General features: G+C 39.7%; 7 protein-coding genes across 15 annotated transcripts; 4 read left to right on the top strand and 3 right to left on the bottom strand.

Moving 5' to 3' along the window:
* The first annotated feature begins 106090 nt into the window (after positions 1-106090).
* On the top strand, positions 106091-373371 carry KCNQ5 (potassium voltage-gated channel subfamily Q member 5). 3 transcript variants are annotated; one of them, XM_061460476.1, is made up of 15 exons: positions 106091-106479; positions 291050-291140; positions 306066-306192; positions 325905-326080; positions 326512-326637; positions 334111-334221; positions 335905-336000; positions 339228-339322; positions 340865-340891; positions 343902-343958; positions 349294-349514; positions 362113-362221; positions 369815-369946; positions 370771-370897; positions 371297-373371. In XM_061460476.1, exons 1-15 carry the CDS (start codon positions 106124-106126, stop codon positions 372236-372238), a joined length of 2793 nt encoding a protein of 930 aa, XP_061316460.1. In that variant the 5' UTR covers positions 106091-106123; the 3' UTR covers positions 372239-373371. The 3 variants fall into 3 exon arrangements, with proteins under 3 accessions (XP_061316460.1, XP_061316462.1, XP_061316461.1); XM_061460477.1 differs by lacking the exon at positions 343902-343958 and having other exon boundaries at positions 106092-106479; XM_061460478.1 differs by lacking the exons at positions 340865-340891; positions 343902-343958.
* Positions 373372-378903: 5532 nt separating this feature from the next.
* Positions 378904-398311, top strand: DDX43 (DEAD-box helicase 43). Of its 3 annotated transcripts, none has more exons than XM_061460474.1 (16): positions 378904-379029; positions 379383-379438; positions 379800-379932; positions 381300-381407; positions 383814-383895; positions 385542-385698; positions 385775-385893; positions 386150-386260; positions 387636-387777; positions 391229-391329; positions 392059-392146; positions 392917-393044; positions 393591-393700; positions 394422-394560; positions 395349-395436; positions 397224-397684. In XM_061460474.1, the coding sequence occupies exons 3-16, from the start codon at positions 379869-379871 to the stop codon at positions 397329-397331; spliced, it is 1545 nt and encodes a 514-aa protein (XP_061316458.1). In that variant the 5' UTR covers positions 378904-379029; positions 379383-379438; positions 379800-379868; the 3' UTR covers positions 397332-397684. The 3 variants fall into 3 exon arrangements, with proteins under 3 accessions (XP_061316458.1, XP_061316456.1, XP_061316455.1); XM_061460472.1 differs by having other exon boundaries at positions 378961-378979; positions 395349-395456; positions 397224-398311; XM_061460471.1 differs by lacking the exon at positions 378904-379029 and having other exon boundaries at positions 379160-379438; positions 395349-395456; positions 397224-398311.
* A 707-nt stretch (positions 398312-399018) lies between these two features.
* On the bottom strand, positions 399019-405155 carry CGAS (cyclic GMP-AMP synthase). The gene is made up of 5 exons (XM_061460475.1): positions 404573-405155; positions 403502-403724; positions 402588-402836; positions 400932-401034; positions 399019-399858 (listed from the first exon to the last, which is right to left on the bottom strand). Exons 1-5 carry the CDS (start codon positions 405068-405070, stop codon positions 399516-399518), a joined length of 1416 nt encoding a protein of 471 aa, XP_061316459.1. The 5' UTR covers positions 405071-405155; the 3' UTR covers positions 399019-399515.
* Positions 405156-405586: 431 nt separating this feature from the next.
* Positions 405587-413895, top strand: MTO1 (mitochondrial tRNA translation optimization 1). Its single transcript, XM_061460470.1, is given in 13 exon segments — positions 405587-405824; positions 406013-406212; positions 407025-407142; positions 407747-408036; positions 409247-409359; positions 409957-410147; positions 410403-410533; positions 410992-411196; positions 411278-411449; positions 412136-412254; positions 412753-412910; positions 413085-413288; positions 413290-413895. Coding segments are annotated over 13 exon segments (2250 nt in total). The 5' UTR covers positions 405587-405613; the 3' UTR covers positions 413428-413895.
* Positions 413896-423099: 9204 nt separating this feature from the next.
* On the bottom strand, positions 423100-426725 carry EEF1A1 (eukaryotic translation elongation factor 1 alpha 1). The gene is made up of 7 exons (XM_061460469.1): positions 426516-426725; positions 425464-425643; positions 425035-425331; positions 424628-424778; positions 424191-424447; positions 423817-424051; positions 423100-423502 (listed from the first exon to the last, which is right to left on the bottom strand). Exons 1-7 carry the CDS (start codon positions 426657-426659, stop codon positions 423378-423380), a joined length of 1389 nt encoding a protein of 462 aa, XP_061316453.1. The 5' UTR covers positions 426660-426725; the 3' UTR covers positions 423100-423377.
* A 20717-nt stretch (positions 426726-447442) lies between these two features.
* On the bottom strand, positions 447443-468844 carry SLC17A5 (solute carrier family 17 member 5). 5 transcript variants are annotated; one of them, XM_061460466.1, is made up of 11 exons: positions 468766-468844; positions 464041-464237; positions 462348-462581; positions 461775-461862; positions 461203-461289; positions 459856-459974; positions 458786-458944; positions 458147-458279; positions 456401-456548; positions 450907-450997; positions 447443-449122 (listed from the first exon to the last, which is right to left on the bottom strand). In XM_061460466.1, the coding sequence occupies exons 1-11, from the start codon at positions 468827-468829 to the stop codon at positions 448985-448987; spliced, it is 1458 nt and encodes a 485-aa protein (XP_061316450.1). In that variant the 5' UTR covers positions 468830-468844; the 3' UTR covers positions 447443-448984. The 5 variants fall into 5 exon arrangements, 4 of the variants coding, with proteins under 4 accessions (XP_061316450.1, XP_061316449.1, XP_061316452.1 ...); XM_061460465.1 differs by lacking the exon at positions 468766-468844 and adding an exon at positions 467718-467986; XM_061460468.1 differs by lacking the exon at positions 468766-468844 and adding an exon at positions 466998-467057.
* A 14967-nt stretch (positions 468845-483811) lies between these two features.
* Positions 483812-562696, top strand: CD109 (CD109 molecule). The gene is made up of 33 exons (XM_061460463.1): positions 483812-483970; positions 484246-484406; positions 500301-500329; positions 503777-504007; positions 504153-504278; positions 512632-512671; positions 514420-514504; positions 516066-516162; positions 517250-517385; positions 518265-518374; positions 519821-520060; positions 520413-520514; positions 520609-520671; positions 522126-522302; positions 525118-525270; positions 526005-526079; positions 526503-526563; positions 527119-527254; positions 528014-528131; positions 530790-530903; positions 531113-531331; positions 533337-533481; positions 534269-534445; positions 538909-538990; positions 540300-540528; positions 541050-541215; positions 542324-542514; positions 544530-544685; positions 544770-544835; positions 551643-551779; positions 556077-556233; positions 556641-556743; positions 559953-562696. The coding sequence occupies exons 1-33, from the start codon at positions 483909-483911 to the stop codon at positions 560141-560143; spliced, it is 4335 nt and encodes a 1444-aa protein (XP_061316447.1). The 5' UTR covers positions 483812-483908; the 3' UTR covers positions 560144-562696.
* The last annotated feature ends 14020 nt before the right edge of the window (positions 562697-576716 follow it).

Raw genomic sequence — 576716 nt, 5'->3', positions numbered from 1 at the left:
GATGAAGAATTTCTTGTTGTCTGAGTAGCAGGACTCAGCATGTCCCGGGATGTGCTAATAGAGGGTTGTGCTATGGGAGTGGGGCTTGTTAGGTTTCTGCTGCAAGACCCAGTAGCTCTGCTAAAAATGACCATAATCCCAGGAAACTACACAGACAAAAGGTTTTCTGTGGCTCTGATGCAACCACTGAATGAAAAGGGAGTGTTTATTTAATGACCAAACTGGTTTGTCCTTAAATGTGCCATTTTGTCTTTGTAAATTTTGGAAAGGATCAGGAGAATGTTGCCAAGGGCAACCACTGCATCTTGAGGAACTGGAAATGAAATACAGAAAGAAAATAGAACAAAGATTCCTTAAAGGAGTTTACCCTATTGTATTCAGTGCCTTGTAAGTAAGTACAAGTTATAACTACCCTGATTATCCCTCAACAGGTAACAGCTCTGAGGCATTAAATGTCAAGTAAAGTTATGCTGCAGGCTGAGTACCTCTCCCAAAAGCAGTCAGTGCTAACTGGCTTCAGCTGATGCTGTTAAGGCACAGGGTGCCTCCACAGAGCACTGCCCTCATTGCTCCTCCAGCACTCCCTCAGACCACTTTTCTACATCTGCAAGCTCCTTCCCAAACTGATAGTGTGTTCTCTCTCCTCCTCCTGCAGCCATACAGCTGGCTTTGGGTAGGGATGGGTTAACAGAGGCTTCTGTAATCACAGCTCAGAAATGTATTCTACAAATGTCATCATTTGGATCAAACATAGCCAAGGGTCTTTGACACAAAAAGCAGAGGTCTGTGATTTGATCTGCAGTCCTATGAAATTGGGACCTGAAAGAGTCATCAAATGTGGAGGCATACTCATGCACAGGTTGACGTGGGAGACATGGATGAAGGGTCATCCAGATGAGAGTTCAAACAGCTACTCAGGTGAGCCCTGTAGTCTTCCAAGTCGGTAAGAGCAGTGCAAAGGAGAAGCATGTAGTATAGTGCTGGCAAATATTTTAATGAATGACCTTTCTGGGGGTGAAAACCTGAGAGATGGCTCCTGACTGTCCTTCTAGAAGATGGATGACTGTTTCTCTATGAAGAAGTCAATTTATAACTTGGTTTCAAGCTCCACTGCATTTGGGATGGGTTAGCTCCATGACTTGCTGTTCAGGCTCATCCCTATAAAAAAAAAAAAAATAATCCAGAATTATTTTCCCATACTTGGGCAGCTCTATGGGTTGACGCTTCCAGACTCTCTCCCCAGAGCAAATTCTCTGAATTCATACAGCTCAAGTGACCTTTCCAGTTCACAGCAGTGACTAAGATTCCCAGCATCTGTGCGAGCTTTGAGTTAGATATACATACGTACATGTATATTTATATGCAGACCTATACATGCACACACATAGAGAGACAGAGAGAGTATGTACATGTTTATGTATAAAAAGGCTGCTTAAAATTTCAGCTCTTGTGTTACTGAGCTCTGTGTCTATACAAGTTATAGGGATTCTGGCAAAACCCAGAAAGCGACAAGCATATATTATATTCACACAGTTCGTCTGTTGAAGCATGATTCTAAGAGCCTCCAGCTATTTAAACACTGTAAAGCAAGTGAGTAAATGGTTTCTGGATTAGGATTTTAGTCAAGTTGTAAATTTTTAGAGATGCGTTCTGTGTTTGCCTGATTTTGTACACAGGCAATAGATTTTGGTCCCTAGGAGCTGTCTCTGAAGGAATAATTAGAACTGCTCCAAGAACTGAGAAAATGCGCTGAAAATTGCTATACTATTTAGTTTCCAATTTAATTTGATGAATTTTTCCAAACAGCTCCTCAAATAGTAAAAGCAGTAAGTTTTGGGTTTTTTTCTAAAACAATATTTCTCCTTTGCTAGGCTGCTTTGACAAATACTTGAAATAAACCATCTGATGTCTTGGGGCAGAGAAAGCTATCGGTTCTGTTACAGTTTCAATTGTTACTGCTTTTTCTATTTTAACATAGGCTGCTTCCTGGCAAGAAATGTTTCAAGTCAAAAACTTATTCAATCCAGCCAATATAATCTTCCTCGAACTGTTGATAAAGTTTGATAAAACTCTCTCTTCTCTTGGGTGGATAGTTCAAAGGAGTTTTCAGCATAGGCAGCTGCTTAGGTAAACAGTTGGGGTGCTGTTCAAGTTGGATGTTGGTTTATCTATAGGTCTTTAAGCAATTAGCGTATCAGAGAGGGAGCGTTGATGTAGTCACTGGAGCCTAAAGCTCACCAGCCATGGGGGATGAAATCCAGATGCCTATGTATTTTGAGGCACCACGGGCACCACAGACATTCAGGAGCTGCACAGGGCTGGCACCTCTGACATGGGATGTATGAGAGGCCACAGAGGATATCCCATAGTGCCTAAACTACTGTAACATAGATGTATGCACTTAGCCAACTTGACTGAGCCCCAGCTGCATACCAAAGGCAACCTGAACTATGCCTTGTGCTCCACTGCTTTGCTGATCAAGAGCTTAATTCAACTGCCTGTACCAGGCATCTCAAGCCATTCAACAAACCTTAGGGTAGCCCATACACTGCTAAGGGGCCAGCAGATGTGACGCTTGCCCTTCTGGAAGAGCAGCTGGAGCAGCCAGCTCAGATTACAAGGGCATTTTGGTTGCCTGTCAGTGACCTGAACTGCTCCCTAGGTATCAGTAGCAGTACTGGTTACTGAGACCCCCATGCATATCTAGAAGTCATTAAGTATCTAAGCAGCCTCACAGCCCTTTCTGTACTAGTCGGAAGTTTTCAAGTAATGTTTATGCAGCTACTTCATTCTTCTACTGTTTATCCACCCGCTGCCCTGCATTCTCTCTTCTGTGTATATGTACTTTGGCTTGCATATTTTGCCTGGACATATTTAGACTTTACCCAGCGTCTTCTCTGCTGGCTCACACACTCAATACATAAACTTTCCTTGCTGCCAACCAGGTTCCCACCAGAAATTCTCCACATGGCTCCCTGGCAAGGCATGAGGAGCATTCATCCTCCCACCCCACTTCTCATCCTTAGGGGGGGAGCAGAGGCTGGCAGGCAGCAGCAGGTGGAGACACCACCTCATTCCCCTGACAGCCATCCTTTGCTGGGCCAAGGACATCATAATTTCTGCAACTTTCTGGCAATAATCTCACACAATGCATGCTTTTGTTTTTGGATTTGTTTCTGTGAAAGACCATAGATACAGCTTCTTGTAAAATATAAGATATGTTCTATTTAAAGAGACCCTTACATTAGATGATTCCTGGCCCTTCTTTCCCAGGGAATTGAAAAGTGATGTTAGTAGCCAGGCATACCAGGTCAAGCTGGCCTAAAAATTATTTGAGTAAAATATATTTACAAAATTCTATCATTTTATGTCTAGATGTCTGTATGTTTCTTGGAATATCTTTCATGTTGCCATCAAGGCAGCAGTCAATAGGTTTGTGCTTTGCAATATAACTCCCTGGAGAGATTAATGCCAGCAATAACTCAAAGAGGAAATGGAGGCAGCAGCAACACTGTCAAAAGGAGGAAAGGAAAGAAAGGAAGGAAAGAAAAGAAAGCAAGAGAAAGGAATGAAAGGGGGTGTCAGAACATTGTTTATAGAATTACAGTGCCCTCTGTGCTGTCAGTCTGATATGAACATGTCACAGTGTTGTAAAATTGTTGGCTAAACAGTACATTCCAAGTAGCACAGCTCAAAGTGATACAGTCTAGAAGGACCCCACTCCCAGAGCAGCCTTCCCTGACCCCCACAACAAGTCATCCTACAGAATATTTACCTTTCACCACAACACAAACATTGCTGATGTTTCATCTCTGTCTTGGTTTGCTACTCCTTGAATGCACAGTTAATGTCTTCACCTGTCCAGCCATAGTCATCTCAGACTCCAATTTAAAATTATCCGTCTGGTGTTACAGCTTCCCAGGTGCTTACCAGCTCTATAACAGCTATTTGACTTTCAAAGCAGTGTGCTTCTGAACAGTGGTAACTTTTCATACAAGAGGTAAAACCAAGATGAGAACAAACTGTGGGCCCAAGGAATGACATTAACAGCAATCATGATAAATTCATCAGGCTTATTGTATTAATTATCATACTGAAACGTCTTATTTCTTTTGATTGTCACAGTACTGTGGCAACCTTTGAGCAGGAAAAAAAGATCAACAATATTTTTTCAAATAAAAGCCTAATATGTTTAACACAATTGAAGGCAGTTAGGAAGAGGAGTATGTCATCCTAAATGTCTGAGCTTGGGATGTATTTACATGGTAGTCACTTCAGGTTTTGGACAGGTAAATAAACTCACATTAGGTTTCTTGTTGCTTTGGAAGGTCTGTTCCTAGTCTCCAGAGCAGCTCCTGGAAAGGTAGCTCAGGTGCTGCTATGATTAATCAATGCCACTTCTACACCAGCATGGAGATGTGCCCTTCCACTCAAACACAGACTCCAAAAGCTCCAGGCTTTTTGTATTGGAATTTGACTTCAAAAAGTGGTTTGTAAGGTGCTTAAGGCTTTGGCTAGTGCAAGTTTCCATTAGCAGTATTCTGGCATTAGTATGTCTAAAAATACCTGAAAAGAGGACAGAGAGAGGAGGGGATTGGTTTCTTTTCTCTGATAATGAGCAATAGGACAAGAGGTAATGGTCTCAAGCTGTGCCAGGGGAGGTTTAGACTGGATATTAGGAAGAAATTCTTCTCCAAAAGGGTGATCAGGCATTGATTGGAACAGGCTTCTCAGGGAAGTGGTGGAGTCACCATCCCTGAAAGTGTTCCAAAACCATGTAGATGAGGCCCTTAGTGACATGGTTTAGTGGTGATCGTGGCGATACTGGGGTAATGGTTGGACTTGATGATCTTACAGATATTTTTCCAACCTATTTGATTTTGTCATTCATCAATTTTTCTTCTCCTGTTTGTTTTACTATGGTATTATTACCTGTTTTGCTTATGACCATCCATTTCAGTGTGGCTGCTGTTTTGCACATGTCCATGTTGGTGACACAGGGCCACAATACAGCACACAGTTCCTAGTCCCAGGTTAGCAGCAACCTGCAGTCTGACTTCAATTAGCTGGAAGGATGATGTTTCTTGACTGTCTGGTGTTTAAACGAACTGAAAATCAAAACCCTGTTTTTCTTGGTTCTCTTCCAAATCACACACTAAGTTTGCCTCATTACAGATTATAACAGATGTTGGTAAAAGGAGATAAGTCTGAAACAAATTTGAGATCTAAATAGTCCAGAGCTTGTGGTTTGGCCTTTTCTCTTCTGAAACATGGGAGGAAGCACTGAACAATTCAGATCCACAGAATGAAGAGGGGCTGCAGGTGCTTAGCAAAATCCTTCCTTCATTTTAGCAGCCCTGTGAACTCTCTGTGGTGAGCTGCAGGTGAGGTGCCCATTTAAATTAGCAAAGACATCCAACCAAGGCATGGAGAGATAAGGTCCTGCAGAAACACCTTTCCACCTTTGCCCTTGAAGAGCTGACCCAGGGTGACCTGTATCCCATGTCCCAGACCCAGGGCATAGGTGCTTTTCTCTCCCTGAAGTGGACTGTAAAGCAGCCGGAGTACTGCTGCTGCCTTTTGCAGTTTAATGTCTGAACGGAAAACAAGAGAGAGAAAAGGCCAGGGAGAATACACAGTTACAATGAAATCATTGCAGCTAATCTAATATATAATGGTAACAGCATCTAGGTGCCTGCTCACTGTATGGAATATAGGTATAATAATGAGGAAAACTGTTTCTTGGGAAAATCACCCCGCCTTGGCATGACCTTCTCAGTTAATAAGCAAAGTATCTGTGTATGAAAACAGCTACTTAGTTTCCATGCTAGAGAATGCACTGCCTTATCACTTACTATAATTTTGATTATGAAACAGTTGATTTCATAAGCTTCACTTTTCTATTGCTTGGAGCGATCAGAAATCTTTTCTCAAGCTACCACTTCTTTGTGCTTCCCAATCCTTCCACAATAACACTTTGTGCAGGTGAGGGTTATTTTTTAAAGAAAACCCCTTTGATCATCTTCTGACAGTTTTTCAAATCCTTGTCCTGTTGTTAGTTGTAGAGGTCACTACAAGAAAGACATGGAGGAGCTGGAGTGAGTCCAAAGAAGGGCAACAAAGCTGGTGAAGGGTCTAGAGCACAAGCCTTATGAGGAGTGCCTGAGGGAACTGGAGTTGTTTAGTCTGAAGAAAAGGAGTCTCAGTGGGGACCTTATAGCTCTCTACAATTACGAAGAAGGAGAATGGAAGAAGGTGGGATTGGTCTCTTCTTTCAAGTAACAAGTGATAGGACAAGAAGAAGTGGCCTCAAGCTGCGCCAGGGGAGGTTTAGACTAGATAGTAGGAAATACATCTTTATGGAGAGGCATTGGAACAGGCTGCCCAGGGAAGTCACCACAGAAAAAGACATGTAGATGTGGGACTTCAGGATATGGTTTAGTTGTGGAGTTGGCTGTGGTAGGTTAACTGTTGGACTTGATGATTTTAAGGGTCTTTTCCAACCTAAACAATCTACGATTCTATGTAGTTTGTATGCAAACAGATCAATGCAAATGCCTCATTTGGCCTAACATTTGCTCTTCATTGTAGCCTTTCCTTCTGGTCATGATATCTTATGGTATAACTTCAAGGAATCGAGATGCCTTGGGCACAGAGGGGTGCTAGTGAAGCCCAGAGCTGCTGTAGGCTTGTGATCCCTGCTGTTTTTTCCTGTGTGGAAATGAACACCTTGTCTGGTATCTTATCTATAAGTATTCATTCCACTTGTATTCACCAACTTTGTTTTTCTTCCAAAGCTGTTAGTCTCACCATGCATCCCAAAGCGGTCATCACCCCTTATGTCCCTCCAAAGCTCAGGCTTCTGCCTCCCTGCTGTGCTTACACTCTTCATGTGGGCTGGCCATTCCCACCACTACACTGTAACTCCCTGGTGGCACCAGCACCCTTTGAAAAAGCAACCAAGCTGCAGCCCTGATTTCACTCTGGAGCTCAGTAGGTGATGCTGATCTTGTGAGAGAGTAGGAGGCATATCAAGCTGAGGATGCAGCTGATCAGAAAATGTTTGACATTTTGTTTTGGTCCAAATGTTCTCTTATTGAGAACATGCTTCCCTTTTGACTAGTAATAGAGATTTCTCTTATTTAATATTAATCACTTGGCAAAGAATTTTTACAATTCATTTTCTTAATCATGTTTTTAAAAATGCAGTTAGAGCCAGCTATGCTTTCATCCCGTATCACAGAAGGCTGTGATGAGGAGGTTTCAGGTGTTGCTTGGAGGTGAGTGCTGCTGAGTGCTTTCATACTGCACTTAAAAAGGAGGTGTTTATAAAGTCCTGGCGAAAGGACTGAATGTCCCTCCTCCAGATTCTGTGAAAAGATAATTAGATAATACCGTAGATCTCAGGTTCATAGCCACAGCTGTCTGCACTGCCTCCAGGCCACCTAACATGGCAATTTTCTCTGACAGTAGCTGATACATCTGATATATTGGTGGCACTTTGCCTTCCTCTGGGTGCTGTCAGCCCCATCCTGTATCAACTGTTGTCCAGAAAGGATAGCTGGGATGAAATGGATTTTCTAGCCTCGTGAATAAGGGTTCTATATTTGTTTTTTTCTCAAAAATCCAATTTGCACAATCCTAAATTCTCTCATACTCAGATGCTCACCTCAGCCTGAACTCTCAGACAGGAGTATGAGAAATTTCACCCTTGAATCTTAGCATTTTGTTAAAAATACAGTAACATTAAAAGTTGTTATTCTGAAAGTCATATTAAAAAACTATATAGTACTTGAGCTCTCTCTATATTTGTCTTCTGCTTCAATGCAGAAGCTGTCCTTTCCCAAAGAATCAAGAGCTAAGCTTGAGGCCATGGGGGAGGTTAGGAAGGTAGCTGCAGCAGCTTTGCAAAACACCAAGCCACTCAAAGAATCTTATTAGTGTTTTGATTGAAAGTGTTTAGTGTTCAAAAGATCAACTTTAGGTTAAAAAGAAATGGGATATGAAAGAAACTGCATCGCAGCAAATCTGAGTAATTAATTGCTACATTTGCCTCAATGCTAAGTAGCTACTTGTGCCCACATTCCAAAGTGGCATTTCATAGGTGACACTTGTATATTTGATTATTGCAATTATGAGGCAGTGAGGAGCCAGGAGAAGAGGGAAGGTAGGTTCCATTCAGTCCCCACACTGTGAATGGGTGTCCCAGGTACAGTGTCACCACCACCCTGTGCTGCTCAGCCAGTGGCAGCCAAGCTGGCACTGTGGCATGAAGGTGCACTCTTTGTGGTGAAGGCCAGGGTCCACCTTCTTTCTCTCCTGGGGTGCTCCCTGTTGTTTCACTGGAGGCAGGTCCCAAAACCCACCTGTGTCTCCTCTGGTCTCCTGAGCCTAGGTGAGCTGCAACAGCAGTGGTGATTGAGGCATCCTTCCACCTCCAACTCCTGCATCTGTGTGATTGATAAACTCTTTTTTTCTTCCCTCAGGAAGAGCTGTGGGTGAAAAGGGAGGCCAAAGGGGTGATATCTGCCCTTCTCTGACCTGCAGACCTCAGCTGGACCTCAGCCATCATGACCACACGCGCCTGGACATCCTTGGTTGCAGCTGGCCAGACATAACCTATGTAATAAAATCCAAGTAATCTTAAATAATTTTAAAGGAAATAAACAGTTACTATTCTGTAAGACTTCCAAAACTCTGTATTGCTTTTGAAAGACCCTACATTTCCCTTTATGCTCTTCTGTATCCCTGGCCTGTGCTTGTCCGATCTCTCTTGTGCCATTTCATGTACCCCACAGTTGTGCCACCTGGGCTGTAGCACCACAAAAACAACCACAGAGGCCTCAAAGTCTCTTGCAAAAAAACCCTATCCCTGCTTTCACTACATCAGAAAGTCATAAACATTTTCAAAATGATGAGTATTAGGAGACTTGTAAGTAATCACCTTGGAATTGAGATGGTATTTCTCCTCTTTAATTTCGCTACTGTTTTCTTCGTTGGAAAATAATGTGATTTAAGTTATGCTATTTTATTTAATTTTAAGAATACAACATCCATTAGAAAGTGCGTTATATAGTATGTTTTGCCAGAAACATCTCCAAAATTATAGTGAATAATCCTATTATATCCTTCTATGATTTATAGTATCTTTTTTCACTTGTTTTTAACTTTAAACCTTTGCTGGTAAAAGATGGTAGTGTCAGGCTAAGAAGCCCCATAAAGATTTATGCATCTGTATAAAAAGAACTCCTTTCATATTTTCTACATGTACTACTTTTCTTCTGGAATTGTTTGCAATTTGGCTCAAGTTTTTTGCAGAACATTAAAGTAGCACTGCAAAAAAATAGTTGTCTGAATGGAAAATAAGAGAACAAAAAGATCCCCTGAACTGAGGGGGGAAAAAGACTTTAGGAACAGGGGATTATAGGTATCAGTTCTTGGATCTTCATTTTAATTCCATTTTGACTCACTGTGTAGCTTTAGTTGGGTTAAATAATCATCTTTCACTCCCTGATTTTGGATCTGCAAGCATAATAGTGTTTTCCTGCTTTGCAGGGCTTTTGAAAGAGATACAGGAATAGATTAACACAGGAGTAAAAGGGCCTATTAGTAGAAATATAATAAGTAGCAGAAAATATTTTACTATTAGGGAAAACACTGTACCTTTTTGCATATCATTTGGACCGTGGCTATATTGTAGGTGTTTTCCCTTTTAAATTTGTCACTGGAAACTGCAGAGGACAGCATAGGAACAGAGTATTAAAAATGTGATGGAGATCTTAACTCTTCATTCAGCACGAGCAAGAAAGAAAGGTGTAATAGAAGAACCAACAGTGGAGGGGAAACTTCTTTTTTCTAATTGAAATACTTAATATATTCAGCCTTTCCTGTTGTATAAATATATAAACAAAGGGATTTATTAAATAAAAAGTCATTGCAACTACATAAGCCTTCTTTACTTTAAGACCAGTGCTATCTTCATACTCTGACAATTTAATTCTTTAGCTTAACCGTACACAAATGTTTAAATCATTGGTAGTCTGTAAAATATATACTTTCCATGATAATGTAAGTCAAGAGAAGCTAAAAGCCTTTACTGGGATTAGGGTAGAGTTCCCCAGCTTTTTCACTGAGATGCAGCTTAATAAGAAACAATGCTGGAGGACATACCTCCTTGGCTTTGCAGACACGTACACAATACTGCTTCTCCCATTACCCAGCACAGCCCTTTCCCTCTCTGGTCCAAGAAAATGGAGAAATAATGTTATTCTATTTTTAGATTACTTTAATGAGATTTATTAGATAGACAGGAGACAGAAGTTTAGCAGCATCGAAGCTGCAGTTAAACTGGTGCTGTGTTGGGTGCTCCTCAAGGCCTATGGATCTCATGGTGAGAGCTGCTGAACTATCCCAGGCAGGAGTGGGTAGTAGCTCCAGTGGGATGCTTGAGCCTTTCTATCTTAGCTGTGCATTTAGGTGACTGCTGACATACCTAGTGAGCTTTTTTATTTTGTTAAGCTCTCCATTTGTAGCTGCCTCCTCTACTCAAAGGTTTGTCCTTGATTCTGAGGTTTGGTAATTACATGGTGCTAAATGCAACAAATCTCTGAAACAATCTGGGTTAAGGATCCTGGAGTCTGCTGGCCTTTGCCAGCCAAGCACTCCCTGCTGGGAGTAAGCACAAGCTCCCCAGGAGCACTGGAGACCTGGAGAGGCAGTGCCAGCAGCGAGCTTTCCTCCTAATTAATTGTAGCTCTACTGCAATCTGTTAAGGAGCTATGTGATGGCAACTGAACAATGATAACTGGCACCTGCTGACGCCAAATCATGAAAAGCTGAATTATATGTTTGGTCGTCCTAGTATTAAGGGGGTTGAGGAGGGAGAAGGGAAAAATACCATATGTTGTTTTTAATCGTTTTAGAGTTATTTAATGTTCTTCTAGTACGAAAATGGTGGTGGTTGGGGGGGAGGGGGGGGGGGGTGTGTGTTTAGGAGTACTTTCCTTTGCAGAATTTCTTTGTGATAAATCATTTCCATTTCAGCCTGATTGCACACTATGCAGTACCACATCAGATACTGTTTTGTTTTTCTAAGTATTGCTGTTAAGTAACTTTCATAATTCAGAAAAAAAAAAAAAGTCAAGGGAGTTACACTGTACATGAAACGTAGCAAACCTGGAGAAGGAGCTCAATCTTCCTTTAAAAAAAATATTTAAGAAAGATTGTTGAATTATTGCCTTGAGAAGGGGTGTTCAAAGCCTGCCTGGGGAAGGACCACGAGGAGGGAGTGTTTGGCCACTAAAAATTGTCACTGAAAGAAATTCAGTGCTGAGATTTTGCAGTGTGAGTGTGCAAGAGGCTGCTGGACGGTTACATGAGCATAAAAACAGGTACTGGAGAGCCTTGAGCGTTACCTCCACATACTTAACAAAGAAAAAATATCACAGTTTTATTTTTTTAACTGAGGTTTTCTTGGCCACTACGAACAAATACTGTGGTCAGCTGATAGCAGTAATCAGATCTTGCTCACTGTTAGTTTTATTAGATTAGGGGAGCATGATGGGGGGATCACCCCAGGAAGCTGCACAGCTGGTAATTATTATGTATCCTCTTTATCTGGATTTAAGGAACAGTGCCTGCTTATTTCTCAAGTTAATGCACATGAAAGAGAGAAGACAAGACCAAGATCTTGCAGATATTAAAGTGGGAAAAAAAGATGCTGAGCAGCCACAGTTTTTGCTAGCAGTGCACACTGGAAAAGCAATAATACTACCACCATGGGCATATCTCACTGCTGCAGAGGTTTCCTTCTTAGCAAAGGCAAGTTTATCCATAAATTGCAGTGAGCAGAATATTGCTGCTGAATGGGAACCACGAAAAGAAACAAAACACACAGAAAATATGAGAATAAAAGGTTTGAATGCCAACGTTTGATTTTTCAGGAAGAAAACCCTGCCCAGCAGGGTCCCCTTAGCTCTCTAGCTCTCAGGCAACAAGAAGGGTCCTTTCATTTCTTAGCAGAGGCCCATTAGTGATCAAGGCGCTGTGAGAGCTGCATGGCCGCCAAAGCAAAGGAAGCCAGCACCCCACATGTTAAGCTGTGGAGGCGGGGAGATTTCTAAGCACCGCCCACGCACCCTCCCATTTAGCTGCCGGGGCAGGATGGGACACTGCTCATGCAAGCATCCATTTCTGCATCCTCCATTCTATCAGACCCCTGGTTAGAAAATCTCTGTCAAAACTCTTGAATTTCAATTTAAAATTTTCTTTCCTCGAAACAGCACTTGCTTTTGATGGAAAATTTGTTAGTTTTTTGTTGTTGGTTTTTTTTTTTCCTCTAAAGACTGAACGGTAAAAGCCAAAACATTTTGTCCAGATGGCTGAAAAAATTATTTGGCACTGTTGTCAATGGCTTGTGGGAGTCACTGTTTGGCTGTCTCATACCCCTGCTCTCCTCATGAAGCCTCCAGATGACGGTATCTCCTGAAATGCGCTACGGTAGGGGTGCTGCTCTGGCATCTCTGCAAAGGAAGTGAGTGCAATGAAGGAAAAGTCTGGCCTCATGAGCCAGTGGAGAGCTCTTCAGCAACACCTTTGAGCCATATGGGCACCTTTGGTATGGGCAGACATCAAAGTTTCAAGTTCATATTTTTCTTTAAAAAGATAAAAAATGCACTTAGGAGAAACAGCCAAGCAGCTCTAGTTAAAAGCTTTTTTTTAACTTTGCTGGGAGGAGGACAATGAAAGACTCATCTCCATCAGCTCATAGCAGTGCTCTTGCTTGGATGCCCTAAAGCTCATTCTCTCCTATCTCCTACCCTTGCCTTTGCTATAGACTTTCAAAGGCAGCAGCACAGTAGCAGACTTTTCATTTTCCACATGCTGAGATAAAGACAATTTTCTATTTCCTAGCAACTGCCTATATAAACAGCTACCAGACAAACACTTAAAACTAGGCTTGAGAACTACAAGCAAACTGTCATTGTAAATAAATTGTTTTCATACCTGAAGTGGTATAAGAGAAGCAAAAGGAAAGTTAAATCCGAATGGAGATAATTGATTTTCCTTTCATGGAACGCACACCTGTAGTGGACTAGAGCATATCCAACCAGCGTCACTGCTCGTTGGCTGCCATGTTAAGTCTGCAAGCTGCTAGGCTTGTCTATGGAAACAAAAATAATTATTTGGGAAGTCAGCTTCTCTGCAAAGTCCACCATCTTTGTCCAGCAGTGCTTACCAGTTTTCACCGTCCCAGCTTCATCACACTGCCGACCTCACAAGCACCTTTACTTGTCTGGATCTTGGGGAAATTGCCTTTTCTCCGCAGCCTGTCCTTCCTAAAGAGCCTGTATCCTTCCATTCCAACACTCCAGTCATAGAAGCCATCCCACCATGTTTTCTGTTTTTTCAGACCATTTTTATTTTCCCAGACTGTTTGTCTCTTCTTGCAGTTAAAACAGCAAATGGCAGCTAACATTTCATACTTTCTCAGGATGTTTTCCCCCTTTTTCCAGGCTATCTTTCACCTTTTCAGATGATAAGTTACTATTACAGTTCCTTGGTTTTGCAGTTATTGATGGTATCTCTGAATGTCTGAAGTTTCTAGGTACCCAGCTGTACTTCAAAGATGCCAGATGTGCACTTCTTAAGGATGCTTCTGGTTCACAGGCCTGGTTCCCAGGCTTGCAGTTCCCAGGCTGGCAGGCATTTCCTCTGACAGTATTTTTTCAGTAGATATTTTCTTCTGCTAAGTAACTTCCCCTTCTAACCAGGCTACCTTTAGGGCTGCTTCCATCACCTCACCAACCAGCGTCACTGCTCAGTGGCCACCATGTTAAGTCTGCAAGCTGCTAGGCTTGTCTGTGGAAGGGAAAATAGTTATTTTGGAAGTCGGCTTGTCTGCAAGGGTGAACAGATTTTTTTTATTTTTTGACAAATTATTTCTGTTTTAAGAAAAAAAAAAAAAAGACCAGAGGAAAATGCTATCTGTGCACAAGCTGCAAAAACAGGTGAGCTGGGATTTATTGTTTGGTTGGATTTTTTTCCTCTGTCAGCATGTAGTTCCTGAAAAAATTTTGCAGTAAATTCTAACCAAAGAGATGCATAGGAAGAAAATTACAGAAAATATATTTTTGCCTACATTTTCCTCTTATCCCTTTTCAAAAAGAAGCTGGCTTTTTTTTTCCCACTCTTGTCTCACTTTTAGTGGAGAAAAAAAAAATCCCTAAAAGTAGAAGCTGCAGACTAGAGTGTTTTGCATGATATGAAAATGGAGAGAAAGACTCCCAGTTCATGCCTGCTCCAGTGCCCCAAAGAGAAGGAGGTGAGACTGTGTATCTAGTACTCTCTACCTAGCCATTGCAGAAAATCTGGACACAAGCGGAAATGGTGCAGATTTTTGAAGATACATTGACCTCATTCCTATTTAAAAGGTTAAAATCATTTAGAAGGCCCTTACAAAAAGGGACACAGATGCTTGGGCCTTATTGACAGTCCATGGGTGTTTTGAAATCTTTTTAGAACCATCAGTGGGTCTTGCAACATAAGAAGAGAGATACCTAAAATACTTAGTGAGTCTGACTCATTGTCAGGTTGGAAGTGATTAATGTCTCTGACACCTACATCTATCTCTGGGCAAGGTCTGGGGCCCTGCAAAAACACAGGGCACAAAGAAGCATAAGGCCAAGGTATGATGTAGACCAGAGATTTTACTGTTACCTTGTAAGAGAGAAATCTGGATATGAAATTGAATGTCTGATGAAGATCATAAAAGAAAACAATTTTTTTCTAAACTGATAGGTAGGGATTTGTATTTATCATTTTTTATTGTGTTTATGCCATTTTTCTCTTGTTCACTCTTTATCTGTATAACAGCAGGTTTCCTCTTTTCTTGACATTTGACTAGATGCTCCACCATGAGAAAAAAGGGGAAATAAATACTAATTAAAAAAAATCTAAAAATATGTTTTATGATTATTCTTACATCTTAGTACAGACTATTGTATCTCAATTGTTCCTAAATCTAGCTTTCATAGCAAACAGTTATAAAGAGCTGAGTATCTCTTTGAGACCATTCTACTGAAAGCAGTGTAGTTCACAGTTGCAGGTCTCAAATCCATGGCTTAGCTTTCTTCTGTTATCTCAGTAACAGTCTTCTATGTTTGAGAATGTACAGTTTCCAACTGCCTATCCAGAAAGTGACCAAAAGGCAGGATCTGGAAAGTTAATGTGAAAAAAATAGATAAATCACTATTTAAAAAAAAGCCCACATTTCATTTTCATTAAGCAACTTGTTAGAGGAAGATGAGAGGACAAGTCAGCAACATTGAGGTAGGAAGGCCAGGCTGAGCAATGGCCAGCTAAATCCCTCCCATGCTATCTCAGATATCAGAGCAGCAGCATGAAGAAATAGCAAGTCTACTTCTGTTTCTAATTCAGAAAATATACTCAGAAAATATACCCAGATGTTCCCTTGTGATGGTTGTCAGCTGGATAATGCTACTGGATAATTGAATTTACAGCTTTGGAAAAAAAAAATCTAATTTATTTGGGGACAGTAGGATTCCTTTTCAGAAAGCAAACAAGCCAAACAACACACAAGCAGCAGAATGCCTAAGAGACCTTTCAGTGACAATCCTCTGGATGGAGTCAAGTATGAGAGTGGGTTTATATACACAGGGTAACAGGCATCAGGCTGTTGGAGCAGCACTTTGTCCCACAGAACTGACATGGCTCCTTCCAGCTTGCTTTCTGAAACAGCCCACATTTGGCAGGTGTGATGCCAGCCAGAGTCATAGTAACCAGCAGCAAACTGTTATCTTACAAAAAACATGCAAGTAGCATGCAGGCAGCTTAGCTTCCTGGTAGTTCCGTTGGCACAGGAGAGGTGTGCTCCTCATGCAGCTTTGAACTTTTCAGCAATTTTCTCAAAATATGGATTATCTAAGTGGGATATTCTCTCTTGCTGTGCCCGGGACTCAGCTCTAGGGTGTCCCAGGCAAATTCTTCTGTACCTTTATGGACATGTGTTTAGGATCTTGATTTGGACTGATGAAGCTTGCCAATTTGCAGTGATCGGCTAACTGTATTTAGGTACCTATATATATATATATAAATTCAACATTATTGATATTTAATAATAGTAAGATCACCTGAATTTTAGATAAAGGATATACAGTGACTGCAAATGGAGTACAGCTTGGATGCCTGAAGGAATTGGCTGAATACACTGTGGATGCAAGTATCGTATTTATATTACCTGTCAGGAATTGTACCCCACTTGCAGGACAGAAATCTCAAATTCCAGTCTGTAAGAAATAAGCTGTGTGAAACACATTCCATTTCAGTGTTAGGAATTGTACTAATAAAATGTATCTGATTTATAGGCATATGAGGGTGAGAAAGTTGTCACAAAGTATCTATGGCATAAGGAACATCAAAGTATCTATGGCACATAAAGAACAACTAGGTAAGTAAGCACGCTATATAAACCATCAAGATTTTAGCAGAGCATTTGCCTTTTTCCATGATGATATGTCACACTTGGAACATGAGCCACCAAGGAAATAAAATTCTAAATATATTTAAAGAATGATGTTGATGACAAAGATGGTGCTGTGCTGATGAAATCTCAGAGGTAAGCACAAGAGAGGATGCTTTCTGGTCACAGCAGAAAAGAATCCACAAGGCTGAGGCCCAGGCCTGGCTTAGATAGAAGGAAATATTCATCATAGTGTAGATATGTTATAAAGTGCATTATGAACAAAGCATTTATGGACAAGCACTTCCAAAAAGCCAAGGATGAGCACAAGGCAACAGAACTGAGCATGTCTCCCTAAGCGATGCTGGTGTCAGTAAGATCCTGCTGTAGCTCTGAAATGCAAACACATGCAGGGAAATGAGATAAGGAATAGCTCCATTATTTTCTGGCTCATTTAATATTGTGCATTTCTCCTTCAATAAATGTAAAATGTGAATGTCAGAAGCTGGTGGACAGTTTAACTGTAAGAGTGTGTGTCCTGGGACCCTTTGTCCCTCTGATCTTCACTGTCCTGTGTGGTGCTTAGCAGGTGGTGGCCGAAGGGCTGTTCCTGCTTACTGCTCTCCTCAGCCAGAGCTACTCTGCTGTAACCTCTTGGAGTGCTACAGGGAACTGCCTGCTGACTTGATACCAGGAGGAAGAGCTGCAGAGAGCTGCCTGCTGGCTTGATACCAGCTTCCAGTGTCGGGGTGAGCCCACACTATCACATCAGTAAGCCTTCAAGGGGTGTTTCACAGCAGGGCTCCCACAGCGCCTTTACACTTGATGCCTGAGGGGGGAAGAACTGCCAGCGGTAGAATAAATATTTAGGGATCAGTAGATGGGGCAGAAGCAGGGTGAAGCAAGAGAGAAGATGAAGCAGATGAACCTTAAGAAAATCTGAAAAAGAAAAATTGAAAAAAGTGGAGATTATAATTGATTTATACTCTGTCAGTAAAGCTACTTTGAGGCTGATGCTCTGCATGCCCTTACAGAACACATACAGTATATATCAATATTTACATGCAGTGACTTTCCCTTAAATCTTAGAATCCTAGTAAAAAGTAGAGTACCAAATATAACAGGGAACTTTGATTACTCCACCCCCCCTTCCCAAGGTTACTCTGTCCAGAAGATAAAAGCTGCAGATCCTAAGGAGGAAGAAAAAAAATCGGAAATGAAAGTCAGCATTAACCCAGGACCTGAAAGCTTTTCTTTTATGTTATACTGCTGTAGACATTTTTTCATCATCAGAGAAACCAGTCATATGTGCCCCCATGCAGCAAAGTCAGCACGTGGGACTATGGGTGTTGAGCTAGAAGATTTGGGGAAAAAATGAAACAAAACACCAGCCCACGAAAAAAAAAACAAAAAACAAACCGAAAAAAACCAAACCACAATAAAACACAATAAAACAAAACCAACCAACCAACCAAAAAAAACCCAAACAACTGACAGTTTGGGAGCAGCAGAAACTTAGCAAATAGTTTCAAAGAAGCTTCAAAAGATGGTCTTATAGGTGACACCTATAGGGCCAGGATATCCTGGTAACCTGGGAGATTAAGTTCACCCTTATCCTTCCTGATTAGAGGGAAAAATATGAAGGTTGCTTTTCCTTTTGCCATTAGGGAAATCTGGAGTTTCTTTCTCTATCCTTAACTAACATTCTTTTGAAATCTCTCTCATTTCTCTTCCATCTTTCTCTTACTATTAACATAATGTGTGTCTTTCCATTTCAACTGCCATTTTAATCTGAAAAGTGACTGTAAAATTGCTTTTATCTGTAATGTGCTCCCTGTAAGAGTTCAGCTGGATCTTATTTTAGTGACAAAAACAATCTCCTCCTGCTATAGCTGTCAAATTAACATGGCTAAGAGAAAAACGAAGTAGAGTCTGTTTCTTCATTGGTATCTTGAAAAGAAACCTATTTATGTAAAACTTACCCATTTTGATCAGACTGATGCAATTCCAGAGCCTGTTGATATAAATAAGAAACTATGCAGATCATGCTTTTCAGTTGTCTACGGCTCTGAAAGCTGTCAACAGACCTAGATGGACAAACCTTGTCACCTTGGTGATTATGACCTTATAGAAAAAACCTAGGTTTTGGATCACAGATTGACTCTGCACTCAGTTTGATAACCAGAGGCAAGAAAGAGCAAGCTACTTATTTGTATGCAGTGCAGGCTCAGTTCCAAAGGACTTAAATCTTCAGTGTCACTTTCATAATAGTTTTCCATTAAGACACCAACACTGTTAAAAGTCTGGAAAGTTAAATTCCATAGCTTTTCATTAACTTAGGCCAGGCCTTCACTTTTCCAATATAATGCAGAAAAGAAGCCCTGAAGACTCCTGTGGCATTAATGAAGGCAGGGCTGCTGAAGGCTGGTGGGGGGCACAGAGCTCCTGTGAGTATCACATATCTCCCACCCACTGCCCTCTGAAAAGGGATACCCCCTTGCCCTGTCAGACAGTCTTCACTGAAATGAATATACAAAGGGATTAAATTGGTCACTGTCTTGTCCTTATTCAGCTGTCAATGTAAGTCCATTTTACAGGGTTTACTGATACCGTTAGCTTGGCCCATTTTATTTTTTAATGACCCCAACTTTGGAAGGTACATGTCACACTAGTTTGCAATGAATAAAATAAATGATTACATTTTAACTTGCTAAATTTAATGTAAATTGTATTTTAGCTGTATGTTTTAATTTTGAAATCCCTTTTTGACAACTGAGTAATAGAGAGTACTGTATGTTTTTATTTTTTTAAATTACTCATCCTGATCCAAGTTATTAAGGTTTATGGAGTTAGTAGTATGTCTATTAACTCTGGTATTTTCTTGCTTTTGTGTCTCTTCATAGCAAGGATATAACTTATAAGCTTGATTTGCCTTCTCAGTTTTCACCATAAACAGTGGTTCCAAAGTGGCTTTTAACTGAGGTGACAGAAGACTGAATCATAGGAAAAAAACACTGAGGAGGATCTTGAAAGATCGCTCACCTCTGCTTTGATGAAGGATTAATGACATTTCTGTCGTGACTCACAGATATTTGCCAAAATATTTGGCTTTAAAAATATCTAGTAGTGGATCCCCCAGAACTCATCTGGTAATAAAGTCAGTGTTTCACTATAGTTTAGGGCTTCTTATTACGATTTTCTTCTTATGTCCAGTCTAAATTCCCTTTCTACAATAAGTGCAACTATTCTTGCCTTCTTTGCTCTATGCATAAAGAGAAAATCTTTCTTTTCTTCCTCTGAAACTCCTTTTCTTCAACGTGCTTAAATACCACCTTGTTCCCCCAGACTCCTTCTCTGTATACTGAGCATCTTCTCACTCAGCTTTTCTCAGAGATTACGTTTTCTGGTCCTCTGATCACTCTTATCACTTCCCTCTGCAGTCTCTGTGCTTGCTTACTGGCTCTCCTGAACCGGAGTGTTCTGAGCTTTATTTGTAATAGAGCTGAACTAGCACAGTACTGGTTTAAATCATTTTAGGGAGACAGCAGTACCAGTACGAAACCCAGTAGTGTCGTTTGCTAAAAAAGCAAGTAAGGAAGAAGAGGGTATTTTTTGGTGGTAGAAGCCAAACTGCAAAGGAACCAAATGAACGGTTAAATTTTCCAAATAAATTCAATATTACATGCGCACACACCCTGCACTCCCCCGGCCAAAAAAAAAAAAACCATCTACAGTGCAAATGCAGTGAAAAAATATAGCTAATATTTCTGCACTATGAGGCAGCTGGTATTAGCATGGCTGAAAAAATCTGCAGTAAGGTATGAGGGAAATATTAGAAGTATGTAAACTATTTAAGGAAAAAAGTATTCCCTAAGTGGGGGAATGAAGTGTGTGCTGCATTGGAGAAGGTGAGGGTGTACTTCAGTGAGAGAGAGAAATTGTGTTTCTGTTGATAAGTCTTAATGAAATTGAACTATTAATAGCAAGACTGTTGCTGTAACAGCGCAGTTGCCAAATTTGCCAAAATTTTAAGGAAAACCCCTAGGTCATAATAAATGACAGCACAACTAACATCTGAAGTAAAAAATTTACTTTGCAAGAGAGGAGAGCAAAGAATGTGTTAGCTCACACAGCATATGCGCACATATATATATATACCTACAGCATACACATACACAGCCACAAAGATAGTCAGAGGGCTGGAGCACCTCTGCTATGAAGGCAGGCTGAGAGACCTGGAGTTGTTTAGCCTGGAGAAGTGAAGGCTCCAGGGAGACCTTAGAGCAGCCTCCAGTACTTAAAGGGCGACCTACAAGAGATCTGGAGATGGACTTTTTACAAGAACATGGAGTTACACAACAAAGGGTAATGGCTTTAAGCTGAAAAAGGGTAGATTTAGATCAGATATGAAGAAGAAATTCTTCACTGTGAGGGTGGTGAGACACACACCCTTCTCTGGTGTTGCACAGGTTGCCCAGAGAAGCTGTGGCTGCCCCATCCCTGGCAGTGTTCAAGGCCAGGTTGGATGGGACTTTGAGCAACCTGATCTAGTGGAAGATGTCCCTGCATACAGCAGGGGGATTGGAACTAGAGGATCTTTAAAGTCCTTTCCAACCCAAAGCATTCTACAGTTTTATGATTCTACTGCCTAATGCCTACTGTCATTCATACAGGTGGAGAATAAGGATATATTTATACAGAAACCTTTTTGAGATATGTTTAGATTAACAGGTGCTTGCTTTCACCAAGATGAAATGTGCATCATGAAGGTCAGGGTGGTTCATCTAGCTTGGACAGAACATGTTACTGCCAGTGCTGGGATTTCCTGGGGAGGGTCCAACTGCTCAAGGGTGGTGGGAGGCCAGACTGGGGTGCCAGGATCTCTGCCGCTCTCCCTAGCTCCACCGTGGACACCCTCATGCAGCATCTCTTGCCTGTTTCTCCTTGTAAAAAGTGAGAGAAACGTGTAAGTTTGTGTCATGCCTTGGGTTCTGTGGATGACTGTCCTGGGCTCAGCAGTAGCTGTCATTTTTCTCCTTCTGAGTAGCTGGTGCAGTGCTGTGGTTTTGACTTTCAGCCTGGGAACAGCGCTGATAACACTGATGTTTTTAGTTGTTGCTCAGTAATGTTTGCTCTGACCAAGGACTTTCTGAGTCTCATGCTCTGCCAGGGAGGAGGGGGAGCCGGGAGGAAGCAGAGACAGGACACCTGACCCAAACTAGCCAAAGAGGTATTCCATACCACTGTCCTGGGTTCAGCAGTAGCAGTCATGTTTTTTCCTTTGTGTTAACTGGTGCAGTGCTGTGTTTTGACTTCTAGTTTTGAGAACAGCGTTGGTGAAGCCGATGTTGTCGGTTGTTGCTAAGTGATGTTTACCCTGACCAAGGACTCTGTGAGGCTCATGCTCTGCCAGGGAAGAGGGGAAGCTGTGAGGAAGCAGAGACGGGGCGCCTGACCCGGGCTAGCCGGGGAGGTATTCCATACCACAGCACGTCATGCCCGGGGTGGGGGGTAACTGGGAGTTACCCGGAAGGACAGGAGCTTCCGGGTGGAACTCGTTTTCTTGGCCGGTGGTATCGTATTCTCTTCCCTTGTTATTTTCCCTTATCATTGTTTTAGCTGATAGTAGCGGTGGTGATTTGTTGCTGGACTGTTCTTGTCTCAACCCGTAGGAGTTGCACTCTCTCGATCCTCCTCCCCGTTCCTCCGGGAGCGGGGAAGGGGAGAGCCCCGGTGCAGGGAGGGGGGGGAGACGAACACGGACCTTGATTGTTGTCAGCTCGGCACCACTCACTGGGAGTGAGTGAACAAGTTACCTGACTGGGTTTAAACCACGACAGTTCTTTTTGGCGCCCAACGTGGGGCACGAGGGGTTGAGATAAGAACAGATCTGACTGGATTGATAGTCACTCGTCACAATGCTGATTTATTGGCTCTCAAGGTTTTTCCTCTTGATCTCACAGTTTCAGTATACCATATCTTACGTCCATCCGGTATTGGCTGTATTAGTGTTTTTCAAGTGTGGGGCTTGGGCTAAGGTTTTTATCCCATTGTACTTTATGGTAATGACTTGTAATACAATAGAATCATTGATCATGAAACTGATCTGGCTTATGTTCCCAGTGTGGTCACCACCTTTATACTTTGGGAGGTATATGATGGAGGTGCTTAGCAATTACACATCTTTTTTCTCCTTCTCAGGTGCTCAACCTGTGAAGGAGACATCCTTTTACCCTCCTAGTCGTCCCCCCAGACCATTTACATTTGAGAGTTTTGAATTTTTTAAATGGCCTTTTAATGCTCTTGAGACTTGTTTGCTGATGGTGATGGGAATCACCATGCTAACACGCATACAGAGTGTGTTTTGCCCACTACTGATTTCAAGAGTTAAGCAGATTCAGGTTTGGGTCTTGTCTGGGGTCAAACGACGATGTAGGAGGACCGAGAGATTTTCCCAGAGGCTGGACAGCCATGAGTGGCAGGGTGTGTGGGATAGTATGGGCAAGTATCTAGGTCAGTGGGCCCCTCCAGTATTTTGGAATTTCACTACCGAACAACTGCAAAATCCAGAAGAATTAGTAAAACACTTAAATGAGGTGTGTGGTCATTCTGGCCATACCAGAGATGGACAAATCACGGCAACGTGCTGGGGCTTGGCCTATGCTTACAGGGCCTTGTTCAACACTATCCAGCACCTTCAAAAGGAAAAGAATGTCGGCGGATTTGAGGGCAAAGTGACAGTCGCTACTCAAACTTTGGCTGCAATGAACTGCGCAGCTACCCCAGTGGCAAGTACAGCAGCTGCTCAAACTTCAACTGCAACAGACAGCGCGGTTACCCCAGCTCCAAGCACGGTAGCTACACCACCCCCAGCAACAAGTACAGTCGCTACTCAAACCACAGTGATAATCACTGCAGCCAAACCAGAGGACCAATTCGTACCAATATCAGTTGCCCCTGTACGCAAGAGAACAAGCAAAAAGGAGGCAAAAAGGGTGAAGCGAGATGAAGAACCAATGAATTCACCACCCGGTCCAGAATCTGATCAGGAGTCATCCTCACATGACGAAGAAGAAGAAGAAGAGGTAACTTCTCGACCTCGGACCTCAACCGAGCTGCGGAATATGCGAAAAGATTTTACCCGTCAACCAGGGGAGCACATCATCACCTGGTTACTCCGATGCTGGGACAATGGGGCCGATGGTCACGAACTAGAAGGTACAGAAGCCAAGCAGCTGGGATCACTTGCTAGAGAAGGGGGAATTGACAAAGCAATTGCAAGAGAGAAAAAGTCCCTCAGCCTTTGGAGGAGGCTCTTGGCAGCTGTGAAAGAAAGGTTTCCGTACAAGGACGATGTTATGAGTCGTTCGGCCAAGTGGACTACTATAGACAAAGGCATCCAGTCTCTGAGGGAATCGGCCATCGTAGAGATGATCTATCACATCAAGCCGAATAACGGGGATACACCTATAGATCCAGATGAAGTTGAATGTACACGACCCATGTGGCGAAAACTTACACGGAATGCACCGTCATCATATGCCCATTCATTGGCAACAGTGACCTGGAATGACATAGTACCACTAACAGTGGATGAAATGGTTCATAAACTCCGAGAGTTCGAAGACAATCTCACTCCTTCCATCATCTCAGCTGTGAAAAAACTGTCCCAGGACCTTGACAAATTGAGGGACGATGTATCTGATTTATCCAGCTCCTCACGTGTACCAACACGCGTCTCAGCTATTAACAAAAGACGTCCTATTGTTCAAGAGAGGAGATACAGAAGGTATACGCCACGGGGTACCCTATGGTTTTACCTGCTGGATCACGGAGAAGACATGACAAAGTGGGATGGAAAACCTACTTCAGCTTTGGAGGAACGGGTGAGTGAACTGAAGAGGGGAGCAAGGGCCAAGACTGATCGTCCCATGAGAGCTACGGCTTCAGTCTCTGGTGAGCAGTTTCCCAGATGGAGTGGAAGAGCTGATTTTACTCCAGCTCCTGTGATAACGAAGAATAATCCCTTTCAACACGACTTAAGTGTCCAATGCTGTGACGACCATTAGAGGGGCCCTGCCTCCAGCCAGGTGGAGGTAGGGGACAATCGGATTTACTGGACTGTGTGGATCAGATGGCCTGGCACATCAGTCCCACAGAAGTATAAGGCACTAGTAGATACCGGTGCACAGTGTACCCTGATGCCATCAAGCTGTCAAGGGGTGGAACCCATCTATATTTCTGGAGTAACAGGAGGATCCCAAGAGTTGACTGTGCTGGAGGCTGAAATCAGCCTGACTGGGAGGGAGTGGCAAAAGCACCCTATTGTGACTGGTCCAGAGGCTCCATGCATCCTCGGCATAGACTACCTCAAGAGAGGGTACTTCAAAGACCCAAAAGGGTACCGGTGGGCTTTTGCTATTGCTGCTTTGGAGACTGAGGAAATTGAGCAGCTGTCCACCTTGCCTGGTCTCTCAGAAGATCCCTCTGCTGTGGGGTTGCTGAAAGTTGAAGAACAACAAGTGCCAATTGCGACCACAACAGTGCACCGGCGGCAATATCGCACCAACCGAGACTCCCTGATTCCCATCCATCAGCTGATCCGTAGACTGGAGAGTCAGGGGGTGATCAGCAGGACCCGCTCACCCTTCAATAGCCCCATATGGCCAGTGCGAAAGTCTAATGGAGAATGGAGACTAACAGTAGACTATCGTGGCCTGAATGAAGTCACACCACCATTGAGTGCTGCCGTACCGGACATGCTAGAACTTCAGTATGAACTAGAGTCAAAAGCAGCCAAGTGGTATGCCACGATTGATATTGCCAATGCATTTTTCTCCATTCCTTTGGCAGCAGAGTGCAGGCCACAGTTTGCTTTTACTTGGAGGGGTGTCCAGTTCACTTGGAACCGACTGCCCCAGGGGTGGAAACACAGCCCTACCATTTGCCATGGACTGATCCAGACTGCACTGGAACAGGGGCAAGCTCCAGAACACCTGCAATACATTGATGACATTATTGTGTGGGGCGATACAGCGGAAGAAGTCTTTGAGAAAGGGAGGAAAATAATCCAAATCCTGCTGAAAGCCGGTTTTGCCATAAAACGGAGTAAGGTCAAGGGACCTGCACAGGAGATTCAATTTTTGGGAATAAAATGGCAAGATGGACGTAGACAGATCCCCACAGATGTGATCAACAAGATAACAGCAATGTCTCCACCAACTAATAAGAAAGAAACGCAAGCTTTCTTGGGTGCAGTGGGGTTCTGGAGAATGCACATCCCAAATTACAGTTCGATTGTAAGCCCTCTCTATCATGTGACCCGGAAGAAGAATGATTTTAAATGGGGCCCTGAGCAGCAACAAGCCTTTGAGCAAATTAAACGCGAGATAGTTCATGCAGTAGCCCTTGGACCAGTCCGAACCGGACCAGATGTAAAAAATGTGCTGTACACTGCAGCTGGGGAGAACGGTCCTACCTGGAGCCTCTGGCAGAAAGCTCCAGGGGAGACTCGAGGTCGACCCCTCGGCTTTTGGAGTCGGGGATACAAAGGATCTGAGGCCAGCTATACCCCAACTGAGAAAGAGATACTGGCAGCCTATGAAGGGGTTCGAGCTGCTTCGGAAGTGATTGGCACTGAAGCACAGCTCCTCCTGGCACCCCGGCTGCCCGTGCTGGGCTGGATGTTCAAAGGCAGGGTCTCCTCTACACATCATGCAATTGATGCTACATGGAGTAAATGGGCTGCACTAATTACACAATGAACTCGAATAGGAAATCCCAGTCGTCCAGGCATTCTAGAAGTCATCATGGACTGGCCAGAGGGCAAAGATTTCGGAATGTCACCAGAGGAGGAGGTGGTGCGTGCTGAAGAGGCCCCACCATATAATAAACTGTCAGAAAGTGAAAAGCAGTATGCCTTGTTTACTGATGGCTCTTGCCGTATTGTGGGAAAGCATCGGAGATGGAAGGCAGCTGTATGGAGTCCTGGACGACAAGTTGCAGAAACTGCTGAAGGAGAGGGTGAATCGAGTCAATTTGCCGAGGTGAAAGCCATCCAGCTGGCCCTGGACATTGCTGAACGAGAAAAGTGGCCAGTACTTTATCTCTATACTGACTCATGGATGGTGGCAAATGCCCTGTGGGGGTGGTTGAAGCAATGGAAGCAGAGCAACTGGCAACGCAGAGGTAAACCCATCTGGGCTGCTGCACTGTGGAAAGATATTGCTGCCAGGGTGCAGAACCTGGTGGTGAAGGTACGTCATGTAGATGCCCATGTACCCAAGAGTCGGGCCACTGAGGAACACCAGAACAACCAACAAGTGGATAAAGCGGCTAAGATTGAAGTGGCTCAGATGGACTTAGATTGGCAACATAAAGGTGAATTATTTTTGGCCCGGTGGGCCCATGACGCTTCAGGCCATCAGGGCAGAGATGCAACATATAGATGGGCCCGTGACCGAGGGGTGGACTTAACAATGGACACTATTGCCCAGGTTATTCATGAGTGTGAAACATGTGCTGCAATTAAACAAGCCAAGCGGTTAAAGCCTCTTTGGTATGGAGGACGATGGTTGAAGTATAAATATGGGGAGGCCTGGCAGATTGACTATATCACACTGCCACCAACCCGCCAAGGCAAGCGCCATGTGCTTACCATGGTGGAAGCAACCACCGGGTGGCTGGAAACATACGCTGTGCCCCATGCCACTGCCCGGAACACCATCCTGGGCCTTGAGAAACAGATTTTGTGGCGACACGGCACCCCAGAGAGAATTGAGTCAGACAATGGGACTCATTTCCGGAATAACCTTATAGATATTTGGGCCAAAGAGCATGGCATTGAGTGGGTATATCACATCCCCTACCATGCACCAGCCTCTGGGAAAATCGAACGGTACAATGGGCTGTTAAAAACTACACTGAGAGCGATGGGTGGGGGAACTTTCAAGCATTGGGATACACACTTACCAACGGCCACCTGGTTGGTCAACACCAGAGGATCTGCCAACAGGGCCGGCCCAGCCCAGTCAGAACTTTTACATATTGTAGAGGGGGACAAAGTTCCCGTGGTGCATATGAAGAATTTGCTGGGGAAGACAGTCTGGGTTATTCCTGCTTCAGGTAAAGGCAAACCCACTTGTGGGATTGCTTTTGCTCAGGTACCTGGATATACTTGGTGGGAAGATGGGGAAGTCCGATGTATACCTCAAGGGGATTTGATTTTAGGGGAAAACAGCCAGTGAACTCAATTGTATGCTGTTGCCTGCTGTGTAATGCTTTTATAGCCCATCAACTAGATGTCTCCAGGTCACCAGCGACTGGCCCTGACTTCCCTCCAGCCATCATCCCAACAGAGAATGAACTTGGAACATCATGGACCGGATGGACTCGGCAGCATTATAGGGATTGGTCCATGCACTAAGAAAATGATTTTTTTCCTCTTGGTCTGTATGTATATGGATGTATATATGTGGGAGAGCGATGGTGTATTGAAAATGTGGGATCTGAGCACGACGTGAATGGTATGGAATAAGGGGTGGATAATGTCCTGGGTTCAGCAGTAGCAGTCATGTTTTTTCCTTTGTGTTAACTGGTGCAGTGCTGTGTTTTGACTTCTAGTTTTGAGAACAGCGTTGGTGAAGCCGATGTTGTCGGTTGTTGCTAAGTGATGTTTACCCTGACCAAGGACTCTGTGAGGCTCATGCTCTGCCAGGGAAGAGGGGAAGCTGTGAGGAAGCAGAGACGGGGCGCCTGACCCGGGCTAGCCGGGGAGGTATTCCATACCACAGCACGTCATGCCCGGGGTGGGGGGTAACTGGGAGTTACCCGGAAGGACAGGAGCTTCCGGGTGGAACTCGTTTTCTTGGCCGGTGGTATCGTATTCTCTTCCCTTGTTATTTTCCCTTATCATTGTTTTAGCTGATAGTAGCGGTGGTGATTTGTTGCTGGACTGTTCTTGTCTCAACCCGTAGGAGTTGCACTCTCTCGATCCTCCTCCCCGTTCCTCCGGGAGCGGGGAAGGGGAGAGCCCCGGTGCAGGGAGGGGGGGGAGACGAACACGGACCTTGATTGTTGTCAGCTCGGCACCACTCACTGGGAGTGAGTGAACAAGTTACCTGACTGGGTTTAAACCACGACAACCACAGCACGTCATGCTCAGTATATAGACTGGGAGCAGTTACCTGGAAGTACTATATTACTGCTGGGGTCAGGCTGGGTGTTGGTTGGCGGGTGGTAAGCGCTTGTATTCTCTTCCCTTGTTATTTCCCTTATCATTATTATTATTGGTGGTAGCAGCAGTGGTTTGTGTTATACCTCAGTTACTGGACAGCTCTTATCTCAACCCATGGGAGTTACATTCTTTTGATTCTCCTCCCCATCCCTGCGGGAGCAGGGTTGGGGGGGAGAAAGAGGGGGGTGGGAGGAGTGAGTGAGTGGCTGCATGGTTCTGAGTTATTGGCTGGGCTTAAACCATGACAATGACAAACACTTTCTCCTACATGGAGTTTCTAGTTCTAGGACCATTTATCAACCGATCTTCCAGGCACACCACTGGGGTAAGTGTGCTTTTCCAGCATGAAGATTACATAGGCTTTTGTCCTAAATCTGCAGTAAAAGTGTAATTTAACTAATCCATGCCCTGCCCCCAAACATGAAAATGTCTCTTGAAGGGACAATTAAAACCCTCAGAATTTGCAGTTCACTCTGTGGCCCTGCAGGGACTTATCTCCTTCACCACCATTCATGTTACTGAGCCTCAAGAGCATTTTTTGTATATGCTGCCCTCTTTGACTTATCCTCCTGTTTGAATTATTCTACTAGACTCTTGAGTTATCCCTACAAGCCTTTTCTGGCCTCTAGTATCTCAAGAGTAATTGAGTTAATTAGTTGCTGCCTTAAAGATAACTACTGATATAAACCAGGTATCATCCATGAAGAAAGTAAGAGAAGTGCTAAAAAGAAAAATGCTGAAGCTTAGTACTGATATAAAATGAATGAGAAAAGGCAGGAATAGACCAGGATGTCTTTACTCCCCCACTTGTGTTCTACTCCCCCATATGTTGCTTATGCAACATGTTAAACTAGTTGCTGCCAGCAACAGACTAACCCATCACACATAACTCTCTGTCTGGCCATCACATCTGTAGCTTGTGTTGCATGATATTATGTAAACAGTAGGTGAAGTGAAAGGGATTGTTACTGCAGTCTAATACCAAAATATTGTTTCTATGGAATCTAGTGCAGCAGGTAGATGTGTTTCAAGAAGCCACAAAAGAGGAGAGAAATTGTTTTCAAAGTGTTAATCAAATACATGAAATGATTTTGCCATCCTGAACCTCAGGATGAAAAAGATTCATGTTTGAATATTTCTTTCAAACATCTGCTGCCAGGAAAATGGGATCAAACCCAAGACTTTCCTGGGGAAATGAATGGCAGAATTCCTGCTGGTTTTGATAGCATGAGGGTCTGACTCCTGGGTAGGATGCAGCATGCAGGGCTGGTTTACTTCTCTGGAAGACCGAGATGCCTTCCTTTGCCCCGTTCAGAGGAAGTGCATTGTATCTAGGTGGGGTGAATTAATGGTTCTTAGCGGTTTTGGAGACATTCAGTCTGCGTTTGTTCATGCTTCAGTGGGCAGCTGGATTAGTTTTGGAGGTTTGCCAATGATAGCTAGTCGTTCACCATTACATCTTATACTAATATATTGGATTTTCATAATTCTGGCTCTCATCCCTTTATGTGTAAAAGAAGGGTTTGGATAATGTGTCTACTCATGTAAATCTTCAAGATATAATGAACGAAAGTAGAGGGAAGGGTAAGCAAGAACAGGGAACAGGTTATGAGAGGTTTGTGAGGCGGGATTTGGAGAGAAGAAAGGGGACGGAAGGGAAGGAAGGCATGGGGCTGGCTGGCTGGAAGACGCTCAAGGTAAGTTCCTTGAGATCCAGCTTCCTGCTGAATTGTGGGTTTCTATTTTTGCTTTAGGCATAACCTCTGAAAAAATATAAGTAACTGGTGCATTACTATCAGATAACAGAGGACCCAGTTCACTCAAAAGACTAGATGCACTGCTGTGTTAATGCAAGAGTTATCAGTTGCACAGATCCTCAACAACTGAAACAAATAAGCAGGCCACTGGATAAAAATTATCTAAGTCCAGGAAACGTTATTTTGTCATGAAGGATGAGAGGGGGCAGATAATGGGATTGCCCATACTTCAGGGTGTGAACACACAGATCCTCACATACGTCTTTTTGCAATGAGCTCTAGTGAAGTTCATCAGCTCATTCCAAGTGAAGTTCCTCCAGGTAAAAAAAAAACACTTCTAAACATCATATCTTTCACATACATGTGCCACAAATGCCATTGGTGCTATGGACAGGATTTAATGGCCCTGATCTGCAGTTTTCTGATTTTGCCTTCTTCCTTTAGGGCAGATGCAAAATAGTCTCAAAATCCTGGTCCATCTGTATTTTCTGGGTCACACCGGAGGATCCCCTTGGGCAGGGCAGGGCAAACCCATTGTTATCTGTGGAGAAATTGAACTCGGTATTTTACCCAGAGATCCTCGAAGTACCCCTAGATCATAAAGCAAACACTCAATTGATATTTATTGTTTTTTTCACCTATATTGCTTTGCTATTTCAGGTATGCTGACATACTCTGACTTCACTTCACTCCTTATGACTAATCTATGATGAAGCCTTGTATCTGCAAGGACAAAAGTAGCTCCATTGTGAAAAAGACCGTGCCAAGTGAGACAAGAGGGATAAAAACACCTCAGCATTTCTTGTCTGTCACTCACCTGCCCTCCTACAATGTAAGCAATTCATTGAATATTTTGATTTGTATCATTCCTATTAAAACTTTCCATCTTAAAGGGCTAAGTTATTTCCCTACACAGATTTCTCTTTTATGGGAAGTTTGATATCAATGTCTAATTCTATTTCTGCCTCAGACTCAACCTTATACCCAAAGCCACTTTATGTTGCCAGGTAGATAACTTCAGATTCAACATGGCTGAAGACCTTCATTGGATGTTCATGATTTTTCTCCCCACAGAATAAAGAATAGAGAAATACAGAATAGAGAAATAAAAGATACAGCTGCTTAGCATACATTAAGTCTAGGTTCTATTTTAAAGGGCATAATAAAAGCCAAGGTAAAAGGCAGAAAAAACAGGAAGCAGTGGAGCTTCAAGTCAGAAGTTAACACTGATGTGGAAATTTAAGCAGGGTTAGCATCACGTTTAATAATTATTAATGAAATACTTAGTCTTCATTTCCCATTCCTGTCCAGACTTGCATTTGGTAAAATACTCTTGAGAAATAAGCTCTATTATCCTTATTTTGTAGCGAGATTAAGCTTTTAAGCCTTTTCTACAAAAGCTGTTGCGATGACTGAGGCTAGAAACTTCAGACTGCCATATCTACCTCTTCACCATTGAATTGCTCTTTTTGTAGATATCCTTGGAAATCTACATTCCTTCCTGTTAGCAGCATCTTGTGTAAGAGATGAGGCAGGTGAAGGCACTAAAATGCTGCCACAGACCTGAACACATACTGTGAGCCTGTGAAAGCATTGTTCTCTGCTCTTCAGCTCCACTTGCATGGCCTGGCTGCAGCAATGCTGCCAGTCAGCCTTGCACTGCTCTGCCTCGTGCATCACAAGAGGACTGAATCAAGCAGGCAAGCTCTACAGTGAGTATATTCACCCAACAGATGAACTGTGTACTACTCTGTGTATCATCCACAAGTGGCACATCATGAAAGAGGTCCTAAAATATGTATCCCTTGGCAGTGCTCCTCTGCCAGGTGAGGCCACTTTCAAGGCTGCTTTCAGCACTTACGCTAACACTTCTCCATGGGTGGCAGAAGCAACATGCCAGCTCAGCAGCTGCTGCTTGTCCCAGCTTTCAGGACACCTCTAACCGTTATGGGGCTGTAGCTGGAAATCCCAAAGCTGTTTTCCAGTTCCATTTTCACAGCCCACTACCCACATTGTAAAAATCCTTGAATCCAGCCAACATTAAAAAAAACAATTGACTTTTTCTAATAGAGGATGAAAATAGACTGACATGTTCCTCTTTTTCATACTGGAGAATTTTCGAATACTGCTTAGCAGTCAGAAATTAAATTACTAACTAGGCTTCATGATTAGGCCCACAGTGTAATTACCTCATAATCAGATGCTTGTAGATCACTGGTTGCATCAGCATTTCATGACTATGCTGCACAGCTGTGTTTTCCCATGGGCTACTTTAGTATACATAATCTGTGGCCTTAAGGCACATTTTATGTGCCTTTAGTGTTGCATACAAATGCCAGTCCTTGAATTTAAAGCAGGACATTTGAAGTTAGATTTTACAGGTAATCAGGCTTTCCTTTGGAACATGAAAATTACTGCGGGGAAATAATGATTGCCACTCCAAAGACACCCTGAAGTCATCCAAATTGAAAGCAGAGTGGTGGTGGAACCTCATATTGCAGGTCACTATGTGAATTGCTAGTCATTTCATGGAAGGAAAATTCATATAAGAAAAATTGTAAATGGAATGTTTATGTTCATATAATAAGGATATTTCTGCTGTGCTTTACAGCCTCCGGTTATTTCAAAAATACATTGCTTTACATGAAATTATTTCTCTTTTCTGACTCTGATTCAAGCCTTTAGTCTGATTATTGCAATATCTTTGCAATTGAATCCCACAGTTGCTCAAAAGCTTCCTTTTCCCTGCTACATCTGATGTTCTAGACTTGCCTTCAGATTTCTATGCTTCTTACCCTGTCTTTTAACACTGAACACCAGTTTCCACCACTAATTGGTTTCTTCAAATTCCCCCTCCTAAAATTTTCAAATACCAGCTTGTGTGATCTTCTACATCCCGTCCCTCATGTTTGGAGGAGCTCTGTAAAATAACCTGCAATGAGGCAAAGTTGAAGCTTTCAGGCTCCTGATGCATCCCATCTTTGTAGGAAACCCTGCAAAAACCTGTGTGAACTGTAAATTGTGACCTTTGTATTTACTCATAACGTGTTTGTTTTCCTTGTATCTGTATGTTTTCCATCTGCTTCACTTCTCTGAGCAGAGCCTGGCATTTCCACCTCTATGTATAGTCCTTAACACAGCAGGGGTTCAGTTTATGACTAGAGGATCTACGTGGCTATGCGCTGCACTACTACAGATAACAAATGGTACTCGTTATTTAGAAATCCTGGTGAGCAAGACTGAAAATTTCTCAGGCCAGGACCTTTTTTTGTGTAGCACGCAAAATCACTTGCTTTTGAAAAAATGACCAGAAACCTCTTGTGTAAATATTTTGTCTATCATAAATACAAATGCAGCAGTTTAAATGATCAATATCTGTATTAATTTACCTGCAACAGTGAAGTTTCTGCTCTTCTCTGAAGTTTTGTCACTCTTCCATCTCATCCATGCTTTCTGAAACCTCCCATGTAGCATTGCAGTGGGAGGGAGAGTTAGGAGTAGCTGTTAGCCAGTTTCACAGAGTTCCTGACAGTTTTTCTTCTCCGAGTTAGAGCTTTACTTTGGTTGCTACACTAGTTTTGTTTTCTTTTAGGGGATATTTTGAGATAGGATATTTTTCTCTCTTTTCTGAAGGAAAAAAAAAATTGTGTCCAATTGTTTGTAGTGTATATGGGAGCAGAAAAGGGAAAGGAAAGAAGGGGTGTAAATCCAGTTCCTTGCTTCTGACCTTGAGGGGAGCAGAGAGGCTCCTGTCTTCCCTGTCTTTTAGCATTAAAAGCCAGTTTCCACCATTAATTTGTTTCTTAAAAAAACTGGACATGGAGGCAGTGTCTCTCCTTCCTAAGTGTGCACTAACCATCAGCAAGCTCACAGTTCAGCAGCTAGAACTCACTCTAGCAGCTTCTCTTGTTGGCAGATGCAGATCGCTGTTAATGAGATGGCTGGCGATATTTGGCAGCTGCTGATGGCAATGGTTCCAGAGACAGCTTGCTAGATTTGGCATGCCTGCAGCATCGGCAAAATCGCAATCAGTACCTTTGCATTCCCACGGATATTCTGAACACACATTTCTGTGTTTTCCTACTGGGGTGTGGCATGCAATCCTGCTTCAAGCACAGAGTGTTTCCATCATTGCTCTTCGTTTTCCTTTGCATCATGTCACATCCAGAGATCAGCCCACTTCAAGGTGCTGCTAAGCACACCCTCCCTGCTATGTACATTCCCAGTGGGAGGACAACAGTTCAATTGTTTTCAGAGCACGGCCCAAGCTCAACACTGGCTGATGTACCAGGCTCTCAAAGTCTGTGGCACTAAGGCATGAAGTGGACAAGGCCTGGTTTTGTCTTTGGCTTCATTAAAGAGCAATGATTTATGGCAGTGAGTTGAAACAAGAACCTGACTGCCAGTGAAACTGAAGCATGGGTAGGTTGGTTTAGCAAAATCAGATCTCTTCCCTGTCAATCTAACTAGGCTGGCTTGAGGTTGTGGGCAACATTCTAGGTCATTTTGGCCCAGGTAATAGCTTTGTTTTGGCATTTGATTGTGAGCTGTCTGTCCGAACAATAGATCAGTGCTCTAAAGGATTTTGATGATGACACTTTCTTGAGCAAGGAAGGTGGGAGAGATTTTATAAAATGCACACTTACTTTCCCTCTTCCTCTGCTATTACAGTCCCTGGTCAGCTTTGGCTGGGAGGCAGCTGAACAGCCAGAGGCAAAGCTGGGTCACTCTGGGACTCAGCTTCCCATGGCGGGATGCCACATTGAGCAAGCTTGGATTTCAGTGCATGGAGGGAAGTCCACCCCTTGTTCAGGCCATCTGGAGCACAGGACCTTTGCTGTGCTAATTTAGACAAGAAATTTTGCTGCAGCAAAGGGAGTTTACATCACTTGGTCCTAGAACAGCCACGTCTTCTGTTCCCAAAGTGTTTGATGATGACTGTGTGTATGCACACGTTACTGACATTCTTGGAATCCCTCAGCATGGACAAAGCTTTGCAGAGTGTGGTACTTTCCCGGCTTTGTACTTCCTAGGTTGAAAAGGGTCTGGGCTACTCTCCATGGCTGGGAAAGATGCAAAATATGGCCAGTCCACCTGGAGTTTGTATTTGCAGAGTTTTGGAGTATGCTTTATTCTTTCGTTTATAAATGGCAGACTGCCCATGTTCCACTGAAAAGCTTTGAAAATCACGTATAATGTTGTTACTCCAGAAGCTGGTAAAAGTAGATCCAATTTAGGGAAATATCGTGTCAGCTTCCTATAGTAGATAAGCAATTGCATTTTTTTGGTTTGTTTTCTTCAGACACTAAGTTCTCAGGGTGATCTGAGTGAAGAGAACTTGGTCCTATTCAGTTCTTCAGGAGCTGTTAAGACTTAAATTTGTAGATGATAATGCAGCAGTGCAGGTGTGGCAGGAATGAGTAAAGAAGCTAGCAAAAGAAACCTTCTTTCCTTATTTTATCCAGTCTGGATCTACTTTCCCAACCTGATAATGTGCAGCCATCACACAGCACAAACCCCACAATCCAGACGTTTTTCACAGCATTTCCACTGCAGTTTCCACTCTGCAGGTCAGAGAGGACCATGAAATTTTGTACAGCCCAGCACTGTCAGCACTAGCTACGTCTTTCAGCTACAAACTGGCCCTTCAAATCTTTACAGCAGGACAATGCTAGTACATGGGAGCTATGGGTTGCATCTCTGCTTTATTTCTCACAGGTAGAGCACTGCCTTTCCTGTAGCTCTTGCCTGGCTGTCCAACTGCAGGATGCATAGGGTGCCCATTGCCACATACAGGGCAATTGAACCCTGCACATCCCATCTTTTCCTGGTTTGCCCTGCTGTTACCATACCCCATGTTTGCTGATTCCATCCCGATTCATCTTATTCCTGGCACTAGAATGCCTCTGTGGAAAAATCAGTAAAGGTGTAATTAGCAAGAATTAACATTAGGCTTTTAGAGACAGTTTTGGACAAAAGTTGAAAATAAGATAAATATAAAAAGGTATTTTTTATTCATGATTAACAATGACATTCCTTTTTATCTGTTTTCCATACCTGTCACCTGCACTCTTCCAGCATGTCCTAGCTGCAAATACTGGGGTTTCAGATGTTTCCTATGGCTTCCAGATGGCTCCCTAAGTTTTATATGACTTTACCTACCCCCTCTGAGATTTCTTTCTAGTTAAGAATACAAATGGAAAGATTCCAGATGGCTTTAGCTGGAGCCAACTGCCTTCAGTACTTCAGAGCTGCGTAGACAGCCCACTAACTAATTGTCCCTTCTCAGTCTGTTCATGTTGAATTCCTCAGACTTCTTCTGGGGTTACAAAAATGTTCTTCTGTGATACATAATATCAGTAAGTTATACTTTGTTCAGTTACATCCGTATTACCAGGGTTTTTTTAAAAGACTGCATATAACCCATTTAATAATAGCATGAATAGCAGACCCAGCAAGAGATTTGCTTTGCCTAAACATGTCAGGCAGTTTCTTCCTCCTCCCATGAAAAACCCCGTAGTTCTTGTGTGGCATGATATACCTTGTAATTTTATAAGAATTATAGATAGTGCTCATTTAAACCATGGTATATTTCCAATTCTGGCTTCTCATAGTGAATAGTATATAATCTAAATATGATTAATTATTGGGAAAGCAAATCAGGAGATATGGGTTTAGAGTGATTTACATTGAGGGCTGCTTAAGATTTTGAGAGCTTAATTCTCTTTACTTTTGCTTTTAGTTGCAGCAGTGTTTCCTATCTCCTTTCAAGTGCTTTTCCAGGAATTCCAAACACAATGAAATGAGCACAGTGGTCTGAAAAAATGTAAAACTAACATCTTCTTAGCAAAAAAAAAGAAGCCAATTCCAAAGCAGGAGATGCAACAAAATGCTTCGAATCCTTTGTTCCATGCTGCTACTTAAGGAGTGAGAGTGGATTACCTCATTAGACTTCAAAGGATGACACAGAATATAGGAGATAAAAATATCAGCAAGACAAGCTTTGTTAATGGCATGTTTTTCATCTTTAAAAAACAGTTTTGTACTCTACAAGAGGTTTAATCAGGAGAGAGTATCAAGGTTCATGCAACTAGAAATTAGCATTCAATTTGTCTGTTATGAAAAAAGACCTCTGTCTAGTCAGGGCTTTAAAAGCTGCCATCCCACAGTACAGCACAGAAAGGAGAGCAAGCTCTTTTAGGGCTCAGACCTGAAAGTACATTAAGCACAAATCACTGCTGAAATGTCAGAAGACAGAAATCAAAGTCTCTTACAATCTTTTAGGTGAAGTTGACATATGCCTTTTTTACCCTACATAAAAGGCTGGCATAATTATGTCTATGGTATTTGAATGTATGCTATTAGAGGTAGAACATTCATCAGCTGCTTTTATTAAAGATACTGTTGGCATTTTGTTAATTAGATGTATTATTACATGAAGCTGATTGTACCAATTCATATTCCTGTAGAAAAATATTGAGATGGGCATGAGAAGCTATACTCTAGCTGGCAAAAGAGAATGAGCATGGGATGAAGCCAAAGGTGACGTAAAAAGGAAGCTGATGAAAAAGAGTTGGGAAAATCATATTCATTAGTTCATGCTGACTTCCAGAGGAATATTATCTGTGATTCCTAAATCTTCCAATTCCCTGTGAACAGATTTGTGTACTCGTATTCTTCTGTCCCTACAAGAGCTGGTTTTCTGAGTAAGTAACAAGTTAATGCTGTTAGCTGTTACTCCACTGCCTTTCTGTGCAGCTCAAGTTGCAGATCTCTGTGTGATGGATCAAAAATATCCAGCCCTGGTGATGACCTTCCTCAGTACTGATGCAATTCCACTTGAGAGAGCTGCTTTGAATTTGCTGTTTCTTCAGTTCTGGTCATTATAAAGATATTCGTAGGAATACACAATCACTACCAAAAAGCAGTGTTAAAAGTGGTATGAACTGGCAAAGTCCACCACTTTAAAGTTAACAAATATTAAAAATGTGAAGATGTACAGTGGCACTGCACACTCTTCGCACCACGTTACAAATGCATCTGGCAGTAGTGGAACTTAAAAGCTGTTTCACCTGAGTCCCAGCAGAAGATCTAAATTCCCAAGGAAATTTTGCTAAAGGACTTTTAAGCTGTCCAGAACCCTAATTCTCTTTCTGACCTCTGGACTTTGACTGGCAGACCTTTTCCCAAACCTGGTGTCACAATACCTTTTATTGTACCTGTGGCTTTTATTGTAAAGTGAAAGAAATGTTACTAAATAAAGAAAATTACTGTATTGATTGAAGAGAGAGAGCCTACCAGCACAACTCTGTGGAGCTTTATGTAAAAGCCTTGAAAGTGAACTAGAAGTCAGACAGAAATGTGCCTCCGGCAATGGGAGCAGAGGGAAAAACAGCTCTTGACCTGATTTTCTCTCCCTATCCTGTTACCTTAAAGCCATGCAGAAGCCAGGTAGACTGTGAGTGTGTACAGACTAGAAGGGAAAAGAGTACTTATTTTGAGCCAAATGTTCTCAAAGCTTGACAACAGACTTTGCCAGAAACTATGCTTTTCTTATACAGGAACCAGGTGTGGCTTATAATATGGTGATAAAATCTTTGATTAGACAAAATGTGATGAAAGTTCTGCATACACTAGAATAAAGCTAAATAATCTCTGCCTCTGAAACAACGTAGCTTGCTGCCTAGGAGATAGGGAAAAGAGGAAAGACTGTTGCAGAAGGCAGCAGATGTTTTTCTTATCTATATATCCTTTAGATGGCCTCATTACAGTAGTGTCTGGGTATATTGTTCTTTTTCCTGAAGACTCTCAGGAGGTAAGGAAGTGATATTTTACTCATTTTCAAGGAGAATTTAGGCACAGGCGGTGAACAATGCCTGTGGCATTGTAGGAGGCTGACCCCAGCTTCTCAGTTTCTATTTATCAGTATATGGACCTTCCCTCAATTCTGTTTTTGCTTCTTCCATGTGCAACTACATGTGTAGTTTTAAGTATCTGCAGGCAGGTTGCCTTCTTTTATATTTAACTACATGTCTCCAAAATATAAGACTCTTCAGTAAAAAAAAGCAAAAGGGAGAAAACAGAAGGATGAAGCATGTGCAACCTTACTTTGACCTCTCTGGACACATGATTATGAAAGTCCAGTTTCTTAAACAGAAATTCTTTCTTTTCCTCTAGACAAAGCATTATTCCAGCAATAATGATAGACAGTGATTGTTGTACTGGAATGTGCTGTGTTTCTATTGACTCCTAACTCTAAATTTTATACTTCATCTCCCAATTTCTCCCCTAAGCACAAACTTATTACATTCTTTGTGGACTTTGTTGTGCTTTCATCACTAGGGTGGTTCACCACCACTGAGGAAGATCAACCAGTTCCCAGAAATACCCACTAGGTTTCAGTATCCAATCATGAGTAATTTGTGGCTGACTCCTCATAGATTTCACCTCCTCTCTCCAGCTTCCATGTCATACCTCTGGGGTCTCAAGCAAGCAGCCAGAAAATGAGGAACATGATTTGTGGTTGTGAGAGAAAGTTTTAGCTTGTATTATATAAAGGATATCTGAACCATTCAGGAAGATGCAGTCTTTGAACAGGGATTTGGGCAGTGTTGTTGATCGAATCTCTAACTGCAGTTCTGAAACCTCCTGATTTGCTTGCCATCCAAGCTTTGGATGCAATAGGGAGTTTATCGCACCAGAGGCTGAGGGTCACTGCGGGTTGTACTTCTATATATGCCTCAGCTATGACAAAGAGCAGTTTGTAACCTGGCTTATTCCTGAGCTGGTCTGTCATCTAGAAATGGGACGGTGGCAGTTAGCTCATTTCTCTTAGTCATTGGTAATTGGTAGATCCTCCTTCTCAGCAGCATGTGTGATGTGTTCAGTGATGTGTTACCTCAAAACCAAGTAAACTGTCTGAGTAATTTTAGCCCAAGTGGTAGCAATTTAAAATTAAACGTCACCATTTCTCAGACCTACTGCATACAAAGTAGTAGGCTTGGTGTCCCTGGAATGCAGGATGGCAGGAATGTCTCTGAGGTTATAGGTTAGCCCTAATAGTTTTCAACCTCTTGTGTCATCTGAGCAGCCACTTCCATTGCGGGTTGCTGTTTCTTGCTCCCTTGAGTACATGAACAAATAAAGTCAGATGACAGTAAGTCTCCAAATACTTACCTATTTCCCCACTCCCCCAAAACTGTGGATGTGAAACTGGTAAAAAGCAGGGGCACAAAGGTAACTGGCCTGAACCCCTGCCTGTGTCTTGAGAAAAATTTTGAGCTCTGTCTTGGCTAGCTCTGATTTAATTAGAGAGAGGATGCTGCTCCTGTTGTCTTTGGGTGCCTTTTATAGCTGAGGCTGGGGTGAAGGAAGGTTAAATCTGCAGTAGTGTAAATAATGTAGGAGTATTTCATCTTGACTTGGGATTTTAACAAAATATTATTGGATGACCATCCTTCTGTGATAAGAATCTGTTCAAACATTACTATTTGTTGAAATAATTTTTGTCTATTTTCACTGGGTTTGCTTCTGAAGTAAGAATTTAAGAAAGCTTTAATATAAGCACATAAATACAAAGGGTTGAGCTTCTTTCTTTGGTATAATCCCAGATTCTATTTGTTTATACGTTAGCATTAAAAAAATAAAAAAGAAAAAAAAGAAAAAAAACAAATTCCATCCAGGAAAGCATTCACTTATAATTCTATTCATGAATATTCAAAACATTGTTCTACATTAAATATTTAAAGGGTCTAAAGTGTAGCCACTGGAAAGGTTTCAACATCATTTTTTAAGTAAGCCTCACTTCAAGTTAGAACTTTGTAACTAGTGGCGACTTGGACTGAGACTAAGCTGCAACACCCAAAGCCATGGCATTTCACATGTAGTCCTCCTGGGACTGGACACGTTCTTGCCCCAGCACAGGACTTTCATTGATAGGATCAAAGTTTGCAGAGCAGCATATGCTGGATTTCCCCTTTCTGCCCCACCTCCGGTTTTGTTATTAGCTACAAATCAAAGTTGAGAGTGTGTGTTAAGATGACAATTGCTTGACGGCATGCTTCTCCCTAAGCAAAATTAATACCGAACAACATGAAACTCATTGAATGAGTCAGCCAATGAGTCAGCAGAGTAGGTAGTGGCGAAAGTGCAAGCCTACAGCTGAGACACGTGATTTAGAATCTAAAATCCATGATCTGTTTTCCTTATGAAACTTCAGAGATCTCAGGAAAACAACTGAACATGATTGCTCAGGCTTACAAGAAACCTTCTCCTTTATCGTATAAACGCTCCTCTGAGTGAGCTGAACCATAAAAGTATATCCACAGAAAGCTCATCTACTGCTAGAAAAAGTTTACTCATGCTTCATTTCATTACATTTTTCTCTATGAGATAAGAATACCTGGCCTTGAGTGAAATGATCACAGTGACCTCAGCTAATGCAATTCATACTGCTTAGTTTCTATAGAATATGAAATCTCCACAGGAACACAAAACAGAGGATGGCTGTGCAGTCAATGGTTCTTTTGTTGTTTTTGGTTTGGTTTGGTTTGGTTTTTGAGAGGAGAGAGTAAAACAATCTTTGAAAACTATGGTCAGTTGTCTTTGAAATAAGCCCTGTTAGCAGTGGTCAGTTAGGTAGTGCCAAATGCCTCTTATTAAATTCTAATTTTACACACTGACAATACATAGGTATAGCAGTTAAATAATTGATACTATAAAAGTTTAAGATCATTATTTTCTCTAAGATATGTTTAAATAGAGAAATATTTGTGCTAGGCTGTAATTTATGAGATCTTGCACTGTATGGACTTCTGAAGTTGAAAACTGCAGCTTCACACATGATGAAAAACTTTTTCAACCAAAACCAAAATTCAGAAGTGCTCCAAGTGTTGGGCCAAAACATTCTGCAATTAATTATTGTCTAAAAGGAAAGCTTCAAACCCAAGCATGTTTTAGCTTGGGAATGTGTGTGTTTAGGTAGGTATCGAGGAAAGATCTCAATGTTTCTGTTTTTCTTCTTTTTCTGATAAAAGATTTTTATACCAAAATTTTAACGATTTTTTTTTTTTAATTTGTCACAGAAATACATGAGGAGAAATATCACTGAACTATGTAAAGAAAATGAGCTGTCTTGAATCACCAGGGTAGTTTGAATTAAGCACCCAGCTCCTTCATGAACAGGTTTTCTTAGATTGTGAATCTTTTGATTGAGCCTCACATGGCTGTTGGGCTGATGTGTCTAGAAGCCCTCCTCTGTCTTCTGTGGTAGTGCTCTGTTTCAGGTTCAGCATAAGAAGCAGATAGTCCATGCACATCACTGGTGGAGCTTATGAGAGAGAACTTGGTGCATAAATAGGACTGTTGGAGAAGTTGCATTGAACCACATGAGTAGCATTAAAAGGTTTTGAGATTTCACCCTCTATGAAGAAAGTGTGAGAAGTCTTCCCCAGTGGAGCTGTCTATGAGCTAAAAAAAAGCAGTTGTATTCTAGAGCTCAGAGGTGCATTTGCCAGTTCTTATTCTTTCTTTGTTCTTCTGCAGACTATCAAGATGCTGCAGTTGTCAGCTAGAGCTCTATGAAAATAAGTCTGGGAGCAGTTCTTACTGTGAGAGTGACAGAACACAGGTTGCCCAGGGAATTTGTGGAGTTTCCATTCTCGGAGGTATTCAAAACTTGCCTGGACAAGACCCTGAGCAACCAGCTACAGCTGAGCACAGAGAGTAGACTAGGCAATCTCCAGATGTCCTGACACATCTCAGCTTCTCTGTGTTTCTGTGAAGTACTAATGGTTCTGGGTAGCTGTTCTTCCTACACTAGCTTCAAGACCATCTAATGATTCCTTCATGCAGCAGGGTAGTAGGCTTATTTCAAGGCCTCGTGGTCCCGCTATGTACTATACAAACCAGAATGTCCCAAAAGGCACATTCAAAGTATCAGGCCTTCAGTCCCTGCTTAAACTAAAGTTCCATGGATTTTATTGTAACAGAAAACTAATCTACTGTTTGTGTTTGTGGAGCTCTCAGGCTGTCATTATCAGGACCTAGTTATGACAGTGTTCAAACACAGAGCCAAAGGAGACTGCCTTTCTCTCAAAAAGTGCAGTTCAGGCATAAGCCAGAGAAAGATGAACGAGAAATGCATGGATAAAACAAGCAGATATTAGTTAGCAGCATTAGGAATCTAAAAATTATCAAATTTTGCAGGCATTTTAGGAATTTAGGAAACATTTCCTGAGCATGGGGAGAAAAGATCAACATGGAAGGAAGCACGGTAGTTCTTGTCTGAAATGTAAAAACTGTTGGTGGCCAGAAGATGATCCAGTAATTTAACTGCACAGAAGTGAATGAATTGGATGAGTATATGAGAAGATAAGTGCAAGAATAAGGCAAATACCAAGGACAAAAAGCAATGTTGGATCTCAAATTAATACTAATATGAAATTAACATGATAAATGGATTTATGCCATATATAGAGGCATATATAGAGAGGACTGTCCGAGCTTGCACATAGCCACATCCCTGAAGGCAAGGCAGAGCTCCCATGTCAGGAAAGAGAAAGATGGCTGAGCCAGGAGCACATCATGCCTGGCCCTGCAGGCACATGGAATGTTGCTTCGGGTCTTTGTCTTTTCAGGGCAAAATAAGGCAAATATTTTACTAGCTAAATGTAAAGTAGTAGTTGAACTATTTTCCCACTTACATTATTAAACACTGGCTAGAAAATATCCCATACCCATGCACTTAGCCAGTAGATGGGCAAGAGATCAGGCATATGGGAAAGACACTCAAGACGAATGTGAGCAAGTGTAAGACATATTGAAGAAAATAACTGTTTTTATTCATGTTAATAGGTATGCTGTTTAAAAAGAACCAAGGAAGTAGACAATACATATATGTAAAATATACTCTATGCCAAAGATTTTTGTTATCTGTGTTTGTATTAATATTATAGTGCTACCTAAAGTAATACAGTCCCTGAGACTTTCAAGGTGGTAGGATAAATGGGGTCACTGTATGAGCTGGTTTGTACAGCTGCCATTTTCTGAACCTACCACACGCTGTTGCCTGTGTCCTGTGCGGCAATGGTCCTATCCTCACTGTACAGCTGAAATGCCTGGATTTGCTGGAGGGCACATGGAGAATGAGGCAGGTTGAAGGGAAACAACTCCGCTTCTCTGATCCACAGCTTTGAAGCTGGGTCCATGCATCGCTTCAGCTGCAGAAGCAGGTCCTGAAACCTAGCCGTAGGGGCATCTGAAATTTATCCCATGTATCATAGTCGTTTCCTTCCCTTCCCATCTCCTCATTTCTTCAATGTTTTCCTGTAAGAGCTTTGACACTTGCTGGGTCCTGCACCTAGTGGTGAGCATGCGGATCAAGCTTTATTTGGTTTTGGAACAATTAGATCTTGCCACCATCATTTTTTCAGCAGGACGTTGTCTCCTCCATTGCTCCCCAGGCAGCACGTGTGAAGGAAGTGCTGCAGATTTATGTCTTTGCAGTGTCTGTGACGAACTTCAATAAAAGCATTGACGCTGTGTGGGGCTGTTATGGCAACTGCAGGGGAGCTGCAGCCAGCACTGGGGAAGGCCACGCAGGAGGTCTGTGGTCACCATGGAAACACACAGACCCTAAACTCTGCAGGGAAGCAGATCCATGGCATCCTTGCTCCTCAGTCTCCAAAAACCTGGACTGAAGGGGGTGCGTGAGGTGACCATGCCTATGGAAGGCACCTGCAAGTGCTCATTGGCTTGGGGACTTGGGGTCCAGCCCTTTGCCCCCATGGAGCCCTTCTTGAGGAGCTGATATAAAAGAAATAAGGCCCACATCCCAGGCTGTTCCAGGTAAGGACACAGGGAGATGGGGGCATCTCCACTGTTCTCAGTTGCAAGCACATATACAACAGCTGCAAAATCCTGTTTCCACCAGGCAGGGCCCATGAAACTGTCATTTCAGTCTTCTTTCCTTCCTGCCTTTGGGCCACACAGATTGTGTCCCTGTGCTTAGCAGAGCCTGCAGCACTGCTCTTCACAGGCTCTGAATCTTTCTGTTCTGTGAAAAATATCTTCTGCTGGAATACGACACGACTGGTCTCCTGAGGAAACTTGTGACTTCTTTTTAATAAAGGATTTTCAGGAGTTTTCTGTGCAATTTTAAAAACAAACAAACAAACAAAACCTAACACAAACTAATTAAAATTAGTTAGAAACTGCTAGCTCCAGCACAACACTGGAGAAGATGGAGTAGGCTAGTTCAGTGAAACCAGAGCAAGCACCATGCTCTCCAGGCTGTGGAGTCTAGTGGGAATTTCTTTCACCCTCAACAGTCAGAGAAGAAAATGATCAAACAAACTTAATACACAGATTTCTCCTAGTTTACACTTAATTAAAATATCTCCCATTATTGCTTTAGCTGTTTCATGTTTTGTTACGCTTTAAAAGTCCTTCATAATTGCCTCCATGTCTGTGCAGGCATTTATGTGCTTTTCTGAACAATCTGCACATTTCTACAACTTCCATTACAGATGTCAATTTAAACGCTCTTTGCCTTAAAAGACTAAGTTATTCCAGTTGACTAAATAATTAAAGCTGAATATTTTATGTTCTCACAAGGGTGTTGACTGCAAGAGACTTCTGTTCTACTGTGCATTAATTCTCCATGATAAGGCTTTTGATCCTTCTAACACCTTGTATGCTGGCAAAACACATGCATATGAGCAGCATCTTTGACTTACACAGAGGTACTTCTTGTACAGGAGTAAGTTTGACGTTCCAGATAATATTTTTCTGTGGTGGCATTTCATTTGGTTATCTTCATCAATTATGAAATACTTTCAGGACCATCTCCAGAATGATGCATTTCCCAAGGGGACCTAAATCTACCATAAACTTTACTCCAGGTGCTAGGTACCTGTCTCCAGACTCACTTTTGCTCCCCTTTCACCTTGGCCAAGTAATCCAGTATTTTTAATTGCATTTGTTTTAATTTTTTTTTTTTTTAAACCATGTAAACCATTTTAAATCCTGTTTTCTCTCAATGTATAGAAAGAGAAACAGAGAGGGGTAAGATTTATGAGTTATACCACAGAGTGAACTCAAGAAAGAATCCCATCACTGCACTAGAGTACAGCAGAAGAGAGAACAGGGTGGGACAGCAAAGTGGAGAAGCAAAACATAGAATAGAATAACAAACTCAGGAGGGTCAGAAGGGTGTCTTCTGTATACAATGGACTGCATCCCACAGTGAGAAGACATTGATGCCAACAGAGTTCTGGATTACAGATGACCTTCTTAACTCACTGCCCAGTAAACTCTCACAGAAAGCTATCTGTCTGGAACAGGTTAATTTCCTACAGATTTTATAGAAACTGGTCAGTGATTAGTGAATAATGGTCCCTATTGCTGTCCTATTTAATGTAAAGTTTGCTGGGTGAATTCAACACCTATTCTCTGCATTTGGCCTCCTAGCAGGCACTCAGAAGTGTGCACTTGCAAGCTAGTCACTCTTCATGCTGCCCTTTGCCCCTTCGGAAATTATGTGACTTGCAAAACAGATGCAAGTCTACTGGGAGGAGAGGATCACATGTGGGAGAAACTGGAGATATAAGAGGACAAAGGACAGAGGGCAAGGAGTATGGTAGAGATGGATGTACAGAGAAACCAGACCTCTGTTTGAGTCAGCTTCCAAGCTTCTGCTAATTATTTAGTGTATATATCTAATAACAGTGGAAAGAAAAATGCTACTTTTGTAGATTTAATGGCTGTAAAAAAACAGTTTGAGCTTCCAAAAAGATACTGCTTTTTGGAAGACTGAGTAATGAGACCAAAGCTTTTTACAATAATAAGAATCTTTCCAATAGGTTCACCTGGCTTGAATTTGTTAGATTTTTAACATCTTTCTTCGATGCTATGTCAGAGGTCCCTGCCCTTAGGAGCTCATGGCTGGAAAAACAGATGCTGGGCTAAGATACAACGAGAGAATTAAAAAAAAACAAACAATATGGATTTCTTTTTTTGTTTGGTTGTTTGCCAAGTATGAAAAATCAAGGTTCATTTTTGTTGGCTGTGAGGTACTTGGAATGGTGTTAATGATAAGAAGATGTAACCTTGTTGAACTCCAAACCCTACTTTTCTCACAGATTAAAGTTCCTCCCTTATTTAAAAATTAGCATACGTTACCAAGTATATTTTTAAAACCAGTTAGGGACCAGACTACTTAAGAACTTCGGTTTCTCTTTGTGCTGTCTACAAACAGCATGAGAGTTAAATTAAGCTGTTGAGTTTTCCCCAGTTTTAAGAGTCACCATTGAACCATATATCCTTTCTATGAATCATGAAATCCACTCTGTAACTGTCTCTTGTTTGGTCTGTGTTTTTCAAAGTATTGCTGAACCTGAGCCACATCACTCAATTCCTAAACCAATATAATTGTATTTTGGCTGTATATTCTTCTCTATGGCAGGTTGATTTTGTGCAGCTCTGTTCAACAAAACTTGTCTTACCCATTTTGCCATAGTCAGGTCTGGAAGAGTTCTTTAACAGTAACGGGATGAAACACAAGGTAACCATCTACTGCCAAGCTGGAAATTTCAAAAGAATATATGCTTATACTGAATTTTGCTCTCTCATAGCTAATTATCAGTGTTTTGTTACTTATGGGGAAAAAAAACACTGCAATTTCATGGGATTTGTGAGGTCAGTTGCAGAGCATATCTGAAAGTCAGATAGTACTTCAGGATATTTTAAAATGTTCAGCCTGAGGACCCCATGTTTAAAAATGTTGGCCAATACACACATAATCACATAGGGATGGAAAGAATGCATTCTAACAAATCTTTAATCTGTGCAAAGCAATAGTGCCAAAAAGATTTCTATATAATCCAAATACAGTTTGTTCTTGCAAATCTGTCTGGAAGGAGGAAATATGAGACACAGTTCACACTCAGGCTTAAATAACCAGTTCTGATTGAAAGGTCTTTTTTCCAAAATCTTTGACATATAGCAGTTTTCAACTGATGATGCTCTTATAATAAAGCAAGGAAGTAAAGAACGTGCATGGGTATGTTGGTTTTGGGGAACTAAGTCATCTATATTTGGATCCTTGAGAGCCTGAAGCGTACATTTCCCATGTGTGTCTGTCTGGGACAAAGGCAATGAACCATGTTTCCAGTTCTCAGGCAAACTTATTCTGTGATAAGGAAAAGCAAAAAAAAAAAAAAAAAAAAAAATGAAAGCCTTATAAAGTATGTGGGTGCTGACAGCATCAAAACAATTTTGGAGATTTTTCCAGTGTCAGAGAAATGTCCTAAACTTTTAAAATGTCTGTAAAATCTGTAAAGGTACAGGCTTCTGAAGTTTGGTGATACAAAGCTTTGTCAGCCCGTGATCAGTAAGATATTTTCAGCTACTTTTTTCTCTTTCAAGTTTTCTCCATGCATCAGAAAAGTTGGCAGAAAGAACAAACTTATTCAAGAATAAATATGGAAATGACTTAATAGTCCTCCTTCCCCCTCTCCACCACAAGCGCACTTTATGATCTTATGTTTCAGACCATTAACACTGAAAGACTTTAAATATGGCAGTTTTATCACCCAGAAGGTTAACTAAGTGTCCTTAATTCCATGTTATTTCTTATCATAATGCTAAAATTTGGTAGTTTTGTCTCGCAGGGTTTTGGGTGAGTTGAAGTGCTCAGGTGAAGTTTAGGATTTTCAATTTTTTTCAAGGATAGCAGTGATTAATTTTTCTGCCAGATGTCAAGGCAAATATGATATGCAAGATAATGACAGTGCAGTAGGTGCTTCAGTGGTGTGAGCTGCTCTCTCCCTTTCTCTTCCAAAAGTGCTGAGCAAACGTTTTTCAAGCAGGGCATCTCAGCTGTGTAATATCATGACGAAATTACATTTCTGTATGTAAGCACAACCATAAGAACTTGAAATTTTTTATTCTGCCTTTCACTGGTATTATTCAAATTCCAGTCTATTTCTCTTGGAGTCAATTTGAAATCCACAGCTATGAGCATGCGTTGTTAAAGTCATTATGGAATAACAAACACAGCCAAACCACATAGTCTGTTCTAAAGAAAATACCATATAGTCCCAAGGTGAGAAATCTGTACTTTACTCATTAGAGAAATTTACAGTAAGGAAACCTGAAAGAAAACTTTGCATAACTAATATGTGAAGAAGAGAAATCAGAAATCAAAAGTCAGGTAATGAAGAGACAGGAAAAAAGCTAAGCAGCTCACACTAGTTGTCCTTTCTTTGGAGGTGTGAATTTGCAGAGCAAAAGTAGATCATTGTTGCAAAATTCCCTTTTCAACTATTGAATACAAAATATGTCAAAGTAGGTATTGTAGAATTTACAAATGACAAAGTCTTTATCAGATTTAGGATCAAAAAAAAATATCAGTCCAAACAAGATATTTGTGGTTCATCATCTGGTAGTTTTGCCAGTGGGAATGGAAAATCTTTTGTCTTAAAAATGATGACTTAAAAGTTCTGCAGCTCCAAAACACCCAACTTAATGAACCTATCATAGGCTTTTCTTGAAAGACAAATATTTTATTTCTATTTAATAAAGAAAAAAACAGTAATTGAGGTACTCTTGCTTACAACTGCAATTAGTCCTCTTCTCTGGTTCATGCCTACAGTGAAGTCAGAACATGTCCATTCAGTCACATATTCATTTCTAAGAGAAAGATACTTAATCAGTACCAGACACGCAGATTAACTTAACTTTATTTAACTATGTGCCAAACTTACTGTGTATTGTCTATAAAAATCCCTATGTAATAAGTGCAGCAGAATTTGATAAAGTGCTGGTTATCAAATAAGCAGTGAAAAGTTAAAATCCCAAATGTGAACAATATTTGAAAAACCGTCAAGAAGACATATGTGAACAGTTTATTACAAAAATAGCTTCAAGATAAATACTAAATGAAATGTGCAGATCAAATCTGGGATGTAGAAATTGTTTCCTTTCATTTTGCAATAACAAGATATGGTATAAAGAATCTCTTCCTGCTCTTGCAGATAATCTATTGCTCTAATCTCACTGGTTCAGCAACATAAATAAGCACATGCCCAATTTTGAACACTTGAGTAGTTTCTATTTCAGCAGAACTGTTCTCCCAAGAAGGTTAAGCAAGAGCCAAGTGTCTGACTGAACTGGTCCTTTGGGCTTGCTGCCCTGCCCATTAGGGTCACTGGAAATCTAAACCCATGCTTCTTTTCATTTTCTTTTTCTCCTCGGAGCTTGAAATAAAATTTTGGGATTTTGTGTTACCCCTACAGATGGGCAGGTGATCCTACTTCACTCAGGTCCCCACTGGAGTCTCATGGAACCACACTGTGCTCTCAGGCACCAAGTTTCACACCCAGCTGCTGAGATTATGGAAGTACATAGCAAAAGTGCAAACACAACCAAGATTTCACGGGGTGCTACTGGAGATTTTTTCAGTTATTTTTTCCTGAAATTATCTGGAATAACTGAGGTGGGGTCTTTGGAAAGAGTATGACAGAGGTATGCTTTATAGTAATAAATCCTCATAGTCAAAACTAGCCCCTTCAAGGATTGAAGGATTATTTCTTCTTTCAAACACTGCTCCTTCACCTTCCACACCCTTTTGCCAAATGTAATTTTGGAAGCAGTACCATGAATGACCATACCTGCGGTACAAGGAATTTCAGATCTCATCTGGCGTCAGACCAGGAGGGTGGGAGATGTGCAAAGTAGATTTGTAACCTTGGTGTTTTGTATATGTTAATGCCTCCAGGTGGGCCCTGCTGGCACAATGGGTTAGTTTGCTCTCCATCAGCATACTAGCTGGAGAGAGAGAAGGTTGCTGGAACCTGCCAAGGGAGTGGGGCCAGCACCTGCCCACTGTCCTGGATGTGGCTGCAGAGAAGCCAGTAGAGGAGCCAGAGAGGCACCACGTTGAGCAGAATGTCTTCTGCTCTGGTGCTGCAGGATGAGTGGGTAGTCAGCACACAGCCAGCATTGACAAAGGTGGAAGAGATGGCATTCTGTGGAGCCAAGAGGAATGGGCACAGGATGATCTCAAACAGAAAGCTTTAGAGTTGGCTGAAAGCACTCCAGAAAGCAAGGGTACAATGAGCAGAAACGAGATTTGTTTATAAACCCTTTTACTTCTGTTCCATCTCACCTAGTCACTTTGAGTGCTGCTCTATTTATGAAGTCTAGTGGTGGACTTGGCAGTGCTAGGTTAACAGTTGGACTTGATGATCTTAAAGGTCTTTTCCAACCCAAATGATCCTATGATTCTAATTATTTATATCCTAATAAGACCTGTCTTTTTGAGTTTAGAAGCCTTTTGATCTTTCTGGGAAGTTACTATAGTGAAAAATAAATCCATTTGAAAGTGCTGGCTGCATCCCATCCCATTCCACTCTCCCAGTTTTTCAAATAATTTAATTTGGATGTTAACATTAAAACTTTGAATTTGAACATATTTTTTTTAGGAAATATTTATTATATTTTGGCTCTAGTTTTGATGTTTCTTTTTAGAACATTCAGAAAGAAAATTAATTATTATTTTCTTATTCAGAGACTGGAAATGATGCATGGGCTTTGATTGCTCTCAGTTTTCCGTGGTTCTTAACATTTTGAAAATGGTTAGAGGTCTTAGGACTCTCTACAGAAGAGAGAAGGTACTGAAGGTTCAAGGTGATCGTGGTTAGATTGCTGACAAAAGATGTCAATCAGGACATTCTGGTGATAATTCCAGATATTAGTTCTAAGGAGAGAAAGAAATGTTCCTGCTGTGTTTTTCAGGTAACTTTGGGTAACTAAGGAACCTGAAAGTTAACCTTTACTATTTATTCAAGCAAGATTGACATATTTCCTAATGACTCCTGCTATACAACTTGTTTTCTTGACAGTCTCCAAGACAGAAGTTACACAATATCTCTGTAGACTTGGTTACAGCAAACTCAGTGATGGGGTGGCATTTAGTCTTAACTACAGTTATTGTTATTACAGCGTCACTATAAAACCTCTGAGAGCTGGTCCTGGATGGGGGGGTCCATCAGGCAGATGCTGTACAGAAGGAGAACAAAGATACCAAACACATCAATACCCTAAGAAAACACTATAACGCTTTGACAGATCATGCTGTGCCTGTACCTAACACTTTTGCAGTTCTATTACTCAGCTGAGTAACAAAAGTTACTCAACAGGAGGGTAAAAGGACAAGGATGACATATTCTGTAACCTCGGACTGAAAAAAACCCTAATAATGATCAGTTGCCATACTTCGATCCTTCATTAAAGCGATCACTTAATGAGAAACCTTAATGCGGTCCCTGAAATGAACATTTGTGTTACCTCAAACAGAAAAATTCATGAACTATTTTGATCTGAACCAGCCTCGCTGCTTCTGCAACAGCATCTTAGTTAAAAGAAAAAAAAACCAAACAAAAAAACCCAAACAAAAAAAAAAAAAACCAAAATAAATCATCCCCTCCCCCCCCAAAAAAACACAACAAAACAAACAAACAAAAACAAACAAACAAAAAAACCCAACCAACCAACCACAAAATAAACCAGCAGTAAAGAGGAGAGACGAACACCTCTTCTGGGACCACCTTTCTGAAGGAATATCGAGCTAGATACTTGAGGCTCCCCAAGGGAAGGCAGCCTGGTAGCAACCTGTTGTTCATCTGTTTCCTACATCCGCTGTGTTCTCTTTTTCACTTGGTTCAGTGTTTCTTGTCCTACTTGGGAAAGCTTGGGAGAGGCTACTGCAATTGATTAATCCTTCCACCTGTAAACTGTTGCCTATTGCAACCCATTTTTAGGAGCTGCAGCATCTCAGGTTTTACAATCTCAGAAAATCAGGAGTCCTAAAAAGACAGATTTGATCTTCTCCCAAAGTTACCACAGTGGAACATTTTCCCCCTTGGGATCAAGAAATTTTCTTAGCTCTTTTAATATTCCTTCCTTCCTGAGCATAATACTTTTAAGACACAGATAAAAGCTGCTGTTGATTTTGGAGAATAAAAGCACATGTTGTGCCAGGATGACTAAGAACCGAATTTATAAAGGTATTTAGCTGTTTAAACATAGTTGTGATCCTTAGGTGGGATCTGCTTTTTCTGGTGAAAAGTCATCTCTTTCAAACTCCTAATCTTCTTGTGTTTCTCCACCGTTCTTTGCACAGCCAAGTACAATAACCTAATGGATTCTAGAGAATCCTTTCTCATGCTAGCAGGATTACAATAAAAATACTTGCAGAAAAGAGGTGAAATGCAGTAGTGTATCTAAATGTGCTTCTGGTTTCATGGAAGACAATCAAATGTAAAATTACACCAGGATAATTCAGGTGCACAGAGCTTCCAAGAATTTCCTTTAATGGAATGTTGCTTAAGTGAATTTACAGTAGATGCCAGTTAGAGCTAAGGAGAAGATAATAATATAACGTAGTAACCAATAATATAACGTAGTAACGAATAATATAACGTAGTAACCAATAATATAACGTATTAAGCGCATAAGCTGGTGGCACGTAATGTTTTCTCTATTTTGTCATGTTAAATCCAGCAACAATCTCATTTCTTTGCCCGAAGGACTTCTGATAAGATTTCATCAGAGCTTCTGAGAAGTGTGGGAAGCCTAAAGCAATTTGACCCAGTGCCTGAAACAGCTTTAAGGGACTCTGCTCTCTTTTCTATTTGGACAGAGTGGCAGACAATGAATTGCCAGAAGTCCCAATTCTTCCACCAAGAACTGCTTCTGATCTTCAATACCAGAAACAAAGTCAGTACTGGCCAGTGCACCCATATAAAGGACAAGAGAGGAACATGGCTGGAAATAAGGATGTAGAGGGTTTCTGTAGTAACCCAGGAGTCATGAAGGGTAGGGAGCAATGTAAACCTTCTGAAGAAAAGCATACCTTGACCTGGACTAGAGGTCTGAAAACTATTCCAAACTGGCAGATGCATTGTGACTTTTGTCACCCCTTGTTCAGGTATGCATTCCCATAGCACAGCTAAGTTTATACATGATCTGGTCTCTTCTCTTCTTACATCTTTGTGCTGGGGGCAAATGCAGGATCTCTGGGTGGTGCCAAGATCCAGCAAAGTTCTTGCCCTGGTTGAGTGTGGACCCACTGTGTGATTGAGGGTTGGGGGTTGGACCCACTTGCAACAGGGTCTTGTTGCTCAGCCTGCCAGAATCATCTTTATATCACCTATCCAAATATTTAGGGGATTTAACTCTTGATATAAGCTCTCTACACACCACTGCATAGACTGTGCCTGAGACTCCTCAGACAGCTTTACTGTGCAGTAGTGGTGACTAGAAGTATGTAAAAAGTCTTCAGTAGTCATACAATGACTACAAGAAATGGAGCTAGACATTAACCTGAAATTACATTGGGCTTTCATAATCTGTCATCTCTAGTAATTCATTCTACCAAAGTGTACATTCTACAGCTTTACTGTGCAGTAGTGGTGACTAGAAGTATGTGAAAAGTCTGCAGTAGTCATACAATGACTACAAGAAATGGAGCTAGACATTAACCTGCAATTACATTGGGCTTTCATAATCTGTCATCTCAAGTGATTCATTCTACCAAAGTGTACAGTTTAGGTGTTCTACCATTCTACACAAGTGTGGAATCATCACTTATTAGAAATACTCTCTGAAAGCTCTAGTACTCGTTCTTCTACTGATTATATTATCATGGTTTTTCATATGGTTTTCATATTTTTAATATACCCGAGAACATGAAATTAATAAGTAAAATATTTTTTAATTCTAATTTACACTGTGCAAGTAAAATACCTTTTATTTAATAATTTGCTTTTCTCAGGTATGTTAAAACATGCCTAGAAGTGCACTGTTTTAGATTGCCAATTATATTAATCTCATGATCACATATTGAGAACATGAAGCACAAACAAGACGTGGAGGATCCCTCCTTGGAGATAATCAAACGCCATCTGGACATTCTTCTGAGCAACTTGCTCTAGGTGGCCCTGCTTGAGCAGCCAGAGGTCCCTTCCTGCTTCAATCATTCTGCAATTCTGTTCTAAAATTCAGATTCCCTCTAGGCTTTATCTGTAGGAATACTTTGGTGTGTCTTCTTGACACCTATTTGGTAATAGCTCCAATGGGACAGAAAATAGTTGATTTTCAGCAAAGGCAGCAAGTTACATTCTGCAGACACATTGCTTTCTATTTTGTGTGGCCTTGTTCTTGTTTTAGTTATTGAATGAGTACAATGTGTTCAGCGTGAATTTCAGTAAAGAACTGAATGATTTTATCTTTGAAAAATCTTTCCCAAATGCACTTATTTGCATTTAGTTTAATCTGATGTACTTTATCAGTCTCCTTTTTCATTTTACAGAATAGCCATTCTAAAGCATTCCATGGCTTTTCTCATTAGGATAAAATGTGCCCAGTCTTTATACATCACCTGTTTCTTATGGTGCTTGTGCATTTTTTTTTGCTTATTTGTTTTAAAATGTGAGTTACTTTTTCTGTCAAGATGTTCTTCCTCCAGTACTAAACATGTTTTTTTAGAAGAGTAATGTAAATCAGCATAAACTTACTTTGTTCTTTATGCTACCCCTAAACAAAAAAAGAAATGGCACTTAGGGTTTTTTTTGTTTATCACAACTCATTAAAAATTGTTTCATTTTTCATAATTGTGTGTATGAATATTTTGGTGTGTATGTATCATACTGGTCTATGTGCCTATATGCATATAATTCTTATGTAACTTAGAAATTTCTTGTCAAGGATTGAGAGCTAATTTTACCATGAGTATTAGAAGAGATGATCACAGATAAGGTGAAAGTCTGTGAAATATGGTGCATGTTAATGGCATGTCTTTATTCTGATGTCCAGTTTCTAATTCGAGGGACCTGAATTTATGGCACATTTTTTATTATCTTCTGCTTTTTAATCTTGTTGATTTTCTACGTAAATCTAAATGCAAATGGAAATATGTAAGGGCATTTTCTGGTTTCAACAGAGAATAAAATTAATTTTGAAAGATGAATACTTAATCTTCAACAGAGTAGAACAAACACATAGACAGAAAGACCTTCGGGACAGGACCCATATAATCAAATACAGTTGTCTACTTGTGAATTTGCTACTCTTTGCACTGTTTGTAGATGATAGCTTTGTCTGAACATCAGGAATCAGTTTTTTACTGTGAGAGTGACTGAGCACTGGCACATGTTGCTGAGAGAGGCTGTGGAATCTCCCTCCTTGGAGATATTCAAAAGCCGTATGGACATGGTTCTGGGCAGCATGGTCTAGGTAAGCCTGCTTGAGCAGGAGGGGATAGACAAGATGATCTCCAGAGGTCTCTTCTAACCTCAACCATTCTATGATTCTGTGATTCTGGGAAACAATCCTTCATTGTTGCGATACCCAGTTTCTTGCTTACTGGGGCTACAAACCAGGAACACTTCACTGGGAACACCAGTTCTTCCAGATCCTGAACCACAGCAGAAAGGGAGGACACTTACAAATTCTCAGGTTGAGACACTGTGTTGTTGTACCCCAAGAGAGAAGTTAGAGCAGACTATATGGGAAAGTGTCCTGGGTTCAGCAGTAGCAGTCATGTTTTTTCCTTTGTGGTAGCTGGTGCAGTGCTGTGTTTTGACTTCCAGCCTGGGAACAGTGTTGGTGAAGCCGATGTTTTCGGTTGTTGCTAAGTGATGTTTACCCTGACCAAGGACTTTGTGAGGCTCATGCTCTTCCAGGGAGGAGGGGAAGCCGGGAGGAAGCAGAGACGGGTGCCTGACCTGGGCTAGCCAGGGAGGTATTCCATACCGCAGCACATCATGCCCGGGGTGGGAGGTAACTGGGAGTTACCCGGAAGGACACGGGCTTTCAGGTGGGACTCGTTTTCTTGGCCGGTGGTATCGTATTCTCTTCCCTTGTTATTTTCCCTTCTCATTGTTGTCGTTGGTGGTAGCGGTGGTGATTTGTGTTGTACATTGGTTGCTGGACTGTTCTTGTCTCAACCTGTGGGAGTTGCACTCTTTTGATCCTCCTCCCTGTTCCTCCGGGAGCGGGGAAGGGGAGAGTCCCGGGGGGGGGGGGAGGGGTTGGGTGTCCCTCGATTGCTCTCAGCCCGGCACCACTCACTGGGAGTGAGTGAACAAGCTGTATGGCTAGGATTTAAACCATGACAGAAAGTAAAATATTTGGCAATGATTAAAGCACATGCAGAAAGGAAAACCTTGTGTTCACGAGACTATGCAAATCATTCGGGCTGTTATACATAAACAGTAACTCTGGGGAAGAAGGAGGTCTGTTGAGATTAAATTCCCACTTCTTCACACATGTTAATGAATAGACTACCTCACTGGTACATTTTCCTTTGTTAAAATTATGTTTTCTGTTCTTCTGTGCCACTGAGTATCAACAGCATTTCTTCTTTATTATTGATTGATTAATGACTTGGCTTCGCAAATGAAGATTTGGGAAAGGCTATACCCACGCTTACTAGAAGCACGATGATGACTGAAAGGGCAATGTGGGATAGGCAAATCCGGTTGGAAAAAAGGCTGCTTGGTCAGTCAGGATGTTTCCAAACTAGACTGTAATCTCCTGGGTCAATCTCAAGCGACCAATGTCCTGAACCGCCTGCATGCAGGGTTGGGTCTGCAGCTTCCAGTGACCCTTATCACCTGCCATTTTGTCCCTCACCTGTCGCTACAGGGCTTTCCAAGTGTGAGTAAACCCTTTGAGCCTCTACAGTGGATTTTTTTGGTGAGGCACACCATACACAGAACTGACCCCACCCTTTACACCTGAGGTTTATCTGTGAAAGAGTTAACCATAGAAAATCTGTGTCCTTATCTGCTTGAGAAGTTTTCATCTCTCTTATCATGTCCAACACTGAAGGCCGTAGGCTAAATTGCACAAAAAGCTGGTATCCAATTAGAAAGATTTCTGCACTGATGAGTCTCTTATAGATCAACAGAATCAAATACTAGGCTAATGTTGGCCCAGTGATGTTGCTACCTGCCCTCTAAGCATTTTGTAATGTTATTGGAGCATGAGAGCAACCAGCCCTTAAGGCAAAATGGGGCAAGAAGGACAGAATGAAGAGAGGGAAAAAGGGCTGGTGGACCCTGCCTTGATGGAGGTAGATGGTTACTCTTCAAGGCTTGCAGTCTATTTTAACTGCAACTGAAAGAACCATTAGACTTCTAGGAAAAAGAATAAAAATTGGTTTATGGCAAAATGGTTAACATTTTAACAGAGACTGTTAAAAGTAAATTGTGAGCTTTTGAAGAGCTCTGACTTGAATTCAGAATGTGAATAAAAGTAAGAAAGAATTGAAGCTTTATGCTCCTAAGCATGTCTCAATATGCGCTTGCTCAAAAGCAATATTCCCCACCTCCACCAAACTACAGGAATATCTGTGTAAACAGTCTGCTAACTGTTCACGCAGTGATCACCCCATACCAAAAGGCAGTACTGCATGTATATAAATGCAGAGTTCAGTGCCCTTCAGCATATGCTTCACTTTACTCCAATATGAGACACCCTCCAAAGGTATAGCGACAGAAAACCCTCCAGACACCTTGCAGCAGTCAATGCTGTCTCTTCTATGCCCTTTTCTAAAGCTTGCCCTCACAGCCAGCTTTCAGAGAATGGGATATGGGCACGATAATGTGCATAATACTCTTCCACTGCCAGACAGCAGATGGTGGACATCGTAACAAGATCAGAACAGTGGTTTTGCACCAAGCTGCTTCTGGGCTAAAAGTCAGGATTGAATAAGTTGTGCTAAAAGACCAGCCTGAGGCTTCAAACAATTGAATTATTACTGGAAGGAAAAAAAGTTTTACTATGTTCGCATGTTTGTTTTTTCCTTAGTTATGCAAGTTATTTTCCAGATTCTCAGACATGTTTGCAAGTATCCACTGATGTAATGTCAGACACCCATGTTAAATCTGATGGTTGTCGTAATGAAGTCATATAGAAAAGATCAGTTCTGCCAATTTCTTTAACTGTCCTTTTGTGTGTGTTCATATATTCTGTTTTAAATTGCTGCTTTGTTTGTGATTGGTTGTTGGGTTTTTTTGCAGGTTAAGATGTGTTTATGAAAAGTTCCTGTTTGGCTTCTCCTCACCTTATATTCATTATTTTAAACTTAGGTGTAGAGAAGACAGCACAGGGTTTTGGTCTTTAGGTAAATCTGTGAGACATTTGCAGTGAAAGTGTATATCATCCTTTAGGGTGGCATATGAAAAACTGATTTGATTTTATACAAATGGTAGTAGGTGGCAATATTTTGTATTGCTGGAATAGTAGTTTTCAGTAATGGCTCTCATGAGCCTTCAGTAATTTAGATCAATGCCTTCAGGCTTTAAGTTTGACCTGTACCTTCTGTCTTGATCTATATGTTAGCTTAGGATTCAGGACTGTGCTTGAATCCAGATTCCCTAATTGTCCTTGATAGTTATAAATTAGCGCTCTGTGGAGAACAAATGCTGCCTGGGCAGGGAGGCTGAGGTACAGGCTACTGTGGGTGGATCAGTCTGTGCTCAGGCTTGGCCAGAAGCAGGGAGGGGTTAACTCCCCTTCAGACCTCTCAGCTTTGAGAGCTGGAGTCCATAATCAGACACAGATATTAAAAAAATGACATATGCATCCTGGTACTCATATTTCCCCTCTTTAAGTGAATAGTTCTATCAGACAGGCAGAGATTAATACTGTGTTTTGGTGTCTGAAGTGCAAAATTAGGAGCAGAACAGTCTGAAATTTTCCTTAGCTGAATACAGGCTAGGGAAAGGAGTTAAGGCTTTAGGCAGCCAGGGTGTCTTGCTCGTCTTTAAAATGAAGAAGTAAGGTTTTCCCAGAGAGGCCATCATTCATTAACTGGACAGGAGGCATCTCTGAAAAGTAGAAGTTTACTGTTGCCTTCCTACTTTACCAATCTTTTTTTTTCCCATTAGAAACAAACTAAAAAAATATAAATAAAGCATAGCATCCTGGAATTAACAGAGCCCTACAATTGTGGCAAATGGTGTCTTTCCGCAACACAAATTCAGGGCACTAGGGGTGACAATTTGACCAGGATCCACTACTGTGCTTTTTCTCTATCAACAGACTGTCATGCGCAATTAGGACAAAAAGAGAAAAGAAAAAAGAAGAAAAATAAGACTCTTCTTCCAGACTTAACCCCACAACTAGTGAAGTGAAGTGAACAAGAGTAGAATTAAAATCACATATCCCTCCTTGGCTTTTCGGAGCAAATGATGGACATTCAAGAGGTACTTCCTGTATTATGTTTATTATTTGGTTTGAGCTTTTGATGAAGAAGCAATAAGAAACTTGGCACTGATTTCTTTTAGTATCTCAAGTGCTGAATCCAGCCAGAACAAGTATTCATGAACAGCAGTTTTAGACAAGGACTTGCTTATAATTTCTTCAAAGACCAATGCAAGGAAGAGAATATCTTAGGTGGTGACAGGCAATTGTTTTAAATGGGGAGGTAACAACTGCCTAATCTTTTAAATAGCAAATTGTCAAGAAATGCTCTGTGGAAGGATCTGGCAAAGACTTTGGTTCACTGTCTCCTTCTTTCCGATGTATTTTGTGCCAACAGATCCCTACATTTTGCTTTTTCCTCAAAAGACTATTGGGGAAAGTTCAGGAAAAGGCTGTTGTAACCTGTGAGGGAAGAGTTACAAGAGTAAATAATAATCTCCAACTGCTCACGGCTTTTAAGAAGAGGAAGAGTGGTGATGCCTGTCTATAGTATAGTAGTGAAGTGTGAATCATTGAACACACAGAAATTTTAGTAGTAGGTGATCTAAGTTGTAGGTATTGCTTCGCTTTAGTGGACCTGAATTAATCCTTAAAACCTTCCAGCATTCACAGACTGATATTTGGGTACAGTGCTTTACCTAAAAGGCAGCCTAGGCAGAAATAAGGATGAGTCCTACCCAAAAAGTTAGAAGTCATTCCAGAAATTAAAATTTTGGATTCTAAGACATTAAGAAAACCCCCCAAATTTATATCAAGCTGGTGGCATCCAAATTCAAAGTGACTAAACTTTGCATCAGAAATACTTTTGACCTATTGATTTGTAACAAGAACAATGCAGTCTTGCTGCTGAAACCCCATGATCTTGTGAGACCCCATCTGGGGTGCAGGTTCCTCCATCTCTGGGGCCCCCAACATAAGAAGGACATTGACCTGTTGGAGCAAGTTCAGAGGAAGGCCACAAAGATGATCAGAGGGCTGGAGCACCTCTCCTGTGAAGCCAGGATGAGAGAGTTGGGGCTGTTCAGCCTGGAGCAAAGTAGGGTCTAAGGAGGGAGACCTTTTAGCAACCCTTCAGTAGCTAAAGGGGGCCTACAAGAAAGTCGGAGAGGGACTTCTTGTAGGAGCAAGTAGTGATAGGACAAGTGAGAATGGCTTTAAACTGAAAGCAGGTAGATTTAGATTAGATATAAGGAAGAAATTCTTCACCGAAACGGTGGTGAGTCACTTGGCACAGGTTGCTCAGAGAAGCTGTGGCTTCCCCATCCCTGGCAGTGCTCAAGGCCAGGTTGGATGCAACCTGGTGTAGGGAAATGTGTTTCTGCCTGTGGCATGAGAGTTGGAACTAGGTGATCTTTAAGGTCCCTTCCAACTCAAACCATTCTGTGATTCTATGATAAAAATAAAAATTTCACCTGTGAATGGTGAATCCAGTGAAAATGGATGTATCTTCTGTGTCTTCTTACTATCTGAATTTTTAGTAGCATATATTTTGAGATTATTATAATCCGTGTAGGATAAAATATGAAAACTGTCCATCTGGGATGTTTTTGAATAAAGCTAACAGCTTGCTTTGTCTTTAGAGCATTTAAGAAACCGTTGTCTTGTAGGATATGAACTCTTGAGCATGAAAGCAGTTGTGACTGACAGTTTAAAAAGTTACATGTGAAAATTATATATCATAGAATCACAGAACGGTTTGCATAGGTGTCGTGGTTTAAACCCAGTCAGGTAATTCGTTCGCTCACTTCCCCCCCTTTCTTGCCCTCCCCCCGCTCTCGGAGGGACGGAGAGGAGAATCAAAAGAATGCAACTCCCACGGGTTGAGATAAGAACAGTTTAGTAACTAAGGTATAACACAAATCACTACTGCTACCACCAATGATAATAAAGATAAAGGAAATAACAAGGGAACAGAATACAGCACCTCAGCACCAGCTGACCGATAACTCGCCCCCCAAGCCCGACCAAGCTCCGACCGATACCTCCTCCAACCCTGCAGTCTCCCAGCCCTTCCAGCTAACTCCCAGTTACATGCTGGGCATGACGTGCTGTGGTATGGAATAGCTCTTTGGTCAGTTTGGGTCAGGTGTCCTGTCTCTGCTTCCTCCCAGCTTCCCCTCCTCCCTGGCAGAGCATGAGGCTCACAAAGTCCTTGGCCAAACCAAAACATCTCTATCAGCTCTGTTCCTGAGCCGAAAGTCAAAACACTGCACTGCACCAGCTACCAAGGAGGAGAAACATGACTGCTACTGCTGAACCCAGGACAATAGGAAAGGACATTAAGCTTATCTAGTTCCAATCCTCCTGTTGTGGGCAAGGATGCCCACTTCAGATACTGGAAGGCTGCTATGCAGTCACCACACAGTCTTCTTTTCTCCAGGTTGAACAGCCCCAGCTTCCTTAGGCTCTTTATTTGCCAGTCAGTGTTAGTTGGATAGCTGATACTGATGCCCTAAGATTTCTTTGAAGTTTCCTGCTTTGCCTCTGGTGACATGTGGTTCAGTCATAAATAAGTATTTTCCTTTTGGGCACCATTGCTGTCAGAGCCTAAAGCTGCAAATGACTCCTGAGAACAGCATTTCTTTTTTACAGAGGTGCTGTATTTTAGTGGGATTATGTGTGCAGGAGGGCTGGAAGGGAAGGCTCCAGCAACTGTGAGTACTGGCTATACTCTAAAACTTACCTGATGCTGAAGTCCTTCCAGAGCATGTAGGTTTTGAAGCTGGATTCTGAGGGAAGGAAGTATCAGGGTCCTTGTTTCTTTGGAGCCCTTGTCCAAGACTGACAAGCACAGTTTCCATAGAAAATGGCTAGAAACTTTCTTACTTTAAATTCAGAAGTCTTTGTGCAGTAGAATGTCAACTTTGAGACTGAAGAAAATTGCATCACAAGGAAGAGAGGGCAGGTACTTTGGAAAGCAGAGTGACGACATAGGAAGAAAATATCTGCTAAAGCTAATAGAACAAGAAAAAAAATATATTTGATCCTAGCATTATTTATAAATTTAAAGTATTAGTAATAAAAATTCTAACAAAGATGTTACTGAGACATAACATTAGGTCCTTTTATCCATCGGAAGCCATCTCAATGGCAGTTGCAGTCTCCTCAAAGACAGCAGAGTGCAAAATACATGCTTTATTTTTTTCCCCACAGATCTACACCACTGGAATTCTAGTAGTGTCAAGAAAAAGAACTAAGAAGTGTTATGGGAGACGAAAGAGAATGCACAGAAAAGCTCCTTTGTCTTCTCTTTTCCTCTGTCTTTATATTCTTTTCTTCTTCACTTCTTTGATTCCTTTATAGAGGGAGAAACAAAATCAGTTGTAAGTATACATAAGTGAGTAATATTTTTATTTGTTTGGTAGACAAGATATGCAGATAAAGAAAACCCACATGCAGGGTGCAGTGAAGTCGTGACACTGTGACTGTGGGACTAAGGTTAAAGGGACAGTCCCTTTGGACTCTGCCAGGGTTGGGCTCCCTTAGGCAAGAGAAGAAAGCCAACAATTCCTAGTTGTTGTAAGAAGAAGAGGCCGCTGCTTCCACTGCAGAATTAATAAGGTGGACGGATGCATCCCACTAAACTGCTAGAGAGGTAGGGTTTTTTTCAGTCAGTAGAGCACAGAAAATTAGAGACAGAAAAAGACCAAAGCAACACTAGGACTGCATGTTCAAGAATTAAAATCCTAAGCGAGAAAAGCAATATTTGCAAGTCAAGCAGAAAGTCTCTAGTTACAAGAATAGTTGAGAGACAGACAAATAACAGGATATGGCTGGTAGAATAAATAGGCAAGGAGTCCACAGGCGTTTCCATGAGTCACCACTGGGCTATGTACAATAACCAAAATGGCACAGAGAAATGATTCAAGCAGATCCAAAGGAAGTGGATGCAGAAGACATAAAAAGAAAGATAAAAGTGTTGTAAAGCTGAGGAGACAGGGTAATGGATGAGATGGAATGATGTCATGGAGAGATACCTTTCTTGGCCAGACATGTGGAAAATTGAGGTACATAGATTATAGTTCTGTTTATGATCCACTGCCAGCAACTGGTTGTTTACAGCACTTAGGGTTAAGATGACAGCTGTACCTTAATATGACGGGAAACCTTATTTCACGGCAAGTCTGATTGGTCTGGCAAGGGATCGCGTCTGGTAGCAATGGAGGTCTGGAGAGACTTTTTAAATCTAGTGCACATCTGAAAAGAACCTAAGTGGAAAAGGAAGAATTTATCTTTCTTTTTCAGATTTATGGTACTGAAAAAGAAAGATTTTTTTTTTTTTTCCGAGAATAATTGCTGGATACTGGTGGAAGCAAACAAAATCAAATGGGCAATGTGGAAATCAAAGCATATTTTAAAATGAAGGATTTGTTTTTATTCTTACCAGGAGTAAAATCTGGAATGAACCTGAGTGCACTGATACCATGTAAGTGTCTGAAACGAAATAAACAGTTTTCTGACTGAATGGCTATCCCCATGGCAATAGGATAGGATCTCTCACACTGAAGACTGAAAGGAATGAACAGATGAGAAAGAAGCACAGTAGGTCCTGAGACAGAACAAGGTACATCATGTATCCTTAGAGCTGAGCTGTGAAGGATATATGCAGAAGGAACATTCCCTGTATTTCAAGGGTTTATCAGTAATATGAGATAGAATTACACTGCAAGTCAGGCAAGGACAGAAAGAACCCTTGTTAATTTTAGAAGCACTGGGATTATTGTGTCTGGAGCATTAAAGGTGCATTATTTAATGGGTGACTAAAACTTTTATTAACTCCTCTTCAGTTACATTTATTTTCTATTCCATTGCTCAAGCACAGACCTGGATAGTTACCAGGATAAGCTTTAAAGCCAATGGGAGCTGTGCCTACTTATTCCAGTGTTGGAAGGTACTCTTTAGATTCAGCTCTAAATGGAATAACTCTTGCAAAACTGAAGCAGATCTCTATATGATTTTTTTTGTTAGTTTTTATTTTTTTTATTTGTGCTGTAAAGCATGAAATGAGAAATAAAAATGTCATTGGCACCAACTAAATTCTAAGTTCTTTTGGCAAAAGCAAAAAAATAGATGTTCTGACACAGACTGTTCCCATTTGACATGAACAAAACCATTAAAGTATTTGAAAGAAAAGCCAAAGAAATACAGCATTAACTTCATAAAATATGATGTGGCAATTTCATGCCTTTTCTCTATAGGTTCAGGGATCAGATTTCTCACTCAAGCTATGACCAGCTCAATTCTCTCCATTCCTACATGTCCCATATCCTCACAGAGCACCCCACTTTCCAGCCAGGTAGGACAACTCTAGGTTGAACTTTCTCTCTAATCTCTGTTAATATTCTAATGTTCTATTAGAAAAATGATATATATATATTCTTTATATCACAGAGGGTGAGTGTGGACAACTTGCTTGGTTGGTTTACACCAGGAAAGTCAGAAGGCAGGTTTTGGTTCCCTCAGGAGGAAATGGAACTTCATTTGCATCTCTAGTATCCTGCACATTACTGAAAAATCCTGAAAAGCTCTGTTTCTTGAGCCCTGGTGTAACTGGCCAACGTTATTTTTTTTTCTTTTGTTCTGGTTTCGTATGATGGGTTCTTAAAGCAAACAAAACCCACTTAAAAGCTTTCAATTCAGATGGGCTAAATTTGTTATATAAATTTGGACAGATTGAAAACCTAGTTTTACCAATTATTAGTCACGAGAAAAAAATCTACTCAGCTAGTGTTGAGAGGGAGAACAGCCTCCCCAGATGATCTTCACAGATCTCTTCAAGCTCATTTTCAGTGGGAAACACCCTGGGCTTCACCTTTTCTTCCCACCAAAAGTCTCTCACACAAAGAAAAAAGGAAAGGTGAGGTGACTTGTTTTATTCTTCCATAAACAGAAGTATCTCCTGGAGAGTAATTTATTCTCCCTGAGCCTTTTAGCCCTTTCACTCTTAGTGAAGCTAAAGTATGCTACCCTGCCATGAGGCTGAGGGAGGGTTGCTATATCTTGTGTTTTAAAATCATTGGACCATCCTAAATTTCCATACAATTATGAAAACAAAAAAGCTGAAGCAATAATTGGCTTGGTCCTGATTTCCTCCACAGTTAGCACAGTTACTGACACATTTAGATTAAAAGCAGAGACTGGAAATAAAATAACCAATTTTTGGTAGTGCTATATGACATCTTTGGAAACTTCAGTGGAAAGAGCTATTCTCCAGCAAACTACAGTTTCAGGGATAAGTATGGACAATTACTTCAAATTGCCATGCAGGATCTGAAACAAGAACCTAGAAATCATGGTGATCAGTTTATTTCAGATGGCTTTTGGTTTGTGAAGGTTCCTCACTGAAAGCAGTTTAGCTACAGGAGAAAGCACAAAAAGACACCTTTGCAAGCTTTCTGTGACAATGCATAAATATAATGCATAAAGGATAATAAGATTACAAAGTTGAGCAATTTAATTGAAAAAAAAAAAAAAACGAATTTACAGAATTCTAGGATAATTCAGATAGGAAGAGGTGCCAGGATTGCTAGTCCAACCTCCTGTTCAAAGCAGAACATGGGTTTCAGACCAGGTTGCTTATGGTTTTATCCAGATGAGTTCTGGAAATGTGCAGTCCTGAGGAAAGCTGCTCCCCTGCTGGGCTGTCCTCACAATGTAAAGTTTTTTTCTTTCCATGCAATCTGAACCTTATTGTAATTTAGGTTTATTCTTTCTCATCCTGCCTGTCCCTGTCTTCTTAATGACCTTGTCACGGGCCCTGGAAGGCTGCTTGTAGGACCCCCTTTAAGATGTCCCTGAATTAACTTTAGGAAACTTAATTAAACTTTCCTCCTCAACTTTATTTCACTTTCCTTGTGTATATACATATAGCATGTGCTAACATAGAGTCTCTAAGTTACATGAACAAGTGCTAACTTCTTCATCAAGATTTTATCCTTATTTAATGAAAGGGATGGATGGCCTCTTACTTGAAGGGTAGCAACTTACTAAATTTTTATTCTTCATTGTTCAGATGTGACCTCATTCCTTGTTTACAGCACACTCTATAATTAACTCCAAGGATGTTTTTCTCATTAATTCCCTCACAGGTTTCTAATAGTATTGTCTGTGAGACTTGTGTGGGAACTGGAATGTGAAATTGCATAGAATAGTCTTGTATTTTTAATTTCTGATAAAGAAAACATATAAAAATGTACCTGCAAAAAAATGATATTAGAAATTGACCCATTTATGTGGAATAGCTCATACTGAATGAAGCTGTACTTGTTAAGTTACATGATTTGTTTTTGCAATTTCATGATTTCAAAAAACAGGTGGCCTCAAAGTATATTATGCTTATTTTACAAGTAGGAATTTGAAGCACAGAATCAAATTGTAGGGCAACCATGTATTTTGTGTGTCTAAGCTGAAACACCTGAGAATGTTGTTAAACAGAGAGCTGAGAGAATTTTTCAGAGTTCTCAGCCACTGTGCTCTTCCAAACAGAGGTGAGCACTTGTGAACCTTAAGGAGACTATGATGCTCTACAAAGAGTATAGAAGGGGCTTGAGTCTTTTTTCCTAGTCTATGAGGGTCTTGCACAGGGACAAGCATCTTGACTTAATTACATTTCCAGCTGTTTTGGAGGACAGAGCACAGCTCATACATCTGTTGGGAAGGAGAACTGCCAAAGAGTTGACACTGTACTTACAAGCCCAGTGCAAAACTAAAAATAAGTGATGATTTTCTGATTTGGCTAGCCTGCTTCCAGACACAGCAGGTTTTGGATGTCGACAGAGAGAGGGAGCCAGCATCTCTGCTCAGAACAGCATCTGCATCTTCTGCAGCAGTAGGAATGTGTGGAAGGGCATGGACCATCTACCCCTGGCACAGCAAGGACCTCAGACTAGAGCGAGCTCCTAATGCGGATGCAACTCTGTGGCTGTTGGCTGTGAAGACACCAGAGGCCTCTCACCAGGGCCCCAGCTTAGATGTGCTCTTTCCCATAGCCCATCTATGGGGGGGAAGACCTATGTCGCCAACTGAGGGAGCTGCAGGATGTGGTCCACAGGCTGTGCAGCATCAGAGATGGCAAACAAGAGATTGACTAGAATTTTCTCCAAAGCCCTGCAGGTAACCAGAACCTGAACTCCAGGTGTGTTGACAGAAGGGAAGGCAGGGAGCATGCTTGTGGCACTGAGAAATGGAGACTGCTGTGAGGGTGAAGGCTGAAACCTGGTGAGTTCTAGCCCTAGGAGAATGGCTCCAACCCCATCTGCAGATCTGTAGCTCCAGAAAGGGGTCAGTGTCCCAGTAGCAGAGGAGGGTCTGTGTCCCTGAAGCCTCTGAGTTGTCAGCATAAGATGGTGAAATTCAGGATCCTGATTTAAAAAAAAAAAGAAAAAAAGAAGCAAGGCAAGGAGCAGGATCGTAACCCTAGACTTCAGGAGAGCAGATTTTTGTCTGTTTAAGGATCTTCTTTGAAGAATACCATGAGATTCAGAAATGGAGGCCTACCTGTGGTGAAGGATGATCACATCAGGAGGCATTCAAACAAAATGAACATGCACAAGTCCATGGGACCTGAGAGCATACTCCCATGAGGGCTAAAGGAGTTGGCTGGTGTCCTTGTGAGGCAACTCTAGGTTACCTTTGAAAAGGTCATGGTGATCAGGGGAGGTTTCTGAGGACTGAATGAAAGCAAATGCCTCTCCCGTCTTCAAGAAGGGCAAGGAGGAAGATCTCAGGAACTACAGTCTTGACAACCTCCATTTGACCCCTGGGAATATCCTGGAGCAACTAAAATCCTGGAAATCATATCTACACACGTCCAAGGCAAGACAGTGATTGGGAACAGGCAGCATGAATTTATGAAGGGGAAATAATTTCTGACCAACCTGACAGCCTGCTATGATGAGGTGGATGAAGGGAGACTACTGGATGTTGTTTATATTACCTCTGGTAAGGCTTTTGACACTAGATCTCATAATGTCCTTATAGACAACCTGAGGAAGAGAGGTTAGACAGGTGGACAGTGAGGTAAATAAAAAAAATGGCTGGAGTGCTGGGCTGAAAAGGTTATGATCTGTCTGTGTCATAAAGCCCAGCTGGAGGCCTGTCACTAGTGATGCATCCCAGGGGTCAATACTGAGGCCAGTGCTGTTTAACTTCATTAATCATCTGGGCAATGGAGCAGAGTACACCCTCATCAAGTCTGCAGATGACACTAAACAAGGAGCTGCTGATATATCAAATGCTTGTGTCACCATTCAGAAGGACCTTGGCAGGCTGGAAATAAGCGCCAGTAGTATCTAATGAAGTTCAGCAAAGGGAAATGCCAAATCCTGGGTAGGAAATCCTTGTACAAGTGGGGATATACCTCCATGATGAGGGCCAGTGTGCTGGCAAATAGTTTAACAGAATAGACAATTGGGGTCTTGGTGGACAGCAAATTGAACATGACCCAGAAACGCACTCCTGCAGCAAAGAAGGCCAAAACCTTCCTGGGCTGCCTGGTGAGAAGCATTGCCATCATTTTGAGGGAGGTAATCCTTCCCCTCTACTCAGCTTTGTTGAGACATGTCCAGAGTGCTGGACTGAAGTCTGAGCTTCCCTGTACAACCAAGACATAGTGGTCCATACTGGTTCATACTGGATCATACAGGTGCAAGTCCAGCAAAAGGCCACAAAGGCAATATAGGGGTTGAGGCATGTATGAGAAGAAGTTGAACAAGCTGTGACTGTTCACTCTGGAAAAGAGAAAACTCAGGGGGTCTTACGAATGTTTATTGATGGGAGGGAGTAAAGATGGAGCCAGACCCTCAATGGTATTCAGTAACAGAAAAAGATGCATTTGGCATGAAAGAAAATAAGGGAAATTCTATTTAAGCATAACAAAAAATACTTCACTGAGAGGGTTACAGAGCACTGGCACAGGGTGCATAGAGAGATTGTGAGTTCTTCATCTGTGGTGATGTTCAAAACCCAACTAGATGCAGTCTTGGGCAACAGGCTGTAGCTGACCCTGCTATGAGAAGGGACTAGATATCTCCAAAGGTGTCCTCCAGCCTTAAATGGTCTGTGACTCTGGTTCTATGACTTCTTCTCTCTCTTAATCTGGCATTTCAATTAACTTTCTACAGACAACAAAATGGGCAGAGCTTGAAGAAAGAGCATTACAACTCTTTCTTTTACTTCCCCCTTAAAATATTCTCAGAAATATTCACAGAAACCTCCCACTTGTGGTCTTTAGAGTCTTCATGGATTCTGTGGAGTTTTCTCCATATATTCTAAAGTGTAGGTCCTGAACACTACCACTACTCAGAACCTGTGTGGATTTATACTTATGCCAAAGAAAGAGGCATATTCATTCCATAGTCCTGTCTCTGTTCTCAGTAACAGATTTGAGAAAAGTTTCCCTTGTGTGACTTTGCTGTCCCAGTTTCCTTTAACATGGCAGTTGGCATTGGTTTCACTTGTGTTTTTTATGATTCTCAATGGTCTTTTCACCCATGCATTCATCAAAGTAAATTTAAACTAATTAATCTTTGTGGTTTCTATAATGTTCTGCAGCAATCATTCCACAACACTTAGGTTTTTGACTACCTCTCTTTGCTTTAAAGTTGCCATTTAGATTCATTTACTCATTCCTGTGTTGTGCCTAGTAAATCATCTCTCCCTTTTTCATGTTCTCCATGGTGCTAATGATTTCATACACTCTTAAAATGTTCACCTAAGTAATTTTTTTCTGTGCTAAAGAATGCTAATCTATCTACTTCCAGTTGTTTCATACCCCTATTCATCGTCACCTTCCTCTCTCACCTTCCTCTGTCTTTATTCTATTCGACATGTCCATGGGCTGGGAGGAGAGGACCGTACATAATGCTAAAGATGTGGACAGACAGTAGAAACATATTTTTCTTTTCTTTTCTTTGATTCTTTCCCTTTTGTAATAATTTGTAATGTTTTAAGTAATGAGCAGACACCTCCCTAGAATGAACTGCAATGCTTTCATGATCCATTTTCTGAGATATAATAACAGATATAGAGCCTCCAGTGAGCTATTTTTCTCCACATGTTTAGCATTCATCTACATTAAAACTTACCTGCAATTTACAATTTTGCTAGACCAAATGATTTCCCACAGCTATACCCCAGTTTTGTTAGGCCATGGTACATTCACTCTTTCTGGCTTTGCTGTGCTTTGATTCAGATACCTCTTCCTGCTTTGTGGCCCACCTAGAGCCACCTCCTCCACAGTAGAAAACTTGCCACTATTCTTTTGGTGGTAAATTGAGGTGCTTTATTTGATTCTTTATTATACTCACCCATCCTGAGTAACCATTTCATCAAAAAATAATAGAGCTAGTTCTTGCTACCCCAATGTTACTGCAATGCCATTTGAAATAATTGCATTCCAAGCCACATGGAATTCTATATAGGGGTATTTTTTTGTTTATTTCCAAAAATTTACATACCTGATATCAACGTGTAGCAGTGAAGTTATATTGCTTCAGTTTTCTGCAGGGGAAAATATATCCTATAGAAACAATCCTATACATCCTTAGGAATATTCTTACTTTACTGTATAGTATTAAATGCAGACACATGTCAGTCTTGGTGTCTTTTCAGGTAGGTACTATATTTTTGTTACTAACGTATTCCAGCTATTTAGGACATAGGTAATTTGAGCTAGTTAGTTATATTTTCAAATTCAAATTTCACTGCACTCTTATGCCTATTGAAAAACAAGCTGTAATTTATCCAGGAATACTATATTTCACAAAAATAAATGTATATGATAATTTGTTTATGCATGGTTACTGTCTAGTATTGTAATCTCAGAGAAGGCAGAACAACTACCAAAAAGCCTTATCATAAACAAATGTACATAATATAAAACAAATGCATATAATATAAAAAGATCTCTATATGTAATTCCTTAATGGACCAAATCTTCCTATATCTCAAGCACTGTCTCTTTCAGATGACTTGCTATATATATTCTTTGTACTTTTTGTAAGCCAAACAGCCTCAATGAAAGCAATTGTTCTTTTTAGGTCAACATTAAAATCTTGTCCTGCTCTTAGGTATTTGATTCTGTAAATCATCCTCATACCTATTTTTTGAAACATTTCTTTTCTGTAATAGCTGGGCAATTATCTGCGTGCTTTCATATAAAACTTCAACAGTACTGAAAACCTTCTCTTACAGTGGGCTCTAGGAATACACTGTACTGGTTCTCCAGGGTTATCTTTTGTAGGGTCGTGTTCCTAACAATAGTGCCAGGAATAATAGCCCTCATTTTCACCTGAAACCAGACCACATTTATAATCAGCTTCATAGTACATAGCATACCTCTTGACTTAGCTCCATTGCACTGTCAAAATGCTCTGAGTGCATATCCAACCACTAATTCTTTCCCCACTTTGTGTTCAATTTGCAAATCATATATTTGTAGCTGAAAAAAATAAGCTCTATTCTTAGCAGCAGCAGAATGGTTTGCCAGGCCCCTTTTGGCATTGTCAACAAGTGGTTTATGGTCAGTGTCAGCTAATTGTGGCCTCCCATAAATAAAACATGAAACATTTTTTACTCATGGACTGAGACCAAAACCACATTCTTTATTTGAGTTTATTGAAAGCTTGGTTTTAGTTCATTCCTATGATGATTATTCTATTGGGGTTTTTAAGTTCTGACCACACCATTGCAAAGGATTGTGCAACGCTTTTCTTAGAGCCATCAGTGAACAGACTTGTTTTGTGTTTATCATCATAGCAACTCATGACTGAAATCTCATTGACCCTTTTAATCTCTTTCGTTTTTTCAGGACTAGAATAAGTGTTTTGTCTTTAGTGGGATACAGCCTCCTGGTTCATTAAGCAAGGAAAATAAACACTTGTATTTACCATTTCTCTAGGTAATAGAAAATGTTCGATTTTAGTGTGATTATTTAGCTTCTTGGAGTTGACATCTAAACTAAGGGGATTTTTCTGTGTGGAGTTGCACATGCCTGGATGTTTGCTGGTTCTCTTGCTGCATGTTACTGAGGCAAAACTATACTTACCTATATTCTTGCCCCAGATTTAGGGGGTTTTATATGGGTCCTGGGTTCAGCAGTAGCCGTCATTTTTCTCCTTAGTAGCTGGTGCAATGCTGTGGTTTTGACTTTCAGCCTGGGAACAGCGCAGATAACAGCAATGTTTTTAGTTGCTGCTCAGTAATGTTTGCTCTGACCAAGGACTTTCTGAGTCTCATGCTCTGCCAGGGAGGAGGGGAAGCCAGGAGGAAGCAGAGACAGGACACCTGACCCGAACTAGCCAAAGGGGTGTTCCATACCACAGCACATCATGCCTAGTATATAAACTGGAGACAGTTACCCAGAAGGGTTAAATCACTGCTCGGGTTGGGCTGGGTATCGGTCAGCAGGTACTGAGCGGTTATATTCTCTTCCCTTGTTATTTCCCTTATCACTGTTATTATTGGTGATAGCAGCAGCGGTTTGTGTTATACCTCAGTTACTGGACAGCTCTTATCTCAACCTGTGGGAGTTACATTCTTTTGATTCTCCTCCCCATCCCTCTGGGAGTGGGGCGGGGGAGTGAGTGAGTGGCTGCATGGTTCTGAGCTACTGGCTGGGCTTAAACCACAATATGATAGCTGCGGTTTTTCAAGTGAGTACATAGAACATATGTGCAGTTCTTCAGGAGCCTGCATGCACTTCCCACAGGGTCACAGCCTCCTTCTGGCATCCTCTGCTCTGGCATGGGGTCCTCCATGGGCTGCAGGTGGATATATCTGCTCCACCATGGATCTCCATGGGCTGCAGAGGAACAGCCTGCCTCATCATGTTCCAGTGTTTGAAAAGTGGCTACAAAGGGGACTGAGACTCCTTTTTTACACAGAGTCACACTGAGGAGTGATGGGCACAGGTTGATGTTCTGGGATGTTCTGGCTGGACACAAGAGGAAAATTTTTCACAAGGTAAACAATCAGTTGCTGGAATGGTCTCCATGGGAGGTGGTGGATTTGCCAGCATTGGACCCTGTTAAATTCGGCTGGACAGGGTGTTGGGGCATCTAGTCTGGGTCATGCTTTGCCAAGAAAGGTTGGACCAGATGATTCTTGAAGTCCCTTCCAAACCTGAATTCCATGATTCCGGCAGCCCAACCATGGTTTCCCTCAGGGGCTTGCAGAAGAATCTCTGCTCTGGCGCAGGGAGCACCTCCTCCCCCTTCTTCTTCCTGACCTTGGTGTTTGCAGAGCTGTTTCTCTCATATGTTCTCACTTCTCTCTCTAGCTGCAATTGCTGTTGTGCAGCAGGCTTCTTCTCACAGAAGCCATCCCAGTAACCCCCTCCTCACCCCCCACTATCAAACCCCTGCCATGCAAACACAATATATACTTACCATACTCTTCTTTTTGCTTTTTCACACAAACACATACACGAAGTTGACACCAGAGGAGCAATTAGAAAATCTGCTGAAAATACTTGGTGAAGGGTGGTTGCTCAGCAAGCTGCAGACTTGCAGGAGAGCAGCCCATGACAAAAGGAGATAGGCAGTGAAGCCAAGAAGCTGCAGGCCATGGCTGATGGTGAGCAAGCTCAGGAGGAAGCAGAATGGGCCACTCCTGGAGAAGGTCAGTGATGCCCAGCAGCAAAGACCCCAGGAACAAGAGCCTCCTGAACAAGGGAAGCCAGAGCCAAAGGAGGCCATGCATAGAGGTGCATATGGGACTGAGCTGCCACCCGTCAAGGGCTTCTTTGGCTCACAGGGTCTTGACCCAGGGCACACTGTATTATGAATAGTATATTCCATTAGCTCTCAGGCTGACTGTCCGTTTATCATTTCTTGCATCATTGTCCTACAAGGCTTGTTTGAGCTAGTAATACGGTGGCTTTCATTATTCCTCCTATGCATGTGCACCACAGAAGTGTTTCCAAGGTTTTGTATCTTTTTCAATATGTTTGGCATTGACAGTGCTGTTTGGAAAAGGATACATAGCTTTTTGTGCTATTTCCTCGTGGAATTTTATTTTGAGTATTTGCATACTTTTCTGTCCATCATGACTTTCTGTGCTTAGGTGTCCACTCCTAATGCATGTCATTCTGGACAGGTAGGCTCCTTTCCTTGAGGAAACCTAATGACTTTGTCAAAAGGTTAACTTTTGGAACTCACAACAGTCTTGAGGTGTTTTATTTTGCATCTATATCCAAATTTGTCATTTAATACATGATTTGGTTAGTGCTACACAGATTCCAAACTGCAGCCTTCAACTGTCAGCCTTTGTTCAATATTTTTACTTCTTTTTACTTCTTAGGTGTTGCAACCTGTTTCTTCTAACTTTCACCTTCATGTAGGGACACAGAAAGGATAAGAAACAGCAGAGGACAAAGTCAAGATGAAATTCTACAAAATCAATAGCTACACTCTTGTTTGTGGAACAGAATGTGTTAAATGAACATAGTATTACACTGCACTGGCTGTAAAAATTTTAGCTTTCCTGATTTCTTTCAGTTACTATTGCTCAGAAGTTCCTAAAACTATCACTGTCAGGAAGTTCAAGACATGAGTAATTTCATCCCCCAGACTCTGCCATCTATGAAGAAACACTTGTATAAAGAAAAGGCTGATTTTTAGCAGAAATTGTTTTAGTCTCACAGCTGTTTAAACGGACAGGAATTTGCTGCCTCTTTGTACTGTCCCTTAAAAATGATGTTTTATTAAACTTCTTTGTCTAACACATCAAAATGAAATAAAATTAATTTTTGAGCTACCAAAAGATGCTGTTGAAGGAATATGTTACAAGTATATGCACAGGAAAAGAATGTATTTGTTGCCTGCTTTCTTCTCCAGTTCTGACCCAAGTGACCCATTCTCCTGCCTTAGCATCTTCGCAGAGAATATGAACGAGCTCCTAATTCTAAAGGACAGTCATACAATTTCCATCACTCAGCATTCCAGTTTTCCTCCCTATAAAGCTTTTCATGATGGAGGGCTACACACACTGACCTGAAATACGGACTCACAGAATGATTTGAGTTGAAAGGGACCTTAAAAGGTCAGCTAGTCCAACCCCCTGCCAAGGGCAGGGGCACCTTCCACTAGACCAGGTTGCTCAGAATCCCCTCCAGTGTGACCTTGAACATATTTAATGATAAGACATCCAAAACTTCTCTGGGCAAACTGTATGCTTCAGTTCTTATACTGAGGACATTCATATTCATATTTATTGGTGCTTCTTCATGCCTTCAGTAAAGCAGCTCTTTCTTTTCAAGCTAGGAGCATTTCTTCATAGGAGTGCTCACTTATAGGTCAGTTCCCCCATACTGATCTAAAGACACTTCTCCTATACAGCACCCCTTCACTGCAACCAAAATTCTCTTCTGGCTTTTGCAAAAAACAGGCATCAAATAACACAGAAGAAGGAGCTATTCTACCTCTCCACACCACCTATGAGTAGAGAAAAACCTTCCTACCCCATGCCTAACCACTAAATAAGAACTTTCCATCCTGACTTTACCTCTGTGAATTTTATGGTCTCCAACCATCCTCCCACTTTCCTCAGCAGTGATGTTCAGCAATTATAGCACCCACATGTCCTCTGAGGTCCACCAGGCCAGAGCCCACCCTGGCATGTGCATGTCCAGGGCTGTGGTTGCACTACGAGGGCTGGGGCCGTGCGTGGGGCTGTACCATAGGCAGTGCCAGCTGGGAGCCCTGGGCACAGATGGCTCCCAGACACCATGTCCTATGCTCTGGTGTGGCTGCTGGCACTGGATTTGCTCACAGTTAGAAAGGGTTTGATTTTCTCAGTGTATCTCCCATGAAAATTAACTGTTTCTGTTTAATGCATCAGCTACTCCTCTAAATTACAGGTACAAAGTTAGTGGCGGATTGTGCACTGCCATGACCTCCTATTGATGTATTATTATTTGAACATCTGCCTGTTTAAAATGCCCTACTTGCTCTAATTGCAACTTTAGGCAGCATCTTGGCACAATGCACTTTTGGGGTTTGATTGACTATTTTGTCTATTTTCACCTTCTGTGGAATGATTTTTCTCCTTTACAACAGACATAGTCTTCTCTGGAAACATTTAAAACTACAGCCTTACAAGTTACTGCAAAGATCAGAGGGTGAGAAGTTCCCCCCTCCCAACATTTCTGAGTGTACATGTTGACTGGTTAAAAGCACTCTTGTATGCGATGTTCTGCATTCCACCTGTGAATCTGGCACCTTGCATTTAGTATTCCTGTTCCATGCAGAATCTATTTTTTTTCCTTGAAGGAGGAAGTCCAGAAACTGTGATTATGAAAGGGTTTACAGATGAATTCACAATTTAGAGCCTCAAAACCACTGTTTTGCTGCTTTTTTATCCTGGATTAGAGATCACAGGTTCCTGGAAGCCCTCTGCCCCAAACAGCCAAACAGCTAATACAATCTTCTTAAACACACTGTACTAGCTCTCTGCATGAGGTGCACTGTGGGTGAGCAAGCTTGCCTGGAGAACGCTTGACTGATTGGGCTCCATAAGAAACGCAGCAAGGAAAGATAGTGGATGTAGACCCCTTAGTTGCTATCACTTGTTCAGCATTTTTGTGATTACCCCCTCGCATTAGACATCTGTGAGAGAAATTCAGCTTGCATCTGAGGTTGACACAGCCAGTTTGCACCTGCAGAGTGGGAATGTTCATATTTCTTCAGGTCCTTTTTCCAATTGTCTGAAAGAAGTCAATACACAGTAGTTCAGAGACAGAATGAGGATTTAATCCTTGTTCCTGGTGAATTAAGGTATGCCACCAGAAAAGTGGATACAAGGCTGCCAGATTTGATGAATATGAAGTATACTACAGCAGTAATGTTAACTAAAACTACAGCAGTATTTAGGCTTTCTCCCTGGTAGTTAAGTATATTGATCACTAGTCTATAAAATCATTTTCACTGTCCCACTGAAAGTAGGAACTTACCTATAATGCCTGGGTACCATTCTTGGTTTCAGGAATAAGGTTGTGTTCTCTCTTAGTAATGATGAAAGCTCCTTTCTTCTTTTTTTTTAATTTGTTTTTTGTTTGTTTGGTTGTTTTTTCACCATTCCTGGAGTTGCAAACATAAAGGAAGATCAGCCTCAGATGATGGGGAGCTAGAAATTAAATGCAGCATGATTTTAAATAAGTGAGGTATCTTGCATATATCTATGAAAATTTTAAACTACCTTTTTATGTATAATTTTGAGTCCTTTAGCTCATCAAGAATTCTTTCTCCCAGACTTTAAATCTGTTTTTACCTGTTTCCACTGAAAATCTCCTTCATTCCCCAAGTACAGAAAACTACTCTGACTATAAAGCCTTGCATTTGCAGCTTTTTCTTTTCTGTGACTTCTACCAGTTAGATAGTCTTATTTATGACTTTAATATAAATTTCTTCCCTGGTGTATCTGTCATTGTGATCTTGTTGAAATTTTGGTGTAAGTCATAGAAGTTCTTTATCCCTAAAGGCGTTCTTCTGTATGAGAATTTTGTCTTCTCTCACCCCTAGAAATGAAACTTAAGGTTTTCTTGATATTATGTGTTCATTCTCTCCATCTTTGTAATTATTTTCAGTAACTGTGATCTGTCTTAGATTTTATGCATGTGCTTTATTTTAAACTTGTGATAAACTCAAACCTGCATTTTTCCTGAGAGACTGATGGGATGGACAAGAAAGGATTTATGCCCCTTGTTTCTCAGACTTTGGGCTGGAGACAGAGAATAATACCTAAATATAAGCAACTAATGTAATCTGAGATATCAGATGGCTTAGATGTCTCAAATGTCTTAAGGCATTTCAAGTCTATGGTCCTTGAAATGGCACTAAATGTCTATGTTCAAGTAACTGATTCCCACCCCAAAGAGGCAGGATTAAGACACCTGAAGTTAGGTAGTTAAATATAGGTATTTACATGTAAGCTAGGTGCCAAGCTTGCACTATAGTCAACAGTGCTCATCTCAAACTGGCAGCTGGAGGCATGATACCTGATGCTGCATGTCACTCCACGTTTATTTTTAACTTTCATAAGGAGAATGCAACATAGCTTGTATGTTGCACTGGGGTGACAAGGAATCACTCCTTAGCTAAAGGTGTGTCACAGGCATCACACAATTGTCTTCTTTTCAAACAAAATGGATTTCCATGGACATGCACATGCTGGGTATCAGGTGGGCTGTCAAGTACAAAGACATACAAAGGCTTTGCACTCACAGTGCATCATGCAAGGTCCCATGACAAGGTATGACCGCTGCAGGCTCCATGTCCTTCAAGCCACCACAGGTTCCCACACTCCTCCTCAGCAGCAGCACTGTCCCTGGGAAGCAGAGCAGGAGGAACACTGGCATCCCTAAGAAGGCAGAGGCCTCACCAGCAGCCACAGCAGCATGCACCAGGCATGCGGCAACAGTGACAGTGAAAGTGCCGGGACTGTGCTAGCAGGCAAAGCCTTGCTGCTGCACGTCCTAAACAGACCATGCCGGTGTGCAGTGAATGCAGCTGTACCCTTGGCACAATTAGAGGGTTCACGTGGGGCTGTTGGAGATGAGCACGAAGCACGTGCTGGATGTAGGAGGTGGAAATATTGTGGGGTGTGCACCAACCCGCCACAGGCATGTTTTTCTCTTCGGGATACTTAGCAAGAGCAAAGTGGAGAGCAGCCAACATGCACAGATTGATCCAAGGGACTGAGTTCGATCTGTGACATGTACCCCGTCAGAGTATGCACATCCTCATCAATACTTCGTGAGAGAAGGCAGACCATGACCCATACATTCTTCTTTTGTAAAGCTGAAACTTCTCTAAGTCTGTAGTCAAAAAAAGCAACAAAACCAAAATTACCACAAAACAAAAACAAACCCCAGACTCCTTGCAGAAATGTTCTTTCAATGTAGTTTTATGATCAAAAATACTGTCCTGCTGTTACTTTTTGGGTAACAAATCATGCCAGCTATTGCAGTGAGGCTGTAGGACTGAGATACCTAGACCTGCAAAGGTATGTATGCTAACTGCTCAAAACATGTTGAAGATTAAAGTTTCAAATAACACTTTTCACTGAAGCCTAAATTTTGGCACAATTTGAAAAACTGGTAGAGGAGAGGAGGGCTCAATGAAGCTCCCACAGATCTTTAATTTAAGGTATCTCTCACGTATCTAAGTAATTATAAAAGTGTTGGCATCACATCTAGACTTTTTGGTTACACGTTCTCTCTTAAAATGGGGAATAGTCAGGGTCAGAACTCTATTAACTGCTCAGAGGCCCTAAACTCGTAAGATCACAGAATCATAAAATCATTAGGGTTGGAAAGGACCTTAAGATCATCTAGTTCCAACCCTCCTGCCATGAGCAGGGACATCACACACTAAACCATGACACCCAAGACTCAAGACAACCTGGCCTTGAACACCGCCAGGGATGGAGTATTCACAACCTGCTTGGGCAACCTGTTCCAGTACCTCACCACCCTCAGTAATATCTTAGGTATTATAAGCCAAAGCCTTTATATGACTAGATATAGCTCAGACATGTCTTTTAATGATGTAATTATGGCTAAGACAATGAAGAAAATGCCTCAACAACACATTTTCATTCCCAAAGAACTAAACAATTTCTCCTATTTCCATAGTAAATGCCTAAGGAAAGCGAACAGACTAAATAATTTCTAACAGCTTCCATTTTTTTCCAGGGGAATGTTGAAAACTGCTTTTAAAAGTCACCCATATCTATTCAGTATGCAACACATTACGTGAATGTCAAGTTATCACCACATTAGCAATGGAAAGCTGTTTCTCAGTAGAAAATTATGCAGCAGAACAAACTCTGAGAAGTGTTTGCCTTGCCTTTTCTGCACTGTGGATTTATTTTCTGGAAAGCTGTGGATGGCATCCTAACATTGAATCCCAGATTATGTAATTATTTGCAAAGAGTCAGCTTTAATGGATTTCTTTTCTTGAAGCACAAAGAGTGAGACTCTCTTTGTAAAAGGAAAAGGAAAGAGTTGGTCATGCACAGCATTGCTAAGGTGAGACCTGTTGATGCTGAGCTCATAAATGTACATGGGCTGAATAGCTGAAACCACTGGGTTTGGTAGAGCTGAAATTCTTGCACCTGAGATCGGGGAAGTCAAGAGGTTATGACAGTGCAACCTTAGGTGCAAAGACAACGATTTATCTAGCATCCTTCCCCAAAACCCCACTGATATGCAACTGTGTTGTGACCTTTGATAGATTTTTTTTTTTTTTTCCATCTGAGGATAGCATTTGGAAGTAGATGAAAGAAGCACAGGATGATGTGGTGTGAAGAGTAAGGCATAAGAAAGGAGTTTTCTGTTAAAAACTTCTAAACTAAGTTTCCTCTCAAAATTCTAAGAACAAAATCAGACCGATTTTTGATTCTCTTAATAAGCAGTTTGGACGGTCTACTATTACTGGTGGAACTTATTGAGTTCTTAAGTTGCTGATGTTTGGGGACAGTTGGAATCTATTTACATTATGAGGCCACCTTTATTTCAGCTCCTGTCTGTACTCTTGAGGGTATCAAACGATGTCTTTCAGAGTAATTTTCAGTTATTGAAAACAATGTGCCTATTTGTACATGTATGAGGAGAAATGACAAAGCTCAGTAATAAATAAAAATTCTGATTGTTTATTGTACCTCTTGATCTGGATGCAATAAAAGTACTACGTGTTGAGCAATAATCTTATCTTCTAAAGAGGCTGCAGAAATAAATATCATAACCCTATTCCTCAGTTTAAGAGGGACATTTGCCTACTTGAATATTTTTAGTGGCAGCAAAACTTCTAAAAACTGGTATTTCCCTTTCTAAAGGTTAGGATGAAACTTCCAGCCAATTCATCTGCAATTTCACTCTATGAAAAGACTTCTAGTGTCACCTAGGTCAGGAAAACACTCTGAACACCTAAATGTAACACATTACTTAGCTAGAGACTTTCTTTTGGGAGCAGAAATGCACATCAGTTTCTATCAATTTAATTTGCGTAAGTTTCTTAGTGGAAAACAAGCAAGTCATTGTGGTGACCCAGGTTTAGCTTTAAGTATTTTTTTACCAGCAGCAGAATATTTTGGTAAAAACACCTGAATATAAATCTTTAAAGACTGTGATCTCTTCTTTATGGCTTCTAAAAGATCTGTCATATTCTCAGGGTTTTTTTAACAGCATTCAATTTCATTTTAAAAGGCTTCTATTAACTTTTCTGGGTTAGAATGAAACCATTCCCACCAAACATTTATTTTAAAAAATCCTTTAAAGTCAGATAATTTCCCTTCAAACACAGAAGAGCAAAACCCTCTGTTACCCCTACAGAAAATTGCTGTAGGTTGTACAGTAATAATATCCAGAGGACACTTCGAAAACCCACGAAGAGAATTTCCTTAGGTAAATCTTCTTCCTTCACAGCAGGCATTGTGGGTTTATTTTGAAACTACTTAGTTTTTGTTACTGTTCTCTACAGAAAAACTGTAAATACATATTTTGTATAAGCAAAATACTTTAAGGTTAGGTTCCTCCTGCTACAAAGCTGTATATGTCATGGATCCTGCAATGTTTCCCACTTCTGCTGATGCGGGAGGAAAGCTCTGGCAAGCACTCGATGTAATTTCTTTAGAGATGGGACACAACACACTCAAAAAAATATATCCGTCTATCCCTTGCAGTGATTCCCAATTTTATGCTTTTAGTAAAATTTTAGTTCCTATTTATAAGCCACCAGGATATGATTTAGGTAATCATGCACTTTAAATATTTCAGCATGAAATATCTTCTTATATCTTAGTACCAGAACATTGTACACTTTTGTCAAGCTGGATGAAATCCTATGTCTTGAAATAGATGGATATGTTGCTGTTCACTTCAGGAGAATGAAGAATTTCCATATTAAGCATTTCTTTACTCTGAAAATATTTTAGAAGTCCATGAGGTAAGGACTTACTCATCATGAATGAAGGCTACCAGTGTTTAGCCATTAATTACTGAAGCTATACCTTCTTAATGTAAAAAAGTGAAACTGTTATAAGACAAATAAGCTCTAACAAATAGACTTTAAAAATCCAGGGGAAAGCAGTAAAATGCATGGCAAGATTAAACTGCTGACAACTAGCATCTGATATTTTCTGAGTATCCATTAAAAAAAATAACAAAAGGTTTAAACACAGATTGCAGATTGGAGCAATGCATTCCAGATGCTTGCTTAGTCAAAAGCGAAAATGTAAATCCAGCCTGCAATTTTTTCCATAAGAGGTGAGAACACTGGGGTCCTGTCCCTGCAGCAAGGGCAGGAGGATGCCTAAGACATTCCCACACAGGCATCCTCAGTGGAAGAAGGAGCTACACCTAACTGGTGGTAGTCTCTCAACAGAAAAGAGACCAGTAAAGCAGTTGACTGGGGATGAGAGGAGGCGAGGGGTCTTTCTTCTGCTTGCTCTTCTGATTGAGCGTCTCCACATCCTGATTTGGAGCTAGCCTGGCAGTTGGAACTAATTCAAGAGAAGCACAAAAGCTTGGAGGAAAAGTAATTTTCAACCTGGCTGCTATTTCTGGAGAAGACAGTGCCTTCGTCTGCTAGCCAGCTCACCAGGATGACATACAAGTGGGCTGACTCCACAGGGGCTGTCTGCTAGCTATCAATTCTGAACAAAGGATTTGCAATGCAAAAGAGTGAGCAAAGAAATCAGAACAACAACAACAGAAATACAGTCCGTTGGAGACTGTGCTTGAAGTAAGCAATTCAAAATCCAAACTGAACTCCCCCTAGGAATTAAACTCTTAATTTGAGCAGTCGGCTTTATTCAATGTCACAAGATTCCTCTGGGAGCCTCTCCAAACCACCTGCTACAAAACAGGGATCATGGATTGTGTAGCATTCCCTCTGCATATGGGCTGTTTGGTGCCTGATATTTTATTATACTATCCATACTTTTTAAATAAAAATGGTATACATGTTTTTAACAGGAGTGCAATTATGTGTGTATGCATACATTACATGCATAATAATGTGTATGTACAGTAAAGTATATAACGTATATATCTACAATATGCATGACCTATGAAAGGCATTATGTAATCCCAGAAAACTGTCAAACCCAGCCCGTGAATCATTGCTGATTATTCTTCAATGGTTTAAAAAGGTGAGTGATACATCCCAAAGTGACATTTTTCTAATGTGTTTTGTAGGTAGGTGCTGTCCCCAGACAAGGCTGACACTGCTATCAGGCAGGTGGCTGATTCCCTCGTGCATGCTAACAGGCACACAAACCTCTAAGTGAGAGCTGGAGAGGGGCAGCTTTTCCCAGCTCATTGCTACATGGAGGCTGCATTATAGCTGCAAGGTGATGGCAGGTCATGCACAGACCTGCACGCTCGCTCTCTCACCTCTTTCCAGTTGTGCACCCATTTTCACTTCTTCATTGAATTATTGTCATTCTTTGCAAAAAGGCCTGGGAGGCTCACGATGCTTCCCAGCAGCCCCCAACCAATGTCGGCTCTGGAAAAAGCAGGGTCAGTCCATGTGGACAGAAGAGTTTAGGGAACTGCTTTTTCCATCAGGGCTATTTCACTGAAGGCCTGACTGAGGACTTGCTGCCAGTAAACAACCTCATTGACAATCGTTATCCCTATGGCCAGTTTTCAGGTTATGGACAGTACGCAAAGGACACGGTTCCCATTGAGAGATGACAGAAAGGCACTCTCTCTCTGATGACACAATGCTTTTCACTTTCATTCTTTCCTTCTGCAGCTGCTAATTTCTGATGCACAGCCAGGTCCCAAGCCAGGGACCACCCTGCACCTCCCCCATCTCCATAATGATGTGGCTGGCATTCAGGATCTAACATGAACACTGCGTTTCCCCTGCCCTGATGAAAGCAGGGAGGATATCCACTTATTCAAACACTCCTGGGTCACTGGGATCCTCAGCAACAAGATGCCTTCTTTCTAGAGATTCAAATAGGAGAAAAGGAGAAGTAGGAGGAGAAGGATAAGCTTCTGTAAAAATCTCTCCTGTCTTCTGTGCTTGGAAATAAGAGGTATCTACGGTTTCCACCTACTCAGAGGTGGTGCATGCAGGGAGCCCTGTCCGCAGCTTCCGGCCCTCTGTGATTAGCAGTGGTGTTTTTCTGCTGTGGGATGGAAGGGGTTGTCATCAGCAAGTCAGACAGTGTGTTTGGGGAAAGGCATGGATATTTAGGATGTAGAAGCGACATTGCAGTGGGTTAACATGTCTTTTGCTAGTAGTCAAATATATTCAGAGTTCAGTAGCTGTTTAGTGCAAAAAAGCTGTGGAGAACTGGTGCCAGATTTGGCATAAACAGCGATTTGGATGAGAATTGCTGACAGAAAGTTACACTGCTTTTTAAAATAAATTTGGCATCAGACCCAATGAAGTTTACAATCACTGCAGAAAAAAGATCAGTGGAAATATGAGAAAATATTGGAAATGAATATTTTATATAGCAGGAAAGCCTAAGAAACAAATTACAGTGTTGCCCTGATCTTAACTTGTGTTTCCACATCTTAGATTTTCATGTAAGAAGTTAAATAGAGCTTTTATATTTTGGCCTAATTTATATATGATCTCAGAACATTTTTAATAGAGTAATCTTTTACTTGTAATTTAGTCTTGTTTGTATCTCATACCTAGGGGAAAATGAACATTTTCTTTGATTCAATAGCCATGAAAGACCATTTGTGACGTAGAAGAAACTATACTGATATTTCTTCCATGCCCTTTAAAACCTGCTCACTTAGTACCCATTTAAAGCAGAAAAAACACTGGAATTGGTGAAAAAAAAAAAAAAAAAAAGGGTTTAAATTCTTTCCTGCTTTTTATTAACCTTTCAATAGACAACTAGTTTGATGTTTTTTTTTCCCCAGAAATACCTGGTTTAGGGTTGAATCCCTTTTTTGTTTTGTCTTTTTTTAACTGTATAGGATGAACTAGGCTTCAATTTGAAGAACATTTTTACTGTCTGAAGAACTGATATTCATATCCACCTCTCCTTCTTATTAATGGGAGTTTCCAGTTTTTGATATCAGTTTCTTCTTTCTGATAAGAAACTTATTATATGGAAAAAGCCTACACAATAAGACTAATCATTAAGACGCATTTTGATGCAGTGTGAACCCTATAATTATAGTAGCCTAATGTGCTGTTTAATGTCAATTACACCACCGAGGTGTCATGTATTCAATTAGAAGCGTTGTGGCATGAGAAAACAGACTTTTTTCCTGTTGTTTATGTTCACAACTGGGTAAGTGGGTCCTACAGCTGATCTTCATGTCCTTCATATCTTCAAGTGAGATTTGAAAATCAGATATGACAACAAACCTAATAAGGTAAAGCAGATTATTTACTTAATATAGCATGACACCAAGTTTGACAATTACGTGTGTTTCTGTATCACTCTACAAGAAGGTGGCTATTATGAGGGAGTTATTTCTAACTCTAAGTGGAAAACAGTTTTCACAAAAGATAATTGCCTGCTAGAGCAAATGCATTGAAATCCTTTAGTCATTAAAACCTCCACCCTTCTAATATGCAGGCAATTCTCATAGTTCCATCAAATTCTGTGGAATAAGCTACAGGTGTTACTATAAATAAACTGTAAAATTCCACTAAAATCCACAGGAAAAAAAAAAAAAAATATAGTGCAGTCGAAATCTTCTTAAAAAAATCCCTTTAAAATTTTGGATTCACGTTTGTTTGCAACCCTCCAGAGCTGAAGAATGTCAGGAGGATTTATCTTTTGTATATGGAAAATCAGTGACTGATGGATAATACAAATGACAGAACTCAATTCTGAAGTAGATGCTATTATACACTCTATGCCAGCTGAGTGCTGCTGTATCTTATTATTACCTATGAGTCTCATTTTTTTTTTATTTTAACAAAAACAAATCCATCTATTATTCTGATTACAGCTGATAAGCAAGCCACTAGCAGAACATGTTTTCATTAAAATAGCACAGCTCTCTTTAAATGCTTTGTGAAATCTTGTCTTTTTTACTGAAATTTCATTTATGTGAGGAAAAACCAGGATGAAAGGCTCTGGCAACATCAATATAGCTCATTTTGACATCTTTAAAGGAAAATCTTATACTTCCCTTTTTGAAACGGCTTTTTACTTTGATTTTTGTGTTTCATACAGACATATGCGAGATGTGTAAAAAATCTAAATTGGATAGAAGTGATCCATCTGAAACTAGATGTTTCTCATTTTACAGAACACTTTAATATTGAAGTTATCTTGAACTGGGATAAAAATGCCTCTAAATACTGAAAGTTTTGGAAGCATTTTCATTCTCCAGATAGTTCTAGCTTTGCTTTAAGTTATGGAACAGACATGAGTTACAAGTCAAATGGCCTATAATAACTGTCTACATTGATGTCTGCCCTGGAAGTGTGAACAAACATAAGAGGTTTCACGGAAGCAGCTATCAAAGCCTTTTTGGGGTGTTAACTAGAAATTCAGAGACAAGCACTTCCCTCTTGTGATTCCATCTTGCAAATTTTTGAAGAGTACAGCTGAGACAGAAGAACTACGTTCTTCAAACAAGAAGCATCCACCCTTGCACGATGGAGATGAACTTCTGGAAAAAAAGAATGTTAACCCTTTGAAACCTAAGAAGGGTTCAAGCCTTGCTTTTAATTTTCCAGATTTTCTGCAAATCATGCAGTGGTCCTTGGCTTGTGCAAAATGAAGCTGAGCTATCTCAGAGTGGCTCTCCCACAAGTTTTCCTTGGAACAGCAACGAATGGAAGCAGAGATAAGTGAAATTCAAAGAGGTCATTCTAAAAATGGAAGCAAAATAAACAAATGTCTGAAGCTTTGGGGTGGCAAGATTACATTTTTCAAAAGTGGCATAGTGGATTCATCAGGGACAAGACTTCCCAAAGAGACCCAGGTCCCCTGGCTGCTTGGCCATGGTAACAGCAGGCTGTGGTCCAAGCTGCCACCAAGCCTGGTCCTGTTTCGCAGCTGGCTTCAGCTGATTACTTGGGCCTTGTGCTGCCCAGACAGTCAGATGCTTGCCAGGAGAAAAGGAGATGAAAAGCTGCCTGCTCAGCTGCTGGCATAACCTGCTACCTTGCCTCTTTCACACAACAGGGAAAAGGAGTAAGAGTCAGCGACAGAGAAGCTCTAGGCATAGTTTTAGGTTTTTTACCATCGTGATTACCTACAGTGTGGTTGGGGAATACACTTGGTGTCCCCATCGTTAACCTTTTCTGTGGAAGCACTTCTGAGTCAGCACAGGCCAACACAGACCATGGCGAACGATGCAAGGCAAACAGGGTGTAGATGTTCTGCTTGATGTGGTTTTGCCCTCCTAGACCTACGCCTACAGCCAGCAATGGATAGTCCTATGTGCAGCATCTAAAAATCAGAAGCATACTTGCATGTTTCCCAGCTATTACAACATGACAGCCCATGCTGTTCTTCTTGCTGCAGCAGCTGCTCACATTTATAGTGAATGGGCAAGGGGAAGGGATGAGATGCCAAGGTAGGAAGACCAGCAGGGCTTTTGGAGATGCTGAGTGACAGACAATGCTGCCACCAGGACATTTCTCACAGGAAAGAGAATGGCACTCTGCCCAAATGAAGCTCTGGTCAGGGGAAATAGAAGTTGCTGATGTACTGATCATGTCAGCACCCACTGCAGGGTTTCCAAAAGCAAGCCATGGTTGTGCAAGCCTCTGTGCCCTAGTGTCTTCAGAGAACAAACAGGTATTCAGGACTTGTTGAAAATCCCAGAAGACTGGGAGGTGGGATAAATCCAGGCTTTCACGGTGCTGGTTTGCAATGCGAGTCTTCCCAGTTATGTCCCCAGAATATTTTATCCTCAGGCTGAGTATCATCTTACCAGTGGGACAAAACAGAATGATTTAGAATGCATTATGTAAAACCAAATATAGAAACAAACTGAGATAATCCCTATGACTTCCTTGGTTTCTATTCATTATGAAATACATGACAAATTTTCCTTTCACTATTTTTCCCGATAACCTAGCTAAATAAACACAATTCTGACAGTAATATAATATATGCACATAAGCTCTTGCATCAATATTTTAAGCAACCTTTACAAAACACAATACAAAGCCTACAGAGTAAGTGAAATGTCTATCTTTATATCTTTACACTTTTGGGTGGGTGGAGGGAGTGTGCATGGAATTCGTACCATTTGGGTGGCACGGTTAAATTCCATTTTAGAAGAAGTTTATAGTACTGTAGTGAAAACTATCAGGAGGACCAATTAAAAACTTTTATATGACTTGCTGTTTATAGTAGTCCTGCTATATTACACTCAGGTATTGGAAAGATGTCCCACATGACACTGTAAATGTAGTTGAATTCTGATTTTTGGTAATCTTTCTCTAACATCAAGCCTTGCTGGAGTAAGTGTGGGGAGAGACTGCAAACTGTGCCTCTATACAATCATTCCATTTTTGGTTTTGATTTTTAGTACTGTTCAGTTCTACCAGAGCAATTCAAACAAACTGGAGTATAGGTTATTACTTGGACTACATTTAGAGCTATATCTCCAGAGATGAAAAGCTGGAGAAATTTTCCATTGGATTGACAAGTTTGTGCTCAGAAAACTCTAAACTTGCCCATCTCATGAATGTAACTACCAACTTGGTAAAGAATACCAAGTCACTGGAAAAATAAACATTAAAAAATTTTAAGATGTAGGTACTACATACTTCATGTTACATTATACATGAACTGTGGTTTGAGGTTTGGAACAAAAGTAGTGGCTCAACAATTTCTGCATAATAATAACACAACCTTGCATCCCAGTATCCTGACGATGGACTGTGGTCAGAAATGAGTCTCCAGGTCTATATTCTCAACTCTCTGAACAGGCAGAGGTGCTGCATAGCCAATAATTCCTACTGACTTGGTGAAAGTTAACATTCCCTTGTTATTCATAAGAATTTTGATTTAATATATAATTTAAGGCAGCCAAAGCAGAAGGAAGTTGCTGAGCATCCATGGCACAGAAAAACTAACACGGCCAGCTGTTCGGCCTGACCCTGAGCCAGAGGCACATTCTGCACGGGCCACACCCCTTGACATCCACATGGAGATTTTATCCTACCTTCCCAAAACAGTACAACTAGCAAATCCTCTTGCCTCTTGCCTCTTACAGCTCCAGCCATGCAGCTTAAGCCATCTTGCTAGGTGAGTGATGACAAAAGGAATAAACAAAGAGCAAAGCAATGGAGGAACCTTTGCTTGCAGGCTTTCAATTATTGTATTAAACTAGTTAGTAAGTAGATAAATTACTTCAGTGGCAAGGACAAGGGAATGTCAACATCCACTGGAGGAGAGAGGAATATCACTCAAGTGAGCACACACTCAGATTACACTTCAGACTGTAATATTTCACAATAAAACAGCAGCATAACTTGGCCTCAATATGGGTTTAATCCACTCGTTGTCATCTTGCTATTTCTAGTTGTATGCTTCAATTCAGGGTTTGGTTTGGGGTTTGTTGTTGGTTTGTGGTTTTTTTTAAGTGGTGCTTGAGCGCTTCACGATTAACATTTTTAAGGCATTTAAAAATCATCTTCAGGGTAACAGAGTCAGATTTTGCTTGGTTGTAACAGATGTTTGTTAGCACTGCAGAGCAATATGACAACCAACTGTTCCATTAGAAATACATACTTGTTATAAGAACATTTAGTTGATTTAGCCAGTGATAATAAATTTTTTACTCTTAGTCACGCATTAAAATAGATGTATTTTTGCACAGTGAAAAATGTGCAAAACATCTCACTGACTAAGCAACATCCGTTTGTGTCAGAGTTATCCTGGCTGTGAGCACAGCCCTCTCCATCTGTAGTAGATGACTGAAGGGGTGGGCAAACTGTGTTGGTTTTGAATATGAAGGAAGAGTAGATTTATTTAACCATGGGCTTTTAAACCATCTTCAGGGTGATAGCTGCAACCTTCAAAAAACTGAGGGGGATATGGTTATAATACTATCTGAGGTGACAATCCATTACTCCAATTATATAGTTGGGAAACTGAGGCATAGAAATGCCACGTAACTTCCTCAAGCCTGCTCAGGGAGACTGCTGGCCTTGCTGATAAGAGAACACCAAGCTCCTGGCAAACTAATGAATTTGCTGTAGTAACCTCCGTACACACCACATCCAAGATAAATCAGCAGCAGTTAGATTAGAAAGCAATCTTCCTTCTAATGCTTTCTCATGGTTTCTCCCTTTTTCTAAACTAAGAGTTAATTCTTCCTCTTACCTCATTTCATGAAAGTACTTTAATCTGAGAACTGAGATCCTAACATAACCCTTGCCAATCCTAACACAACTCTGGCCAATATTCGAGTTGCTTTTATGTCCTGTCCCCCAGTTAACTTAGGAAAGGGGATTGTGCCTTTTGGGGGTCTTTCTGCAATGCATCATACTACCTGCATAACTTCCAATCAAGCAATAATTAGAGAAAATAAAGTGGAAAATTGGGTAACTCAGTAGGACACGTCAAATCAAGCTCCCTTCCAGGTATTTCCTGAACGTACGATCTTTGCCTTTTTGTTGCCTTAGAAAAAGCTTATGCGCTTAAAAAAAAAATAAGCAAAGATAAGGGTAGGAATTGAAAGCTTTTGGGGGCTTCTTTCTTCTGCAGAAGGACAATTTCAGGGTCAATAACTGGCATGAAGCTCTTTATTTAACTTTAAAAAACAATTGCTGTTCGATACCATAATAACACTTGGAAAGGCAGTAGCAGAACTTTTCATAGAATTATAGAATGGCTTGTGTTGCAAGGGACCTTGTTGTGGGTACAGACACCTTCCACTAGACCAGGTTGCTCAAAGCCCCATCCAACCTGACCTTGAACAGTGCCAGGGATGAAGCATCCGCAGGTTCTCTGGGCAGACTCTTCCAGCGTTTCACCATTCTCTTAGTGAAGAACTTCCTTATACCTAATCTCCCCTTTTTCAGTTTAAAGCCATTCCCCCTTGTCCTATCACTACTTGCTCCTGCAAAAAGCCCTTCTCCAGGATTTCTGTAGGCCCTCTTTAAGTACTGGAAGCTGCTTTAAGGTCTCCCCAGAGCCTTCTCTTCTCCAGGCTGAACAAGCCCAAGCTCTCAGCCTGTCTTCACAGGAGAGCTGCTCCAGCTCTCTGATCATCTTTGTGACCCTCCTCTAGACTTGCTCCAACAGTTCGATGTCCTTCTTATGTTGGAGGTCCCAGAGCTGAACACAGTACTTCAGGTGGGGTCTCAGGCATTTTCAGGATGTAAAACAAGATGAAAACAAATGTAAAGGTGTTACAGTGTGGTAGAGCCATCACTCATAGCAACCACAAAAGTAGCAAGGGAATATGTATTCATGTAAAAAAACAAAAATAAAAAATTAAGCATTTTATTTTGTCAGAGCTCAGTATGAAGTCACTGAAGTAATTGTGCTAGACATTACAAAATCCATGATCCTCAGGGAGGCAAAGTGCCCAAATCCTGTGGAATTACTTGATCTTTTCAGTGTTGCTCCCAAAGCAGATGCATGCTTCTGGTGCCTGGGGTAAGTAATGTAGGTACCCACTGTTACACAGATAATTAAAAATCTAGAGGGAGCATATTTCCTATATGCTATTGGAGTAAGTGCATAAGGTATGGCTACATTTAAAATAACAAATACGTGAGGATGGTCTTTATACTGTTTTGGCAGGAGAAAGTACTGCATGTAAATGTGAGCTTTATAATTTAAATTATTTACCTGTATCTATATGTGTTTCAAGAAATCTGTAAGCTGCAGTTTTCATTTTAAGTAACTGCAAGCATCTGATCTAGTGCAGTAGTTTGACAGCTGATAAGCGCAGCATGGAGAATGTGCAGGATTTTGTGTTTCCACAGCCTAACAGCAGTCAGGTTTCCTCTACTCTGCTGCCTTTGTACCAGCCTTTCACTGGAGCGTTCATTTTAATGAAGGAAGCATTGCAGTTTGAGAAGACTTAGAGCCAGTGATAGAACCTGGCTTCAAAACAGCAAAAGCCTGGAAGTGTTCTCCAATGGGAAGCAATTAGAATAATACAGAAAAGTTGGGTGTTATCAAATGCTAGAGAAGTTAAACAGAGCATCACAGCCATGGAAAATACTGCACTGCCTGCCTCCTCTGATGGAAGGTGCAGAACCTCAGAGGGATGCGCAGAAGTACCCTTCCTTTCCCTGCTTCCCACTTACTTCCTTTTCTGTTTCTATAGGAATCATCATCAGTGGGCAGGTAAGAGGTCAATCAGCATGCCCCTCCAGGCTGCAGTCAGGCTTTTGAAGATCTCATCAATAAGGGTAAGCATGCTCTTCTTCTCATAGAAAATGTATTGTTTCCTAGTCACCTGAAGCCCCAAATCACAAGACCTATTATTTCTTTTTAAAAAATTGAGTCCCACCTGAAATCATTAACTGGCCAGCAAATTACTGCACCAAATTGCCACAGTTTTAAACAGTGTATGCACAGCTTCTGGAAGTAAACAGAAAAGCTCTCAGACAACATGTGCAAATGAGCCAAACACAGAAAATACCTATTTTCATAATTTATAAACAGGTACTTGTTTATTATTTTCAAACAAATAGAACCTACAAAACACAACACTCCATTGCTCTTGCCTTATTGTCTTTTAACTAGAGAACCACATGTGTTATACAAAGCCCTAAAATAACCAAAAATAATGAGTGGTATTCGTAACTGATGTCATTCCATTGAAGTTAGCACAGACAATAGGGAACAGAGTCTGGATCGGCATCTCAACTACCCTTATTTAGATGAGTACTAATTAAACAAACTCCATTCAACAATTGTTCCTTCAAACCCTAATCCTCTTAATATGTAATCACTTGTTGTAGTCATTAAAGAAAGAGATATATTTAACTTGAGGCTATTTCAAAACACTTCAGATATAATACAAAATTATATTACAGAAACATAAAATACATCAAAAAGAAATGGAAAACAAACACAGACATCATTTACCATGGCTGTCTGTATAAACTCAACACATTGAAATGATTAATACTTTGGAAATCCAAGTAAAGAAGGATCGCCCTGTCTGAAATTTGTTTCAATGTACTTTTACATGGATACTTCTTTATATATCTGCTCCCTTCAGGGAATAGCTCATGATTAGCAACATTTATAAATCACTGCATAAGCAGTCACAGAAATATTTAATCACAACAGCATTAAAATCACATCGACCACATTTAACAAAAAACGTGTGGTTTTTACCATGATGTTTTTACCATCACCAACACACAATCGCAGCTATGATGGTGAAGGAACTGAATGGATAGAGGAGCAATACTTTCGATATGACTCTATGATTTGGAGTTTGGGGGTTGTGGAGGTTTTAGGGGTGGGTTTGGGGTTTGTTTTCCCCAGCCTCCTCGACCCTCCCTTATTTTTCTTTGCATTTCCTCTGAGGAATTACTTAACATTACTCAAAGAGCCACACTGCTTGCAGGCACGGGGGGAAGAAGAACATGCCCAGCCATCCTCCTACCATGCCGCTCCCCCGCACCCGCTGCAGCCGCCCCGTTCCGCGGAGCCCCGCGGAGCAGCCGCTTCTCCGCGGGCAAGAGCGGGGAGAACTCCTTGCACCCCGCGGACCTCCACTGCCACCTGCTGAGAGCAGCGAGCTACTGACGGTCCAGGCCCCCGGTGGTCCCGCGGTCCCCCGACGGCCGCCGTCGTCCGGACCCGCTGTCGCGGTGGCCGGGGGACCGGGGAACCAGGGGACCGCCGGTGGCCCAGGCGATGCAGAGGATGCGAAGGATGCGGAGAGGCGCGTGATCAGCTCAGCCTGCTAGCACCGAGCTCCTAAACCAGCCTGTTAGAGGCCTGAAGTGGAAAGAAATAATGGTTAGTGGCCTCATGATTGTGGGCCATATTCACAAGGCACGTTTTGCTGTGAATTCTTCCCTTTCACCAAGCATATTGCTTGATTTTGGAGGTGTGCTTTAGGAAGAGAACGTGCTGGTTCAGTGAGCAGCAAATAATTATGCAAGAGGAGGTAAGGTTACAGGGTGGAAATTATTGCTCCTAACTAATGCAGCGCATGAAACCAAAATGCCTTTAATGAGTCTTGTCAGCCAAAGGTAATGTATGAAAGAGATTGTCATGGCAGGGGGGTTGGAACTAGATGATCTTAAGGTCCTTTTCCAACCCAGACCATTCTATGATTCTCTGATATACTATATTAAAGGCAGAAAAGCCGTTTGTTTTGTAATAGGGAGTAAGATCCTAGTCATTACTTGAGGTCTAAAGCAAAACTGCTCTTCTGCAGTTATCATCAGCATTACAAATACGCCCTTCTTTGGAAAATGAAGTCAGTGGCTCTTCATCAGTTGAGCAGAAGTAAACAATAAAATGTTTGTTACTATCCAGGGCTCATTTGTTTCAGCAGGAAACTTCCTCCACTGTTATGCTACTCAAGTGTACAGATTCGCTTTGGAAACAGAGAGGTATCCTTATCTGTATGGATTTGAATATGGAAAGAGACAGTGAACGGAAAGAACAACTTCAATCAGATATTTTAAGTTACAACTGAATCGTGTGTTTATGGCCCTGAATAGTGTTCTTTGCAAAATGTTCCAAAACACTCATCTCTAAGCTTTCAACTATTTCTCAGTTCTGCTCCAGTGAAACATTTTGAGAAAAACAAAACCCAAACCAAACCAAAGGTTTGCTATCAAGATCTAACGTAAGGAAAGTGGGGTAATAAAGATAATAATTCCCAACTGAGTTATGAAGGTAGTTTGTTGCTTTTATTTATCACCTATCATTATCACCAAGGTCATAATTTCTTCTTGAAATACGTAAGAGTTTTGCATCCAGGACATCATCTTTACACTGTCAAAACAGTTTTAAAGCAATAGTTTCATAGTGCACCTTTTAGAAGATAATGGCTTCGATTTCTAGTTTCTCTCCTTATTGCAGTGATAGGATAGCTGCTTCTATAAACCAGTCTAGATAATATGTCATATCTCTCTTCAGCAGCTACTGCACACATGATATAGGAAACTCTCCTGCTACTGGTTACTCATTAAAGTTAAGTGATAGGGATCCACATGACAAGGTTAAATTTCAACACTTTAAACCCTGCTGAAAGTTGCTAATAATAATGTTTAATTTTCATTCCAAGCATTTCTGGTATCATTAACTTGAGCTAGTTGTTTTCTTCTTTTTAATAGCTGGAACCAATGAACTTCCTTGCAGAATAAAAATCTTCAGGCAGAATAACAATATAGAGGCAGAATTTGACCCCTGCTTAAATTAAACAGCCTAAATGGGTTTAATGTGAAAGTCCTGCTAACCAGAGGCAAAGTTTGATCAAGATGTTCAGAAAGGACTAGAGATTTCAACACCCTAGTAGGGGAATGTTAACAGAAACATGATTTTCAAAACAGGAGAACTCAAGACTTTGGTCCCTTATGTAGGGTAACTAAAATAACTACCCCCTTAAAAAAAAAAAAAAAAAAAAAAGAGGAAACTTAAATGCTGCCTTTTTATTTGAGGAAAATATGGTTTTCAACTAATTGCCCATTATCTCTTGACACTGCAAAAATTTCAGCCAGTTCAAACCATGTCACAGGGAAAGCAAGAGATGAGAAAAGGAAAGGTGTTTGCTTTGGCACAGAGGGCTGGAAAAAGGAAGGGGAAGTCAATGGGCTGCAGAGTGGTGGGACCCAAGGTGAAGACATCAGTCCCACCAAGTCTTCTGTGCTATTCCTTGCAGTTATGCTCAGATGAAACTGTGCTACGATGATTCTGTTCATTCTCCCATCCTCCCCTTTTAGAGAAACAATCAGAGGAGCTATTACACCAAAGGCAGAAACCACTGCTATCCTTTCAACCCTCTGCCCCCTGCACATAAGGCTTGTGATTTTGCAGCAGGGGCAGGATATCAGCAGTGACAGATGCTTACGTGTCCTTGCAGTATTGACCAGGTCAAACTTATCAATGGGTTTTTATTTCACAGGGTAGGTCATAAAGTATTCATTGCCCTAGGTCATCTAGACTCATGGAATAATTTAGGTTGGAAGGAACTTCTAGAGGTCATCTTCTTCAACCTGCCCCACACCTGGCTCTCTGTAAAGTTACATCAAGATGCCTGAGGCCTGATAAGGTCTGAAAAACTTCAAGGACAAAGATTTGACAACCTATATGGGCACCTATGCCAGTGTCCGACCACACCTCAGGGTAAAAGGTGATGGGTTTTGCCTAATATCTATATTTGTACATCTTGTTTCTCATGTAAATACTCCCCTAGTAAATCTGGCCTATGGCATTTAATTATTGTTTCCCCAGCCCTACAAGGGTATTAAAAATCACTTTTGGCTCATACATTTCCTTGCAGACAATGATATATGTGGAGACATAAAACAAACCAGCTTTAGATACATCACAGCTTCTATTCTATTCTATTCCACTTTTGACACAAAATAACTACCTCTAGCTTTTCTTTAGGAATACAGGCCTTAGACCATCCCTTTAAGTTACTTGGGAAAAAAAAAAAACAAACCCTGTTCTCTACTATCATCTTATTTCCCATGTTTATGATTCCTGCTTACCTGTTGCTGTAAACTGTTTTATTATTATTGTTGTCTCACAGCCTCACTAGATCTATATTCTTCTTAACATCCACTTTCTTTTTTCCATCTTTCTCCTGTTAGAGATTTTTCAAGTGCACGCTTTAGGATGAGATTTCAGAATATGGGTAAGTCAAGTGCCTAACGATGCCTATAGAAGCCTAAGGAATTCCTTTCTGATGTGCTACAGTTCTGACAGCTCCAACTGAATCTTTTTATTCATCCAACAGGAGCTCTTGAGGGCCATACTGACCTTAGACATTCTCCCCTCCACCTATACGGTTTACTTAATGACAGGAATAAATCTCACTGAAGTCAACAGGAATGTGGTAGGAGAAAGGAGGGGCACTAAGCATACAATTCCTACAAAAGGTTTCCATTTACTACTTGTCCTCTGATACACTGATGGAAGAACAGGCTGTCAGAGTTCTTATCTATGCCAGCTTTCTGTGGTGCCTCTAGCTTATGAGTAAGTTCTTGTTATGTCACTTAGATAACTCAGAGGGCACATATTATTCAAATTATTTGAGGATCATAGATGCTGTCAAATTATTTGAACAGGCACATTGAAAAGGACAAATATTTTCATATTTTTTTTTACAAAAAAATGGCAGTAAATTATTTTTATTTTAAAATGTACCTGCAGAATATATTAGTTTGGTGATTAACCATCTAATTTAGAAATAATGTTGCTCCAGTTACAATGAATTACAGTCATTTAGTTTTGAGTCCTGTATTTATGCTACAAATAAAGCCTAAGACACAAGAGCATTTGTATGCAAGATGAACAGCTGATGAACTTTTGAGACTATTAAATCACTTCTAGATCTTGACAGGGAATTCAGCTGCCAGGAAACTCTATGCTTTAGCCCCTAAAATTTCAAGTCCTATTCCAAAAGCAGAAACCAGACTCCCACACTAGGACTAGGACACCTCAATAATGCATGAAGTGTATAGGCACATCCATATGAGGGTTACAAAAGCCAGGCCACCAAAAAGGAACATAGTAGTTGCCCAGAAACATGTAGGTGGTACCTCCTCTTGTGTCCCTTGTGATGCTGCCAACTTGCCCTACTGGCCACGGGGTCAGAGTCTCAGCATGCCCAGGAGCAGCATCTAGAGGTGTTCAGCATTCCTGAAGTACAAGCACCCTGAGGGAATACCAGCTGAAGCAGCTGGCTCTCTCCATGCTGCTATGCATATATTTTTTTACATTTATTTAGGACAGAGAGAGCAAAGGTGAGCACATCTCCTGTATCTACAAGTTACTCTGTGGAAACAAACAGCATAAATGCAAATTATGTTCCAGTTAGTTCAAGTGAAGACTAACAGGCTGCTAGGTGTTTTCAGAAGAAAACTTTTAGGTGATTCTGAAATATCAATGTCAAAAAATGTCAGTGTTCCAAAGATTAGACCGCAGTTGAATAAGAATTTTCAAAATCAAAGTTGCAGTTATACAAGTGGAAGAGATGAGTAGAGAAGGGGAAAGAAGAGATGGACAGAATTTCATGTCTGGTAAATAATAAAGGACACTATAGTCTAAGAGAAAAGATCATAATTAAATACAACAGAGTATCAGTCACCAGCTTCTTTCAGGTACATCTCTAGATGATCTAATGCATAAAGTAAGACTATATATCGCTGTGTCTAAAAGAAATTTTGTTAACTCTAAGGATCAAGCTGAGCTTCCACAGAATATTTCCTCCATACCCAAAGAAACAAGAAACAAACCCAAACAAACAAAAATCCTTACTTGTTTCTTACACTAGAAACCTGAAAAAAAGAATGTCCTATTGTTGAATTCCTAAGCAGCCATATTCTGACCTTGCTGGGTTTCTTCTGGCCTGCTATGGGTTGTTATCATGCCTGCTGGAAGGAACTGCTGACCTGCAAGCTAGCCAAATTGCACTTTAGTCCTTGAAAACAAGCCATTTTGAAGTCAATGTCCCAAGGTCCCCAAAGCTCCCTTTTCTTATTTAGAAATTGTGTTTGGCTACAAAAGACTGCATTAAACATTAATATTTTTCATTGCAATGTTTTTTTTCCAAAACATCAAGGTATTTTGGGGAAATCCAAATAGTTTCAGATATTAAACCTTTGTATCTGAAAAAAAATATTTCATATTCTATCACATTTGTATTCCCGGCGCACCCATGGTTAACTACTCTGCAGTTCTCAGTACAGACTCACAGATTTTTTTTCTTTCTTTTTTTTTTTTTTAATGGTCAAATGCTTTGATTTCACTGGATTACAGAGAGGAAATGGTCTATGGAGCAGGCCCTGCACCTGTGGGAGGGTTTGTTTGCACCACTCAAGACATGCGGTCTTGTTTATTCACCAGACATTGCTCAGGAGTTCAGATAGTTGAATCACGGAGGAAAAAGGCCTAGGAAGGAAGAAAAGCACCACAAATAAGTAATAAAACCCCCCAAACCAACAGAAAATGCAAGAGAAAGTAGAAGAGGTGAACAGAAGAGCCATTTAGGATTGAGAGGGTTGGAGTCTGGCAATGACTTTACAGAGAGGTGTGTCTTATTAACAGAGAGTGATGTTTAGATACTTAGTTAAGTAGGAATCAATGGAATCAATTAATTCTCTTATCAGGGACGGATATCTGATGAGTGAGGGGAAATACTAGATGTCAGGATGCAAAATGAATATTTTGCTAGGACAGCTAGACAGCACAGAAGCAAAGCCAGGAATTTCTGCTGTTGAGCTGGACCAGGCAAGGAGAGGAGGCCAAACTGGTCCTCTAACTGGGTAGGAGTAAACAGCTTCTGGCAGAGTAAGGGTCTGCTGGAAACAGTTTTGTAGCTGGCCCTAGTTTTTACAGATGTAATAACCAGGCAGAAGTGTTTGTTTCTATCACTCCTCTGGCCAAGAAGGCACAGATACTGCAAGGAAGGCATCCATGTCTTGTACTCCAATTATACTTTAGCCTGTGACTGTCGTAACTCAAAGTGATTATCAGTGCTAGGCATGGTCTGCTTGGAATGAATGGGTGGTCTCAGGACAGCTTTTTGTGGAGACAGGTCTTCCTCGGAGTTTGCAACCTTGTAGCACTCTAACAGCAAGATCAACACATAAAAGGGACATCAAGACTAAATCACTTTTGAAGGTAGTTTCTCAAGTTCAAGGTTAAAAGATCTCATGAGGAATGCTTGGGAAGGTTGGGTAGTCCTTTCTGCTGCACTCAGTGCATGAATGCCTAATGCTACTGACAGTCTTGCTTCTTTCATTTATGTGAAAAAAGCTTGCAGGAAAATACTACATCTTGGAATACTGATCTGATGTATATAATATTCCAATATTTTGGAATATTAATATCAAGGCCCAGCTTTGATATTACATGCTAGCATGTTACACGCACTAACTAGACAGCTTGTAATATGCATCCTAATATGCTATTCACCTCATCTAACATTTTGCTAATGATTTATTATGCAATAGCAATGTTCCATTTGGGGTTTCCTGGGGATGCATATCATGTGTTACAGGCCACACAATATGTTCACATAGCAAATTAATTGCTCCTAACACCTTAGTGCTTTGAAAACTTATTCGTGACTCTTGTCATCAAGAATAGCTATGTGTGTCCCCTCCTCCCTGTAATTAGGCAGAAAGCTAAAAATCTTACAAAGAGATGCACAACTAGAGCTTACATGATACCTCACAAGTATTATGTAACACAAAAAAAAAGGTTATTAACAAGCAACTCAAATGAACTCTAAACATGATACCATGGTAAACTGACCTTTGCAAAGCATTGCTACAAAGGGCCTCCAGCTTGCACTCTGACTGCATTTCTGTTTAAAATAGCCAGTGTATGCACGTGATTTGCACCATTCCCCCTTTGCAGTATCACAGCATCTCACACTGTTCCATGAATTTACGCTAACAGCCCCTCTCTCTATGAACGAATTGCTACTACCCCCTGTGGTGGAAATGGAATTGAGGCACAAAGAAAGATTTTTAAACCCCATGTAAATACTAAAAGCTGCATATAGGCACACAACTGGTTTTCTGCAGCTCAGTAAGCATCTTTCTGATCTGAAGCAGCTACATGCTCAGGTACTTTGGGCTTGATGTGGCCAGGCTCCAGCTGCTGTCTGGCCCTGCAGTACAGAGCAAGGCAGTGAGCTGGACATCCTGAACTCCAGCCAGTGTCCTCCAACCTAACTGATCTTCGTTTCCTTCTTTTTTTTTTCCCCCATAACAAGGTTCTTCTTTTACAACTATCTATCTATCTATCTATCTATCTATCTATCTATCTATCTATCTATCTATCTACCCTGTACCATGATTACAGCAGTGCATTTCAATATTACTATTACTTATCTGCAAACTTACTCCTTGTGAAGGCTTGCTTTAAATTCTAGTGTGGCTAACCCCAAAACTGCATTAGTAAATGTCTTAGAAAAGAAGTATACATGCTGTTATAAAACCATATTCTATTTTAAATAAGGGAATAAATGAATATCACTACTGTTGAAATTCTTTCCTCCCTTTTATTAAAATAGAACCCGGGAACACTGATTTAAGGCAGCATATCACAAGTAACACACTGGAAAGAAAACACTGAAAATCCCAAACATATGTAACATTGTGTTCCTGATGAGAAAGGATTATATGTATCAGCTGACCCTTCCACAAATCAGGATATATAACATCTTATGTATGCATTTGGAATAGAGCAATGTGACCTTAAAAAACATGATTTACAATTTTGAAAGAGTATGTTGCTAGCATTTGCCATGAAGCACTATCTGGGGACTAATACTAGTCCCCAGATGCACTTTGGCGTGCCATTTTCCTCATCCCACCTGCAGCCACAAGAAGTCAAGATTCCTTGGGATGTTCTTGCTTTGGAGATTTCGTCAGGTAGATCCTCTTACTGACACTTGAACCTAAGGTGACCTTGGACCATGTGGACATGCCAGAATTTCACAGGACTCATCTCTGTAGGTATTATGTAGTCTGAAGCCAAAATATCAGGGGAGTTTGTTGTCATATAAATGTAGACCTGTATTTTGCAATTAATACTTTAAGGGGGGGCTAGCTTTGTTACATGGTACAGCCCCTCTACCTGGTATATGGCAGGCAGCTGCCTGGATGCTAATGCTCTACTCAGCATATCCTGCCCTGATTATGTGACATACTAACAAGTAGGGATTAGATTAATGACCATCAATCTCTTTTCATAATAAAAGATAATAAATGAGAAAATGCATTTGTTCACACACTGTGAAAATAAAATACTTAATTAATCACCAAGATTATTAGGTATGTTTACCTCTCACTGTCCTGGCATCTGTGGCTACATTTCAATATTGGCCCATCCTATATGTGCTCACAGGCTGCTTTCCTTACTATTATTTAAATTAATAGATGATTTTAAGCGCCACTAGAGGGCACAGAATTATAACAATATTTCTTAGTGGGTCACAAAAAGTACACCAGGAACAGGAGTTCAGTAATTTTCATAGTCAGTGTCCAAATCCCTAGTTTAAATCCTTGATCCTAACAAGAGTGATGCATGCGTGCTGCTTCAAGCTGTGCCACTGTCTACCCATAGCAATTAAATGAAGCTTGGGCATGAGGGCTTGTGGGGTCCAACTGAAAGGGCTAGACCATGGTTCCAGCTTTCTGGAACTTGAGTACCAATCCTCAAATATTGTACCCAAGTGACTAAGGCCGGTAGAGTTTAAATCTCAGCGTGGATCCGGTGGCCCAGCTGATGTGAAAGGCATGCAACACATCCTGTAAATGAGTACATCGGGATGAGAAAAATGAAGAGTATAAACACTTGCATCTCAAACCAGGGAAATGCAAACAAGTAGTAAATGAAGGATTAACTAACTCAATTTACAATTCAAAGAAAGAGGAGTTGATATGTGCCACTGGAAAGCTTAAATATTAATGGGGTTGCTGTGGATACTTGTATCAACTACTTAACATCTGTTTTGACATGTGTGCTGTTTCTGCCATCCCTTAACACCAGCATGAGTGGCCTCTGCAGTTTCCATGTTAGAAAATTCTTGTTGGAAGCTGCCTGCAGCGGAGGAGGAAGTTCGGTGAAGAAAGGGAGAAGATTAAGCTCTTTGTTTAAAAACAACTAATTGAATGGCCCTAGAGACGCCATAGAAATAAATTACTACTGTTGATGTTTCCATGTCGCTTGAGTGGAGGCACAAATTAATGCTTACAGCCACAATGCGAGATGTACTTCACAGCGTACTTCGTTTCTGGAAGTTAGAAATGGTGTGTTTACCAAAGGCTTGAGAGCCTGGCCTCTTACTAGCCAGTACGAGGAAAACAAAATTTAAATTGAATTGCAGCTCTGAATGCCTCTATTGATTTTCGCAAAAATTAGCGTCTGCATTATTACTTTTCATTAACCCTTCACGAATTAGCGTCCAGTTTTCACATCGCTGTGCTCCAGCCGCAGAACCAGTGACACGCAGCTGTATCTCATGAAGTCGGTGCTGGAGTGCCCGGGTAGCCGCGGCTGCCGAGGCATCCCCAGAACCGGGCAGCGTCACCAGCAGCAGGCAGCGGCGGGGCTCAGGAGGGGAGGTGGTGAGGGTGTCCGGGGGTGCCATAAGCATTGCCACCGGCAACAAGAGGCGGCCGTAAGATGCGCGGGTGCCGCCGGCTCCAGGCGGGGAGGCGCGGAGTGGCCGCGCCTGCGGCGTGGTGGGGTGGATGCCTTTTTTTTTTTTTTCCGCAAGCTCACCTTGATGCAGCCGAGTTAAAGGCCCGCTCTCGGCAGGGGGAGCTTTGTTTTCTCGGCGTTCCTCCGGCACCGAGCTGCGGCACCGCTGCACTCCGGCCGCACAGCGCCAAAGCTGCCAGGGACCAGCGGGCAGCCCTCAGGGGGGACAGCCCCCTCTCGCCATCGCGCGGGGCCAGGGCACGGCGAAAGCGCCGGAGCTGCTTGTCGGGCTGCGCCGCCCCCTCGGGGGACACCCAGCGGCTCGCCTGCGTTGCCCCGCCCGGACGGCCACGCTCCCTGCCCGAAGCGGGGTCCCGCCGCCGGCAGAGCCTCCGCGGCGCCACCGCCTCCGAGGCTTACGGCAGTTTTGTTACTTTCTCGGACTTAAATGGACATTTCCCGGGAGCACGCGTAGCCCACGGGCGCCGCGTCCCGCCGCCCGCTTGCCGCCCAGCCGCGGGCACCGCCGCTGCCTTTGCCGCTTGCGTCCCGGGACGCGAAGGAGCCCGGCAGCGCGAAGCCCGCCTGCCCCCGCCTGCCCGCCTTTCTTGCAGACTTTTTCAGCCGCTTAGAGCGAGAGCAACAGCTTGCCCGGCCCAGGCGGGCCGAGGGACGCGGGAGGCAGAAGGACGAGGGAGGCGAGAGGCACCACCGAGCAGCGGCCCGCTGCCCCCCTCGCCCCCGCGGCCTCTCCGCCAGCGTTGCGCGGAGCTGCCCCTTCTTCCCTCCGCCCAGTCCCCGGCCGCGGAACCACGCCGGGCGGCGCTGCGGGGGCCGGCGGCGGGGCGCCGCCGCCCGGGAGGAGAGTGCGCCCGGGGGGGCGCCCGCTCCCTCGCCGGGGCCCCCGCGAAGCTGCCGCAGGCCGGCCCGCCGCGCCGAGCGCCCAAAGTGGCCCGCGCCCCCTCGCCCCGCGGGCGCCGCCCGGAGACCCTCGCCCCCCGCTGCCTCCTGCGGCCCGCCGCCGCGGAGTGCCTGGCCGCCGCCGCCCGCGCCCTGCTCCGCTGCGGCCCCGGCTCCCGGGGTGATGCCATGCCCCGCAACCACGGCGGCGGGGAGGAGGGCAGCTCCGCGGGGCTCTGGGTGAAGAGCGAAGCGGCGGCGGGCATGAAGGATGTGGAGTCGGGCCGGGGCAGGGCGCTGGCGAGCGCGGCGGCCCGCGGCGACGGCCTGCTGCTCCTGGGCACCGGTGGCGCGGCCGCCCCCGCCGGGCTGCGGGAGGGCCGCCGCGGGAAGCACGGCGCCCGCATGAGCCTACTGGGGAAGCCGCTGTCGTACAGCAGCGGGCCGAGCTGCCGCCGGAACGCCAAGTACCGCCGCCTGCAGAACTACCTGTACAACGTGCTGGAGCGGCCCCGCGGCTGGGCCTTCGTCTACCACGCTTTCGTGTGAGTACCGACCCGCTCCCTTCTCCCTCCCGTCCCGTCCGTCCTCGGGACCGCTGGCCGCACCTGCCCCGGACAGAGCCGCACCGCGGGGCGCGCACCTTCCCTCTTCCTCCTCCACTCCCCGGGCATCGCTCCGCTGCCGGCGGCTGGTCCACGGGGAGGACAAGTAGCCCCGAAAGTGCCCGGGAGGCATCAGCGGAGGCGGGGGAGCAGCTGCCACCTGCGGCGCGGCGCTCCGCGGCCGGCGAAACTTCCGCGCAGCCCGCGGTGAGAGGTGATGGGGGGGGGAGGCTGGGGTCACCCGGCAGAAAGAGCCGGAGGAGAGTACTGCGAGGACCACATGCTCGCTTCCTTCCCGGGCGCTTGAGGCCGCCGGCTTGCGCGGGAAGCTGTGCCGCGCTCCCCAGGCGGCCCCGAGGTTAGACGTGGCGAGGGGTACTGGCGCTGCCGGGGCCCTTCCCCGTGGCGGCGGGGCGCGGTGTGTACAGCGGGGGCTCCGCGGAGTGCGGTTTGCTCCGCGGTCACCGGGCACTGCGCGGTTTTCAAAGTTGGAGGCGCGGGGCGCGTCGTCGCCTCCCGCGTGTTTTGCTTCCCACGCGTGTCCTCGCCGCGGGGTGCTGCGAGCCAGGGCGACCACCCGCGGCTCCCAGAGCCGGTGGCCCGGCCAGCCGCCCGGGGAAGGGCTCAGTACCCAGCCTGGGCACAGCCAGCCAGCTCGCCGGCATCTGTCATTCCTGTTCGCTTTTTCTCTTCGCAAGTGAATCCTCCCGTCGCCCTCAGTCTGAAAGAGCCAGCGACTAAAATAAGCGTCCCGTCGCTTCACTATGTGGGGAGCGGTACAGTCAGCGCTCTGCCAAACCCGGGCTGCTTTAGTTAAAGAAGCGCCTGGGAGAGCTGTGCGAGGGGCACCCGAGTCTGCTTAAAGTATACCTATAGTCGGTGGTGTGCCTTAGTTCATTAGCAGGCCCCTCTTTTTACGGGTTTTGGTAATATTCGAGGGAAAGGCCCGACTCAAAAGCCTTTTGGGTGGCCGAGCAATACATGCAATGCAGTCTGGCAAGGAGTTGTTGCGTGGATCATAGCTCTAGATAAAAACGTTGTGATAAATTACAGAGGAAGGGTGACAGGCATTACTGTATTGGGCGTATAACACAAGGCATTTCTCTGACTACAGAAAATGTGTCATAAATAAATCAGTGCATTTAATTTATGTGCTATAGGTAACTGTATTTCCATGATAGTTGCAAGGACCAAGCTAGCAATTACAGCTGCTTTGGTAAAAAGGCAACTGCTCCCTGTTCTGTAGCATGAAGAGTGCTCCTTCTCCAGCAGCAGGGGAACCCCCAGATCCTACTTTAGTAGAAATTTTTATAAGTGAAAAAATATTTTGCCAAAAACATGGCAGTCTGATTATATACTTTGTGGATAGGTGCATTTAGTAGATCAAAATGGCTATAGATAACAAGCAATAGAAACATACTTAATATTGTATTTTTTTTTTGAGGAAAAAGGTCTTTGTCCACTGAAGATTGCCTATTTTCTGTTTTACTGAGAAAATCAACTATTACAGCTTGAACTTTCTTCTTGGAAGGCGCTTATTTGGTATATTTTGCTGTTTGGGTTCTTACAGGTGGTATCCTGCGGCATAGATGGATTTAAATGAATGCTGTGAGAATCACCGAAGTATTTACTGGGAATTATCTTACTGCAGTGTCTGAAGTTGCTGCACAGAATCTGTAAATTGTAGTTTTGGAGCTTTCTCTTTGAGATTATGATGAAAATCATTAAAACAAGCAAAGTTCAAGTGGGAAGTAAGGTTGACAAGTTTAAACCTCAAAAGAAGAGTAAATTTCCAAACAGAGTGAAGTCATGACACAGCAGCGCTGTAAACAAGGAAGATTGCCAGCTGCGTTTAGATAATTGCCTGCATAGAAAGAGTGCCAGTTTTAATTTTTAATTGCAAATGGCAATTCTGGCAGCTGCAAATGCCAACATTATATCTTTTATCTGAGCAGATCTGTGTGAAAGAGCTTGAAACTACTGTAATGTAGAGACACCTAGTAATAATATTACCTGTAAGGATCTGTCACTGCTACAGAGTTGAAGGTACATTTAAAGTTCCATTGGATTTCAATTTGACAGCCATCCTCATTGCCATTCTATAAATTATCTTAATGTTTTTATGTAACTCTGATTTAATGACTACCAGATACTCAGATAGTACTTTTGGTGCTTCAGGCTCAGGTTTTTTTTTTCCAGCCACCCGATCAAATGAAATTGCATCTTGGAAAAAATGTTTTGTTACAGAATTAAAAAGAAAACAAAACACAAAAGCATCAACTATTTTTTATAAATAAGTAATCATAAAAAAAAGTCTTGGGACAAGTAGCTTAGAATTGCGAAGACATTACTAGGTCCATAGATGAGATGTCTGCTCCTACCTCTGATGAGCTATTCTTGACTGCAGCAGAGCCCATTACAGCACCATAGTATTTTGGTGACAGGACTGGGCTGTCTGCGGTGAGACTTTTTGTGAAGATCATTGGTCTCCAGAAATGAAGCTGACTCTGATAACATGGGTTGAAGCAATGCAAGGGTGGTTTCAGAGTTTAAGTTTAAAGTCTTTGATCTAGAAGTTTATTTAGTTTTGTCTGTTGGTTTTGAAATAAGAGGTGGGCAGTTAAGCATTAGTTACAAGTAAAAAACCATCCCTGCAGTAATGTTTTCATTCCTCATTTCCATAGTAAAAAGCACTTTTAAAGCTCAGAATTATGCACAGTTCACTTTCTTTTTCTTTTTGCCCTTTCAAATAAGAGAAAAACCTGCCAACCACCTGAGAAGCAAGTGTTGTGACTGACATTGAGAAGTCAATTGGTTAGTTTATTTGTAAACATGAACTTGCCAAATGCTGGAAAACACAGCTGTTCTGCAAACTTCTGCTACTAGAGGAAGAATTTACTCTTGAGCAAGGGCCTTTGACTTCAGTATGGTTATGTTGGGGAGTAGAGCCGTAAATCACATATTCTTGGCTCCTTTTTGTGTACCTCAGTAGCTCTTTACGTGGAAGCCCTAGTTATATATGTAAGATCTTTCTGCAAGTTTTTGGAGAAGTGCTTTTCATATACCTCAGTCTTCTGTTCTTGATCATTCAGGAACACCGAAAATATGAATGCTTATAAAATCAGAAAAGAACATTCATACCATTTGTGAGTCATGAGTCAGTAACTTAAACTCCTGCTAGTAAAATATTTATGCCACACCACGTCACCTACACATGGAGCATGTGCATATTTAACACGCGTGTGCCTACATTAAATTATGCGATATTGTAACTTTTCAAAAGGGTTGTCTTGGGACGTCATAGGATTTCTTTCCGTTGTAGCTGTTTATTTAGATTATTTTTGGTTGTTTGGTTTGATATAAATGTGTAGACATTGCCTTAGAATGATCAAAGGAGAATACCAGATTTGTTGCAAATTTAACTCTGGGTTTCATCTTCAGTTGCCATAAGGGTTTTGTATTATTTTTACTCTTAATTGACATGCTGAAAAAGACATGGCATGAGACTTTCAGAAAAAAATACTGCTCTTTGATACTGTTTATACTGGTTGGATATAATTAGTTGCATAAGTTTCCTAATTTAACGTGTTGGATTTATTTCAGGAATAATAAAGTTTCTGTTTCTTACTGGCTTCTTTGTAATATATTCCATGTATAAGTCTGTACCATTTTTTGTGGAGATGGTCTTCTCTTTACAAAGCCACCACCTTTTGTTCTGGATACTTCTGAATCACAAATTGCAGGGCTGGATGTGTGCACGAGGGCTGTATCACTTTGCGTTACCTGTATTGATAGGTTTCCATGGGCATCCTCTGTTGCTGCTGCTGGAGATAAGATACAGTGCTAGATGAATTTAAGAGCCTGTGTGATGTTCTTCTTGTCTTTTGCATTATTGATGGAAAAAGGCTGAAAAAATTATTTCTGGGGGAAAAAAAAATCTAATGATGCCATCAGAGATTTAACTAGCTATTTTAGTTTTCCAGATCTGCCGGAAAGGACATAGCTTACTAATGATCAGATGGCTATTGAGCAGCAGCATCTTTGCATGTGAGCTAACAGCATCATACTGTGCCATTTGTATAATTAGGGAGGTTCCACATTGTGATTTAAAAGCCAGTAGTGTGCAACAGTCTAAGTACTTGCTGTTTTCCTATTTTCAGAAAGTAGGAGAAATTATTTTCTCTCTTTATTTTATCCATCTTCGGCCATCTAATGAACTAGCTCCGGGTGCTCTGTGGGTAGATCTATGACTTTCATCTTTTCAAGCACTGTTTCAGAGTCTGGGTCTGACGTTGTTAGGATAACATTATCTTTTTACATGCTTTAAGAAACAACAGCATGATGCTAACAAATAACAAGGTTGACAAATAATGTGGCAAAGCAGATCTCATTAGGTACTAAACTTTTGTATGGAGTGACAGTGAGTGATGGTGGATACTTAGATGCACTTCAGTATAAATTGGCGGCATTTTGCCACATCTGAGGCAGTCTGTGATTCTGCATGTCTGCATAGTAATCACTTAAATGTTGCTTGAAGAGACCTTTAGAAATTGTCCATTATAACTGGAAGACACACTCTTCCCAGTTGTGTCAGCCAGGCTTTGTCTAGACAGGCCTTAAACTTCACTGGATGGAGGTCCAACCACCTTGCTGAGTAACATGCAGGTCTGCAACACCCAGCTGATAAAAGCAGGTTTGGCATGGGGAGGGAGGAATGGAAGAGCCAACTTGAACCTCCCAAGTGGCAGTTTATGGTCATTCCCGCTTTATGTATTATCTGGCACTAGCAAGAAGAATTTGGCTTCTCTGCTCTTGTTATTTTTCTTTAAGTAACTGTAGGCTGCTACTATGTCACCTGTTAGATCACCCTCTTGCCAGACTGAACAAGCTCAGCTCCCTTAGCTTCTCTGCGTAAACACGACATTCTCCTGCATCTCTTCCAGCTTCTGCACATCCCTGTTCAGCTCGGGGGGCCCAACTAGGTGACGCAGTGGGAGGCCGCATTGAATAGAGGAGAAAATTTTCTTCAGCCCTTTCATTCAGATCATCTGGTGCAGTTGTCTGCTGCTTGCCTTATTTCTGATCAGGGCATGCTGTTGGCTTGTACTCAATCTCCTGTGTTCACAGGAATGCCAAGGCCTTTTCAGTGGGGCTGCCACACAAACAGTGGTTTCACAGCCTGTATGTATGCATGGAATTGTTCTGCACCCGGTGCAGATCCATGCTTTTCTCTTAATTGGACTTCACAGGTTTTATGGTTATATCCTGTATTTTCTTGTGCTGTCTCAGTCTCTGTACACTGACCAGGGAGGTGGAGATACAACAGTCTTTAAAACCGCTTAAGCTTTCATTGTGATTAGCAGAGAAGGTAAAATGATCACCAACGCTTAATTCCTTATCTTTCCTTGTGTTGTTCATGGTCAGCAGTCCTCTCCTGGAACCCTGTCAAGGGCGATAAAAAACAACTAGCTTTCCTTTTTCACTTGTTTTTTTGTTGGTGAGCTGTTGCCCACCTCAGGATTTTCAGTAGACGAGTATCAGGAATGTTTATTATGTGAAGCATACTAACCTCAGTAAAATACAGTTTAACATTTTATTTTTTGAGGCTTGGTCTACTAAGTTTTCTCGTTTGTACTGGTCTCGCTTTCTGACTCAAGAGTAGTGATCCAGGGGAAACAAGTCATTTGCCATAAAAATCAAAATCAATCCTCAACTTTCTAGGAAGAACAAAAGGCTTTCTTTGAGAAAGAATCACCAAGACCTGGGTCGGAGAAAGTTCAGGCATGTGGACTTTCTTCTATTTGTCGTATTTCTCAAATGGGATTAGAAATTGTGTGTAGGAAGATGGGTAGTATCTGAGGTTAGTGTTTGGGTTTCAGATATTGAAATAAAAGTACAACCTTTGTGAGCAGGGTCTTTTCTCCATTGTAAAGCAAGAAGTAAGTTAAGATCTTTCTTTGTAATTATATTTTTGCTGTATTTTGTTGCATTTTTTCCCTTCGTGCAAAAATCATGCAATTAGTATTATATTTGGGGTGAGAGTTCCATTTTAGGTTTGTTTTTCTTGGTGGGCCAGTCTAGGGCATGACATTTCATGTCTTCCTTATTGAGCATCTTGTATGATGTAGGGACTCTGTGAACTTTCTGTGGTCTCACAATGAAAGAAGTTGCCTGAAATTATAGATTTTATTATTTTTTAGGGGTAAGATATTCTGTGAATATGTAATGTGGCATCAAATACTTGCTGTCTTAAAGGAGAGGCTGCAAGAAAGATTTTAATTGCCTGTGAAACAGCGTTTGTGTGACATTTTCAGAGTAAGCTCTGGATGGTAGCTTAATGAACTAGACATCTTTTTTTTCCAATACTTTTTAATTTTCTGCGGTGTTTGACTTTTTAAAGCAAAAATCATGGTATCTGCACAGACTTGATGCTCTTTCCATGCTCCGCATCTGATTGTAATTTTAATAGCTATTCACCATGTTTTACTCTTGTTGGTTGTAGCTTAACTGAGCTTCCTGAATTGGATGAAAGTACAACTGAACAAATAATTTTGCATTAATTGCAAATAATTTCTAGCATCGATCAAATGGAATACCAGTGATCATTCAGTCATTTATAGCATTTACCTACTCATGAGAATAAACATAATAATTAATGTATTTACCAATACTCAAAAATGCAGTTAAATTTTTCATAATAGTTTCAGTGGAAAGGAAGAGTACACAGTTTGTAATTTGGTTAATCTTTTTCATGGAGAAAATACATAGAAGGAAAACTTCTGTTCCTAGACAATGTAAACTCCTGACATTGCAAATAAAACTCACTGCTGTCAGGTAGATGTTTCTTAATAATTCAAAGGTTAAACTTGCCAATGTTAAGCGTTTTTATATGGTTCAGATTTCCATTACCATAAATGTCTGATGAAATTTACTGAAATTTGCCACTGATTTTAATTGAAGCAAATGTGAGTCTTCTGCACACAGGTAAAAAAGATGGAGTAGAAAGCATAAATAATACTATCTAATGAAGAATCTTCAACGTGTACACACAACAGGCATCATTTGCTACATTATTACTAATGAGACAGATGTTTAACAGTAAATGTTGGATTTTTTTCCCCTTGCAAACCATTGACACAACACAGTATGCATTCTTGGGGTTTTTAATTAATGCTGGTGTATTGAGATTCACTTCTAAATATGTATTGTGTAAACTACACTGAGTCTGGGGAAACTTGTATTGATTTTTTTTCTCCTTTCTTGTTTTCTCTGTGAGTTTGGTTGGTTTAGGGGTTTTATTTTTAATTTTGGTTTACATATTTCCTGTAAGAGAGCAGATGTAGGTTACCCAAGGGATTGCCACCACAGGTCAGTTAAGGTAGAAAGTTCATCATCAGCTGTACAGTTTATCAATTGCAAAATAATTTTAAGCAGTTGCGGTGCTCATGTGCGAAGTAAACTTCCTTCAGAGGCATTAATTAGAAGTTCAAAGGCTGTCTTGCAGGTCAGCTGCACATAATCAAGAAACAGTTTCAATTTTCTGTTAAGCATTAGATTCATCTTGTGATAGCTGTCTGAGTTGCAGTGTAATTGCGTTACAGGAAGCTCAGCAAAACGTTCATCAGTTTGGGCACTGAAGTGTAGTCTCAGACAGTGTCTTCTACTTGACAGATTATGTGATTACTTAATATATACAGACTAGTCCAGTGATTCAGAAGTGGACACAGTCCTCCAGCTAGACATGTATGAATTTCTCTGTTTGGCCTTCACCCAAGAAAATCTTGAAACATAAATCTGTTTATTTTCCTCAAAAGAGGTTGACATAAATATGTATGTAAGCATTTTCTTGAAGAGTGAATGATTTTCAAAGGCCTGGAGTACCTGCAGCTTCCTTTCGTTATTCTATTGTGCACTCAATGGGTAATTCGCTTTTTTCTCCCCACTTGTATCGAATGAAGTTTAACAAATGAATCACGCTCTTAAACTGATCAGAAATAATGAAGAAAGGAAGTTCTGTACCTGCCCACTTCTTGATTTAAGCAATATATTCCTGTTTGTCTTGGCTTCCTTCTTGCTTTGAGACTCCCTGGTTCAACAAAGCAAACATATTACACCTTTCAAGATTTCTGCAGAGTTTTAATTATTTTACTGTACTCATACCTGATACTATATGGTAGCAACAGGCTGGTGCCAGGAGTCAAATGTGACCAAACCAAGAGTAAAAACTTCATGCTTTGAGAGGGAAAAAATGATGCTGAACACATTCAGATGCCTCCCTGGATCACTGCTGTCATAGATTAGAGCATCTACACACACCCTTTTGAGGTCATTCAGTCAGAAATAGCATCTAACTTCTCCTAAGGCATTAAATTTAATTGCTTTGTGCAGCCTAAGCTCATCCATAACCATGGTAGCTGAGAACTACCCATTAGAAGCAAAAGCACAAATCTTCCTTTTCCAAGCTCTCGTGGCAGGAATGCACTTAAAAGTTACTGCTGGGGCCTTTCTAATTAAGCATAAGGATCCTGACACACTTGAGAGGTTCTTTTGTGGGAAAATAAAGATGAAATATTGTTTTGGATGCATTTCTGTAAGCAGTGTGGGGGGTGGAAAGCCACTGAGCCTTGGCAGTGATTTTGGAAATGGAGGTTGGTCTCCCCAGGAGACAAGTCTGTATCAGTAACTGTATCTTTTCAGTGGCAAAACTGCCACATTGTTGGAGATTGACAGGTGATGGCTCAGTCAGAGCTGATGTGGTGAGGCTGGAGCCGCGTCTGCACTGCAGACTGGTGAGCAGGCGATGTCTTTTTCTCTTCAGGTGGCCCAGCGCCGGAGGAGAGGCAGTGCTGTACTGCCAGAAAATCATGCAGTGAACTCATCAGCTTGAAAAACTTTTACACCCAAGAAAGTAATGCTGACTGAGGTTAGAAGTAGTCTCTAAAATCATTAGGAGGAAAGAAATCTGTTTCTGCTTTCTTCTCTGTGCAGTTGATACTTTACTGCAGAGCCAGGTTTTTTGCACATGCATCGGATGAACCATTGCCACAGGAAGCACAGTGTTGCTCTCTGCTGTGCTCTGCAAAAGAAGTGTGTAGGTGGCAAGAAATGTAAAGCAGCATGTGAATGAGCTACTTGCTCATTGTGCGACTTGTATTTGTACAACAGGGAGGAAAGAAGAGCCTGTGCTGGCAGTTGGAGGGTTTTTCTTATACCTGTCCTTGTCATTTCAGTGAAGTACGCGGAAATGTGCTTCAGACCCTTCTGAAGTATAGTTGGGAAGCAGAAGCACAGAATCGTTAAATCACTTAAGTTGGAAAAAGGCCTTTAAGATCATTGAGTCCAGCCATTAACCCATCATTGCCAAGTCCACACTAAGCCACATACCCAAGTGCCGTATCTACACATCCAGAGATAGTGACTCCACCACTTGCCTGAGCAGCCTGTTCCAATGCTTGACAATTCTTTCGGTGAAGAAATTTCTCCTGATATCCAGTCTAAACTTCCCCTGCTGCAACTTGAGGCCATTTCCTCTTGTCCTATTGCTTATTAATTGGGAGAAGAGACTGGCCCCCACATTACTGCAACCTTTCAGCCTCCTTCTCTCATGCTTTTGGCCCTGTTCTTACTAGAAATGTTAACTAAATGTTATTTTTTTTCAAGGAGGGTCTAGTGCACTTCCCATGCAACTGTAGTTGCAATAAATATGCGTGCTCCAATGTGATTTATTCAGTCACTACCTGTGGATTCACTTGCAACCTGTGGATGTTTTTCTCTTTGAGGTTTTCCAAATGTATCTGTAGACTGAAGATGAAGCAAAATTCAGAATAGCAGAGGAACAGCTTTGCTAATGTCTGTGGGTGTGGTAAATTTTTATATAATACATCAGTTTGATTAAAGAGACATATTTCTTTCCCTTAAACTTAGAAACAATAGATTTAATTTTGTGGTTGGAGATGCTGTCTAGAAAGATGTTAGCCTTCCCCAAAGATCACACTGACTGCTGACTAAACTTGTGATTTGGCTTCCGCATATTTCCCAGGGTGCTAGAATTGAGGGGTGTAGGCAGTGATGAGGGAGGTGGTGATCCTGAATTATAAATACTCTTTGGAAAGAATTTTTATTTTCATCCTGAAAATGCTTGTAGACATACTCTGTAGTGGTAGCATTAATAGTTGTAGGCACTTACATAGTAATTAGTAGAAATCATCAAACTGAGTGTTGCTAAAAGCTCTTTTAGTTAGTGATGATGGCGAAAATTCATTTGAATTAGAGACATGTTTATGAATCTTCTGAAGTTATACATGAGGAATTCTTCTATGAGGAAAAGGCCTATCCTGAAATCTTTGAAGCTACTGCATTATGTATGTGCAGTCACAGCATGAGATGTTGCTATTTGGAGATATTATGTCGGGACAGTTACGGTGAGAGCACTTGTGGAATTGCAGAGGCAGGAAAAGTTATCAAAGTGGGAACAAAATCATTGAGGTGAAGGAAAATTTATAAATGTCTGCTTGACTGGAACAGTGCTTGGCTGATAATGAATATTACTTTCAGGTTAGAAATGTGTTTGTCTTAATATTATGTTTTTAATTAACATTTTCCCCTTTTAGTATCTGCTTTCTGTAGAGATAAAGCTGAAGTACCACTGTGAATCAATTTATTTGATTTATATATAATGAAACATGGTATTGATCTTTACATTTTTCTTCCATTGAGGTCTCGACCCTGTGTGCAGACCTGAAGAAATAATCATAATATTTTTACTACAACATGAAAATTTTATTCACTACCTGAATATGTTTCTGATTGGTTTTCCTTTGGCAAATGTTCATGCAAATTTCCTTGCTGAGATTGAGCCTCAGCTGGTTTGTTCTCATCTGTGTCCACTCTCTGCTGGAGCTTAGGTCACTTTTTAACTGCTCTTGTGAGTTATTTGACAGGAAGGGATGCAGCTGGGTCAGTACAGTGCAGCCCAGTCTCTGACCTCCAAACAGGCTATACCTACAGCTAGAGGAAAACCTGGGAAGATGCATCTGAAATTCCAGTACTGAATAAGCTTTCACTTGATGAGAAATACACTCCTCAGGGACTTTTTCTGCAGGAAGGAATTCAGTCAGTCTTACTCCTGTCCAGGATATTTCTCCTTGAAACCATAGCTCAGTTAATGATATCCATGAAATATGAAAGACATCTAACAATATGATAATATTAGATTAAATATTGTTATTGCTGCTGTTCATTAGTGGGGAAGTTGGAGCTGAGGTAGCTGTACCAAACTGAAGTGCAATGTCACACCAGAAAGAGTCAGAAGAGAAGTATTTACTTGGAAAAACCCTTTGTATGATTTTGCTCTCCCATATTTTTTCATCTGCCCATATCTGAAGATTTCACTGCAGTGAAAGGTCACAGCATTCTTTTTGGCTTGCCTTTATCACGAGCTTTAGGAGTTAATCATAAATAATATAATGGATGGTGACTGGAAACAGATATGTTAAGACAGCACAGTGACATTTAGGATATGATCTGTATCTGGAAGATAAAATTAACTGGCAGAGTGCTCAGTATTTATGAAATGTGATTTTACAGAATTTTGATTGTGTTTTTCAGGTTTATTATTCCCTGGCAAAATTGTATTCTTCTCTGTCTTTAGTGTAAAAGCGGCAAATCTCTGTGAAACAAGACCAAAATGAAAACAGTCCTGGATGAAAACATGAACAATTGTAAAGATTTTGAAGTCATTTAGAAGAGTCAGTCAAGAGATCTGAAGTGTATTTTGATTTTGGGAATGGGATGAGTATTTTAGGGAGGTCCACTTACCTCCCAGTACCTGCATTCAACATCCTGCAATGAACCAGTGTTTGTCTCAGTCACTCTCACAGCGCTGTCTTACAGACATACAGTGTATCTGCTGTTTTCAGTATTTTGCAATGGCTCAGTAATAAAATTCTGTCTTTCAGCCTTAAATGTGAAGCATTCTGTAATGGATACATGATGTTGGCAGGTTATGCTCTTCCAAGTATGGATTTGAGGATTAATTTCTAACTGAGGGCTGCCTTGCCTACCTCTAGAGGGTGTGCAGGTGACGGCAACAAATCACCGCATAGAGTTCATACTGTTTTCTGGCAGGAGGATAAAACTGGTATCTCACAGTTTAGCCCTGGGAATTGCTGGTCATGTGTTCTAAAACATCATTAACATTTTAGTTTGATTAAAAACAATAATTAGGGCAGAATACTGGGAAATTATACGAATACCTCGTGAAAGTGATGGCACACACAGCTATAGCTCCACAGAATGTCATTCACTAATCTGCCAACTTCTTTCACATAACAAATGCAGGAGATGCAAGCTCATAATTAAGTAATACCAAATACTGTATCAGTTTTGTTCTTTGATGTTCTAGTTCTATATCTAGCTATCTGTCAGTGTCTTAGATGCTCTGCAAGCAGTGAAAAATCTTCTCGTAAGAAATCTGTCTTTTCAAATAATATGGAAAGGCAGCACAACGGCTTTGTCAGCACCATACACAAGAATGTCAGTCCTCCCCCTACATTTTTCTAAATGACCGCACACAACAACATCACTGTCTTTTATTCAGGACGATAACCCTGGCATCACTGTTGAGATGGACCTTTATCATTGCTAATCCAATTTCTGTCTACTTAATATCTCAAGTGTATTACCTATCTGTCACCACTGCTCAGGCTATTTCTCAGACTCTTAATATTTCAGTTCTTGGAAGCTCCCTCTGTCTGGACTTACAAATATGACCTGCTGCTCATCCCTGTGATTTTATAACCCCTGCCCCTCAACTCAGAGCTCCTCTTTTACTGCTTAGAGAGAAAGTTATTTCTCTTAACTTTCTATAGCTGTAAAAAGCATCTGGCTAGTTAACTTTCAAAATTACATTTATAACTGAGTAACGAGAACGGAAAATCAACTTTGCATGACCATTAGGTCCGTTAGGTGGAGAAAAAGAGCAAATTAAACTGTTTCTTTTTGCTGGGTCTGACAACCTCAGCAGCATGCGGCAGAAATACTCTTCATTCAAAAATAAAACTATTGACAGCAGTTGCAAGTTACTGCAATTAAACCAGTAAACCTGTAACTATAGTGTATTTTTTTCAGTCACTTTCTTGAAAGTCACTTTTTTGAAAGTGACACTTTTTTTGGCAGATACTGGGCTGTTATGTTAGTTGGGAATTTCAGTGTGTGATGATTTTATGACATGGTTAATGTGAGTTTTCTTCCCGCATTTATTTGCCTTTGTCTGAAGATACTGAGTTAGAGAAACTCTGGTGGAAGAACAAGCAGAATAGCAATGCCACTTCCCTGCATGTGGCAGGGATACCAGGATGCAGATGCATTAATGGTGGTAAAGATGTGCCTGGTCCCATGACAGTTCTTTTGCCCTGAGGGAGACAAACGAACAAACAAAAAATCAAATGAAAACCCAATAAACCAACACAAAAAAATCCCACAACACCACAAACAAACAAACAAAACTCCCCAAACAAAACCACTGGAAAAATATGGTTATTCCTTTTTTTTTTTTTTTTAATATGGAAAGTCAATAGCAGGCTTTTGAGTCTGAAGTGAAGTGGTTTTGCATTCTTTTTCCAATGGAAAAAGAAAACAAAAAGCTTCCTTTTCTTCCCAGCAGATTTCAGGTGTTTTCTAAAAAGACGCTCAAAATAAAGAAATTGGACTTCCCTTTGAGTGCCTGTTTAGCTACTCTGCCAGTCAATTTTTTTCTTCTTTTGCTTGTGCCCAGTTAGCTTTCTAAGGGATTAACGATCTTTTCTTACCTCAAGTCCTCCCTCAGAGGACCAGGCAACTGGGACCTAATGGCTTACTGACGGTCATCCTTGTAAGAGGACTCTGTGGACATTGCTGAGGGGTGAAAAGAGCACAGCTTTTATTACAGTGGTTTATTTCCTTTGAAATCTCAGCACCATCCTGGCATTCAGCTCACACTGTTTTCTGCTTTCAGAAAACTCTCTGATGCATTCAAGCATGTAGATGTTTATATATATATATATATATATATATATGTAAAAGCTCTGACAAACATTGCTGTCCCCATTAATAAAAGCAGAGAACATGATTTATGTTCTGTTGATTCAAACACTAGAACTTTTGGACAGAGTCTTTTGCAGGTATAAGTGGCAGGCCAAATCCTAAAGCTGTTTACTAGCTATTAATTCCAGGCTCAATCCAGAAGCTCTTACTCAAGCGAAATACCAGTGAAGTAATGGGATGCTTTATCTTTGTATTCTTGATTTTTCTAAGAGTTCTGAGTAATTTTTTAGAAAAATCTACTTCAGGTTTTTGTCAGCCCTTCACCATCACTGTCTTGTGCTGCCTCATGAGTGATTGCTTACACTGTGTGATCTGTGGTTTATGGTAAATCACCTGCAGCTGCAGTGGATCGCAATATGCTGTAGACAGTGTTTTAGATCTTTGCTTTAATAATGTGCAATGAATAACAGAGACCGTAAGTGGCAAAATGCTTTTCTTTGAAAAGTAGCCATTAAAATACTGCTGCAAAGGTAACCATAGAGCTTGGAAAATTATATGGTACAAAATATTTTGCTGTATACAGTTTTATTCATTTCTGAAAATGATTGTTCTCTTGCAGACATGGAAATCTGGATATGTTCCTAATGTAAAATGAATAGGAAATACTTCAGTTGTTCAAAACTCCTAAACTTATTTTAGTTTCATAGCTGATTGTATATTATGTTTGCAGCCTTTGTGCAAAGCAGTGTTTAACAGCAGAGTTTTCATGATGAATATAGATGAAGATTGTTCTTTGTATTATGAATCCAAAAACCCCATGTATTCATATAATGCAGCTGATGTTAAGTTGCCACTTTGCTTGGAATTTATTGCCACATTGCTATGAACTAAAAGAACTCCTTGCAACTCAAACTCAAGACTTATTACTTCCCATGTAGAAAATGACTTTACAAGTTAGTCAGATGACTGGATTAGCAAGTTTATAATGGTTCTATGGAACAGCAGCTATTAATGGAAAATTCTCAATATTAGCATGGATCACTTACTGGTTTCGCCTTTAATTGCTGTAGTCACTGCCTGTATATGCAGTGGTTATCAATGATTATAATTGCTTTACAGTTCTCAGTCCATTCTCTTACTATTATTACTAATTTTTAGCTTTCCTAGCTTTCCTAAACTTCAGGCAGCAAATATGAGGATTAATCTAATTTTGTGCTTTGTTTAGCAACTTTGTGTAAGTTGCTAATGACTAATGACACTTGGGACATGAAAACAAATATCCTGATATTCTCATGGTGAAATATGTTTTCTTTTAAAATCTCTGAGACCATATTTGGTCCAGTTGATTTACATAATTTGCTTGACCAGAATTTTGGAATAGTGAAGTAAAGCAGCTCAGCTGCACCTGCCATCTTAGAGATGTTTCTAAGTGAAAAGATCCGGACCAGCACATTGTTTTGGGATGGGTCATCTGGTCAGTTGCCCACCTATCCTGGACCACTTGCGAAATACAGCACCCAAGCTTACCATTTTAGCTTAAGATTAATGACAGAGTCTCAGCATGAGTTGCTAGTTAAGCCGGGTTTTGTACCAGTTCTGTGTTCGTCAGTCGTTAAAGGAATTCAGTTGAAGGTTGTCTGCAGAGAAGGATGATTATCAAGCAAAAGAACTTGCATTTGTAAAAGTTAAAAAAGGTGGCAGATAACAGCTGGCAAGCAAAGATAGCACTGCTTTAGTGCACTTACCCTTGTTTGATGTTTAATTCTGTTCTGTAACATTCAGTTTAAAGTGGTTGGTCCTCTGACTCAAATTGTGTAAGGTAACAGTTGTGATGATATTCTCAGCAGTCCTGAGGACAAGTACTACTTTAAAACAGTTTCCTGTTGTGATCTTCCTTGTGGTGCGGCGTATGCTAATACATTACAACTTGCAGCTTGTGGTATTTTATTGCTTAATTTAACCATAGCTTGTATTTCTTATGGTTTGATTGGTTGGCAAAGCATGCAGAAATTCTGAGTCAGATACACCTATTTCTGGGTGCCCTATATAATTAGGTGCAGCCCTGAAGCAACACATTTTTGTGCAACTTTCCAGGCACACAAAATGCAGAAATACAAAGGAAGGTTTAAAAAATATTTGGAAAAAAAAAATAGTGCCATTTAACTTTGGATCATGATTGCACTTGTTCTCATGAGTCTCTTGGTAATGATGAGATTCTGCCTTTTTTTGGTTTTGTGGATTGCCTCTCTTTTTTAATATAGGGTGTTTTTTTTTCAGTAGTTGCAACTTTGATACATATGAAGTATGCCAGGGGGACATTCCTGGAAATGTAGGTGTCCTGTAAAACTTCAGAGTGTCTGTACAGAACCAGCATTGTCATTAAATTCCACACATTTTTGTTTTCTAAAGCCCTGTCTTGGGGCATTGCTGTTGAAAGTGAGTTTTGTTTCTGTAGCTTGTGTAGGCTGGTTTGCATGAAACCTTGCTCTAGACTAAAAATACTCAATTTAAAATATACATATTGAAAAACTGTATTAAGTAGTTAAGCCTAGATTATTCCATTTCTTTATTTAAAACACTTTTTATAATCCAGTTAAGTAGGTAATAACAATGGTAAATGCATTGCCTGAATTTCCAGTAAGTAGCATGGACAACATTTTGAATTATCAAGGCAGGAAAAATAAAGTGACATTGGAGATGCAAAGAGTGGTGATTTCAGCCAAAGCTGGAATTTTGGGAAATTGCTGTGCTATTTTTGGTTTATTTTTAAAAAGGGAGGAAATATTTTTTATTAAAATACTTTCTAAAATGCATACATGATAATTAAAAAAAAAAATATGATGTGAATGAGCATGTACCCCTTGCTTTTGAAGCTTTGCCTTTTCTTCTGTGTTGCAAGCTTTCCCTTTCTTTCTGCCATATTTCTTTCTTTGACCTAGCAGCCATACTGGATAAGTGTGCCAGTGCAATGTGAACATGTTTAACTGTTACTTAATGAATATGCTGGTTTATTCTTCATGCTCAATGCATAAAAAGTGCCACCAAGTGAATCAATTCCAACAAACTGCAGACCCACCTTAACATGTGCCCATACAATGAACTTAGAGCATTTATACAAAAGTGTATATGCACGTATGAACAACAAACATGTTGAAGGTAGCAGCTTCTGATCTTGAGGCAAAATGATGCTGCAGGCTTTCCCCTTTCCACGTCATTTGCACCAAAGTTGACGGACTGAATCAGTCCTGTCTGGCCGGGTCTCTTCCTCATGGTAGTCCTTTAGCCCTTACATGTAGTCTGTGGGCTTTTTGGTCCAAAATGTCTAAAGGAGTGAGAAAATCATGTTACAGCCCACCGGGATGGTGGCTTTTATAGCACAAACGTTAACATCCCATGTTTTATGACCTGTGAAGTAGCATAAGCCAGATCTGCGCCCACTTCATCCATCTGGTGTTCTTCTCCCCAAAAATGAGGGGTTTGGGGAGCAAATTGTCCCTGAAGACAGCAAACCAGAGCTGAGGGCTGAACAGCTGAAGTTGTTCAGGAGTACAGAGCCCAAGACATGCTTCTGGCCACCTTCTCTTTATCAGTATGGGCATACCCAGAGATACCTATAGCTCTTTTTGCAGAGCCTCCCTGGGCCATAGTGTAGAAGGGGTGATTGACAGTGAAAATGTGAGATTTAAGAAATTACATCCTAAATTGCAAGAGAGTTGGCTTTCAGTGTTTTCCAAATCAAATCTAAAACTATGTCTTAGATAAATGCTGTGCTTCAGTGTCAGTCACTTCGTACATTTTTAGATGTATTGAGTTTCAGTAAGAGGACTTTTTCACCTGAAATCAAAGTGCTTCACAGACTCCTCAACATTACTGTGAAGCACAAAGAAAATGGATAATCTTCTTTGATGAAAGTTTAGGTGCTTGTGAATCAGTATGGGGTTTTTCAGGAGAAAGTTTTGCTAAATATCCCCAACTAGCCATTTTCTTTTCTCTGCTTCCACTCTTTCGTTTGCAGATGACCAACATGCAGAAGGGCAGTGAGACTTCCACTAGAAATTTCTTGCTGTATTTTTCATGAGGAATTCACAAGGGGAAGCTGATGCTGTAAGAGATGAGTCTCTTCACTCTGGTTGGTGCTTTAGGAAGCACAGTTCAGTATTAAAACTACAAAGTAGAGTTGGTGAGATGAAAGAAAGGGGAGAGAGAGCGTGAAGGTGCTGCTGAATACTGGTTAAAAGCATTACATGCTATCAAAAGAATTTGGCAAGCTGACCCCCAGCTTTAACCTTTAATCACCTACTTCTACCCCTCCAGAAAGGCAAAATTATGCAAAAAGGCTGGTGAGTCTGTCTGGGCTGGTTTCTGAAACTTGCAGAGCAAGGGTGCTCTGCTTTAAAACTGGAGGAGTTGTATGTGTAACCATATGTATGTGTAAGGTATTTCACCCTATTTTTACTCAGACTTCTGTGTTCTTGTTAATACTTTCAGTGTGGATCTTAAGATTAAGAAGTGTTTTCCAGGGCTTCTGCTGTTAAGGGAGCCAGAAGACCACACAGCAATGCCCTACAGCAGAGCTTAATAACCAGCACCCTGCTGGCTGCAGCTTGTAACCAGGCTTGCAGTACACTCACACCAGAGTCTCACTTTAACCTTTACTGTTAGCAAAAACCTAGGTCTTATCCCTCATTACTGCAAGCATAGCTCTGTACTGTTGAATAATCAATATTTGCAAACCCTTAATGAGCCAGCTGTGGCACTGCCATGCTAGCTTTTCCAGGCACCACCTTTGTCCTGCTGGAGATGTAGCCATCCCAGAAGGATCCAGCTGAAGCGAGATGTTAAGTCTGCCCTATAGAATCATAGCATCTAGAATAGTTTGGCTTGGAAGGGACCTTAAAGTTCATCTAGTCCAACCCCCCAGCAATGAGCAGGGATATCTTCAACTAGATCAGGTTGCTCAGAGCCCTGTTCAGCCTGGCCTTGAATGTTTGCAGGGATGGGGCATCTATCACTGCTCTGGGCAATCTGTGTATTATTTGCTTGCTTTTACCTGAAGTCTCATATACCTAAAGAATGTTTTAGCAGTGTGTTATAAGCCAGAGCACACCTGCACACCTTAAAAAAAAGGTAACTCCCTTCATGTGTATTTCTTCATGTAGATTTGATTATGATTTTTCTATCTTGACTTAAAAAAAAGCAATTCAGATACCAGATGCAGCATTTGCGGACTTTATATGAACGTATGAAATGTTTGGACTGATAAATAATGAGTGTAATAGTATTTTTGTGTTTAGTAGTATGATGTAGTATTTTTAACCTGTTTATTTTGATCTGTGCCTGAAATACTTTTAAGATAAAGAAGCTTTTTTTTTTATGTGATTAATCAGAGGAGAATTCAAAGCAAAGTTGCTGTTACAAGTTAGAAATATTCTCCAGGTTGTTTTAACATTTCACAACTCCTTGTTGAGAGAATATGGCTTGCAAATGAGGCAAGCCAGTAAGTGAAGACAAGTTGATGTTACACTCTGGTGTTGCTTCTTTTGAATTTGGCTTAAGGCATAAAATAACATCTTGAGAAGCCAGTGCAACAACCACTAACTTTTATGATTCATATAAAGCAGTCACATTTTTAAGCATGAAGGAGCTTTTTGAGGCTATACTCTCGATATAGAAAAATATTCATAGAAAAATGTGCCCTTAAATGCTCTTATGTTGTACTGCCAGGTGCTGCTGTAACAGCATTGAGGATTTCTTAGATCCAGAAAATAACCTAAAAGCTGTAGGCTTTTTTTTTTTGCTTTTTTTTTTAATGATATGTTATGAAATACCAATCAAGAGTCATTCAGCATTGAGTTTTGGGAAAATAATATTTGTTTAGCAGCTTGTGTTATTGCTAACCTTACTAACCTCAGTTAATAGTTATTTCCAGAGGAGAACTGCAGGGAAGTGCCACAGGAACCTGTTGATCATGCTGCACTTCTAGCTGCAAGGGAGGCAGATGGCTGATGACTCTCCATACTGCTTTGCTTCGCACTCCTGCCCACCAGTCTGTCCTGCTGTCTGCCTGCCTCCTCGGCTCCCTGCGCTTCCAGCTTGCCATTTGCCATCTGCATTTCCTTAGTGGACCTCTCTGTAGGCAAGCTGAAGGGAAACCCACTGAGCAGAGACATCCATGAGGTCAGTAGCTGGGGCTTTGGAGATCCTACCACATTCCCATAGACTTCTTCAAAGTTATGTAATTTAGGAAGGCTTCTGCACTTAATATTTCTCCTCGTTAAATTAAGAATTGAAAAATATTTTGATTTTTTTTTAATTATTTCTGTGGGAATTTTTATGTCTACTCCAGATCTTGAATATTTTGTAGCTTCAATAAACATCTAAATGTTTTGTTTGAAATAAAAGTATGCTACATGCTAGAAACAGATTGACCCAGACCAGTTCCATAGTTTCAGTGTTTGGTCTGTGGGGAATGTTCAATGTGGAGTAGCTTGGAACTCCTTGATAACCTGCTACTCAAAGTTTCAGGTTGAAAAAAAAGGTAGCTGATACCCTGTGACATGACTCTTCCCTTGCTGCTCCTGATGTCTCCTAATGATCCCCTCTCTACATATGTAGGAGAACTGGGGGGGCAATGACAGCTAATAGCTCTAGGTTGCACATATTTTTAAAGTTGAGGTTAGCAGCTAGTGCTAGATACCACCATTTAGGGTTTTGGGTTACCACGTGGCCTGCACAGGTTAATTTTCATAGCATGCAAGGCACAGAGAATGTATGGAAATTCAGTGGGAGCGAGTTGTTGAGGCCCCTGAAGTTTCTGGAAGAGCAAAGCCTCTTGCTGGGCTTGGCTAGACACAGGTATTTTGGGGAGTCTGCTCACTGGCAAACAGGTATTTCTGCTGCAACTTCTACTGCAATTGGAAAGCAGTTATTGTCTCACGTTTTGCAAAGGTATTTGGCAGCCACAAACTTACTTCATGTATATTGACTGATTCCAAGCTAGTAGTGGTTACTCTCTTCTCAAAGTCCCATTCCTTGCATATAATGTTAACAATTTAAAAATGCATAAGATGCTGGGTGAGAGGAGAATTAGTGTGATTTTAATTAATAGGTAGCGCCATAAGCAGCAGAATTAATAAAACAGGGCATTATATTTCTGTATTTGTTTCCTGATTTGGTGCCTTAAGATGATCAGAGCTCAGTCTGATGCTTTTCCCTCAGCATGTTGCAGGTTTCTCTCATGTGCATTCCTGATGTGCAGTGAGAGCTGTATCACATGCTGCACCTTTTCTTTGGCACAGGATTTGCCCAGTTTCTTTCCTCTTCCAGGTCATTCACTTTCATGAAGTATGTAAAAAGGTGACATTTTTGTGACTTCTTCCCTCTGTCAAGTCTGATCAAAATCAGCTACTGGGTTGAAAAGTCAGTTTGTGTTGAGGGGAGGCTGGAGTGGACAAGCATGCATGCAGACTGCCTTATTGCAGAAGTCTTGTGTCCCTAAGGATCAGGCTCGAACCCCACTGCTAGCCCATCTGTTATTGAAGAGGACTAAACTGACCATGTTCCCAGAAACATACAGTAACAGTTCAAGGCTGTGTGGCATGTGAGAATACACTTAGTTTGTCCAGTGATGGGTGACTGAAATAGGTGTTAGTAGTGACACTGGTTTTCTTGTGCCATAAACATGCATTGTGCTTTGCAAGGAAAAGGTGAGTCCTCTCTCTCAAAGGTAGCCTAAATAAAATGCACATCACAGCATACTAAAATTGGCTTGTGACAGATTTCACCCAAGGTCTTTCCACTGTGAAGAACAGCATTCCTGTTGAATGAGAGTTTTCCTGGAAAGGTAAATGTTAGGTACCCCCACGCTTGTTGCTTAATTCCTGTGGACAAAAAAGGGTGATTGATATGATGAGAACTCACACCCTTTTTCTTTTACCAGACTGAAGAGATGTTGGTGTTAAAAAATAATAGTGCTTTCTGCATAGTTGCCAGCATTTAAAAGTGTTATCCAGAGAAAACTCTGAATTGAGTGCCTGCTGGGCTGCAACGGGTGAATAAACAGAGGGAGGCCAACAAGAAAGCGAAGTACAGGGCACTGCTTGGACCAGGCCAGGCATATGGAGTGGATGGAGGAGCTATAGGAGAAAGGGCCTTTGCACCTTCAAAAGCTTCCAGAAATGCTCTTGCTCCTTAGGGAGGTGATGCAACCCTGCTGTGGGAAGTACATTAAATTAGATAGGACAAACACTTGAGATTGGTTGAAAACCAGAAAAAAAACCCCACCACTAAATATACTCAGCATTTTTATAGTAAAAATAAAAGAACGCTTTCACATGTTTCTTCTCCACTTCTTTGTCTTTCACAGCAAAAGCATATGCATCCTACTTACTTTTTGTTTTTGTCACTGAATAGTATCTTTTTATTGATTAAAAATTCATTTTGAATGGAGACTTTCCGTAGGGTAACTGCTATGTAAAATAACAGTTCATTTGGTACTGTTCGAACTTTGCTGAATGAATTCCGTTTGGAATAAATCATTTTAGTTTTAAATCAGCATGTTTCAGTATCAAGTGCTTTAAGTGACTTTGCTGATCTGCACCACACAGAAAATGCAATATTTTGCTTTAGCAGGTATTACATAGTCATATCTCAACTAAATTTTCATCAAAGCTGTGCATATGTTGTCAGTTATTATAGTGTAATCCACAATGTAGGTGGCAAAAAAATTGCATATTGGTGGCAGAGAAGGTTCCAACCAGAGTGGCTTTGTTTTTCATTTCATGGCTTTTTTTTTCATTTCATGGCTTTCAGGAGAATGATTATTTCAAACTCCCTTATTTTCTACTGCTGTTTTGTAGCTGTAACTGAGAAAAATTTTTTCTCTTGTGTTGTTAGGTGTTGTTTGTTTGTTTCCCAGCTTTAGCTTGGATTTGAAAAAATCCTAACCTCTTGGTTAAGGTGGATGAAACTAGTGAGAGCTTTATAAAAATACATATAAAAGCAATGGATGGGATTAAAATTACTGGTCTGAAACAAGAGGCCCATATCAATAACCCAGAATGACCAAATGCCTTAGAAACAGCATGCTTAATGTTAGGTACACAGTCTAGCTGATAGCAGGAATGGAGAGCAGGAATGGAGAGACTGAGTGTATGTAGGCCTACATTGTGTATATGTATATAAACTAATTCAATTCTAAATTTAGCAGGTCATTTAATCATGAGATTTTGTTGGCATAAATCACATACCTGCAGTTCAAAAAAACAAATATTTTTGCTGCATCCCGCCCTGTGCATTTGAATGCCATTCCATCTGTACCCGCTGAGTACTTGTGGAAATGGGCAACATGTTAAGGTGAGTCCCCTGTCAGGGTTCCTTGCTTAAATGTCACCTATTCAATGGCTAAAGATTGTCTGTGCTAAATGATACCTGTTTCTGGGCATCTGTCCACGTCACAGAAAAACCCACATTTGTCACTAGTTGGCAGGATGGCTAAAAGCTCTAGGCAGAGAGGTTAAGAACTGAAGTTATAAAAGCTGAAATGACTTTTTCTGCAAGAAAAGGTCATTGAAAGGCTTGGATGGAAAAGAGGCTCTTGGAAAGAGGATGCTTGTACCGGTTTTGGTTGGGTTTTGTGCTGTTTTTTTTTTTTTTCCCCCACTAAAGAAAGCGTATCTGCCTGTCTAAAAAGAAGAAGAAAAACAAGCAACTAAAGACAAATGCCTAGCATTTCTTTTTATTCTACATATACTTTCCTTGTCATTTTTATAAAAGAATATCGCTATTTTAACAAGCTGGTTAGTAGCATTTTAGAGATATTAAAGAGAATAAATTTATGACAGAGCATCTATTGTTTAATCAAGAATTATGTTAGATACTGATAATTTTTTAAGAACAAGAACAGTTTCTGAAAGAAGTAAATGCCACATCTTTTATCAGCAGTAAATGTATAAGAAGTTAAGTCTGTGTCCCTTTTACGTTTCTAACATTTGTAGAGTTGTAAACATTCTAGCAAAATTGCAGAATGCCAACAGAATCCTATTAAAAATATTATTATAAAGTTCCTTATAAAAACTTTTTTTCCTATTTATGTTTTTATTGGCTGTCTGTAGGATATGGGTTCATAACCCAGTCATAATCAGTTCCACTCCGAAATTAGAAATGGGAATGAAGCCACTTTTCCACAAGTTAGAGAGTAAATGCAGTTTTTGTGCCAGCAAAAATGCAACTAAAAAAAATCCTTCCTAAAGAAATGAAGTACAGGAGGTGATTTATAAAAATGGTTATTTTGATGAAATGGGATGATTCATTGAGAAATATATTGTGAATGAATGCAATTCATTTCTGTCTACATACATCTGTAAAGTAAAAAATGAGCATTTAGCCCATTTATTTTAAAATATTTTAAAACCTGTAAACATATGCCAATATAATTTATATTGGCAGTTAACATTTCATTCTACCTTTAGAAGTTTCCAGGGATTATTTAATGTTGTGGACTTCTAAAGCAATTTAAACTGAAAACAAGTGCAAAGAATTGTGGCGCAACCAGTAACTATATCTAAGAATTCATGGGTGTTTTTTCTTCTTGGAATTAAAAATTGGAATATGGGTATGCCTGATTTTGTTAGCATAAATTCAGGTTCTTTGTGTAGACAGATACACTCCAGTCGTATTGTGTTGTTGAGAGGGAAGTGATGAGAAATTTGAAACACGTGATTTTATTTTAGTTGCAATGAATGTTTAAAATGAAAGACAAAGTGTAATTAGGGTATTAATTTCTGTGCATTACGGAGCTGTGGTGTGCTGTGGTGTGCTGTGTGGAAGACCTTACTCATAGGTTTGTCTCAAGCTTGTTGCCCCAGTGTGGAGATTACTGAAGAAGTAATGTTGGTGACCTGTCCCAGGATATTGTTCTCTATCAGTTCCCTTGCAGTCTTTAGGGCAGCAAGACACCTTTGAAGGTGTCAAGAGACAGAGCTGTACATTGTAAAAGATGAAAGAATTTGTTCCCCTCTCCATAGAGCTATCTGAGATTCATGGCTCTCTCAATGGGCTGGAGTATTGAGGGATCTGAACCCAAACTCCAGCAAGAGGACTGAAAATGAACTTCCTTACGGTAGAATTCTTACAATTTCCACTCATCTGTAGACGGATGATTGCTGTGGGTCCCTGGGGAAAAAGTGATGTCTAGATTTTAATCTATGAGAATTAATGCCATAGATAGAAGAAAACATTTGCTCTCAAGTATCTCAAAGTAAATCAGTCACTAGGAGAATAGTGTGATTTGAACTAGATTTTTCAACTAAATTATGTATGCTGAAATACTGCAATCCTTATTGGTTTAATATTTGAAAAGTGTATACCAGAACCAAAAACACTGTTTAGAGAGCTTTGATTATGGCATGTTCATCAGTGGGGATAATGGAAGTTATGATTTTAAAATTGGAAATAGAAGAAAATGGGCAGACTGTATTTTGGATATAATTTATATATCTTTAGGGCATAGATCCCAGTCAGATGAAGAAAGATCTATTCAAACAAAGTCACAGTGCCAGTTAATAATTCATATATATATATATATATATATATATATATCAACAAAAAGTAACTTTAGATGATGGCAGAGGAAAAATTGTGCTTTGTGACAGTGTATTTCACAATAACCACGATACACTCACACTGGATATATGACAGACTTCTGATTTTATTTCTCTTGGCTGTTCTGGTCCTTTGGCAAACTCGCTCAAAGAATTTATTTCAGAATAGTCAACAGAACGCTAGGAGTTGAGATGGACTCTGAGTCTTTATTAGGTAACAGCTAAAACCATTGAAAGAAGGTTTGAACTGAGATTATAGATCTGGCTCAAAGCTCCAAGCATGCTGAATGTGGAAAAAAAATAAGGAAAAGAAGGTCAGTTTGATTAAAAATATGATGTTTGTTGCAATTACAGCAGTTGAATATCAAGTACTAGAACAGTGGATGTTTGAGACAGCAGATGTGTGCTGTCTGTAGACACTTTTTCAGATTAAATTGTTCATTGACAGCTAGGAAATCTCTGTGCTGAGGCAGAGTGATGTTGTGTGGGGTGCTTTGGCTTGGTTTTATTTCACTCCTTTATCAACAGAAAGTGCTGGTCTGCGTTGCACAGTGCAGCATGATGCACCTCCCCTTCCTTGCTTGCTGGTGGGATCTCTTCCTGCTATTCCTCTTAACTGAGTAAATTTCATGGTTATGTTCCTTACTGAAAACAGTAACGTTAGTTCACCTCAGTAACATTTGAGGTCATACTGAGTATGGTGTGCTTTTTGTCATTTTGTATATTCTAGGCATGTTTTCTCTTTTGAAGCATTTTGTGTAAGTCTTCTACCAAAATCACTATAGCTGTTTTCTCATTCAGAAAGCTGTGTGTTGAGTTTTATGCTTCTCACAGGGACCACAGTGATTATATCCATTTTTTTTAACACTCACGCGTATTTACAGCCTTGGATTTTTATACCCACCACGTTTTTTCTGCAGGCATGTCATTTCTCTTACAGTTTCACTGCCTGTGCTTCCCTGCCTCCCTGTTTTCTTTCCTTTCCTGTGTCCACCAAGAGTATTTCTTTTTCCTCTTAATGACTCTCATCTTTTTCTTTCCACTTTATATTCAGGGTATCTTAGAATCAGTAGGCAGTGCTTGAGTATTTCATGTGTCATTTAGTGCCATCTGTGCCAGTGACACCAGCTTTTATAAGTGTCACATGGCTTCTCTATGGGGTTTGTAGTTGTCCGTAGAATCCCAGGTATCTACTGGAGGAATATCTAGATACCAGGGAAGAAACTGGAGGTGGGCATTTACCTTAGGTAAGTATGGATGAACTTACCCTAGAGTCACAGTGAGAGCTGCACACCCTTATCATCATATTGATGTTTGGCTGCAAGTTTTTCCAAGTCCTGTGAAATAAACCACGCTGAGGAAATGCTGATGTGATCCCCAGCCTGAGGACACTGGAGCAGAGGACTCCTCCTTGCACAAAATGGGCTTAAAGGCTTATGATAAAATAGGTTCCTGCTATGAGTTGCAGCACGATTCACAGTCCATTTATATTCCTTGGAAAGACAGCAGCATAACTTAACTACTGCCTTGATGATGAGCAGACAAAGCGTGCAGAGCGTGTTGCTAAAGAACAGTGTAAAGGTCAGGCAAACTCAGCAGGTCCGTTGCCAAGAAAATGGAGACGTTTACTTTCAAAGACCACAGTGACTGGTTATGTCCCCCCCTCAGCTCATTTATGCTCCATGATTGGGTTAGCACTTCTCTGTAGCTTGTTACGTATAATGGTGTTTAGCAATAATTGGAAGCAGTGACTTTTGATGTAAGGAAGATGTTAGCGGTACTGTGAATGCAGTCACCAGTCCTGTACTTCTGGCAGCACGTTTGTTCAGCAGTGTTGAACCTTGTCTCAAAAAACAAAAGAAGAGCTTTGAAGTACATCCTGCTAATTTGTTTAATATCTGCTAAATTTGAAAATCAGAACTCTGTTCTGAATAACCAAATGGCACAAATGAGCAAATGATTTAAAACCAGACCTTCCTGTGTTTTGTGTTTCTTCAATATTACTGAAACAATTTCTTTTCAAAATAAGGAAGCTGTCATTGATTAAACAGGACATGCCAAGGCATTTAGGAAAGAAAAAAATGTTAGACATGTCATTCATACAAAGAGCAGTTGTTGGCAGCGTTTGCCTGGCTGGGGTGAGTACACCTGTGCTCAGCTTGGGCTTCCTATGCCTTAAAGCTCTTAGTTTCAACCTTTAGGTCTGTTCTTTAGCCCACTGTGTGTACCATGTCAGCAAGCTGTCAAGGTAGGATCCAACAATAGGGATTTTAATGTATTTTGAGGATAGATACAAACTACTAAAAGCTGTCACTGTGCATTCAAAGTGTAAACCTGAGTTTAGTTCTTCTCTCTGAGACAAGGCATTTATTCTCCTTTTGTCCTAGCAGGTCATGTCAGAACAGGAAAAATGAGTCAAGGCCATGTGAAAAACAAAACAAAACAGAAATTCGCAGTATTTGCAATATAGTTGCATGAAACATCCAGCAAATTGGCACGTTAGCATCATCTAGGTTGTATACAGATTGTCGTTTTTCACATTGTGGAAAATCATGTAGTTCTGTACAAATGCTGTACATAACAGAAGAAAACAAATGACACACATTTCATGTCCTGGGAAGAAATAACAGGGATGAATTGTACAAATTTTAATCATGTCATGTGGATGGGGTGATTAAGATGATGAAAGAACACGTTCGAATTACAGTAGAATGTATAAACTGACATTAATGAAAAATTAGTGTGACCTGTCACATAAATAAATGCCATAATAAGGTTGGAAAATTATCTTGCTGGAGAAAAGCTTTCAATAGTAATAACACACAGCAGGGCTAATATAATGTTCCTAAAGATAGATATTTTTTAATTGAAAACTTTGTTGCCCTTTACCATCACTGTCATGGTGAAAAAAAGATGTTTTTCTTCAGCTTTATATTCTTTTCAGTTTGATCACATTTACAAAAAAGAAATCATCAAAGTCAAACTAATAACATATTTATTCTTTCAGTGGTATAAGATTAGGTTAACCAAGCAGAAAGTATTATTAAGATTTTTATGAGTATTCTTGAAACTGCTGATATAGAGTATCTGTGTTCCCTGCATTTTATGAAATTATTATAGAGTGTGAAGCAATCTCCTTGTTCCTTTGAAAACCAGGATTGTATTTTATACCTTTTTCTTTAAAGAAATTAGATAAATCACTTTTAGTTAATCTCGATTGCCTTTCCACTAGTATCCAATGCCATGAATCCCACTAGCATAATTTCTTGTAGGGAAATGGGCTTTCTACCCTTGATTCAGTTCTGAGTGTAAAACAAAACGAATTTAAATAGATGCAAATCACTGCAAAGAGTTTCTGGATCTACAGATAATCTTCTGCATGTTTTAGGGGTGAGTGGTGGATGCGTGTTTGAAGTTTGTGTTGCTGTGTGTAGAGTTTTGCTTCTTCATTGATACTTTGACTTTTAACATGGGTGGTGTCAAGTTTAAAAGTTAGCTGTTCAGTCTAATCACTTTGTCATTTCTTTCCTCTTGGATTAGAGCTAAACCATTAAATTGTCTACTTCTGTATCTTAACAAGTTGTATTGGAAAGATTTTGCCATTAACAGCTGAACTGAGAGCCATATTATGACAAGGTGATGTATTTATCTGTGAGGAGTACAAAAGTACTACTGCTATCTGATAATTAGGAATTTTAAACATCAGTAGGTAATGGTTTTGAGTGTTAGCGGAGCTAGACATTTTCAAATTGAGATGTCTGGTACTGTACTGAAAGCTTTTGGGGTGATGTCAGCTCAAAAGCTGTATATACTTTATAATTTAATAATTTTATTAACTCATGTTAATAGAGCAGAATACAGGGACTGTAACATGCTCAGTGTGGAAGCTTTCCTGTCTGGTATGTACAATGGCATGGAGACATATCAGGATAAATCTCTGGTCTAGGAATCCAGACGGTCTAATTTTCTTCTGTTGTGCGTGTTTATGTCATCACTTAAGTCTTACCCGGTGATTGTGCGTGGGGGTGCACATGCGTCAGCTTCTGTCTCTGTATTTTTGGGGTGGATTTGTAACATTTGTCACAGCACAGCCTTTGTGAAAGCTTTCTTTAATTGTGTCTAAACCCACACAAAAGTGTGTTCCCTGTTCAGGAAATGGTATAATCTTCTCAATGGTCAGGAAAAAGATGGATGCAAGGACAAAATTCTTAACGCATATTATCAGCTTGCCATGCTGAAGGTGTCATCTTATGAGACCGGTGACCTGATGAAAAGAGGAAATAGAATAGATTCTCACACACAAGGGTGTTCTAGTTCAGCAGATAATTTCAGAACTCAAGGAAAAAAATGTGATGGACAAAAATGTCTCTGAATGCTCTGAAATATGCCTACTAGTTTTATACCTTAAAGCAAATTTTATTCAGGTTTCTTCCGTGCTTTATGCAATCCTCTGTTTTTCAGATAATAAACACTTTCTGGTAGTGTTTATGCGGCTGTTATCCTTCTGGCTGTCCTACACCTTGCCTTGTGTTTCTTCTAAAAAATGGCAGAATGCCTTATTTTTTTTTTTTTTCTGGGTTAATAGGAGAAAAAGTTGTTGCGTGTTATGGACCCTTAGAGCAATTGTTTGGTAAAGGAAAGTATAGTTTCTTAAGGTGCAATAAAATACAACATTTTCAACTATGGAAAAGTTCGGGATAATGTTTTAAAAGAACTCGTTTGCAATTCACTTTCTCTGTTTTTTTGTTTTTCTGCCCACTTACTTACATGAAGTTTAGATGAAACAGTCCTACACACAGATCTTCTTCTGTCCAGGGTGATTTCTTAGTCTTCATATGTGATCTCCAGATATGCATTTTTACATTGCTTAAATGCACTCTGAACAGTATGGCAGCCTCAGAATAGACCTGAATTTCCCCTCTAAGCATCAGTCCATGAGTTGTCATGGCAGTAATACAGCCTTAGTGTCACTGGGAGGCTATACCCTCCATTTCCAGCATGACAGATAACTTGCAGTGTGTGTCCCGAATATGAGGGGTGTCACAGCCTGATTCTGTGACCGATGGCTCCCTCGCTCTTCCTTTGCAGCTCCCAGTGCCTTTTTTCCAATTCTGTAATAAAGCCCTTTCTTGCCTCTGTATCTTGTGGTTCCAGCTTTCGCCTGGTGTGTGAAGCTTGCCAAACTAACTGTTCTCCATGAGCACACATGGGAGAGCTCCCGAAACAGTTGAGGATGGAGTGAGTGTATTTTGGGGGTGTTTTGGGGTTTTGGTGAAATTGTCCTTCTATGCCAGTTTCATGTATGCTGAGTTAGGACCTAATTAACCTCTTCATTCTACTGCTCTTTTCCCTTTTTGATATTTAAAAATAAACCAGAACCACATGCTGACATTTAAGTTCTCAGTCAGATCTGCAGCTGGAGAGTAAGTGCTGCCTTCATTTGCAAGTGAAACTTCCTAGAGTTGTGGAAACAGGACTCCTGGCAAAGTTTTGCTGTACCACATCTCCCTAAATGACAGGCAATAAGAGGTAGGTAGCCAGAAAATATGTACAGACTTCAGGCATTTGAGGATGACATTTCAAAAAACATTAAAAAGTCCAAGCTTGACAGTGGAGACAAAGTTATGTGACACTTGTCTAGCGTTTGCATTTGGGATTGATGAGTTGAAGTCAACATGTTACTGCCTGTAACTTGCAGAGAGATTTAACCATCTGTACTCTCATGCTTGTATAGATTGTTTCTGGAGCCTAAGACATAATGGCAGGACCAGTGAGAATTCAGCATGTTTAACATTTTGATTTGCAAAGCAGACTTTAAGTATCACAGTCACATGGAGAAGGTTTTAGTTCAGCAGCAATCCACACCTGGTTTGAAAAACAGCACTTAATACTAAGAACTGGCACAGAAATGTTGTTCGAAGTACAGTATGATTGTCAGAGTTGGAATATGTTTGCTGGTGTAGGGGAACAAAAAAAGCAACCCATGAATGCAAGTTTTGTGCAAAGTTCAATTTGTTATTAATTGAGCTACATCATTTTTTCACTGTGCAGTCTGTATTAAATACTTTGTTAGAAAAGGCTTTTTACCGCTAGTGACTCAAACCTTGTAGTCCCCAGTTCATACAAGAAGTTCTACTCAAATCAGAGAATAGTGTGGGAGTGAGGATGCTCCTGTGAGTTTGGCTTTGCAGAACTGAGCGTTAATTGATTGCAGTCTGTACCTTTGAGGAGTTTTTCAGCTTACTCGAGCTTGCTTGAAGAACCATTATTTCTTTCTGCTGCACATTCACCTTTTGTCTTCTTTATTGATGAATATGCATATATGCTAGAGTTTTTTGCTTGCTGCAGATTTCTCAGACTTTGTGAGAATTCTTTTTAGGAAAAGATTACTATTTGGTGGTTCAGTGAAGGTAAACAGACTGGGGTTCTTAAAAATCAAGTTAAATTGAAAATGAGATAAATGCTGTAGTTAAACAAAAGATAGATCTTTGATGTCATGCTTGAGCAGACATCTGCAATTACAGTGCCACTTGGAAGGCTTTGCTGAGAGATGGGTAATAAATTGAAAGCTTAGGAAGAGTGGATTGAAACCTCAGTCTTTTGGTGTGAGGCACTGGGAAGAATTCAGGAAAGGCTGAGTGGGCTGAGATTTTTTTTGGAGGAAGAAGCTTCTCATACATTTGATGCAACAAACCTATGAGAAAGATGCTTAATGTCACATTATATTTTATGTGCTTTCCTTTTGAGTTACTTATTCTCATTCTTTCATTTTAGCAGGGGATATGGAGTGGGGGGTGACATAAATAATCTCAGGACTGGAGATGCCTGTGAATTCTGGTAATGTGTGAACAGTCGTGAACACTTCATTTTCTGTTTCTGTATTCAGAAATGATTAATTCAGTCTGTTGTTCTACATATGGCTCAGTTGTAATGCAACATAAACTTAAGGGTAATGAGTGCTCTTTTCTAACTATAGGGTGAGCAGGTGTCATTGCCTGATCTCAGGTTTGCCTAATGTTTCTCATCAGCATCTCAAAGTTGTGGTTTTAGTCATATTTTTTAGATAGAGGCCAGCTAGCTGGGATTTTTTTCTAACCAGGTTTCCTTTCACCTGAATTGTTTTTCAAAAACATCAATTAAAGCATTGCAGCATGCTTTTGTTTACATTTCACTACCAGAAATACATGAAAACAAGTAACCAGGAAAGAAGCCGTCACTTGCTTCAGAGCAGAGGTTTGCAGTTGTAGACGGGTCTGGCCATTGGGAAAGGAGCCAAATGGGATGTACAGGCAAGGTGTCTCTTGCTCCACCCTTTTTTTGAAGGTTCTCCTGCCTTTCCGTAGCCTAAAGCTCATACACAACTTGCCTCTGGATGTTTGCTTTGCAGCTGGGGCATAGCTGTGAGTTTGAGTTCTCTCACTAAAATTAATTACCAAAGGTAATAAATAAAGAAAAAGGGGCTAATGTGACCACAGACCTTTATGTTGTGTGAGGGTAAAGGCGATGCCAATGGCATTTGCACATGTCTACCTTGGCTTGCTTTTTCTCAATTAATTAATAGTGCAGTGATATTATGAGGTTGGCTGGATTTCTTTCCCTTTCCTGCACTTCCTCCGGCATGACAGCCTTTTCCTTCACGTTTCTTAGGCTGAGATGTTGCATTTCCTTCAAATCTTGAGGCTGTAGCAGGGTCCAGGCTGATGTATTTAAGTGGATTTTGAGCCTTTGCCTTTCCTCCCCTGGGTACGTGTGACGCATGATACTGGCCCTCTTGAAACAAATTAATGTAACAAAATAATTTCAGTTGTTCAATGATTTAAACAAACAATTTTAAAACAATGACATACATTGTGCATACTTAGTTCCCATCTAAATTAGACCATGCCCTAATTAAGATAAATTGACTTTTCTCTTTATTTACAGGAATTAGTCTGAGTGAGGTTTTGTTCTCCCTAGAAAAACCTGGATGCTCCCAGGCTCACAACACTGTTTCCATCCAGCCTGACTGACCCTGCTCAACCTGATTGATTTCTGTTTGCCACTGGGGCAGGGTAATAGCAGTAAGGAGGCTTCTTCTGACCTGACCTGATTAGAGGCTGAGAATTAACCACTTCAGCACTGGCAGAAGGGGCCTTGCTGCCTCTTTTGCTGGGCAGGGAAATTGCTGAAGAGAATACACTGCTTCATGCCACTAAAGTGTATGGAGTTTTGGAAAAGGAACATCTTAAATTCTATTAATACTAAATTTTATCTAAGATCATTCTCTAGGTCTACTTGGTTATGCAGGTGATGTGAAGAAACCCATCTGCTTCTGAAAAAGGTGATGAAACAGTTTTCTCCCTGCTTTCTTCACTTGCTATCATGCATAAAATAAGCATATAAGGTGTGTGAATTACACTTGTCCTCATCCTTACATTGCTGAGGGAGAGGGAAGCCTGCTCATTTACTTTAATACTTCTCTGCTTTCATCCTTTTCCTCATTATGTCATTCACCCTTGCCAAAGGAGAGGATGAGACTGTAAAGTTGGAAGCAATTTGGGTCACTGTGTCTGTGCTTGCAGCATATTAGGTAGTTAATGGGTAAGAATTAATTCGAATTACCTCCTTTCCAGCTGCCTGCAGACTCGAATCTCATTTCCCCTTAACCTTTTGCATTAGTCCTTATATTTTCTTTCTTACCTTCCTTTGACCTTCAGAAAGGTGCTTCCTAAATGAATATTTAAACAGGCCCATTGCAGGTAAGTGTGTGAACTTAGACATCATCCAAAGAAAGCAGCTGGGTTAAACCTGTTCCCAAAGATACACTCAGGGAGCTTTCCTCCTCCAAAGGCATCTCTTAGGCTTCTTCTCTCTTGTTGTTGCTGCTGATCACACAGAAATGTTGACTCCTGTATAATAGGCATTAACATCTTTGCCTACCTTTATGTCTGTTTTTATACAGCAGTAGTCCCCTAAAACCTTTGACCTCCTATTAAGACATTCTAATCATGCCAAAATTAGGATCCTGCATTAAAATTAGCCACAACTATGTTGAACAGAGCCACCCCAGAGAAACGTGACATGTGGAGTTGGCTCCAAGTTTTCAAGAACATACTTGAACTGCCAGAACATTAGCATACTTGTAAAATTTGAGGTTAACTGTGTTTGTAGAAGTTTGTATTGCTTTGCATCAGTTGCTGAGCTGGAGAACACAAACATTATTTTAAATAAACAATTTCATATGCTGCTGGGAATTCTGTGAGAATCTTTTAGCGACTCCTGTTTACACATGTAAATTATAGTCCTTTCTCATGCACACATGAAATGTGACCTGGGCATTGCGTCCTTGTATAGCAATTCTCCAAGCTCTTATATGTGTTTGAAGGGTAGATGTTGTCAGAAAAGATCATTTTTAAACAATACAAATCAAGATTTCAGTGTGAAATGTTGCTGTTTCTCAGTTTTTATCACCAAAGTGCACAGACTAAAAATAAAATTGCTGGCAAGTACTTAACTACAATAGCATAAGGAAGTGTCTCCAGAATAAATAGACCAGCCTTTAGCTAAAGCACTGGAGTGAAATCAACATGTAATTCATTTGGGAAGCCACATATTTGGGAGGTGGTATGCTAGGGCTGGGTTGTCCAATTTGTCAAGATAAAGCATTTTGCTGAATGTTGCTTGGAACTGCTCTGGAAACACTTATGATACTGCTTTTTCCACTGCACAGAGGCCATTAAAGTTAAATTACTTGGAAAAACAGTAGCCACTAAATTATGGATGTATTAGCACCTAAATGTGCAGTAGTAAAGAATTCTAACTTTGTAAAAAGGTAATATGTTTTTAAACAAAAATGAGAGTTAACTGTAAGATTCTTTACATACTAGGATATCTCAGAGTAACCATGACAACAGTTCGGGCTTCATGTTCGTTTGCTGTATCTGAGCATGTACATTATTTTCTTAACTGATAAAAGAGTATCAGGGACTACTCTACAAGCAGTAGGAAAAATAATCATGCTCTTGTTAACTTACAAGTGAGATTAGAGGTATGTCCTTGCAGGTATATTCTTATAAAGCAAGTATGGTTTGTTTTTCTCTGGGGGGTGTGTTGTTTTGTGAGTTTTTTTCCTGTCAGTGTCAGAACTATTTCTTAGTCGTAGTGTCAGATCCTATGACAAACTACAAAATGTGTGTTATTAGATGTTATATCAAATATTTTAGAACTAGAATTTTTCTTCCAATTCCATGAATGTTATGACCAAGAGATTAGACCTAAAGTATATGTATATAAATGTTGGAGGTTTTAATACAATCAAATGATATGGATTGTGTTTTGTTCTGTTTACAATTACAAAGAGTAATATGAAGTTAAAATAAAAAGGACTTTCTTCTATGACAGATGCTTATATTTTGCATAAAATACCTGAACTTCAAAAATAACATTAAAGTTGAGATATCATCTTTACTATAGCCAAAGATAGTGAAACTAATCCACCTTCTAGGAGAGAAGAAATCCTTTTATTTTTTTCTCGCACAAAAGTAATGAAACAGCATAAATGCATGTTGAACCTCTGGCCATCAAGGTGACAAAAGTGTCAGGACATACTTTCAATGAAAAGGTGTTGTGGTGACCCAAATGAACAAAATTAGGTGTCCCATCCTGTTGCACAGCCTGTTGAGATGTGATACAAGACCTACAGCAGCCTTAACGCCTTCTGCCTGGCAGCATAGGGACATAAAGCACAAGAATCAGTAAATTCAATCCCGTGAAATGACTTTTTTGAACCTACAGCATGAGAAGCCTTTCACCATTTTGGCAAGCTCTGCATAATAAATCTCCTGCTCTGGTTGGCAAATTATCAAAAATGTTGTCCTACAAGTTGAAAAATTCACCAGATTATTCTTTTACTATGATGTGAAGTTTTTCCATTACTAATGAATTAAGTATTAAAATCAAAACAACTCTGAGTTCACTGTCCAATCTGGAGTACACATTTCTCTGCAGGCAAGCAGCAAGAATACATTCTTGATTTCCTTTTCTTTCTCTTTTCCCACTTTATCCAAATGGGGGGGGGGAGGGGGGAAGAAAAAATCCAGGAAAAGAAAAAAACCCACAAACAAACCCAAAACCCCACAAAACAAACACAACACCCTCCCCCCCCCCCAATAGCCAGTGCAGAAACAAAGGCTGAGTTTTCATGATGATGTTTTATTTTACTAATTTTAAGGAACTATTACCACATAGACAAAACAAATCTTCTAGTTAGAGGACATGCTAAAGACGTTAGAATCATAGAATGGTTTGGGCTGGAAGGGACCTTAACGATCATATAGTTCCAACCGCCTGCCATGGACAGGGACACCTTCCACTAGACCAGTTTGCTCAAAGCCCTGTCTGACCTGGGCTTGAGCACCTTCAGCGATGGAAGTGTTCTACCCTCTAGAAGAGGGTAGATTCAGACTAGGTATAGGGAAGAAATTTTTGTGATGAGGGTGGTGAAACACGAACAGGTTGCTCCGAGATGTGGTAGATGCCCCTGGAAACGCCCAAGGGCAAATGAGGTCGGACAGAGCTCTGAGCAATGTCATCTACTTGAAGATGTCCCTGCTCATTGCAAGGGGTTTGGTAGATGATCTCTGAAGGTCCCTTCCAACCCAAACTATTCTACTATTCTATGATAGTGTTGCCTCTGCTAACTACTAGGGCATTCATTCTGACTTTGGGAAAGCTCAAGCCTAATATCTAGTATCCTCCGTGGGTGGTCTTGCCACAAAGCTGTTGCACAGGTGGAAAACTATTACCGTTTTATCTCATTTTTAAAATCTAGACCTTTACTGTCCCAAGAATTTTTACTTTCCACGTGTCCACAAACAGAAGGTGCTGAGTTTCTTGCTCAGCTTGGAAATAATTGTCTTTGAGCAAAGAGCTAAAAACTCTTTTTCCAGTTGACCCCACAAGAGACGGTCAGTGACTGAAATCAGAGAGTGGAACTGAAGCTTGTGTATAGAATATGCCTTCTCATCTCCAGCTTATCATTTCAAATTGTAAAGTATCTGCCTCAATACTACTTTGGCAGCCTTTGTTCTGGGCCACTTTCGTAATGAACATCCTGGTTTTGTGGCCTGACTGCTTGAAACATATAATTTGAGTGAAGTGCACAACCTAGAAGAAAATATAATATACATGTTTTTTTATGTTTGCAATGGCAAAACCACTTTGTCTGCTCTGCTTCTGGAAGGTATCCTGAAAAATGGGAATTAATAAATGGATCACATCCTTGCGAGAGGTCTAATTTTGTCCAAAGAAATTGGCATTAATAATCATAAATGTCATAGTAATGTCGTACTGGCTCTAATTAGGTCCTGCTGTGCTATGTGATATGTGCCTGAAATGACAGAAAATATGATAGTATTTTGCTTCCTCCCATTTCCCAGCAATGTGGACAGCTATGTTTATTCGAAATCAGTCTCACTGAACATGAAGTCTTTGATAAATACAGCGGCTTTGTGCATATGCGGCAGACTCTTGTAACCAGCATTTTATCATCAGTATGAGATTTGAGGTAAGTCTGTCACAGTTAAATAGTTTTGAAATGTTTATGAGCAGTTTTGCTCTGAAGTGTAGCCCAGAAGGCTGGGGATTTGTTGCCCTTTCTGCAGGTGCTGGCAGGGTTACTGCTGCCAGCGTTTGGCTGCCGTGGGGTTATTTGCCATTTGATACATCTGTTCATTGTGGCCTTCTGCCTCCAACAGGCATTAAAATACCAGGATAACCCCAGATCCTTACTTCTTGTGATAAAGTGTGACAGGGTTTGTGCTGTATCCACATGGTATTCCTGGTTAAGGCTTATTAGGCAGATTAACTAAATATATTTGTTATATTTAAACAGACTTATTACACACTTATAAAACTTGTCAAGAATTGAGCAATTAGTATAGTTCCCCTTAGCTGGATTTTTATCGCTCTGATAAGGACTATATGTCCTACTAGGACATATTTGGGGAGGGTGATAATTACTGCCGTATCTGTCAGTAGTGTTGCAGTGCTTTGATAAAAGGCTATTCTGCTCACAATCAAATGGCTAAGAAGTTATTTTTGGCTTTGTTTATGGAAAAAAAAGGCATTTTGTGAGATTATAGTTGGAGTCTGTGAAGCAAAAAAAGACTAATAGTTTCTTGGCATCATAGCTTACTAGCAGGCAGAAAGAGGAACTCTGAGATCTTCAGTCAGCATTGGGAGCTGGTACTCTTGGTTTGAAGATGCAAGTGGCTGTATCCAAATGCCCATCATGCTTGTGCATGGTTAAAAATTAGTTTCTTTTATGTATGATTCTACGTGAAGATGAAGCATCATGTTGGAAAGTGAGTGATTCAACCATTGTTTTTCAGCATTGTTGGATTGTTCTTCCTTTATTCATTTCCAACCAAATTGACATCTTACATTATGTTAAGAATGAGGACTCCTATTCTGGACAGAAAATTTAGTAGGATATTATTAACAGTCGTGATAATTTAAATTTCAAAAATGTTAGTCTGTGGGCTGCAAAAGTGAGGTGTTCTTATGCAAAAATGGCCTTAAACAAAATTGTGTGTGAAAAAATACAGTGCCAGGCACACAGCGGAGTTGATGGGGTACAAGAGGAGTATAGTTTGCCCAAATGCTATTTCAGGAATGGACCGTAAAGTCAGACTCTTCCATGCAAATGGGGCTAAGGTTTATTCTCAGTGTCTAGTAACCTCTTAACGTAATACCAATACATTAATGGAAGTACCCGCTAACAGAAGGATAATCTGTGTCAAGAGACAGTCTTCAGCTAGTTTCAGTTTGCAGTAAACTTAATTCATTATGAAATTAGAACTCTTTTATCATTTAAGCAAAGTATAGAAAGAAAAAGGAACTTGCTTGTTTATGGTGGATAGAGGTAAATTTATTGTCTATACATAGTACAGTTCCTTATGCATAGACTGATTGGATGTCATGCTTATTTTCATAAACTTTTTTGATATCACCCTGATTCCATGAAGGATCACTCTATTTTTCTTTTTTTTTTAGTGGTTTATTCTGAATGTGTATTTGGCTGTGATCGGAATACAAGACTGTAAGAAACCAGGGAGGTCTTGCAGGAGACAAATCCATGGCTGGGGCCAGCAGAAGATACTGAAACGCGAAGTGAGGCTAGTTCAGAGTACCCAGGTCTTGTGTGGCTCAGGACAGAGTACAGAAGCTGCTGTCTCACACAGTGCTTGGCTGTTGTGACCCAATTTGCCTGTTTTGGTTTTAGGGCTGTTTTAAAAATCAAGTTATTGCTGACACCAGAGACTACAGAGAAACTATTGTATGGTTTCTTTCTTGTTGAAAAGAAAGTACTATACTGATTGGTACAGTGCTGGCAAGCTGGCAAGCTATAGGATTCACATCACACCCCCATCTTTTTCGGGAGGTGGAAAAAATCTCTGTGTGTGTATGAGTTGTGGTGTATAACAATTTGTTTTGGTTTTCATAGAATCATTTAGGTTGGAAAAGACCTTTAAGACCATCAAGTCCAGCCAGATGGACAGCACTGCCAAGTCCATCACTGAACCATGTCCCTAAGTGCCACATCTATATGTCTTGGTGATTCCACCACTTCCCTGGGCAGCCTGTTCCGATGCTTGATGACACTTTTCCTAATAGCCAGTTTAAACCTTCCCTCCCATTACTGTTTTCTTTACTGGATGATACCATCTTGATGCCCCCTCCGGCTGCTTTATTCAAGTAAGGTGGGGGTTTTTTTCAATAAGTATTTTCTTCCTGTTTAAAATTGTGACATATCAGTCAATATTTACTGTGGTATGCTACTTCTTTTTAATTAAAAAAAAAGAAAATTATAGAGCCAGAATGTTTGACATACCACCAAACGTTAAAATTTCTGGCTTAACTTTTCTGTAGTGTGTTCTGTGGATAAATAGTATTTTCAGCTTGTTCAGTTCAATAGATAAAGAGATTAATTTGGAATTGAAATGCAGTTGCATTCTCTCCAATTTTATACATATAAGAAGTATCTTTTAATCTTGAATTCGTTAAAGATGTGATCATCAGGAGTTTCATCTCATTTAGCTGAAAAGATGACTTCCTTTTGATTTGTAGATAATTTTCCTAAACTGCAGTTTAATGATCAAGGGAGGGAGGAGATTGTGTTTGTGTGTATGAATCCAGAAGTCTGATAAACATGCATAACTATTTTTAGGATATTATTTTTATGTTTCTAGTTTCAAACTGCGTGCAGTTTGACGCAAATTACTGAAACAACCTGTTTCAATGTTTCATAAATTAAAATGGAAAATGTCAGCAAATTAATAAATTTTTTCATAGAAAGCCAGGTAACTATGTTTTCATTTAGGTAGTTTGTGTGAAAATATATATAACTTGTATAGCATTCTGATTAACAACAAGTAGTAATGAAAAGTTGTGGTTAATTGAAAACCAACAGGTTTTTGTAGCTAACAATCAAAAAATAGATCTTTCATTAAGAAACAAAATGAAAGAGCAAATGCTCATGAAAATATTTTAATACATTTAGCTAAAGGTTTCTTATTAATTCAGAACCATACTCTTTCCAATTATTAAACTCTGTTCTTTAAATTGATCCACAAATGATGTATTACCTTTAACACTTTAATTATAACATGTAAGGAAAGCAGTCAGATTAAACATAAAAGTATTAGATAGGATATTGAAACTCTTCTATAATTGACTTTCCTGAAAAGTAATTGTTCAAGAAACATCACAAACAAAATCCATTTTGCCTTTGGATAAACTTATCTCAAAGAAGTGCTTTTGTCACCTTCTGTGTGAATTGGCTTAGACCTCTGGAGAGAGAGAACAAATTTTCCCTTTTTTACACAGATTGGCTTGTGCCTATGGGTATGACTTAGTATCACGAGAAGGAGAAACCACATTGAATCTAGGCTATTTTCCAATAAACTTTTGTTTAGCAGGTCAATGTTTAAGGAGTAACACTCATATATTCTTAAGATTAATGTAACAACAAGAAGGAAGAATGTAAGATTGGATATGAGGAATAAATGCTTTATTGTGAGAGTGGTGAGGCACTGGAACAGCCTACCCAAGGAAGCTGTGAATGCCCCCTCCCTGGCAGTGTTCAAGGTGAGGTTGGACAGGGCCTTGAGCAGCCTGGTCTGGTGAAAGATGTCCCTGCCCATGTTAGGGGGTTGGAATGCGATGATCTTGAGGTCCTTTCCAACCCAGACCATTCCATATATAAAGCTGTTCAGTCGTCTAAAACAAAATTCCAAAAAAGCAGGTCAAAGCAGCAAATATTTGCATAAAAAGGAATTGTCTGGCCAATGGGAACTTAATATGCCTTGATAAAATTAGAATAAGCAGTCTACACTTTCAGTCCAGCAGTTCACATGGGCAAAATTTGCCTTAGACTTACCTATTCATATCAATAAGAGTCCAAAACTTGTATATGTAAAAATGTATCTTCTGTGTCTCTGGTGCTGTTTCTGTGGTCATCTATAATAAGTCTGTTTCCTTTCCTAGACATGAATGGGCTGAATTGATTTCCATCCACCCAGGTTTTAATAATTCTGCACCAGTGCAAATATATAACGTGAAGATGTTGGCCCTTATGCTTGTGCTTTTATAATGCTTTGACACCTGTGGCAGAGGCTTTATCCTGGATGCCCCAGGATTTTCTTAAGGATTATGAGATACAGTTTTATACAGTAGATAACACTGTAAGTGTTAGTTTGGGGTCTTGTCAGGAATTTGTAATCAAATTTACAGAAATACACTTATCTATCACATGCATTTGTCTGTCACATATAAGTGTTATTTATCGATCACGTAAGTGTAATTTATCAGTTGGAACAAGATAAATGAGCATTCAGCAAAGTTAATTGGAAGGTCAGTCAGAAGCACAAATATGCTTCTAATTAGGAAAACTACTTAGGATAGTATTCTAGAAGGAGATTCTTCTCAGATGAAAAAAACTAAGCTAAAAACCCACTATAAAATAGCCTTTTGGAACCAGAAAAGGGGTTTATGGACCCGAATTTCCCATCTCCCAGTACAGGCCAGTAATGGATTCTTAGAGTGGAGGAGTCAAGGACCTCCTTGATGCCTGCCTTAGTAACTGCCTTCATTTCTGATAAGGAAGGGTTCAGGGCTTTCTGAACTGGAAGCTGAATTCTTTCTGTTGTGCTCAGTAGATCCAAAGCATATTCCATTACATAGTTTCATTCTATGCCCCTGTTTTTTGAGCTGTGAGAAATAGTAATTGCCTCCTTTTAACTTGATGATTGTATAGACATGCCCAATTTAGTCAGCTTTTTCCCAACCCTAAAAACCTGTAGTCTGTTATCAAACTCCACTGTATCATTTTCCCCTATTCTTTTTCTACACAAAAACAAGAAATGTGAATCCCTGTATCTGAATTTTTAAAAGTGGGCATTGATTATGTTTCACCATGGAAAAGTGCAAAAAGGCTATAAGAGCGACTATTTATTGCATCACAACTAGGTAGAAATACAGCTTACTGATTTTATCCTAATGCACTTGAGAGGGAAGAAATCCAAGCAGTGAAAATAAAAGCATCACATTCCTCCATTATTTGCTTATGGAAGCAGTAATACGCAGTAGATGGTATTGCATGCTGGTCTTTTTCCTGTTTAAGTCAATGTCAGTGGATTGACTTCACTAGAAGCAGGTTATGCCCAAATGGTAAATTCCACATTTATATTCTTCCAACACTTCTGAAACAAATAACCGCATGTCCTGATTCTATTTTTATATATGCAAATTAAAATAAAAAATAGCAGCTGATATTTTTGCTGAGCAATGTTGACCTATGCATGCTTGGTCAGTAATTGCAGTGCTGCTCACTAATTAAATCTGTTTCTTTGAGAGAAATCAGTTTTTAATTTTTGTTATATTTTTCCATGTCCTTTTGATAAGTATAAATTAGAAGGTCCTGTCTTTCAAATTAACTGCTCCAGACGAAAACAAAGCCAGGAAAAATTACAGGTCTGGTAGCTTAAGTTCAATTGTTAGCCATGATTAAGTGTATGTGAAGTATACAAAAGTGAGAATGAATGTAAGTGGTGTTTCTGGAGTTGACTTGAAATTCCCACATTGCATACATAAAGCATCAGGAATGTATTTATGTGATCCTCGTAAGCTAGTTAAAAGAGTAACATCCATTTGGGCTTTCAACTTAGGTTTCAAGAGAATTGCAAGAAGAAAGGGCAGATTTTCTGTTTCTTGAGGTGAACCCATCCTTACTCTGGCTTTGGAGTGGGCATAATGTCCTGTAGCATTAGACACTGTGCTGCACTGTGGATGTCTTGGTGGGAGGCAGTCATCCTACACTCCCTTAATAGTCACTGGAGAGGAATAGGCATTAGGGTGCAGTTTTTCTGGCCTGCTTTAGATCGCTAGTTTCTAACAAGATGAGCTGCCTTCAAATAGTTTTAAGAGTATCATCTTTTCTACACTGATTTTAAGGGTCAGGCGACACGTCAGGCAGTATCTGTCTTTTGTCAGGTGAATCTCATCCTGTATGCTGCTCACTCATGTAGGGTTGTTTCTACTACTGCCTATCGCTGTCAGCTATTTCTGCCTTGGCCACCAAGTGCATAATAGATGACAAAACTTAACTGTACCACTGTCTTCAAAGGAGGGTTGTTTTGTTTTCCTGATCCTGAGAGATTTTGCTTCAGATGATCCAAACCAAGCAGAGGTCTCATTACCAGCCTTGACAGAAAAGAAAGTCTATTCTACTTTCATGTCATTATGGAGACTCACATGTAGTGTCTGCAGAAATCACCACTGCGCTGCAAGTTGACAGGTTGAGTCTCAGATAACTCCTATACCAGCTATTTTATCATTTTCATTTACTGGTATTCCAAAGGATCCATTTTTAAATCAGCATTTATATTGCTTGGCTACGACTCAGCAACATGTCTAAACTCAGCAAGTATAGCACACATAGGTTTAGCCAAAGAGAAGGGTGAGATACACGATGTGTGTATATGTATGTATGGATACTGATGTGCTTCAGACATGCTAGATTTAAAACCTGTGTTATTGTTTCTAGCTTTTGTAATTAGACCGTGTGGTTTTGTCTTATTTAAATTAGGTCAGTATGTATCTCATGCATCCTTGAGGCTTCTTCCAAGTGGATGTGCTTCCTGAAACGGAACAGTGTTGCATCCATCTTTGAAGAGAGCTCCAGCATGTCACTTTTCAGGGGGCTTTCCCCCAGTCATGGGACATAATAATTTTTAAAAAAACCTAAATCTCTTTTCAACATTTGAACTCTGCAAATGAAAGCAGGCCTTTTACTGAACAGTTTTCAGGCTCACAAGCTGTCTTCTTGCATTTGCTTTGCAGTTGACCCTATAGTCCTATTTTGAATTACCAGCTGAAAATAAGGTTTCCCTTCAAAGGGTGGTTGCCAGGGGTAACTGGCACTGACGCCAAAAGATGAATACTCTACCTACTAAGGATAATGCCTACATTGTGAGCTAAATAAAGAGCTAAATTGCAGAGAAGGAAGTTGGATAAATGTGAGTTACCAAGAGAGAAAACCTAAGATTATTAGGGATGCAGAATTCAGAAAGGTTTATTGCCTTTTGCCCCAGTAATTGTCTGGTACATGGATCATGTATGCTGCACTGCAGCCGGGGGCTTGGCTCTCTCAGTCCTGCTGATACACTGAATGGTATCCATACTTCTGCCTCTGCCTGGATAATATACAAAGCTGTGGAAGTTAGCAACAGGGAAGCAGAATGTTGTGCATGAAGTAATTACTTTGAGTTTTACACAGGAATGATGGTTACTGAGATTGCAAGAAGTTTCATATTTTAGGCTTAAGGTTAAGAGGCTTAGCTGCTGCTGTGGGAGTTACTGTTGGAATTCATAATTTCTCAGCAAAATTCTTGCAGAGTTTGTGTAAATGAATGAGAAAAACCACTCCGTATCTAATATATAATGGAAGGAACTTTTTGATATTTGATTCAGATGTGGAAGCAGTCTTAGTCTCTGTCCCACAAAAAAGCTGCTGATGTTTGGGGCATTATGGCAGAAGGAAGCTTTCAAAATACTTAGTGATAATGCTGAACAATATCATCAGAACTTGATGTCTATTGTTGAGCATATTTGAGAAAAAGGAGATGCAAACACATCACCCATATCATTTAATATCAAAAGATGCAAGCTCTTGATTTCTTACAGTTAACACACTGAATAATTTCTCAGTAAGTAAGAATTTCACCATATGCAGCTACATACACTGATGTGATTTTCAGAAACTGTTTTGTGTGATTTTGCTCTAAGAAATACAGCAAAAGCTGGGGTATGGATCTCTATAAGTGACTTGGTGGGCTGAGCAGTCAAGACTGTTCCTTATAAATCTGTTTTCTGCTGTTGCTATTAGGAGTTTTCAGGCAGATCCAGTAAGTTTGTTCATCAGATTTGTTCTGAAGATACAAGTTTTTCTTCACCCAGCCAATGCACTGTTAATTTTACCAAAGAAAACAAATCCAATTGTTTGACTAACAAGAGATCCTAAACAGTAAGATGGCTCTGACTATATGCTGTAGCTTACATTTATGTTGGAGATCTCTTTCTTGCTTTCTGCAAAGGCTGTGATCACCCTTACGGTCCTGTGAGGAGAAAGATTTCTGCAGGATGGCAGCAAGATAACAAGCAAGCTGCTGCTTTCACTTTCTGTGAGCTTTTATTATCATAAATCCTTTCCACTCTGGAGGCAATAAAGAAGAGTCACGCCACACCTCACAGAAGCATGAGCTTAAGGTGACTCTGTCAGTGATACTTAGTGAAATACTGTGTGCAGGGTCCCCCACCTGAAGTCAAAAAAGGCAGCAAGAAGTAGTCTTTTCATTTCAAATATGGTTTTAGGGTGGTGTTTTTGTTGTTTTTTTTTTGTTTGTTTGTTTTTTAATAGGCCCTGTAACATTCTGCTTTGTTTTTGAGTACTTACTTAGGTTGGGTAGCAAGGGTCCAGCCTTCAATATGTTCGCTATATTGGTGGTGTCCTGTAACACATGATCTAGGGAACTTGAGCCCAGGTAAGCACTATTTTTCATAACTGTAACTTAATGAAACTCATTTTTTATGTCTCAGAAAAGAAAAATAGCTTTGCATAACTAAAAAAAATACTAAGAATTAATTTAAGGATATACTTGAGCACTCTCAACAATCCCATGCTCCAGTGGATTTCCGTGGTTACCCTGAAGTCAAGAGCATGTGCTTTTCATGGACAGCAGAACAGACAAATGAACATACAGTTTTCCTCTGTGGACTCCACTTGCAGTTTGTGCTCATCAGAACAGAACTAAAATTCTCCACCTACAAAACCATCTGATAGACTGTAAATGTCTACCTTTAAAAAAGCTAAACATGCCATTCTTTGTCATGTACCACACAGAACAGCAGAAGAGAATCCTGGCTTCTTTCCTGTGCAAACCATCCTCGGAATCAGAGCCTCCACTGTGGAAGTTACTGCCAGAAGAGACCAAGCAATGCCTGTGATTGACTGTTTCTCATTTCTAACTGCTATATGATTTTGCACAGCAGGCTTTCCAGGGAAGTTCTGGGATTGACAGAAAAATCTATGTACTTTTGTTTAAAAGAATACACCAGGCACGTGTAAGTGAGAATTCATGATTCACTCAGGACTTTACAACTTACTTGTCCAAGTAACTGTACTATTGGGGATGCTGAAACAAAACTTGGAAGAGGAGAGAGTGGTAACTGCAGAAAGTCTGTTTTCTGGGCTTTTCATGGATTGAGGTGAAATTATATACTTTACAGATTTTGCAGTACAGACAAAGCTTTAGTCAATGCAGTTTAAACCCTTCTTGAGCTTATAGTTGTTTACACTGAAAAAGTTGACTTGGTTTGTATCTTAATTAAAATCAACTGTAAATATAGAATGCTTTCAATATAAAGGGTCTCCTCCAGTTTCATATGTCAAAATGCTCAGCATTTTTCTGACATTTTAATTTTGATATTATCTTTGTAAAATAATGATCTAAGGAAAATTCCCGTAGCTGTAATGTTAAATCAAATGTCTGTAGATGTCATGGAGGGACCTTGATTTCTTGCAGTTGTCATCAGGTTTATAATGAACTGAAATATAAGATAATAATTGAAGTTGAATATGCTGTCAATGTCTAGTGAAAACAAATGCCAAATGGCCTGTTATCTTCTTGATACTGTCAGTGCAATGTGCCTATGTAGATTTTCTTATTCACTGTTTATTAAAAAAAAAGAAATCACAACTATTTATAATTCTAATTTTACATTCTTTTAACTCTTTTTTTTTGCTTCAGTGAATGCTATCTTTCATCTTAACCATACAGCTCCATAAACTGTGCTTAACAGCTTTTTGGAAAGGAACAACTCCTAAAATAGTAAATACAAAAAAAAACCTATGTGCATGAAACATGAATTGTGGGACTCTTCTCTTTTTTACACTCTTTTGCCACAGAGATTTTACCATCCTAAAGTAACAATTAAGATTATCTAGTCCTCTTGTACAATTGGTGATGGCCGTGCATGATGACTATCTGAATTAAGGCGTCTTCTCCCTGAACTAGATGACACATTAGAATCGTAGAATCATAGAATGGTTAGGGTTGGAAGGGACCTTAAGATCGTCTATTTCCACCCCCCCTGCCGTGGGCAGGGACACCACACACTAAACCATGTCACTAAGACTCTATCCAGCCTAGCCTTGAACTGCCAGGGATGGAGCATTCAGAACTTCCTTGGGCAACCTTGCACAAGGATGTTCCAAAATCCAGCTATTTTTATGGTTACAAACAGATGTCTAACTTGAAACCTGAATTTCTTTACTTTATATGCATTTATATGCAGTTTATATGCATTTGCTTTTGTGCCAGACATGTTCCTTTCTCTCGTCTCTCCTCCCTCTCTGCCCTGAGTGTATTATACATACGGATCATACTCCCTTTGACTTGTTTTTGCTGTGCCAAAACAGCCGATCACTCTTACACTCCTCGTATAAGAGGTTTGATTGAAAAAGACTGACTAGATTTATCCATTGTATTCCAGATCCTTTCACCTGTGCCTCTTGCAGTTTACGTCTCTGTGTCTGTGAGGGATGCTATTCAGGCTGTTGATTTCTCTGTCTATAAGAACATACACAAGACCCTGCTGATCAAAGATACATTAACTATAATTGTCAGTATGCACTGGTCTGAATAGATGATGTCCTTCTGTGCTCCAGTGAACTGTGGCTGTGCCTCAGTGGGGAGCTGCACTTACAACTACTCTGATTGTACTTGGAAGCTCTTTGTATTTTGCCATTAAAACCTCCTCCAGCATTAGATTCTTCAGCTTGGTGTTGCATGTGGTCAGCACTTTACATCTTTAAAAGTGCTAGACATGGCATTTCGCTCAAGGAGTGTCTCTTGATTAGGTTTAAGAATTCAGGACTCGAATAACACAGGTTTAGATTTCTACAGTATAAAAGTGCATGCTTCTGATTAGTTAAATATTCACAGAAGAATGTTGACTTCAGTGGCTCACTGAATGTTAGTGGTAAATTTTGCAGCATGATGCTGATATGTATTCAAGTAATACCAAAAGAATGTTACATAAGTGAAGTTCGTTGTGGGTTTAGATTGCGGGTGTAACAGTGACAGCGGTGGGTGTTAAAGGACATGTTAAGACATCAGTGTGATGGTGAAACACAAGCAAAACAACTTGTTGTAAGACTATCACTATGAATACAGCCTTTGGAATGAGATTATTTTCTGATCTCTTTCATGCAATTAGTAAGGTGGGATCACCTTACCGATCAGAAGTTGGGTATCTGGACTTAAGACACCTGCTTTAGACTCAGCAAGACTCAGCAACTAAAGGTTTTATGTTAACCTATAGAGAGGAAAACCTGCACCTTGTGAGGCAAAGATATTGTAACTATCAATCATCTTTGATATTCATTTTAGGACAGGATAAAGTGCACTTTCCGGACATGCAGATCTTTCAGTCAGGTATAAGACATAGACAAGAGGGAGGAAACACTTCTAGAAATGAGTGGTGGGTTTTTAGTGAGTTTGTCTATATTGCTTGGAGTCTTTGTATCTGAATAGGCATAATTGCCATAGGAATAAAAGTTCAGTTAAATTGTTTGATAGATAAATGGCATCCTCTTCTGGAAAGTCATGTTGCAGTATATGTAAATATATTTGAATATTACTATACAAACAGTTAACTAGCTATCAATGTGAGAAAAAATTCTTTGCAAATATGTTTTATTGGCTGTATTTCTATTTCCTCATAATTTTGTGAGTTATTAGAATTTCACATTTCCCTTTTAGAAAATTGCATTTTGCAAAAGTCAGAAATGCTGAACATAGCTTAAGTCGTCTTACATACATGAAAAATTGCTGGTACCCTCATTACAATTCTATTATAGTTATTCTCTGTGTGTATTCTAACACTCTTATTTGAGAATCAGCAACCTTTCCAGTTTGTCCCATACATACAGCAAAGTAAAGATATAATATAAAGGGTTGTCTTTACATGTTTGTAATTGTAATGGAGACATATCTGTTAATCTGATCTTTTTGTGATTTGGTTTCAATATAACATGGTAGCAATAACATTTTATATGTTTAGAAAGAATACTGGATGCAATTTTTAGTACTTTCAGTTATCCATCAGTTTCTGGAAAACAATTGAGAGCATGAATCTGTTGCACTTTCTCTGTGGCAGCTATGATTCAGCATGCCAAAAGTGGAGCCATGAAAGTACTTCCTTGATTCTGTATTCTTTGGCAGGAACATAATGCATAATAAAATATAATCTCTTTAGAAAAACATGTGCTATCTTTTCATTCTAATTTTGTATGATTTTAATGAGAAGATTACTTGGTGCTTTTTACTGTCATATCAAGTTGCTAACTGTTGAAATACAAGGCTGTTGCTGTATGTTACTGCTAAGAAGTAGAGCATGTATGTGTGTGGCCTCATGTCTAACACTGCAGTTCACAATCCTCTATCATTAGCACCACCTATAATTAGCTAATTGGCACTGTAATTTTTTCTTAATTTCTTTAATGTATGAATTAAAATTTATTAAAATGTTGTTAAAGAAATATGGCCATTTTGCTTTAGAATGAGAAAATTTGTCAGTTTCATTTGTATAAATATTTGTAAATATCTGTATCTTTAAGGAGCATGGTATAAATTTACACACATATAAGTAGCATTTCTTTTCCCTAGGTAATTTCTTTCTCTCTGACACATAAGATGAAAATAATTCTCGGCTTGTCTCCTGTGACCCCACAAAAAGACAAAGTGTGCATAGCGTTGGGGAGAAAAGAAGTAATTGTAACCCGTCAGAACTGTAAAGCCATTATTCTCCCTTTATGTGATGTACCTTTTCCTGTATTCTTTTTGCTGTAGACCTTTTGAATTACTGTAGTGATGAAAGGGACCTTTGGTAACTTCTTCTGCAAGACCTCTATCACTACATTCATGGATCACGGTGTTTGTTGTCGGACAGCTTAGACATTTGAGACACTAATTTGAAAACATGTCTCTGTTTAATCACCCAAATATTTTTAGTTGATTTAATTTAGCCTTTAAAGTTGGCAATGCCCTTTCTGAATTTGTACTTGTCTTCCAACATTGTTTTACAGAAGTGTGAGTCCTGTGGGAAATTCCTTTTTTTATAATTCAAATGATGACAGTAACTAGTTTATCTAGTGCCATGTTGGCCTGTAGGAGAGCTCAGGTGGTCGCACCCTCCTTGCTTATTTCTTTTTATTAATAGTGCTAAGAGAGACTACACAGTGTGATTGTGATTGAAAGAGCATTTGGAGGATCAGTTACTAAATCTACCAGATTTAGGAATAGGATTTCTGGGTTTGTTTTTCCCTCTGCATTCTTTTTCTAATTAAAATATGGTTAGATACAGCATCCTAAGTAGCATACTGTTCAAAGCTGTGTGTAAGAAGACTTATGAAACCAGAATTATATTTTGGAGTCCCGTCTTTTGCATGCTTGTCTGCTGTTTCAAAACCATGCCAGTGAAACACTTTGTTCTTGAAAAGATACAAGTCAGTGGGCACAAACTCAAGCACACTAAATTCCATTTGAATGTAAGAACATGATTAAAACCCACTTTTTTTACTGTGAGGGTGATCAGACATTGAAGCAGGTTGCCCAGAGAGGTTGTAGAGTCTCCATGCTTGGGGATACTCAAAAGCTGTCTGGACGTGGTCCTGAGCAACCTGCTCTAGGTGACCCTACTCCGAGTATCAGGTTAGCCTAGACGATCTCTAGAGAGGCTGTCCAGCTGCAACCAGCTTGTGATTCTTAACAAGGATGTGATTACGAGAGTGATATCCTAAAACCTTATGTATTCCTTGTCTGAAGCACAACCCTGACGCATGATCAAATAAGACTCAACTCTTGCTAGTGAGAAGACTGGTAGATGAAATGGTACAGCAGCTATGCTAGTTGAATAGTTTTAGACGTAATTCAATGCCCCAGTGCTTCCCATTGACTTTTGTGGGCCAGAAACTTGGAGGTCCTCCATTTCTTTATACATCTGAGCAATTAAAATTAACTTTCAGTATTGATTTTAACAATTTCTGTGAAAGGGGTCTTTAAGCATTTAAATTCTGCCAACCTGCTGGGCACCCACCCCCAGGACAGGGAGGAGGGCTGACAGGGTGCAACTGTAGAGGTGACTTGAAAAGCTTTGGTGCTACTAGCACAGGTGTGTCCTAGCCTCTAATACTAAGTGCAAGCTGCTATCTCCTGCTGGGTCTGAGCACCCAGTTTTAACATATCCCGCTAAGACCCAGCCAGCTCTCCATGTCATGCTCTGGCAGTGATAGGAATAGGGTGGCAAACCAAGTTATGCTCTGCTGTCTTTGAGTTAAATAGGAACATGCTTACACAAAAACCACTGGGCAAGACTCTCATAAATTATTGTGCAATTTTACATCATGACATTCAACTAGTGCAGTAAAACTTTGCATTATCTCCTGATTTCAGATTTTTGACCTCCTTTGTAAAGAGACTTCTGTGCACACTTCTGTTTTACCAGCTGTAAAGCCTTGTACTTCTGGCAAATTCTAGGCCCTTAGTGATAGCAGAACATGCATGTGTGTTATCTGTTGATTTAATAAAATTGAACTGAAAATTACCATGGTAACTTTAGCATCATAGGACTCAGCTGCCAATCTGTGAGGGCATCACTGCATCTTTCTGGACTCTTTGCATTCCAAATACTTTGTAAGAAAACTGGGTTACTTATTGTTGTTATTCTTTTAGGATTTTCTATCTGAAGAAGTTCAAATCTGAGGCTGGAAAGAAAGCTATGCTGCTAAAATACTATGCTGCTCCAAAGCAAATTGAATTCCCTCTGCCAAATAATCACTCCTTCCCCAGTAGCTCTGTAAGTAATGCCATATAAGGTGTTTGCATAATCCTCATATTTCAGTGACTGAACTTATACTACTGTGCAAGTCTCTGTGTGTTCTTACCCAACTAAGACTTTGGTAGCATAACAGGAATATCTGGGAGAAAGAGCAGTTTTGCATAGCTCGCAGCTACTTTGTCCTGCCATCAAGTCCTCAAAAATTAATTAGGTTTTACTCTCTTGAATGCTCTGGGAAACCAAAGCATCTACAAATGCTCCAGGAAGTAATAATGATGAACTAGTGGGTGGCTTAGTTAATTGGCAAAATCTTTTGAGTACAGAACATTAATAATGAATTTGCAACTGCAGATCTGATGTGTATGTGTGTAGAGTTCTGCATTGCTGTGCAGAGATACGCAATGGCCGAGAGAAGCAGCACAAGCGTGTTAGTCCAGCCTTTGAAGGGTCAGTAAAGTAATGCACTTCTTGCCACTCAATCGAGCCACTGTAAACTTTAAAGCAAAACTACCTCAAACAGCAACAAATCAGTTGAGTACATAGGTATCTGAAGTAAAACAGAGGGGGTGAAAAAGATTGAATTCCCCATTGGCTATTTTGAAAATACAATTATAATTATCTGCAAGTAGTATTTTCTTTGTATTCACCTGTTTGAACGTATTCTGGATACGTGGTAAATACAGTGCTCATGGTTAAAACATTTTTCTTGGTGGATACCCACTAAGAAATGATTGGTGCAGTTGTATCCTTTGAGAGCTTTCTTGAGGTTCTAAAATGATCTCTAAACTAGTACGTGTGATATTTCCAAACTGTCACCTGTCACAATAAATTTGAAAATTCCAGGGTTAAAGAAAATGTCGTATGAAGTATTTATCTGCTTCACATTCATTTAGCATTCCTTCTAATTCTTTCATTCCTTTCCTATTCCTTCTATGACGTTTGCATATATGGATTAATGTGTTTTTCTTGAAGAAGCTTGTGATAGCAGTGTTAGCTGTAACGGCCTGTGCATTCTGCACCTGCATGGTGACAGGGGGCACTCCAAGGAGTTGAGAATGGCACCACACACCCCTCGGACATTGTGTCACTTCTGTTCTACAAAACTTAGAGAGCAACCAGCCCCAGATTCTTTCTGTTTGTCATATGCATACCATGTCTGCCCCTAGAAGGGTCAGCACATCTGTGTCACATTGCAGTGCTCCTGTGTTGGTGAAATGGTGTCTGTGGGAGCAGCAGCTTTCCCATGGTGATATCCAGGGGCTTTTTGCAGAAACCAGCACTCTTGTAGGTCTGTTTCTTTGATCTTTCCCACAGTTTTCTAAATATGCAACAATGTAAATATATGTATTAATATTGCTGTCGGTAGTAAAACTGTGAGAGTTGACAGGGAACTGATGCCACAGGGGATACTAAAATGAGCATGTGAAAAGCAGTAATGTTCTGTAGTGCGCACTTCTAGAGTGCACTCAGATGATGTTTAATGGTGATTGTCTTACACAGGATAGAAAGCTGAGACCAAACAGTGTATACAAAAATATCTCCTCAGGAACAAGTAATTTCTGCCATTTACAGCCCTTAGGCATCTTTTCATTCTGAAAATTGCATGAGATGGAATGGCTGCTGCATATGTCCTCTCCAAATTTCAACATTTTCTCAAGGTCTGTAGGTACTTTTTGGACTTACGCAGTTTTCTTGTTCTCTAAAATGTGAGTTATTAAATCAGCTATCAGTAGTGGATATTTCTGGTGATTGCTAGCAAGGCATTTTGTGAGGTACAGCAGAAGAGGAAGCTATTTCCTGTCAAGCTGCTTATAGGAGAATAGAAGAAGAGGTTTTAAAAATTCGTGTCACTGGATAAATATATTACTGGAAAAAGTAACTTTAAAAACTGCTTTATTCAAGCATTCATTCTAATCCTCACTGTGTATATGTTATAAGGGTCGTCCCGATAATTAGTTTGTGCACAATGCTTATTGCATGGCCTTCCAGAGTCCCATGTGTATTTAATATTTATTATTTGTTAAGGCAAACAATTGCTATATCTTATGGTAGCAATACCAAAGAAAAAATACGGGTACATTGACCACAGACCCTTCCTAGATAATAGATACAGTGAATGGCATTCTAGAATTCCTTTATGAGAAGTGTCTGTACTTCCCGCTATTCTAAATGGTCAGTTATATCAGAATTTCTCTTCCCAGAACTGACCACTTTTTTGTTTTAATGCATAGTGTGTTAAGTAAACTTAAATTGCATACTATGGGAAAAGACTGCTCCTTAGGGTAACATTCTTCCAACAGGAACTCAGTGATAGAATATGTATTTTAATGACAGAGAAATTATAGGCTGTCAGATAGTCATTTAGCAAGGCTAGAGGATTCTGAGTTTCTGCTGCTGTTATTACTGCTTTAATACACATAACTTAAAAGAAAATGTAAAAATACACATAACTTAAAAGAAACTTTTTTTTTAATACAATTTGGTAAAAAGAAGAAGTGATTCAAAATCTAAACATATAAACTGTAGAAACTGAAAGGGTAATGTGAAATACAGTTTGGGATAGCAAAGCAATTTAAAAAGGGTGTAAAAATACCATCAATAAAATACATAAGGGGAGATTCTGGAGTCTATCCCTACCCTGGGAAATAAAACCAAAGTTGAATTTCAGGTTATGGTAGCAGTTTAGTGGCAGGGTAAAGCAGATTTGTGTGAGAATCTAATGCTGAACTTAGTAAAGTGTTTATACACATAAAGAGTGAGGAGAGACCATGGACCACTCAGGTAGTCTACAAAACATAGTTTCAGCTTTCAGAGGGAGCAGCAGCCTCTTCTACTCTATCAGAAGATTGCTTGCCATCACAGAAAGCTTAGGGGAAAAGAGCTGTGAAAGGAGACGTGGAGTTTCTAGACATGATAAGTAATAGTTTGCATTTTTTCCAGAGTTATTCTATAGAATCTGACAGCTGTCTGCACCTACTCCATTGTATGTCATTATTAACATCTTCTATGTATGGGGCTATCACGCCATGCAATACTAACATTAGTGTGTAAGACTGAAATTTGCAGAGAAAACATTGAGACTACATGACATTCAGTTTATATCACTAACTTTTCTACAGAGGCTGTATTAAGCTACTCGTAGGCATTTCCATGAAGGTGACCTATGTGGGCTACCACAGTCCTGCAGTTGACCATGATGAAGCAAAGAGCAATGAGTAGAGCAGCGACACTTGGCAGGGAAGAAAGCATCCTAGAAAAGAGCTGGAGGCTGCAGTGCATCATACCTGACATGCTGTGACAGAAAAAGCAGGTTTTCTTTTTGTGTATATGATGTCCCATCAGAGTAAAAAGTCTCTAGAGTCTAGCATTTTCATGCCAGTGAAATTTAAATGTTCAAGAAGTTTAGGGGTTATTTCTGAAGTCAGTTGGGTAGTGATAGAAGTTCTCTTGGTAAACGTTCATGTATTCAAAATAAAGATGTTATTTTTCCTCAGAGAAACACGTGCCTTAAAATTACAGACAAACCTAAAACAAAGTGAGAAGATATGTGTATTATAGTGGTCCCTGCCCTGCAGAGGACTGTGCATAAGTTTATCTGTGCATAGAGGAACAGTCTACAAAGAGTATGGTTAGACGCTAGTGGGATCCTCAACTAGGCCTTACAAGGTCATCATAAAAAATTTCAGATAATGAAAAGGGATGGATAGAATAGAATTTCTGCAAATATTCACAAGGGGCTGAAGTTGTATTCTAGTTTTAATTTGCTTTTGGTCTCTACAGAATTATTTTAAACACTTTATCATAGTCAAGGAATTAGTGTGGAAAAATTGTATTTCTTAAGAAGCTGATACCCGTGGCTTTTAGATCATTTGGAGGATTTTGGTTCATCTTAGAAGGTATAGATGGAGCTCTTGCTGTTTTTCTGCAGCCTTTGTTCTTTATCTTATTGAGTAATTGAAACTCAGGTTTCACACATATTTGATTCTTTGATACATATTTTCATTAAAAGCTTGCCAGTAATGTGAGCTATGTATGTTTTTGAGGTAGTCATTAAATGAGATTTGTAGCAGTTTACATGATATTCTGACAGTTTACCAAACCTATCAGTCAAAAGCAGATGGCCTGTGTTGATAGAATTTTTCTGTTATAATGAATGTATTTTCTGCATATGTAGTTCATTTATAATATATTTGCTAGTAAGAATTTATTCTTAAAAATCAGTTAATCAAGCCATGATACCCTCCTACTCTTCAGCTTGACACTTGAATGCCAAGATGTCATCTGTCTGCAGTTCATTTCAGTGATGTATGTGATTATGCAAGAAATTAAATTATGACATACATCGATCCTGAAACACTGAAAATACAGCCATATTCATTTGTTACTTCTTCATACCTACCTTTTCACGGATGTGCTCTGCTATAGACGTCCAGGTGTCCTTGGCTTTGACACTTCACTATTTGGGGTTGCTCTTTGAACGTGGCTCTGTTGGCCATCTCACCTCAAGGAGAGGCCATCTCACTGGGCACTGTCTGGATAGTGGCACAGTCTGGCCAGGAGAGGAGGGAGAGGAGGAAGGGCACAGAGAGGTGAGGCAAACCCAGATGAGACTGAATTGGCAGTGTCTTGAAGAGTGGCCAGCAGGTCTTCTCCCATGAGTTGCCGCAGCTGGGAGCTTGCTTGATGGATTGCCTACATCCCAGTTTTCACAGCTGTACAAGCACTGAAATAAAGTACAGCATCATGGCCAGAGGCGAGGCTTGTGAAGGTGACAGCAGCTCTGATTTTAAGTGAATTTCAGGCTTTTACCCACCTGGGAATGTGAGAGATCACAGCAGTCCTGCAGAACCTGTGGCATGACCAAGGGAAGCTTGGATACCATGGATACCATGGCAGAGGCACAGCCTTGCATAATGCCTCAGTGCAAACAAGCATCTGAGGGCATTTCAAAATACAGTTCCTCTTACCTGCCAAAGTAACGTAGGCACACAGTTCTCAAAAGACTGGAGCTCATATTTTTCAATCTTTTGTAGGCATCTAAATCAGAATCACCAAAGGGTGTAGGTGAGGATGCTCTCATATCTGTGCTTTTCATTTGGTCTTATATCACTGTATGGAAACAGGTAAAGGGGACGTTACAAGGAAGTTTATTGTAACTGGAGAACCATAGTTTACACTTTTTGTGTCTTCCTATGTGCGTTAGATCATTAGAGTAACATGATCTTCTTAATTACATTTATAAGTACAAACATATAATGCAAAGGCATTTCTTGGTTTTGTATTACCTTTACATCTTGTAAGGGAAAAATATTTCCTCTATATGTAGCTAAGGAGACAGGGAATAGGAATTTTGTAGATATGACCAAACCAGTATAAATTCCTAGTTACCTTCTAAGTAAATTGTGATTTAAGAAAGAATGCTTGAAAATGCTCATATTTCTTTCATTATCTGAACAAACTTGATTATATATTTCCCTTACTGTAAGGCAGGATTTAGGGTTCATCAGTTATATAGCTACAGTTTCTAGTAGTTCAGGAATTTACCTGTTTTCACAAAAACTTTAATGATAGTACTAGAAATACTGTAGTTGAATCAACTTAGGTTTAAGCAATTTCTGCTCAGTTGTTAACCAGTAATAGGTATCCAGTTTTATGTTCTGTACCACTGACTGACATTGAAGTGGGAAACTTAGCGGCACATGCCAGTAACTTAGCAACTTAGTAGTCTAAATAGTAGAAACTATGCTGAGGAAACATTTTAAATAGATTTATATGTAGGAACACATAGATAGAAGGTGTGCTTTTTCTGGCATGTGTTGTTGCTGTTATTAGCATACTGACTTACATATTTATATATCACCAACAGACCATGAAACAGTTGATTTAAACTGAAAAGTTTACAGTTTGAACACTTTAGAAAAGATTTTTTTATCTGTGTAAAATCTTTGAGTAATTATAATCTGGACTACTAGAAATATACATGTGCTGTATATGGACAAAATTTATTTTTTCCAGTAGCTAGGTAATGAAATGTTTTTCCAGTTAATGTTAATTAGAAAGCGAAGTGAGTAAGAAAGGAAGGTTTATCTGGGTTTATGATGGCTTGAGTTTTCATAAAGGAACTGTGTTACGAAGATCTTGTTCTTCATCTACAAAAATACTCACATTATTAATACTTTTTAATTTTTTTTAATCTTTTAATTTTTCTGTTTTGTGGCCTGTTTTCTTAAAGTGGAATACTGATTTAGGTGGATGCTGTTAGCAAGTGTGAAGAAATGTTTATGATGTTTTTCCTAAAGCACCCCTTAAAGAAGAAAAACCCTGAAAGCCTCTCACTTTCATATTGAGAGGACTTTGTAAAACCTATTCTTCCCGGCTATCATAAAATGCTAAAATGGGGAGAAAGGTAATCTTACTTAAAAACATCCATCACATCTAGTTTAGCAGCTCAGTTTACAGATTGAATGGCATATTTAGTAGCTTCATCTGAAACTTAATTAAATTAGTACTGCTCAATACAACATAAAATACATTTTCCTAAAGTCATAAATGATAACTTTGTTTTGGACAAACTATTACGTAGTGTTACTATTTTGAACATCTATGATTAGTGTAGAAAATAAATATTAATTATGTTTCTTCAGGAGAAAATATTTCAAGTTGGGGAGACGTTTTAAAAATGTAAATGGGAGTAGGATAGATATATTTAGATAGGCAGGTATTTGTTCAGTGGTAAGCAATTTTAAATTTAGTATCATTTTAATAGTAATTATATGTAATAGTAGCAATTTATGTTCGTTCTTATTGCTCCCTGTTCTGTCTATGGCAAGTCATTACTGTTAAACCAGTAAGACTGGAGAAGCCCAATATCAAATACAGTTTTCCTTACTTTCCATTCTGTTCAGTAGTACAATTGTAACATATGTTGTAGAAGCCACTGGTGAGTTTCTTGTACCTGAATATTATAACCTTCCAGTTTTACAGCAGTTTTTATCCATTTTTGGGGTACTGACCTTTGTAAGGTTAACATCAATCCCTTGTTCAGTTCTGGTGAGAGCCTTATTCTCCTTATCAGCTGTCATGATTATAGGCTTCACTTGATGTTGTTCTCTTCTGTCTTCCATACACCTCTCTTCCTTCACAAAACAAAGGGTGGTGATTATTCTGTAGCTTATTTTGTTCTCAACTAGGTGATTTCAAGTCAGGGTCAGAGCCCTTTTGTGGTTGCACAGGATCACTCAGCCCCAGGAGATTCTCCTGGCTGAGTGAGCCCATCCCTGCATCTCTTCCAGGCAACCAGAGAGCATCGCAGCTTTGTCAGGACCTGAGGAGTTGCATGGTCTGCAGCAGAAATAGCATTGCACCATCAAGCACAGCATCAGTGAAGTTACAGTGCTGCAAATCCAGTGAAAGAAAAAGGCCAAGCCTGAGCTGTGTAAAACCATCTTGGCTTTCCAGGGAGGCTGTGCAGGAGTGCTGCCCCAGAGACTGGGGACACCTCTTCATTCTCACTCAGCTGCATCCCTGTGATGCTGCTGGCAGCTGCAGTTTGGCTGGGCCCCCAACGTTTGTTTTCTTTACTCAGTATCTCCTTGCTCCCTCGTTCCTTGCAAAACCAGGAACATGCAACCTTCTTAGAAGTGTTGCTAATTGCATTGATCTGCCTTTTGTGAGGAGGTATGCAGCACGGAAGCTGTATCTTCTTGAGGCGACTCGTATTTTCTGCTTTTAGAGTGATTTATTGCCCCTTGAATAATTAATCTTTGTGCCTAAAGGCAGGTATCATTCCTTTTGGTCTGCTCTCTTTGTATATTTAGCTGAGTTTAAATCATCAGTTGCTGCACTAAAGCAATGAACATATTGCTTGCATTGTATAGTAAGATGGTTTTACAGTGTTTTCATAAATTTGGGTATTTTGAATGGCAGTTCTACAATTCAAAATCCCTTCCAGTTAATAAACAAAATAAATAAATGTGCAATAAAGTAGTAAACAGGCCATGAATCTGAGTCACTTCTTGTTTTTAAAGCTGAATTTTTCAAGGAAATTTGTTTATGGAGTAGATTTTGAAGTCTGGACTCCATCAGTCTTGAGGAGAAAGAGCTGTAATTACATTCTCTCTCAATTTATGCTGTGTATCTGCACTCCTTTTTTTTAGAATTTTTGGTTTTAATCCTGTTATATTGAAACCAATTTTACATGACAAGTAGCAGAATCATGCAGATAAGTAACAGAAGAAATATTGTTTTGCAAAGACCCCCACATCTTGCTGTAAGAATATGTGTATACTGTAGTCACTCACTAAGACAGCAGCCTTTGAGGATGCACCAGCTAGATTAGATTCTTGACTAAGGTTCTGCAAACAGGAGTTTCTCAGTAACCCAAAGCTCAGGGGGACTAAATTCTTCCTGATTTATCCATTTTCATGGATTTTATTTTGCATCTCACACTGAGCAACAAACTACTGCAGCAGATACTCTGTTTCCTGTACAGTTTTGTTACTTTTGCTTTAAATGAACTGAAGACCTAGGATCAGGTTTAGTATGGACATACATCTCAGCTGGAAGGTAGATCCTCCACAGTTTTGTCAGTACTTTCTCACAACTTTCTATTTTGTGCTTTGTTGAACTTTGAAATATTTAACTTTCTTTTGTTTTGTCATATAAAGCTAGAAATGTGTGTATGGTAGTATGGTTTATACATCTAGTAGCCTAAAGCAGAACTTTGTGGTTAAGTAGGTTACAGGAAAAAAACTTCAGGGAAGAAAACAGACCTTTTTCTCCATCACTTCAAGAAAGCCCCATCTCTTCACTGTGCAGTGAGCTGGGTATGCACAATGGTGAGAATAGCTTGAAGTCCAGCTAATGTGTGCAGCTCGTGGCGTTGGCAGAGTCATCTTGTACTAAACGACTGATGTGAAAAATGAAGCAGACACTCAGCACTGCAATTTTAGGTTGCATGTGCATAGAATCATAGAATAGTTAGGGTTGGAAAGGACTTTAAGATCACCTAGTTCCACCCCCACCCTGCCATGGGCAGGGACACCTCACACTAAACCATATCACCCAAGGCCTCGCCCAACCTGGTCTTGAACACTGCCAGGGATGGAGCATTCACAACCTCCCTGGGCAACCCATTCCAGTGCCTCACCACCCTAACAGGAAAGAATTTCCTCCATATATCCAATCTAAATTCAAAGAGCTGGAGCACCAATGTCCAATCTCAGCACTAGAGTCTGTGTCCTCAGTCACTGAGCATAGGATTAATCGTGCTGTGGTTAGTTGTCAGTGGTGTCCCAGGCGTGTATTAGGAACACTCTGAGGCAGTCCCTTACTTCTTTGCTGGTTGGCCCCACATGTAAATAATAAGCCAAGGTCTGTTTTGTTTGCTAGCACAGACTGTATCCCACTGCATGCTCTTCAGACCATATCCACCATCTCCAGCTTTTGCAGAAACATCCCACAAGACTGAAACATTTTTTCTTCTTGAACCTCTTGTCCTTTCTAAAAGACTACCTTTTTTCGCTTATTGTTCAGTGCTTGCAGTGATGTTAGTGCAGGTGAGCACTGCTGGTCACTTGGAAGAAGGGAGCAACCCACTGCACCTCTTTCTCCTCACCAAAAAAAAAAAAAAAATAAAAATCAAGGAATACAAGAAAATCTTGCATCTGGTTCTGCCTGCAAGGAGAGAAGGTTTCATTAGTATCAGCTCATGCTGTTTCTGGCATCAACAAAGAAAATGAAAAAAATGTGAGTTTAATTATAGTGAACCTGTCAGTAAGACACTAAGAGAAATGCTGTTCTTCATGTAGAGGAGGTGCAGTGATAAATCACAGTAAATAAAAGTGCAGATTGTACGCCTCTTTTATCAAGTGCAAATCACAGATATTACCATCTTTTTATTAGTAACGTGTAAGATGCATAACCAAAATGACAATGTCTTTTATTAATTACTAAGAAAAGTTAATATCCATGATCTGCACTTTATATTTAGAATAAGGTAGTTTGCAAGTAAAAGATCTGGTAAAACTGAAAGGAATATTACTCTCTCCCTGCACAATGCTTTTCTTAAAAACAAATTGCAAGTAAGTTGCTAATATGTCATCCAAGAAATATTTGACTTGAAGGAGGATGAATAGTTTTAATTATGTGTAAATAGATTTATTAAGAGGAATGCAAAGGTCCAGTAATTATTCAGTGTCTCAGATGAGATTAAGAATATTGTGTTTAGAGTCTTGTATCTTAGTAGACTACTTTAATTTCTGTTTGTACCTGTTATTCTATTTCAAATGCAGATTAATCTTCTACTCAGTGAAATGTATCCATTTATCTAACAAGAGGAAATGTTGTATGTTCCTAGCTATTCATGCAATTATTTGAAAACAGTGGTGATTTAACTTTTAGGCTGGCAATAAATACATTTTACTTTGTATTTGCCAATGTTGCCTTAAGTATCTCTAGACAGTGTTAGGCATGAGAAATTCTCTGCTGTAGAGGAGAAAAATGACTTCATAAACCAGGGGATTATTAATAGCATTTATATATACCTTGTCAGTGTCATCTATTTAGATATAATAATTACTTTATTTCTAATGTTTGCTTTACTGTGTGAACTTTTTTAGCTGAGTTCTAGTTTAAATTCTGATGAAGAGGCCATTTACAAGACACTTCTTGTATATCAGGCAAATGTTTTTTCTTATACACGGGATCATTTAACAGACTTCCCAGGGAAATGATGGAATCACCATCCCTGGAAGTGTTCACAAAACCTGCAGGTGACGCACTTAGTGACATGTTTTAATGGTGAACTTCGCAGTCCTGGGGTAAAGATTGGTCTTTACCATGTCAGCCATGAATTTGTCTAGCCAGGTCTTGAAGGTTCCACCACCCTTCTGAGTAACCTTGTCTGGGCTGTGTTACCCTCCTGGGAGTGTGTCCAGCCTGAAATTTCCAAGCCATAGTTTGAGGTCATTGTCCCATGTTATGCCATCTGTCACTGTAAGAGTTTGGCTTCATCATTTTTACAACTTCCCTTCAAGTAGCTGCAACCTGCTATTAGATCACCGTTAGCCTCCTTTCTGCAAGACTGAGCAAGCCCAGCACCCTCCATCTCTTTCCGCAGGCCACTTGCTGTAGGCCCTGAGCATCTTGATTGCTCTCTGCTGGGTCTTCCTGAATTCCTCCGCATCTGTTTTGAACCGGGATCCCAAAACTGGGTGTGATATTCCAGATGCAGCCTCAGCAGTGCCAAGTAAAGGGGCACTCTTTAATAATAAATATAATAATATTTATTGTAAATAATAAATAATAAGTTCCTCCTGTGATGTCTGCACTCCTTGTAACATAGGCCTGTGTGCAGCCTTGTGCCGTGACAGCACAGTCTTGGCTTATACTCACCCTGGTGTTCACTGTAACCTCTTGGTCCTTTTTAGCAGAGCTTAAGTAGGAGTACATTATACCATTGCTTTGTGCCAGCAATTTGCTATCTGTGGCAAACTGTATGATCAGTGTCATCTTGTCTCTTCATTTATTATGGTGCATTGGGTTATTTTGGTTTGGTTGCTTTCATTCTTGTTGAGTTTCTTTGTAATGTAAAGCAATGAAAAATGTTAGAATACTGTTCCCAAGTATGTTGATAAGAGTGTTCTTTGTTTCTTCTTTTCTTTTTTGGATAAATGCTCTGATTTTTTTTCCATTTTCAAAAAAACATTTGCATTATAAAACAAATGAAAAAATGGCCCTTCAAACTTTGTCTCCTTTTCCAAACCTCCAAAACCAGCCTTTTCTTAATAATTCAGATTTGTTCAATTTATTTAATTTAAAAAGGAATAAGATGATTGTTAGATTTTGTTATAGTCTAGTTGAAGTGTTGACATCTGATTTACTCATTTAATACTTATTATGTGCTTTTGATGTTGGAATAGCATAGTACATGTATGACAGTTAATGCCCAACAGTAATTTCTTTTAATCACCTGGGCAACTGTGCATGAATGCTTTTGGCCTTTACTGGGATGAAGAGAATTTCATGCCCTTTTAGTGCTGTAAGCCTTTGTAAGCATGTTAAGGATGTCAGAGTATTCCTGTCGCTCCCTGTGCCTTGGACATTCAGTAGTTCGAAGTTCATACCTGTAATGGATTAGCACAGTAGTGATACTGTTGAGCTGTGCTAATATGAATACAAGTAGACATTGATACTAATGTAATGGCACCATAGTGCTTTGTGCAAATTCTTTCTATTTATTTGCTTACCGCCAGAATCTATGCATAGCAAAGACATAATTTTCTGTGCTTCTGTGTCAGATGATGTGTCAAAACCCACTGCTTAGCAGAGTAAAGGAAGTGCAAAGAGCAGATCCCCAGGCATCCCTATTTCTCCTGCAGGTGGATTGGCAAGAATATTTTTGAAAATACATAAATAATAGGATTAGAAATAAAGTAGAACAAGAAGATCTCTCATTTTACAAACCGTGTGTCTTACTACATTAGCTTTTTCTGGTATCTGTTTTCACTTATGTATTTAAATAAATACCTTATTCAAATTATTGTGCCTTTTTTCAAATTATTTTTAACTCTTTGAATCTATTCAAAACATTCTGGGGAAGCATTCATAGTGATCTATGCTGAATCACCGTGAGGCTGATCAGATGGGAGAGTCATGATGTTAGTCATCTGATTTAACACTGGCAAAAAGCAAGCCTTTCTGCCACTCATATTTCAGTCACATGCATAAAACTTACTGTAGGTGATGCTCAGCCAGTTATTGTCACCCAATATTTAAAAGTTTGTAGTGAACATCAAAGGAAACAAACCTGAGTGAAGTTAATACTCCGAAAAATCTTACAGTTTCTTTGTAGTATGTGCCATTTATTTTTTTGTTCTTTGAATGTGAGCCACCTCTAGGGATCAGAGCTAGTGGTAAATTACTGTTTTGGCTTTAAAATTACTTCCAATTATATGGGCTGGAATACCTCCCTAAGAGTCACCAAAAGGTATGTATATGTAATCACTACTTTATATTTCAGTGTAAGAGCTTGGGTATTAAAATGGAGTTCACAAGGGCAATTTTGACTGCCCTCAATCACAACATCAGAGATTGTTTCTGTAGATCTGAAAAGTTCTGCTTGCTGTAGGCATTCATCTGCTATCATTTCCACATTCTTTATGAGCTGAAGCACTAGAAAAATCTGATACTGCTCATTAATTTTCTGGGTTTGCTTTGTATATCCTGTATTGTGACAGGAATTCATAATGGCATATGTTTGATTTGTTGGGTTTTTTTTTAATAAAAAAAAAAGCTAATTTTCCTGTTGTATGAGGGCCTTGAATTTTTAATAGCATTTTATCCTATTTTTGATGCAGTGTGCCTTCACTCTTCTTGTAGACTTACGTTTTTTAAAGTCTGTTCTGGAGTCTCTCATTTATTGAAGTTCTTTCTGCAAATCGTTGGCTAGTATGAGGCATGATCAGCTATTTCCTCTGTTTGGATTTGTGCTTTACAAAGCAAACTAATGAAATTAGTAATGTGGCAGGACAGTTAAAAAATGCTTACTAGTTACGTATCCATTTAAAATATTGTACGAAATTTGACATTTTTAATAAACCTATTCACTACAGATGTTGCCAAGGATAAAAAGATCTGATATTATTTTTCATAACTTAATTTTTTGGTTGATTCTTTTTTTCAAGTTTATCTAATTCTTGTTCATCCATGCAAAACCCACTGAATACTAGCCATCCTAAGTCTAAACCATTACATTCTACATACTGAAAAATAATTAACTGTTTTGTTTGGAGTTCAGCCTATTTGGTGGATGCTAATTTTTCAGGATAGAAATTCTGTTGAAGAAACATGGATAGTAATGTAGGCTTGCTTGGGGGGAGTGCTCATGTTGCTTATTGAACAGATGTTGCAAATGGCTCAACAAGGGTCAGGAGAGAACAAACCTTTAGCTGTACTGTGGCTGAACCAACACTGCTTGGGGCTCCTAGAAAGCAGAGGGAAAGGAGAATAAACAAGACTAGTCCTCACATCTTCCCAAGGTGGCAGTGACCACTTCCCTGCCAATCCTTGGGTTATGTTTTCTTGTGAATAGCAAAAAAGACCATAAGCAGGATGTCTGTAGATGCTTCTGGGCTCAAGTGTACCCCTATCCCATGAGTGGGGGGTGGCTCTGCTCCTCATCTGTTGGTCATGGGTACGCAGAGGAGCCAGCCTATGTCAGAATTTTTTAAAAATAAGGAAGGGAAAAGGAATTCTGCAGAGATTTGTCTCTTTAAACATGTCCAGAAAAGGAAGGGGGCAAGGCCACAGACTTGAACAGGGTCTGAAAAATGTTTGTGTTGAAATCTCAGTTCAGTGCTTTACTTAATTTGTGAGGTATCCTACGTGACTTACCTATGTAAAGGTGCCTCAAGGAGCATCAGATGGTGATTTCTCTTGTGACTTTTACCAGTAGGTAAAAAGTAACCGTTACTTCTGAGTCAGTAAAATCTGAATTTGGATGTTGCTTCCTTGCTGAGCATCATCCAGAAAATGTGGTGATTGTGCATCTTTTTTGGAAAAAAAAAAAAAAAAAGAAAAAAAATTGACTTTTCTCTTTTGTTCTGAAGAGTCGGTTGGTTGTTTCCTGTTTATGACTTTTGAGACCTAACTAGAACAGTTACAGTTGGTGAGAGGATGCAAACACAGTCATACAGAGCCCATACTTTTCTGCGCCACTGCAGCAGGAGCTAAAGAATGGAAAATGGAAAATGTTGGAAAATAAGGCTCTGGTGTGGCCTGTCTCTTTGGATATTGAAAGTATTCATTCATGCATCTTCTCCTTTGCTGTGATCTCTTACTTCTCTGACACAGAAGTTATTATGTATTTAGAACAGATGTTGCCTCCCAGACTGATGAAGATATAACAGATTGATTCGGTTGTTCATCTTGTGATAAATTGAAAAGAGTATTTGACCTTCTCCCAGTGTATGTTAACAGCCAAGTTGTTGGTTTGCGTCTGGCCAGGGGCATATTCACTTCAAACATACTCTGTCTGCTTGTGTGTTACACCCTGCAAGAAATGAATCATCCTTTTCCGTTTGAACTTCAGCAGGCAGGTGCCTTTTCCAAAAATGCTGCTTATTGCAGCTGGAAGGAAAGGCCAAAACCAGATCTTACATTCTCGTAAACATGGTATATCCTCCAGGTCAGGCTGGTTTCTGACAAAGCCTAATGATGCCTGTGTTGCATGTGTGCAATGTGTAACTAAGGGACTTTTTCAGACATGATAGTGGCCACTCAGTTTATATTAACATGATTTTGTTCCCAAGCTTGGGAAGGGGATATTTGTTTGCTTATCTCACAAACTTAATGTATTTGTCTGCAGTTATCAATCACAGTCTTTAAGATTTTCAATATTTGGTTTTATTTTTAAACTAGCAAAAAATACAAACTTTTACTATTCTCATGCTGATTCTCATTCCCTGCTTTTTATTTCTACTCGATTTTCTTTTGTTCTGGCCAACTCTCACAACCTTTTACAAAGCGGGCAGATGTCTGAGGCAACCAGGCTTGGAAAAAAAAGCTCTTCTATATCTTCTCTTGCAGGTTTTAATTTAGAATACCTCATTCAACACATTACAGATGCTACTGTTTTAGTTACCAGTGAGGATTTAGTAAGTAATTATGGTAAGGGTTTGCCTTGTTTCAGAGACTGAGAAAGTTAATGGTAGCTTTCAGAGAAGTTGAAGATAGTGCTGCAGTAACAGGCTTCTTCCTTTCAGAGTCTGCCCAATTTAAAAAGAAGTTCTTTCGCCACTGGACTAAAAAGTTTAGTAAAATGTACCTGTGAACGAAGTGAGAAGTGGAAATAGCTATGTCATTGTGAATCCTTATTTCTTTAGAAGCTCTAGACTTGCATCTATGTGAAGAAAAACCATCTTTCACATACAAAGAAACAGTGGGATAACTTAGATGGCAGACAAAAAAAGAACAGCATTGTGTTATTTTTGAATTCTTCATTTCTTGTGATCCAGACCCTCAGTAAACTCTGCCCCCAAAGAGAAAAACCACAGGGATTATCACGATGTGACACATATGTTTACTTCTGGATGGGTATTTAAAGTCTCCTTTTGTCCTTCTATGACTTACAAACATTTTGGGAGAGGAGAATGTAAGATCTCTAATAGAAAACTTTCTATGATTTAGAAACCCCAAAGCAAACACATTTAATGCAGCTATCAAGCTCATCAGCTGGGAAATATTATATGAGAATTTGCATATAACATACAATAGCATTTGAACATGTGCATAGTCTTTCTTATTTGTTTTTTAAACTTGCTATCTCAGTGTGAAAGATAAAAATCAGGAAGAGACCAGCTCTGGAAAATTTGAGGCCAGTTGTAATTCTGTACATCTGCAATTGCTTCTTTTCCTAGCTGGCCATAAAACTACCGAGTGTAATCCCTGGCATCTCACTCCTTGTTAAAAATCAGCATTGCCACTAGGAAACTATAAAAATGTTCAGACAAATAGAAACTATTAATCTAAACTGTAGGTTACCAATCCTATCCATCACTGCTAGAATGATTATATCTGCAAGTAACACAAGGATTTTAACTGCAAAACTGTAAGTTTTAAAACTCAAGTGTTTTTGCCTCATTGAGATGCAGATCTAAAAGAATAAGTCCTGCTAGCTTAAATAATTTTATATCTTCAAGAAACTTATGTACTTTCTTACAGAAAAGTTAAATTCAGTCATTACTCTCGATTTTTTTCAAGATACACTAACATTAAGACCAGGTTGGACGAGGCCTTGGGTGATATGATTTAGCGTAAGGTGTCCCTGCCCACAGCAGGGCGGTTGGAACTACATGATCTTAAGGTCCTTGCCAACCCTAACGATTCTATGATTCTATGATTAAATTTTTCAGTTTGTTTGATTTCCATATTTTCGTTACTTCACCTTTAAAGTGGATCAAACAAAAAGCCTTCTCTCAGGCTTGAACATTATTATTTGACCTGCTTCATCATTACATTGTAGGTAGTTTATTTGTTCTGTTTGTCATCCTCCATGTTTTCCATATTCTGTACATTTTTTCATTATGATTGCTTTTTCTTAATTTTTATAACTAGAGTTCCTTACCATAGCGTCATTAAAAATTGCTACCTAGACATAAACATATTTCCATGAAGTTATGTATGTATTAGATATCTCTGTTCTGTTAATCTTTGGATGAAGTTGTAAAATACTGGCTTGGCCCTTACATGCTCTAGTACATCTTGTATCCAGACTTCTGCAGCCCACATCATTCTTACAGAAGACCTACATTACTCAAATGGAAAGAGACAGAATGTCCCAGGTCACTTCACCCTGTTAAATTATCTCCAGTAACCTGCTTTCTCATGGGCAGAGAAGCACTTGAAGATAAGAGATGAAGAGCTGTAACAGAAGTCTCCAAAGACCCAGACAATAATGGAACCTCTAAACCTGTCAGCTTGATGGCTGATCACTGATGAGATAGGCTAATGATAATGTCCAAATAGAAAGATTCCAAAACAGAAGTAGTAGAAATTAGTCAACTACAAAGGGCATCCAAATCTGGAAAGATAAATCTTCTTTGATACAGAAACAAAATGAAGCCCAAGCTCCTAGGGCCAAACATTACCATTAATTTTCTAGTAACACCATAAAATGTCATAGCCCTTTTAATTCTCTCTTTTCCGTTCACATTGTGCTTCATTCACAGTATTCCACAGAATTTTACCATAGTTACTAATGTACTTTTAGAATTATTGATAAATAACCACTGCTGCCTCTTCAAGTTATGTTTTCAGACTTTGATCTCATAAAACCTTAGCATATTTTATTACAACAAATAGTGTGTAGAGATTGTAAAATTTTGTTTTTGGAGTTACCAGAAAAATACATATTCTACTACCCTTTTGCTTGTATGAAAATTTTACAAATTCAAAGCTCTCTGAGGTGTCTACCTTTTATTCTATCTACTTAGCCCTTTTTTCCACTTTTAGATAATAGAAGATTTTTATGAGTTTTATTTATTTATATAATTTACAGACATTCAGAACTTTTATAGTGTCTGGCTATGAGAATGCTCTTTATCTGACGCAGCTCTTCTAGTATGTATTTAAAATACTCCTTCCATATGGAACCAAGCTGAATGAATGTTTGTGTTTCTTGCTTTACATCAGATTTTCACACATTCCTACAGACCTTGGACAATCTGCAAGGATCGCTTTTACCTCCTTGATGACTTTAAATATTGCTGGAGGTGAGGAACAAGAACTTGTGTTTTTATTTTCTATTCTTAACTCTATTCTTCTAATATTTTACCATATAAGATAATGAAATCCACTCCAGTAGCATTTGTTATGCTATAGTGTTTACTTCTACTTCTCTCTCTTTTTTTAATACAGAGCCTCAAAACTAACGTATCCATTCTAGCAGATTATGTTTTGCCCTTTGGTTGGAAATGTCTAATATAAACTGATGTTTAGGTACCATACTGCTCAGCAGAAATGTCTGAGAAATACTCCAAAATGCATATTTTAATTGCCCCCAGGACAGTCTCCATTCTTTGCATAATCAAATCTGACAATCCTATGCCCAGGAGATGTTCTTTCAAATGAATGACAAGACAAGATCTGTGAAATCTTTGCCCATTCTGGATAAATTCATTTTAAGGGGATGTTTTTGTTAGATAAGGACATGTGAAAAAACTTCTTATGCTAATTAACGGAGCCTGAGGAACATCTACTGCTCTGTTTAGTCTGTAGTAATTGCCCTGTTAAACGATAATTTAGCAAGCATTTGTTTAACAAAGACATAATTGTCACTGTTATTTGATGGACCATATAAATATATTATTTCTGTCATATTTGTTGTACTTTGCTTCGTATTTTCTGATTTTCTCAGCTTAAAAAAGAGGTGAATTTAAATTTTGTCTCTTTGCCTAGCACTTCCAGCATTTTTTTCTTCACATCTATTGATGGTTATATTGTAGTTCATCTTTTACTGCTGAGATACGTCACTGTAATAACTTCAAACATTTGAGCTTCCTGTAAGGTTTTATTTTTTATATACAGAAAACTAGCAGATCAGTTAAAATCTCAAAGGAGTACTCGCTGTTTGGCAAGCGAGGATTAAAGAGAACAGGAAATATAGCATCTAATTAAATAGTGGTCATACTGTTTTGGTGCTCAGCCAAATTAAATGATATGTATAGCTTGAAGACTGAACCTTATCCTTGGGATGTTTTGTCAGAAATCACTCTTTATGTCATTGATGAAACCTGATCTTATTGTAAATAAGATACTAATTTTTAAGAATGCTATGTATAACTCACCTTCTAGCATGAATTCATAGATTTAGTACCAAATTAACACAGAGAAGTAGTGAGAAGTTAACTTGCATGGTTCTTCAAATTTTATGTTCTGCACGAATGATCAGACTGAAGGGGAAACAGTACATAATCTTCCTCACCTGTCTTCTCCGGTACTCTATTTAGCAGAAGAATACTGAGCCCTAAAATACCTGATATGAGGGGAAAAATGCAGCTTCTAGAATACATAGTCCCATATTCAGCTGAAACATTGCTTTACAATGTCTCCTATAAAAATGATAATGTTGAGACTTTCAGTGAGTTCAGTCAACATTCACTTTTCATATCAGAAAGTTTGCTTTGGGGGTTTTCAACATAAAGTAAGAAAATAATGAAAATTGTCCACGCACACACATGTATATATAAAATAGTAAATAATAAGCCAGACTGTTCTGGGCTATGTTACATTGCAGTGATACTCATCTAGATCACAGCTAATTTTAGGTACATAACTAAGCAGGCTAATTTAGGATTGACCATCTGCAAAGACCCTGTCCATAACTTACCAAGACAAATTGGCAACTCCAGCAGACAATTCAGATCTTAGCAGGACTCCTAATTTGGATTTCCATTGTTTCATACTTTGGACAACAGACCTGCTCTCTGTTGTTGAGCTTAGAACAAAAAGTGACAGAAGGAGTGATAGAAAACTATTTACCTAGAAGGTGTTTAGTCATGTCCTATTGCTTGTTCAATAACAGCCTCAAGAAGGATTGTACTGCAACATTTATTCCAAACTACTTTTATATTAAACTAAAACCAAATGCTGCCCACTTTAATTTCTTGACAGGAGCAGAAAACTTTCTTGTTGAGTTTTGGCATAAATAAACCAATCCACTGTTCCATTTTTTATTTCTAACTAATTGAGCAGTGATTGAGTGCTTGGCTGTTTGTATTCTTGTGATTATGAATTATGCCTTTCTTTTATTTGATGATTGATCAATACATTGGTAGTTTGAAATAATATGCTTCAAAATATTGAGTACTCAACTTCTGATAAGGTGCAGAAGCAATCTGGGATTAGGTAAAAGTCTTGCTTGAAAATAAACTGCCACCTTCTCCCTAACTACAAAGATCTCCAAATGTGATGTTCCAGTTTTTCTTTGAATGATTAATTTTATCTACAAATTAATTTTATCTACAGATCAGTCTTGCATACTTTAGAGAGGTGCTTTCCTCTACAAAAGGATTTGAGAGGTGATCTGATAATCTGAAGTAGTTTAAATTGGTGTTCGGGTAAAATGCCAATTTGGATGGTGAAGGTACCACCACATTTGAAATAGCTGTTACCTTTCATGAGCTGACATTGCCATGTCTTACCAAGGGGGTCTAAGCAAGGTTCTACAATTCTCGTATGATTTCAGTCACCAAAAATAGCACACGTAATTTTTATTTTTTTTCCCAGAGCTGGAAGTGGGTTTCCATTCTTTTCATGGTTTCAAAGACTCTAAAGCTGGACAGTGGGTCATGAGCATCTCTCTTAATTCAGGCTATAGACACATGTCCTCATAACATTACCAAACCCCATAATTCATTATAGAAATAGAAACTTCCTTTGTACATTTACTCTGTGATATCTTACTACAGCTTTCCTGATAAAGGAACTTTCACATCATTACCAGTTTTCCTTCTTTCTTAAGCTTCCCGTCATAGGATCTTATTATGCCTTACTCTCTGAAGAACAACCTGGTATCAAAGGTTATTCTTTTTGTTACAAATCTCTAAACCTGCCTTTTGATAAGCTATTTAGTGATAACTTCCACTGAAGATGGGTGATGGAACCTGTGTTTTCCAGACCTTGAGTTAGTGGTGAGATTTTAACCTTCTCTGAGGTCATCTGTCTGAGATGAATAGAAAATATAAAGTTGCACTCAGCCTTCTAGCAAATAACATAAAGATGGATTCAGAAGAACTGTCATTTTTAGTCTGGTTTTTAACCCAAATCATGTGTCACCTGCACACCCCACATCAGAAATAATGCTCATATCCATTTATGATGATATATCCTTGTACATCATTTGATGATGCAAATACCATGAGAGCAACAAACAGTTCCTAAAGGATGGGACTGATTAGGCCCTAATTTGTTGCTAACTCTGACAATTTATTAATGTTATTGTGGTGGTTGTACCACAACTTTTTTTTTTAATAGATAACACTGTTGTGAGTTACTAAAGCAGCATATAGGCTAATATATCTAATCCTAATACATCAGTATAGCTCCTTCTGTCAACTGAGCTCATAAATTTATTAGGGAAATAGTATTATTAGGGTAGTATATGTGTTTGGGTGTTATTTTGGTGAAATTTTTATAACTAATATTTCCCTATATATATAACATATATATATATATATATAACTGCTATATATATATATAACATAACTGTTGAAGGCTGTATCAATTATTCACTCAGGTTTGTTGGGGGTATGTGAGTTTAAGAGCCCTTCAAGCCTGTAATTACCTGTGTCAGCTTTTCTGTTCTCTCTGGCTCACCTCCAGTCCCCTGAAACTTGCCCAGTTTTTCAGGATTTATTAAAAAGAAATATCAAGAGCCAAGAGATACATATTTTTTGATTCAGGCCACAGATTTGCTTGGACATTTCAGTTGCTTAATTCAAATATCTGAGAGGAAGGGCCCTCTGCTAAGAGAGTATGGAAAATGTATGTTTGTGAGAACGCTTTGGTTACCCATTTGAACTCTCATCTGTTTTAAAATTTGTTTTGATATATATAAAGACAAAGGCTAGAGTTGTCTGCAGGGAATGGAAGTTCACTCTGTGGGTGCCATTCTGGAGGCCGGAGTGTCTGCAAGGCCTCTGCATCGCACTCTTCCTTGTAACACTATATCTAACACCAATATAGACAATGTAAATAATAATTTGAATAATATAAATATATAAATAATTGATACAGCTGTATATACATCTACAATAGCAAGAAAAGATAATGTTTAGAAAATCTGAATAGTCAGGAGGAGAGAACGGACTGAAAAGGAAGCAGATAATTTTTGTTAATGAAATACCAGTCTTTCTTAGATCTTAAAATAGCGTCTAACTTAAAAAGGAGCAGAAGAGAAAGAGGATTTATCATCAGTCAGAAGGAACTTTATTTACAGTCCATAGCACATCAGCTGCTCCTTCAGACATGTGCATCCCCATGCAGGGCTGCAATAGGCACACAGAGAAGTCTCCCTGCTACTAAGGAGCAAAACCACCTTCAGAGAAGCTTCATTTTCTCTGAGACCTTGCAAATTGCAAGTACTACATAGCAAAATATTTTATACTGGTTAATGCAAACCCAGGAGCAACTGAACTGCAATACCATGCTGAAACACAGGTTTACGGGCATTTGTTCCTGATGTGCCATTTTTCACAATGTGGAACTCCACAAGATCTTCTGCTTCTGCTTCACTGCACCCCATCTGTGAATCCCAAAATGAGAGCTATGTGATTGACCTCTGCTCCTCAAAGACTATTTGGCATGTGCAAAAACTGTGAATCCTAGCTTTTCCCCATTGTGTGAAAACCAAAGGTATCAAGACCTGAGCCCTGAGAGGGGAACCACTGCTCCTCTGTAGCACGTCTTTTTGGCTTTCACTTTTCATAGACCATCACAGGACACATCAATAATTTGCTCAGATAAAAGTGATAAAAAAGTTGTTAACACATGAAATGCCTCCCACCTCAGCTGGTTTAAAACACAGCAGTGCAGATCCTGGGTGGTACCTGAGCGTCAAGCTGTGATACTCAGCAGCCTGTGACACACAGATATAGCCAAAAGGCTCTGTTGTACCTTGGGTTTGCCTCTGAAGAGAATGAAGAATCAATTCTCATGTTTTGGGGCTAAGTTAAAAAATCAGAATGATGCATTTTGATAAATTCAGTCTTTCTTTGAAATCCCATACTTTACTTATCAGGTGAACTCTCTTTATTCACGTTTTTCAGTTATCTTTCTCACACTGTTAGCAACACCTCCAATGTACACTATTTTATTTTTTTATTAAAACCCACTATTTCAGTCTTCTGGAATTGTTATGGTATTACAGATGTTCTTAAAAAAGAGCATCTGCATGTTAAGGTTATTGGGGTTTTTGTTCAGACCAAAAGATGCATATCCTGAGTAAATATTTTCTATCATTTATCCTAAAATATCAATCTGACCAGAGTGGAATGAAGAGTTCTTGTTTATGAGTATCTTTAGAGAAACTAAATATTACATATTTTGTTGCAGGCAAGAATTACACAGTTACAGTCAACTCAACTGAAATTGGCATCTGTATTACTCTACAAAAGGAGTGTCAGCAAACAAATCAGTATAAAATCAGGTTATTATATTTGTTAGCAATACAGAGATGCTTTTCTTTTGAAAACAGACTATTTGTTAATCCATCTACTTTCTATAGATATCAAAAGGAATAACCCACAAGAATACAGCTTGAAAACCATTTCTGGTTTTTTTTATTTTGGGGACTCCATCTCTTCAGAGATGTAGAATTTTGTGTAATCACAATTACTGACAGTTCTCCAGTCAGTAAGACTGAGTGAAAAATAATTTCAATTGCTACAAAAATTCTTGCATTCTTCATTTAATTTTTTTTTTTTTTTCATTTGGGCTTATCCCAAAACTCAAATTCTTGTTTTGGAATAAACAAACAAAAGGCACATTTTTGAGGTGTAAGTAATCTGGAAATAAAGAAACTATTTTCCTGGGGAGAAGTAAAAAAAAACCACCATATACATTTTATATACAGTTTGGATTGAAGAGGTCCTTCAGCTGTAGCTATTATATGAAATTTGTGTTTAATTTAGTTTCTCTGGCATTTATAAAGTATTGAGGTAGTTGCACCACCTTTAACTTTGGACTTGGAAATTGAAATAATTGAAGTCTATTTGAGAATAGAATTTTTAATACAATTCGATAGGAATGAAAATGTTGCAGTGTATTCAGCCCCCTTTGCCAATAAACGTTTTGATTACTAAAATTACTGAAATGTGTTTATTAAGAGCTGTTCTTTACTAAGTCTTCATTAAAAGTAATAATTATTTTGTTGCAAAGGACAAAGAAAGGAAGTAAACTTCTTTAAATGTAGTCCTGACTTCTCTATATGTCATTATCAAGACCTTTATTAACGTCCTACTGCACTGAAGTCTTGGTAGTCATCATACACATACTCATGCTCATAATCCTTCAGCTACTTCTGTGGGCATTGAAGGAGGGTTATTAGTGTTTAATGATATATAACATCAGTTTTAGAAGATAAGTTGAAGTTATATTACAAAGTGAACCAGAAGAAGCATTTTGCACATTACATGAGAGGATGGATGTTCCTTATAAATCTGTAAAGCAGATGCGTACTCTGCAGTCAGATGAATCAAATACAGACCTCCACAGCTGGTGATTAGATATGAAGACCCAGTAGGAACTAATTCTTTTGGCTATCACAGACATTCTTTGTTTAATATTAAAACCCTCTATTTAAGGCTGAACAAGTTACTTTTCAATTCACTGTCCTTGTCAAGATAAAAATAAAGATCCTGTATGTGAATTAAAATGAGGCACCTTTGGGGATATTTAAATCCTCCAAAAATAGTCCAAGATGCTGACCACAGCTAAATTCTTATTTTAAAGTCCTTGAAGGCTGGATCTGTGTGAATTATTTTTAACTTCTTTTGTTGTGCTTATTGTGCCCTCTTGGAAACATTTTAATCAAATGGATTTTGCTGAAATATCTTTGAAAAGAGTAGACACCTTTGAAAAGATGCCTTTTCTGTGGTTTCTAAAATAAATACTTCAGCTTTTCATTTTGAAGGAATGTCTTTTATAAACAAACAAAAAAAAAATTAAAGGCTTTTAAAAAATGATTAAGTAACCCAAGAACAAAATTAATCATTTTATTGACTTTCAGTCAATAAACTAGGATAAAAAACTTGTGTTTTCCCATTTAATTTCATCAGTTGGGTGGAAAAAAAACCAAAACACAAACCTATCAGAATTTCCATTTGGAGTCAACAAGAGCTGCTTTTCCTGTAGTTTGCTTTGATTTGGCTGCCTGTATGTATCCATTGTTTACATAATATTATTCCTGGGTTCTTGAGCCTCCTCACCACCTCCTTCAGGTAAACATGACACATGATCATTGGAAACTTTGTGGTTTATGAACTCCATCTTCAAAATTGCTTAGGTTTTCTTCACTTTCTAATCCGCCAAGTGTTTCTCAACTTTGATTAGAAATCTCATTTTCAGCCTTAATTTTCATAGTAATTTATGATCATAAAGTTTGTACAGCATGAGAAGATTGATTATTGGTTGAATATCTCTTCTTCATGATTATCCCATTCATGTAGAAAAAAAAACCCACCACATTCACTTTCAGCTATTGCGTATGTGGGCCAAATAAGCCAAGCTCTTTTCAGTTTCATCTTGTGATGAATACATTTCGGTGACTTGCTCATTCAATTGGGCTTTCTTTACTCTTGAACTGTGGCCAGAACCGTACATGGCATACAGGATGTAGTTTCCAGACAGTGCTGCTAATATCACTCTGTCTATTCTAGAAATACTTAATCTATTAAAACCAAAGGTCATATTTAACATTTTTTCCACAGTAACCTGACACTGATGGTTTTTAGCCATTTTTGACTCATCCATATGCCTCCATTTTCTTCTCTGCTATTTCAGTTGAATAGCCTCAGCTTAAAGCTAAAATTATTAATAGGATATAGACTTTTAGGACTCATAACTAGCTCCTGCTCGGTTGGATATTTATGAATTGGCATCAACATGTTCTCTGTCTTTGGGAAATTGCTACTTGCAAAACTGTAAAAGCAACCTTTGGATTTAGTCTACTCCATCTGGGTCATTCTAGACAGCTTTCATATATTCCCCTTCTTTTTTATTTTCTTCGTATATATTCCTCACAGATATGGTCTGATGACTTGCAAAATACTGAAATCTTTTGTTACAGCTCAGACTCACCCTCCTCCCTTTACAAAGAAGGGTAAAATTCCACCATTCCCTTGACATGACTGTCATTATTAAGTGTCTATATGCAACCATGTATTCATTTCAGTTGTCACTTCTGTCAGTATTTTGTAAGGTTTCCAAAAGGTACTAGCTCTACCACAAGGAGCGTGTCAAGCTTTGCAATTGCTTCCATGTCAGATGTGGTAGTTTCTGAATATATTTATCGTTTCCTATTAGTCATGTTATCTTTCACCCTCTGTTCTTCAAAAAAAAAAAAAAAAATTTGGAAGTCAATTATTAATTCAGGTTTTGGCTCATTTTTAAATTGTTCAACATGGAGCTCCTTATCTCATCCCTTGTAAATACTTTTTGTCATGCCACTTGTGTTTGAGCCTGAGTTCAGACCAAGTATTTCTGCAGTGGTACCACAAGATCCCTCACATCATGTAGGATACAGACTTCAGAACTTTTTAATCTTTAGTATAAACAAATCCCACATACCTACTCCATGTTTTCATGCCTTTTAAGTCTCTGCTTGGTTCAGAATAGATCTTCTCACTCATTCATTTCTTATGTTTTCAACTTCTGTCAGGAAACACTTTCCAGATTTTCAAATTACACATTTCCATTACAGTATCTTAAAGTACTCCTTTCCCAGCTGTGAGACATGGAGCAAAAACCTTGAGCCCAGTTCAGGTACCTTACTGTGAAAATACTACTCTTTTTTTTCTGGTTATTTTTTAATGTCTGTGTACAATATACGCATAATTGATGTTTACTACAAATTGTTGATGAAATTGCTGGATAAATTTTAGTTTTAATTTGCACAAGAGTGAATGCCACCAGTGAGCAGTACTCACGATGTGTGTAGCTTGAACCCAGCAGTACAGCTGCTCTAACTGGGAGGTTGGAAGAGCAGAGAGGCAGTTATTCAGATCTGTATCTTAGCTGTCAGCATTTGCTATGGGTGCTCATCCATTCCTCGCCAAAACTTGACTCCAGAACGTAGCATTAGAAGATCTCTTTCTCTCTTCCATCATGCAGGGGACTAAAGCTAATCTGCATTTAATCTTGTAAGGTAAATGCCTCCATTTAAAATTTAAGGCACTTCTTCATTCCTTCACTATTCCTTCTGCTATGTCCAGTTTTTAGAAAACACTGAATAAATTTTACAGAAATATCGTCACAGGAGGATCCCTAAAAAGTAGAGTGTCCCCAGAAGTGTTTAATTGTGGGCACGGAACCTTTTCCATGGAAAAGGCTAAATGCCTATATCTGTATGTTTGCATCTGTTACATATTAATATTTCTATGTATTCTGTAGACAGAGCAAAATCAATCTAGGTTCAGTAATTGATTTCTATAGTAGTTTGATTACTGCATAAAAGAAAATGGATAAAAATAGATCCTTTGCAATTATGGAGGTAAAATGCCAGCAATGTTCACCCTTCTGTTTAAAATCTTTTTAGTTTTGGTTGTCTCTTAAGGGCGGCTGTAGTGAGGGTAGCAATACCACTGCAGCATGTAATATGCCCCACAAAGAATGTATTCCCTCAGCCTTCCTGAAGGGAGCTTTGATTTTGGCACCAGGGGAGAGGGTATCATTGCTGACCTCTCATGTGTTACAGAAACGTGATCTATGACATTTATGAAGAGCAAATGTGAGCATAGGTAGAAGAAAATAACTTTTTGTCTTTCTTACTAGCACTTTCCCTGCCTGCAGAGTTAAGGATTAAGGGTTTGATCTGCCTGCGGGTGTTTCTCTTGGGAGGGCTGTCCACCTCAGTAGGGAGGATGCTTCTGTTTGCCTTCACACAGGGGATCAGGAAAGCAGCAGTGCAGACCCATAGAAGGCCTTTCTGATGCCTGCCTGCCCAGTCTCCCACACCACAGATACTGTCCTGCTGCATGCCCCTGAGCTAGACCTCACTCTTGGCCATCTTCTGGAGCACTGTGTAGCAGCTCACCTAAGACCTGTGGGCACCACTGATAGCCAGTTCTCTTTTGGGATGACACATATCTGCTTTTGCTTCTGACAGACACAAAGCATAGCCCAGAGTGTCACAGGGTGTGTCTACGTTAATATTTTAGTTAATATCTTTTGAAGTGAGTGTCCTGTTTTTACCCACTGGCTATTGTTTGGTTTGTACCATGGACAGTGTTGTGGCAGCTTAAGTGAAAGAAGCTGAAAAGGTGTGTCCCAGCTGTTTGCATCTAGTGTACTCCAGCCCCTAAGAGCTGGCATTCAGTCCCCAGGACCAAGCTTGATTCAGACTGCAATTAAACCCCCAGATTTCCATGTTGTAAATACCAGGTCCTCAATACCAGCCATTTTGCTGTTGCAGCACATTGTTTGCCTATTTGTGCATGCCAACACAGCTGTGATTTAGCAGGTGTATCTGGTAGGATAGCTGAGGAAAGGTGTTATCAGCATGAGAGAGAAAGAGCCCCTGTCTATGTACTCCTCAAATGAGTAATGGCACAAAGCAGAGATCCTCACAGCATGTATCTGTGAAGAGTTGTGAAATGAGCAGTTCTGTGAGTGGCATGGTCTGTTGCTGAGCAGGGAGTGCAAGTGCAAGATAAATTAATGAAACTGTGACTTGAACCATACTCCATCCTACACTGGATCTTGGTTTTATTCTCATCTTTGACATCATTTATTTCAATATTTTTTTATGTCATGTTGGATTTATTGCTCCAGAAAGGAGTTTTATTTGTTTTCCCGAAGGGATAATAAACTACTGGTGTATCAAGTTAGTTATTGAAGATATGAATTTAGTCCAGAGCATCTCTGAAGGCTATTTTAAAATTAAAGGAATGTATGTAGCATGCAGTAATGCATGGCTCTCTCTCAAGAGATAGACACTATTGAGACTAACTAAATTTTCATTTCTTAGGAAAGCGAAAATAGTTTAAGATACAAGTACTGAATTAATCATAAATACATGCTACAAATGAAAATTGTAACTGGTGGAGTCACTTCCATTTTGTCAAGCAATGTACTGTTTTTGAAGATTGTATTGGTTGGATATATTAAACTACTATTCTTGCATTGCTAGTTTCCTAATTAGTAGTTACTTTACACATACTGACACAATGATAGTTATCTTGGTTTGTTGCTGAAAAATTGTTGAGTGGTTACGTACATTTTATCTGGATTTGTAATTTGGTGGATCCAAAACCTGGAGTCTGAGTCCCATTGCCTATTGTAAGGAGCTTGAATAATTCCAATGACACTCTTGTGGAAGTCAGATCATGAGACTAGTCAGATAAGCATCCACTGCTTGATTCTGTTGGTTCATCATCTAGTTGAAAACTAAAGGAAATATCCTCTAAGTCTGCTTTAGCAAAACATGCATGAATAGGTACAAATTTCTATTGTGCATTAGGGTACAACATGAATTGCACAATTCTGCATTCATGTTTGCTTTTTCTCTGAGTGCACTGACAATTAGGGTGTCAATATACTTTACTGTAGGATTTTAAGGGACTGTGTTAACATAAATGAACATTTTGCTGCTTTACCACCGCACTTCCCCCTGAATACACTGCTTGGTTTCTGAAGCTGTGACCACCACCAGATTCTCTAAAATGTGTGCTATTTTGTAGCAATAGAAGTTAAGCTTAATACTTAAACACACTGAGGATGTGTCGGCCTTGCAAGGATGAGGCATTATAAACACTATCACCACAGACAGTTGAAACAAACAGTGTGGGAGTTACAATTATGGGTTCAAGAATCTATTTTTCTTTGTTCTCCCGCACATGCTCTTGTCATATTCTCTTTCAATAGTTTACAGTTTTTAAGTGTTTCTCAGAATGTCCTTATCCTGAGGAGATTAATGCAGATATGAACAGTAACACATAATCTGTTATCTGCATTTGTTCAAGAATCCTCCACAAAGCAGTACTGCTGCAATAATGTTTACATGGCAGAGAAGGATAGCCCAAGTTAAGGAATAGATTTATGTGCTGAATGACATATGGGAGTTAAGGCCATCAAGGAGACATTACTACAAAGAGCGCAGTATACTGCCTGTGAACCTGGAGTATGCTTCTGAACCAAAGTGCCTTAATTTAAATATGCTTAAACTTAGATGGGTTTCATTCATGAATATGGGATAAATGCTGGATAGATTGTCTCTATTATAATGAATTTAGATTAGTTTCATTAATGAGAATGAGGCAAGTGCTGGATAGATTGTCTCTATTGTAACTGTGAACTGAGCACAATATATGCCTCTTTCTGAATGCCCTATTTCTTTCATGTGTTATGGTCTTCTTCAGAAAATTAGTATATTATGGGTCTTTAGGATATTAAGAGTGTTTAGTATTTTTTACATGAGCAAAGTAATGTTATTTTTCCTAGGCTATGTGGTTTCAGTTCATATGGCTAAGGTCTAATGTAAATCTAATTAAAACAAAAATACCTTCTTGTGGCTCTCTCAAAATTAAAACAAGACACCTTCTTATGGAAAATGTTTGATATCCTTAATCACAATCAATAATAATTGTTGCAATCAGTAATTAAAAGACAATTTTCCTGTATTCCAGTACCTCAAGCACCTAACTTCTCTTTCAAGCAATAACTTTAAAGTTAAAAGGCAATACAGGGTTACATTTTCTCATGCTTTAGCTCCAAATGAGCCATTAGCATTCAAGAGCAGATAATTTGACCCTGTGAGTTGTGGTTTGCTTAGAGAACATTTGCCAGTTAAGCATAATGAGCCTCAGATTTGTCAACAGTGCACTGATAATGTAGTGGGTGAGGTCATAAGCTCTTCTAGGAAATAATAGGTGTCTGAAGAGCACAATCTGAGAAATCTGTAGTTGGTGGGATCACGTGCGAAGGATAAGTCAGAAATTGGAAGTCGGATGATGAACGAGAAGTAAACCTAGTCAGCTTTATATGAAATATTCTCATAATAATTTCCAGTCAGCCTAATGTCTGAAGTCAACAGAAGTCTGCAATATACCCGGAAGAGAATAAGAGCCAGTACTTGCTCAGACTTGTATTCTCATTGCTAATCTGTTCAGTAGTGCTTGAAGGATCAGGATCTAAGCTACTCAAGAGACATCATAGTCAAGAGTAGTCGTCACCTTCTGGAAGTCATACAAAACCCGTGACCATGTCTGTACTGACAGTTAAATGTTTTATCCTCACCCTTTAAATACTTGGACAGTACCTGTAAGAGGACATCCCTTCATGCTTTCCTGTTTGTTTGTTTCTCCTCCTCTCTGTCATTCTGCATTTTTTACTGGCATAAGGAACTGGAAGCAAGACAACTCAGCAGCTTTTATAGAGTTTATAGAGGTAGAAAAAAGTAGAAAAGCACCTGCTGATTTGATTGAAACAGGAGTGTGGCGAGAGATCTGAGGAAATAAGTATAGCAATAGTTTTGAGAGGCCTTACTCTGTCCTCTTTACACCACAGAAAAACTCATGCATGGGGCATTTGAAACCCATGCTGAACTTGAGTTATAACCAGTTGAGGAGGGATGTCTGAAATGTTTCACTTAGATTACCAGCATTATTTTTTTAAAAAGAGAGGAAATTGGATAATATATCTAGCTTAGCATTTATTTTTTGAATGCTGTGACATTATATTGGAATACATCGTAATCAGAAATGAATAAAAAAAGAGTTGTTGGGTCATTGTACCATGTTAAAGATCTTAAAATAATTTTGTACAGCTTCCAAAGGCACAGGAGACAGAAAGATGGAAATTTACTTACAGTCCTGAATCTTGTAACATTTCAGATAAAGTGTATTTTGCTTAGCTTCAGCTCTGAGTTGGGCTCCGTCCTAGACCATGATAAAAAGAACAGTTGCCAGTTCATCCAGTGGTTTTGATGTGTGCAGACAATAGGAGAACTGATAAATCTTCAGTGGAAAAAACACTGAGACACTCTTTTTTCATGCAGACTGTTAATTTCCTCACTGTGTGTCACAGCCTAGCAGCGGAAACCACTGTAGATACCTGTGTGACTATGGGGATGATGAGCTGCTGCATGGAGGGAAGAACAAAGGGCGGTGAGGGGAAAGCTTGTATCAGTCTAATGCAGCTGCCACTCTTATCTTAGATGGTGTCTATCATCTTCCACATACGCTTTTGGAGGAATCAACACGAGGAGGTATCTGTGCCCAGGTATTTCCAGGGAGCTTGGATAATGTTAGACAATATAGCAAACCTTAAGAGAGATGAAAACTAACTGAAGTTAATGCTACCCTTTCTGCTAAAACTTCATTTTGACATTAAAAAAAAAAAGTGTTTTTAATTAGAAGGTTTGAAGTTGTTTTTTGTGTTTGGTTTTGTTCCTTTTTCAGAAAGTGCTGACGTTCTGTGAAAGGTTTTGGGTTTCCATCAAAAAACCAAAAGTTTCTGAAACCTTCTCAAGGAAAACTGCAATGTTTTCACTTAGCTGTTCTGCCATATTGTCTCGTTTATATAATTTATATAAATCTGTGTTATCATCTCATTTATATATTTATATTAATTTATAGAGCAGTTTATTTGTGGTGTCATGCTCTGGTAATTACACATTCCTTCAATCTCCTGTTCTCAGTTTTCAGAAACATAATCCATCGAAGATATTGTGGCACTGGATAATCCGGCTTATAAAAGAGAGTGGAAATGACACTGATGAGCAGAAGCATTTACTTGGGAAAAGGCAGTGACCAACTTCTGGCTAGCCACAGTCCTGCCATATGGGGCTAAATTGTGTCCTGGACAGCAGGTTTATGAAAAAAGATTAAAGAACAGAGATGTCCTCCATCATAAAAGATGTATGACAAGAGAAAGCTTTAGATCCACATTCCCAAAGAAATGACTACAGAAACAGAGTAATCTAGCAGCAAAACAGCTGTTCCTTGGAAAGAGAAGGCAACAGGACCCCATTCCTTTGCTGGAATACTCCCTGTTTGCTTAGAACCCTGCCTGAAAACTATCAAAATATGGTCATTGTAATTAAAATGAAATTAAATTTAAAATTTTTCATCTGGAACAGGTTTTACATTCGACTGATGTGAGAGACTATGTCACAATCTTTGAATGTTTTCTTCATTGGGGAAAATCAAGTCCAACTTGCTGTGCCCTGACAGACTGCCAAGAGGAAATGCCCAAGATCATATTTAATTACTAATAGCTGTATACTGAGAAAATCTTTAGCTTTTCCACCATGAATGCCTTCATTTACAATGAAAAATATGTTTACATGGCACCAGTGTGGAAAGATTGGAGAAAGAAGGAGAACTAGTTCAAGTTTAATTTTAGTAAATGAACTGTAAGAACTGTAAGCCCTTTAGAGGTCTTTTTTTAAGCCTTAATATCTTGTATTTACATAGCAGTTTCAGAATAAACTGTGTTTCTTGCAGCCACCCTTTGATAACCATGGATATTGCTTGATTATCTGTTTCAAGTGGAAAGAAACTAGAAGATCACACTGTGATCTCCATGACAACAAACTTAAATTGACTATTGCAGTCTTGGGAAATCAAGATTTCAAGGTTTACAAACAGAATTAAAGAAAGAAAATTTGCTCGTTATTGAAACTTAGCAGGATAAAAAGACATAGTTAAATTAAAAAACACTGACAGACAAAAACTTCTGTGGTATTTTTGAGGGCTAAGATAGGGAGCAGCACACTGCTATGGATGTGGTACTTTGATATTTTATCAAGTACCTGAAAAACTGTTAAAGTGAAACCTTTCTTTGCAAGTTCTGCTGGAATAATTGACGATTTATTGTGTGTTCATCATCTGCCTGTTCTTATCAAGTGTTAGTATGTACTTACAAGGGCCTTATTTAATGTTATCCAATATTATTTGATGTGTCCACTCTCATTCTTTGGATGACTTACAGAGAATACAAACAGGCAAATCAAGTGTGGACATACTGTTAAATGGAGACATGCCCCTCTAAACAGAGAGCCCAATAAAAAACTTCTATGGTATCTTTTTAGAGTTCATTTCAGTGCCTATCCACAGGCATCTGGTGCTGTTTGAGATGCACTCAGGTCTTAACTAGGCCACCAGCTGTGTCCGTTGGAGGATGCAGGTCTCCTGCTGATTGTCTGTCAGCTGCCAGCCCTGTGCAGATGTCTCAGTACATCTCTAATGGCATCGAATGCCCATGTTTAGGCAACTGAACTGAACTCTCGGTTGCTATGCATTTGGCCTAACTGCAAGTGATTCTTATTTTCTACTGTTCATGTTTTGTGCACTTTTTATATGTCTCACAGTAAACATGGTTCAGTGCTTAAGTTAATGTCACACCTGATAGGAAAATAATGTACACACTGGTTTACAGTGCTTCAAACCTGACGATGGCTCTAGGTCACACTTCATCTTGTGAAACTGGAATACCGGTAGCAGAAGCCTGCTGTTGTTGGCCAGCATGATGACCGCAAAGCTTTCCTCATTTGCTGCCAGTCTCCTGTGGCTCACTTGTACAGGTTATTGCTGATATCATTAGGTGTATTTTTATCATCTGCATTCATATATCCCTATTTCAGAGAGTGGCATGCAAGTAAACTACAGGCTTTTCTTAATGTGCCTGAACATGACTTAATTATGTCATTCTTTAGAAGTAAAGAGAGGAAAGTGGAGAACAAAGATAGCAAGCTCTTCTGGCAGTGTATGTTTAGTGGGGAGAAATAATTTTCAGATAAATAGCATTTGAAGTAGAGACTAATACTCCCTCTAAATACAAAGTGTTAATTCCAGGAGCTGGCAGTTCAAAGTAGAGGAGTTGGTACTTACTGTCCCACCTGGGTGTCTAGTGGTCTTTAGATGTGTTTGGGTCAACCCTTGGCAAACCGAAGCGCTACCTATTGCTGGCAGTGACCTTCATGGTGATCCCGTGGCTGTTTCTCACTGACAGCTATGGGTTTCCAACTACACAATTTATTCTTTTGACAGAGAAGTGCACTGTAAATGTGTTGAGGATCTTAAATAACAGAGAAAGCATGTGTACATTTAAGCTCATTCAGTATCTTTAAAAAACACTTTCTGATTATGCCAGTCATTCTACTGGAGCCAAGCAAGCCAGGAAAACCAAAGCAACATTTCTTGAAAAGTGTAGAGGGAAATAAGAAATGTTGTAATTATAGCTTTGTTTGGCTTTTTTTTTCCTTTTCTGAAACGTGTTGAGGGAAAAAACGTCACCAGGGCTCCTACGCCAGCACCTTGATTTACGGAGCCCTGAGTTCTTTTGCAGGGTTTTATTTTCTTCCTGTGCATGTGTGGCTGCCATCCATGCTAATCAAACTCAATCAGTAGAAGGAGTCAGCTGCTTTGTATTAACTATTGTTCTCCTGACTGCAGTATTTTATAAAGATCTGCACTGACTCATAAAATGCATATCTAATCAAAAGTCAATTAAAGTACATAGCTGACTTGATATTAATGGCAGAATAGCATTTACGACAGCAGAATAGCAACGCGTTTTATTACATAAGATTAAAAAAAAAAGTCCAATGTTTTCTTTGTTTTCTTGATATTGTGTGTCCTTAGACTGAACTTTCAATTCCTAATTATTGTTTTTATTCAAGGTGGTTTAATATGTAGCAGATACATGTTTTTTTTAATGAGTCCTTAAGCTTTTCTATTTTATACACCTAAGTGGAATAGGAGTTCATACATATTCATAGTTTGATGAATTATGCTAGCAACAGTTCTTTGTATTTTTAGGCAGTCTGTCGATTTTTGAAAGCATTTTAAACCTATTATGTAGCACTCAGGTTTATAAAACTGCTTGAAGTAGTTGTCTATCTGGTCATCACTAGTACAGCTATCTTTTCTGTTCTTTTGATACTTCAGTTGAAAATGTGTGTCTGTTTTTTTCAAGGAGTGATAGTTTAACTATAAATATGAATAATAAACTAATGTCTACAGAAATGATACCAATATAGTAAATAAAGAGGCAAAGTAGGTTTAAATGGCTGATACAGATGCTGGTCAGAATAGATACCTGTAGAAACCCATCCAAGAAGCCAATTAAATGTGCCTAACACAGCGCCGCATGTTCATATACTGAGATGCTAAATTTCAGAGTGGCTCTTGTCCACTTCAGTTACTGTGGCTTCAGACCAAGGTGTTGGTCAGTCAGGGGTGTGTTATGTACCTAACAAGTGCTTTCTGAGTGTAACAGCCCCAGAATGGCCTGGTCCCAAGGAGGCTTCAGCTCTTGACTTGCAACAGTTTTTTTTTTCCCTTCCAAAAGGTCTGAAGCACATTTTGGTTTAACAAAAGAAGTAGCTCTTCAGTCTTTCATTGCGATCCCTGTGAGGGTTTGCACACATATTCACATATGTGATGCACTCTTCCCTAAGCCTTTGATGCAACATCTTTCTGTCTTTACTAAAGAAGTGATTGGTTTTGTTCTAGATGGTGCTTGCTAAGCATAAACCAGTTATTTTTTAATTTGCTCTAGTAACAGTCCTCTACTAGGAACTGCCATTCTGCTATTCTACTATTCTACTACTATTCTTCTCCTGTACTTCCTATTTTACTCCATTCCTGGGAACTCCTATTCTTTTGATCTTCCAAAAGATTCTCTTTATCTGTTAATATGTAATGCTTGTACAGCATTTTTAAAGTACTGCCTGAGTATTAATCCTCACAGCAGGCCCAGAAAGTAAGTAATATTATCCTCATTATTTATATTTGAGATGGTCTACCTTTGATCTCATCACAGCATTATACTATTCAAGGTTAGAGCAAAGAGTCCCAGATTCCCAATCCAGCCTCCTTTCTTCCAGAAGCCATGTCACCCGCTGTGCCTTACTAATGGTTTCTGCTTAGGATGTGCATGTTCAATGCAATCAGAACAATGAAAGGCAAGAGGGCCGCAGATGGAAACACTGTTGCCTGTATTTCCTGTGGTTTTCTTGTTCATAGTTGTGGAGAAGACCATGATCCTTTTCATCATAAGAAGAAATTACTCATAATTTAACAGTCCAGGGAACTTGGAGAGTTCCCTTGGGTCATCATTTGTGCTAAGTTAGCTGTTTTGTTTCTGGATTTTTACCTCTTTTGGATTCTCATTTTTTTTTGAAGCTACTCAAAAAAAAAAAAAAAGAGCTAGAAAGCCTGTTAGAGTGTCATAAAGATAATTAAGAGAGACAAAATTAATCTAGATTGTAATATAAATTCAGTACTTTTATCGTTAAATTACATAGGAATCTAAATGAGAAATAAAACAACTAAGATGTGCAACTGCCACTAAGGAAAACAAATCAGTAGTAGATACTAATATCTGCTTTATATTAATAAATCTAAACCAAATCATAATCTGAAGGAAATAGTATATTATTTAACTTAATCTCCACAAAAAAAGTGTCTTGTTATTTGTTCTTTCAGAGAGTAACAGTTTGAATTATTTAGTGTACTTTAGCTACACCAGTGGAATTGCTTCTATGAATTTAGCAACCAAAGACTAAAAGAAACAAGATTCTTTTACTGATTTGCTCATATTGTGGCATAGTGACTTTAGAGAAAAATACAAAGCATAAAGTAGTTTTAAAATCCCTGTTGTGTCATAGGATGATATTCCTAAAGCAAGTAGTAATTCTTGAGCTGTAAATATGTGAATAGGTATTAGTAGCATTTCATTACTCCTCTGGCAAACTCGAGATCACATGAAAGAAAACAAAACCAATAATATTAATTAAAATCTTTTACTAACTGACTACTTTCTTTTCTACGTGTGGGAAATCCCATTAGCTTTTCTGCCAAGTTACCTCTGCACCTTCTAATTGTGCCAGTGCTTGGTTATGCTGTTAGACCCAAACATGCATTCCTTAGGATCTCCTAGAGCCACGACACTGAGCCTCAAAACTGATAGCAGGTTTGCATACATTGCAGCATGATTAGACCAAAATGTGTATTTGACTATGGAGATATGGCCTTTATTTTGGTGTGACCTGGTCCCCAGATCCACTGCAACGAACTCACAATTCCGCTCTAAGAAATAGTAGTAATACAGAATGTTTTCAGTATGCTTTAGTGCTGCACTGCATATGCTACTGAACAGACATTACTTTAGACCAATTTAAGTGGAAAAGACTGAATTTATACTGCCACTTTTAAATACTGAATGTTACTGTATTAGAACACCATGAATGTTATATCACTATTAGTTGAGAGATTTTAATGCAAATTTGGCTAAAATGTGTTTCAGAAGCAGCAATGCCTTCTTCACTTTTATTAAAAAAAAAAATTTAAAGAAAAAAAAAGTGTTTCTTTGGTTTTTATGTTCTGTGCCATGGCATCAGATTAAACAGCATCACTTTCTCCTTGTTTGCTAAAAGTTTATTTAAGGAGATTAATCTGAGTGCCCTACACCTGGAGATGAAAAGCTTTTTCATTCCATTTTGAGAGACATTAAATTGTTATTGTTTGTCTCCTGTGTTTTCATAAGTGGTGCTTAATGATTATTATTGTATTTACACACATATGCATGCATATTTACTAAACCTTTTCAGGCCTTATTAGCTCTGTTTAAGGAACTCAAATATCAGAGAGTAATTAAAAAAAATAGAATATTGGTGCTAATGTTATTGAGATTTGATAAAGAAGAAACTTTTGGCCCTCCACTAAGAAATTTAAATTACAGTTTTACACGCCTGTCAAATATTCTAGACTAACACTCAGAGCAGGTAAAATGAATGTGCTTCTTTAAGAGCAGTATCTGGGCTGTGCAGTCATTTTTTTAAATGCACAGTTTTAGAAGCAACAGAACTTTAGAAATATAATAATGCCTAGCTGTGAAGTAAACATTAATGAGGTTCAGCTATGCAACACAGAGAAGTCTGCAGGATCTCATTCCAAAGCAGAGAAATCTGTACTGTATAAAGGTACCTCTTTTGCTATATTCCCACTTGTAAAATTCTGCCCTTAAGTCGCAAATTTGTCTTCTGCCAGTAGGCTAGAAATAGAAACACAGTTGCCTGGGAGTGAATAAATTTTATTTGGATGCAGTTTTATTTCTCTAGTACATTTTTAAGCTGACTCTTTATTTTTATAGACCAAGGGAGCAGGGAGGAGTCTAAGACTAGAATTTCTCAAAACAGAGTGTTTCCTTCAGATGCTTGTTGGCTGCGAGAGCCTCGCATAAAGAAATCATTCACACATGCCCTGGTAAGCTGGAGTTCATTGAAGTGACACTGTGCTGCCCACAGCAGTTCTAGACCACTGGCAAAACATTCTTCTGGCAAAATGCTATCAAATTCCCATTGACTCTGTTCACTTAAAGAGCAATTCATAAGTAAGTGCCTTGATTTTTAAACAGCAAAGGAGCTGTATGTTCCTGGCACTCTGAGATACCTGGGCCTGGATAGCAGAATGTATTTCCTCGCATAGGAAGTCAAGGTTATATTCATTTAGAATTTTTTTAATTATTATTTTTTAATAACAAAATATACTATGGCATGAATGTTCTGCACGAAAAGATCACAGTGCATTGGATATAAGCTATCCTTCATTTACAGCACATCTGAGGGACAGAGAAGAGCATTTAGAAGGTGTTCTGTTGTACGTTTTGTACTGGTATTCACACAGCTGTTCACTTTAAAGTGGGAGATGAAGAATTTAATGTTCCCTCTGTTTGTTTTTATCTCTTTTGGATTTACAGTTCCCATCTATGGAGCTCAGAATTTCATTTTGCATGATCAGAACATGAAGTTAAAACATTCAGGAGCATAATTCAGAAAACTGGTAAAAAGAATTTATTGAAAAACCTGTGACATGTAAAAATTCTGTCTGTGCTGTTCACATGCGTTACCAAAGATTAGTCTTATTTTTGGTTTTATGTCTTTTTAGATTTCATTATGGTATTATTGTCTTGACTTCTGGAGTTGGATGCTCTTTAAGCAAGTATTAAAGTAGTTGCAATGTTGCTATGCCTTACAGTTTTGTATGTCTATGCAGTAGATTCCCAGTGTATATTTAGAGGTGGAAACCTATTGACTGGACAAGTATTAGGTTATCATTCCACATTAATATTTTAATATCAGATGTAAGATTTTGAGTTTACTTTTGCCCTTATTTTATGAAATATATTTTAGCATATCCAAGATAATATTTTATCTTCTTTAGCCCTTGTATTTGTAAATCCTATTGCTCTGTGCATCCTGGCACTCAGATAACTATTTGCCATCCTGGAACCTGTGGGTCTGCTGACACTTTACGTAAAGCTCTGGCCTAACCCATTTCCACAGTCAGATCTACTTCCCATCCATATTCCCTGTCTATGAGGATGACTTCATGCAGGGGGCTGGGCTGGTGTCTGAAACTCCCACAGGGATGACTGCCCAGGCATGCTCAGCATCTTCGTCTCAGGCCACAAGCTCTCACTTCTTTTGGCCACAGGAGTGGGCACTGCCAGGATCGAGTGTTGTGCAGCTGTCCAGCAGCAGATATCCAAAGTGCCACTGCCCTCCCCTCTCAGCAGCAGGATTGCCTCCTGGCAATAGCAGTGGGAAGAGGTTCGGGTTGCAGGACTGGCAACCTGTAGCACGCTTTTAACTTGGCAGCACTGTTACCGAGTGGACAGTTGGTCCTGGGAAGGCAGGCACCCACAAATGCCACACTGCACTCCTCAGAGCTCACAGGCAATGTTCTTCATAGCTCTGGGGTCCAGAGGTGGGCTGGGGATAAAAGCTGTGGTGCCAAATTCTCTTCTCCCACTCCATTTGCTTGCTGCGTCTGCTGCATCTGATTCCACTCTGTTGGAATCAGATATCCTTTATGGCCATCTAATACTGCATATTTCAAAAGAGGAAAGCCAGATACTGTTTTTTATAATGTAACTTCCTTTTCAGAACCATCCACTATGGAGTCAGGATGGTTGAGTTCTGAACATTGTGTAATTGCCATTTAAAGTTCCTATAGTTGCCAGAGTTAGTAACTCTTAATAAATTTTACACTATCCAAGTTCCTGAGAGCCACTGATGTGCTTTTACAGATCACAGGAAGAGGTGGTTTTCTTGGTTCAGTTCACCCTCTTGCTGTCTCAATAAGTTTTATCTTCATTGCTCTAAGATGCTTACAAATACACTATTACTTTGCAGCAAACATATTGTTGGGAGGAGCTGATTTAGGTGTGCTTAGCCATACACTGGAATTGTCAGTGTGGATCTATGAGAGATAAATAAGTTAATCATCATTATCATTATGCATATTACAGTTTATCTGCTTATTCATTATCTCCTTGAAATGGAAAACCCTTATGAGCAATGCAAACAATCTCAAAGAGACATCTGATACTCATATAAATAGCTATGCTCGCTGCTTTTTTACCAACTCGTATCTCTGATGATGTGAATTTACTAACCCCTGTAGCTGGAAATTAATCATGAAAGTATATTGAGTGCCACCAAGCTCAGATCAACACCACAATGAATGACCTTGCCCTCTGCCGTTGCCTAAGTGGTAATTCCTCATTATTCATCTCACAAGAAATGGTATCTTGCCTTACAACTTAGACAAAAAATGATTGCTTAGTAATGCCAAAGTAGACCATAAAGTGATATGATTAATGCTCTTCTCACCAGATCTGCTGATGGAAGTAAAGTCTTATTCAATTTCCCTGTGGAGGCACAGGGAACCAATATCTTTGACAGTAATTTTTAATCAGGAAGCTTTCTGCTTATCTCAGCTGTATTGTATAGTCATTTCAGAATGCACATTAAATTGTTGGAAAGGGGTTATAATGTGGGTGGATTTTCCCTAAGTCACTGAGGCTTCTTTCACTGAACATAAATTGTGGTGGAGCTCTTTCCCTTTCTACCATCTGAGATCATTTAGACTTCTTCAACTCTATTATTGTTTAGTATAACTAATACCAGATAATATGACACTTCCTTGAGTGCAAGTAGTTCTGTGTTCCTCATGCCTTGTATTGTTTTTGGCCAACCACCTGCCACAGACAGTTGTTATATCTACTGCAAATATCAGCTCAGATAGCTGACAAGACCCACAGCATTTCATTAAATTGTTATTGCAAGTTAGCTTCTGGATTCCTTTAACTGGTGTTTTTTGTTTTTTTTTTTTCTCCTATGAGAAATCACAAAGAAACATTGAACAACTCCTCTTTCACATGTTTTTATTTCAAACATGTCCCACAAGAGAAAGCAGCAAGGTGGAAAACTTTTTCATATTTGGATATTAGTTACAGAATGCAAGCACCTTTCCATTGAATGAGCCTTGCAGTTCTTTTGCCTGCTTTTAGGGCAGTCAATGTGCTGAAGGTGGTTGGTGGTAAAAGTGAGCGGCTGCACAGGACAGCCTTTCTCCCCACCACAGCATGCTGGGCTCCCATACAGTATGCTGTGGTCTTGGCTCAGTGTCCTGCTTGGTAGCTTCTGCCTCTTCTCCTTGCTGATTTTGATTTCTCCAGTCTGTTGACTGAACTTGTAAAATAAACCTAAAAGACCTGCTTCTCTTTCTCAGCTTTTTATTTGCTTTACTGGGTATCAAAAATGTAGGTGGAGCTATTACATACAGCATTCTGAAATAAAATAAAAATTAAAAAAGCTTCACTTTCTTAAAGCAAAAATAAGAAGTCACTTCCAATCTGCTATATACTGAGAGGAAATCAAGCAGACACTGGCAGGGTAAAAACACTGTGTATGTCTAGCAAACTTTTGGAAATAGTAGAATCGGTCAGCTTTTGGGCAGATTTTCACCATAATTTGTGACAGGGTTGTTATTTTCAAGGAAGCTTCTGCATGGTGTAAAACAGCGTACAGTGGTTTTAGCATGTAGATTTGTACCCCTTCTAAACCTTCCCTTCTTTATAACACAAAGTCTGTAACTTAGTCTTTTAAGGCTCAGTCCTATATATTATAAGCAGTTGGAAAATTTCACACACCCACTGAAGGTTCCAATGAACACAAAATACCACAGAACAGATGCCAATAAGATGTATTTTTAGCAGCTCATGTCACAGTTGCTGTTTGCCTCTGCTGTGACAGCTAATAAGCTTTGAATGGCTGGGAGAAATAGTGCATCCTGCAGTAAAAGCCTGAGAATGCCTCTCCCTTCTCTAACGCAGGCAGTAAATGTTTGCTTGGGGTCTATCTGAAGCTTTGTAACAAACCATTACAGCATATTCCACACTAGATAAATGGATTACATCGCAGACCTCCGTTTCATATATTTATTTCCATAAGAATCTGGCATGACATTTTATTGTTTGTTTGCTCTATAATACTGGCTGCTAGAGGTAATGTTATTGTAAACAGAGCTTGACTGAGTGAACATTTGTTACTAGTAGTTAATATAATTTTCTTGGCTTTGAACAAGGAGTACTTAAAACATAAGGAAATCCATTCTTCACATTTTCAACTGAGGCTGAAGCTGTTTATCATTACATAGTGGAAAAAAATCTAAAAATGTCGTTGACTGGGTGAAAGAAAATCATCCTTATGTTGGGGTTTCTTGTTCTTTCTCCCTTACTTTGTGTCGCTACGTTACACAGAATGTAGCATGTTCCGTTCCCAGGGGAAAGCCAGATTGATATTGAATGTGTAACCAGCTGGGTGTTTACCCTTCATTATTCATACTGACAAGGTATGAGAGGAAGAAATAGAAAAAGAAGGAAATCCGAAGTTGTTGGAGTAGTTCTTCCTTTTAGTCTCAATACCGATTTGAAAATTCAGTTCAAGTGACTTAAGAGGAAAGTTCCTGCATACTCTCTCAGCTTACCTGCTGTTTTTCAATATACATTCATAGAAATTATTGACTGACATATTGATATGTATGACAATTACCCCTTTTTCTGTAGAAATGGGTTTATTATTCTTGTGCTTCCTGAAGAACAGACACTGAATGTGCAATTACAGAAAGCAATGGATGGAACTCTTTTCAGTATTCCAGAGTGAAAGTTGTTTTACAGTTATTAGCCAAGTATAAAACCCTGTGTAAACCCAAAGAACAGTATTTAACAAGATTTCAGAAGACAGGGGAAACTGACTTGCATCTCCAGTGATCAGACCATTATATCTTTTATGTACACATATGTGGGAGGTGACTGTGGGAGTAGGAGCATGCATCCCAGAGAGGTTGCCCAACATCTGACATGGGATTTTGAACATGTCATTTATTCTTTCTCAGGTGGCATAGAAACAATATTTATCTCTTGGCAAGTATTTTTTAATACAAGAAATATTTGTGTTTATACTAAACAGCTTCTATCCTCTTCAAATCTAGTGTTCAAATTATCAGTGAGAATCATGTAAACGGGACTGTTTGCTCTCAGTTTTACAGTCAAGAAATTGAAGAGGAGCGGCTGGGGGATTCCCTCACTACAAATACATTTCTGCATACTGTTCCTTCTGAGACTTGGCACTTTAAGTGTGACTGCAAAATGTTACTTATTCATATTCACAAACTTTTTGTGTGTGTATTTTGTATTTCTGACCTCCTATCTTTTCTTTGCAGTCTTCAGGAATCTGGTTTCTGATTTCAGTTGGTTTTAAAGGTCATTGACTCATCGGCACTGCATTTTGTACTCACTTGGCTATGAAAATTGCTCGTGAAGTCAGCTTTCCTGTCTGCTAGCAAACGGTAGGAGAGCCTTAGATGATCCTCAGTACCTGTATCAAGTTTCATTTATGGAAGTAAACTGAATTGGCCAGGGCAGACGCCAAACATTATTTCCTGATCATTCATGTTTTGAAATGTTTGAAATTTTTCATGGTTCAGTGGACATTACTGCCCAGACCAACTGGATCTCTTGCAGACATGTAAACATGAACCAATGCAGGCTTTGGCTGAAGATGTGAGGTTGGTCAGAGGTAAGAAGTGGAGAAGAAGGTTGGGATCTGGCTGTGGATCCTTCTAGTTGGGTGGTAGGAGAGTGTGAGACCTCATGGGCATGCAGTTGAGGTTCAGCTTTTGGTCCAGGCCTTTGCAGGTCCATTCAGAAGGAGTATTTTTTGCACCCACTAGGGTGGTTCACCAGGATGGCCTCCCATTGACAGAGTCCTGGTTTTGGATGTGGGACTTCATTATAGTCTGACAATGGCCTATCACGTAACTGCGGATATGAACGCCTCGTGAGACTAGTAGAAGAAGTGAAAACTGGCAGCTTCAGTGTGTTAGCTCTTGCTGGTGTCACTGATATCTAGAAGCATGATGATCATCTCCTTGCTCAGAGTTCTGAATATGTGGTCAAAACTGGGCTTTTGCTTTCTTTTGTGCCTCAAAAGATTTTAGTTTGTTGTTGACTGTTAGACTAAATTGTCTTTCGGTAACTTCTGTGGAACAGCAGCATGTGATGTTATTTCCCGTTTTGGTCAAGACTGTATACCATCAGTGCCGATCAACTCATTTTTTTCTTTTTTGTCTATTTCCCAGTATCTCTAATGTTTCTTTATGCTTTCATTCTTCTTTGTTATTCTGCTGCCTTTTAAGGCACTTTCTGTTTTTTACCCACCATGATATTCAGCAATTTGCCTCTTTTTTTTTTATCATTTATAGTGCTCTCAGATGAGGTCTGAATTGCCCCTTGCAAATTACCAGTGAAATATACCAGACCAGTGGCAATTGTGCTATAGATGATGATAAAACTTCAGTAATGGATTGTTCGTTGTTTGTTTTCTAAATCTGTATGTTCATTACAGGCAATATCTTCTTGTTTAGTGGCAGGAATATTAACTATTATGAATGGTTAACTAGTGCATATACTGGCATACCTTGAGATTTTCAGTAAATCCCAGAAATTACTTTTCTGTCTATTCTGTCTATTCAGCCTATTCTGCTGGCCTTCTGTCAGGATCTTGAATTTTTCACAGTTCTTCAGCTGCCAAGTGTTGGCTATGAAGTGATTAGTTTTCTGAAAAATCCACTGTTGGCCTCTGTAATGAAGATAAATTCACTTGATTTCCGTGCCTCTAAAGGGTAGCTTTTAAATAAGGATACAGATTCTGGTAAATTCTGCTGGGATCTAGTTTTAATAATTTAGTCATTCAGTAGCTTTTCTGTTTCCTAAAGAAAAATGGAAACTTTATAAAGAGAGCCACAGACCAAGAGGAAGAAAGGTAACAATATGTTATTGTTTCTACCTTAAAAATTTCTTTCCTTTGAATAAATGCAATTATTTCAAGTAGCAGATGCAATAGACGTTGACTGTCTTATCATATATAGTTAGTTCTTCTTCATAAATCTAAAATTGTTAAATTTTATGAACTACTGGCAAATATAAGTGTTTAATGAAGAGAACTTTAGCACTATCAGTTGCCAGCAAGTGCGATCCCAGAGGAGCCCATACCTCCAGCATCACATTTTGCCCAACATTTTACGAAAGTTGATGGAAAACTGCAGAACTAGCCCAGGCTTGTTTTCATGACCAAACCCTGTGAAGACAATATCACCACAGTATTTTTATATTAGTTTATTAAAGATTTCCCATCTAAATAAGGTTTTCTTAAATGCAGAGAATGTAATTAAATATAGCAGGGCTTCAGAATTTTAGCACTTCGTAGCAGCTGGCTGACTTCTCATTGTATTGCTGGGCAAATGCAGGGTGAAACTGTTACATCTAAAGATTTTCAGGTTTTATAAGGGGTTATTTTCAGCCTTCATAACCAAGGCTTAGTGTCTGCTTGTGCTTCTCTGAACTGAGCCTGAGATTTATTTTCTGTACTAGCAGTAAACTTCAATGTTCTCAGGAAGAGGATTAGCAATCTGCACATTGTAACGGTAGTGCCTTAGAGGCATCATTCTTTAAAAATAAGGAGCAGGGGTGGCTGTGTTTACTTTAAACAGGGAGAAAATTGATTTGCCTGAATTAGCTTTCAAAGTAACTTTATGACGTGTAAGGAGAAACAAAAAATGTCAGGATATTAGAAATTTGCAGGAAAATGAAAGTACTCTCATAAATAATAGAAACAGTGGATAGAAGAAGTAAGAAGATAAAAGCCTTTTTTGTATTCAGTGGAAATGCATCATCACATGTTTGCGAAGAATATTCCGATACCTTCTATCTGAGGGTTTCCTAGTGTGATTGTATTTTATATACTTTCGGTAGGAGCTGAAAACTGTTCTCTGTCATTAGCAACTTGTAAAACAAGTAACAGATGTGTTGGCTGGGTGTGGCTGAAAGGGAATGAGTTTGGGTTGATCCACTTTGTATCTCTCTAGCCAAAATAGCTGGTTTTACCAAGCACTGACTGCTCTGGACAGAGTCACAGTAGATTCTGTGCTAAAAGCATAAGTGGTGGTTTGAAGATAAAAAGAGGTAAATGTACCTTTCTTTAGATACGGTGCAGTCTGGAGAAACTGGAGAAGCCATGGGATTTGCCCCACAAAACACTGAGATGAGGTTTGTCACTTGACCATGTGGTTTGAAATAATGGAGGTTTTTTTAAAGTAAGGAAACAAGAAAATTAAAAATAAAAGTATGAAATCAAGTATTCACAGTCCATGGATACTGCATAAATGAGTAATTCTATCCAGAGATAAAGAGTTTATAACCACTAAGGGCTTCCAATATTTCTTACACAGATTTTCCTCTTTGGATGAAAACCAGTTTGAGAGGTATCTCTTATGTGATCCTAAATTGAGCAAAAAATATTTTTTTTATAATGCATTGAACTTAAAAAGCATCACTGTAATATCAGTGGCAAGATTAGTCTTGCGCGCTTTCTCTAAATGCTGTTTTTATTTTTCTGTTTTTTCTTGCGACAGGTCTGTGTCATTTCAGACACTACTTTACACTTCAGTTGCACAAAGCACAAAAGGATTACTTCATTAAAATAGAGAATTACTAATAAGAACACTGTCTGTCAGTTTCTTCTTAAACTTCCCTCTCCTTTCTGTGATGCCAGCCCTGTCACAAGCATGGCTGTGATCCCAGACCTGCTCTCACGTGGCTGATAGAGCTTCAAAAGTTGCTTCCCTGTAAAAAAGGCGAAGAGGTGGTTAGGTGAGTCACCCATCCCTACTGCTTTCTGACTCTCAGGCTGAAGTAGTGAGAAGCAGTGCCAGTCAGAACAGCTGAAAGGCAGTTTCCTTCTGCTACTCAGTATGGGATATTTTGGAAGGTGGCTTCTCTTTGTCCTGCTGCTGAACCTGCACATCTGGGAGGCTTTGGCCAGGCACTGGGAGGGACAGGCTTTTCTAACAGGCTGATGGGATTGTGTAAATTCCTGTAGGCCCACACCTGGATTAGGCATTATCATTTGGTATGTGGGAGTGGATTTTCTGTTTCACCATAGAGGACCTGTAAACACTACTAAACTTATGGCACTGATGTTCAAGTTAAGATTTAATGAGGGCAAAGGTCTGCATGTAAACTGCCCAGAACTTGTGTGGTTTTGTGGATTGGAGTTAATGAGGAGAGTAGGTCTGAACTAGTAAAAGAGCTGAGGAGCTGGCTACATGACTTGCACTGGCAGGATTTGTCCTGTGGACATTGAGGGGAGAGGTAGTTGGGGAAATGTCAAGGCTATAAATGGCCTTAAAGACATCTTCCTTCCTCCTCTAACCCCAGCTGTGTTCTCTGAGTACTGAATGGTACCCTGAAGGAAAGACAAAGGAAGAAAATATTTATTTGAGGAATACTTAGAACAAAACAATGAAACAGTTCTCTGCATGTGACATTTCCTCTCTGCTTACTGAAATGCTGTTAAAATGCACATGTACTTAAAGACTTGAGATTCTTTAATAGGTGAAAATCTAGTGTAATGTAACAATTGATCTTTGACAAGCAGTTAAATGAAAAACTCTCTAAACTAAATAGAAACTTCACGGGAGATGAGATTTAAGTGTATAAGCTTTCACTCTGTTTCATCAGAATACGAATTTAATTTAACTTACAAGGAACATGCAAATGGTTTCTCTGTCTCATAATTCATATTCTTTCTAATGGGAGGCTAATTAAAAGAAATGGAGAAGACTGTGAAAAAAACATTGAGGATAAGTTTGAACTGAAATACAGATTTTACATATCAAGTTTACAGACTATATGAATATTTCCATTTTAAAGCAAATAGTGTAGCATTAACAGTGATCAAAATTTAATGGACTACAAATAAAAGGAATTAACTATGCTATTTTCAATTATCAGACAGAATTCAAAACAAAACTAAGCATAACATAAAAAATAGATTTCTTCGACTTGTTTAACTTTTCCTAATTAAACATGAATAGAAGCATATTTTATCTTAAGATATATTTGTTATAATTGTGTTGATTAAGCTGGGTATTTTTTTAAGCTAGGTTTTCTCTGTAAGGCTGTGTGTTTTGTAACAGGTGTTTGTAAATGAAAACCAAAGCGAAATGCAAGACATCTCTTGCTTTTAAAAATAACAAGTAACTTTTTTAGCTAAGTCTGCATCTTTAATTTTTTTTTTTTAATAAACTAGTCAGAAGTCATTCATATCGACAGTTTCATGTCTGCTTTGGCCTGTCACATGTAACACTTGTAGCTTCTGACTCAAGGTCTGCGCCAAAAAAAGCAATTTCCATCTGCAGAACCCGTAATTGTTAATTAAAACTCTTTTCTCATTTGCAGGAGTTTAACTAAGAAGCATTATAATTTGGCTTGTATTTCAGTAATTAATAGCAGCATTATTACATTAGATGTACAAGATTTTTGGCTTGCATGAGTCAATAGCTTGTTTGAGAGACTGTGAGTTGGTTAACAGAGTAAATTCTTAATCTATAGCCATGCATGGTATGGATTAAAAACTGGCTAAATGGTAGGCCTCAGACTTAATTTAGTTATTCAGTAATCATCAAGGGGACGTGGTATAGTGCATTAGAATTCCACATGATTCTTTCCTCTGCTCTATTTAGTAGCCTTAACCAGTAAGCAGATATTACAGGTGGAAATGAGAACTGAAATAAAGAGAAATTATGTGAATAATTGTTTTTCCCTATTGCTGTAGGTTATGATATGGAGTTTATAGGATTTTATGGCATGGGTCTGCAAAGATCATTTTAATATCTCGAAATCAAGTCATTTGGTAAATCTGGGGATTCTGTAATTTGTTAGCTCAAGCTGCAGTTACATGCATCTCCTTCAGCCAAAGGATATCCTTTCTCCAAAGGATATCTACACTATTCTTGGGGCAGCAGCCCCAGTAATTTCTGACAAAAATTGAAATCAGCAAGAGTAAATGACTCTTCACAGAATGTGCACTTACCATACTTTCTAATGATTAACCCCCTTCCTACTTTCAAAGGTGGGGAAAAAAGGAAAGAATGCACCCATCTTCCTCCAATACTTGGTTTGTACACTTCCGACACCGAGTTTCCTTACTCCCCATTTGTGAATGGATGCACCATGTTAGCCAAAGACGTGTACCTGTCCTGTGATTAGCAGATTTATGGAATTATTACTTGCTGGTTGCTTTAAAAAAACATATAGAGCTTTCCTGAATGAGAAGTTTTTTTGTTCAGTTTTTTTTTTCCCGTGGAAGGTACATAAATATGTGCTAGTATGGGCAGCATGAGTGGAGGGTAATAATGACAAATACTGAGGCTCATGAAGTGCAGAAGAAAGCAAAGGCATCTGTGTGCATGCTCATGTAAGACATAGGAAGGAGACACTAACCTGCAGTAGGCCAGTGTGCTACAACATGCAGCAAAGCCCCTGTCAGTCAATGGTTGCCCGTCTGACTGGGTGGTGCCATGTGAGTGGGCTGTGGGAACATCTGACAGCGGGTTGTGAAATCAGCGCTGTCCTGCCTGGTGAATACTCAGTTATTTAGGCAGAGCAGAGCAATTCCAAGACTGAGAAAAAGAGTCATGCCAATACCATACTTGCCCAAGACAGAAGCAATCAGAGTAGAGATTTGGAGCTGGTTACCCTCTATCACTTTGGGCAAATGTTTTATCAGTGAATCGTTTTGAAGTAGAGTTAACTTTCTTTCGTTTTCCTTCCTTTTTTCTCTTTTCTTCCTTCTCTCACTCACATGCTTGTTTCCTCCTATCTTATCTCCGTTTGGGAGACTGAGAAATTGTTCCAATATATCACCTACCAGATCCTGAATGTTATGAAAAACTTGTTTTGGTTGTTCTTATCTGACAAAAAGTTTGTTTTTCTGAAAACCTGCATTCAGTTCCCAGTGTCCATATACCTGGGCTGCTGTACAAATGCCTCAGGTGTACTTCCTTACTTTGCTTTTATTTATCCCTCTGGGTTCTGTTAGTTAATCTGTGTCTTTTGAAACAGTCTTCATAGCTACCTTCCTCTCTTAAAGAACATGCACATCTGAAATGAACTCTGACCAAGAAGTTTTCTTGGAATCCTGTCACAGTGTAATTTTCCACTTCACTCTATACTTTTTACTATGTATGTTATGTTAAACATCCTAATATGAGGGTCTTCACTGTGTTAGTCTAATTTTTCCCAGGAATGTTTTACTAACATGTAAATATAATAGTAAGTATTTTCCCTTTGCATCTGTCCTCTGTTTAGGACGGGTTTACTGTTTCAAAGGTTTTCAGTCAGCAATGAAATGGGAAAAAGAAGATTTTTGCTCACTTACACCACTTTTTAAGGAAAAATTCTTCCATGATTTCTTTGTAATTAGGTCTACTTGGAGTTTATGAATCATAGTGTTTGACTGCTGCTTTTCTGTTTGATTTTGTGACAATATCAGCCCTCCAGTCAACAGTTAGTGGTATTTTTGGAACCACACAGCTCCACTTAGGAGACTTTGAGACACTGAAATGGGAGAGATGAGAAATTTTTTGGTTTTCATATGTATGTAAGAAATCTGAAAGGATATTATCAAGTTATTCTTGGCTTTCAAACACCCTTTTCCCCCCCCCCCCCAGCTTTCACTATATTTCTTGAAACTGGGAAACTCATCTGACTAAGCCACACTGTGCAACCCTGCGTAGGAACCTGTCTGTCTCCAGTGATGACAGAAACGGAGATAGGGAGGTTAGCACCACTGGGATGAAGTTTGCTTTTGGAAATCCCCTACTGTGAGTCTCTGATAACATCTGCATATTTAAATCAGATAACTGTGTCTTGAAACAGATGGCTTGCCATTGACTCAACTTATGCATCCAGTTATATATGCACCAATGAGAAGACTTCCGTTCTGTTATTTGCTGATGATTACACATTTTAAAAGATGGCCTCTTATTTTAAAATTGACACTGGGTCACGATTTACAGTGAAATGAAGCTGCCTAGGTAAAGAAGTGGGACAGTATGTGGTAAGCAGAAGAGGAAATTTTAAGCAGATACACATAATAATGCAGCTAAAGGCTTAGAAGGGAAATCGTGAAAGTTCAGATAGGGCAGGGAAAAAAAAGGAAATAATTTCTGGTAAAACATAAAGTGTGAACAGGAGTGATGAAGTGAAGGCTTTCAGGAACCAGACAAAAACCTGTTGGCACCCAGTGTGAGAAGCAGTATACACAGAATGTAAGTGAATGTTGTTCTTTGCAGGGAAACAGCATCAAGCTCTAGGAAAAATATGCAACTTCCATTGCTGGTTACTCTCCCAGTGCTGTTTCAGACAGGAGCTTTTCAGTAGAGGCCCCAACATCAGGCGCCCTCGAGTGTTTGTGATCAGATGAAGGAGACGTGGTTGTTGTGGTCTCCTTGGATCATACCAAAAGGCTTTTGACAGGACATTCATTAAGCAAAGTTACTCTGTGTTAAAAAGGATGTTCCCCACAGAAGAATACAGCTGCTTAAAAGGTAGGAAACAAAAGCCAGGAATGTATTCTCAATTTTTGTAGTATAGGTATATCACTGGTGCTATCCCACATATGTGCAGGCTCATCAGAATACTTATAAGTGATTTGTAAAAGGAGTAATAAATAATAATTTATTTATTTATTATGTTATTTAGAATAAGGGCTGTTGTAAAGAATGGCAGAGGATTATATGATCCTGAATGACCACACGTTAGAATGATAGATGAAATTCAGATGAGAAGTGATGAATAGGGGAAAAAGAAGATTCAGACACTGATCAATAGGCTATTAGCTAATGAATACCAAATAGGAATGAGTTACTGGTGTTACAACAGATTGTTCTGTGAAAAGGTGAGCTGAACATTCAGAATCAATCAATAAAGGCAAATTAAATGTTTGGAATTATTAGAAATAAGAGAACAGAAGACTTTATGCACCTGGATTTATGTGTGTGTCATGAATACTGTGCACAGTTCTGGTTCCCTGAGTCTCCAAAAAGATGATCTGAAACTGGAGAAGATTCAGAGGTGATCAAAAAGTATGATGAAAACACTGTGAACAGCTTATGTATTATGGACTATTAAAGTGCACTAGGACTCTTTAAGATGGACAAGGTATGAGGGTGGGGTGTGGCATAGTGAAGATGGATAAGAAACTGGGTCACTTTGGCTAAAAGTAGAAGGGGACATGAAATAAAACCTGGGACTGTCAAGCTGACCAGATCAGAGGCGGCAGTGCTTCACTCAGAGCAGAGCCAAGATGGGGAACTCTGTTGTAGATGGATTGGAAAAATAACTGGACTAATTCAAGAAATTAAAAACATAGGCTGTCATGTGCAAAGATGCTGTATCTGGGTAAGCCCAGGACCGTGCTCCAAGGAAATAACATTATGTATGTTGTTATGATTGTCTTGGCTACTTCCACTGATCACTGTCAGATAGTGTGCTCAAATCTGTGGTATATCTCTGCATTGCCATTATCACGTTCTTGCACCACTTTGGTACTATTTGGTTTCTGCTTCGTGGCTGGATTTAACCTATGGACAGAGAAGGCAGCATGAATTTGGCTGCTGTGTATGAACTAAAAGTACAAATATGGTCCTATTCAGTGTTTGTAAAAATAATGTATAGCAAAAACTATCAAAAAAGTCATTTAGAAATCTAATTAAATTACAGACCTTTCCTTCATGTGATATCCAGGAGACCTGAATATATTACGCAGGATTTATTGGCAACAATTCCTTCATATATGGTGTTGGTAGCCCTTTCATCCCATTACATCAACACATAATAAAACCTGCATGTTAGAAAGTACATGTGCAGGAACAGGATTTTGATTTGCCAGCATATACATATAAAGAGTATGCTTGACAGGGCATGTGGAAAATGTGTATTTTAGATATCTGTAGATATTTTAATTACAAAAAAAAAAAAATGTTCCATAATTATATGCACTATATAATTTTAAGCAGTGCCATTAATGGAATTAAGGTGACTTTGATATGTTCATTTTAAAAAATCAATATATAAATATGAAATATCATCATGCTGCCATTGAGTTGCTTGCTTGCAGATTGCAACTGTCAAATAAATGAAGAATTTTATTACCCCACTGACATTTTTATCTTCTGAAATTATAAGAAAGTAATAAACAAATTATTTAATTAAACTGTTGATGTACATAATAAGGCCCTAGGAGATTATTAAGTGTAATTCAGTTTTTTCTCTCAGACTGGATCTCCTTATATGATTAGCCTTTTCAGTGCCATAGAAAACAGATTATCATATTCTAAATTTAGGCACTGGTCATTGTTAATAGATAAGAATCAGTGAAAGTGAATGCATCTCTAAGAATTTTTCAAAGGTTACTAGCTAATGAGGCAAAAGAAACCCCATGCAGAAAATATCTAAAAACTTGAATCATAGAGAATTAAGGCCCCTTTAAAATCCAGTCAGTGAAAAGAGTGACTAAATTCAGCTTGAAATGCTATTGTAAGGGTGGTGAGGCACTGGAGTGGGTTTCCCAAGAAAGTTGTGAGTGCTCCATCACTGGCAGTGTTCACGGGCAGGTTGGACAGAGCCTTGTGTGACATGGTTTTGTGTGAGGTGTCCCTGCCCATGGCAGGGGGGTTGGAACTACATGATCTTAAGGTCCTTTCCAACCCTAACTGTTCTATGATTTTATGATATGGACAAATTTAATCTGTATATGCTGCACTGTGGTCAGTGGCATTGGCTTCGAGATGATCTGAGGTTTGTGTATATGACTGTGTGTGATATTTTCTTCCAGCTGAGATTTTGAAAAGACTAGCTGAGTGCTGTGTTAACAGAACCCTGTCATTTTTTGCTGTAAAGAGAATAGGAGTAAACTGCAAGAACACTGTACATTGAAAATCGTAGAATTTGAGGTGGACTGCCTCACCACCCTCACAGTAAAGAACTTCCTCCTTATATCCAGTCTAAACTTCCCTTGATTAAGTTTTAATCTGTTACCCCTTGTCCTGTCACTACAGTCCCTAATGAAGAGTCCATCCCCAGCATCCCTATAGACCCCCTTCAGATACTGGAAGGCTGCTATGAGGTCTCCACGCAGCCTCCTCTTCTCCAGGCTGAACAGCCCCAGCTTCCTCAGCCTGTTTTCATACAGGAGGTGCTCCAGTCCCCTGATCATCCTCGTGGCCCTCTGCTGGACTTGTTCCAACAATTCCATGTCCTTTTTATGTTGAGGACACCAGAACTGCACACAGTACTCCAGGTGAGGTCTCACGAGAGCAGAGTAGAGGGGCAGGATCACCTCCTTCGACCTGCTGGTCACGCTCCTTTTCATGCAGCCCAGGATACAGTTGGCTTTCTGGGCTGTGCATGCACACTGCCAGCTCCTGTTCAGTTTTTCATTGACCAACACCCCCAAGTCCTTCTCCACAGGGCTGCTCTCATTTGAAAATGTTCACATCTCTGTTATGTTAAACAGCAGACTCATCCAGAAGATGGGTCTTCCAGGGATATGTTTAATTCCCCTTGTGCCCATGATGTGCAGGCAGGGGCAGCCAGCCTGTGGAGTGAAGGCAGCATGGGACTTCTCGTGGAAGTCCCCAATGCATGGATCCTGCTGGGAGAGCTGCCCTGTGATAGGAAGCAGGTTGCAAAATGAAATGCCTCCAGGTTCTAATCAAGCCTTGCTTTATTTGTACCTTCTGCTTACACAGCTGTGATGCTTACCAGTGTGTTCCAGCACACAGTGTGCAGGACATGCATCAGTGTGGGAAGGGAGGTTTTCTAGTGCTCCCAGGCATATAATGACATAAGATTAATATGAATTTATGGAGATTTGGTTTTGGTTTTGTGGGGTCCTACTAACCCAGCACTTTCTACATATCTGGCCATTTGGGCCCAAAGTAATGATATTCTTTTGTTTTAAATCATTCCTTAATAGAGATCTTATGAATATTGCTGTATTAAGATTATAAGGCAGACTGAATAAGTGTTACATCTATTTTCACAGCTACAAATGTTTATAAGGTGTTTATATGCTTTTTGTTACTTAGAGAATACTAAAGTTCTTAATTGAAGTGAAAGCGGTGAACCTGTTATATATAAATTAATAAGTAAAAAATAATGGAGAACACATATGTGTGGATATGCATATAACATACTTTATGTAGCTACCAACAGGACAAAAGCAAAGGTTTTCCTGCAATAGCTTTTAACATTTGGGAACAGCTGTGCCACCCCTATGCTATTTGTTAAGACTGAGCTGTTGCCAATCAATGGTTGTGCTGGGACAAGAGAAAATTTGAACATAGTCATAGTTGGCAGCTCCAATCTCATCGCCAATGCAGCTCCCACCAACCCCTGTGCATTTTCTTGTCAGTTAAATAAAATGACACTCTCAGACTATGCATTATTCTCAACTTTCATCTGTACTTCTGCAAGTGCAAACTAAATGTAAATGCATTTCCCAGTGCTGTGGTGATGGTGGCAGTAGCAGAGTGTGCAGGACAGACAGTGACTGGTAGGACTGCAACACTGTCCATAACAAGGGGACTGATGGGGTGCTGTGACAAGAACATGTGCAAGAGGGAGGTGGGAGCGTCCTGTTGGCTCTGAGCAGGCGGGCAACATGACTGGAAGCAGTGTGGTCCCTCAGCACTGTAGTTCCTGTTTCCCTAAGCACTGTGAAACAAGGTGGCTGCAGTGCAGCCATCCACTTCTAACAAATTCAGATCCCAGTAGGTGCCAACATTCAGTTTTGTCTTCCTCTTTTTACAGGCTTTTTCCTTTCTCCTTTAACTTCTTGTTCATGGCGTAACTCATCCCACGCCTCTCCCCTGGCATTTTCTGCAGCACATGCTCTTTGTCCTGCAGCACCTTACGTGACTTTTCTCCAACATTTGTTAAGATGAGGATGAGATTTATCTATATACATAAAAGTTGTCACATATTGTTTTACAGCAAACACAACTATCTAATAACACATATACATAGATTTTCAATACCACCCTTGACTCACAGAATTTTCCTACTTTAGATAAGGTTAATTCTGATAGTAATCAAATACAGGCAGTGAAGGAAGGTCACCAAGTTGCTACCAAGAATGTTCTGTATTAATGAATACAGTTTCATGTTAGCATAGATTATCGCCACATGTGAGAAGCGCCTTAGCATGATAAATAAAAAAGATTAAACTTCAGAGGACTCAGCTCAGGTGTGCAGAAATCACATGGAATTACACACAAACTAATGGCAGAATTCAGTAGTGAAGCAATAATGCTTTTTTGCAATTACTGTGAATAGACATTGATATGTTTTCCATAGAGATGTTTTCAACAAATCCTCTAGAAGTCTACGCAACTTCATTATGTTCTGTGTGACTTTTTTAGGGTTGATTTCAAAGTTAGATACCTCACAGGTTTCAGTGGAAATTTTACTTTTGAGCCCAATGGAAAAAAACAACAGTAAAGAGATCTGAAATTATTATTTTCCTTTTGCTGAAAATCTATGTTAGAGAAAAGTGCAGTGTGCAAGAAGATGAAGGGTAGCATTTCCAAAATTACCTAAGCATCATTGCAGTCTTAGTTCCATTTTCAAAGCAATGTAAGCACTATGGATCCTGAAGGCTCCAACAGGTTCAGATAATATCCTTATTGTAGTCTAAAATTGGTAAAGTACTCTAGGTGCCTAATTCACACTAAGTCCAAGTGCTTTGATGCTCTCTGCTAGATGCCTTTCTGAATCAATATGAACCTAAAGTCTCCTGAAAATTGGACACTAGGTTTCACCAAAATGCAGTGGGATGTGAGTGCTAATGTCACTTCTTAAAATAGGCTTTAAAACCCTTAGTCACATAGGCCTTGAGTTTTAAAAGCATGAAGTCACTGACAGATGAAGAAGTGGGTCAGGAGGAATTTTCCTAAAACCCTAGGGACCTCATGAGGTTTTAAGAGGAAGAAAGGCATTTTGCATATCAAATATCTCTCAAATAACAGGTTCTTTACAGATATTCACTGAATGAAACATATATAACATCCATTCAGGCAATCATTACTCCATCAAAACATTGATATTTTTAGTTGCTATGAAGCTTCAAATTTTAAAGCTACAGAAATGGCTGGACATTCAAGCAGATGTTACCTGTAAAAGTATGTATGGAGTTATCAGTTCCACACAAGTCTCACAAATACACCTCCTAATCATACACCAAAAACTATTTATTATGGTCTTCATGAGAGAGACAAAGGATCTTAGGCTCACCCTTTGAAGATGAATAGTTCCTGATTAGCACATCGTTAGCAGTCAAGGACATGTAGCAAACACCTGGGAGAGCAAGAGAACTGAGAAGTACAGAGGTTACATCTATCCTAATGGATTATCCTAATGAGTAAGTGCCAGGCTGTGGTCCTGGATGCTTGTATGAGATGGTCTTTGCAACTACAGGAATGGTCCCTGGCATACCTGAGGGCCATGATAAGGAACCCTCTCCCAAACAATCCCTGGGCCCTGTTGGGGCATGGAAGTGCAAGCCAGAGACCATTGCCAATAGGCAGTTTGGATTTGACCACCTTGCTTGGTAGGGTTTGCTCTACTGATATGATGGAAGTTGTGCCACCTAGTTTGAAAGCCAGAGATTTTCCCAATAGTGCTTATTTACTGCTAAAGACATGGGTGGAGTACAGCAAAGGATATTGTGTTACAAGGGAGTGTGAGATGTGAGAGGGAGCTTCAACTATGGGGCACACCTCTGGGGACCTCACTAGTTTTGCTGCTCTAGACTTATTCTCCCGTTAAGATGTAGCCGTAAAAAAGTCTGACATCCTAATTTTTTTTCCAGGATAAAGAAGGTAACAGTCCATGACACTACAAAGACAACAAACAGAAATGTTTCTGCTTTGCTTGTCCCTATTTTTAGTCCAATTGCCTTGCTAGCAACATGATGCTGCAGTACTACATTACTTTCTTCAGGTGCTGTTAGATGGCTTAAACAAGCAATGTTACTAAGTCTGTTTTCATGGCCAAAGATGATAGCACCCAGCATATATTGGAGAATTCTCCTAGAAGGAGAAAGGCGAAATTGTGACTGTGGAGAAACATGCATTTAGAAAACACTTGTGTGCTACTGTGATAAAGTTACACAGTTCTCTGTTTTCAGTAAAGTAACAGCAGAAAGGCAGCAGTTTTGGCAGTGTTTGTCTGGTTTGACTTCTCTTTGGAAATTCAGTGAAAAGAGTAAAAAATTTTCACCACATGTAAGTGTCCTCTGACAATTTTTTGTCTTTGATGTCTTTCTGCTCCTCATTAGGAAATTGATTCGCTCCTTAGTTGTAGCAAAAGTCAGTATCATATAGGTGGAAAACATACAGGGAAAGAATGCCTCAGGTTTACAACGAGTGAAAATCTAGTCCAATTTAATTATGACCATATTAAAACCATATAGTAATGTTAATGCCAGTGTCTTTCACATCTCTGCATAGGTACCTTTTGTCCACTCTGTCTTAGAGAAAATGCAGGCTGCTTTTGGTGGTCTAAGTGTGGAAGTTCAGCAGACCTGACTCCAAATCACCACAAGACTAATTTCCAGTGATTCCCAGTCACTGGTGATCTTATAGGGTGGAACTGGAAACAGAGGGAAACTTCTAGGGAAGTGGAGGGTGAGGAAGTGGAGCATCAATTGAGGAGAGCAGCCCCCTTCACCCCTTCATCTCCCTCCTTACCTGATCTAAACAACTGAGGAAGGAGACCCAGCAAGGGCTAAGATATCTTTATAAACTCAAAGATACATAGCACTGTCAATCACCGACAGTTTGTTTAGTAGATAAAGTTATATCAGTTGAAGAAAGAAAGTTTCTGTAGTTCCTATAGAGACAAAAGGCAAATCTTCTGGATGTTTTAATCAGGGGCAAAAGTTCATTGGCCTGTGAGTAATTTTGTTACTCAAAACAGATTTGAATTTACAGCATTTGTGGTTGGACGCAATTTAGCAGAGTGTATACTTCTACTTAGTCTGAACAGACTACAGAAAACTGACTAATAAGAACCTCATGTTGGGTGTAATCCAAACCCTAATTTAAAGTTTTTTTTTCCAGTGCAAGATTAAACCTGCTTCTTCCTACTGATTAATATGGTGCCAAAATAATTTATGTCAGATTCATATGATGATAAAACTAAAGGGAGCACCACTGGTAATACGTTATTACCACAATGTCATTGCCCAACTGTATAGACTCTAACACATCCTTAGCTTGAAGTTTTTCTTCTCTAGCCTTTGTAATGCTCAGAAATATATTCCTGTAATAGAGAAGGCTGCATGAAAGGAGTCTGTATTCTGTCTAAAAATACGCTGCAGAGAATGAGGGAATTGCCAAATTCTCTTCTGTACAGTAACAGCACATTTGATAAACAATATTTCTGGGTGTTATTAGTAGGTATACTAATGGGTAGGGAGGAAAAAAAGCAATTAAAATAAACCAAGCTGGATTCTGCCAGTAGTCTGACCTGTGGAATAAAAGCTGTTCTTGATCCCAAAATTTCAGAGTGACTGGCCATGATCAAGTGAGTCATATACACATATACATGTCTAAGAGCTGGAGAAGGCAGGACAAGTGCTTGTCTTAAATGGCTCATTGCTGGCTTCCAAGTCAGCAGTCCCCCTTCTCATGGTCTTCTCACTCTATTTTTTCAAAGACAGCTAAATGTTTTCCTAAATCCCACATTACTTTTTTGTCTTCATAACTTCTCCTACTTATTTTAACTAGTCCCTTTTATAAGCTTTTGACAATCATTAAAACAACTTAGATTTCTTGCCCTGTACAACCATTTCAGAACTCCAACCTTTAGATGTTTAAATAACATGTTGTAATTTATATCTACCTTATTTGTGAAATAATGTCATTTCGCTATAAGATCCTAGGATATTACAGCTTGTGTAAGTAACGCCAAGTCAACAGGGAAATCTTCTTTTATTTTTAAATCCAAATAAATGTGAACTTAGATTTTAATATAGTAAATTCCTTACTGTGGTAGTAAAACCGGCTTTAGAAATAGCTCTGTGTGCATGGCTCTGTGACAATTAACAGACAGTTAATAAAGACCAATGAACCTAATTCAGTAAGTGCTTGCAATGGTGCTGCTTCTCTTGTTTCCTTAATGAAATAAAACTATTACTTTGTTTTTCCAATGCATTGCAATTCATATAGACTTTTGTACTTCTGCACAGAGCAGAGCAGTATTTTGCATCTCATAACATCATATTATGCTGTATTTGTAAAGTTAAAGCTCTTATGCAAGCAGTGGGGAATCAGTACCTGGGTTATTTGATGCAAAGGAAGTTTTCATTTGTTTTCTCACATTAGGTTATGCTTATTCTATTTTGTGTGATATTTGAATTGTTGTATATGTGGATGTTGATGTTAAAACAAGAAGAGAAGAGTACTTTTAACTCTAATATGAGGCTTTTAAAATACTGAAAAATCCCTATCCAAAGTTATCCTTGTTATCCATGTATTCAGATTTGAATGAGTACCTTGAAAATAGTGTAAAATTAACTTCTGGAAAATACATACTAAAATTCTGCATTTCAGACATTTTAATTTTGACATTTACGATGGTTTTTTTGTTATGTATAATTTTAATTGTGTTTCACATTTTTAAGTTTTCACTTTTAAGATACTTTCAGCTACTTTCTTTCAGATACTTTCTTATTCTGAGCAGTAAATCAGTAGGACAGACAAAGTATCTAGGCACAACTCTCCATTCCCAAAATATTGAAATATGGCATAGAAGCATTTTTATTTTTCACAGCAAAAAGAAATGCATCGTGGTATACAATACCAGTTTCAGCAGGGTGATAGCAAGGAATAAAGCAAAACAAACAAAAAAAAACCTGAAAAGATAACAGTCATTTAGCATTACAAATGAGATAACATAGATTCTGCAAACTTAGACATTTGAGGATTCAGGTAGAAGAAAATGCCAAATAAGGGCTGCAACTGTTAAAAGTAAGCAGGGAAATAAGTAAGTAAGTACTGTTGTTAAAAGGAAATCCTAAACACCGTTCAAGATACCTGTATAACCATAATATGTATGTTTTTCTTTTCCCATGAGAACACATGTACCTAAAAACTGAGACAGGGAGGGAATCATTGTTTTTTAAAATAATACTTGATTAAAAATTATTGGCAGTTTTCATACAGTTTGGCCACATATTTGCTTACGTATAAAAAAGGTTATCTCCCAGAAGACTGAACTCTATTCTAATCTTTTATTTGGATATTGCATTAAAAGGTTCCTTGGAGTATTGTGTACTTGGAGTACTGTGTACAGTTCTGGTGTCCTGAACTTAAAAAGGACATGGAACTGTTGGAACAAGTCTAGTGGAGGGCCACAAGGATGATCAGGGGACTGGAGCACCTCCTGTATGAAGACAGGCTGAGAAAGTTGGGGTTGTTCAGCCTGGAGAAGAGAAGGCTGTGTGGAGACCTCATAGCAGCCTTCCAGTATCTGAAGGGGGCCTACAAGGATGCTGGGGAGGGACTCTTCATTAGGGACTGTAGTGATAGGACAAGGGGTAATGGGTTAAAACTTAAACAGGGGAAGTTTAGATTGGATATAAGGAGGAAGTTCTTTACTGTGAGGATGGTGAGGCACTGAAATGGGTTGCCCCAGGAAATTGTGAAAGCTCCATCCCTGGTGGTGTTCAAGGCCGGGTTGGACAGGTCCTTGGGTGAGATGGTTTAGTGTGCGGTGTCCCTGCCCATGGCAGGGGGGGTTGGAACTATATGATCTTAAGGTCCTTTCCAACCCTAACTATTCTATGATTCCCCTTAGCCCATCACTCTGATGATGTGATAAATTTAGCTGTTACACAAATGGCAAATGCTGCATGCATTGCTATATGGGTTGTTGTTTTCTTGTTTGTTAGTTGTTTTTTTTTTTAAGGAATATGGAAGTGAATAAATCTGAATTTTATGCCTCAAGCTTATCTTCTGCTTGGTGTGGTAATCCATTTTACATTTTAACGTTAATAATTGTTCTTATCCAGAGTATAAAACATATTGGAGTGACAAGCCATTTAAATATAGCTGATATCTCCTATTATTACCTTGAAATGCTGTACAATGAGTTCTACAGTGGTTTATTTTCATAGATGTGGGTAAGGACAATACCAGTAAGAATGCTAAGCAAAATTATATGTTTTCTATATAGCAAGCTATCTTCTCCAAGTACTTTTAAGTGCCTTTAAGAAGAGGAAATAAAAGGCAAGAAGGTGATTTTGTTGATGAAACCTATACTTACTGTGGGCCTGGGAGCATTGCTGGTTAGGGGGCAGAAATGCCTGTGCTAACAAACTGTTAAAACCTTCCCTGCCCAGAGCTGATGTGGCCCAGCCAGCACCCTTCCCAGAAGTATGCTGGCATGGTTTGCCATTATAATGGTGCCAGACACCATTCCCACAGCCAGGGCCATGCTAGAGGCAAGAGGGCTTTGCTGGTGAGGATGCAAGCTTCCTGTGCCAACTGCCTTTAGTGCCAGTAGCTTTCCAGGGCTTGCTTAATTTACCAGAATAGACACAAGAGCCAGGTGTGACTCTCTTACTGTGGTCTGTCGTGGTTTAAACCCTAGCCAGACAGCTTGTTCACTCACTCCCAGTGAGTAGTGCCGGGCTGACAACAGTCGAGGGCCCCTCCCCCCCACCGGGGCTCTCCCCTTCCCCGCTCCTGGAGGAATGGGGAGGAGGATCGAAAGAGTGCAACTCCCACGGGTTGAGACAAGAACAGTCCAGCAACCAATGTACAACACAAATCACCACCACTACCACCAACGACAACAATGATAAGGGAAAATAACAAGGGAAGAGAATACGATACCACCAGCCAAGAAACGAGTCCGACCCAGAAGCCCGTGTCCTTGCGGGTAACTCCCAGTTACATCCTGGGCATGACGTGCTGTGGTATGGAATACCTCCTTGGCTAGCCTGGGTCAGGCGCCTGTCTCTGCTTGCTTCCTCCTGGCTTCCCCTCCTCCCTGGCAGAGCATGAGCCTCACAAAGTCCTTGGTCAGGGTAAACATCACTTAGCAACAACCGAAAACATCGGTATCACCAGCATTGTTCCCAGGCTGGAAGTCAAAACACAGCACTGCACCAGCTACCACAAAGGAGAAAAATGACTGCTACTGCTGAACCCAGGACATGGTCATACCAAGAGGCTTTAATGAAGTTTTGGGCTCTTTTTTTGCCAGTTGATTGGAAAGAGTAATTGACAGGCCAGTGTAAGAAGGTTCAGTTAATACAAATTTCCTGCCTCGCTCCCTGTGATTCAGTTATATCTATAAAATAGGAATCAATGTATCTCATCAGCATGCTATGAAATAGTTTTATTAGTATTTGTGACATCACTATGATAAGCAGCCCACAATTATCTGTTGATAATACTACTGAATTAGAATGAGGGTAGTATTTTCTTGTAACAGACACGAGCCACACAGTGAAAGCCACACAAAATACTAAATAGCTGTTTACTATATGATCATTGTCTCTAGTGTGGGCTGAAAATGTGGGGATCTTGTAAGACATCAAAGAGTACGTGATGACATGACTATGCAATTAATGCCAGTGACATGAGGCATAGACACAAGGGGGCCAAATGAAGGTTGCCCAAGAAATCTTAGTGCCAGTATGTCCGAAGAGGGAGTGTTCAACTTTGAAACATGAACTCTGTGTGTGTGCGCATATGTGTGTTTGGAAAGAAAGGTTTCTACTTCTAACAAACCCAGGTCTTCCAGGGTATGAGAGTTTCTGTAATAATCACATGCCAGTCGGCAGTAATTAAGACAAGTTGATGCTGTGGCGAAGCTCATTACTTGTCTAGTGCCTTCATTAGAATTGCACAGTGAGTGGGAGTACCTGGCTCTCAGTAGGCTCAGAGCTCTGTATAGTACTGATCCTAATAAGCTGTGCAAATACGTTCCTTGTTCATTTATTGTTAGCAAATTGCATGAGTGTTGTTCAGCAGGTTGAGCACTTTGTAGCAGCGCGACATGTGTTCTTTTCTTCTGAAATGGTCCAAAGGGAAAAAACAACCTTGTCCCCTAACAGTTTGGCAAGGCTGCTGTTTTTGTAACAGCTGCAAATACATTCCTTTTGTATCCAGGAAGATTTTGAGAAATGTTCTTAGGTGGAAGGACAGATAGTCCTATGAAATCTGGATTTATGAAAGGAATACATTTCAGAACATAGTGGATATTATACAGTTACCTTGGCGGACAGAGCAAGCAGAAAAATTGTACCTGTTGTGTACAGTGGTGAGATAATGAGTTTTAATTATTGTTCCTGGAGTTCTAAATACAGCTTTACTATAGCTATCTTAATAAAAACCGAGCTTCAACTTAGTTGATATCACAATGACGTAAATAGATTCTGTGTGTGTGCTAATGCTATTGTTGCAAATATTTTGCTGTGCTATGTCTCATGTCATTACAAAGATGATTCATTAGATGGAAAACTTCATAATTTCTTTCAGATGGATAGGTTCTCCTGAATTCCCCATCTCTGAATCATTAAACCAGAAACATCAGTATCTTCTTTAATGTATAATTCAGCAAATGCTAAACATATAGAACTTTTATCAGAATTTATCAGAGTCATGCTTTCATACTGCTATCATTTCAGTCTTCCTATTTTGACCATCTGCCTTCACAGCTCACAGAGTAAAGAATCTCTAGGTCATATTTAAAATAGCTTCTAAGAATATTAACTTTAGTTCTTGTAAGAAGAGGGTTATTTCCAGGTGACTTCATCTCTCTACAACTTGGAAAAAAATTAATCCTATGTGTGATGTAGATATCCTAGATTTCACTGCATTCAGTTTGGGTTTAAGTATTTTATGGTTACATATATACAGTTATCATAATCTTCTTTGCACCTCAAATACTATGTATCATAGGGAAAAGATGTTATACACAGCTGCAATGTTTCAATGCACTGGTGAGGCTGCACTTCAAATCCTGTGTTCAGGTCTGGGCCCCTCACTACAGGAAAGACATTGAGCTGCTGGAACATGTCCAAAGGAGAGCAATGAAGCTGGTGAAGGGTCTATTCTTATGAGGAATGCCTGAGGGAACTGGAGTTGTTTAGTCGGGAGAAAAGGAGCCTCAGGGGCACCTTATCACTCTCTACCTGAAAGGAGGTTGGAGGTAGGTGGGTGTTGGTCTTTTCTTCCAAGTCATAAGTGATAGGGGAAGAGGAAATGACCTCAAATTGTGCCAGGGAAGGTTTAGATTGCACATTAGGGAACATTTCTTCACCTAAACAGTTGTCAAGCATTGGAACAGGTTGCTCAGGGTAGCTGGGTTACCATCACTGGGGGCATTTAAAATACATGTAGCTGTGACATTTAGGGATGTGATTTAGTGGTGGACTTGGCAGTGTTAGGTTAATGATGGGACTTGATGGTCTTAAAGGTTTTTCCCCACCTAAATGATTCTATGATTCTATAATTTCATGTTTTCTGGGTGAGCACTTATCAGCAAGTACAGCAGCAGGAGTGATTACTGTAGGTTGTAAATGTTTTCCCATGCTCAGATGCTCTGGCAGTTTGCAGTGGGAAGCCAGCAGTTCGGGAAGTCAAGGCTGAGTACAGTACTAGGATCAAATAATACTCATAGATTGAGGCTGGGAGAATATAATCAGAGCAGACTGTCTTCAGGAGCCTATACTCTCTTTATTAAGGACTGATCTCAAACACATTGAAAGCAGTAGAGAACTTCTGATAAGCCTGTAAATCTCCTAATATTGAATATAAAAGCTAAAAGACTCTAAAAAGGTCTCTAGGCAATGATGCTGAGATGTTTCTAGAAAGCATCTCTCTCTCACTCCATATCTTGCCCCTTCTACTAACTGAGTTGACAAAAGTGGTGCTTGGGTCCTTGTACTCACAGGATACGACAGGGAACGTAACAGTTCCCAGTACAGTCAGGTTGCGCCTCGCCATCTTTTAATAAACATTGAATTATTACAACATGGCCTGACCTTTGAGTATTTGTACACCGTATTGTCAGCAGCACTGCCAGCTTCAGAATCTGTATCAAGACAAGGTGGAAAGTGTGAATATCAGAGTAGTCTTAACTATTCTTTTTGGCTTTGTGCTGCTCCAGAGAGCACAACTGCAGAGATAGCAAGCCAGAGAGAAGTCTCAGTACTCATCTCTTCCGTAGAGTGCCCATCCTAACTCACAGAAGCATTTTGTTAATCAGCTCAAAATAAAATTTCTCTTTTCTGTGTTGCAAGTGTAGTTTTCACTAACATATCAGTTGGAGCCTGCTACTCTATTCCAGCTAACAGGAATGGGGAATGGCAGCCAGGAATGTGGTATTTTCACTGGATTCCAACTCACTTTACATAATTTTCCAGCTGCAGTAAACCCATCAATTTATACCCTAGAAGTACTGCTAAATTAGGAATGGATATGCATTTAGAAAATGGTTTATTCTTTTATGTTTTCTCGACCATAATGTTTAATGTTACATAATAATTTTTCTAATATACTTCAGAGATTAAAAAAGACTAGATCACACAATAAAAACCTGAAAAGGAAGTATGATGCTTTGGTTTTACCTTCATTTAATGCCACCTGCCTGTGGGATAACTGATTTCAAATTCCGAGCAAATACTCAAGTCACCTTGTTTTAGAATTCAGACTTTTTAGTGGGCATGCCCATTGATAACAGTCCCTTACATTTTTATGCTGAATCTTAATTTCTTTTCTTTAAACTCTATACAGACAGCCTTTGACAAACTGTCCTTTTGTAGATTCTCATCTATAAGCTTATGTTGTCCTGGATGTGAATTTTCTTTCACTTTTTAAATCCCAGCATACAACAAAAAGAAAAAAAAAATCAACAGTGGCTTATTAACTAACTAGAAATGTTTTATTGATTGACAGCTTAAAAAGTGAAATTTTATGAAATACATTATATAATTTTATCAGAATACTCTGGGTACAGCTGATGCTCTGTGAAGAGCATTATCGGGATTATTATGTATTACAATTATTGTTAGGGTAGTAAACAAGATTAGTGCTGATTATGACTGCAGCAAAACCAGCTTTGCAGTTCATGTATACAACTATTTTGTTGTGCATAGAGCTGTTGTGAAAGAACAGGCAAAACTATTTAGGCAATTTATTTCAGACGATGAGATTAAAAGAAGAAAAGAAAAGAAAAAAAACAAAACGAGAAGATCTGGACGCTTGAGAATACTTAGAATGTTGAGTTTAGTTCTGGGTATGTCATCACAGACATTAGTTATCTTTCTAATATTTACACATATTTCTTATGGGAGAACAGCTTAGGTGTTGATTTAGAGAAAGACTGTATTCTCATTAAATTGTCACATCTGTGCTTTGGCTGCGAACGAATATGCAGTTGAGACTTCATTGAAAAATTATGCAAACAAACATTACTTGTGTTTAAATTACAGTGAGAGCATTTAGCTGACCTCTGTTCCAAAATTACTCTCTCACATTTTTACTTTGGGGTCACTTTTTGTAAACTAATGCTTTCTAGTAGTAGATTTCACGTAACTAAGGATTTTTCTTCCAAAATTCAAATTTATCAACTTGTCTATCAACTTGGCAGTTTCTAGAAAACAGACAGAAATACTCATAACTCCTTTTGCGTATGTTTCATTTTGGTGCTTTATCTAAAATACAGACAAGGTACAGACATTGTCACTTGCAAAAATATCAATGAGAACCTGGCCATTTAAGCTAGGTCCAAGTGAAGTTAATGTTTACCACAGTAAGTAAATATTAAGTAAATATTTATTATGGTAATACTAATGTAATATTAATATAGTACTAGAAGAGTAATGCAGTAATATTTACTATAGTACGTAAATATGAAGTGGGGAAATCATATACATTTAATTTTATTGAGCTGTCTGTGGCTGGTGTTTTCCATTAGACTTTTAGCAGTAGCAGCATGAAAATACTGAATTTGGGAAAAATTATGTTTCTTACTTAAGGAAGTGATATGTTTTACGAAGTAGATTGTCTCTAATATAGTGCCCACGGTGTATTCAACTATTATAAAATAAGCATATACCCAGGCTGGATAAGCCCACTAATTTTGTCAGATACTTCCCTTTTCTCACTATAGTTTTACTCAGTAGTTGAGCTGCATGATGCTGTACAGTAATGAAAATAAGATTTAAATTAACTGGTTTGTTTGTGCCCCCCCCCCCCTTTTTCTTTTGCTTTTTTGAGGATTGGTGGTAAATATAAATATATTCATGCTTTCTCAAAATGTCACCAAGGTACCAGGTGGTGCCAGGGAGGTGCAGCTGCAGTCACCTCAAATCAAACCCATGAGCATGAACCCATATTTCTTATATGAAATATGGTTAATGGATGTTTCCACCCCAGGTGGGTTGAGGCATGTGAAAATTGAATAGCTGTTCTCTCTCCAACTGTGGATCTACTTTCCTCTTTGCACAACAGTAGCAAATTTAATGTAGACAAATGGCTAAATAGTCACCATAAATAGAAGTGAATGAAAAAAATAAAGTAAATAAATAAATAAAAGTAGTGAAATATATTATTCTGCCCCTCGTCAGTTGTTAGTGGAGAAGTCTTTTAACTTTGCATTTTTGTATCATGTAACATGAGAACTAAATTCAGTTACTTTTAATCGGATCGGAACACAATTATTTTTACTTTCTCAAACAGTATGATATGTTCCTTATTCCTATACAAAAAAAAAGACAAACAAAAAAAAAAGGTGAAATGTGTAAGATCTTCTCTGCATTTGCCATTCGAAGAAAAGGAGATTTTTCTAACAATGATGTGTAATACCATACCACCATGCTTTGAAGGTTGTTGGCGCAGAAAGCTGAGCTCATCAGTGTTAAAAGTTCTGTCTGAAAGCTTGGTAGTTCAAGCCCAGAAAATCTTTTTAGTGTAACAGAGTGACAAGAGACACAAACTAGGCAGAGCATGTGATTCATGCTAGAAGGAATTGAAATAACTGAAGGTTTATCCTAGGCTAATATGGTTGAAGTGACAGACTTGTCTGATTAAATGTTTTCCCTCATCTTTTCAAAAATACAGGTCAACACCCATGGAAGCAAAGCCAAAGATATTGCAAAAGGAAAAACAATTAAAACTTTCTGTAGTTTTGATATTACCTATTCATTTAAACAAAGACTTTAATAGATATGTATTGATAATTATAATATATAATTCTTAAAACTTCTTAAAAATAATTCTTAAAAATAATCTGCTACAAAGTTATTCTTAATGATGCCCTAAAATTGTATTTAAGTCTGCATTGTTCTTGTGTTCAAATATCATCTAAATATTATTGAGTTATAAATCCCCTGTTGGGGCAAATTTCCATACCTAAAGTAAATTCAAAGGCTAGGATGATGGCCTGCTGATGTTTTTTTGTTGACACATGGGTTAAAGAAACATCTCTTTTACAGCATCACGAATCTGGTCAGAATAAGGAGAAAAGACATGCTTTAGAAATGTTTCAGCTCCATGAAGCCTCTAAGGACTTCTTAAACTCATAAACGCAGATTCTGAAGTTCCTGCTCCGACTCCCACTGAAGTTAGTGACAAGGTTTTTTACTGACTTCAGTGGCAGCCCATACAACTGCAGCTGTCAAAACAACTAGCAATCAGTCGTGAGATCAGCCAGCACACAAGTATATATTAATCTTAGCAAAAATTATACTTGGGCAGCTCGGAAAAGGAACCAGATTGACCTTATTGTTTCTGAAGAAATGCGTCTCCCACCATACTGTGCTGTGGAGGAAGCGAGAGCTGTCAGCACTCTGTTTTGAGCATTTAGCCATGTGAATTGGCACTGAAAATGCGAAACTAAAAATAATAATAAAAAACCTTACAGAACCAGCAATTTGAACTCTATTTTTGTCTTCAAAAATGAATAAGTGCCATTACATTTTTGAGCAGTCTCATAGGAGGTAACAATACCAATTAGAATTGGTCAAGAACACTGAATAACTAAAAATTGCTCACACAAATAAGGATAGGCCCAATACTAAGTATAGTTATCTAAGTGTAGTTGTTGCTTCTTCTGTCTATTGTTACAAAGTTGATTAAACTCTTTACTCTGTAATCAGGGCCTTTTTGCAAAGTGGTCTTTGCAAAGCAAGTGTGCTTGTGCCCAAACTGACACATATTTCACTGATTTCAGCTAGGTGCTAATGCACTTTGTGAAGTGAACCAGAAAAGGATCTGAATTTTGCCTTTCACAGTTAGACCTTTGCACCAATACCATTTATTTTTGTTACTGAGGTAAAATTGAAAGTAATTTTTAACGCTCTATAAGCTGCAGAGCAGCTTTTAAAGTAATTTTACTGGAAGGGCTGTGTGGCAATAAAGGAATATGTGCAAACTTTAAAAACAAAAAAATCCCTATTCTTGTTTTCTTCCACTCGCACTGGCTTTCTGGAAACAAATTCCTATTGCAACTGTTCAGTGAGCTACTCAAACCTGCATGTTACTTAAGGCACATCTGTAGTGTCACTAGGTTTTCAAAGCAGATGAAGCTGAGGACACATGCTTCTGCAAAAGAAAGCTATTCTAGGGCATTCTTGGCACCATCTCTATACTCTGAACCTCTCCCTTTCAGATATGCAAACCACAGTGTGTTGCCTCTTTTGTTCCACTGCCATACATGGGACAAAGGGATGAAAAGAACAAGAAGAAACTTTTTACTCCAGCTTTGCAGCCGAAACCAGTGTATCAGGGCACTATGGTCTTTCAGATGGTATATATATTTAGTGTTCATATCACGTTGTTCAGTATCAATCTGGAGATTTCAAAAGCATCTCCTAAAAAGAGGCAAGTAATTAAATCTGCAGTCATAGAAACCAGGATCTGTACACAGACACTGCCATGCCAAATCAGAAGGCTCAGTTTGAGTAAAGTAGCTTTTGCAATGAAGTTCCTCTGTGTGTTCAAAGTTATCACAGATTTTAAACAAATATGAGCACGATATTCAGCAGTGTAAGTTTATCAGCTCCTATAGAAAACGTAACGTTGTTGTAAATTTGATTTTAACAGAATATTTTTGTTTCTTTTTTTCTTTGTTTTAATACTGTGGAAAAATAGGGAAGTATCATGTTGCAAAGGTCTGGTTCCTCAAAAGGGAGGGAACGTGGATGGTTGAGTATTCCTGAAATGTAAAAGCAGTTCTAAGGTGGGCAAATTCCTTGCTGCGCTGCTGACAGCGGTAGGGTGGGGAGCTCCGCTCCTGTGACCATCCCGTTGGGTGCAGAGCCGAGTCTTGCTGCCTACATCCATGTCGCATCAGTGACTTGTATTTCATGGAATGGCTTAAACAAAGGGATGTATCACCTGAAGGTCTCCATCAGGTCAAGGCGGAAGACCAGTAGCAGTTTATTCAGACAAGACAGCAACAGTTCTGGAAGTAAATAAAGTGTTTTGAAGTTGGATTATAAACAAATTAATTAGATGAAGTATTGGGGGTTTTCTTTTGGATCTAAACTCTACTATTCCAGCTGTATTCCAACTCAGCTGCCTAAATCCTACAGGGAAACTGTAGTTTTTAATAATGAGGTAATGTAGAAATGGTAATGCTTAGCTGAATCTGAAACACTGAAAGCAAATATTTCTGCTTCTCTTTCGAGCACATATTGCTGCAGAACACCAAAGTACTAGTATTATTAGCGTGAGTACTTAAATCATGAGCATAAAATAGAAAAATGAATGGAATGTAAAATTCCCATGAGTACTGTTACGGAGGATAAAGTATGCTGTAGATTATCCACTAAAATGCATCTTTTAAACCATAATTCCCGAGAATGTAGTACACAAATTAGCCGTATATCTTAAGATAATGAATCTTAATGTGTTTACATTTTAAATAAACCACATTTCTGTATCAAGATTGTTATGAATTTAGCCTTAGTATTACTGGTTAGCCATCAAGAGTTTGAAACAGGACATAACTGAAAGACTTTGTCTGGTCAAAGCAAGAATTAGAAAACTGGCATTTGTTGTCAAGAAGCAAAAGCCAGTGAATGGCTGAGTGTGTGAGTGATACATTTTGCATACTAGGTAGGACCTGCAGTGGGAGAAATTTGAGCTATTTTTTACTGATTTAATTATCAAGAACTTTCATTACCATGGCTCCTAATCCATTTTTCACACATCTGTTTCCTTTGAGAACAGAATGGAGTGGACTTTCTCTGCAAAGGCTGTAGAAGCGCTTCATTAGCAGCTAACTTTTATCAGCCAACTTCTCTAAGAGAGAAGAAAAAGCCTTTAAAGGGATTCCTAGTCACTTCTTTCAGATGTGCCCATTGCTGCATTTGCTGGGAACTTGATATTTCTTCCTATTTTAGAATATTTTCTTCCAGGTAGTCTGTAATTCCTGACCCATGGTCAACTGATGACATGACCATGGAGTGCAAGAATAAAGCAGTTCTGAACAGGGGTTCTACATTTTGTTTGAAACAGGCAGTTTAGTAAAATAATGAATTAATTTGGGGGATGTTTTTTTTTCCAATGTCCATACTGGCAGCATTTTTCCTGGAACTCTTAAAGACCCTATGACAACAACTGTAATCTGCAAGGTGCTCTGGATTTTCTCACTGGACAGAAATTGGTACCTGAGAGTAAATGTTATATCCACTTCTGCTTTTTTTTCTTCTTATATTTGCTTTGGTAGTGTCTGTCTCTTAGCAGCCATAGTTGAAACATATAATCATGCCTTATTTCAAGTATGCTTGCCTTGGTTTCTCTAGTTGCCTGGTGCAGCAGATATCCTTGGTGAGCAGACATATGCTTATGGCTGCATTAATTGAGGGCAGTTACAAATTTTTCTTCACTTACAAGGTGTAAATTCTGTCTTCCAAGGAGAGGAAAAGCTTTTATAATGGGAAAGTATTTTTAATGCTACTTAACTCAATTTTATTTTCTTATTTTTGTCATTTTGTTTTACTTTAAGATAAGGCAAGGCTTTAGTAAGTCTGAATAGGTCAAATTAGTCCATCAGCTGATGCTGGAAGCATCCTTGATGGCTCTGGCATATAAAACAAAACAATTACTTCACAACCGATACTGTGTGTGTTCCTAATATCCGTTAAAATCAGTAGTTGACTCAAAGAGAAAAGACTTGAAATCATGGAAATACCATTCATTTCTGATAATCTGCAATGAAAGCATATTATTTGTCAATTTACTTTTTAAACTGTTCTGTGTAATGTCATATTCTATCTCTTTAGTGTATATTACCAGTTAGCAGCATTATGTAATGTCCCCTGTTAATATCCAGCCTTTTTGCTCAATTATAGTGTCATTTATTCAAACCCTGGCATGTGAAGTTTGGCACGGCAGCCTGTGTTGCAGCTGTTGCTGTTTTCTCCATATTACAATCTGTACAAGTGTTTTTTCCTCCCCAGCCCCCCGCCATTATGACACGTCAGTTTTCACAACTTTGAAATAATAGTGCTGTGAAGTGCTTGAGAAATTCAGAGTATAGCTTTGAACTCCATATAAAAATGTAACTCTGCATTGAAGGAATAGAAGTGGGAATAACACACACACCAGCAGAGAAGTTTGCTTGGCCCATAAAGTGCTGCTCTGCCTTGGACAGGATCCTGCAGATTGGCTTCTGCTTTGTAGGAAAACTGTGTCCACCTGGGAATGTAGCAACAGGAGATAAGCAGATGCATTCCTTGTAGGAACTTTAAAAAGCTTTCACCAGTGTAAGTAACACCGTGAAATTCCTTTCTACATTTTAAGTGGAGCACTTTTCTTGTGAAAGACATTTGAAGAACAGTCTGTTCTCCATTCATTATTTATTTTACAAAATTGGTTGAAGCCAATGGTTTTAAAAATAAGCAGTGGAAGTTTTCTTACCTAAAAATGAGAGATCTAAAAATAAAAAGTTTTTAAAAATTAAATAAATGCACTTTTTTCTTTTTCTTTTTTTTTTTTTAACATGGGTATTTATGTCTATTTGTAAATATTAAGATATTTACAAAGAAATATTAAGAAGCCTATTTGAAAGGGCTCTTTCTAGTTTCCAGTTGAATAAGAAGCCAGGAGACAGGATGTGACTTCTTATGTTCAGATGCTTTAGCAGAAATTCATCTGTGAAGAAACTTCCATGCAAGAAAAGGTAGACCCTGAAGCTGACACCACGAGCTGAATCAGACTCCAGACTGTTCATTCAGAAAAAGAACTTTTACACGATAAATACATCTTTACTTTCTTAACTGATGTCAGCAAAACTGATGTTGGTGGTCTGTGAAGATGTTGAAATACAGTATCAGCTGTGTGTGATAGTAAGCAGCAATGTAGATGACATAATTCCCAACTGAATTGTAGAGCACAAATCAATTTGTTTAAGAATATGAAGCGTGTTAGACTGCAGAAACAAGCAAAGCCACAGCAAAGGGTAACAAATTTGCCTAACAAAACTGTTATTCTCTGGCTCCATCATCCTTCATGAAACAGAGGTTACACAGAAATCCTTTTCCTTATTCACGGAGAAAAAAAAAAGTGTTATGTGATCAGTAGAAATTTATTTAGCAACTTTACCCTTCAAAAAGTGCTTCTGCAGTCTGGAGTGTATTTTTCAGGGGGCTACCATCTTGGTTTATGGTTATAGCCCATTCACAAGCTCACTCCTGTCACCTAGACATACAAGATTTCCAGACTGAACTGTTGTTCAGATACAGAATGAACAGCATTTTTTCTTGCATTGCAGATACTGGTTATAACTTTAAAATGGAAGAAACAAACATGCACTACAATATTGGTGACACATAAATTGAAATGAAATTTCATAGAATTGTGATTAAATATGTACCTAGCTTTAGGTAAAAGTAAGTATTAAGCCATTATCCATTTTTCTTTGTTCAAGAGAAAATAATTTAATGGATTTATTTATTACCAGAAGAAGACCTACCATATGATACCATTGCATGTATACTTCTACTGTTAAGAAGTTTAAATTATTGGGAACTTGGGAATTTTAAAGTAGATGTTGATATATATGTTAGTTTCTTTTTGGGAGACATTAAACAGAGTTCAGTGCTGTAACATGGCTTCTTGTATGTGTGATGGTTGGGTACCTCAGAGATATGGAGAACTGAGAGGGGTGGATGCTGAAAATAGCTGCTACACTTTCCAGATCTCATGTTGATACTTGGGCTTCCTAACACGAAGGCACATAGGAAAGAAAAAGGTGAGCTCTTCAAAGTGAGTGGCAGAGCGCAAGTGTAACTAGATCTTCTCTCTCCGTGTCTTCAGGAAAAGGGAAAAAAAAAAAGGAAAACCCCATAAAGCTGGAACAAAGAGCATCTCAGTTACTTTCTTTCAGTGCATTTAGTGATGAAAGCAAGTCACTATGTCATTAGGAAGCCATAGCTGGGTGTTTGCAATCTATAAGGGGTGCACAGGCCTTCCTACAGCCTGATACGATAAAGTATCTCTATAGTGCTCTGTAATAAAATTTAGTATTCCCCAATAGTTTTTAAATCATATGGCTTCTGTCCATTCTTTTATTCCATTTACTCTCTAATTTTGGGTTACATAAATGCTCTATGCTTGCACTGCTTTTCAAAGTATACCTTAGCCTCCTTACAATCTACCAGAAAATGAGATAGGAAGAGCTTCGTAGCAGAAAATATGCCCCAAGGTGCAGGAGGACGGAGGGGTTGGTGGGGCAGCCTGTGGTGGGTTCACCCCAGTGAGTCCAGGCAGAGCAGTGGGCAGCAGGAGGTTCTGCTTGGTCAGGCAGAAATGGTGCTTCACTGAGCAGATTTGCACCCTAAATGTGTTAATTGCTTTCTATGGAAAGATAAATGCATGGTTTATGAAAAATTTGTTAGAAAACAGTTAAACTGCCTTTCGTAAAAACCTTGGCAGAATTGTGTAAGCAGCACTTAATTTTCTTAAAGTGCCAAAGTGATAAAACCAGCTAGATTAGACAGATTAAAGTTAAGATTTTCCTGATTTTTCTTTTTATGCTATAATTGCTGAAAGCTACACAGGAAATTGTGGGGAAAGAGAATAACTGCCGAAGGTCTTGCATGCAACCAGTGTTAATTCAGCTGGAGAGAGGAGATGTGCTGTGTAAACCAAAGGGGCCACTTCATTCAGAGCAAGAGCAGGAGGTATTTCATGGAAACAGCAACTTCTTTCCCCTGAGAGCTGTTTTAAACTAAAGCAGAAGGGAGGTGTGGCACGTGTCACCTAAATTGATGAGACTTGCCTTAAAAAGGAAAGGACATTGGGAAGGCTTGATTTAAGGAGTGCATCACAGTTACTGTAATTCAGAAGAGAGAGAAATCAAGCCAGCTGACAGCTTTTCAATGCCTTTTTTGCTTCTGTCATTGTAATTTCTCCCAGAAATATGCTGGGGTTTGAAAACTTTCACGGGAAGATCTGGTCTTGATTCACCTCCTGAGGTAGTCTCCCTGAAAAGAGTTGCAGGCAGCAGTCCTGACAGTGCTGAGAAAGCCATTTGTTCAGCTCTGGCTGTTGCAATTCATACAAACAAGTCAATATTATTTTTGCTTGGAAGGAAAAGGTTCTGCTGCCTCCTCATTAAGGTAATTATTGAGAGACTGACATCAAAAGACATGTGCTTCTTACTGTTTCCCTGGTTAACAGAGCATCTTCTGTTGTTAGAGCACTGTAAGAGGAGTTAATTCAGCATTGAGATCAAAGGAGCTGACTGTGCTTCTTACTTTGCCCTTGGTCAACAGAGCATCTTTTCCTATTAGAGTATCATCAGAGGATTTAATTCAGGACATTTTTTGAAGGTAAATAAGGAAAACATGAAAGTGTTTAAATAGACCTTTATTGCCAAATGTACTTTATGAAAGGAGAGAAAAAGCATTATAATGCTGGGGATAATCACAGAAGGATTTGGGTTGGAAGGTATCTTAAGATCGTCTAGCTCCAACCCCCTGCCATGTGTAGGGACACCTTCCACTAGACCAGGTTGCTCAAAGCCCCATCCAACCTGGCCTTGAACACTACCAGGGATGGGGCAGCCACAGGTTCTTTGGGCAACCTGTGCAGTGCCTCATCACCTTCGCAGTAAAGAATTTCTTCCTAATATCCAGTCTAAATCTACCCTGTTTAAAGTTTAAAGCTACATTCCCTTGTCCTGTCACTACATGCCCTTGTAAATGCTCCTCTCCAGATTTCTTGTAGGTGCCCTGTAGGTACTGGAAACTGCTCCAATGTCTCCTCAGAGCCTTCTTGTCTCCAGGCTGAATAAGCCCAACGCTCTCAGCCTGTCTTCATAGGAGAGATGCTCCAGCCCCCTGATAATCTTTGTGACCCTCCTCTGGACTTGCTGCCACAGCTCCATGTCCTTCTCATGTTGAGGGCCCCAGAACTGTGCACAGTACTCCAAGTAAGGTCTCATAAGAGCAGAGTAGAGGCATAAAATCACTGCTTTACATGCTGGTCACACTCCTTTTGATGCAGCCCAGGCTTTCTGAGCTGCAAGCACACATTGCTGGCTCATATTGAGCTTCTTGTCAATCAACACCCCCAAGTCCTTCTCCTCAGGGCTGTTCTCAATCCAGTCTCTGCCTAGCCTGTATTTGTGCTTGGGATCACACCAGCTCAAGTGCAGGAATTTGTTCAACATTACCTTGTTGAACTTCATGAGGTTGGCATGGGCCCACCTCTGAAGTGTGCCAAGGACCCTCTGGATGGCATCCCTTCCCTCCAGCGTGTTGATGGCAAACTTGCTGAGGGTGCACTCAATCGCACTGTCCATGTCACCAACAAGGACGTTGAACGGCATCAGTCCCAGTACTGACCTCTGAGGAATGCCAGTCATCACTGATCTCCACTTGGACATAAATCTGTTGACCATAACTCTTAAACACTCTTCTGCCTTGTTTCTGGGGAGATTGCTGGCAGCGGTAAGTCTCCTGGAGACCACGTGTGTCTTTAGTTTAAATCTGTCTTCACCAGCTTAGCAAGAAAAAAGAAAAGTTAAATTCTCAGTTGCCAGCCTGGCTCAGCAGATGTGCTGCAAAGCACAGAAAAATACAAATCTTAGCCCTGACGGGGTGAGAATTTCATGGTCAGTAAACCCAAAGAGTTGTCATTGTACCCAGAATGCATTTGCTTTCAGGATTTAGCCAGTTTGAAACCTAAATGATGGAGGGCCAGGCTTGAAGTCACTTATCTTCTCATTATTTCTATAAGCTGCAAGTAAACTTGCATGAGCAGACACTTGGAAAGCTGAAAAAGCCTGACTGGAGGCATAAAGCAAAAAGCATACCTTTCAAGGGAGAGCGTGGGTTCTGGAAAACCTGTTAAAAAGATTTCTATAAACCGGCAATAATCCTGTGATCTTTTACAAATGTTTTCAAATTATGATGGTACCTAACCAGCCATTTGTTACTAGATCAAAGGCTCAAGAATCACTGGTCCAGTTTCAGACAAAATTCATACTTTTCTAACTCTAGCCTATTCTCTCTGTTTGGTTTTTGTTTGCTTGGGTTTTTTTTAAGTAAGTACAAGCACAGATATGTACACTTCAGCCGTTTCTGCTTGACGTTATCTATGTCTGCTCAAGTGCCCCTATTGCTTTTTACCCCAGAAGATCAGTCATGGCTTTGCTTTCTTTGTTTGCTTTAAAGCCTGGAAGTGTTAACAGCTGTGCCTACTGAATCCAAAATCAGGTAAACCCAAAACCTGCATATCAGAAGCGTTTCTTTTTGCAGGCCCTTGCTCTGAAGCGTTGCAAAGCATTGTGAAATAAGAAGTATTTTTCAGCATCTGGAGAAACTATCCATACAGATAATTTTAGTGTCATGTAAAGCTCTAAAGTTTTATTCTATGGAGCAAAATAGTACTACTGGCAATGATCATGGCTGATAAACCAAATTTAAAGGTCTTTGTTTAATCTTTGCTACTTGTTGGCTTGTTTTGTCAGCAACAGTAAAACCCCCAAAACCTAAAAATTAATTTGGCCAGTTGCACTCAATTTCATCTCCTTCCCACCTCAAAGAACACACAGTAATCCTTAGAACCCGTCTTTTTCCCATAAGCACCTTTTATACAGAAAGCAATGACTTCTGCCTGTGCCTGTAGAGGTCACTGGGAGCAGGAAGTCTCCTAAAGACCACGTGTGTGTTCCTGAGACTTCCCCAGTGCTTTCTGACCACAGGCATTCCAGCAGCCCAATCAGCATCTAATGAGAGTCAGGAAAACACTGCTAATTGATTTAATGAAGGATGTTGATTTACTTCAGATGAGAATCTGCTTCAATAAATCTACAGCCATTTGAAAAAACAAAGATATCAGATAATGTATTAGTTGTTTGATCTGAGATATGTAATCAGTTTTCCCCTCTGATTTGACATCCTGGCTGCAGGGGGTTACTTCTGTGTTCTGTAAACTGCTTTATCTTCTGAAGGTAAATGGGGGAGGTGGTTAGTCGTTTCTGTGAATTATGTGGTTTGATATTAGTAAGTTAATTTTATAGTCCAAAGATGGGTCATGAAGTATCTCAGTACAAATCCCTTATTTTATAAGGGATTTGTCCAGGTGGTTTCTGTCATATCTCCAAAATACTCTCTGAGAGTGGGGATACATGGTGGTTACATAGCTGTCACAATCACGTCCTACTCATTCCTAGACATCCTAGGAATGTGGAAGCCCATAACCCAGGGAGGCCAAGTTCTGGTCTTAGATGAGATCTTGGGAAACATTTATAAGTTCATTCCATGCATCTGTTAGTTTATAACTTTCAGTAGTCTCTAAGAATGTTTTTCACTATCATGTCTTATCATGAACAATTTTCCATATGTTTCTTTTGAATATGTCTCTGGAGCTGAGACATCACTTGGTACTGCTGAAGGCAGCTGGGGAACTTGGGCTGTATCTGTCAAAGCGGGCAGCAGCATTAGGCCTGTCTCTGCTTTGTCACTTGCTATAAGATGTATGCATTAATATTACTTTTCCTATATCCTGTACTGCATTGGTGATTGCATTGATGAGATGTGCCTGGGTGCATGGATCTAGCACATCTTACTGAAGGCAGGTGCTATGCCTTTCTGACTTGTGGTTTGTAAACTGGAGCTAACCTGTGCTGTGTCCATTCAGACTAGCAGCAGAGGTGCCCAAGTCCGCTTGAAGGTCTGGTCAGTCATAAGGGAAAGAGTAAGACAGAAACACACAGAAAGGTGAGGCAGAATTTCATGAAAAATTGCTGTAAAATCTAAAATTTGGTGTAATAAAGTTTTTAACTTGGGCTTTCTCCTGTCTCATGTTGCTGGCTCTGCCACTGGTCTGCTGAAGGGCTTTTTCAGAAGCCCTTCTTTCTCCTGGGTGCTGGTTCTTACATGAAATAAAATGACCCTCTGCATTATATTGCAGTCCATAAAGTCATGTGAGTTTTCCTAATGGATAAGCTCTATATAAGAGTATTCCTAATGGATAAGCTCTATATAAGAGTATTACTTTTCTTTTTTTTTTCTTAAGAGGAAAAATCCATGCCAAATATATTGCCACATTTATTAATTTAACTTTCTGTGACCAAGATAATAAAAGCCATAACTTACCTTTGAGTAAAACCCTTATTTATAGTTTATGTTGGGATCAATGCAATAAAATTGGTGCCAGTTCAACAAATTCTACATTTATTTTTACTTGAATTTAAATAAGCATGAGCATAAAGTTAGGCTGAAAAGATGAGCTGCGCAGTTTGGTTTATATGATTTGCCATTTTAACACCTATTCGATAATTTTCTTTTTGCTCTAGCTCTGTTATTGCTTCCAAAGACGTGATAATACTATAATGGACAGTAAAGGACTGGCTGGAAATTAAGAATATTTCTGTTAAGCTTGAGTTAGGTAGTTTTTAGTTTATACTCTGACCAGCGGGATTCTTCCACACAAGCTTTTTGCCCTCTAAATAAGAGTATTCCTGGGGAATGCATCTGAAGTCAGATAACTTAAATCTATTTTATGCATGTTTGGCTTTCTAATCTTTAAGATTAGATGTATCCTGGTAATATTTTAAGTTTTCCTTGGAACAAATGTGATCTCTCCCCTTTCTGAATGTTATTTAATATGTTAATTACATAATCATTTGTTGAAATGCTAATACTAAAGTGATAAAATCTGGTCAAACTAGTGATGGATGTTAATAGAATGCAGTCTGCTGAGGATAAAGGTGTTGGAGTGCAGTTCACACCGTGCTTGTAATTTGGGTTCCAACCTTATGTCGTTTCTTAGAATTGGATTTCTTTGTTGATTGGGCGGGAGTTTTGCCTAAAAAGGCAGAAGGAATATGATTCCTTCAGTACTGATTGTATTGTTGCCTTAGGTGAGATTTTATAATGTTCTTGATGTTTTTTAAAGATCCACCCAAAGTCTCTATTCCCATTTGTTTATTCTTTCTTCATAGAATCAGCACATGAATTTCATAGTCACCAGAGAATTAGCAGTTTATATGGCAAAATAAATACATGTCTGTTGGGATTCATAATTTCAATTCATTGAGCAATTTGCCAAGAAAAGATGGTGCTCACCCTAAAGGTCAGCATAATTGTCCTTTTTAACCATTTTATTAAAACTACTCTGATAAAACTACTCTAAAATCTAACTGATAGCTGATTTTGAAGTTTTATGTTACCCAAAGAGGCTATGTACATACCAAGGTCACATTCTGCCCCAGATATGTTTGTGAAACTCCCACTAGCAACAGTGGGAGTTCTGCACATAGAACATGGGACACAAGCTGGCCCTTGATCTTTAAACTGTTAATACTTTAAGATAAAAAGGCAGAGTTACAAATCCCAAATTTCTAACTCCGAGTTTCATTTGGGCTAAAACTTCACTGTGGGTCACCGTAATTTGATTTGAGGCAGAACTTCACAAAATACTCACTAACTGATGCAACATTGCTGCTGGGTGCTCAGCATTCAGCCTGTCTGCTTCTGGAATGACTTTAAACAGGAATAAGCTTAGACAATTTACTTGCCTAAATGACTTGAGACCTGTTCTAAACTCCACTTTAAAAATAAGAGACTGAATCTAAGACTCACTGAAAGGTGATGTGCTGTTAAATGTCAAAGTCATCCTTTCCAACGCTGACCATTCTATGGTTCTATGATTCTATGATTTAATACTGCTTAGACTGCTCAGTAATGTGTCATTTTAAAAGTTAACCCTACATTTTAAGCATTTGAGGCATCTTTGTTTACAAATACTCTTCAAAGCAACAGTTATTACTTCTGCCACAATACTTCCTTTATATTTACTGCTGTTTCTAGATAGTTTCTTGTGCGACTTTTCATAGACGTAATATAAGAGTTTCAGGATGTTTATCATCTTAGGAGATTGGTAATTATTTTTTTTCTTAGTTTCTTATTGAAAGATTGTTGGAGTGCAGCTACTTTTAATTGGCTTTTATTAGTCTTTGTGGATCTTGAGGAATTGTGCCTCTCCCAAAGTTCTTGCTGAAGAGACAGTGAAGGTACCAGGTTAGAAAGTCACAGCCACAAGAAGTGAAACAAAATTAGGTAAGTGATTTTTCACTTTTAAAGCTTAAACCAGTATAGAATTGATCGATTGATGGCTTGGCTTCGTGAGCAAAGATTTGGGAAGGGCTTTAACCACACTTACTACAAGCACGATGACCAAGGGCATGTGGGATATGCAAATCTGGTTGGAAAAAAGGGTGCTTAGGCAGTCAGGAAGTGTCTGACCAGGACTGTCATCTCCTGCGCAGTCTCGACCTACCCATGTGCTGGTCCGCCTGCACGCAAGATTGGATCTGCAGCTTCCCATGCACCTTGTCACCTACTGTTTCAACCCTTGCCTGTCCATTACAGACAAGTGAGAGTAAGCCCTTCCAGGCTGTGCAGTGGAAAAATGCAATGCTTTCTGTCATTATTGTCTTAAAAACATTGGGGGGGGGGGGGGTTAGTAGACTTTTTCATAAGGTACAGGGCTGTGTTTTGAAGCCCCAAACAGATAAAAATTTGTGCCTATAGGTATTGCATTGGAAGTTGGACTGGATGACCTTTAAAGGTCCCTTCCAACCCAAACTAGTCTATGATTCTATGACATGTGTGGAACTGAAGAGCCAAAAGGAGAGTTAACAGTCTAGTCTGCAGAAATATGACTGTATTAATGCTTCTGATAAGCTGTACAGGAGTTAATTCCAGTTTTCATTCAGTGTACCTCTGTTCCTTAAAGAATGAAATCTCCATTCCACTTGGAGATTTGCCATTGACTTGGGTAGGACCAGAATTTCACCAGCTGCTTTAAAGCTTGGAAGTATTTATCCTAGGCTTTCTGTCTGGCCGAAAAAGAAGCTGCTGACAACTTTAGTGGTTCCTGCCTTTTGTGAGTGAAGTCCCTTTGAGCAAGACATGGCAATACCTTCATTTTTCTGCATGGAAACTCATTTCAGAAAGCTAAGTGGCAACTTTACCTGCAAATCATATTATTAAAAGGCAGTGGAAGAGTTTCAAATGAGCACGGATTCAGAAAAAAAACTGTAGCAATGCCCTCTGCCCCCCTAGAAGAGTTTAGTCTAGACAAAACTCTTACAGACAGGGTGGTACAGCATCAGGGACAAATATAAATTTTTAAAAAGGAACCGGAGAGCTGACATTATAGCAGAGATACAAAGGCAGGATCTGAGAGGTCAGGGAACTCTATCAAGCCTAGTTGCATAGTTCGTTTTGACTGCTCCATCTTTCTTTGCCATCCTCTGTTTAGCCATTTGCTGAATGATACCAGAGTACATCAGGCTCTATTAGCTGCATTCAGAAAGAAGTTAAAGAGTCTTGAACAAAAAAATCACTGCATATATTCCAGTAACATGAACACATGCAGTGCAACTTGAGGCATAGCTGAAAGAGAAGAAAACCAAAGAGCTTGGTGACTTTCAAATCTCTCAAGGCACACAAAAATGTATTTGGGTTATAAAATTGGTAATACTCTCTTTGGAAGCAAAAGGGTAATTGAAAAATTACAGTGTCTGGTAAAAATATTGTAACATATCTTTACATTCCATTAGTTGTATTGGATTTATGAGGATTTCCTGTTAAGGTTGTTTTCTGTAATACAAATTATGGCATATAAGATATGCATTTACTCCCTGCTATTTTTCAGATGGGGGAAAATTAAATATCAACAAACAAACAATTTCTTCCATCTCTTAGTCTTCTAGTAGATAGTAACAATAATACTGACAGGAACAGTCTTCATTAACAGATACTCATGCTGAATTAAATCCTAAGGCTATTTTTTGATTTTAGACATTCATGAAACCCAGGCTTGTTTCTGTAGTTAGCCTATTTTTTAGATGAGACAGGAGCAAGTGTTGTTTCTGATTGCCAGATCTGCTGTTTGTCAGAAATCTGGTTTGCGATGATTAATTAATGATAAAGGACAAGAATGCAGCTCCACTTTATGGTTCCTGGGCTTCTGATTTTGAATTGTAACACTGTAGGAAAATTACATGGTTACAGTAGAGGTAGGCTTTAGAATTTAATTACCCCTAAAATCAACGCATGAGTACATTCAGGTGAGTAACTGGAAGTGGATACATAGGTACATTTTAAGCTAGCATTTTACAGTTCTTTTAGTAGTCATCTCAGTACAACTGTGCATCTCGTGTTCCTTGGTTATAGTTCTTTCTGATAATGGTTTGTTGTTTTTTTTCTATTGAGCGGTGGTTCTGACCTATGAAATCCAATTTCTCTTTTGTTACCAAATGTGTAACCAGTTTGTATCTAGGACTACACCGAAGGAAAGACAACTTTCTGCTCAGTTTTCAGCTTTCTAATTGCTGAGGGGGAGGGGGGGGAATGGCTTAATTTCCATAGTGAAAAGTGACTGTAAATAGCCTTTAGGAATTCTGTGTGTATTATCACTCATTGACTTTCATATAAAATTTTTCCTTTTACAAAAAGAAATATTTACTTCTAACTGCCAGCACTATTCACATGACTATAAACCTAAAGTTAAGCTGGATTCTATCACCAAAAGCCATCACTTCTCATTATCTTTGAACCCTTATTAATAAAGTTAGTGGGAATTCATTACATGAGAGGACAGAATTTGTACTCTAGAACTTAGATAAAATAAATAAATTCTCTTGATGATGTGTGTGCATTCTGATAGAGTCCAGTTCCCTTTCCCATGCACAGATACTGGAAAAAAGGTTGTGAGGCCAACAGATGTATACAAATATGCAGAAGGGATAATCCTGGTGATAAAGAATTTTGAAATGGAGATCTATCTCATAAGGACTATTATAATGAAGGTGCATTTTTTCCTTTCTAGTCACTTCTTTGGACCAATCTAGTGTTTCAGAATGGGTTTCATTATCTCCTGTTGTGGGTTGATACTGGTGCTCATAAATGGAAGGTAGGAACAATGGTTCACATCAATTTGTGGAATGGGAACACATGTTAAGTCATATAATAAGGTTGCACCTCTCCAGTCTGACAAGAAAACATGTGGGAACGGGGTGTGTGTGGAGTCAACCATAGCTTCTTTCTGCCTTTGAAGGACCCAGAGAGGCTTTAGCACCACAGGGATTCCAGAAGGACATGAATTATAGGCAGGATAATGGGAGAGAGATGGCAAGTGGTGTCCAACTCTAACATGGGCAAAATAGTAGTAGGGGCTTCTGTCAGCCAAGGAAGCATTACCTGCTGTCAGGATACACAGATGTTGACCTTTTCCTCGTCTTGTACCTACTCTGCATGAAGCCTGCACACCTATGTAGTATCAAAACTGTAGAACACTGGAGAGGCTATTCTATGTGAAGGTTGAGAAGCATGGCATTGGAGCAGAAGTTTGGGGAACAGATAAGTTGTAAGGATTAGTTATAGAATCTGGTTGTGTTGCATGATGTACAGTGCATCTCGAAAAACGATGGTGAACACCTCAAAATTATGGACACCAAGGAAAGCTGAAAAACAAAATGAAGGCAAATGAAAGTAAAATATATCAGGAGTATTAGAATTAACTTTAAAAACTACATCTTCCACATAAATCTAAGAAATTGTCAGCATTTTATGCCCAACATAGAGATAAGTAACGAAACCAGGCAATGAAGTAGGCCTTTACAGTGAGAAACCTTGTGCTCCAGAAAAGAAACATCTGGAGATGTGCTTTGTTATTCCACAGTTACAGTGAAATTGGTGAAGTGTCCACTCTAGTCAGACAGAGCTAACACGCCATCTGCTAAACCAAAAGGACAAGTGCCTGATCTCTCACTATTACCTCTTAGGACCCAAAGTCTGCTCAAGTAAACCATAAGAGTATGAATCATATTGCAGCATGTGGATTATACTTTACCAGTGTTGTGCATGGCAGATAAATACTGAGCTAAATGTTTTTCATAGAAATTTCTGACCTTTAAAAATGAAACTGTTTCATACTCGTGGTGACAGATATGTTTGTAAATTTTTGTGCTTAACACCTTTTCCCAGTTTGGAATAACAGGGAAAATGAGACAAAAGCAACCTTGACATCAAGCAGAAATACTCATGCTGTGTTCAGAGCTAACTTGATTTGAAATAAGAAATTATTGTTCAGGCTCCCCAGGGATCATTGCTGCTACTTCTTGGGTGTAAAATTTTCTACATTTCGGTTATAAACTTGTCGTGGTTTAAGTCCAGTCAGTAACTCAGAACCACGCAGCCGCTCACTCACTTCCCCCTTCTTCCACCCTGCTCCCAGTGGGACAGGGAGGAGAATTGAAAGAATGTAAAACCTACAAGTTGAGATAAGAACAGTCCAGTAACTAAGGTACAATACAAAACTGCCACTGCTACCACAAATAATAATAATGATAAGGGAAATAATAAAGGGAGAAATATAAAACTAAAAAGAGAGGGGAAAAACAAACAGTAAACCCAAGTGATGCACAATACAGTTGCTCACCACCTGTCAACCAATACCCAGCCTGACCTGGGCAGTGATCTGGGTCTTCCAGGTGACTCCCCCCAGTTTATATACTGGGCATGATGTGCTGTGTTATGGAATACCCCTCTGGCTAGTTTGGGTCAGGTGCCCTGTCTCTGCTTCCTCCTGGCTTCTTGTGCCCTTCCTCACTGGCAGAGCATGAGAGACTGAGAAGTCCTTGATCAGGGTAAGCGCTGCTTAGCAACAGCTAAAACATCAGTGTGTTATTAGCATTGTTCTCAGACTAAAGTCGAAAACACAGCACTGCACCAGCTACTTGGAAGGAGAAAAATAACTGTTGCAGCTGAACCTAGGACAAAACTTCAAGATCAAAGAGAGAAGGGATGTGCTGGAAAATCAGAGAAAGGGAAACTGCATCTGAAGGGGACTATGTGTGTTTCTAGGACAGGCACCAGGAGGTGTGGTGTTGGCACATGTAAATATGCCCATAGTAGCTTTAATTCATTTATTTCAAGTCATGATGGCAATAGAAGTTTGTTGAAGAGTTTTTGGGATAGACTTCACAAGCCTTTCCAGGTCAGTGGGTACATGGGCTGTCAAGTCTGGGCTGGAATTTGGCAGGAGACTTTTACTGTAGCGGTAACTGAGACAAGCTAGGCTCTGTGTATCTGGTATCTTAGAGAGGAGAAGAAAAGAGCAGCCTGTCTGGAGCTGACAAAATAAAATTACGATTTATGAAGTGAGTAGTTTGGGAGGGTCTCACTTTGTATATATATTATGACTAGCAATGCTGAACTCGTACCCAAGGGCTTCAGAGTGTGTATAACTTTGTTCTCACTACGTGTGCTGTTACTCCATCATGATAAATGAAGACATGGAATCAGAAAAATGGGATAAGCCCAAGGCTGTTGGGCAAGTCTGTAGCAAAACACTGGAGAAAATCTAAAAATGCTTTGTTTTAAATGACAACTACAGACTTCACACAGGGGGATGTACACCTTTGTTATATACATTACTTGCTAGGTGTATCTTATTTATGTAGCTTATACCTGAGTCTTACCAGATGCATCAGATCAGAGCCATGCCAAAGTGTCTGTCAGGCCTCCAAATGTTTATCCCTCTGTGATTTTCTCTTCACTGTCATCTCCTCTACCTTTTAACTAATATTTTAATGAACACAGAAGGTGGCTGTTAACAGGCTGGGACTAATGCAATCCTGAAGTGAGATACTACTGAGTAGGGTGTTTCAAGCAGAAACAGAAGACAAATTTTAAAAATAATTTTGAAGTACAAGAAGAGGAGCAAGAAAAGTCTTGTGGGATTTTTATCTTGGTGTAAATATTTCTTTGTCTATAAATGAAATATGTTTGGTTTTAGGGGGAGACACAAATCCATCAGCAGAGACAATAGGCAGAGGAAGATGTTTTGTCCTTGAATCATTTGTGCTTTTCTATGATGAGCTATATTTAAAAGCGTTTAATGAGGGGGAAAAAAGAAAATCTGTTTATGGATTCACTTGATACCAAGTGTCACTGATGAATTGTCAGCTGCTGTCCAAAGCCCTGGCTTTCATTATTGAGTTATTCAAATACATATATGTGAGTATTAGAAAGAATTGAGATTTGTTGTGTTTTTTGAGAGGAAAAAATGTCCCAGATTTGGAACACATCTGTTTTTCAGTTCTTGCTTCCACTTCAAATTCGAGGCTGTATTGTATTTACAAAGGACATCTGATCAGAAACTGCAATACAGGTCCTACCTTAAGAGGCAAAATATGCCTTTAGTTCCACAGAAGTACTAGGCAAATAGATCTCCTCTAGCTTTAGTAAAGTTATCCATGAATAGAAAAGTTGCGTGAAGAAGAAATGTAGCTCTGCATCCAGTTAACCTTTGAGAGGCAAGCTTCAGATTTTACTTGTGGCTGTGTACAAATCTCTTGTGGGTTGGTTGTTATCTACTCTAAATCAACATAGACCTGGCATGCAGAGTCATAGGTTGGCTCTGGGGCATGCAGAGTGTGAATTTTAGTCACTGTGTAACTCATTGTAGATATGAAATGGAATAACAATTTTTCTAGTATCTAAAACTTGATGTAACCTTGTAGTTGTGGAATGTTTGTATGCTCTGAATCTCAAGAGAAGTGTAGAAATTTATGTGCAAAGTATTTGGCTTTCATATGTAGAAGGAAGCCCCCATAATCCTGGAGCCAAACAAACTCTCTCAAATTGGCAATGCTTAATACTGCTATGAAGCATTAGTCCTGTTGCATGAATCAAAAGCTTGAGCACTAGGTTGCTCAGTGCTCATCAATATGATAAAATCTTTATTTTACTGCTCAGTTCCATACCCCACTCGCTATTTTTTTTTCCAAACTGTTTTTTCCTATCAAACTACAAATTTTTTTCTCAGATATATTAATATTTACCAATGAATTCTGCTACAGCACAAATAATATGTGCTCAGAAAGCATAAATCCTAGAAAGCTGAAGATCTTGTTTCGTCTATTTCCTATTTTTATATTGTTACTTTCTTATTTTCTTTATGAAAAGCCATTCTTTGATTAGTTTTTTTCCAGTTCTAAATATATTGTTAGTCCACCAATATTCTAAATTTTGAAAGTTTTATTCATTAGTGTTCAATGGAGGAACAGACAGTTGCATTTTCAGAAATACTTGTTTGCTTAGCTAATAATGCTTGTTGAATATTTAGGGCATCATCGTCAGAAACATCTTTTATGTGATTAGGTCAAACTGGAGCTCTTAAGTGAGCCTGTGCAGTTCTCTGTGTTAAACTGGCCCAGCTGAAGATTAGCAATTATTTCTATGTGAGCTATAATAATATGCAGTAATGGATTTACCCTCTGGACACCTAGTTGAACAATACAGACGGGTAAGACTGTTGTCCCTCTGTAGCTCAGCTAAGGCCTGTTTGACAACTAACAGAATTTTCTTTTAGACCCTTATCTACCTTTTTGCAGACCAGATAAACAGAAAGATGCAGGCAAGTTTCCTAGACTCCCTAGTAGGTGACTTCTTAAAAACTTTGTTTTGGTTTAGTCATGAAGGATGCCACTGCACAGTCTTTCATTATTGTTATTAATCAAGGCACCTACACATCCCCATGGTAGCCACACAAAGAACATCTCAGGTGTATTAACGATTTCTTCCAGATATCCTCTCCTCAGTCTGCTATGATCTGTCAAGGTTATAGTGAGATGAGTACGGGTCAATACCTTCCGACTTCCATCCCCACAGCATAATGAATTCTTAATGCAAGAGCAGAGGAACAAGGATTTTTCTGTGGGAAAAAGAAATGTTATAGAGCAAAAGTATAGTATGAATCAAGTTACCTTGGTACAGTTTCTAATACAATGTAAGAACACAAAATAAATTATGGACAAAAATGAGCACTTTGTGTAATTAAAAGTCCACTAAAGCTAATTTATCCTGACTTTAGGAAATAACCTGAACTCCAAATGTCTGTTACCTGTACTTAGAAAATACTTGCAGCTACCAGCCTTACTTTACATGTTTTGCTATTGCTATGGTTTGCTATTTCTTTGAAATCTTTGAACTGTAATAAGATTATTCTGTTAGTATATGACAATTTTTAGTTGTCAAGCACTTTTTAACAATGGAATTCTGAGGTAAAAGATGCTTTCTGTTTCTCTGTCAAGATCCAGCCTACGCAGGAAATTTCATTTTACTAAACTACATTCAGACTACGCAGCACCAAGGTCAAAATTTAGGAAAATGGTGATGATCTGAATTTTATTACAAGGAGAGCTGAGTATATTCCTTAAACCAAGTATTTCACTAAAAATCTGCCATTAGTTTGCTACAATTTTTGTCTCACCTACTCTGTAGAGGTATTGCAAACATTTCAAAGGAGGTGGTAACAGCAATCAATAAAGCACCTGTTAAGTAAAGATGGTGTGATGCAAGAATTTTAAAGCAAGAAACGCTGTGAGTGTCATGGAAGGCCAAGAGCCACAAGGTATCCATGGCTGTAAATATTTCACTTTCTTGTTCTGAAGTGCTGCTTTGTTCATTTAAATACCTGCTTGCTTGTCTGTGCCACATGACTAGCAGAGTGTGGTGGAGTGACTCTGAGTAGTTCATGGAGGCATGTAGGATCATTCCATGCAAGTGCATAGAAATTAACATTTTAAAATCCTGGGGTTTATATTATCATGAAAACAGGAGGGTTTCAGTATGCAGTCCTGAAAGTGGAGATAAGCACTACAAAAGCTCAAAATAATAGTTAGGTCATTCTTACTGCTTAGTCAAAACTGCTAAATCTCTCTCTTCGAAATGCTGGAAGAAAATCCAACTTATATGGATTGCTGCATCTGTTTGTTCATTCAGTAGAATTATAAAGTATGGGCTGTTGATAACAGAAGTTAAAGATGCAAGAAAGCTATTCTGATGAAGTGAAAGTGGTTTAGGAATTTTGTTTATTGTACTTATGGCACCATTCTTATTAGTCTCTTCAGAAGTTGTTTAGGCCTATTGCAGGATGGAAATTTATTGCCAGTGTTGCCAAAAACCCCAGATGGCTTCGACAAATATTTTGTTACATATTTGGAAGGGAGAAATGTATCTATTACATAAAATGTGACAAATGATCAAATACTTCAAATAATATCTGTTAAGGATAAATACTGTTTCATTAACAGGCCCTGCTGGATTGCTCCATGTACTGAAATGGGAGACTTAAGTTTCTATCATTTTGGTGGTAGTTCCTCACAATTTTCTAGAATTCAAGATAAATGGAAAAGAATCGTGTGCCATTGCTTGAAAAGTGCAAAAGACACAAATGTAACTAGTAATTTGTTCTCCCAGTTCTGGTCCAGGGCAAAGTAATGGGTGTCCATGGGTGTTTCATTGCAGAGAACAGGGCTCAGGAACAATTTGTCTGATAAATCTCTTAAAAGAAGTTGTCCTTGGAGACTCATTTGAGTGAAGGTGTTTCTAGTAGTGGTAGAATAAACTCCAGAGCAGTGTTTATATCTGGAAGGAAAAACAAACCAAAATCTAACAAATAAACAAAACAACTCTGCTGGTAGAATTTGTAGGTAACTTATACTGATATGGTAAATAGTGATTTAAATATGCAGTAGTTTGGGTTCAAAAATGTATGTATTTTTGTGAAACAAAATACAAACTTAGATAAGGGATTCGAACCTCAGCTGCAGAAATTTGTATTTTGGAGAGTAGCACTGTGAAAAGGCTATACAGTTTATTGTTGAAAAGTGACACAATATAAGGCAAAACCACTAAATATTTATACACGTATGTAGGTATAATACATGTTTTATATGCTAATTCATATAACATTTATAAATACACATACACACATATGTATGTGTGTATAATATAGACGACATATATGTCTGTATAAATGCATGCATTATGTATTATCGTGTATCATATGCATGTATGTGGATACATACACTAGCATAGAAATAAATGGTTTTATAGTGGTGAATATATAAGGACAGCAGCAGTGAACGGAAGTTAAGTGATTTCATTCATATAAGGTGGGGGGAAGGTAGCTTGAAAGATAACTTGAGGACAGTATAGACCTTCATGAGGAAAAATAGCGAGTTACTGAAGAAAGCCTTAAATAGCACCATTATGGTGCCATATGTTTTAACTTCTATAGAAACATATTCCACAGCATCTGTTTGTTTCTGTGTGTACCAGACCAAACTTAAGGTATAAGCACACACATTGTTTAATTAGATTGTAAGCATTTTAAGGACAGCTCTTTCTACTGCATTAGCAAAAAAATAGTCTTGATATGCAAAAGAAAAACAACCCACAAAACCTATGGCACATGTATAACTGATGGATTTTTTAAAAAAAGGGAATATTGTTACATCACTAATCTTGTGCTGAACAGGATAATGGTAAAATTGCTTGCCTGCTGATATGCTTAAAAAAAATTCAACGTGATTTATTACAGAGCTTGGCAGAATGTGAAATGTCTTTAATAATCTTAGTTAATAACCTTCCCTATTCTTTGTTTAATCGTGTTAGTAGTCATTTGAGCATTTAATTACATTTCCAAAGGTCTTAATGGGAGTAGTAATGTTAGTTTATTACATTTAAATGAACCTGAAAAATACAGGCCATTACCTTTCTTGTGCAGCCTCATATTTCCAACAGGACATAGGCTTTCACAATTGCATGTCAGCTAATTAGTGCTATTTTTGCTAGGATTAAACATATATATGAGAAAGTTAATATACCCTTTAACTACTGGATTTTTCAGGGGTTCCTAAATGTGTAAATGTGAAAGAAGCTAACCGAAACCTAAAGAGAGAGAATATAATACAATCTCTTTCTATTCTCATGCACCAATATTCATTCATCTAGCTGCAGGCTATCAGGGGACATATTTATCCCTGACAGAACTCTGTAGAATTCAGGAGTCAGTGCAGTTATACCAGCAATGGACTTGGCCCTAGACTTTCTAAAATTGTAGAAACCCTCAAAGATTCTTGATCTCCAAAAGACATTTTGCTCATCAAACTGTCTTCTTGCCTGAGAAACATTAGACATTTTTTAAAGTGTTTTGGTTTTTAATCTTTAAGTCCAGCATGGAAAGTGTCTGACACTTTGGAAGCTGACTACCAAGCAAAAAGATATGTGTATTCAGTATGCAGAGTAATGGAAACTTGTGCTGGCACAGTATCGCATGTTCCACATTCAGATCAGTTCCCCTTAAATAAAGCTTTTGCTTTGTCTTAAGTAGCTCATGATTAGGGATCTCTGTAGAAATTTCAGTAGACTATGAACTGAAGTTAATCCAAAGTTTCATTCAGATTGAAACTGACTTTTAAACTATGCATTTTTTGAGGTACAGAAACATGTGGGAGAAGCAATCTTCTCTCATTTGATTTATGCACTGGAATCCTGTGCTTCTGCTTAGTGGTCAAAAGTAGTGTCAAAATAAGCCGGAAACATTCTCACACTCCAGAGAGCTGAAGAGTTGGCTAAGGTGAATACGTTGGGCTGTTTACCCAGGTAGAATTTTCTGTAACCTGTAAGTGTTGGTACTGCCATAACCATGCCAGGTGACTCATACCATCTATGTGCTAGGCTGGGGTTTGCTGTATTCTGCTTCAGCTTACAAACCTTAATATTTTTATTATATATGTAAAAAAAAAAGAAAAAAACAAACAGTGGGAAGGCCTCAGATCATATACTTGGTTCTTTTGAATTCATCAGCTGAGCATTTGGCCCAGCATGCCTAAGAATCAAATAAACATCTCATACCATCTGACTATGAAAAATGTCTCTTTCATTAAACTCCTGTCTAATGGTAGTCAGTAAGTAGAGAAATATAGTTAGGATACCATGTGAAAGTTAGGTTCTGGACACAAGGTACAATAATAAGAGGAATGATCACCTATATATTGTAATATGTAAGAAGGGATTGTTGGGGTTCTTTATGCAAAACCATATGCAAAAGTCAGAAAGCTGTAGCTACAGAGGGTTTACAAATGGAATATTCCAACTGTCATATATAGACTGCTTTCAGACAGACTTTCGCTTCTCATTACCATGCTTCATACTCCATGTATATGTTTGATTGCAGTTCAGACATCGCTCAAACTATACAGGAGAAAATCTTGCACAATGTTGCTTTCCTTTAGTAAATTGCCTCTTTGCTAAGTTTACAATGACTTATTTCTCTGATAGCTGAACATGACCTTGCTTGGGAGCCCCTGGGGCAGCTGTTGAGGTGTGAATTCACGTTAAAGGAATGCCTTCAGCAAGTGGAGGAGAGGGGAAGATTTGAAGCTGTGACACATGCTTTGTAAAAGCAAACTGTAGTTGTAATTGGGACAAGCTTTTCATGTGGGAGAGCAGACAATACGTGTCACAAGATAGTTTAACTTTTCATCTTCTGACACTTATGTTTAGCAGCACAGAGTGCCTCACAACCATTCATGTAATGTCTCTACACGATATTATTGAGAAAATAGGGCAGTGTGAAATTTGAGGTACGGGAGAAATCACAGTGTTTCAGAACATTCCAATTTTTCTCACGTAGATTGGGAGTTTGTCCCCCAGATAAATGAAAAAAGGATTTTGTTGTGGAAAGTATGGAAAAATAAGAATAAGAGTGCAATGTCAATAAAAATTTTTCTTGAAAGCAAATTCATTGACTGTGTAGTGTCATGAAAATTATGTTTTGGCTGGTTAGGAAAGACAAGGGGAATAACAAGGTAAGCAAATCAAGTTTTAATGCTGCTTATTTTCAGCTGCCTCTTGAAAAAGTATTCCTTACTGTTTTCAGTGTTGTGGAAATATAAAGGTTTTATAGCTAATGGAAAATAAAACCATTTAAAGGGAATAGCAAACTGGAAAAATATAAGTCCCTCCGGACCAGTAAACATTCCAGTAATCTCTTCAAGGAACTTGTTAATAAATTTGTGCCAAGTAATACTTCTAGTAGCTTTATATATAAATAGAAAGGAAGGAGCATCTATAATACTTTTAACTCTTCATAATGTTGTATAATGCAAAGTCTCTTCTTGAAGAAGCACTTCCATTTTGCAGAAGGCTGATCCTCTTGTTTGGTTTGGCAATACTTTCCAATTCATTTATACAGTGTTCTTGAATACGAGTATACCAAGATGTTCTGTCCTGTTAAAGTGATTTGCATGAAATGTAATTTTATAGCCTCTGCTCCTACTTCAACCCATTTAAATGTTTTCAAAGGCCACCACCATGTCTACATCATGCAAGCAATATATAGTTTTGTTTTTTGAATCAAGTGCTGCATTGAGAGGGGAATGTAGGTGGCTTAAAGGCTTGCTTTCGTACTTGGCCACAGCAGAGAGGCAAGCAGTAGGTGTCAGAAAGACACTCTTTGCAACCCTTCACAAGAAAGTCACAGATGAACTTAAAGTAGGCTGAGGTTTCAAGTTCTTTCAAAATAAACTGCAGAGCCAGATATAAAGGTGTCTAGGAAACTGAACTGGCCATTTGTGCAATACACTTGAAAGCAACAGAGCTGTGTATTAAAGTCATGATAAACCTCTGGCTTAGCTCGTGGATTAATATATTGATTTATTTTACTTAAGTTTATTTTTTCTTATTTTAGTTACTTCATTAATATCTCACCTCTCTCCTGTTAGACTTCTTCTGTTTTGCAGGTTTTTTTACTTATTATTTTGTAGGGGTATTGCATCCATGACTGTCTTCATTCCGGGGGCTGAAACAAGCACATACATAAAACAAGTTTGGTAATAGTAACAGTACCTGAACCAATTCAAAGACAAGGCATGATTTCACCAATTGTTCATACACTTATGTGTGCTCCTGTAAAATGCAGACATATCCCCTGGCCAGCTGGTGGTTTGGCTCATTTTTATGAGTTCTCCAGAGCAGCTTCTATATTAGATTACTCCCCAGCTGCAACCTCTGTAGAGCCTCTGTTGATGTTAAGATAGACACGTTTCTAACCTTTGAACGTAAATTAAATCAAAGCAAATGTTCAGAGAATAGCCATTCCCAGGAGGAGCTAAGTTTGGCACCCCATATTACATTGTCATCTTACTTCTGACCAAGAAATAACAGATTGGAAGTCCCTTCCAAGTCATGTCAATGATCATGGATAGCTGGCCTCACAATTTCAAAACCCTGTGTATGGACATTCAGCCTTGAAGCTCATGCCTACCCATGCACCAGCAGAGGTGCATGCTGCTGCTGTGTCCCCAGCTAAGCACACTGCCCTCCAGAAGCAGGACCAGGGCCTGGGAGATGTACCACATCTCCATCTATTTCCTTCTGGGAAGCTCCTTAGATTGTCCTTAGGAGAAGTAAGTCCTGCCTGAGAGGGCTCTCCTCCTTGCCATCAGTTACTGAAGCAGAAGGTTAGTGCACTGGGATGTGGGGAGAGATGCTGTTTTGGGAGGAAAAGGAAAACAGCTCTTACAATTAAACCTGAAATACAGAAACTAAAATACCTTAGTTGTAGCACTCTTCCTTACTTTCTCTTCCAGCCATTTTTGTTATTTCATATCTCTTACCTTTAATCACCAAAGTATTGGCCTCTTGGGGGAGGAGGGGTTGGAGGAAAGAATGTAGAAGAGGTGTGCATGGGCCAAAGAGATCTTTTAAGCAAAGTTTTTGTGAATTGCCATTGCTTGTAATTTTTACACACTGAATGAACAGTGAGTTTTAGACAGAATAAGGCCAATGGATACACTATTATGAATGTATTTGTGTTTGTAAATTAGAAGAGGGGGAAAGAGACAGCAAGCTATCAAGAGGTGATTGCTAGGGAAAAATAAAGGGAAAGAGACCGTAACAAAAATGTGACAATTATGGCTCAGGGACTCTCACAGAGTCTGTGACTCCTGCCGTAGTGAGCAGTGAGCATGCAAGGGAGGATGGGACAGCTGGCTGGGACACAGCGCAAGGCAGATGACACTAAGGAATGCAAAATAAACAGCAAAACAAAGATACTCAGAAAAGCAGCCTCTGCCAGAGCAGGGAAGCCAGGCTTTCCAAAAGATGCCTTGCGGCAGTCACCCTATGGCCAGGCGCAAGCCGGACAGAGCATCCACATGCCTTCTCAATCCCATTTGGCTCCAGCTCTGACTACTCCATCCTTGCTTCTTTCCTCCTCTGCTCTGAGGCTGTGCCACCACAGCTATTAGTTTTAGTTTCTCTTCTTCTTCCAGTCTTGCTTCTGCCTTTCTGCATCCTGCATAATTCAGTGAAAATGTTTGCGATAAAAATCAGCAAGAAGACTGAGCTTTTACTGGTGTTTTACAGTGATGGTTAGAGTAAATGCTCTGGAAACATTGTAGAGAGAAATATAAATACTGTAGCTAAGGGCTATAATTCCACCTGAAATGCCAAGTTCTATAACCAGCATAGCTTGGTTGTACTGAAAAACTAAATGATAGACTAAGTTACTGAAGGAAGCTGTAAGTAGCTATTTATGAGAAAGAGAAATGTTTGTATTGTTACACAAAAGTGTTGAGTAGAGGCATTGTCTGACACTGTGATGAGCATCTAGAATGCAATAACATTCAATAGCAAACTAAAAATATTTATAAAAATAAAATGCAAACCCAGGAAAAACTTGCTCTTCAGAAGATTAAATTTAGAAATGTTTCTGTCATATGTTATTGAGTGAAGCAGGAAAATAATATACCTACATTATTTTAGAAGTTCTCATGAATAGCCACAGCTATCTTGAAGAATCTTAAATATGGTTGTCTGGTATTGGGAGGGTGTTGGGTTTTTTTAATGGCATTTACCACCAACCCATCTGAATGGAAATGAGACTTCCCCTGGCAAAAGAAGATTTCTGCTCCGAGAATAGCCTGCCCCCAAAGTGAAATAAACTCTACCAGCAATAAAGATGGTTTTGATCCTGAAAGTGTTTATGCTAAAGATTTTACTGGCATTGCTTTGTCACAGGAAGATGTTAAGTAAGGGTGCTAAGTGAAAGTGAATTAGTTTAAGTGCACAAAAACCTTGTTTAGATGCTCCTTTTGAGAGTTAAAGTAGTGAGGAATTAAGACAACTTTGTTTGTGAATGAGGACTGCACCCTGGGGATTAATACATTTTACTGATTCATTTTTATTTTGCATGTTTAGTTAATTCAGCTTAACTTTCCTAACCATACTGGTGCAGGCAGATCTCGAGGGACAGAGACATGAGGCACTGCAGAGACCTACTCAACTACATTGTCTAAGTGATGACAAGATGAAAGATGAGTTAATTGATTGCAGATTTTTATTTTGGGTAAGTTTGAAGAGGCATTTTCTGTATGGTCTTGTGTACATAAGCATGTTGAGGAAAGTTCAGTCAATTTAAATAAAAGAATGAATTCAGAACACATTAAATCACTTTGCCTGAAAAGCCCCCACTAAGGTCCCTTTAATTTTGAATAACAGGGAGTAGTGTGACATGCACTTCTAGCTATGTGTAGCTTGACTCTTCTGGTTGTTTATTTCTATATCAGATCTAAATGTGTGACATAAATGTGCCACACCAAAATCCATATTTTATTCTTGGCCTCCCTAATAAGAGTAGCAGACACTAAAAGTCCAGAAATTCAACAAAATCTATTTATGTTAACTAATGTGACTTTTTTTCTGTTATTTGTTAAGATTTGGAGTGCATTCACTGGTCAGGCAAATATTTTATTACTTTCTAAACATTATTTCTTGTTTGAGAAACACTAGTAAATGCCACTTTTCACCTTGATATTTTGCTGTTGCTATGCTGGCAGAAAGGGTTAAAGCACATCGAAATTGCCTCCAATAATCAAGGTTGATGGGCAACAAATTTGGACTGTTTTGTGGTATAAGCCCACTTGTTGGTTGTTGTCACACTTGCTTACCTTAGGTATCTAACTTGGGTTCTCTTGGCTCCATTCATAGACAGAAAAAATAAGGTTTTTCAGAGAAGTTCAGAGAATCTTTCTTTCTTTCTCAACTACACAAGAATCCGGGGGTGATTACCTGTGTGAATAGCCTCCTCCTGTTTTAGAGATTACTGCTCTTCCAAAAAGTAAAGCAGAAAATCAGTCTTAGAAGATGGTAATCAGTTGAACCACTAGGTCTGCTAATGACCATGTGCCTCACTCTTCGCCAACAGCGATGCAGTACATGATTGAAATAAAGGTGGTTATATCATATTTAGGCAGGTACTGTGTGTTTGTCACTGTGCTTAGCATAGCTCTCAGGGTAGAGGGAAGCTTGTACGAAGAACGCAAAAATAATTATCTTTTAATTATACAGCAACTTTCAGTTGTTCACTTACATACTTGTTCTTCAAGCTGGAGAAATGTCTCAGATGCTGCCAAACAGGCTGCAGCTGAGCACACACTGTTGTTTAGTTTAGCTTTCAACAGGAAGCAAGGAGCACAGTGCGAGATGAGCTGCTTGATTAGCTCTTTGATGTATAATGTATAAGTGTGCCTCTGAGGATGAGGTCTTGTAGAGCACGGGACTGAGATGCATAATAATTCTGTGTTGAACCTGCCTTAGCAGCTTCAAAAACTCCCTAGTAACAATGGGACTTCCTGCAAAAATACTAGTTCTTTAAACAATCTGCAATTAATTGATAATGGATTTATACCCATTATATGCTGATGGGACTGCCTACATGGTAGAGCAGTTAGAGAATTTGTAAGGGGGTGGGGGATGTTCAACAAAGAAATTCAAGATTGTCCATTGTTTTACAAGAATTTTAAGTATTAGGAGGGTATTTCATGTTTCAGTAGTTTCAAAGGTAAGTTTCAGTGCTGGTGTGTTGCAGACATCCAGGTACTGTATGACAGCAATTGGGCAGTTGTTCAGTTATTGAAATGCCTGCTCTAAAATGGGTGGTTTGAGCAAAGAATACACATCAGCAGATGAAACATGGCTGCTTTCTGTTTAAGTTGGACAATCTGGCCTCAAAAACTACTGAAGTTATTTTGACAGTATTATCCAGAAGGAAATTAGCTACAAGATGGAGAATTTACATGTTTTCTGCCTGTTTACATCACACCTTTCCATAAACTTTTAAAAAGTGTAAAAAGTTCATTTTTGCCATCTGTTAACAGAGGAAATAGTAGATTTACCTGCTTCCCGTAGTGGCTGAGAGATGTGGTAAGTCTTGGTAATGCACATTAAGATCCTCAAATGGGAAGGAAGTCTTAGACCAGTGCCTGTCGTTGTTTAAGAGCTTGCTGAAGCTTCCCCTAAAGGAACCCGCTCCCTTCCCCAGATACTGCCTGCCATTCTGCTTGTGGTTTCCGACACATGCAACAGATGGTGCTTAATGTTGTATACATTCCTTATATGCAGCATACCCATAAATTAATTTTGTATGAATTGCTTAAAACAGAATATGTTAAAATATCACATAGTTAGGCATACTTTCTTTTCCAGTGCTGCTTTCATTCCTTCTCCTGTAGTTTTATTGTGTGCTTCTAAAAATACGATTTGCACTTTTGTTAAGTGGTAGCATAGATTTTTGCCTTTTCCTTTTCAAGAGTTAGAGGACAAATTATAACTCATGTTCTTCTGTAGTTAAGAGTGACTAGAAAATCTGTTAAAGCCCTCCTCTATACAAAATTTACTACAATGCTATTTTTGGATATCTATTCTTAAAAGTTTTTAGCTGAAGCTATTTAAAGAATTGTAACAGTTCTCTTTGACTTTTACAGTGGTTGTAAAGCTGGTGGAAAACTGGCCCTAGTTCTTCTTTTTCGAGCCATTGTTCCATCATCGCATTACAGTTCTCAGAATCTCATCATCACTTTGCATGCTGATGTGAGCTTTTTGCTCAGTAACAAAAATGAATTGACTCATCAAAAATTGAAAGCCAAATCATATATACTAAGCAGAAAGCCAGTGAAGTTACCTTGATGTTACACTGAAGCCGGAATTTAGGTTGTCCCTGTCTTTCACTCAGAAAATGCTGTTGCCATGAGAAAAGCCTCACTTAGGGAAGTATTTTTCATACATGAAGATAAAGGAAATGAAGATCTTGTATTCTTCTAAAATTGCTTGAACCATGCAGTGAGATTTATTGATATGCAGATAGTTTAACCACACATAGGCAAATATTTCCTCCCTGGCATTAAAGAGGGACCTTTTGAGATTAAAAACCATTTTTTGAGAGCATTAAGTGCTTGTAAATACAATCCAAGGTTGGGCTACTGTAGAATAATGCAGATGTCAGAGGGTTGGGAAAGTGTTTCCGTATCATTGAATATTTGCAAGATGGTGAGGGTGCCTTTAAAAACCCATTCGTGGCTAGTATTGTGATAAATGAACTGTACTACAAATTGAAATAAATAATCTACCTCCTCAACATGAATTGGAAGTGTGGTGCTGTGCTCTTAGAAGCACATCTCCAGCTCTTCCTTCACTTTTTGTATCTTTAACTTTGGGTCTTGGAACAGTACTGAAAGTGGGTTATCTGTGACAGAAGAAAACAGCCAACTACTCTTGTCTTCAATTTTAGTGCAAATTAAAAATTGGACAAGCATGAGAGTTTACCTAAATTTATAAGTGAAAACAAATAGAAAGGTTGCTAAAAGCTTCTTGGTAGTTCATAATGGTAAATCACTGTAACTACAAAGAAGGAATTTATAAAAAGTTTGCAGATGATGAGTACATGTAATTGGTACATAAAATGATTAGGAAAACTAATAGGGACATTTAGGGCACAGCAAGCATAAGACTGAAGAAAGATATAATCCAGAGTGAGTTTGGGCAAAGCAGTAAGAAAATAGAGTTAAAGTAATACCACTACATGAGCAAGTAAAAATAGAGTACCGAAGTTACATCAGAGCAGGGAAGAGGGGTTCACAAAACCCTTTTATTGGCCAGAACCATGGAAAATGGAAGTACAAAGAATGTATTTTGCTTAAGTGCAGTTTGTGATCTTATGCCAGGATTGCTTTGCTTTTAGCGACAGAGCTGAGAGAAGGTGACAGTTGTGGCTTATGTGGTGAGATCTACCAGGCAGCACATTTTTCAAGCTGAAAAATGGCACAAACTCCTGGACCGGTATCACAGGAAACACGATGAGTGTAAAAACAGCACTGGTAGATGCATTAACCACTATCACTACTGCACCTATTTCCCCTTTCCACAGACAGAAAATCAGAATCAAGAAAAGCAGCTCAGTGAAAATGAAGGTCAATTAGGTTAAAACTAGTAGTAGCACTACTAGTAGTAAGTAGTATTAGTAGTAATAATTATGCTAATTAGTAGTAATAATAAAGGCAAGAATACATTCTAGATACATGTGGTACATACTCATTGTGTTTTCATTTTAGAAAGAAATGGCAAAAAAAAGGCAAACCTGTATTTACTGATCTGTCATTTAGACACTTTGTCAATAATATATCATCTTAAAAATAAGCCCACAAAGAGTAGGAGACCTTTCAGGAGGAAATGTTGCACAGACCTTGTCAGGAGTTTTATGAGTGAAGGCTAATTACCCCTTCCTTTATTTTGCAGCACTAAAATCCAGCACTATACCTACCTTTTCTTACAGAAGCCTGATGAATATTTCATGATATTCCTTTGAGGGTTAGTGATGACAGCAATTAAGCACCTTCCCTGTCCCCTGTGACCTTTGTCGTCTGGACTGCCGCACAGCGTGACATGCCCATTTGGAGGGGTGAGATGTGAGGATGTGCTGATGTAGCGCACAGAGCAGGACAGTGTGTGTACATACTGTCGTACAGTCTGTGTTTACATTTTCTGTGCCTGAGGCACACAGGATTTTTTTGCAGGAGCTTAGAGTAAATTAAATTCAGGTGCTTTCTATGAGGCATGTTCCCGGTGCTTATCCTATTGTTGTGGTACATTGTTTACATGCCTTGCTTTCTAAGCCTATCTCTTCAGGCTTATTTATTTTCCTGTAAAGTTATATGGCTACGTCTGCCTTACCCAAGTGACTGTTGAACCCATAGTCCAGTTTTGTTTATTCCTTTGGGTCAAGCTCCATACACTTCTGCCAGTGGTCTGGCACTGTATCCCTTGCTGTAAGGGAAGGAGTTAAATACGTGGGGTAGTCCGGCAGTGAGAACTCAAAGGCTGGATATTTGAAGTCGGTTGTTGGTATAGTCTCTCTCTGTGAACACCCTTAGGCATATTACAACTTTTCTGAATTTTTGTCTCCTCTCCTTTAAAGACTTGTGTGTAATATCCTCGAGTAAATAATTCTGTGTCTGTTCATGTATATAGTCATTTGCAGACTGGAAATGCTCATAAATTATTTGTGTTCGTTGAGTACTGCCTGAAGGCATAAAAAAAACCAGCAAAAAACCTGCATTTCCAACACAGCCCTTCCCTGCCATATGCATTTCTACCTATGTGGATTTTGGCATGAGGGTTTCCTTGTAGTTGCAATGCATGAGCGAACCAGTCAGTTGTATGCTTCAGTCTTTGGTCAAATCAACCAAAATGGAAAAAATGAGACTCCCATTTTTTGCAAGAAATGTTGAGCTCCATATAGCTTGTTTAAAGATTTTTGAACTGTTCAAGTGTGGAGATTACATTACCCCTCTGGCATTGTTGTTGGTGGCTCCTGTGTTTAAAATTATTGCTTTCACCTAAGTATAGCAGAATCGTCTTCCCTTGATTTTGGCAGTATACAGCCTGTCACTCCCATTCTTACTGCAGTAAACAGTAAATTTATAGGATAATTTTTAGAAAATAAATACAATACAGCAAGGTGAAGTTTATAGAGCCTTTTGAATAATTTTAGTTTGATTGTGTTAGTAGAAGGTTAATGCAATTGCCAGCACTGTAATTACAGATTGCTAGGAGGCCAAGAAAAACAATTAATACCTCCAAAACGGTGGCTTAGGGCTGAAGAGTTCATATGAACCACTTAGTCTTACTAATATTGGTTCAGAGAATTATATCCCAGAAGACTACTTTTTTCTTAAGGGCTTCTTTCCTTATCGCAGAAGCTGATTTCCTTTCTCCTTACCCTTCTCCACAAGCTGGAAGCTCTCAGAGGACCTCTCACGTATTATACCACCCATTCATTAGGATCCTGGGGCCCATGGGGCAGGATTTCGTTTTCCATCCTGCCTCTCAGGATGGATCCATGCTAGCAATTGGGTTTGCTTTCATGTTAAAACAGTAGCGAAAGTGGGTTCATGAGTTGTAGCCCAGTCTGTGCAGGTCTCTGGGCAACACATCCAACCTTCTGCCCCACATCTGGATGCAGGGGAGCATGGTGCACCTGCCTCTGTTGTGCCCTGCCAGCCATGGATCACTGAGTGTCAGGCTTAGCCAGGCTTTTCACTGAGATGTTTTTATTTGGAGTCCTCCATGTAACTTTTAACTCTAGCACTCATGGCCAATGCTGGTAAGGCAGCTGAAATGTCACAAGCACAGGGATCACTACAAGCCCCTGAGGAGTTCTCCCCTGTGCCACCCACCCACTGGCAGCTGTGGCATCATAACAAGGGCTGGGTGCTGCCAGAGGCCTGGTGCCAGGAGGACAGGTGGCATCAGGTGGCATCAGGTGGCCCCAGACCCATGTCCTGCTCTGCAGCCTTGTCTGAGCCACCACTGTCCTTCCCTTCTTTCCTCCGCATCCTTCACTGACCTACCTCCAGGCCCTGATGCACAGCAGAGCTGGCGCCATGTGTGGGCTGTGCTTCTCTTGATGAAAGCTCAGGGAGAAGCTGTGATGCCATGCTGAAAACAGCAATGCCAGAATCACTGCTGGGGAGAAGGGGATTGAAGCTTATTACAGAGTTAAAAGGTCTTTTAAACCTTCTGATAATGTTCTGCCTGCCTGTGGCTATAAGTCTATACATCTGGTGGTTGAATCCTTAAGCTCTTGTAAAAGGCTGGGACCAGTAAAACCTTTTATAAACTTTTCCAGCACAAACAGGGCTAGAGAATACTAGAACCAGTTTCTGAGATAAAAGAGAGATCTTATGGGACCAAAACTTCTGCGCAGTGTTTCCACTATAATCAGCTTGTGGATTGTCATTGTTACATAGCCTTCACTGACACCCTAGCACTACTGCAATGAGTTTCAGCCTGTCTCTGAATTAGGGTTAATAACGCATTTGTCATGTGTGGTCGGATAAGGCAGATACTGAAACACATCTATGGTACAAATCATTAATCAGGTTTTACTAAGACCAGAGAAATCAAGGAATGATAACAGGGAAATGGAAAAATCCCCCTTTGATACGTGTATGTTGTTGGTTGTGTTAAAAGACCTACTTCATTCTCCTGCATCAGCCTCTGAATGAGGATGTCAGGGACATCCCAGCTACTTGTTGGGATTGACATTTGTTTCCTTTACTGCTTGTGACCTACCAGCATGGCTCCATGCCTATCCCAAACACAAAGTTTAAAAGAATAGGTAATGTGAACATGCACACTGGTGAAGGTTCCTAGGATGTTATTGCAGCTGTACATTTTAGGAGTCATTTAACTAGAGAGTTATTAGTGAAGTGTTTAGTTCAAGAACTTGATATGTCTGCTCTGACTACTGTGTTTCTAAAGCTGAAAATGATACTGTCACTTAGAGGGTACAAAAAGTGAGTGATTACGGGTACTGGCAGGAAATCAGAAGGGTGACCTTGGCAGCAGAAATGTTCTAGAGCAAGTCAGACACATTTGGCACATGTCTGATTTCTTGAATCCAGTTCTGGGACTACAGGAGATCCACTCAGTATTTCTGAGGCATCAAGCCTTCTGTAACTGAATAACAGACACCCTGTGTCTAACCAGAATGGCTACTTCCACCCAAAAATCCCCATGCTGACTGCAAAAAAAGTCTCAGGTGTTAGAGTTCTTGAAGCTACTGGTTATCTAAAAATTCTGCCTATGAAGAATTTACACACACCTAACATGGCAGTAAAATAGATGTGGATTTCTCAAAATTTTTAAGAACTTTGGAAAAGGTTTTTGTAAGAATTTATGCCTGGCTATGTCTTTGATTCTAGAAACATTTTAAGAACACAGCAGTTACCTTGTTATTTTACCCAGCAACGTACTTGGGTAATGCTATATGGCCATCTATCGTGTATGGTATTATATGATCAAAACAGACACTGAGAGTCATCTAGTCCATTATTCTACCGCCGGGAAAGTTCAACAAAATATTTTTCATGGCATATTTTGCATATGTAGCTGATTCAGTTATTCTTTTATAGTATTTTAATGGAAAGCTTCTGTTTGGAAATATAAATTCCAAAATTTTGAAAGCATATCCTAGTGCCTTGTATGAAATTCCCTGATGTGATAAACCATATCCTATCTATCCCCACACCAAGAAGCAGGTGGTTTACTCTCTCTGCTCTCTGCAAAATTATCTAAGCAAAACTAGTCATGCTCAGGAATCTACAGAGCATTAAAAAAAGAGTACTGCAGGATAGAGACCTTCCTTGGTCCTTTGGCTCTTCCCTCACTTCTCCTTTTCCAGACTAGTGTTTGTCATCCTGGCCTCAAAATCAGTGTTGCACTCACTTTTTCTTTATTTGAATCTGGGGTTTTTTGGCCTTTGTATTTCAGAGGAAGTACCTGTTAAATTGTTTGCGAAATGGAGTGGTCCAGAAAATTTGATCTCATAATATTTATATGAAGTATCATTGTAATAATAACACTAGCTGGTGTTGAAAGAGAAATAGAAACTCTTTAGTCAGGTACAGCAGGAAAAGTTTTATGGCAGATGAAGGAAAAATTCTGTAGCAATAATAATCAAGCAATCTGGAAACTTCCCTGATATTAACCAAGTGTGATATATCAGGGACAGTAATTTTTAAGTTCTGTGTTTTGACAAGGTTTTGTTTTCTATATTTCGATATTTCTGAAAATAAACAAAGGATTAAAATATATGAAGAATAAAGAGAAAACAGTGATGTTTCAGAGAGGATTTGATGTCAATGATATAATGCAGTTAACTTCTGTAATGAAAACACCTAGGCAACATAGAAGTCTGTGGTGCTAAGCTGCTGTTAAAATTAGACCTTGTAGATCTTGCTTCATGCACAACTGACAATCTTGTGTGCTTTTGCATTATAATGCATATTTAAGTGTTTTGAAATTGCTTTGGGGATAATTAAAATTAAACAAGGAGTCAGAACCTCAGGTGTAGGGTAAAAAACCTCAGAAGAAAACTGTTTTTTACTAGTGACATCAGCACAGGAATGCTGCAAAGGAACAACCAAGTATTCATTACTTTCTAACAAAGTTGTTTTCAAACAGTCTTACATTTCTTTAACAAAATCCAGGATTTGTATTGTTAGGATGGTGGTGTTCCAATCATAGAAAAATGTTTTATATAGCTGTTGCATCATAATTTTGGATTGGGCTAAGGAATGAGTGATCCCACATTCTTAGTCATGCACATGCATTGAGTAATCTTGATTTATTTCAGCCAATAGGGAAACTGATCTTTCCCTGAGCTTATTAAAAAGTTGATCTAACCTTATGGAGAACCTACTATAGCTACAAATAGTTACTCTAACTGTTTCCAGCAGTGAGAAGCATTTTCTAACATTTTTCCAAAGGCAGAAGCGAAGTATGTGCTTTTCTGTTATGGAGATGATGAGAGAAGAACAGAGACAAAATGAATTTGTTCATCTCTGTGGAGCTGTACCGCACCTGGCCCTGCAGTTTCGTCAGACTGATCTTCCCATTTTTAAAGTTGCTTGCAACACAAAGAAATTCTCTGTCTACTTATATGGAGGTCTGTCATCACCAGTGTACAAATGCCACTCAGCAGTACAAATTCATATTAAGCCAGTGGGAAAGGGAAGAGTTCTTCCTGTTTTACAGAGTTTCACAGAGGGCTTAATCCAAGAAGATGTGAAGGGGTCATTTAAAACAGATACTAGGTTTAGACTGGCCAGTTTGTAATCTAATTACTCAAAAGATGAAACTGTTCTTCTCTTTCTCCTTTTTTTAGATTATAAACGAAAGTATACAGCTTGTGATGGCATAATAGTTCAAATAAAAGCTGAAAAAGGTAACTGTATTCAGCTGTCACTGCAAGCAGCAGGCAGACAAAATCAGTGCTCACGCAGTTTCTAATACATTTCCCACATTTGCTGCTACAGCTACAATAGTAAAATAGCTTTGACGTACACTAATTTTTTATGTTATGCCTGAGTACTTCTGGACAGAAGTTCTCATTTCTTGAAATGTGTTCAAAAGCTAATATATAAACATTATTTGTGTGTCATGTTTCTTTGGCATTGACACTTTTTTTCTGCAAGGAAGGAGGAGAGACATTTTGTGATACCTCTAAGAGAATTTTTTAATTGTATTAGTAAAGTTGGATTGCAATCATTTTGGCTTTGATTAGATTATTGTGGAAATAAAATAGTCCTCTGTGTTTTTAACTTAATTCTCAGGACCTAGTTCTGATTTTTCTCTAAGGGCAAAATCAGCCTCTGGGTTTAATTATGTTGATGTATTCACAAAAATGATACTAATACTATGCCTAGAGGTGATTTAACACAGGGAATTAGGTTTTGTGGTCTTTTTATAAGTCTGAAAATTTTGATTTTACTTTTAACAGCATGCTTACCTCTATCACCCTAATGAGAAAAAATTTATCACAGTATAACTTACTTTTGCAGTAAGTATGACTAGAATCCCTCAGAAACAACTTTAGACATTCATTTTTCTCTTTCAATGTTGTACGTACTTCAGTCAATATTAATTTTACAGGGATAGTTTAAATGCCAACATTGTCAAAAGGATGAGATTTGGCTCAAGTTCAAGATATTTTATTAACATGCATGTAGTTGTCTGGAGACACTCTAAGCACTTTGTTCAGTTGCCTGAAATATGAGTATCTAGTGACATTTGAAATGTCCTAGAATATCTTAAAATACCTATGTGGCATCAATAGGTATGACTCATGATCTCTAGGAGACTTCCAGCCTTCTGGTAAAGTTGCTGGAGGCTGAACGTACTTTAAGGTATGACACTAGCAAAAGAATAACATCGATGGGTAAGCTCACCATGCAAACCTTGTTATACATACTCAATTAGCCTGCAGATCAAATTGGTTCACCAAAAAGTCTACTTCAAGGGTGGAAGTTACCTAAATATAAGCATCTAGTGCCATTTGAGAAACCCTAGTCCATCAGCATGGCACTAGCGTGGGGGTCCTTCAGCACTAAAAGGAACTCTTGCATGTCTAACAACGTGGGACACATTTATAGTAACTGAGATGCTGTTGGCTTTTCACTGTGCATATATTGCCATCTAACCATGGTATCTGGATCATGCCTGTATCTTCTGATCTCAGTTGTATAATTCGAGATCTTGATGGCTTATATTTAAATTATGAATCTGACATGCCTCTCACCAACATACACAGAAGAGCCCTAAATTGAAATCTGAATAGATAAGAAGAATTCTACCCTAACGTGTAGCTTTTGTTCAGTCATGTTGCAACAGCCTGCCAAAAAAAATGTCCAGAAGGAATATTTTAAATCTACATCAAATGTGAAAGATCATGATTAATAATAACAACAATCAGACATATAAGTTGCAATACAGATGTCTACATATATATGATTGTGAGTTATTACAGTCAATAGAGAGACCCTTTTCTATAATGCTTTTACATCGGCACAGGGTTAAAAGAAGGGGTGGAAAAAAATAAGTAAATTTATTGGAGATAAATATATCAACAGTTATTAAATACGAAAATACTAGGCCTGATGCTGGAAGTCCCTCTCCTGCACCAGTGTCTAAGGAAGTATTCTTCATGCTCCTCCTATTCACATACTCTCATCTATACTGCTACTACTGAGAGCTTTCGGACACAAAGGGCAGATGCACTGTGTCTGGGACATGCCATTGCTGTTATGCACAGCATAGTTAATTTCCTAATTCCTGCTTTAAAATATAAAACATTTTGAGCACATATCATCATCCTGAAAATACCTGTTCTTCAAGGGGACCACAGGCAGCTAGCCAAACTGCAGATGTCTGTGTTGCAGTTGCCTAAAGATGAACCCTTCATCTCATGTTTCAAACAAGAAGAGAAAAAACAGTTAAAATATGTCTTTAAAATAATTGAACTGGGCTATAGTTTACCTTGTGGCAATAAATTGCAAAACAGCTGCAAATAAGAGCAGTTACCTGATTAGTTTGCGATTCCTGCATTTTTGCATGCGCAGAACAGGATGCCTATTGTTAGAGCCTTTTTTCTCTAGCAAAAACATATTCCCTTGCAAAAGTATTATACTTTATCATAAGAAGTATATTTAGAACTCACCAAATTGTGGTTTGTGTCAGTAGTATAACAACCATGTATGAAATATTGAGAATTTCTGAGAGGTCAAATTGCTAAATAAACAAGTCAGAAGGGTTCCCCAATCCAACAACTGTTATGGGTCTCACACAATGCAAATAACCCTACAGCTCACCAGGGAGTCTCTTCTTTGTATGTTCTATCTTTCTTTTTTTTTCTGGAGGAAACTTTAAACTTGGTCGTGTTGCATAAGGATGTAAAGAATTGTCCTTAGCTGTAGATTTGGCATTATAGAGAATGTGGAAATAGTTTGTTATTGTCATTTATTATTGTTCTTTGTTACTGTCAAATTTTTAATTTCTCAGAATGAGAAAAAACCCTAACTTGTCTAGTAGGGCTGGAAGGGATTTCTGTGCTGGAGGACTGAGGTTCTCCATGGGAAGAGGGCTTTAAAGGTTCTAAAGGGAAGAGTGAGCATCAGTTTCTGCTAGGACAGGAGAATAGGTAAATGAGTAAGACTGAGTGGAACTAAACCAGATCATGGAGGGTGTTAGTGACTATTGCAGAGTCAAGAGCTGTTCAGCCTGGGCCATTTCTGGCCTTGCACAGAAGCAAAGCAGCTGCTAGCTTTTAAATAAGAGAGTAGGATAATTACAGATACTAAGCAGCCCATGGTTTAAAGGCTTCCTAGATGAGATTTTATACATAGGCTCTAGAAGACCATCAACCTACATTATTTTAGGTAGGGTCTTTTGTAGGGGAGGGATAGGTAGTTCTGTGTTTCGAATGCTAAACAAGGAGTAAATATTTGCCATTGAAATTGCTACATATGGTATATGTGCATGAAATGCAAGACAGTAAATGGGTTTGGATGCTGATTGGATGCTATTAAAATATGATAATATAATTGAATGTTAATCTGTGCAGAAGAGAAAAGGAAGAAGTCGAAGTCACAGAGAAAGTACACCTTTCCCATAGACAACCACTGACATGCTTTTTTCTCTCACTTCTGTAGAGAAGTAAAGAGAATTCTAAAGACATGGCTAAAATCTCTATTTTGGTCCCTAAAAGATAGCTTATGGGGAAGAAGTTGGTTTGTGTCTGATTTTGCAATTTTGCATGGGTTGTCTAAGATTCTCCTGGGAAGCTGGAGAAGAGGGGGAACTGAGAGATGCTGGGTCAGCAGCGCGCACTCGTTTGTGCATGGTTGGAAGAGGAGCTTTCATAGGAAGTGGTAGTTGTTAGACTATCTGCAGAGCTGATTACGTATTTGTTATACTGCCTGGAAAAGACAGCAATTCACTGTGAATAATTTCTCAAGGTTAGTAAATGCCAGATACTACATTTGTTCCTTGTCTTTTTAGGGCTTTTTTTCAGAGGCAAGTAGAGAAAGTGTGTTATAGTTGAGCTCCCATCATCACATTCTTTAGGTTTTCTAGATTCATTTTTCCAGACATTTTCTCACACACCACTCCCAAACCTTCATTTCAAAGGGTTCATGCTGTCACCTGGATATGCGGAGGAGAGCATTTTTGACTTGTCACTGAACAGTAACTGTTCTCTTGACCTGCATCTAAAACAAATATGGACCACAACATCTGTTCTAGTAAAGCATTCTATCTTTTCAAGAAGGCTTAGCCCAAAGGGTGACCTGGATGCTTGGCTCCACTAGTGCAGTAAAATTGTGCCTGACATCTGTTTAATGCAACTACATGGAGCTTAAAAATGAAGGGCAAGCTTGAGAATTCAAGCTGATGGAAACCTGCTGCCAATGCAATGTGTGTGCTCATGTAGTTTATTAATCTTGTCAGTTGTTATTACCTTTTTATCTGGATCCTGTTAACTTAGGATTTGTATGTAACTCATGGAAAAGGTACGCTTTTGTTTTCTTTGGTCAGATATCAGAAATCTGTTGACATGAGTCTTCAAAGCATTAAGTCAGTAGCATCATGGAAATTTGGCTGTGTTTTGAGCACTTGAGTAGCTATAAAAATTAGACTAGATTATTTTAACAGGCTATTGTTCCACAATCTATCTCATCTTTCTTTTTCTTTATTTCTTTTTATAACTTTCAAGTCATTTAAAACTACTTTGCTTTTATTCCAAAGTTCAGTAAAAGCTGTTGCTTAGTCTGTGTCTGCAACATTACGTACCCACTCAGTATGTCAACAGTACATAGAAAAACAATCCTAACAGCTGGTACCTTTGCATATGGAAGAGTATCATTCTGTAACAGACAACTTCTCTTAGTTTCATTTTCTTAGAACAGAATAAAAGAGCTAAATATGTTTATGCAATAAAGAACAAAATAGTAGAAGACATTGATTTGACCTTCTGTTTCTTTTATTGCTCTGATTTAGTAACATTTGACTGTTTATTTCTTGTTGGATGATCTCTTTGCTGTGGACCGTCGGCAAATGTTCTAGTGTCATCTAATCTTTACGTTTCTCCCTTGACCCTCTTCACAGGAATAGACAGTTACATATCCTAATGCAAATCTATGATCAGCACCCATCCATGCTCCCAGAGAGTTCTTCACTGTAGCATCTCACTGCGTTCATTCTGAATATCTTTACAGTCTTCCGTTGTGAGCCCTACACTCTCATCTTGCTGTTATTTAGGGGACCAAAGTCATCTCTAACTATAACTCTTCATCTCTATCAAAAATATTCTTCACTTGTGCAATGTGTAATAACATTTTATTACCAGTTGCAATGCTTGAACATAGTCACTGTTGGTTTGGGGTTTGTTGCTGTTATGCATTATTATGTAAGAAACACTATAGTAATGATTTACTGAACTACTTTTTATGTATTTTTAGATGAACCTCTTCAATATTTTGTGCCAGTAATCCATATAATTCATTATTACCAGTGCTACCCCTCATAGTACACTACCTTTAGTTTCTTTCCTTTGATTTTCAAGGCTCTTACAGGAAAATGGCCTAAAGACTTTCTGTGGTTTGATTTGTCGAGGGTTTTAAAGTGAAAAATGAAGTTATGTTTTCACAGCCCACACAAAGTCTCCGTAAACATAGTGCTATTCCCTGCACTCCACCTCCAGCTCAGCAGTGAGTGTCTCCTCACTGGGAGCTCCTCTCAGGGTGGCACTCAGGTCTGGCAAGTTATGACGAGAGTCCCTCACCCACTCTGTTAATAACTTGGTCAGAAGCCTGCAAGATAGAATATTAATTGGAGAAAACATGGATTTGATGGCCTGAAATAGCTGGGGATTGTGTTGGCTCTTGATGTCATATCCAGGCCTGTGATACTCCATTCAAGACCATGCCACCTATATATGGAATGCTTTCCAGACATGCTCAAGATACCACAGCTTGCCTCTAAAAGATTACTATCTAAAGTCTGGTTCCTTTTCTTTGAGTTAATTTTGTAGCATGCATTTTTTAGCAGTGGGAGGATATTTTTAGCTATACAGTTCATTTCAATCACTCTTCTTAGGGGTTGCAGTCTCTTGGTTTTAACCACTATCAGTACTACATCACTACTTACATTACACATTATTTGTTGTGTGATATAAGTGAACACTCTTATTGTAGTCAGAGCATATTTTCTTTCATGATACTGCATTTTATATCATCTAAATGGCTTTCGAGGCGAAAATAATAAAACTGTTAGCATATTACTTGAGTTAGATTTTGAAGGACGACTGTAGAAAGTGCAAAATTTTAAGAACTTCTGAAAAATCTCATGAAGTACATATTTCCATCTTTTGCAGCTAAACACTTTTCCAAAATGTCCCCTTAGGGTCCTGGTGTTTTTGCAGCCATCACAAAAGAAAGCTGGTCCTTGGTTTCAGACTTGGTTCTGCACCATGTCCATGTACACATTCCTTTTGACTTCAAGGTTTCTCTTGCAGCATTGGGCCTCATATGCAAACATACTTATTGTTAAAAATACTTATTATTAAAGGTTTCTCAGAAAGCTGTACTAAGAAAGTAGTTTCCCTTCATAGACAAAGCTGATTAGTGCTGTGCTTTATTTATTGCTGCCTGTGACGTCATTCAAAGCACTGTAGTGGGGATGCTAATGGAAAAAGGAAGATGTGGAAATGCTGGCTGAAGTGCTGAAGTATTGAAGCAGCATCTTCCTGAGATACTTCCTTGTTGAATATCAAGGTGTGTGATGCATAACCTTTTATTTCTTTTGGATTCATTTCTGTTCATAGGCTTTCAAGGAGTGATAGTAGTGAGAAATAGCTCTTCTGTATTTTGGTAGTCCACTGATGTCCTGTAACCTAATTGATTCTCAGTATAAAACCCTGAGCTTTGCTTATTATGGTGCGCAGCATTTCTGGAGTTCTAACTTCATTGACATTTTCATGCTTTGTCACAGTATTTATTGAAGACATTTAGTAATAATTTTTTTTTGCCTAAATTCACTTAGGTTCATTTTGTTGGTGTAGTGATGAAGATAAACCCACTATTCATCTGTAACAAAAAAAAAATCATTTTGGGTATTGTATTGCAAATTGTATTCTGAAAAATATCTGATTAAGTCAGCAGGAGCTTTTGTGGACACTTATGAGCTAGTTTCTATGCCTGGTAATGGTAGTAGTGTAATTGTGCCAGGCTAGAGCACAAGTGTGAGCTACTCAGCCTGTCTGGAAAGCTGGGTGAATTATGGGACAGCTTGCCTGAGCTAAACTCTGCACTTCTTTGGCTGCACTTTGTCAGAACTCAAGCTAGCTCATTTAAAGCTGACCTTGGCAGGCTGATGTACGCCACAGTCTCACTGTGTCTTCACACCTTGAAGTACAGTAAAGGCCCATCTTTGCTATGGCTTACTGCAATAAATACATGTTTCTCAAACCCCAAATTTCTTACAAAAATAAATATATATATTTATTTATATATAAATAAAAATATATATAAGGGGGGGAAGTGGCTGATTTCTGCATTTCCTTTCAGGAAATCTTAACCTTATTAATATCAACAGTAAAAATTCATTCTAAATGAATTTTAGGCATGGGATCACGGTGTGTCACCCTAGAAATGTGTAATTCCTGTTTCTGCATCTGTCTTCCTACAAGTGTAATGCATCTAGAAAATCTTCACATGAACCCTTTCTGTATCACTGTGGCAGTCAGGAAAATATCTACTTATGTTAAGCTTCTTTTCTTACTAAACCAGTGGGACTGAAAAAATGTTTCTATGCCCTTCTGCTTTATAAGGAAATGAGCTTGGATAAATTTGCATGAGCTTAAAAGATTGACCATTTCTTCTGATACTTTAAAGATGAAAGAGACAAAAGAAACATAGTGTGATTCTGTCAGACAAATTAAAATCATATTGATTAGGGTATTTTCACAGTTAAACGTTGAAGAACTTGGTACAAATATGCTGTCTGTCTCTGTTACTGAAAACGGAGCAGTTGCTTCAGTCAGAAGTGGATACATCCTGTTGTTGATTAGTTACAATACCAGAATTGATGGCTTGTTTATCCAAATGTTACAAATTCTCTGGTGTTCAGTTTTCCTTTTGCAGTAGCTGTTGCCTCTGCTATACAAATGTGGTTACCAAAATGTGGTATTGATACAAGTGAGGAAGAGAGAGTCTTTGGTGATACTGATGCAAAATATGCAAACAACTTCAGCTAAACATAGCTTTACCATGATTTTGTTATATAAATGTCAACTTGAAATTAAATGTTATGGAAACATTTCTTTTATCTTTATGGACTGTACCAGCTGCACAGTTTTCTCAAGTACAGTTTACATTTATGATGTTGTTTAAATCTATCACATACATTCAACATGCACAAGAAGAATTTTTTAAAAGCAAGCTGTTTGCATTTGAGCAGTAATTACCTACGGGCCAGCTTCAGTCTTCTCATACGCAAGAGAAGTTTGTTCTGACTCCAGGGAGACCAGGAGTCACTGAAGCTGGTAGCAGAAGTTTGATTTTTCCAGAGACTAATGAGCTCAAGAATTCTTATGCATGTTGCAGGGCTCACACTGTATCATTATTTTACAAATCATGGGCAAATTTCACAATATATAAACCATTAGATTTATTTTATTTCCCTTGGGTAGTTTGCAATGCCATTGCAAAGATTGCATTTTAGCCCTTATTTTTCTCTATGCGTCTGCTTTGAGGCTTACCTAGAAACCGGAATAATAAGAAAAATTATAATTTTAAAATAGGGTTGTATTGCCCCAATCAATTCCTCTTATCAGACAGGATGCAAATATGTTTTAAAATAGCAGTGCCCTATACATCACAATATGTTATTGTCCCTGTAGTGCAAAGTGTAAATATTAGGAACTACACATAGCATTAGAGTGTTGGACTAGCTCAGCCTCAAAGTTTAAGCTGCATCCAGTTAACAAATCTGGTCGTGAAGCTACAGACAGAGATTATTCCAGACACATCACCCCACTGTGACTCACAAAAAATAGACACCAACATTCATTAACTCTGCCAGCCTGCTTGGCCTGACATGGGCTGGGTTCAGTGGTCATTGGATTAGAATTTGGAAGTTAGAGCTCACTTCTGTCTGCTTCTCCCCTATTCCTGGAAAAAGATTTAATCTGTACCCACGTATAATAAGGATTTATAAAGGCAAGATGCAAACAGAGGAGATGAGCAAGACTGGTAATTAACTATGCCTCAGAATGCCACACAGAGATGGCATCAGTGCACTTTTTAAGGAGTAGGTTCAGGCAAACAAATTAAAAGATAGATCTTCATAGAGCTCATACTTGAACTTTGCAAATTATTCCCAGGTTGTGTGTGCATACTAAAAATACACATGGACTCCAGAACTGTGGTGGGGCAACCCGATAGCAGCAGAGAGCCTGTCCACATCCACAGCCTGAGGTTTTTTGGAAGCCCCTGAGTCACAGCCTACTGGTAAGGTAGCAGCTTGCTACCTCTCTTGGCATCCGCCACCAGCCACTGCTGCAAGGGCGGGATAGATTTTGGTCTGGTGCACTGTGGTCATCCATCAGTGAATGGCAAAACACTTCATTGCAAAGATTGTTCCATGACAAAGCAGACTTTCATGGACTTCCATTACGAATTTTATATTTCTTTTTAATTCTGAAAAACCAAACTATTTAAAGAAACTTCTAGATGCTTCATTTACCCGTTAGCTGATACATACTGCACATCTGAATCTGTGCCTGGACATTTAATTGTTGGCTTGAGCCTCAAAAGTGATCCACAGGCAAACTATGACTCCTGAGTATGTCAGCCCCTCAAAACAGCTACTCAGAGTTTCTGTCTGAAAATACCAGTTAATAGCTGGAAAATCTGCAGTGCTGGACAAAAGATAATAGTTTAGGTAATCAAGATATTATTAACATGTATCCTGTTTTTCTACTTCAGTGACCCAGGTTTGGTGGAATTTTTTGCATTTTCAGTAATAAAAAATAAAGCCCTCTGACAAACTAAAAACAGTGTGAACAAGTAAGACAAGGTATATCCAAAGTAAACCATGTCTCACTATAGTAAAACCAGCATTTTAGCTGAGTTGTAAGAAAAATAACAGGCAAAATAAAAAGAAAGACTGCCCCAAGAATAGCAATCCAGATAAGGATACTACAGGGAACTGCAATACTATTTTAGGTTGAAAGGCCTTGATATTTAACCTCACTGCTTCAATATTAGGTTTACAGGTTTTCAACAAAAAGATGCAAACTCAGTGAGGTTATTGGGGTAAGGATAGCTGGAAGAGATTAGCACCAGGAGAATGAGGATGCAGATCATCCCTTCCATCCCAGACCATCAAGCCCACTTGTTCTTAATCCGGTATATTGAGTGATGCACTCAAAAAAAAAATAGAAATGTGGTGATTATATTGTGAGGAGTAAAGTAATGTGAAGCTTGTGTCTCACATCAGTGTTTCTGATATAAGAATTGCTCCTTGGTATGAAAAAAAAATTGTAACTGTGCACAGTCAGGTGTTGTACCAGGCTGCCCAGAGAGGCTGTGGAGCCTCCTTCCCTGTAGATATTCACCACTTGGCTGGACATGGCCTAGACCATGATTTTTACGAATTCCCTTTGTAAAATAAGCCAGTGTAAATTTAGTTTTATTAGAGATTTATATGATTATTTTAACAGACAGTTTAAGCCCTTTCTATTTATTTGCCTGCAACTGTTGGAGCTCGGTGATGCTCTGGGCATACTGCAAAACTGTTTATTTCATACAGTTTTATAGACAGGTTTGACTACATGATCTTCTTAAGTTGAAAATGTTTCTGTTGCTTTGATATATTGGTTGATTGGGTTACTTTTTTATCTCTATGCTCTCATGTGGCTGGATGGATACTGTTAAATGATTTTTCATTTAAATCAAGATGCCTAGTCTTGCTCAGCATTTATTCTTTAAATCTACATAAATAAATGCTTATAACAGGTTACAAAACAGAAAAGAAAAAGGTTCAGCTAGCAGAACTTGTTTTTCAGAGATAAATATATACAACATTTTTGGCTCGCCCTGCATCCACTCTTGCTTGTCAAGTTTCCTGAGCAATTAGGAGACAGGCAGACATGCATCTCTGCTGGAGGGAGAAAAACACCACTCTCACTACAAGGAGGTGCAGTCAGCTGGTGTATCTCAACTCAGAATGATTCCTGGCTGTGTGAGTGCTCTGTTTGGGTCCCATACATAACTTAAATCACTCCTAGCTTAGGAAGGATCAATTCTCAACTCTCATAAGGTTCTCATGTGTGCTTGATTTAACGTTTTAGTTAACTTTTTAAAGAGACTGAGAATTTGCAAGAGCCCTTCGATGCCTAACCGGTACTGATTTTTAATATGAAACTTTATGAATTGTAGGAGGCCAAAATTATATATCTAATATAATTTATATATTAATTATATATATATTATATAATTGTAGGAGGCCAATATATACCTATCATATATCTATGCTCCATATTGTTAATAAGGAGAACCACATTACTGTTTCTCATGATGGAGTTGTCTGGACTGAGCACACTGAAGGGTGTAAGATGCTGTAGTGGGAGTCATAGATGTATGACATAGAAATGTACCCTTGGCACTTGCACAGCTAGCTATCATTCTTAGCTGACAAGTAACTGTACCTCCCTGTAGTGAGAGAGGTTTTCTCCTTCCAGCAGATATCCATGACTGCCCATTCCCTAGTTGTGGGAAATTACAATCCTATTCACTAGGATGTACCATGAAACTACTGAAGGCTAGTGCTTTGTATACTGAAGCTCCAGAAAACTGACTTCAACTGTGTGGTTAACAAAAGGATCTCAGGGCTTCTTCTCCAGCCTTGAATCATACAGTCAGTGTTGGGAAGTATATACTTGCAGTCACCTCTGATTAGGCTGTGCACATAAATCAGAGAATCGTAGGATGGTTTGGGTTGGAAGCAACCTTTTAAGACCACCTGGTCCAGCTGCCCTGCTGTGGGCAGGGACACCTTCCACTAGACCACGTTGCTCAAGGGCCATCTAGCCTGAAGAGCACTTGAGTAAGTGCTACAGGATCAGTATCTGGGAAAGGAAACTGATGTGCTAAAGTGAAATTCATACAGCATTATCTCTGTGCCTGTAATATGTCTCAAAAATGCAAACTTGTTTAACACTAATTTCCAAGCAGGATGATTCTGGCAAAGAGTGCAAGCCACTGTAAGATAAAATGTTGGAAAGTAAAGCACCTTCATGTGCTGTTTCAAACAGACAAGCAGCAGTTTTAATGTGTTTAAGAAGCTCAAAGGGCAAGTTTTTCCCCTCATGGAAAATAAGTGATCACTTTGTGTATTTAACATTCGCATAAGCATAATAGTTGTTCCAGAACCTCTGCAACTCGGTATTTAATAAAATAACTCATTATCGAAACAGAAATATTATTATTGCCAAAGCAATGCATAAGCATAGCTTTGGCACACAGAAGCCAGACGTGAGCAGCAGCCGACTTCCTCACAAACATCCCAGGAGTGGCAGGTCCTGCTGCAAGCACACAAGATGCTGCCCTTCCACGATGCTGTGTGCAGCCACTGCTGGAGTGCTTAGCAGCAGTAGTAGCAGGGACTTCAGAATATCTTGTTTGATGCACAGAAGAAATGACATAGCCCTCTTTCCAATTGCAGTGATTATGAGATAAAAGACCCTGAAAAATAGAGGAAAATGAGTCACAGCTTTGGGCTTTGATTGGAGAGACTCAGGTGGAATAAAGCCGCATTTTGAAAAGTGTTACATCTTGCTTTAGGTCACTGCGAGAGCAGTTCTGTTCTCAAAGGAGTGTGTGATACAAAGCCACAAGCTGCTTGTTGTACCCCCCTCAGCAAGGCCTAGTGCTTGACAAGGTGCATATCTGCTGTTTGCTTTTAGCCAGTAAGAACTTTAAAGCATACAAGGAAATAGGTGAACACCCCACTTCCCCCCATTTTTGAGATTTTGTGCTGCTTTCATGTTGATCTTATGGATGAGCATAGAACCCCATGGAGAAAGGAGGTAAGTGTTGCTATATATACATTAAATCCAGGAAATTCTCATTGTCATTTGAACCCTTTAAGATGGGATTCTTCTTTTGCAATCTCACATGCTTCTGCCATCAGGTCCTGGTCTGTTAGTACTGCTGCCTAACAACAAGAAAGGGCACTTCAGATTCCAGAAAGCACAGAACTTATTTAGATTTAGAAAGACAAGACTAATGGTGTGGTATAAAACTGAACACCCTCTAACTAAAGTGCAGTGATTGATCCTTAGAAGTAAGTTTAATACTAACAATGCATTATGTTGGGAAAATATTCTGTGTTCCATTTATATCCTTGTTTACTACTGGGAGAAAACTGTAGGAAATTAACAGGGCTTTTTCGCTCTGGTGATATTTATGACTCATCTCATAATTCCCAACATAAGCCATACTTCTGCTGAAGACAACTGTAAGGTTTCAGTAAAGACTGAAATCCAGCTATTAGTTAATAGGATAAATTACTTTAGAGAAAGAAGATCTTGATCTTGGTACATCAAAAAAAACTTCTGAAAACCTTTTTTTCTTGGTGCCATTATGACATTATTCTGCCAAGTTTAATGATCCCCGGCATTTGTGGCTGCTTAGATTTCTATAGTAGCTGTGAGGGGTCCTGAGGCTATAAGGTAGGCTGGACTTTTAAATACTGTGCTATGCTTACTATTTTTGGAAGTTCTTCCATGAACATATATGATTTTGTTCAGGACAGACTTGCTCTTTAATCCTCATTCTCCTGACTGGAGTGTTTAAAAATATTATTCTATATTTCAGTATATTAAAAAGGTAATAAATTATTCCAGTCTTAATCAATCTGCTGAATGAAAGCATCATAAAGTGAGCAGATTAACTGCTGTTTGTCATTTTCAATCATTTTGTACCATTCCTCCCACAGCCATCACAGGGTGATATCATGGTGTGGTACAATACACATCAAAACTCCAATGTTGCCACTGGAAGTACCTTTCTCCATTTGAAAATAAATAAATAAATAAATAAGGATGGTTTAATGTCTTATCCAGTATTCTGGCAAAATGTGAGACTTAATAGCATTTAACATTTCTTGTTTTCTTTTTGTATCTTTTAAGCTGATGTGCTTGCTCAAGGAAGAATGATGCCTGCTTTATAGATCCCTTGAGAAATTTACCTTGCTGTTTTACTTTTTGTCTATGGTGGAATGGATTATCAAATGTGCATTTAATGACACTTTCATTGGTGTCCTATAGGTATCTGAGCTATTTCACTTGCTTGGTTTTGATTACATATCTTGTGATAGCCTTTTTGTTACTTTGTCAGTATAAGCCATATACAATTACTTAGCAGACACTGCTAAAAATATGACTCCTTAAAAATATGACAGGAAAGGTCAATTTAGATTGACAACACTCTTTTTTTACACTGCATACTTGAACTCTTCCATACTTCAATTAAGATACATAAATATCACATAGGGGAATGGAAAATAAAATATTGTTTGAATAAAATTTATGCATCAGAGCCTGACAAAATTAAGCTTTCTGAGCAAGTTGCTTCACCAGCAAGTTCAGTTCTTGGAAAATTTCAGACATGAAATTCCATTCAAATTTGTATATTTCTGAAAAAGGCAACAATTATTTTAAAGAAAGGGTATATAAAAAGCTGGCTTTGCTGCAGTCTGGTTTGGGGTTTGGTTTTTTTTTTTTTTAGTCTCAAAAATTGCTTTTAAAGTTTCCTATCCACTTTATTTTCACATTTTAAGACAATGAGGTCTTCATATTCCACCTCTCCATAGACGGGGTTGTGTTATTTCTGGGTAGAAGGCAGAGCGGTATCAAGCCCTTAACATGTTACACTCTTCCACTTGAAGGAAACCTTGAAGTGCAAGTCATTTTAAGGAAAGCCTACAGGAGAAATTTATGGGCTTTTTCTATGGGAGAGCGCTTGTTCTCCATGCGGCTTTTGTCAAACATTTTTAACAAATTGCAATAACCTTTGTCATATCTCATTTTCTTGCATAAACAAGTCACATTGAAACTATAAATGATGGAAAATTTAATCCACATGGCTTGCACTATCAAAACTGTTAAACTGTTTTCTTTTCCACCATGTCAGCAGTGCATTATCTGTTTTATAGGAATGTTGAAAAGATTACTTTTAAAGGAGATACCACAGGACCTGCATAAATGTCCTCCTCACTCCTGCACTAGCTATCGTTTTCACTTTCAGTTCTTCCTGAAGCTAGAAACTGCTTTGGTATTTGTCTTCCCATGTCCTATCAGAGAGGATATTTCCACCCACCTCCAAGAACTGTCTACTCAGAGACACCAGAAGTGCACTGAGGCTAACAAGAGCTGTCAGGTTTTTGCTGCCTTCCTGTCTTGAGCATGCACATCTGCTCTGGGATGCAACGTAGTACACCAGCTGTCAGTCCAACAGGATGCATACCTTCTCCTCTATGGCAACTTAGTGCCTGGCAAACTGTGTGTATGTATAACAGTAACTTCTAGTCCAGATTATGCTCTTTTTCTCTGACCCCATTAACTCCATGGAACACTGAAGCCTCCTTTTCTCACACACCGGAAGGGGGGAGAGTACTGACATCTAGCCATGGCAGGGACCTCGTGTAAAGCAACCCACTTATCAAGTATCTGTCTCTTTGCTTTCTGTGACAACTGTTCACCAAAACTAATAGTTCCAATGAAAGTATAAGTGCCATGAATGACCACCTCTTTCCTTCCTTTCTTTATAGGGTTTTTACTGGGTATCCACTTACCTAAACCTGTAATGGATCTATTGGTTCTAGACATCCAGTATAATCTTCAGCACATTTGTTTTTCTAATGCCTCACACTGATTTTATGCATTCAAGAATTTAAAAGTCATTTAAAGTTGGTACTTGGGTACTCAGTTCAGCAAGATCCTGGTCACTGTTAAGAAAACATGGGCACTGCTCCTGGCTGTGGAAGAAATTATTCCTGGAGGGGCTCTGATAGCTTCTTTGTAGACTTAGACCTTACCAATGCAAACAACTTTCCGTAAGTTTGCAAGAAACTTGCATTAGTTTTGACTTTTGACCATTGGGAAAAGTAATCTACTTTTCCATTGTAGCTAAGGTTAGCAAAAGCTTTCAAGCATTTTCTGCCTTCCATACAAAATCCAGGATAATGGCACTGCCAATGGTTCGCAGACAATTTTGGTCAAAATCCTGAATGTGCTTGCATTTATGGGGATTAAATCAGACCTCAAATAATACTGGAACATAACTCTGGTGGTCTCATCATTTAATTATGTCATTTTTGCAATTATACACTTTTATTATTTACAGAAGAGGTCAAAAAACTCTTTCCAGATGTTTAACTTCTGATTATTTTAATTCTAGCTGTAAATAACATAGCTAAATGGCTTTTAAAGATCTTCCCTGAGTGTACTTTTTGTGCTTACAATATTCCCTGAGTAGTGTTTTAACAATTGGTTTAAGCTGAACACCGTCTTCCATATGAACATAATCACAAACTGTAGTAAAATTATGTTGAAAATTAAATAAATGGAGAATTGGTGGTTCCTAATTAACCAGTAAGAAAAATTTATGAGAGGTGGATTGAATAAATATCAAAGCTTCTGAGTTATATTATCTTTCATAAATTGGCTTTTCTCCAATTAGTGTATACTTTCAGAAGCAGGAGAATAAGATGAAAGGATCTGCATCAAAACTGATTACTGCTGAAACAAAATGGTAGTTGCTGCTTTTGATAAAATACAATACTATGGCAGTGCTTGGATAATTTTATGGGAAGTTGCTGCCTAAGGCATATGTTTTACTGTCTGATACTGAATGCATGAGGAAAGACAATCTGTTTTTTCAGCCTGAACAAATATATGATCCAGATTGAACCACTAGAGGCCAAATATAATTGCTGTGTGTTTTGCTTTCTACTACTCACTACGTACAGCAGCATCGTCTTGTCTAGCATGTCATCATAACACACAGTTCAAATGATGGCATTGGAAAATACTTTTTCCTCTATTGAGGGTTATAAAATGACTATCCAGGGCTTAATGTAACCCTCTACACTTCATCTGTCACTGGAGAAATAGTTCATGATAGGAAACAGCTTATACACTTTGACACAACAGGGTTTGAACCTTATTTATTTTTGCTGGACAGATCCTTGTTTAACGTCTAGCCAGGTGAAAGGTGTTGCTGCATCCTTCATGCCTTCACTTCTAGCTGGGGAAAAAAAGAAGTGCTTGGTCTGAGTAAACAGTTTACATTATAAAAGATAGAAAGCAAATCCTGACTACTGGTTTACTTCGAAGGAAAGCACTACAGTGTAAGTAAAGTACAGAAAATATCCCAAAACACTTAATCTTTTTAATTTTGTTCCTACTATTGTGTTTTAGAGCACCTAGAAGTACGCATCTAGTTTTGTAAGGCTAATAGGACTGGGTTTATGTCCTCCCCCAAAGTGCTTACAGTCTAATTTTAGCCAGAATATGCTGAATGGCAGTAAAAAAAGTGTTCAGTGTTGGAGGGAAGAATGAGGGATAAAGGAGCAAGAACTGAATGTGTGAGTGGATAAATGCAAATATTTTTCTTTTATTCTTTAATAATAATAATAATAGCAATGCTTCATTCCTTTTAGAATTTCTGGAAAAACTGAGTATAAAAGGTTATAGAGGTTTGGAAAAATATCTTTCCAAGACTCTTATGTATGCTGTGAGGATTGTTTCTGCTTTTCATGGAAAATCTGCAGAACTATGTTTACCAGGTGCTAATCTAAAGTGCACCTGGCTTTCCTGAATATTTACCTTTATTTTGATTAATACACAGCTTAACTGTACTGATTCCCTCTCCTGACTCACTTTTCCCATCTATCGTGAATTAACGCTGTGCCCACAGTGATCTTCTAAATCACAGTTTAAAGAACTATGGAAAAACAAGTGGTGGATGAGTGGAGGATGGTTTTGTGACTGCAGGAGTGGGCTGGGACTTAAAAGGTTCAGGTTTATTCTACACATAAAGACTTTCCGTGTAGGCTTAGGCACGTTCCTTACCTTTTCTATGACGTGGTCTCCATCTATGATATGGGAACAACAAGCTTGCTTTTTTCCTGCTGTGTCTGTTTTCTGTAATTGTGCCATAAGAGGTCTCGTCCAAGTGAAAACTTGTACTGTGTGTTTGGATAAGACCCAGTACAACTGGGCCTCCAATTTAGTTGGTATTACTGGAAAACAACTAAACAAGAGCAATTTTTAATACCTAAACACAAAGGAAGTAAGAAAATATAATTTTAACTGATTCAGGACTAAAGAAATTCAGCAAAATAAATTACAACCTTTTACCATAAATTCTTAGTCACTTCTTAATTTTATTTTGCCCTCCGCGCAAGCTTTAATGAGGAGAAACCACATTTATGCCCATGTCAGTAGGATGTAATTATAGGGGATTGTATCTGAAGACTGTAGCAGCTGAAACTACTAGTAATGTTCTGGGAGATTTTCCTATATTAAAAAGAGTGGGGATGAAGGGGAGCAAAATTACTCACAAGGTGGATTTTTGTCATTTGAATGAGTCTTTTATGAAATCTTTAAGCATATATATGCTGATCTTAACGTTTCCTTAGTCTAGAAGATAGACATGCAATGGTATGTGTCAGAGACATATCCAGACCCTCCTGGATACTGTTTTTACTTACACTTCTCAGTAGAGCTTATGAGGCAGGGTCCTACCAGATTTGATTTTCAGAGTAGAACTTCTCCCTGGCAGCGAAGTGATTGCACTACAAAATGTGCCTCCAGTATCTTACTACATTGCACATCAGATTTTCTACTAGGAATTCTGAAGGAATGGACTTATGTTTTTGTCTAATGTACTGGATATATTACAACACTACTGTATTACAGTACTATGGAAAGTCCATATGTTACAATGGAAAGAGTAATTTTAGCTCCTTAATTGCTCACTTCATAGTCAGACCAGGGCCTTTTCCAGCCAAGTTCTGAAATTTCAGAGATTTCAGAGATTTGAACACAGATTTCACAGCATGGTAACCTGACCCTCGCTGGATGCCAGGTGCCCACCAAAGCTGCTGTATCACTCCCCTCCTCACCTGAACAGGGGAGGGAAAACAATGAAAGCTTGTGGGTTGAGATAAGGACATGAAGAGATCTCTCACCGATTACCATCATGGGCAAAACAGACTTGACTTTGGAAAAATTAATTTAGTTTATTACTAATCAACTCAGAGTAGGGTAATGAGAAAATAAACACAAATCTCAAAACACCATCACCCCATTGCTTCCTTTATCATGGGCTTAACTTTACTCCCAGTTTCTCTACCTCCTCACTCGCAGTGGCACAGGGGGACGGGAACTGTGATCAGTTCATCTCACATTGTCTCTGCCCCTTCTTCCTCCTCAGGGGAGGACTCCTCACACTTCCTCTACTCCATTGTGGGTCCCTTCTATGGGTGCAGTCCTGCAGGAACAGGCTGCTTCAGAACTGGTCTCCCGTGGGATCACAAGTCTTGCAGCAAACCTGCTCCACTGTGGGCTCCTCTCTCCATGAGGCCACAGGTGCTGCCAGAAACTTCAGCACAGGCTTCACATGGCATTACAGGCTCCTTTGGGCATCCCTCTGCCCCAGTATAGGGACGCCCCTTCCTTCTTCTCCCCCCAGCTTCCCTCTCCTCTTTCCTAACTATGTTATCCCAGAGGCACTACCACTGTCACTGATGGGCTCAGCCTTGGGCAGCAGTGGTTATGACTTGGAGCTGACTGGAATTGACTCTACCAGACACAGGGGAAGCTTCCAGCAACTTCTCACAAAAGGCCACCCCTGTAGCACACGCTGCTCCCAAAACCCTGCCACCCAAACCCAGTACGCACAGCCTCCCTGGGCAACTTGTTCTGGTACTGAACTACATTCGCACTGACTTTTTTCCCCTTAGAGGTAGTCATAATTTTCTTCCCTGCAAAATGTGTCCTCTATGCCTTCTTCATAAACAGAATTAGATAGCTGAGGGCAACAGTCAGAGGTCTCACCATCCCTTTGTCGAAGCTGGACAAACCCAGATCTACTACTGTATGTCATGAGCTGCAGCCCCAGCCACCTTTGTGGCCCTCCCACTGCACTTGCTTCAGTCTGTCCATCTCTCTCCCATGCTGGGAAGCCTCAAACTGGGTACAACACTCCAGATGTGGTCTTTCAGATGCCCAACAGTGGGAAATACTCACTTCCCTCAACCTGCTGGATAAATTCTTACTAGTACAGCTCAGTATACTAGTGTACACTAGTGTAAACTGCTGAGATGTTCAACTTGGCCACAAGAAAAACACACATACACTTCCTGTTACTCTTCTGAAAAGCTGCTTTCTGTGTCTTCAGAATTATTGTGCTGGTTAAAGGAAACATCATGTGGAGGAGCATGTGCATCTTCTATAGAGATCAGTAATTTCGATGCTTTTCCCTTTTTCCTTGGAAGAGATTTCAGTCCTTTCTGTACCAGGAAGGAGCTATTTTCACTGTCGTAAAGATATGTATCTGCGTTAATTACAGTACCTATTCATGTTGTGTTAAGGCATCTGCTAATAAGAGTCCCAGCAAGTCAGACAAAAGCCAAAGGCCTGCCCTTTTTTGGTTGACTCATTGCCCAGCATGACTGACAAGCATTTCACTTGTCTTGTTCCAAGAAAGAAAATTAGCAAAACATTGATAGAATCAATTACTACTGCTTGCAAAATCTAATACAAGATTTTAAAATACAGAACATGCACTGCCTTGCAGTCCTTCAGTGTGCTGTCTGGCTGCTGATTAGTCAATTCATGGTGTTATGGGTGAAATGTACTTCTTTTCTGATCCAATTCATAGATGGCTTCACCAGTACAATTGTATTATTAATGGTGAAGCAGTACAATAAGAAAAGTTATTTGTTATCCATATTGAAGGCCTCAAAGCTCTGCAGGCTTATGTCTGCAAATACCACATGTGCTGTATGCTGTAAGGATCAGACATGGGATATGCAAGAATTTCTACAGCGATACTGAGTGTTTGATCTTCCTTGCAAATAGATTTAGCAGCACGTTGGTGATTTGCTTTGCCTAGGTGTATTTGTCAGTACACAAAACATGCAAGCTCAAAACTGTGGTCATGTTTTCCCAACTGTAGTAGCATGACTTGTGTAAGACTTGCTTCATTCACTCTCCTGTTTTAACTTCTTCAGTGGATTGTATGGTATTAAATTTGTTCCCAGAATGGATCCTGTTCATTTAGGGCAGTGATGCCGCAAGTCAACTACCTCTCAGATTCTGATAGTTTGTACATGAAGTCTGTTGCTCAGAAAGAAGTTGTTTCAGATGGGCAGTTGGGTTCAGTATGTATCTTATCTCTTCAATAAGCTCAAACAGCAGGATATTTGTGGTCAGTTGTGGAAGAAATGATTTTTCAGACGTGGGAGAGGACTCTCCTATTGGTTAGCTTTCTTCAAAGCCACTAATTATATCTGGACTGCATAGAGGATTGTGATACCAAAAGTAGCAGTATCTGCGTATATTGGGTCATTTCTTGAAGAAAATCTTTTGTCTTGTGCATGTTTCCATTAATTCTACCAGTGCTGCTCAGAAGCATGTGGCTTTAGTAATAGGTTGTTCTAATGTCTTTAATGAACCAAGTAGTGGTTGAATTCCCTTCTATTAATGAAGACTGTTCATTGATAGCCTTCTACTAATTTTGGTGAAGTAGGATCAATATGGACACTGGGTCAGGGTTCTGAAAAATATTAATTATTAATATTCTTTCTTTTTCAGTTTTCTCCTTGTGTTTGGTTGCTTGATTTTGTCCGTGTTTTCTACTATTCCTGAACACACAAAACTTGCCTCTGGTTGTCTCTTCATTTTGGTAAGTGGAACTTCTAAATACAAGATAGTTTACTTTTATATAGATTCAAATCCTCTCCTTCTCCCTCACCATGGAGAAAATAGTATAATTCCTGAATTCTTTAAGAAATCAGAATTTTCATCAGAATGATGAAAAACTAATAAAATAAAGGATTCCACCATCTTTTTCTTTAAAAACAGTGTTAATGCTGTATTGCATCCCCTTCTTTGCTTGAGAATTGCTGTAGTTTATAACTGATAGTTTTTCTACTGCAGTTTGGCAGTGACTGAGCATGAAAGACCTTTGATACTGCTCCTGCCATTTATAAAGTCAGTATGTAGTAAGAGGCACTTAAAATAGGAAATAATTTTGGTATCTTAGATACCAATTTGTGCTAGCTATTGGTAGGTACTAACATTTTAGTGGCAGTTGCAGCAGTAGGATGTGGTAGTTTTAGTATTTCTTCATAACACATGGTTTTGTATTATGTTTATCTCTCCTTTTTCCCTCCTGAGGTAGATGTAAATGGATTTAATCCCTTAAAGTGCTTAACATTTTTCATGTGTTATATGGATGCCACTTTATTCATCTGTTTCTTGATGGGCCATTTAGTTCTGCAAGTGATGGCCTGAGGATAGGCAGTAGTGATCATTAAAATGTCACTATATACCCAGAGTTACCATGGTTATTTCAGTCCCAGGTGTACAGCAGACTGTGGCTCGTTAGGTAGTGCCTGGGGTGAAGCAACTGTTGACAAATGCCAACATTTTAGTTACCATCGCCATCTATATCCAAAAGCTCTGGTCTTCAGAACAGCTCCCTAATTAATTATGGCATGAGCAGGCCAATAAGCATTGGCATATGGTTTATGCTATATCTCTACAGCACAGTGTGCCGCTGCATCAAGATACCTGAACTAAACATCCAGAGCTGTCTAGGTGCAGATGTGTGATATTTTGCTCTATCTGATGATTTTGTAGCAGGGCTAATTAGAGGAGCTGTGCTAAATGTGGTATTTTGCTTCTCTAGCCATACTAGTGTTTTTTCTTTTTCTGGAGAAAAGATCAGGTGCCATTAAACCAGTTCAAAGTGATCAGATTTAATCCCACACTCCTATCTAGTCCCATTGTTTATATATCTGAATAACAGTTTGCAAGTGAAATTTTGTTTGAACGTTCTGCAGCTAGCTATAATATTGCAATTACTACACTAATTGCTAAGATTTTCTGGTATAGAAAACAGGAAAATTTTATTAGTCTGAAAGTACCCTCTTTCTAGTAGCAGGTGCTTTTGTGACAAGTAATCTGTTTCCCTGTATACTTATCCTAATTAGTTGTAGAAACACCATTTGTTCTGCCATAATATATGCATTTCCCATGAGCCACATATTTGCTGATTGTGTTGGTATGCTTACCACTGTTGATTTCTCAGCTGGATGATAAACACATTCCCTGTGCTTTGCCATGGCTCTCCTAGGAATCTGAATGTGAAGGAGCCCTGCTAAGTCCTGGGTTTGCTCCCACCGTTGGGCAGAGGTGAGCTCTGCTAGCTGATACACCAATCCTTGTAGAGGTGTCCATCACTGAAGCAGAGTTGCTTGGGAAACTGTGATGCTTTCTGTTGCTGCAGCTTCAAAGATGGACTTTTTCCATCTTAAGAGTTCTGACTGTACATCCTGTGGCATCTTCTGAACACAGAAATAGCCTTGAGGAGGAAGAGGATGGATGGTTAATCTTTGAAGTATCAATACTAGCCTGGTCCAACATTTCTATGCTATAGCCTAGTGTGTTCAGCAAACCCTTGGCAGGAATAAATCTGTGATGACGAATTTTACGGTTGCTGCTGTGGGTCTGTAATGGAGAAAAATATAAACACAGCAAAGTATGAAGTTCCAGAAGCAGGCTAAAGCTGACTGATTTATTCCAGTTTGCTGATGCATGATTTGCTCCTCTGCATATTGAATCATTAGCTGATACTAGCAATGTTATCAAAGCAGTCTTTTGCAACCACAAACCAAGAGAAAAATACATTTCTACATTAACTCAGGAGCAGTTGTTTTGGCTGTACCAATACATAACTGCAGTCACTAGAGTTTGCGCAACCTTTTCCTTGCAGTGATTCACACAGCTCTTACAAATGTGTCATTTAGTAAAAAAAAAAAAGTTGTATTAACTATCAGAGATCTGGTTTAATACTGTTTTGCTTCATGCCTGAGATGGAAGATATATGTTTATTTGCTAATGAAGTACCATGCAAATATGCCAATCCATAATGCTGCCTGCTGGGTTTCTGTTAACTGTTTGCTTTGCAGATTTATTCCAGATGGTCCCCCCTACAGCCATGTTAATTGGCTAAAATCTAATGTCATGTTCCTTCAGCTTAATACCTGAGCTTCTGCCTGTGCTGGTACCTGTGGCTTTTGACATACTGCAGCTATTCACAGCAACGCAGGGAGTTTAAAGAAAGAAGTGTAGATGAGGTGAGCAAACCTTTCCCTTCTCAGAAAGGCCAGAGGAGTGGAGATTACTGTTCTGTGATCAGTCAATTCCATTTATCTCCCGCAGCCTTTCCTTAAAAGGGAGCAGAAAACATATCTCCTAATCACTGCATCCTGAATACTCTCTCAGAAACATACAGCAGTGTGTGATAGCTCAAAGTAAGTAATTGCTTAGGAAAACAGTATTAGCTGAGGGTTTCTGAGCTTCAGCAGAGGCTAATAGACTCATCTGGACTGCAGAAATGCCTGAGCTCTACTCCTACAGGCAACACGAACCTGCCCTGCTGTGGTGTGCCGTACACAGCCAGGGCTTCAGCTCCGGCATCTGCACAAGTACTACTGTGTTCCTAGGCATCTTCCACTTATCAGGGGGCCTGTCAAGGGAAGCGCATTTAGTATTTGATTTTTAACCTTAAAATTAAAGTCCTGCAGATAAGTGCATGTTACATGCAGTAATGTTGGACTGTTAAAACAGTAATTAACTTGGTTAGATCTATGTCCAGAAATAATAAGCCTAACCACGGGGAGAGCATCAGATAAAGCTCCTTATACCTACAGTGATAATCATGTTTTAACCTCTCTGTGCACACAGCTTCTGGCACCAGAGTTGTAGCAGTGATATATCCAAGACAGACAATAGAATAAAATCTACTTCGACATCAAAAAAACCACAAGCAGCTTAAGAATCCAACTAACACAGCAAGAAAACGATCTTTGGTGTATTGCTGATCTCCTACAAATACATTTGCTGGCACTTTATCAAATAATAAACACAAGAGAAGTAAAACTTGGGCTGGGAAGGCAAAATCAAATCTTTTGGGGAAGATAGCCAAGATGGAATATATCTGGAACTGGAGTTCGTTCACTCTCATGACCAAACCCTCTGTATTTTAAGATCATTTTCAACTAAAGCTATGTGAATAACCAGTTCGCTTCTGTTTGTTTGCTGTCAATTCAAGAAAATAAATGAAATCATTTGAGTTGACCCGCAGAGATTTGGCAAATCGAGAAGTCCAAAAAAAGTTTTGGATCACATTAAATGCTTCATTTGACCTGGCATAAAATGTTATTTGAGTATTTGAGCATTCTAGAATTTTTGGCTTAAAAGTAAAATTGAGTCTGTAGGAAAGAAATGTCATTATTATTTGAAGTGACAAAACATTCCATTTTTTTCCATAATTTTAATATTTAATCAAGGTGGAAAAATTGCAGAAATCGTGAATTTCTGCAGGACTGGTTTTGTCAGATCTGGTTTGTGTTCTTCTCTGAAGAAAGAAAGCTGCACTCAGTTCTGTAGGATAAGGGCCCCTGAAAATGTACTCTAGGAACACATTCTTCAGGCAGAAATAGCTCCCAAAGACATAAAAGCAGAAAGAGCGCAGTCAATGAAGCTAGCTTCTACATGTACTGTGGTCACTTGCATGAATTCAAAAGGACAGTCTAGTAAGTGCTTTTAGCAATTAAGATCTTCCTAAGATTTTTCTGTTTTAACATTTTCCCATAAAAGAAACATAGAAAGAGGATGAACGTTGATTAAAAAACATAGGATATAGCTGCCTCCTAGCAGGCAAGCATATAGTCAATTTGTCTCTGCTCTAGGGGAGTGTATCCATGCACAGCTATGTAATCATAGAAATCTGCTACAAAATTTTAAAGCTGGGCAGAGTGGATTTTAAAAAAGGAGGTGGGTAGAGCTCAATTCAGAAAAGCAGCATTTTTTTAGTTTAGGTTTCTTGTCCCACAACGTGAATCCTCTTGCAACACTTGGATAAAAGGCCACCAGACCTGAGCAGAGAACTGGATGGGTGGCTTTCCAGGACCAGATAACAAGAAAAAACTGAATGATCTTGAGAGATTTCAATTGCAAATACATTTCTAACAATGCACTTTCATTGACTCCTCTCGAGAGAAACGGATAAACTGATCCCTGAGCCAAAAAAATCTGTGATTTTCAAGTTTGCTAGAGCTTGTCAAAACTCAGGATTACTATTTTTAAGTAAATACTAATTTCCAATGTTTCTTTTCTCCAAAATCAAAAGATGGCTTTGAAATTTCAAAATTTCTGCATAGAAATCTCTGAAAAATTACTTCTGTTAGAAGTGCAACACTGATGTCAAAGACAGAATAAGAGAGGGAAATGTAATGTTGATAAGGTCAAAGCCTTCATGTTTTCAGTCTTGTTTGGATTCACATACACTAATATTATAATAAGGTAATAACATGAGCATAGAACAATTCAAGCATGTCATAATAAATTACCTGTTAGCTTTGAAAGAAAATGTTTTTACCCTATTAAAATAAATAATTTCATGCCTTCACTGATTAAATTTATACTCTCCTATTCTGTATACTGATTTCATCAAATCAGAGCTGACTGTTACTATAAAAATTTGGACCACATCTTATCACAAATGCTTGAGAATCTGTGTGCAAACAGAGCAGACTTCCCACTAGAAATGTAAGGACTGGTTGCACTTTTCTGAAACCTAAAGTTATTAGGAGGAAGCCTGACAGAAAGCAAAAATGTAAATGAAAAGGTGAAGTTATTTAAAAACATATCAGTAGATGTCCCCAAAGCTTTAATTCTTCTGTCAGAAGGCAGCGTTGGCACTCCCAGCTAACCAACCAAGCTCTGAAACAAATAAGCACACACTGTAGCTATGGAGAGAGATAAGACTAGCAATAAAAATTGTTTCATAAGAAAGGAACATGGCACCTCTACATAAAACTGTAAAGTAAGGAACATGGCACCTCTACATAAAACTGTAAAGGTATCTATATATTGTCAATAGTGCTGAGGATGATAAAATACACTTCAAACACATCGGAGAATAAAAACATCTCAATACTGGTATAAGCCTATTATTGATATAGTTCTGGGTTTGATTACATTGTTTCTTCTGTGTTAAGCAGAAATAACCTTTGTAAAGGGAAGAATCACACATTGAATGGAATCATCTTTCTCTTGTAATTAAAAATCATGATACGTTATTATTCTACTGGATTATTAGTCTATGGCATTACTATAAGTGATCTGCAATCAGAACAAAGAAAAGTCTCATAACTGAATCACTAAAAGATAACTATGCATGATTACCTCAAATGCTACAGCATTTAACAGCAAATGCAGTGGAAGGCAACAGACAGTTTCACAGTCACTGCCGCAGCACTTCCCAGGCAGGCAGAACTACAAACCTGTCCTCATTATTTGGAAAAGAGACTTTTAGCCAGCCACTCAAGGGGCCACTTTCTCTAGAAGAGCACAGAATCTGTAGGAGGATTTTGAGATTAAGAATGGGAAAATGGGGAGGATTAGATGTTAACGATGGAGTGTCAGGGTTCAGATTAATGGGGATATAATTCTTTGAGGAGGGAAAAGCATATCTCATTTTAGGCTAATCAACACATTGTGGTAAAGAACCAAAACATTTGTCCTTGACCTTCATGAAAGACAAATGAGCAACACTCCTTGCATAGCAACTGCTCTTCCATGACTAGTCTTCATTCTTGGTTTATCAGTTTAAGTGAAAAAAGGTAGCATGGGAAATTACTTCCAAGTCATAAGCGTAACATTTTCCATAGGTGTAGATTTATCATAATTTATGCTAGACTGTGTAGAATTGAATTTTATTGACGGAGTTTGGTAAGGATCCAAACTTGTTATATGGAGAGCAAGAACTACCTCCTTGAAACAGGCTACAAACAGTTTAGATAGCAACAGTAAAAATGGATAGGTATCAAATTCTGTATCAGAAATTCAGACCTGACCCTTGTCAGGGAAATATCAATTTGCCAAATGGAAATGCAGAATATGTCTCCAGAGGAAAGCCAAAGTACATGGTTATAAATAATATGTAAGGAAAAGGCTACAAAACACTAAATATCTAAAGGAAAAGAATGCTGAAAGAGGCAGAACATCAGTGATAAGAAAGCTGTTTGGAAACCTAGAGAAAACCTACCATCTGAATAACATACAGGAAACCTTAATCTACTCAATCGCTTTGCACAGATGTGAAGATATAGCTTGCTACCATTAAAATGTGAACTTTCGTCAAGTGGGAGAAGAAATCTGTTTACAAGATTCAGTTTAAAACCTGTGAAGTAAAGCAAATAAATATCAAAATACAGGCAAACATAAAAAATACCTGTAAGGATCTAGAACAGACATATCTATATCACAAAAATCAAGGGAATTTAAAGCATAGGTGATGGTAAATACACAGACACACACACTGGAACAAAGTCTAGTCCTGAGGACCATAAACTGTTGGTGAGCTACAAAGATGAATTAGCAAAATAAGTATTGGCCGTTTTAAACTTGTAGTTGTCCACAGAATGCCTAAGGAAAGGGTGTATGTCATGGACAGGATAATAATGTTGGCATCAAATCTGAACCAGACAGGAATTGGCTGATTGTAACATATGAAGGTAGGGTCACAGGAAACGAATGTCTAACAAAGATATATGTATGTTTTTGAGAGGATGTGGAAGGGGTTTGTTCTTTTCTTTTTCCAAGAGTCCAAAATTCCATAAGCCTTGAAAAAAAAATATAATAGGAAAAGCTGCGAAACTCTCAGCAAATGACATAATTTGTAAAACGTAAGTCTTGGTAAACTGGCTGTCAAAGTCTAGTTATTGGATTGAACAGAGGGAACCAAGTCAACTTTTTCACTGTACCTGAGGAACTGAATAAAAATATTGTAACCAAAGAATTCAAGATTTCAACTGTTCAAGTAACAGACATGTTTGGTGAGATGACAGAAGTTAGCGTCTTTAAGAAACTAAATGCATAAGGAGAGTTTTGGGAGATGGGGCAATGTGCCTGCCCAGTCCACTTAGCCCAAAGTTACCAATTGTCAGAAAACACTTTCTTAAAACTGCTTTCTGAAAATGTTAATGAATTTTGCAAACCAGGAAACTGCAAATAGAAATAACTAAAAAGAACACAGCAAATATCATTTGCAAAGTCTCTAGGATTTAACAGCTCCAAACATGCTAAGACCAAAGAATAAGAGAATAGAAGAAAGAATTTCCTATCCCATTCTGCTATACAGCATGGCAAATGTTATCAGTTAGCTCATATAACATGTGATCGACCGTAACAATTAGCCTAAAGCCCTTGCATCAATATAATATCAATGTGGATGCCAGAACATAAAAAGATTCAGTCTGCTCTGGCTCTGACACCCATTCTTTTAGACACAGCAAAAGATATCAGACTCTTCACAAACATTTCAAAAAGAAGACTGGGGAGCCGTGTTGCTAAAGAGGCATGTGCTTGAACGTCTGCCTGTAGCATGTGACATCAGAAATGTGACTACAGCAGAAAAAAATGCGTGAAGAAATCACAAAGGAAATGCAAAAGCCTGGGTACAGCTGTACAGAGCTTCATTGTTTTCAATATGTGGATAATTTTAAAGCTAAAATCAGACCATTTACTCCTGATATCTCTATACAGAGAAAGAAAACGTGAACGAGTACAAAGCAGGATACAAAAATGTTTGTAAAGTAGAAAATTATTTATAGTGTGAGTTTAATGGCTATCACCTCCTTTCAGAAATTCTTTCAGAAAGGTAGTTGTACCTGACACATAAATAAAAGATATGGTACAAAACTGAGAGTGCAAATACCTGGAAAACACCATATTTAAGGGTGATGCTGTGTCTGCAGAAGAGCAGGATAGACATGTTGGATGGCAAAGTCATTGTTTCCCATTGCTATTTTCTCAATTTGAAAAAGGCTTTTCAGTGGTGACCAGGGTATTCCTAGAATAACTGTCTATCAGAAACCAAAAGGAGTCAGGGTATGTGTTTTCCCACACATGCACTGACACAATAATTTCAGTGACCATGACGTCCAAAGGCTGGGATCACAGCTGCCCAGTGACTCGATCCTGCCTGGGACTCGGTCCTGTGGCACTGGCAGATCCTCAGCAGTTGGTCCACAGTGGTGGTGCGAAATAGGCTGATCTGGGGAGGCAGAACGGTGTCTGTCATTCCCTTGTGGTTGCTGAGGAAGGTCAGCACAGTTTCAGTGCTAGGAATCATATACTGGCTCTGGTATGGTACATACTCATATTAACTCTATGAGAGGCGATGAAAAACATAATTAAATGGCAGCTACATAATTAATTCTGGTGCCTACTTGCACTATCTGGTTCAAAATTGGTTTTACTTGTCAAAGATTCTGTTTTGTTTTTTTTCTGTTGTAAGTGAATAAAGAAACATGATTGATAGGTGCCATTTCAAGTAATAAAAAGAAAAAGCTTAAAGGGAGTTGGATAGCAGAAGTCCAATATAACTGTGGCTAATTAAAACTAAGCATATCACTGGGATTTTAATGTTATATCAGTAGACTTGTAGCTGCACATTAGATTAAAAGGCACAGAACTGATTTCTCAATAATCCTCTATTAATGTAGAATCAGCATGGGAAATCTTAATCATAATTTGGAAAAGCAAGTGTAGTAAAAGTATCACATTCATTATAAAACTGATAAATGATAAAACGGTGCATAAATTTCATTTCGTGCTTATTGTGTATTGCACTGGGAGCTGAATTCTCTGGTTGTGATTTATATGCCTCTAATAGAGTGTATTCTGGGATATGTTTTCAGAATTATGGATGCCTCTCTCACTGTTAAACTGCAGTTGGAAAGAATTAAAACATTAGTTCCTTAAGTGCATGCATGCATGCGCAGATATACTTCTTGGCTTTGTAGATCAAAGATCTCCCCTTCTTATGCTGAACCAAGAATCACACAAATGCATTCAAATTATGCTACTATTTTCAACTATAAAGAATGCATATATCCATATCTGATTATTCTAAACTGGCCAGTGTAACAGAAACATCCCTAGTCCTACACCAGCCTCTGCATCATAACTATTTAAAGCTTAAACTTTCCTCAGGTTTCTTTGAGACAAGACTAGTGGTGTGCTTCCCCCGACATCCTGATAGTGTCTGTTTAAAGCGTAGAGCTGAACTCTGGTGCTCAGTACTTTGAATCGGCAGAGGGTTTTTTCTTCCTGAGAGAAAGATGAGGAAGCTGACATGTTATGTTATTGCTTCAACTGAATGAGAAAACAATCTCATCCTTTTTGACAATGGATAATAAAGCATTGCCATTTGAATAGTATCAACCATTCATGTGAGATTTTAGCGGCAGGTTACATTCTTAAACCAGTCAGCTGTAAATTAAAGGATGAGAAAATATTTATTCTCCCTCTTTTCCAGCTGATTTGGAAACACTGGATTTTCCTGATTATGAATTTTAGGGAAGAGGGGACACTTCGTGAGCTGTATCAGATGACATTGCTCCTCCTGTTGCTGCTGTTGTGCTGGTGTACTGAGGCTCTGCTACCTTACACCAGATGAGCATCTGCAGTGCAGCTACACTGCAGAGATGTATTCAGTAGGGAAACACTTGTGGCCTTATTAAAGCTTATTTCAGGGAATTAATTCTAGTCCATTTCCCAGGCTTCTGACAATGTCACTTGTAGACACAGTTCTCCTGTGAGCTCAAGGCAGGCAGCTCCTCACATCAGTCTGCAGCTTCTATTGGTCTACTTCATTAGCCATTAGAATACTTAACAACACAATTTACATGCAAGAAATATAATTAAAATAGCATTCTCTTGTGGGCGGATTTCTTATATCCAAACCAAAAGCTCATTTACACACTGAAAAATAACCAGGAGCATCCTAGAACAGCACAGAATGCTTGACTTGGGTCATTTTCTTATCTCAAAAAAAGGCTCTAATTCCCAGAAATGATAGTCTACAACCAAGGCATCTGATTTCAGCAGCAGCAAATTACTTAAAGTTTTAATATGCAGTTATGTTAATGAACAAGAAAGCTATGATAAAACCAAGGTTTTGGTGTTATGATTTGGGAAATCCTTATCATTAAAAACTACCTGAGAAGCATATTAATGTAGACAATGTCAACAAATCATCACTTGTATCCTAATTAGATTAAATTAAATTTAAAAAAAAAGTGCTTGTTGTATCTGGATTGTACAAAGTATGCTTGATTTAATTAATTACCAACGTTGTTCATTAGAGTCCTCCAGGTCCTTCTTTTAATAGAAACCTTGCTCTGGATGGCATCTTTTTCTTTTCCTGCCATTTCTGTGACCCTCATTGTTCCAGTGGCAGAGCAACCAAAGCACTTGCAGGTGAAAAAATCTTCAGGAGCACAGTAGCACCCGTTCCTTATGCCAAGAACAACTAAATCTTTTAAGCGCATGAGTTTCAGCCTTGCTTCTCTTGCATATGCATAGTGTTCCATGACAACTGGAGCTGCATATATAGAAATATTTCAGAATGAAAAGTTCATCAGTCTTGATGAACTGCACTTTGAGAAGGAAGAAAGACTTTGCACTGTCCAAGCCTCCAATGCATCTGCCATACCAGGTACTGTGGGGGCTATCTGTGAGCTTAAATAATCAAAAAGTTACAGATTTTGGTAACTGTGATGCAAGCCAGAGGCAGCTGTGATTGGAAAAGGATGATAAGGTGGGAGGGATAGGGGAAGTAATGGCAAAGGCCAAGGCATTACTGCTCTACCTAGGAACAGAAAGATTAGGTTTCCAGCAAACCAAAATTTACTCATCGGTTCAAGTACAGCCTTGCTAAAGTTTGAAGGAGGCCAGATTTATAAACAGTGCAGAATTTTCCCATTCTGTTGTAAATGCTGTTATTCATATTTCATACGTAATCCAAAATTAATGGGGTTCCATATTATATTTAGAACAGATATACTTGGAATGCATCATTTCTACAGCAAGCCTACAAAACATATGAGGTCTAATGATTTATTCTGTCACATGCCTTTCTAATTATGTTCTGATTTTCTGTTTCAATTGCTAAGGAGCTAAAATCAAGTTATTGTAAAGCCTAGATTTATGCTTAATATTTTAATAAGTCATTGAAAATGAAATCTAAAGAAGAAAAAAAAAATCCTGATCTTCTTTGGGATGCATCCTTCCAATTTTTGTCTGTGGAAAACCAAGAACCTCATAACTGTGCAGCTGCCACAGGAAAAACTAATGTCATTCCCTGGCCTGCAGTAACCTTGACAGAGATTTGACTTTACATTATGACTGACTGAACTGATTACTAAAACATTATTTTTTTCACAGTGGTGTGGGATTATGCAATCATAGAATTATATTGTTTCTCTCTGGTTTCAACCTGGAGTGATTCAAAATACAAAAAAATCCCTCTCATATATGCTGATATATATATATGCACTCACACATACTATAAAGAGTTCTGTTTCAATGCATTCATGTTTTCTAGCAAAATCTTTTTCCTTTAGACTTTATTAATGACGATATGTACGAAAATCAGTTGTTCTTTGAGAAAGTAGGAGTGACCAGGATATTAGGGTCATTCTGAAATACTGCTATTTCAGAAAGTGCAATAAGAAGTGTGAAACCCTATCTCCACTTTGTTCAATTTCTTTTCTGTTATTAAAGCTTGTACTGTATTTTAAAACCTCCAGAAATGTGGTATGTGTGGAAGAAAATCATATATAGTACTTTTAAATTCAGCAATTCTTTTAGCACAGAGCCATTTTTAATGTATTTGAACTCACTTACTATAACTACAGCAGCTGTTGTTAAAATTTACTTTTAGCAGAAACTGCAGTTGATTATGAGAGAATATCACCGTGCATAAATTCATAATGTTGCTAGAAATAGTAACTATTTTTCTCAGGGAATGAACAGAGATATTTCACATTGTTTCTCCAAGAAAATATTATGCTATTACCCCACCATCAAAAAAAAACCCAACAAAACCAGCAAAAAACCCACATCCTTTTGCTCTTTTCTCTCTCAGAACAGATATGTCTTTGAGAAGATTCTCTTTGCAGTACATGTTTATGCATTTGTGTGTGTGAGCGACAAATAGGATTTCTGCCTCTGACACACAATTACACTATGAAGTACATAAGTAGTACAGATGATGAATACGAAACTGCACAGCACTAATGGGAAACAGAATAGTAAACTGCCAAATAAAAATTACCTATTTTAAACATCTACCAGCAGTTTTGTGATGCTAATTTAGCTGAATTGAAGCTGTAGACTAGTCCTGCCAGAATCATTAAGGACTTTCTGTTCTTCACAATTCTTTCAGAGGCCCTACTGGGGTCTAGAGTATGGTAAAGAACACACTCCTGTGTGTGTGGATCAGCTCTTGTAAAATGCCTGTGACAATTCCAGTGTACTTACAAAGTAGGAGGTGTTTTTCGTACATCTGTACACATAATATGTTTTCCAGGGAAATGACAAACTTCAGTCAAATTAAATGTGATTAGATTTTAACAAGGAAAAGGTTTTATTGGAAGTGAAGAATGCTTTGTGCTTCACTGGCCTCTGTTCCTTCAGTATTTCTTACCCCTGCACCAAAGAAGAGACTTTATCAGGAGAATCAGATGTTATGACCCGAGTGCCTGCCATCCACCCCCATAAATTCAGAGACATCACCAAACAACATGTAAACCAGATTTGACAATCCGTGATTTAACTTCCACTATAAAAGTAGTTAAATAACTGAAATACATATTCTTCTTTTTTTCCAGTTGGCTTCTTGTCTATTCTTCATCTACACAGAATTTCCTACAAGGAAATGTACCACATCATAGCCAACTATTAAGAATTATTGTTACTATACGGAGAATTTTTTCAATTTTGCACATAATCCTTTCATAAATTGTGCAATAACTCTGTCCTTGGAATTAAGCTGAAGTTTCTTGTAGTAGAATGAAGAAAAAGGAAATCCTGACCAATCACACTCATTTTTCCATGTGTTCCTTTCTGACAAAAAAATCTGTCATTTTTTTAGACATGTTTTAGCAGAGGGATCTCATCCTGTTTTTGTGATTTAGGCATTCAGTATGGGATTTACAAAGCTGGAAATGAAGGCACTGAAGGAGGCTCTAAAATGTCTTTCAGTTTCAGTGTGATGTAGTTATACAAGCCGACAGGTTTTAGGAAGGAATGCTTTGTTTTCAAATTGTTCTATGACAACCGAAGGAAATTAAATTCACAGTGTTTCAGTGTACTGCCACTATTCATAAGCTAGTAAAGCACCATTACATGACACAATATTAATAATGTAATTTTTTCAGGTAAATTAATGCCTGAGTTGACATATGTGATATTTACAGCCTTATTGGCTTGTAGAGTTGTAGAGTCTTACAGTCTAAAAACATGCAAACTGTTTATTGGGGAAAAGTCGATGTTGGATCAACCATGCCCTTGCAAATATTCCTCTATTTAATTCATTTGCAATGATTTCTTAACCAGTACCTCACTAGTCCTCATCCTGCAGGAATAACAAATTAATTGGCTGACAAGGAACAGCTTTCTCCTGGACATGGAAATACATACAGCTGCCAAATAAAATAAAACTTTCATCCTCATCTTCTTGATGAACTGTTTAAGAAACTCCTTCAAGTATTTTTCTTGTTCTTTTGGTGAACACACAAATTTTTATTTTATGATTTCAAGCCCCATAACTTTATAATGGCATTCCAGAAAAGTATGTAAGTTTATAATTACATACCAGAGTGTATGTACAAAATCACTGCATATTATAGGGAATCAGATTTCCTTAAGGTATGGAGCTGAATTGTGCTCCAAGCTGTATTGCAACAGGCAATACAAGAGGCAACTCTGTTGACCTCACTGTTTTACTGAGAAATTTCTTCTAATAAAAATGGCATAAATAGAGGTTGGTGCTATTAAAATGAACTGTCTTAAAAAAGGTTCCAGGGTGAAAGAAATGCAAGCCAGACAAGAAAGGTGAGACTTTTAAATGCTTCCATTCACAAGTTGTCCAGGGAAAGTCAGGCGTAGTGTGAACATTCATTTACCATCTTACAAGCAATTACATACCCATTGTATGCAATGACACTTGCATGTATTTTAACTTTCTTCTGGGGAAAAAGGTTATTTCCTAAATGCTTCTGCATCATCTCAATCACTTCACCTGTATATTGCTACAATAAGAATATATTTGCCAACACATACAGCCTTCAAACTAAGAACTGATTTTATGGATGTGGATATATAACATATTCTTCACTACCTGTTTAAATTACCTGCGATCTGATCCTCTCTATCCAAAGTCACCAAGTATTGTGCTTTGATTTTTTTTTCTGCATGACTTAGTTCTTCAGTGTTTCATATTTAGTAGCCAGTTTTAGCAGATACTTAATGTTACTGAGGTTAGACTCGGACTATTCATTAGGAAGCTCTGGGAACTGTGTTCTGTGTGTAGCTGTGTAAAAATCCTGGGGAGCAGGATCCCAGGTTGGCTTGTTATCTTCAGATGCTTAAGGTGGATTGCTGGACACACACGGTGATCATAAGTTTCTTGATGCTTCAGTGTTGGTTATCTGTAACAGGCATTTTTCTTATTTGCCCTTTCTAGGAATTTGTCATGATTGTTGTCTTTGGTTTGGAATTTATTATTCGTATCTGGTCTGCTGGATGCTGTTGTCGATACCGAGGATGGCAAGGAAGACTGCGCTTTGCAAGGAAACCATTCTGTGTAATAGGTGAGTGTCCCAGTTCTAGGTTATTTTAAGATAAAAATAAATACCCCTAACCCCCCCCTTCTGCTTTGCTTCAGAATGAAAACTACTGGAATCAGACTCTGTTTAGAACTTACTAGAAACATAAATCTGTAAACAGTTTGAACTTCCTAGAAGCATTTGACATCTCAGGGCGGTTTGCTGCTCTCCCAAATGCTGTTGTGAGGAAACACTAGCAGATTGTTCAGTTCAGCTTTTGTTTCTCTTCCCTTTCCCTTCTCCATTGAACTGGCAAGTTTTCTGTCACTGGCTAGCTTCAGTCTGAGGTGTTAATCTGCAGTAAAAGTGAATGGAAGGGTTCTTTCTTGTCCAAAACTTTGGTTCTATAGGGTGACTTATGAATATTTTGCACCCTTTCCTTTAAACAGCTCATAGCTACCCTCCTACTATTTGTGAAATAGTTGAAGCAGGTATCCTGGCACAGGTCTCAGTGAGTGCTGGGGTTTGCTTTACTTAATTGTGGTTTTTCCTCCTTTCTCTGGATTTGACATGCTCTTCTTGTTGCATGTTTATGTAGGCAACCTGTAGCCTTAAAAGCATCTTCTCTGTTCCCCTTGCAACTCCATCACTTGCGAGCAGAACTAACTAGTAGCTAACAATCTCTTGCTCGTGGCAGTCATCCTGTGCTAGTTCGATGGATGAAAAAAGGAACTTTGTTCTGCAAAACACTGTGCAGCTACTAAAGCAGCTTCTGGAAACTAAACAAGTAGCATTAATTTTTCTGTGTCTCTCCTGCTGATTGATATTTTGTCCATTTCTGGACTTTAGCATCCGTGAACAGATTTTCTGATTTGATCACTTGAGGAAGAACCTTTAGCAAGTAATTTTGCAGCTCTTTGTACTTAAAGTAACTGTTTGCCTGACACCTTGGCTTTGAAGTCATGACAAAGTGTGCCCTAGTAGGAAAGGGTAACAGGCTATATGTACTAGCTATAGATGTAGATGAAGGCACATTATATCTCCCTTTATTTGGCACTTATTAGACCACATCTAATCCCCATTTGCCCCCTCCAACACCATACATGAAAGACATCAATAAACAGGAGTACAGTGAAGACCACCAAGATGATCAGTGCTGGAGCATTTGCCCTGTGAGGAGAGGCTGAGGGACCTGGGCTTGTTCAGCCCTGAGAAAGGATGACTTCAGGGGGAACTCTGTGAACTCAGTGCTAAAGTCTCCTAAAAATCACATGGCCTATTTTGGCCTACTACTTTTCATGCATTTGTTTAATCATTTACTCACTCATCCATTCAGTTATTCTTTCTGCTTATTGTTACAGTGAAACAATAATATTTTAAAAAACTTCGTCTGTTTACTATTAATTAAACTTGCTGTATATCTCCAGCAGATCTGTTCTCTGATTATTTTTGTGATCAAACACAAATCACACAGGGGAATGACCTAAAAGCTAGAAGTAATAAATCTGAGGATTGCCCCAAGGGTCACATTCAGGCAGCCTTTATTTTTTTTTCCATTAATAACCTAATCGCTAGAAAAAATTTATTGAGAGCCAAAGCTCTGTGCTTACGTTAGTGTGCCTACAATGTCATTGACCCAACAAATCAGTTCATCAAACACTGCTGTGTGCTATCACGTTAGTAATGATATCAAATTATTTGAAAGCTTTGTAGACTTATTTCTGTATAAAATGGAATAATAGTATAGTATTAAACCTTGATTTATATTTTGTTCCATGTCAGGAGTTACTTGCCATCCCTTGTTTTCTCTGACCGTATATGAGCTTGCATACATAATGTAAAGGGCATACCAAGATACCCTCCCAGATAGTTAAAGATGTAGTTCTGCAAATCCTAAATCTCTCAGGTGCATCAGTCAAGCTTGGCAGTCAGCACTACAGAGAAATATTGCTGTGTTATACTGTGCAGAAGAGTAGCAATCCAGGCACCTCATCTCCTGACTGCTGCCTTCAGGAGACAGGGATACAAAGGCCCAGGAAGAACTCTGTGTCTGCCTGTGCCTTAAGAGGAGCCATGCTCACTGAAGAACCCCAAAGTAAAAGAGGACATATCTGCTAATGAGAAAGAAAGTATGGCAACCCCTTACTGTCGGGTCATTCAGGGACACTGAAATAAATGAGGTCTGTTGTTCTTTCTCTGGCGATGGGCCTCCTTCGTGGTTGCAGGTGACCTAACTAAATTAAACTAACTTCCGGTCACTTTTCTGTGCGTATGAGAGGTTTTACTATCACAATGAGCCCTCGGTCTGTGAGGGTGGCTCCCATGCAGTGGCACATTATAAAAATAATGAGGAATAACAAATAACAAGGTGTGGGTAAAAAGAGTGAGATCCTGCCAGTCTCACCTGCGTGTCTTAAGTCTGATAGACTTCAGAGGAACTTCTTTCCGCTGTCCCTGTAAGAGACTTTGGGACTTCTACATGTGGAAGCCCAGCAAGGGCAAATGAAGAGCACATGAGCATGCTTCCCTTAGAATGCTGGAAGCAGTGAATTATAGTACCTAAGCTTTATGTGACTTCTAGATTTAAATATGGGGGTTGAAGCTCCTAATTCAAATTTTTTTTCACCTTAAATTTGACCCCCTTCTAGTAATATAACATTTTTCCAGGGCAACTAGATTTCCTGGCGGTCCAGCCCAGTGAAAGATTTAATGTGTTTCAGTTAGTCCATTAGCAGTTTCCCACAATGGCTTCTGTTTTACCTCTAGTCAAGCTGCAGTACGATGGAAATGTCACAAGTTCAAATTCTGTTGAGGCTGCAGAATGAACAAATTCCCAACAGGAAGCTTAAGTCCATTATCTGTAATCAGGCTCTTGAACTTCATGGCTGGCAAACCTCGTTTCAGACCATTAAGTGATAGCAGTGGCTGTTGCGTATTACTGGATCCATTTTTCATTAATTGGAGTAGTAATGAACCGTCATATGGCACTTTTGACAAACCTTTATAAACAAAACCATATCTATTGTGTTACAAGATCTGCTGAACCCTTAATTTGAATTAGTTCAATATATTTATGTAATGATACACTGTGTCTGTCACCTTGGTATTTAGACACATTATAGGGTTTAAATACAGACCAACAGTAGATCTGCTGCTTATGATAAACAATGTATACAGCTTCCTTGTAGTATAATTTGAACTCTAAATAACCCAGCGATGTTCTGTAATTAAGAATATCTTTGACCAAAGAGACACATCTCACATCGCATATCATTACAAATCCTAGCAAACCCAAGTGCCAGCAGGAGTAAGTTCCATGCTGAAGGGGTCTTCTGCCAGCCCGACTTGAACTCATCCCAGGAACATGCTGTCCACTTCACTCCAGAAAATACTCTGACGGCAGTAGTAGTATTAAGACGGGAAATCAAAATTTCCTCAAATGATTTCAGCAGCCATAATTATGTGCAGTGAACAGAGGCTAAATTGGTTACAAATTGTGTAGGTTTTTAAGACTAATATTTAGTGGCATATCTTCATGTTTGACAGTTCTGGCAGTACAGTTTTTAGAAATGCAGAGGAAAAATAATGTATTTTGAATATCATCTATGGGACTTATTCTTTCACATATCTGACTCCCTTGCTGCTGAGTAAGGTACCTTTTGCTATAAGTAAAAACATCGGATTCTGGTCTTCTCTTTCTAGAAGCTGTGTGTCTTCTAGTCAAAAGAAATCTGCTAGTTTTGTACAAGGCAGTTGTTGAAATTTCTGCCTAGTGTCTGCTAAAGAATTCAGCAGCCTGTATTTGTTTATTGCCATGCTTTTTTGATCTCATATTTTGAGTAGAGGAGCACTTACCATGAACTGGGCAACCTGAGTGATATGTGTCTCATGACTTCTTTCCCGCTGGGGAGTTGTGGGTAGTGTCACATTTCATCTTCATGAGGTTTTGATCTGAGGGCTGAACTTTCTTTGCATCCATATTCTCTCTATCTGCCAAGATACCTGCTGATGAAGGAAGTCAACAAGGCTAGTGTAAGATTACTGATGAAAAAATATTGATTAATTGAAAACAAAGTAATTCGTGGAAGCAAACCAATTCCCTTTTCCTGAGGAAAGGCATTTTATATTCAGTCTAGATCTTTTTCTCATCAAAATTAAAAGCACTGTCTCTCTCAAACATGCAGTATAGCAAATAATACAGTTTCTGGTTTCTAGGTAAAGTATGGTTAAATTCTCACTCTGGGAGATTTGGAGCAGAGCCAGTCTCTCAGCTCCACTGAAACTATCCAAACATCAATAAATAATCCTTAATTGGTCCAGAGAGAAATGCTGATTTATCCTGTCACCTGGTGTTAATTGTAGTCATCTGCTACATGAGAAACTTTGATTTTTTTTCACCCAAAGGATAATCAGTCATTGTAAATAGACAATCCCTGCAGTACAAATTAGAAGAGAGCCACACCAGAACGGGTTCTGTAAATGATTTATGGATTCTTTCAAATAATTGATGATCTCTCATTTTTGAATCTCAGGAAATACATTGTATAATAATAATAATAGAACTTGATATTATTAAGTACTATATATTTTCAAATATTATATATTGCGAATCTATGTTAGGGAACTTCAGGTAGAGCTTATGGGCCACAAGGTCTCAATGACTTGGAAATGCACAGTAAGAATAAAGCAAGCAACTGAGAGACAAGAAGCAGTTAACATTTTCTCTTTTTAGACCTGGCATGTTCAATTTTTCTCACGTTTTTCAGGGACTGGCTTTAAAATTGTTGCCACTAGAGATGCCCAATATAGGAAGATGTTTATAGAAATGCCTTTGTTTTCACTACCTGTCTTAATTCGAGATGTTCATATCCTGCCTTACTATGCTGAATTCCCGTCATATCCATAGACAAGATCTTTGCTCAGATTTCCATACATACACATAAATTCTCCACTCTAAAATGAAGTAATTTAAGTAAATTTAGCTGGTAATGCAAGTGCTGGTGTGGCAGTTAGAGGTAGACAGCATTGTGCCAAACTCACTTATCTGCCTACCACAGCATATGGAGTTGCAAAAGCAATAAAATAGTTTGGGTTTTAATTTTTATCATTCCTAGCATCTAAAAAAACCCATAATTTTAAATGAAATAAGTGAATAACATGTCAGAGCCTAATTGATATGCAAGGAAGCACTGAGCTTTCTTGGCTTCTTTTCATATGTTGTGCTGCAGATCAGCTGCTTCATGGGTGACATTTCTTGCAACTCCCGTCTCAGATCATCAGCTCTTTCCTGTAGCTCCTCTGTGAGAATTGCTGTTTGGTGGCTGTGCAAGTTTTGATTTACAGCAGCAAATTACATTCTCCAGGCAGAAATCCGAATCATTTAAGAATATTTCCATATTGGTCCAAAATAGTGTCCTATTAGACCAGGTGTTTGCTATTTTGGACTTTTGCAATTGCCCATTACTCTATCCTTGGCATATATGCAGCCTCTCATGGGACTGTGATATCCCTAGCTTGTAGGACTGCTTTATTTCAAAAGCCACCTTCAGTGTGTCTTCTATTTTACTAACAAGCCTATACTTACTTATGAGTGTTTCAGCAGCATGTTAACATAAATTTCAATGTTAATGCCTTGGTATGGTACATTAGGCAACTGTCAGTTTGACTATTTGAACCATGATTAACTACTTTTGCAGGTGTTAATCAATCAAATCGTGCTTCCTCTCGCGTTGTCCCAGCCTCACCCCTGTCAATCCAAATGAAGAAATTTGAAAATGTCTTGAGTTACTGGCTTGGCACATACTGCAGGAATCTTTCTAGGTTTGCTTGAAAGTGCAGCATACAACAGAAGGCAACATGCTGCTATCTTATATTTGCAGTATGTTTTTCCATGTATTTGGTGCTTTTAGCTTATAATTGTTACTCTTACGCCTGTTGAATGTTATGACTTTATTGCTGTCTTTCCTGAAGACTCGTTTGTTTCTGTTCAGCTCACCTGTGTGTGAGCAAGATCTTCAGGAAAAGGGTTGTTGGTGCAGTCAGTTAGAACCAGTGGATTTTTTCTGCTTGGCTCTTTGTTATTTAGGAACAGGCATTTTCAGTTGCTTTAAAGGTAATGGTTGCTTCTTCAAATGCGTTTTTCTGGTATTTGCTAAGCTTCAGTTTGTTAACTGGCAGTCCTGACAGTTTAAATCACAAGCTTTGCCCACTGTTACATTCAGTATAATCACAGAATCATAGAATAGTTAGTGTTGGAAAGGACCTTAAGATCATCTAGCTCCAGCCCCATGGCAGGGACACCTCACACTAAACCATGTCACCCAAGGCTCTGTTCCAACCTAGCCTTGAACACTGCCAGGGATGGAGCATTCACAACTTCCTTGGGCAACCCATTCCAGTGCCTCACCACCCTTACAATAAAGAACTTCTTCCTTATATCCAATCTAGACTTCCCCTGTTTAAGTTTTAACCTGTTACCCCTTGCCCTATCACTACAGTCCCTAATGAAGAGTCCCTCCCCAGCATCCCTATAGGCCCCCTTCAGATACTGGGAGGCTGCTATGAGGTCTCCATGCAGCCTTCTCTTCTCCAGGCTGAACAGACCCAAGTTTCTCAGCCTAAAAATCAAAGTGATTGCCAGGTGTCTTCATCCAGCCTTGCAACTAGTGTGATCACAAAGCTTGCAGAAATGCTCATGTTTCCATTCTTTTACGTCCCTTCAGAGGACTGAGTGTTGCCACCAGTGGTGCTAAAGTGACTGATGGGCAGAATAGTCCAGTGGGAATTGCAGGAAATCTCTATTTTTATGATCATGCCTCAAATGGTCACACTCCAGCCGCTGCATTAGAAAAGGACTTGTGTACAAGAGAGAAAGTACAGTTTTGTAATTCTTCATTTTTACAGCTGCTGTGTTAAATATAGCAATTAGGGAGGATTTGACAATGTAACAACGTTGTTACACTTTATTACAGAGTTACAGTATTTATATCTCAAGTTTAATACAGCTAAGTGGAAATATTTGCATATTTCTATATGGCAATTGGTCATGTTCTGCACACTTTAATTTCCTTCTTTCCCTTCTCTTCACACCCCTAGCACTTAAGCACCAGGTTCTCATAACCCGCAGTCCCCTCTTAAAAAAAACTACATATTTTACCTTTAAGCTTGTGCTGTCAAAAGTGAGGATTTGACCTTTCCACTAATAGATGATACTGCCATCATTAACAGGTCTAAGGAAGGTGTCCACCAGATCTGTTTTATATCAGCCTAAGCTCCAATATGGTGTAAATGTTTATTTGAGTCTGGCCTAAGCTGCCTCTGCCATGGAAAGCAGCACCTCCAGCCATCTGCTTGCACCATCATGCCACCCATGCTGGTGCCCCAACGCATGTATGTGACCGTCTTGGGAGCAGCTAAGGTGAAGGCAGATCTCCTTTGGCCCTGGGGCTCCCCTAAACCAGACCAGCCTGCTCATGAGACCTGCACACTGGGGGCTGGTTTGTTTCACATTAAAATGTCATAAGGCAGAGCGCAGAGGTTGTCATGCAGAATGGCATTATCTGCTGTATTTAAGATCTCATTTTAGGATTGGCTCCTGTTGGGTTTGTGAGGGTGCTACCAGATTGTGGTTTTTTTCCGCTCTCAACAAGTGCTGAACTGAGCTTCTATTTCTTTCTTCACATCTCCCACAGGAAGAAGTCTCGAGGGTGGCTGCAAAGTGCCCCACATTAGTGTTCTCCAAGTCATATAAAGTTTCTTGCTGCCACAGTACTTCCTTTTCAGCAAGTAGAATAGCAGCTGAGGGTAAATAGTGGCTGGAAAAAAACGGGAGTTCCAAGAGATGCTCACAGTGACTGTGCAGACATCCAAAACAGCTGCATAGGTTAGGAATGCAAGCTCTGGTTTTAGGAGGCAGGGAGAGGTGTGTGCCTCTGCTCAGAAACTTAAGGTAGGAATTAATTTCTTTCAGCCAACACTGAGGGACCCATGTTCCTGCCTTCAAAGCCTGTATTAGATAATTCAGCTATAGACTAGATACCTCCTGTTTCTTCCTACCCCAATTTGAGGTGAGATTAATACTCTCTTCCCTCTCCACCTACAAACAGGATTTTCCTCTCCCTCAGAGACACGCTGTTCTCTCCCCTGCTCTTTCCAGCATGTTTATTTCTCAGTTTTTGCATGTCTACTTTCACCCTCACACCCAGGATTTTTCTGTTCTCACATTTTTGGGCCTTTCCACTCCCATACCACTGCATCACCTTCACTTTATAAAACCTGTGAATGTGTTAGACAGACATTTCCAGACATCCTGCCCACCTTCCTCTCCCTGAGATTTTAGAGTGTCATTGAAAAGGCTGTGAAAGTGCAGGGTCCTGCCTATAGGTCCTGCTACAAGGACCCCGCACAGAGGTAGCACTGCATCTCCTGCTGGGCTGGATCACATAGGAGCCCCATGTGGTGTTCTCTACACACTCACTAGTGCCAGATACCTCTAAAAATGGTTTTAATACCTGTAACCCAAATAACCAATCAGACAATATTTTTGTTTGGACGTCAGGGCATCAGTATCTGACTCAGAAAGGAATTTGGATCCCCTGAAAAATTAATTCTAGCAATTCAGGCAGAAACATCCAATCTTGTCTTTCATTTTCTCTGGTTATTCCTTTACATCCTGTGGCAATGAACTTTACAAGTTAATTGCATGTTGTATTTCTTTTTATCAGATTTAAATTGTCTTTTGATCTTACTTTTATAAGGAAGGGTAATTAGGAGGCATCCAACAGGCCTTCTTATTTTCTGCTAGTTTGCATACCTCTATCTGTCATCTCATATTTGTCTTCTGACTAACTACTCCTAAATTATTCAGTCCTTTCTCCATACACAAGTCTTGCCATGCCTGTAGATATTTTTTCTTGCTGATAGCTCTCTGGTTTTCTTACAGTCCGATCTAATGAGCCTCTTTATTCATCAGGTGGGTGTGTGTCTGGCTATCCACCTTGCCGCCTTTCCCTCCAGAAATCTTCAGGGCTTTTTTATCCCCACAACAATAGCCTTTTTCAGTAAGGTCTCCTACTGTCATCCAGGAAAAAGCTTCAGACAAAGTGAAGTGACTAGCAAACCTTGTTTTCTCAGGGTTTGTAAGTCAGAAAACAGTTACTGGGCAGAGTAAGTGAAGATTTATGGGAAGCATCTGCATGAGTTACTCATGGTTTGTTTCTTTGGTTGGACACAAATTGGGTTGGTGAACACCGGGTCAAAGATACAGTTTTAAATGTGTTTCTGTCAGCCTGTCTTAAAGCCAAATAAAATTCCTACTGAATAAATAGCGCTTTATTCTTTCTGGCAGGTACATAATAATAATGCTGAAGATCAATTATTGAAGAAGGCTAATAAAGCATAAATTCATGAAAGGCTTGCAGCTGAGCTTAATCTTAGCTTGCAAGAGACCCTTAGACTTTTAAGATCTATTGAACCAGCTGTTAATAATATAAAAATGTTTGCTGAGGACTTATTCAGCCCATAGAAAGAGTGTGTATTCAATAGGGCCATGAACTTCAATTGCTAGCAGTACAGGTGAAATGTTCCCATTAATGTTATTTTTATCCAGACTGAATAAAAAATGGTAACCATAACTACAATTTAAAATTCAGTATTTGTGGAGCTATTGTGAATCTCAGCCCATAGAGAAATATTTCGTCCATTTATAACAAAAGGTTAAATGACTTTATTTTGGTATATTTGTCATCATGGCCTGAAAGCGTGCTACTTTTACACAGGAACAGTGTATATATACTTTCAGTACACTGGCATAGTAATGAGTAACACAGGTTGATCCATCCTTGTGGATGGAATTAGGATCTCATTATAAAAGTTGACTTGAAAATGAGGAAACAAAACTCCAATCCATCTTCCTCATTCTGGCATTTCATAAGGGAATATTTAATTTTCACATCTAAAAAATATCCAATATTGACTTCTTGAAAATAGTTCTTGCTTTTCTGTTTCAAAATTTGTTTGACCTGCTAAGTCAAAATTTGTTGTATTTGATTACATCACTAACAAGTGTCTTTGACTTGTTTCCAATTTTGTTTCATTTTTCTTTGAGGGCAAGAGCTCTACACAAGGTATAATGAAGGAATATTAAAGTGCCTATGAAGAAAGGGGTTTACTGGTGCTGCTTGGAGTATTAAAAGGTAGAGGAGATATGAATTGGTTGTCATCTTTAATGTAGAAAGACTACACAGTTCCTTTCTGTGGTTGAGGCAAGCTAATTGTTTTTCATTAGGGTAGGCTGAAGAAATGTGCTTAAAAACAAATGGAGGGTGTATGAATTCAGTTTTAGGTGACATGTTTGGTTTATGTTCCCTTGGACCACTTTGCTTTGCAGTGTCTGTGTGTGTGCGTGTGTGTGTGTGTGTGTGTGTGTACTGGGTGTTGGTGGCAGGGGCTTACATGCTTATTCATCCTGTTTGATGTGCCGCAGAGGAGAAAACTGAGCTGCCAACATATTGTGTTTCATCAGTTGCTGCCAACCTCAGTCAAGTGACACTGTCACCCCAGCTCAGGTAAATGCGAGGCTCAGACCCACACTGGGGTGCGGCGATACCTGCAGGTGCCAGGGCAAGGTATCACTTGGCTTGATCCTGATCTGGGGCTCAAAGTAGTCTGCCCTTGCAGGGCCAGGCTTGCCAGTGACATGCCATGGGGTACGGCTCCATTTGCACACAGCTGCTCTGCAGAACTGACCTCGTCCCAAGCACCAGACTCTGGGGGCTCTCATCAAATACAGAGTTTCAGCATCAGGTCGTGGTGCTGTGGGTAATTCTCGTAGTGCTGGCAGTTATAAAATACTTGAATCTTTGATTTCCTAAAGCATGCCTGCAATTTATTTTCCATGGCACTTAAAAGTCATGAAACAGAACCTATTTGATATTATACTGTGCTGTAGTTTAATGCCAGCTGGCAACTAAGCACCACACAGTAGTGATTTCATAATGTAAATACATATTTTATATTATACATTACTTCATTATTACATGTTATATAGGTTTTATATATCATGTAAATAATGCTATATATTATTTTACATGAATCTTTTAAATTTTAATTTAATTAATCTTAAATAGTTCTAATTCCTACCATTTTCTCTTTGTCAGAAAAGATAGCTTTACATGCAAGTGAGTTGCTTTTCTAGATAGACCCTCTTTGGCTCTATAAAATTAACAAGTGTCCTAGGAAAAAGGTGTCTGTATTTCCGGGAGGTTATTTTCATTTCACATTAAAATATTTTGCTTATTCAGATTACTCCAATACATTGCAAATGAAAACTATAGATGGAGAGAAGGGTTCAAGATGATTCATCTCTTTTGATCTCTTCACTATAGTATTGCCTACCTGATGACTAAGGAAAAATCCAAGCTTCTATGCACAGACCAGATTTAGTGGATTCCTTAGTATCAGAAGTCAGTGACAAATGTAGCCATTTTCCATTGTTGGAAAGGAAAAATAAATCATTAGAGGAGAAGTGGTAACTTCTGGTTGGTTTTGTTTTTTTTTAATTCCACTTCAGTGCCTAGACAGTATTACACAAATTTGTACAATTTCTTTCTCTTCTGTGTGCCACTGCCACACATCCCGATCTTCCTGGTTTTCAACAGCAATAAAAGACAATTTTCACACTCATCTGTATTTATCTCTGCAAATTATCTTGATACACAAAACTATTTCAGTTTCCTACTTCTAAAACTACCAAGTTGTTTTGCATCTTGAAAAAAGATTACGAAAGGAAGCAAAATCACCATCTTGTTTTGCCTGTAATGACAATTAAGATGGTTTCCATCCAGAAACTGTTATATATTTGAAAACACTAGGACCTTTTGGCTGGAGTGACAACATCTGCAAAAATCAGACAGCGTCATCCATCCCAAGAATTTCCTGAAGATATCCTGCCAATTACTTTTACTAGTAGGTGACGATTAATCATACCCTGCCTGGCATCTGAGCAGAGAGATCTGATCCCTAACCAGAAAGAAAACCTATATTCAGGCATAGCTGAAAGCAAATTTTGCCAGGACTCAAGATCCTGGGCACCGTTATTTTTAGTATATGCAAAACTCAGATTGCCTCATGTTGCTTGGGGTTTTTAGTTGTTGATGGTGGTATTTAGGCTTTGTATTGCTCTGCAAAATTGAGGCCTTAATGCTGTAAATCTGCTCAACCTTTTTTGGAAGGTGCAGAACTCAGCTTCCTGCCTCTCCAAAACTACTCTAGAGATCTTCAGGTGATATAATTCAATGGATGACATTAAGCTTTTTTTTATAGGTGGAGAATAATGCTTGAGCATATTCTATTTCAGAGAGTGAACTTAAGTGACCTCAAAAGACCATATGGCTCCTGATTAGTCTCTTAAGAACCCAGTTTGCAGATTTTGACAATCTTGTACATAGTGAACTGTACTTACCAATAAACTGTACTACCAATAAATAGTTCTGCTTCTTTCAATGGGGTAGTTTACAAAATATGATAACATCCATAATCTTTCTAAATGTGATACTATTGATCGTCTCTCTGTTCAGAGATATAATTACAGGTTTAATCCTTTATGAAAAAAAATAAGATTCTGGACTTTTTAAAGATAAAAATATTGAAAATTCTTGTTTTCTGGGGTAAATACTTATGCAAGGTCAGTTGAAGTTCAGCTGTATTAGACTGAATTTTTCTTGCAGAATTATGTGAAATAGCCCACTGATTTCATAGCAGGGGGAATATTCAAAGAGCAAACAAACTGCCACCTGGTAAAAACATTACCATTTGCCTCTTTACACAGTAACTGTTGCAGCATACTCTAATCATGATTTTTATTCTTTGGCCTCTTGAACCAGGAGAGGGAAGTGGTTAATCCCTTCTTTGAAGCTAAAAGCATTTTCAGCCAGTTATGATGAAATGACCTTTTCTATTCTGTGACCTTTCTCAACAAGTGCCCAAGGAATAATGATACAATTATTTCCCTCCCTGAATATCCCTCTGTTAGGGTATTCAGAAGCCTCTGAGTATCTTTCACTTTTTGTTTGTTTGTTTGTGGGGTTTTCTTAGCTAGCTCACAGGAACACAAAATACACCAATATGTTAGTAGGCTGTGAAAAAAGGCTTCTGTTCCTGTAGTGAAGTTTGTATAAACAGATCTTTTCTTTTAGGAATCTGAAAAAGAGCAACCTTATTTTCATGCACTGATATATGGCCTAAGTCAGGTGTCAGTCATTAGGCTATACCATAAACTGCTTTAAATTGCCGATTTGTATCAGTTTAGTATAGAGCCCATTGAATATATTTTTGTTATCGTGATTCTATAGTGTGACGTGCTCAAATACAGTGCTTCAAAATGTGTGGTAGTATCTGATTGAAATTCAAAGTACATTTCTGCATTGATTAGATTATACCCTATGGTCCCAACCAGCTTGCTGTGGAGATTGTTGTAGACAAATTGAAGGGAGCTCTGAGAATAGCAATAAGTACAATGAAGCTACTGGAAGGACTGATATACAAAGAAATATTAGAAAGACTAGAATGCTGGTCATTCTCTCTCTTCCGTCACTCATACCTCTTAGCAACTCAGAATAGAAAGTTATTATTTCTATGTAGTTGTTGTTAACTGGATTAAAACTTATTTAAACTCCTCGGTGAGTGAGAATAATTGCTCGCTGTCCTGTAATATGCATGTTTAGCCTCTGCTGTGGCAAACACAACCAGTGTCAAAGCACCCTTGGTGCTCTTAGTCAGTTATGGAACCCAGTGACTCTATAACGCCACAGAATCAAGAATGTTGTTTTTTTCAGGAGTAACTTTGAAATTTAGGATAATGAACTGTCCTGAGAACTACTCATGAGAAATGACCACTAGAAGCTGTGCCTTTTCTCTGGGTCAGTTGCCAGTTAGTTTTCTTTGTGAGTTAATACAGCTGCAGGCTAGATAAAACAGACTCTTCAAACTTTCTGCTTATTCCCGAAGTTTTGGAGACAGATGTGTCCTACTCTTCTCCTAGTTTATTGCCTCTTTGTACTGTTCTGTAGCCAGAGCAGACACGGTAAGACACATCCTGCATATTCTTAACAAGAATGTGTGAACTCGGAGCATTTTCTGTGAATGTTTAATAAATGCCTTTTTGATGACATACTCATGATCCTAAAATGATTTAATATTGTTCATTTTCTGTTCAGATGAGATCAGAGAAAAAAATATCGCAAGATTAATTTAACCTGTATTAGCTCAAAGTGTCATTTTTACTTAGGAGGAAAGGAGCCACTGGTATCATCTTGCACTAGCAGGTTCAATTCTTCTGCCTATATCTTGTGCTCATACTTTTGGGGACTACAAAAACTGTGATCCATTAAAAGACACATAGAAACATATGGGTAAAATTAGTTCAGCAAGGAGTGCAAAGTCATGCACCTGTAGAGGAACAACCTCAGGCATCAAAATATGCTGGGGGACACCAAGGTGGAAAGATCTTGACAGAAGAGAGAGACCTCATAGCAGCCTTCCAGTATCTGAAGGGGGGCTATAGGGATGCTGGGGAGGGACTCTTCATTAGTGACTGTAGTGACAGGACAAGGGGTAACGGGATAAAACTTAAACAGGGGAAGTTCAGATTGGATATAAGGAAGAAGTTCGTTCCTGTTAGGGTGGTGAGGCACTGGAATGGGTTGCCCAGGGAAGTTGTGAATGCTCCATCCCTGGTGGTGTTCAAGGACAGGTTGGGCAAAGCCTTGGGTGAGATGGTTTAGTGTGAGGTGTCCCTGCCCATGGCAGGGGGGTTGGAACTAGATGATCTTAAGGTCCTTTCCAACCCTAACCATTCTATGATTCTATGACATTAAAAACATCAGCATTAAATGCAGGCAACAGGAAAAGCTCTCACATCTTATACACTAAGGCTTTGAAAAATGTGGAAGAAAGATAATGCAGGTTTGTGTATTAGTTTCAACATGTACATGAGATTTGAGCTGGTGAGAGATTGTCATGAATTACATTTCCTAATATCATCCTGACATTCTTTCCGTAATTTTAGAGATTGTCCCAGTGGCATATCAAGATTTTGGGACATTTTGCAATATCCAAGTAAACCTTCTGTATTCACCCTTTTACCTATATAACTGGGTCTATTATCATACCTTTGAATACTGTAAAATCTCACAACATCCAAAAAGTTCATAGTAGTAAAATTACGTAGAAAAATCAATAGAAGTGAAACAATCCATTATGATGATTTGTCCTGCCTCCTTTTTTATCGTTATTAATCTCTCAGTCACAGAGTTGTCATTAGAAGTGCTTATAGCTTAGAAATACCAACTACACCTTCAATGACAACCCAACCAGTCATTTCTGACCAAGCTTGAGCAGGATAAGGCAACCCAGCACTGGCCTTACTCTGTGAAGTGGGGTCCTCAGGCTGGCACGTCTCATGAGCTATTTGAATTTCACATTATTGCATTACAAGTTACTTGTCTTTATTTACATGTCACTATTTTAGTGGGATTGGACAATACACAAATATAATCCATTACACACATGAGTCCTGGGCTCATCTTCTTGTATTTTTCAGGGGGAGGCATGGTTCTTAAGATGGTGTCTTTCAACTGAAAAATCCTTTGCTAAGTTACTATTAACAAAACTTTCATGCAGTCTCTGGGGTTTCTTGAGAGGTACTTGGAGAAATGTCTGAAGTGGAAGAATTCAGTGTTTGAAATTTAATTTGAAATTGTAGTACTCAAAAGTGGACATTGCAAAAGCTGCTGAGAAGATCTGAAATCTCAGACTGGAGTTAGCAAGAGAGGACACTATCATCTGCAAGGATGGAAATATGGGAGAGATTCTTAAAGAGTGAATAAAATCAGCATAATAGCTGAAGACATGCTTAACATTTTGGACGATCACACACAAAGGTCTTAGCTTGGAAAAAGTCAGAGAAGTAAACATACTCTAGAAACTTGTCTTCTAATAAGTCATTACAGGGAAGTTTGGAATTATACTGCTCATTACTCACTCTCGTATCACAGACTTTCCTGGTGCTTCACAGCAAGATACAGGATGAAACTTGAGTCCCTGTTAAATTAATGGAAATATTCCAATTTACTTCTTCCTGATTTTCTAGTTTTGCTACTAAAATGTAAAGAGGAAAATACTGATAGAAGTTTGCTTAGGCCTTCCTAAAATACATAAATAACATAGAGATTTTAACTAAATTCAAGTGGAATGTGGAAGGAAGTTCAGAAGAATATTTTGCTCTCTTGCTTAAAAGAAGGCGAATAGGACCCTGAGACATGTTGGATTAAAACGTGGCAGGGAGAGAGTCATAAAGTACTTAACTTTTCATTTTCCTGGGTATGTTTAGATAAGAAAACCATGCAAGTTTAATATATTCAGAAGTTGCTTTCAACTGTTGCAAGCTTTTCTTTGGACTCTGATTTCATTCCAAGAAGAGTTTATTTTGATTTATCTTACACCTGTTCCTGAATCTAAACTATGCTGAAATAATCTGCCTGCCTGCCTTCCCTGCTTCCAAGGGAAACACAGCCAAGGAGGGCTGCCTTAGATAATAGACACACTTTCCTTCCTTATTGCCAGCCTGAGGATTTGGTGGGGGTGTTTGGGAAGGGGAGTGTGGTATTGTGAAGTGGTGAAAAAAAGGAGAGAGCAAGGTGTGAAAAAAATATCAGCACCCTGGGAAGGCTCTTTTCCCTCCAGCTTTCTTAAACATGTGCCAGTGCATTTTCTGCTCCCTCATTCCCTCAGACGCTCCTCCCTTTGCCTCTCCCCATCCTTGCTCTCCGTCTATAAGGGTATACACAAGTACGTAACTCCCTCAGACCAATGCTTTAAAAAAGCAAAAAGAGAGCTATGCTGCTGTTGGCTTTTTTGTCTCTCATGGTCAGAGGGGACCAGAGACCCTCTGTGAGGCAGAGGGCTCCAGAAGCACAGGGCAGATGCTGCGTGGTGCTGGCAAAACTGAATTAATTTGAATTTTCTGTGGTGAGGTACCTCCAGGAAATTCCACGTTATAAGAAAAGCTGTCAGAGCTCCTGGAATGAGCAGAAACAAGGGCAAATCAGTGGCTTATGTAAAAAAAAAAGTCCTAATGAGAGTTGCTGAGAGTAACCAAAACCGCTTTAATAACGTATAATTCATAATATTTGGGTGACCTTATGCTTTTTAAATTCTAAGAATGATTTGCTGAAGTGCACTCTGCTTTCCTAATGATACCTGGTTTGCTGATAGCCAGTCACTTTGCTGTTGTGCTAGGAGCAGCCTGGGACAAGCCAAGCTAACCAGTGACACTCCTTTTTCAACACAGTTCGTATTGCTCAAGACTTCCCAACATGCTCTATGTGAGTTTCAGATCCCAGTAAACACACCTAAATATAGAAGTTTGCTTGTAGGTGGGTATGCATGTGCTACATGTCGGTACTTCCAGTATAGCCAGTCAAGATCTAGGGCTTAGTTCAGCAGAGGACATAGAGATGTCACCTGTTACATGATATTCCCTGCTCTGCAGCGACTTCCCCTGGAGGGCACAGCCCTCCCAGGTCTGAAAGCATAGCTGCTGGAACTAGGGATGTCTCAGATATCTTAAGGCATCTCAAATGGCACTGGACAAATAACTTTGGGCAGCTGAATTGAGCCTTTTTTGTACCAAGCCCAGAGAGCAAGTCAGCTGAGCAGCCAGCAGGAGCCTTCCTGAGGATTAGCTGCACCTCTCTGAGCTGACGTGATCTCCTTGTGCTGCACAGGGAGTTAAGACACCTACTTCACATGTAGACACCTAAATTTAAATGCCTTCACATAGAGCTGAATCCCACTCCATCTATTTTTCTGATCTCCATTAGAATTTGTGGTGTCTTTAACTTTTCCTGATCAGTTGTTCTATTTCTAAACGCTCACTCAGGCCTCCTGAAGCTCATTGTCATGCTCTTGAGAATTGTACCGTGCAGAAACGCCCCAGGATACTTTATCCATTTCTGTTTCTCGATCTCTGAACTCATTGGATTTACATCTACAAGCAAATCTAGGGTTTTTTTTTTGGTAGCCAATTGTGTAGTATCCACCTATGATTCACCTGTGTAGTAGCTAAAGGCATTTTAAAATGTCAGAGCCTAGGAACAAGCAGAATGTCAGCCTTAGCTAACATACTATGTCCAACAGTGACACTAGCCAACAATAAACAGTCAGGGAAGATTACACAAGTAGGGCAAACACACAGTGATACTTCTTCATGAGTCTCTCAGCCTCCAACAGCCTGATGCCTAGAGATTCCCTGGGCCAGAAGGAGGCTCTTGGTATTAGCCCTATATTAAATCTTCTCCAATGAGATCATCCTGCTGGCTTTGAACTTATGTAATTTTTTAGCATCTTGTGGCAAGGATTTTCACAATTTAACAGGACGGTCCTTAAACCACAGGTTGTCTGTACCCTTAGTATTATAATAAAAGGACAAAGCCATCTATAGGTAAGTTCAGAGAAACTTGGGTTGTTTGCAGGTATTTGGATCTCAACTTACCTTGGTGACTGAGCAGAATGAACCAAAGCTATTTCCTACTGTACTGGAGCAGCAGGCTAGGGAAACAGTCTTCTGCTTTTAGGTACAGCCAGTCTCTCTCACAGCTCACCTGTGGGGGCCTTTTTCACTTACTGGGTCATTCTTGACTTGTAGGAGCTATGCTTGGGACAAATGAGTGAAAGAATCAAAACTCACGTCAACAAGAACTTGCTTTCAGTTCTTCACTGGCAAATGTGCATTTGGAGTATCCTTGCATAGAAATACACAAATACCACAAAATCCTAAGTTTTTAAAAAAGCAGTTATTTCTTACAAAGGCTCTTTAAGCTTTTAAAGAAGGTCAGGAAATTAATTCTGAAGTGATGTAGCAGCACAGAACTTGTTCTGTGCTTTTCCACTCTGCACGCCTGTGTGTCAGCCCCAGTCATCATAAAAGAACATTTGCTTTCTCAAAGCATCCATGTGCCATGACTGTGCTGCTTCTCCTCATCTCCCTTTAAATGCTGTTCTGGCTCTAAGGGCAGTTGGCTGATTAGTTCATGCATAACAAACTGGCTCTCACAGTTTGAATCTGTGACCTGAAGAAATAAATCCTAACACTTGCTGGGCTTCAACAAACTTTCCAGGCTGCCAGATAAAAGAATGCTGCTGAGTACCCAGCACTGCATTTCTTCCTTTCCAGGAAATGGTACATCAGGGGAGCTGTGTCCAGAAACTGTAAAGCCTCAACCACACAGTGTTTGTCCTCATAGAAAATTAATATGTGTGATTTTAAGGCCGGTTCCACTGGACGCTCACCACTGGTCTGTTCTTTTTTTTTTTTTCTTATCTTTATTTTCTTCTTTGCATTTTCATAGCAGATTTGATACAGGAAAAGATAGAAAGGGAGAAAATTCTAGTCCATCTACTTATTTGTACACTTTGCTACATCAGGCTTCAAAGCTCCTTCATGAGCTCCTTCAACACTGCTCCTCTTATCCATATGTTTTCAAAATTAACTACCCTCAGTTTTCCCCCTGGAGTGACCCAAGGTAGTTTTTGACACCAGCCCTGACCTCGTATCCCTACCTCAAACAGGAATCTCAGTGCTTTGGATTCCCACCCATTGCAGAAGTCTCTCTTTTGACCCCCTCATTCAGCTCATGTACTTGTATACGTTATTTATTGGTACTTGGACATTAATTTTTTCTGTAATATATTTCTTTCAGACATCATTGTTCTCATCGCTTCAATAGCAGTTGTTTCTGCAAAAACTCAGGGTAACATTTTTGCAACATCAGCACTGAGAAGTCTTCGTTTCCTACAGATCCTTCGTATGGTGCGCATGGACCGAAGAGGAGGCACTTGGAAATTGTTAGGTTCAGTAGTTTATGCACATAGCAAGGTATGTAATCCTAGATGCTGATTTTGTCTGGTTGATATCTTCACTTAATGCGATTCAACAAGAAGCCAAGGAAACAAACATTTATCAGTTTTGAGAAGAATACCTAAAATTTTCTGAAGTAACTTTAATTGCAATGGGCACTAGCACAGCTACATAAGGCCATGTGAAATAATAACAGATTTAGAATGCTGAAAATGTTGTTCTTGATATGCAGTTGTAATTTGATATATATTGGTGAAGTTGCTGCAGCATCAAACCATGGCAGCAGATTCGGTGTACTTTCAGATAAAATTTGTGTCCTTAGGGAAACACTTGAGGCTTAACTGCTCAAATGCCAGAAAAGCGTATAGATCTTTTCATTACATCTTCCTTGAAATGCCATTCTGTTCAGTCTTTCAAAGGGATGTTGATCTCTGATTTCTTTTATCTAGGAATTAATCACAGCCTGGTACATAGGATTTTTAGTACTCATCTTTTCATCTTTCCTGGTTTATCTGGTGGAAAAAGATGCAAATAACCAATTCTCCACATATGCAGATGCTCTCTGGTGGGGCACAGTAAGTACAGAAAAATAATACTTTTTAACCAGCATGCTAGAGTGCTTTGAATGTCACATACTGTGGATTTTAGCTTAGTGTGCTGTTCAGTGAATTGTTTTCACTGGCAGAAAACTGGTCAGAGAAGCTCCCTCCTCCAGTTAATTCATTTGTACATCCATAGCTCATTTCACCCCTTCCTGCAGAACAGGTCTTTAAGTGTTTATGCTGCAAACCAGACCACTAAACCTTCAAGAGAAAAAAAAAAACATTTTATTTTTTTAACCCAGATCCTTTCAGTGGTATAGTTTGTAACAAGGTGCCACAAAGAGCTGCTTTGATCCTAATCAGAGGGCTGTAAGCTGCAGTACACAAAGACAAATAAGTGTTGGGAGAGAAAGAGGGAAAAAATTATTTCATCAGCTTTGCAGTAAAGAGTATCATCAGCACCCCGGATGTTGTTTCTCCTTCCTTTGTACCTTGAGCACAAAAACCAAGAATAAATATCCCCATTCTGTTTCAGCAGTGTTATTTTTACAGATGTAAAAGCCCTGATTTAGTTGAGCTCATGATTAACTATCAAATCAGTCGTTTTGACTTTGTTGAAAAGTACATGCCTGAAAGACTGCTTTTCTGAAAGAAGGAAGACTACATGAATGCTTACTTGTTTAAATAAACTCGGCTTTGAATTAATAATGAAAAACTAAGTGTGAATTTTTTATTTTTTTTTTTTAATAGCATAATGTGTAGGGGGTTTGGCTTTAAAATGCCCTATAGTGAGCTAGACTCTGTGTGGGAATTACTAATGCAGCTTAAGAAATCCCCCCTAACAAAGCCTATGGCATAGGTATTGCCAGCCAGTATAAAACTGCTTTTCTTTTGCTTCTGACAGAGTAGAACAAACACCATGATCTCTGACATGTCTGGGTAGTGAAGTGATGTCTATAAGATCATTAATGCTGGCACGAACTAGAGCACTCATTAGTTTTCCTGGAACAAGTGCAAGACCTGAACCAGACTTTGCCACCTTTCCTCGTCATAGGGATGCAGAAATGAAGCTTTCTCACTTCAAACCATCTGCTGAAAAGACTTAATCTGGACTCAGTAGTATCTGAAGGCTCAGAGCATGCAATTGGGTAAAAGCCCTTTCCAAAATGCTTGAAATCCTTCAGAAGTATTTTTAATAAGTTTTCTTTACCTATTGAGCAAAGGTTAAGATCATGTCCTATTAGTAGGACTAGTTTGTATATTTGACATTCATTCATTTAAGGGTTAATCATTTGTTACTTTTCTTCCCTAGAGATTATATTTCTGTGCCCAAAACTGGGAGCTTGGAAAAGCCAGACCTAATAGGTCTTACTTGTGCATTTACAAATACACAGAAATATTATTCCCCAAATGTGTTGCTTTAGAGCATCAAGACAGATCTCTGATAAAATATACATTTTCATCCTGTAATCCAAACACATATAAAATTTGTATTGGATGAAGTCATGAGAGAAGGTTTTGCCCCAGTTGCTTCCCTGTGGTTTTTGTTTCACTTTTCTTCAAAAGCTGAGGTCTAGGTTTAGCTTAAAGCTTTCTAACCTGGCTGTATTGACACGGTCGTGAAGCATCTAGTTTAGGATGAGCACCCTGGCTCCAGCAGTCTGCAGGTACCATTGCACCTTTGAGGACAGCGCTGGGGGATGTGGTCCCGCCAGAGATCCTCCTGTGGCAGTGCACAGGTCTGGGAATGCAGACATGCTTTCAGCCATTCAGTTCTCCAGGAAACACCCTCTACCGCTCTACAAAGCCATGTGTGATTTAGCACCGCTTAGGCAGGACTAAGAAGAGGATTGTACCCACCTGCCAGCAGGCAATAGTGGGTACAAAAGTAGAAACATATGCATAAGGAATGGGAAAGTAACAGCAAACTCAGACCTCAACTCAGACGTTTGACTGAGGCTCCTGTTAGACCCAGATCCTTCTCCCTGAGCTGTTCTAGAAGCCAGAACAAGATCTTTACTTTAGAATTTGCTTCTCCACTTCTTGCTGACTGCTAGTTTTTAGGAAAAATGCTGCTAATAATTGTGTAAATCGGTGCTTAAAATATTTTGTACACTATGAAGTGAAGATGTATGAGTCGTAGGTCAGATAAGTACTGCAACTGAGAAAACAGGAATCTTTTCTTGACATCAGGAGAAAACTAATTGTAATAAAAAAAATTAAAACAATCTGTATTGTATAGTGCTATGTCTTTTCTTCTTTCCCCAGTGTGTGACATGAATGCATTTAAATTTTTAATGTGTTTAAGTGCACAAAGTGACTGAAAATCAGCTTCCGGCTTACCTGTTATCTTTGCCATTTTAATAATGGCATTTTTTGTACAATATGTAAAGCAGTATGTGGGAAATACATAACGTGCTTCTTAGTCATGGTTGTTTTTACTGCCAGGTAACCCACATGCAGATTTTGAAAAGGTCAGATTGTGTAGCATTCTAGGGGAAAATAATGCTTAGTCTCATTGATTTATTTGCAAAATTTGTTCCAACTTAAAGCATGGAGTACCTACCAAATCCCAGAATGAATTCTGTGATGGCAGAATAACAAGCAAAGACTGTGTTGAAGTCAGGCACAAATAGTTCCTTACAAATAGTAGCCTTACATTTCAAGCTTTTAGAGGCACTTATGCCCCTCCTTACAGGACCAGACCCAGCATGCATCAATTAAACCATTCATTAATTCAGATTATTTGAGGCCCACGCCCTGCTATGGTCATTTCACTGACTCCATTTCTAAAGCCCATATTTTTATACTGAAATAAAAGGCGGGATAGGGCATCCTGATTTACATATGAGTACTCCACTCTTTTTGCAGTTGTATGTTGTACTGTGCACCCTGCAGTTTAAACATCATGCTACTGGTACTATTTTTAATATTCTTGGGATTGGGGTCCCCACAGTACTGCTTAACACAGCAGCACACAACACTGTGTGTTCTATGAAGAGCTTAATTTAAAAATTTGCTTTCGTAGAGAGGGGTAAAATCATTTCATAACAAAATAACTAAACTATATGGGAACAAAAGGTCAATAAAAAACTTAAGTATTTCAAAACCAAGCCATGCATAGTTTTCTGAGTACTGCTAGAACTACCTAGAACTGTGTGTACTTATAGTGGCATTTAATTTGTACATCAATTAATTTTACCTGCAAATTAAGATTCCTGTCTCTCTTACACGTTTGACAGAGCTTCTCTTACTAAGTCATCATTTTTTAGTAGTATCCAGTAGTTACAGCTGGATACAGAATGGTTCTGGCACTTCACAGTGACCTGTAGGTCAACAAAACATATTACAATCAATAATATTGTCACAATTACTAGCTCAAATGAGTTAATATCAATGACGTTTTTCCCAATTAATATAATGATAGCATGAGCAAACTACTTTTTTTTCTCAGTTAATTGATGTCAGGTAGAGATTCAAAAGGTAAGTACTGCTAGCAGAACATAAAATGACATCAGAAAGAAATATTAGGGTAGAGGAGGGCCTCCTGGGTCCTATCTCATCTAATTGAAGGCATCAAGGTTATATAATTGCATTCTTTATTATATTACTTCACTTATTATTAGCATATTTATTAGCTCCAGCAATGAGTTATAATAGAGGTTTTATTGTTGCTGTGAGTTTTAAGTCCAGACAGGTGACACTGCCCACCTTGGCTTATGGGTCCAGACACCTCTTTCACAGAAGCAGCCAAAATTGAGTTGTTTGCAACTGGTTCAAAAGGCAGGACTCAGCTAGCTCATTTAGCAACATAGGAGTGTGATTCAGTTTCTTGGCATACAGTGCCAGGGAAGATCTCTTTGAGAGTCTCTCTCCTGCCTCTGCCGTGGATGGTCCCTGTTCAGATGACTTACAGCATCTTGGGTAACACTAGATGCTTGTTTTCAGGCAAGCCTAAGTCCTACATTTTCAGTTTGGGTGAGTTACGTGCTGCAGGAACCTCTCTTTCCATTGTGCATGTTGTGGTGACCAGATCATGCTAAACACCATTTTATTTTTCAAGTTGGCTGAAATAAATCCTATACAAATAAACTCTAAAAGGTTTGGTTTGTTGTCCTGACTTAGGCTGTGGTGATCAGACACAGAGCTACTCAACAGGTATTCCCAGAAAGGCATGATTTGCACACCTTGTTATTTCTTTCACTGTATCTTTAACCTCTTTATCACCACTTTGCTTCCCATGACCAACTCCCTTCTCAGGTAAACAACATGTCCCTAATTACCTTCAGGGGTTTGCTGCAGATTTTGTAGGTCTGTTACCTAGTCACCCTTGATCTTGTATGGTACCTCTGTTGCAATCACCTGCATGCTGTGTCCTTGCAAGATTGCAGTCTCCAGAAGATCCCAAATAATTTCCTCCAGTCACCTTCAAAATGTGGTGACTTCTCCCTTAACCATCCAGTGATGTCTGGAAATTTCTCATGTTTCATGGTCTCACATCCAGCCATTCTCCTCCACACCCTGTTCAGTTAATTTAACCTCAGGATTATTCCAGTCAGGGCCTGGCCACTGGTTTAGTCATTCACTTGTAGCACTAGCAAAGATGGATTCCTCAACTTGACCAGAAGTTGTCTGGAAAAATGTTTTCTTAGTTGTGTGATGAGAGGAATATACAATGAAGAACAAACCCATTTGCTCAGTGTTGAATAAGGCAATACAGCATGGTGTTGACACCTATACAGCCATGTTAAAACCATCCTGAGATAAAAGAGCTCAAAGTGAGCAAGAAGCGACTGATACTCTTAATCACAGACTGATAGCATTTAGTCCTCAGGAGCTAAAAGTATGGGGGAAAGGATTTAATGTGGTCTTGTTGTTTTTTTTGGAGAAAATCCAGAACGCAGTCTGTGTGAGTGCTCCCAGTTTTGGATTGCTCCCAGATGTCAGATTCCAAAGGTTCGAGTTTGTCTTTCACCCTTTGGAAGACAGTTCGGTGGCAATATCATTAATATGCAGATGACTCTTAGTGCTGTTTCCTTCTGCTCAGCAGAGGCAGGAGATATCTCTGTACTTTCCAGTCGCTGGCAGAGATAGGGAGCTGGAGAGAAGCCAAGAAAGTGGGCTTGTTCCAGAGCTTCAAATGGCTTCACAGTTATTGGCCTGGAAACAAATTTTGAGGAACTTTTATTCAGGGATTCATTTGCTCAAATGCTTCATTGCTCTTGGGGTCTTAATAGCCTCAAAGCGTTTTGCATGAACTGTTCTGTGATGAGAAGATCTGGGAATACCTTCTTCAAAAAGCAAAGGGAAACCAAATCAAGCCCGTCTGCTAGGTCAAGAGTGTGATTGCATCAGCTCACCTCTGCCAGAAAGGAGGGAGCTGCATTCCCGTCTCCCTTCCTCCTTATTTGCTCCATCTCAGCCACATCCTGCCTCGTGCAGCCTCTGGAGCTTGTTAGATGACTCCATGAGCTAGCACAACTCATGGAAACAGCAGAAAAAAGACACACAGAAATGTGGATAATTCTTTGCACCTCCCTGGGTTGCACTGGCTTCCCAGCAAAATCTGGGAAAAAAAGAGGGGTTGGGGTAGGGAAGTGAAGATGAGCAAGGAAAGAGAGTGAGACCTGATAATCATGCAAGATGCTATGTCTGTGACCAGGCTAGCATTACAAAACTCGAGATTTGATAACCACTTGAAATTTCAGATCACTCTCTTTTAGCCACTATGGCATTTTCAGGGTAGGTTACACCCGCAGCTAGTTCCCAACAATGGGAGCAATTAAAAGCACTGTTTACTATCTACAGAGCCCTAAATAGTTGAAATCTAATTACTTCCAAAAGACTTTCCTTCTTTTGTCCTGTGGTGACCCTGGCATCAAATGGAATTGCATCGGCTGCTTTGCCTAGGAATGAACTTAGAGGAAGCTGGAAGCAAAATAATGTCTCTAGAAGGCATTTTCCTGAAGAATTCATTCCTGCCAGAGTATTTGCTGAGCCTGAGCTTGCCCACATTTGGTACACGATGTAAAATAATTCTCCGTGCACATGTTCTCTGCTATAACAGGCCCCGGAGTCCTTGGCATTAAGCCTACTGTTGTCTATCTTTGTCCTTTAACATCGTGTGCCATTGCCTGAGCACGCGCCCTGCAGCCTTCCATCCTGCCTTTGGAAACCCTTCACTCTGCTCACACCTCCTGCCTGCACCAGGAAGGAAGTGGCTCCAAGCTCCCCGAGAGGGAAGCTCAAAGACATCACTTTCTCCCACATGCAAGTCCAGCCCCCAGGTTCAGGTTGAGGACTGGTATTCTTCCCAGGCCAGGAGTAGCATGGAGGACATTTCCTTGGGTCAGGGAAGATCCTCAGCCACATACAGACATGAAGCCATAGTCTTTTGCCTTGGAGATACGCTCAGTAAACCATAACCATACACCATAATCCCAGTGGCATTTGCATATGCACTGCATTTCTACACGGCCTGCAGTCAATGAGTTGCATGTGGAGAACCTTCCCATGTTTACCAAACTGCCATCATATACACTGGTGCTATACGGCAGGGATGCTGGCCTTTGCAGCACAGCTTTTGAAGCATCTGAATGCTGAGCCTCTGATTACACACCCCACACGAAGGGATTACAGATGCCCTCTTCTTTCACTTTGACCTCTCCCCACACAGGTCCGAGCTAATATTGTCCAACAGCCTGAGGTACCACTACATCTGCTGTGTAGTAGTCTTTGGTCCTTCATGTCAGGAGTGATATAGCTATATCTGAGCTTGTCATAAGAAAGAGGAGAGGACTGGGAACTTCTTGAAGTTCCTTCCAGCTTTTGATTAGTGTCCAGAGGATGGCCACAAAGATGATCAGAGGGCTGGAGCACCTCTCCTATGGAGACAGGCTGAGAGTTGGAGTTGTTCAGCCTGGAGAAGAGAAGGCTCCAGGGAGACCTTAGAGCAGCTTCCAGTGCCTAAAGGGGGCCTACAAGACATCTGGGGAGGAACTTTTTACAAGGGCCTGTAGTGCGAGGACAAGTGGGAATGGCTTTAAACTGAAAGAGGGTAGATTTAGATTAGCTATAAGGAAGATATTTATGAGGCACTGTCACAGGTTGCCCAGAGAAGCTGTGGCTGCCCCATCCCTGCAAGCGTTCAAGGCCAGGTTGGATGGAGCTTTAAGCAACCTGGTCTAGTGGAAGGTGTCCCTGCCCATGGCAGGGGGTTGGAACTAGATGATCTGTAAGGTGCCTTCTAACCCAAACCATTCTGTGATTCTGATTATTTAGGTATTTTTCTCACATTTATTATTTATCTCCATTTTATTCAGTCATAAACAGTATTTTTCCTAGAAAATTGTAATAATTTATGTTTGGGTTTCTTTTAGAAACAACTATATATTTCATGCGTCCTGGACTATTTAGTGGAAATGCTGTTTCATGCAATGTAAATAGTCTGCAACTAGTTTCTCAGCGACTTCTAGTAAACCACAGCATTCATTAATTTCTTTTTAGATCACATTGACAACCATTGGCTATGGAGACAAAACTCCTCTTACTTGGCTTGGAAGGTTGCTTTCTGCAGGATTTGCTCTACTTGGCATTTCTTTCTTTGCACTACCTGCTGTGAGTATGCCTGTAAAATTTGTAAAAAGGTAATAGAAACTTCTAGAGTCATTATGATACAAAAGGCTGAAGGAAGCTCTGTATGAAGAGCAACTGCTTGAGGTTTGGGAAGTTTCTTTGGCATGGACAAAACTGGGAAATAATACTAAATTAGGTCACATACTATTGCGTAAGGTTGAAATTCCTGTCCTTCATTATGAATTGTGGCTTATATATTACTGTTTTTCTTTCAGATTCTTGAAAAAAAATCAACTGAAAAATAAGTGAGATATTTCTAATAGGTTTTCTTGTAGGACCGTGTCCAGGCTACTGACAGAGAGTAGTAGTAGGAGGCACTAGATCAACAAAAGTTTATGTCATTTAATGTAAAAATGCAGCTATCATTTTCTGTGAATGATTGTAAATAAACATGATGGTTTGTTTACGTTGCTTTTACCAACTTTCAAGAGACTTTAATGGAAATGGGAATCATCTAATGAAAAAATATAGTGCAGCTTCAGGAATAACTTTTCATTTTTGTGAGAGAATGTCCTTTCTTAAATTACTATTGAATAAGCATGAAATCAGAAGTGACATCTGTATTTTGCTGTATTGCATCTCTTGCAACATATACAGACAGTCGATATTTTAATACTCAGGTTCATTATCTATAGATCACTATAAAACATGCATGTTATAATAATACATTTGTTTTCAACCATATAGACAAGCTAAGATTAAGAGTCCACATCTGCCAACAGCCTTGAATCATCTAGTGTACTGCATTTTTTCTTACTCTAAGTATAAAGAATATTTCAGTATCTTTGACATATTATAATGCATTATAATTATAGTAAATTGCCTGTTTGTGAATCTGTAACATTTAATGGCAGTTACTGTAATTAATTCCTTTTGTCACCTAATTACCACCAAGACAGTTAGTCTTAGCAGAAATACAATGAACATGTAAACTATTAATAACCTTGCATATTAGAGATGCCAGAACTTTTGTTCCTCATGTCATATCTATGCACAGATACTAATTTTTGTCATAAACACTTTTGTGTTGAATCTGTCTGTAAAACAAGAGATATGTTGAATCTTGTGCATTTCCAATATTATTTTACCCTGACTAAGGATCAAATGGAAAAGTTTTTCCTTATAATGCAGACATGTCCGGCAGAAATATTATACTCCTTGCAAGCCAAGGAGGGAAACATTCTCAATCTTTGGGTCTTTTTAGTAGTAGTCAAATTTATCTTACTTATTCAGTGGAAAAGGGGAGAGATTTCATCATCATCTTTTTTTCATAGTTTATAGAATGAGCAATAGGATTATCTGGATGGGAAAGTGAGAAGAAATGGTCTTAATCTGTTAAGCAAGGCCTTTTCTAACTTTTATATAATCAAAAGTTATTGGGCACTGCAGATATGGACTTTGAGGTCCATGTATATCTGGCATATCTGACAGGTGGTCATCTCATCTTCCTGACTTGAGTTCCTCTGAATGTTCCTGCTAGATTTTATCTATTGTATCTATGTACATATGTATATATGCATATAAACCTTATACTCTCATATACTGTTATAAACATTATCTGAAGCAATTACATGGCATAAAATCTTCACAAAATCTTTATAGTTGATTATATATATTTATTTGAAAAACTACCTAAATAATGATAAATGGCATATTGTACTGCAGGGTATTCTTGGCTCAGGATTTGCTTTAAAAGTGCAGGAACAGCATCGTCAGAAACACTTTGAGAAAAGAAGGAACCCAGCTGCCAGTCTAATTCAGGTAAATAAGAAATCAGTAAAAATATAATAGCAGGTTATTTAAAGTACACATTGGAGCAGATTTTATTATTTCAATTTGGATAGTTTTGTGGAAATAATGTTTAACAGATTGGTTAGTTTCATAACATAAGTTTGTTCAGTGATTTCTGTATGTTAATGACATAATTATTTAGATAGTATTTATATGAATGGTTTTTGAGTTCTATCCATGCTGAAGGAACCAAGTCAAGCATGTCAACTGCATGCCTGCAGTTAGTGAATTCCTTGGCAAAATAGAATTGATCCCTAAACAGCCCAACTGATAGCACAGGACTCTTTCCTGTATTAAGCTACTTTTCATCTACTGCAGGGTTTAGAGTACTCCAATGAGTTATATACTTGGTGAAAATAAAATGTATCCTGCCCAGAGAATTGCTTTCACTATTACTCAGTTCTAAAGCTGGACATGTAGATGCTAGCAGTTCCAAAATGTCTGAAATTGTCTGAGGTGGTTTCAGCTCCAATACTGACAGTTCAGAAACTGAGAAAGGTTTTTATTTTTTTTTTAAGCAAAAGTGGTATATTTGATGAACAGCTTCTTTGATTGGGTTTTTTCCTTAACTTACAGTCCCAGTTAAAATTGAGAACATCCTCTAAAGAATGATTTTGCACCAACCTTCACTCTACTTGGTGCACTGAAAAAAAAAGGGGGGAAATAATCTTACAGTGGCCTAGTTTATTTTCTTTGGATCCCAAGTGGTTTATGTGTGCCATTTATGCTGTTTTGTTTTTGTTTAAAATCTGAAATAATAAATCCAAATAAAGAAGCTGAGCATGATTCTATGAATATGCTAGAATTCCATGATAAGTTCAGGGTAGACGCCAGGCCATCTTTGAAGCGCATTTTTTAAGTTAATAAACGTTTTCCATTATTCCTGTACAACTATTATTAAATACTAAATATTTGAGTTTTAATATTTATTAGAATAATAAACATAAAGCCACTTCTTTTATATCTATTGTACTGTTGAATGAATGTCTGGGATATTTTCTAACATATATTCTAATGTACTTTTTCCAAGTTTGGTTGCCAGAGGAAACAGAATAGATTTTTTATGTAGCTCATCTTATTATTGTATGACAGTTCAACCAAAATATTAGTTAGACAGCATACTAAATAGATTAAGATCAGCTAGCTGATTGATTTCAGAAAGTGACTCTCAATGGGCAAAATCATTGCAAAAAGAAGACATTTGTGGTGGGTTCACATGATAAAGGCTGTTCAGCATTTACATGTTCATTTTCATGTTCAGCATTTTAAGTAACCTAGAAATTAATATAAAATTGCTGATGGAGATATTTGCCAATGGCGCAAGACCTGGCAGAATAGGAGAGGTGAGGGCAGGCACACAGGAATGAACCCAAGGATGATCTGGGTGACTATACAGGGTGTAATGATTCTTACCGAAATCTTTAATACACCAAAATATAAACCTTGATTTAGAAACAATGAAATCGGTGTATTACAAGAGATGTCTGTCCTAGTATTAGTGTCTGAAAAGGATTTGATGAAGGATGAGAAACACAGAGAGGAAAGAGTACGAAAGAAGGGTCAAGAGCTTCATAAAAGTTACCAGTATGTTACTCCAGCTGGTTTATTACAGTCCTTAGATACAAAACCAGAAAGATAACAAGGAGAAGGCAGCTGATATTACCACTGTGTATGGTGATGCCGGTACTAACATGCTACATATGTATATGCATCTAAAGTCTGTAAATGAGACTGGAAAACTGGAGGAAGTAAAGAAAACACTGGGGAAAAACAAATAGTCCAGGACTGGAAAAAATTTCATGTTCGTAAATGCAGGATGTGTGTGATCATCATCTACTGTAACTGTGCCCAGACCTTTTTTAGTTGTCTTTTGTGGATATTGATAGTAAACTACCATAGAAATGAGCGTGCTATAGCTTATCAGGATAACATCTATTTTCTAATCAGCTACTCTGTAGAATTAATCTGTGCTAACTTCTCTGTTGCCATAGCTATACAGTCTGCTAAAGCCTTTACCTGACTTTAAAATAGCTAAGGTGTCACTATAGAAAGCTGAAATGTTTCATATTGACATACTTTTCTCAATTTCTTTAGCTTGTAAGAAATATTCAGTGTGAATATTATTTGAACATAAAAGTCCAGAGAGGAAGTACTGGAACCTATAGGACAGAAACATAAGAACTATCTCTGGCTATAAGCCAAACCCAAATAACTGCAAATTTAAAATAATGAGGAGATCTTTGACAATGAGAATGTCGATCAATTTACAAAGTGACAGGTTCTCCACTTGTAGATGAAGACTAGATGTATTTGTGGGAGATGTGCCACAGAAAAACACTGGGATGATATTTAATAGATGACAATATGCAGGAAGTGCAGATACTCAGTTAGTACAAATTAATATAGCTATGCTAACATCAGGGAACTTGTTCCAGTTTCCAGGACCAAGGATCTGTCTTACCATCTACATGCAGTTATAAATCTAAACCATGAATGCATTTTCAATGCTTTGCTTTGGTCACCGTCCTTTGATATCATTTATTGTGTATTCTTAAATATTTAGCACTGTTCCAAACCACAGAGAACACTTCTCTTTTCTTCTAAATGCTTTTCGTCTGATATTCATTGTAATTTACTAAATGTATTATGGCACTTTCTTTACCTCAGACTGCAAGTTTGGGTGGGTGTCCCTGTGGACTTGTCACAGATAAATCACTGCAATGCTTTTTTGAGCACCTCTTTGTGCTGAGTATCTCCTGGTTCTTTCACAAAACCAGGAACTCTTCTTTCACCATGTAATATGTACTGTGATTCACAAAAGTTTTGGTAGGTTTTTACTGGTATTTCCCTAGTACACCTAATAGAGCACATCCCAGTCTGAGAAAAATGCCCTCTGTACATAACCAGTGAGGTGGCATTGTCACTTCATGTTCTTGGTTCCTTTGTGCTTTTCTATTGTTTCCCCACACCAGGCTTCTTGGCGGTTTTATTCTACTGACACCAGCCGAACAAACCTGACAGCCACCTGGCGATATTATGAAAGTATTCTTCCTCCCCTCAGGCATGTATCAGTGCTATGAATGATAAAAGAAAGCCATGACTTGTATTGGTTACTAATCTGCTTTTCATTTTTTTGTTTCATTCCCTGCTCCCTCTTGCCTTGTTTTTTCTTTTTTTACCATATATCCTGCACGTAGTGTGTATGGCGTAGTTATGCGGCTGATGAGAAATCGGTTTCCATTGCTACCTGGAAGCCTCATTTGAAGGCCTTGCATACCTGCAGCCCTACAAAGTAGGTACAAATATGGCAGCTGGTGCTGTCCTCAATGTCTGTTCAAGCTTATAGATAATTACTATTTGTCTGTTTCATCTTGTTTTGTCTTCTTAAGCCTTCTCATTAGAAATCTCAACTAACAAATCAGATCAGTATTGTCTAGGAGCCTAACACAGTAAGACATACAAATCATTGCCATTTGTTGAAGAAATATTCCTGAGCACAGGCATTATAAACATTTTCCCCCAAACCCCAAACTCATATATCAAGGTTAAGGTTTCACCCAGTTCCAAATTATCTCTAAGGAGGAAAATAAAAGTTTAATGCAGAGCTAGTTCCTTGATTTAATGCTATTTTTCTGCCTGTGCCTCTGTGTAAGGCTATAGCTGCAGACCTACCTTGCCAAGGGAAGAAAGCTTTGTGGTATTCTGCAGGTGAATGCACTGGGAAATTTGATCCTCTTCATCATAACTTCTGATATATTCAGTATTTCCTTAGGGTGAATTATATTCTCAGTTACCCACACAGGCAGTGGAAGATGACTAAAAAGACCTGATGTCGCAGTTTGGCAGACAGGAAATATTTGATGTCCTAGTTTGGGTGAGAATTCACAGAGCACTGGCAGCTCAAGACTCTTCAATAATTCAGTAAAAGATTTACCAGAAGGTAGTAAGCCGGCTGATTCAGTAGGGGGCACAAATCAGGAAGTAAAAGATAGTTGATAAAGATCAAAAAGGGGAGTGCTAAGAGCCTTATGGAAAAGCTCTGATAAGCATCCTAACTGTTGTTATTGCAGACAGTGCAAGAGAATTAGTGGTTTCTCTCAAAGCTGGGTGATGAACATCCACATGACAGTAAAAAGGTAATCGTGTGCCAAAAAGCTCAGCCAAAAAGAGGTTTGGCTGGGTACCCAAAGCTGATCTTTGAATTTCAAAGAGTTGACAAGAACAGAGCCGTAAGTAATCCATTACCATAGCTGTAATCCAAAAATGCTCCAAACTAAAAGGAGCTTTTAGATTAAAAATTACATGGAATATTGATTTTTGACAAATATACAAACAAATTGAAGGCAACATTGGTATAAATTGATGGATATAAAATCACATAAATAATTAACCTGTGTCCTGCCTAAATACTCTAAAATATGACTGTCCCTCAAAAGTGCATCTGCTTGTTATTTTAAATAAGTGTATTGCTGTGCTATCCTAAAATTAAACCTTTTTATTTACCAGAGATAACTTTCTCTAATAAGAGCCTACAGCTTTCTGTTAAATGTGTGTCAGCAATGCATTTTGCCTAAGTGCTTTGCCAACTCAGTCTGCAGTGGTATGTACTAAGCATGTTATATGCATGTGTTAAAACAACTGAAAAGTTTCTTTTTCAGAAGCATTGTAGTTAGGAGTCTTGCCTGAATGTTTTTGTGGTTGCAATGTAATGTGTGTGTTGTACACTAACATATCCATTTATGTTTACCGTATATCTAACATCATCTTTAACTAAATAATGTGATTACTATCTGCATAACAAGTATGTTTTTCCCTCCTACACCCTGACCTGAAGAAAAGAACAAGGGGAAGCTTCTAGCAGGTTTGTAGCTTCTTTTATTTCTTTTACCTGTGCAATCGTTGCTTCTTAATGGCTTTTAGATGTCTCCTCAGGTTCTGTACAGTAGGTTCAATGAACTGTAACTGTTAACAGATTAGAATCACAAAACCGTATTTTTTAAATTCATACCAGTAGACTAATGCTGCTGAAATTTGCTTCTTTGTCACAGTTTTTGTATGGAAAAAATAGGCTAATATTTATGTTTCTATACATATTTTAACTGTAAGGGGGAGCTCAGTTCAAACAGTGGCAGTGTAGTGAGTGGAGTAACCTCCCTAGACCCAGCTCCTGGGCAACGACATAGCCTCGGCTTTGGCGTAAAATCAAAGCTTGTGATTTTCAGAAATCTGTAACTTCTAGTGCAATTTAGAGGCCTTTGGCTTCGTGGACAAGCCCACCAGCCCTCTGTGCAGGGGCAGGACCTCCCAGTGAAGCTGGTTTCATATCAGCTTAGCAAGGGTCTGTTCTGCCCTGAAGAAGCATCCTGCCATTCTCTCTTTAAGAGTGTTTTGGGACGCAGTGGATAGGGGAACAGCACCACTGCAGGAGCTCACCTCCTCTCAGATGCAGAGTTTGCACTCTCACATGGCCCTGATTGGGTGGGGGAGACAGCCTGGTATTTCTCCTTAAATAAGCCCTAGCACCCCTGGCCAGGAGGGTAGGAGGGGCTTCTACCAGCCTGGGTGCTGAATGAGGACCAGTTGCCTATAGCACACAGAGAAGGGCTGCAGCAGGGCTGTCCTCACTGGTAAGCCCTGGTGATGCATGTCCTAAGGCAGTAAAAGGAAATGGCTGCTCTTTGCTGTACTTGTAGCCCAAATGCTTAGGGACTGGAAAGGACTCGGTGGCTACAGGAGAAATTACACTACCCCTGAAACTCATTAGCAATGGGAGTCAGCAGGCATTCGACAGCCGGCACTGCAGTATCAGCAAGATCAGAGAACAGTGAGTTTACCTCAATGAAAAGCCAAGAAAAAAAATGGCAGTGACACAGCAACCCCCAAAATACATCTGCCCCTGAGTTGTACTGTAGTTCACAAACTCCTCTGGGTTATTCACTCAAGGGTTGAAAGTCTTCACATCAATTACCCAGGATCTGTTCCACTTTCCAGATTGCTCCTCTAGCACCTGACTCCATCCTTTTCCCTGATGTGCGCATAACTATTGTTAATGTCACAGTAACTCAAGGGGGCTGGAGTTGCTCTGATGTCCTTCATGAGCACTCCACCTGCTCTGTCAGTTCTGTGACTTTTCATATACATTACCTCCATAGGCTTGCTAGCAACGTATTGATCTCCTTAAATTATTACAGCCTGATCCAAACTACTTGCACTCACCAGAAGTATTTCCTACTCTTTCAACAGCTACATTTAAAATTGACTTAGGCTATTTTAAAGGTGAAACTGAAGTTGGCAGTAAATGAGAACACTTCCAAAACAGTGATTTGTGCAGAAGGGAAAGGTTATTCCCAGTTGCACCTGCGAGCACTTAAAGAGACAAATTTGCTCATAATAAGTAGATGCTATATGTAAGAAAACCCCAAATCCAAACCAAACCAGCTGTCAGAACTATATTACATGCTCCATATTAGTGGTAACTGTTTTGGCTTTGAAAGTAGTCAATGATTTAGTCAGATTTTTTTTTCACTGTATTTCCACTGAATGGAAGATGTGTGTCATTCAGAAACTCTAAACCAATCTGTGCACTGTTGCAAATTAGTGTAGGTATAAGATTGAACTAGTTAACTCCTGAGATCCTGGTCTACAATAAAAACCCTACAGACCACTCAGCGCCTTTTAAAACAGTGGCTGTTTATTGTCTGATATATTGCTATATGTTTGTGTCATTGAATATACATGTGGTGTATGTGGTCTTTTGTGGTAAAAATGTATACGTGAACTGCTGCAGCGTACTTTGAGACAACTGTCCTCGACTATTTTAACTTCTTTCTTACTGCTATGCTGATCGACTTGCATGGGATGCTATGTGAACTAAGTAAGCTGCTTCTTGTTTCACTCTTTAAATGAAGATGTGTTTGCACAAGTAGTGCATTGATTTGCTTTCTGAATATGCTCTTTGATCTGTACTCCATTCTAACAACAGTAGAGAAAAACTTTTATTTACTTTAGATAAAAGTTACTTATTTTCTTTTCTACCAAAATGACTTTTACGCTTACAGAAATTAATTCTTGCATTTTGCCACATATAGACCTGCAGTCTTTCATTAGGTAACTAAATGTTGCTGTGCATTTGAGTTGAGAGAGCTGTGCTTAGGAGTCTGTGGCTTCATATCGATTTTAAGAAAAATATGTATGCTGTATTACTCAAAAGATTATACTCACATATCCTAATTAATCATTTATCAAAAGTAATGGTAGATAACTTCTCTGGTGTATCCACACTGTAAGTAAGATACTTCTATAAATCAGTTCTAGAGATCTGCAAGTTATTTTAAAAAACCTATATGTTAAATTCTCCATATCTACAAATGCACATACTGCATGCAAATAATGTTATTTCTGTTTAAATATACAATGTGGCTGAAATTCTTCCTGTGCAGGAAACTTGATCAAGACTGATGAATCTTACAGCATCCTGAGAGCATAAGCAGTCTTAAGCTGTGTGTAGGACACGCATTGGGTGTCTGCGAAGGATGAACGTCACCCCTCTAGTGTTAACTATCAAACCTGAATATGTATTTCCTATTGAGACAGCTCTCTGGTTCAATAAGGAGTTTCACCAGTATCGGAGCTTCAGGGAAAAAACTCATCCCTGCTCTGAGAGAAAGAAGTAAATTGTACTCTGGAATTCTCTCCACCTCCTTCCTATACTGTATCTGTTTCTAAAAGTATATTTAATGTAAACTCTCTGCATGCACCATATGAAAAAGAAAATGCCAGTGACGCAGAATCTAACTTGAGGTGGAAAGCCTAACCCCTTACCAGCAGTGGAATGCTTAGTAATATGGTCCTCTATCTCCCCTCACTCCTAGTAAGCTTTGTAGTAATAAAGAGAAGCTCTTCAGGATGTACACCCCTCGGAAACATAGGTATCCAGCATCCTGCCTATTCACATGATGTTTGAGAATGCCAACTAACATCAGGTGCATGATTCATTTACTTCCCCTCCTTAGTGCTTTGAAATTCCTTACTTCTCCAAAGGAGGTGTCTTTATTTATTTATTTTTACATGCTTGTAATTCCCTTGTTGCTTGTTGCCTGCAATGACATTAATAAAATGGCAATAATACCAGCTCTTTGAAACACATCTGGTCAGACGATTGCCGTGCACAGCACGCTGACATTTGCTGAAGCCTGGTTCCCCTTCTCTGCCTGAGACTTGAACTTTCGGAATGCGTTACCCTGCAGAGATCTAAAACTGGGATTGAATATTTGGGTACAGACATTTCCCCAGGTCCAAGAGGATTTTTATAACCATGGCAGTTGAGTTCTTCATCTAATAATTAGTGAAGAATTTTAAGCTATACAAGCTAGGCAATACCAAGTCAAAATATGCAACTGTTGTTGAGAAGAATCCCCTTGGACGCAGCCTGTGGAAGCTCTCCCTGCATCCTGTGCTGGAAGGTAGAGGAATGCATGTGAAATCAACCATCTGCTTCAGCTGAATTCTGTGGAAATTGTGTCTTTTACCAAAAATGGTAATTCTTAGATGGATGGATCTTACGAGAAGAAATCCTTGCTTTATAACTCATGCTTATTGCAATTTTTTTCTTACTTTTTAAAAATAACTTAAAAGACAATAGAAGTACAATCTGATAATAGAAAATGGAGATTCAAAAAATTGTTTCTCTTCAACTGGAAACTGTTTTGAAAAAGGAAAAAGTACACAAGCCCCCAGAACTACTTTTTTGTTTGTTTGTTTGACGATCGAACTTCATGGTCTTGAAATTGACATTATGTCCTTGAAATTCTTGTTATTCCTCATTGAAGGTATGAGGTATAAGACTACATTTCTTGGGTTCGTGGTCCTATCATGAGCCTGGTGGAGAAGTCTTGAGTGTTTGAACTTCAAGTCTCACTGTACTATCCCTTGCATTTGCATTTATTCAAATTATCTTAATTTCAGTGAAGGCATCTGTAAGTTTGGTGAGAATCAACATCTGTATTTATTGGAAGCTAACTGCCAAAAATGGGCATGTACGTTTGCTTGCTGCTTGCCTTGGGTGATATTTTTTGATGGTTTTAGCTTCTGTCTCGACTCGAAATCCAAAGCATTCTCTCTTACCCTCAGACCCTCCAGTTACTTTTGATTCACTCCAATTTCTTCCCATTCCCATTTCAATTAACCAGCTCGCTACAAAAAGCTGGGAAACAAGTTGTAAACTGTGGGCAGCAGCAAGCAGTAGTGCTGCAGGTCTGAGGCTGAAGCAGAGCAGAAGATAAACTTGACCAGAAATGCAGGATGGTAGAAAGGGAAATAGGGGAGGGGAGGAAAAGAGATGCTCAGATAACCAAAAATTATAGTAAGATAGTCCATGGAAGACAGACAGAGCTGTGAGTACAGGAGAGAAAAGCAAAGCTTCGTAGGCATTTACCAATTGCAACAAGATCTTAGTAATTCCAGGCATTTGGTCCCCCGGAGAAGGGTTCGTTCCCTCTGCAGTGAAGCTACAGTGACCTCTAGTGTCCGTAAACACCTATTCCTTCATAAATCGCAGGTGGAAAAGTCAGAATTTAAAAAGGAAGAAGTTAAGAACTAGAAAGCCCTTTGCTATCCCAGTGAAGTGAATGGCTCATGCTTGTACTGACAGGAGGAATGAGTGGTAAGATCCAACAACTGATCTTCCATTTCCAGAAGGCAAACAAACAGAGAAAAGTCACTCGCTTTTTTCCCATCAAACCTTAGTACAAGAAATGATGGACAGACACATGTCTGAAGAAATGCAGAGACAGCTGGAGGCAGCAGTGGTTCTCTCAGGTCCTTGTCATTTAGGTCTGATTCAGAAACTTGTGTAATTTCATTTTCCTGATTCTTTCCCATGTTCTTTGCCTTTTGGACCAAAATTCAACTTAAAGCTTGGGAGTACTTACATTTCCAATGGCCATTATTGGGTTACATTAATTCAAGAGGTTTTCCTTGGATATTATATAAAAAGAGAGGATAAAAGAGGAGAGAGGAAAATAAAATGGGCTACATCCTGCAAGAGGTAAAGGATTTTTAGCACAGTGCTAATCCAACTGGCATTAAATCAGAGTAAAAGGTGCTAAAGGCTTCAGTGGCTACTGACTCAAGCGTAGAATGCCCAAAGATGCTTGAAAGGGCACAAAATTATCTCCATTCTGGTGTATCTCTAACACTAGTTATTCCTTCATGCTGTGTTATTTATCACATATAGAAGAGCCCCATGAAAATATTGGTCAACAACCTTCCTCTCCCAGGCATGAATTCTCCATTGCTGCAAGTCATACAATTCATGCCTGCACTGAGCAGGACCCAGTGACTTCTGGAACATTTCCCACCAGTCTCAAAATAGGAACAGGGATCCATGAAGCAAAGAACTGGTATGACCAGTGTCTGGAGAAACTCTCAAGATGCAAGATGGAGTTTCCAAACCATGCTTCCCTCAGGGGCTGCGTTTCTCGTCACAAAGCAGCATCCTCCACATGGACCCTTGGCATGCCACTACATTGTCATTGCTACAAAGCAGATTTTTTTTTATTTTCAAGTATGAGGTCTGCATTTTAAATTAATATTTTCATTCTCAGTGTTGCACTTTTGAAAAATGTCTGTAGTACAGATGAAGTGTCTACTGCTCCTTTCACCATTGCCTCATTGCTTTGATTTGGAGAACTAAAGATATTCAGGTTAAGTAGACATTGTGTACCATTCAGCTTTTATAACTGAAAACACCATGTGTACAAATCATTTAAAAGCAGCCATACTTTCATTAGTACAAATTAATTGACAGAACAACATGCGTGCTTTTTCCTTTGTGTTTTTTTTTTTATTTTCACTTTTATTTTGGAGTTAATGGGATTATAAAAAATATGGTCTATACTGATCAGTTTTATGGCTGTTTTACCAATTTTCCCTTCATTTTAATTAGTGCATCAGGGAGAGAGCTGTCCAGAAACATTTTTACTCAAAGATATGTAAACCAAAAAAAAAATCTGATTTCATGCTTCAATATTAAATACATTTTGAGCTGTAAGAGGAGTTAAAAAAAAAAAAAAAAGCACAAGGGACACATGCCTAGGAATAATATCCATAATAAAAAGTCCATTTTGATTCTGTTGCTCATAGTATTCTGTTGCTGTATAGTATGACAATGCAATAATGTGGTTAATAAATATTTTACAGCTTATATTTTCATTAAGTTGTACAATGCAAAAGATTCCTGAGCTGAAATGTAATTCAGTCCTGAAATCTAGTTTGTATTGAAAATTAAATTTTAGAAGTCACTTTTCTTTCAAATAGTAGGATCTGTGGGTCTTTTGTATTGCATATGCAACAGGACACAGTACTGCGTGTCTGGATAACAATTTGCAATGGAAACAGATGACATTTCCAGTACCATGATGTGTTTATTTCAACAACTGCTTACTTTGGGCAAGGGAATAAGGGGATTATATTCAGAAATTATAGTAAAGGTATTCTTTCAAGTGATTCAACATGCCATATAGAAATACATTTATCTAATAATCTTTCTATTGATGTGCTCACATTTGGCATTCTTGAAAATTATCTCATTATAAGCTTCCCAGCATGTGCTTTGCCTGCTACAAACTGCATCCTTTCTGCTCTCAGTGATGTGTGTACTCCGAATGAAATGCTATGCTATGCTGTGCTGTGCATGGACAAAGATACCTGATTATCACAACATTTCACAACTACAGAATTTTATAACTACTTTCCATTTCATATAATTCTGTATTAACACTGTATTTTCAGAGCGTTAGTAGTAGGCTAGATAGCTAAGAACCACAGTCCACATCAGCATTGGTTGATTAGCTGCAGAGTTCATTTCTGTTGAAAACATCTTATGGACATGCTGAAGTTAAATGCAAAGGCTTTGGGAGAACTAGAAAGTGTCTTCATTTCAAATACAATTGTAATTTGGAGATAGACAGCCTTTGCTATATGTGTTTTAAAAGCACCCCAAAGCCTGTGCCAGAGCAGTAGTACGGCAAGACCCAGCAACCTGCTCTAGAGGAAGGTGTGCCCCCCCCCGCATGGCAGGGGCATTAGAACTGAATGATCTTTAAGGTCCCTTCCAATCCAAACCATTCTATGATTCTATGAACACCATATCATGAGCAGCTACTGTATTGCTCCCATCATCTCTCCTGTTGCAAGAACAGGACTACTAATCAAGATGACCATTCCCTTGTACAGGTGATTGAACTTAACCTTGTAGCTAAAACAATATTTCCAAATTTTATCAGACTTCCTTTCTGTTTCCCCTTTAAGCCTTCTGCTACAGGAAGAGACAAACAAAGGCAAATATGTTAAATGTTGAAAAAGAACAAACAGATAGTCATGGCGATCACAGGATGTTCATTAGATATGTTTGAACATGAACAAAGGTAATCTAAGCACTAGGAAGTAGATAATCTACATATCCACAGGAGGGAAAAAAACAGCTTAGAATTGGCCAGCTGTAAAACCACAAGTCCACCACTGAGCCAGGCCAGCAGTCACAGTCATGAGTTTGTCTGGGCTCCTGTACCTGTCCTAAAGTGCCTGTCCAATATCACCTGCAGGCAGTCTGCTCACACCTTAATTCCCTGCAATGACTTTAGTGAGCGCATATTGTATCATTACACTTCCATTAATCAGTCATCACACTGTTTCTTGGCTGTTTTGTTAATTTGGTTTTGTCTTGTCCAAGTGCCGTAACTAGGAATTCTGGATATGGGAGATGACTAACAAAGCACATGAAATGTTGGAAGTGCCATGTCTTGAAAGAGCATGAATATACTAACAGCATTTTTGCCTGCTTAAAAAAAAAAAAAACAAAACACAACTAAACAATACTACATGGCATGCAGTAATAGAATACATTTTGTTCTTATTTATTTGAAGAGATGGCCAGAAATGCACTGAGCCTGCCTAAGATGGAAATAAGCCTATTTAAAATTTAAGGAATAGAAATAAAAGATCTTGGGTGAAACTTGTTAATTTTAATTTCATTTATAAGGTTATTCTGCGCTGTAAGATAGACTGCCATTGAAAATGCTTCTATCAAAAAACAATTAGATCAAATCAGTTTTGTTCCCAAATGAAATAGATTCAATCACAAGTGTGTAAGAAACAGATTTGCACTATTAAGAATTTTTAGAAATTATTTTTGATTATCATGCAATAGAAAAAAGAAATGGAGTGAAGGAACCATGAAATAAAATGCATTTCTCTCCTTCACAGTCAAAAGCTAAGTTTTAAGGAGCGGGTCCGGATGGCCAGCCCACGAGGTCAGAGTATAAAGAACAGGCAGTCTTCAGTTGGAGATCGCCGGTCACCAAGTGCTGACATTGCCACTGAGGGCAGCCCAACCAAAGTCCAGAAGAGCTGGAGCTTCAATGATCGAACACGCTTCAGGCCCTCACTGCGGCTGAAGAGCTCACAGCCCAAACCCGTGGTTGACGGTAGGAGTTTTTCACGCCCCATTTGCCGTTGCGCACTGCTCCCAGCCTGCTGACGCTCTTGCACACCTGCACTGTGAACATGACACATTTCTGTAAAGCAGAAGGAATTTCTGTCTGGGGTCAGAGACACATAGCCTTCTTCAAAGACCACGCCAATGGGATTATTCACTCTTGTGTCAGTGGTGCATAGGGAGCAACGGGTGGAAAAGAGGGTCACTACTGAAAATTGCAGGTGGACTAAAAGCATCCCATGGATTTGGGTGCAGCAGCTCTGCACCTCTCGCATCGCTGGGCGCAGCCGCTCTCCAAAGCTGCTGCCTCTGCACCAGGGCCAGCACTGCAATGGCTGTGCCTGTGCCAGCAGAGAGCACCCCTTTTACAGCAGTGCCTCCCTCAGGCAGGGGAGCTTGCTGAGGAGCTGGAAAGTGCCCTTTTACCTACACCATGGTTACAGTTGTCAGCCACCAAGAGACATACAACTGGGTGCTTTAAGTTTTATGGGGATGTATCCGGTTTGGTAAGGCAGGTGTCTTCAGCAAGTACAACAAGCATTATTGCATTTATGTATTGCTTTCTAAAGGGTATTTTAAATGTAGGAAGGACTCCTACCTGTGAAGAAGTGGATCTCTGTGAAAATGGCTTGCTGAGAGTGTAGCAGGCAAGAACATAGTCTTTCCTGCCCACTGCCTCCCATGCTGCCCCTCTCTGCTCTTCTCTAGCTAAGGTTCGTTCTCTGATTAAACTAGCCAGTGCTCAGGCAAACATCCTGTGACAGGCAGGAGTCACGCATTCCAGGTGAGCCTGACCCCTGTAAGGGACAGGTCCTGCACTGAAAGGTGCACTCACACATCTCTGGAGGTACTGCTGCCCCAGTGACTTTGGTTTCTCCGTTCACATTTTTCCCAACTTACAAGTGATTTGTTCTTTCTTGTGAGGCCCCCAGGTAGAAAATAAGGGAAACAAACTGATCAGTTATAACAGGAGGCAGTGACCCTGACTGTTTGGGAAAGGTACAACTTAAATAATTTGATCCAAGTAAAGAGATGTAACTTTAAACAGTTTCTACTATGGCAGTCATCCGTGATACATCCAACAACTGTGGTAAAACTAATTAGGCAGAAGTGCAATTTTGGTATCTGCTTCCTTTTAAAGAACACATATTGTTACAGACCTGTACTTTGCAAAATACCCATTGAACTGAAATGCCCCATCCTTCAGCTGAGGACATCCTACGCCACACATCTCTTCAGGAAAAGCCTGGGTAAATAAACATTTCCTGGAGGACAAACAAGACAAACCAACAGTGTTTGCTAAGGTCGTTCAGGCTAGCCCTCCCCTGCAGAGACCTGTCAGATGCACAAATCCTGACATTGGCTGGGTTACAGTGAGCTACTGGGGTGTACCTGCCCCTAGGCTGCTGTCCAGATTGCTCACCACTCCTCACTCCATTCTGTGGCACAGGCCCTGGCTCATGTCCCACAGCAGCTGCAGCACAGGGGCTGTGTGATGCTGGCCTGGGTCTCAAACTGACGTGGAGTAGGGACACGGCCACTTGCTCCACAGGGGGAAGTGAGAAATGGTCTAGGTATCAGAGTGGGGTCAAAACACCCTGTCTAAACTTAGGCTTCCTATGTAATCACTTACATAGCACAAGTATCTCCGCAAAACCACGTCAGAAGTGATTTCATAGGTTAAGCCCCTGTAACTCACAGTGTGCCTGGAAGTGACCCAAGAAGAGAGTAATTTGTTGAACACACTCCCTGGATATCAGCAGCTCACTTCTGCTCCAGCCCTGCAGCCCACACCTCACTCAAGCATCTGTTTAGTTTTTCATCAGCCCATTTCTCACAGAAACATTTTCTCAGCTTGTCCTCTGTTTTGGCCTGCACATACTGTCATTAATAGCAGTGATCTGCACGAGATCATGTTCCCTTTTATTGTCTCCCTTTCATGGAAAAGAGGGCATAAATGGCACCTTGGGTATATCTGTAGATCAAAGATAATAACAACAACAGAGCCATCATTGCTGTGTGCAAACCCTGAAAAATCTTCCCGCTCCTCAGGGCAAGCACAGCCTGTTTCCTGGTCAGCAGTTTCCAGCTACTCTTCCACCCTTATGAACTGGGGCCAACAGATACGACCAATTTCTCATCCGTGGCAGAAGGAACAGCTTCCATTGTCTCTAGCTTTTAGGCAAATGCCAAGTTTCCACTCTGGGACCTGATCCAGATACTTCTAGGAGTGGTATCATCGGAGAGATGTCCACTGTGCTCACTGCTGAGAGGCAGCTCCCTGCTGCCTTACCCATCTGCTGCTGGAAAAGTTAGGCACTACCATCCTTGATTTCTTTTGCGTGTGTGTGTGTTACCAATTTCATAGTTTGATATTCCTTCTGCATTTGACAGCTTAATGAAAAGGATCTGGAGATGATGTGTTTAGTTTAGAACATCTTGCACTTTTTAGTGGATGGAAATACAGTATTTGCAGCATTTTATTAATATCTCTGTTTTCAGGTCCTCCAGTTTCCTCCTTGAGGAATTCTCTGGCCAAAACATTAATTATTTTGGTGGGCTGATCTTCAAGCCAAACTAGAAACCACCCCTTTCTGGATCACAGTATCACAGTATGCTAGAGATTGGAAGGGACCTCAAAAGATCATCTAGTCCAATCCCCCTGCCGGAGCAGGAACACCTAGATAATGTTACACAGGAATGCGTCCAGGCGAGTTTTGAATGTCTCCAGGGAAGGAGACTCCACAACCTCCCTGGGCAGCCTGTTCCAGTGTTCCGTCACCCTCACTGAGAAAAAGTTTCTTCTCAAGTTTAAGTGGAACCTCATGTGTTCCAGTTTGTACCCATTACCCCTTGTCCTGTCATTGTTTGCCACTGAGTAGAGCCTGGCTCCATCCTCGTGACACTCCCCCTTTATATATTTATATACACTAATAAGGTCACTCCTCAGTCTCCTCTTCTCCAAACTATAGAGACCCAGCTCCCTCAGTCTTTCCTCATAAGGGAGATGCTCCACTCCCTTAATCATCTTAGTTGCCCTGCGCTGGACTCTCTCCAGCAGGTCCCTGTCCTTCTTGAACTGAGGGGCCCAGAACTGGACACAATGAAAGTGTCCAGAAGTGTCTGGACAAAAAAACATACCCTTGAACAATCGGTCCTTCTGGCAATTCTTATGTCTCTGTAGCATGTTTGTGGGGAAAAGAGATTGCACTTGAAATAGCCGTTTTGGATAGTGGCGATGTAGTCCTGGGTACCCAGTCCAGTGTCAAGACTTTATATCAGTGATCTCATGAAAAAAATATTGAACTCTCACTCTGAACTTCTCCTTCCAAAAGAGAAGATGCTCAGATACTTGCTTGATTTTTATTTCACTGTATGGGATTTGGGGTTGTAAATGATCTTCTTTACCACAGGCAGAGAAGGAACTCTGCTGTGAGTTTCTCCTCCGTGAGGTGCACCGGACTGCATGCAAAAATAAAGCAAAGAAGCAAACATAGAAGTAGAGGGCTCAGAAAGGAAGAGAAACTGTTAGCGCCCAAGGATGATCTAAGGCACACGGTCAACACAGCAAGTTTGTGGGGCTGACTGAGTTCTGGTAAAGGACATGGTTGGAATCTGGGCCAAAACCATCAGAAAAAGACTGCTGGGAAAACTAAACATTAGCAATTAGAAACTGGCCTGTAAAGGGAGATTTCTAGTCCAGACAAAAGCTTATGGAGGCAGCTTAGAGGCAAACATGATTGAAAATGTAGTAGCCTTCCTCTTAGGCTACCCAGTAACAAAAGCTTACTAACACTACCCTGCTGCATATTAAAACCCTAAAAGGAGAGCTTCTTGGCTGCTAGCAAAACACTTAAGCTGGCCACAGGTATCTCCCAGAAGGATTTTGGCACAGCAGCCTTAGAACAATATGACCAAAACTGTTCCACAAATGGCTTTATTTATGGGTAGCAACAGTCCTCTGAAACTGCCTATAAACCATTTATTGCTGTTGCCAAAGTGAGCCTGGCAACAGCAATAATTATTTAAGCTATATATGTGCACTTGTAAAATGGAATCCAAACCTGAGAGAGCTTTGATGGCTAGAGAGGTCTTTGGTGGTATGGCTGCAGATGCTCTCCAGAGCACTTAACAACAGTGCAGGGGAGTGAAATTGAGAACCAGGCTTATATAATTTGATTTTAAATATGTGTCCAATCTCTGGTGACATATGGCTCACAACTGCCAAAACTCTTGTTGAAGAAGGGACACTGCACAGATTACAAAGGTGCCAGGATGCTTTATTTCCAATCCTTGTTATCAGTCTAAAGGGGAATTATCAGGACCAAGCAGATCAAAGGGAAATCTTCACCAACCAAGAACAGTAAACAGTGAATCTTAAGAAAGCACACAAGGATACAAGAATTGTATAGGCTCATGCAAGAGCCTGCCCCAAAGGGGTGCCACATCACACAGGTGAAGACGCTGCCTGACTTCAGAGTGGCACGCAGCCACCCCCATACCTGTACACAAAGTCAGCCAGGAGCCACTTGTGTCCCCAAAGCCTCCTCATACAGTACAGCTTGTGTCCCTGCACCAAAACCAGGGAAACTGCAGCCAAACTACCCATGAGGAACTGTGTTCAGCATGTGAGAATATCCACTGGCAGGGGTCAAACCCATGCCAGAGTCTGTGCAAGCAATTAAATAGTATAGGTGATCTCATGCCATTGCACTGTGCCCATGCCTCACTGTATTTAGTGTAGATCCAGCCACAGAGACTCACCTCACAAAATCTCTCCTTTTCACACAATGACATTCCTGCCCTGGTATTTTTTTGCTTGCCTTTTCTGAGGAACAGAACCTTTTCTGCTTAAATCATGCTCCAGTCTTGCACCATGACAGCTGAAATCTTGAACTTATGTTGTGGATACAGTTCTCAGTGAGGGGCAGAAATGCCCTATTATACTTGTTTTCTACCATCCCACGCTTCTAAGCCTCTTCATGAGTTATTTTATTGTGCCTTTACTGTAACCTAGAGACAAAGTGCAGCTTTTTGAATCAAAAATGTTCAGCACTAGAGATATTACCAGCATATTCCATTTTATTAATTAAAAAGAACTCTCTAAGGAAGTATTTGATTTCTTGCACCATCCCTGAATATGATATGCTCACATGACCTCTAGCCTTTCATTTCCTACAGAGTACTTGCACGGGATCCTCAGGGTAGAGTATATTATAAGAGCCATGGAAAGAATGCAATAGTGCATTTCAGCCCCCATGTCCTCAGTTACTACCATGTAATTTATGTATTGCAAAAATGACATGTTTTCCTTTCAGTAACACAAATATCTTGACCTTGTGTAAGTTTCATTGATGTGGCAAAGGTCCTGAGTTTTCTTGCTGTAACGTCGTGGTTAGCTTAAAGTTACTGATTCAAATAAAACTGCAGAGTGTCAGAACAGAGCTGCTCAATTTGTACAAACCCCACATGATGGGACTAAATAACATTTTATTAACTATATATCGATTTGTGTTATGCAGCAGATTTATTTTCTTGTGATTGTTTAACTTGATGATAGAGCTCTCATTTATTACCCTTATCACTGTAATTAATCAGGAAGATCTGACATTCTGATCTAAGCTCCAAAGAAATTTGTTCGGTTTTTGTAACCAAATACAGGCCAGTGGTTTTGAGGCATTATTTTAGTTTATCCCAACCCAGGTCCTGGACATATGAGTCTGCAATTTGGACTCTCTCTTTATGATATGTCTTGAGGAACTTGCTGTGCACTGTTGCTCGCTGGACCAAAGGCTTACTCAGTGGTCAGAGGGGAATGATTAGCAAGCTCAGCAATTTGAGGGACAGCAGCAGACCACACAACACAGAAGTATGATTTGCATGCATTTCAGATAAAATAACAGAGATACATATCTAAGAAGTCACTCAAATCATACATTTAGAGTAACCTAGAATTTTTCTTTCTTAGTCTTCTCATATGGCCATCTAAACTTGTCGGCTAATGTGCCATTAATTATAAGATCAGCTGCTTTAACTGCACAATTATTGTGCATATAATGAATTGTTTTTAGAAAGTCTCTTGGACCTTTGTATCATCCCTCAAAAGGAAAAGGACTCCTTTTTAATTAAGCAGTGGAAGCTGTTCTGTGAAATACTGCCAGTGCTGAAAATTTTTGAGAAGTTAAATAATAACTGAAGGTAATTGAGAGCTGTTAGTAAGGAATGCTAGAATTTCATATATTTGGAACTTGCCTGCATTATATGATAGCTGATATAAATTAGGTTTCTGACCTTAAAAGTTGTACTTACAAACAAAAGAGACGAGATAATTATACCCAGAATATGTAAGAAGCTTCCCACCAATCCTGTCTTCCATTTTGGCTAGATCTGAGATTTTTAGAAATGCTTTCACATATAAAATGTTGTTAGAGATATTCTTTGTGATATTCGGCTTCATATTGTACTGAAGCTCCTGAATTCAGTTCTCTTCCCCACCCAGAAAGTTCTGCCATTTTTAGAGAAAAGGCAAGGGAGAAAGGAAAGGGAGAAAGGAAAGGGCTATGGAGAGAGCACTGCTGCACTCCTCACACGTACTGCTTGCGGGGTGGAGGCCCAGGTCAGGCAGAAGAGAAAGGGAGCTCCTTCGAGCTCATGCAGAAGTGCTCTTTCCGGGAGGCACCAGTTCCATTCCTTTCCTGAGAAATTGCTTTACGGCATGGAAATGGCAACCATTTCTAAAAAGCTCTCTGTAAATAATGTTTTCAAATATTATCATCCTTATTTCTTCTTTCGTAATTTTGGCACTTGAATACTCTTGTGCAGTAACAGGGATATTTGTGTCATTCTGTAGACAAATATTAAGCATATAACAAGAACAGCATGTCATGGAAGTTTACTTGTTCCACCTCCTTCCTTCTTTCATGATTAGAAGAAAACGACTTCTTTGTTTGTTGGGTTTTGAGCATTTTTTAGGGATAAGGAAACAAATACACTCTCTTGGGCCCACTTTCTCTGGCCTTTGCTCTGAAAAGCATGTAAACATAAGCTGTCGCCTTTCCCTTTTTGAGGGAGCTTTGGGCTTTCTTATCATGAAGTATGTGATTAAGTTCCATCCCAATTAGTGTTGCCTTTTACAGCTGATTTTTTCTATTGAGCTTAGCAAGCAGTCACAGTAAAAAGGTTTATGGAACTCTTTACTGAAAGAGAGTCAGCTTGTTGATGTTTTAAAGCAAAGGAAAATTTGAAAGAAAAACACTTCTAGGGGGAGTGAAGGGAATCTGTATTCATGGTTCAATAAATAGGAAAATAATGAGAGCTTGTGAAGAGGTGAGAAGTTTCATGAAACAAATTTAAACAAAGGTATTGGGCTGAGACACATTTTATTTTGATAAAGGGAAATTGCATGAATTGTATGAACATAAACTATGAAGATTTTTGTACCTAGAGTATTTTTGAGGGGAAAAATGTAACAGATTTTGTGAAAAAATCTGTGCATTGTGACATTTGTGGAAATGCTGTAAGATATGTACATGATATCTCATTTGTTTAGAGAATGTAGGCTAAATCCCTGACTCCTCACAGCAAATGCTCAGGGTGAAGGAAGGTATTTCAATGGCAGTGTAAAGTTGAGTGAAATGCACCTATCTTTTAGGCGTCCTAGGCATTACCTAGAGCAGCATAACAGAGGCTCTACATTGCCTGCAGAAGGGGCTGAAAGAACAGAATAATGAGAGTCTTAAGCTGCCAGGATTGCTTGTTGAACAGGAGGGGTCACCTGAGCCTAGTAGCCATTTCAGAGTAAGGCAGTTTGGAGTCTAAAGCAGCTGTCTGGGCACCCCTCCTGCAGCAGGCCTATGTAGCAACACCTCCTACAGTCACAACCTGTCCTCCAAACGGTTGGAATTTATGTCTACTTTTACTTGCCCAGAAGTTAGATGCGCTGAATTCTTCACTCATTTTCTTTCTGACCACTCATGCACCAGACGACTTTGGAGATGAGTGTGCCATGCTGGGGTGCCCTGCACTGCTGCCCTGAGCACCAGGAACACCTCTGTGCATGGATGAAGCTGCCAGAGGGGGTGGAGAACGTGCTGTGGACCTGCATGATGAATTGCTTGGACTTCAGTTCCCAAGCTGAACTCTGGATTTTGAATGACGGCTATAAACTATGACTTGATATAACTCAGCACCTGTGAAAATTAGGTCACCGTCCATTTTTCACGTTGAGTCATGCATTACAGTGAAAATCAGACTTTTTTTCCAAATATTTCTTTTACCAAGTTGACACAACACTGTGCTGTAACATGAATAATTGAGAGTTATATGCAGTTTATCATCTTCAGGCACCTTTTTAGGTTTTGCCATGGCTGAAAGGTGGGTACTCAGCCTCAGCAGAATAATTTAGATCACCCACATGAAAAGCCCTAGCTACTTCCTGTACAATCAAACTAAGATCAAAGTGCTTCCAAAGGCTACCAAAAATCAAGTTAAAGGGTCTATGCTGGGATCACTGATCACTGTGTTAGGGGCACTTCCATAGAGCTGTTTATGGTGTCAGCACATGCACTTACTAATGCTGGATAGTCGTAGCTAGCATATGGCAGTTCCCAGAAAACAAATTAAAAAGTACAAAAACTTTTTGATTCTGTTTAAACAGACACATAATTACTTGAATGTTACTGACATTGAAAGCGTGGAGCGATGAGGGTGATCAGAGCAGTGTCACAATTTTCCCATTGCCAAAACATGTTATTAAACAACAGAAAACACTTCAAAGAAAGGACGTGTGATGTTTACAGAAATAATAAATCAAGCCTTCTGCGTAACTTTTGTGCAGAGCAATATGAAATGCAGCTAAAAACTTGTAAGTTTTTTGTCGATGACATAAAATGTTTCAGAAAGGAGTAACATTTTTGCCCATTTATTTGTGGTGATCATAAATGACTGGAGTTTGCATGAAGAATGCATTAATGCTGTGACAAACTAGGAAATACTAAGACAATTGTAATGACTTGTGCATGCCTCTCATCTATTTCTTGGTAATTGCTGATTTGCTGTGTGATTAATCAAAGACTTCTTCAGGAAGAAAGAGAAAGAAATTAAAAAGTGGCAATAACAAGACTGAAGCCCAAAGTAAATAATGTCAAAGATTGTAAGACAGTGGCGGATGCCTCATCAGTTGTGAAATAAACATTTTCCAGATTGACATTTAGGATCAAAACACATCCTGAATCATAAAGATGTCGGTATTAGAAAAGGGTAATTGTGTCTGGATTCTGAGACTGGCTCACACCCCTTTTCATGGAGACTTGCAACGGTATGTCTAAATTTGTATTAAGAGACATGCCATAGTTGAGACGTGATTCATGAGCTGACCCAGCAACAGACTTGAAAGGCCTGTTTAGCTGCTGGTAGAGGCTCCTGGAGAGAAGGAAAGACCAGTGCTAACCATAGGAAGGCTTGGCAGAGCAGCCAGGTTCATGCAGAGCAGCTGCTACCTAAGGTATCTTGTGGTGTCATGGACAAAGGGTACGGGAATTATGAGGAAGATATGTGCAAGCCTCGGCATAAGCTGCCACCAGAGGATCTACCTGCCCTGCTAATGATGTGGAAGGCTCTCTCTGGGAACAGGCAGCAGCTTGGACTGAGGCTTGTCAGAGGCTGTAACTTAGCCTCTTATGGGAATTTGCAGGGATTTTAACAGCTGGAGCTCCAAAGTGGCCAAACTGACCCCAGCACAGCTCTGACCTCAAGGATGAACTCAAGAGGGCCAGAAGCGATACATCTCACCTCGTAACTATGTCCTACACAACATAAGCTTCCACTGGAAAAATTCATCAGAATGTGAACTTTGATTTCACTGGTGTTTTATGCTGGATTTTTTTTTTTTTCCAAATTGTTACTATGCATTTCCCAAACTTTTTTCCCAAGTCTGCTCAGTACTCTAAAGAAACATGAATGTTTCCCGTATGAATCAAACAAGTTTTATAGCTTTTTGCAAGTTTTATTGACAGGGGAGTTGGAACTAGATGATCTTAAGGTCCTTTCCAACCCTAACGATTCTATGATTCTATGTGGTACTGAGAGCCTGCCATAATGATGGAAATCCATGTCAGTGGGAATATTACAATGAAAAAAAAAAGGTGATTTATTAGAGGTATATCTCTTCTTAAAGCTGGCTTAAATTTATACGAATTTTTCAGCCTCTGTCTAAAGGTTTTGTTGGGTTTTGTATCCACATGGAATGCTATATCTGCACTAGGTTGTTCTGAAAATGGTTCTGCAAAGATATACTGTGTTAAGGAAGCTTCTATTAATGACACTATTCTTGGAAAGGACCCAGGAACTGTATCAGTGAAAGATCCATGTTAATTTAAAACTTTCAAGTTGGAGTCTCCTATTCCATTGGGTTTACATGATTGCAGATCTTGCAATTTTAGCAGAATTATTCCTAATTTATACTGGCATATCTGAGTAGGTTCAAACCTTAGGGATCCTCTGGATATAACAGTAGCAGAAAAATCTCTGGTTTTAGTACTGAACTTAGAGAGTTGGGAGATGTTAGCAATGGGAGAGGTAACTGGAGAGGATGATCAGGCATGACACCAGGCATGACACCTGGAAAGTTAGTGTCTTGAAATGCTGAGAACCTTCAGAGAGAGGGGGTTTTAGCCAGTGTATATACTTTTCAAACTAATTACACAGTTTATTTTAGCTAATCACATTTCTGGGCAGCGATACAAATGTTAGGCAGGATAGGTGGAGAGACATATATATTTTATCAATAAGACAAGCCAAGTCATCGAATCATAGAATCATAGAATAGTAGTAGCAAAGCTAGTGAAACTACAAAAAGAAAAAAAGCACTCTTGTCATCACTGTAGGCACAACTTACAACAAGAGCATGGAAGGGGAGATTTCAAAGTCTTGTATGAAAAAATTCATTTTTACAATGTGAAACTGATTTTTTTAAGGTTGTGTTTGATTGTTTCATGTGTACTTAAGCATATAATTAACTTGGCTATAAACCATCTTTCCTTCTGTATTAAACTGATCTGTCAAAGATGAAATCTCCTGCTCTTCAAAGGAAATGTTCCTCATCAGTGTACCAGTTCAGCAAGTATATTCTTGAGGGTAATGAACTAGTCAGAGCCATCAAAATAAATCACTGTGTCGAAATATTAAAACTGTGAAGACAACAATGCAGCAACACCAGTTCCTGAAAATGCAGCCTAGTACAATGCTGTTTATACCAAGATAGAATTCCTATTAAATTTAAAAGGTACCACGAAATTTCCAGGCACTTCTGACTGGATTTACAGATTTACTTTAATTTACAGTCCTTCTGAAAAGGGACTCGCAAAAAATGTCCTGCAGTCATTTGTATCTGATTGCACTTCAACTCTCCTTATAATAAAGCCCCTGAAATGGCTTACTTGCTGTATTTCTGGATGATTAAGCCTGTATTTCAAATAACAACATGAATGTAGGCAGGGGCATAGGACTTGGAAGAAATCTCCTCCGTTACTGAGAGTTACTAAATCCCATTATTTTTTCTCCATTTTACACTCTCTTCCACATTTTACACTCTTTCTCATGAAGCAGAGGCACTTTACATGTTGAAATACAGTGACTTTGGGTAAAATTCTTCACCTGGGCACTTGGACTTTATGCAGTTGAAGAAGCATGGTTTGGGAGGAAATAACACCTATCCTCAAGAGTTTTTCTGTACTTTACATGCTTTCAAGACTTATATGATGTACGGGCACGCACTGATCCTGTGCTCTTTGCTCCATTTCTATTCCAGCACATTTTAAGTTTGTAAACCTTCTTGGTCATGCATCAGTCCCTGTTTTCTTTGTGTGTTGAGGTATGCTGGGCACTTCTGAGATTTCTAGGTAAATCTCAAAGGGCAGCTCTGCAAAGGTGGTGTTAGGAAGGGTAGAGGATTCATTTTTTTCAGGCAAATAAATACAGGAACTTGGCTTAAGTTCCTATTGCAAAGTAAGGCTGCAATATCTACATAGCTCTGAGGGATCAGGTGGTAAATAATCTGCGATGGATTTCATTCTCTATTAATTTCTGGTAAAAAGGTACTGTGTTTCTTTTCATCTGCTATAAAGTGCCGGATCATTCCACAGCCTCCTTATTAAATGAAACAGATCTTCTATCTTGAATGGCAGGTTGATCCATAGTGGTAAAAAAATAGCAATTTAACATAACTTCAGCCTCTTTTGATTCTGCCATTCCATCTGTTAGTTCACCACTTTCCCTTAAGACAGAGAATGTGATGAAAATCAATGAGACATCAGGAAAAGACATACTGGTACTCAACACCTAATTTGTTTGAAAAATAACACGGCTTGCTTCCTTTCTAACTTTTACTATTTACACTGGGGACTACCCAGGCCTTTTATGACACAAGCATAGACACGCACAAGTACATCATATAGTTCATAAACTGATGAAGTTCTGTCTTGCTTGATTTGTAGTCCTTATTTTTACAGAACCAGTGTGCAGGCAGTTAGTAAACGCTAAGGAAGAGATTTTTAAATGCTGCTTGTTTAGTCTCCTCTTGTATTTTGCAGCTGACACCAGTCTTGGAACAGATGATGTTTACGATGATAAAGGGTGCCAGTGTGATGTGTCAGTAGAAGATCTCACCCCTGCTCTTAAAACTGTCATCAGAGCAATCAGGTGAGTAAAAAAAATGCTTAATGAATAAATATTTGAGATTTCTTTAATCAAGATACTAATTAGCTGCCTGTCAATTAATAAAATGTGAATTTAACTTATTGCATGGCTATATTTATTACATAACTAATGCTAATATAGTTTATGCTTCCTTTTCATCAGTATTTTAGTTAAAAGTTCAGATATTTTATCTGTTCTGTTACCATCTTTGCAATGTCTAAATATATTACATAATTGATTCAGAAAAAAAAAAAAGAGAGTAATGAATGCTGGTTTCCACTACATTTCGTGCAATCCAAAATACTGTAATCCAGTTTGATGCAATTCTGCTGAATATGTATCACCTTGCCTAGAAAATTATTTCCTTTGAAAGTTTAGGGGCTTCTTGAATTTCCATATTCCTGAAACTGTCTGTTATATGACTTTCATTGCAACTTTCTTCCGGTAACAGCAGAATAATTACATTCACTCAATTATGCAAAGCCTTGCCTGCTACTATTCAGTGAACTAAATATAACCCAAATAATTTCAAACTAATAGTCTCCTTTTTGTCCAAGAAAGCAGCAAACTGCATTGAAACTTACAAGATTACCTGCACTGAAAGCTTAAATTTAATATTCACCCTACTGAGAGTGCGAAGGCTCTTCATTTTCCCAAATATTTTGAAATTCAAATCCTGACAGGCAAAATCCCCACCATGAAGAGTAGCAAGGAGAGCTCAAGCATTCCCTCTCTGCTGACAGCAAACCCAAGGGTATTGGTGGGGGTCACCCCAGTGGCTCTGCATCACACTCACATCAGTGCCTGACACCCTTCCTGCAGGCAGGAAGCACCCCAAGAGGTTTCTGCCAAACCTCGCCTGAGTCTTCTCAACACTATGGGAAGAAAGAACTCAAGCCCCTTCTCAGATAATTTCATACAGTGGTAACCTATGCACATGTATTTCCTTCCTCTTTTTCCACTGATTGCCAATGAAGACTGATAGCGAGTAAGGCTGTTCCTAATACTTTTCTACTAGCACAGACAGCTTGACAGATCACTTCCAGACTTGTGTTCCAATAATTTTTTCCAATGTGCCTGGAAATGACCTCACAGGACGTGTCAGATACCAGGTCTGTGTCCACAGCCACTGCAACTGGCAACTCAAATGTCACTGCTGCGAACCATCTCTTGCCAGCTATGTTTCAGCAGGTGACAGAAATCCTTCTACACAGTGGACATCCACCTACAAGGCAGGCCTATTCTTTCCAGTGGAAAATGCTCAAATTAGGATCAGTCAGCATACTCCATTGGCTCTGGTGCCAAAGATCATTGTCTGTGATGATGCATTTTAAGTAGACTGGTTGACTCCTAACTCCACGTGCACCTTGCCACTGTACTGGCAAGTGATACCAACAGTCATTTCATTCTTAATACTGTCCAAATTTCTTAAGATCAGCTTGACATTTTAATACTAAATTAATGGAGCTTGTTTACAAATGAGCCACTAGATTGCTCAATGCATCCCCTACATCTTTGCTTGGTTCTCTTGGTAATTACCAGCTCTAACAGAAAATAAACAGATGTGAAGGACATAGTTGGCAAACTTTCTCCACAGTGCCATCTACAGACATGTTCTAATAAGACGAGTAAAGGTGCAAAGGTTGTTTCAGACATGCACTACCTAACGGGTAAGAGTTAACTTTTTAGATTATTGCCAATTTTTTATCTGCATACTTGGCTTACAAAAAAAAACCAACTCATTTCACCACTGAGGATGAGAATAAGAATCTCCCCTTGCTATCAATTAGCCATGAATCTCTCACAACTCTCCCTGCAAATGTTAGTGTTCTACTGGATTACAGGCAGTGCATACATCTTGCTTCAGAAAAACACCTGTGTTTAAGATCTGTAAAGCAGTAATATGCTATGATCTTCAGAATTCTGTTAAATGCTATACCTTAATCTCTCAAAATCAAGAGACTGATAATTCAGTACAGCAGGTAGCTGATACTCCTCTTTCTGATTATTCAGAGTGTCTGTTACCTGACTACACTGGGATCTATGCAAACATCTGAAGAAGGATCTGAGACACTATATAGTAACTGTAGAATTTCAAGATGATAACATCTGCTTATGTGGAAACTTTGTGCCTCATTTTGAAGTTTGTTTTTAGCAACGGCTTTGAATTGCAAAGGCCATGGGGGAGGGTAGAAGCTGTTTTTCCTTTCATGCTCTATACAGAGGCAGATGAAGACAGAAGGTACTTGCATAACTTCATGAGACACTATGAAAAGACCCCAGATATAAGCACATGCACCATTAACATCCATTCTGGCTATATCATCTTAAAAACTGCAATAAGGGAGAGTCATTATTTTTTCCTGCTTGGAGCCAAGTATAAATTGGTTTACAATGATACAAATGGTCCTTTTATTTTGGGGGAAAAAAAAAAATGAGCAAAATTAATTAATGCCTATGAGTTTACAGAGGTAGGGCGTCCCTCAGTTTTGGAATAAGAAAGAACTGGGGTATTTTTCAGTGAAAGGAGCCTAGAATATGCTTCTTACTCTCAGGTTGGGCAACAGTGAAGTAGTAAAAGACAAAAACAGTTTTGTTTCTGTTTTTGCATTTTTGTAATTTCAAAGTGTACTGCTTCAGTTTTGACCTTGCTCACTTACATTTTTCCCAGGATTAATTTATTCTTCAAAAATACTTGATTTTAAACAAACCCTCAAACTTTCACTTTTAAATAGTCCATACAGGAGATGGAGAAAACAGCTATTCCCTGAAAAAGTTCTTAACATATTGGCCCATTCCAAAAATAGGATCCCCAGCCAGTCCTACTGAAGACCCATCAGGCAGACCTGTCCAGTAACAACGTGTCAAGCTACTAGCCTCTTCTGAACACCCGCACATGCTACCTTCCACAGTCCATCTCTTGTGCTGCCCCTTCCTTGCTACAAACTCTGTCAGGAAAGATCAACTGAGGCAGTAGAAAAAGTAAGGAAAAGCTACTCAATACATTTGCATAATGTTGGGTGAGCAGGGAGCAGATAGGTAATATGTGGTGAAATGTGGTGTGCTCCACAGCATGCCTTAGGCCAGGCCAGGATCAGTCCCACTCCTCTGCAGCCTCTAGCTGGGATGAGAGCAGTGCACAAAACAGTTGTTGCTAAGGGTAGTCTGAGCCTTTCTGCCAGTGTGTTTTGTAACACTACTCAGCCCTAGTCTTGTTGGGAACAAAAAGTCACTAATATCCTGCAGATTTCCTTCAGAATAACAAAAAACATTGCATTTTCCAGCTTTACTAGCTCACAATGATGAATACATATAAGAGAGACTAAAAAGAAGATGAGGATACCTTGTTTCCATATATTGCAATATCTCTGATCATTTTTTCATAGCAAGAGGTGCTAAATTTTGTAATACTCTCCACAATGGAAAGGATAGAATTATTTTACTATTTATGAATATAAAATCAGATTTGAGAAGCATAAATAAATATTCAATAGGAAATAACTGCAATGGCAGTTTCTGCTAGACTTATAAAATGCATGTTTAGCAGCCATTATGAATTTGTTCAATGGCAGTGTTTCAGAATCCTCTATTTCTTTTAAATCCCAACACATTTTATATCTTCTGCCCAGATAGTCCTCAGAGTCTAGGCAAGGCTCTTAGATGTGTGTTGGCTATAACAGCACTGTGTTTGGGAGAAAATGTCCCTGGCTGTTAGGGGATGGGTTAATGTAGGTAAAGAGCAGAAAGAGGAGGCAGTTTTGACCCATTCACCCTACATATAGTGGAACTGTCTCTCAAGCACTTCAGTCTGTTGGCCTTTCTATATTGGATCCTGATCGCTTCTGCACATTGCAGTTTACGAGGAAGAAGGGTTATTTGGCAAGGTAAGGAGAGATAGAGGCACCAGCAAAGCTAAATCTGTGTGCACCTGCTTTCCTGATGTACTAAGTGCTCAAAGAACCTGTGGTCACCTCATCCTGCTATGGGTAAACAACCTCCCTATCTTTTAATCTTCAAGACGGTAACCATGTATGAGTTTACCTGAATCCCAGTAGAATGAAGATAGTTCATTCCTGAGATAGTGACAAGACTTAAACACACAAAAAAATAACATGAGTGCAACAGAGCTGCACAGAGGATAGGAGATTTTCTGTCTCAGTGCTCGTCTCAGTAAAGTGCGCTACTGACAAGCAAAATAGCTTTTAATACTGGAAGGGGCAATGTGAATGAAAATTAAAATGAAAAAAAAAATTAAAAGATACACAACCTACATGTTCAGAAAACACCATCATTCTAGATCAGCATTGATCCTGTATTTGGCAACAGATAAATTAAATGAATGCTGCTTTTGGCTGCTAGGGTCAATAGGACAAAACTTGGTATAGGACATGTAATTTTCTCCAAATTTCAGGGCAAGTGAAGATTAGTGCGTCCTGTGGTTTAGACCTTAACAATAGACAAAAGACTTTGATATATTTGTCTGCTTCAACACAAGACTCTTCTTTTGCTCTCCTCTGGGTGCATCACTGAAATAGGCTACTTTTTATGTCTAATTCTCACCAGAAAATTGTCATGCTTGTGACTTGGGTAGGTTTACAGTCATGTATCATCTATCACATTAGATTTGAGTTATAAAATACCACCTCGCTACATGGCACACAAATAATGGTTTTAAAAGCCCTGGGGACTATATGGTTGTGTTCTTTTGGGTTAATTCTTACTTTCAATTGCTGCCGTTTGGTCAGTACTGGCAGTCCAGTATTGCCGGTGGCGACTCGGTTCTGTTTATGATGAGTCTTGTTTGCCCCCTAGTGGTATAATTACAACAGACAGACCGAGCTGTAGTTTGCCCTGTTCCTCCCGCGCATCTTACGGGCTTCAAAAACTTGGGATACGAATAACATTTTCCCTTTTTCGCACCCACATGTGCCCTCATAAGTGAACCCTTCGTTTTTATCACAGAGGAACACATCAGAATAGGCAATTTTTTATTCTAGAAGCACAAATGCAGGAAGTACAAAGGGTTTTTTTTGTTCCATTATATTATTTCAAGATACAGAAAGCAAATTGAGTTTTTAAAATTGACAGTAACTATGGTGAATCAACCAAATTTAAGAACTGGAAAGGAGTTGCTAGGCTCTATCACTGAAAGAATTCAGGTTTTCTGTTTCTCAATTAACTTGCAGGCTTTCAAAATGCCAGTCTTTTATAACCCTTCAGGTTTGTTGCAGTTTATGTAAAATTTTGCATATTTGAAGTAAAAAGAAGTAGTATGGGTCTGTTCCAAACTCTGCTGAAGTTAATTAAGATGGCATGACATGAGCTAATATCTGAACCAGAATTAGTGCAATTACACCTCACTGATACAGCCGTGATGCTGTCGATCCTGCCTTTTACTTGTGAACATCATGAGCAAACTGCCTTGATAAGCAAAAAAAACTGTTACAAAGCTGAAATTGAAAGCAGCAATGAAGACTTGTGTGCACACTGATTAAGAAGTTTCTATGGCTGTTAATAAAAATTAGTCTTCTGTTTGTTCTCTTGTAAAATCATCCAGTTGTGGTAAATTCAGTTGTCTTCAATTACACTATTAATTCTCTGGCTCTGCTTTTCTAGTAGAGTTTCATATTTTTACTTCATCAAGAGCATGAAGTAAAAACTTGTGACCGCCAAAACAGGGAGAATAATAACAAAAGAGTGAAACTTTCTTGTATGTCAGCTACATCATTTATTCTTTGTAACCTGAATAAAGAACTATATTCAGGAGACTTGTGTGTGCTGTCAGACTATTATGAACAGAACACCTTGGCACCATTTGGCAGATAAAAGAAAAAAAATCTGCATTCCAGCTTTAGAGGCCTTCAGATTACTAAAGATGCCAAAAGCCATTAGTCTGTAGAACTGGCTGACATGTAAAAGAGTAAAGTGCATCATCTGACATATTTAAAACTGTATGGAGATCAATCCTGAACTGTCAAGGTGATGGACTACTCCTAACAGGCATTTTGCATTTTTAATTTCTATTATCAGAATCATAGTTCAAGTTCTATACCAGTGACAAGCAATCTCATTTTTAACTAGTAGTTACCAGAACGGGAAATACCAATAGCCTAAGCACTGTGGGAAAAGGCTGATACTATCTGGAAGAACATTTATGTATGATACAGAAATCAGTAGAGGATCTGTATACACTATTAATCTGACTCTACATACCTATTATCATAATGTCTGTCCTACCTATACAAAGTATGGTTTTCCTAAATTCCACTAACACATCTATTTTTATCACAGAGTGAGAGCCAGGCTTTGGGTTTTATTATAATTCATTGTCTTACAGCTGCTAAATATGTATCATACTAAACACGGAGAGAATATATTTGCATGAAATATTGGCATTTGGAATAGGTTACCAATTTACTGTGTCTGCCTTTTAATTGCAATAGATAGCAAATATCAGCAGTTTGGCCCTAATGGGAATTCATAAGCTCTATGATTCTATGATTCTATAACACTGACCAGAATAGGCAACATACCTGATCCCTTGGCTTCTCTTCCAGTTCTTATACAGTTGTCTCTTCTGCAGTTCTCAGGTAAACCAAGGAGAATTGCAGGTTTTACCAGCTGACATGAAAAATAACTGTCATTTACTTTCAAAATTTATCACTTCTGTTATTTAAAGTTTGCTATTTAATATCAAGTGTTTCATTCTAAAAGAAGCTACTCAATGGACATCACATTCACATAAGCATCAGAGAAACTTGTGCAAGTCTCACATAAAATATATGCCATTCACCAATTTTGAATATTTGCTTTTACCTGATGCTTACTATTCTGCATTAAATTCAACGAAAAAAAAATTACAGTGCTAATTAAACATTAATTCCCATAGACTTCAATATGGGTCAAACATCTAATTAAACAATAATTCCCATAGATTTCAATATGGAACAAACATGAAACTTCTCTTTAGCCTGCAAAGTTTGAAGTTTTAATCTTTTTTGATGACTTAAGTCATCAAGATTAAACAATTACTTGGACCTGAATGTTAACTAAAAATAAAAATTGATGAAAAATCGAGTACATAATTATTTTATTTTATTTTTTTTACAAAACAGAAATTAAAAAACTTAAAATGCACACCAGAAGATGATTATTATTTCTTTTTGTGTAATTGATTTGTTAAAGAAATCTTCTAATAAGGACAGAAGTAGCTTAAGCACAAACATAATTTACAGAGTATCCCATTCAAGTCAGTTGGACTAAGCCCAGTTTTAACTTAAGCCTGCTCTTCAGCACCTTTCATAACAGGCACCTACCATAAAAAATGACAGATAGGTGTGTACTGATAAACCAAATGCTGCACTGCTCTGCACTCTTTAAAATAGTGTTACTCATTGCGTCTTAAATAACAATTCAAAGGAATAGCTACAACACATTTGTACTTATTAAAATCTTGTGTGAAAGGAAAAGTTCACTTGCAGAAGCTGTTTGAAATATCTTCCACTTAAAAATTAGCTGTCAAATTTTATCACTGGAACATAATGTATTGTTTCACAACAGCTGAAGATTAGTCTGTGAAATGTTTTTTCCCTGCAGAATTATGAAATTTCATGTTGCAAAGAGGAAGTTTAAGGAAACACTTCGTCCATATGATGTCAAAGATGTCATTGAACAGTATTCAGCAGGTCATCTAGACATGTTATGCAGGATTAAGAGTCTTCAGTCTCGGTAAGGAAAGAATCATTTCTGCTCTGCATAAGCATCTTACGTTATGCCATTCACAACATAATGAATATTGGTAATCTTTAACATTTCTGTGTTACATTTGGGTAAAAATTGCCATCCATGCTTCAGCCCAACCTCTCTGTGAGCGCAGATGAGCCAGAAACTACATTGTGGGTAAAAGCAAGCAAAAAAACATGTATCTAAATTGTCGCCAGAACATGGAAGTCTCAACAACAGAAAAGGTAATCCTTTACCTGTAAAGTCCAGTCATAACCAAGGAATTTAGTCATTAGGCTGACAAAAGAAAGACTTTCTCTTTTCACATAAAAGAAATTGTGAACTGCTGGTAGTGCAGCATGTATGTAGTTTTTATGTTCAAAATTCCCTGCAATAATAATTTGAAAACAAAACACAACTTTCCATCATGTGTATCGTTACCAGCATTAGGGCTGAGTCTTCTGCTTCAAACTGAAAACTTTCCCAGGACTTGATGCTGTTGTTAGGATGGGATTGCTGAAGGTGGCACTGGTATGTCTGATCCTCCACAATATCAGGCTGCTGGGGAGTCTGCCTCCTCTCTCCCCCTCTTAGCAAGTCTAGCTCTGAGTGTCCCAGATGATGGCTAACTTCTGGCCGCTAGTTAGTGTCAACAGAAAAGACACACAGTCTCAAATGCCTTCTTTTTTCTTCTTAATTAATAAAATTGTCTTTTTCTCAGGTGCTTCTCTGAAGTACTGTGATTTTAATTTTTAATATACAGATACAGCAAACACTTCAAAATCATCATTGTTTTCAGCAATCACAGCAGCTTTTGATTTCTCTTACAGTGTTGACCAAATTCTTGGGAAAGGACAAATCACAGCAGATAAAAGAAGCAGAGAAAAGAATCCTGCAGAGAATGAGACAACTGATGACCTCAGTATGTTAGGACGTGTAGTCAAGGTGGAGAAACAGGTAAAGTAATTATCTGTGTCACTTTGTCTTGCTCTATTGCTCATGCCTTTTGTCTAATTTATTGCCAGTTTCAAAGGCTGAGTGGGTTTGGTTGGGTTCTATTCTAATACCTGCTTCATTTACATGTTGAAATAAAATTGGTATTACTAGCATTACCATAACTATCTTCCATATACAAAAAAAGTAAGGAAAAATCACAGATTACATTTTTTCCCCCTTTTATCAGCTTGCTTATGAAACATTTACATGGTTTTCGACATTCTTTTTCCAAGTCTCAACAGAATATACCAAGCTTTTTCCATTTTTCTCTTCAGCAGTTACATTTTCCCTTTGCTTGGGTTGAAAACATTTTAAATTAGTATTTGGCATTGATGTTAACCTTTTCCTCTCCTCCTGTAGGTACAATCCATTGAGTCAAAACTGGACTGTCTATTAGATATTTATCAACAAGTTTTGAGAAAAGGATCTGCATCTGCACTCACTTTGGCTTCATTTCAAATGCCAGCTTTTGAGTGTGAGCAGACTTCTGATTACCAGAGTCCATCGGACAGCAAAGATTTGTCCAATTCTGCACAAATTAGTGGATGTGTATCCAGATCAGCTAGTGCCAATCTTCCTCGTGGCCTGCAGCTTATACTGACACCAAATGAATTTAGCACTCAGGCTTACTATGCTTTCAGTCCAGCTATGCATAGTCAAGCAACGCAAGTGCCAAACGATGGACCCGCAACAGTTAATAATACATCAAACCAAATAAACCAGGCAACTAAGCCAGCAACTCCAACAACATTACAAATACCACCTTTCTCATCAATGAAGCATATCAATAGGCCTGAGCCCGTTCATATTATTCCTGTAACCACACAGGAAAATATTTCCGATGTCACCGCTTGCCTTGTTGCATCAAAGGATAACGGACAAGTTGCACAGCCCAGTGCGACGAAGGATCTCACATGGAGAAAAAGTCTGGATACAGAAGGGGAGCCTTTGCTCTCAGTTAAACCTGTGGTGCAAATGGATTTAGGAAAATCTTTATCTGTACAAAACCTTATACAATCAACAGAAGAACTGAATGTACAGATGGCTGGCAGTGACTCCAGTGGGTCCAGAGGTAGCCAAGATGTATACTCCAAATGGAGGGAGTCAAAATTATTTATAACTGATGAAGAGTTGGAGACAGAGGCAGGAACAGAGACTACTGAAGCCATCTCGCGCCCATTAGTGGAAACAACTCTCTCTGCTGACTCTCTAAGGACTGGAATATCAAGATCATCTCAAAGCATCTACAAGCCAGGGGACGGTACAGAAGCACTCAATCTGCTCCATGTCAAACTTAAATAACAGCTTGCGGGCTTTCTTCATTGGCTGGGTCATTCCTCTAGTCATACATATCATAGCATGAACTGTTTTGAAAGCCTTTTTAATAATATAAAATCACAAAAATCAGGATGAATCTGCAAAACAGTTGAATGAGCCCATATCTCCTAGTTGCATGTAAATGCATGTTTAAGTGATGGCTAAGATTCAGATTTACACCTACAGTACAGCAGCCTTTCATGTAGTACCGTAGGTTAAATAATGAGTTGCCTACAAAGCTAATGCTGCAGGATGTATCAAAAACCAAAATTCGAGCATTTAGACCTAGCGCTGTTTTTACAGGGCAGAAGTAAATATTGTAAGGTTTAAAGCACTTTGCTTCTGAACGAATTAAATATATATATATATATAATGTCCTGATTAGATGATAGTTTATGTTTACAACAACAAAAATTATCTACAGCTGCTAGCAAGGTACCAAGGAAGCCAGTAATATGGGATCAGAAATGGCTGCCAGTTGCAAGATACACCCATTAGCTTGTCAGTAACCAGTTATTTTTAACTCTGAAAATGTTAAGTATGTTAATATCCATCCGTTTTTTGGCGATTTAGTTCTTTGGCAAAAGAACCTGACACACCACTGTCATGTTGAGTTTTTTATAATAAGAACATTCTTTTGCTACGAAAAGTTTGTATTTTAAGGGTTGGGGCTGGCCTTAGAAGGGGATAACATGTGTGACTGCGCTAAAAATTATGGGGAATCTCTCATTCTTCCTGTCTCATTAAGAAGCTAGCTTGTGAATTTTGGCAGCAGTAGGTGAGGGAATGAAGCACGTGCTGCCTTTATTGTAGAAGCTGCATTTTCTTGTGTGAAAATTTTGACAATTTTCCTTGCAGCCCCAACCTGATACCATGACAGCACTTGATAAGCCTGGGAAAGGAGGGAAAATGAGGAACTGAAATACAGAGTAAAAGTAAATAGGACAGAACTGGGAAGAGAGAAGGGCAGGAAGAGAAACGATCCCAGAAAAGGAAGGTAAAGAGGCAAAAAGATACATGCATTTTAAATCCAGCTTATCAATCACAGATATTGAGTGTTATTTAAAAAAAAAAACAAAAAAAAAAACAAAAAAACAAACAAACAAAAAAAAATAAAAGCAAGGTTTTTTTTCTGTTTGTTTGCTTTTTTTTAAAAAAAAAGAGGAGGTGGGAGAGGAAAGTGGGCACACTCGCAGTTTAACACTGTGTCCCAAGTGCAGTCATTTCTTGTGAACTTTCCAAGAAAGGACCTTCATACTGCTTCCTCTTAATACCTGAGTTTTAAATTCAAAGTCTACATCAGAGCAAGCATTCCTGCTTGATACATCCTCTTTTTTTCTTAACCTAACCTACAGTTCCCTTCTGCTGAGATGCAGGAGCAATATTAGTGCCTATCTGCACATCCCCAGTAAGGCTTCGCCACTGGGAGAACCCCTTCAGAGCCTAAACAGGCTTTTGGTCTTCCCAGCTGAACGAAGTTTCTGTGCTTTGCCTTCCCCCAGCTCTATAACCCACCTGCACCACAAGCTTGTAGACAACCCAACTTGGGCTCAGCTTCCCTCTAGCAGCAGGAACACCGAATGTATTGGGGGTGCCAGTGCCAGCTCACTCAGGGCGGTGTTTTCTCAAGGCCCAGACCTGCTGGGAACTTACTATGTACATCAAAAACATCACTCCAGTCTTAACCATGGCTAAATGCTGTAGATTGTATTGTGAAGGACTTGATCTGTTTACTATAAAACCATTGTAATTTCTGCTTCCATATCTCCTTTACAGAAGTATTCCTGGATGTTACATGACAACCTTATTATGTGAAAGTACATGCAAACTGTAGAGTGTATATATTGTGTCATTATACGGGGTCCACGGATAGTACACTGTGTTCCATGGCTCACGCTGGAGCAAACTTCAGCTGTTAAATCCTGAAAGACACCTTGAAGCACAATTTCCTCACCACTGATTTGCCATATGACTTACCACATTCAGCCTTTCCTGTTTTCTTTTATGTGCAGTCTGACATACTAAAGTGTGATTACAACAGTAACTTTGTGAGGATAAATAGTGGGTGTTTTCCACATCTCAGTTCATTTAACTATTAACTTATTTGAATGTCTGCAGTTTACCCAGACAGATCTATAAGTTTAGAGTACTATCCAAAATTTTAAAACTTACAAGGTTGGGGGTTTTAGGCTTTTTGTTATTTTTCCTAACTCTTTATGGTGCCTTGGTCACCTTTCATATGGAGCCTCCTACTGACTTAAGCATAAACCTGCACTTAGGATCACTTAAGAGGTGGGGCACGTGGCAACTGTGTGTCAGTATTGAAACTCCCTTCCCCTCCTTGATAAGATTGAAAAATCAAGGCATCATGAGTTGGACACCACTCTTCCACCTTCATCTGCGTGAGCAGATGCTTGCAGCCCCATTGACCCAGAAGGCGTCAATGAGAGAACTGAGCATTGGCCCTGCCTGTACCAATTCTGCACAGAAACAGGGCCTTGGTTTTGCTGATAATTTATCTCACAGAAACTTGGTATTTTTGCCTTAAATGACATGCTTGAGTCCTTCTAACTTTAAGTTAATTTATTTAATACAATTTTGTGCACAAAAGAATGAGTTCTATAAATTATGTATGAAAAATGTTAATGTCTTTACAAAGTACTAATAAATCCAGAAGATCATATCTTTTCAAATTATGGTTTAAAATCCTATTTTTTTTTCTTTTATGCTCACCATTATTATTTTTGTAGCTGAAAGTCTTATCATGTAGGAATTTTTTAACATAATACTGATAGAAAATAGAGTGAATATATCAAGTTCTGGAGAGGAAGAATTGTTTGTTTGGATTTTTATAAGCTTTGCTCATATTTCCTCATGAGGAGTTTCCTGTTTCTATGCTTTCGCTTTAAAAGACAGTGTCATGAGTGACAGTCATTCATTGGTTTCACAAAAGAAGGACTTGTGTGGCTTTTCAAGTCTTGTACTGAGCTCCTTAAAGTCCAGCTCAGGACAGCTAATAGGAATTGTTCATGAGCAGGGACAAAGGACAAATTTTTTTCTGATTACAATCCATTTGAGGATTGTTGAAGACAGAATCTGAACTTACGTAAGAGCTTCAGGAATTAAGCCTTATCCAAGCAACTGTTTTCTGATCAGCACGTTTCTAGCACCTGATTAAAGAGAGAAAAGAAAAGAATAGTTTTGATGTTTATTACTTGTTAAAAAAATTGTATTTGCTCCTGGCTTATATGATCTATACTTTTTATTTAAATATGAATATGGTGTTTTAGCCTAGGGTTCAGGATTGCAAAGATCATACACTTTTATTCACAGTGCCCATGGTTGTCCCATATATTTTTGAGATAATCCTACTTAGAGAGACTTGCTCTCATTACAGTATGGTGATGAGTAATTCACCTGCTCTTCTGTGATAGGTCAAATGATATCAAATTGCTGATGCATAGTAGAACATCTGGTGTACAATAGTATTTCTGGATTGGGACCTGCAATCCTTACTCAAGCAAAAATTCTACAGAATGCTTCATTCTATGGAATTAAATATTTTTTCTTGAATTGGGAGCTCAGGTTCAAATCCTTAGTTTGTTGGGCACCTGTTTAAAGTGAAAATGGTAATGTTCCATTTATTTCCTGAGGAAACTAATACTTAGCTGAATTTACCCATGTCACATTGACTATATAAAAAATAACGCACAAAGTACTGATGTAAAAAGGGATGAAGAGAAGGGACATTTTTAAAAAGTACAGAGAAAAGGAGAATAATCAGAAAGAAAGGAGTAAGCAGGAAAAGAATATATAACAGCAAAGGAATGAAAAAAGAGTTTAACCACCTGATGCTAAATTCATCCTTGGATGGCTTCACTGACTTCAATGAATTCACTGCCCAACTGGGTGAAGTTCAGCCTCCATTGGGATAATCAGGCTCAGTTCCAGTGAGCTTAAAGGAACTGAACCCACCTATAACAGGAATGAACTTGCCTCTCTGGGCCAACTTTTATCCTGACTCATATATCATGCAATCCTTTTGGATTCATTAGGTTTGGATGAAATACAGGTCAGAAAAGAATTTGCCCCAGATATTTCTGCTTCACATTTTTTTTCAAGTGTGTTAATCGACTTAAAATGGATTACAACATCACACAAAGTGCTGTCACTGTCTACAAAGGTTAATTGGTTTTTAAAATAAGAACTGTCCCCTGCAGCGTCAGTGGAAGCATGTAATATTTTCCTGTCCATTCATCTGGGTGCAAATGTGGCCGTTCATTTAGCTGTGGCTACATATAGGACAATTCCAGACATATCCAGTATCATCTGCTATTGGAAGCATTTTTTACTTCTTTGAAAGATAAAAAGACAGTTTCATAAGAGGCTTAAGAAATGATGAAGGCTGCTTCCACTGACACTGCAACATTAGCCAGTACATTACAATGTTAATTGTAACTTCTTGACAACGTTGAATCCATATTGTTGTTAATAAAAATGATTTTAAAAGTACTATGCTTACTGGGTTTTTTTCCTTACATAAAAGATTGTGTGGGGTTAGCATGTACCAGGCAAGAATTTAAACTTGCTTGCTGTTTTCCTTTTGAAATTTTGTATTTTTATTGAACGGACCAAACTGGAATTTAGCTAGAATAAAATGCACACAAACCAGTCTGATAGGTTCAGTTTCCGGTTACCCTTTACAGCAGAGTTTACTTCATGTTTCAGCACCTTTATTAAAATGAGTTTGGAAGTTATTATTACCTTCCCTGTTAGATAAACAGTAATTGATTCGGGATCAGCAATCAGGGGCCTGTGCAAAGAGCAGGATTCCTCAGGGAAGGCTGATCTGCTACTTCAGTTTAACTTGAGGCCTAGTTAAAGCCCTTTCCTCTGTGTTGAATCATGGAAGTTGCTCTAGAATGATACTGCACCATACCTACAGCCTTCTTTCCTCACTTTGCTCTTCCTGCAGTCCTGCTGAAGATAAGCTTTACCATTTGAATGTATTAAATCTATAGCACCTGTTCTTGTGGTGAAGTCACTGTCTCTGTGGAGGCTTCAAAACAGAGCATAATTTCCATGCACAGACGACCCCCTACGTCTGTGATGAGTGAAATCTTGAAATTTGAAGATGCAGTCTCCAGAAAGGCAGATTTTCCATGTCCGCCATTGGTACCCATGGGCTATGTAAACACTACCAAGCTCTGCCTAAGAATAAACACAGGACAGGAAAAAAGTCAAACATGTATGCAGGCTCTTCTTCTATTAAAACAGGCAATCTTGCTTCATGTGTACATAGACATAGCAGGGAAGTGTCAGAAGGCAGCAGTGCCAAGTTTTTCCTTTTTGAGTTACCCTGCAGGTCACAACAGCCAGGCACAGGTAGTCATGTCACCCATAAAGACACATACATCAGTGTTCACCATTCAGCTCTGTACCATGCCTAAAAGGAAAATTTCAAGCCCTTGCTAAGCAGACATTCAGTGTAACTGAAGCTTTTTCTTTACATTATTATTATTTTTTCACTGTGACCCTGGGCGAGCAGTGGCACAGGTTGCCCAGCGAGTTTGTGGAGTCTCCATCCTTGGAGATACTTGTAAGCTACCTGTACAGTCCTGGACAACCAGCTCTTGGTGTCCCTGCTTGAGCAGGGGGCTGGACAAGATGACCTCCAGAGGTCCCTTCAACCTCCGCCCTTCTGTGATTCTGTTTGCAATATTAGTTTTAGTACCTTCGGTCAAACCGATATCTTCATTAAAGCATCATTAAACCTTAATTTGAGTTTAAATATGACTTCCCTAAAAAATTCAGGCTGCAATGTATCAGCATGACATTAGCCTAGACACCTAGCAAAACCGGTGCCACCCTCCCTCCCCAGCCTCCTTTGAGGCTGCCTGCCTTCTCCCCCTGCACCCTACAGACTTGGGCCTTCCCACACGTTCAGGACCGACTTCTTTCCCTCCCTTCCTAAAACACCGCTGCCTCCCCCTCCTCAGTGCAGCCCAAGCCGGCGCAGGAGAAGTAAGGGAGTGAGAAATCAGGACTTAGGACCCTGCAGCTCTGAGCGCGGAGCCCGCGAGAGCTCAGCCCCGGACTCAGCAGGGACGGTCATAGGTTCTCCCCTCTCCGAGCCAGCCAATCACTGCTAGAGAGCTGCCCGTCCTGGCCAGTCAGCTCGCTCCTAGCCTACAGCGCGGTAAGGTTTCGCATATGGTCAGCGGCGGCTAGTAGGGCTGTTGGCATGTCTGACTGGGACACGGGCAGCGATGAGGACGTCGGTACGGGTCAGCCGCCATCTCCTCCTGGGTGCCTGCGCCAGCCGCCGCCTACCCCTTCGCAGAGTCACGCCTCCATAGCGGGCGGCGGCGGACGAAGGAGCGCTGAGTGGTGGCGGGAGGATGCGGCGGCGGCGGCAGTGGCGGCAGTGCCCGGCCTCGGAGAGGAGTGGGAGCCTCGAGGCGCTGAGAGTCCCCTTGGCGCAGGGAAGGCGGCGCGGCAGTGGCGGTCCCGAGCTACCGCCAGCCAGCATGGTGACGCCGCGGAGCCCCTTTGCTTCCACCTCGACAGCGCCCTGGTCGGAGCTCTCATAGGTAATAATGGCCGCACACCCACACCTCGGGCGCTTGGCCTGCTGAGGTAAGCGGGTGGGGGAGGAGGAGAGGAGCCGGCCGCCGAGAGGTTCGTTCTTGTGGGCCCCTGCCCGTCCCTCTGCATCCTGAGGAGGTGCACTGCTGCCTTCTGCACGGAGGAGTGGAGCTCTCCCACTCGCCAGGGTAGCTGAGTTTTTCCTCCTTGAAGTTGTTGGCTTGGTGTCTGCTTCTCATAGCCAGCAGTGTAAGCCCCTCTCGTCTGGAGGAAGAACGGTTCTCTCTTGAGGTGATTTTGCTGCTCTATCTGAGGTGCTTTCACACACAACCCCCATGCACCTTGTATTTGGCTAATTGACACATAAGTTACCTGCATTTCCAGCAGTTTGATGTCACAGGTTGTTTTACTTATGAATGCAGGTACTCCTGTGAAGGTCTCGGGGTTTGGTCACAACCAAAATGCTAAGCATTTACCATGCGTAGTTTCTGGCAGTTTGGCCTGAATCTCTGTAACACTTAACAGTGTATCTTTATTACAGGTCGGGGTGGAAGTAAAATAAGAGAGCTTGAGGATTCTTCAGGTTCCAGGATAAAGGTACCATGTTCTGTGTGTCATTAAGGCCTGGACTATGTTGTGAACGTGATTGGTTTTGCTTTTGTGTAAATCAGTTAATGCAGCAACTTGAAGTGTGCTGCAATAGCTGTAATAATTCTACTGTTTTACGAGAATTGGTGAAAATGAAGTGTAATTGAGGGTGTAGCTTGACTTGAGAAGCTTACTGATACTCTTCCCCTAAGTATGCACTTATTACCTTTTTAGAAAGGAAAAGGCACTTTAATTCCCTCAGAAGTTGAAATTCAGGAAAAAAAAATCTAAGACTGTTTTAAGTATATATTTCTATATAAAGTTTGTCATTGTGGTGTTAAAAAAACTCAGTAAGGTTTTATGAACATAGGTGATAAAGGGAGCCTATGAAGCTGAAGTAAAGATTTTTGGCAGTGTTGCTGTACAAAACAAAGCCAAGATGTTGATTGATGATGCTGTTACAAGATCTGGACAAAACTACAGTAGAGGTGGGAGTGAGAAAGGTAAGGAATTTGTTTAGGGATTTGTGTGTTTGGGATTTGGGGTTTTTATGTTATTGTTCGGGGGTTGTTTGTTTAAAAAATACTGTGGATTGTCTTTCCATGCATTTGGTAGTTTGATGGAGTACTTTTATATTATTAATATACTACTGAACTGAATTAACTTTCACCTTGTTTTTGGACAGTGGCATACCTGCTTAAAACAGAAATATGTAGACATCCTCCTTTCTTGGTTGTGAAAAGTTTCCCCTTTCAAATGGCCAGACTTCTGTGAAAATGAGTTGCTGTGTGTTTTCAACAATTTAAATGAATGCAGAATGTTAGACTACTTGGTATCTTGCATTATCAGTCTGGTTCTCCAGAATACAAGCATTTGCTCTAGTTTAAGTTTTAAAGTAGTATCTGTGCAGTATTAAAGCCCTGTAAGTTTTTATGAATGTATAAGGCAAACATACTGTTTATAGCATGGGCAATGCTGACTTTTTACTGCTTTCATGGCAGGTTGGCATTTAAGGTTTGGTCTTGCACATCATGCCTCTCTTTACTAGGCTTTATTGTCTATAGTTATGTGGATTTATAAGTAATGATTGTATGTTGAGATGCTACTTACTGGTATTTGTCTGTGTGCTCCCAATGACTTTTTGTACAGGCAAACTATCCATGGCTGTTGATCTGAGGCACTGATGAGGAAGAAGGGATCTGAGAGTTGTGTTCCAGTGTTAGAATAAGGAATGGGGTAGTTCTGAGTTTTGAGTTTAAAAGTGCCACAGAAGGTGAATGTTTCAAGAGGCTAGGAATAAAGTTTCCTTAGTATGGGTTACTGTGTTTTCCATGTGTTTCCTGCTTTTACATCAATACATAATTGTGTTGCCATTTATATCTTCAGTGTAAAACCTTTGTGAAGTGTTAATCTCGTCAAAAAAGAAGTATAGAGTGTAACTGCACCAGGACTTCATTGTGGTGTCATTGGATACTTTAGAAGTAAACCTTACTTTTTGTAGCTGTTAAAAATAAAGCTTTCTGTCTGCATATCATCTACTGGTTCGCAAGTTTTTCAAAAGCCTGCAGTACAACAAGCCTTATAGCTGGAGGAGCAGCATTTCAGAACCTGTTGCCACTCTTTTTTAAGTAGCTGAAGATGTTGAAATGCTTCTTTTTTCTTTTTTTTTATTAGAACTGCATTTGTACAGATTTTATTGATGTTTCAGACTAAGATCTAAGAAAGAATTTTCTATTTAAATGCTTCATGTCTATTAAAAATTACTTGAGAGGCCATACAATAAAAAAAAGAAAATAAAGTGTTTGTTTTGAGGGGGGTTTCTCACTTACCCTGCAACAGATTCCATCAAACAGCAGCTTTTTCACAATAGGAAAAACCTTGGACACTATCAAGCCTAAAGATAACCCAACGCAATCAGTGATTAACTGGGCCTATCTTCGAGAAAACAGAGCTAAATATGAAGCGATGAAGTGGGCAGGTTAGTTTTAAAATTTCCGTTGTATTAGTACTTGTCTTTATGTAATAAATCTGTTGAATGTGTAAATGTTTTAATTTTTGCTTTGAGATGTTGGAATCTTTCAGTGTCCAAGTTAGTTAAGTATTTGCAATGAAATGACCGCATCAGCATTTCTCAGCATGGTCATGGAGGACCTACATAACCAAGTAGTTCTTGCTACTCAATTAGTATTTTGACTTCACCCTTTACAGTGTTGTTTGGTATGTGGCTGCAGCAGAAAAAATGAGACCTCTAAATACAAGGGCATATAGTGACAGGAAGGGATTCTACAGGTACATAGCAAACAAAAAGCAGACTAGGGACAATGTAGGCTCCCTCTGGAAGCTCTCGGGAGAACTAGCTACACAGGATTTGGAGAAGGCTGAGATTCTGAATGACTTCTATGCCTTGGTCTTCACTGGCAAAGGCTCTGACCACACCACCCAAGTCTTGGAAGGTAGACACAGGGACTGTGAGAATGAAAACCCTGGGCCTGCTGTAGGAGAGGATCTGGTTCGAGACCATCTTAAAAACCTGAACATGCACAAGTCCGTGGGACCTGATGAAATCCATCCGTGAGTCCTGAAGTAGCTGGCGAATGAAGTTGCTAAGCCACTGGCCATCATATTTGAAAAATCATGGCAGTCAGGTGAAGTTCCTGATGACGGGAAGAAGAGAAATATAACTCCCATTTTCAAGAAGGGGAAATTGGATGACCCGGGGAATTACAGACCAGTCAGTCTCGCCTCTGTGCCTGGCAAAAGCTTGGAGCAGATTCTCCTGGAAGGCACGCTAAGGCACACGAAGAACAGCAAGGTGCTTGGTGACAGCCAGCATGGCTTCACTAAGGGGAAATCCTGCCTGACCAATTTGGTGGCCTTCTGTGATGGGGCTACAGAACTGATGGACAGGGGTAGAGCAGTTGATGGCATCTACCTAGACTTATGTAAAGCATTCGACACTGTCCCACACGACATCCTTGTCTCTAAATTGGAGAGACATCAATTTGATGGATGGACCACTCGATGGATAAAGAACTGGCTGGATGGCTGCACGCAAAGAGTTGTGGTCAATGGCTCCATGTCCGGCTGGAGACCAGTAACGAGTGGTGTCCCTCAGGGATCAGTGTTCGGACCGGTCTTGTTTAACATCTTTGTCACTGACCGGGACAATGGGATTGAGTGCTCCCTCACCAAGTTTGCCGATGACACCAAGCTGTGTGGTTCAGTTGATACACTGGAGGGAAGGAATGCCATCCAGAGGGACCTCAACACACTTGTGAGGTGGGCACATGCCAACCTCATGAAGTTTAACCATGCCAAGTGCAAGGTCCTATACCTGGGTTGGAGCAATCCCAGGCACAGCTACAGGTTGGGCAAAGAAGAGATTCAGAGCAGCCCTGTGGGGAAGGACTTGGGGGTGCTGGTCGATGAGAAAATGGACATGAGCTGGCTTCAGTGTGCGCTTGCAGCCCAGAAAGCCAACCGTATCCTGGGCTGCATCAAGAGGTGCATGACCAGAAGGTCGAAGGAGGTGATCCTGCCCCTCTACTCTGCTCTTGTGAGACCTCACTTGGAGTATTGTGTGCAGTTCTGGTGTCCTCAACATAAAAAGGACATGGAACTGTTGGAACAAGTCCAAAGGAGGGCCACGACGATGATCAGGGGACTGGAGCACCTCCCATATGAAGATAGGCTGAGGAAGTTAGGGCTGTTCAGCCTGGAGAAGAGAAGGCTGCGTGGAGGCCTCATAGCAGCCTTCCAGTATCTGAAGGGGGCCTATAAGGATGCTGGGGAGGGATCCTTCATTAAGGACTGTAATGACAGGACAAGGGGTAATGGGTTAAAACTTAAGGAGGGAAGTTTAGATTGGATATAGGGAGGAAATTCTTTCCTGTTAGGGTGGTGAGGCACTGGAAAGGGTTGCCCGGGGGGGTTGTGAATGCTCCATCCCTGGCAGTGTTCAAGGCCAGGTTGGACGAAGCCTTGCGTGAGATGGTTTAGCATGAGGTGTCCCTGCCTATGGCAGGGGGGGTGGAACTAGATGGTCTTAAGGTCCTTTCCAACCCTAACGATTCTATGATTCTGTGACATGCGGGAATGGCTTTACACTGGAACAAGTTGCCCAGAGAAGCTGTGGCTGCCCCATCCCTGGCAGTGTTCAAGGCCAGGTTGGACAGGGATTTGAGCAGCCTGGTCTAGTGGAAAGTGTGCCTGCCCATGTAAAGGGGTTGGAACTGGGTGATCTTAATGGTCTCTTCTAACTCAAACAATTCTGTGATTCTATGAAATATTATAGTATGTGTTAGGAGAAATTACTTTAGAACTTGAAATGCAGACAAGCAGTTCTTTTGCATGTACTGAAGTTTACTTTTCCTGACTCTTTAAGACTTGCCTCCAATAGAGAAAAACTTCTATAAAGAATCATCAAGAACAGCATCTATGTCACAAGAAGAAGTGGAGCTGTGGCGGTAAGACCTTTTCTATAGGGAATCGTCTGTTTTGCAGGAATTGATATTAAAGAATAAAGCCCATAAAGTGGATGATAAACTACTGAGACAGCAGCATTAATGGTAGGGTCTTGTAATAACTTGGAACTTTTTCTTAGTAATTAAACAATATTTACCAGATGAGATTATATTAGTTGCTTGGAAAATTTCTCTACAAGTGTTTTATATGGTTGACTTTCAGAGGGGAAAAAATAAACCAGACAGTTCAATGGCCTTTGGATATTCCTTACATTTCATGAGACAGCATGTTCCCGTTTTTTAGGTCCTTCCAAATGTGATTGTTCACATCTTGAATACTTCTTGGCTGCCATTTTCTTCTCTGTATATTTTAGTCAAATACTGTCTTCAAAACAAATTTCAGCTTCTGTTACTGTTGCTTTTCTATCTGTCTTATCTTGTCTTTCCAAGTACATCCTGGTGAATATACACCTCAGTTAACTGTATCCATTCATTTTGATCCAGAAATCTACATGATTACTTTTCAAGAAAATCAGATCATCTGTTCCAAGTGACTCGGTTCAGGCAATGATAAGTTTCAGTACTTTTCAATAGTTCTAATGAAGTGGGTGAACATTCTTAAAGCATTACCTTGTATTACTTTCCTTTTTGCATGGTGTCTGGTTTTGGTTTTTTTTCTCTTGCATGCCCATCAGGGAAACCTTGCCACAATGAGTAAAGTATGAAACTGATGCCTGTTTCTTTAAAGTATAGGTATGTGTTATTGTTAGAGCTAGTCAAGCACAACAGAACATTTTTATGTAGGTTCAGAATATGCATTGAGGAAGAGCACTTTCTTGTGAGATAAAGGAATGTTCTTCCTTTTTCATCTAATCTGTTTGCTTAAAGACAAAACAGTAATTGAAAAAAGAAAATGTATTTTTTTTAAACATGAGAAAAACAAAAATTACTCATGTTTTTCCTAGCTCACATCCTGCTTGAAGTAAAGCTATTTGATGAATAGAATCTTCAGAAGAGTACAGGGCTGGAATGAAAATAAATACCTCTTAATTGGGGGGAGCCTTGGAACCTCAGTGTTTAGTGTAGCTTTTTCTGTGCATGTTGCAGTTTGGGTTTTGGTTGTTTGGTTTTGGGGATTGGGTTTTGCTTGGGTATTTTTCTGAGCTTGTCTTGCTGACTACATTCTTTTTTCTAAACTATTGTTTGTATTTTACAGAGCTTCCAGAAAACTGCTCTGAAAGTATTTCAGGAAGGCTTTTGACAGAACATAGGGTTCTGACAAAGAAGTCCAGTCCATTCCTCTGAGTTCTGGCTTGTCTTTAGGTTTAAAAACTTGACACAGTTGTCTCATTTGTAATAGAATATAATTGAAGCCTAATATGACAGGACTGCAGTTCATGTTAATAACAATATATAACTTCACAATAGTCTTTCTTAAGAAAGAATGGTAATTGATGCCTCCAGGAGAAGTGTTTTTGTAGAAAGGCTTTCTTAAAGTTAGAATAGTTATAAGTCTCATTCAAGAATCTGAACTTGGAGGTTTTTGTTTCAGGAATTAAAAAAGAATCAGAAAGGCAGTCTTTTTTGTTAGCTCTATTTTCTCAGATAATGAGACTTTAAAGCAATTGCACTTCTTTAATTCTATACAGGAAAGAAAATAATAATATAATTTGTGATGACTTAAAAGAAGGTGAAAAGCGCTCCATTCCCAATCCTGTTTGTAAGTTTGAAGATGTATTTGAGCATTATCCCGATATTATGGCTAATATAAAAAAAGCTGGTTTTCAAAAGCCTACACCAATTCAGGTATGTCTTCAATTTTGATGACTCTAACTGAAGCTTTAGAGAAAAACGCATTTAAGTATTTGTTGTTTTATGTTAGTCCCAGGCATGGCCAATCATACTTCAAGGACTTGATCTTATTGGTATAGCACAGACTGGTACTGGGAAGACATTAGCATACTTAATGCCTGGATTCATTCACTTGACTTCACAACCAATGTAAGGATATGCTTGAGTTGTTTAGCTGTGGATACTTTCCCCTGCCCCTACCCTTCATATGATATTTTTTTAGTAAAGCTAATAAAATTCATATAATTGTATGATTTATAACCTGGTGGAAAAAGTACCAAATTGGTTACCATAGATTACATTCGCAGTGCAGTGAGAAAGTCTAGAACACTATGAAAACATTCAATATCAGGTGTGATGGATTTTGTCTAGCCTTATACCCACATTCTAGAGCTTCTTATTGCAGATCCAAAGATCAGCGTGGGGGGCCAGGAATGTTAGTCCTTGCTCCTACTCGAGAACTGGCTCTTCAAGTAGAGGCAGAATGTTTGAAGTACACATACAAAGGAATTAAAAGGTAATCTTGCTTCTTAAGTTTCGTTTTTTTTTCCCTACCACTTGTGGTTTAATTCACCTACTAAAATAAGGCATTTGCTAAGAGAGGAGGTGAAGGTAGTAATTGCAGAGTTCATATTTTCCTAGTTTTTTAGAATGCCTGTTTTGACTACTGTCATAGTGAGAGTCTGTTTCTTACATAGTTGGAGTTCTCTGCATTGTAGCTTTGTTGCTTCTTATTTTTCTGTGTGGACAGCTGAGTAGAGTTTGGCTGTCTCCTCGGCACCTTGCTGTTAGGTTAGTTGTAGACAGCAATAAGGTCTTTCCAAGCCTCCTCTTCAGGCTGAACAAGCTTCGTTACCAGCTTCACGTAATCCACCCCATCTCCTTTACCTTCTTGGTAGCTGCCTGCTGAACCTGCTCCAGTATGAATATATGTGTCTTGTAATAGAGGCAGGGGGTAAAAAAACTGGATGTTGTGCTTGAGGTGTCATCTCACAGGTGCTGAATAAAAGAGAATAAAGAGCGCTTTCAACCTTCTGGCTACCTTCTCCGTAGTGCACAGCTGGCTTTCTTTTCTGTGGCATTACATTGTTGGATAATGGTCAGTTCCTTACCCACCCAACTCTTTTTGTGCAAAGCCATCTTCTAGAATGTTGGCCCTCAGCCATGGGATAATTCTATCCCCATCTTTGCTTTTGTTAATCTTCATGGAATTCCTGTCAGCCCATTTCTCCAGCCTTTTGTGGCTTTTCTGAATAACAGCTCTCTACTGTGTTGACTGCTTCCCCCCGTTTGGTTTCATCCACAAACCTTCTGAGAATGTACGTCTTCATTTAAGCTGTTAAACAGACATTACTGTACTCCAAAACTTAACTTTCAGGGCTCTCTGATAGCTTTGTATAGCATTCAGAATTAGTCATCAAATACTGAGATGTACATTCTGCTTCCTTCTCAAAAATACTGATGAGTTTTACAGAGCACATTGAGTTTGTGTGAGTAAGCCCGATACCTTATTGAGTGCATTGATTGTTTTAACAAAAGCATGTCTGACTTTTGATGATACTGTTTAGAAAATCATGCATCCTTTCATATGTTCATCTGGTTTTGGTGTGAATATCTTCAGAACAACCCAAAACATACTCGTACACCTTCCTCCCCTTTGTGATTGCGTTCACTACAGTTTCAGCAGAGAGGTATTGCTGAACTGCTGAGGGAGGATCATTCAGTGTTAAGTCCATTATTTCCTGTGATACTGTAAGTCACACTTACTGTATTCCTTCCTTTTGGTAATACCTGATGATGCTTTGTAAAATAAAGCAAAATGGTGATATTTATTTGAAAATGCTTTAGTTGAACCTTAATATGCTGCTTCTGTAAAACACTTTGTTTTTCAGTATTTGCATATATGGTGGTGGGGACCGAAAAGGACAGATAGACGTGGTTACCAAAGGTGTGGATATTGTTATTGCTACTCCTGGCAGACTGAATGATCTTCAAATGAACAACTTCATAAATTTGAAGAGCATAACGTACCTGGCAAGTAGCTGATATGGACTGAATAATGTACCAGTTGGGTAATGGTTGATTTGGTGTGAACTTAAGCTTTAATGAAGTTTTCTTTGAACTTTTTAAGTCTTAAATTTATGATAGGTCTTAACATTGAGATTGGTGTTGGAGAGATGATTGGTACGTACCGTAATTGCATTGCAGATGTGGAATATTCCCTAAAAAAAAATAAAACAGGCTTCTAGTACAGTAAGCATTTAAAAGATGCTAAATTTTTATCTCTTGTCAAGTTTGATGTTTTGAAGCAAGTTTTGTCAGGATCAGTTATTAATGGATGAAATGCCTTTTCGAAGTTTTCTTTTCCTTTTCTTGTAATGGTTACCAGTGACTCATGTTCTTAGAACTTGTGCAGCAAGCACCAGAGTTAGATATTTAAATGTTTGCGTGTCTGACTTTCTTTTGATCTCAGGGAAAATAGCCATGTAAACATCATTATGAATCCTTATGTCTTCATTTAATTCTTGCCTTTTTCTGTGCTGGACGCTTAAATCCATTGCTATTTTGTAAAATACTTAGATGTATTCAAATTATTTCCAAGTTATCTGTTTAATTGGTGGCATTTAACAATGTGTCCCGCTTTTCCTCCCTTCTCTCCACCCATTCCCCTCTAAGGGTTAAATACTCATGCTGAGAAAAGTTAGCTCCAGTTCTAGTTAATAGTTGTGAGCTTACTGGCAAGGCCCGTGGTGGTATAGTATCATTAGGGAGAAAAAAAAAAAGAATATTATTGGGAGACATGAGAGTAGTTTCATGTAGGAGAGTAACATATAATTACTAAGGAGGAAAGAAAAGCCTGAGAACCTTCTTTCTGAGAACTGTAAGAACATCAGTAATCTTTCTCTGCCAAGGTGGAGTACAGTCATATTACAAGCACACACTGCTTTCTAAAGCAAAGAATATATATGTAACCAAAACTGGATGTTTCAGTATATGCAAGGTATACTGTAGTATGATATTAAGTTTGATAGCTAAAAATAAGCTATTTAATTGAAAAACCTCATGATGTAAAGCAGGAGAACATTGTTTGTTGTACCACTAGAAGTTAAATATTTTCAGAAGATTGAAACCAGTGCAAGGACTGTGATTTGCAAAGTGGTTGTCTCATGCCTAAGACTTTTTGGAAATGCTGTGCTTCTTTAGGTCTGTTTGAAAAGCTGGACATCCAAAATGCTCTTTTTAATGTTACTATATCTTTTTCCTCATAGTTTCTTGTACTTTTAGATATATAAGATGCTTTCCATTTCCATATCTTCATTTATCAATCTTAAGCCCCCCCCCCCCCCCAAAAAAAAAAAGTTTCATTTTGCAGCCTTATTTCAGAGAAAAGAGAGTGGTATTAGATTTCAACTTTAACACCTTTGATGAAGAATGCTGTTCATTCAAGAGGTTCTTTTACAGTTTTGATTTAAAGACACTGAGTCTTATGAATGCTCCCAAGGTGCACAAGTATTATTTGCTGATATAATTGTTTTCCAAATGACTTCCAAGGTCAGAAATCAGAATACAATTGTTTGTTTAAAAAAAATAAACAAAACCCCAAACTCTGTTAGAGTTTATTAGGTTTGAATATAGACCGTACATAAGGTGAATTGGAGGCAGAGAATTTGTCTTCTTGCCTCACAGAACTGTCAAGTTGTTGCAGTCTTGATTCAGTTTTTTAGGAACCTATTTATTCAAGATAGGCTGGGTTTTATGATTTCAGAAGAAAGACTGGGAAATCATCACATACAGCCTTTTGATTGTTTGCAGTACATGTCATTTGAAGATTGCTTTCTGTTCTGCTGTGTTTGATATAAATTGCTATTCATTCATCAGTAATCTAAGTGATTTTTTTTCTTTTGACCTTATGCTCATAAAGCATAAGTAAGGAAATTGGAGTTGTGCATGAATTACTGGGAAGCATTTAGGGGAAAGTATATACTGAAAAAAACCCCACGTGAATTAGGGCATAGAAGGTAGATTGGAGTAGTTTTTTTATTCTTCAAATACAAAAACTAGTGCAAAACTTATTGATAACTTATTTAAAACAGAGGGAAGAAAATAATTTTTACATGAAGAACTGGCTTGTTAGAATTTCTTGGCAAGAAGCAGAACTGAAATAAAAATATTAACAAGTACATATGTGTAGATAACATGAAACCTAAGATTATGTCAGCTGGGGGAAGATCTATCTTATAAATCAGGACCTGGCTGTGAGGAGAGGTATTTGGAAAAAATATAGTGCTAATATCTATTTTCTGTATATTATAGTCTTTGTTCTTTATTAAGTAGCTATCAGAAATAAGGAAAGTGAATTTCAACTACTCTGAGATGGCTAATATGCATACATACTTTTTTTCTTCTTTCTTTCCAGCAAAGTATCAGTGTGCTTAATAACTTAGAAAACTGCTGCTGCTGCAAGGGGCATAGTAGACAACTCTGTATACAAAATTAGTGATGTTTCAGTCCTGCCACTGTATTAGAATCCAAGTAGTTAATGAAATCTCTGCAAGTCCTTTGAATATCAATTTCAGAGATTTACATAGATAATATACTAAAAACCTTGACTAGAATAAAACATCTGAAAAGAATGGATCAGCAAAATTGGGACAGAATGGCATTATCATCAAAGTCTTATGCTTCCACATAAGTGACTAGAAAATGTCAGTACGTAAAAGTGTGAGCTGTATAACTTTGATTTATATAAACACTATTTGAAAATTAAAGGGGAAAAATTAAAATTAAAGGAGCCAGTCTTCTTCCTTCGTATAAGACTCTGAAAACAGCCACAAGCATGCTTGTATATGAGAAAAATAAACTAGTTCCAAATAATTTTACTCAGGCCTTCATCTCACTTGTTCTCTTTTGGTTTTTTGTGCTTTGGTTTTGTTTTGTTTTGCTTTACAAGATGAAATGGGTTTGAGTTTTGTAGTGTCCTAGTGTGAGCCAGAATGTAGAGTCTGGCTTATTTCCTACTTCTGATGAGAAAATAAATTGATAACTGATATTTTGGCCTAGTATAAGATCTATATCAAGTTAGAAGTGAGATTTGTTTTTTTTTCCCTTTAAATTGCAAAGTGAAAGTGTGGGGTGTCTATTTTCGCATTTTTCTGCCCTCCCTTGCATTTGGTTGGTTTTGTTGTTTGCTGTTCTTTTAATACTGTGCTTAGTTTTAGGCACCAACCAAATTATTGTTAAACAGTTGTTTTTTCCTTCAAGTGCTCTCAAAGGTGCTGTGGATTTTTTTTTTTTGGTTTGCCCACAAATATGTTTCGAAATGAAAAGGCTTCAAGGAAATCAAAGAGGTGAAATAGAAGTTGAACAAATTTTGCAATACATTATGGATTGGATTCTGCAATTAAAACTGATACCATTAAAATGGTCTGCTCTGTATTGTCTTGCTGAAACCCTTACCTGAGGAACTAAAACTTGTTCTGAGCAGGTTTTGGATGAGGCTGACAGGATGTTGGATATGGGATTTGAACCTCAGATTATGAAAATCCTGATAGATGTGCGGCCTGACAGACAAACTGTTATGACAAGGTATGGAAACATAATAGTGCTCAGTACTTAAACACTGTAAACATCAGGACTTGAATAAGTTAACTTTGGAATAAATATTTCAGTTTTATTAAAACTTCTACCAGCCTAAGTGGGAACTTTTATGGTGCATAATGGCATCAGTTTTCTTTCCAGTTCTGTCTTAATGAGTCATTTGATAATTTTATTTTATTTCATTTCATACCCCTTTTTTGATGTTTTACCTCAACTACAAAAAAAACCCCGAGATCTTCCTGAAAAGGAATGTGTCCTGGGAGTGCTAGAACTGCTGTATCAATTTGAAATGCTAACTTTGACCAAACGTGTATCCTAAACTTCTGATCAGTGTCTGTACAGTCTGTACCTGGATTCATTTAAAATTTATGCAGCTTTTGGGATCTTAGCAGTAGAATATCCCAACAATAAATTTTCTGCTGTTCTAGAAGTTAGAAAACTAGTAGGAACTTGCTTGTTAGGTGTCACTGAAATACAAAACTCACTTTTGGCTTCATTAGAAAGGGTCCATAACTTTTGCCTGTACTTTTAACCTAGAAAGTTATCTTTAAAGGTTGAGTGCTGTTTACTAATAAGATGATTTCTCAATGTTATGTAAGCTCATTACTGTTACTGCATCTTCAAGTGTTTCACTAGTGTATAAGAAAAGAAAGAAGAATGAGATGAAATTAGTGAGCCATGTGTTGTTTTTTTTTTTCTTCTTTGCTTCCTGTTTAGTGCTACTTGGCCTGATGGTGTTCGTCGCCTAGCAAAATCCTATTTGAAAAATCCTATGATTGTATATGTTGGCAGTCTTGACTTAGCAGTAAGTTATATTTTTCCTATATAAGAAGAAGAACCTACAGTTAAACCAGGAAATATTTTGCTTGCAACCTTAAAATCAATCCAAACTTTCAAAACAGTAGCTCCACATTATTCTTTTTAAAGCAAGTAGGGAAGAACTTTGTTCTTCTGTTTCTGTAACAAGATCTTGAAGTCCTAGATCTTCAGTAGAAGACGGCACAAGTGACAAGTATCAGTCAAATTAACACTTGAATAATGTACTTCGGAGTGGCACATGTTCTTGCCTGAATCCTTACTCTTGCAGTCTTCACTTCTGTTTCTTAATTACTTTTCCTTGTGAAGATCTTTATTCTAATGCTTACAGATCCTTACCTGGATCTGTGTTTCTTAACTACTGCTTTCTCAAAACAAAGTGAAAGCTCTATACTAAACTCCTGGAAAGCTTTTGTCTAGAGCAGGAACATGTATGTGCATTACTGTAAGAACTGTCTTCAAAGTCCAAAACTTCTAATATGTACTTGCATACTTGTCAGGCTTCTGCCACTTTAGTTGGCTTCAGTACCAGCAGAATTTACAGAAATGTTAAGATCTCCACATCCTGGTCCAGAGATTGCTTGAAGTTTGGCTCTTAAATTATGAGGTTTTGGGTTTTTTTTCCCCTTTCAGTTCCCTTTTTTTTTTTCTTTATGATAGAGAATAAGAAAACTTAGTACCCTGTACACTTTTAGGTAGAAATAGGGGGAAAATGTACTTTTCATCTGTTACTTAGCATGCCTTTTTGCTGTGTAACAGGCAGTAAATACGGTCGAACAGAGAGTTGTTGTTATTGCCGAGGAAGAAAAGAGAGCTTTCATGCAATGCTTCATTGAGTCTATGAAGCCGCAAGACAAGGTCATAATTTTTGTGGGAAAAAAACTTAAGTATGTAATCACTTCCCAGTATTACATCTCTTCACTGTTTTCTAACAGAAATACTGATAGTTTCTTAGTTCGCATAGTAATTACGAAGTGTAACAACTTTTGTCAACAATGGGTGGGTAGTAGTAATAGACTTATTTATTTAGTCATTCCTCCAGACTGACTGGTAGTTTCTATTTAATTTTTTTTAATGTCATTAATGGTGGTAAATCTCAATTTCACATAGTTAAAGTAGGTGTTAAGATTCTTGGTTAATGTGATGTGCTGCTTACTTCCATACACAACGTGGGGGCAGCACTCTTTTTACCAAACCTGAGCTTTTTGAGTGAACAACACAAAACAGTAATGTTATTTCTCTTATACATAAATAAAAGCAAAAATTTATGTGGAGCATAGTCTTGCCTTCATACTCTTTCATAATAAATATCAGCTGACCTAGCTGGGGTTTTGTCCTTTGGCACATGTTTAGTTCTTGTTGTCACATTATCTTTTGGATGTAAATCCAGATTCTGCACTTCTTTTAAGAACTGTTGTTTTACTTCACCCTAGAGCTGATGACTTAGCAAGTGACTTAAGTCTCCAAGGAATTCCAGTACAGTCACTTCATGGTAACAGGGAACAGTGGGACCGAGAGCAGGCTTTAGATGACTTCAAGAAAGGTAGGTTTGTACTAAAGTACTCATTTGTTTAAGCCCAGGTTTATAAAGCTTGTCATGTGCAGAACTTTGTGTATTTCTAAGTGCCATGTCTCTTCAGTACCACAGAAATTAAAACATTAGAAAGCTCTGAATGATATGGTTACTTTGTTAATTTGACAAGCAAACAAACAAAAAACAAAACAAATTGCTCTTCAATAAAATTTGGAATGTCTTAGGAATTAAAAATATTTGAGGCTTATTTTGTTTTTTTTAAGTCTCTAGAAAAGTCAGTATTATATTAGTCTGCAGAATGGTAAACTTAAGTGTCAAATGATGGTGTTTTCAGTGAAACAATTCTGTTTTTGATTGTGCCAGTAGGGGTTATACTTTGGGGTTATGTGTTCATATGTTAGTAGAACAGAGTAGTCCTATGATAAGGATGCTAGCTGAGAATAAAGTTGTTGAGGTTTCTGTTCTTTTCACAGACTCTTTATATCAACTAGGTATGTTTCTTGCTTCTCCTGCACCTTGCTGTTCTTCTTGTGAAATACAAATAATAGTAAAATGACGTTTTGAGTGCTTACTTAACCACCTTGTATTTGAAGCTAACTCAGCATGACTTGCAACAAACATTTTTTTCCATTTGTATTAAGTGCATTATATGCTAGAAATCCAATAGACTGGAGTATATTTTCTGTTTATTCCATAAAGTCCCATTCTCTTTCTGTTGTATTTATTTTAGGCAGAGTCAGAATACTGGTAGCTACTGACGTAGCCTCCCGTGGCCTTGATGTGCATGATATTACTCATGTTTTTAACTTTGACTTCCCACGCAACATTGAAGAATATGTTCATCGAGTAGGTCGTACTGGAAGAGCAGGGTAAATGTTTACAAGAAGACAGTAATATATTGTCAATACTTTATGCACTGCATAGGTGTTTCGTCAAATGCTAGAACTGCAGTTGTTTATATGGGTAGGAGAGTGAAGACTTCAGAGTCTATCAAAGTATGCTTTAGATAACCGTGCTTTATGTTTTGAAATTAGTTCACCGTTAAGCAAACAAGTTTTCCATTTTTCTGTTACTTCATTGAAGTGGATGGGAAAGAGGGATGTTTGAAAGCTGGTTTAAATGTAGGGAAAAATTACAGCTCAAAACAATGTCTGTGTAGGTATTCTGAAATGTCACTTCCTTGTTTGTCTCTTCATGAGTCACTGAGTTGTTTAGTTTTCTGGATGGCCTGTTGGGAAAAAACATGCATAAATTTAAAGGTTTCAGATGTAGTGTGGTGTTAGGACTTTTGAATGCTGTTTTCCCAGGTAGGCACAAGTGTGGCTTGTTTGTTTGTTTTTTCCATTATTTTTTTCTTGTGCGTGTGTTTGTTTTAATCATTTTATGAGCACGTATCTCTTCATACTTAAATATGTTGTCTTTATGCTAGGTTTATTGTCTAAATTAGTTGTGCTTTTGCTCCATTTTAGGTGAATTGCCATATTCTGATCTTTATGAAAAGTTGTTCTTTGTCATGTGCATAGTAAATACTCAAGCCAGTTTTTACTTACCAATTCAATAATATTGGCTGTAGTACAATTTATTAGTGTATAGGTCAGTAGGAAGAGTTTAGCAGCAGTCGTTTTGGAGATCAACAGTCATTTCATTCCTTGTTTAGACGTACTGGGGAGGCAATAACACTTGTCACTAAGAATAACTGGAAGTTTGCATCTGAGCTGATAGAAATTCTGGAAAGAACAGACCAAGTAAGAATACATCTTGCTGGGTAAGATTTATGTTGGTTCTGGGTTACGAGCTGAAACGATTCATGAAGGTCTATGCCTACTTACACTTTTCTTGGTGAGTGCTCATAGTGCCTCAAACAAAAAATGGGTTAAGTCTCTCTTGTCCGTAGCTGTATTTTATCTTACAGATTAGTCCCAGAAAGAACCAGGAACTTAAAGCCTTCCACATCCAAAGAAAAAGTAACTAACGTAAGCACACATGGGGTCTGCATAGGATTAATAGGACCTATTTTATCTTGTAGTACTTTATTCCATTTGTATTTCACTTCTGGATGCATGTTCTTATTTGAAGGTGTAAATACCAACAATATTTGTATCAGAATCTCTCAGTTTATTATATCTGGCAGTTGTGATAGTTGCGTGTACTTTTCCAAGCTATTTTTCTTACAGATGTATGGGAAATATGACTGGAATTTGATTTTTTTGTTGCTTTGGGTTTTGTTTTTGTTTTGTTTGTTTTGTTTTACTTTATTTGGGGGGATGGGAGTTTGAGTACAAGCTGAATTGCTTTTACCTAGGATCTGTGGTTGTTATTGTGGATGCTTACTCGAACTTTAACTCGAGTTAGAACTTCACCTGAATCTTCTAGTTTACAACTCTTTGAAGGATGTTATGCCACTTACTACGAATGTGAGAATTCCAATTAGTTTGAATAAACTCTGTTTCATACTGCATGAGAGGATCTGATGCTAAGAAAGGAAATCATCCAGTGTTTCAACTGGAAACTAGCTTTGTCTCATTACTTCTCTCTCTTGATACAAGTCTGTAGTGATTTTCAGCTAGAGAGATGCATCATTTTTCACTTTATTTTTAAGCAGTGTCTAAAACTGAGTCCAAATAGACTGTTCCATATGCATCCTATTGCATGGACTCCTGATAGCCAGGGCAGTTGTTTACCAGTAAGAGCAATTCAGCACGTAAAATACCTGCTAGCAAGCTGACGCTCATGCCAGCTTAAGAAAAATTGCTTACAGCAAATGGCAAGTATTGCTGAATTATGGCAAAAGAAGTGGAAACTGGAGGAACATACTGCCCTGGCTGCATTCTTCACCTGTTCAAGCATTGTCAGGTGTAGGCATTTCTAAGGAGACTTGAAAGTGTTTGTACTGTACTGCTTGTGCTGCATTTGTGCCAGTCACAGGGAGACAAACCACAGAGGCTGAGCAATCACATTAATGCTGTGCTCACATGCACTGTGTGAGCTTGCTCTCCGATCAGGAAACTGATTCTGGGCTGGATATCCCTACCTGCTGCATAGTTACATGCTGTAGCAGATAGTCAAACCAGGCTGGCTTTGGTAGATGAGTGATCCAAAACCTCTTCTGTCAGTAGACACTTGTACTGCATTTTGCAGCAAACATTGCATTAATGTCTGCCATGACAGTGGAGTTGGACATTTTTTTTTTCATCTGTTCATCATCACCGACATACATTTCTGCCTGAAATACTTGTGTTTTAATTAGCTGGCTGTATGCTGTTGTCAGATAAGGTGATCTGAGTATAAATATGTCATTGAAAATCCAGAGACTCTGTGCTGATTATTTGTAAGTATATTTTTGAGTATAATTTTATGTAAAAAGGCTTCTCTATGGATCTCTACAGAAAGACAATTTGCAAAATGACAGAGGCCTGATAAATAACAAAATCAAGTTTGGGAGCACACAAATCAATGACTTTTTTGTAAAGTAGGGTCTAAAATTTTAGATTTATATAAAACTGGCCTTGTTCTTGTGCTACTTTCTTATCAGATTGTTCCGAATGAGCTTATTGCAATGGCACAAAGATACAAAGAATTTCAAATTAGAAAAGAAATCGGGAAGGATATACGAAGACCTCAGAGCAAGCCCTCAAGATAACTGTAATCCCCTGCAGTAAGAAAAGAGTAAGTGATTATAGTTAGTGCTAGCCTCTATGGGCTTGAATTTAGAAGTTGCTTTTCTCAGTTGATTGTTTTCTGTACCTGTCCCATTTAAATAAAATGTGTTTTAAGAAGTGGCTTAGAAAAGAAAACTGGTTTAACTTCATACAGAAATAAATCTAGTTTTGTGCATGAACACTATTTTCACTTAGGAAAAATTAATTTCATTTAAAAAGAAAATATTTTTTCTTGTGATGTGCGTAATTTATAAAGTCATTATCTACTGGTTAAAAAATAAACACCGTGGCTTTGGTTGTTGGGTTTTGGGTTTGTGGATTTTGTTGGGGTTTGTGGGGTTTTTTGCTTTGTTTTTTTGGTTAAATGTATTAATATAAGAATGTAAAATACAATTTTTCTTTTTATTTTCAGAGAACTGGATTAGTGAATGTAAGCAGTATTTGTCAGCATGGCTTCAAAATGCTGGACTTTTGCATTGATACATCACACTTCCCAGTGGCATGCAGTTTTTCCAAAGATAACTTAGTTATTTGAAAACTGTTGTTTGCATTAACTATTTGCTGAAGCAAGTTTGGTTTGGTTTTTATTTTAAAACTTAACACTGAAAGACATTTTTGTTTTGATGTGTCTCTAGCTTTTTTTGAGAGAATTCTACATTTCTTTTTAATGGAGGAGAGCGTAACAAGAAATACATGTCCATGGCTAACTGCTGAAAAAAAAAGCAGCTTTTACTCTTGTTATCATAGATGTAATTTTCTTGCTTAAGGAACTAAACCAAGAGTTTACTAGAGCAGTGTTAACAAAGTTATGAAGAAAACATAGGTTTGAAAGTTCGGATAAAATTCATTTGAATTTTACATTTGGATTTGGTTCTGTCACACAGATTCTTAATGACACTGGGATATGCTTTCACTCTTTAGAAGTTAGATGGGAAGGAGCTACTTCATTTGATACTTGGTCTGAATTTGTTTAGTCATGTGTCCTGTAAGTACATGGAAAAATTAATAAACTTGAATCTAGTGAGATGTTTTTCTGACCTTCCCTCTTTATTTGCTCATAATTGAGGTGAAATTTGGGCATTATTTAAGCCAGTAGGTTATTTTGCCTTCAAAACGTTGGCTAAAAATATAGACTTAAAATGGTTAGGACTGGAAGAGACCTTAAAGATCATCTAGTTTCAACCCCCCTGACATGGGCAGGTACACTTCCCACTCTTTAACAGGTTGTTCCAGGCCATGTCCAACCTGGCCTTGAATAGCTAACTTCCCATAGCTTCTTTAAGAAAAAGAAAATATTTATTTACTTACAGCACAACAATTCCCAAATGCTGGTATTATCACCTGCACATTTTTAATAATAGGAAATAATTACAATTACTCTTTTTTTCCTAACAGACTCTTCAGTGTAAGAAAAACTGAGCTGAATTCCGATTCATGCTGCATTTTTGGCTTTGAAAACCTTTCACAGGGAGACTGTTCCACCTTGGTATGGGTTAAAGATACATTTCTTTCCACAAGATACATCACACAAACGCTCATGGCATAATAACTTTTACTTTGTTGCAGCACATTAGATAACAATTGCTTCCCATCCAAAGTCCAGTGAAAAAAAACAATTTCCAAAGCAATTCTGAAGACTCCATAAGTAACTAGTATAAGATAAGGAACTTCATAATGTTTTGATGACATATTCTCTCTCTGCTCACTCACTGTTGGTGATGATCATCCGCTCAGTTGATCTGGAGAAGTTGTTCTGGTTTATATGAAAGCAACTCCAGTGCCTTTACGTTTTGAAAGCAGGAGCGTGTTTTTGATATTCTGCAGTGGATCTTCATTTTAAATAAAATTGTCTTTTTTTCATTTTATGCAGTCACTGATGCCTTTGTTTGGAATCATAGAAATTACATGTAGGAAAGTAACTTGCCAATTCTTCTATATATTCCATGAGCATACGTTGCAGACGACATCTGCATTTGGATACAGAAGATAAATACTAAATTCCTATTTCTTTTAAGGGTTGTGGCTAAGCTATAGCTGAAGTATGCAATTTTTTTCTGTGTTCTTGATTTTGATTTCTTTATCAGACTACTGAGGAGTAACTTAAGGTGCAAAACTTCTGGTTTTAAATCTGCAAATCTACATGATAGTTATTGTAAACAGTGGTTTTAAAACCTCTCCTGAAATATTGGGAATCCATTGTTCAATTCACTGTTTATTTGTCTTGAAAGGAAGTTGTTGCTCGCTTTATCCTCCAGGCTGAGCAAATTGTATTTGGGAATAAAAAAGTGTGGCAGCTGAGACTTTTGCAGGCAATCCAGAAAATATCCCAGACATTTCTGAAAGCAATAATCCAGGTCTCCCAAATGCCAGTCTGTGTCGTTTGGCCATATGACACATGAGTGGAAAAAAGCAGTTTTGACATGATACGAACAGAATTTTTCCAACTTTTTGGGGTATTTCATCTTAAGTTGCTCTAGAAGATGCTTCAGAAGCTTAAGACAACTTTTCCTGTTAAATAAATAAGAATTTATTAGGTATCTTCCATATAGTTCTAAATATGTATTTTAGGTATTTAAATACACAGTATTCATGAAAACAATAAAATGTTCTTACTTGAATAACATTTTCAATGATGTTTTGAATAAAATCTGAAGAGAAGTGCAACAATAGGCTGAATAATGCAGAACTACTGTGTATGAAGTCAGATTCTAACAGTGAAGGTTTTCTACTTTAAACTAGGTTTTGTGTGTATACCACTTTCACTGGTAGCCACAGCAACATAGACAAAAGAAGTGTTGGTCAGCAGCATGCTCACACAGTGCAGCCTTCCCACTATAACATGACCTTGGAGCACTGCTTAAGATTAAAGCTGCCCATTTGATATATTGGGGTATTTCACTACCTTCTTGTGACATGCCATGAGGAAAAGAGATATATGCAGTTTAATACACTGCTAGGTAGGGGTGTAGCATGTCTGTCTTTGCTTTTCATAAAGGAAAGACAAAAAATTATGCATTAGTTGTAACTTTCTTGCTTCAGCACAAGGTGTAATTAAGTAAACTAAGAAGTTGCTTTGCCATTAAGGGGAGGTTCTGTACCTCATTTGGGTTTTGTTCTTTGAAGAAATGTGGAAAACAGTCTTTATGTGAGTGAAAAATCCTGATCCCATTCAGCAGGTTCTTTCCTCATCATCATTGTAGAAACTGCCTTGGTATGAAGTGTAGGTATTCACTCCCAAAGCTCAGAAAGCTGAGGCATCAGACTTCTAAACTGGTTCTAAACAGGACTGAGTTTGGGAAAGATTAAACAAGTAGTACCTTTTTGCTTTCCAAGGCAAGTCTGGAGTGTAAACCTGTCTGTGATTTGTCTCCTCCTCTTGTTGAGCATTTGCAAGTCAGATGTTCAGCGAGTACATGCAGTGTTGTACTGCTGTTAGGACAGTGATGCATAAAAGCCTTCCTTATTCTTGCTCCCTATATTATAAGTAATCAGCTTCAGATCACATTCTTAAATGTTAAACTGAAACAGTGCTAGCCTGGCTCACACAGGATTAAAGTGAAATACTTGTATGGAATACCAACCTACAGCACTTTAGTCCATCAGATTCACAACATGTCTTTGAGCTGCCGTGGTTATTCAGAATGTCCTTCTCGATATGCGAGAAAGAGAGTCGCCAGGTGTTTCCTAAAGTTGAGTACAAGATTGTTAAATTGTTACACAGCAGCAAGTACCAAGTGTCTGCAACAGGAAAAAAAAAATGCTTTATAATTGACTTCATCTTAAATATCAGCAATTTCTTTGTACTTAAATAAAATGTAATTCAGGGACTACAATTAGTTAATTCCTCTGGAATTCCCCAGCTGTTCCACCAAAGGACAAGTAGGATGTTATTAATATAGGACATAGTTAATTGTTTGGATGTTTGAACTATATTCTTCAGACTGCTTGGATTTACGTTTAAATTAATTTCTGAACTTTCTTGCATGTGTTGAATGTGATTTGGGGACTTACACTACTCGTAGAAATCCACTATCTTTGAACTCCTGCATTATTAGCCTCACTGCATAACCTTCCTGGTTTTGAATAAAAAAATCTTCACCATTGGTTTCCGTTTCTTTGAGCAAGTAATCAGCTTGTGAGTTTGTCTCAGGTAAGGTGACTGTTCTAAAGTATTTCTTTTTGTCCTTCTGGTCATGATACAAGGAAGAAGTTCTTTACTGCGAAGGTAGTGGGACACTGGAACAGATTGCCCAAAGAAGCTGTAAATGCCCCATCCCTGGCAATGTTTAAGGCCAGGTTGGACAGAGCCTTGGGCAACATGGTCTAAGGTGAGGCAGTCCTGCCCATAGCAGGGGGTTGGAACTAGATGATCTTAAGGTGTTTGCCAACCCAAGCCATTCTGTGATTCTACGTTTCTAAAACCAGTGGTTAACACAGCTCAACCCCCTCTTTTAAAAACACCAGCAATCATTTTTGTCTTCCTTTCATAAATTAGACTATTTCCCTTGTCTGATTCAGTTACTCTTTGCAATTGAATTTCACAGGAAGAGATAGCCCAGTAATGATTTCCTTGGCATTGTTAAGATGGGCATGCTAATTTTTAAAAAAATACCAGATTGTCTGAACTCTTTGTTGAAATCAGCAGTTCTTATAGAATGATGACAAATTGTGATGTTTCTGCAAACTCATGTATGCTTGGTGTGACAGTGGCCTGGAGAAACAAAAACAACGTTGTAGCCATATAAGAGTTCAGTGAGAAACCAAATGTCTTGCTAGGAAAGTATAGTTTAGTTCCTGTGGAAGTCTGTAACTTGTGTATACAGTCCCACTTACAGGGATGTTCCTGCCTTTTTAGAAAGCTCCTTTTACTTTCTTCTTAAAAAGCTGAGGAGTGCATGTTGCTGTTGAGTACAGCACTAGCACAGGAAAGGTTTATATCCATGGGTCTGACTTGGCAGATTTAATATAATGCTCTTAGCAACAGTCAGTGTGCAACCCCGCAGAGTAGTTTTGTCTTTAGATTTTGATACAAGATGAGCAGTACCACAGATCTGATGGTTTTAAAGACAGATTTCAATTGTCTTTGATCCAGATATATCCAGGATAAGATAAAAATCTGTACCTTGAAAACAGAATACTGAACAGAATCTGGATACCCTTTTTTAGAGCACTTGAAAGTGATCAAGTTCTACAGAAGGTATTTCATAACATAGACTTATTGTCTGTATTTGAGGTACCTCTTAGAACCTTTTCTTTTTTGTTTTGTTTGGCTACTAAATAAATTGATTTGTTTCTGAACCATCCCTTGACTTTTCTTCCCAGCCACAGTTCAATTTTGAGGCCATCCTGTGTGCTGGGTGGCCAGCTCTGCTGAACTTCCAGTGTCAAGATGATGTCTACTGATATGTCTGCTGCTGGAGGATTTTTGATCTGAAGAGTTATTGCAGGGCTTCCAGCCTTTCTCCTTTGCACAGTTACTTCCACATCTAGCAACAAAGAAGAAAGCGATTTTTAGACAAATTTCTATATTAGAAACTTTTTTTAAGGATGTTAACATGTTAAGAGGAATTTAAAAATCAGTCAAAAGAAATATCTGGGTTCAGCCATTGCCTGTTTATCCTTTATCCTCCTTTATCCAGGATTTTAAGTAAGAAGGCCTATTGAGGAATTCTAAGAAATCAAGAACACTCTTCTTGAACTGCTGTGTTTGCTTGATTTACTGTGTCTACAGAATGAGAAATGAAGTAATGTTTTTCAGGGAACTGCTTCATTATTGAAAACACTGAGACCAAAGAGATTAGGCCACAGTGTTTCTGAAGGCTTGGGAAAAAAGAGGACCCTAAGAGGGGATATGTTTTCTACATAGTTCGATATATTAGGTAGTGTGTAAGAGAAAGCTTTTCCTGTTGCTACCCGTTCAGCAGCAGGCAGATTCAAAATAGACAGGTGTCCCGGGTTCAGCAGTAGCAGTCATTTTCTCCTTAGTAGCTGGTGCAGTGCTGTGTTTTCAACTTTAGCCTGAGTTTTGGCAGTTATAGTTACATTGCCACAGAGACACTTGACTGGGGGGAAAATCACATCTTGTTAACAACAGGGCAATGTAACTGGATTTTTAGCACTCTTAGGTGAAGCTTGTTCTCTCAGTACTTACCTTTAATGGTTTTTACTTCTTGTTTAATAATTTCTCTTAGCTCTTGAAGCATTTTAAAGGCTGATAATTTCCCCTCTTCATCTAAAAACTTCAACAAATATCTTTCTTTTGGATTTCTTTTAAATGTTGCATAGTAATAGGCTCCAGTATCATCACATTCATCCAGCTGAAGTCGTTCAATAGGCATTACAAGCATGATGTCAAACTCATTCGGTTCTGATATCTGCAAAGCATGAGAACAAAACAGTCAATGTGCAACTTAGGTTTTATTCTCTTTAAGCTGTTATACCGGTTGCAGTTTTATCTACGACATAGTGTACTTCTCATGCCTGGGGTGAAATGTGAGGTTGTTTCCGTGGATTTGCATTACAAGACTGCTGCTGTGTGTTGCAGTGGAAAAGAGAAATTTGCTGATAGCAGTTCGTTTCCCAGCTTTCCAACTTATAATTTTTTGAGGAAGTTTTAAGATTCTTAAGCCGTTCTAATACATAAATGCTGGTCTTAGTCATTCTTTTGTACACAGGGATTAGCTGCAAGGAAAAGCAGAAAAAGCATTGCTATGCCTGGAGCTGGCTTTAAAATAATAATAAAAAAAATTTTCCCGTGCTTGACTTTGTTTCAGACCGAGCTGGACACAGAAAGAAGGTACTGCTATTTCTCCCGACTATTGGAAAAACTACAAACTGAAAGCTGGCACAGGGCTTTTCATGCAGAGGTATTCCCGACTCCGGTTACACCAAGCCTACCTGCACGCTGTGCACGGGCAGGGGCTTGCTACGGCTTTAAAGCAACTCGCGTTGAGGCAGCATCTGAGTGCACACGCATTCATCTTTCAGTAAGTTAGATATTTCATAATTAACTGTTCTTAATTAACCCTTTAAGTCCTTTTCTCGTCCGGAAGGGCCAACTTACAGTTTGTTCTCGAGGGGCAGGCGCTGCGCGGCACCAGCCCAGCCAGCCGCCCGCCGGCTCCCCTGCTGCCGGGGCTCTCGGGGTTCCACTTGCAGCCCCGCCACCGGCGTGGGGTGCGTCGCCCCTCTCTGCCCCGCTCCCTCCCCCCCACCCACCCACCTTGACGTGCTCGTAGTAGCTGCCGGCGCCCAGCCGCTCGATGGAGCTGAAGCTGCCGCCGTTGCTGCGGAGAGCCTGGATGAGGCGCGAGACCACCTTGTTCACCAGCTCCGACGCCTCGGATACGTCCTCGCGGACCAGGGTCAGCCGCGACACCACTCCCCGGAGCCGCGGGGTTCCCGCTACCGACGGGGAGCGGAGGACAGCCCCTGGGGCCGAGACCGCCCCGTCTGGCACTGCCCCTCGTCTCCGTGCCGCGGGGACTCTGGCGGACGCTGTCCCGCTCCGCCGAGCGGGGAGCTTCTCTCCGCCGCTCGCTGCCGGGCCCGCCGGCAGGCTCTTGGCGGCGGAGGGCCGCCGACGAGCGGTGGATCTCCCCCTCCGCGGCGCCCGGGGTGTAGCGGTGCCGCTAGAGCTGCCACCTGCGCCCCGGCCCCGCGGAGCTGCGGGCCGCGCCCCGCGCCCGCCCTGCGGCTTTCTGCCACCGGCACCGTCCATGGCCTTCACTCCCGCTCCTCTCCCGCTGACCGGCGGCCGCTGCCCAGCGGGAGAAGGTTCCCGTCCCTCGCCTCGAGCAATTTCCTCTTGCAGACACCACGCCTCCTCCGAAGAAACGAAAGTCCCGCCGGACGGGAAGGGCAAGCCTTCCGCGCTGCGAGTCACTGCCTGTCTCTACCTACCCGGTGCTTCCCCGGCGACAGCCCAAGCGCGGGAAAGCTCCGACAGCCGGCCAGCACCGTCCCACCTCCCTCCAATCCCCTGGAAGCGTTTTCCCCTCCCGGGAGGTCCCACCCGCAGGCGGGACGTATGGCACGCGGGAGCCGGGAGCACTCGCCGGCAACGGGCACCGCCTACCAAGGCCGCGCCTCCCGGAGCAGCACAGCGGACTGCCGCAGAGCGGCTCTTTGCCCCGCGGATGCCGCCCCGCAGGCACAAACGGCTCCGCCCCCAAGCCGCTGAGGCGCGGCAAGCGTCCTCAACCGCCTCCCGCTGCTGGTTCCGGTCCCTCTCGCTGTTTGTGGCGCCTCTGCCGCCGACGCCATGTTGCTGCGCGGCAGCTGGCGCCGCCTGGCGCTACCTTCGGCACCGCTCCCCTGGCAACGCCGGGCGGGCAGCGAAGTCGGAGCTGCGGCGGTACCGCGCTACGAGGTGGTGGTGATCGGCGGGGGCCATGCGGGGACGGAAGCGGCGGCGGCGGCTGCTCGCGGCGGGGCCCGCACGTTGCTGCTCACGCACAAGATCGGCACCATCGGTACCGCCGAGGGGGTGCCCGGGGGCCGGTGGGGCCAGGCTGAGCCGCGGGCTTGGGGGAAGGGGTACCGCGGGGAGGTGGGCCGGGCCTGTTTCCCGCGGGCGCCTCGGGTGTCCCCGGCTAAGGAGGGGAAGTTGCGGGCGCCTCGGGCGACGGTGCTGAGTGGTGTCGGTGTGTCCCGTCCGCAGGGGAAATGTCCTGCAACCCCTCCTTCGGCGGCATCGGGAAGGGGCATCTCATGAGGGAGGTGGACGCTCTGGACGGGCTGTGCGGCCGGGTCTGCGACCGCTCCGGGGTACACTACAAAGTGCTGAACCGCTGCAAGGGCCCGGCCGTGTGGGGCCTCCGCGCCCAGATCGACCGCGGCCTGTATAAGGAGCAAATGCAGGTGAGGCCGGGCTGGGGTGAACACCCCTCGTAGGAACTTTTACAAGTCAAACTGCTATGTTCAGAGGCATAGACGGTTCCTTGTGGGCGCTGTGCGCTGGACGGGGTGCCTGCCCTCGGCTTCCTCCTGTCCCACGGCCCTCCGACGGCGGCGGCGCTTGCCTTCTGCAGCTGTGGCCCTGCTGGGGCGGAGGGGTTCGAGAGCATCTCTAGTGTCTGGGGCCCTGAGTTTACCCTCTTCAAGGATGCGTTAATCGTGTATATTTAGCCGTGTATGGGAATATCTGTATATGCAGCCTGGTAGAAATGGCAGCTACTGTTAAATGGGAGTGAGGACAATTTAAGACAAAGTCAAGAGTGATGATTAGTTTAAAAACACACGTTTTTGTTTCCAGGGGCTTTTTTTTCTGCATGTTTGCGGGCTGGAGCATTAGAATGAATTACTCAGATCCAAAGTGTCAGGATACCCATGTCACAGACACCGATTGTTTTGTTTTTTAATGCTTTCTTATCAAACCTGTGGTGTAAACTGTTGGAGCTCAGCATAGTTTAAAAGATTTTCTAGTGTTTTATATACAGGCCAGACTTCATGACCAAAATTTTTTGTTTGAGCTTAAACTCTTCTCTGTGTGTGAGAAGTTCTATTTGATAGATCAGGATAGTACATAGTACAGTAACTGAATGTCTGCCAAGTGAACTGGTGAGAATGGAAAAGGGAAGAAGGTGATAGATGTTCTGGAAATCAGCAGGATTTGGGACTGCCCATATGTCTCATAACTTACTAGATTTTTGCAGTAACTCCTTTCATGACAGAAAGAAATCCTTAATACACCACTGTTGACAGTTCATGAGGCATCTGTGGAGGATCTTCTCTTGACAGATCCAGAACCAGACCATCCTGGAAAGTGCCAAGTCACCGGAGTCATTCTGGGTATGTGCTAGTCACTCAGCAAGCACCTTCAGATCCTCTACACTAAGAGCAGCCCTTGGAGTAAACATTTCTGATTCACCAGTGAGAGAGTTGAATTAGCTGATAGAGGTGATTTAGACTGAGTGTGGACTAAACTAGGTCAGTATGTGTAATACAGTGAAAAACATACCTGAGTAGATGGGATAGCAGAAGGTTACGTGAGTTTTATTTAATTCAGGCTAGTGATGCTGAATTCCCTGCTGCATTTTGTCAGCAGTATGTGCTGCTGACAGCACTACAGGGCAGTGGCATCTTACTAATAGCATCTTGTGCTTTATTACCTCTTGCTATTCTAGTAAACAAGCATTCTGAAATAAAGACCTGGATAAGAATTTTTCCCAGGAGTGGGTTTTCTGTGTTAGGGATAGCATGCTTAGGAATAAGAAATGCTGCTTACTGCGGTTATTACTGTTGATGCTTTTATTCTTGAAATGTTGATTCTGATACATAATAGAAGGTGGATAAACCCTCAGCGAACAGTTAGTCTAGTTTTAGACAGAGCACTAGGATAGCAGGGCTTTGCTGATACTGAAATATGTGTATCTCTGAAAACTTGCTGTTTCAGGGGATGGGAGCACAGTACATGCTGGGAGTGTCATTCTGACCACCGGTACTTTCCTGAGGGGTATGGTCCTCATCGGACTGGACACGTACCCGGCTGGGCGGCTGGGGGACCAACCAGCCATCGGGCTGGCTCAGACTCTGGAGAAACTGGGATTTGCTGTGGGCAGGCTGAAGACGGGAACACCACCCCGACTTGCCAAAGATACCATTGACTTCAGTGGTCTGCAGGAACGTGCAGCTGACAATCCTCCAGTGCCGTTCAGCTTCCTTAGTGAGGCTGTGTGGATCAAGGTGGGAGAGCATGCACCAAGTGCATGTAGAGGCGGGATGGGAGTGGTTCTGGGAACGTCATGCTCAGAATCAGCTGGGAAATTGATGGCTGGGAAAGGAAGCTGGCCTGTACTCATACTGGAGGTCTAATGTCTCTGAGGATCCCTAATGCAGAGGGAGAAATTGCTTGTTTTCTTTTGAAAGCAAGTACCTTTTTCCTCTCACTTATCAACTTGTGAACCAAACATGCTTTACTTCTCAAGTCAGAACTGCATAAAATATGATATTGTTAGTAATAGTATTCAGGTGCTGGTTACATGGGTGGCTTTACAAAATGCTTCCATTTCTAGACCCATATTGTGGAGATTTATGATATCTTGCTTGCTACCCTGGCTCTAGAATAAGATCAAAATATTGAAACTGGAGATCATTAACAGTGTTGGCTGGGAAAGACAGTTATCCACAGAGCTCAGAGGTGGATATATTTGCAGTAAGTTGAAAGCAGATGAAAATTTGCCAAAGAAAATCTTGGAAAATTGATGGTGTTCTTACATAATGTAGTTAAACAGCACAGAATTAATTATCAGGAGTTGATTTGCCCAAGAGCATATAGGAATTACAATAACTTACTATAATTAGGGTGGAGGTGAAAGTAGTATCACTTGAAGTACTTTGTATGTGTAGGAAAGGCTTTAAGGAGTTGAGGTGCAACATTATTATTATTTTGAATGTGAGTCTATTGACTGTTTCAGAAAAAATAGTGAAATACTTTACATGGTGGGGTTTGTTTTCCATGTTAATTGCAGGGGTTTAAGAGATTTCTGTTTCAGTTTTATTTTCTTCACCAAACTTCAGCTGGCTGTTTATTGTAGGGTCAGCACTTCTCTTACTTCAAAGCTCTGATGTCCTGTGGTTAATTTGAATGCTGTTATATAAAATGTTGCTTTAATAGGAATATCCATCCTGCAATTCAGAATAGAGTGTATAGAACAGAACTTGGATTCTGGGCTCTCGGGTTCTGTTCTCTTCTTGGTCTGCTTTTGGGCATATTGCTGAAGTTCTCTGATTGCTTCTGTTCTGTCTGTACAGTCAGTATGATAGCACTGCCCATGTCTCTAAGAAGTGCGAGCCAAGTGTCATGAAAAAGCCGCCTTGGAAGTCCTCAGAGTTGTTTAGTAAGAGTACAGTGTTGTGACTGGGTTAAATTAAAGTGAGCTCTGGCCTCTTTCAGCCAGAAGATCAGCTGTTGTGTTACCTGACTCACACTACCCTGAAAGCCCAGGAAATTATCTGTGATAATCTCCACCTGAACAACCATATAAGGGAGACAACAAGGGGTCCACGGTAAGTGTGTGTGTCATTGTTTAATCCCATCCAGTAATGCAGCCATTCACTCACCACCCCCCCCCCACCCCCCCTTCTGGTCAGGATGGGGAGGAGAATCAAAAGAATGTAAACCCCATGGGTTGAGATCACAACAATCCAATAACTAAACTATAATATAAAACTAATAGGAATGATAATATTAATAACTATAAGGGAAATGACAAGGGGAGAGAATATAAAACTAAAAGGGGGAAGTCAAAAAAACAATAAACACAAGTGATGCGCTGTACAATTGCTCACTACCCACCAGCCGATACCCAGCCTGGTATCTGGGCCTTCTGGGTGTTTCCCCACAGTTTATATACTGGGCATGACGTGCTGTGGTGTGGAATACCCTTTTGGCTAGTAGGCTAAAGCCAAAACACAGCACTGCAGCAGGTACTAGGAAGGAGGAAAAAAAACACAACAAAGGTTACAGGTGAAACCAGGGCAGCATGGCATCATTCAAGACTCTCAGTGGCACAACCTGACAGTGTGTGGGTTTCTCTTGCTTTCCTTCTGGCAAGTTACTTTTTCTCCATGTCAGGTGGTGCTCATGGCTATTTGCCGTTGCAGGTACTGTCCGTCTCTGGAATCAAAGGTTCTGCGCTTCCCAAACCGGGAACATCAGGTGTGGCTGGAGCCCGAAGGCTTAGAGTCCAATGTCATTTACCCCCAAGGTGTGTCGATGACACTGCCACCTGAGCTTCAGGAGCAGGTGATCAGATCCATCCCAGGCTTGGAAAAAGCTAAGATCTTACAGCCAGGTGAGGGGGGGGTGAATAGGTTTAAATTTACTTGTCATAGTGGCTACCAGTTAATAAAAATCAGATTATGTTTAGAGCATAACAAAGGAAATATGAAACAAAATGAATTCTTGAATGCAGGGGGCTTTCCTTGGTTGGTTTTATATAATAAGTAAAAATTGATAATCTAAGTCATTCTGCCCCACTCATTGTCTTTGCCAATAAAAGGAACCTTCAAAACCCCTCCCATGAGATCTGCCTTGTTGTTTGTCATAGGCTACGGAGTGCAGTATGACTTTCTAGATCCCCGCCAGCTGACTGCTTCTCTGGAGTCTCGTCTTGTTCAGCGCCTCTTCTTTGCAGGCCAGATAAATGGCACTACAGGCTATGAAGAAGCTGCAGCTCAGGTGGGTGAATCTGATCGCTGCTCAGAAAGGGATACTGCCTGGGCATTTGTCTTTGATACATAGTCTTGCTAGGCCCATCTTCTGCTAATGAGATGTTCTTACTTTTGTTGCTTACCCCGATTCCAGACTTGCCCAGATATTGCTACTTTTAGTATCTACAGTTGCTGTTATTGAGATTGCAATGATAAAAGTAATTGGAAGCACTGTCAAATGTTTCAGCACAGAGACTATGCAGTGCATGTAATTGCGAACATGGGAATTTTCTCCACTCCTGTCAGCAGGGGCCAAGAAGCCCTTCAGACACTAGTAACATCACAAGAAAGAAGTTGCCTACATTACTAGCACAGGCTATTACATTTTCAAAGATACAGTTTGACACTTGAGTCTTCGAAGGCAGAAGTGCTAGTACTTCAGCCAGGAAGAGACTGGTAACTGTGTTTTGTGTTCTGTCTGCCTAGGGTGTGGTTGCTGGGATCAATGCTTGCCTACGGGTTCATGGCAAGCCCCCTTTCATTGTCAGCCGCACTGAAGGCTACATTGGTGTCCTGATCGATGACCTTACCACTCTGGGCACCAGCGAGCCATACCGGATGTTCACCAGCCGCGTGGAGTTCCGCATGTCCCTCCGGCCTGATAATGCTGATGCAAGGCTCACCCACAGAGGTATTTTGTCATGGTGGCTCTTGCAGTGAGCAGCCCTGCCTTGTCATAGATCTCTGTCTCCTACACCATCTGTCTCTGCAGGCTTTGAAGAAGCTGGGTGTGTGTCACAGCACCGATATGAACAAGCAGTTAAGATGAGAGCTGCTTTAGAGGATGGAATTGCAACACTAAAATCCCTTCAGTTCAGCATATCCAAATGGTCCCAGTTAGTACCAGAAGTTCATATCAGTAGCGGTCGAAGGTTGCCTCTCAGGTAAGTGTTAAAGCTGAAGCTCTGACCTATGCTTGCTTTAGCTGGCTTGTAATTTCACAGCAGTTGTCCCTCCTTCCTGAAGCCATCAATACTCCTAAGATTCCAGCATTATCACCTTTAGAGGACAGACACCTGAAGTTTGTCCATAGAATAAGTGTGACATTGGTGTTTTTACTACACTGCATTTCCTAGTGCTGACATAGGCTCCCAAAGCAAGGGTGTTCTCTACTCACCCTGTCAGCTTTTGCAGTCCTTATTGAGAGTGTCACCAAGTGGTCATGGTTGTTCAGTGGGTTGCTGCTTTGCTGAAAGCTTAACAAAGCAGCAGTTGATTTCACGCTACCGTCAGATGGTAGCTGTTCTTGTACACAGAGGCCTTTCTTCCCTTACCCATCCTTTATCTCACCTTCTCTTTTCTGTTGTTTTAAATCAATGACTAAGACGTAACTCAGTCTGTGTTCCCCTACCTCATCCCTTCTATCTTGCTGTTCATTTTTCATAAAGAGGCCCTCTTCAAGAGTTTAACAGCTCTTTTGTATACCAAGAGGAGATAGTAGGGGTGAGCTTGGCTCTGCAGTTCTGGCTTATGTTGAGATCTTTACAGGTTTGAGCTGGGAACAGCTGTAAATCTGCCTTATGCAAGTGACTCCTTCCTACCATAAAAACCTAACTCCTGTTCTCCACAGTGCCTTTGATGTCCTTCGATATCCAGAGGCCAACATGGAGCTTCTGGCAAGGGTTGTCCCAGAGCCCCTGGGAAAGCTTGCTCAATGGAGACAGCTGGCAGAGAGATTGAAAATAGAAGGTAGAGTACAAGAGTTATAATCTCTTAGTGGGATCTGTGTATGTTGTGTTCAATAAGGGGTGAGCAAATCCATTCATCCCAGTGTGTTTCGTGTTACTGCTTAGTGAAACGAAGTAATTGTTAGAGCATGCACCTTTTACCATAGGCCACACACAGCCCTGTGCTAGCCACCTGGGTCTGTTTCACTTTGTGGGGTGAGATAAGTATTCGGGTCCACTCCTGGTTTTTTCCTGCTTACTGCTCTGTCAGACAGACCATCCTTTGCTGGGATGAAAGGAAAAGCCAACATGTGTATCTTAATTCCTGTAACAAATTAAAGAGTATTAATTCCAAAGTAGTGATGTGAATTAGGCTCTTTAGTCTCTGCAGCTGGAAACTTCCTTAGGAGCTTTTGGCAGTCTCAGTGGAATTTCTCATTCTGCTTCAAAGAATTCCTGCAGGTGACCTGTTTCACATAAACACCCATGTCTGGTCTTGTTCTCTCATCTTCCATCACAGCTGCTTATGAGTGGTGTGTGGAGAACCAACAGCAGGAAATAGAAGAAGTGCGTCGTGATGAAGCCCTCCGACTGCCTGAGGACCTAGATTACTTTGCCATTGATGCATCACTTTCATTGGAGGTGCGGGAAAAACTGGACTCTAACCGTCCCCAGACGGTAAGATACTGGGTCACAGCAAGGTTGAGCAGCAATGAAATCCTTTCTGTGTCTTCCCAAGAGGCATAGGGGGTGAGAATAATCAGGGAAAGGAATACCCACAGGTTTCAGTCTCTTTTTTTCACTAGTGTATAGGTTTGTTCTTGGTTAACTTGCTCCTGTTTCCACGTGCAGATTGGTGCACTCAGCCGCATCCCTGGAATTACACCAGCTGCTATTGTTAACCTGCTACGATTTGTGAAAACCAGTCGCCAGAAGGCAGAAAGGCTAACAGCTTTACCTCAGACTGACAAATACTTCCCAGAGAAAATGTACTCAGAGAAAGCAGCTTCACAAAGACAGACTTCAGCAAAGTCTTCTGAAAAGAAGCAAGAGTATCTTTGTTAAAACACCTTTGCAGAGAAGTGTACCCCTGCTGCCAGAGTACACGGCAAGATCACCTGTGCTCACAAGCCTCTTCATGGATAAAACCTGTGCTGGCTGGATCCAAACCAGTTCTAGTTGTGTCCTGTGGTAGTGTCATTGAGTAGAGCAAAGATGACGAAAGCACAGACCTTAAGTAAGTGTTCAGGAACCTAAATGCAGCCTGAGTTTGCCAATCCAAATGAAAAGACAGGGGAATTGCTTTTAAAATTCCTCTAATTTGGAAGATGTCAGATAGTAAAAATCTGTTCTAAAGCATCTTGGAAAGGACAGTGTTTTGGTCTTCTGAAACAGGTAAGAAATGTTACTGTGCTGAGCTCATGGCAGCACAAGAGGATTTGAGCTGGAAGATGTGTTCCATAGACTTCAGTACTTGTGTTCATAGCTGTGCAGTGACTGCGCACAGTGTGAGGTTGTAACATGATGTCAGCCAATAGGAAACGCTTGGCTATGAGAAGGTATGCCACACAAATATTTAAACTTGAGTAAGGGAGTGAATGTAAACACTCTGTTTGGGTGGGGAGTTCTTTAAAATAAAGCTTATCTCAAAACTTGCAAAGAACTTGGTTGTCACTTAGCTTTCAGTAGAGCCTTGGCAATTCACTGGGTCTCAGTTCATGCAGGTAAGATGGGGTGAGGTTGGCTACAGAGCTGGTGAAGGCAGCTGGAGCAGAACTTGTTGTCTAGGCCAGGGTGCTAAGGAATAGAGGGGCATGTTGGAACCTACCCCAGAAGCCTCAGCTCTGAGCAGTGTGGTGATAGACTCATGTGCTGGGGGCCAGTACGCAGCTGACTTGGCAACCCAGGGAAGTAGGGCCAGGGATTTCCATGTCCCTGTGTCTGTGGCTTTCTTCCTTTCAGCTTTGTTGGCTCAAAGAATTACTTCAACCTTGTCAGCTGTAAATTTAGCAAAGGGAAGCCAGCTACGTATTCTGCAGTGTACCCCGGCTCCAGCTATGGTGCTCTTGAATTCAGCAGTGTGAATCCAAAGAAGCCCTGAAGCCTTTGCCTCTCTGTTTAAAGCAGCGGAGCTTCTAATCAAAGTTTCATGCTTTCTTCATTGCATTATCTTTGCAATGAAACAAAAAGCCAACACTTTTTCCTTGGCTTTCTGTGCTAAATTTATTTTGGTGCTACAAAGGCCTTGGTTCTGGTCTCTAAAACACCAGTGTAGATCAAACAGTGATTCCACTGAGCTGGGCTGCACTGGTGTCAAAGAGCAGAAGGAGGGGGCTTTGCTTTTCTTACTTTAGGAATGTAATAATGTACAGCTGTGGTCTAAGAGGGAAGAGTTAACTCCAGGGGGAATTGAAGTCATAAGTGATTGGTGCATTGCTTTTCAGCAGATCTGTAACAACTGGTCTGTATTTCAGCCTGAAGTGGGTCTCTGGCTACTGCTGAGCTCCCTTCTTAAGACACAGTGTCCTCTGTTCACATATGGAGGCTAATGATGTCCGTATTAGCCAAAATAGAAAACCTGGCACATACCACAAGGTTGAGAACTGGGAGTTCCTCAGGTGTCAGTTTAATGTATACAGGGCTTGCCACAACATCCTGTGCTTGTTGAACAGGTCTTGTTTGAGAAGACTGAACAGGAATTCATAGCTTCAAGTAGTCCTATTTGTTTTCTTAGGAAAACCAAGCACGGCAAGGCTACGTGAACTGCTGTAAATAGCATGGGCACATTGGATGCAGACATTGTGCCACCTGCTTTCTAACTCCACCAGGGATTTGTTACAAGACCCAAGGTTTGTGTTTTAACATGAAGACAAAGTGAGCTTAGACCCTCGTAGGCCCTGTGGTCTCACTAAGGCCAACAGGATAGGAAGGGCAGAACTGGAGGAGCCCACCTTTAATGTGGATGTCTAGTTGCTTCTCCTTGGCCCTGCAGTAATGAATCCCACTTTGTCCTCCTGCAATCCTTACTGTGACCAGGCAAGCAGAAAGGGTAGGATACATGGTGGGGATGGTCTAACTCACTGCACATATGAAGGGCCTTTGTGTTCCTTGTTTCAATGTGAAACTCCCTTTTTTTTTTCCTCTTGCAGAGCACAGGCCTGGTGATCAGCAATTTTCCCTAGGACAAATTTCCTCAGGTCTCTGCCATTCTGTCTTCTACCAGACTTTCAATACTCCTGTTGTCTTCCTTTCCTGTTCTAGTTTTGATTTTATATGGTGCTTGAACCACCCTGTTTCTTCATCTTTATTTCTGCCTGGAAGATGATAGCAAGAGAAAAATGGGAAGACTTCTTATGCTGGGAGACACTAAAAGCTGTTGCCACCCAGTCTTTGATAGTCTTGGTGCTGCTGGACCATTTGCAATGGTGCAGCAGTGGCTGCACTAAATGGCTTGCCTTAGCCCCCCACTTTGCTGGCTCTTGCAAGCATGGATGTGCCTCCTACTTGAGCATTGCCTTTGCACTTTGGTAAGTAACAACCTTAAGTTGCAGTCATTTTAGGTGCTCAGAGGTTTATCAGCTTTGATGCCTGCACCTCCTGGGTTGTGCTCCTCCACCCAGTGAGACCTCATTTAGTGGATGCAGGAGGAATCTGCTGTGCCCTAGGAGCTCCTGTTTCCACCTGGGAGGTGTTCTCGGTGCTCCCCCCAAGCCATGGCCTGTGCTGCGCAGGGTGCTTCCTCGTGTTTGTTTCTGTCTCTTTCCATGGCTTCACAGGGGTAATGAGAAATAAATGTCCCTCCCCCTTGTGCTGACAGCTTGGTGGCCAAGGTGTTCATCTGGAAGATGGGAGACTTGCTCTGCAACTGCTGTTACAAAAATGGCAGATAAAAAGGGATCGATTTTTGATCTATTGTTTTACGGATAGGGGGGTGTTGGAGAAATATGCTGCTGCATCTGCTTATTAAACCTGCATGTGTAACTGAGGGAGAAGACCAATGGTATTCCCATCAGAGGCTCTCTGATTCTGTAGTCACCATCATGTTGCCAACCACAGTGCCTGGGCCTTGCCCTCTGTGCCAAGGAGTACAGAAGTGCCAAATCTATCCTGAAAGCTGGAGGCTGCAACTTCTCTGCCTCTTTGTGGACTTAAGCCTAGATATTTTGATGGTCTGTGAAGTCTCCTGGGGGCGTTCAGCTGTGAATCACGGGCTGGAACATGCCCTCAGCTTTCCCACCGGTGTCCCTGCAGAGTCAGCACCTCTCCAGTGCCGGAGCGGGTCCACAGAGCCAGCAGAAGCAGGCTGCAAAGGGCTGCCTGGGAGGAGCGTGGTTCAGCAAAGGCCGGTGCTGCGCTGGAGGCGGGGGTGGACGGAGTGAAGGGTGAGGGCGTTCATGTCTCACAGCAGCTGCTGCCCCCAGCACGAGCGCCAGGAGGCACGTTTTCAGGCACCGCTGGGGACCGTGAGCACTCGCTGTTCCTGTTCCAAGGGACATAGCGCTCGGTGTGGCTAACTGAAGAGCGGGCACGGAGCCAGGTGGGAAATGAGCTCACCCTGCCTACAGGGCAGCAGGAGGCGACGGGAGGTGGCAGCAGCGACTGCGCTCCTCTGCTGCAGTTTACGTGGCTCGCTTTGAAACTTGCCGTGTGTGACCAGGTGGTGCCTGGTGTCGCAGGATCCTGTGAGCCGGGGGCACGGCTGAGCCGGTTGGGTTCTGCCCTTGTCCCATGGCACCCGGTGGCGCTCTGTCCGGGTGGCACTTGGTGACGCTGCCCCGGCGCGGGGCCGGCCGGTGGTGGCGTCAGGCATGAGCTGGCCGCAGCTGCACCGGGTGCAGGGCGGTCACGTCACAGGCGGTGATCTCAGTGCTCCTGAGCCGTGACACGAGTGGGGAAACGCCGCGGCTCCCAGCAGGGAGCTGCAGGAGCTGCCCTCGCACGGAAGCGACCGCAGAAGAGCTGAGCTGAGCTGAGCTCTTGTTGGGGCTTGCTCTCTCCCTTCCCTGCTCCTGTGCACGCACGTGCACCCCCTCCTTCCTCAAAACACCAGGGTACCGCCATCCGTAACACGCTTTAGCAGCAGGCTAAGTATTAGTTTCTGTCGCTAGAAACAACAGTTAAGTAGGAACAAACCTACACTTACTTTTAAATTCATCTACTCCTGTTTTTTTTTCTTTGGGAAAGAGTATAAATACTCGTTTTACACAGGGCTTGTTTTACACAGGAAGATTCTTAACACCAAAAAAGCCTACATCTTTTTCTCCAAAATATCCATCTCCTGTTAGCAGAACCACAGCTTACAGAGCAAAATATTTACTAAATATTTAATAATATAAAATTGCAATTAATATAATGTATAATAAGACTAATATAAACCTAATATAAAAAGTAGTAATAATATTTAATCATTGGGAGTGTTACACTCTCTTTGCTAAGGAATTTAGCTTAGAATCCAGCTTTAAGAGAAAATGCAGATTTTTAAGAAGTCTGGCAACTGCAGTAATTAAAATAATTAAAGCAAAAGCACCATAATAATTTTTGTATGTGCATATGTATAATATATTCATATGTGTGTGTATACACACACATATCAATGAAAACATGGGAATTTTGCTTAAGATGTGCCCAGGTGGCTGCAGATGAGCAAACCTGAAATGTTCTTTTAAATTTCATCCCTACCTGCAGTAAAACTGCACTAGACCAGGTTGCTCCAACCCCATCCAACCTGTCCTCGAACACTGCCAGGGATGGGGCAGCAACAGCTTCTCTGGGCAACCTGTGCCTGCACCTCACCACCCTCACAGGGAAGAATTTCTTCCTAATATCCCACCTAAACCTACCCTCTTTCAGTTGAAAGCCATTCCCCCTTGTCCTGTAAAAAGTCCCTCTCCAGCCTTCTTTAGGTAGTGAAAGGCTGCTCTAAGGTCGGAGGCTTCATTCTGCTGTCTGGTGTTCAGGCTGGCTGTGCTGAGCTGTGCAGAACAGGGAGCTGGGTTGGGAAAGGGGCTCTGCTGTGTCTCTTCCCCTTTGTGTTTAGTAATCCAGACTTTATTGAGCTGAAAGGAAAAAAGTGTCCGACTGCTGCTGTCAGGGCAGGCCAGGCCCCCAGTCAGGGGGGAAGCTGGCTCTGGTTATTCCAGTGACTAAATAACATCAAAAATAGCACATTAACCCTTGGACTTGTGTTTGTGCTGGGCATGAGCCAGCAGATGGTCCTGCAGGATGACAAGGTGACTGCACCACTTCTCTTGGGAGAGCCAGGAGCAAGCTGTAGCAAAGTACATCAGCACGCTGAGGGCAACCCTATGGGTCAGCATCCCCATTTACTCCACATTTCCTGTGTTTTACCCAGCAGATTTTGAGGAACATGCATGTTTAACTGTCACCTTATCAGTGCAGAGAAACCAGCAGGTAGGAATCATGTTGTGTAAATATTTGAAACATAAAGGAATTATTGACAGGCAGCCGGAAAAGTAACGTCAATTTACATTAACCTGGTCGAGTGGAAGTGAGATTGGAACTAGATGAGCTTTAACGTCCCTCCTAAACCAAACCATGCTATGATTCATAATGGAGAAATAATTTGAAGGTAATAAGGATGATTCAGGAAAGGCTAAAAACCTACAGCTTTTGGGGTTTGGAAACTAATACAGATTTGCTATGTACCAGCTTTTCCTTCAGCTCTTTTGCATCCTGGGTATTCTCGTCTTCCTCCTGAAGTGAAGCAGTTTCAGCCCTCCCCTTGGTAAGCAGTAGGAGCATTGCAGTTGAGAATTTGGCCCAGTGTTATTTTCAATAGTCACAGTTTATTCCTCTGTTTAGTTTATGGTGTGGCTGTTTTTTTAAGATTTGCGATTTCAAAAGTGTTAATCCCTAGACAGAAAGTACTCTTTGGTGCAGTCAAACAACATGAAGAATTTGAGAACTTGAAAATAATCATCATAAACTCACAGGGTGCTAATACTGTCAGGAATTTTCCATTTGCACTGAAAAGGGAGAGAGAAAAAACTCCCTGTAGAAACAGGCTTTGGATGCAGCAGTCACATTGAGCAGGATCTCAGAGAAGCACAAACCATAGAGGGACTGAGGAAAAAAGAAGACTGGCTGATCAGCAAAGGTGGATCAATTGTAGATCTGGGAAGGAACAGATAAACAGCCTGAGTTAGACCTGGCAAAGGATGTTAAACAGCTGGTATGAAGCTCTGCAGCCACCCACATCAAGGGAAAGCAAAGGAAAGGAACGGTGTTGTTTGTAAGGAAGCAGAGAGCAAAACTCACCCTGCGCACCCAGAATGTGGGCAAAATCAGTTTCCTCTGGCTGCACACACCAACCACTGCTCCTCAGGGCACATGTCTCCATCAAAGCCCCTGGCTGCCTCCAGCAGGGTCCTTTCCCTGTGCTCTCCCTTGCATCCATCCAGGGCTATCCTCCAGGGCCAGCCACAGCATGGGCTGGGAAAAATGGACCCAGCTCGGCCAGCACTGAAGTGACGAAGTTTTAGCATTAAATACAGAAGGCTCAGCCTCCATCCATTGCAGCAAGGAGAACGCCTATACCCAACCACTTCAGGTACCAGCAGAAACGAAGTGTGTGCCTGGAGTTGTCCTTTGCAGGACAGGGCAGAGGGTGCTGCTGGGGAGCCAGGGAGCTCATCTGCCCCCAAGCACTACATAAACATTTAACTAATACAGGTTAAAACGAGGTGAGTTGTATTTGTGATCCAGATTGATTCCTGCTGTTCTTAAATAGAGAATCATTTAGCACCAGAAAGGAAATCCCTACACAGTACAATGTTTAGTTTGTTTCTACATGGTTTTATCTAAAATTTAAAATATGCATTAGGGAGGTAATCGGTATTTTGTCAGTTTGTCAATACCTTCCAAAAATGTACTGACTGTGAATTAGTGAATTATTCTCTCATCTGCAATTTCAGTGAAATGAACTGTTCCAGTTACTAGCCTTGCACAAGCTGGTCTGAGCTATAATTACAGTACCTTGGGGCAGTCACCTAAGCAAAGCCTGTTTTACTCCTAACCCAGCCAAGGGAAACAAAGCTGAGCAAGAAGTTACTTGGCTGCAGCAGCTGCTGTGTCTGTGCCACTCTTACTTCCCTATGCAGACCAGGCCCTGTTGTATCTCAGTCCCTAGACACCTCATCACATACATGTTTGGAATATTTCTGTATACTAAATAAAATGCCTCTAGCCTCCCAAAGCATGCATCATCAGCTAGAAAGGAAATTGCACTTTAATCTCCCAGCTCCCCACTGCCACCTTCAGCAAGAAAACACGAACCCGATTAAATAAACCTAATATTCCAGCACATTTTCTGCCCTCGTAGTTAGCTACGTGACCATTGCTTCTATGTACCCATCAACAGCACTGCAGGACAGTATGGAAAGAGTTAAGGACAGCTGTAGAAGTTGCTTAAAGAAATAAGCAGAAGACAGAGTTCTCAACTATTAACATTTATTAAAAGTTTGACCAAAGTAGTTTTATTCGCAAGTTTTGTTTACAAAAGTCTAACAGGTTTCCCCAGGTAGCCAAAAGAAACCTCCTGAACCAACGGTAGCTTTGGTTCAGAAATAACTGAACTGGCATTCCATTAGTGCCTAGAAAGCAAAACCTTAAAAACACAGTAAAGAAAAAAAATAGAATATGTGAAACTGAGGTTTTAGTATTTGAAAGCCATCACTAGTACCACAGGCAGAGCATTCACAAGAGCCCATTTGTCCTTACTGTGTACAAGGTACAGTTGTTAGCTGTTCTCCAGGCTTTGGTTGTGTTTTCTGTCCTACAGACAGCATCACCCTTCTGCCCTGAACTGTAAAGCTGACCCTCCCACTTGCTTAGCTGGGCCATTTTAACATGAACCAGCCTCCCAGCAGCTTCTGGAGCTACGACTCTGGGGCTTTTCTGATCCACACACAGCTGACAAAACAGCCTCTTGAAGTGGCCACACTGCTGGCCTTGAGGTGCTGCCCTCACTTCTGCTAAGCTATGATCAGAGACACTTCAAACACCCAGTGCCATTTCAAAACTTATTTTGCCTGAAGGCTTCATTTTGAATCAGTTCCTTATTACAAGCCAACTTCCAAATTGTAGCAGAGCAAGCACACCCAGCTAAAGACAGCACTGTGCAAAAAGCACCGAGGAACTGCAAAGAGGCAGGATATTACATACCCAGGGCATCGCCAGCCAAACCAAACGACCCGCACCTACCAGGAATGTGTAAGGAACCTAACACACAGCTGCAGTGAGGACACTGCTTTGTGCCAAGGCCCTTTTCACCCAAATTAGAACTTTGCACTTTGCTGAACCAGTCTGAGGTCCCTTGGAAAGAAAGTCAGCAGTTTCACTGAAAAGCATGCAAAGATTTGGCAAGATACTTCAGATTTATGGCAACAGCACATCCTGCCTCCATTTTAAAGCTATGTACCTCCTGTTGCCTTGGGGATACTTAACAAACCTTCCTAATTTAAGAACAGATTCCCTTACCAAATTCCACAGCCTTCTAGAGACTGAAGTGCTCCAGCCCTTGCTTCCACTGTACTCAGCCCATCTCTACCTTCAAACAGGGTGTATAATGCACCAAGGTTTTACCATAGTTAAGACACAGAAGTGGAGCAGAAAAGGAGAAAAGATCCAACCAAAGCAAACAAAGAGCATGAAAACAAGTAATAGTGGTTCAGGATTATCCAAGCATATCCAGGCAGTACAGATACAAGTTCCTGCAGAGTGAATTCACAGCCAAGAAGGAAAACAAGGGAGAGAGTATAGCCGTTACAGACAACTCAAAACATACTGGTGTAATGGAATAATCCTTCAAAGGTACTGAATTCTGTTTAAACTCAGGTGGGGACGCTGTGGGGAAATCATGTTAAAGGTTAGTAAAACAGCTGTATCATTATGCAAGTCAGATCTGATTATCCATTAACTGCTTGTCTCCATTTACCAGTTCAAAAGACTTAAGTCTGGAACCCTAGTTTATCACAGCTGGTAGCTCATAGCCCAAAATGCTTTACTTCAATTATTTTATCTAGTTATTAACAGTAATCTTTCAGACTAGTTACCTAAATCACTTCAACTGTTTGATTCCAATCTTCAATCCCATTGTTAAACAGGTATACAGTCCCACCATGGCATTTGGTGCATTTATCACATTGCTCTGGGAAGCCCACCACTATTGTTTCCCATCCCAGAATCATCCTTAACCCAGCAGAGAAACTGAAAGCCATCAGGCAGGACAAATAAACACACCATCTTGTCACAAGTCAGTGGAAATACCTGCTGGTTCATGGTGGGTCACACAGAGACATTCTGACAAAGCATCCTTCTGCACAAAATTTGGTTTCAAAATTTAGCTATTCAATGTCTGTGTATTAGAAAACATTTAGATAAAATTTAAGTGTTCAATCTTGGAAGACGTACACACCTTATCAGTTCCCCAGGAAAAAATCTGTTAGCAATTAGAAAAATCTGTGTACAAGATTTATGGGAAATCTAACACTTGATTCTTTGCCTTTTCCAAGGTTAAATGTGATTTTGTTCAGTTTCCTCTTATTAGTTTTCTTGGTTTACTCAATGCATCACAGAATGCACCAAAACACCATGACACGTTACCTGGCAATTTGTGCTATCCAATCTAGAAGGTAGCTTTAAAGGAAGCACCACAGGAGTTACATTTTTAAGGCTTAAATCAGCTAAAACTAAACCTGCAGCTTAATTTTACTATTCAGAAACCAATTTCAGTATTTGCTTTGCAGCTTCTGAACATACTCCAGCAACATTCATCCCTTCTGATCCCACCAGGACTGTATTTAGATTTTTCTATCAAGTTAGCATTAACCCAAAGAAGACAGAGACGTAGCATTGAACTTCTGTTTTAATGGTCTCAAATTCTGTGACAGATTTTTGGTCAAGTTTCCATTTTAAAAAATTTATCGATTTTATAGACTAATAACTTAAACTGCCACAAAACAAATGGTCCACAAACATTCCTTTCCTTCTGAAGCTTTTACGATGCATTGTAATCATTAACCAGTCTTTTACTATTAAACTTAAATGGCCAATTGAAACAAACAGTTCTGAGACCGTTCTTCCACCACTGATTAAAACTGAGGTGGCAGCTGATGGACAGAATTTTCATTTAGCCTTCTGGGCCTTCTGGGCAGACTTTGTGACCTTGCCAGCTCCTCCGGCCTTCTTGTCAACTGCCTTGATGACACCAACAGCAACCGTCTGTCTCATGTCACGCACAGCAAAACGACCTGGAAACAGAAACATAGTTTGACTTTTGTCCAAGGCTCCATTCCCGCAGCATTATGCACACAGCAGCAACATGCAACTTGGGGTAGACTGGGCCAATACCACTTTAGTGCGCTAAAATACATGAGACTGGGACAGTGAGACGTAATTATCTGGAGAATATCCCTGTACCCTTGAAGCTGTGGTCCTACCTTGAAGTGTCTGCTGACATCACAGCTTGACGGCATTTTCAAAAACACACTCTATCCCAACACAAGAAATTAAGAAGCATCTTTTCCAGACCATCAATATTAACATATTTTAGGAGATGCCTTACCGAGAGGAGGATAGTCAGAGAAGCTCTCGACACACATGGGTTTGCCAGGGATCATATCAACGATGGCAGCATCTCCAGATTTCAGGAATTTGGGGCCATCCTCCAGCTTTTTGCCAGAACGACGATCGATCTTCTCTTTGAGCTCAGCAAACTTGCACGCAATGTGAGCAGTATGGCAATCCAGCACAGGGGCATAACCAGCGCTGATTTGGCCAGGGTGGTTCAAGATAATGACCTAAACAACCAGAAAGCCAACTTAACACCTAGGTAACTTTTAGTACTGGTGTGTCCTACACAAAGACTGGGTTTTCGCATGCCTACATGTAGGCTTCAGAGCTGTATTTCAAGTGTCTTCAAAGAGCTGTAAAAATTACCTGTGCAGTGAAGCCAGCAGCTTCCATTGGAGGATCGTTCTTGCTGTCACCAGCAACATTGCCACGGCGAACATCTTTCACAGACACATTCTTAACATTGAAGCCAACATTGTCACCAGGTAGAGCTTCACTCAGTGCTTCATGGTGCATCTCAACAGATTTTACTTCAGTTGTAACATTGACCGGGGCAAATGTAACCACCATGCCTGGCTTGAGAACACCAGTTTCCACACGGCCAACTGGTACAGTACCAATGCCTGCAAAACAGATGATCAGTAATTCAGCTCAATGAATATATGCCCTTACAGGAAAGAACAGCATTCTACCTTTCCACTTAAAGCAAAAAAAAAACAAAAACTCTCAGGCAAAAGAACTGCATTCCTGCCCCATGCATTAGCTGTTGCTGGCTAGTGAGTGGCATTACAGAGAACACATACCACCAATTTTGTAGACATCTTGAAGAGGCAGACGCAGAGGTTTGTCAGTTGGACGAGTTGGTGGCAGGATGCAGTCCAAGGCTTCAAGAAGGGTGGTTCCACTGGCATTGCCATCCTTCCGGGTAACCTTCCATCCTTTGAACCAGGGCATCTATAAGAAAAACAAGCCCAAGCATAAACTGTCTGCCAATTTTAATGGCACAATACTAGAAAAGACCAAGTGGTCTTATCTTAGCATTATCTTGGTATATTATGGCAGAGTAAGAATTTGTGAAATGCTGGGAATTTTGACCTTGGCACTTCCAAACTAACTTAAAAAAAAAAAAAAGGTGCATTTTACTGTCGCATAATTTATCTCCCTAACCCTCTAAATTTTATTTCTTAATATAAACAGATGTCAAACCTACGTTAGAGCTAGGCTCCAACATGTTGTCTCCATTCCAACCAGAAATTGGCACAAAAGCTACAGTATCTGGGTTGTAGCCGATCTTCTTGATGTAAGTGCTGACTTCTTTGACAATCTCTTCGTATCTCTTCTGGCTGTAAGGTGGCTCGGTGGAATCCATCTTGTTCACACCAACAATCAGCTGTTTTACACCCAGGGTGTAAGCCAGAAGGGCATGCTCACGGGTCTGCCCGTTCTTGGAAATACCAGCCTCGAACTCACCAACACCAGCAGCAACGATCAGGACTGCACAATCAGCCTTTGAAAAGAGGACCAAAGACACCCTCATTATAATAGCTGCATATGTGTCAAGGCATTAGGGGAACCCCCACCCAGCCAAGCCAGGAACAATCTGCCTGAACTCTCAAAATCTTTAGTTCCATTTACACACCTGAGAAGTTCCAGTAATCATGTTCTTGATGAAGTCTCTGTGTCCAGGAGCATCAATGATGGTGACGTAGTATTTGCTCGTTTCAAATTTCCACAGGGAAATATCAATAGTAATACCACGCTCACGCTCAGCCTTCAGCTTGTCCAAGACCCAGGCATATTTGAAGGAACCCTTGCCCATCTACGGATTAAAATCAAAAAGGGTTTTTTCCCCAGTTTTTTTTTCTGATTATGCATTTGCATTTACTTCAAAAAGACCATGCACTGACTGGAGAGCAAATTCTAAGAATAGATACTGGTGTAACACCGAAAAAAGTTACTGCTTGTACAACAAGACACAAGATACACTTGGCACTACCAGTGAGAGATGCCAACTGTTTTCTGTTATTTAACCTGTTGACAGTTTAGCCCTCTTGACAGCTTGTTAATTGTGCTAACACATCCTTATGATAGATCTCTCGAGCCCGAGTCCAACTATCAAGTGTCCTCTACAAATTTAAGCGCTTACTAGTGCAATCCCTGTGATAATCAACATTTTCACTGCCACTCAGCCCAACATTTGCTACATTTCATTCTGTTGTGTGGTTATTAAAACCTATCCTGTCACTACACAGGAAAGTAAGAAAAATTATGACTGATAAAGCTTTCTGCAAGTTTTATCACCAAAATCCCTACCTTTCACATTTTCAGAAGTAAACCTTAACTACATGCATGCAAAGACTGAAGCTGGGAATTCAGCTTATTTTCCAATTACACAAATATGGCTTTACATCACCTTTCCTTTCCCTAGTCCCACACTTCACAGTTTGAGCTTTGCCACCTAACGTAATGGCGGATTCAGCGCTTCAGCCCTTGTTCTGCTAGGTGGACAACTGCAACCAAACCGCCTCCCTGTGGCCACAGCACAACCGACGCGCTTGTCGGGCTACCAGGACAGTCGCAACCAAGCTGCCTCCCTGTGGCCACAAAGCAGTTTGCAACTCAAGTTTTGGAACCAAGTCTCGTTTCATTCCTCAGCCCTGAAATACTGCCGCATGTCCCAGGCCCACACACCTCAGCAGCTTCCTTCTCGAACTTCTCGATGGTCCTCTTGTCGATACCACCGCATTTGTAGATGAGGTGACCAGTGGTGGTGGACTTGCCAGAATCGACGTGGCCGATGACGACGATGTTGATGTGGGTCTTCTCCTTTCCCATTTTTGGATGTTAGTCAAGTTCTTTCTTTCGGCAAAGAGAACCGACACCTGGAAGCGCGCCATAAAACACACTGGTCACACCGCCGGTGTGAACACCCCTACGGCGGGACACGGCCGAGGGGCACCAGGCCCACGATGGCGGCGCCGCGTGCGGGGTGACCCGGCCGAGACATGGGCCTCGGCCCGGCCCCGCCCCGCCGCGGGAGGGGCGAAGCCGGAGAACGCCGGCCGGGGGCCCCCTCGGAGCGCCCCTCTTGTCGCCCCCTCCCCGCGCCGCCGCCGGGCTCGAGTTACCCGCGGCGGCCGAGGAGCGGAGCGGCGGCGCGGCGGGGTGACGGGCAGCACGGAGGGCGGGGCCGGCCCGCTCCTTTGTGTGACTCACCCCGCCCGGGCCGCGCGTCCTCCATTTTGTGGTAAGGAGCGGCCATTTTTTTACTCGTGCTCCGTTCCCCCCAGCCCCCACGGAAGCCCACGGGCCCCGCCGCCGCCAGCCACGCACCGCGCGTCCCAGCCCCACCGCCGCCCGGAACGCTTTGAGGAGCCGGCCGGACGCCTCCCGCCCTACGCCGGCATGGGCACGCCGCTCCCCTCGCTCGAGTCCGGGAGGGAAGCGGGGAGGGGGCCGAGGAGAACGATGCGTCGCCACCAGCCCGACGTGCACTCTGCCGCCTGCCCGCTCCCGCGGTCCCTCCCTCTCCTTCCGCCTACCCCTCAGACCCCATCCCCAGCGCACCACTCCGCGGTCACGGCCACAGCCGTGCTCGGCGCCAGCCATGCCCCCAAGGTGCGCAGGCCCCCCCGCCCCTCCCGCGGTCAGGCCCGGCCCGGCCCGGCCCGCGGCCGCGTCTCTCACCTGCAAGGCGGCGGCAAACCCGTAGCGAAAAAGACCGACGGCGTGAACGCCACCCCTTATATACCCTGCGAGGGGGCGGGGTTGGAGAGACACGTCACCACTCCCGGCGGCCCCTCCGCCTCTCCTCGCAGCCGCGCCTGGCCAAAGGGCGCTTCCATCCCCGCCCCGGGGGTGCGGGTCCCAGAGGCCGGTACCGGGGTCACTCCCTACCCCGCGGGGCCGCTTCCCTCCCGCCTCTACGGGAGCACCCCCCCCGCGACTTCCCCCGGTTAGCGGGGCTGCTGTGTGCTGCGGCAGCCGCGCCGGCTGGGCGGTGCTGAGCCGTGGTGGGGGAGCGGCGGGATGCCCCTTCCAGCTGCCGGGTCGGAAGCGGCCGAGGTGAACCGGGGGAGTGGGGCAGCACCGAAGTCGCAGCGGGAGCCCCGAGGGCGCCACGCCCGACCCTTAGCCCGCGGGCGGGAGGCTGCGTCACATGTTGCATCACGGCTCGGTCCAGGGGGATGCTGCAGTTGAGGAAAGGCCGTAGGGAGCAGCCCCAGGCAAATGAGTTGTGTTTTTCATTAGGGACGCAAAAGAACTCGGTCAGTGAGATGGTGAACGCTGAGCTGGGTGCGCTGGCTAGTTCACCTCTGGTACCTGCTTAAGATCAGGGAAGACAAGAACACACACACACCCCCCCCCCCCCGAGCATCAGTGTTCCAAGTGTCCCAGAAACGGAGGCCCACCTCCTTCGCCAGGAGGGAGAGAGCAGGAATTCCAGGAAATTTACTACGCCGGAATAAGGAAAAAAAGGGGAAGGGAATTGGGGGAGAGGCACAAGCTTTTTCTTTTACTCGTCGTACCATTAGAGAACAAAATTTGACTTGGCACAGACAACTTAGGCAAAAAATACAAATCAAGGTGAACACACCTTAAGTATAGATGCATCTGAAGTGTAAACGTATTAAAGAGAATCACTTAAGAATTAAAGGATATGGGGCTCTGCAAGGAACCCAGTTGGTAAGAAGTGCCCCCATACCGTGTTTTCACATGAGAAAACTGGCAAGCCCTATCACAGTACTTTTGAAATCATGGCAATGAGGAGTCACAGAACAGCTCACCACATCAGAAATAAAAGCCCTCGTGATTTCAGTGGATTGCTTTCTGGTTTACTCACTCCTAAGTGATCTAAGAAAATCTGTTGAAAACTCAACATCTCTCAAACCTATTAATGTGAAATGAAGCTGATAGGTTGAACAATTATCTGTTTGTATTCTTTTAAAATGATCTGCAAAGGGAACAAAACTACATGCTCTCTTTTCTTCTTCAGGTATATTATAGGCCTGTGTTAGAAGCAGTTACATATACACATCTATAATCCCATTCATTTGTTGGTATGCTCTTCAGATAGCAGTTGTGAAGCGTGGAAAGGGCTTCTTCCTAAAGAGGAACAACAACAAAGTAAAAAAGCCCCACTTCATGCATCTACACTTCCACTTGACTCCAAGTTCCTCCAGCTGAGATACACCCATCATCAAATTCCCTACAGCAAGAGCTTTAAACTTAGTATTTCATGGATTGGTATGGAATTGAGTGTTTCCACAATATCTGGTATTTTTCCATATGCAAAATTAAAAAAAAAAGTGTACATTTTGTAAAACAAAATAAAAAAAAGGAATTTGAGAGATGTCACTTCAGAGAAGATGCTGAGTTTAAAATTCACCTTTTACACAAAAATCTGTCTTCAGAGTAAAACCTGCAAACAGGTTCCGGTATCATTAAATAGTTTCACTAATTTTTAAGAAAGGATTAAAGTCATCAAGTTCTTCCCCTCCTGTGTTTCTTTAGTCAGAAGATTAATGATGATGGGAAGCTAGAGATGGTTCAGCTTTCCTCAAAACTAACATAAATGTTACTAGTGGCTGTTATTAGGGGCTGTTATTAGTGAAGACAGTGCATGTGAAGACACAGTTACAGAAGGGCAGGAAAATGGAGGTGGATCACTTTCTGGAAGTAGAAATGCATTACCATAAAGTGATTTAGTGGCTCAGGTTGAGGACCAAAGGGTAAAATTTGGTAAGAAAGCTTAAGCAGCACTTTTTGGGTCTCCTATAAATTCAATATCATTTGTAAATACAGCTGAAAAGCTTTATTATTCAGGATGGTTTGAAGTTAGCTTCTAAGATGTGCATTGCAGTAGGGGGTACTTTTAATGGACTGATCTGTCAGAGTAACCATTCCCATAAAAAGGTAGGTTAACATTTCCCAAATGTAGTCAATGACTTGTGCCTCAACAGGGAGAGGAGACAGGAAATGTTACTGATTTCTCACATGACCCATAATAAACTGCACATTTCTTTTTTGAAGGGACTTTTTTTTATTTTTTAGAAGACTACTTAATAAATAAAGGCACTTAGAACTACACATTTCTAAAGATGGCAATTTCTGTGGTGTGTACATAGCTGAAAGCTATGAAAGCTGAATTTGTTCGATGAACTTTAACCACAGTCCACGTTTACAACAGTTGTTTTTTTCCCCCACCTTTGTTTCTTTGAGTTTTCAAAAGAATGTTATTATTTCCTCTTTAATCTGTCTAATACATGCTTTTATTCTCTCAACAACTAGTTTATCTCTCATTGTCTTTTCTATTAGTGGAACATTCCTATTATCAATTTCACAAATATTTATACAGCTGGGGAGCTTCAGATATATCAGTAGCCTCACATAATTCAGTGGAAACGCATTCTGAAGAATCCTCTCAGCTAGCACAGACAGACACACACTGGACTGCATCCTGTATGCAAAGAGCCTGTTAAAAGTTTCTGATTTTGTTCATTTGGAAAAGCTCATCTCTTTGTTATGAAAGACTGAGGAAGAAACAGAAATAAGAGGTTTTAAGAAGTCAAGGTCTTTCAGGCTTTGGAATAGTGCTTATTAAATCCAGACTGACTTCAGAAATAGGAAGACTTTGTGGAGAAAAATTACTCATTCTCCCTCGACCACTGGTGAGCATAAGCTATGTCCACACCTACCTCCAGTGTAAGAACACATAGAGGGGTTCACTAAAGCATTTCTAATGTAGGAACCTATAGAATAGCCACTATTTAAAAAAGGGGGCTGGATCTCAAATCAAGTGATATTAAAATGAAAGCTATGCTGTCAGTATACATAAGCCAAATATTCTAACTTTAAAAATAAATGTTAACTGGATTTGAGATCACAGAAACTACTGTGGCATTACTTTCATTTTAGCATGAGGTTCCACTGCATACAGTATGTGCTATAAGCTTAGAACAGTCACAGCCAGTGAAATCATTCTAGAGAATAAAAGATGTGCTCACTGAACATCTCTGAAGCATTTTTAACTCTCTTCCGCATACATGTGGAAGTGGGATTTTTTTGGTTGGACTCCTGCACAAAGATGAAGGTAACGAGTGCTTATACAACTATTTTATCTGCAAAGAACAAGGTCATTCAGGAGCGTAAGCAAAATGAGTTAATAAGCACAAAACTTTAAACACAGATCTGATGAACTATTTATCAAGCTTACTATATATGGAAGAGGCACCAAAATTTCTTGAGGGCACTTTTAGAAAGTGTGATGGAAAAGCACTCCAAAATTACCAACAGTAGTTGGTCATTAGCAAAACCAGATTCTAGTACCAGCATTATTTAGTAATACAGTTAACCCCCTACTGTGAAATGCTTTCTAATAGCTACATTAACAATTATCATTGTAATTAGTCCAAATGTTTGACATAAAATATAGCTTGAGCACACACAGCTTTACTTGCATCTGTAAGTGCTCTTCAATGCATTGATTCTTAGTAGAAATAAAAAGCACCTGTATCTGTTTATGAAATATTTTCCCTCCATGATCCTAACCTTTACTATCAGATTTTATAATCATCTGTTTAATAAATAACAACTGATAATATAAAGGTGTTATTCTTGTATGAAAAGATTCAATATAAGCCCCTCTTCAAAAAAAAAAAAACAAATAAATGGTTTAACTGAACTGGGTGAGGTAATTTAAACTACTTGGGAAAAAAGCTACTTTTGAAAGTTATTTAGCTCTGTACTACTAGCTGATATTTTTATATAAATAAAATCACTTGGTAAAAGACAACAGTAAATACACCTTAACTTACAGTCTTAGGAGACAACAGAGAACAAACTCTTTCATCCTTGGAAGTCTTTAAGGCCTGGATAAAGCCCTCAACAAACTTGTCTGATCTCACAGCTGAGCTTGCTTATAGGTTCAGAAAATAAGGTCTTACAGTAGGAGGTAAAACTATTGAGAGTACTGTTGAGATGAAGCAGCAGCTACAGTTTCAAAGGCTTCTGAATAACTTAACATGAGCCTCTTAAAAAGGCATTGTTCCTCCTAAAACAAAATTTCCTGTGGGGAGGCACTACCATTCCAGTTACAGCAGGTGAAGGACTGTCCTCTAAGCATTAGTCTGCTTTAAAGAAAGTCCTTTGGACAATCTTTTCAAACCACATTTATCCACAGCATGAGAAGGCTAATTTATGCTGAATATTTAGTACCAGTTGATCCTAATACTGAATGTTTAGTGCTAGTTGAACTGAGATGCTGAAGGTTGAGGGTCAGACACAGTGGGTATGCTGCAGATGTGACCAGAACTAACAGCAGTATTTAAACCTCTATTTTCTAAACCTGTGTTGAGGTCTGCATTACTGAGCTAGAAAATGAAAATATCTGATTTAGAGTAGAAGTGTTTTACGCAAGGTGGCTGCTTCAGTAAGACTGTTCTGGAAATGAACAGTGAATGGGAAGGTACATGCAGACAACTACAGGACTTCAGATCCAAGAAGTAATTCCTCCTTTAGTTTAACCAAAATGTTCACCTTACAAAGGTTCATATACTTCATTAGTGCTAGGCTAATTTAAACCAGCTGATGACCTGGCTCCAGGCAAAAAGCAGGGTTACTAGACACCAATGCAGAATAAAGGTGAAGGGCTGATGAAGTAACCGCCATTATGGAGAAACAATATAATTTGTTAAACTGTTCTGTGGTTTTGCATTAGTGTTTTCTACTAGCAAACAGGTCACAGCATTTGCTCCTCTTCCCTAAAAGGAATCACATTTTTGCTATGTCCTACCACCTTTTGGACACCCTACATGAATGGTAAGCCCTTCTAGGAGTTCAATTTAAAGAACACCCTAAATAGAAGAATAAAATTACATATATATATATATATATATATGAAATAGTGCACTGTGTATAAATAAAGTGTCCGTTACTGAGCATAAATCACTGGACAAGGGCAGTTTGGATCTTTTTCTCAATTTATCATGAACCTCCCAAATTCCATTTTAAAGCTCTGGTCTCTTCTGCTAAAAATCATTTTGTCAAAACCAACACATTCATCCTTTTGTGCTCATAAGCCTCTGATGAAACCTTTTTGTGGGACCTCATCTCCTCACCCACTGACCATGCATTTTAGAGTTCTCCTCTGAGCCTTCGCAGGAATTGAGCTCTCCTCTAATAGCTTTGCTAAATGTCCACTCATATGGTTAATTTTGCTGTCTCTTAGTGTAGTAGGTTTGGAGCTGGCCTGTGCACTTAGCAAGCTGGAAGATCATGAACAGAAAACCTGTAATTCCCTGTTGTCACCTTATAGACTTTTTGCATTCCCCCCTTTCTGCCTCTCCTCTGACCCAAGTAAAGACAAGTTTTCAAGGAGGAAGACAAAGTCTATGAGTAGCTTCCTAGAAAGGGGTTTATATGAATCAAGGAAACCTGAGATGCAGCTTTTGAGAGAGAAACATAAAGCTGATTTTGGTGCAGACTGCAAAAGTATGCAAAAAATTTTAGACAACAACAACAAATTTAGTAGATGGATAGGCCAAAGGAGAAAGAAGGGCTAGTAAGGATGGTGCAGACACATCCAGCTTTTCAGCTGAAGTGCCATCCATTGTTCTGTCTCCTGTCTTGACACTGCTCTGATTTTGAGTCTTGGCATCACTCCAGCCATAGGATCAGTTTCCACTGCAATCACAAGTACATCATTCTCACGATGTGGTAACTGCAGTAACCGAAAGTGGTGCAAGTCAAGTCATTTAGATGCCTTGCTCAGATTTAGTGTATATAGCATATGCTTGACATTTATTCAATTAATTTAGATTTGAGATGATTAAAGTTTAGAAAGATTTCCAAGAAGGATTATGGGAATAAATCTAGATCTGGAAAAGTACTTATACTTTACCTGTTCAAGCTATACCAAGTTACTGAAAGGCAGTTTGGCTTAGTCTCCAGAATTCCACATGACAGAAAATCCTATAAAGGAAGAATCACAAGTCTGGGCACAAAGACATAAGAACACTCAAGATTGTTGGTAGTGAAGTTAAGGTAGAAACAAGCCAATTATTTGTAATTGGCAATGAACAGTGAGAACAGCTTGCTAAAAGCAGTAAGCCAACAGATGAAGAAGTGCTCAATATTTAACAATGTAAGTAAAAAAAACTCAAACACAATGAAAGAGAAAGAACTTGACTGGGGGAGAGGGAGAACAGAAGGTGTCATTTACTTAAAATGCTGCCTTTGGTTTTAATTAGCTTACTCCAATACAGCTTCATCTGGTCAAAAAGAGACTATCTCAGAGCCACTACTGATTACCTTTGAAAACTATGGAAAGGGAAGGTTCCAGAACACTGGAAGATTAGAGAAGAAAAAAAAAAAAATCCTCCCTAAATTGGGGAAGGGGTGGGAAGAGAAGAGAAAAAAAAGGAAGAAAGAGCACACACATGAGCTGATGAGATGGACAGTTATGGAACAGTTGGTCTGATTTCAATTCCTGGAATAATATATTGGAATTAACTATTTTTAGAAGAGAATAGGTTGATAAGTAACAGCCCCAGACTTGTTAGGAGCAGATTGCATCAAAGTAATCTTTCCTACTGTGACAGGTTTAACAGGCTCATGGGGATGGGGAAATGTGGATATCATTTAACTTAAGGGAAGACTTGACGTTCCTTACAGGCAACTTGCATAAGTAAGCTCAGCAAATATTGGACAAACTGGACGTGCAGACCATCTGAACCTGACACATGCACAAAGCAATTGCCAATAGCACTATGAAAGGTTGTATCAAATCAGTTTCTGTGGACACAGACATTATTCCATCATATAAACATACAGTTATAAATATGCACAAATGTAATTTTTAAATTGCACACTTGGAAAGGGCTAAGCACTTCAAACATAATTCACAGTAATGCAGGCAAATTAGAGAAATGGCCTAAAATAATTAGGAAATAAATCAAGGTTAATATTTGTACTTTTAAAGCAAGCAGCTAGCCAGCAGTCCTGTAGAAAAGGACATGGGGTAAAGAATGGATCACAAACTGAACATGGGTCAACACTGCCATACTCTTGTCAAAAAAGCAAACATATAGAGATATGTAAATGGAAGTGCTGTAAGATATGTAAAATAAACCTCACACTCTACTTAGCACTAGTTAAAGCCTCTATTGGTATACTTTGTCCATCTTAGGCGCCGTGCTTGAAGATGACACCTAGAGACAAAAACACTCGAACAGACTCTGGGGGCAGCTGGTAGAACCCCATTGTTACCCAACTTCCTACAAGCACCCAATACCTATTGGAAGTGTTTCAAGTACTAATACTTCCTGAGCTATAGAATCATAGAAGAGTTAAGGTTGGAAAGGACCTTAAGATCATCAAGTTCTAACCCCCCTGCCATGGGCAGGGGCACCTCACACTAAGCCATGTCACCCAAGGCTCTGTCCAGCCTGGACTTGAACACTGCCAGGGATGGAGCATTCGCAACTTCTTTGGGCAACCCATTCCAGTGCCTCACCACCCTTACAGTAAAGAACTTCTTCCTTATATCCAATCTAAACTTCCCCTGTTTAAGTTTTAACCCATTATGCCTTGTTCTATCACTATGGTTCCTAATGAAGAGTCCCTCCCCAGCATCCTTATAGGCCCCCTTCAGATACTGGAAGGCTGCTATCAGGTCTCCACACAGCCTTCTCTTCTCCAGGCTGAACAGCCCCAACTTTCTCAGCCTATCTTCATACAGGAGGTGCTCTAGTCCCCTGATCATCCTTGTGGCCCTCCTCTGGATTTGTTCCAACAGTTCCAAGTCCTTTTTATGTTGAGGACACCAGAACTGCACACAATACTCCAGGTGAGGTCTTACGAGAGCAGAGTAAAGGGGCAGGATCACCTCCTTCGACCTGCTGGTCATGTTCCTTTTGATGCAGCCCAGGATACGGTTGGCTTTCTGGGCTGCGAGCGCACATGGAAGCCGGCTCATGTTCGTTTTCTCATCAACCAACACCCCCAAGTCCTTCTCCGCAGGGCTGCTCTGAATCTTTTCTCTATATAAATATCCAAAAGTCTCTTGAAGCTTTAATTTCCACAGATTTACATTACTTAGAAGACCTGTGTGCTCATGGATGAATTTCTTATACCATAATTCCATCCCATATTGTTCAGCTTGGTAAGAAAATCTCCCTAGGACTTTAATGTGCTTGTATCTGCTGATAATAAACCTTTTTAGTTATAGTAGTCACATCTGAATGGAAATTCACAAATACTTCAACCACTAATCATGCATCTCACTGTATAAATTCCATCTTCCACACATGATGAATAAGTGCATTTTATTGAAAACCAAAAAGCTAGCCTAATGTAACTAAGAGAGAGGCGTAGAAGGAAATGGAATTGTCAGTCCTAAACTCTAACCAAGGAAGAGTCAGGCTAAAAATGAAAGGTGAGAGAAGAAATTTTGTACCACAAACTCCTCCTGCCACAGCATATGGCAGGTTATGCTAGAGCTGTTAGGAACAGAGTCGATTCCTGACATGATGTTAGAAAGCATTCAATCAGTACTAGTTTCTTATCAAAATGAAATGCTGGGAAACACGTTTGGTTTCTCCAGCAGTTTCTAAACAACCACCAGAAGAATGCTAAAAAGCAATGCACATGACTTACCCACAGGCAGTGATTCCACAACAGGAGCTATCAACTGTTATTATAGGGGAGGTCACTACGTACACGCTGCTACTCCTTACAGTCCCATCGGCAAAATACTTGTGAAAAACAGCAGCTGTGGTTCAGCAAAGCAAGCCACAGAGGGGTGGCATCTCAGGGGTTAAAAGCTTGTACCACACTTGTACAGACCGGCGCATTTAAACTGGGCACAGGTGTTGAGTCAGCTTTCTGCACGCAGGCCAAATCTCACAATGAGAGAGAGCCAAAGCTGACATGCCATGCCGTCAGGACACCACAGTGACAGAAGATATGGAGAGGAAGAGAGATGAGGGGAATACAAACTGTAAAAGACTGGTGCTTGAGCTTAGAGATGTGACTATCCCCGAGGCAAGAATAAATGTAAAACACAGTAAAAAAAAAAAAAAAAAAAGAAGACACTACAACTTAGAAAAAGATGGCAAACTGATTGATATGAGCAAGTTGTGGTACTGTCCTTTGGTGCCTGAAACAGGAACCTTTCTACTCTTGGCAGGAGACAGTGTACTGCTGAAACTGTGAATAACAACCAAGGATCCCTCTGAGCAAAGCAGGAGGACCTAGAGGAAGATCTACCTTAGTTACCGGGCAGCCTCCATATCACAGTCCCTGCAATTCCTAAGGCGATCTTAAGTATAAAGCACATACTGAGTTTTTGATTTTCCACTGTTTTCAGTTCAGGACAGATATTAAGTCACCCCCAGCAATTTTATAGACATACACTGTCATTCACCAAAGGAAAACCTAATTGTGTGTATACATTATGCACAGGTAAAAGTATTAAGAAAACACGCAAGCAGTGGCTCCCCCACTTTCCCCCAACTGAATGGGGTCCCCCCCACTGTCTAAGGTGGGGATGTATGTGTATGTGAGAGTGACATGGCAGTTGTAAAGAAATGCTGCTTTTTAGAAAGTAAATATTAGCTCCTTCTCTAAATTTAGCTCTGTAGAGTCATTAGAGACAAAGCGCAGTATCGCTATTTATGGGAAATAGTTTATACTTGCTTTGCAAGCTAACACTGTCCCATTTACTTCACAAAGCTGTGCAGTGAGTCATGTTACCCAGCAACTTTCACACACCCATAAGAACCAAGGAAGCAGAAATTCTTGCTCATTTGCTTTCCCCTTTCCTTCTGGGATATTCTTGAGAAACAGCATCCACTAGCAACAATTCAGAATAATGACATTCCTATAAAGCAGACAGGAACTGGTGTGGGTGAAACAAGCTGTAATATAGAGAATATGAAAGGAAAAAGAAAGGCTCTTCCAAAATATTTTTTTAATTCCTTCTCTTAAGCTTACATCTGAGTTCAGCAATTTGAAAGGTGTTATTCCATGTCAGAGCTAAACCTATGCAGCTGAATACCTGCCATAAGAATTGCTTCTCTCCTCTATCCAAAGATTTCCTGCATTGGATCTAGTGATTGTACAGTTGAAAGAGGTGAAACGGGAGAGAAAGCAGTGAGGCTATCCAAACAAAAGGTTGTTGTTGTTTTCTATTCAGTCATCTAGTTGACCAAATTGACTCCATGGCTACATGATCTCCAGATTCAACCCAGAAGCAGCAAGATCCATCATTTCAGTGGCATGGCTCAGTTACATCAGTTTACCTTCAAAATAAAGTTGCACTCTTACTTATTCACTTGACTAAGCTATGTGGCCATTATAACCATCAAGGCTAATTTAGGCTGTGTCACATACCACACAGATACTAAGAAGCCTGGACCTGCATTTCATGCTTAAACCTTGTGAAAATACCTCTTTCAAAAAGATTCTGAGTACTTTTCCATGACAAGTCTATTTCTCCACTACTAATTCTTAAGTATTTGTTATTCAGCAGACAAGTTAAGGGTAATATGTACAAAATAAGAATTATAATTTACAACTTCATGAGTTTACAACATTATATTACTTTTCACTATGTGCATGAGTAGGTAAGGTCAGATCATCTTAGTCATCTTTGTATGACCCTAACCAGGAATTGTATGTTGTTCTTTTCTATACTGGTTTGGGTTTTTTTTCTCTCCTTTTTCTTTCTAAACACATGTACATTGTCTGCTAACAGCGATTTGGACTTAAAGGGTAACATCTTAAAGCATACAGGCAACAACAGATAATACCCAGGCACGCCCATTGATCTGTTAATGGTAATATGTGACAATTACGTCCTATCATGTGTTGTTCACTTTCTACTCGATTAACTCTTTTAGTATTTTGAATAAGAAACAATTGCAGAAGTGCTCAAGTGAATCCAGAGTTTTCTGTTTTACTGAATTTTGCTTAGTGGTTTTGAAAAAATAAATGAAGGACAAAAAAGAAAAGACGACAAAAAAAAGAAAGTTATTCACCACCGTGATCTTATGCCACATCTTAGAGAAGCCAAACCAGGTTTTTTTGTCATTTCAAGTGGGTTAAACTAATATACATACCCTTTAAGCAGTAGTTGACAATATTCTGTCATGTATATTCTTAAGTAGCTTTCTAAAAACATAACAACCAAATATGCTTTCTATTTCAATTTTACAAACCACTCCATTCTTCCACATTTTCTCTCTTCCAGACATAATGTATTTTGATATCCAGTGACTGCCTGAAGCACAGCCTAGGGAGGGGGAAGGGAAATCACTGCAAAAGAGCTGGAACAGTGATTTTTTTTTTTGGATGACAAGACCAACTACCTCAGGGCTTTTTTAAAATGCAGTATAAAACTAAAATTATGACCATGATCTGTGCCACGGCTTTCAAATTCTGGTTTCAGCCAAAGCAGCAAAGTTTTCAGACTGTTGCTGAGGCCTCTCTGGTGTCTCCCAGAATGGCAGCTGTGAAGCGTCTCACGTACTTTCTGAGTAGGCTCAGAGAAAGGGAATGCAGACCACGCCTGGAACACAGGCAACACCTATATCACATTTACCAGAGGGCCTCTTCTATTCTCCATAGAACATAGAGGCATCTTCCAACAGTTACCCATTTATGAATGGGGCCAGAGTACTCTCATTTTAAATGTAGAAAGTACAGATTAATTCAAATTGAAAGAGAAACCACAAACTTGTGCAAAACAGAGCCCAAATCTGTTTTTCACTATGCATATTACCAAAGATATCCAGCATAACATACAGCATATCACCCTTATCTTACCTTAACATAAGCACAGGACAGTTTGAAGTGGTTCTATCTAGCTACTCTGCGACAAAATCGCTCCTGCTATTCTCCAAGCAGCAGTGGAACTGGTTTCCGATTGTTATTAAGGTAAGCCACGGTGATGAAGCATGATTTACAATCCTGTCGTTCTTATGACATGCTAGGCAAGTCTCAGTCCAGAAGTGCCCACAAGGTTTAAAAAAAACCATCTGTCATCACTGCACTTGAGAGCGTCAGTATACAGTTCTCAGTTACCTTCTAATAGACGCATGCCAGAGGTTTCAAAATAGACACAAAATTCCCAGTGCATGAATTAGTGAGCATGTCTCATATTACTGCAGCTGGAGCTGCAAGCACAACATCTATCAGTATAACCACATTTCTTCTGGTTAATTTGAGGCACATATAGTTTATGCTGCAGTGCTGCATTTGTTGAGAATGTAACAAACGTCAGGTTTGTTTGTTTGTGTTTTTCTAAAAAAGACAGTACACGTACACAAAGTAACCATCCTGAGCCCTTTTTCTCATCAAACCAGAGAAAGCAAGAGCGCAGAGTACAGCCCTGCCTACCAGGAAGTCACTGAGTCACCATTAGCAGCGAAAGTGAGATGAAATGCAGGTGAAAACGTAAAACTAGCCACAGGTGCAGTGATTTTAAGGTTTTCACCTTGATAGTTTGGTGGAATAAAATGGCAGAAGGTTGGTCACCAGAAATAAAGAAAAGTTAACCAGAATAAATTTATCACTTGGCTTTAGAAGTCATAAACTTACCAAAACTCTACAGACAACTAACCTGCACTGGGAATTACTGTGAGCAATACCACTTGCAGTATACGATACACAGACTTCAGTCTTCAAATTCCCTCCTTAAGCAATACAGTTAACCCAGTGTACCTGTAAACGCCCTTTCTCATATTTGATACTGATTGTTGAATTTTGTTTTAAAAGTGAATAGCTGCAATGTGCAGATGTTAAAAATTTGGAGTTAGGAATAATAACTAAATTAGAAATAAGAACTAAGTTAGGAATAATAACTAAAAACTAATTATTAGGGACAGTCACATCACTGACCCACATTCTGTGAAAAAACTAGTTTGTATACTATTTTCTTTTTCCCAAATAACAAGCAGAATGACACTGTAATGGAAATCCAGTTGTCAATTTGTCACTTTACTGAAAGAAAACCCAGACTTGGATCATATTGATATCCGTAAAAATTTGTCTTCTTTAAATTAGCTGACATATCAAACATGAAGCCGATTTTGTGCAGACAACAGACACTTCACTGGCCAGACACCATTGCTGTAAGAAGCATTACCTTGTGGCTGGAATCCCTTTCACAGTGATACTGCTTGTTGTTGTGCCAGATCCCCCTAGTTTGTGCCTCCATAAAAATTAGCCAACATTTAGCTTTCAGTTCCCTTCCTGTGTTACTTATTTTCTAGAGACAGAAGGGGAGAACCTTCCACAATGGAACCGACTATAGATTTAGTCCTTCACATCTCAGCTACCTGGTACTGAAAGTACACAAATCTGCTAATCTAAGAATCACAAGCCACTTGCTGATGCTTCTAAAGCTCTGGGGCTGAAGACCCTCATCTGCATGGTACAGAGGCTTTGAAGAACAGCAAGTCACTCACAGTACATGTTCCCACTCTCCAACTGCCTCCCCCTATCTCTTCCAAGTAGCTGTCTGTTATGCTACACCACCTAATGAACAAAGGCAACAAGGCACTATAATGCCAAGATACTTTGGAAGAGTTTGAAGCCACTCAAATGGAAAACACTGGACATGTAAAGACTACTTTTCCATACTTCATTATCATATCATTAATATATCATTAACCAGTACATTTCTGCCTACCTATTTAAGGTTGCTTTTCCCTCTGAAGGAGGCAAGTAGGTCTGTCTACTCAAAGCTTCACAGAACTACCACGGGGCCTCTTTCATTTTGAGGATAATAATAAGGGTTAGGGTTCAACGTGAAGCCATTTTCATTTAAAGCAAAGGCTCCAGGACACAATTACAGCTAGAGACGGTGATTTCAAACAAACTGCATGTGGGGGTGGAAGGGCTTGAGGGGATACTTCAGGGCATGACTGAAGCCTATTGGGAAGGTTTGGTCCATTTCTTTACCAATAGTTCTCAGATCAAAATCAAATGCAGTAAAGGCAAAAAGTGAAAATAAATAATCTTCATTGACTGAAGTAATTCACTTGCCATTCTTAAGATTTTTGAAAGGTCAGCATTTCATGAGAAACTATTTCCATACGATTGCCTTGACTCCTTATACTGCCTTATCTATACTGTCCTCTGTGCCTTCTCCTACATGTGTGTGAACTGCCTGCTGGGTGGCTGGTAGGAGAAGGGTGCTGGCTGAGGACAGCTGTGCTGGGGCAGAGGCCTGCTATGGCTCCCCATTGTTGCAGAAGCATGCACCAGCTCAGCACTGCCCTGTTATGCACTCTAAATCCCTGCTTTTGTATTTCCTCGCTGCCAGAGATAGCTGCTCTGAACAGTAGCCTCCTTGCCTGGTTCACCGAGACAAAGAAGTGTACAACTGCACAGTTATACTTCATGACTCAGCTGAAAAGACACAAGTCAAACAGCAGCCTCCTCACAACAACAGGAGCTGCATATTAACCATCCATCTGTGCGTGCGGTTGTGATTTTGAGTCATATTTTGTGATTCAGAAGAATTAAAACAGGCACAGAGGAAGAGGAAACCTGTAGAGAGATTTATTTTTTCCTACCGCAGGAAGACATCTGCCTTTGTGAAAGTGTGTTTGTACAGGCTGCACATTCTCTGAGCAGCGAAACTTTCATGTGGGCTTCAAAGTGACACACTTACTATTTAACTTTCATTGAGCAGAAGCAGACAGATGGATTTAGTTTGGAATTTTGTTTTGGTCTGTTGCCTTTTTTTTGTTGTTTTTTTTTTTTTACCATTAGATCCTCAGTTAGAAGTGAAGCCAGCTGCTTATACTTCAATTCCAGCAATTCAAACTGGTTGCTTGCGTTTTGACCGCTTGTTTAATACAGTTGGTATTTCACTGGTCAAAAGTAACCTTTGAAGTTAGCTCCCCATCAAGAGGGGAGCTGGGGGGGAGGAATCACAGGTTCTGTGGGTTGTGATTTTAGTGTTTTCTTAGACCGATTGAAGAAGACTGCTCTGGATTGATTTTCGTAGCCTGTTTCAGTAAGAAGGGATAATTTGAATCCCAAGAATGTAGCAACGCATGCAAAGTTACAGATATCTATTACATCTGAGCTTGAGCAAATGCATTTTGCAAACACTTTGGGGTACTCAAAGCCTCAGCTGCTGCCCAGCTCTAGAGACAGTTCTGCCCACTGTATGCCCACTTTTTACATAGAAGGTGCTGGCTGCACACAGGCAGCTACACAGACCTTTGATATACAGCTGCTTGGTACCCTTGTTTTCTTTCTCAACATTTCACAGCTCTACAAACATCATGCAGTTCTTGTCAGCTCCTGAGGATGATGGGACTGATGAGGTGGGCTGTTCACAAAAAAAGCTGCCTATTTTCTCTTAAAACATGGAGTAAGTGCTGATTACTTAATTCCACCCACCCTACCCCCAAACATGATAGAATGGGGAACAAGGCTGGTTTCCATCCTCTCCCTGCAGGAACTCAAGCCCACTTCTCCCATGGGATGGAGAGTTTAGGCCCATGACAGAACAGTGGGTTCTGTTGTCGGCAACATGTACTTTACTAGTTAGGAATGACAACACAGTTTTGCCACATGCCATCTCCTTTGCAGTTTTGGCTTTAGGTCATATTACAGAAAAATACTTTAGCAGATGCTTAGCCCTCAAGAGCTGCTTAAAGTACCACTGGCATCAACATGAATCTATGGAGAGATGTTAAATTAACACCACTATCCCTGTTGAATAAGCTTCCACAATGTGAGCCTTCTTTATGCTATGTACCTCTTGTATTTCCCCATTTTCTCCACTTCCAAAACCATGCAGAGATACTTAGGGATTTTACCAGCTGTGTATTAACAATTCAAATATCTTGATTTCCCCTTCTTTCCACACAAGGGCTTTTGAGCTAAAGCAGAAACTATTTTCATAGCAGAAAATATTAACGTAACTGCACTGGAAGCAGATTCCAAAATATGTACATCTCTAAAACTGAAAGAAAAGAAAGAAGACTGCACTAACTAAACAACATTTCAGACAAGAAATTTGGCTTTTCCATAGCCATTCCAAATGATTTTATAGTTCAACTTACAGCTGAACTAGTTACCCAGTTATGGATATTTTAAAGAAGCCCTTCATCTTCCAGTCTCAGATCTTTAATCAGACCTGCTGACTGCAGGAGCAGTGCTTGACTATGCAAAACACATGCTAGTTATGATGAAGGTAATGACAGAGACCTGATGGCAAATCTGACTGTGTCAAATACTTAATTCCTCTATAATTGCTATGGGCTTTATTTTCCATCCTATCCGAACAGAGGAACATATTATTACATCTTTTCTATGGGACAGCAGAAATCATACTCCCCTCCCCCTGAAGTTATTATGTACTTTTCCCAGCTGAACAAAGACAACTATGCAAGGTACACTGACCACACATAGCATGCAAATCTGAAAGCATCATAAGTCAGTCAAGTCAAAACCAGATTTTACTTACTGGCGTTTTGTATATTCATACAGTTTAATTTTAAGATCCTTCAGAAGACGGACATTTTTGACGTTACTGAAATAAATGCCTTCCTTCCTTTTTTTTTTTTTCTCTCCCCATCTCTCCTCCTGTCCCTTCATGCAAAAGGCAGTTGAAGTGGTTTTGTTTAAATAATAGCATCAGAGCTATATTACTTAACAGTCAGTGGGACTAGCAGTCTTGGGTCTTAGAGTATTTCAGTTGGAAGGGACCTACAATGACCACCTAGTCTAACTGCCTGTCCACTTCAGGGCTGACTGGAAGTTTAAGCAAATTATTAAGGGCACTGCCCAAATGCTTCTTAAACACTGACAGGTAGTGCAGTCCTGAATTGAGCTGCAAAATATACTCCACTTCAGTCTCCTTTAAGGATGGCCACATCAACGATTCTCTTTATATTGTCGTATTATTGCAAAAACTCCCTGTGATTTTTCTAGAATATTGTATTTTCCCTAATTTGCTTACAAATTATCAGTTGTTGTGGGATTCTTGTTTAATTTCCTTTAATGAATATATGGAAAACTTTTTTTTTAGTCCTTCAGCAGAACTGTTTAAGCTTATAGATACAGAAGGCACTTGTCGCTTCTGGTTCTCTATGAAGCCCAGATGGTCAGGGCTCCAACTCCTCACCTATTAAGTCTTCTCAGCTAGTAAGATGATTCAGAAATAGAAGATTAGTCATTTACTGCTAGAATGCTTCAGCAGAAGAAGTAGTCAGAAAAACATCAACAGAACTATGTTTTCCATCAGAAAACATGACCATATCTAATTATGGCTGAGCTAAACTTATTGTCTACAATGGAATTTAATTTAGGAAAAGACTAGAAAAATTGATATATTCATTTCCTATTCTGAAGCAGCCATATGGATTTGACTGCTTGAGATACAGGTACACAAGAGCAATGGGAGATCCTCTTAAGATGCTACTCGCTGTAGCAGCTTACAAAACACAACAGCAGTGTTTTAGTTATGATGGTTGAGCTCCTAATGTAAAAGAGGAGGCCTCAAATTTAAAAGCATGTCCCTCTTTCCCAGATGCTCCAAGTGACCTAACAGAAGACACTACCTTTCTGTATGAACTTTGTCTCACTTATCTTTGTAACGTGTAGGCCTCCTTACCCACAGCCTTCTTTCCCGGCAAATGCTAAAAATATTGGAAGACTTGTTAAACTCAAATGTTAATTTATCATGGAATCAAACATTCCCGGAAATTAGAAGATGAGAAATTGGCAATTAAGGCAATAAGCAATTGAGAGGAGAAGCCAGAGAGAGATACATCACAGGAACGATTCCATGTCTGGGAAATGAACTAAGATGACCCTTTCACATAGCAAATACAGTCATTACCAGTTACAGAGGAACATGTAATTGCGGAAGCAGTATGCATGGTTGCCTACACGTTATGAAAAGTTACAGAAAGCTTCAGTAGTTTAGCATTAAAAAAGCCTACAGAAGTTAACTCATATTTTTGGGTGTCAAATACTTCAGATTTTTTAAGGTGCATGATTGACAGTTGGTATCTTTGGAACAAAGAAATAGTGAACTGAGAGACACAACATTACTTTGTGGCCCTCCTTCTGAAAAGCAAGATGAAGGCACTTTTCCAGGCCGTAAAAGACCATGGCTCAGACCTCAGGTCAACACCCACATCACATGCTGTATGTTATTCTGCAAAGAGTTATTCCACCTCTGTTGCTAATACTGGTAGAACTTTGCACTGAAACAAAATAAAATAAATAAAACTGAAGCAGAATTGTGTCAGAAGGAGACATTGAAGAGAATGCACTTAAAAATACCTGGCAACACTAAGACATGCTACCAAAGCAGTGGTTCGACTCCTGCTCTGAAATGGGTGAAATCTCATTCTGAACCGACTTCCCTCATTCCAGGTAGACATCCTAGTATTAGAGGGCTCTTGATGGAACAGAGAGCACAACATCTTACTCTGGGATACCTGTTAAGGAAACATAAAATAAACATAATCACAGGACTGTTTCAGGAAAACAGTAACCACAAACTACTTGCTCAAATTTTGTCTTATATCACACAGGTAGACTGAGACAAGTACCACTCAAAGCCCTTGCTACTTCTGACAATAGAGAATATGAGAAATGGTTTTCAGTGGATGAAAGAGCTGTGCAAACAGGAACATACAATGCAACAGAAATGGTACCATGAGTAGCAGAAAATGTTTTGATAGCTTTTTCCTACAATTTTTCCTTTTTGTAAAAAGGATGCAGAAAAGTAAAACTTAAATGTTTTGGTGGGTATTCTTGTTTCAGGGCCTCACTGAATGAAGAGCAGAAATGCCATCCTATGTTTTAATATATTGAAAAATAACATTGGAAATAGTTCTGTACTATTGAGTTAATTAGCCTGTTGTCTAGAAACAATATAAGGACTTCAGCAATTTTTTTCAGTCCCACTTTCTAAGTTACACAGTATTAAAAAATAGTATTAATGGTGTATTAGATGAGCCAGGAAAAAAATAATCTAGTATCCAGGTCAAAAATTTCTAGGCTGCTCAGTTGCTGCTATGTCTAAAATTGATTCAGTTTTGACTTCATCTAGTTCAGGCTCATTTCAGACATGTGACATGCAAATGTATACATTCGCTTCTACTGCATTTACTCCCTAATATCTAGTTTTTAATTTTGATACTTAACAGAATTGTTTTCAAAGAAAAAGACTAAAAGTGTGGGAAGCTGAAGTTTCTAACTTCAGAGCAGGCAAAACAGCAACCCTGTAAATAAGGGTCATGGCTCCTGATCTCTAGAAAAGCAAAGTTATAAATTAATTTAATCTAGATCCAGAAACTTTTTTTAAAATTTTTTTAACCTCCTCCCCTCTTTTTAACCAAGGCTACTGAAAGTGTCTAAATTCATATGAGCACAAGTGAAATCATTCCTTTTAATAGATTGTCAGGTGGAAGATAGTACTCACCTATAAAGCTAGGCAAGAAAGTTCGGAAGCAGGTAATTTTCCAGGAAAATATTAACCATCCCTTGATCCAGTCCCCAGTCTTGCTCACCATACTTTGAGAATGGTGTTCTAACTTCAGGGAGATTGCCATTTTCAACAACAGATGCACATGTAAATATTAATTACATTTATTGTGAAAACACTAAAGACACAATGTAGCTTTAACATGCTCCCACTGAGCAACTACTAATTTAATCTGAACTTCACACAGTTTATTGTGGAAATGCTGCAGACGCAAATGCAGATTTAAACATAGTTTCACCGTCAGAGAACATGACACTTGAAGGTCAAAAAATGGCTCTTAAAGCTAAAAAGAGGAGGCAGATGCCATTTCCCAGAAATGAAGGAAGGTAAGCTCCACTGGAGCAGCTTTCATACTGGGTTTTTCTTTGGACTGGTGGTAATTGAAAAACCCAGAGCCCAGTGATTTTTCTTTTTACCTAGTTGCTCCAATCCAGGAATCTTTGGCACAGGAATTTTCCTTTGCTTTGTGACCAGAAGATTACTCGGCCATTTGTTCTTAACAAAACCTCTGTTTTCACTGTGTGGCATTTAATTGCATATTATGTAAAGGATACTCTTGAATGTCAAATTCTGTGTCAACAGGAGACTAACAGTATCAGGTTATTGCACTAGCTCTTTTTTACTCTACTTTTATCTGACTAACAAACAAGGCTGTTACTAGAGAACTGGTTTTCCTCATTATTCCCTGAACTGGCCTTAATTTGTTGCATTTAAACTGACAAATATATCTACACACAAGAAGAAAGAATTTCACCGTGTTAATTTAGAAAGACAAAAAACCCCTGCCAAACTGAAAGTTATTTTAAGCATGCAGATATTCTGTTTCTAGTTCACTCTTGCACGGTGACTAGACTTAAACCAGAATTGCACTGCTTCTTCTCTGCACAGATGAATAAAAATAAGGCCTATTTAAAAAACCCGCACCACAGAGCATAGTAGTAACACATGGCTTATTCTGTCAGTCACAACAGTATATTCTACTTCCTCATTGCTCTATATCAGTTATGAAGCTGTAGTCATGAAACAGAGAATGTTTATATACCAAAACCTTGTGCAATAATCAGAATAAAATTATGTGTGCGTTTTAGACATCAATTAAAACCCTGACAAAAAAAGCATTATAAAAGACTGTAGAAAACTAGACCTCTTTAGGCTTTTAAACAGCAAAAAACCTATCTAAAACCAGCCAAAAACCATCATGAAAATCGAAACAGGGTTTTTTGGGTATAATTCTTTGCATGCCATTCCTCCTTACAGTGCTACATAAACACTTGGCTTTTTCCTCTCATTTCAATATCAACAAACATCTGCCTACACATTAATTCAGAAAATACTATTTAAAAACTGGAAAGAATTGGAGCCTAGCATAGAGATTTAAAATGTTGTCTTTGATCATATATTTGATATCAAGTCCTAGCATGAAACTCTTAATATTTAATCCAAGTAGTTCCTTGTTAGGAAATAGCACACATATGCTGTCAAATTATTTTCATTACAAAAGATACAAAGATTAAACAGTTTAACTGAAAAGCTCTGAAGACTTCTAGGCATCAGGAGGGAAGGCACTTTTCTGGTCACATAATTCCAGCACATTGGGGTTTAGCACAACTTTGGTATTTCAATGTCACTTTCAGTTTCTATGCAAGTGATATCCACTGACTGCCCAATCCTGAACTTCTCCACTTGCAAATAATGCAAAGAAAATTGCTCCAAATAGATTAATAGAAGCAGCAATATAGAAAACAGTCTGCCATTCTCCCACAGTATTCTGTCAAAAGGGGAAAAGAAAAAAAAAAGCAGTCAATTTGCAGCTCCACACTCAAGAAAAAGTAATTTCTAAACTGACACTATGTGCTTTGCTTATTTAAAGGTAAATGTTATTCAGCATGATTTCATAGCAACATAAATGCATTGTAAACATAAAAGATCAAATCAGCAGCATAGTTAATTTCAGTTTAATAATACAGCTTACACAGACAGTCCTGTAAGAATTGCATTAGCCTACCTGGATCATTTTTTCATCTCAGATGCAGAATGTTCATATCAAAAATCATGTTTGCACAAAGACTACACAAACTCAGAGAATGTTACTGTAAGGGGAAACACTACCTTGCTTTTAAGTAAGGTAATCCAAGAGCTGAAGTGCTGTGCACTATGCAGTAAGCTATTCCTAATGACTACCATGGGGATATTACAGAGCAATAAGCTTTTTAGCCCAAATAAGGTAGCTATCTTTTCTCAGATTTCAAGAGGAATCCTCTAAAATCTGGTATTCAAGAAAGGCCTTAAGACACGGGTAGCAAATAAAGAGGTAATATCTATAGGTGTCTTAAGTTGTTGGGCTTTCTTGGTTATGGGGAGGAGGAGGGAGGATGTGAGGTTGGGGGGTTAATTTGATGACTACTGTAACAACTCTGTAATTAATCTAACTACAAAAACTAGAGTAATACCAGAACAGTGCATTAGGATAGCATAAAACCACAAACCAACCAACCAAAAAAACACCACAAAACCAAACAAAAAATCCCACTTGTTAATATGTCTGAAAGAAATAATTTGTTTGGCTCTTCATGTATCAATTACTTTTTCCATTTTAATTTTAAGGAAATCATTGGAGTGATCACCAACTCCAAAGATTCAACTGTATCAATAGACTTACTTCTCCCATCTTTCTTCCTTAAAAATTTTAGAATCATTAATATAGTTGATTTGAAAAAAAAAAAAAAACAACCCAACAAAAAAAAAAAAACACAAACAGCTCCTCACTCCCTTTTTCTGCTGCAAATCATCCTTCAACTAAACCATCTTGGAAGTCAAATATAACACTGTTCAAATTAGCTGGCTTGTGATACTAATCATAGAATGATTTAGGTTGGAAGGGACCTTAAAGCTCATCTAGTTCCAACCCCCTGACATGGACAGGAACAACTCCCACTAGACCAGGTTGCTCCAAGCCCCATCCAGCCTGGCCTTGAACACTGCCAGGGAAGGGGAAGTCACAGCTTGTCTGGGCAACCTGTGCCAGTGCCCCACCACACTCATAGTAAAGAGAGTTTACACAGCTTAGAATGTCCTAATCCTGTAACATGCATACAGAGGGATGGATTATAAAAACCACACATTTGAATCTAGTTTCTCATCTGAAAAATGCTGAGCTTACAACTCAACACCTCATGTAAGAGACTGATTTTAGAAAACACAAGTAAGAACTTGTCTGGATTTGCTAAAATATTACCACAACTGTCTCATCTAGTTGGCATTTTAACAGTTTTACCACGATAGAAGCATATTCATTTTATTCCTAGACAATATAAGGGGCAAGTCAATACAGTTTCAAAGTCCTATTATAGGTCTTCAATTTTACCTGCATTTTCTTTATCAGAATCAGAAGAATAAAGGCTAGGAATCAAGTCATTCATGACAACGGAACCGTATGATTTATATGTATAACACAGATTTCACTTAGAAGAAATTAAAAGACTTCCAGACTTAGATGACAGAATTCCCATTCAATGGAGATAAAACACCCAAAAGAATAGTAAGCAGACTTACGTTATGAGTGAGGTTCTTGGCAACAACTGGCCCCACCATTCCTGGGATAGTAGCAAAAGTATTTGTAATCCCAAGGAGAATTCCAGCATACCTGCAAGAGAAATTGTTACAGCTGTTTTTTAACTTACCTGGTTTATCAGTCATGGAAACCATTTTGCCAAACCTGATCACACAGGCCTCAGCTTGATCATGCAAATTAAAACACATATCCCACTGGGAATAGCTTGCTTTTATTCCAGTAACAACTCTCAGACAACTTGGTACAACAGTTCTAGGGACACAATTTAGCGGTGGACTTGGAAATGTCAGGTTAATGATTGGACTCGATGACTTTAAAGACCCTTTCCAGCCTAAACGAATCTACGATTCTATACATCTCAATTTTCCAGTGCCTAGTTATGAAATTTAACTTAAATTACTCACGGCTTTGCTCAGGATCCTTAACCCAAACCCACATCTCCTCTGCTAAGCCACAACCAAACTGTCTGGAATGAATCCATTGGAGAAGTTAGAAAAGAAACATTGCATGCCTTGAAGGATTATGATGGAGTGCTGTTCTGCAACAATAACAGTCTGTTCAGGTATCACTGCTAAAAAGCACCCACCAAGAAGGCAGTATCACCAGTGGGGATGGATATCCCCACTTACACTACAGAGAATATGTTCCAAAGACCTGAGTCCAGAGTGCTGCAGCAGTACTTCCCTTCAGCTTTCTCTGGGTCAAGGCCGAGGGTAAATGGGTCTGACTTAACCAGTTCTGCAGGTTGCCATTCTTGCAGCTCCATTCTGAAGCTTCCTGTTCCATAAGCATGTTGCTCTATCACACACACACGTGCATGCATATGCACCAGCAGCCATAAAAATTTGCTGGGAAAAGCTGGTTACTTGCTTAATACCTGAATCTCAGCACCTCATCTCTAGGTAATTAAAGATCTCTCTCATAAGGGTGTTGCAATATCCAAAGTTTGAAACTGTACCACAAGTGCAGACTTGTGAGAGAGACTGAAGAGAAATAAGAGCTAGACATTCTACAGCAAAGCTCGACCTTCCAACCACTAGAGCATAAATCCCTGCATTTCAGATTTTCAAGGCAGATTTGCTGGCTGAAGAATCATACAAAATACTAATAGTTGCAGTTTACCATAGCAGAAAGGAGTTATCTCCCAGTGATCGTTTTAGGCTGTTTAGCAGAGTGAAATTATATCCTTACCAATATAATTTAATCTCAAAAGAGATATGTATAGCTTTGACATTTACCAAAACATGAGAATTTAACCATACAGCATTGTTACAAAAGGTTGTTATAGGTTGTTATATGTATATCCAGTCCAATAATCCAATAATATCAGAGAAGCATGGGTTTTTTTTGTTGTTTTTTTTTTCTCCCCTAAGAGAATCAGTTATCTAGTCCTACCCTGACTTTTTTTCCTGAAGGTCAATATTACATGTCTGTTTAAAGCATGGCAATGTATTTCAGACTGAGCTCTAATGCCTTAGTTAAAATGATCTGTATTTTTTTTTTTCATAAACATAGCATATAGTCTTCTTATCTTGGAAAGTGTTTAAAATTAATACACCTTTATGAAGCTGAATGTAAATGTGCAAATATTTCCCTTAGGAAGAGAAGCACTTATAGCAAAACTCCATTTAAAACCTTCAGGTAGAACCAAATGCATTTTGCCTTCAACATATTTAAGCACTACAACATTGACAAAACATGCTTTCAAAACTAAACACAGTTTAATAGCTTCCCTGGACACCAAAGATCTCTGTCAACCAATTGCTGGCTAAATGCCTCTGGTTATGCCTGGTGTTTCTGACATAGGTTGCATTCTTGATAACACTCACTGTTTGATGCAGATAACTGCTATGCCACTCCCTCAGTACAGTGGAGACTCCCGTATGAAATGGGAAAGCAAAAAGTGACATGTCTGTAGAACAAGACCAATAGTAAGCTGTTGGTCAGGCTCTTATGGCACAGTGGGGATAACCAAACATAAATTGACTTGTAGAGCAGTTAAGTAATAAAATCAAAGTTAAAAAAAAAACAGTGTGAGATGTATGTGAAGTGTTCAGTGTATAATAGGAGCCATGGGAATATTACAAGGGCTCATGGTAACAGCAGTACTTAAAATTGTAATCATGGCAACATACTGATGTAGAACTTAGGAGCTAGAATAGAATACATTCTCCCCACATGAGCAATCTTGTCTCCCTCCCAACGTCTCCCTCCCCCCCATTCAATACACTGATAGTATCATAATTACACATTAGAAACCAAACAGCACATAGCACGTATTGTTTGTCCTTCAGTATCAGCATTGTTATTCACTTTTTTCTGTGAATATGATCATTATTTCTTTGGTATAATGCAAATTCCAGTAGCAGCAAGGGACCCTTCGCTATTCTAGTCAACATACTTATAGCCAGTTAAAACAGGCATTTAAGTGCATTTTGAAACTGCTTGGAATCACTTCTGGTTACTTTAATATCTTTCAGTAAATTAAAAACAATAAATATGAAGCTCTGGGTAAACTCTTACCAAAGTTGCCTTCACAATTTTATGCAGACCCCATTTTCAGATTTCTATAACTATGTCAAGCATTTCCTTGAAATTGTGAATGTCTGCCATGACTATTTCATCCAACAAAGTTCAAACAGTCACAAAAAGGGCGGGGGGGGGGGGGGGGGGAAGGGGAGGAGAAGGGAAGTCTTTTTCCTCTCTTAGATGTTTTTGTGTATCTGTTTTAAAGATTTATTTTTTTTTTCCCTACGACCTTTGTTACAAGGACAGGGCCCTTTTCTTCCTCTGTCTCCATTTGAACAGATTTACTTTGAATTAAAGAGTGCATGTACTGAATCGAGAATTGCTGATTTCAATAAAACAGAATCGACCCTGACCACGTTCCCATCCAGGAAAGTTTTTCTGCACACGCAGCAATTCACCTCTAGAGGCAATGCCGGGCCAAAATTTCTGAGCTATCAGCAAGACACCTGCCTCTCCTGCGCTCGTGATCAGTATGCTCCCTTCAGCCTATCTCAGAGGAAAGAAGGGCTAGAGGAACTTGTCTGGTTTAAACAAAAGCAGGACTTTGTCGACGGTAGGAAGAATAGAGTGGGATTTGGTCAGAGGGATCAGCAGCAGTGCATGTGGTGAATCTAATTATGCCTGCTGACGTGTATCAGCATCATGCCACATGATTCTTGTGCTGCTTTTTTTTTCCCAACACCTAAAACATTATGCTGTCACATACAAATTTAATTGAGCCTTGAAATAAACACATTAGTAATGCAGAGTGAAGTCTCTCTCAAATTAGAAAACATACACAATGTCCTAGTTCTGGAAACCTCAGCCATCAGCTGCATACATAAGTACTTTGTGCATGTGCCTCACTCACAGAGGCAGTTACATGATTTCCTTTTTCCTGTGACAGCTCTGTTGCACTCAGTGGAAAGGATGAATTGTACTCACTTAATGAGCACCATTTAATATTTTGTTTCACTTCACTTGCTCAATGCACAGACCCGAGCCTTGCTTTCTGCATACTATTCAGCAGCTGCAAGTAGAATTTTAATCATCCCAAACGCTTCCAGTACAGCTCTTCACAATATTAGTTTATTTTCACAACACTCTTGAGAGATGGGAGTGCCAATGTGAAGCCCAGCCTACAGATATGGAATTAAAGCATAGGCTGAGAATGTATGTGCCTACCGGATGCTCGATTTGAAATCCTCAGGATCTCATTTCAAGAATATTTAACAGCAATATTTATATATTCAAAGCAAAGCTCCACTGACTTCTGTTTGCATTCTGAGTAATACTATTTTTGCAAACCAGAACTTAATAGTTTGAAGGGGCATACAAAACCAAGCAATAAATCAGCTAGACCTCAATCAGTTTCACCGAATCCAACATTAGTTTCTCAGATGAGATGTTTAAGCTTGGACTTAATGAGTGAATGCCAGTCTCGCTCTCAATATAGTGCTCAGTCATTTCTAGAGTGGGATCCATCCTGTGCACTGTGTGAAGAAAAGGGTCCTGTGCAGGGGAATATTAAAGCAATGACAAAAATACTAGCTTGTGAGGCACAGAGAAAAAGAGGCAAATCAAAACTACACAGATCCACAAGTCCTGCCGTTGAGTAACTTACAGTTGTTATATCTTTTGATATTAATGCTTATGTTTTCTATTTTTAAACACAGAGATGTAAAAATAAATAACTCCAATTCCTAGCTAACATTTGACATTTCTAGGAAGCTAAACTTTGTAGTTCTGCAAAACTAAGCTTGAAACAGAAGTTGTATAATGCCCCACAATACCTCAAGATGCAGCACTTCAGCTACATTTTCTAAATTTGTAATTCTACTCGATTTAAAACAAAGTCCATCACAGAAGCTTTCATATTCAGGTCATAGTACAAGGTTTTTATAGCTGGCCATTGACGCCTTTCCTCTTGCTTGCTACCTAATCTCACCTGCCAAGAGTAATTGAGCTCCTACTATATCATATCCATTTGTTAAGTCAAAACTTGTCCATCACTGTGGACATGACCACCATCCTTCCAATTGGCAAAGCCTGGATTCCATCTTCAATTTGGACCCGAGGTCTCACATATTAGTTGTCCAGGTATTAAGAATTTATTTTGTAACATTTCTACAACATGGTATTCCCCCTCTTCACTTAAACTTACACTTACATTTTACATTCATTTACACTTTTCATTTTACACCTTACTACAGAATACACATGAGCAGAACCAAATGACTTCTAAGTCATTTGCTACTGCAAATAGGCAAATGAATGACAAAGGAAAGTACTTGACTTTTATTAGTGTAAAGAATGCTTATGTGGACTTTCAAAAGAACACAGACACATCCATGCTCTTCAGAAAACTGAGTGATCTGTCAGATTCTGCATTTGTAACACACTGGAGAAATTATAGGCTGAAATCTAACTTTCCATTCTTACAAGTTAATCACTTCAGAGCAATGTTACCTACTGATAGCGGGTCACCTACTCCTAGCAAGGTTTTAATACCAGTGTTTAGAATGTTTTTCCAATACAAGTGATTAACTGTACCACAGTACTTAAATATGGTAACGTTCATGCTAAAGCTTGATGTCTTTGATGGAGAAATATAAGAGTGAAAAATTTATTTATATCATGCTGTTCCAATGACTCTGTCCTATAAAGATCACAAATAGGACAAAAATCTAGTAAATATAAGTACAGGAATTATATAATTTATTACTGCAGGATTAAAACTTTAATAATTCTAAACTGTTGTTCATGTCATACCCTCTGCCAAACTTTTACGTTTTGCAAATAGAGTGCTTAATACTGTAAATCTGAGTCAGGGTCAAGGTTTCCATTCCAGGTCTGTACAGCACATGGTCCACAGCTAAGTCTCCAGGCACCCCAGCAATAAAACAGCCAAACAACCATGGTCATAAATGTATCACGTGCACTAAAAATAGCTTCACCAATACTTACGAAGGTGCTATGTCCAGATGGTTTATGCTGTAGCCAGATGTACAAAATCCTCCTAGTGTTGTTGATATGGTCACGAATGCAACAGCCAGTGCATAGTTGCAACCTATGAATCCAGCTGCTACTAAGAACACTGCAGGTCCAATCATTCCTTTAAGACAGAAATCTTAGAATCAATAGACTTCTGAAGTGAGACACGTTAAGAGACTCCAAACTGTGCATACATTTTCTGCATAACTTCCACCACCACCTAGTGTACAGAATCCAGCACTGCACTAGAAGCATTACAGCCTGGAAGAAAGAGACGGCTTGCAAGCCTGTTGCTGCCTCAGGAAACTGTAGCCAGCCCAGAAAAATCCCACTCTAGCTGCAAAAAATGAAACCTCAACTAGATTTACAAAAAAAAAAAAAAACCACAAAGAAAAAAAAACAACACAAAGATACTTCAGTGACTTCACAAAATTTATTGTTATAAAAATTATAGAAGCCACGCTGACACTGGTAGGTGAACAGTGCACTCCAAAGAAATTATCCCCAATTTAACTCTCCAGGTTTCAGGAACAAACCCTGACTTCTGCAGACCATAATAAAGCAGAGCTGTAGGAGTTCATACAAATGCATATACACACACACACACACACACACACACACATATATATGTGTGTATTTATCCTGCAGGCACATGATAGAATGAGTTTTATTTCACATTTACAAGATCTGCACATCTAGTAATATCTATACTGGAGCCTGCTGTACAATTTAGAAAACCCAGTCTAGCTTTAGAGATGCTACACCAGGTACTGGAAGAACAGCTTACCAGCCATCATAAGCTAGTGCATGTCTGCAGTGAGCTTTGATACCTATTTCCTATACCACAGCCCATTTATATGACTCTACCGTGATCTCTGCAAAAAGCTCCAAGGACATGCTTTTGTTGATGAAGCCAACTTAAGTACTGCTTTTCCTAACACAACAGCTTGTCTCCCCTCAGTTGTGCATACTTGGGTGTAAGGCCCTGCAGTAAACTGAGTCATCAAAATGGTGTAGGATTAAAAAAAAATAAAAATTAAGAGAAAAAAAAAAATCTTGAGAACTTAGTATAAGAGCAGCTTTAAAGAAAGCAGCTGAATTAGCAAAATTGAGAAGGCAGCAAGGATGGGCATACATAAAGCAGGCTGCACCTTGTGTGGATCCTGTGCCTGATCCCTTTTCTTTTTTTGCCTTCTTTCTCCTGCTCCCTCTTTTAATCAGCAATCAACTTCTTTATCCTAAATACAGCATTTTCTCTGTATTCATTAATAACCTGATGCTGTTGATTTCTTGGTGATTTCAAATCATCTCTCCTACCAATTAGTCAAGACCATTTTGGGATCTATTTGGTCTTCCTACCCTGGTAGCAACTGTAAATTTTGCAAGTGTATTCCTATTCAGTTACTTAAGTCTTAAATAAACAGAACACTGAACACCACAGGGCTGGGAATAGGCTTATGCAGAACACTGTCTTGTCTCAGTTTGAGAAAGCAACTTATAATGGATCATTCTGTCAAGCAGTTATCACCACTTTTTTTTTTTTCCAATGAAAAAAGATTTACTCTTGGAAAATTAATATACAAACAAAGCTGCTCCTCTCAAGCCATGCACAATCCTGCCTAACCTCATAGCAGGATGTCACACTACTTTCCCAAACCCTTCATTTTTTCCAGACTGATACTATAATATGTTCAAAATAGAGGTGATACTTGCACCTACCTATTAGGGTAAAACATTTGCGAACGCAAACAGTGGACAAGTTCTGATTTTGCCGTAAGTAATCAGCAATTTGCCCAGACAGAATTATACATAACCAGCAGCCAAAATAAGGTAGGGCAGACAAAAACCCATTCTGTTAAGGAGAAAAACAAATAAGAGACAGTTAACACACTGAAATACTTTCAAAAACACCACTTGTCCAATGATTTCCTTAGTTTTCTTTTTCCTTTTTAACTGGAAATGTTCTCCTTTATGAGTGAGCAAAGTAATCATAGATAGTATTTCAGAAACCATAAAACAAGCTATAAAATCTGAAGCAATCATACAAACCATACAACAGAGAAAAACATTGCTATAGTTACCGTTTTAAATCAGAGCAGTTAAAAATAGGTAATATGCATCTTCAAAAGCTACCATTAAGTTAAATGTCAAATAAGTCCTTAAAAAACAGTGGAAATTAGAAGGCAAGCAATATTTTCCATGCATCTGCTTAACTGTGGGGGTTTATTTTACCATTTTCTAGCTATGTATTTATGTTCCAAGGTTCCTAAACATGTTCCTCTATCCTAAGCAGCATGGAAGATCTCTATTATTTGATTTCTTCAGTTCAGAAGAAAGTGATCATTTTATTTGTCTTACCTCCTGTGCATCAAACCTCAGGATCTCCTTCATGTATGTAGGCAAGAGCGTAAGGAGAGTGTAGAAAGTCCAATTATAAGAGAAGTGTGCCACAACGATAGCCCAGAGTGGAAGGGACTCCAGTATGGGTCTCCAGGGAACAGATTTTTGTGTAGAAAGCTAACAAGCAGAAGGCAGAGAAAAAGGGAAGAGAAAGAGTGATCAGGACATTGATATGAAGATTTGCTAAATACAGTGTTTCGATCCTACCCAAATCTATGTCGACGGTTCATTCTGAAGGACATAAAGTGACTTGAATCTGTCGACTGAGACTCATCAGCAGTGATTTATTGTGTTCAGTTCTCACTGAAGGTATGTTACTGCTCTGCTTTGCATCTACTAATAGTAAGTTTGCATCTATTTTGCAATCTTACTATTGTAAAGCAAGACAATTACTTTACATTTTGTAATTACAGTTTCAAAAAGTATGTCTTCCCATATTGAGATTTGTTGCCTCCAGCTTTTACTATAAATGATTGCTTATTTAAAGTCACACCTCATGTGTTCATTTAGCTGAATATTTCCTACTCAATCCTAGATGTCAAGTTTGGTCTCTCAGGCAGCCTCACAGGTTGCATATACATACCCCCAGTTACAGGAATAAACTTTTATGCACGCTTTAGGAACTGGCTCCTAAGCATTTTAAAAATGTTTTTTCCATTAACAGTGATCACTTTCTTATTCTAGAAGACACATGAAGGGGAAAAAAAGTTGTAAAACGTTGAATTGTAAAATTTAAAGACAGTATACAAGCCTAGATCTAGATTAAAGAGAACTGGTAGACTTGAACTTTTTATTTAAAAAGCATTTCAACAGTGTCTGTGACAAATGGCATTATGATAAATGCTTTGTTTGATTACTGATTGTTTCTCACACAACTGCGCTATATTTTTAATTTTTTGTTTGACAAATTCTGCCTCTACCTGAGATTAGGGATGTTTTTCTAGAGATCAACAGAGCATGACACTAATGACAGTATTAGCGGTTTGTGTTTTCACTTTGATAAGTATGACTATACCAAAATGCCGTACCTGATCTTTTAGAGAAGAGAGTATATATTCTCTTTCAGCACGTGAAATGCTTCTGTGAGTTTCTGGTGTATCGCTAACCAACCACATCCAGAAGAACCACCATAGTACACCAAGTGCACCTATTGTTTGGAAAAGATGGGCGAAGAGATAGAAATAAAAACATAAGCAATTATATTGGGTGATTAACACGCTCAGATGATTTATTTAGAAGTCTTTTTTCCAAATACCCCAATATTAATGAATAGTATTTTTCTATTTACTTACAGAGAGTAGCTCCCAAAAGTTGCTTAACAGTGCACATTTAGAGGCAATAATAAAGAGCAGGAAAGCCTTTTTTTGTGTGTGTGTTTGGGTTTTTCCTTTCCACTTGGAAGTGCCTCATAGAGCAAGAAAGTTGCATACACATCCATATTGTATTTTTATCAGTCACACTGAACAGATACAAAGGATATGGCTCACCCAGAGGAAATAAAAAAATCATGGTAAGTTTAATCACAAAAAATACCTTGTGTGCATAAACAGAACATGACTACATACAGCTTAACAGATGTACCAATACTACTCTTTATTAAAGCAACCCCAGAACTGTCACTTGAAAAAGTTAACTTTCAACAGTCAGCCCAAATCAACTGTACTTTTACATAACTAGAACATCATAACTTATTTCATTTCATCCAACCCTTTGTTCTGAACCTTTTTTATTTATACAAAAATGCAACGTGGTTTTGCTGAGAAAAGTGTAATCCTCGTGTTTTATTCTGATCCTCCCATCCCCATGCAGAATACGAAATGGCTCAGACATATAAACAGAGTTATAGAAAACATCAGTTACTTCTATGACAGTGTTAGGAAGTATTTTCTGTGCTTGAGCTTCTTCTAGAACATAACTCACAGTAAATATCCTATGCCTTGCATTTTGGGCATTCCTTCCTTCTCTGCTAGAGAGATTTTCCGCACAATTTTCATTTAAACCAGAAGCAACTTTTCACATGTTCTTTCATTCACAGTATAAGTTTGTTCCTGGGATTAAAGTTATTACCTCAATTTCACACTTCAACAAAAGCTGGCATAAGTCAAATGCTCTTAGCTCTCCTACCACTTGGAAATAAGAGGCTGAAATTTCTTATTTGAAGTCAGAGACAGCTTTGCTCATTGAAAGCAAGGCTTACAAAGCCACACACAGGAATCCACTTAGCTTTAAATATCTCTAATTTCCCAAGAGGAATAAAATAGCAACCATACATGCAAAAACATTTTTAAAACTTGAAGTAAGTTTTGTAATATACCATGCTTTTCAAAAAGAATATGGATTGTACTTTAATAATAATAACCCTCCCCACCACTTACCAAATATGTAAAACACATAAATCCAGTTCATATAGTAGCAAATTAAACCAGATAGTGGCAGAGAGACAACAGTTCCCAGCTGTGCCCCTATGAGTAGAAAGCAAAAAAAAAAAAATGGAAAAACAATAATTAGGTCTCCTATAGACCCCTTAAGCTAAGTAGCATTTCACAGTTATTTCCTTTTTCTGTAATTAATCATGCAGAAAAGAAATTCTTACCACCACTAGAGGGCCGCCATTTCACCGTAAAGAAACACAGGCACAAGAAGATGCTTTGGCAGCTCCAGGCAAGATACGCAAGTCCCTTTATTTACAGTATCATGTATTATGTAGCTACACAGTAACTCTTTGCACCAGTTTATACTTCGTTGCAGATCAATACCTTTTCTCAGGGTTATAGAAGCCATGAATGAATGAACATAATGAATGCTGAGCAAGATTTAATTCAGTGTTATGCTTTCCAGATTAAATGCCAATTAAAATTTATATTATAAATCCCTTTGATTTAAGTCAATCCTCCCTGCTACTGCAGTAAAAATGTATAATCCCATTATCAGCGTGGGAATTTCTCACCTGCATATGAAATACTAAGAAGCTTGCTGCGTTCCAGTGGAGGAGCCCAAGACGACCACATCGAATGCATAGCTGGGAAGGTAACACCCTAGAAAACAATATTTAATACTGTAGAAATGCAACAATCTTAGAACTACTTCGACTTTGCATATTTCAAAGCATATTTCATTAAAAAGCAGTACAGTATGTTAGTTACTTGTTTAGTAAGAAACTACTTTTAAAAAGCACACAAGGCATAAGAGTAAGGAGGCAAAATTAATTTCTCCTGATTTTGATTCTATACGTACTGGAAAAGCTGCAAGAATACAAATAATACTGTTCTCAGCTCCAGGTTTCTAACAAATGAGGAGGGATAGGTCTTGTTTTGTCTCAAATGTCTTTACAAAAAAACCCTTTTTCTTATTCAAACAGCTTAAGCTAGAACACAGGGCAAATGTTTTAATTATTAAGAAAAGATAAAAATAAGCTATTTAAAATGAAACAATCCTTATACTACCGACACCCGCAGGGTCTAATGCCCACAGTTTATTAATATATCATTCAGGTACATTTTCAAGTTCCAGAAAGCATTACCTCTCCCAATCCTTCCAAGGCTCTAACCGCTATGAGGTAGCCAACTCCCAGATTTGCAGCTAGGGGAGTAAGCAAGGTGAATACAGAGGTGCCAAAGATGCCAAACCCCAGCAACCGCTTTCCTCCAATTTTGCTTGCAAGATATCCTCCTGGAATCTGAGTAATGATATAGCCATAGAAAAAAGAACCAAGGATCCATCCCTGAGTATCAGCATCCCAAGAGTATTTTTCTCCCTAAAAAGAGGGGAGAGGATGTGGGGAAAGCAAGCAGTAAGTTTAAAACAGCAGTTTTCCTGTACATATTTACACAACTTTGATCTATCATTTAGCTCTTTATACCTAAATTACCAATCTTTCATAGCCTCTTCCCTAGGGTCTCTTTACTCTACATACATATATACTGCAATGAAAGTTGTGCTGAAAGCTAATTCAGGTAGTTTACTGTCTGTCCAGACATTTCTAGCCCAACTATGAAAATTATCACAACATGAAATATAAGTGTTTGGGCAGCTACTCCATTTTGAGTTCTAGGCAACTTGGGTTAGATGACACAGGCACAGACTACGTACTCTGCTTGACAGTGAATCCCACTTCTGTATCACAGTGTGGACATTCTGTCATGCTCTAGAAAATGGCTTTTCCTGCAAAAAAAGTTATGGACAGAAAAGCAAACACAGAAATGCAGATGCTTAAATTTAATATTAAGGAAAAGAATAGCCAAGTACAGGACTCACAAGCGTAAGTGGACGAATGGGAAAAGCACAACAGAGAGAAGATGAGTTTGGCAGACAAATAAAAGCAGAGAGAGACTGAAGCTATAAAGGAAGTCAGCAAGAAGACACGAACTGTTGCCCAATAAAGTGTTTTTGAAGTTTGGGATCTTTTCCAAAAAATCCTATTTTATGGGCATCTAAGTGAGCAGCATACATTTTACAGAAGTGATGAGACAGAATCTTCTTCCCGTAAAATCTGCAGTCATAATTTGCTCATGATAAATAATAAATTACCTCTAAACAAGCAAACAAAATGAAGGCAGGGAGATGGTAAGAGTGTTCAGTAATAAGCTTCAATTACAAGATGAGATCTATACGAGTTTGAATTTATGAAATTGGTGCGTGATTTGGGGTTTTTTTGTTTGTTTAGTTTTAAAGCATTTTTTTATATCCAACAGTTCTGTTTAGTTAGAAAAAAAAGTGATTTTTAAGGATTACTGGAAGGGAAGTCAGAGATAAAGGATATAAAAACAAGAATTATGATCTGAGAAATAGATCAAAGAAGTGAACAGAAAAACATAACATGTTAATTTGTAATGAAATTTCATGTCATTGAGACTGTACAAAAACCAGGCAAATACGGACAGCAATGAGAACTGTGACGCAGATTTAACAGTTGATCACTGGCATATAAAACAGTGAGTCATAGAAGATCTACAAGGTCAGATTAGCCAATTTGTAAGGAATAGCACACAAAAGATGTACGTAAAAAAAAAAACCTGACCTTGAGCACAGACTTCTAAATTAGCTAGTCAGTTTAAGGTTATTATTTTTTAGAATAGCTTTAAAAAAACATCTGAAAAGGCCATCCAATAAAAAGCAGCCTGTTCTCTTGTCACCCAACTATAAGTCATCAGTCACAGACTTTATTAAAACAACTTTACATGCCACATTACAGGACAGTATGTTTGATACCTCACCGTTGTGTTGCGAGGAACATTTATGGTGGAAGAGTGCTCTGGACACACATTGGAAGTTGTATTCTTTGCCAAACTTGTGTTAGGTTCTACCATATCCACCAGAGCAACACTCAGGTTCACACGTAATGCATACAGGAGGAAGAATCCAAAAAAGGCCAGTAGTGCTAGATTGTAGCGAGCTGAGCAGCATGCAGGAACTGAAATGACAGTAAATGAAAACATTTTGTTTTAACAGAACCTAACAAGATAAGAGCAACAAATAAGCAATTTTCACTAATAATCTCAAAAATGTATGGGTGAAAAAAAAAAAGGCAAAAAAATAACCTAGCTGTTCTAGTCTTAAAGGATGTATTCAATAGAAGTAGAGGGTGGGGGAAAAAAAAAAAACCCAAAAGCCAGCTTTTCTACTGATGTTCGAAGCAAATGTAATTCTGGTTTAGAGAACTGGCAGCTACCTGCACAAGTGGGGCTGCAGTGGAAGTGTGGTGTGTGGTCTGCAGAAACAGGTTTAGAAACATGGCTTCAAAAGTCCTCTCCAAAATACAGCTTTTTTAAAAAAATTAGAACTTCACACTAAAGGAACACCAAGATTAGTGGGAAGCCTGTCATATATGTGAAAAAAAAAAAAAAAAAAAAATCAAGAAAAACAAGGGCTCTCAGCGTTAAAGAAGAGTCACTAAGATTCTAGGCCGTCTTCTAGGACAAATTTTCCTTCTTTAAGTTTGCATATAAAGGCATATGCATTTGCTGACAGCTGCCAAACAGAGAAAACTAGCAGAAAGGGAAATGGCAAATACTGTGGTGACACTGTGAAACAGCAAGTTTCTCAGTTGCCCAGTATGTCATGCTGCCACAGTCACCATACAATAATGAAGGCGACAAAGAAAAATGAGTCTTAAATTCATCATAAAACCTGCATTGTGGCACTAAGTTGATTCTGTCAGCTGTTTAAACAAATACATCAGACTTTGAACTGCAACACAGTTATTGATTCCCTTCTACAGTAGTACACAACGCCATTGGCAGAGACTGTTCATCAGAGTTGAACTGTAACTTGGCCAGCACATCACCAGTGGCAATGAATTTTGTATCTATACAAAATACAGTTTAAGGTCTGCAGATATTCTTTACAAACTGGGAATGCCTGAACCTACTGAGCGGAAATGTCAGTGTTGAGAAACTACTTGAAGAATCTGCTGAATTTACAAATAGTTAGGGGTGGAGTTTCCACTCTTGTGAGGAAACTATGAAGCTAGTGGAAAATTTTATAACCTGGACATCTGAAACTCCAAGAGGGTTTGGGATCAGCACCTGCAGGTATTACATCATTCTACAGTTATCTCATCTTTCTCTGACTATTCAGAATTCATATGACAACTAAAACAAAGATACCTATGAACAACAGGATTGACTGGAACTTCATCTGCTACTGCAGTATATTTCTTGACTGGATCCTCTGCTCTGCAGTAAGAAGCTAAATACATGCCCCGTAGATAAGCTATCTACTGTCCCCTTCCCAGTAACTTCCTTGAAAGAAGGAATAAGCCTATGTGATTTTGTATTTTTCAGAGGGGGCACCAACAGAGCCTATCTGCAAGACTGTATTTTTCAAGAAAGCAGTAGAACTTACCCATTTTTGAAGCTCATTATGGCTGCACAAGTTGTTGAAATGACACAGAGATGCTGTATTTGCTATGTTAATTTAGTAAATGAGTAGTAAGTGACACTACTGTACAAAGATGCAAAATGCCTTCCAGACCTGCAGTAATTGCAAGTGTTGCCTCAGCAGCATGAGAGAAAGGTGTACCCAATTTTTAAGTGACATGAAGGAAAGCAGCCAAGATTTTATTTCTTACTTTAAAAACAATAAGCACGAAGAGCAGGAAGCACTTACTGAACAAAAACCAGTCAAGCAGCTTCATTGTTCTCTAAGAAGCAATTTGCCTTAAGTATAAAAAGTATATAGTCATATAATTTATAACAATGAATATAATTACAGGTAAAGTTATTTAACCTTTCCGTGGCCTGTATTTGCTGGGGTTAAACAATAATAACAGAAGGCTGAATATCACACTGATGATGTAACCCTTCCTTGGAAATGCAGATTAACTAGAACATCCATTACCTGGAAGCCTTTTGCTGCTATTCACCTTGTCTAGAGAGAAGGTCCACAGGATAGATGTGCAAGAACTTAAGATCATTCATGTCAGATTTTTTTCAACCATAAATAGTTTATCATAAAAATCTATAAGCATGCAGATCTGCAAGTCTGAAACAAATGACTGCTAAATTATTGCTTCCTTGTCTTTCCACCAAGTGCATTTGCAATACCTGAGAATATTAGATCAAGTTAACGGAACAGAAGATTCAAGAAGATTCCGGATGCATTTCAGTCACCCAGCTCTTCAGGAGGTTGCTATAATCAAAAAGACACAGACATTCACCCCCTCACCCCCCGACGTTCAAGGGAGCTAACCATGATGTTCAAGGTCTTACCTTGATTGGTAGCCTTCGGTCCTACATCTATAGTTAATTCTGATTTAAGGGGCATGTTTTATAATACTGCAACTATAGCTGAAGAAGATTTTTCAACTTCAGTTAAGGAAATGCAGGTCTGTGCTGCAAGTTGCATGGCAGTTAAAGGAAGTTGCTCTTCTGCTGTATTTTTCCTTGTGGGTGAGGTGAACCACCTCAAATGGAGCATGATGTATTGTGCAAACTTCAGAACATATTGCTTTAATAACTGACTTGAACTAAAATTTATCTTTCTGGCACTTTAAAATCATTCATGGTTGGACTTAATGCTCTTAAAGATCTTCTGCAGCTTAAAGATTCTGTGATTTTGACAGCAGCCCCTCTTGCTGCAGTTATGTTTTCCAAGTAGGTTAGAGTATTTTTGCATGTCATACCAAAAAAAAACCAACCCAACAAACCAAACCTTAAAAATCTCACCTTACTCTCACGGTTTGTACATTCCAGGAAGTAAAACAGCACAGGCAACCACTTCCATAAAAAGTAATCAGGTTTCTTTTAAACAGATAACCACTTGCAGATTGGTTATCTGTTTAAATTCTGCCTTAAAGTGAAATTCTGCCATAACCTTGGAGTACTCCAGCGGTCATTAACGATTAAACCAGCGTTTAAGCTGGAGTTACCCACTTGTCTCCGTAGAAAAGACACCAAGCCAAGGGCAGGTATTCACACCCGAACTAGGGAAAGAGGCTGCGCGCCAGTTCCCACCGGATCAAAGCCCCGACCCCCGTCAAGACGCAAGGCCGTGTTTGACCTAACGCTCTCTGACACCGCCGCGTCCCGGAGATCAGACACATCTAACGGCACGGGGCGGAAGGTGAAGCCCCGCGGGAAACGGGGCGGCCGTTGTTGCTCTTATAGGGGACCGCGGGCGCCAGCCAGCAACCTCTGCGGCAGGAGAGGAACCGGCCCCACCGGGTAACACTCGGCACGGGCTCCATGGCAACGCGACGCCGTGACACATGGGGCGCGGCAGCGCCGGGGAGGCGCGGCGGCCCGGCCCGGCCCGGCCCTGCCCTGCCCGTCCTCCACGGCACCACCGTGCTCCTCAGCCCCGGGCCGACGGGTCCGCAGAGAGGCGGGGGCTCGGCTGGGCACGGCCCGCCGGAGCAGCTGCCCAAGGTGCCACCTCTCGCTCCTCTCACCTGGGTCGAGCTGGGACTCCTTCAGCAGCGGGGTGCGGTCCTCTCCCTCCTCGGTCTCCACTTCGCTGCCACCCGGACCGCCCATGGCGCCCAGGGCCAGGCTGCCGGCTGCCACCGCTGAGAGGACGGGAGCTCAACCCACCGAGCCGCAGCCCGCTCTGTCCCGGGCAGCTACAGCTGCAGCCTCCGACGGTCATATGACGGGTGCTGCCGGGCGGAAACACCTTCAGCCGCAGCACAGCACCGCTCCGGCGGCCATCTTTGGTGAGGGCAAGGGCTGCGCCCATCTGCAGCGCGAGCGGCCCCGCCCTCCCTTCGTCCCTCCTGCGGGGCGGGACTGACGGACACCCTGACAGACGGACACCCTGACAGACGGACACCCTGACAGACGGACACCCTGACTGACGGACAACCGCGGGTGCTGCTGTGCGGCCTGCCTCTCTCGGCTGCTTTGGGAAAAGCACCTCATTTAGGACAAATCTCATCCGGCGAATCACGCCTTCCCTTCCCCGGGCCGCCTGCCGCTTGTGTGGCAGCCGCGGGAGGAGGCGGCTGTGGCTGTGGCTGTGTGAGCTTGGCTCTGGTACAAACGCTTCAGGTTGTGCATTGCAAAGGAACGGCAGGGCACAGAAACGCTATATATTGAGGGCTCATTGCAGGAGCCGTGGTGCTGCGACCATGTATGGCTGTGCATGGGCACATGAATTGTGACAACCGTGTCCAAACTGGGGAGGATTTGCTGTGCAGGTGCTGGGTTTCTCTGTAAAATGCCCAGCCACTTGAGCAGCGTTACATCAATCATTACAACAATAAACTGCAGCATCTGCAGCACAGGGCCTTTTTATTCTGTATGTGCACAGTGCCCATTTCCTGGTGCGAGACCTTAAAACGCACCAGTATAAATGAATAAGCAGCGTAGTTTATATTACATATAAACTCTATATGTAATAGGGTTTTTCCTCCTGGAATCGGTGTTTTTCGACCTCAGACAAAGCTAACAATACGGTAGAGATCTTTAAGTTTTACAGGCTTTCAAATAGGAGCCTACCTCTGCTCGTTGGTGCCCTTGCCAGGGCTGAGTGCTGAGTCATTCTAACGATCCCACCCATCATCTGCCGAAACCCTTGGCTTTGCTATATGTCCATATCATCATCCTGATGTCTAAATAGCTGCCTGGAAAACTTCACATACTGGAAAACGGAAGAAAGTAAAAGATCTCTGGCAGCATATTCAGATATCTCATTCCACACTAGATAGATAATACTGAATTTGCAAGTATCAATAGAATGAGGCTTTGTGCTACTCATACAGTATTACATCTATGTGAATATGTGAAGCAAACCAGGACCTCTGTTCTGGTTCTGAAATTTAACCTAAGAGTGTCTTCTGTGAGTCAGACTTACCTGGAAGTCACTCTTACAGCCAGAATTACAGAAAGAAACCCAATTGCTTTATTGTGACAAAGCACACATGAAACACATTTTGCAACATTTTATGAGAAGTAAGACTTGGGCTGTAGTACTTGAAGACTTCAGCTTTGCATTTCTCACATTCTGTACTCTCCTTGGCCTTTCTGTACGTACCACCAGAGAAAGACCCCAGCGTGCTAGCGCCCAGCCCATGAGGAAAAAAACCTGGGGGCATATGGGCCAGTACTGATGTGCTGCACAGGGTCATGAGTATGATCACTTCATCCATAGACTGAACCCCTAGACTCATCATAACACAGGGAGGACAAGGGGCTTCAGGGACTGGAGCAATAACCTCTTTGCTTTTACCTCTTATTTCTTCTCACCAAGGCAAGTTTTATCTTAAACCTACTTACACTCTCAGAATGGGATAATGCCAACAAACCTTGCAATAGCAAGGAATGTGGATTTCTCTGCCTCTCTGCCTCCTTGGATGTTGCAGAAACTCGATGGTGAGTGAATCTTCCTTGCTTAGCGACATACTGCAGGTTGAATGCTAGGCTGCTGCCTGTCAAACAGTGACACCTATAAATACAGGTTTAGGAGTGTGTGAGGAGGACTGAGCTTTGTCACAGCAGACAAGAACATAATTCCTTGTTCCCTGAAGGCTGACATTGTGTACAGCTGTATGTAAACAGGTGTTGTTTGCCCCTGGCCAGCTGGTTGTTGCCTGGGCTCTGCTCTGCCAGGTTCTGTGTCATACTTGTGATGCAGTCCTGATGTAATGTATTAGAAGCATTTTCTGACTTTATTTATTTATATTTCTAAAAAGGACTGTTGCTTGTATTCAACCACTTCTGCCCTGGTTACTTTCAATGCTGGATGCAGCTGTGCTCTGTACTAGGGTGGGGAGGTGGTGGAAAGCACTGCTCAGCACCTCACTTCCGTTGTCATCTGGCCCTACAGATGGCAGAGAAGAACAGCAAAGGTTTGCACGTCCTTCCCTAAATCCCATCCTGACATTTTACTTAATCAAACTAAAAAGGCACACCACAGCATGTCTCGTGTAGAGCAGCAGATGGCTCTCTTTCCTCCGAAGTGCAATTAGGAAAAGAAACGTTGTAATGGTGCCTGTGTCTTAAGAGAAACTCCAGCCTTGTTCATTCCAGTACCATGGCTCCTAGGGCAAGCTCTCATGCTTATTCAGTGGTGCAGACAGGATACGGCTGTGATGATGTAGGAACACATTTTAAACTGTTTAACACTACCTATTCTAAATAGCAACCCTCAACCCTAAATGTTCATGTTTGCTTAAAAGATGAAGAAGGTGGCCTGGGAAAATATATCAGTGATGCTAATCTAAGTTGCAACATTTCCTCATGGAGCAAGGTAATGTCTCTGCTGTCAGATTATGAAGTTTTGTGGGTAATAATAATAATAATAAAGTTGCCTGTTTCAGAGTTCCCACATCCTTTTTAAGTATTTTTTTTAAATTAGTATTACAACATACCCATATTTATTTATGCCTTTTTAAAGAATCTGACTTTTGAAGTCTTGTTTTTCAAGATAAATAGAAAAAAGTAGCAGAGAAATAGAGCTCATACTCACAATATAAGACTAATCTGGTTATTCTTAAATAGCTGGAAGCAACATAAGCAGAGTTCAATAAGTGAAAATTGAAATGCCTACTTTTAAATTTGCCTTAAGTCTCTATACGCAGTCTAATATACAGCACTTTTATGTTATAAATGCCTAGCAAGGATATTTGTATTTTAGACTGATAATTTACAAAATGGAAGAATAAAAAGTTGAGGTACCAGATCATTTGGACAAGAAAAGATATGCACATGCAACCAAGGAAAAAAGTCCTTAGGTTTCCCACAAAAGAGCAAGTTACAGTCAATCAAAAAAGAAATATTTAGGATGACTTCAGCTGTGCTGTCCTTCTCTACTGTAAAGCGAATATAAAATCATTACTAAATCATGCATAAAATGATGCTGACCAAATCAGAAATGGTTTATGTCACTCTGGCAGTACAATGTGTTCTCATCTGACTGGAAATATCCTGTCTTCTTCAAATGCCTCAGGGCTCCCTGTAGCCATGGATATTCTTCCCTGGGGGTTTATGTTGGGAGGGGAGGTATTCATCATGCCCACTTTTCTTCTCATTTGTTAGCAAAGGCACTCCATACATTTCAATTCTTGGCATTGGCCATGACAGCAGAAAGCAGTGTTGCTTTCACAGGGAAGAAAGGAAGCGTGGTTTCACATTCTCTACAAAGTACTCCTCTGGGTTATATGGCAGTGCTCAGTTAGATTCAGAGAAGTGATTTAGGATTTGTATTGTTCAAATTTTAGTATTGGGGTAGCCAGTGGCATTATAGATTGGAAATATAGGCACTCTTGTTGTCTAGGCTCCCTTATATAAAGGTATTCTTCCTAAAGGAAATAGGAGTAGCAATGACGCTGAACATTTCCTATTGAACAGCTGGTGTCTGTTCAGGACACTTATCTGTGCATGGAAACAGGGATTCATATTTATCTTCTTTAGTGGCATTTAGTTTTACCTTTGCAGTGAATGCTGAATCTCAGGGAAGACACTGCACTGGGGCTTTGTGGAATCTTCTTTCTTTTTAAGTATGGTTGTTTCCTCATGTATAGTAGCCATAAATATCCTTAGGGAAAAGAGCAGATTCCCCATCAGCGCTGCCCCTCAGCCCTGTGGTTCATTTCTGTATTTGCTGGGTTAATGGTTCTAAGTAGGATCCCCCTACTAAGGGATGTTGGAGAGCTCCTCAGAAGTGCGATGCTTTTGTCACTGGGCTTATAAAAACATATGAATAGCTATAGTGCATGAGACAATGATCCATTTCCCTCAGTATCCTGTCTTTCACAGCAGTCAACAACAAATGCTGAGGGAAGGACTTGTACAGACCAAACATAGGATGATACATCCTCTGAATAGTCTCTACATGTTTGAATACACTGACTGGTGACTCAGACCCTTCCTGAGTTGGATGTGGTAACTCTGCTCAGGCAGTCTGACAGATTTGTCTGTCAAGACATTTATGCCATCTGTGTTTGAATGTGTGTAGAATTCGATATCCATGTTCTCTGTTGCAAGGAGTTCCACAGCTGAAATGTATGCTATGGACAGGGGTATGCCTTTACAGTCTCAGGCTAAGCATGCTCTGAGAATAAATGCTTATTTTCTGAATCCCTAGTGAAGATTTACCTCTCCCTGTGCAAATGCCTAGCCATGGAAACATTGTTTTTTAAGGCATTTTAATAGTGGCAAGTCAGGTGCTCAAATATTAGTTTACAGGTTTTGGTGTGTAGTTTATGAATTCTAGTGGTCACAAATGTTGGACTTGTGCTTTTAGTGGGTTGGTTCAGTGGAATCTTCTGCAGAACCATGTATTTGTACCTGCCTGGTGCCAGGCTATAATGTTTCTTTCAAGAGTTTCCATCCCATGATGTGGTGCATTTTAATATTGCAGTGCTGAGGATGATCAGGTCTGTGTCAAAATTAAATTAGCTGACTTATGTTGTCATAAAAGATGGAATGGGATAAAAGATGCTGTTATCTCATGGGTTATCTCAGTAGTTTTATCCTAAGCCTGCTGGGAAAGCCTGCTGGTTACTTGACTGTTAGCTGGATTTGCCAAAGCCCTCAACTGCCAAAGAGCATGCTGCAGCTGTCACAGAAGTGTTTCCTAAAGCTGAATGAGAAGTCTGTATTGAAAGTTAATGAGGACATTTAAAAGAAGTATTTCCAGTGGCAAAGAACCTTTACATAATCTCTGCATAATAGGTGAGAGATCCTGAACAGTATGTTTCTCTTCTCAATAACTAAGTAAATAATTTTTTCAGGGATCTCAGAAAGCTGGATGGAACCTGTCGCACAGGACAGGATGATGTGCTTTTTTATGCTCAAGGAACACAATATGCCAATTAAGGCAAGAATCTGTGAATTAGGTGCGTAATAATTGGTAGTCTCTTGCATAACAGTGAATCTAGGAGACTTGAAAACGTGTGTGATAGTGTGAGATCCCTTTAGTTGCAGAAATAGAGAATGACTTTACCAGTTTTTTACCAGCAGGGGTCTAAGGAAGATAGAAATTTGAACATTCTCAGATTAATGGTATCTAGGTGTGCCTAGCAAAATGAAACAAAGCTTTTTGCAAGTATAAAAGCACTTCCCCTTAGATGATTTGAAAAATGTTGACTTCTGAAGGCCTAAATGTGGTGTGTTTTTACTAAAGCAGTTTGTTACAACCTTGCCCAATTATGCTTCTAATTTATCACTTTGTGCTCCAAAATTAAATCTAAACTTATGGTAATTATAATACTTTTGTAATGGAATCAACCCACCTTTTCTTTTGCAAATCTTGGCAGCTATCCCAAGCTATTACATCTAGAGGATGTACATAACTTTACATAAAAATACAATAGGACTATTACAAAACAAAAGAGAAATAAAGTGGGAAAGGAAGAGAGATAAAAAGGGAGAAGGAGGAAAGGGTGTGAGTCTCATTCAGTTAACTTCTAAAAAGCTGAACCTAGTTCTACAGCAGTGCTCAGAATGTCTCAGATGAGTCATTTGCAGCTGAGGAGGCTTTATGTAGCTTTTTGATATGTTGCATGGTGAATGGCAGCAGGTGCAGAAGATGCTACGTAATCCAAGTCTCCGGCTGTGGAAGTCAGCCATCTCTCAGAGGTGCCAGCATTGTGGGGGTCTCTGGCACCCTGCTGCAAGCTCAACCTTAGACTGCTGTGGAGCAGTAGAGCGTCTGTGAATCTCATCTTTCCCCTCCTGCAAACTGGCTCCATGTCCTCACCTGCTGCAGGACATCTCTCTGGAACCTTTCTCCAGGTTATTTTGTAGTTGTTAATCCCATGAAGATTATAGTGTATGATTTACAGATGTCACTCTCTCTACATCAGAATTCAGAAAGTAATATAAATGCTTAAATTCAGACTTATAAATTTTCAGCCAAGTAGGTCCATACGCCCCTTATGAGCTCTCACTTTCTTGTGAAGTTTGTTTTTTGTTTTACCCTACACTTCAGGTAGCTGCAGGCAAACTGTTCTTTCTGGCTATTATGCAAAAGTCTTCCCCAGTTTTTCATAACTTTTGCATGTTTTTTAGATACCCTACAAGTAGTTTTCCTTCTATTTGCTGGGGAGCATCAACCCTCAAGGGCTGGAATCTTTTAAGGTGAGTGTAAACTATATCTATACTTTGTGACCTGTGTCAGGGGGTAAACCCTGGCTTGACTCAGTTGGTGTCAATACAACCACATTGCTCAGGTTCACTCCTGGGATAGCCTGGCTATCTACATGCTGAATATCAGTTGGATTGAACCCTGGCCTGATGCATATCACACAATCCTTTGTACCTTTTTGCAAGGTATATGTTGTAATATGCAACACACACCATACTGCTGTACCTCACTGAGAGCTGAACAGTTATATCGTGGATTTTCTGCCTCCTTACCACCAATTCTCATTTTAACTGTATTATGCAGTGTATACAAACTGTTTGTCCTGGTGTCAAAATTTCTGTTTACTAGAGTGTGGAGACAGTGTCCTCACAGGAGAATGGATAATTGGTACATAAACTCTGAATAATCCTGAAAGATACAGCAAGGCCATGAGAGGCCTGAAGAAGCTTAAGCAAGCAAGATAAGAAGAAGCTGGATTTCACCGAGTTAATGAGAACTGTGAACTGTTGGCAAGCTTTCAAGGTCAAGTTCCCACACCTGTGCTTAACCAATTATATGTTAGCCACTAAGGGTCTTCAAGACATGTATCCAATCATAGTATGCCAAATCACTGGAAGTGCATGTAAGAAATAGTATGTAAGGAATTAAGGCTTTGTAATAAATTTGGCAATTGCTTGATCACATTGATCATCTCTGCATTGTCCGTGACTCCCACGTCAACACTAGAGAAGTCATTCAAATAGCATCCTGGTTGTGGTTTACATTATTTCAGTTAAGATGGAAATGCATGAGCATTGCAGCTAAGGGTAAGTGCAGCTGGAAAATTTTAACAACTTTGTTTCGGGCATAGTAAGGAATGCAATTACAAACTTCTGAGCTCTGTACCATCAGGTTTTGCAGTCTCAATCCTTGGAGCGTTTTAAGAACTTCCTGGATAAAGCCCCAAGTAATCTTGTTTGACCTCATTTCTCACCCTGATTTGAACAGCAGGCTGGACTAAATGACATCCTGAGCTCTCTGCCTTGAATTTTTCTGTGATCCTGCGACCCCTCTCAGGGGTAAAAAACTTTTAAATACAGTTTGTTTGTTTTTTTAATATCTGAAGTAAATTACTGCTAAGGAACAAAATGAGAAGGAAAGAAGAACCTCTGAAAGAACTGCTGTTAGTGGTCAGAAGAACCACAGGGTGAATCTTCAGCTTAAAAACAGAGCTAGGACGCCTCAAAGTTGTCCAGCATAGGGCACATTTCAGACATATAACAGCAATTTCCAAACATGTGGTTGCTAGAGTAAGGTTTGGAAAGATGCAGCTCTTGGGTCCGCACCCTCTTCATTTAAATAAACACAACTGCTGCTGTGGTGGTTGGCAGTGTAACAGACAGTTGCTTTTTGAACAGCATGAATGAATATCCTATAGTAGTATTACTCAAGGGCTAAATTTATTTAGACTTCGGCTTATTTGGTTACTTGACATATGAAACCTTTAGTCACGTCCTTTGTAATCACTGAGATCAGACTCCTTGCCCTCCCTCCTTTCCTATAGGCAGTATGTGGTAAGAGTTAGTCCTCAAGGACAGACAATTGGTATTCACCTGTATCTAAACTAAACACAAAGTTTTGTGCAAGTTTTATAAATAGTGTTGAGTGTATTTTCAAAAACATAATTCTTAATCACTTATGTCTATAGAAGCCATTTTAGCTGCTCCATAAACTGATTCTGTAAGAAACAATTGTGTAACATGAGGCTGACTGTGATTATGTGATTGTCACATGGATGTAATCTAATACAGAATAGAGGTTCTGAGTGGTTTTACCTACATACTGAATGTCTACCTACCTCTGCTCTAAATAACTATTTCTTCTCGATACCATGGTGGAGCTAGTTGGAAAGCAGGAACTGCTTTCCTTGGTAGCAAAAGTTCAGGAAGATAACCTCTGTTGATGTGCCTCATTTCTGCTTTGCATTTGATTGACTTTAATGCCTAACTATTAGTTCTTCTTACACTTTTCTCCCATAGACCAGACCCTGTTATTTTCTTCCTATGAAAGTGTCATGGAAGCTTCTCTCAGTCATCTCTCTCTGATGAGTCAACATATGTATCTCTTTACTCTGTGGGTTTAGGGCATTGTCTCCATACCTTGATTTACTTTTGTGTGAAATGTAAGAAAACAGGTTTGTCTACACTATGAATTGCTGTTAGGTTAGTCTGCTTTTGAAAGGAAGCTGCCTCTGCCTACAGGGATACACAGGTCTATAAAACAGACTGCTGTACTAATATTCCTTTTATTTATGGGTAAGTGAATGCCATAAATAGGTATTGCAGAAACACACATTCATTAAAAATTCTGCCAGTCTTACATACTTAATTACAAGTAAAGTTACAATGTATGAAAGCATGTACTCCAGAATACTGTGATATACTACCCTTATGACATTATGGAAACACTGGTTTTAGAAACTCCTTTTTTTAAAGCTGTAATTTCAATTCACAGTTTAATTATAAGCTATAGTTTAAGATAATTGAACTCTTGGGGAATTCTCACCATCCTTAAAATTAAATAGTATGAATGCATACTAAATTATTTAATAAAAATAAGGTTTTTCTTGGCTGTTTCAGTAGTATTTGCAATGTGGAGGGGTTGCACTGACATTTTGAAAACCTCCAGAGGACGAAGGGAATTCAGGCAGCTAAGATAAAATGATAAATGGAGCTTGGTAAATGGAATTTCATCACATACAACTGTAAAAACTACTGCCCTAGGAAAACAGATTTTTGAGGACAACATGTCATAATTTTTAAGTTTTTAACTTCTCTCACTTTCATAAAAGCAGCGTTTGTACATGTTTTAACATGCTCCTACTATATGATAGAGCATTTTACAATCAGATAAAAATGCTAAAATAAACAAAAATTCAGATATAACTTCTACTTTGCAACAAAAAAGGCATTATGTGAACCTTATGCTCACATGTATCAGATAAGATACAGTACATCAATCAAAGTTAAAGGGCTAAATGCAGCAAATAATACAAGAAAACTCAGTTCTTCATATCAAAGTTACAGAGATTTGAGCGAGGTAGAGGATACAGCTTTGAGTCCTGACCTCACTGAAGGCAATGATTTCACTGCCATTGATTTCTGTAAAGCCAAGAGACTGCTCTGAGGATGCCTGCAGAGGAAATCTGAAAATTCAGCTATACATAAAAACCTGTTATGGACACCATGTTTACTTGCACCTTGGAAGAACTTCAGCACATCAGCAACAAGAACATAGGGCCTTTTTGCAGTAATTCATTAAGTTTCTGTAAGATCTGTGACGTGCCAAGAGCTATTGTTCTGGGAAAAAGAGGGAGCAAGGTCCTAATTTTTATTCCATTATCCTTCTGCACTCTTCAGTGAGTTTAAAAGGGCTGTAAGGCCAGAGATATTGGGAACTGAGATTTGGCTTTGCTTTAGGGGAACTCCTAGATGTATAATTTGTAGATTTGCTCCTCAGGCTTTCACATTTTCCATAGTATAATTTTATCATTCCTTCTTTAATTCTCTTTCTTTCTGAATCTCATTTCTAAAAGTGAATCTCTCAAAATCTCATGAAGTATTCACCATGATGTCCTTCCACATTTGATGTGCTTCCCAAAAGAGAGTGCCTTATTTTGCAGTATTTATAGTTGTGGTATTTCAAAGCACATATATAATACTCCTCATAATACAGTGTTAACAGGTTTGATCTGTACATCATTAATTTTTTATAGGTATGGTTAAAATGTGTACAGGTATTTTAATAATAAAAATTAAAATATTATGAAAATAACATATAATTCCAAGATAATAAGCTCTTTCTATGCTATATTAACAAAGAAGCTTTTTTCCTATTTGGACATTGCTTGCTTGTTCCCATGCCAGCCTTTGAATAAATAGAACAAAATCCAGCACCTTCAAATAGGCCCTGATCCAAGGCTTGTCAAAATTGATATCTGTCTTTAGGTTTGATTCATTGAATACTCAGTGAGGATACTTAATCTATAGTCATCTTACATTCTCTGCAGATAACAAGATATATTTCAACTACTTATCTTGAATCCCTGTTTAGAAATTTAATAGAAATTGGTATTTTTAGGATGGGACTCACTTAATTCATTTAGAAGGCCGCTTTTGAATGTCTGCTCATTCAGACGTTGGTATCTTAATGAGTCTCATAAATCTGGTTTGAAAAGTGCCTACTTCACTCCATTGTGCATCCAGCAAATGGAAATAACTAGTTGAAGACAATTTCAGAGTCCACATTTGACCAGGTGAATTGTACCCACTGTGCTTGGGATAACCGTTCAAGTTGGAAGAGAATTTGCAAATAACATTATTTATCAAGAGATGTCTTCAGGTACTGGCAAAAAATATATTAATTGCAGTGCAGACCAGATTTTCATGAAGCTCCACCCAGATAGCTCAGGGCAAGTTTCAGTGTGTGGCACGCCCTTCATCACCATAGTGTGAGTGAAAGGTTTTGACTCATCCCATCATCAGAACCAGCATCAGAAGTGTTATTACTGGGCACTTCTGGGAGAGCATTATATGCTATGCTTCTGTCAGTACTTTCCAGCAAATGCAAATTCTTCAGGCTTACATCCAAGCAAGGAATGTACCCTCATACTGTTATGGAATGATCTTCCATCCACCTCTTTTTAACTATTTTCATATAATTCTTGTCCACTAGCTATGAGTGATAAAGCAGACTTTTGCTTCTTTCCTAGTTCTATGAACTGCTGAATCACAGTTTCTGCTAGGACCTCATCCAAAGCCTATTGAAATTAATTAAAAGATTTATCCATCCCCTAAATGAGCTTAGTTGCAGGCCTTGAGTTCAGTGATGCATAAGGCAACTGGCTAACCTTTTGAAAAGAGAATATTGTGCTGGAAGAGACTATAGTGATTTTCTAGTTCAAATTTCCACATAACATAGCTCTTCAGATTTCCCTGAATTTGCCTGAATTTCATAGAAACATGCTTTGTTTGCACCACAGTCTGGTTGAATGCCTGTTGAATCCAGCTGACCAGCCAAGTTCACTGTCTAATGCTAAAAGCAGGACAGGACATTGACCATTCAAGTCCTCACTGTCCTCGTTTTTGCTGACATTTTCCCCAGTATTTTAAATACTTCAGTGCTTAGGTTTTTACATTTACCAAACAGTTCTGTTCTGTGTGTGTGATACTAGAGCAAAGCAGACCTTGCTGTGCATGTGTTTATTTCCAGACAATCTTCACACAATTAGGAAGTGCTAAGTCCTGAAATCCTTCTTTACTAAGGCAGAAATAGCTTTCCAGACTCTTTAAGGAGTCATTACGGTCTTCTGTATTTTAAACACATTTTTATTTAGAGTATAGCTAGGGTGCAACTCAACTGAAATAGCTTTCCAGACTCTTTAAGGAGTCATTAAGGTCTTCTGTATTTTAAACACATTTTTATTTAGAGTATAGCTAGGCTGCAACTCAAAGGTGTTGAAACTAGTGCATGTATTTGGGCTAGACTTAAGCTAAGTTGTATAGAAACACACAACAGTATAGTTGTTAGGTGCTTGAGACCATAGCCAGTGCTGTAGATGACTTTTGCAGCCTTTACAGGCTCTGATTGTAAGAGACCATGAAAAAAATTAGGTTCCTGGGGAGCAGTGAAGGTGGTAAAAGTGGAATTTTCATTATGGTGACATATCACAGATGGGAGTAAAATCTGAGTCTGGTAATGCTTGTTTAACCCCAAAATGTGACAATTGAACAGAAGGGGATTTTTCAGCTAGCTTCCCTAGCTGGTATGCTGAACACGATGTCAACCTGTTTTACCTCCCAAATTGTGTCTCCAGAGTATCCACTTCACTGGCTTGGAGCAGTTGAAGATTATTAAATGCTTACATGCTAGGTTACACTCTTCCAAAATTATTCATAATATTCAGAAGTCAGGTTCAAAACAAATTTCCCTCTTATGGTGATCTCAGTAAGTTGCTGTGCAGTTCGCTGCTTCTAGTTTTGTGCAGAAATTAGTCTCTCAGGTGTTTATCAGAGCTAGGCATTTAAAACCTATTTAGACCTGAGATACTGCCAAATGGTTGTTTCTATGGTCTTGACAATGATGTGTAGCCCTGCTAAGGTCTTTAAGTTAGTTAAACACAGAACTACTAGCAATTTAATAGGACTAATGTAATTGGTTTCATTTGCCTGTGCTGGATGGACAGGTATGTTTTAGCTGAGGATGTTTTGTGCCCTATAACAGAAGCCAGTGATCATACAAAAGTTTTTCAAATCTAGGCACCCTTAAGTTTAAATTTGACCAATTTAGCACAAACTGAAGTGCAGCTTGTTTTTTGTTTGAGTTACCAGTCTGACCTAGCTCAAACTGAACAGTGACATGTAACTACATAATGGAACCCTACTGTAGACAACCGTGAATGGGAATGAGCAGATTAACAGTGTGCAGTCCTGCCATCAGTCAGTAAGGTCACGTGATAAATTATGTTTAACTGAGCACAAGTCTAATAGAACAAACAGTTGTCAGTAAGGTCACGTGATAAATGACGTTTACCGGAAGCACAAGTAAAGTCTAACAGAACAAATAGTTAACACATAGTGAGCATCAACAGGATACCGGCTTAGCTCAGTTCTCTCTGTATGCTTATTTTCCAGTTACTCCTGGCTTATTTTTATTCTCTGCGTACAGAGGAATGTGCAGAGGAGGTTTAAGATTAGGCTCGCTGTAGGGCTGAAGTTGGCTTAAAATTTCTTTGTTTTACCTCATATCTGCCCATTCTCCACTGTTTCCTATTTACATATTGTGCTGAAAACCACTGATGGGGCTGTATTCTGAATAGGGCCACTGAAATGTACTGTTTTAGAAGTAAACCTTTGTCCAGAAAGAGCTGCATGGCATATGCTTCAGAGCAGGACTGGGAGGGCTGCAGGCTGCAGAGCTGGGAGATGCTGAGTGGAGAATGGAAGAGGTTGCTCCCGGGGCTGGCTTTCTCATGGGAAGCATCCCACAGTACAAGTATGCTATTCAGGTACAGTATTTAGTGCATTTGGCCATCAAAGAAGGACCACATTTTATAAAAGAATGTAGGATTTGAAGTGGTGAAGTGTTGGGGAAACCCCAACTCATTTTACAATGAAAATTAGCAGCTGCGGAGCACTTTTGAAAATCAAGACCTTGATTAGATGCTGCTAAGACACCATTCTTAAAACTGTGTATGAAGTGGCCTATTATGTATTTAAGTTTTCTGCCAACTGGGAACTTACTGAACCCTTATGTGACACGTTTGTTTCCTAAATGGTATGTTTAATCATGAAAACCCTCTACATGTACCTACAGCACAGTATAACCTGTTTTGAATGAAATTATGACAAGGGGCTCTAAGTGTCTTCTGACAAGGCAGAGGAAATCAAAAGGTGGTATAACTCCAGAAGAGGAAACTCTGTGTTGGATTAGGAAGGGAATGAATGGGGTATGTTCAGAGGACTCGGGGCTTCAGAGATCTCCAAGTGGTAGGACTGTCATCCACTAATTTAACTGGTCTCTCAGTACATGGACATACCTGTAAGAAATGGAGCTTGCATTGTTATGGAATGGCACCTAACCCTCAATTTCTCTTTAACCATTTCTTATCATCAATAGATCTATTCAGGACAGATGAAATCCTAATATTAATAATCCATTTCTTCTCTTACTTCCTTCTGTCAGGTTTCTTTATTGGTATTTTTGTAGAACAGATCAAATACATATACAAAAGTATCTTTAAATAACAAGCCTTTACAATTAAATAGGAGGATGGGAGTCCACAATACTACTGCACAAATGGGCAAAATCTCTGACGTTTGTATACACTTTGCTAACGGACTTTTGGGCTACATCCATGCTAATGAATTAAACAGTGCAAGCAAATGTTTTTCGGACTGGAAGTTGATTGTGTCTAAGCTCAAGCTGACCTTGGCATGTTTTTGCCCTGGCCAGCAAGTGCTCTCTTGAACAATTTGCTTGTGGTTTCAGGGTTAGCATAGACCATACCCAACAGGAAGTCTGGATATGGCCACCTTGTTTTGGAGACTAAGAGAGCTGATTAGTATTAATAGGTATAGTGGAGTGCCAGTTGGGCTCAGTGCCAGAGACTGGAGAAATGTGTACTGTGAGCAGCATGCAAGGCTGGGGTGCTTGGGATGCAGCACTACTTGTAAGTACTTTTCCCCACCATCTCCAATGAAAGGAATGACAGTGACTGTCCATCTTCCCTGCCTGTTTTTCACAAGCAATGAGTCAAGGACTTATAAATAACAACAGCAAACATCTGCTAAACTTTGCCTCATCATGCACTTTTTGCAGTTGAGGAGCTGCCCAGACTGACTGACTTTCCAGGCATCAGCTGTGGTTGCTGTAGTATTGCCCCTTCCCTAGCCTACAGAGGTGGCAGCCTCTCTCCTGTCACTACGAAGACTGGCACTCCAAAAAGAATCAGCAGAGGTATGAAAACTTACAAAAGCAAATTTAAAAGACGTGGAAAGACTGCATGACTGTCTTGGATACTGTTAGAGCACAGCATTTATGTACATTTACTGTTAATACCTAATTTTCATAAGAACAAAACACGGTACTTCTATTCAGGGCTATAACTGACTGTATTTTGTCTGCAGAGGATGCCAGCCCGGCACTTTTGAAGAGGCAGACTTCAAGAGCGGGGTGGAATTTCTGAATGTATTAGGTTTTTGCAAAGATGAAAGAATTCAGATGAATCGAAACATCTTCACTTGTGTATGGCGTACACAGTTACAATGAACATGCTAGAGGAACAGAATCTCATCCAAGCTGCTTCAGTGCACTTTTTGGACTCTGAAAGTGGGTTAAGACACGTATGCAGACATGACCATATTTTGCAGGTACTGGGCACAGGACAGTCCAGTTAGAGCTATATTATCAATCGGTTCACATTTAAGCAGCTATAGGACTCCCTTAATTTCTCCCCGTTCAGACCCAGAAACGTTCCCTTCTTGCCTCCGCGCCCGAGCCCCAGGCCAGCGCGCCTCGGCGGGCTCGCCAAGTCTCTGCAGTGCAAAGCCTTATCGGTACACGGGCAGTTCCCAACACAGGCTGCCACTCTGTTCGACGCTACAGGCGCAAAACATTACTCCCCGCGTTTATTTTGTACGACGTTGTGCTTGACTGGGAATCCCACCCATTCTCCAGCTGCATCCGCCTGAAAGCCGTCGGCTGCTAAGGCTGCGGGGAGCAAAAACACACCCGTGGACGTAGACGTGTGTGTGCATGTGCCCCGCTGCCCCCCCCTCTCCCCCGGGCCGGCCTAGGGAACGCCCCCCGGGTGCTCATGCGGCTGCCAGCGGCGGAGGGTGCCTGGCGCTGGGGCAGCAGCGGCCTCTCCCTTCCCTTCCCTTCCCTCCCCCGCCTGCGGCAGCGCCTCCCCCCCGGCCCCAGTCCCAGCTCCGGCCGCAGTCCCAGCTCCAGCCCCGGCCCGGTCCTGTCGTGCGCACAGCGGTGGACCCGCGGGCAGAGCGCACGGGGGGCCATGGCGCGGACCCTGGGCGCTGTCCTCCTCTTCCTCCTCCTTTGCGGCTCCGCGGCGGCCGGGTACGTGGGGCCGGGTGGGTCGGGTGCGGGCGGGGGTGCGGGGCGCCGCGTCTCTCCTCCCCGCCCAGTGTGGGGCAGCGGGGCGCTCCCGCGAGGGCAACCGCGCGGCCGCCGGGCAGCCTGTCCGCAGCCGGCATCACCTCCTGCCTCCGCCGCGGGTGCGACAAGAGAGCCTTCCAACATGTATCGTACGTTGTTATGTGGACGCTGTTACTTGCCTGGGGATTTCATTTCACTCTCTGCCCTTTCTCCTTCTGCCTGTCTGGATTTTCCAGCCCTACGTTCCTGGTGGCAGCTCCTTGGAACATCAGGCCTGGAGCAAACGTGAGTGTTGGGATAGCCCTGCTGCCGGACAGCCCAGCCCTGGTCACTGTAACGGGAGAAGTGATCCGAGATAACGAGACCATCTTGAGCAGGGAAATGGTCTTTGAGAAAGGTAAGAGAATGGAGTTGGCCTGGGAGGATTTAGATTTGCGTTCTCCCACAAGTATTTTGTTACTCTTAAAATATCACAGCTTCTAGATGGTACAAAAATAGGAACTTGATTTTACCAAGTCGGAGTCGTTTCTGGGAAAACATTCTTGTATTCTGCTGGCTCTGTCTGCAGGTGGTGACAGCGCTGGATAGTGAGTGGTTACATGGGTGTACAGCTCATTGTAAATTCTGAAAATAATCAGGTAGTAGCAAAGTGAGATGGATGTGGGGTTTCTGAGGAGTCAAGAAGTACTCTGGTCAATGTAGTGTGGCCACTGAAGAAGAAGTACTGGCAGAGCTGCTCCCTGGTAGGCGTGTCGTTAAGGTGTAAGGTGGAAGCAAGTGAGTGGAATAATGGCAAGGGTGGAACAAACAAGGTGATACAGCATCTGGAGCTGGTTGCTTCTCATGCCCTAAGAAAGGGAGGACATGAGGACAACAGGAAAACGGAGATGACTGTGTCAGATACCATTACTTGGAAGCTCTCTGCATTTGCAGAAACATAATTTTTCAAGGATCAAGACCTGAATCGTAGGACAGGTTGTGGATTGATGGTAAGTAAACCTTGGAACAGGCTGACAGTCAGTGTATGACGCCCTATGGGCAGCAACAGTGTAGTGGTGGCAGCTCTGAGTAGTTGGAGAGCTGAGATACCTTCGTCATTGCCCCTTTTTATAAAGGGTGGCTGGGAACAGAAGCATAAGATGTCCTGGCAGAGATTTGCCCTCATGAGAAGAAAATATTTTTGGATAATCCAGCTTTTGGACTGCTCGTAGCATGAAGCAACATAAATGACACCCAAGCTCTAGCTTCTTATTTGTCAGGAGAGTCTGAGGGCAGCATAAAGTCCTAAAAAAATCTACCCTGCTATAATAAACTTGCTTCTTCTTGGTGTCAGCTGATTTTTCTGGAATGTCTTAATGTAGATGCCTTAATTGGAAGCATCATACCTTCATTTCAAAGCCTTCCTGAAACCCCACCTCTCTTCACAACCTGCATACTCTGGGGCTTTGAGTGTGATGGGAATGCATTTGACCAGATTAAAGAATTCATGGCCCCATATGCAGAAAAGCATGTCGGCCCCATATGCAGAAAAGCATGTCAGACCCAAACTCATCTGGCCATTTCAAGTATTCTGAAAAAGTTTTCCAGACCTGTGCCTTGGCAGGCTTTGCTTCAGATTGGGTATTGTTTATCCACTCTAATTCTATACTGTTATCAGATGTATGTCCTCCGGCAGCCAGTGTAAAAGCATAATACTGAGGCAAATTTTCTGTTGTGCTATGGGTAATTAAAAAAAAATAGTCGATAAGTGTTCATTCCTGATTTAAATCAAATTTATGTGCATAATCTGTTAGTGTCCACATCTAACACTGAGAGCTGTGGTAATGTATGCCTAAGGCAGTTACTTTAGGACAGATTTGCTGTTGTCTAAAATCTGCATGCAAATGAAACAAACAGGCTGTTATGCCTATGGTCCTTTATCTCAAGTCTCCATAACACACTACATGCCATATTTAGATCCTGTTTATGCAAAAGTACAGACCAAGCCTATTGGGCTAAACATGGTGGAGGAGTCAGCAGTGGATAAAGGAACATTCTTACTCTCTGGAGAAAATAACTTGTATTTGTTACGCTGTTAGTACTGAGCTTGCCTCTTAATGTTATAATTCTTCCTCAGACCTTTCCTGACAATTTTTTAATACAAGAAAACCCAAGAACAAAGCAAACCCAAACCAAATTATTTACTGTTTTTTAAAAGGAAAACTGTCCTTTTCTTCCTCTAACTATGCTGGCTTTTATTTCCTGCTTCTGTTCTGCTGAACATCAAGTTCAGTGAGCTTTCCATGAGTTTCAACCTGTGGTGTTGTCCTTTTCAACATTAAAAAACAGACAAGCAACTAGTAATTCCAGGCATGTGACAATGCATGGTTGTCTCTGCACAGCACACAGACAATGCTAGACACTAGGAGTTGCTGAAGTCAGAGTGATGGTGGGTGATAGGAACAGGAATGACACTTTATCAGGCTAGATACAGTGAGGAAGAAGAAGAAATGCTATAGTACATTGCTTGAAATGCACAGATTTATTGCTAATTTTCAGTCTTTTTCCTGGCTTTTAAATATATATTTGGTTTTTCCATGCTTTTTTACTTGATAAATAGAACAGGGAAAAAATAAAAAAGGTGCTGAGCATGTAGTGTATTTCCTTTTGCAAAAATCCTTAAAATTTAGTATGTGGCCATCCATTCTTTAAAGTCAAGTTACGTAATTTGTTAGTCATTCGTTCTCTCTGAACAAATTCGTAAGCAAAACTGTTATGGGCCAGGAGCAAGGGAACTGCCCTCTAACAGGATGCAGTGTGGAAGGCGTGTATCTCAAGGTGCTTCAGGAGTGGATACTCTGTTGTGAATAGGCTTACTCAGAAAGAAGTTTGTTAGAACAGGATTCTGAAGCTTTGAATTCTTCACTGAGGAGCAAAACAACCTTAAAATAAGATATGTAGTGATACTGTTGTAGCTGTGTTAGTCTAAGAATGTGACTGAAGGAAGATTGAGGGAGGTTTTATTAGGTCAGCTGTTGCAGATGAAGGAAAAACCCTAAATGTATCTCCAGGCACACAAAATCTTCTCTAAATGTCATCATTGCTGCATATATTAGTGTGCAGAAAACGTTGCTTTATCTGTCACTTGGGCATTAGGTTACACAGAGGGGCTTATACAGTGGTATTACTGTTCCTGTGGTGCACATGAGTTTGATGACTCTTATTGCCATATGTGTCTATGCAGAATAAGTATTAAGGAAGGCAGAGTGTAGCTGCAGTTGTTGACTGTGCTGAATAACCAGAAAGCTGGAGCTGATTGCCTGCCTCGGTCATGCTGCAAATTCAGTGGCAATGTTTCCTAAGCTGGCTCAGTTATAGTCTGTATTTTTCCTTGCATGGTGACATTAAAAGCAGGGGATTAACTGCTTTGAAAAACTGATCTGACTGAAAAAAAAAGTTTTGATTTTGTTGAATATTTGTTTAGGCTGACAAGTTCCCTGGTTCAGTGTGCAAACATTTGTGTTGATGGAACTGAGGTGGACACAGAGTTGGGAACTGGGGACAGAGGAAAGGCTGAGGACAGTGTTTTTACTAGAGCTGTTTAATTTTGCAGGCTGAGTTCAGCTGAATACCTAAGTGTAAGAGTTATTACATACCTGTCTGGAAAAGTGCATCTGGAGTTGCTTGAAGTTAAGGGTGTGCTCTGGTTCTCCAGCAGCAGCTCAGTATGGTGCATGTACTGGTCAAAATTTCTGAGTTAGTTTTGTAAAAGGATCCTGTTGAATTAAGGCACAGTTATTTTTCTTCATATAATATAACTCTTGCTTTATGTAAGAAATAGAGTGCTTGCTCTCTTACAATTGATAAAATATTCACTGCTTTAATGTTACTGGAAGTGGAATTTTGATAGCTGAGTGATTCTTGGGAAATGGTCCATTAGAGAAAGGCTTTAGCAGTGGAGTTTGGTTCACATCTTTATCACGGTTTTCATATCACAAAGGGAAAAGAAATACATTTATTAATAAATGGCTACTTTTCATTCTTTGGAGTGAGGGAGAAAGTGTGCATGCAACATTCATTTAAAGAAGTGCTGATATTTTGAGCTTGTCTCAATATTCCAGAACCCAAATATACTGTAGCAAGGGAGACTGTTTAAGACCTATGTTTTGGTACAGAAATGAAATTAATTAGATTAGGGAAAACAGACCAACTCAATGTCTGCAAGAAGGATGTTGCTGCTACAGGTAAACTTCTTGTTAGCAAGCACAGCCGAAAAAAAGGACAGTGCGTCACCAGGAGAGGATAAGTTTCCATTGTCTGCAGCAGACTTCAGAAAAACACAGAACACTAACTAAAGCTGCTTCTGTGCACCGTATCAAGCCTTGACGCGTTTTTTGTGGAGATGCAGTATCAGAAAGATCCTCGCCCTGATTGAAAATGACTGCCGAAGATAACAATGGCTTATGTGCAATTTGAGCTGTTGGGTTTTCTGGGTCAACAACAGAAAAATAATGCTGAGAATAATAGGCAAGTCAAATTTTCTGCATGAATGGCTTGATTTTCAGAGATTACAATGAAGGCTGATTCTTGCCATACATATTTATCCAGTCATTGATCAATAAAGATGTAGTTTGCATTGGCAAGAAGTGTTGTCTTACAGGGTTTGCTACCCAGGCATTGCAGTGTGTGTTAGCGTATGAGAAGTCTTACACCTTATTGCGACAGTTTCTGAAAAGTCTGTCTTCCTTGCTGGTGCTAGAATGATTTGGAAAGAGTAAGTAGCATATAAGTTGAAAAACAAATCAGTTTTAAGAAAAGCTTTCGTATGTATTGAGGTGTCATCATTTACCTGACTGCATGAAGGTTTTTAATTCTTAAGATTTAGTTAAAGCTTCTGCTATTTAAGGTACAACATAATGTATTTAAGTCGTGGTGAGTGAAAACTACTTTGTGAACTGAAGAATCTGGTTTACAATAATATGAGTAGTTTGCGTTCTCTGTAAATTTTTTGTTAATTAGTTTGCACTGCTTTTCTGTACTTCTAGAGGGGAATAAATGTACTTGTTGACAGAGGTTACTGAGCTAGAGCATGGTTAATACTCAACTAGGATTTACAAAACATGATAGAGTTTGTGAGAGCATGTGTCAAGCTCAGACATGTAGTGATCATCCATATAGACAATGGAAAACCTGCTTTTACCAGAAGGCATGTTTTGCATATTTAATAGTACAGTTCTGACCATGTTAGTATGTGAACCAGTAAAAGCGACCAGGAATAGTAAGTTGTAAAGTAACAGCTAAATGGAAATGAATGGACTAAGTATGCCAGTCACTTTTGTGAACCTTGAGTTGCCTCTGCACCTTATTTCAGAATAAAATGGCAGACTGGTAACAACAAAATCTATGCTGAAAATCTACATGGTAAAGGGTTTTCCTGGCAGTTCAGTGGGACAGCTCCTTTCTGCCCAATTCTGCATCAATGCCTAAAAAGCCAAACAGCAAGAGAGCAGGATTCCCATGATTTTGCATCCATAACCTACACCTCAACATGTATATGTAACTATGCTTCATGAAAAATAAGTTGTCAAATAGTCAGCACATGCAGATAATCTCTGCAAAATCAGAATTAAGGGAAAATTTTTTGGAAAGGATGTCTTGGGGCTGGATCCAGAGACAAGGGAGCTAGTAGAGAAGAGGGTGATCTCTTATGAACTTTTGTATGGATGGAGAACATAGAAGAAAAAAATCCCAGATTTCTGTGTCCACTGTTGAATCCGTCCAGGCTTAACTTTACTTTCAATTTCTTTATGTCCTCCACCCCAGCAGCACAGGGGGATGGGGAATGGGGGTTGTGGTCAGTTCCTTACACCTTGTGGCTGCTCCTGCTTCCCTCTCAGGAGAGGACTTCTCATACTCTTCTGCTCAAGTGTGGGGTTCCTCTCATGGAAGACAATGCCCATGAACTTCTCCAATGTGAGTCCTCCCCATGGGCTGCAGTTCTTCAGGAACAGGCTGCTCCAGTGTGGGTCCCCTGTGGGGTCACAAGTCCTGCAGCAAACCTGCTCCATCATGGGCTCCTCTCTCCATGGGGCCACAGGTCCTGCCTGGAGCCTGCTCCATCACAGTCTTCCCACAGGATCACAGCCTCCTTTGGGCATTGTCCTGCTCTGGCAGGAGGTCCTTCATGGGCTGCAGGTGGAGATCTGCTCCCCAGTGGACCTCCACGGGCTGAGGGCACAGCCTTGCCTCACCATGGGCAGTACCAAGGTCTGCAGGGGGATCTCTGCTCCAGTGCCTGGAGCAGCTGCTGCCCTCCTTCTGCACTGAGCTTGGTGTCTGCAGAGCTGTTTCTCTGACATATTCTCATTTCTGTCTTTAGCTGAAGTTGCTGCATTTTTTTTTTCTCTTCTTAACTGTGTTGTCCCAGAGGCTCTACAGCTGTTGCTGATGGAATTGGCCTTGGCCAGCAGTGGGTCCATTTTGTGGCTGGCTGGAATTGGCTCTATCAGACACAGGGGAAGCTTCTAGCAGCTTCTCACAGAAGTCACCCCTGTAGTCCCCCCTGCTACCAAACCCATGCCCTGTAAACCCAATCCAGTGGGCCTTCACGTGAGACGGAAGTAAATTGTGGAACTCTGTGTCCCAGGTATAGGGACATAGAAAATGGGATTGCACAATTTCATGAGAAGTAAGTCCACCAATGGCTGGTCCAGTAGAAACCCACTGATTTTGGCTTTTCAGGCCCCAAGCCTTAGATTGCATAGGCTGACAAGACTATGCCAGGAAGGGTCACTGTGTACTGCTTTATGCTGTTCAGATGTCTGTCCTTGACTATTGCTGAAGATGGGACCTTGGGCTAAAATGACTTCTGTTTTGACCCTGGGAGTCTGTACTACATTCTGGAAAGCGTTTGAAGAGAGGTGGGAGGAGTTGGGGTGAAGTGTCAGGAGAAGTGTGGTATGCACTTCGCTGGTACCCTCAGGTACAAAAAAGGTAGCTTTAAAGAGAAAAGGAAAGGAGCTAACAGTGGAGCTCCAGATGGCTCAAGGGTGATGTTCTTAGTGGTGTCTAATTAGAAAGAGATTCAAACTGAAGTGTTGAGGGTTATGCAGGTACCTGCAGAAGCCGGAAGCGGTTGGGAAATTCATGGGTCTCCAGTCATATACAGGTGACTTCTCTTTTCATGAGACTCTTACGACTATTTGCACTAGCAGCATTGTGGGTTCCCATGCTCAGCTATCCCTGACTACCTGCTTTTGAAGGCAGAGTTGAGATCCTGTCTGCAGAGGTTGTATAGTACATGACAAGAGATTGTGCTGGTTCCCTTGGGTTCGCTGTAGTCCAAATAAGTATGTGCATAGAAAACATGGCCAGGGATTTATATTGCCCTTATTTACTAATGAAGAAAGTCTCTGGTAATATTTTTATATATCTAAATAATTCTGTGATCTCAGAAAAGTTATGTGGCTTTGTCATCACAGACTCTGAATGCATTCCAGAAAATGGAAGAAAAACGATATGAAAACAAACCTCCTTCTTAATAGGAAACTTAAATACTTCCTGAATGCTTTATTTGCAGTGGATGTGTTTCAGAGGTGACTTAGCTTTAGAATTTAAAAATAGAATTTAGAATTTTGCTCCAGTTGCAGCAATTGATGTGATGAGGTGGTACTGATACTGCCAGATCTCTGGCATAGACAGGCTAAGCCACATTTTGTCCTAGTATGATTTCCCTGTGTTTTAAGTCGGAATAAAAACTGCAGCTGCTTTAATCTGCAGTAATAGTGGCTTTTTCTCTGTTTATTTTATGGACAGCAAAGTGGGTAATAATGATGGCCAATAGCACCTTGAAAGCAGGATGTGCGGAAGCCTGTGAGTTTGTGTGTTTGTGTATAGTCACCAAGGGAAAACTAAATGAATGAAATTAATTTCCCATTCAGTTACGTAAAAGGTTTAAGTCTGAGATTGTTCTGAATTTTTTGTGTAGTTTCATAGACTGGATCTGCTGTTAAGAAAGGTTTCTTTGTAGTATTAAAAAACAGCTGACAGCTGTAAATGTATAATTCATGGGAATATAGTTTCTTTGGGTATGGTAGACAGTGATAATGTCATGTGCATGACAAAGAGTCCATGGATGGTTCTTAAGAGGCCAGTCTTGGGCAGAAGCTGGAAGGAGCCTGCACTTGTGTTTATGTGTCTGGGATGGTATCTGCTGGATAGCTGTCAGAAGGCCTGTGATTAGAGAGATGATTTAGTTTTGGAAACATGAAGCTGTTTTGTTTTCCTACCCAGCATGCAGTGTCTCAGATAAACCACAGAGCATTTGAGTGCTGTCTTCTTGCAACTGGCTGCTCTATGACCACTCCGCTGACAATGGAAATAATAGTATAAGCCATCAAATTGGTTGTTTTACTTTAAGTGTGCAGAGAATTAAATGACTGAATTATGACCGAAGTCTGAAAAGACATTGGAAGGAAACTTGGTGCTTGCCTGTGGAAGGGACTGTGGACGCACTAGGGCAAGGGAAGGGTCGCCCGGCATTGGCAGTGTCTGTCTGTCTGGGTGGGTTGGAGATGGTGTTTTTTCCTCAGGGGTGGATCTGGCAGTGCTGGTGAGAGAAGAAGGGCTGAAGTGGTAAAAGGGACAAGCAGGAAGGTACCATGACTCCTTTGGTTGTGAAGTAGAAAGACACAGGGAATGCCATGGTGAGGGGGGTAGAGGAGATGAAGGACAGCACTCCTTCTCTTCCTATCTTGTGGTAAATCAGTATCTATTCTGTCCTGGCCATGACTGTTTCTGCTTGTGTTTCTTATAGTTGGGTTTCTACCATTCTTATGTTTGTGGAGTAAAGCCAGACTGGAGAAAAACCTTTGGATTTAGCTGGAGAAATCTTTTTTAGTATGAATTGTCCTGGTTTTCAGGAAAATATCCTTACACTCTCCATTGCAGACAGAAGCTAGAAATTGTTAGTGACTACAAACTGTGGTAAAACGTGGCTTTAACTGCAAAAATGTCTGTGCCTATTGCCTTTCACCTGTCTTCTAGAGCTGAGGTGCCCTGTCTCTTGACCGCACCCTCAGGTGATAAATTCTGGTCCATGTCAAATTGTTTCTTCTGTCCCTTGACACCTTTCCTCATAGGCAGCACTGCTACCCTGCCTCTCTTTACCTCCCTTTATAATTTCTTAGTGCTTTTAGCCACCAAAATTGCAAAAAATGAAAAGACTAAAGGGTGGTGGAAATGGGGAGTAGGGTAATGGGTGGCTGTGGAGGGAAGTGTATGTATTGCTGACAGGCAGGAAGGGTTTAGAAAGCTTTGTGGAGCAAGTATATACCACTTTGCTGCAGGCCTGTTGGTTTCATTTAGCTTTGGATGTCAGCCTGCATACTGCTGTCCGCTAGCAATCCCTATTGCATGCATTTGAGTGCTGTATTGCCCCTCCTTCTATCGTGTGGCCCAAATTTAGCCATAACTCAACAGCAGTGGCTCACACTATGTATTTTTGGCTACTTGCATAACTAACCAGTGCTAATTTGGGTGCTAATTTTAGGACAATAGATGAGGACTATAACACATTTAAAGAAAACTCTGAACTTGACAGATTTGTAGGTCTTCTTTTACAAAGAAAAAAAGTATTTTTCACTCCCTGGACAGTTTCGACCTTGGTATTTATGCTTTTTTTGTTTTTTTTTAGACACTAAAATAGTATGTATTTTGGATAGGAAAAAAATATGGGAGGGCATGGAAGAATATTATTTTTTACTTCACTGATGTGAGTTTTTTGAAATAGACTTTGCAGGAGAAAAAATTCCATTTACCACTGCAAAGAATATTCTTTCCTGTAAACATTTCCTAAGCATTGGTATGTGAACACAGCTGCCAAAGAAAGACGTGGCATCATTTCAGTAAATCAGTCTGCAGTGTTTCCAGTTGCATTTTTATTTTCTCACACAAGACTAAGAAGGAATGAGGACATAGGTAGAAATGGTTAAATGAGAAGGTCTCCTTGTAGTGGTACCTGCATTTGTGTAAATTAGAGACTGAAGTGCTGCTGTGCTGATTTCTGTTAGCATAAGCTCTAGCTCACTGTGCCAAGCCATACAGTCATTTTTCTGGAACCTCTGTCCTTTTTGGGGAGTGGAAGATGAAACATTTAGGTGTAGTCTTGCTGCTGGCGGTGTCAGCTGAAGAAGGGGTAACATAAGTTTCTGGGTCCAGCTCAGGCCCATGCAACGGGAAGAATGTAAGATACCATGGTTTGTGCAGCTCTCTGTTAGGTCTAAGAAAAACATACACGTATTTGGCTCTGTAAAATTTTTTCCTATTTGCTTTGCTGATAACAATACTACTAGACCTTCAAAAAAATGGCATGGTGGCAAGGTACATTAAAAAAATGACTTAATTTCCCACTGCTGTGTGTACTAGTGACAAGTCATTATCACATTGCCTTTGATTTCTCTTCAGCTGGACTGTGCTAAATGCCAGGGACTCTTAGGAAAAAGAGGCAGGACAATGTGGTGTTTGTTTCCACAGTATTTCCATGTGTTTCCTCAATGTGATATTTGCTGAATGAATACAGTACCAACTTCAGGAATTCTGTGAGAGAAATGATTTTGTGAGTGACGAGGAAGGATGTTTTTTCTTGAAGGATCACATGACTTCTGTGGTGATTTGTTTATTGCTTGTTTCTTAGCTTTTCCTCAGGATGAGTCTGGAACAGTCCACTGAATTTTTCCTGCCTCCCCCTGCAGCTAAGGCATGGCTTCCAGCTGGGAGTTTTCTCTAACTAATCCCTTGCGGTAGCAGGGACCCGCGCTAATGCCTGGTCTTTTCCCTCTGTGGCCCATTGCAGGCATGCTGGTTAGTCCACAGCTGCAGAGAGCAGATGTGACAAGTCAGGAGGAAGCATTCTGTGGTCTATGAGGCGCTGGTGCAGATGGTATAGCTGTTCTGCACTGCTTTCTAAACCTACTTCTGCTGCCTGGAGTTTGTTACTTGTAATTGTTGGGAACTGTATTTAATAACTGAAGGGATCCCTTGCAGGGATGTCCCCAGGGGTTGACAACTGCTGCGATTTCTGGGGACAGTGGACTTGCCTATGTAAATTATGTCATGTGTAAATGATGTAGAAGTGTTGCACACTGCACGTGGGTAAAAATGTCCCGCTGCATGACAGCAGAGCGGTGCCACATGTAGTTAACTCCTTATAAACCCGAGGTTGCCATATGATTAAATATAGCTTTAACTGATCAAGCGGGCAGAAGAATATGGTGAATTGCAGCAATTCATGTCCTGGTTTCAGCTGGAGTATAGTTAATTTTCTTCCTAGTAGCTGGTGCAGTGCTGTGTTTCAGCTTTAGCCTGAGAGCAGTGCTGTTAACAAACCAGTGTTTTAGCTGTTGCTCAGTAATGCTTACTCCGATCATGAACTTTTCAGTGCGTCATACTCTGCCAGTGAGGAGGGGCATGAAAAGCTGTGAGGAAGCAGAGACAGGACACCTGACCCAAACTAGCTAGAGAGGTATTCCATACCACAGAATGTCATGCCCAGTATATAAACTGGGGACAGTTACCTGGAAGGCCCAGATTGCTCCTCAGGTCAGGCTGGGTATCGGTTGGCGGGTGGGGAGCAATTGTGTTGTGCATCACTTGTGTTTATTGTTTTTTTTTCCCCTTTTAGTTTTATATTTTATCCCCTTTTTATTTCCCTTATCATCATCATCATCAGTAGTAGTATATTATTGTTATTGTAAGTTATTAAACTGTTCTCCTCTCACCCCGTGGGGTTTACATTCTTTTGATTCTCCTCCTCATCCTGTTCAGGAGGGGGAAAGGGCAGGGGGTGAGTGAGCGGCTGCCTGGTGCTGCGTTATCAGCTGGGCTTAAATCATGATAGGCATAAAGGAAAGATTTTGCCTACAGCTCTTGCTTGAGCACACCCAAAGCCATCTCTGTGTGTTGCTGAGCCGAGCTCCAGGGAATTGATTGCACCTTGGTAGTCTCTGAGAACATGGGAAAATCTTGCATGACAGGGAAGTTCACCACAATGCCAAAGAGTTTTGAATCTGCCCAGGCTGCTCAGTTACTAACAAAATAATTATGTAATGACATGAATTTGAACATTACCTCATGCCCTGGAGCCTCTTTTATGATTTTCACTGGCTGGGAATGAGATGGTGCTCTGAGCTTTATCAAGGCAGCCAGGGAGACTGTAGCTCCCTAACACTGCTTCAGAAGGTAAATACTTTCTGAGTTGCACAAAGGCGAAGCTACTGTGATTTAAATCTCCCTTCTACCCAACCACTTCCCCCTCTGCATCATGACTGTGTCTGGCTCAGACATGATGTTACATCTCCCAGGCTTGGGAACATGGAAGAAACCCAGGATTACCACCCTAATGTTTCTGTCATTTGCATGCTAGTTGCTCTCAAAATAGGTGGAGACAAGCAGGCACTGCTCTGGTGAGAAAACTGCCAAGTAAGTACCTTCCATGTTATGTGAAAGGTTGCTTTGGAAGCCATTAGGTGCTGCATAGAGCAATGTGTGGTAGTCCTCCGCAGTGCAAGGGCTAGGTGCTCTGCCGTTGCACTGAGTGTATACTAGCGTGTTTGCCCTGGTGTAGGTAAAGATGGAAATAGAAGCCTTGTGATGTGGGCTATGGGATGAATATCAGATTTGTGCTTAGTGTTTCCCAGTTTCCTGAAGGCATTGCTATAGCTATTGCTGCAGTCAGCTGTGTCGGATAGATTCAGGCTATCGTAGCAATACTTACCATGTGCATATATGCTTAGACACGAGAGAAATAAAAGTAAGTTCCTGTTTCTTTCAGCAGTGATGAAGTTTTTTTTTCCTGGTGACTCAGTCTCATGGCTTGTGATCATACAGAACCCAGTTTCAGCACAGCCTTATTTTGCAGCGGGACGGGAACTAGAGAAGGGTTAGGCTTTTATTATACAATTGAGAGAAATTTCGGGAGGTAGTTTTGTGTTGTTGCTGATAGTTGCCCTACATCCAGCCTCTTTTACAAGTGAAATATCATAATCTCTTACAAAAAAAAACAAACAACCAAACTTCCTAGTTAACAGTAACTCTGCCTCTTCTGAGTTAGGAAGATGTAAGTTTTCCTTTAGCTAAAATGATGTCTCTTTTAGTCCAGTTGTTTGGTCATGGAGTTGTTTGGGTAGATGGGAATAAATACATCAGTGAGTCTGGAGGGATTTACATTGCCTACAAATCAGGTGCTGGGCAGGACTATATAATTCCTCTCCTGTAGCTGGAAGTTGTCCTGTAACCCTGTGTGCTAAGCAAGCTTGGCTGAGCGTGGGTCTCCTTCCCAACATGCAGTGGGGCAGGGTGCCCTCTCTGCTGCCTACTGAGAAAAGTGTGTGTTTTGTCTGAGACTCCTGTTTGAAAAACCTGACAGGCTGGTGGTATTGCTCAGTCAATGACTGCATGGACTGCTTCTCGAGTGGAGAGAAGGATGATAGGAAAAAAACTGTAGTTTTAACGGTAGCATAAACATGTTGTGGAAAGAACTGTGTTGCTTAGGGCTGATGCCACCCATCCCCATTAGACTTTTGAGTACAAGGATGAAGTACTGGAGTGTGCTACCCACAGACTTCATTTGTCGGATGTGAGTCATTTGGTTTAACCCAGGTTATAATTTGAATAGGTGGTACGTGCTGGATGGGATTTTTAAGTTAGTGCTCTAGCAGTGGCTAGGACAACCCATGTTCAGTCCATAGAGACTTCTGTTTGTCACTGTCAGACGAAAGAAATCTTTGACTTTTAAAATTAGTATTTATTGGACTTCAAAGGTCAGTGATTGCTTCATCTTGAAATGCTTTTATGTCCAGAATCAAGAAGGACATAAATGAAGTATCTATTTTTTTTCTTACTCCATGAAACAAATGAGTAGGTATAGGTAGGTATAAGATAGATAGGTATAAACTCATTGCTCTTTAGGAGATATAAAAAGGTGTGACTTAATGCAATTAGCAAGGCAGACATGGGTCAGTTTGAATCAGCAGTGTGCCCTGGCAGCCAAGAGGGATAACCACATCCTGGGGTGCATCAAACACTAGCCAGCTGGTCAAGGGAGTGGTTGTCCTGGTGTATTTACATTGGTGCAGCCTCACCTTGAGTACTGCGTGCAGTTCTGGGCTGCACAATTTAAGAAGGATGCGGAGGTACCCCCCAATGTATCCAGAGGAGGGCAACAAAGCTGGTGACAAGTCTGAAAGGGATGTCCTATGAGGAGCAGCTGAGGCCTTTGGGTTTGTCTGGTTTGGAGAGAAGGAGGCTGAGGGGTGACCTCAGCTCTCTACAGCTTCTGAGGAGGGGAAGTGGAGAGGGAGGTGCTAATCTGTTCTCTCTCCTACCTAGTGATAGGATGCATGGGAACGATTCAAAGCTGCAGCAGGGGAGTTTCAGACTGGATATTAGGAAGCTGTTCTTCAGAGAGAGGGCAGTCAAACACTGGAATAGGCTTCTTAGAGAGGTGGTCAGTGCCCCAAGGCTGTCAGTCTTGAAGAGGCATTTGGGCAGTGCCCTTTGTAACAAGCTTTAACTCCCAGTCAGCTCTGAAGCTGTCAGGCAGTTGGACTAGATGGTCATTGTAGGTCCCTTCCAACTGAAATTATCTGTTTTGTTCTGTTCTGTTCTGCACTATGCTACTCTACATTTCTATATTCTATACTACTTTATGCTACTCTACATTACATAATTAAATAAAAGCTGTGGCACTAATGGCTCCATGATGTAATGATATCCAGGATCTTAACAGTACATTTATTTGGATTCTATAAATATCTGCTGACCCATTATCTAAAATAGTTAAAATATTAAGTTCTATTAACCCACATACATTAATATATTGGTAACGAATTCTTATGGTGATGTAGTGAAATGAGGATGGCTAATACTGAGTGCTCCTTTGCTTAAGGGTGGTAAATCCTGTGCATGGTTTTGAAAATTTCAGCCTTTATCTGATCCTGCAGAATCAGTGGAAAACAATAATTTGTGTGGAGCAGAGGACTGAATAGACGGTAAAGGTGTTTCAGTTTATGTGAATGTAGAACAAAAATGTTCAAGTGGATAACCTGAACATCAGCCATCACCAGACAGAGAAGTAATGTTGCTGTAGATTGGTTTTCATACTTTTGCAACTCTTTACATGTTCCATCAACCGTGTAAGGGAGGAAGGGTTGGAGTGGTTGCTGGAGCTGAGGGTTGGTGCCCAATGGAGAAGCAGCTTTAGGTTGTTGTAGAGGTAATGGTTGAGCATAGCCATATTGCCACAATGCTGACTTTGTTTCATAGCAGTGAAACGACCAGGTAGGAGGTACTGCTAGAGGGAATGGCCATGATTAATTTTTTTTTTCCATTTTGCCTTTCTTTTATAACATGGGGTTTAAAGTATTTCTTTTATTCATTCTATAAAAGTTGTTAATCTTGATAAAAATGACTGCAAAAAGTAGTCACCTACTGAACTGCAGAGGAGATTAATACAAAATATCCTGGGTTTCTTTTACACATGAAGGAGTTGCAAAATCAACTTCTTTGCAGAGGCAGGTGGATGCTTTTGTTGTAGGGCAGTGGCATTTAAGAGGGGAGTTGTTCTCAAGGACAGCAGTACCAAGCCATACTGTCCTTGTTCAGGTAGTTCCCATCAGGGACATTATTGGTACCCTCAGACCATTAAGCGGAGCACTGCATTTCAGTTTTTCTGGGCTGTTCTGGGTGGTTCTTAGCAGATTTGGGATGGTAGTGATTTTTAGGTTGTTGCTGAATCTAATAGCCTGGTGGTGGTGGGATTGTGTGTCTGACTGGGGTACTGGGATTCCCCCCTGCTGGTGTGCTTCTGGGCTTGGGGTAATGGATGTGTGACAGGCTGAGTACTCCCCTGGGATGGGGCTGGGTGTTTTGGGGACCCGCACCTGCCATCCTTCCTTCATGCTCCTTCATGTATCTGTGGAGATGAGCTGCTTATCCCATAACCTAATGGTGGCTGACAGTAGCCTTAACAGGACTTGGGAAGAATAAATGTGGTGAATGAGATGCTGAATGAAGTATAAATGCAGTGTGCCAATACTGACTAATGCAGCAGTTGCTTCAGGCTGTATATTTTTTAGTTTGCTGCCAAACACTGTCTGGGCATTAATCAGCTGCATCAAGGGAATTTGGTTGTCCAGTGAGTTTTACAGGCACATAGGAATGGGAGAGGACCACTGCTCTTCTAATTAACCTGTTGATGTTTTGCCAAGTTTTCATAAGGTTTCTGACAATGTGCTATTTATTCTTTTTTATTCAGATTCCTTTGGGACTCTCGTTCTTCCAGTAGTAAGTATTTCTTTCCTCCTTCCTCAGAAAATGTTGACTCTGTAACTTTTCATCAGTTGGTGTTGATAAGATGATGTATTTTGTGTGTGATCCTAGCAATTTTCACATTCTCAGATGAGTGTATTTACTGACCAGTAAACCAAGGAGTTTTCAGATCAAGTGCTTTGCAGCTTCTTATAAGTAATTACAGGATTTTGGAGGTGACTTGCAGCATCAGCATTTTGCTATCATAGAACCTCAACACAGAACTTTGCTTTGTTTTTTTCTTTTTTGACTGGCCGGTACCTACATGTCTATTTCAGATGCACCATAAGGGCTAATTAGAGCTGAAAGAATTGTGCAGGGCAGTGATTGAGAAATATTTAAAAAGAAATGTGTTTATACACAATCTTCTTAAGGACTTAGAAATGCACATTCAGTGGGTATACATAGTATACTAATCAAGAAAAATGTCAAATATTGAATGTGAGTCAAATATGTCAAATATGAATATCAGTATGAATCCTGAATTTCTAATTGGGGATGTTCATTTTGACAACACAATCTAAAGAATTTTGTATTTCTGTTAGGAAAAAAGTTTTACTAAAGTATTTTCTGAAACACCTGTAACCCTAAGTATCCTTCAATTCCATGGGTTTAAATTTTGATCTCAAATAAACTATATCTGATAAAATAATATGGAAATGTTGGATATATTGTTAATCAGTGACAATGAGCAGGTCACCATTATGAAGACTACCAGGTTGAAATGCATCTGTATGAACTGTAAATTAACAAACATAGAAAATTCAAATAAAAAAAAAGATTAAATTATCAAGTTCTTTAATATAGTCTTACCAGGTCTTAAAAGTGTTCAAGCACCTAAGACTAGATGAGGTGAATTCCTCCTTCTCTTGCCACTATCTGATGTGATGAAAAATGATTCATTTTTTTAATAGTAAGATTTGTTTCATTTGTGTAGTCAGGGTAGACTTATGTTTTGATCAAAGTGTAGTTGGCTGGTAACAGAAGGTGGGTTTCAGTTTTTGGTTTCAGCTGTCATCTTTTCCAGAGGGAACAGCAGCTCCCTTGTCTGAGGTGCTTGTGATGGCGGCTGGTGTGGTCAGGAGACGTACATGAGATGGCCTCTTCCTCTCTTGCATTAGGAGTGCCAAAATGGGGATAGTAATAACATTCACTTGGGGGATGTACTGACTAAGATAAAATGTTTTCACAGCATGTTCCTACTACCTGCTGTTTAAAAGATGTCTTGTTCATATTTGGGTTGAGAAATGGCCCTTTAGAGAAATAGTAGGTGGGGCTGGAGTAAATAGTTACCATGATTGTAGCAGTGATCTTCTGAAAGTGTTGTATTAGTGCAGTTTCTGTTAGCATAGATGTGTGACCCAAAAGGGTTACTTTGCACCTCAGCTAGCCTAATATACTACTGCGGCAATGCAAACTTCATTGTCCCTGGCTTTTATATCAAGAAACCTGCAACACACAGTTTTGTCACTATGCTGCAGTAAGGAAATACCTTCTGAAATATAAAAAGTATAAAAATGAAGGGAGCAACCCCATGCTATTGATCATTATTTATGATAGGAAATAGATACAGCAGAATGCATGAGGTTTCTACATAGCATTTACAGACTTCTGTAGAAGATATCAAAGACAGTCCTTGCAGGTATGTTAAAATAATGGTGCAAATGTACAATTCATTGCTATGATGAGACAAAACAAGCTTATTTTTCCCCCATTTTGATTTTGAATATTTACAATGGTTGCTGGACTTCTCGTAGGGAGTCCTGTCTGCTTTTTAGGGAATACACCATCTTTAATAAATGGTAATATTTGTAAATAAATTAATTTTGAGGTAGTATTTGACACATGCAGTAACTGAGGCTGTTCTTCCTATTTAATATATTCCAGAATACTTGGCATGGAAGCTGGGGAGTGTTGAAATATGTGAATCATATGTTCTTGGCAATGTGTATACAAAATCCTGTCAAAGAGAATGCAGAATCTGTTTCAGTGAGGAGCTTTGCACCTAAAATTTAGTTATATAAGTCCAAATTTTAAATGGGGAATCTCTTCTTACTGTATCATTGTATGCCTGCTCATGGGTGAAAAAGAGCCTGTTTATTTTAATTCTTTCTGATGGTTTCTTTCCTGTCTTGTTTTTAAAAACAGAAATTCAACAGAGAGGGATGAAATGTAGTTGATTCTTCTTTATAGGTAACCACACAGAATCGTATTCGATACAGACTTTTACATCTACCTCATTTATCAGCCTGTGACATTTTTCCCTATTTGGGAATTTCCTTTGCCTCACTGTGCACTCATTATGAGTTTTGACAGCGCAACAGCCTTTCATTATAGACCTTGACAGGATACTTTTGAAGTGCTGTGCCTGGTGAGTTAACAGCTGTAATTTTCATTACCAGTGCAAGAGGAGTTTTTCATTTCCATATGTTATACTGAAAAATGCAACCCTGTCTGTTTTAGTTGTCTTGAATTCAGAGGTTTTACTCCAGATTTACTGTTGTAATTGCAAACAGAAGCCTGTGACGCTTAAGCTTTTTAGCAGAGCTGCTTGGTGAAATGAGCTATGTGTTGTGTTAAAACCCTTTTCCTTCTTCAAAGAGACACTCCTAAGCAGATGGTGGTACAGAAGCTGGCATCTGGGCTGGGGTGTCCCTGGGGTCATTCAGTCTCTGCTGAAGTTGAAATTCCCTTGTGCTGCAGCAGCTCTGCTTCAAGACTTTTGACCCCTGTGGCTGGGTTTCCTCCCACCTAACTTTAAGAAATTAACTGATGCATCTGAATTACAAGCTCTAGAATTTTCTGTCCACTGGAGAGACAGAGAGAGACCTTTGTGTGCTCATTCTGATCTTACGTGGTCTAAATTTCCTTCCAGTGATAGCTGTCTGTGTTTACTGCCAGCACTGAAGGAGACTTCAGTGTCTATCCTAAATAAGCTAACCATACAAAATGTCTCTTCCCTTGTTCCTTAATATTTTGGGAAGAATAATTTTTTTACTTTCTAGATGAATAGCAACATGTGTTGTAATTACGTAATTATTAAACTGAAATGAGATGAAATCTGAGTTTTCTATTGAAAAACAGAAAAACCTCACCTCATGAGATCTTCAGTCTAACTTTTATTTTTTTACTACATAGGACATGAAGCTAAAGCTTATGAAAAAAAGTGCAAGTTTTTCTTATGTCCTGCTCTTTCATTTTTGGAAAATTCATTACCAAAAAGTGATGAAGTCAGAAAAATATTAGACCCCAAAATAAACCCCATAAAATTTCTAACGAACTATGAAAAGAAAAAGGAGAGGATGATATGTTCTCCTGACAAGTTCAGGAATATCTCAGATCTTTATGTCAAATGCTTTTGGAATTATAGTATCTTCAAGTATATTTTGGACACTTAATAGAGAGTCATTATTTTCTTTATAGCTGCCTTTAAACAGTCCTTCTGGGAATTATGAATTACTGGTGGAAGGCCATGCTGATGGTCGGCGCATCTTCTCTAACCGTACCAGCTTGATGTACATGTCAAAGAGCATCTCCGTATTCATCCAGACCGATAAATCTATTTATAAACCAGGGCAAGAAGTGATGTTTCGGATTGTCACCGTCTTTCCTGATCTCAGACCTTATAAAGCATCTCTGAATATATATATCCGTGTAAGTACCCACAGAAATCTTGTTATGCGTTGGAATTTGTCATATGTTTCAACTTTATGTTACGAATAAAGTTCAGATGTATTGCTACCTAAGTCTTGCTAGCAAGACCACCCATGTTTAACATGCAGCCTGACTTTTCTCCTAGGACCCTCGGAAGAAATTGATTCAGCAGTGGTTGATGGAGGAAGGTGATTTGGGTGTAATTTCCAAAAAATTTCAGTTATCAATGAACCCTCCACTGGGAGACTGGTCCATAGAGGCAGAAGTGAATGTGAGTATAACATTGTCAAATTACAGATTTAATTTCTTATGGTAGCTGTGAATAAAGTTGTGTTTACTTTGGTGAAGCAAACCCAGAAATAAACAGGGACCATGAGATGAGGTGATCCTTCTCGCACGACAAACCCAAGATACTATGCAAACCTCACAAGATTTTCAGTAGCGTATGGTTTTGTAAGGAAAGATATAAAAAAAAAAATGCCTATTTTATTCTAAGGTCTGTGTTTTGATTCTAAAATACAAATGTTATTTAAAAAGCGAGGGGTTTTAATAAAAAAAAGAGATATTGTGGAGGTTTGTTTTTTTTAAGTGAAATGTTCTTATGTTTATTTTATAAGCAAATACACAGAAATTCATTATGCCCTGCTGTGCAGCCAGTCACTGTCTCAAGGGATGTGGAATCAAAGACTATTTACAAATCTCTGCCTAGTTTTGGGGGTGTTTCAGCAATTCAGAATGACTGGGGAGTTACTGAGCTAAAAATGACTATGCAAAATGAAAAAGTTAAATAGTAAAGCACAACTATTGCATAACAAAACTGGTATGATCTAGTTTGCACGTTGCCCTTGATAATAGTTCTATCAGTACAATCCTTTAAGCTGCACACTCCTCATACACCGTGGAATACGTTGCAAAAATAGCTGTTCAAAACTCTGTGTCAGGTTTATTCAGCCTGCCTTAACTGCCTGTAATTTGGGAACTGCATTTCCGACTTGGCTTGCAGTGGCCATTTAGCAAGTACAAACAGGACTGCTTAATGTTCTCTGAGCGAGATGATGGAGTAGAAAGTAGAGAACTCATGTGATCATGTATTACTGTGGGAGCAATGTTTACCAGTACCGGTTTTATGCTTGATAGATTTCTATAGGCTGAGGTAGGTGAGGGTGGTGCTCAAGTGAGTGTCAGGACTGGATTTTTGATGTGGGTGTGGAATCGTTACTTTTGTCTTTGATGGGAAATATGTTTTAAATTGTTCCTGCCCTTGTCCCTGTGCTCGGCTGCTCCTTCCCATCCTGTGCTGCTGTTCAATAGTTTCTCAGTCATGCCGAAGCAGCTGTAGCAAGGCTGAGCTTTAAAGTGTGCCGGGGAAGTGACCCAAATTGAAAAGCAGCTCTGTTTTAGTTTGCCTAACCTAGTTGACTGTTCCGGTTCCCAGCACAGCCCCATTTACAGCTGCACAGGTGCTTTTCACGGGGTGGGCTTAGATGTGGAATAAAGTCTGGTATCAGTAGTGGACTTCTTCAACAGTTCACTTGCCAGGCGAAAAAGTGTTGCTTGGGCTTACTCTGAAGTCTTGAGTAATCCTGAAATCAGGAGGACACTGCAGCCACTGTTTTCAGGTTCTTAATATGAGTGCCACTTTCTCCTGAAACAAAACCAAAAATAAAACAAAAAAAAAAAGTAATTGTAAAAGTGAAAGAAAAATGCCTTATAGACTCTCATCTGTGCTAATGAAATAGGTGTGGGAAAACAGAAAAGTGAAGTGAAATCTTAGTAGGCTGTAGTGGATGCTATTCTAAATTTTAGCCATTTAGTACTACTACAGAAGGCTAATGAGCCTTGAAAACATGGGAGGGAATGTCTCAAGTCATGAGTGATAAGGAGAAAGTAAACAGGGAGCAGTTTTTCACCGTCTCTTCAAGTACATAGCTGGAGGGTGCTACATGAAGGAGATAAAGAGCAATTTCAAAGTAATTAAAACAGCATAACTGTAGAGCACAGTACTGTTGGGTGTTGTTGTCGTGGTTTAAACCCAGTCAGGTAACTCGTTCACTCACTCCCCCCCTTCTTTCCCTCCCCCTGCTCCCGGAGGGACAGAGAGGAGAATCGAAAAGAATGCAACTCCCACGGGTTGAGATAAGAACAGTTTAGTAACTAAGGTATAACACAAATCACTACTGCTACCACCAATGATAATAATGATAAAGGAAATAACAAGGGAACAGAATACAACACCTCAGCACCAGCCGACCGATAACTTGCCCCCCTCAGCCCGACCAAGCACCGACCCATACCTCCTCCAACCCTGCAGTCTCCCAGCCCTTCCGGCTCACTCCCAGTTACATCCTAGGCATGACGTGCTGTGGTATGGAATACCTCTTTGATCAGGTTGGGTCAGGTGTCCTGTCTCTGCTTCCTCCTGGCTTCCCCTCCTCCCTGGCAGAGCATGAGACTCACAAAGTCCTTGGCCAAACCAAAACATCGCTATCAGCTCTGTTCCCAGGCCGAAAGTCAAAACACTGCACTGCACCAGCTACCAAGAAGGAGAAAAATGACTGCTACTGCTGAACCCAGGACAGTTGTAAATACTGAAAACTCATGTGGGATCAAGAAATGTCTGGATAAATGCATGGAAGTCACTCCACTAACAACTGTTAATTAGAAAGCCCTGAGACTTGAGCTGACACAGTGCCACTGCTGGCTACCCTGGCTAGTGGAGTTCTTTAGGTGTTGAACCTTAGCCGCTGCCAAAAGCTGGACATTGGCCTTCATGTTCGACCTACTGGGGTACAACCTTTCCTAGGCTGTCTTTATTATATTTTTATCTCATTTTCCCTACAACTAAATTTTTAAAACTTAGGGTTTTAGCATAGACTGTTTCGGGTTGTTAATAGAGCTCTAAATGCTTCAGTGGCATGAAGAGTACCCAGGGGCATGGATAGCTCTCATCATTCTCAGATATGCAGACAATCCTGCATGAAAACGCTTTCCTGTGAGAGTGGTGAGGCACTGGCATAGGTTGCACAGAGAAGTTATGTCTGCTCCATCCCTGGCAGTGTTCAGGGCCGGGTTGGATGGGGCTTTGAGCAACCTGGTCTAGTGGAAGGTGTCCCTGCCCGTGACTGGGGAGTTGGAACTGGATGATCTCTAAGGTCCCTTCCAACCCAAACCATTCTATGATTCTATGACATCTTTCTCTGTTCACCATAGTTTCAGAAGACAGTGCAAGTTGGAAATAAAGAAAAAGTTGTAGGTTTTGAGGTCCAGGAAAACCTGGCTATTCTTACAATGCTTATCGTGTGGGAATGAAACAGCAACCCCAAGCCCCACACATAGAAACTTACGTTGTTTACTTTCAGATTCTTTCTCCTCCACCTGGTCTGCTTTAATTTTCAAATTCTGTGTTGCATATAATGACAAGGCAATATGCATTATTTCTGTAGCATGTGCCTATGCAGCATTTTACATTGGATAGAGCTATCATATGCAGAGTATATTAAATAACTATTGCAATATTCACATATTACACTAGGTCTGTCTAGTGGGTGTCTCACAGGCTATTATTTTTCTGGTAGCACGTCATACTATTGGATTAACGAAACCTGAAAGAATCCTTTTGGAATAAAGGAAAATAAATTTTCTGATGGGAAGCTTTTTTTGGTTCTCTTGCTCAGAAGTGAGCTTATGCTGTGAAATACAAGGTCATATGGGATGGGATTCACTTTGAGGTTTAAGACATATGGATGTCTCCATGTAGGTACTGTGGCAGAGATTTAGTTGGTGTTCAGTGAAGGCTACTGAGTGACCTGGATCACTCCAAGTGGGTATTCCCAGCTGTTGCTTGGATATATTCCTTGCAGTTCTGCAGTTGATCTGCTATATAAGGGAGGTACAGTTTTTTTATGTGTGGTATATCAAGTTGAATAGGTTCACAAATCCTCTCCTGATGACAGAGGTCACTGAGAACTTGGAATGCTTAGTATATGTCTGGCATTTTCAATAGATATGCGTACCTATACTTAATTAGTACTGCTAGCCCTGGATCTACACAGCATCTAGTGCAGTTTATGGATCTACTCTGGGCTTTAGAAACCTATTCAGATGGCAAACCCAGGCTGATCTCTGCATGACTTAGCCATCCTGGTGCCATGACCTGAGCTTTCTTTTCTAGTTAGTCAGCTGTCCAGCCTTCCTATCTCAGGTTTCCCTCTTGTCTTTAAAGAGTGCTGTTAAGTCAGTAAATAACATTTCACTTCTAGTGGTTACAGATCAGTTCCCAAGTGTACTGAGTTTGGATTCCTGGAAGTACTGCCTCTGAATCCTGTTTCAAATCGGGTTCTGGCTGCTTGCTGCTGTTAAACATCCTGTAGTACTCTTTAATAAGAGTTCAGGTGTTAGTGCAGTTATTCCAGGAAAACTCAGGACAGAGTAATTACAGTCTGGTTCCCAAGTCTCCACCTTGTATTTTAGTTGGATATCTTATATTTCCTGGAGCCTGTTGCTGAAAGGCTTTTATTTTAGTTGCTGAGTTTTAGTAGTAGTCATCTCCAAGCAGAAGTTGTTTCTAGTTGTAAAGCATTTTGTAATCTAATTTACGAAAGGTTTTATTTGGAAATTTATGATCAAATATTGAAGAGTAGTGATGTTTCAGGTGCAACAAGGGCTTTATAAAATATTTCTGAAGAATATTATATATTTTTTTTAAGCTTCAGCTATAAAGCAGCTTTGAAAGTCAACTGGGTTGATTATATACTTTACATTTGAATTTTTTAACTTTTGAGGTTTCATGTATGTTACAGTGTATTCACGTTGAATTCTGTGATGTTTTACTGCTACGACAGCTACAGATTTCATATTAGATCCATATATATGTATCATTACTTAAAATGAGAGTCACCTTCCTTCAAAATGAGGTTTTATTGTAGGTGAAACCTTTGGAATTGTCTGTGTATTCAGTAGTTTGCAAATGACCACTGATACTTAATTAGGATCTAATAATACTGAATGCTGGTGACATTGGTGGGACTCTGCTTAGTTTGTGGAGACTGCACTAGTGGATTTGAACAGAAGTTTAGGAATTCATACATAATGCAGGGTTTATTTCCTGCATGTGAAAATAAAGCATGAAAATGGCCGTGAAATGCTTCTATTAATTCTGTCTAGATAAAAAGCTATTCTATTTAGCTGCAAAGCAGAAGTGGAGGAGTGTTTTTGAGATGGGCCGTGAGATGGCGATGTAACCATGGGAATACAGACGGTGCCAGCGCTGTGCTGCTTCAGGGTAAAGTCCTGAGACAACATCCAGTGCCTTTCCTGATGCTGTAACCTGTGACACGTGTAAATGTCAGAACCAAATAAGAAAATGGACCTAGACTAGATTAATTTCAGGGACTTTCGATTGCCAAAGAAGAAGAAATAATTATGTGGAACAATTCCTGTGATTTCACTACTTGGATTAGACCCAGATGACTTCAAACAAGACTGGTTCGTCACAGCAAAGCAAAATTTGGACAGTAATTTTCAGTGATTCTCAGATGTCAGGATCCACAGCATCAAAAGCCCAACTGCAGAAAGCTCCATCATCCTTTTAATCTCAGAATATTTGTAGAGATCTCTTTTTGGCCCTCTTTTCTTGATGATCATCAATGATTCAGTGATTCTAATACTCTGGGCAATGGGCACAGAATGTAATAGATGTTTTGCATTTTAAGAAATGCTGTTTTAGAGCAAAATGCTAATAGTCTGGAAGGGTGAGTGTGTTAGAAGCAGGAGAAGGCATAAAGACAAAAAATAAAGCACTTCTGGAAACATGGAATAGGCATGCTGTTGTTTTCCTGTCTTAAAGAAAATCTCTCTTGGTTTGTATGTATAACTACCTGTGCAGATCATAATGCTTACAACACAAAATGCTACAGCACTGACATCCAGTTTACAATCAGATTACCTTTTTGCTTTTTTGAAAAACCACCACTCCTGGTTCAAGAGCTTCCACTCCAAAATATTTGAACAATATTTGCCAGAAAGGCAGCCGTGCCCTTGGGAACTAAAATGATATGGAGCAGTTGAAGTACTGTTACTTGTCCTGTTCCAAACCAGTTTGGCTGGAAAGTGTGTGTTAGTGGGAAGTCTGGCGTGATGTTCAGGTTATCAAGATGACCTAATAGGGTCTGTTACTTTTCCTGCACTGTGAGGCATGGCTTGCTTTCTAAAAGAAAGCTGTCATTTTAGAGAAGGTGTAGCCAAGAGTGCTAGTGTCATTTTAATCTGTTTTGTGCTGCTTACACTTCTCCTAGATGATGATGATGATGATGATTATTTTGATGATGATGATTATTTTTACTTCTGAGGTAATGTGAAACAAAATTTAATTTTCCGGGGAGTTGTTTTTTCATCCTGCCAGCTGCAGTAATGTTCTGTTCATGGTTTGCTTAATGTCAGGGATGACATATATATGCTTAGCATTGGAAATAAAAGATGTAGAGAGAGCCAGACATGAGATAAATTCACTATAGGTTATTTTCTTAAAATACCTGTTCCGAAGATTACCTGATAGTAATCTGATTGTAGACCGCATGTCAGTGCAGTAGGATTTTGTGTTGTAAGGGTTATGGATCTGCACAGATATTGTGGAAATAGCAGATTCTGCCTATATCTTTTCAAACGTGGGAATATAAATATGACAGTTAAACTGGTGATTAGTGACTTACTAATAAAGTCGGTAGCAATCTGATTTTTACTTTAATAGAAGTCTTTTGTAGGAAAGGTGTAAATATAGCAGTATAAGGGGCTTTGAGATGCCTAATTTGCAAAGTCATTGATCAGATAAGAGACATCTGTTATAATTGTTTCCAGACTGGATCCTGGTTCTAGGGTTTTTCATGCAGGACTTCTTAGTTTATCTTTTATTGCCACAAACACTCATTCCCATCTGACATAATCTTGCTGATACCTGCAGTTGGTTATCCAGGTTAAGTCTCTTGCCCCACATTTCAAACCATGTTATCTAACATACTCCAGCACATTTGATAACTTGCAGTGATGTCACTGGTCTCAGGAATAATCAAAGTAATCAGACTTCTGAGCTACACATGAACATAACCTCATATGCAATTGAGCAGAAGCTCAGTATCAATGTTTCAAAATAACTGCCTCTTAGTGACAGACTGTTGTCTTTCTCAATCTTTCCCTTATTTCTCAGAAGACTCTTAAGTGAAGAGGTAAACAAGGCTTTCAGAGGAGCCTCTCCCTTCCTGTCCTTTGGAAAGTGGAGACTCCTTTGGTTTCTCAGCCCATTCTTTCAGCCCAGCTGAGCTCACATTTTCCTCTGGAAAATCATTGCTCCAGTGTAATCCCTATTTTGATCCCTGCTGAGATGCAGAGCTCCAGTTCTAGGCATGTTGGTAAATCACCTCATATCATTTCCCTGCTGATGGCAGCTTTTGCTATGATGCTGTAAAAAAGTCATTGAGCAAGGGTTGCACATCAGCTGACAAATGACCTACATGCTTGGTGAGAATCATAGAAGCATAGACTTGTAGAATCATTTAGGTTGGAAAAGACCTTTAAGATCATTGAGTCCAACCATTAACCCAACACTGCCAAGTCTGCCACTGAACTGTGTCCTTAGGCATCACATCTTTTAATTTCAACCACTTTCGGTGGCAGCCTGCTCCAGTGTGTGATAACCCATTGGTGAAGAATCTTTTCCTAATGTCTGATTTAAACCTCCCCTGGCACAACTTGAATTTACTTGCATTTTAGCAAGGAAGAATAATTGAGTAAGACAGTAAAAAGCAAAATTTATGTGGCCATCTACCATGACTGTTTTGTCAACTGTCATTGTACCGAAGAGCAAAAATAGCTGCTGAGTTTTTAATGTTCAGGGAGTGGAAAAAAAGCCTTAAAATCAATATACCAACTGTGTGCCATATATATTGCCTCATGTACCACATCTCAGAAACATGCCAGAATATGCTTTTAGGTACCATCCTGAGGAAAATCAGGAAGTAAGTGAAAAAATTAGAAAAATAAGAAAATAGAAGAGAGCACAAGTAAAAATATATTATATAGTTGTTTATTTCTTGCATTGATTTTTAACTAACAAAAACTGAGATGAGACAATACAACCTTTTGAGTAAATGAAGAACCTTGTGATTATACATGTTTTTAAATCATCTTTATATAGACAAAAGCTTCACTTCTGTAGAGATAACTTGCGTTCATTTTACATGAGCTAGTAAAGATACTGCTGGTAAGTTGGTCAGGATTCATCATGATGACTGATGCTAGGGAACTTTATGCTAGCTGGCTTGGATATTTGGGGATTTTTATACAGAAATCAGACATGCGTAGATGTCTGCAGATAAGAAGCTCTACAAGCTCATCATTATATGTACTTATAACGTGCCACATGTGAGCTTCTGTGGCCTTCTGTGGTGCAAATACATTCTACTGGTTCCTGCAGCAGCTTCGTAATGGGAGTTGATAATGGTTGAGCCATGATGAAAATCACATCATATCAGAAATTGTAATTTAACTTAAATATGGGTGGGATTTGGCCTAGAATGGTCAGATGCCAGTGTCGATCTAACCGCAGTTATTTTCTCGTGATTTTTTTTCACTAGGGTCAAGTTCATTATCAAAGTTTTAAAGTGATGGAATATGGTAAGTATTAAGGGCATTTAGTAGTAACTAAAATTGGTAATTGATTCTCCACTGGAGTAGCATCCCTTGCCTAGCATGAACCCCAGAAAGTTTAATTTCCGAATCTGTTGCTTGTCTGAGAGTGACTCTGTGTCCTGGGAAGAATACCATCTTATCAGGTGCCCTGTTTATCCGTGGTAGCCTTAATGACTTGCTACTGTAGTGTCTGGATGCCATGCAGTCTTTATAATACTCATTTCAACTCTGAGATGAGGTTATTGTCTCTGAGAAAATAAATGTATATTTTTATCTATCTATCTATCTATCTATCTATCTATCTATCTATCTATCTATCTCTTATCTATCTATGTATTGATCTATCTATCTATTTATATTTTACAATTATAGTTTTTACTGGGGAGGGTTACTGTGCTGAGACTGAACTGAAACTCTTGTTTTCAGAGGAGTCTGAATGCAATCCAAACTGCATTGTATTTGTTTTATTTCCCGCCTGGGCCTGGTGTTAAATGATTTTGTTATGCAGGACCCTCTAGGACTTTCTGTAGCTGCTATAAGGGTAGCCATGAGGGAAGATCATGAGGGAAAAGAAAAGGTGGCTGTGAGGGGAGATTGTGAGGGGAAAAAAGGAGTGGCCATGAGGGGAGATCATGGGGGGAAAGAAGGGGCAGCCATGAAGGGAGATCATGAGGGAAGAGAAGCTGCAGCCATGAGGGAAGATCATGAGGGGAAAGAAGGGGCAGCCATGAGGGGAGATCCTGAGGGGAAAGAAGGGAGGGCTTTGAGGGGAGATTGTGAGGGAAAAGGAGGGCTGGCCATGTGGGAGATCATGCGGGGAGAGGAAGGGTGGCCATGAGGGGAAAGTAGGGGGGTGGCCATGAGGGATAAGGGGCTATCGTGAGGGGAGAGGAAGGGCAGCCATGAGGAAAGATCATGAGGGGAAAGAAGGGGCAGCCATAAGAGAAGATTGTGAGAGGAAACAATGGGTGGTCATGAGGGAAGATTGTGAGGGGAAAGGAGACGCAGTCATTAGGGGAGATCATTATGGGAGAGGAGAGGCAGCCATAAAGGGAGATCAAGAGGGAAGAGCAAGGGCAGACATGGGATGTGAAGGGTCACCATAAGGGTTGAGAGGCAGTCTTGAGGGGAGAGCCTGGGCAGCCATGGGGTGTGAGGGATGGCCATGGGGGGTAGGGGTGGCAGCTATACAGTGTGGGCCACTGTGGGGGTCAGATGAGGGGTGGCTGTGAGTGGAGATCATGAGGGGCAGCTATAAAGGAGATCTTGAGGGGAGATCATTTTGCCCTGAGTGACATGGTTTAGTGGTGGGCTTGGCAATCCTGAGGTAACAGTTGGACTTGATGATCTAAAAGGTCTTCACCAGCCTAGTTGATTCTATGATTCTGTTTTCCAGGATCATGCAGGCAAAGTATCTGTGTAATGTCTGATTATGAAGCTTGCTGATGATTCTGTAAAGGCTGAATAAGTTAAAAGTTTTCTATTTCAATCTTAAAAGCTTGTGTGCAGGCTGCTGTTACGATTCCTGTTGTTTTTTTCAACAAAAAGTCTTTATCTGGGGCATGTACAGGGTTCAGTTAAAAGTACATCTTGCCTTATATTCCTTAGGAAACTGTAGTAAGCTTTATCATATTACACATTTCACCCTTAATAGTTAAAAAAAAAAAGGAAAAATTTATTATTTCTTATTTGAACTTAATGCTTTCTCTATTTTCTATTTTATTTTTTTTTAGTTTTACCAAAATTTGATGTTATAATAACAACACCATTATATTATTCTTTGAGAGAGGAAGACGTAACTGGTGTTGTCACTGCAAAGTAAGTAAATTATTAATACTATTTGTCACTCTCACTCTTAGGAAAATTATCGTGGGTCTCTAAGTGTCAAATGAAAACTTATATTTAGAATGTTAAAAGAGTGCTTTCTAGTAAGAATTAGCTTCCCACCAAAAGGAGCATGACCAGCAGGTCGAAGGAGGTGATCCTGCCCCTCTACTCTGATCTTGTGAGACCTCACCTGGAGTATTGTGTGCAGTTCTGGTGTCCTCAACATAAAAAGGACATGGAACTGTTGGAACAAGTCCAGAGGAGGGCTTGGAGAGAGAGACTGGAGCACCTCCTGTATGAAGATAGGCTGAGAAAGTTGGGGCTGTTCAGCCTGGAGAAGAGAAGGCTGCGTGGAGACCTCATAGCAACCTTCCAGTATCTGAAGGGGGCTATAGGGATGCTGGGGAGGGACTCTTCATACGGGACTGTATTGACAGGACAAGGGGTAATGGGTTAAACAGGGGAAGTTTAGATTGGATATAAGGAAGAAGTTCTTTCCTGTTAGGGTGGTGAGGCACTGGAATGGGTTGCCCAAGGAGGTTGTGAATGCTCCATCCCTGGTGGTGTTCAAGGCCAGCTTGGAGAGAGCCTTGGGTGACGTGGTTAAGTGTGAGGTGTCCTTGCCCATGGCAGGGGGGTTGGAACTAGATCATCTTAAGGTCCTTTCCAACCCTGTTCTATGATTCTATTTCCAGTTTCTGGATTTTGTTATAAGAATGTTAGATTTTCAGACTTCTAGTTAGGTTTTTTGGACTGGTAAAGGTATTTCTAGAGTATGGCCAAGATATTTTTAGTTACCTTCCTCAGAAAAGTTCTTGAATCTTTGCTCAAAATGTATAATTTGAGGCTTTTTTTTTTTTTTTTTTTTTGCTTATGGCTATTGATGGACTAGAATGATTTTTGGGTCCGTGTTCCTTCCTCCCTATCTGTCTGAATATGATAATGTCATGGTTTTTGTTATGTACAACTTGGAAAAATATATCAAAAAGAAATATTACTGCTCACTGACTGCAGGTTGTTAATGGTATTATAAGGAATATGGTGCAGTTTTCAGGTTTGTCATGCCTGCAAATTATGTTTGCCATGTAACAATGCCATGATTTCTTTGGACTGTGATTAGTAAATAATTTGAGTACAAATATGTTGTATCTTTTGTGTTAGCAGCATTTGGGAAGCAAAACACTTGCACTTCCCACATCCCATTTTAACTCTACTGCGTATTAGTTATGATGCCGCATTGGTGTTCTATTCAATAACTTGCTTCCAGCTTAGCTTAATGTAATTAGCTTTCCTACATTGTACAGCCCATAATAATAGGTATATAGAGCTTGTGTGAAGAAAAGAGCAGCACTATGTATCTTAGGTTTTGGGTTTCTGACTTTAGTGTCAATAAACCTATCCGAGTATTGGAAACTCCATGTTTCAAATTGAAGATATGTTCTAGCTGTGTTTGAGGCCATGGAAAAATATTGTAGTAGAATCTTTTGCCTTGAAATCTCTGCAGAAGACCAAGCCTAGGAGTTGAAGTGTTTTTTTGATTGATGTCTTTCAGGTACATGTATGGAAAGCCAGTAAAGGGAACTGTAACAATCACTTGCCTTTCTGTGTCTTACTGGACAAACAAGAGAAATATAACAACAACAATGGAGGTGAGCATCCTGCTGGCAGTTTGCAGCTTTGTAGACTTTAAGCCTGTGTCTTGTTTCGTAGGTTTAATATTCCTGGGACCATCCTTGAGTGCTGAATTCAGCTGGCATGGTCTACGGAGTGACTTGCATTGAGAGTGTTAAACTCTCTTTAATTTCCAGAATAAAGTATCTACATTCAGACTGCTTGTTGAGAATGATACTTGGCCACTGTGGTTCCTTGAACTGTGCCTAGAGATTACTTTGGAGAGTGCTAGTTGGCCCAGGTAGAAAAACTTTCCAGAAGACACTGTAGCAGCATAGGTGACAGAGGACCTGTGCCCAGGAGTGCACCCTGGCCCTGTGTGTGCCCCTGCATACGCAGCCATGTGTTATGAGGCCAGAGGAGACCACCTCAATTGTCTAGATGGAGCTCTAGTGTGGTAGAGACTAGATCATTTTGTGTACTAATTGCCTAGTTATTACATTGGAGATATGGTATTATTTGTAACCTGGAGCATGAAATTTAAAAAGGCATGCAGTTTGGATCTGAAAACTTAAAAGTGGTATCCTTTTGCAAAATCAGGCATTTTATTTTTGAGCTGTGGACTGTGTTTCGAACAGGTTCAATTTCTGCTAAATGGTGTGCTTGTTGTTTTCTGTTGGCTGACTTAAGCAGCTGGCTGACTTCAGGGTCTTCAGCAGCACTTAGCCTTTGGAAACTGAGCTCAGAGATGCTGGATAGGGTAAACTCCTCTTCTCAGGCAGGGGCCGGTTAATTATATTTTTGATACTGTTCATGGTATATTTTGACACTGTTCTTGCCATGTAGAAGTGGGTAGTTCTAGATATTAGACAAAAAAACCCACAACCAAAACTAACTTTCTCCATAAGGCACTGTTGACTCTAAAAACTAATGAACTCGTACTGCATTTAATAAAAATGCTTTCTGAAAGCAGAAGATCAGTGTTCTTAAGTTTCTGGTGTTGACACTCTGGAAAGTGTATGAGGGGAGAGTTACAGGACTTAACCAGAAATAAACTGTTGCAGGTGGAAAGGTGTCCTTGGGTTTGCTGGATCAACAATTTATTTTTTTTTCTCTATGTTGCAGATAAATGGATCTGTGAATGTAACCTGTAACAAGCTTATGCTGCAAAGCTTGAACACTGATCGATCATGGCACCAAAGTGACACTGATTACACAGACCCAATAGAAATTATTGCAGTGGTCACTGAGTCACTCACAGGTATGTGTCTGTGTGATGTCTTCTGAGAGAAATCCAGAGAGTAGGTGCTGGAAGAGCTTACTGCTATGTGGAAGGCTTGGAGCGCTAGAGAAGTGTCATGTGCTGATGGCAGTATGAACCATCTACATGCAAATACACTAGCTGAAAAAATTTATTATCTCAGCTGTTGCTTGCCTCGATATTAAATAGTTTAACCAGCTGTTAACTTCGGTTGAATACAGTTCTACACTAAATCATTTATTAAATAACCAAGAAATATGCTCAGATGGGTCCTTAAAGTCAGTGTCTGATCCCTTTTGATGAGAAAAGCAGGCATAAAGAATTGCTAGAATTGGCCTGAATCTTAAACACTTAGGTTTAATCATAAACTTAACCTTTTCTGTTTCTAAACCACAGGAGTAGAAAAGGTTCTCTGGCCCCGTTTTGTTCACTGTCTCCCCTCTTCTAGACTGGCTGATTTGCAAACTGAGCCTTTTTGTGAGTTTGTGGTCCACTGCACATTGCATATTAGAAAAAAAATAGTTTGTAAAAATTTCTGCCTGTCCCAGAAACTCGGTTTTATTACACAGTTTCTGTAGAAACCCCACCAAGGTGAAGTTGGCTGATCTGGGATTCGTAAGTTCCTTCCTTGTGTCATTCTGACATAATCTGTGTGGAATAAAGTACTATGTGATATGGCTTATTTGGCCTTGTGAAGACAGTACCAGTATGTACGTTACCTTTGTACTAATCCTTAGCTGAAAAGGCGAAGAACAATAAGAGTGGAAATGGTTAAAAATATGAGAGTTATTTAAAAATCAGGAACAGCAACCGGTATTGCTGCTAAAGGAATATGTATGTTAAAAGCTTGTTGTCTAAACACATACAATTATTCAACAGGAATCTCCCAAAATTCAAGTACCATCATATTTCCAAAGCAAAGTGACTATTTTATTGAATTTATGGACTACTCTAGAGTTATAAAGCCTTCTCTGAACTTCATAGCTACTGTAAGTTCTTTCGTTTTATTATGATCTGTGCATAAGCAAATGTAACTTCTTTATTTTCATTTAGACGACAAAGTTTGCCTTGGACTTTTAAGTATAATTTACAGATTTGTTTTAAAATTACCTCTTTTTTGTTATACATATTGGCAAATACTAAACTTAGAGGCGTTTGCTCTAGAAAAGGATAAGGAGGCAGGGAATGCTGTAGTGTTTGCAGGACGTATTTGAGTGTATTTGTCATTATACTGGTGGAGAAATCTTTTCACTTTCTAGCTGATCTGTTTTTCATTATGTGACTGTGCTTTAGAACAATAGAGTAGTTATTGAGTCCAAACCCTCTTAATTATATTTGTATTTTTGTGTGTATATGCACACGCACACAAATACATACTCTGTAAAGGGCATCTATATAATTAAGCAGCTGCCACAGAATTCAGTAAAGCTTATCAAACCACATTGCTTTCAAGTGAAAATGTCTTTTTTGTCCTGTCTTTCTCATATCAGCTGCAGTCCTCTCACAGAAGTTTCATGTTCTTCATGCTGTCCATAGTCTGCATTCAGTATTCCTACATTTAGCAGAGGTTGCATATTGCATTACTGCATTTCACTTGAAAAGGGGAATTGACTTTACAATTCTTGAGCCTTTACTATATGGAAACAAGACCTAAATGCCAATAAAATAAGCTGCATATACACTTTCGTAGTAGATTGGCTCAAGCTATAGCTGTGTGCTAGCCCGATCGTTTGGGTTTTCGCCCTTTTTATTTTCTTTGCCAGGATCCTAGCTTGACTCCAGCTCTGACCTGCTGCTTCTTCTTCCAAAAATGATCTGAGTGAGCGGTAGCTGAGGCATTTAGCAATGCTTGCAGCTGGCAGGGAAGAAGGTATCAGTTATGCTCCCAGAGGAATGTGAAGGAATAAGTGTTAATAGTTATTATCTCCACTAGTAAGTGGAGATCTGCATATGCTGTACAGAGAAAAGATAGGAAAATAATGGCAGAGGAGGAGGGGTAATGGAATGACAGACCTTTTTACTGAAAAAGGGAAACATTAGTTAGGTGCTTTCAATAGTAGAAGTTGAAGTTTCGGACTGTGTAATGCAGAAAGAGAATGGATTTACGATGGATGAGAATCTGGAGTTGATTAGACTTGAATATGGGGATAAGACTTGATGCAAGTTAATCGATTGTTGGATAGTAGAGTGAACTCAGTTCCATCTGCTTTGCTTCTGCTCTTTTTTGACTCCCTGGAGTTACAAATAATTTTGTTCTTGGCTGACTTGCCTACCTGCAGTGTTCGCAAGGGATTAAAAATAAAGTTACTGATGTGTGAGAAATCTGAGGATGCCCTTGGCTTTTTGATATGCTATGAGTGCAAATACGTTGTTATATGTTATGTGTTTGCATTTTAGCTTTACCCTGTTTGATGGATATTTTCTTTGTTTTTTAGCTAAAGGTGACCCGTTCTGATAGCAACCAACTGACAGCTGAAGAGAGGCAGAATCTTGTCGTAATCACTGCGCAACAGTCAGACCTGCTTTTTCACCACTCTTCACTTTCACACCTTGAGAACGAGGCAACAGAGGAGAGAAATCTGACAGTCCATGTGCTGAATTACACAGTGCCAGAAAATGGAATAATTGATGTTGAGTTTCCAATCCTGCCAGATACAAAAACTCTGAGAGTTCAGGTAATGCTTTGTAATATGTTGCTTTGGAGCTGTGGGACACCAAATTGAGCAGGCTGTGATCAATGATATGTTATTCCTGCCCTCTGCAACAGCTGATATGTCACCTAGTATTACTTTCCTTACCTCGTATTCATGTTAGAGCTGGAAAGAAAGTGACAGATCCCATCTAAATGTGGTCTAATTGCACCAAGATATCAAGGGAAAAAACCCAAAAGAGAGACCTAAAGGAAGCAGTAAAGTGATCCTGTACTGCCATTGAAGCTACCGTACTCTTGTAAACAGTACCATATATGTGAACATCACATTGATTTTGCTGTTTTGTTAAAGAGATTTGTTTTGCATTGCCATGCAGGCAGAGTTCCTCAGCAGTAGGACCGACATAGGTGTTTATGATGTGTTCAGCTCCCCCAGCCAGACTTATCTCCAGGTTAAAACAAAAAGCCAGGATATAAAGGTACAGTCTGAGACAAAACTTGCCAAGTTAAGAACCTATTCAAGTTACTCATCATGTTTTCATACTCATCTCTGTGAATTGATGCTTTTCCTAGGCTGGGAAACCTTTTGAGCTGAGCATTTCAAGCAACAAGCCAGTGAGAGAGTTCCACTATCTGGTAAGTTACTTGTTTTACATATGGGGACAATCCAAGATGACTTTTACCAAATTGACAAATACTCCAGTGAGTGGGATGTGATTGGATGTTAGAGAGATTCAGATTTTTTTATTGTGGTTTGTGAAAGAGGTGGCCCCAGAACTTGCTTTCCATTGGAATGGACCTTTTTGAGACTTTCATTTTGCTACCTAGCAGAAAGGCCCCTGGCACTATAGGGAGGTGCTTTCTGGAAGAAACATGTCTCTTATTTGGTTGTTGGATTATCTCTGCTTGCAGCTGTGTAACACAAGACACAACTGCAAGAGCAATGCTGTGCAGAGCACAGGAACGGGATGAAGTGATGTGAGAAGGGTCAGGGATCTCCCAGGAGCAGCCCAAGCTGGGGCTTGCCAGCAGGTCCTGCAGATGCAGGTAGAAGCTTTACACAAGTTCAGGACTGTCAGGGCTGAACCCTCAGGCACAAGGTGAGGAGAAGACCTGCCTCTGAGAAGACATGGTCTTTGGCAGGGTGGCATTGTTAAAAATGGAACTTCTTAGGAAGCGTTTTTTAAATACAAGGCTTGAGTAAAGGCTTGTTTAATGGCTCAGCTGCTGTGTTGCATTTTACAGCATATGTATTGAAGGGTTTGTTATCTATACATCATGGTCTCCCATCCTGTCCTTAACACATGCCTGTCTTGTGCACAGTCTTTACCATAATGATCATAATAACTACAGTTCTTTTTCTTTCAGAGACTTTTAATAGTAAATTGAATAAGGAAAACCATATGACAGTATAAAATGTGGGGATTCAAGTGTGTTTTCTAAAATAGAAATACTCTCTAGAAAACTTAAAAAGAATCAGGTCTGTGCAGTCAAGGACAAGGAACTACCCTTCATAGCTCTGTCTTCATTAGTAAGTGGAATGGCCCAGTAGGAACAGATTTAGAGTGAAAAATGTTGAAAAAAAGTTGAAAAAAAGTGAAAAAACTCCAGATGTTTTGAGGTACCTTCAGACTAGCTGTAATCTGATGAATGCCGGTTTTTAACTGGAATATGTTAGTGGGCCCTGGTTCACACTTTCCATGGTGCAGTGTGTGTTAATTATGAGTGTTTGGGAGGTTTTCTTTCTGTGTCTTCCTGATCCAAATTCAAGTGCTATTATAGATGACCCACATGACTCAGTCCTATTAGTGTTGTGTTTTTATGTTCTCATGTCATGTTATGCTGTGCACTCATTGTTGTAGTTCCTGTCCATGGTGATACAGAAATTAAAGCACAGAAAAAAGCTATTTCTAATACTTAAGTATTACATTACTAGCCTGTTCCATACCCAGTCTCACAGAACTGGTCAACAATTTAATAAAAATTACAGCTATATGCTACTTCTTTTAACAGCTATTTGTAGAAGGAATTGCAGAGTTTACTACATATTGAAATATCAACAGATTGCGTTTTTAATTTTTCCCTTTAAGGTGTTATCTAAGGAACAAATTATGGCTTTTGGCACAAAGACTGCAAAAACATTCACTTTAACAGCAGAAAATTCCTGGGCTCCTTTGGCATGTATACTTGTATTCTACGTTGATGAGCTTGGAGTGGTTGTAAATGATGCGCTCACTGTCCCCATTCAGCCTGTGTTGGATGACAAGGTAACTGTGTTGAACTTGAGTCTGAGACCATGTTTTTATCTATCTATTGCATGGTAAACAGTATTTTAGATCATAGGTTTGTAAATGTAAAAAATTCCTCATAGAGGATCTAATCTGAGGTTTGTGTCCTTGGAAAGACTTCTGATAATGCCAGTGCAGTTAGGGTCCAGCTGTTGCGTATCTGAAAGAAATTTCTACTAGCCCTATGTTTTCCACATAAACAGCATCTCGTTTTATATTTAATAGTTTGGTCAGTTACTGAGCCATAGGTTGCTCTGGCAAATATAGTGGAAAGGTACTTATAAGTCCTCTAAGTGTGGAACTATGAACATTGATGAAGACTGTCTTCTAGCCAGGCAGTGGTCACATTGTATGTGGTATGTCATCAGTGGGTGTGACCAGTGCTTGTGTTTTGTGTGACTGTATGTACTTTAACTCAAAAGTGCATGAGGAAGAGTGGGAAAATTACTACTGCAGCAATGAATTGATTTTTCCAGCTTACATATCAGGGTGAGATTTGATTCTTTGTGCAAATAGAAGCCTCACTGTGACATTTTACAGGTGAGACTGCTCAAAGGCTCTTCATGGGTTCAGGTTCTTCCTCCCCCATGGAAACTTTAATGCTTCTAACCAGACATTGGTAGGGAGGCTGTTTGCCTTACTTCTGCATGAAAAATTTATCCATTCACTTCATGATTTATCCAAACTCAGGTTATGAGCATTGTTCTCACAAGATAAGGAAGTGTAAAGGCAGGATGGTGAGAGGGCTGCAGACACACCTTTGTTGATTATGGCTATTATGTACCACTGTCTGAAGAATCTGAGCAAACAGAAAACAAGATAATTTAGTTGAAATTTGGGGTAGATGCAGGAAGGTATTGTTAATGTGGAAGGCATAACAATTTGGTTCAGTCTTCTGCAAACAAATTGAAAACTTTTCACTGATTGAAGTGTTCACAGATAAGATTACATTATGTTTTTAGCAATGAGGCAAAGTTTGATCTGATACCAGTTTGTTTAGATGTAGTTTTTGGATGAAAAACATAATCCTAGTGTATATACAGAGAGGATGAACAGTTGAGACAATAAATTGTGAGAATTTAATATTAACCTTACTGTATTTTCTATATTTCACTGAATGGAGAAAAAAATGTAAGATAAGGAAAGCTACTTTCTCAAAGGCTTTCAAATTTTGAGCTTTCTCCATTTTGCCATTTCAACACTAGCCCCTGAAATTAACTCAGGACTGTGGAAAGCTACTTTCTCTGTAATGCGTAGCCTTGCCAAGCATTTTATTTCTGCAAATGAGTTGGTAAAATCGAATATACAGAGCTGCAGTGCCACAGTTTACCTAGAAACAAACCGTTTTTTCTGTGTGAATCAGTCTGATGACCATTTACAGTGAAGCGCACATGGAGCTAATCCCATTTATGTTGTCAACATTAATGTGTTTGCTGTTGCTCTGCGATTTTCATACTGAATGTGCTTGGAAGATACCGCTACACAGATTTATCAGAGGAAAGGTATGATGGGGCTGTAGATTCAGACATCTATAAATTCATGTATTTACATGTAGAGTCAGGATTTGGTTGCTTAAGCACAGACATCTAGTGTCTTCAAAGAGGCCACTGAGTATTCAAGGTGTCATCATGGGATGAATGGGCATTTCAAAGGTCCTATGGCGGACCTGTCCCTTTCTGGAATGGGAGCTGAGGGTCAGACAGTGTGCCGTGGGACATCCCAAGTGGTTCCAGATGTCTTGAGGTGACCGAGTCTCATCTCTGTATCTGAGTTAGGTGTCTGAACTCAGTTTACAGAAAAACAGTTGCCCCAAAAGAGAGTGTGGTTTTAAGCTACTCTTCCTGGACTCCTGAAGCCTGCTCCAGAAGGAAAAGTTATGTGTCATTTGGCAGCACCACTGGATATGTCTTGGATACCTTTGAACATCTCAAATGGCACTGTCAGTGTTTATGTAACTGAATCCCACCCACAGCCAGTATTGTCAGTGGAGCCGGTAGGACTGTTTTTTTTGACCACCACTTGGATTTTCTGCTTTATGGTGAGCCAAAGTGCTTTCTAGCCTCCATTATCTCTTTTAACTGTGTGATGGGAGCTTAAAAACTGAACTGAAACGTGGACAACTAAATGTAAGTAACTTAAGTGTGGAGTTGAATTCCACCTCAAGTGTTTGTAGTAGGGGTGTTTTGATGAAGGAAAATAGTAAAACTGTTTATTTCAAACAGAAATTCTGCACTGTCATCTGCTGTAGTGGCGATGAGGTGTATTAGAAATAATTTAAGTAGATCACTCTTCCTCTCTTCAGTACCCTGGGGAAGGCTGGAGCTGTATTATTCTGTTTCCTTCTTCATTACCCATGCACTTATTATTTATACCCTTTTCTGTATTGATTTCACTGTGGAACACTTGTAATCTTTGAAAGCTGAATAATCCTCCCCAAGTAACCTTTCCCTAAAGATATTACATGCAGTGTTGTGCATTGATAAACTGCAGATGTGTTTCTTTTACTGTCCTCAGCTGTAGAAACTGGTGTATCCTTGTGCCTGAAGAGATTGGTTCTTGTATTCTAAAAGCTGGTTGAAATGACAGTGGATCCTGATGCTGACTTCCCACCAGTCCAAGGAGCTGGTGTGTTAACAGAGCAGGAGAGCAAAATGAGTGCTGTAGTATTTTCTCAAAGGTCCTAGGAAAAGCAAATCCAGAGTCTTAATTATAGCAAATTAAGCTAAGAAAATGCTTAGTGGCTGTAAATATCAGTGTATAATTTAAACCAGTGCTGTTTTTTACCTTTTTCTAGATTAAAATCTCTTGGAGCAAGGATAAGGTCAAGCCATCTGAGAAAGTCTCCCTTAAAATCAGTACAACAGAACCAGGATCAGTAATTGGACTTGCAGTCGTTGATAAAAGTGCAAAGCTTCTAGGAGAAGCTAGTGACATAACAGAAGATTCTGTAAGTGAATGAGAGAAAAGGTTTCATTATTGTGTGTTTGAAAGATATATGTTTATGGAAAAGTTTCAGTTTATGTTCTGAACGAGTAATATTCTTTGGGCAGGATTTTTAGTAAGTATTTTTTTAGTTTTGCAAGTAGTTTAGCAACATAAGTGGAAAAGACAGTAAGGCATACAAAGTGATAACCCCAGCATTTCTAATTCCAACTAATATTTGATTGTTTTTATGTTGAGAAACTGGTCTGTTAACACTTGGCAGTTCCTTCATTCAGGAAAGAGAAAAAAGAAAAAACTCCTAATGGTTTGTTCTTTGTGCTCTTTAAAATTAGCAATATGAAATAAAGAAATAATTTTATTTTTTGAAGAATAAATTACTCATCTTTTTGAATTCCCTTTATTTGCAGAAGCTCTAGTGCATCAACAATTTGGGAGAGCTTGCAATATGCGTCATTTCTAAAGTGCTCAAATGACATGGCCTAAGTGCCATAGAATATCAGTGGGCTGTAGGCTCCTATTTTAGGCTTATATAGTCTTGGTCACTCTTCCATTGATTACGAAACCTTTGCAGGCAAATCTGCTTCATCCTGTCACAGATTCTTTTCTGTTTACCAAGGAGAGCTAAGCAAGCTGATGCTTAAGGCATAGCTCTATGAATTAGCACCTACAACAGTGAAAGTTCTGAAAAATGTGAATTTGCATTCACTCTTTGGATGATTTTGGTTTTTTTTGTCTTAGGTGTTCCATGAGCTCAATTTATACAGCACAGTGCAATATTTCCCCCTGGTCAGAGGTTCTTTTGGTGTCTTTCAGGTACTTGTTAATTTTTCTATTTTAATTCTAAGCTGGGGTGTTTTACTGCTTAGTGATTTGCAAATCGCTGCTTAGAAGTAAATGCCCTTTTTGAAGTTTGAGATTGTAGACAATATACTGTTTTCATGGCTTATATGAGTTTTAAATTGAGAAATTTATCAATAATCTGAATGCAAAGAAATATGTTTATACTTTCATAAATACAGATTGCTTTGTGCTTGATATTGCCTTCCCTCTGAAAAGTTTTCAGGTATTAAATGCAATACTCAGATGATCTCAGTTTTCTCGGTTCCTTGCTTTAGTTCTGTAATTGCTTTATGACTTTATTTTCTTAAAAAGAAATAAAAAAAAAAGGAAAATAGATAAGCACTGCTGATGTCCTGAATGTCCTGTATTGAGATATACTGTATAAATTTTATCCAGAAATGCAGCCTTTGGGTATCAACTGATGCAATTCTTGAGGAGGATAAGGAGCATTTTCTTTGTAAGTAATAAAAATAAATTAGCCAAATCTAATTTACTTAGTGGGGAAGGAGGTCTGTGGGTTAGAGCCCCTATTAGGTCTTCTTGCAGTACTGTGTACAGGCTGCATCCAGCCTTACAAACTATTACCATTTCCAAGGCTCAAGACATACAAAATGCATAGGACTACTATGTAAAAAACTTACTTTTTGCTGCTGTCCTGAGCACCACTACTCCTTCAAGGCCTGAGGGTGGACAGAGTTCTTGTTTGCAGTTCCAGCTGATACGTGCTGCAGTGGTTTGTCATGTGTAGGCATATTACACCAGTTCCATAAGCACTCCAGGAAGGTCAGGTAGAAATTTAAGCTTGTGTGAAACTTTTTTTATTAAACCCCCAAAAACCCAAGCAAGAAAAAATAAATAGTTCCTAATGTGATGGGAGTAGTGTTACCATGTGTAACAAAGGTATAGATTATAATCCAAACACTGTATTAATTTGACTTTTATTAATTCTACTAATTTGATTTTTGTTAAACCTAGATATTTGTAAGTAGGATAGTCATTTTTTGTTTTGTAGATGGTGGAATGATACCCATAGAGGATGGTTTCGGTGATGATATGCCAGTATCTAAAAATGGACCTCCTGATTTCAGCAATCTCTATGTGCGGACACATTTTCCAGAGACTTGGCTTTGGATCGACACTAAAACTAGGTATGAGCTTAGAAGCAAACGGAAACTGATTTACATTTCCCGTTGTTGTTTTGTAGTTTAGCGTTCTGCACTAGTGCTGAAGAGGATAGCTTTAAAATGTAGTATTACTTATATTCTGCTACCACCTAGAGGCCACAAGTGAGATTGGAGACCCACCGCATGGGGTGTTTCACAACTGCACAAAATAGGACAGTGCCTGACTGAGGGCCTTGTAGTTTCAGTAGAAACTAAATAAAAGCCCTGGCGACAAAAGAAACTCTCATCCCTTTACAGATGGGGAGATAACAGATAGAGAGACCCAGTCTTTTTCTCTACAGTACATGAGAAGATGGTGATTAGCCCAGAAAGGGAAACCTGTTCCTGTCTGCACCTAATTCAGTCAGCAATTCAAACTGTCAAATGATGGTGAAATCTGACCTGTGTTGTGCAGCACAAGTTTCATATTCTTTCACAGTTGAGATGTTCAGGAAGAAACCTTCATCTGGGATTGTTTTAAAGGAAAAAGTAAAAATTGATTACATGTAATGTGATTAAATGTAATTACCTTCAATACATGTAATTTAAAATAGTTTAATTTTTTTAAATCATTTTGATTCCATCACATTTTTTTTTAAATAATTAGGAAAAGAAGAACAGTTAATCAGCAGCTTTTCCTGCCAAGAGTTTGGACTTAATTTTTGATGCATTTTAAACATTTGTGTTCACTTACTGGTGTCTGTAAATGGATGCTTTTGAAAGTCTCTACCCTTTTGCCATCAGATCAGACACGGACACCACAATGGAAGTCACTGTACCTGATACCATCACATCCTGGGTAGCCAGTGCTTTTGTGATGTCTGAAAACAGCGGGCTTGGAGTGACAACTGCTCCTGTGGAGGTACCTTAGCACTAGACAATTCTCCTTTAAATGCTGGTAACACTGTAGGTTATTACTGGATGCTCTATTTTAGTTCGAACAGCAGCTATCTCCTTATACTTAGTAAAGCGACTGAGAAGCCATGTGTATTCAAACTGTAAAGAAAACATTATGACTGAAGACATAGGTGATACTGTATCTGCCTCCCCTTCCTGCTCATGTAAATTTCTCAGACGCACAGATGCTTGTGTGCCCGTTTGTGTTGGAGCAGTTGTTTTATTAGAGCACTCTCAGGATATGCCATTTTCATACTTAGAAGCAGAGATTGACTGTCTGAGGATAGTGTGTTTCCATGTTTTCTTGGCTCTGCCAAGAGGGCTTTCCATGAGTTGATAGTACATGCAGGGACGTTTGTACAGACTAGCTGGGAGGAGGTGGCTGGGATGGGAGAGGCTGGAAGGATCATGCCATTGTGCTGCTCTGCTAACACTTACCCAGGAGGGAGGATGGGAGGATTCTGCTCTTGCTTTAATTTATCTGTCAAAACCAGTCTTGGACTAAACACAGGTGTTACTTTTTGGGTGACTTAGCTTGAGGAGCACAATGGACACTGAGAGCCAGTGGTGGGATGAGATGCTTCTTGCTGCCAAGTTCCTGTCTTCTGAGGCTCTTGTGTTTCCAGGTGTTCAAGGAGTTTAGTGATTTAAGCTAAATTCATCCCTTCTCAGCACTAACATCAGGTTAGATCTCTAACCTGAGATTCCCCACATACACCTGCAGTTGTCCTAGGATCACTCTATATTTATGGAAACAGCTACTTAGAGTTATTTAGCCTGTTTAAAATAGGAATTACTTATGAAAGTGTCATTTAGCTAGTATTTTACGTATGTTGCGTGATCATCTGAAGGTAGTTATATCCTTCTATTCATTATGTAAAGACCTAGAGAAACTATATTTCTGAGACAACTCCACTTCAGTGCCTAATGTTAGAGAGGTTGAAACTGCACTACTGGGTCATAGATTACCAGCTTCATGCCAGGACTAGTGCAGGCATAGACTGGAGACAGGCATTTACCCATTTCAGTTCTATTCCCCTCAAATTCTTGGGGAGAGGCAACTTTTGGGATCCAAACTGAGATCTAGGTACAGATTTCATAGTTGACTGTTACACCAGACACAGAACATACGCTTTGAACATCCTGATCGTAACTTCACCACAGAATTTGGAGCCTGACCTGGATTTTGCAGCTAAGGCTCCTTTGAGACTGGAATCATGATTCTCATTTCTTTCACTCGGCTTGGCAGAGATGGGAGAGAAAGAGGAATAGTTTTATGATTCAAACAGTATGAAAATATATCCTTGGCATCTCATCCTCAAACTTGAGAAGACTGAAAGTAGAACAGATGTTGAGATTTTAAACTATAATCACACACATGCACTGTTCAGTAATTCACCCACATTGGGATGTTTAGATTGAGCTTGTAGTTCCATATGGCTGAAACATGTTAATCAGTACCATACAGAGAAGCAAACAAAAGAAATGCATGAAAACTGCAACAGGGAAATAAACAAGTGACATCCGTGTGCTTAATATAGTTTACTGCTTGGCATCTTGTTTTTATTAGACTTCTACTACACAGTGTGTCAATAATTTTGCTCTATCATATTTTGTTGTAATATACAGGAATATTCCTGAGTGTAAAACTTTAGGATTGCAAGAGTGTTAAAGATAAGCAAAACAAAAAAAAAAGACAAAGAAAATAGCTACATAGGGAAAATCTCAACTAAGAAGTAGCCAAAAATTTTCCATCAGAATTTCTCTTATGTCTGATATCTAAAGAAGTTTTTGACACTGAAAGCTTTAGCAAACTACTTTTCAAAGCTTTAAAAAGAAAACATTGGACTATTTGCCAGCTAGAAAGAAAGCTGAGGGTTTCTGGATCTGAAACTCAAAACACTTGGAAGAATTCTTTTAATGAAAACCAACCATTTTTAGTTGACATTTCAGTAATAAAGGATATTATGCTTCAGCCATTCGTATTTTATAGATGTTCATAAACAGTGAAATTCTGATACCATTGAGCTTGATGAGAGCTTACCACTGGCTTCTTAGAGCCAAGACTTAATCCAAAAATCTCTGTTCACAGATAAAAGTAACTGATTTCTGATATGTTCCTGCAGTTTTAATTAAGAAGAGATGTATTTTTAGAAGTACAACTAAAGAGCTTATACCAAAATTAGTTTTACAAAATAACACATAATTCTGAAGTGTCGGTGAATTACAGAATTTAGACGAGTTAGTGATTTTGTATTCCAGCATGTATATTGACATGGAGATAGGGCAGCTGACAGGTTCTTGATCATCCATTACTTTAGCAGACAAAACAGTTCACAGTTAACCTTAATGTGGTCTCAGGACAGATCACAGCTTCCAGTTTTGCCAGATGATAGGCTTTTGGTCCTAGCAGCTCTCACCTGAATGGCACCCACAAAGGTTCAAATGACCACAGGCATCTTTGTCTTGTGCTTGAGCTCTGCAGCAATACATTTTCTTAACTGTAGCATACAAGCAAACATGTTCTGTCATCTGAATTTTAAAGTGATCAGAAGACAAGTTGTGTAGTCATTTTCTTTCTAGTATCTGATTGTAGGGGTTCACTGCTGATTTTGTTTTGCAGCTAGAAGCTTTTCAACCGTTCTTCATTTTCCTGAACCTTCCATACTCTGTCATCAGAGGAGAGCAGTTCATTTTGGAAGTGAACATCTTTAATTATTTAAAAGAGGAAGCTGAGGTAAAATAACTGTCTTTTTGTACTTGAATATTACTAAACACTGCAGGGTTTTCATCACTGGCGGAGACCATGTCTTTCTTTTGTGAGATGATATTTTCATCAGTGTGCAGGCCATAAAACTATTTCTCTATACACAAAAAAAGTTAGCAGCTTCTGAAAGCAGTTTTTAAAAATTAATGCTTTGTATTGCAAATGTTGTGTATTTACAGGTTACTGTGATCCTGGATATGAATGATGCTTTTGAAATCATTCTAACATCCAATGAAATAAATGCAACCGAAAATCAACAGTCTGTGTCTGTACCAAGTGAAGATGGGAAAACTGTTCAATTCCCAATCAAACCAAAACAGCTGGGAGAGATTCCCATCAAAGTGACAGCAATATCATCTGCTGCTTCTGATGCTATCATCCAGAAAGTTTTAGTAAAGGTAAACAGTCTGCAGCTTGGCTTGTTCTTGAAATAAATTGTTTCCTAAAATAGACAACAGAGTGCAGCAAAAAGGCTGCACTTGTTTACCTTTACTTGTCTGCACTTTACTTGTCTGCCTCTTGCTCTTTAAGGTTGGTTTCAGGTCAGGTGGCTCTAAGTAGAAAACATTACTTTTTAAATAATTTCTCCTTTAAAATTCTTTAGATCCCCTTCCACAAATGAACACATAGACCAGTTCTACAGCAGAGTGTGTGTCAAATGCTTCTGAAAGCAAGGTGAAACTTACTTGTGCATCAGAGAACTCCTGGTACTACAGCTAGCTTAATAATCTGTGGAGAGCGAACCAGATAACTGTGTTGTAGATAAGTGCAAACAATTTTTCCATATACCTGGCTTTAGTTCAAAGCCTATTTTATATGAACGTTCTTTTATTTTGCTGTTGATGAAAATTTAGTCCCCAGATGTTCTAATAAAGCAGAAACTGGTAAGACTTGCCTAACTTTAGACATCTGATTCATGTTAGACTCTATTTCAGTGGAAGGTGGTAAATATTTGTACATCTCATCCTTAAAACAAATGCTTAAGGCCATAGAATTGGAGAATGATCAGGGTTGAAAGGAAGTAGACCAACCTTCCTGCTCATGGCAGGATCAGCTACAGCAGGAATCTTAGAACTCCGCACAGTCAGGTTTTTAATGTTCCCAAGAAGAGGGCCTTCACAGCATCCCTGGGCACCTTTTTGTTTCAACATCCTCACAGTCAAAAAAGTATCCTTTTATTTGGGTGCATTGCCTTCTATTCTGCTTCTGGGCACCACAGGGAGGAGCCTAGCTCCGTCTTTTTTGCACCCTTCCCTTCAGGTATTTATACACATTGATGGTATTCCCCTGAGCCTTCTCTTCTCCAGGCTGAACAGGGACAGCTCTTGCAGCCTCTCCTTAGACCACTTACAACCACTAAGCTGCAGGGTTGTGAGCTGTTTTCAGGTGGAGCCACTTACTGCCCTTTCTGTTGAAGTTCAGTTGTTGTGTGAAGTGAATAAAAGCCTGTTATACTAGGAAAGAAACCCATTTATTTTCCCTGTCTCAAGGACAGTTTTTCTCAAGGAAACATTGTAGAATCATAGACTGGTTTTGGTTGGAAAGGACCTGAAAGACCATCTAGTTCCAACCCTCCTGCCGTGGGCATGGACACCTTCCACTAGACCTGGTTGCTAAACCTGGCCTTGAACACTTCCAGGGATGGGGCAGCCACAACTTCTCCAGGAAACCTGTTCCAGTGTGTCACCACCCTCACAGTGAAAAATTTTTTCCTATCAAATCTAAGCCTACCCTATTTCAGTTTAAAGCCATTCCTCTTTGTCCTGTCGCTATATGCCCTTGTAAGAAGTCCATCTCCAGATTTCTTATCACCCCCCTTTAGGTACTGGAACCTGCTCTCAGTTCTCCCCTGCGCCTTCTGTTCTCCAGGCTTAACAAGCCCAAATCTCTCAGCCTGTCTTCACAGGAGAGGTGCTCCATTCCTCTGATCATCTTTGTGACCCTCCTCTGCACTTGCTTGAGCAGGTCCACATCCTTCTTATGCTGGGGAACCCAGACCTGAAAGCAGTACTCTAGGATTTTGCATGCATGAGGAAATGAAACCTTTCTGGTCATGTACCTTACTTCAGTTTTAAGTCCTCCTTTTGTGTAACAGCCTGTAGAATTGCAAACAGCATGAAAGGTACCACCTCCAGCCTTGACATGTGCTTGGCCACGGAGCCAAGCATGGAGCTCTCTGGAATCAGAGATGCCGTCATTGATTTTGCAGGTGCATTTTTGTCATTGACACGTGGTCTTGAGAAGCAAATAGTGCAGGTAGGTCTTTAATTGGGCAGGCCAATAGCTTAGGTTCTGGATGTGTTAGTAAGCAGCACAAAATACCTGACATTGTTTTTAGATCCTTCAGTGCGGTAAGCACCCAACTCCTATCCTAATACAATGATCTTGTCTTTATTTTAATAGGCTGAAGGATTGGAACAGACGTATTCTCAGACAGTCCTTTTGGATTTGACTGGGAATAAGCCACGATCAGTGTCAAAAACTTTGGATTTCACTTTTCCTTCTGATGTTGTAAGTGGCAGTGAGAGAGTGCAGGTCACTGCTGTTGGTAAGGATTACCTTATTCCTTTTCCATCTTTATTATTTACTGGTCAGCTATATTTTTTTAATAGTTTTTTGCCCACTAGGCTTTTGTTGAACCCAGTTTCTAACGTGTATGTTCATAATCCAGCTGCTGTCATCTTCTGCATTGCAGGTGTAGGTGGTCTTTAAAGAACAGAGCAGTTGCTAGTAGTAACTAGAAGTAATAAACTCTGTCAAGTATAGCAGAAAGGGTGGTGTCTAATAACCTGAGCTATCCTTGCAGGATTTGCTAGAGCTTCCAGGGACCCTTGCAAGATTTTGCCCAGAAAGGCTGTTGCTTTATAGGTTTTTAGGGAACTACATTTATTTTTATTTAAGTGATATTAATAGGCTGAATCATTAATTAAAAATAATTTAACATCATGCATTAGACTAAGAATAGGAAGACCTTATGGATGGAGTGTGTTATTTCTTTATTTAATTTACAATATTATGGTATTGCTATCCATTTTCAGAGTTACAGAGGGAGTCAGAGTTCAATAAGGAAGGTCCTGCAAAGCTTGCTAGTATCCTTTTTTAGTTCTGCTTGTCTTAATGGTGGCTGTTTGAAATTACCCCATAGTTGGAATGTAAGTAGGCACAAAGCAGATCAGAAGATGAAGTATGTTTTCTACCTGTTTAGTGGTGTTTAGTACAAAAGTTCTTAATGTTGCATATTTTCTTCCAGTTTAGATGTTACCACCCTTTATGTGTGAGGTATGCATTTATTTGCAATAAGCTTTAATTTATTTTAATGACATTTTATATTTCAGGTGATTTACTTGGGCCTTCTATCAACGGTTTGTCGTCATTGATTAAGATGCCTTATGGCTGTGGTGAACAAAATATGATCAATTTTGCTCCAAATGTTTATGTTTTGCAATACCTGACTAAAACCAGGCAGCTGAGAGAGGATATTAAATCAAAAGCTGTATCATTTATGAGAAAAGGTCTGTATGCTTAAAAGACAGGTGTTAGATTTTTAAGAATTTTCACTAGTAAAAAGATATCTGTGACTCTGTATTTGGTATTTGAAATACTGCTCTATTGGTGTCATGAGAACTAGAAGAAAAGCCCATCTTCTCTTTATTTTCCTTTTCTGAGCTGACAGAGCAAATGGTTTTGTTTAGAAAGACAAGTCTGCTCAGAAAAAAACACATTGTTTTTATATAGTTACTTTTTTTCAGAGGAAAAATGTATTCTAGAAGCTTTTGGAGCAAGTCCAGAGGAGGGCCATGAGGATGATCAGGGGGCTGGAGCACCTTCCATATAAAGATAAGCTGAGAAACTTGGGGCTGTTCAGCCCGGAGAAGGCGGCATGGAGACCTCATAGCAGCCTTCCAGTATCTGAAGGAGGATTACAAGAATGTCAGGGAGGGACTCTTCATCAGGGACTGTAGTGATAGGACAAGTAATGGGTTTAAACTTAAGCAGGGGAATTTCAGGTTAGATACAAGGAAGACATTCTTTACTGTGAGGGTGGTGAGGCACTGGAATGGGTTGCCTAATGAAGTTGTAAATTCTCCATCCCTGGCCCATGTTCAAGGCCAGGTTGAGCAGAGCCTTAAGGGGGTGACATAGTCTAATGTGAGGTGGTCCTGCCCGTGGCAGAGGATTTGGAACTAGATGATCTTAAGGTCCTGTCCAACCATAACTATTCTATGATTCTAAGGTAATTCATATGGATTTTCTAGGTGGTTGTTTCTTCTCCTTTTAAAAAAACGTGTGAGCAAACAATTCTTGAGGCACAGAGGTTGAAAATTAGTGGGCAGAGTGAACCATATTTATCCTATGTACGTATCTGTCTTCAGTGACACCAACCTATCCTGCCGTGTCCTTGCAGAGACCAAGGCGTGTTGGTTGTTCTTGTGGCTGGCTTTTGCCCACCCAAGTTTTAGATTTGGTCAGAAGTAAACTCAGTGTTGGAAATCAAAAGTTGGAAAATTTTAGTTGGAAATTGTTGAATATTTTAATTGTGAAATACTGCAGGGCATCACAGAGTGTGGAGAATATAGTTAAACTATGCTTCTCTGTGCCTTTTGGATCAGTGTCTTAACTCCAGTATATCACTCTCCCATTGTCATTCTGCATGCCAAGAGCCGGGTTCATAGAGAGAGACCATCATGTGAGCTACACCCCTACTGAGCCACTATGATGACATTTTTAAATGTTGTCTACTCCCTTTAAGTCTTTGGCTTTTTTTATGTTTATTTTTTAAGTTGTTGACATTTGCCTTGGAAAAGACACAGCTCAAAAATAAATTTTCCTTTCATCAAGATCCCAATTTTCTGTCAAAAGCAGTTAAATGATTTTTTTAAACCTTTCCTACTACATGCTCTAGTTGAAAATTAAGGTGTTGGGGAAAAGATGTGCTATGTAAAAAGCTACTCTGAAGTTTGTAAGCAATCTACCTCTTTGAAGCCTGAGTTTTGTTACCATAAAATTATGAAGTTTTCCAGTAACATATTTATTAGTTATTTCAAATCAACTGAAAAGTCTAGGATTAAATATCACTTATATACAAAGCATCATGTTACTTAACTTGTTCCTGAGGCCTTGAATTTAGGTGCATGCTTTTAACACTGTTAGACAAAACAGTAAGTACGCTGACATATTTGTAATCTGAAGAGACACAGTCTAAAAAATACTGGTTGTTTTTTAGTTTTTTGTAACAATTTTATTTTTTGCACTGATTTTTTTAAAAAGTTGAACTTTATCTGTAGTTTGAGATGTAACTTTTATAAGCTCTGTTTTTGAAAGGATTGTCATGAAGTTCAATCTAAAACAGACTTTATTTCACCTGTTAGAATTCAGTAAATATTTGAAAAAGGGACCTCAGAATGTGAAGTAAATATAATTAGTTTTAAGGCTAAATGCTTGTGAGAAGAAGGGATCATACAGGTAGCAGAGACTGCTGTATGTTCTTCTTTTATCAGTTTTTATTTGCTTAGAACAAAGGCAAAGCAAAAGAAAAGTTGCCTTTAAAAAAAAACAAACAACCCTTCAGTTGTGAGAATGACAGATCCTGTCTTGAAATCACTTCTTTAGAAATAAAAAAAATCCTGGTCAGCCTGAAAACTTTGGTGCTAGACCTGAAGCAAACAATGAATTTGAGCAGTATTTCCAAGCTATTTGAAATTTGAGACCCTCTAGTCTTTCACGTATTTCTGAAGTCCTTTCCATCCTGATGCACTCCTCTTTCAGCCTTGTTCAGCAAGCCTCCTACATCTCTTGGGTTCCAGCCAGTCCTCCGGGACTACTAGTGTACATCTTCATAATAGGATCCTTCTTTTCCTTGCCTTTCCACTTGTATGTGTTGACATTTGAAGTATCATTTTTCATATCTGATTGAGTGCCCACTGGAACAAACACAGTAGTTCACAGCCCCCAGATCTCGTTTCCAGCATTTCTACAGACTCCCCTGTGGCAGATGCATGTGTATTGAGAGACTTCTGTGAGACTGCAGTGGGGCTGGGGTTAAGAAAAAAACAACCATACTGTAGGAAATAGCTGAATGATCACTCCATTCTTCCTCTGGTTCTGCTCATCTTTCTTATGCCTCCCAATCTTAATAAATTATGAGATAATTTTTTCCCTATGTAAGGGCCACTCAGCAGTCTTTGTTAAGCAGGCTGCTGGTCTTTGTTCAGTGCTTTTACACTACCAAACGGGTGGTGATAATAATACTTATTGCTATGTATTGCCCCTTCTGCTAAGAAGCAGAAAAAGCTCAGTTTCCAGGCCTTGCAGTCATATATCTTTGAAGAGGAAGCAATCTATTTGTATATATACATATATTCATGTTCCTCAGAGCACATTATTTTGAGGCTTAAATTTGACAGTGACTTTTGTTTTCCTTGGTGGTGCCACTCATTCCTTCTTTATTCTTCCCACTCAAGAGTGCTTGATTCCTCAAGATCATTAACTGAGATGCCAGATTTGTCTGTACAGGAAAGATTCACCAGTTTTAATCATGTAATCAATAACTGTCATGATAAATATGCTGTAAGAAGCCTATACTTAAGTGGAAATTTTAATTTCAAACTCTTCTAAAGAGACGAAAACTAAACCTGATGCTACTGGGTTAAGAGTTCTTATGGGAAGGTGCACTGCTATACTGTAGCAGTTCATATTTGTATCTTTATATCTCTTCTGCTTAGATTCTGACTAGGGTTTCATCTTACATTATACCTTAGATTGGGGGATCAGACCATTTGTTCCTCAGTAATTAAGGCTGTGGTTCACTCACTACGTAGCTATATACAGGATAGTATGTAAGCAGGTGATTAATTCTTTATCAGTAAAAACAAGGAACATTTTGCAGGGGAACACTTGTATGGACCTCACGGAACATATTTCTAAATTTCTTAATTTGTGTAGGACTTAATGATTGCCTACAGGTTTTCTTCCTGATTCAGTATTGTGTCTTTATCTGTCAGGTGTTAAATTAATGAGTATACTTGCTTAATTATAACAGCCAAAATAGCCAAGGAAAAAGACAAGGTAGAGGGAAAGAAGAAAAGATGTCTTCTGAAATGGTATAAATAGATACGATTATTGTTATGGCTAAACAAATGGCAAGCAAAACATAAGGGAAGGAAGATTTTAGATTTTAGGAACTACAGGGAGTAGCATGTTGTAGGAAACTTTTAATTTCTAACGTTAATGAACATTGGTTCTGCACTGAAGTCAACTATTAAGGATGCTGCTCGTGGTTGTGAGCTGCTAGTGAGCCCTTGGGGCACTTTTATTATAGACATTCAGCAGTCAGGAAAAAGCTGCGCTTGTTCTGCATACTGAAGAATCTTTGCATGCATTTTAAATGGATCTGTCTCAGGATTTCAGGATATTCAGGTCTTTTGATATTTTTCACTTGCTTCAGAGTAACCTCTTTCAGCACGCCTGTTCGAATAACAAGTGCTTTGATTTGGGAAAAGCAAGCTGCTGAAAGAGTCTGGTTTTGAGCAGCATTTGTAGCTTTGCTGTACACTTTGCCCTTCCAGTTGGAAAATACTTCATTTTTGCTTGTCCTTCCTTCTGCTGGAAAGATAGAGTAGTTCTGTATGTGCACAGCTCCAGCTCCCCAAACTGATGAAGCACTGAACTATATCTGCTACTCTGTTCTCTGCTCTTTGCTGCTGTGCTCCTCGAGCCATTGAGTACTGTTGTGAGCGTGAGCAGGAGCTGCTGGTTCTGCTTTTGTAAATGGATTCTTCATGTTACTGCTCTCCCTTTCTCATCATCTTCTGTGTGGTTTTGTGTGTTCCTACATATTTGGGAGACTTTTTATTAAACACTATGTCAGGTTCTTCTCAACCTTAGAAAGTGCCTTGCTTCTCATCAGCAGACAGTTTGTGCCAAAACCCACATGAGAGGAAAGTTTCCAATACCTGTCTCTGCTTTTCCACTTCAGGCTACCAGAGAGAGCTGCTTTTCCAGAGAGATGATGGCTCTTTTAGTGCCTTTGGAAATGACGATCCCTCTGGGAGCACATGGTAAGTAGTTCTGCCAGATTCAATATGGAATTTAAGTATTTTAGATACTTTCCCCACGACTAAAAATTTTTTGAGAAGCTGGTAAAAATTTCCGTCTGTATTAGCCTTCTGCCTGGTTTTCATTAGTCATTCATTATGATTCTAAGGTCATTCTGCTGGATAACATGCTGTCAAAGCTATTATTAGGGCAAGGCTCTTTAATTTTGCAGAAGATGAATGGTGCATTATTTCATCCAGAGAAATAGCTTGGTCTGAAAGTTTTTCTGTTGCTTTCCTCAAAGGAATGAAGAATAATAATTAAATGAGTTGTTCTTCCAGTTGACTAGAACTATTTAGGGCTATGTGACCATTATTGCTTCAGATTTCAGTTTTCTCCGTACTGGAGACTAAAGAATGACTGAGGCATTTCCTAGGGGTTGAACAGAGTTACTAGTGCTAAAAATTTGCCCTACTTACCTTTCTCATACCTCCTTTTTTTAGACTGTAGATAGAGGTGAAAAAGCCTTTTTTTAGTGCTGAATTTCATGCCGAGAAGCATTGTGAGCATAGTACTGGAAACAAGATAGATAACAGATACAAGTTCTAGCACTTCATTCAGCTAACCCAAGTTCAGTTAGTTTAAATATACTTGTGTATATCAGTACACACTGCTGACTTTAAAGAGAACCATCCCCGTGACTGTGCCACTGATTGAGGCATTCCTTCTGGAGTCACTGAGCATCTTTCATTGACATCAGCAAGATGTGCCTTTGACCCAGTGGATTGGAAAATGAGTATAATTTATCTGACCTGGCAACTCTGGTACTTCAGTAGTGCAGTGACAGGTTACATGAATGTATATTTGGCAAAGAAGAGAGTCAAAGGAGAATTTGGGATTATTAGTAAAACAACAAAGGTTGTTTCAATGATATAATTACAAGGAAAACGGTGGTAATTAACATCATACTCATAACTGCATTACTTTGTAAATTATGATTTTTGCCATTTTTGCCCAGCAGTAGAAGGCAGGAGAGCAGCATTTGAGTAAAGATGTACATGTGCTGGCAGACTTGGAGTCTATATCTGTATTTATTTTTGAAACATAACAGATGCAAAAAGAGGTGATCTTTAGAAACAAGGACATAGTTTCATTTTTTTGTGGATTAAACTTAGTGTACTTGCTGGTCTAGGTGAGGCATGTATTTTCCTCTGTGCTTGGGAGGTGTGTGTAGAGCGCCTTATGCATCACAGTATTCACACATCATCTTAAACAGAAGAAGCTGTTAATATGTCACTAATTTTGTTGTATCTGATTAACTTTCCCCCCAAGGTTATCAGCTTTTGTATTAAGATGTTTCCTTCAAGCTCGTCCATTCATAGATATTGACCAAGATGTACTCACGGATACGGCTAAATGGATCATTCGGCATCAGAAGTTAAATGGAGAGTTTCGTGAGCCTGGGAAGGTGTTACACAGTGATCTTCAAGGAGGCACCAATAATCCAGTCACTCTCACAGCTTATATCATGTCGTCCCTCCTGGGATTCCCAGATAAACAGGTATTGGAATTCATAAACAGAATTTACAATTACTGGAACACTTCATAAATAGCCGTAGTACCTGGCAAACAGTAGTTCAAGGAAATTGAAGGACATCTGATCAGAGACAAAATTTAAACTGATTTTGTTAAACTTCCTGTAGCTACCTGAGACAATACAAAGTTGTGCTGTTGGCTTTTCAATTTTATGTGCCTTTGAAAAAACTGAAGGCAGTTGCTTTTAGTAAGAATATTGTTATGGCTTTAGTCCAAGAACTTGCAAAGAAATTTATGGAGGGAGCTATCCTTAGAGATGTTAGGTCATTCCAGTTGATTTTACTGCGATTCCTCACGTTCATAGAAGACAGTGCCAGATCAAAAGGCTTGCCTTTGAGGTGCATGTCTGTGACTCTGAAAGAGATTTTCAGTATTTTTGGGTTGTTGTTTGGCAATAGTAATTTTTCTGTACAAGTTTTTCTTTTAAATTTTAATGTTTCAATAAATCACTTGCTGTACAATCTTCAATATAATCTTCATTTGCAGCATGCTTATGTCATCAAGAGTGCTACAAACTTTCTGGAAGATAAATTAGAAGAAGGCATTTCAGATAATTACACTTTGGCACTTGTGACATATGCATTGTCCTGGGCAAAAAGTATAAAAGCAAAGGAGGCACTGAATATACTGAACCAGAGAGCCGAAGACCGAGGTACTGCACAACTATCTTATACAGTTGTATAGATGGACTTTTGTCAAATTTAAACATACTTATTATATATCTGCAGTTGCATATGGAATTAGACATGAAGAGAATCATTATTCCGAATTCAAATCTGTTTTGAGTATGGTATAGAGAATAAACTAAGAACTTCCAAGACAGTTTTAATGAAAAGCGTCCAAAATAGAATGACAATTCAGAACAAAGCTAGGTCTTTCAGTCTCAATTACCATGTTCCTGATGGGGAATACCATGATGCTGCTGAAAAACATGACTTGTCAGTTCTCCCATGCTATTACATACACTAGTAAGATCAGGCTGGTTAAAGAGAGATGGATGAGGTTGGCTATTTCAGACTGGTTTCAATTAGGAGGGTGTTGGGTGGCAATTAGTTAAAATCAGTACCGAAGAGTTGAGGGATTTTCTGTAAGACAGTGTTGAGGTCTGTTGCATTTTCTCGAGGAACCCATCATCTCATTATGTTTAACCTCTTCCGAGTTTGGCATGACTGAATTTTATTCTTTGTTTTAGGGCAGGAACAAACCACATGGATGTAAGCAGTTGAAGTTTGGGGCTCAAAATAGTAACTATCCTCCTGAAAAATCTTGAGGAATTAATGTTGTAACCTAGTAACAGAGCCTCTGTCCTTCTGTGTTTACTGGGTTAGGACTTTCTTATGGTCACTTTTGGGAAGGGAGAAAATTGCTGTTTTAGAAGGCTTTAGTCAAGGAAGAGGCTGTTTAGCAGCTGTGCTGCATGAGATGCCTTCTCCAGTCCTGAAGAGAAAGGAGTAGGACAGTCTTTTCACAAAATGGCCTTTTCACAAAGGCTCCTTTATGTGAGCACTTTGAGCTGACAATAAAAGGAGCAATGTGAAGTTCACTGAAATCAATGGGAGTGATTATTTGGACTCTAACCTTTTTGTATCTAGATGCAGCCACTGCTGAGGAAGTGCTGAAGTCAGTCATTTATGTGACACAAGCCTAAACATTAACACAATTTTAAAAAACCTGGATAGGTACCATAAATAAGCATTAATTAAGTCTTTCTGAGAAGTCCAAAGATGTCATTCTGAGGTTATTATTGGTTCCTTCTGCAGGAGAATTTCGTTTCTGGATAACACCTGCTTCTGAAATTTCTGATTCATGGCAGCCACGGTCCATCGATATTGAACTTGCAGCATATGCTCTGCTATCGCACTTTCATCAAGACAGATTAGCAGAGGGTATCCCTATTATGAAATGGTTAAGTCAGCAAAGAAATCACCTTGGGGGATTTTCATCTACTCAGGTAATATCTTGTCTCAAGGGGCTTTGTTATACTTTCTAAATGAGCATTGTGTATTTAAAAAAAAAAAATTAAAAAGGGAACTTTTTTTATTTTTACATAAAAATTACTGGATTTTGTTTTGCTATAATAACCTTGGCTGTGTGCAGGCTTGCCTTCTTTGTGATATTGGCATCTTAAACCTGGACTACCAGTTTTACTATTTTAGCAAGTGTAATAAAAAACAGAATTAGAGGGTCACCTTGATTGTATAAAGTAATAATAACAAAATGTCTTAAATGAAGAAAGTGATGCCCATGGAAAAAGAATAAATCAGATTTTTCCAAGTATCTGTGCTTGCTTTCTTTCCAAGGAGAGAAACCTCTTTCTATTCTTTCCATATGTGGGTCCTCAAACTTCTGAAACTAAGATAAGAAATGGGAGTAGGTTTTAGAGAAATGTCCTAACCTAGAGCCTCTGTTGGCAGTTTGTCTTAATAATGTACTTTGTCCTCATTATTGCATAAATTTTTGATGGGCCATGAAATTTGGAATATCTTCATTATCTCCGGGAGGTTTCCATGTTATTGAAACCACATCTTGTACTCTGTGCTGGCATCCAGAAAGTCTATATAGTAATTTGGATTGCATTAGCTTAAACTAGCTTTTAAATTAATTGCAAATGCTGGTCACAGTAAAATGTCATATTTCCTCATACTGCTTGGTACCAAGCTGTACAGGCTATCCTTCATTATTTTCCAGTGTTTGTTGGTATTGATCTGAGAGAAATTAGTTCTACTAAATAAAATGCAGCAACCAGCCTAGTTCCCCTGCGTTTCTCATATTTTCATAATATGTTGATTCTTGCTTATTATTTGAAGAGGCTGATTGAAGCACTATATGAGTTTAAAAAGCTTTTCTCTATTCTCTAGAAACCATTTTTACTTGAAAGTTTGAAAATCCATCAGTGTACCATTTACTCCTGAGTGTGAAGTTAAGAAATGAACTTAATCCGTTTGTTCTTCCATAGTCTAAACTGTTTTGATTTCAAAATTACTACAGTGACTCTTAGGATGGCATTTTTATTTTATGGAAACAACCGCATACTTTCTGCTAACTTCTGAGATTACATTAAAAAAAAACATTGGGAGTGTTTTCTTCCATGAATTTATTACATTAGAAACGTAATGTATTGTTAATAAAGAGGAAAGTAATCAGTTGCATGTGTGATGTTTTGTAAGTTAGGGTGTCATAACTCACTGCAATTTGTATATGTGGTGTAGCTTATTATGAATTTGCAATCAGTATAATTTGCTTTATAATGCTTTTAATGTTTGGGCATAAAATGTGGATATTTATTATTTACAGGAATACAAGTTGTACAAAAAATAGTGTATATATGAAAGCAGATTTAAAACATAGGGAAGAGTAGCAAGATCTACGAAGTCTGTGTTGCTGGGCAAGAGAGGCCTATGTCTATGGGTTGAGACCATATTCTGTAACTTTTCAGGCTTTGTATTGGACACAGCATTGTCATGCTGACCTGTGCAACTCATGTTTCAGCTGTGAATGTTTCTTGGTGAAAAGCCATCTGCTTTCGAGCATGGCAAGGGGATCATTTATCTTCTCTGTAGGTGGTTCTTTGCCCTTTCGATTTTCACCTGTGTTTCTGAGAGTCATTTCAGCCTAGGATGTGGAAGAGCTCTGAAGTTACCTTCAGCAACAGCAGATAGCTTTTCTAGACATCTTGAACTCTTTCTGAATTCAGGGCGAGAAATATAAATGTGAGAAATGTAAGCATGAGAATATAATTGTAAGGACTTGGAAGAGATGCTTCAAGTGTTCAACTTGTGTTGCCATCCCTCTTCTGTGCTGGGATCCTTCATGGCAGTGGAATCCCAATGGAGATGTGGGGGTGGCTGCATGAAGACTCCGACATAATCAAAAAATAGGACAGTGCGGAGACCATGAGCTCCCCAAGGCATAGCCTATACACAAGTATTCACTGTTTATTACAGAAGGATTTGTTTCTCCTAACAGGACACGGTGGTGGCTCTGCAAGCCTTGAGTCTGTTCGCAACTCTAACTACTGCAGGCAGAACAGAAATGGATTTAACAGTGACAGCACCTTCTTTGAAAATACCAGAAATATTTTCGATTGATACTCGAAACCGTTTTCTGCTTCAGACCAAGGAGGTACTGTAGAAAGTGAGGAATATTTCATAAAGGTTGCTGGCTGAAAGTACTTTGAAAATACTGATTTACTCATCTTTCTTTCAGCTTGACCCTGTACAACCAATGACAATTACAGTGGCAGCGGATGGAACAGGATTTGCTGTCTTTCAGGTATGCAGTGTAGTTATTCTTGCTGAATTTTGGACCTTTATTAAACATGTTAGTAAGAACAATGTTCTGAAATGTATTAAATCAGTACTAAAACATTTTACTAATTGAAGAATGCTATGAACCAAATATTGTGTGAATAGATGTATTAATGTGTTTGTTTCTGTCCGATGGGCTGGGCTTTTAAGTACTGCTGGATGATTGACAGTTTTGGGGCACTTCCATGGGCCAGAGCCATATCAAACCAGCCCTGTCCTCCTGTAGGAATGCAGTGTCCATTTGCAAGACAAAGGAGTGCAGTGGCATGTCTGCAGGCACAAAGGTCAGAGTAAAAAAGACACATGGACCAGGTAGATATGCTTCATTGGAAACCTGAGGTAAACCATAATAAGGCACAGATCAATACAGAACTAGATTACACTACTAGTTATTAGACTTACTTTCCTTTTGTTGAAGTAGAATATAGCTATAGTGCAAAACCTGAAAACAAGAGTATTGCGGCCAGGTTCTTCAGCAATTTTTACAGTGTTCTGAAATAGTGTGAAAGACTAGAGTCAAAGGATCCTGCAAACTGTCAACAGTAATAGATGCTTCACATCAGCCAGCAGTGGGGCATGGCAAAGAGTAGAAGGCTATATAGTGACTGTGTTTCAGTAGTAGAAATTCAAATAACTTTACTTATATTTAAACAAATTAATCTGGGATAAGCACATACAGTATTTAGAACTAGCAAAACATAAATAGCCTTTTCAGCTGCTTGCTCTTCAGCCATAAGAGATTGTGTTCTGAAAAAAATTCTACCTCCAAGATTTTTCCTAACCCCATGAGAAATATCCTGTGTGAAGAAGACAGTATTGGAACTCATTTGATATGGCCATGAATGGGTCTTCCCTGTTGTTCTGTCCATGATAGTGGGTGGCTTAGAAACACATAGGCGAAAGAGAAGACCTTTGAAAAGCTACAGATAATAGAGAAATATTAGTCTCTGAGCATGACAGAGTCATTTAATTGGAAATATATAAATAAACTCATGATTGCTGAATCTTACCATAAAACTAGACAGAGCTCCTGCTAGAGTCCTTATAGTCGTACTCAAGAAAACTGAACTTAGGCTGACTTTAATCATCTTAAAGTTTTGTGCCAGGTCAGATTCCGTCTCAGGTTCCTTTCAACCTGACCTTTACTTCAGTGTTCTTACGTCTGGGAAACAAGGAAACATGGTGATGGTAAACATGCTTTTGGATAAAAGACCATTTAAAAAGAAACTTCACAGGTACCTCTCAGCAGTGAATAGCAGTGAGATAACCCTCATTCATTCAGCATCAGTCTGCAAAACCCAGAGTGCCATAAATCATGTCCTGTGTTTATTAATTCCCAGAAGTGCCAATGAAGTTTACAGCAAAGTCAAAAGTTTCAGAGGATATTGTAGATTGAGAACTGCAGGCCAAGATAGGCATGAACTTCTCAGCAGGATTGCATTCACACATCTGTGGTTTCAGTGTGTGAGTGTATGTGGAATGTAACAAAGTGGGGTTCCAGAATAGTTAAGCTACTTAACTTAATCACTGTTGAGAAATAATCCCTGATATTAAGTCAACCAATTTGTCAGATGAGCTTATCAAAAACTTTTCAGCAAATTGTTTCTTGCTGGAAGATGCTGATTTATTGAAAGGAATGCCTTTTGTGAAAGCATATTGGTTCCAATTACATTTTTGCCAGCAGGAAACTTTCACATCCAAACCAGCATGTCTGGTGAAGACTAAGCAGAAGTCTTCCATCCAGAATAGCCAGTAGTTGACTCTGTGGGTAGAAGGCTTTTTGGGGGTGTGTAGCACTATAGGTTAAGTTCCTGGTTTGTTGTCTGAACATGCAAATGTGCTCCCAAATGACTGGTGTTCAGGAACCAACGCCAGATTATTTTTTTCTGTTTCCTTTTGTCATGCAGCTTCCTGAGTCAGAGGTGCTGTGACTTGATTCAAACTTTTGTCCTTAATACAGTGGAGTAGCTTCTTCAAACCTTTTCTTTGCTGGGATCAGTTCTTTCCTTTTGCTTCTTTTAGCAGGTCTGGTATTCTAAAAGACAGAGCATTGATGCCATTTGAATGAGATTTCTCTTTTTCCCAGGAACAAGCTAGATCTGGGCCGCATTTAATAAATCAGATAGCATATGACAAGGCGATCACATTTCTTCAGCTGGGTTTCATTGTCTTAGGCCCGCCAAAGTACAGTGGTGGGATTCACTGTTCTGGGATTTGACTTTCTGGCCAAAGTAGCATGTCAAAACAGTAATTCATTTAAATATCACAAAACACAAGATTTGGCCCATTAATGGAAAAAGTTGCTTTCCCAACGGAATGGATTCTTAGAAAAAACACCTTATTTTTTGTGAAATCTCACTGTGTGTGCAAGTTGGCAGTGTATTCATACTTGACCCTGCAGGATCTCAGAAAATTTATTTGTTTTGGATAGTATAATTGGAAAAGCAGACATTTAATTGTAGTTTTGCGGCCTTAGGGACAAAGTCTCCTAGTTCATCCGTTCATTATGTGGGTATATGCAGTGGACACTGACTCTACAAGGGGAAAGAGAGGATGAGTGTAAGGTTAAGGGTATATGAAAGATACTCTCCAGAGAAAGGAGTCAAGCCATCTTCCCTTGTTGAGCTGCTGAAAGTCTTGGAAGACAGAATTCTCTGCTGTCTTGAGTCACTGTGAAATGGGCTTGGCTTCTAATTGGCATGGCCTGTGCCTTCTGGAGGGAAGAATGCCACTGAAATCCAGGTCTAACAAGGGAACAGTGGGCAGGCTAAAGTAGTGTTGGTATGGGCAAAGTGGATGCATGAACAAGATCTTGATCTCCTGGTCATGTACAGAGAGGAAGTGAGGAAAAGAAATGGGAATCAGTTGTTACTCTTTACTGAAAAGCACGGACTGTTTTTTTTTTTTCAACTTGGTGTATTTTTACTAGACTTAGTAAAATGCAAGGGACTAAACGTTATTTGTCATGATGGTACTGAAAAAGATACACACTTTAATATAAAAGCACACATACTTCTCCATTACAGTTTAAGTAGATACTGTGTCAAAAAGGGAGAGAAAAATATTGGAGATTATTTCATTGAATTTGTGTCCTCAATCAAGCACATATGTGCTGCTAGTTGAAGAACAAAAAGAAAAGGATAAAGAGACATGGATTAAGGCATTATAAATGAATGATGTTTTTTAAACATAGTGCTATTGATTGGGTCAGATACTATTACAAACATCTCTGTCATGATTAGCTTCTAGTTTTCTCTTGGGCCTTTCATGAGAACTGGTTGCAGTATATAACAAGACTGGATCAGTTCTGCCTTTAGCTTTAGCAGCTGCTTCTTAAAAGGGTTAAGAAGAAATGCAGTTGCCCATTTTTGTTGATTTAATGCTAGTTTCTGTATAATAGCATTCTGTCCCCAAAGTAAGAGTGTATAATGGAGGCTTTAATTATTTGTTACAAAAAAGATTTTTCCTTCATTGTCATGAGAAATCAAGAAAGGAAAGTCAGACCGTAACAGAGATAACTTATTCCATGAAAATACTAGCTGATTGACCTGTTTGGTATGTGGTTTCAGACATCCTGCCTTGGCAGTAAATTCCCATTCATTAACTTTTTCTGGCAAAAGTTAAAACAGCTTTGTTTCTGTGATGACAGATTGTTGAGGCACCACCAGCTTGTCTTTACCAAACTTTCTGCATGCCTGTAACTGGCAGGCTTTCTAGATTGGCTTAATCCTTGGCACTGCCTTCTCCTGCAGAGCAGTTATACAGGATAAATCTTCCCTGTTGCACCACGGTTGTCCTGAGCGCCTGTACAGATTTGGCTCTGCACTCATACAGCATGCTAAATTCAGCAATGCAGGCAGGGCAGAGCAAGGGAAATCATGTGTGTGTTAGTGAGAGACATAGCAGCAAAAGCAAAAATTAGAAATTAAAGACTCCTCTGTTTGCACAGATTTGCTAGCCTCTAACTGTCTTGCTAACCTATAACTTGTATAACCCCGAGTCATGCCTTTAAATTTGGACTGATGGTTTTCCCTTTGCTGCCAGAAACTGTGTAAAGGGACTGTGATTTTCCAGAAGCATTCTTCATTCCCTTTTCCTTAGCCAAGCAAAGTGTATGTTGAAAGTATTTGAACCACTTTCTAATTATTTTTCTACCAAAATCAGAGAAGTTTCCCCCCCTGCCTTGCCATATGTTTTCTCTTGATGACTAAGAGACATGAGGATTATTTGTTTGTGTATTAAAACTGCAAACTTACTGTTCTGTTGGTAAAAATCACTATTTTGCTAAATAATGTAAACTCTTATTTGATAGTAAACATTGTCTAAGTTTCTTGTATTTGATTTTGAAAGCTGAGCTTTCTGAGTCATCACAGTGAAGTGTGCTTCAGCAGCCTGTTCTCTCAAGAGCTGGTGTCCCATTTGTGCCACAGCAAAGGAATCTGCAGTTACCATCAACATTGCCTTGGGTGTTAATCAGTCTGAAGCACCTTGATATGTTTTCTCAAAGTGAATTTTTTTTTTTTTTTTGGTGTCTTTTATTGGGTATAAGTACATGAGTATCCTAGAGCAGATGTGCTGGGACAGCTGATATTGTTCATTATCCTGTATCCCATAGTGGGAGTAAAGAGAAGATGACCAATGAAGGCTACTAGAACAGGGCAGACATGAAGTGATACCTCACTGGTATACCCTCTTGCCACATACAGGAACCTCGGTTTCTTGCAGCACATATTCTGCAGCTAATAGTATATTGTATGAAGAACCTTAAATCTGCTCCCTTAGTTCTTGTATCTGGAGATACAGGGTCAGAGCGAAGCTCAGTCTAGCCCAGCATTCTGTTTTCCACAGCGGCCAGTGGTGGATGCCCAGGAGAGAGTATAAGAAGATAAATAATATAATATATTACTTGACTGTCTTCTACCTCTTACTGTATATTATTCAAGACCTTCAGCTGGAGATATTTTCTGTGGGCTTAGAAAATTTTGGTTCCATGAAGTTGTCTCTTTTGCCCTTGAACATTTGTACAGCTTAGTATCTGCAGCATCTTGTGGGAAGGAATTCCATAATTTAAACTTGCATTGCAAGAAAAACTATTTCCTATTTGTCTTTCCCATGAAAGTAATTCTGTGTCCTTCTTCCAACTTGGCTATTTCTGACTGAATTTTCATGCATTTTACAATTTCTTAAATGCTAAACAGATTTGGTAGTAAACAGTGCATAACCCATTATTATGTACATAAAAATTCTTTCATTCTGCAACTCTTTTCAGTAATCCTAGTCTTTGCTACCTCAGATAAATTAGTATAATTAACAAACTTTATGACATCAGGATTCACCCTTTTTAATATATAATGTATGGATACATTTAATGGTGGTCATCTAGACCAGATTCCTTTAGGACTCCGCTCCTTTTATGTATGAACTTTTCCACCCTCTGTTCCTGTCTTTTAACAGCCTTTTATCCCTTGGCAGTTTCTTTTGTTTTGGCTAGTACCCTTTAGCTAGAACTCATCCTAATCAGCTACATGCCAATGTAATGTCCATGTAGGTTGTACTAGACAGAGCTCTGTTGACTGAGTTTTTTCATTTGATTCAGGTAGCTAGTGGGTTTATATCAACAGCTTGTTCTCCAACATGTCATAGTTACTCATTTGTCCACTAATTTGACTTTTTATTATAGTTTTGATTGTGTTTTCTGGTATAAATACTGAGCTTACTTGATAGCCGTAGTTTTCTAGACCCCTGGTACTCTTAAAAAAATTGCTGTCATCCTCCAGTGTGGTAGTAAGGCAGTTTTCAGCTGTTTCTTTACGCCATGAATTTCAGTTCTGTAGGCAGTACAGACTTTTTTTACTGCACAACTTTCTGTGATGGCTGATAACATGAGAGTGCTCAATTCCAGGTCCAGCATTTCTGCTTTTGCTGTCAGCATTGGTAATTTTATAGGAGATTGAGATAATCAGGCTATTTCCTAATTATTGAGACCTTGTTTAAGGGCTTCTGGTTTTACCACTCATCTACCACTGTCTCAAGCATCTTATACATATCTACAGTAGAAGAATTGGAAAATCTCAAACTGTGCCTAATACATGAGCTTATTTTGTATTAATGTTACTGTCCTGCACTGGAAATCCTGTTATCCTTACTTGGCTTACTTAGCAGACCTTGGCACTTGTTAAGCAGAGAGGGCAAGAGCTCTCTGTCTCCGAGGCAGCCTGAAGACTGTAGCTTTGTCTTAAAACCAAATCATGAAACTGCTTACTTAACAGCAAGGAAATTGTGTTCTGAGCTTAGAATGACATGCTATGCATCATCTCTTTTGAGTGTATGAATGCTGTGACATGAAGACTAAAGACAAAGTCTGTACGTATGTATTTGCTCTTGCTCTGTTTTCATATGCAGCCTGTCTCTTTTAACACAGTGGGAGTCAGTCTCTGAAGTTTGTCTTTATTCTTCTCATTTCTTGCTGTCAGGAAGTAGCTGCACACACAGACAACAAATAGGGAGAAAGTTGCTGGTTGTCCAAAAACTTGCTTGTGTTTGCCTCCATCTCATCCTGCTAAATGTATTGGTTCTGCTGCATTACAAAGTGTTCAGAAAGGATATTTCCTTCAGAGAATTCCGATGAGTCTCATGCATAGAGCTGTCATACAAGGCTGCATATCCTTTCATGTGAGCACTCCTCTGGCATTACACTGTTAGAAACTTGGTGTTTTAACCACACAGATTTGCTTTACACATGTCATCTAATGTCTCTACTTGAAATCCACAGCTCAATGTTATTTACAACACAAAGCACACTGATCAGAGGCTCAGATCTGTCCGAAAACAAGAAGCCTTTGACTTGAATGTTGATGTAAAGGATGACAAAGATGATAAAAACCATTTGACCTTGAATGTGTGCACAAGGTAGGTAATTAAATTGGAGCATCTGATACACTTAGTTGTCTATGCAGCTTTTAAGTTATTTAAAATGAGCTAACTTACCCGTTTGTTTGCATGTGTTTTACTAGTGTATGGGAAGTAAATGTATAACTAAAGAGAATAAAAGAATTACTTTGTAAAAATGGTTGCAGTTAAACTAAATAGGAATTCATTAGTACATAAACGGAGTGACAGAACTTTTGTGCAAAAATGTTGCTGGCCAGGTGGTATTGTTTTACTGGTATGCATAAAGATGGTGGTACACTAAATGTTTGAGGTATACGGAAGAGTCTGTGTGAAATGCAAGAAAAAACTCAAAGGTTCTGTGGTGCAAGTGCTTTTTAGCTATATGGAGAACTGTGGAGAGACTTAAAAACTGAACCAATGTCTTCCACATTCTAACTTCTAGTAGCAGACTGTGACAACTGCCCATTACTCTTACCTTTCATGAATGGAATGCTTTGCTTTCTATCTAGAAGTAAATACAAAATTTTTTTTTTATTACTATTTTTTAAAAAGAGAAGGAAGTTCTGAAGTGCTGAAAACACCATGAAATAGAAGCGTTCTACCTTTGGTCATCTCTATTAATAAAATTTGCTCAGAACATTTTTGGCAGGAGTCAGAATCCATGTTTACATAATGATAGATTCAGCTGGGTTATTGTCTTATTGTCAGGTGTCTTTGTGGTCTTTCATTTACCAATAAGTCTTATAGTTATGAATTTGGTAATATAACATGTCAGCATCATTCTATATTTGAAAGAGGTAATGTGTTTTTCGGCCTGGCTAATTCTGTTCTTTCTGTGGAATAAGCATGTGTGTGTATCTGAGATGATGTTAGTTGTTCAGTAAACATCTACTAAGAACTGAGCTGAGGCTGCTGAAGTATCATCCCAGAGATCACAGAACAGCCACCACATGTTAGCTGGGTATAATTTGGATCAGATGAGAGCAGGCGACATTGAGCAGTCATACTGCATATTCCTAGATCGCTTTGATGCTTTACTTTTACTTGCTGTGAAAGGGCTTATATACGTATTTAAAAGAAATATCTGAGGATGTTTGCTCTCTGGCAGTTTCTACAGTGTGCACTTTTTTTGTAGTTAAAGAGCACTGTGTATTTCACAGAAATCTGCGTAAGACACTGTATCTCTCCGCAGATATTTGTAATTTATCTTCTTTTATCTAGAAGGATCTTGAGATGACTACATTCTTTGTGTTTGGGATTCATCTGTTTGTGCATACTTCTTCTAGAAACACTGTTTTCTTCTTATGACATTCTAACGCGTTTCTTGTAAATGGAAGATTTGCAAAGTACCACCTGGTCCACCATGATTACTCTTACATTAGTTTCTTCCACATACTCTTTTTTGATATTTATTTAAACTTTAAATACTATTTTTATACTCTGCTCACACAAAGGAGCTGTGATTGGAGATGGAGCCTCTAGGTGACACCAACATACAAATAATCAGCTATAGTGGATATGATTTCAGTACAGAGAGGATTGATTGAATTTGGGAAATAGCCAGCGGGCACAAAGGCAGAGCCCTGTTTTTATGTGTTTCTAGTAACCAATTTAGTGACACAGATGGTGGGCAGGGACACTAGAATACATGAGAGCTCTTGAAATAGAATGGGGATGTTCTCTTAAATTTTTCGATGAAGTGACAACAACTTTCCAAAGCCTAGCACAAACTCCTGACATGTAAAAGGCTTACATGATGGGTCTAGGTTAAGTCCTGGCTGGGCATTCTGATTTTCCTGACCTTTGGCTCAGGAATATACACAGGAATATACATCTCTAGGAAGGCTTTAGGGTGATGATGTTTTAATTGCAAAGTGTTCAAAGGACAGGGGAAGATCTGGTGGCATTATAAAACTTCCCCAGGAGAATATTTGAAACATTCAGATCCATCAACTCATACTATGGAAAGTGGACTGGTATAAGTTCTAGTAAGTCTGTGTTTCTATTCTTTAGTCTGAGACTCTATTTCTGTTTTCTTGGCTTGATAAATTAGTCATCCTCTTCTTTCTCTCCTCTCTTCTGCTTCCCCCCCCCCCCCCCCCCCCCTTGTATATAATATATACATCATCTGTATTAAATTCTTGAATTGGTTTAAGGCTGGTCTACTTACAATCTTCACAACGGTTGACAGAGCCTTGGGTGACATGGTTTAGTGTGAGGTGTCCCTGCCCATGGTAGGAGGGTCAGAATTAGATGATCTTAAGGTCCTTTCCAACCCTAACTATTCTATGATTCTATGTGGCTTTCTGGTAGAGAAACCAAAGTAGGAATATAGAAAGACTGCTGCAATCTCAATCAGCTGTTGGCATGCATGGCTAGGTAATGGAGGCTGCAACTTTGCAATTTTTTTCTTTCTGTAATCTGCAGAACATGCCACTATCTTTCAGCCAGCTTGGTTCTGATTGGCCACAGTCATCTCAACTGAGTATCATTTATGACACTGGAACAGATGATGTTTCATTCAAATTAAACTGATTCTTGGTTAGAGGAGCTAACTTACTATCTGGGAGGCAGATACCCAGGGCTGTCAGTTTCTTTTCTGGTCAGTCTTGTTGCCTGCATACTGTTTCCAGGTATGGGAAACTGATTGCTGACAGTTCTACTCAACTCTATGCTTTCTGCCTACACTAGCTTGGTGTTGTTTTCTCCTCTTTACATAATCTATGAGGGGGTCTTATACAAATCTCCTATTGATGAAGAACTGAAACGTAAAATTCAACTCAAAACATTCTCAGTTCTGTTCAGGTACAAGTTTCAAGTCTTCATTCTTGCATGGTGATTTTATGGTGATTTTTTGGGTTTTTTTGGTAACTTTTAAGAGACCATGGAGTTGAAGAGATAATACCAGGAGCCATCCCCCAAGGCTTTCTCTCTCTTCTAAGAGAGGCAGATCCTCATAACTTCTAGGAATATATCTTACTCAGTTTTTGACAGTATGAAGCTGGTTTGGTTACCTGTTGGTATTTTGGTAGCACCCAAGGCTGGCTAGATAGCTTGAGTACTTTCCTCCCCTCTTACTGGTAATTATGCAGAAATAATTACATCCAGTTCCAATTCAGTTATTTGTTTTCAATAGCAGCTACTTTGGCACAGCACATCATGCAACAGATGGTTTCATTTGTTTCTAATCTCATGAGCCAACTGAAGTCAGCAGTTCTGCGGTATTTCTTTCAAAGTCATATCTGGGTTCAATCAGCCGTGCTGCCAGGCTTAACAGCATTGCTTTGAAAGCAAGTCTTCCCTTTTTTTAAACCATCTAGCTCTGCAAAGAAACAGTTTTATTTAATTACTTTCAACTACTGTCAGGCCTTCCAAATGAGAATTGGAGACACTTCTATTCTAGTATAACAAATATCATTTACCCTCCATGCCAAGGAAGGGAGAAACTCTTCTGCCACCTGCTTTATTTAAAGCAATACAATTGTTAGCAGGTCATTTAGGTATCATTTGTAGCACAGAACTCCATACATATATTTTGATAATTTTGATAATTTTGTTGTGCACCATAGTGCGTAAGGCTTGCTCAGTAGAGCAAAGCATTTTAGTCGCTCAGTAGAGCAAAGCATTTTAGTCCAGCATCTGATTCTTACATTGGAAGAAGATGTAATAATAAGTATTATTTAGGAAAAAAGAAAGACCTCAACATCTTAAATTTTTTTTCAAAACTGGATGATAACATGACTCTGAATTTTAAAACTGGAGCTTTGAGAAATAATATGACGATGATTTTGTCAATGGAACCGTCAATCTCTGTGAAGGAAACATGAAAAGGTTTGGAAGATTTTTTTGGTGTGTACTTTTATCTCACCCTCAAAAAATGAATAAAAGCAAAAGAATGCATCCATAGGAAGAAATATGTATATTTCAGTTCAAGAATTCCTAACCGTTTTCTTAATTACTTCTTTAGAAGGATGTGTTTATTTATAGTTTTTCCTGCATATTTGTGATATAAACCTACACTTATGGATGCCATTGGAAAGCTCCTTGCGGTGTCAGTATTGTCTCTTGTTTACGTACTGTAGTTTTCTTAGTGTTAAACCTGCTTTTGCATATGTGATTGAAATTATCCAGTGGAATAATAGAGAAACCAATTATTACCTCTTTTTTGTTAGAAATTTTTTTGTTGGCATTTTGTTCTATTTGTTTCTCAAGTATTCTTAAGCAATATTGCTTCCATGGTTGGGATTTAATCATCAGTTTCTTTAGAGAGTGGTTTACTGTATTCCTACTTAAAGTCTCTTTGTGTTTTGAAAAGGTACTTGGGTTCTGGCACAGCTCCCAGGAGTGGTATGGTCCTCATGGAGGTTGGCTTACTCAGTGGTTTCTCTGTGTCACCAGATTTCATTCCATTAGACAATACAGTTAAGAAGATGGAAAAGGACAATGGAAAAGTCAACCTATACTTAGACTCAGTAAGTTGAAAATAACAAAGAAATGTGTTTGTAGTGATGTTAATCTTGACTCTGCCATTGTTTGGTTTAAATTTGGAAAAACATTATGATTGTATTCTTTGGGGAAATCAATGTGTGCTATTCATATTGAATTAATAGCTCCACTGTTCTTTAGCAAGACTGACTGGATAGGTACAAGTCAGTTATATTTGTAAGGAGTTTGTAGGTTAAGCCTCTTAAAAATCATATATAAGACATTTCAAGGAGTCTGTAATGTGGCCAAAATAACTACAAATGAGATAATTATCTTTATATGTGTCCTGAATCCAAGTCTTTAGAAACGGACTGCTGTTGATCTAGAAGTCCTTACCTCTTATATGAAACCACCATCACCAGGGTTCTCAGATGTTTCTCTTCTGTTCTTCTAGCTAAATGAAACGCATGTTTGTGTGGATATTCCAACTGTGAGAGACTTCAAAGTGGCAAATATCCAAGATGCTTCAGTGACTATAGTGGATTACTATGAACCTAGTAAGTGTCAGTCATTCCAAATTGATGTTAGTGATTCAGAAGTTTAAAAGAAAGTTTCTGTTTGTGGAAATAAAACAAATTTTAGGGAATAGTTTTTATTTAACTGCAGCCTTTTTGGACACTGACATGCCAAATTTTCTCACACATAATATTTTTTTCCCATATATATGTTTAGTGTCATAATGGTTTGTTCCTCAGGTGGTGTGAACTGTCATAATTTGTCAGCTGGTATAAATTGGCTTCAGTCTGGCCCAGTGTGTTCCCAAAACTACCAAAATGAAGCAGGAACTTCACTGTGGTTCACTTACCAAGTTAATGATTATCTTTCAAGTAGCTTTTCCATCTGTTTCTTGTTTAAACTAAGAGTTCTTCACTGGAGAAAATGCCAGTGTTTTGATTTCTAGAGTTATGTAGAAAGATGCATATGGGAAAAAACAGTTTCATAGGTTTTTGTTTTGGGTTGGGTTTCTTTTTTTTTTTATGTTTGTTTCTTTTTAGGTGTAGAGTGTGTTTTAGAGAAAAGCGGCAATGTACAAAGCTCTTGGGTAAAATGAAAAAGAAAGATTACAAGCTTCTGGAGAAGATATTAGAGAGGTTTTCATTACTCCAGCCAGCTGAAACATTGTTAAAGATTTAGGCCTGATTTGAGATAAGGCTTAAAAAGGTTGTATAGGCGATTTTCTTCATGTTGTTTTGTTTTAGCACAAGACAAAAGACAACCAAATATACTGTGATGTATATTACTTTAGCTAGATGAAGATCACATTTACTTTGTGTAGGCTGAAATGTTTGTTCAATCACGGAATTTTAAACTAAAATAGGAAATTAGCAGAGGTAACTATACTGTCCATTAACCTAGAGCATGTTTTAAGGCATAGTGGCTTAACAAGTTAGAGAAATATTTATTTGAAATAAATACATAACATTTCTATGGCCAAAACAGATTTCTTCATACTTCTGTTCATACGAGAAATGCTCAGGACCTAGTCTTTTGTAAGAGTGCTGTTGGATAGGCTAATATGTATAAAAAAGTCACATATAAATGCACATATGTAAATAGTTTCATTATATTTAAATACATTTAGTACCCATAATTTCTCAATATTAGTTTAAAGATACAAATTAATAGAATCATAGAATCATAGAATAGTTAGGGTTGGAAAGGACCTTAAGATCATCTAGTTCCAACCCCCTGCCATGGACAGGAACACCTCACACTAAACCATGTCTCCCAAGGCTCTCTCCAACCTGGCCTTGAACACCGCCAGGGATGGAGCATTCACAACTTCCTTGGGAAACCCATTCCAGTGCCTCACCACCCTTACAGTAAAGAATTTCCTCCTTATATCCAATCTAAACTTCCCCTGTTTAAGTTTTAACCCGTTACCTCTTGTCCTATCACTACGGTCCCTAATGAAGAATCCCTCTCCAGCATCCCCGTAGCCCTCCTTCAGATTCTGGAAGGCTGCTATGAGGTCTCCACACAGCCTTCTCTTCTCCAGGCTGAACAGCCCCAACTTTCTCAGCCTGTCTTCATACAGGAGGTGCTCCAGTCCCCTGATCATCCTTGTGGCCCTCTGCTGGACTTGTTCCAACAGTTCCATGTCCTTTTTATGTTGAGGACACCAGAACTGCACACAGTACTCCAGGTGAGGTCTCACAAGAGCAGAGTAGAGGGGCAGGATCACCTCCTTCGACCTGCTGGTCACACTCCTTTTGATGCAGGCCAGGATACGGTTGGCTTTCTGGGCTGCAAGCGCACACTGAAGCCAGCTCATGTTCATTTTCTCATTGACCAACACCCACCCCCAAGTCCTTCTCTGCAGGGCTGCTCTGAATATCTTCTCTGCCCAACCTTAATATCCTTATGTATTTAATATCCTTCAGGCCCAACCTAATATCCTTAAGGACTAAAATTTGTATGTCACAATTAGTCATCAGCTGCAATAGAAAGCTTTGGCTTTAAGAAAAAGATTGCTTCAGATATTCCCTTACAAGGCACCATTCCTACTACTGTGTACATAAACATGTTATTGGTCAATAAATATACTCATGCCATGACTGAGTTCTTCTGAGAGAACTCCTTCATATCTAATGCAGGAATATGCTTTTATTTGAATCTATTCTTTCTTTTTGATCACTTTCACAGTTGGTGACCCAAGCTGCAGGTGTATATTTTATGTGATAGTGTCAGTTTGATTCATGAATTAGGAGATGTCTGAGGAGTCCTTGTGCTCTGGCATTTACCAGAAAAGTTATGTCTGTGTGGCAGATATTACAACTGGCATAGGTATAAAGAACTGGCTTGGATGCCAGTACAACAGTGCCAGCAAGGAGATCTGCCAGGATTAATATGTGCAGCTACTAAGCACATCGAAATGACTGCTGCTTCTCTTACCTGATTTTGTTCAGAGCTAGTTGGGTGTCACTGTTGGGGAAGCATTTTGGCTTGTAAAAGTACACTTTTTTTTTTTTTTAATATCTTGAAACTGCATATCATTTCAGTTAAAAAATACCAGTGATAAAAAGAGAAATTGCAGTGTCCCTAGTTGGAATGAAAACCTTCAAACCAAAATTAAGCTCACTATGGGAATGAAACTTTGCAAAAGCTTGTTCTGTGAGCATTTACCATGCATTGATTTTTTTGCAATGAATACGGCTTTCCAGGCGTCTAGACTCTTAGGCTGTGTTGCAACCCTTCAGGCAGTGGGGGAGCAAGACGCAGGAGCAGGAGGATCTAGGTAAAGCGGGCTGTCCCAGATTCAGGAACCTAATGCTTCCAAAACTAATAGTGAGAGAAAGCACCAGTTACGAGAGACCTATCTCTTAAATGTCATAGCCTGTAACCTGCCAGGTGAAGCATCTGATTTCCTTTGTCATGAGGGTTGCTGTGTAAGTAGGAGAAAATTCCGTTTTAAAATGTTTGACTGAGGTTTGTGAACAGATTGGGTCTAACAGCTGAGGTTGACTCTATGAAAGTGTGTCTTTCACTAAGCATTTGCATGAATATATTGAGAACATTTTGGTGTTTTGGGAGAAGAACAAAGATTAATGCCTAGGCTTAAACATCCACTCTGGGAATTATTTTGCAATGTATGATGAGGTCTGCATTAGAGTTTAGTACATCTGTTAAAATGCTTGCTTTGTGAAGCTGATTTGCTGGTCAGTTCTGAGTTCATTAACTAATGTTAACTAACTTTTCTGAACAGGGAGAAGAGCGGCGAGAAGCTACAATTCAGAAGTAATGCAGAGCATAACCTTTTGTGACTTCTGTGAAAGCGATTGTAGTCTTTGCCACCGAGATAGTTCTGCAGCCTTGCTTCAGCACTCTTCATTGGACTCCTTGTTCTGTCTGCTGTTTGTCCTTCATGTAAACTTGCTGTACAGCTGTGTGCTGTAAAAAGGAAACAGATTATGTTACACATCTAAGGTTTCCGTAAATTATCCAAAGAAAATTTTATGTTCAGATACCAGCCCATCTTTAGTGATTACAGTGACCAAACTCCTGCTGTCTTAAGGAAGAGCTGGGCTGGCCCATATAGTAAATTTCTGGCTGTGCCAGAAAACTTCGTTAAGTGTCTGCTGGAAAAACTTTCCAAGCGTTAGTTTCATACTGAAGTTATTTTCTGAAGAAGCACAGAATTACTGAGAAAGCAGTCTGAGAAAACACAAACCTAGCTCCATGCTTCCACTCCCTTTACCCCTGCTTTCCATTGCGCTTGTTTGTTTTTAGGGATGTATGTTAAGTTTACCATGCTTATCTGAAACACTGTTTGCTTCTCCTTTGGGTTGTTGGTAAGCAGGGTGCTGGGAGCTTAGTATCAGAGCTTGCTTTGTTCTCTTCTGCAGACATGACGCTTAACTTGAATATTGAGTTTCACCATATGCTCTCATAGGGAATAATATGAAAAATAAAGGAAGCTGGCTTCACAGCAGATGCAAGAGCCAAAAAGTGCTGCATTCACAAACTGCTGAATGCCCCAGATAATTATCAGTCTTTTTTTATCATTACAGAGAAGCTGGGTGGATTTTTTACCAACTCATAAGCTGATCATGTTGGAAAATAAGGCCTCGGGATGTTCTCATGCATTTTACTCTGAAGGGCTTTTACTGTAAATGTATCAAAGATGGAGTCTATGTTTGAGACTTCGTTTTTTTTCCAGGGTATTCAGAAACAAACCTAATTCTGTTTCCATGGGAAAATGCTGGTATCTGCTGGCATATTTATGGCCAGCAGGATGAAGGTTGCTTGGATCCTTTTCTGATTTTTGAAAGTCTTCTAAAAATGTCACTCTGGGGTATCATGTATGTCTTGAGTTTGCAGTGTCATCTTGTCAATGATTTAAGTGCTGTAACCCTAAACAGCTGTTTACTGCTCCCTATGCCATGTCAGTTGGTTGGCCCTGAATGCCATCCGTGCATGCAACTCCACTTGTTGGTTGGTGGAGAAGGTTTTTAGGAGGCATGGGCTGCACATGCATTCAGCCCAGCAAAAGAATTGACATACTTGTTTAATTTTAAGCACAACCTTGTATGCTTTAGTGTTTTGCTGAAGTGGGGTGGATGAGAGTGCTGGTGAAGAGCAGTGGCACTTCTACACCCAAACTGGCTTTTTGCACATGGGGAGAATTACAGGTCTCTGTAAATATGGAAATACATGAGTTTGGAGCTTTTGTCATGAGTGAGTGCATAAGTATCTTTCCTGTCTGGCAGCTGACTAATTATTCTGGAACACTGCCTGTGATAGCTAATGCTTACTTCTTTTTGACAAGGAAACCAAGCTGATTGATAACATTCCTAGTACTAAAATGAAGTTAATAGCTGTCATGCCAACTAACAGAGGTAGACATTTTAAGGCTAATGATTCCCTTTCTTTCCTACCTTTTTGAGACGGAGTGTGTATGTGTGCACATGTAATAATATGGCAGTCACTTTTCTTGAGCATTTTCTAATTTTTATCCACATTTTGCTACTACTTAAAATGTATATTTTTGTATTTTATGCTTATCTATACTTTTTTTTCACAAAGGAAATTAGTGCATGGTAGTATGGGAGAGGCCTGAAGTTCCTGAACTGAGTGCCTTCTAATACCGAGGTATAGGTTTTTAACTGCAAAACTATTTTAGGTGGGGTTATTTGTTTTACTTAGTTGTATTTAGAATTTAAAATGTTTTTTACAAATATGAGGTTCTGTTCTGACTCTCTGGCAGAGCTTAGGCCTGGTTCTTTATAGTCAGCTGATGCTTTTTACTTGTCTTTGATGCATTTTTGGTCTAGTCCCTTGAATAGTTGATTAACGTGAGTGCATTAACATGAGTGCCTGTGCTGTTCTGGCCCGCATGAAGTAATACTAAGTGAAATCCAAAGCACTCCTTAGTCAACATGATGCAGGATCTGACCCCTCTGTAAGTTGTGGCCTTGGTTACATAGGTCCAGTGCAAATAGAAACTAAGATACAAACTGAAACACATGTTTGTGTTTCAAATCCTTTACTCATATATGGGAGCGTAGACTGAATTGTGCCAAGTGTAAGATCTGGAAAATACTGTGAGCTGGCATGTATTGTGCTGTGGGTTTGATTTCTTGGTGACCTACGAAAGCAGGTCTGTTGCCTTTGGGCACCTTGACATGTCATTTGCCTTCATTTAATATAATTTCAAGAACCCAGAGCTCACATACTTTTGTTTTTTACTATATATAGAGCTTCTCAAAGAGACGTTAATACCTGATTAATTTTGGGATGAAAAGGCTTATTTTCTAGACAAGATGTACTGGAGATAAACTGCTCCTTTGCAGTAGACAGTAGGGATAAACTAGTTTTATTTTGCAGGCAATACCAGCTTCCTGAATATCTTTTAGAAAAATGGATTTAAACTGCTCAGCCTAATTTCAGACAGAGGAGCTTTTCTTAGTATTTCCCTACATTTGTTTTTGAGACAAACCACAGATGTTTTTAAATGATTTTCGGCTGCCTCACACGCGCTGCTGAGAAGCATCAGTCATAATGCACCATGTCATGTAAATTGTTGGAGTCAGTGAACAAATATCCTCTTTTATTTTACCTTTTTCTATAAAGCAGGCATATTATTACAGACATCAAAAATCTGCCTCAGTACCAAGCTATTTCTAAGGAACAGTTCTACATTGTATGACTTTAAATAAATGTTTACACCACGTGGCCTTTCACATTCCTATACTGATGCCTTCAGTCATTTTGCAGTTGTGGCTAGTGCTTCGAATGAGTTGCAGAGGACAAATATTGTATTGTGTGTTGGCACTGAATAGAACCAAGGAAAGGGAATATGGCTTTTTTTGTTTCTTCATCATTATATAGGAATCTTTAGAGAAAAGCTCAGCATATATATTTTTCCCATTGCTCTGTAAAATTTATTTTTGGTGTTAGAGAGGCCATGCACCCACTGAAGTTACTAGAAAATCTGTTAGCAGAAATTATGGAGGAACTCTTTAGGAGCAAGGTCTTCAAGGAGCTTTAAGGAGTGGTGCTAAAAGCAGTCAGGAAAAGTGATAGAGCCTTCATGTTGAGTTGCCTAAATATTTCTGTGGTTGCTGTTTCTTTGAAATCTGAGTATTCTCTGTTGCACCCCATGCCCCTATCATCCACATGCTGTCAATGGACATGGTCTGCACAGTGCCATTAATATGTTGTTAAATCAGTAAGAAATATTTATTTATATCATAAATTGTGAGACCTCACCTGGAGTATTGTATACAGTTCTGGTGTCCTCAACATAAAAAGGACTTGGAACTGTTGGGACAAGTCCAGAGGAGGGCCACGAGGATGATCAAGGAACTGGAGCACGTCCTGTATGAAGACAGGCTGAGAAAGTTGGGGCTGTTCAGCCTGGAGAAGAGAAGGCTGCATGGAGACCTCATAGCAGCCTTCCAGTATCTGAAGGGGGGCTACAGGGATGCTGGAAAGGGACTCTTCGTTAGGAACCGTAGTGACAGGACAAGAGGTAACGGGTTAAAACTTAAGGAGGGAAGTTTAGATTGTATATAAGGAGGAAATTCTTTACTGTAAGGGTGGTGAGGCACTGGAATGGGTTGCCCAAAGAAGGTGTGAATGCTCCATCCCTGGCGGTGTTCAAGGCCAGGTTGGAGAGAGCCTTGGGAGACATGGTTTAGTGTGAGGTGTTCCTGCCCATGGCAGGGGGTTGGAACTAGATGATCTTAAGGTCCTTTCCAACCCTAACTATTCTATGATTCTTTGATCCTAAGATGCAAAAGTGCTGTTGGACTCAGTTTCCTTACTTCTATAAACTAGACCCCAACCAGTTTTAAAAGCTCCAGGTTCAGCACTTGTACCATTTTTACTAGATGTGACCTGATTATAGAGCTCTGGCCTTCAACTGAGTCAAAGGCTTTCCTGAGAAGGGTTTATATGGGGACAGACTGCATGCATACATCCACCGCATATGGATTTCTTCTGCTTTTACTTTGCTGTTATTCATCAGGTACCTTACATATCACTTTTTAGCTAGTTTGATGCAAAGACAGTTTAGCATTCATGTATAGACATAAGAAACACATCTTTTATGATGAGGGTGGTGAAACACCAGAACGTGTTGCCCAGAGCAGCAGTGGCTGCTTCGTTTCTGGAGACATTCAAGGCCAGGTTGGACGGGGCTATTAGCAACCTGATCTGGTGGAAGATGTCCCAGCTCATGGCAGGAGGGTTGGACTAGGTGACCTTTAAAGGTCCCTTCCAACCCAAACTGTTATGTAATTCTGTGATTTTATGATTTAGCATTGAGTTTAAAACAAAACCATAATGGATTTTGAAGGACCTCCCCCAGCTTCTGCATTTGCTGCCATCCATGATCTTAGCAGAGGTTTTTTCCACAGGTTTCACTGTGGGGGTCATCTAGAAACCTTCCATACCAAATGCTGTTGTACAGAACACGGAATGAGTGCTACCTAACAGGTTTACAGCACTTTGGAGTCTGCATGCTGGGCCAGCTCGATGGCTGATTGGGTTCCTAGAGTGACGCTGGCATTCTCCCAAGTACTTCACAAGCAGGAGCTCATGGGTTGTGCACATCAGTGGCATGTGATGAAAGGGGAAAGTGGCCACACTAGTGCTGGAGAAACAGAAGAGCCAAGGTCCTGTTTGGTTTAAGCAGATTCCTGTAGAAAGCATATATATATATGTAGGCTCCAATCTACTACATTGCCATTAAAAACATGCAAGATTTTCACAAACTGCCCAAACTAACAGCATTGTGTGATGTTCTGTTTTTCAAACTGTTGGGAAGAATTTCTATACATATTTGGAAAACAGCTGGTGCCCAATGGCATTAATGTTATATCTCAAACCCTAAGGAGTATTTAATTTTAATTCTAATGGGCAACAATATTTCTATTACAGCCTTTCTTCTACTATAAATCTTTATTAAGTGAACAGTCTTCATGGGTTTAGTCCTCTAAATACATAGAAAATTTTGAAATTAAATGTTTTCACTAGTAATTTATCCATAAAATATAACAGCAGTTCAGTGATCCGGTCTTCTGAGTTTTATTAGTTTCTCCTTTTCCCCATGTCAGAATATTCGACTGCAGTGTTATTTCATATTCTGTTTATTGTATTTTTGTGTGCCTCTTAGAAATATCATTGCACTAATGCCATTCTGTGCAATAAAGTCTGGCAGTGTGCTGTATTACATCAAACCAGTGATGGTTGTTTTTTTTCCAATGGATAGCTCATTATTTTCAGATGTGAGTGAGCATTGATTGCTTATGTGCTGCATTTGAGTCACTCCAACTCCAGCATTAAGAATTCTCTTTAATTTCAAATCGTACATTTTGATTCTGTATTTTCAGCAGTTACCCAAAAACTTCATTGGCCTTGCTCAGATCTTATGATGTCATATTATTAATCGATATTTTTGTTGTGGTGTTTAGTAATGTTAGGTTGGGTGGGATAGTAATATGAAGAAGAAAATATAAAAAAAACTGGCTCAAAGGAAGCATCATATAAGCAGGTGTAATGTACCATACATTAGCTATTTTACTGGCTATTGCATCTCTTCTTTTCCATGTCAGGCCTTAAGCAATTTGAATTAGAGTTCTTGCCTGCCTTGAAATGTTGTCATATACTCACTTTGATCTAGTTGAGGATAATCATATGCATTTCCACTTTTGATAAAATCAGAAATGGTAGAAAAAGAATGCTTTTATGAGCTGTTTTGAGCAAACAGAGGTGAACTAACATGCCAGCTATACAAGTTGCTTCTGTCTTTTCAAGTAATAAATGTTAAGGAACTAAACTGTTTCACAGGATTTTGGAAGATTGTCATTGGTTTATTTTTCTTCCAATAAAGTTTGCAATAGCTATTTTTGAATTCTGTTAAAGATGTCTTTTATTAATATATGTGTCTAGTATTTGCTTGTTTAACAATACAGCTACCTGTGGTAAATCACGGTTTCTGTAGACTGTTGACAACTGCCCACCCTCAGCACATTTTAGAGGCTCCTCATCTGTGTTTTAAAGCTCATAATCTGAAGCGGTTGCAGTGGTGGTTTCCGTCATCAGACTGCTGACCATCACCCTGCACATCATTGTCTGGGACTTTCCCAACTAGGGGTCTCCTCATTTTAGAAGATACTGTTTTATTCAACATGAAGTTATTGGACCTTTGCTGTTATCTTTAACAGAAGTAGTATAAATAGTCCTATGTGATGAACTCACTTCAGGTAGGCCCCTTGTGTTCATGGAGAACTTCAGGACCTGTGCTGTTTCTGTGAACAGGACCAAACCTTTCAGATACAGAGCCTATTGCTGTCTGGAGTCTGAGGTGGCAGTAAAAGAGCTCCAAGGAATCTTTATGCCAAAGTGGTTTATAAAAAAAACACCTAATTGAATTAATGTGCAGAGTATCTTTTTCAGGTGACCTTCTCTTTTCACTGTCATTTTTCAAGCTCTAGAAGTTTGGCCTGCAGGACGCTACCTTTTCCTCATTCTCATAATTCTCTCACCTTTCCTTCTGCCTGCTCTTGGAAGAGCTTCCTGGCCTGTTCCAGTTTTAAAGTCATTATCTGCTCAGCCTTGCTCACCTGTTTTACCGTGACCTCTCAGTGATTTCACCCATGAGCCCGGCAAACATCCCTGTGCTGATGTCTCACAGATCTGCCCTTTCCCTCAGAGCTTTTGTTGCTTGTCAAGACTAAAATCCTTTTCAGTCTTGCTTAGGGATAAATAACTATGAACTCAAACTCAGGGTGGATAAAGGACACTTGGGATTTGTCAGCACAGACTAATGAAACTGAAATACTATTTAACCGACCTGATAGCTTTCTGTGATGAGAGGATTGTCTGCATGGTTGAGGAGAAACAGTGGATGTTTATATAGACTTAATAGGGCATTCTCTCACAACATCCTCATAGATAAAGCAATAAAGTATGAGCTAAATGGGTTGGCACTGAGGTGGGCTGAAAACTGGCTGAACATCTGGCGTGAAAGGATTGTGACCAGCAGCACAAAGCTCAGCCGCAGAGCAGTCACTGGTGGCATACCCCAGGGGTTGAGACATGCATGATGCTTTGTGTGCTTTTATATGCACTTACGAAGCTGTATTACTGCTTTCCTGAGTTGATGTCAGCCAGCAATGAAGCACCCACAAGCTTCTCATTCGCTTCCCACCCCCAGAAGGATGGGGGAGAGAACCAGGTGTGTAAAGAGATAAAAACTCTCATGGGTGGAGTTAAAAACAGCTAAATAGAGGAAGAAGAAAGTAAAAAGCAAAAGCAAGTGACGCAGAAGCAGTCACTGACCACCCCCCCCCACCAGCATACTGCTACCAAGCCAGTGTCTGAACAACAGCTCCTTCAGAAAGTACTTCCAGTTTTATTGCCGAGCATGACATTATATGGTATGGAACATCCCTTTTGTCAGTGTGAGTCAGCCATCCCAGCTGTGTCCTCTCTCAGCCTCTTGCTCACCCTCAGCCTACTCGCTAGGACAGTGTGAGGAGTGAAGAAGGCCTTGGTGCAGCTAAAACATTGCCATATTATCTCCAGTGTTTTGGTCATAAACTTGAAACACAGCACCATGTGGGCTACTGTGGAGAAAACAAATTCCATCCCAGGCAGATCAGTACTGGCAGACCCCACCAGCAGGCCTTCTTTGCTGGGATTTTTCATGTGGCGGTATGCGTGAGCACTGACAGACAAGCCTTATGCTCCCATGGAGCTGAGAGCCCCTGCGATGACCAACATCTTGCAGTTTCTTGTGTCCTCTGACTGTGTGTGACTGCTTTTGTTCCTTCCCTTCTAGTGAGATTGCAAGCCTTTTGCAGTCTAGGTAAAGCCTACCTTTTCCTGCATTGGTACATGCAGTACATCGGTACGTATTTGTTGCAATAGTGTCTCTCACTGTTTATTCCAATAATATCCTTTTATGGGGAAATACAGTAAAGCCTAGAAGTATAAATTTGGAAATATTTTACTTTGATAGAACTGAAAGTACCTTAGTTGTGCAGATCAATAATCCAGTGAAGTAAAATTACTGTATTAGCTTCGAAAGAAATCCCATCCTGTAATTTGTTTTGCTCACCTCGAGCACTCCCTGCAATACCCAGCCCTTATAGAAAATACACTTATCTTCAGATGGCAGCAGATGACAAAAGACAGATACAGAATGTTTCAGTCTTGCTTCTTGCCTCTTTCCTCCCATATGTGTAACTGCATTAAGAGCTGCAGGTTTATGGGTTTATATTTTTTTTTTGCCCAGTGTGAGAAGATAATTAAGCAATAAAAATACTCTGCTTATCTTATTGCCATGTTTTAGGTGTATGTTCTTATCCTTAACACAGAACTTACGCTGATGTTCATTTAACAGAAAAGCAGTTCCCAAAGTGGAATATGGTTTCATGGGTTTTATGGTTTCTAAAAATGTTTTTCCTTACTCTCAAGGCATTTGCCTCATGTCTGCCATTTGTTCTTGCTCCCTTTCTGTCTCCTTTCTCCCCATTAGGGAGAGGGGACTTAGGGACTGAGAAGATGTAGTCTTTAATGGCAATGAGAACTGCAGTAGTCTGTGACTGCTGAATGTGGAGAATATGCATTCCTCATAATATAAAATGGTGAATGCTGTTTGCAGGCTTTGCATACTCTGCAAATCATCCTTTTCTTGTTTTTCCTTTGATTCCTTTCATTTGAGTTTACTGCTTGTAACTAGCAGTTTGCTAGTGACTCCCAGTAAACACAACAGAGCACAGTCCTGAGGGGTGACAGGACTGTGACGTTAGGGGAGTAACTGAAGAGGTGAATCTCCCTATACTGTCTAAATGATTGATGGGAGGAGATGAATTTCTGAAAAGGGTAAGTCAGAGCACCTAAACTATCTTCTGATTTATTTGCTTATTGATTGTGATTCTGCTATTGAGGGAGCCTAAGGAGTGTGATATCCTACTGAAAATATCTAAAAAATCATCAAGCTCCAAAAGTTTGAGAGAGAGAGATGAGCTATACCTGTAAGGGGAAAAAAAGGTTAGCTATGAACTAGCAGTACACTCTTTAGCTTCTCTTGGGAAAGAGCCAAATCCCTGGCATGACATAAAAAGTCCTGGGACTCTGTCAGAGGTAGACCAGCCCCTGAGCAGGACGTGCCCTGTGAGACATGGAGCTGCTTCATACAGTGACCATCTTTTCTACACATGGAAGGTTTTTCTCCATGTGAAAAAACCCTGCAGTGTAGTCAGTCATGACTTCCAGGGTTGATTTTACCCCCAAGCATACTGTGACTGAGTACAGATGTACTTACCTGGGCAAAGGACAAGTTAAAACCTCATGCATCATAGTTTAAGACAGACTTGAACTGCGAGAGATTAGGAATAAATTTAATGAAAAAAAGAGTATTGGGAAGCTAAATCTTCATACTTTGGAAGGATCCTCTGCTGGTTTCTTGATGGGGCTGGATGTGTTCCTGCTTTTAGCTACTGTCCCTAAGTCCTTCTGGTGCAAGTATCCCTGGATGGAACTTCCTTCTTGCTTATCATCCTCATTTGGCCTAAGAAAGCCTTAAAATAACTGTTGCAGTGGAGGAAGGATTATCTTCTGAAGTCCCAGAAAGGAAAGTTACATTCAGTCAGGTTTCATGGTGATTTGTTGGGGTCCTGTCTGGAAAGCTAGAAAAGTGCCTTATTAAATTTGCAAGCAGCAATAGACAGGGTGGACTTCCAGCACTCCAGAGACCAGAATTCAAGTTGACCTTGACAAAATACAGAAATGCTCTTAAAATAGGACTTCCACTTGAACAGAGATAAGAGCAAAGCCCTGTGCTCAGGAAAGACAGCGCTGACCTGCACAGATGCAGGCTGGGGAATGATTAACAAGGTAGAAATTCTGCTGGAAAAAAAACAGGATGCAAATGGATGACTGAACACAGGCCAGGCCATTGCAAAAGAAACAAACACACTGGGTTGTGTAAACAGGAGTGTTGTCTGAGAAGCAGTGCTTTCTGCCTCCAACAGTGCTGCAACCTCAGCTGGAGTAGCTGCTCCTGCATGGGCACAGCATTCCAGGGACACTTGGCTCCTGATGGAAACAGCAGCCAAAATAATCAGGGACATCGCGGATGAGATGTGTGAGGAAGGGGTTAAAGAAAGCAGTGGTATAACCTACAGAGAGACAGCAGAGGTTAATGCAATAACAGTTATTGTAGAGATTATGATAACAGTAAAAATAGTAAAGAGATTTAAACAGCAGCAAGGGGCAGTTAGTGTAGATATTAATGAAAAGAGTCAAAGGGTTTTGGATACTGAAGTTTCTGAAAATAGCTTGTAGGTTAAATAGTATTTAAGCCTAAGATACAAAATCCAACAGCTCTAGCTGGACAAAACTTGATAGAGGGGCTTTTTAGCAGTTAGGTGCAAATGAACTAGAAATACCTCTGCTGCACTAGGAGACTGACAAAGGCCGATGTAAGCAAGTGCAGGAGTTCATGGGGTAGCTGTTGTAAATCCTGCATGGGGAATGAACATAACTTGTCAGTGCCCCACCACTCCTATTTATTTGGATCCAGATACCTATCATTGGCTCTACTTCCTAATGCCATAGCAAGCACTTGAACAAACAGTTGCATAGCAAAATAGATTTAGGTGCAAAACTTACCTTGTGTTTATATTTCTACTGCAATTTGCATTTAGTTTTTATCTTGTATTTTAGGTAGTTTGTTGCTTTTGGTATCCTGTTTTATTTTCTTCATTTGCCTTCAATTATAGGTCCTTTATTAAATCCATACAGCTGATTCCTGCCAAGCTGACTACAAGGACTGCTTTGTAGTTTTACCTTATAGCATATTTTATGTAATTATATGCACTATTGTCTACTGTAATCTTGCAGTTGATATATGAACTCATTAATAAGCCTAGAAGTGTGTCTTCTAGGCCAACACTTTTATTATGGTAATTGAAAAATAAAACTGATTTGCTGTTCATGAAAGCATGTAAAAAAAGGGAAGCCTACTGAGTTTATTACAAGGTCATTCATTATACTTTATTATTAGAAGAAATGAATATACAGTTAAATTTTCAGATGGTTTAACATTTGCAGAGTGGTAGATAACAGGAAGTTTATTTTGCAGTCTGATGAGAGGTACTTGCTACCGTGGTCTCTATACTGAGTCACTTATATGGAAATGTTAATTTCAATTTTGTCAGTAATTGTGTAGTTTTAAAATATTTTTGTGTTACATATGAACAAAAAGAGATTGTATAAATGTAACATGGAACAGCTTAAAACAACTTTTCTCTGTCAATCAAGGCATTATGTTTTTTTTTTGATTCAATATCTATATTAGTCCAAATAAAGCAAACTGGGAAGATGAGGTATTTAGACTATGGACCCATTCCTAGTAAGATGGTATTGGTGCAGGCTAGATAAAATGTAGGATCAACCAGAGGTTGAGTTTAAGTGTATTTATTGATGCAGATATACTGTCTTCTTCTACATGAGCAGTCCTGGAAGTGTCGTGCAGGTGCATGTGTAAATGGTGCAGAATTGTTGATTCCTTTCTTTTTTTTGTGACCCATGGACACCTTTAAAATACCTGTGACCACTTACAGAGGAAGTGCAAGTTGGTGGTTCTTGCTTTCAGACTTCAGCATCCTGTTCCTCATGCTGTGGTAGCACACATCTGCCCAGCACTAGCAGGGTGTTCATGTCTTGAAACCAGCCAATACCTTAGGCGCTGCTACTTAAGCAAGAGGGGATTTTAATATGTCTGGAGCAAAGAATGGGAAATTATATCCTTAGTAAAGAGGAATAAAATCATATAAAAAAGAGCCTCTTGATCTGATTCACAACAGCCGCCTACCAGGAAGACTCTGTGTGTTTCACTGGGGATTATTCTGGCTCAGTCTGATGGAAAGGGAGGACTGGGCTGAGGGATACTTTAGGTACGTGGATAGACATTTCTTTATATTTTTATTTTAGAGATGAATGCTTATTAAAATGCTGGATCAAGGGGCAGGGATAGTAATATTGCACATGTGGAAATAATGTACTAAGAAAGCTCTGTGGTTTCATATGGAGAAAAAAGATAGCAGCCAACTCTAGCTGAGTGGGCAACTAATTAAGCCAGAGATCTCTCTGTACATTGTATTCTAAGTTAAGTACAAAAGCATGTATCAGCAAGGTGCCATATGATTTCTCCTTTATAATTTGCAGTTTGATTTCAGAAATGAACTATGCGTCATCACTGTAGTGATCATTTAAAGATGAATGGGGTTGGCTGAATGTTAGATAAGAGTCCATATGATTAATGTGTCTTGTTCTTGTGCATGATCGTTTTCCTTGGTCAGATGTTCACATGCAGCTTAGGTCTGCTGTTTCTCCCTCCCTGATTTTAATTGTATCATAGTTATTATAATAAAAATATGAACACTTTTAATGTTTAAAAACATTAGAATATATTGAGACAGCTGTAAGGAGTGATTTTGCCATTGCTACGTATTTTGCTTACTCCATTTAAATGGGGTGCTACAGCCTTCATGGTTCCTTCCTCAACTTCATCCACCATTTTTCCAATACGCAGAGACCAAACACAGGCTAGAGGGCTTTTATTACACGATACAGGAGAAGCAAAACCTCCAAAAGGTGTGAATTCTTTGTGATCTCAAAAGAGTACCTCTCACCAAAATATCTCAAATACGATCTCAAAAAGGTACCTCTCACCAAAGCAGCATGACAAATTTAACAGTGCCATTACATAGAAAACAAAGCCTAACATGACCTATCCAGCTCTGCCTCAGGGCTTCTCTACTTTCATTCTTTTTCCACTCATTCACAATGACTTTATTCTTCTGCATTTGCAATAAGTAGGACTGGGATAATGCTACACAAGGGCAAGTACAGGAACAATCTCAAATGCAAACCTAAATCCCAAGTCCCTCCTGATTAGCACATTTCACCTTGCAACTGGTGGGGCACATCTGGCTTGTAGGAGGTTGGTACTTAGCACTTTCCCCTGGTGGTTATTGAAAAGAAGTTACATGTACGACAACCAAAGCCAGGTGCCTCCTTGTGCTCCCCAGGCCCAGGCAGCTGCAGGTGCAGGGTGACAAGAAGAGGGGCAGTGAGCTGCAGTGGTTCACTGCCTGGTGCAACAACAGCCTGGCAGGCAGCACTTGCTGTTTGCACTGTCCTGCCCCAACACCCAGGCATGAGGGTGGCCATCTGCTACCTGAGGCAGCAGCCAGCCTCTGTGCCTGCTTGCCCACCATAAGTACCTTTGGCAATAGGATGTGAGTCTGTCTGAGAGAAACAGAGAAAGCAAGAGAGGGAGAAGGAGCAAAACTTTAATCAGGCTGATGTTGGATTGCTGGTGCTAGATCAGTGTATTAGTCAGGGTTTTCGTCTGTGCTAGTGGCAGCAAAACTGACTTTTCAGACTGACATTATGTGACCTGTTTTACAGGTCGCAAAACACATTCCTACATGTTTCCAAGACATATTTTATTGGCCTGAACATGAATCTCTGGCTGTACATCACATGTACTGTACGTGTAATGTAGATCACTCTGTGAAGGATGTCAAGGAACAGGACATGCTAGCATAAACAAACTCAGCAAAAGTCAACAACGTCGAGCTGCAGTGGAAAAAGGCAAACGGTCTGATGTATAAACAGGAGTACACTTGGGAGAGATGTGACGCCCTTCCACTTCTCAGCTACTAGGAATTCCACAGCCATATTTTGTTGAGGTCTGTGACAGGAAACCAGTGGTCTGGCTGTGGAGCTCCCAGGGGCAGACAATAACGGTTGTCTAGAAAGCACAGCCACCATGGGAAGGTTAAATGGATTAGGGTTGCTTGAAGCCCTTGGAGGTAGGGGTGAGGGATAAGATGATGTCAATTATGTCTGGCTATATCAAAAACTCGAAAAGTAGAGGAGAATAATGTGTTTGCTGTGACCACAAGAGGTAAGATTCAAAGCACGTGATTAAATTGCAGGAAGAAAGTTTCAGTTTAAACTTCAGGAAGAACCTTCCTAATAGGACAAACAAACTGTAGGATAAGCAGTGGTGGGAGGCAGCCTGTTTCTTCAGCAAGACACTCTTTAAAAGCAAGTTAGACAAACAACTGCTAATAATGACCTGGGTCTGTATGAGTCTGTCTAGGTGTCCTTTCCAGTGCTGTTTATTTAAGAGCTGATGGCTGCAAGCTCTACTGCAATGACACAGCATTAGACAGCTTTCTAAAGAGACATGCTGAGATGTGCAAAGCATAACTTTCTGCTGATGCTAAGGTAAATGCTGAAAAACTGGAGTTGCAGTGGGGTTATCTGGTGTAAATGAAAATCCAGCTTGCAAATCTCTCCATAGGTCAGCGGTGATTCTTAAAGGCACATTGAGACTACTGGGACATCTGATTTATAACAGCATTCACCGTATTTGCAGAATGAAGCAGTCACTCTTGAGAAAATGCCACACTGGAAAGCATAGGGTCAGGAATCCTATCAGAAAGGGTATCAGATACAGTGATGCAAATTTCTGAGTCTTTCAGGGGTTGTCTATGCCTGATAAAGGTGAGCAGGCAACCTAAGCTGCATAAACACACACCAGGGACCTTTCTCCCAGGCTGTTGCTATGGTGAGGCCGAATCATACATAGTTTTATAGGTTTCAAAGCCCAGCTACTTATTATTATAGAGAGATTTGAATGATGTCTTTGTGAACCCTGCTGGTTACAGCTGTGTCCTTAGATTACAGTGTTCAGATTCAATTTTACTGTGTACGAGTAAGCTACTTGGGGAGTATTTTCATTAGTGACTACAGTTCTGTGCCAGGCTTTGTCCTCTATATCATACTGCTGCTGAACTTCCCTACTTCTTCACCATTTTCTTCCCCGAGGATAAAACCAAAATTCTGGAGGTTACAAAACCAGAAGAGTATACCTTGGGCATATAGTAACACCCACAGAAAGCAAGACTGATAACCAGGATAACAAGAACACTTTTGCTTTTTAGTTATACTTTTCCATGAAACCAGAGCTTACGTTTGCTTGTCCAAATAGATGTTGAATAAATGAACTATTAAGTTGATTAAGTTTATGAATTAAGTGTGTGATGAACGTAGGTGGTTAGTCAGAAGGTCAACTTTACACACAATACCTCTAAGATACATCTATAGATGGGGCTGGCATGGTCCCAGTGCTTTCTAGACTCATATTTCTTGGTGTATGCAGTTTTGCCATGTTTTAAGTGCTGTGACTGGCTGTGCAAGCACCTTAGGAGCCCAGAACTAAACAAGACACTGAGTCAGGGCCCTTCTAGGGTGTCTTAGGGTTAGGAGTCTTCATGAACCTTCTTAGTGAGTAGCCCTGCTTTTGTTGTTCACTGCCACAGAAGTGGTGGGGGAAAAAGGCCCCTTATTTAAGTGACTAAATATCATGTGTAATACATTCAATCTGCTGGAAAGCACTCTGTAATGGGTGGTTGTTTCATATTTATCAACAAACTGCTTCTCCAGGAAAGGTTCTATTGGGGATCAAACCTTGAAAGGGTCAACCATGCAACAGACTACTGTAGGGCATCGATCTTAGTGGGAGACACTGGCTGCTGGATGTGACTGTTGGCAATGAGAGCTGTCAGCTATTGCCTGACTACTCAAAGCAGAAACAACCCCTGCTCCTTGGGAGGCTGACACAATTGCAAGATGCAGGTTGATGACATGGGTAATAAAACAAATAAGGAATTTCTCTTTTCCTGATGAGAATACTCGCCACCTCCATAATGACAACCTGGGGAGAGAGTGGGTAAGGATATAGAGCTTTCCAGACAGCTTTAAACTTTTAGGTCTTGAGAAATTCTTTGGCACTATCCTGCATTTTTTTCAAATATCCCATTAACATTTACAGAACGAAGTCGAACCTGATTGCTAGAGCTGCTAGTCACCATTTCAAGTGACTGAGAGAATGACAGAGAATGTAGCCAGTAGCACACACTTGTCAAGCAGAAATCAACACAACCTGCAGGATCACATGGGAGCACTGTTACTGTTGGGAGAGATTTTTGACCTCTTCAAGTTCCTAGCTTTGCACATCCACATGTGTATGGCTTGAGTAGAAACACAGCAGTTTGCTATTTTCTGTTCTACTGCTTGCAGCTGCATATATAAACGCTTTAAATTTGAAGTCCTCCCAAATCTGTGAAATCCTCAGTGATGTAGGTCTTATATCTTGGCAGGATCTCCAAATGAGTGTTGATGAAGTATGCACACTGATGAGATACTTTCTGTATTTCCATTCTTCTGGGATGCAGATGCCCATGAAAGAAGCCACAATGTTAGGCCAGAGCAAATACCAGAATTGCTGCCCTTGAATCATTGTAGCTTTACCATCTGGAAAATAATTGATTGCATCCATTTTAAAAATCAGCTGCTGCATTATTAACTTTTTATAAACCATTATTTCTTGGCGAAAGCAGTGATCTAAACATTAGCACAACTTGGTGCATGC

Source organism: Pezoporus flaviventris, unplaced genomic scaffold, assembly GCF_033815535.1.
Source record: "Pezoporus flaviventris isolate CSIRO_AGI_PZ_B2104156 unplaced genomic scaffold, CSIRO_AGI_Pfla_v1 ptg000031l, whole genome shotgun sequence".
Taxonomy (NCBI): domain Eukaryota; kingdom Metazoa; phylum Chordata; class Aves; order Psittaciformes; family Psittacidae; genus Pezoporus; species Pezoporus flaviventris.
This window is presented reverse-complemented; position numbering and strand designations above follow the sequence as displayed.

Coding starts and splice junctions, on each gene's coding strand:
- KCNQ5 (XM_061460476.1), top strand. CDS start 106,124: ATGCCCCGCAACCACGGCGGCGGGGAGGAGGGCAGCTCCGCGGGGCTC. Junction 326,081..326,511: donor TAGTTTATGCACATAGCAAG/GTATGTAATCCT, acceptor TCTTTTATCTAG/GAATTAATCACAGCCTGGTA. Junction 349,515..362,112: donor GCCCAAACCCGTGGTTGACG/GTAGGAGTTTTT, acceptor TGTATTTTGCAG/CTGACACCAGTCTTGGAACA.
- DDX43 (XM_061460472.1), top strand. CDS start 379,869: ATGTTGATTGATGATGCTGTTACAAGATCTGGACAAAACTACAGTAGA. Junction 381,408..383,813: donor TGAAGCGATGAAGTGGGCAG/GTTAGTTTTAAA, acceptor TGACTCTTTAAG/ACTTGCCTCCAATAGAGAAA. Junction 391,330..392,058: donor AGACAAACTGTTATGACAAG/GTATGGAAACAT, acceptor CTTCCTGTTTAG/TGCTACTTGGCCTGATGGTG.
- CGAS (XM_061460475.1), bottom strand. CDS start 405,070: ATGGACGGTGCCGGTGGCAGAAAGCCGCAGGGCGGGCGCGGGGCGCGG. Junction 403,725..404,572: donor GCTACTACGAGCACGTCAAG/GTGGGTGGGTGG, acceptor CATGCTTTGCAG/ATATCAGAACCGAATGAGTT. Junction 399,859..400,931: donor GATGGACTAAAGTGCTGTAG/GTTGGTATTCCA, acceptor TTTATTTAACAG/GAAAAGTTGTCTTAAGCTTC.
- EEF1A1 (XM_061460469.1), bottom strand. CDS start 426,659: ATGGGAAAGGAGAAGACCCACATCAACATCGTCGTCATCGGCCACGTC. Junction 425,332..425,463: donor TGATTACTGGAACTTCTCAG/GTGTGTAAATGG, acceptor CTCTTTTCAAAG/GCTGATTGTGCAGTCCTGAT. Junction 424,052..424,190: donor CTGCTGGCTTCACTGCACAG/GTAATTTTTACA, acceptor CTGGTTGTTTAG/GTCATTATCTTGAACCACCC.
- SLC17A5 (XM_061460465.1), bottom strand. CDS start 467,802: ATGGGCGGTCCGGGTGGCAGCGAAGTGGAGACCGAGGAGGGAGAGGAC. Junction 462,582..464,040: donor ATGTTCCTCGCAACACAACG/GTGAGGTATCAA, acceptor CCCTCTTTTTAG/GGAGAAAAATACTCTTGGGA. Junction 459,975..461,202: donor TTATGTGTTTTACATATTTG/GTAAGTGGTGGG, acceptor TCCAAACAATAG/GTGCACTTGGTGTACTATGG.
- CD109 (XM_061460463.1), top strand. CDS start 483,909: ATGGCGCGGACCCTGGGCGCTGTCCTCCTCTTCCTCCTCCTTTGCGGC. Junction 544,686..544,769: donor TTCTGCTTCAGACCAAGGAG/GTACTGTAGAAA, acceptor TCTTTCTTTCAG/CTTGACCCTGTACAACCAAT. Junction 556,744..559,952: donor AGTGGATTACTATGAACCTA/GTAAGTGTCAGT, acceptor TTTTCTGAACAG/GGAGAAGAGCGGCGAGAAGC.